General features: G+C 42.0%; 4 protein-coding genes across 5 annotated transcripts; all 4 read right to left on the bottom strand.

Annotated features, from left to right (window-relative positions):
• Positions 1-136,439: 136,439 nt before the first annotated feature.
• SELENON (selenoprotein N) lies at positions 136,440-459,028 on the bottom strand. 2 transcript variants are annotated; one of them, XR_010090789.1, is made up of 3 exons: positions 458,961-459,028; positions 432,064-434,477; positions 136,440-136,450 (listed from the first exon to the last, which is right to left on the bottom strand). XR_010090789.1 is itself a non-coding variant. In XM_063452741.1 (2 exons), the coding sequence occupies exon 2, from the start codon at positions 434,473-434,475 to the stop codon at positions 432,781-432,783; it is 1,695 nt and encodes a 564-aa protein (XP_063308811.1). In that variant the 5' UTR covers positions 434,476-434,477; positions 458,961-459,028; the 3' UTR covers positions 429,645-432,780. The 2 variants fall into 2 exon arrangements, 1 of the variants encoding a protein (XP_063308811.1); XM_063452741.1 differs by lacking the exon at positions 136,440-136,450 and having other exon boundaries at positions 429,645-434,477.
• On the bottom strand, positions 163,833-190,701 carry AQP1 (aquaporin 1 (Colton blood group)). The gene is made up of 4 exons (XM_063452744.1): positions 190,255-190,701; positions 168,356-168,520; positions 166,638-166,718; positions 163,833-165,903 (listed from the first exon to the last, which is right to left on the bottom strand). Exons 1-4 carry the CDS (start codon positions 190,642-190,644, stop codon positions 165,730-165,732), a joined length of 810 nt encoding a protein of 269 aa, XP_063308814.1. The 5' UTR covers positions 190,645-190,701; the 3' UTR covers positions 163,833-165,729.
• On the bottom strand, positions 313,516-423,316 carry MINDY4 (MINDY lysine 48 deubiquitinase 4). The gene is made up of 18 exons (XM_063452740.1): positions 423,171-423,316; positions 420,801-420,920; positions 419,325-419,566; positions 410,871-411,114; positions 407,462-407,850; positions 388,029-388,087; positions 385,102-385,208; positions 383,416-383,532; positions 372,989-373,068; positions 371,753-371,854; positions 363,437-363,500; positions 361,875-361,940; positions 359,629-359,696; positions 352,472-352,535; positions 341,334-341,495; positions 317,205-317,385; positions 315,711-315,783; positions 313,516-313,889 (listed from the first exon to the last, which is right to left on the bottom strand). The coding sequence occupies exons 1-18, from the start codon at positions 423,231-423,233 to the stop codon at positions 313,841-313,843; spliced, it is 2,250 nt and encodes a 749-aa protein (XP_063308810.1). The 5' UTR covers positions 423,234-423,316; the 3' UTR covers positions 313,516-313,840.
• A 6,998-nt stretch (positions 459,029-466,026) lies between the features above and the next one.
• Positions 466,027-484,418, bottom strand: DNAJC19 (DnaJ heat shock protein family (Hsp40) member C19). Its single transcript, XM_063452745.1, has 6 exons — positions 484,244-484,418; positions 480,729-480,780; positions 480,276-480,349; positions 476,357-476,433; positions 470,231-470,301; positions 466,027-466,175 (listed from the first exon to the last, which is right to left on the bottom strand). The coding sequence occupies exons 1-6, from the start codon at positions 484,244-484,246 to the stop codon at positions 466,105-466,107; spliced, it is 348 nt and encodes a 115-aa protein (XP_063308815.1). The 5' UTR covers positions 484,247-484,418; the 3' UTR covers positions 466,027-466,104.
• Between the last annotated feature and the right edge of the window lie 92,298 nt (positions 484,419-576,716).

Raw genomic sequence — 576,716 nt, 5'->3', positions numbered from 1 at the left:
ATTATTTATTTATTTATAAAATATTTTACCAGGATGGATACATTAAGCTTTCTCTCGTTTTCAAGTATGTCCTAGGTCAGGGCAATCTGATGACAAATGGGCTACTGGAACAAATCATTCCTGGACACGGAGCGAGAACCTAGACCTGATTGAATGCTACTACAACAGCAGACCCAATGAAAGAGGCTACTTGAAACGTATGTGGGAGCTATGGATGAATAAGAGACCATCCTCTACCCTAACAAGGCAGAACAATGCTGGTCATGAAGGACCCTCACAAGGGAACAACACTATCCAACTACCGACCAATAACCTGCCTCCCCACAACATGGAAACTCCTGTCAGGCATCATAGCCTCCAAGATCCAAGGGGATATGAGTCAATATATGAGCAATACTCAGAAGGGGATTGGAAACAACACCAGAGGACCAAAAAAAAAAACTACTGGTAGACCAAGCAGTCACAAGGGATTCTAAGACCAGACAGGTAAATCTGTGCACAACCTGGATTGACTACAAGAAAGCCTATGACACAATGCCACACACATGGATACTGGAATGCTTGGCTCTCTACAAGGTCAGCAAGGCAATAAGAGCCTTCATCAAGAACTCAATGGGCAAGTGAAAAACAATTCTAGAAGCCAATTCCAGGTTAATAACTCAAGTGAACATCAAATGTGGCATATACCAAGGTGATGCGCTATCCCCAATGCAGTTCTGCATAGGCCTTAATCCCCTCAGCCAGATCATCAAGAAGAGTGGATACGGATACAGGTTCAAGAGTGGATCCACCATCAGCCACCTACTCTACATGGACGACATCAAACTGTATGCCAAGAATGAGCAGGACATTAACTCACTGATCCACCTAACTAGGATATACTGCAAGGGCATTGGAATGCCGTTTGGACTAGTCAGACAGGTCCTGAAGTCCCAGCCTAATGGCAAGAACAAGATCCAAGCCATCAACACATATGCCCTACCGGTCATCAGGTACCCAGCTAGAATAATAACCTGGCCAAGAGAAGAACTGGTCACCATGGATGTCAAGACCAGGAAACTACTCACTATGAATGCAGGATTCCACCCGAAATCCAGCACCCAGAGACTTTACACCTGCTGGAAGGAAGGAGGTCGGGCCTGATGAGTGTCAAGGTCACAGTCCAGGTTGAAACACAGAGCATCCACAAGTACATCACAAAGATAACTCCCAAAGATGAACTGCTAAGGGAATGCCTGAGACTTCAACAGATAAATGATGCAGAAAAAGAGGAGGTTCCTTGGCAAGACAAATCTCTCCATGAGGTGTACCACCAGCAGATAGTGGGTGTGACAAAATCCTACCAGTGGTTGGAAAAGGCAGGACTGAAATACATCACTGAGGCACTACTCCTAGCAACACAGGAACAGGCACTCAGCACCAGAGCAATAGAAGCTGGAGTCTACCACACCATGCAATGCCAAGGTGCAGACTGTGCAAAGAGGCCTCTGAGGCAGTTCAGCACCTAGTAGCCAGATGCAAGATGTTAGCAGGAACAGCATACACAGAGAGACACAACCAAGTTCCTGATATTGTGTACTGAAACATCTGTACAGAATATGGATTGGACCTGCCTATGTCCAGATGGGAGATACAACAAAGGGTAGTTGAGAATGACAGGGCTAAGATCCTGTGGGACTTCAAGATCCGGACAGACAACAAAGTGCTGTCCAATCAACCCGATATCGTGGTGGTAGACAAGGAATGAAAGACTGCAGTCGTGGTGGATGTGGCAATACGCAGTGACTATAACATCAGGAAGAAGTAACATGAGAAGGTGCATAAATACCAAGGACTAGAAAGGATGTGGAAAGTGCAGTCCCAGTTGTGATAGGAGCACTCGAGGCTGTGACTCCCAAGTTGGGAGTAAATAAATAACACATAACAGGTAATAAATTTAACACATGAATAAATTATATGCATGTGTGATATAATTCCAAAATAGCATATATAATACAAGTAAAGTTAGTCACACAAGTGATAGTGACTCTTGATTTTGTCTTCCCACATAGCCCATTAATGTCTCAGCAAATCAACCATCATCGATGGTGGTCTGAGTTCAGGTGACAATGTAATTATGGAACCATCAATCATTTTAACTAAATAATGAATAGCATCACAAAAAATTCTAATCTTTGGACCTGACCAAAAATTATGGTATAGAGAACCAGTTTACCTACAACCTCTCCACCATGTACTAGTGGCTAGTAGGTTCATCTTAAATAATCAAGGTTGGGTTGGGTACCATCTGTAGAGAATTTTATAATGGTTTTCCAGGTGAGTGACGCATTGAGTGATGCTAATGATAATAAAATAAATAAATAAACCACTCCTCCAATTCAAATTCTTTATTAATTTCCCTTTCTCGTGAAAACATAAAGTTAGGCTTGGATGTGGGTTTACTAGCTAGACAAGAATAACATGTGGAGATGGTACATTTCTGACCAGGATGGGGTGAATAATTTCTTTCTTACATTTTTAATTTGTAAATGCTCTGATCCTGCTCGCAAACCCCAAAATTATTATAAATTATAGTGGAGAACTCTCCATATATTTTGGCAACAAAAGCTTCTAAATCATTTTTTTCTTTTAATCGGTCATGTGGCATAAAGAAATTAGCCCAATAAAAATCATCAGTATATTTAATGGAATGGGACTTCCAATATTCCATATCTGAATCCAGTAGCTCATATTTTAGCACTGATATATGAGTGGCTCTGGACCAGTTTGTAGATGGTCTGATTGTTTTATAAACCATATCCCAGGCTTTAAATGAGCCTGTGTGAGTCCTCTATTACTTGTTAGGTTGATTGTCCACCACCTGTGGAGTCCGAGAAGGAGACAACCACAATACTTCTTTAAAAAATTGAGGAGAAATCTTATTTGTCTCCAATTTAAGTGTCCAGGATATCTTGAGTACCAAGTAGTACACTACAATAAGTTGTATACCCCATTAAGTCAATAATAACATTGAAACTGAGCGCTCTGCAACTACATCTCTTTAGACAGTGTTACCTACAGGTACACAAACCCCCAATCTTTACATTATAAGACAAAAAAGTTGTTCCTACGCAAAGTTATTCTCTACAAGTTTTACATAGTTAATCTTAAACTATTGATTTAATCTAATCTAAAATTTACATTCCGTGTGGTTAATCTTATTTCTTCCTACCTTTACATATCTAAACACGGGCATGCTTAATGGCACTCTGTGGCAGAAGCAGCCACCAGAAACTCATATTTACACTGTTATTTGTCCCTAAACCTATATGTCCATGCATCTTATATATGGTACCAGCATGTTAAGGAAGAATAAATGTGCACCTACCGTTATTGGGTCCGTGGGTGGCCGCCGTTCGCCTAATCTCCACGTGGCGGCGGCCATCTTAACTGCCGAACAGCGGTGTTTGGTCGTCGAGCGTCTGGAACTAAAATCGGACGCTCGACTACCCAGACACCGCTCAGACCTCCAGGATCCCCAAATCGTATGATCCAAACTGCCGAACGGCCCGCCGTTCGGTAGTTTGTATTCTCCAGTTTAGGGGATTCATCCGAACCAAAGATTGGGGTCGGATGGCTGAGCTATTCGGCACTTTCTAGGCAGTGAAGTAGACCGACTACAGGGCCAGAATCTATGGAGCCGTTTTCGGCTACTGTGTCCCTGCAGTCGGTCAAATCTTTAAATACCTGTAACTCCCGAACCCCTGGTCTGATCTGGGTGAAATTTGAATATGTTACTCACCCAGAGCAGACCTACCAGGGGACCCCTCATTTATCCTCGTACCCCCCGTATTTAGGGGTCATTCAGAAACTGGGGAAAACTCGGTTCCCTCTAATTAATTTACCTGCTAATCTAAGGGGAGGAGAGGGAGGGGAGGTGATTGTGAGGTGATTGGTTGTTTTGAGTTACCTCCCTTGCATGGGAAAAAGCCATAAAAGAAATTGTGTGAATAAAGCTGACAGTTGACCTCCAAGCTATGTGTCGTCTAGTTCTTGGAGGGAAGGGATTGTAACCACGCTACCCGTTTGATACCTGTATTGGATTGCTGTTCCTGTCTACCAGCGGAGCTACCTTGGATCGTACCTCTACTCCGCTACAATTGGTGGCAAGCGACGGGATCGTACTACACAGCAAGAGGCATTCAGCAGGAATTAAAAAGGACTGAATGGAAACAGATTATACCCTCTTGAAACGGGACACGCTAAAAGAGTTACTGGAAGCGAGAGGGAGGATAGCAAGCAACAAAACAAAGGCTATCCTAATCGCAGAACTCATGGAAGGAGACAGAGTCGCAGCTGCTGCAGCACCTCCAAGGGAGGGGGAAGAAACTGAGTTTACCAGAGAATATCGGGCCAGGATGGCTCTATTCTCACCAGCCATGGCAGCACAGAAAGCAGACCAGGTGTACAACGATGTACAGGCTCTCTTTATGCAGCGATCAGCGCAGGGGAGCGCAACAGCGGCCCCCACCCCGCCAGCGAAAGCTAAAATACCGTACCAGGTATTCAAAGCATTTAATGATACCGAGGGGGACATTGATGGCTATTTACAGAACTTTGAACTTTTGTGCCAGCTACATGCCATTAGCACTGAAGAACAAGTACGAGTGCTAGCGGGTAACCTATCCGGCCGCGCAGCAGATGCCTACCGAGCTATGCCGGCAGAGGATATCAGGGACTATCAAAAGGTAAAACAAACCTTGCTCGCACGGTATGCCCTTACACCTGAAGCATACCGAACACAGTTCCGGCAATTACCCAAATCAGAAAAAGACTCACATACAGAATTTGCGCACCGCCTACAACGGGCCGCTGACGGGTGGCTTGAGGCAGCCAAAGCCGTCACGGCCCAAGAGATCAAGCAATTGATGATGCTGGAGCAGTTTTACCGACGTTTGTCTCCACAGTTACAGATCTGGGTAAGAGAACGTAAGCCCCGTACTCTGCATGAGGCCGCTCAACTAGCCGATGAGCATCTGGACTCCCGGCGGGAACAGCATTTCTCCAGTAGAGTGCAATCTACGCCAGCTGTTCCCCAGCTTACCCCAGTAAATCCGCCCCGACCAGGGGGGACCTACCAGGCCCAAACCCCCCGGTACAACAACCGGGCATCGGTCCGGTGCCATGCATGTAACCAGCTGGGTCACATGCAACGAGACTGTCCCCAAAACCGGGCCAGACCAGCCTGGAACCCTCAACGACCACCAACCACCCCCCGAGCCGCGGTACACTGCTATCAGGGCAGGCCCTGGGCTCAACCTTCCACCTCTACCCAAATAGAAGAACCCTTGGGCACCCTCCATGAGGTAAACCCGGTCCAGGCGGCCTCAGACAACCGCCAGGGCCATCGACAAGTGGTCCATGTGGAGGGCAAGCGGCTGGAGGGGTTAAGAGATTCCGGGGCCACCATCACTCTGGTACGGAACCATTTAGTGGCTCCGAACCATCTCACTGGGGATTGCATTGCAGTTCGAGTGGCAGGGGGAGCTATCTACAAGGTACCCACTGCTAAACTACATTTGGACTGGGGAGCGGGGGCAGGACAAATTGAAGTGGGGATGATGCAGGATCTACCTGCCGATGTGATTTTGGGGAACGATTTGGGGGAGCTAACTTCCGCTTTTGTTACCCGGCCTCCTCCACAGGAAGCTTACCCGGTCGTCACCCGCCAACAGGCTCGCACCACGGCACCCCACCTTGACTCTGAGGCTCAGGTAAGCACAAACCCCCCTGATCACACTGTATTACCCTGGGCTGCCCCATTAGAATTTGGTAGCGAGGTCGCCCTGGACCCGTCCCTACAGGTTTACAAGGACAGGATAGATAAAGACCAGACTGGCAGAGAGGGGGAGAGATATGCTTGGGATAAGGGGTTACTATACCGGTATGCCGAAAAGGTAGTAGCCGGATCCATTCCTGTACCCATTAAACAGTTAATTGTGCCTCGAAAGTATCGACGAGAGTTAATGCGAATCGCCCACGACATTCCCATGTCCGGACACCTAGGGATCAGCCGAACCAAACATCGGCTGTTACAGAACTTCTTCTGGCCAGGGATATCACAGGATATTAAGCAGTACTGTAATACCTGTGATACCTGTCAGAGAGTAGGAAAGCGGGGGGACCGATACAAGGCCAAACTACACACCCTGCCCATTATTGAAGAACCCTTTAGCCGGGTAGCGGTAGACATTATCGGACCACTGAGACAAAAAAGCCCGTCCGGAAAGAAATACATATTGACCGTGGTAGACTATGCCACTAGATACCCCGAAGCAGTAGCCCTGACGAATGTACACGCAGAGACCATAGTAGACGCCCTCATGCGTATATTTACCCGTATGGGGATCCCCCGGGAGATCATTTCAGATCAGGGTACCCAATTCACGGCGGAGGTCACGCAACAGCTGTGGAAAGTATGCGGAGTCCGAGCTATCCTTAATTCCCCATACCACCCCCAGTCCAATGGCCTCTGCGAACGGTTTAACGGGACCTTAAAACAAATGATCCGCACGTTCGTAGCCACTCAGAAGAACTGGGAGCGGTTCTTACCCCATCTCCTGTTCGCCTACCGAGAGGTGCCCCAAGAGTCCACTGGGTTCTCTCCCTTCGAACTGTTGTTCGGAAGGAGGGTAAGGGGACCCCTAGACCTAATAAGGGAACACTGGGAGGGGGGAACGACCATTGACGGCACCCCTATCGTACCCTATGTGTTGGAGTTTCGGAACCGCCTGGAGGAATTGACCCGGGCTGTGCGCAACAACCTCCAGGCGGCCCAGACGCGCCAGCGCCAATGGTATGATAAGGGAGCCAGGGACCGCAGCTTTCAGGTCGGCCAGAAAGTACTAGTCCTGCGCCCCGTCCCTACTGACAAGCTGCAGGCTTCCTGGCGGGGCCCATTCAAGGTGGTAGAGCAGGTCTGCGATACCACCTATATAATCGGCCCCTGCGCCGGGACCGGGGACAGACGCATGTTCCATGTGAACATGCTGAAGCCCTACCACGAGCGCACAGAGGAAGTATCCGCCATCTGCGCCTCGGCTGCAGAGGACACAGATAACCTACCCCTCCCTGACATGCTGGCCCGAGGAACGCTACAAGAGGACCTCGCAGCCGTACAGCTAGGAGACCGCTTGAATCCCCAAGAAAAAGCTCAGGCCCAAAGTTTAATTAGGGAAAAAGGAGCCACTTTTTCCAACCTCCCGGGGTATACCCCGTTAGCTACCCATCGGGTAGAAACCCTAGACCCGATCCCACTCCGTCAACCGCCCTACCGCATTCCCGAAGCAGTGAGGGGGAACATGTACAAGGAATTGAAGGAAATGTTGCAGTTAGGGGTAATTGAGCATTCCGATAGCCCCTGGGCATCCCCCGTAGTACTCGTGCCGAAGCGGGATGGAACTACCCGCTTCTGTGTAGATTACCGGAGGCTCAATGATAAAACCATATCCGATGCCTATCCCATGCCCCGGATAGACGAGCTATTAGACAAAATGGCTAGGGGGAAATACTTAACCACCATTGATCTGTGTAAAGGGTATTGGCAAATTCCTCTAGCCGAGGACGCCATTCCCAAGTCGGCCTTCGTCACCCCATTTGGCCTGTACCAATTCCGGGTCATGCCATTTGGGATGAAGAACGCCCCGGCCACCTTCCAGAGGATGGTGGACCGACTATTGGACGGGTTTCAGGAGTACGCTTGCGCCTATCTAGACGACATAGCCATCTTCAGTTATTCCTGGGCCGATCATCTAGACCATATCGGAGCAGTACTAGACCGCATCCGGGAAGCCGGACTGACCCTCAAGCCCAGTAAATGCCATATAGGGATGGCCGAGGTCCAATACCTCGGACACCGAGTAGGCAGCGGCCACCAAAAACCCGAACCAGCCAAAATAGAGGCCGTAGCTAAATGGCCAACCCCCCGCACTAAAACCCAGGTACTAGCCTTTTTAGGGACGGCAGGATATTACCGAAAGTTTGTACCTAACTACAGCGCCCTAGCCAAGCCCCTTACCGACTTGACCCGCAAGAACCTTCCCAAATTAGTAGTATGGGCCCCAGAGTGTGAACAGGCCTTCCAACTCCTAAAAAATGCCCTTGTTAATGCCCCTGTGTTGGCTGCTCCCGATCCGACTAAACGCTTTCTCGTCCATACAGACGCTTCAATGTTCGGATTGGGAGCAGTACTGAGCCAGATCGGAGCCGATGGCGGTGAACACCCCGTAGCTTACCTCAGCCGAAAGCTTTTACCCAGAGAAGTAAGCTACGCCGCCATCGAAAAGGAATGCCTTGCCGTGGTGTGGGCCCTCAAGAAACTACAGCCCTATTTGTATGGACAAACCTTTTCCCTGCTCACAGATCACAACCCGTTGGTCTGGCTGAACCGGGTGTCAGGAGACAATGCCAGACTGCTGCGCTGGAGCTTAGCGCTTCAGCCCTTTGATTTCAATATTCAATATCGCCCGGGGAAGCTCAATGGAAATGCTGACGGGTTATCCCGACAAACGGAACTAGACAAGTGATCTGTGGGTACTCCTCCAGACATCCCCAAGCCGATCCGTTGGGATCAGACTGTGTATGCTGGCTTGGTTCTGGGGGAGCATTGTGGCAGAAGCAGCCACCAGAAACTCATATTTACACTGTTATTTGTCCCTAAACCTATATGTCCATGCATCTTATATATGGTACCAGCATGTTAAGGAAGAATAAATGTGCACCTACCGTTATTGGGTCCGTGGGTGGCCGCCGTTCGCCTAATCTCCACGTGGCGGCGGCCATCTTAACTGCCGAACAGCGGTGTTTGGTCGTCGAGCGTCTGGAACTAAAATCGGACGCTCGACTACCCAGACACCGCTCAGACCTCCAGGATCCCCAAATCGTATGATCCAAACTGCCGAACGGCCCGCCGTTCGGTAGTTTGTATTCTCCAGTTTAGGGGATTCATCCGAACCAAAGATTGGGGTCGGATGGCTGAGCTATTCGGCACTTTCTAGGCAGTGAAGTAGACCGACTACAGGGCCAGAATCTATGGAGCCGTTTTCGGCTACTGTGTCCCTGCAGTCGGTCAAATCTTTAAATACCTGTAACTCCCGAACCCCTGGTCTGATCTGGGTGAAATTTGAATATGTTACTCACCCAGAGCAGACCTACCAGGGGACCCCTCATTTATCCTCGTACCCCCCGTATTTAGGGGTCATTCAGAAACTGGGGAAAACTCGGTTCCCTCTAATTAATTTACCTGCTAATCTAAGGGGAGGAGAGGGAGGGGAGGTGATTGTGAGGTGATTGGTTGTTTTGAGTTACCTCCCTTGCATGGGAAAAAGCCATAAAAGAAATTGTGTGAATAAAGCTGACAGTTGACCTCCAAGCTATGTGTCGTCTAGTTCTTGGAGGGAAGGGATTGTAACCACGCTACCCGTTTGATACCTGTATTGGATTGCTGTTCCTGTCTACCAGCGGAGCTACCTTGGATCGTACCTCTACTCCGCTACACACTCTAATATTCCAATATAGCCATTATATTAAAATACACTAAAGTCTTGAACTGTTTGTGTAATTATTCCAATAACAGTAACTCAGTAATTTTAAAGTCAATGATATAGATAATACATATCTACCTCATATATATATATATGAGAAAATATTCTGAACCTAAAACCTAAAAGTCCAGAATGGTCTTCAGAATGGTCTTCAGATCCCGTATAAACGTAATTAGACTCCATTTGATTTGCCCTCTTTCTTTCTTTTGATTTCTACCTCAGTAGATGTTCATTTCAATCCTCAAAAGGTAACTCTAATACACTACCATCTATGTCTCTCACTCTCTCACTCACACCCTCGAGAATAGACCCTGTGTTGTTTTTGTTTTATGTATTGCATTTTAAAGTTACTATAGATTTGAGATACCCAGCAATGGGACTAACTCACTGGAAAAAAAAAACACGTTAGGTTTATTCATTTCTAGATATAAATCTGTAGCATTTATGTATTTATAATTTATTATAAAATTAGATCTTTGTAACAGCAGAGGACCTGTGAAGGAACGAGGGAGCACGGTCTAATAAAAAGGCACAGCCATTTCCTTAATCCTGTGGCATGTAAAAAAGTCACATGTTCTTGGTCGCAACACTAACTGCATAGCCCATATCACGCCTGAGCAATGTTTGTGCAGGAAATGCCAAGTATTAACTCCAGAGTATAAGGATTACTGTCCCAGGTTTCTGAGCTCTCTGAACAATACATTAGGCTTCGCCAACTGGAAAATCCAATAGAAGACTCTTGAGTTGGTCACCTACCTAAATACAGACCAGTAACTAAGTTTGTTGGAGGATAAATAGCAATCTAGTTTGTGATATATCTTTAAGTTCCAGGGATATTAATGTTGCAGCATACAATATCGTAAAATGATGATACATTGCTTCCTCCTTTATGGAAACAAATATTTTTTATATTTACCTTATTTCAGCATGGCAATACCTCCCAGCACACAAAAAAAAAGGTTCAAAAGCCCATGTACTATGTATGTAGGCACAGTATAGTTCTCTAAATCTCAACCAGAGAGGGGTTTTTATTTTTAATGTGTTGCCTTTAAGTCACTAGATGAGGTGTGAGATGACGGGACTGTCTCACATAATAAAGTATGATGCTTCATCCATTTAAGCGTGATTTACTCTATTATTATTATTATTATTTTTATTTTACGCCCATCATTATTCATTTATAATAGGTGATCATTTAAACAAAACTTCCTGATCTATTCCACTGCAAAATGCCAACTAAAAAAAACTAAATGTAAAACCAATGTATTTATCTTGTAGTTGCAAAAGTAAAAATGTTAGAAAAGTGGCAGCTTAATATATCGGTCAAAGTGGAACTCCATGTGCTAAGAATATAGCCTCATTTTCAGTAGGTAATAATAATAAAAGTTCTCCATTTATTATAGGGAATCACATGCAGCATATAGGAAACCAGACTCGAGAAACCTGATTGAAAGAAAGTTATTTTTACTTATGTTTCATATTCTGGTGGTAAATTGGAGTTTGGTTGCGCTAGCAACAAGAAATCATTTAGATCTACAGACTAAGTTCTGACTAATAGACAAGCCTTCCCTTCCTTCCCAACAAAATGTTCTTGTCAAAGCAAATTTAGCACACAACTTACTTTCACAATGCAGAGAAACAAACTGATTGGACTGCCTTCTACCCCACTTCATCTCTGCAGAGGAACTGTAAAACCCCTAATCCTTTTCACATCATCTAACAAAAAGTTTGGAAGGACTTTTTAGGGAACCCCGCACCAGCAGGCGAAGAAGATTTACGTATGTGGCCTTAAAGAATCTTTTATATATTCCTCCATGATCCTACTCTCCTTAGGGGGCATAGTGCATAGGTAGCAGATCTATGGAGCAATCATATGATCTGTGAGGAGGCATGGTATCAGTATGACTTTTACTGAACGCTTCTCTAACCTCCAAGTACTGCACAGGAATTTTGTAAGTCTGAGGTGTAGAAGTAGGCAAAGTAACAAAGCCCACTTTCTTAGTAATAGGTGACATGCATCTATCACTACCATCATTACCTCATTCCAGTATCCCCCCTTAGCCCAGTCAATATGAGGACTGTGCTTAACAAGCCATGAGAATCCTAATATGATGGGACAAGAAGGGGAAGTAATAATCTGAAATGTGATGGTCTCGTTGTGTAAAGCTTCTATAGTAATACTAATAGGCATGGTTTCGTGGGTAATAAACGGCTGAGAGAGAGGCCTATATTAGGTGCCCTATATTCAGTAGGAGTATCATCGATCATCGATTTCATGTACTGTATATATCCCAGCTAATTATCAGTGGTACCGCCATCTTAAAGCAATATAATACAATTGTACTGTCTTCATATAGTGCACGCTACACAGTAACAGAGTGCTCATCGCTACCTAATATTGCATCATAGAGATCTTTAGCTAGACACTTAGTAACTCCCAAACATTATAGTTGGCAATTCTCTCCCAGAATATCAACATCAGCAAATAACTACTAGTGTGCAAATGAAAATAAATGCAGATTATGTGAATATTCTCAAGCAGTCTACGACAAACAAAAATACATAAATTAAAAACCCAGATTATTTCAAAACTATTAAATAAGTATAACATCATAATAATATGATACATACATAGGCAGTTTACAGGCTACATGGATCAGCCCTCTAGGTTATCAGAGACAGTCTAATGCTTTCTTTTTATAGTGCTGGTACTGGATCGGAGGTTATAGGAAGTGGGAACAGCCGGGGAGAGCATTCTACTCAGGTAGGGTGGGAGCTTCCCAGAAATGCTCTTATGCACAAGGCTGGAAAGATGAAGAGTGTGACGGGATTCCTGCGACAGCCAGTTTAGCTTTTAACATGTCACAGTGGTGGGTAAAGTAATTACATTCTAGTACAGAGCGGCAGAACAAATTATATAATGTATTAAGTTTATGAAGGTGGGTTTGGGATGCAGGTGCATACACTACATCCCCATAATTCATGACCGGCACTAGCATTTGTTGCACTATCTGTTTCCTTACTGTAGGGCTTAGGCAGGATTTGTTTCTGCACAGGGCACCTAGTTTTGGGTAAAGATTTGAAGAGAGTTTTTCAATGTGAAGGCCAACGGATAGATTTGGGTTTAGCAATATACCTAGATATTTTAAAGAACAGACGTCTGTCAGTGCACTATTTGAATTTGTTCTGATACACAATTGTTAATTTTGTAATTTATGTAATTTAAAGCGGCACTGTCATGCCGAATCCCGTTTTTTTTTTAACCCCCCTCCCGCCTCCACTACATCCAATTGACCCCCTAGTCACCCCCAAATGCCCCTAAGCCCCCCAGATTACCTATTTTTAAATCTGTATCTTCTGCCCCGATCTTTATTCAGGGCGCCGCCATCTTTGTGTGGGTAGGTGAAGTCCCTGTGGGACACGTCATCTACCCACACTACACAGACTGTGAGATTCCCGCACATGCCCAGTGAAACACCTGGACATGCGAACGGGAATTTCATCTATTCATTCATTCATCAGACAGACGAATGAATGAATAGAAAAAATCAGACGAACAAACTAACACTGAGTATCAGTGTTCGTTTGTTCGATCAGTTTATTACAAGGAGGGAGCTACCGACGTGCAGCTCCCTCCTTGCAATATGTAAAGACAGAAGCGGTGGGGAGCTGTGCTCCCCACCACTTCATAAGCCCCCCAGGCCCCCCCTCACTCTATGGGGGTCAATATGACCCCCATAATAGCACAAGGGAGATTAAAATCTCCCCAATGCCCCTACTCGCTATACCGCGAGTAGGGGCATGTCCACTAAACAGTGAGCAGCCTGTGGCTGCTCACTGTAAAAACATAAATTGTAATAAGGGGGGGGGGACCTACTGTCCTCCCCCCTGGCCCCCACCCCTGCACGGTGGGTGGGGGCACTAATAAAATAATAAGGGGGGGGACCTACTGTCCTCCCCCCCGGCCCCCACCCCTGCGCGGTGGGTGGGGGCCCTAATAAAACAATAAGGGGGGGGACCTACTGTCCTCCCCCCGGCCCCCACTCCTGCGTGGTAGGTGGGGGCCCTAATAAAACAATAAGGGGGGGGGACCTACTGTCCTCCCCCCCGGCCCCCACCCCTGCGCGGTGGGTGGGGGCCCTAATAAAACAATAAGGGGGGGGACCTACTGTCCTCCCCCCGGCCCCCACTCCTGCGTGGTAGGTGGGGGCCCTAATAAAACAATAAGGGGGGGGACCTACTGTCCTCCCCCCCCGGCCCCCACCCCTGCGCGGTGGGTGGGGGCCCTAATAAAACAATAAGGGGGGGGGACCTACTGTCCTCCCCCCCGGCCCCCACCCCTGCGCGGTGGGTGGGGGCCCTAATAAAACAATAAGGGGGGGGACCTACTGTCCTCCCCCCTGGCCCCCACCCCTGCACGGTGGGTGGGGGCACTAATAAAATAATAAGGGGGGGGACCTACTGTCCTCCCCCCCGGCCCCCACCCCTGCGCGGTGGGTGGGGGCCCTAATAAAACAATAAGGGGGGGACCTACTGTCCTCCCCCCGGCCCCCACTCCTGCGTGGTGGGTGGGGGCCGTAATAAAACAATAAGGGGGGGGATCAACTGTCCTCCCCCCCGGCCCCCACCCCTGCGCGGTGGGTGGGGGCCCTAATAAAACAATAAGGGGGGGGACCTACTGTCCTCCCCCCCGGCCCCCACCCCTGCGCGGTGGGTGGGGGCCCTAATAAAATAACAGCGCAGGGGTGGGGGCCGGGGGGGAGGACAGTAGGTCCCCCCCCCTTATTATTTTATTAGGGCCCCCACCCACCGCGCAGGGGTGGGGGCCAGGGGGGAGGACAGTAGGTCCCCCCCATCTTTAACCCCCGCGCAGGGGGGGGGGGGTTATTAGGTGTTTTTTTTTTTCTTTTTACAGTGAGCAGCCACAGGCTGCTCACTGCTTACTAGACATGCCCCTACTCGCGGAATAGCGAGTAGGGGCATATTATTTACTAATACTAAGTAATCTTTACTTAGTATTAGTACATTTGGCTTCAAGACCAATTCAGGTCTTTCAGCCTTTTAGTAGATAGCTCTCTGATACCGTGGGAATTAGGGAGTTATCTACTAAGCGGCTGCAAGATGCAGCCACAGCAATGAATAGGATCGGAGTTTCATTCATTAGAATGAAATTCCGATACGATCAAAGTACCGAATTGCATCCTAACACCAATGGAGAAACGGTGCTCATTCTGTTAGGATGCAATTCGGCAGTTTTGCCGGCGTTCTGTCTAAGTGACAGGACTTTCGGCAATACTGACAGGAAGTATTGTGGGAACAGGGAGGAAAGCTAGGGATCATGGGAAAATTGCTCTGACCAGCGGAAATGAAGCACACTTTGCTCCTCCGCTGGTCAGAGCTGGTCAAGCGGAGGAATCCTCCATAAGACAGAGTCCCTACTTTGTCTTATGATTTTAAAGAAAACTAAAGAAGAATGGAAGAAATGAATAACAGATCCTGAGAGAGGCAGAGAAGAGGAAGAGATTGAGGAAAGGTAAGTTCGGCATGACAGTGCCGCTTTAAGTACAGTTCAAATGATCATTGTGGCAGTTTGGTCAGTGTTTAGGAAGAGTTTTTAACTTCAATCCACTTTAACTTTAATCTACTTTTCTACTTCTGCGAGCTGGTCTTTGAACACAGCCTCAAGCTGCGGTAGATTGAGTTTACTAGTGTAAATTAGCATGTCATCTGCATACATGTGTACAGTTGAGGCTTTGCAGATGTTAGTTAGATCATTTATAAATAATGTGAATAGCAGGGGGCCGAGGAAGAGGAAGGCAGGCGCTATCAGAAATGGTCACATACTGCAATCGGTCTGATACATATGATAAAAAACAGGTTAGCGGACGATCACCAATGCCTGAGTTTTTACGTTTTTGCAAAAGAATGCCATGATCTACTGTGTCAATGGACTTGGCAAAATCAAGGAAAATAGCTCCAGTTAAGTCTCCTTGTTCTGTGCCAGTTTGGATGTCATTGCAAACTTTTAAGAGGGCAGTTCAAGTTGAGTGATTTGGACGAAAGTCTGATTGATCAGGGGTCAGATAGTTTGATTGTTGATAATATATTTACTTAGTTGCGTGTGAATTTTTCCAGAATTCGGGGAGCAATGATATTGGACGATAGTTGGATACCAAAGAATTTGTATGGATAGGTACTACTTTTGCAGTCTTCTAAAGTTTGGGTATGTATCCTGACACCAAGGATTAATTAATTAGAGTAGTGACAGGTTTAGCAATTGCCGGCGTACTGAGCTTCAGCAACTTTGCTGGGATTTAATCTCTTCCACACTGGTTTTCATTTTTAAATGATTAAGATGTTTATTAATGACAAAGGTTCATGAAGTTGCAGTTTTCAAACATCTAGGGATCTACCTTTTGGGCACTCCTAACTTAAGGTGATATTAATGAAACAATATACAATAAGAATAAATTAGACAACATGGAAGGTCTCTATAGTGCACAGAAAAAAACCAAAAAGGGGGGGGGGGGGGGGGTAAATTTACACATATATTTCGAATTGTATACTTCACTCATATATGAACATGTGCTTCTGCACGGCTTATTTGAAACAATAACCTTTACATGAAAAACTTATTTTTAGCATTTTATTTTTATTTTTTAATTCCATCGTGTTACACAGCTGTTATTGAAAATAAAAATCGCAGAGGGATATTTTCTGAAATATTGATCGCTATAAAATAAAATATAAGCAGCTGTTTGTTTATCAGCTAGAGAGTAAGCTGGTTTAAATATAAAAGCACTAAATGTAGTTTGAAATTGTTCAGATGGCTACTATGGTAACCGCATTTCCTGTTGGACCCTTGATAACAGCCACAGAGATTGCATCTCTATATTTCGGTGCTAATGAGTGGGAATTTTTCCCTAAGCCTTTTCTCTAATTATTGTAAAGCGTGCATTTCAGAAATTACACAGAGAACATCGTTTTCTTTTCTGAACATTCAATAAGCGTAATCTTATTTATGAATGTTTATTATGTGTATCCTTGAAAATTATTAATACAAAAGCTGTTATCTTCACAATAAGAATAATTCCTAGTGACTCATTGACCTGATACACAAATTGGCGTTCTTAAAAGAAATAAAGATTGCTGATGTGACGTGTTTTCCAAGAACTTTTTGAGGTTACTGCTGACAGCTAATTGTGTTTTCTGATGGATACTTTTTAAGCTGCCCACAAACAATCATTTATTGTTAGGATTTAATGTTCTGCATGAAGGTTTATTCGCAAGGGCTGAGCCTAGAAATGCATGCTGGGAATTTCTGTGTGATACTTTGTATTTCAGTTGCTCAGTGGCTTAGTTTAGTTATGGAATAATCTAGAAATATATTGGCATGGCCAGCCAAGAAGTAGCAGAGCGAACATATCATTGCTTTCGCTTTCTATTTCTATTCTTTTATATGTATTGGAGCTATTTCAAGTCTGCCATGTCTGTTAAATTAACCCCTTGAGGACCAAACTTCTGGAATAAAAGGGAATCATGACATGTCACACATGCCATGTGTCCTTAAGGGGTTAAACATAATTTTGTATAAAATAAGTTTAAACATTAGATGTCTATTTGCAGGAAGTGTTTAGGAAGGCTGTGCAAGTCACATGCAGGGAGATGTGGCTAGGGCTGCATAAGCAAAGTGATTTATCTTCTAAATGGCATAGAATTGAGCGATGAGACTGAAGGGGCATGATCTATACACCAAAACTGCTTCGTTATGCTAAAGTTGTTTTGGAGACTATAGTGTCTCTTTAACTGCCCCTCCATACCTGTCCCCCTGGTTTCATCCTTAAGTGCTTCTCTCTTAGGCCTTCAGTCATTTACCCCTTTAGCTCTCTCCCCCTATCCCACCAAATGTCTCCCTGAACACTAACTAACTTTTAAAGCCCCCCAAGTGTCAGTCAAATTTCCCACGATGTCCAGATGAATTATGAAGATAATAGCATTTACTTTTACTCCTCTTAATATAATAATTTAGTATATATGAGGAATAATAGAAATAAAACAATTTTATAAACTGCTAAATTTGCTTGGAATTCTGTGGATTTTCCATCTAATTGGAATTGTCCCAAGGTCAATATCCATTAAGGACCAGTGTTTACCTGCAGCAATTCAGTGCTGTATTCTGTTATCTGATGTGGAGCAATCGCTCAGTAAATAAATAAACAGAAATATTATTACACTAACTACATAATATTATATGACGACCACTCAAAATACAAACATTAAAACATTTAAATATGACAAAGCATACAGTAAAAAAAAAAAAAAATGAAATTGTGATTAGGTTTGAACAAATATTTGAAACTCATTATTTTGTTTTAAGCCATGCTAGTCCCTGCTATCACGATCCTCTCACTATCCCCTCTTTTCAGTACTCTTGGAATAACAGTGACACTCATTCAGCTTGTTGGTGATGTTTAGACAGTGGGAGCTTCAGTGGTCCGGCTATTGAAAGTCTAACCTAAGATCGTCCTTACATTTACGGTGAAAGTGAATGCGAGTTTAGTTTCTATTCTCTCTTCTGCAGAACAAGGAAATCAATAGGTGCATAATTAATTTCTGGATGTTACAAAAGTTTTACCTAAAGGAAACTGAGAAAAATAAAATCGTTAAATATGTCTCCTCAATCTTAATTTCACAGCTCCTCAAATGTCCTAATTTCGTTATCTACCGTGTGAGTCATCCATATAAAGCGTTCCTTTGCCAAGAACAATAGTCTTATTTTATTGTGAATACTGGATACTTTCATCGGTTTTCAGATGAATACAAATTAGTCAAAATTTTGGATCCTTTTGTTTGTTTGTCTAAAACACAAGTGAACAAATCCCTTTTAAAACAAAAGAAAAAATGAACTGCGTGATGGACAGAATGTATCCATGCAACTTGTTTATTCTTATTTTATGGCATTAATTACAAGAGGAAGCTATGAGTTCCTTCTTTGTAATTACCTCCCAGCTGACCTTTAATAATGAAAGCAGTGTGCATCCTCCCCCATTCTATGGACTCTGGTGGGGGACTGTTTGTTTATATAGACCTAATACAGGTTCCCACTTAATGCCTCTCATCCATTGTTGGCAAGTGAGGGGCTAATAATAGCTCCCAGCTTCATTAAGCGGCGTGGAGGGAGCTGAGCAGGAAGAGCTCAGATGAGCATGCCGGTCAGCTCTTGAGTCCCCAGGACACGAGGCAAACAAAAAAAGACCTTTGCTGGTCGAAACGTTGCGTTGCATTTTGTTACACTAAAACTGCATACGGCTTGAATTTGGAGTGCCTGTGATCTTTTCTTCTTTGGGTGTTTGGGGGCGGCTTTTTTGCCGCCCCCTGCAAAGTGCCGCCCAAGGCCGAGACCCACTTTTGAAAACGGTAATTTTTCGAGGCCAACTTGCTTTTAATGCAAATTTTAAAAATGAATAAACTTGGCACATCATGGCAGCTTTAGAGGCAGAAAATTAACACACCATGGCAATCCGTTTTAGATGCATAAAATTGGCACATTATGGCAATCCGTTTTAGATGCATAAAATTGGCACATCATGGCAGCTTTAGATGCATAAAATTGGCATATCATAGCAATCAGTTTTAGAGGCATACAATTGGCACACCATAGAAATCCCCTTTTGAAACATACAATTGGCACACCATGACAATCAGCTTTAGAGGCATAAAATTGGCACACCATGGCAATCATTTTTAAATGCTTAAAATTGCCACATCATCGCAGCTTTAGATGCATTAAATTGGCACACCATGGCAATCAGTTTCAGATGCATTAAATTGGCACACCACGGCAACCAGCTTTAGATGCATAAAATTGGTATATCATGGTAGTTTTAGAGGCATAATTCTGGGATTTGGCAGTTTTAGTGGCAGAAACTTGGCATATCACGGCAATCAGTTTTAGAGGCATACAACTAGTTACCCACAGACTCAGGCAGAATCAGAAGTGCTGTGTCCCTTTCTTTCATCCAGGCATCTCACGTTGAGTATCCCAGTGGTAGATCCCCATCTGTTGGAGAAAGTCAACAATGCTGTGGCAGCTGAGGATCTACCATTTGCCCACCTTTGCAGGCTTGTATTTGTGAGCAGTGTTTGAGCATTTGAATGTAAGCATGTTTTTGTATCAAGTATAGGTGTTGATGTGCTCTCTCCTAAAGGGCAGCACTCTACTCTCTCCGCCAGCTCTGCTTCACTCCCACCTTATTTAAATGATATTTCCTGTCCTAATGTGTTTTATACCCACCTCCTATAGACTGTAATCTCGTTTGAGCAGTGTCCTCTTCACCTATTGCTCCTGTAAGTTTTCTTGTAATTGTCCTATTTATAGTTAAATCCCCCCTCTCATAATATTGTAAAGCGCTATGGAATCTGTTGGCGCTATATAAATGGTGTTTGTGTGTAGTGTTGCCATTGGAATGTAGTGGTGTACATTGTGTGTAGTGTCTGTGTCTGAATGCAGGGGTATTTGTATGAAGTGATGGATTTTAAATACAGGTGTGCATTTGTGTGTAGTGTTGCATGCAGGGGACGATGCTGTAAACCTTCCAGGCGCAATGCATCCTGGGGAAACGTGCGTTGTATTGCGAAAAAATTTTTGTAAACCGAGGCATTATTTTCAATGGATTTTCATTTGTGAACCGAAAATGATGTGAACCGAGGCGTTTGTAAACCGAGGCCCCACTGTATATACAATGTGTGTTTGAATGTAAGCATGTTTTTGTATGGAGTATGTGTGTGAATGTACGTGTTTGAATGCAGGTATGAATTTGTGTGTAGTGTATTCATTTACACACACACTGAAACACATACACACACTCATACAGAGACACACACACACGCATGCAAATACGCAGATACACCAATACACAGACTGACACAGCAATACACATACAAGGAGGTGAGGGTGACAGTATAGGGGGGAGAAGAGGGTGACAGTGTGGAGGGGAGAAGAGGGTGACATTCTGGGGCGTAGGTGACGGTGACAGCATGGAAAGGAGGCTAGGGGGACAGTGTGAGGGGAGGTGAAGTTGACATTGTGGGGTAGGTAGGTGAGGCTGACAGTGTGGGTGGGAGGTAAGGGTGACATTGTGGGGGGAGGGGGGAGAGCGGTAAATATGACAGTGTGGGAGGGAGGTGAGGGTGACATTAAAATATTTTTTAAGAAGTCCCTGGTGATCCAGTGGTCTCTTCTCCTTCCTTCCTCCCTGGTTGTCCGGTGGCTCTTGCTGTCCTATCTGCAGCTCTGCCTCCGCCGGCTGCAGACCATGCAGATATAGTCTTGCAAGCCCTGGCTCATGAAGTCTCAGAGCGTTGCCACGGCAATCCTTGCAAGCCACTGGGACCCCTCTTGGTGTTGGGCCCTCAGTCATGGACCAAGGGCCTGATGGTCTCCTGAGTCCCCGACAGCCATGGAGGCGTGGGTCAATGCAACCCACCAAAAATCAGCCGGGGACCCACCAGTGAGTCGTGACCCACACTTTGGGAAACCCTGGTGTATAGTATGCAACAATAGTATCAATAAACTCTGCCATCATAATGTATTAAACAACATTTTTATCCCAGATGTTCTGTGCATGTCCGCAAGATATCTGTCTCTCTCTACAAACTGTCTAGACATGTTTTATATAAATGGGGCAGAGGATGTAGGGTAAGTCATGGGTGTCTACTGGTATTTTTTAATATCCACTAATTTATATATTTTCAAGGCACTAAGCTAATACAATGCATATATAGGATTGTTAACACATCAGGGGGAATTATCATTTCACATGATTTTTAATATTATATTTAGAAATCAACACCTCTTTACTCTGCAACTGAGTGCCTCCATCTTAGCACCCTGTCAGTCATTGTTATAATTGTTACTATTTTCTTCCAATCAACAAGGGTAGTGGAGGAAAAAGAGGAAAGAAAAGTAACGCATTTTCTATTCTTCTCTTCATTTGCATGGTGTGCCCTGACTGTGCCACTACTGAAGTGAATGGTTATTTAATTTGCTAAATCTTTACTATACGTCTAAAAGAAAAAAGAGAGCATTTAAAGAACAAGGTTATCCTAGGCTATGAGTGATGTTCAAAGTTTTTTCCACTGATGTAATTTCCAGAGAAGTCACAGTTCCCCTTAACACTATGATCCAGTATTAAAACTATTATTGAACTTGTCAGGAAGCTCTTTACAAATACGGCTTTCTTTGGATAATTTGCTATACGGCCCATTTTCTAGTCTGACATTTCTCACAATTACTTCTGACGTAGTGCATATTAGCTATTCATACGTCTTTTTATTAAATAGAAGTGAGCACAGGAGATTTTGTTCCTGTTTAGAATTAGATATCTATTTTTTTATTCTCTTAGATATTCCATTTACTGAAGCATGTTTGTATGGGTGTATTTTTAGCAGTCCATAAAATCAAATGGTATAATAATATTAAAAGTAGACATTATGGAGGATGCCATATGGGGGGAATATTTTACAAAGGTGGCTAGAATCTTCATTTGAACACTGCAACTTTAAGGCCCAATTTAACTTCCATCCCTGCAACTAAGAATCTTAATTTCTACTCAACTCTACCCACCCAGGTTCCTTTTAACTATATAGCATGGCTCCTCCAGCTGTTTGCAACCACAGTCAATCACCTCCTCATTCCCTTCAAATGTTAGTGTTGCGGACCGTTTCGCTCAGAAGGGGATAAAAACCGTTTAGGCGATAATCCCCTTTCCCATAGACCCCCAGCTACTGCAAGCACCAATCTCCCGAACTGCAAACTGTACAAATCTTCCAACTCCCGAACTGGAAACACACGAACCCTGGAATAGCTGAACAGGAAAAGCATACAATCCGCTTACACTCCTGGCAGTCAGCATACAATCCAATTCCCTCAATAACGAGACGACACTTCGTTTTGAGGGTCAAGCAGAATCTGAGGTGCTGGCACACCCAGCCTGGTTTTTATTACAGTTGTTGCAAATACAGGTCCGCCTACAGGGAGGCATAAAACAACCAATCACATCACAGTTACATCCCACATATTCCCTCCCCTTATCCTGAGAGGAAACTCAATTACACATACATTTTAAAACATACTTTCTACTCTAAAACTCTAAAACCATACATCACATTCACATAAAAATGACATATTTACAATCAATCCATTCAGGGGAACAACATATTAAAAATGGCATGAATCAGACCAGGGGTTCAAAAGTTAGTAAAAGAATCTTTTGGGGCCTTGCTGGCACATGGCTATCTGGCTCAGAACGGTTTTACAGAGCCCTCTCTCCTGGAGACAATGGAGAAGTAATCCAATTACCTCCCAGGACAGAGACCAGACTCCATTATGCACATGGGGACACAAAGACAGTAAAACACTTTAAAATACATAAAGTTACCTTTTACACATAACACACAGACATTTCACATATCCCCAGATAGCTGGGATCTGAGCGCACAAAACTACCGAATAGCGCTCAGATCCTATTCCCGCAGTTCAATTGCCATGGAGCTAAAGTCTTTCCCATAGTCTTTCATTATATGAATGGGCTCCATGGCATAGCTATCTGGGGTATCACCGCTCACACAGGGCAAGTACCGAATGACCCCACTGTATTTAAAGGGCCAGAATGAGTGACACGCACTCTGTTAGGGCCAAATACGTTTTTTTTAAAGGGCCCAATCTCCCAGGGCCATAGTCCAAAGGCAGCAGGCGGGCAACCAGGCTTCTCCAGTTCATAGTGGCGAGGTTGCTTTCGCCACAGTTAGTAATCACTGCATTCACACATTCAAATTCTCTCTGCCATCTCCTGCAATTTCCTCTGCTACCTCTCGTCTAATTTCTCGTATTTTACCTTTAGATTGTAAGCTCACGGGCAGGGCCGTCTACCTTTTGAATCAGTCTGTTTATATTGTATTGTTTTTCCAATTGTACAGTGTTGCAGAATATGTTGGCGCTTTGTAAATGCCAGTAATAAATAAATAAATAGAAAGCTGTTATCCTAAACTGGTTTCCATATCGAGGATACAGTGGTAGAAAAAATCACAAGCAAATTATATTTTAGAACAGCAGTTTAGATATAAGCCTTCTAAATTCATGATTTCTGTTACATATCTCTAATGGCTAAACTGATGACGTTAGTTGATTTGCTGTTGAGCCACATGGTATTAGCACAAGAAGATGAATCATATCTTTCTGACTATCCCCATCTGTTAACAGGTGCAGCCTTTGGACGTTGGATGAATGGGAGTTTTCTAGTGACTGGTGGGACTGCAGAGCTTGGCAAGATTTGAGATTGGAGAGAATTCAAGAACAGGTTACAGAGCATGACTGTAGTAATAAATGCTTCTCGTGGCTTGGACTGTGTCTGAAGATTTGAACTGAAGCCACAACCTGTTCACTTTACAAAGACCAGAGATAATAAGACTATTAAGGGATAATACATGGGAACAGTACGTAACTTCTAGACACATTTTCTGGGATCCCTAAGCAACAGCCTGCTGCTTATCCACAGTTTTAAGCCTAAAAGCTTTGGTTTACAACTTGTATAAGCTAGGCAATCTATAAGCATGCATTGCTTTTGTCTGCGCGCTTTGTGTAAAGTTCATTTATTTTTATGCCTTTCATTGTATGAATGATGCACACCAGTATCATTAAGATTGTACTGTCTACTTTACTGAGATGTTGGTCACATTTTTATCCTTCATAACATACTATTATACATGTAGACTTGTACACGGGGGACCCGAAACGTTGGTTTGACTCAGCCAAAGGCTGACTCGGGAATCGAATCCGAAGAACAAATTAAAAAGGCGTTATAATGGACCAATCAGTGAGCTGCTAAATATATACTGTACATAATATAATATAATGTATATAGTTTGCTGTACACTGATAAGCGCAGTGTCCCTCCCATTTGGGTCTCAAATTAAGTGAGAAAAAAAATTAAGAAAAAAAATTAAGAAAAAAATAAAGAAAAAAAAAAAAATATATATATATATATATATATATATATACAATTATTTTACTGCTCCTCCTATTTACATATAGGTTTTTATCTTAAATAGCAAAAAAAAATCACACTTTTCCTTAATTACATTTATTTGATCTTAAAGGCACAGACTCATTTATATAAAGTAAAACAGTAAAGCCAATGAGAAAATATTTGCAAAGTTATGGGTGTTTACAACGATGTGTGTTTCCTCTGCAAGAGGCCTAGAGATTAACCAAAAAAAAAAAGCAAAAAAAAACTGACCAATCTTATTCTGGAGTAAAAAGAGGTACTTACTAAGCCACGAAATACATGGGCCAAAAGCAACACTTAATGCTAATATAGGATAGTACAGCAGCTTTATTTAGTTGTATATTGACCGCAATGGGCTATTCCTCCTGTCAGTTTCCTATTCATAGGAATAAATAAAGCCTACTGCACTATTGTCTGGAAAGTGCCCCTTCTAACCCTCCCCATCCAACCCCGTCCAGACTTTATGTGTCTGTCCAATCACAGACTTCCCAGTGCAGCTCAATGAGAAGTCTTTGCAAGGCAGGTGCTCTGGGCAATTACTTCCTTTTGAGTTTAGTTCCACTGAGCTAACCAAACCAGGAAGTAACAGAACTGGTTATCTGACTAACAGCCAGGGGGAGTGTAGCAAGGTTAAAAATTTGCCCATTTCTATTTAAATGTGTACTTTTTTGGTAAATGAAAAAAAAGGGCACACTCTTTAACACAAAGCACATCAGCAAGCTAAAATGCTTTAGGGTCTGGAGTGTCTGTTTCACTTCAGGTCCTTGGCAGCAGGAATTTTTTTTTTTTTTAATTCTTTATTTTTGCACTCGATAGGGAAGGCAAAAGCAACACAAACTGGTAGGCTTGCGCAGAAGCCAAAATATGCAGGAACATACAATTAAATACAAATATAACTTCTCTAGCAAATACCGTAACTCACGTTATGCAGTCTGTATCACTCGCCCCCCTTCGAGGGTTTTTCTATTTTGTAGTAACATCAATTAAGTTCCTTATTAGGATATAGGAGAGGCATATCTAAAAGTAGCGTGATGAAAGATCCCGTGCAGTAGTAAACAATAATTATTAACCTCTTCCAGAGCTCAAATTATATATCATTCCTACACATTATCCACCTCCGGTATTCCAGGCTATCCGCCTCTCTACGTGTATTTTGTACTACTAGACATGTTCTATGTCCCGAGCAATAGCCCAGAGACAACCTGAAGTAGGAGGAGCCCCAGGGATCCCTGTCTCTCCATCACAATGGATGCCTGTGTTAGGAAGGAACTATAGCTATACGAACTGAGACTAAACAAGTAATAAAAGAATATAAGAGAACACCCTCATTTACCGAGGGTTATGGGAAGATGTAAAGATGAAAGAGGAAGAAAGAAGAAAGGAAAGAAAGAAGGTCTAAGGAATAAAGAGGAGGGGGAGGGGGGGGGAGGGCGAACGAGCATGGGACCCCCCAGGCCGTGATCTTAATATTATCGCATCAAGTGTTTCCATCGCCCAGGGCACTATTGTCCCATGGTTCCCAAACTTTTCGGAAGGCTGCCATGGTTCCTCTCATCCTGGCCGTAAGATCTTCCATGATCCTACTGTCCTTTATCCTAGAGATCACCCCTCCGAACTCCGGCCCTCCCGGTGTTAACCATGCCGCTGCTATAGCTCTACGCGCACTCAAGGTGATCGTCCGCACTAATTTCTGTTCCCTTCTCGACCATCCCTCTATATTTCTATTTAAGAGATAGATCCATGGGTCTAAGGGGAGGGGTCTGCCGAAGGTCTGCCTCAGTAAGTTTTCAACAGCCGTCCAAAAGCCCTGGAGCGTCGGGCATTCCCACCACATATGAAGATACGTACCTCGGAGACCGCAGCTCCTCCAACAATCATCAGAATCCAATTTGTGCATCTTGTGCAAAATGGCCGGGGTAGTGTACCATCTGAGCATAGTTTTCCATGCCTGTTCTTGCTGTGTGACGCATATAGATGCGTTCTTAGTTGCGTCCCAGATTTCCTGCCATTCGATACCTTCTAGTTCCTCCCCTAAGTCTTGATCCCATCTGTCAATGTACGCCAGTCTACCCCATTCTTTAGTTTCCGTACTAAGATGAGCGTATAGGAGGGGGCAGCAGGAATTTATGGTCCATTTTTACACAATTTGAAATTAAATTCTGGATTCTTGGCTAAAAAGCCAAACCAGACAATTAGAATACGACTATGACTTAAATTTGTGTCTGAGACTAGAAAATACACAGATAAAAACACACTAATGGCAGCCCTTCCCCCATGTGCTGTAAAATGTAGACTTCCAGAAGCAGAAAAACAATAAAAATAGCCATCATACCCAGACGTATACAGTGAAAACACATCCATATCAACAATATAAGACCTCTAGTTGTTGTTCAGTTAGAGCAGATACACAATATATCTATCTATCGATCTATCAATCTCTCGATCTATCTATCTATATATCATCAATCAAAACATACCCCTAAACCATGTCCTCTTATTAAAGGGGCCATGGTACTAAACCTAACTCCAGTGTTAACCCTTGCCTTAACCAAAATCCTAAATTTAGAATAGCCTTACCTCTAACCAAACTAAATCTAAACCCTTAGCTAAATCTCATAGATAGATAGATAGATAGATAGATGGCAGGCAGACAGACAGAATGAATAGAGGCAGACAGATATCTATCTATCGAGATATAACCAGATATCTACTTAGCCACATTTATAAGATTAATCCTTGCTTTTTGCAAGACCCAGTAGCATTTCAGAACTGATTTTTTTTTAGCCATTATATTTATCCAATAAAAGTCCAAGCTTGAACTACAAAGCATGAATAAGAGATATATGCAGCAGCATGGCGAGGTTCAGCACAGAGTACATGTAAATTGACTGAGTGTATGCACGCTCCAGTGTAAAATCCAATGCTTAACTTTATTGATTGAATGAGGGAAGTCACGTACCACCGGGTCACTGAGTGGGCGTACTGAGTAAGCCTGGTTCCAATTAAATTGTGTATGAAAAATGCCTTCTTCTGCAATAATATTGCATTTTGAGTCAATATTATTCATATCTCACGGCATTACGTTCAGCAAACTGAAGGTGAAAAATTACAGTTCCGTTTTTTTACCGACTGCAGTAAAATGACAAACTTATAAATAAGCATTGCTGCATTATTTGTTTTTAACTCACAACAGCTGTCGCTTTCAAGATAACCCTGTTTGGAGGCTTTTCTCTTATTATTACATTGCGTATGTCTGCAAAATACAAAGTAGCATTAGCTGCATTAGAAAAAAAATAAACAAGCAGAGGCAAAAAAATAAAGAAAATAAATCAATAGCAAAGAGCGAAACTACAGGCATGCAATCGCTAAGGTAAGCAAATATTCATTAAACTAGTTTTCTTGGTAACAGGCGCACGGTTTCTGCAATAAAAACTGTTACTCAGTACTGCAGTACACACAAAAAAACGCTCTATCCCCACGCAAAATAGTAGCAGCCACTCATACCTGTATAGTATAGCTGCAAGTGATTGAGAATGTATCCAAGCTGCGGTTGTAATGCCCACCCATGAGTAGGCAAAATTCATTTATTGAAGTCCTGCGAATGGTCACATCATACTCATGAATATATGTAATTCTCTAGCGGACAGTAATAGAAGGCAGGATTTGCTGCAATTTCCCAGCCACTTCCTTGATAGAGCAATGGGTGTTTCAGAACAAAAGGTAAGTGATTTGTTTGTGTTACTCGGTGATAAACTTTTTAAAACCGATTGTAAAACAGTATATGACATACAGTATCCGCCAAAAGTGAGTACACCCCTCAAATTTTTGTCAGTATCTTACTATATTTTTTTCATATGACAACACTGAAGATATGACACTCTGATACAATATAAAGTAGTAAGTGTACCACCTGTATAACAGTGTAAATTTGCCGTCCCCTCAAAATAACTCAATGCACAGCAATTAATGTCTAAACCGTAGGCAACAAAAGTGAGTACACCCCTAAGTAGAAATGTCCAAATTGTGTGTCAATAATTTGTGTGGCCACCATTATTTTCCAGCACTGCCTTAACCCTCATGGGCATGGAGTGCACCAAAGCTTCACAGGTGGCCACTGGAGTCCTCTTCCACTGCTTCATGACGACATCACAGAGCTGGTGGATGTTAGAGACCTTGCGCTCCCCAACCTTCCGTTTGAGGATGCCCCACAGATGTTCAATAGGGTTTAGGTCTGGAGACATGCTTGGCCAGTCCATCACATTTACCTTCAGCTTCTCTAGCAAGGCAGTGGTCATCTTGTAGGTGTATTTGGGGTCGTCATCATGTTGGAATACTTCCCTGCGACCCAGTCTCCGAAGGGAGGGGATCATGCTCTGCTTCAGTATGTCACAGTACATGTTGGCATTCATGGTTCCCTCAATGAACTGTAGCTCCCCAGAGCCAGCTGCACTCATGCAGACCCAGACCATGACACCCCCAACACCATGCTTGACTGTAGGCAAGACACACTGTAGGCAAGACACACTTGTAGGCAAACACTTGTCTTTGTACTCCTTACCTGGTTGCCGCCACACATGCTTGACACCATCTGAACCAAATAAGTTTATCTTGGTCTCATTGGACCACAGGACATGGTTCCAGTAATCAATGTCCTTAGTCTGCTTGTCTTCAGCAAACTGTTTGCGGGCTTTCTTGTGCATCATCTTTAGAAGAGGCCTTCTGGGACGACAGCCATGCAGACCAATTTGATGCAGTGTGCGGAGTATGGTCTGAGCACTGACAGGCTGACCCCCCACCCCTTCAACCTCTGCAGCAATTCTGGCAGCACTCATAAGTTGATTTCCCAAAGAAAACGTCTGGAAATGACGCTGAGCATGTGCACTCGACTTCTTTGGTCGACCATAGCGAGGCCTGTTCTGAGTGGAACCTGTCCTGTGAAACCGCTGTATGTTCTTGCCCACTGTGCTGCTGCTCAGTTTCAGGGTCTTGGCAATCTTCTGTCAGCCTAGGCCATCTTTATGTAGAGCAACAATTCTTTTTTTCAGATCCTCAGAGAGTTCTTTGCCATGAGGTGCCATGTAGAACTTCCAGTGACCAGTTTGAGAGAGTGTGAGAGCGATAACACCAAATTTAACACACCTGCTCTCCATTCACACCTGAGACCTTGTAACACTAACGAGTCACATGACACCGGGGAGGGAAAATGGCTAGTTGGGCCCCATTTGGACATTTCCACTTAGGGGTGTACTCACTTTTGTTGCCAAAGGTTTAGACATTAATGGCTATGTGTTGAGTTATTTTGAGGGGACAGCAAATTTACACTGTTGTACATGCTGTATGTACACTTACTACTTTACATTGTAGCAGAGTGTAATTTCTTCATTGTTGTCACATGAAAGATATAATAAAATATATACAAAAATGTGAGGGGTGTACTCACTTGTGCAAGATACTGTATATGAGAAAAGATGAGACATAGTAGTTTGTAGTAGGGGTAACAGCCCACTGTTAAAGGGAAACTCCAGTGCCAGGAAAACGATCCACTGGACCACCAGGGAAGGCAGCAGGAACAAGAATCCCCCCTCCCTACATAAGGTAAGAAGGGAGGGGGGATATTGAGTCATGTACCCCCACCTCCACCCCCCACAATCACCCACACACATACAGCACACACACCCACACACACAGCACCTACACACATACAGCACCTTCACACATACACCACCCTCACACAGCACACACACACATACAGACCTTCACACATACATCACACACACACAGCACACACACAGCACCTACACACATACAGCACACACACACAGGACCTACACACATACAGCACTTTCACACATACAGCACACACACACATACAGCACCCACACACATACAGCGCCCTTACACACACACACACATACAGCACCCACACACATACAGCACACACACAGCACCCACACACAAACATCACCCTTACACACACACACACAGCGCCCTTACACACACACACACAGCAGTGTGTGTGTGTGTATAAATATATATATATATATATATATATATATATATATATATATATATACACACATACATATACACGCGGCGTGTGTTTGTGCTTTAGGGTGCACACCCTAATGCAATAGGCTGCGCACGCCTATGGTAGAGAACACTGTAAAACTGTAGAGAAAGTCGTATCTGTCCGACCAGTAAGTGTTGTCTTTTTGTCTCTAAACTCTTCTGATTACAGTTGCACACCCCCTTCATGAGTCATGCAATGTGGTTCATGTGAATAGATATTGGACTACTTGAGTCAAATCAGTTTGCATTTATCCACTTCAGTTTTATATATATAATGAAGAATGTTGTATGTATTGCCAGTGTAGGATTTCTGAATCAAACATAGTTCACAGAGCAAATTAGATAAAATATCATAAATATGTCTATTGTCCCTAAGATTCCTTTGACATTTTTTTCCATTCTTTTTCAGATAGTCAAAGAACATTTGAAAGCTATTAGCTACTCAATAACTGACAGATCCCAACTGGCAGCTGAAATCAAATGCTGTCTGCAGCCTTGTTTTGTGTTATATCAGTATCTGTCACAGAGGGTTTGAAAATTATGGTGCAATTACATTGTGACAAGTCTGTTAGTGAAGGTTTTGGGATGGTACATAACATGCTAACAATTTTTAGATTAAATTCAATTCAATTCAAAATCCCATTAGTATAATCTCTTTCATATACTGGTGTGGGTTATAGTTTGTTTTATTTATTAATCAGACTTTGAATATTTTCTCCCTTAGATATGTCTAATTAAGTACCACAATGTCTACTTCATCATCTAGGGCAGAGATTATCAGTATTATGTTTCTTCCCAACGACATTAATACCATGTTCTTTGAAGGTTCTATATGTTGCAAGAAAGTTTATAATTTTAAGGAAGTGCAATTTACCCACTTGGGTCGAATGCTAGGTTGAGAGAGATACAGTTATAGTGAAACTTTCTTGAGAAACTTTTATACTGGGAGTGTGCCATTTTTTCTTTTATTATTATTTTATACTTTTACGTCTCTACTGCCGTGCATCCATTTTTATTCTGTTCGAGGGAGGACTACTCATAAAGAATCCTATTTATTTATTACTGGTATTTGGGGATTATACCACGCATGCGCTATCCATTGAGCAGTTTGCCTGCTCAATCAAATGTGAGTACTAATTTATATATTTTTATACTCCTGGATTTTTTTTTAAAGTGAGCACTATTATATTTCCGTTTGTCGTTTTATGGTCTTCACAATATTGAAACAACTATCAACGTCTCACGTATCCTATAAGTGGGGATTGTACCACTGTACGCTATCAATACTAAAGCTTATCAAAGCTCCTAAAAATGTGAGTAGGACCATATAGACTTTTTTACTATATACCAAATTCTGAGATATATTACACTATTAGTCTCTCTTTGTTTTTATATACGAACTTCAAGGTTTCTTCTGACCTTTTACCCTCTGGTGGAAGAATACTTCTCTAAAGAATCCAATAGCCATTTCATCTGGCAAGTCTATATCTCTACACTGGACTCTTTTAATAATACTAACTGTTTTTGAAATAGGAATCATTTTATTCATATATTTATTATATCCGGTTGGTATAGCTTTCTGTGTTGCTCACACAGAGTAGATCAATATTGCTTTGGCGCAACCATTCCCCCTATCCCCTTTTTTTACTATTGTACTTGCTGTGTAAGGCTAGGAGGGAGACCTACATTTTAAGGTGTGCTGCCTACTTGTCTAAGTATCTCTTACATTATTTGGTTTGGTTTAACATTGCTGATTTTTTTTTGTCTGTATCGTCTAATGATTTTTATATGTTTACATGCTTAGCACCCAGCTAAGTCATTGGAATTTATGATTGTTGGAGAATTGCTCACAGCTAAATATGTGACTTTCCTTTTGTCTATTAGATATGTATAGCTTTGTTTGTTTGTTTTTAGATATTTCAACAAATGAGCCATAGCAATACTACAATACACATTAACTGTAAAACAGTTTTTTTTTTATTTATTACGAATACTAATGTCTTCTAGATCCTTTAAATAAACTTGCATGACAATTCCTGTTAAAAATGCTCTGATTAAAAACAAAACAATTACGCAATTTAGTTATTAATAAATAAAAAACAGCTGAAATAAGGACAGACTGATTTTTACCATTATACAAAAACATACCTTTATTAATAACCTTTTTTCTTTTCTATCATTAAAAAAAAAATTAACACAAGCAGAAATTTAATGTTTAAATCAATTGTGTAATTACCAGAGAAGTAATAGTAATAGTTATCGTTGCAATAAATCTATCACAATATTTGAAATAAAAGTTGCTAAATGTGTTAAAATCTCTATTGTAGGTTAAAATGTTTTGGAGAAAAGAATATATATTTTTTTGCCTTGTCTTGTGTTTGCCATCCCAGTCCTGGCTGTTGCCACTGTGTGCTATAATAATGATGTATGCAAGGTCAAAGTCACTTATTACTTAACCTTCACCATCTGGCTATGGCAAATTAATGGGAAATGAAATGTCTGTGTTACTGCACTAATGTGGGTAATCTTCTGACACTGGGCTCTCTCCGGCCCATGCTGTTGTTAGCAGGATGTACTTTGTTTGTCTACCACGGACATGCTCTGAATGCTTAATAAGGCAGTTCGAAAAACAAAGAAAAGAGAAAACAGAATTCTATTCTCTCATCCAACAAACCTTAAAGATTTGGAGCGTAGGGGATGCTATATTGAACAATAGCTATAGTGGCTTCTCTACAGAATTGTACGTTACATATGCCACTGTATTTCTTTAAATATTTCAGTAGTTTATTTTGTAGAAGAGCATAGGGCACAGTGTATTTCCAACATATATATTTTTTCTGTTCTGATCATTTTTAAACTATTTTAACAAAACAATTTTAGACATTATCCTCAAGACATTTTTTTGTGTCCATGTACCGTGAAGAATAGACAGAAGAATACTGTGACAACTCAATAATGTGTGCAATCAATGTGCAGTATTTATGTACTATGTAATAGGAATCAGCAGTTCTGCACAAATGTCAACAAAATTCAAAACAAGCCCAATAGGGCATTGCCTGCCCGACTGACTGTCTGCCACGACCTTCAGGAAACCTAAACAAATATAAATGTGAACTAGAGACAGAAAAATTTAAAAGAGGGAGGGTGATTAAAAGTGGGGTACCTGGGGTCTGATATCATGAAATGGTTCAGAGGACAATAAGGGATAAGTGGGATATGAAAATGAATTTGGGCTGGAAGAAAAACAAAAGAAAGAGATGTAAGAAAATATGTGAAGAGCGGATATAGACAAGGGAGATATGTGGCGCCATAAAGAATAAAGGTTAAAATATGGATTCTGGCAACTTGTGAAGGTTGTGAAATGAAAAGGGCTGGATAAGCGGTAAAGCATAAAAAGAAGAGATGAGGCAAGTTCTATTGACATATGCAGCAAGTGGAAATGAACAACAGTAGCTATTGGGTGGGAGAAATGTAGCAGGGAAGTGAGAGGTGAAAAGGTGGCCAAGAAGGTAAGAGTGGGAGTAAAGGAACGGAGTCAGGAGGGAAAAAAATTAAAGGGTTTGAGGAAGTTGAAAGAATAACTCCAATCTAACTGGTAAAGTGTGTTCTTAAGACAGAGAGAATGGCGATTGTGACGAGAGCAATCTCGCCACATTGCATTGGAGAAGCCTGGCTGCCCGCCTGCTGCCTTTGGACTATGGCCCTGGGAGATTGGGCCCTTTAAAAACAGTATTGGGCCATACCAGAGTGTATGTCACTCATTCTGGCCCTTTAAATACAGTGGGGTCATTCGGTACTTGCCCTGTGTGAGCGGTGATACCCCAGATAGCTATGCCATGGAGCCCATTCATATAATGAAAGACTATGGGAAAGACTTTAGCTCCATGGCAATTGAACTATGTGAATAGGATCTGAGCGCTATTCGGTCGTTTTGTGCACTCAGATCCCAGCTATCTGGGGATATGTGAAATGTCTGTGTGTTATGTGTAAAAGGTGACTTTATGTATTTTAACGTGTTTTATGTCTTTTTGCAACCATGTGCTCAATGGAGTCTGTCTCTAGCCCTGGATAATTGAATTACTTTCCCCTTTGTCTCCAGGATAGAGGCCCCTGTAAAACCTGTTTGAGCCAGATTGCTATGCTGCCAGCCAGGGGAACAAAAGATACTTTTACTAACTTTTGAACCCCTGGTCTGATTCATGCCATTTTTTAATATGTTGTTCCCCTGAATGGATTGATTGTGGATATGTATTTTTATGTGAATGTGATGTATGGTTTTAAAGTTATAAAAATGTGTACGTTTTAGCTTGGAGATAATTGAGTAGATATAGTAGGAAACTCAATTATCTCCCAAGCAGAGGGGAGGGAAACTGTGGGCTGTACTATTATGTTATTGGTTGTTTTATACCTCCCCATGGGTGTGTTCTGTTTGTACCTGACTAATAAAAACCAGGCTTGGTGTCCCAGCACCTCAGACCACTGCTTGACCCTCAACACTGAGCCTTGTCTCGTTCTTGGGGGGATTCACTGTATGCTGTTGGAGACTGATTGCTAGGAGTGTAAGCTGATGTATGCTTTTCCTGTTCGTCTGCTAGCAGCTATTCGTGAGGTTCCAGTTTGGAGTGCTATTTTGTATCCAGTTCGGGAGTTTGGTGTTCTGCAGTAGCTGTGCCTGTCTCTCAGAAAGGTGCATATCAGATTTTAACCCCTTGTCTGCTGAAACGGTCCGTTACAATTGGTGGCAAGCGGCGGGGTCGTTCCTACAGCCAGAAGGACAGCTACAGACACCAGTTCTTTGGATTGTACAATTTGAGGGCAACGCATGTCTCAGTACAGCGACCCTGACAGCACCAGAATGGAACCAGCAGTGTTATACGAGGAGGAGGACCTGGATGGCCGGGCTGCATTAAGGAAAGGCGTCTGGTACCAGGCCTTGGATAATGTACAGTAACAGCGGGGCAAGAATCTCCCCAGTGAAGAGCAGCGATTGCAGACACGACTGGCACTGCGGATGCCCTTCCTGGGAGAGCAGCCTCTGGAGCAATGGGTAATGGAGCTCGAGCACCGGGTATGGCAGGAGCTGTGGCTAGAGGATGCCTACCAGGCACTCTGGTGGTATATGGTTCGGTATTCACCCTGGACAGTGGAGCACGATAACCCAGAGGGAGAAGAGTTTAATGGCCCTGGCTTGCTGTGGGAGGCGTTCACAGAACCTGACTTTGGGAGCCCTGCAGAGATTCGGTTCCATGATATCTTTGACTGGAGGGAGGGTATGCAAGACTGGGATGACCCCCACGAAGTGGGACCAGACTTGGTACACCTCGCAACCCTGGAGTGGGAACTGGAGCAAGATTACAAAAACCTGTTCCGCTCCATCGAGGATACCCAGCAGGAGAGCATCGTGACAGACCCCTTCAGCTGGGAAGATATTGTAGAGCTTTACTGGGAAGAACCCCAGGTGGCCGGTAGAGATGGGACCGAGGTCTCTCCACCGGTCCTGCAGGGAATTGGGAGCCCAGACTCCATTCCCCAGCGGCAGTGTGATATGCAGGGAATTGGGAGCCGAGTCTCCATTCCCCAGCGGCAGTGTAAAGTGCAGGGAGAGGAGAGCAGCGTCCTCCCTCCACAGCGGCAGGCTGAGTTACAGGGGGCAGAGGTAGTTGTGCCTGCCCCCCAGCAGCAGAGTGATATGCCGGGAAGGCAGTGTGAAGTGCAGGGAGAGGAGTGCAGCGTCCTCCCTCCCCAGCGGCAGGCTGAGTTACAGGGGGCAGATGTAGTTGTTCCTGCCCCCCAGCAGCAGAGTGATATGCCGGGAAGGCAGTGTGAAGTGCAGGGAGAGGAGAGCAGCGTCCTCCCTCTCCAGCGGCAGGCTGAGTTACAGGGGGCAGAGGTAGTTGTTCCTGCCCCCCAGCAGCCAAATGATATGCCGGGAAGGCAGTGTGAAGTCCAGGGAGAGGAGAGCAGTGTCCTCCCTCCTCAGCGGCAGTGTGATTTTTTGGGAATTGGGAGCCCAGTCTCCATTCCCCAGCAGCAGTGTGATGTGCCGGGAATTGGGAGCCCAGTCTCCATTCCCCAGCGGCAGTGTTATTTGTTGGGAATTGGGAGCCCAGTCTCCAGTCCCCAGCGGCAGAGTATCCAGCAGGGAATAGAGAGCCCAGTCTCCTTTCCCCAGCAGCAGGACTCTGTATTAGGAGGAGAGACAGTCGGTCTCCCTCCACGGAGGCTGGAAGTATGTATGGGAGAGGAGCCTGTTACCCCCTCTCCCCAGCGACAGCTTAGTGTACAAGGGGAAGACTGTAAGCCCCACACCTGTGCAGATGGGACCGTGGTCTCTGCACTTCCAGCACAGGGGGTAGGGACGGTCGGTCCTGCCCCCCCACGACAGGGCTGTTTAGCCAAAGGGGAGACAGTTGGTCTCCAGCAGCAGAGCTGTGTAACTAAAGGGGAGACAGTCGGTCTCCAGCAGCAGAGCGGTGCAGCTAAAGGGGAGACAGTCGGTCTCCATCAACCAGGCTTCAACCAGACTACTCCCATGGTAGTGCTGGCATCAGGGCAGAGTACCGCTGGTCTCTGCCCCCTCAGCAACCTACCAAGGCAGCCTACCAGTCCCCCACACAGCCATGGTGAGGCACCTGGACATGGACAAATTTCTCCTCTACCCAGGTGTAGTAACCAGTTATTGTGGGTGGGCTGTATTGCTGTTTCTGTTTTGTGGGTGGGCTGCTGGACTAATAAGGGCACTGACCGGCAGGAGGTCAGAGACCCTGTTAGTCTGTTTGGAAAAGGGGAGAGATGTGACGAGAACACTATGCTGCCTTTGGACTATGGCCCTGGGAGATTGGGCCCTTTCAAAACAGTATTCGGCCATACCAGAGTGTATGTCACTCATTCTGGCCCTTTAAATACAGTGGGGTCATTCGATACTTGCCCTGTGTGAGCGGTGATACCCCAGATAGCTATGCCATGGAGCCCATTCATATAATGAAAGACTATGGGAAAGACTTTAGCTCCATGGCAATTGAACTATGTGAATAGGATCTGAGCGCTATTCGGTAGTTTTGTGCGCTCAGATCCCAGCTATCTGGGGATATGTGAAATGTCTGTGTGTTATGTGTAAAAGGTGACTTTATGTTAAGTGTTAAGTGTTTTATGTCTTTTTGCAACCATGTGCTCAATGGAGTCTGCCTCTAGCCCTGGATAATTGGATTACTTTCCCCTTTGTCTCCAGGATAGAGGCCCCTGTAAAACCTGTTTGAGCCAGATTGCTATGCTGCCAGCCAGGGGAACAAAAGATACTTTTACTAACTTTTGAACCCCTGGTCTGATTCATGCAATTTTTTTATATGTTGTTCCCCTGAATGGATTGATTGTGGATATGTATTTTTATGTGAATGTGATGTATGGTTTTAAAGTTATAAAAATGTGTAAGTTTTAGCTTGGAGATAATTGAGTAGATATAGTAGGAAACTCAATTATCTCCCAAGCAGAGGGGAGGGAAACTGTGGGCTGTACTATTATGTTATTGGTTGTTTTATACCTCCCCCTGGGTGTGTTCTGTTTGTACCTGACTGTAATAAAAACCAGGCTGGGTGTGCTAGCACCTCAGACCACTGCTTGACCCTCAACACGGAGCCTTGTCTCGTTCTTGGGGGGATTCACTGTATGCTGTTGGAGACTGATTGCTAGGAATGTAAGCTGATGTATGCTTTTCCTGTTCGTCTGCTAGCGGCTATTCGTGAGGTTCCATTTTGGAGTGCTATTTTGTATCTAGTTCGGGAGTTTGGTGTTCTGCAGTAGCTGTGCCTGTCTCTCAGAAAGGGGCATATCGACTAAACGGATTTTAACCCCTTGTCTGCTGAAACGGTCCATTACAGCGATGAAAATGTGGGATTAAAAAATGGGTAGAAAAGAGCATGGGACGGATGAAAAGACAACAAATAAACATATGTATGGCAAAAAAAACGTGGGTCTTCGATTCAGTTTGAATTTCCAAAATGTGTTAGTTCTGAAGAATGAATTTTAGAAAAAATTTAGTGTGGTTCAAAAATTCAGTTTTGTTAAAAAAAAATTAGATCCAGTCCTAAAATGACTGGGGAAACCATACAATGAAGGGAAAAAGGCGTTTAAGGGGGCGTATAGAAAATCAACAAATCATAAATTATAACTTTGTGATTCAGAGTTGGTGCTAAGTGGTGGCTGCTACTAGCAGGAGCCACCGCAAAACTAATTCCAAATTCTGAATCATCTGAAATGAACCGACTTCAAAAATTCAGAAGGGCACCAGATCAGCTAAAATATTGGAGAACTGAAACTTCCAAGTCTATCAAGTGGCTGAGAAAATAAAAGAGGAAATTAAAAAGGTTAAAAAATAAGGTGTGGTATGAAGGAAATGTTTGAATAGAAAATATGGTTCTGATGCTTCACACAGATATCAGATAGACATCACAACTCCCACCCAAAAAATAAAATATTAGGAATGGGAAGGCTAAATTGAATACTGACATTGCATTGAAGAAAAGAAATACAAAATATCTGTTCCCAGGTGCTGAGGGTTTGGGATCAAAAACATATAATGATTATACAATTATTTGTTGCCGATCTGGAGATTGAGGAAAATTTCTAAAAGACAGCCGGAGAGGACATTAGAGCGGGAAGAGACGAGACATATGTAGCATTGAGAAAGGAGTCAAGTCTTAATGTTAGAGAGGAAGTTGAAAATAAAATGAAAATTGTAAGGATTTCAAGAGCATATTTTAAGGACCAGCTTCCCAGCACCATAACCACTACAATCAGCTGGCTTTTTCATTTAACTCTGCAATAAATATATTACTACAATGCAACGCTGTGCCTGGATTGAACTGGTCAATTTCTTAAACTTTTAAATACATTGAAAATAAAATGGAGGATCGCATGCAAAAATTGTGTATTTTTGTGTGTACAATCTATATTTTATTTAATGTGTAATATTAAAAGTGGGGACTGTTCCCCTTTAACAATTTGCCAATTGTGACTGCAGATTGTAAGCTACTGCGAGCAGGCTCCTCCTACTGTTTCCTGTTTAGTGGATTTCACACCATAGATTTATATTATTATTATTATTATTATTAGCATTTATATATATATTTATATATTTATATATATACTGCCAGTTTATTTTGGAGTGCCTTTCAATATTATAAGCGCTATATTAATTCTAATCATAATAATAATAATATGATGATAAATCAATTGTGTTCGATCCATTAAACAGGAAAGTGTAGTGTTCAGACAAAGGAGTGTAAAATGTAAGCCACATTGAGAATTATGGGAAGACTTACACTGTTTCAGATTTGTGCTATATAGGTGAGCTCATAGTGATCATACACTGTTTTCGGTACACTAGCTGTGTGATCATACACATGTGAGGTTACTGGAACATCCTATCAGGGTCACTCTAAATCCTCTGGCTCTCTCCCTGACAGCCCAGGTATGCCGTGACATCAACAAGGACATCACAGAGGCATGACTGAACACTGAAGTTTTTCTATTTTATTTTTGATTGGATGTGACATCGCTCAGAGATTGTTTTGATAGTCTATGTTGAAAAGAGCAATCCATGCATCTGGTCTGGTGGTCAAAGCCAGACGTCTAAAATCAAGTGTCTGGAAAAAACATTGTATCAAGTTTCCATCTTCTCACTTCTATGGATACACACTACCAATGCTTAATTTATAGGGGACCAAGAACTCAATGTGCTTCAAATGCCAACATGAGTCACAAACCATGATTCGGTCACATTTTGAACTTGCTGCACATGCAATGCAAATATACTGAACAGGACAATATAAACGGGATGATATGTACTGTGTGCAGGGTAGTTTATTTAGAATGGTTCTCTAGACCAAGCGTGCTATATTAAGCTACATATATATTTGTACTATTAATACTCTTCGGTCAGCTTTTAATGTGGTTTCAGCCCTTTCTGTTTTAATCATGGACGCAAATGCCAGGCCAAGAGTGCAAACTGGTTTCAAATCAATAGTACTGATTTCATTTCTGCAGGAAATCAGCGATGTTCTGCTGACACGTGAACTTTGGCCATCTCCACTAAATTGAAGCAGTAATTTACTCATCTCCACAAGCCACTAAATTTAGGGCTGATCAAGGGACCAACTGCAATAATTAACGATACCACAGTAAGGTAATAAATGATTAATCTACATTGCAAGATTTTCCCCACAGAGCTGTTTAATGGTATCAGTGACTCAAATATTACGGTTCATGAAGCTTTTCAACAAAGGGTGATCAATCCCAAGGAAAAAAAAAAATTAGAAGTTAGAAAATGTGCAATTAACGTCATTTATGACTGTTGGATGTGCCGTAAAATGGTGTGAGAATATTATAGAAAACTAATTTCATGCTTGTATCATTTGTATAAAAATACATTTGTTCGTAATTAGACATGTCGATACATCTGTGATATTATTGGTGAGTCATTGCAAATGCAAAGAGGTCTGACCAAGAAAGATTAATTAAAACACACCATTGGTCTTTGATGGTATCTATACTGAGATTACGATCAGTAGGTGGTTGCGAGAGCAGAGGACATCCATACAGGACAGAGGACAGGGGACAACCATACAAAGAGACACTAAGGCATCAATTCAATATTTTTTAGATAATCTTTTGAAAAGATTTAATATTTTTTGATATACTGTTAAAAACATTTTCTAAATATTAAAATATAAAAATAAAAATAAAATATTAAAATATTTGTCAAAATATGAAACTATTTTAAAAGTGTATCTAAAAATATTAAATCATTTGAAAAGCTTATCCAAAACATTAAATTGATGCCTGTGTAAGACATGTGAGAATGGGAGCTGCCCTAATTGACTAACAACTAGGATAATCTAAAAAATGTATAGTCAAACAGTCTCAAAGGTGTCAAGCCATGGAAGCAGTGGAGTACTAATGGGGGGCGGTCCACCCCAAGTGCCACTCACTGTACAGTCTTTCAGTATACGGCTGGGCTCCATGGCATAGCTATCTGGGGTAGCATGGTTTAAACAGTAAAGTACCGAATGGACCGGTGTTCGGATAATTGACTGCAGGTAGGAGAAGTGAGGTCGGCAGCTCAGCGGTGTTCGTGACTTTAACAGTCCGCAGAAAAGCACAAACCAGCCTTTCTGTAGGGAAATAGAACAGTGTTAAACATGGGGCCATAGTCCAGTGGCAGGAGGCGGGCGACCAGGCTCTTCCAGTGGCCAGTGGCGAGGTTGGTTCCGCCACACTCACTGGGTGGGATGCCACCAGGGCTGGCATTAGGGGGGTGCATGATGTGCAGCAACACAGGACACCGTGGCAACAGGGGAGCCCAGCAGCCAACACAGCTTGCAATACCAATGGCCATCTTAGCGCACCTTGGCAGGGTCACAGCATCCGAGGATAGTACCACCCCTAGTGAAACGTGCAATTAATTCAGGGGAAGGTTGATAAATGCAGTAGATTACTCACACATTTAATGGATGGCTGATAAATTCAGTAGCTGGCTAATACATTCAGGGGATGGCTGATAAATGCAGGTTATGGATAGTAAATTCAGTGGATGGCTAATAAATTCAGTAGCTGACTAAAAAACTCAGTTGACGGCTAATATGTTTAGTGGATGGCTAATAAATTCAGGGGATGGCTGATGAATTCAGTAGATGATTAATAAATGTACATAATGGCTAATAAGTCCAAGTGATAACAAATAGGTCCAGGGGGGTGGCTGATAAATTCAGGGGATGGCTGATAAATTCAATAGATGACTAATAAATCCAGGGAATGGCTGATAAATGCAGGTGATGACTAATAAGTCCAGGGGATAGTTGAGAGACAAATGTAAGACATTTAGGTTTAGGGCACAGTTCAGAGATTCGAAGAGAAATGTAATTCTTTCACTTATGCCTCGTGACATGGTGTAGTAACGTGTGATGCAATGCAAGTCACATCTGGTAGAGAAACCAAAGGTAAGGTTTTCAGACTCTATAAGAAACCAGAATTAATCAGAATAACAGACCATTCTTATTTTTTTTTCTAGTAATTTGACAATAGGATATAATTATGCAAGATGATTGTTCTTGTTTTTTTTTTGTCTTCGGTGTCATCCTTAACATGTGGCAATTTGGAAAAACGTTACAATTCTCTTAACTATCTTTACGCTGTTAATGATCTTTAATGATGTGATTATTCAGTGATAAGAGCAGATATGGTGGAAATGATGACAGTCTAACAGAATGTTGGTTAAACATATCAACTGATCTGAGAATGGGAGAGAGGTGTGAAAATCCTGTATAACTTCAAATTGAATCATTAGTGTCATTAAACCATTAACACCTACTATAGTCTTTTGAGAATCAGCATAATTTGGTTGTTTCGCTCCATGCTAATATTAAAGAGAATATATTTTAACTCCATTAATTGCATGTATTATTTCCAAAAGCATAAAGCTTCGCAGTCCGGATACATGTGAAATGCATTTCCTACAATGAAATCTAAATGGTAGAGGGGCATCATGGGAAATGTAGTTTGCATAAGTGTATGAGCTAGCATGGAAATGTGCATTTGTTTTATTTTCCCTTTGAATTGTGTAAACTTGAAAAACAAATCACAATACAAAGGTCAATTGGCAAGACAAGTTGCAAATATATTTGTTGCCAATTTTTATAATATATTTTTTAATTAACTGTAAACCAGCATCTTGTGAATAAATCCTAAAGATTTAACAGTCCCAGCAACACAGTCCATTCTCACTGTTGCCAGATAGTCTATGAAAACAGGACAGGACACATATTCACCCAGTGGCATTTACGGGGGCTCTGAGCCAAAAACAGGCGTAAGGATCTGTGGAACAGCTTGACTCAGGTTTAACCACACGTGTGCCAACTTTACATGCCTCTAAGGCTGTTACTGACATTCTGGAGTACCGTCTTTCCCCGAAAATAAGACTGGGTCTTGCATTAATTTTTCCCCTGAAAAACGCACTAAGGCTTATTTTCGGAGGAGGTCTTATTTTGAGGAAAAATGTGTGCTAGAAAGCAGGTCTATGTTCGGTGGAATTCCCCTAAACATAGACCAGTTCACTAGGGTATGGAATCCTGCAAATCTATCTTCGGAGAAACTATCCCGAGCATAGATTAGATTACTCGCTAACAGAATACCGCAAATCTATGTTCGGGGAAACTTCCCCAAACTTAGATAAGCTTACCCTGAATGGAATTTCATGAATATAGATTAGCGAATGACAAGGGCTTATTTTCAGGGTAGATATAAGGAGCTAGGGCTTATTTTTGGGGGATGTCTTGAAAGAGGTATTGAAAGAGGTGCAATAACTTGCTGATGCCTAAACAAGCAAAATCAGCTCAACTAGAAGCATTGTTTTTTTGTATACCACATCCAATTAAAGGTCTAACTGCAGCCATGGGAGATGTGATCTGTTTCCAAAATGGATGGGACAAGGCCATATTTCTTCGGCCATCCTATCCTTATAGGACCATTGTCTGTATGTTTTTTGTGTACCTCTCTAGGCACACTCTACAATGGTGCGGATCAGCGATAAGCAACCATTGACACTCAAGATGTTGTGGACTACGTCTTTCATAAAGTTTACAGTCATAGTTCTGACAAAGCATCACAGGAGCTGTAGTTCACAAAATCTGGAGAGCTAAAATTAAAAACAATTATGAAAAACTTTAGGTTACTCTGAGATGTCACTGAAGTACCAACCTATTTAGAAGATATCCTTAGGCATAAAGCATAATAGATACTTATGGCATCTCACATCTCATGGAAACATCCCAACATTTTCTATAGATCCCCAACTGTAGTCCATTGCTTGCATGAAAAGAATTGGGGTGCAGAGGAGGAAAGCTCAAAAGTAAGTATGTCTTAATTCACCTCTTCATTCCCGATGCTTTCATGTAAGTGTACCTGATCACCTGGGTTTTGTTTGTTTTTTACAAAAATATGAAGACTTCACGAGGGACAGCACAGCTTTACATGACCCCTTAGGTTTTAATAAATACATTAAATCCGCCATGATGACATAATAGATTAATTCAGGATAATGAAAAACGCAGCAACTTACAAATACATTTTCAATTAAACTGTGTCTGCTCCTTCATAATTGCTACCATTGATCTGAAAGATTAAAGGTTTTATAGTTATATATTAGAAGGTACAGCAACATGCTAATTAACAGGAAAACATTACTAGAATTAACCTCTTCACTACCGAGTTTCTTTTGGGGAAAAAAAAAACAAAAACAAAAAAAGGTTAAAATTTGAAACAAAAATATCTAAACTTAGAATAAAAAAGCAGATTCACATAAAATTTCACAAAAGATAGCAAAATATAATTAATAAAATTATCATAAAAGACCACATACTGTATGTTCAAACCAAGCTTAAAAAGGTAAAATAACCAGCTAACAGGTAATTGTAAAGAATCTGAAATGCAGATTTCCCAATTCCAATGAGAATTTAATCACGCTGTCTGTATGTAGAAATAACACAATATGTGATAAATATAATTGATTAAGAACAATTAGGTACCGGTAACTCTATTCTCTAAAACTCTAAAATGCTAACTCTAAAATGCTAACTCTAAAAAAGCATTTTACTTAGGTCCTCATACCACTACACTAACAGGATCCCAAAGTACCCTGCCCCTAACACCTCTCCACACAATTAGAGGGGGATGATTATTTTCAACATCCTTCCTAAAGGAACACTATAGTCACACAGACATTTCATCTCGATAAAGTGGTCTGGGTGCAGTGTCCTAGTCCTTTTAACCCTGCAATGTAAAACACTGTAGGTTTTGAGAAACTGCTATACGGTTCATTTAAGCCAAGTGACAAATTGCAAGAAATTCAAGCGTCATCTTCTCATTTACATTTTTGGTGAATACTGACACCATCCTGCTTAAGCCATTTGCAAAAACAGAATAAAAAGTAAAGATTCTATAATTTAGATAAATAACCGCTTGGTCTTGGTGGCATTAATGAGCTTTGTAACTAGTGGAATAATTAAAACATTAAATTAAAGATGTAATGATTAAAGGTATCTAAAAAACAGGGAATATGCCATTATCTAACATCAAGCACGATATGAGATTTTACCACTACATAGTGTTTAAAAAATAAAAAAATTTGTCATGCTACGTAAAGGAAATATTTAAAATATGAATTATATTTTCACGTAACTTCACCTTCAAGTGAGATAAGTATGTCAAATCGAGGATTACAATTTGTATTTCTGTATAAATGAAATATATGGAATGCTTTTTACTATGAATAAAAACATAATATTTATTAAAGGTTTGGAAAAGTGGACAGTGTTTTCATTCAATCAGTCATCAGTTTACGTCAAGTCAGATAAGCACTTGACAGAATGGATTATATTTTGTAACATGGTTTGCACGCAATGTAGCAAATGGTATTTTATTGAGGTAGACATCTAAACGTATCAAATGTCTTAAAGGAACACTATAGTCACCTAAATTACTTTAGCTAAATAAAGCAGTTTTAGTGTATAGATCCTTCCCCTGCAGTCTCACTGCTCAATTCACTGTCATCTAGGAGTTAAATCACGTTGTTTCTGTTTATGCAGCCCTAGCCACACCTCCCCTGGCTATGATTGACAGAGCCTGCATGAAAAAAAAACTGGTTTCATTTTCAAACAGATGTAATTTACCTTAAATAATTGTATCTCAATCTCTAAATTGAACTTTAATCACATACTGGAGGCTCTTGCAGGGTCTGGCAAGCTATTAACATAGCAGGGGATAAGAAAATCTTAATTAAACAGAACTTGCAATAAAGAAAGCCTAAATAGGGCTCTCTTTACAGGAAGTGTTTATGGAAGGCTGTGCAAGTCACATGCAGGGAGGTGTGACTAGGGTTCATAAACAAAGGGATTTAACTCCTAAATGGCAGAGGATTGAGCAGTGAGGCTGCAGGGGCATGTTCTATACACCAAAACTGCTTCATTAAGCTAAAGTTGTTCAGGTGACTATAGTGTCCCTTTAAATGTACTTAAAAAAGGGTATTTCAAGTGTAACAGCCACAATACAAATGAGTAGTTGAAATATTTGCAATTATAAGGTAGACATAGTTTTTATATATTACCAGTACTAAGACACATTTATAAAAAATTGTTAAGAAAAAGATTTTTGAGAAATACACTTTTTTTTCAATAAATAGTGGGCTGCGACGTATGCAAAATAGAATTATATTTCAGGCTAAATTAATCTGCAACGATAGCTGGGCGGAATATATATGTAGGTCCTGCCAAGAATGGGGGGGTACGTTGATGTTGAGGCAGGCTTATGCAATGTATGATCATATACCGTAACTAAACCCCCATTTTATTTTTTGCCTAGTTGAGGCATTTAAAATATATATATATATATTAAAATATGTGAGACTTGAAATCCCTGTTTAGTGAATGAGTGAGTGCGATAGATTTTGTATTTTGTATATATAGAAGTCAATATTCCTGGAGTTGTAGAAGAGGTTTTTGCTAGCCTATATCTACCCTTCTCCCAGCTACATCTTGATGTTCTACCACCATTTGGAACCCTATCTCACTATTATACTACTTCAGTAGGCAGGTTCTCTCTTTCAGGTCTACCCGTTCATCGGTTTCGGCACACCACAACCAATTTGCTCTTACTGGTATAGCTCAAACCTTATTGTATGCCCTTAGCCTTTTTCCCAAACCATATATGTCTAGTCTACACTTTGCATTTTGGTTTTTAATTAAGTACAATTCACTGTTTAAGTACATAAACCACATATAGGTTTCCAGCAACATCTGGTAACGACTGGCGAGTAAAATGTATTGAGATAATTGATCCACTTAGTGCATGACTTGCAGCGGGGGTGTGGAGCTTGTATAAATGTATAGATTGTTATAGCAGACTATGTGCAAATTGTAGGAAGTACAATGGTAATTCTATTGTTTATTTTTTGTTTTTAATATTTGTTAGTTTTTTTTGTGTGAATATTTTGCGGGAAAGTGTACCTGTGTGTCTGTAACTGTCTTTATTTTAGTGTTAAATGGTAGTAAAGAAGAGGAGGCCTCTTGGTGGGTAGTAGATGGCCAAGATGTGTTCATGCTTGTTGCCCAAAAGCCTAAGACCAGTTATGAATTAGTGTGTCTATGCATCACAGATAATACTGTCAAAGTATTCTAAGATTAGAAGAAAACCAAACGAATACTGTAACATTACTTAACAAAGAAATGCATTTTCATCCTGTTCCTCTCAGTTTTAGACAAACTAACTGGCACTTGTAGAGCACTCGAACTCCTTCTGCAGGATAACTATGTAACACAAGACACTTGTAACACTTTTATTTTCCTCTACTCAATGAGTGGCCAGGAGACATTTTTTGTGAGTGATTGCCTTGAAAACTGAGTGGGCTATGACAGAACTCACCATAGTCTGCAAAGCCAACTAAATTAATTACAAACTAATACAAGTCCATGTGATATTTGGAATAATTTCTTAACTAAGACAAATCCAGTTGCACTTTTTAGGTAAATATCATAGAATATTGCTATATAACATCTTTTATATCATAGAATATTGCTATATTACATATTTTATATCATAGAATATTGCTATATTATATATTTTATATCATAGAATATTGCTATATTACATCTTTTATATCAGAGAATATTGCTATATTACATCTTTTATATCATAAAATATTGCTATATTATATATTTTATATCATAGAATATTGCTATGTCACATCTTTTATATTATAGAATATTGTATATCACATATTTTATCTCATAGAATATTGCTATATCACATTTTTTAGCTTTTCCTAAACAAGTGACTAGATTCTGTTATGAGATACCAACATCTGTTTTACTCGAAAAAGTAAAAGCTATTCTGTTTTTTTTTTATTGACAAAAATGTCCCTAAATCTGTATTAATAAATGCCCCAAATCTGTATTAATACATTTATTTCATTATATTTATTTGTCTGACAGTGATTACAATATCACAATTGAGTCACAATATAATATTAAAATTTTACTCTCAAATCCATAGTATCCAAATATTTCCCAACTTCGTAAGAAAATTCTTACACTAAAAAAAAAGGGAAATATAATGCACCAACATGAATCAATTCAGAGATTTATGGTGTGGTAGAGTTGTTTCTCACATGTGCTTGGGCATCTACACCAATATGCTCAAGACTGAATGATATGATTATTGAGTCATATTGACCTATATCCCGATATTTTCTGCTCTAGCATAGAATATAAAATATATGTGATATAAATATTGGCTGCTGCAAATTGATTCATCTGAAAAACAAATTTAGTCTGTCTTTTGGATCACGCAAATTTTATCCATGCAGATGATCCCGAGCAAACGATTCAGATAAACCAACAGGGCACGGCAATGGGCCATTCAGTTACTCTATAATATAAATACCGGTATTATGTATATATTTTGTAGTACACTGATTGGAGAATTCTTGCACCATTTGGCTCCCAGATCAAGAGAGAAAAAGTAACTGATAGAGTGAAAAAGAGGAGGAGAAGAAAAAAAAATCTAAATTTTTACTCTGCATCGCAAAACAAATAAAACTGTTTGTTGGAGATATGGAATTCAGACAACCTCCCGATCGCACAAAATTCAGAAGAATTGTCGTTTGTTTTAAACCAAATGCACAAGTCTAGATCCAGGTTGTTTACAGATAATAAATGTAAAAAATAAATAAAAACTGGTCCTTATTTGGCAATGTACAAATATACATTTTTGTATGGAAATTCATTTTTTACCTCAATGGTAATTTCTCACTTGATCTGTGAATAAAATCAGCATTTAGTGACTGTCCTTCAATCAGCTTGTTTTCACATATGCACCACTGATGGAAAAGACAATTACAATTGACCCAAACATGTGTGGCATTGTGCGGTTCAGATAGCCGTAGTACATTTCAGCTAGGGTTTTGGAAATTTGACTGATCACCTGATTAGCTTACATTTGGAAGAATAGCAATTGTATAAAACACAAGTGATACCAAAATAAGACAAAATATTACATGTACAATATACTAAAAGTTGTGCTTTTAGTGCAAATGCTTTAAGTTGTGAATAAGGACACAAAAATAAACATTGTTATCAAATTATATCAACTGATGTGGCCTTTAATCAGTAATAAAAAAAAAACGTAATTTCCAATATATAATTTTACTAATTATGTTTACACAATGTGTAGATTTAAATGTATGTTCTTTTGAAAAAACACAAATTGGTTTTAGATGACATCGTTGATATAAGTTGAATTTAAAAATGCATTCATTATTTTAGATGTCAACTCTTAGAACATTTTACATTTTCTTCTTAAAATGAGTGACTCATTTAAAAAAAGCTGTACATTTTCTGTACTTTGTGCTGTGACAAGTTAGGATTCCATCAATTACTAGAAAAATAAAAATGAAATTTTTTATTAAGAAACCAGTAATGTCTAATTATGCACCTAATAATTAAATGAATTAGAAAATGAGTGTCTTTCTACAGTGCAGTTATGCAGTGTTTGATTCTGTAACATTAAATAGAAAGATACATTTATATATACATACCTTTCCTATGGGAAGCCCATTTTATTACTTTATAGCCAGATTTTGGAAATGGATATGGGTTCTGGATATGACCATTTTTTATAAAGCACATGTCAATGTGTGGACTCTAATTGTGTGGTTAGGAAACTGATATCATACTTACCATGCTTCCACTGGACACCTCACTGGGCAAAGGGGTTTATATACTCTTGGATAATAATGGTTATTCTGAATTGGCTCAATAACTCACTTCTGATTGCAGTTGTAAAGGTTGGAAGGCTGACATGCTCTAAAGATAGTTGGGGCCAAGAAGGTCCCCACAACCTCTAAACCAATGAGATATCTAGAACACTTAGAACATAACTACACATCAGATACATTTAAAAGAAACATTAGAATTCCACAAGAGGAGACATGCATACCCCAACGTTTGATCGATGAGAGCCCACTCTCCTCTCGCTGAAATAGCAAATGGCAAATCTTACATGTTTAAATTAATCCACAGTTGGAAAACATAACATGCTGCTTAATACTAAATGCCTGTATACAATAAGGTAATATATTTGGAAGTTATCTTCATGCTTACAGTGTTTGAGCCATCTCAACAATCTTTGTTGTCTAGAACCCACTATCTGTCTTCACTCTCACCCACTGTGTATGTCCCCAAGTACAACATCCAAAGCTCTCATCAACAATTATCTATGACCTTTCTGCTTCCTTTCATGTAACTGACTATTCTTCCGTTCTCTCTGATGGCTATCACTGGCCTGGCGTGGCCAACTGGGCCCAACATTTCCGATGTGCACTTATATAGCGGCAGCCTGTATGGTGAAGAGGGGGCACAGCAAACGTGACCTTTAGCTTCCGTAAGCTCTCCAACTCTCCACTGAACACACACTGCATCCATTACACAAACACATACAGTGCATCCACTACACAAACACACTGCATTCACTACACACACTGCATCCTTGTGGAGGGACTCAAAGGTGCACCCTGTGGATAGACTTGTGAGCAGGCCCTTTCCGATGGTAGCCCTGCTCATTGTCAAAGCGGTCTAACCTTAAAATTCAATGAGAGAAAATAAAACAGTCCATATCAGTTCATAACTTTATTGTAAATACTATAAATTTATAAAAACTCTGCCATCACAATGTACAGATTCATTTATATGACAAAACTAAATAAAGCTAAAGAAAAAAAAAACGATTTGTTTGTCTTTTAGCTAACTTGTGTCATTACAGGAGGAACGTTTACATTTTAGACTAATCCCATCCACAACGGTATCCCACAACCAAATTGCCAGACACATCTCTATGCCCAAAGCAATTTGCAGAACTCTTATTTTTTGTATTTTTGGTGGTTAAATGTTTATTTCTATCTTATGTTTACTATACAAATAAGTGTTTTTAAGTCATTAACAGTTTGAATAAATTTTTCACAAAATATGGAATATTGACAAATAAGATGTTAAAATGCTGTAGAATAGGTTATGATCGCCTAATTGAAATTAGAGCTGGGTTCAAGAATCATTTGACCTTGGTAATTGGCTAGTTCTTTTCTTAGCTCTCTGGCTAGTAAAGTTCTGCATTCCATTCTACAGTTCACTGTTTAGTGAATCAAATCCCAATATCAGCTTGCTATTAGTATGATAAATCCAACGCTACCAGAGTTATTCAATAAAAACAGCAATTGTCAGGAAAATTCAAATTTTAGGAGTTGGAAAATTAAAAAAAAATTGGACATTTGATTCCAGGTTGCTTATTTGTTCAAAAACGTGAAATTCCCTGAGAAATTCCGAATTCACGGGTAATCCTGTCGGTATTTGATTTATATTTATTTTAGATACAGAGTTCATATTGATACACAGGACACATTGCTGTATGCACTAGTCTCTAATTTAGTCAGATCATAGTTCATATTATTTCAGTACATTATTCCATTTTCCATTTGTGAGATGTACAACATTGTCGCTGATTTTAGATCTAAAAACCCAAGGGTGATTTCTAAACGTTCATGTCTTGGGAAGAAAGATTTTAATAAGTATGCAATTAGATTCCCCCAAGGTATACCAGTGTCTGGAGGAATCTGAGTGATATTATGTGTCTTGTAAATGCTGTCATATTCTAAAAACAAATTATAAACCAAAATGTATTAAACTATTTTGTCTAATTAAATTTAGCATTGCCGTGAACTGTGTTCCACTACCGAATGTAATTTATTTCCATCTCTGCTTCATAAAATAGTACATAATATGTATCAAGTGTAAGATGATTTTTATAATGTCGTTCTATTGTAATTTAGTTTCCCGTTGTCTCCCTAAAGAATCCCAGTAGGTGTTCTAATTAAAAAGGACCTATTAAAATGTTGTTTGCATGTGTGGAGGAGCTTAATTGTGAGAGCGGATTTGATAAGGTTCCATAGAGAAGCATTTGACTGGACCGTTTCAGTGGCTCAGAGAGCATGGGAGGACAGAGGGAAGGAGGGCTTTAATTATAAAAAATAAAATGTATTTGTTGAAAACAGATGGAGGCTGGAAGGAAGCTCAGAGAGGGACACCTGCAAGGAAGAAGCTCATTCCATTTGTTACCAGCACTCAGTGCAACTAGCCCCCAGCACAACATAGCAGATTTCTCTGTATATTTAGCGCTTTAAGCAGAAACCCTGCGCATAATGACTCCTACCACCATGACCACATCTAAAAGCCGAAGTGGTTGGAGTAACCCTTCAACTCTCTCTACATTCAATATAAATGTTTTTAAAAGCGTTGATAGATTTTGGATTCTCCCCAAAAACTTGTCACAAGTATTTCTGGATACTTTTGTTAGATGGACACACTAATAATCTTTACATACACCCTATATATTAGTATACCTTCCCAGCTTGTAATAACTAGAACATATCTTCAATTTAAAGAGTTAGTGCTTGGAATAAAATTGATGCAGATACTTTAACACCAGAAGCATTGGGAATATTGCTTATTGGCTTGGTATCCAGGTGGGTCAATTTGTGTTGTATGCTCTTCTCTGAGTGCCACCCGAGACCTCTTGGGACCAGTGACTGTTCTTCTCTACTGCTACTCAACTAGTAACACTTTATAGTAAATCCGTTTGTTTTGTTTCATTCTATAACCAGACCAAGATCAGTGCATTAAAGGGATACTATAAGTGCCAGGAATACAAATCTGTATTTCTGGCAGTATAGCACCCTCTGACTCCCCCCAATGTTCCTTGGTGCTGGTATGACGCTCCGCTCCCTCCAATTAAATAAATTTCTTCCAATGGGTAAAAATTGGACGCTGGATGTCCTCATGCAGAGCGTGAGGACGTCCAGCGTCAGATATCGGACCAAAGGTCTGTTTCAATCCAGGAAGCCCTGTAGTGGCTGTCTGGTACACAACCACTGAGGGCAGACTTAGAGCTGCAATGTAAACATTACTGTTTCTCTGGAACTGCAATGTTTAACATTGTAGCACTAAGTACAAAGGGACAGTGCATCCAGACCACTTCAATGAGCTGAAGTGTTCTGGGTGCCTACAGTGTTCTGGGTGCCTTTAATGCACTTTAGTGGCATAAAAGCGAAGTTTATATCTGCAACAATGTATGCACAACAAACAGAGAACGTCCAGTCACACATTATAGGGCCTGTTCTGCTCTAGTGCAGTCTAGGTGTAGCAGAGAACACCAGAACGTTTCAATCATGCAAAGAAATATAAAAAGAAGAATACTCAAAAATTAACACAAGGACAGTGGGTCTATTTGCATCATAATCTATGCAAATAGCAGAGGTTGCAATGTATCTTAAAATATATTTCACATTTTTCCAATGCTTGGACATTGAACATATTTGCATAACATAACTACAAAGAATAGTTTATTTAATTCAAATCAGTATCTTAATTGTGTTTTACTAAATTTTGAGTGGGGTTATTTTCCAAAATATCACATTGTTACAGGTATCCATTTTATTTTGCTATTTATCCCCTCGAAACATTTGATCTAACGATTTCATACAAAACCTAGAATCTAGCGAGGGTAAAATGACATCACACTCAAGTTCTGAGCATCGCTTTGCACTTACCTCTTCATTCTTTCAAATAATAGCAGAAGTAGTTTAACCTTGGAAGCACGCTCTAAGTAATACGATTTTAGTTTAATTCAAGAAAAAACATCCTCTTATTGCCTCGGCAATACATTCTATCTTAAAATAATTTGTGAATGAGTTTTATTGCCTTTTTTAATATATATTTTTATAGATTGATAAATATTTCTAAACCTCTGATTACAAGATACAAATTCTGCGCTACAGAATTGAAATAATGAAATCGCTCTTAGCTATTCTAACTTCTCAATGAGCTACGAGACCAAGACAAACATACAAGTCCCCTCTCCCACCCACCCCCCATCCCCGGTTGCTGAAGGGGTGAAAATCCCTTCAGTCACCTACCTGAGACCTCCGCCAATGTCCCTCGGCAGTGGTTTCTGCTCGCCGTCGCTCCTCCTCTTCCTTACGTCAGCCGGTGGGCGAGACTGCTGCCGCTCGCCGGCTGAGGAGACCTAATGCACATGCGCGGCAATGCCGCGCACGCGCATTGGAGTTCTCCACAGGAAAGCATTGAAAATGATTTCAATGCTTTCCTATGGGGAATTGAGCGACACTGGATGTCCTCACACAGCGTGAGGATGTCCAACGACGCTCTAGCACAGAAAACATGTGCTATAGACACGGAAGTGCCCTCTAGTGGCTGTCTAGTAAACAGCCACTAGAGGACTAGTTAACCCTGCAAGGTAATTATTGCAGTTTATAAAAAACTGCAATAATTACACTTGCAGGGTTAAGGGTAGTGGGAGTTGGCACCCAGACCACTCCAATGGGCAGAAGTGGTCTGGGTGCCTACAGTGTCCCTTTAAGTAATCAAAAAATATACAATTGTATCCTAATTAATACCCAGAAGATCAACCATATTAGCAGAGTTTATAGGTAGAAAGGAAAATGAGAATTCTAATGCCAGTAAATGCAGCAGGCAAAAATTAAATTTAAATAGCATCCCTCCCTGTTAAACGACCACTATAGGCACCCAGACCACTGCAGCTTAATGAAGTGGTCTGGGTGCCGGGTCCAGCTAGGTTTTGCTCTGGGAGGTTTATCATACTTATGGGGGTTTAGCGTGGTGGAAGTACGACAAGCAGTTCCGCCAAAGGTTGTCGGCTAATCCCGGGATGCGGTAGGACCAGATGGACCTACCCCTATGGATGAAACTGATGGTGGCTCAGACATCTGCGCCCGTTCAGGGTGGGCCGGCGTGGGATCAACCTTCTCTTTATTGGCCAGTCAAAAGAAAGGGTTCTGTATGAGGTTTAATGAAAGACAATGCAAGTGGGGTGCCTCGTGTAGGTTTAAGCCCAGGAGCCACAGTTTATAATTAAGGGTTAATCCAGCCTCTAGTGGCTGTCTCATTGACAGCCACTAGAGGCGCTTTTGCGTTTCTCACTGTGATTTTCACAGTGAGAAGATGCCAGCGTCCATAAATAAGCATCGAGAATGCTTTCCTATGACAGCGATATGGAGGAGGAGAGTTCCCCGCCCGGCGCTGGAGAAAGAGGTAAATTGAACCCCTTCTACCCCCTAGAGCCCGGCGAGTATGTTTTCCTGGCACTATAGTGGTCCTTTAAACTCTCTAGACAGACATAGGAGCAGAAAGTAAAAAAAAAAAATATAACAACATATTTAGTCAAACGTGCTTAAAAAATGCCATGCCCAGTGCCCATAACCCAAGAGAACAACAGAATTATAATAATAGTATTTTGCAGTAAAGTAACACCTTCTATTTTACTACTTTTTTTTATGATTCATGTATTGTGGGAACACCAATGATATGTTTGTTTTGTTGTAATTTTCGTGTGCACCATATTTTTTCTTTAATATTGTGATTTTGGTGAGCGAGGAGACAGACCAGTGTCGGGAGGAACGTAGGTTTTCATTAAAACACTGAAAAACAGTTTGACACAGAAACAAGGGTTGGGCTTTCAGGATCCTCGCACCACAACCACTACAATGGGTTGTAGTGATCATGTTCTAATAGTGTCCGTTTACAAATAACTGTTTTATTCTATAAGACCAGATAAATATTCCTAACAGTGTCATTCACAGCATATTTTCATACATTACAATGATAAACAAATTCAGTTTTTGTAAATGAACCTGTAGTTTCTATAGCAACAAAAAATAGATAATTTCCATATTCCTGATGTTTAGTCAATTCTACATGATTGCATTAAAATTTACTTTTCCATGAAACAAAAAAAATACTTCCACTTCCAATATACTATTTTCTATCAGGATCACTGAGTAAATCCAGCATAATACAGAGAATTTTCGGAAATGTCTGTAACTATTTCAGTCAATTCAAATTAGCACCAAACTCTGCTGTGCCTAGCTTTCTATTTCTGTGCTAGCAGATACATTCTGAATATGATTTCATAGCTGCCAGATTAAAGCCTCATACACTATTTATTAGGTCAGAAAATGCTAAGAATATATTGTTACAGTCTTTAACCCATTAAGGACCGCGGACATATTAGCTACGTCTGACAAAAAACGGTCCTTAAAGACTGTGGACGTACTTAGTACGTCCGCGGCAAATATGAGAAACGCAATACCTCTCCTGACTGCCGGGCCGCCGAGTGATCACTCCCCAGGAGTTATCACTTCTGGCTTTCCCCACGTGGCGCCCGGCAGTGCAGCAGAGCATCGGGAGCCATTGGGCAGGCTTCCGGTGCTCTGCCTGTGTACTGAGTGCCTCGAGGGGTGGAGGCACTCAGTTAAGACTTAAATAAAATCAACAAAATAAATAAAATTCATTTAAAAAAAAAAAACCCTGGTGAACAAAGGGTACCACTTGTATATAGACAATTTTTATACAAGTGTCCCTTTGTTCAAGCTACTGTATTGTTTTGATACAGTATCTTGCGGTACAATCAGAAAGAACCGCGCAGGTTTCCCAGGACAACTTGCACGCACTCTGCTACAAACGGGGGAAACCTTTGCTCCAAGAGGAGCTATTGGCAGTTAAGTACAGAGACAAGAAGGACCTTCTTACCACCATCCACACTTAGAGGACTGTGGAGGTCTCTGTATGTGGAGGCCTGCCCTTCCTTTCGCGCCCCGGAGCCACCATCCAAAACCGTTCCCACTGTGAACGAGACAAGGAATTAGCCATCACATTTAACAAACCAGGCATGTGACGTGCCCGAAAAACAATATTAAAAGACATATAAAACAACACAAATCGCCATAATAAGAGTACCACTGGGACCGAAGATGCGGATTAGCGGTTAACCACATGAACAACCGACATATTGTCCGTAAGAAATATAACTTTCCTGTCTCGCAGCACCTCCCCCCACAACGCCAAAACCACCACTAACAGAAACAACTCAAGAAACACCACATTATGGATAAGAAGACTAGCTTTCCAGGCCTCAGGCCACTGAGCAGCACACCACTTGCCCACCAAGTATGCCCCAAAACCTGTGCTCCCCGAAGCATGCGTGAACAACTCAAAATTTAGACTGCCTATCAAAGACTGCAGCTCTCTCAACATAACCTTTCTGGACCCTCTCATATGCACCACGAGCTCCCGAAGTGCACCCAGGGGTAACCCAAGTGAATAAGCCACCCATTCCAAAGACCGCAAGGTATGGCCACAATGGTTCGACCTGGCAGTGTTCACACACAAGAAGTCATCGAGATAAAGAACCCCCACCCGATTCCTTCTTCACCACCCACTCCAAAAAGGAATTAAACTTTTCGAAGTAGGAACATGAAATGGAGCAGCCCATAAGCAAGCAAAGGTCCACAAAATAAGCCCCGTCAAACATGCAACCTAACAGATGGTGACGAATAGATCGGCAGTAATCGAAAAGCCGACTCTACGACAGCCTTCACTATCAATACCCCACGCCCTGCATTCCGAACCAACTCAACCGCCTGGTCAAATGTTGAATAGGAGACAGAACACAGGGCAGCATCAATGTCATCATTCACCAAAGATCCTTTCAGATATGACAAATATCTTTCTTAGGCACCATGCCCAACGGTAAAATCCGTAAGTCTGCCAACGGAGATTGTAAGAACAGCCCCGCCATCCTACCCAGTTGAATTCAATTTATCTCAAACCACCTCCGTATGCTCCGCGCCTGACTTCAAGTTGTCACACAATTGACCCACAACCTCTTAATTAAAAGGAATAACAAACCCTTTTGAAAACCCATCCAACAATAACTGTGCATCACCCTGGTTACCATAACAGCTTAGCCAAGGCAACATCGCACCGACCTTTACCTGGGTTGTCCCCAGTTGAAGTGGTTGGCATCACCACACCCACGGCTCCGCGGGCAGATGCAGACATTCCCCGCTTGAAGTACCAGTTGAGGCCGTGGGCCCTCCTGCTGCTCCTGCGCTTAAACCTACACGAGGCACCCCACTTGCATTGTCCTTTATTCATACAGAACCCTTTCTTTTGACTGGCTAATAAAGAGAAGGTTGATCCCACGCCGGCCCCACCCTGAAAGGGCGCAGCTGTCTGAGCCACCATCATTTTCATCCATAGGGGTAGGTCCATCTGGTCCTACCGCATCCCGGGATTCCCGACAACCTTTGGCGGAACTGCTTGTCGTACTTCCACCACGCTAAACCCCCATAAGTACGATAAGCCTCCCAGAGCACAACCAGTAATAGCAGAAAAACTGAGTACACCGCTCGGGAAATTTCTCCCCCAAAACACTAGCCAAAATGCAGAATGCCCGAAGCCAATCCCCAAAAGACTTGGGTATCTTCCGATACCTCTGTCTCTTTTCCTCCTCCTCTTTCTTGGCATCCTTCTTATCTTCCTCCTTCAGATCAAGACATTCATCCAAAGGAAGGAGTGAGAAGATCTCAAGAAATTTGACTCGCCAATTTTTTTTTCACTTCTGATTTTAGATGACAACCCAAAGGCCCAGCGAATGACACATGTACATTCTGCCTGGCTACCTCAGGGATTTCACCTGTCAACTCCGCATACTCGCTGACCACCACCAACGTCCCTAACCTGAGTGAAGTCACCGTAGTCCCACCCTGAACACCGCCCGCCGCAGCCACCTGAACTCTCGTGGCCACCCCACTCCCGCCTGTCAGTGGACCCCACACCCGACTAAAATGCACTTCCCACACCCGACAGCCCAAGTGTTAAGAAAGGACCTCAAGCTATTCAAGTGATACCTGGAGTGTAGTGCAGAAGAAGACTCACTGCCAGAACGCCCTGCCGTAGAAGACCACGGGGCCGCTGTCCTTCCATCCACCTTGAGAGGTTCAGGAGTAGCGTCATAGCTTCTGCATCCAGCCACCTGGTCCTGCCTCAGGACCGCCGGAGAAGGAGTTGCTGACCTGTGGTAATAAGACAACGGGGTAAACCTACTCTTCTGATAACTCCTGTTAGGCGACCTGGAAGCCTTGCACCGGCTCCTTGACCTAACAGAAGGGCTCCTGTGTCTGCTGCATCGACCTGCAGCGGACCGTTGTGCCTGGCCCTATCCTTGAAACAATCCCGAGAAGTAGCCTGAACTGAGACACCCGGTGATCTGCTATCCCTCGTCTTAGAGCGGCGCTCCCTGCACTTCCGGACAGCATGACTCCTCCAATCCGGCCTATCCGTCTGCCTGGCTTCATGTAGCCATGCACACTCTCTCCCACCTGACCCCTTAGCCCCCGTTTGGGTTGCATCCCCACTATTAGGGCTCCTATCTTGCCTGTTGGGCCTGCCTGGCACATCCCCCTCCCGCCCCCCAGCTTGCTAGTGTCACTCAACTTCCTTTGACTGTTATGCCTACTTCCTGGCTCTGTCAAGGTCCACTCCCCTAACTGCGCTGATCCATGGGATACATGACCAGTTTATTCAATAATGGCACTTTGTATTTATGCAACATGTACCCTTTGTTAGCCTGATATGTAAGCATTCCTAAAATATACCGAAATAAAACAAATATTCCTAGTTTTATTTATGCTGTTATTTTTATTTTATTTTTGTCATTGAGTTAACGTTTTGGTCACCTACTTTGCATAAATTTGCATATCTCGTGTAATCAAGGCTTTTATTCAACACTTCTTTTTCACCCCCAATTTTCATTTCCCAGGGATTATTCGCTGACAGCCGCGCATACCGAAGATGCTTAAATAACAACATTCTTCTTTTCAGCTTTCTCTCTCAATTGCTTCCTGACACTTTTATTTGTCGAAATGTCGCCTTTTTGTAGAGAGACAAACAAAGAAATCTATCTGGAGAGAAACAAGCCTAACTGCTCAAAGCTTATTAATTTCACCTTGTGTTGTTTTTTTTTTTGTTTTTTTATAAATTCTTGAGAAGTATTTTCCGAGAGATTTAATGGGATTCTATCCCTTAAATCGCATTCTGAATAACCGTTGGCCAACTTGATACATTATTGTCATCTTCGCCTGCATACTTCAACTGAATGGAAATTGGTTTAGAAATGCAAATCTTTTCTTATGTATCCTGGCTTCAAGTATAATTTTTGTCTATATACTCACTGTTGGGGTCATGGAGTCATTTTCACTTTCTCCGCAGAACCTTTTATGGCGCTGTCAATCAAACTTTCTTTTTCCAAATTACTTATTACAAATTTGCTGTATTGTCTAGCTCTGGGTCTGTAGGCTTTCACACTATCCCAGTAAATGTGCTTATTGTTACTACATTTTATTTAATAAACTGTATTTGTTACTTTCTGTTACACATTTACACATATCCAGGAATGCTGATTCTATCAGAGTAACTTTAATAACTTAGAATCTACTGCCACCAGCAAGGGATTAGGTATGGGCAGATAAGGAAAAGTAAAGACTTTTCTTAACTTTGTATGTAGACAGGAGGATCAATATAATCTTCTTTATCCCAGCATTTTAACTTTAAGGGAAAGAAGATAAAAGAACATAGTGTACCACTTTAAAAATATAGTAAACACTTTATTGTCTGCACTTACAACATGCAAGAAGGTTAAAAGCCCATCAGGTATTGTTGTGAACTTCTTGGTAGATCTCCCAGTCGGAAATGCAGGAAACCAAATTGAAGAAACACGAACAAAATAAATTGGAATTAAATAAAATCAAAAGTCCGTAAATAAAGTGTTCTTTGCCGCCCTACGCGTTTCGTCCTATGACTTCGTCAGGGGCATCCGGCTGGTATGAAGTACTCCCACATATTTTTGGGTATTTATTTTTATTCATTTGTGTATATATACCCACTTAAGTTTTATCCACTGGTTTTGTGTAAAAGGTGTATATTTTGTCTATATATTTTCTTAACTTTCTTAACTTTGCTCTTAAAGCAATTTAGCAGATAAATTCCTAATTTGGTATCTTACATGGAATTGCCATAATTAAGGATAACAAATTAGGGACTTGTTAAGCACATAGCTCCTATATTTGGTCATTTGTATCCTTATGGCAATCCCACATAAGTATAGGGAGTTATCTACTAAACAGCTGAACAATCAAAATTAAAAAACAAAAAAAGGGATTTTCCTGAATTTGATATTTCAGCAGTTTAGCCCTCACAAAGACTTTTTCACCACATCCAGCTGAGGAAGCCTATATGGCGAAACGCGTCCTGGAGACACTGTGAGACTTTGGATTACCGTATTTTTATGCCAATATAGTGTTTTTTTATATATATATATATATATATTTTTTTTTTTTTACTGATAATGATACAATAAAGTTGATATATATATATATATATATATTTTGTGGTCCTTAACCACATATACCATTGGATCAGAGCCGATTTGGATGGCTCTAGGTTTGTAAGTACCCAATTTTTACCTTACTTATTATAAGACACAAGACCTACGTTATTGCACCATATGTACTCTTTCCTTGTTATAGAAGACGAGAGAGAGAAGAGTTCCTATTAAAGAACGGAGAGGGTCGCCTCTACGGACCCTAAGAGTGTGGCAATTGAGCTATAACCTTTTAGCTCTATAAATTGTGAGTGAGAAATGTTTCTTTTCCTTTCCATTTACTTTTGGTTACAGTCTACACTATGTTTTGGTTTTGGTGTTTATGTTTTATAGGAACTACATACTAACCATTGTGATCTGATTTAAAAGCGTACTTAAGATATACGCACCTGTACTCCTGTTCTCCATTACACTGAATTGTTTTTACCCTTTTATAATATATAACGCTTCACCTGCACACTAGTTTCATTTCTACGCTACAAGATAAGACTAAGGTGATATAACAGCTGACTATACACTGGGTTATTATATTGACAATGTTGTCACTTCAAACTATTCTAATATTAGCGCGGGTACTACACTTTTTTCAAAATCAAAATTAAGAAAACAAAAAAGGGATTTTTCCTGAATTTGATATTTCAACAGTTTAGCAGATAACTCCCTAAATTGGCAATTTCCTTAGTAACTTTGTGACTGCCACCTTCATTTATCGCCCATAAGGAATAATGGGATTCCAAAATTGATAAGATTCTTATTTTGTTTTTACATATTCTTAATAAAAAAAAAAAAAAAAAATCTATTTCCTTTCAAAACTCGATTAAAGGATTATTATATTAAAAAATAGTTTTAAGATACACAAATTGTATCTGGCTGTTTAGTACCCAGAGAGGGGTGACAGAGGGAGAACACACAATTGACACATTTGCCTACAGTTATGCAGACAGTTTGTGTAGTGTGAGCCAGGCAACTGTATTTATTGAGATCATTTTGTCAACATACAGTCTAAATGCTTGCAAGCCTTCGTATTATATTTATAAACTTGGCATTATGAATGGTAATCTGAAATATATATATTTGCCTATTCCGTGTGAGGAGGATTGCAAGACAAGGGATACGGTATAATCTTATACAGTATAATTAAATAAATAATAATAATAATTTATCAGATGTTTGTGAACGGTGATTAATGTAAGAAATGTTACTTTTATTTTATATGCTAGCTTCTTCCCATGTTTCAAATTCCAAACACACTTTTTTGTTCCTCTCAAAAGAACTTGGTAATGAAGAAGTTAACGATTTGTCATGTACTGAAGACGACTCAGATCCTCCTTTTAACAAAATGTAACAGCATTGGATGGCTGTTTTGCTAATCTGACAAAACTCAGCTGTGGTAGTTTGTGTGATATCTCAATTTGCGAAATTAATCTTTAAATGCCTTTTGTGATGTTATTGCTGTTAAAGTGTTACATAAACAGAGAATTAAAGTGTTATCAGAAAAATCTCTGTTTATATAACACGTTCCAAATAGTGCTTTCTTCTAAATTTTAATTTAATAAGCTAAAATAGATGGGAAAATATGCATTACAACAATACTTATTCTAATTTGAGGACATGGTGTCAGAGAGTAACTTATTTATAGTGTGCTTACTTTAAGATGTATAGATTGAGGCAAAAGCAAACTCCGTGAAGGGTTAAAATATTAATGAACAATTTTCATTTTTATGTATGGAGTACACATTCCACGCCATTTATCCAGGCTTCGAATTGTAAATGTCACTCTACGACATGATTTATAGGATCATATCTACACAAAGTAATACCAAAACTTAAAGGAACACTCCAAGCACCATAACCACTTTATGTTGGCTTAATAGAGCATCTATCTAATGCAGTGGGTAACTCGGGACATGAATAGTTTTAATGTTACCATTTTCTGTGACTGCTCTCAATATCGTGGCTTTCATTATAAATTTAGCGTTGCTCTTTATTACACCTCCTGAATGTTACCTTTTTAAGGATTATATGAGACAATGGGGTGCAAGACTAGTTTTTGGTACAAATAAATATAATGTATCATTATATGTTTTTATGTGCCTTGAGATTAAAATATATATATACAAAATTACCAACTCAAATCAGCAAAGACGATTTAGCCTTTTTTCAGTATTGTACATGCTAATTCAGGTTAACTTCAATTTCACGATTACCATTGTACTTTTCATTTAGATTGATTTGCTCCCAAACTGACATGACTGAATAACATTTTATATAAAAGATAAGGAAAGACAAAGAGGGATTGTCCGTAAGTCATCATTTCTGCCTGGAGATAACGTTTTTTAGATTTTTAGACTGAAGAAAAACTGGATTGTTTATAGATATTTGATGAAGTTATATTTAAAGATATTAGTTACAATTTCCAGATAATCATATTTCATAATAAAATAAACAAATGTTACAGTGCCGAGGAATTAGTTGACGCTTTATAGATAATAAGATTAACAATAAAAAGTTTAGCAAAGCTACAACTAGTTTGCTCTACTAAGTTAAAATACAAAGCTTATTAACGCTAAAGGACCACTGTAGTCACCCAGACCACTTCAGCTCAATTAAGTGGTCTGGGTGCCAGGTCCTTCAGGTTTTAACCCTTCACATGTAAACATAGCAGTTTCATAGAAACTGCTATGTTTACATTGCAGGGTTAATCCAGCCTCTAGTGGCTGTCTTCCTGACAGCCGGTAGAGGCGCTTCTGCGACACTGAATGCGAAAATCGCATTCACCGTGCAGAACGTCCATAGGAAAGCATTGAGAAATGCTTTTCTATGGGCAGTTTTAATGCGCGTGCAGCTCTTGCCGCGCATGCGCATTCCATTCCACTCGGGATCTGACGTCGGAGTGGGAGGAGAGGTCACCAGCACCGAGGGAGCCCAGTGCCGTAAGTAGTAAGTAGCCCAGTAAAGTAAGTAGCTGAAAGGGGTTTTAACCCCTTCAGCCCAGCGGGAGGGAGGCCCTGAGGGTGGGGGGGGGGGGAGGGAGGGACATAAGGGTTATATAGTGTCAGGAAAACAAGTTTGTTTTCCTGACACTATAGTGATCCTTTAAAGCTTAATAAAGCTAAAACTTTGCAAAATTTGGCATTCTGAAATGCACCCTCAGGGCCCGCCTCCCTTGGCGCTAAAGGGGTTAAAACCCCTTCAGCTACTTACTTTAATCAGCTACTTACTTTAATCCAGCGCCGTGCTCCCTCGGCGCTGGTGACCTCTCCTCCCACTCTGACATCAGCTCCCGAGTGAATCGGAATGCGCATGCGCAGCAAGAGCCGTGCGCGCATTCAAACATTTCTCAATGCTTTCCTATGGACGTTCTGCATACTGAGTGCGATTTTCGCATCAAGCGACACAGAAGTGCCTCTAGCAGCTGTCAGGAAGACAGCCACTAGAGGCTGGATTAACCCTGCAATGTAAACATCTGAATGGTGTGTTTACATCTGAAGGGTTAAAACCTGTGGGACCTGGCACCCAGACCACTTCATTGAGCTGAAGTGGTCTGGGTGAATATAGTGTCCCTTTAATTGTAGTCACAGAATCAAACCCCTAATCCAACCCTTAATCCCACCATAGTTTGTTAACATGCTCAGGGCGAAAACACCTTATCTTAACTCATTAAGGAGCAATTACAATTGAGGTATTGGTTACACATTCAAAGTTTGGGATTATCACTCATTTCAAATTGTATTATTGTTAGAGCAATACATATCTGTCTCTCATTTATAATAGCCCCTTTCTAAAAGTAACTATTGCTGTAATTTGCAACAACTCAATATGGACGATTATATCTTACAAACAGAGCAAAATCAATGGGTTTGTTTTTTTATGCCTCATGAAAATGTAACATATTGCAAATCCCAACATTGCACAACGTTACTGCATTTCCTTTTCTTGATGAAGACCTTACGAAGGTTGATCCTTCAGTTCTGTTTATATATATATATATATTTTTTAACAATTCCAAGTGTTTCAATTTCTTTAAGAAATCTGTATTTCCTTTGATATCAGTAGTTCAGATGAATAAATATAGCATTGTTGCTAAGCAATACAAATTTTGGCATTTCTACAACATTTCATATATATATATATTTTTGTGCTTTTATCTTTGAACGGTGATGTTCCTTCAGGCATATTTGTGATGGACTCGTACTATCATCTTAATCCTGTACCAAAACAAAAAATGCGAAAACAACATTTTTAATCTACGATTTAAATGCAGCAGATTTAAGAAGCATATGATATTTCAATATTATACTTGGTCTAGTTTCCAAATAAGGATTTCCTGTAAAATGATAAAGAAAACATATATCATGGGGGTAGACAACAGTGTCTACATTTTTCTGCTTAGAGATACAAGGAGAAGATAATGGATACACTGGACATAACATTTAGAACTTCCTGCCTTGGTTATAACAATAAAATAAATAACTTTTACTGCTGATTTTATAATTATTTTTCCCCCCACTCACCACCATGTGAGACCAATAAAATCTGCAGACGATATTGCAAATTTGTAAAATATATCTTACAGAACACGCACTTAGTTACTGGAATTGAGATCGTGTCTCCTAAAACAAACTTCAGTTGTGTAAGCCACTTGATTACTGTTGATGGTCCTCAGACCCCTTACAGGTTTCATACTCATGAACTGCATTCAGAGGAGAGCTGTAGTAACAGGCTGTAAGTCTGAAATGGAGATGCCTGCTTTTAGTCGGGTAACTGTACTATGAGTATGGCTGTAGTAGGAATGTCTGCTTCTATTCCGCTGACAAAATATGGTTATTCATATTATATATTGCTTTTATTTGTCAATAATTGTGAATCCAAATGATTTGCTTATTTTGGAAAATAAATTTAAGGAATCCTGAAACTGTTATTTTCATATCTCTTGTTTTCTCAATATTATGCATGACAGGGCGGAGCTTGACTGCTGGATCGGACGAGTTCAGCAACAGCTCTCACGTCTGGACTTGAATATTGGGGACTATCCCTGGTCCACTTACCCGTGTTGCCCGCTGCCAGTGACCATCCTGTTCGTAAGTCGACGATGCACCTGGGGCTACCTGTCACAAGCACCTCCTCTGCTGAATTGCCCAACTTGAGGTCAGGGACGTATTAGCTGCGAGGCAAACAAGGCATTTGCCTTGGGTGGCACTTTTCAGGGGGCTGCAAAAAAAGAGGCCTACAAATGCCCAGGCAAATGTCTTGTTAGCCTGGTGGCTAACTGACAATCCATGCGGGAGGGCGGCACTGGTGAGGGAGCACTGATTAGTGAGCTCTCTGCTCAGCTCTCTTGCGCGTCGCAGAGTAATGCTGGGAGCCGGAATATGATGCCATAATCCGGCTCCTGGCGTAACTCTGAGGCGCGCGAGGGAGCTGAACAGGAGGATCAGTGCTCCCTCGCCACCTGCAGTCACCGGCCGGCCAGTCGCCCAGCAGCCCAGCAGCCCCACTGGACCCCAGGGAAACGAGAATCCACCCCAGCATTCCCAAAGGTAAAAAAAATGTGAGTGTGTTAGTGTGTGTCTGTTAGAGTGTGTGTGTGTGTCTGTTAGTGATTATGTGTGTGTCTGTTAGTGAGTGTGTGTGTGTGTGTGTCTGTTAGTGAGTGAGTTTGTGTGTGTGTCTGTTAGTGAGTATGTGTGTCCGTTAGTGTGTGTGTGTGTGTGTGTGTCTGTTAGTGTGTGTGTCTGTTAGTGAGTGAGTGTGTGTGTGTCTGTTAGTGTGTGTGTGTGTCTGTTAGTGAGTGTGTGTGTCTGTGTTGTTAGTTTGTGTGTGTCTGTTAGTGAGAGTGTATGAGTGTCTGTTAGCTAGTGTATGTGTGTCTGTCAGTGAATGTGTGTGTGCGGGGAAGGGGGGGTGGCAGGACCGTTGGTACTGGACATGAGACAGGTCACAAAAAATATACAAATCAACTAACCCTGCCTGCTTGGGTTGTCAGACTCAGCCGGGAAAACCAATTCATATCTGGTGGGCTTGTCCCTATATCCAACCTGGACTTAAGTTCAAGACCTAATTCATTCACTTTACAAATTGTCTTTACTGCTGGTGTCTGAGGCCTATATGTTCATGGCCTTCCTCCCTTCCCTCTCCTTTTCACAATGGGCAGTGGCATCCAATGTAGTGCAACGAAACGAAAAGCCGAAAGATTCCTACTGTGCAGTCGTTGCTAGACATACTATACACTAACTGCACATACAAGTTCATGGCCACTTTTACTAGGCACAGAGGCAAAATGTGGAGAAGATCTGGTCGCTATGGCAAGAACGTTATCCTAAAGTCGATCTCTTGGTACAAGATGTTCCATGAAATTGCTCCCCCGATTGCCTGCTCTTCGTTGCTAGATGATTTTTGGAAGATTGTGTCTGCTCCACTCACTGGCAGGTTGGGAATATTATTAATTGTATTTAGAAATTGTACTTAAAATTGTATTTGAAATTGAATTTGAAACTGCATTGAAGCTGTATGCCTGGAGTTCTTGGATGTGGAAAACCTGTGTGGAGGGGCTATCAGCACGCTATGCATCAGTTGCCTTGGTTAGACCGAACATGGTTCATAACACAAACTTAGATGTCAATGACAACTTTACTGTGTAGATATAATATAAACCTATGATTAAATTGTTTGATTTGTAATGTATATTTTGTGCATATTGTTCTTGAACCATACACATTTGTACTGTACTTTTTAAAACGACAATTTAAAAAAAAATTGTATATACCAGTAATAGTAATCACATATTTCATCACCTCAGCAGAAGACATTGTTCCTCACCAAGAACATAAAATATAATGACAAACAAAATGAAAATAGCAACTTTTTTCACATCTGAGAAAAACCTCTGACAATATTGATTTCCAGTACAGAAACAAAATTGTGAAATGAGGAAAAATAAATCAATCTAAGCCTTTTGCATTGTGGTAGGTGTTCACTAAATTATCACATTCTGACTGATGTTACATTTTTACACATTGAGCACCAAGCAGTCACAATGGACGGCCCACTAAGCTGTTAAAAGTTCCATCACAACAAAGGAAGCAAATTGGAAAATGTGGAATAAACAAACAATATCCTATAAAGTCTTAAGTATCAGATTCTCAAAGAAGACAAACCAACAAGCAATTTCCTTTAGTCTTTGTATCTGGGATACCATGGCAACACTAAATACTGTGAAGTACAGAAAAAAGAATTGTCAGTTACACATATCAGAAAACATTATTTCAGAAAATCATAGAAATTATAAAAACAACTTCTTAATAAAGAGGAATAAATGTGTTTTACTGACTGTCAGACATTTCGGCTTATCTAAATGACAGTGGACTGCCCTGTTGCCATGCCAACCAGCTAATTGGACTCAGAGTTCCGTTTAATAAGAGTATAGACTTATAAGATTTTGCATTACCTTTTCATATAGTATATTGTAAAGAGAACACATCTTTTCCATTTTGAGAATACTACTGAAGAATGGGATTTGTTTGGTCAGTTACCTCACTTTATAGCTTCTTTTCATTTCCCCGCTGACATAAAACCTTTATCATTGTCAGAGGAAAAACTGAAGAAAACTCATTTAACTCTAATCCTGAGTGCAAGATGTAAGTAACTGCCCTGAGTACAGGCCCTTGACCATAGCCCATCCAAGAAAAAATAATTAACTTCCAAGTGCCCTCTTTGGGAGCAGAACCCTTCTGTCGTGCTTTTTTTTTACTCATAGATTACAAACTTGTTTGAGAAGGGCCTTCTTCACTCCTTTTTATAATTGTAAAGCGCTGTGTAATATGTTAGTGATATATAAATACTAATACTGGTATACCATACAATGATACATATGTATCTGTTTTGGGAACCAAACAAATGACTATATGAACTTGGATTCAAATGCTTAAATGCTCAGTCAAGAAAAGAGCAGGACAATAGATATACCTGTTAACCCAAATACATTTTCTAAAAGTGAATGTCTCGGTAAAAGAATAAATATTATTAATTGATTTGCATAATAATAAAATAATATATTTAACAAACAACAATTTAGTAAATATACCCTAATTACTTTTGGAACCTATGAAACCAAACATGAAAATAGATAATAGTAAAATATATCTAACATTATGAAACAAATGAAATACTGGATATTTAAGAAATGCATGAAAAGTATTAAAAATAAATATTTATAATAACCATATATTTTCTCTGATGCTGTCCAGATGAGGTAAGTTTTCTCCATCTTCTTGTCAGACCTTTATCTCACACAGTAGGCTGCCGGCAGGGGGCAATTCTTTATGTGCAATAGCAGGCAATTAACATAGCTATAAATCCTTCAGAGCACTGTCTACTGTGTCTATATGACTCTCTACATCTTGATGTGTGACCGTATATCAGTGACTGTGTATGTTTGTTTGAGTATGTATGTGGCTTTGTGTTTAGGTATAAGGGTCTGTGTGTATAGTTTTGTAATGCTATGAAATAGGGCAATGGATCTGATAAATTTAAAATGCTGCTGGCACTGCTGTGGCAGCTAATGTGTCAGCTCAGTGTAAATTATGTATCCATAGCAGGAGTATGTTTTAACTGTTTGTGATTGTGTGTCCTTATATGTGACTGTGTCTGTCCATGTATGTGAATGCATGTATGATTGCATACCTGTATATGCATGCATGTCACTTTGTGTCATGGGCGTAGGAACCCAAAAAAATCTGGGGGGGATAGCATTTTTACTCGCCGGGTATATTCTTATTCCGTAAACTAGGAGTTGTTTATCCCATTGTACAGCGCTACGGAATTTGCAGTCGCTATATAAATGATCAAATAATAACATTAAAGGGTCACTACAAGGAAGGGGTTTTACTTACCCGGATACAGCGCCGGGATCCTCCTGATTAGAACCACCCCTACCCTTCCCATGAATATTAGAACCACCCCTACCCCTTCCATGCACAAAATAACCCCACCTACCCCTTCCACGCATATTAACCCCCTACCCCTTCCATGCATATTAGTACCCCCCTAACCACTTCCATGCATATTAGAACCCCCTAACCCCTTCCATGCATATTAGAACCCACCCTACCTCTTCCATTCATATTAGTACTCCCCTAACCGCTTCCAATATTTTTTCTACCTCCCCCCTCCTCCCATCCATATTAGTAGCCCCCCTAAACCCTTCCAATTATTTTTCTGCCATGTTAACTAACGCCGGTGCTGGAGTGCCGCCGTGTTTACATTAAAAGGCCTACAGGGACAGGCTATAGACACCAGAACCACTACATTAAGCTGCAGTGCTTCTAGGGACTATAGTGTTTCTTTAATGTGAGGTAAATTAGAGATTAGTGCCACGAATAATATGCTAGATAGCCTACTTACAACCAGATGAGGATGATGATGGGCTCTAGCTGCAGTCTGGCTCCACTGGTCTGGTGTAGAACAGGCTCTCTGGAGGCTGTTTGTAACTGGTCCCAAAAATCAATGTTCTGTGAGAACGGGAAGCAGCTCCATTTTTTGGGGGCCCTTTACACAGCTCAAGGTCTGGGTCCCAGGGTCCAACTTCACGTTCCACCAATGAGTTTGTTCACAGGGGGTGGAGTGTGTAGGGGATGTCCTGATATGTGTGTAAGGAATGCATTGTGTGAATCTGTGTTTGTATGTGTAAGGGCTGCAAGGTGTGATTCTGTGCATGTACGGGATGCAGTGTGTGCGTCTGTAAGGGGTGCATTGAGTGTGTGTAAGGAATGCATTGTGTGTTTCTGTGTGTGTAAGGATTGCATGATTGTGTGATTGTGTGTGTGTGTGCACGGGGTGCATTGTGTGTTCTGTGTGTGTAAGGGTGGCATGATTGTGTGAGTGTGTGATGGATGTCAATCTCTCTCCCTCGTCACTCTCTTTATCTCCCTCCCTCCCTCCCTTGTCACTCTTTCTCCCCCCTCCCTCTTTCTTTCTCCCCCCTCCCTCCCTGTTTCTTTCTCCCCCCCTGTTTCTTTCTCCCCCCCCCTGTTTCTTTCTCCACCTCCTCCCTCCCTGTTTCTTTCTCCACCTCCTCCCTCCCTGTTTCTTTCTCCACCCCTCCCTGTTTCTTTCTCCCCCCCCCTGTTTCTTTCTCCCCCCCTCCCTCCCTGTTTCTTTATCCCCCCTCCCTGTTTCTTTATCCCCCTCCCTCCCTGTTTCTTTATCCCCCTCCCTCCCTGTTTCTTTATCCCCCCCTCCCTCCCTGTTTCTTTCTCCCCCCCTCCCTCCCTGTTTCTTTCTCCCCCCCCCTCCCTCCCTGTTTCTTTCTCCCCCCCTCCCTCCCTGTTTCTTTCTCCCCCCTCCCTGTTTCTTTATCCCCCCTCCCTGTTTCTTTATCCCCCTCCCTCCCTGTTTCTTTATCCCCCCTCCCTCCCTGTTTCTTTCTCCCCCCCTCCCTCCCTGTTTCTTTATCCCCCCTCCCTCCCTGTTCCTTTATCCCCCCTCCCTCCCTGTTTCTTTACCCCCTCCTCCCACCCTGTTCCTTTATCCCCCCTCCCTCCCTGTTTCTTTACCCCCTCCCTGTTTCTTTATCCCCCCTCCCTCCCTGTTTCTTTATCCCCCCTCCCCTCCCTGTTTCTTAATCCCCCCTCCCTCCCTGTTTCTTTACCCCCTCCTCCCTCCCTGTTTCTTTATCCCCCCTCCCTACCTGTTTCTTTATCCCCCCTCCCTGTTTCTTTATCCCCCCTCCCTGTTTCTTTATCCCCCCCTCCCCTCCCTGTTTCTTTATCCCCCCTCCCCGTTTCTTAATCCCCCCCCCTCCATGTTTCTTTATCCCCCCCTCCCTCCCTGTTTCTTTACACACACACCCCTGTTTCTTTATCCCCCCTCCCTCCGTTTCTTTATCCCCCCTCCCTCCCTGTTTCTTTATCCCCCCTCCCTCCCTGTTTCTTTATCCCCCCTCCCCTCCCTGTTTCTTTATCCCCCCTCCCTCCATGTTTCTTTATCCCCCCTCCCTCCCTGTTTCTTTATCCCCCCCCTCCCTGTTTCTTTCTTCCCCTTCTCCCCCCTCCCCTACCTGTGTTGTAGCGTGGCCGAGCTCTGTACTGTCCGCGGGTACAGGGAGCTTTTGTTTCCTGTACCCGGCGGACTAACAGGAAGTGCACACTCAGTGTTCACTTCCTTTTAGTCCGGCCGGGTACAGGAGACAGATGCTCCCTGTACCGGCGGACTATACAAGGCTCGGCCACGCTACATTGAGGGAGTGACAGGAGGGAGCGCTGAGCGCTTCCCTCCTGTCAGCCCCTCTCCTCTGGCTGCGCCCGGGCAGTGCGCCCTCATGGACGCACCAGCCCGGGCAGAGCTGCAGCCGCCTGAGGCTCTCTGCAGAGCGCTCGGGCGGCTGCAGCAAAAGGGGGGCCGGCGGAGCTGGGGGGGATTTCCCCATTACCTGTCCCCCCCGCATGATTTGCTGGGGGGGAAGCGTCCCCCCCATCCCCCCGGTTCCTACGCCCATGCTTTGTGTGTATGTGAGGGATAAAAAAAAAAGGATAAGGGGAATAAGAAACAAACAAGAAGTAAGGGGGGTTAAGAGACATAGAAGAAATTACCTGACTTAAGAGACACACAAGAAAGTGTGAGGGTTTTAGAGATACACAAGGTTGAAAGTGGGATTAGGAGAAGCACGCAAGAAGACTAAAGAGATACATACGAAAAGATGAGTGGGTGCAAAAACGGCAAACAAAAGTTTAAAATTGGGATGGGGGGGGGGAGCTAACATAGATTTCCGGCCCAGATACAGAGTGACCTAGCTACTGTTCTGCTTTAGTGTTTCTTTAAGCAAATCATATAGCAAAACATTACTTGATATATGGAAATAAGCTGAGAACACAGGTAACAATGTGTTTTCTTGATTGGTAGTTAGCCGTGATAGGACACGTATAGCCTGTCTTTTATCATGGGATCGAGATGTTATTATTACCAAATATAATATCGATTTTGGCAGGCAACCCTAAGATACTGCGAATGGAGTCCTATCCCCTAAACTATCTCACCAGCTATTTTGGATGTTATTCCGGTTTTGTGGTTACTGGTAAGAATTTGAGTAATAAGACTGAAACTGAACATAGCAATTAATTTGTTTGTTTCTTGTAGGGCATCAAAGAAGCATCTAATAATGCGAAATTTGAGAGAGAAATTTAAGAATGGATCGGTAAACTTCATATTGTGACATGACACTCATAGCAGTAACTCTGGTTCTTTTCTCTGTTAATAAATTAAAAAAATAAGAAATTAATTGAGTCAATAGGATGCTAAGAAATTCACCAAAATGTGTTGATTATACATTTTCTACATTCAATACAATTTATTAGTGTTCATTAGCTCATCATCAATTTGAAATGCTGCATATCTACAAAAAAAATGAACGATTTCTTGTTTTCCATTTTTAAACTGCCGTCCCTCGTGCCAGCTGAACATTTTCTTTGATTGACTGTAATTTGAGGGAAGTTAAATGTTCTTCACAGTTGGCATGGCAACAGCAATAAAAGCACCCAGGTCATCCAGGTTTTTCACATGAGAAATTGACTTAAAGGTCTATTCACAACAAAAGTCTTTATTAGCTTCAATCAATGTGTTACATTGAAGCTGTTTGTAACAATACATCCTTTTTGGATGTGCAATAATGACAGGATAAAGGGGGCACCTTCTTGTGTAAAAAGGAATAATATTATAATATAACAGCATACATGTATTATTGTTATATAAAGATGGACACATTGAATTCTATTGGCAGAAATCAGTAGTTTATTATCAACTTTGGTTGATTTTTATGTCAAATTTCACTTAGATTAAACGCTATCCAACATTCAAGCAATGATTCTCTACGGAGGAATCGTAGGCACATGTGAGGAGTATAGAAGCATGGGATTGGTCTGTCATCCTGATGTAACCAGAGGAGGTGCTGGAGAAAAGGTGATTCATTTGTTAATTGTTATTTTGTGCAGATGGGGTAGGGGGCAAAGTGACAAGTGGCTCCAGGACTGTATGGTCCATGGTTGTTACTATTACCCAATTTAATGATACTTATTTTATCTACTTTAGAAGGGCTGAGTCAACCCTGCCAGGATTTGAAACTGCGACTCAAGGGTTGAACAGATTCTACTGATGATGTATTAGCCCACTGAGCTATCTCACCAGCCAAGAAAAGAAAAGCTATATGCCACTAGTCTTGCATAACAGAAACTAAAATAAAAAAGGTTACTTTAACATTACTCACATTTCTGAATGGTTTGAATATTTGGTACTAGTTTAGGTCCCCAAACATATGAAATGTAAACAGTCACAGCATGTAAACACCGCACCCCTGAAAGGCCTAAATGGAAGTGTATGAACCCTACATTAAAGTGACGATAATCTTAATTGCAGTACGTATAGTTCATGCAAAACACACATTGTAACTAAATAAATAAAAAAAGTATCCATAGGGATTATTGCAAAACATATACATCAAAGCAGAGGTGAGGGGCAGAAAGAAAGAAAATTAGAAGCAACTGAACATGTTTTTGTCTTTTTAAAAAGAATTGCTCAGCAGTCGTACTCATATTACATAGTTACATAGTTAGATAGCTGAAAAGAGACTTGCGTCCATCAAGTTCAGCCTTCCTCACACCTGTTTTTTGCTGTTGATCCAAAAGAAAAGAAAAAAAAAAAAAAAAAAAAAAAGAAAAGAAAAAAACCCAGTTTGAAGCACAATTTTGCAACAAGCTAGGACAAAAAATTCCTTCTTGACCCCAGAATGGCAGTCAGATTTATCCTTGAATCAAGCAGTTATTACCCTACATTGAAAGATTATATCCTTGAATATTCTGTCTTTGCAAGTATGCATCTAGTAGCTGTTTGAACATCTGTATGGACTCTGATAAAACCACTTCTTCAGGCAGAGAATTCCACATCCTGATTGTTCTTACAGTAAAAAAACCTTTCCTTTGCCTTAGACGAAATCTTCTTTCTTCCAGTCTAAACGCATGGCCTCGTGTCCTATGTAAAGTCCGGTTTGTGAATAGATTTCCACACAATGGTTTGTATTGGCCCCGAATATATTTGTATAATGTTATCATATCCCCTCTCAGGCGACGTTTTTCTAAACTAAATAGGTTTAAATTTGTTAACCTTTCTTCATAGCTGATATGTTCCATTCCTTTTATTAATTTTGTAGCCCGCCTCTGCACTTTTTCTAGTGCCATGATATCCTTCTTTAGAACAGGTGCCCAAAATTGCACAGCATATTCAATATGTGGTCTTACCAGTGATTTATAGAGAGGCAAAATGATATTCTCGTCCCGAGAATGAATGCCCTTTTTCATGCATGACAATACCTTACTGGCCTTGGCCACTGCTGATTGACATTGCACATTGTTACATATAAACAGATCAAATTTTTATTAAACTGATCTTACCTTAGTACACATTGAACTATGTTAAATACAAACCTCTGAAGATTAAATTAACTCTGTAGACACTTAATTGAACTGCTGTTTAGTATTTAGATTTACTTTTTCTTGTGAAATGTGATGTCACAAACATACTTAAAATACTCTATGGGTAATGGGCCTCGATTAACCTCAACAGAACCACTTACTGGTTGACATTGCTCTCGATTAACCAAAACACTTCTCGTTGAAATGTCAAAACGATGTCAGGATGATTGCTGACTATAATTAGATCTCTACACATGGAAAAGAGAGTGTCAGTAAGGTAGAAGGAAAAGTAATCTACAAAATAAAAAATAAATAAAAAATCAGATGTGACAGAAAACGAGGGATAAAAGGAAAAACGAATGCAAGATACAGAAATATAGTGTAAATCCAGTCACCTCGTTAGAGAGGTTGGTGGTGCGTCCATTTGATCCCTGCATGTCACTCTATTCCTTCACTCTATAGTTCTCCTTGACATTCTTCTTTAGGCGGCATACGTATGTGTTTTTATCGACTGTGCCATGGGTCCTACAAGATGTTTATATGTTGGGGTTTATATATGTATCCATTGCTTATTAACATAATTGTGATGTTGTTATAGATTATTTTAAATAAACAAATATGTTTAAATGTCTATCTGTTCCTGTCCAAATCTGAGATGATTAAATTGCGTATACGCAGAAGTAAGTTCACACTGACACACGGAGTTCAGGTTAAAAGCACTTCGAGAAAATTTAATGGCATCTGGTTAAAAAGCGGGCTCGCAGACCCTTATAAGAGCGAAATTGCATCATCATTGAATATCAAGATAACAACAAATAAACATCATTAATTGGATTAGGTGTTAAGTGGTTATGTCAATGTCCACCCATCAATATTATTAATTGGCTCCAGCACTAAGTGGTTAGCTAGGTGTCCTCCCACCGGGAGGTGGCGTTATTCTGAACACGGGTGTGGACAGATGGCTCAAGCGCCATCTTACCCAGCACGAGGTTTACTCGGTGGGAAGGGGGGCTTGGGCGTCATTTTGGGTAGTTAGTGATGTCAGACTCTGGGTCAGGTTCAGGGTCTTTTTTATGAAAGAACATTTCATACAAGCGGTTTCTCATGGCCTAGCTATAGTATACTTTGTTTCATATTACAGGAACTTGATAATTCCGGTGTTAGTCATGTCCTTCTAGAAAGTACATTCTCTATTCAATATTCTAAATGCTGTTAGGAAAATCTGTCATGTAATGTAGTTAAAATGGAGTTAGTACAAAAATTCAATACAGGATCAATAAAGGTTTTTTAATAATTCTACATCAGCCCCCCCTATGAAATGTTAGATTCTAAAAAAGATAAACTTTATTTGTTAATACCAGAAGACGTGTTAGCCCAAAGGCACAGAAACCCAGTGACCGCTAGCTAGGTGTTATTGCAAAGTGCAATTCTGTCCCTTCCTGTCCCTAACAGGCTGCAGCACATCCGTCAATACGGTCAGGAAATCTCTTCACTCCGCTGGTGGCCCGCGGTGGCTAGTCCACCATTTCTCCGCACGGCAGTCAGTTCCATAGAGACGGACGCTGTCCCTAAGCTGGTTCCCTACCTAGAACTCTTGCACTTTATCAGTAAAAGGGATAGTTTGCAGCGGTATACAGGGTGAGTTGAGATCTTGGAAATCTTGGTCATCAACTGTCAGATGTGCAAAAGTTGGTGCCGCTTGGTCTACAGTCTTCTGTAGGAATTTTGTCAGACAGGGGAGGACACAACAAACGAGAAGAGCAAAAATAAAAAGAGAAATTAGTATTGCCATACCAATATGCATTAAAGCTTTTTGCCATCCTGTCATCCAACCAAACCATCTTTCCCAGGGATCTTTTATCCCAGAATTCCTTTTTAACTCTTCAGAGAGCTCATTTAATTTCTATATGGCCAAGGTGACTTTACCATTAGGACCTGTGTTTTCTGGGATGTAAGTACAACAGGTCATGGTGTCGGGCAATATTTTACATACACCCCCTTTTTCAGCTAGAATCATGTCTAAGGCCATTCTATTCTGGAAGGACATTTGAGATGTAGCCTGCAGCTGTTCAGCTAAACCCTGGAGGGCATCGCTGGTGTAGTTAACAAAGCGTTGTTGGTTGTAATAAATGTAATTTATCCAATTTAAATTCTTGTTTGCAGTAACTATGGTAAAAAGTGATTCAAACCCCGCAGCAACTGCATCTCTTGCTTTAAATTCATTAGGCACCCCCCTAGGCACCCCAATGGCATCAATGTAGATGTGGGGGTCAAAACTGCCCTTTACTGGGGCTTCACGCTTAACCTTGGCTGGTGTGTGTATGGACTCATGTATGTCAGGGTGTGTGTCAGAGATAATATGTATAGGCATGATGGCTTTAGCCAGAGTACACTCCCCCCACCATTCCTTGTCCATCCTGGATCTTAGCTGTAAATCCCCACACAACCAGTAAATATCCCCCAATGACCTAGTATGGAATTGTAACAGGTACATAGGGACAGTTCTGTAGGTGGCACAATACCCTTTGGAGAAGTTACCCAAGAACTTACCAATTCCATCATAATTGGCATAACAGGTGTAGTTACCTTTATAAACTGTAACACCATCTGGGGGTTTGACATCCTTGGTTAGGAGAGGGTATTCTACTGTCCATGCTTTTCAGAGGGACCTATTAAAGTTGTAGTGGTAGGCAAAAAGACTCAAAACACATTCTTCTATATCTACTGGCAAGGTCAAAGGTACGGTGCCAAGGTGAGGCCGGGCACCACCACACACATAGCATGCGGTTCTGTTATGTTTGTTGGCATTATATTTCATCCATTCTAAATTAACATCATTAAAACCTGTTTCAGCGGCCATAGTATCTTCAAAGGTGGGGTTAGCAATGGCCATCATGTCTTTAAAGGACTGGATGTGTGGTTTTAATGGATTTGAGACCATGTGGGTGGCCCCTTGCCACTCTGGAGAGTGGCACATATCTTTTAGGTAGAAGTGCCCTAATTTGTTATAGGAACCTTTCTTCCAATACATTCCCATTACATACTGGTCTGCATCCGTTGGACTGGGATGCTCAATATTTAGGATTAATTTCATAGGTATACCTCCTCCAGGTTTCTTTAGAGTCATTCTTTGGAGAAGGGATCTACCGTGATCATCTACCTTAGATAAGGCACTTTTGGGTTTGTAACCCCAGGCAGGCCCAGCATTCCATCCTGCAGCCCCCCAATGGTTACAGTTATGCCCCCATTGTTTGTCATCTACACAAACATAGGGGTCCTTAACATGAGGGATATCTCTATAGATATTTTGAATTTGTGACGTAGGGAATGGGCAGTCTACAATGTCACAGTAATCAAAAGTGTATGTAGCCACACGGGTACATGAAGAATTGTACCAGAAGGTATACCCACTGGCATCTTTGGTAATGGCTACTTGTTGGGCCTTGATTAGGCTAATTAAGGAGATGATGTACCAGAGGTACATGGTTGTGCGGTATCTGCTTCCTCTGGGGCAGGAGTCTTCTTGCAATGGGAAGCGTGGATCCAATGTGGCCTGCCGGCCAACTTGACGGAGGTTGAAGTGATCAGGAGAACTTGGAATGGTCCGTCAAATCTTGGTTCCAGGGTGTGTTTCCGCACAAATCTCTTGACCAGAACCCAATCTCCGGGAAGCAGGTTGTGAGTACCCGTATCAAATTCGGGATCTGGAATTGGAGAGAAAACTTGGGCATGTATTTTGTTCAAGGCACTTGCAAGTTCAGTTACATAATCTACTAAAACATCAGTTTGAAGTTGTAACTGTTGCGGGTAATAACAACCTAGTCTGGGTGCAGTCCCAAATAGAATCTCATATGGGGATAGTGAGTGCTTCCCTCTAGGTGTGTGCCTAACGCTGAATAAAGCTATTGACAAGCTTTCTGGCCAGGGCATCTTTGTTTCTTGTGACATTTTTAACATTCTGGCTTTTAGGGTGCCATTCATGCGTTCCACTTTGCCACTACTTTGTGGGTGGTAAGGGGTGTGAAAGGCTAGGGTCACTCCCAGAGCAGTCCAAATTTATTCAGTCACTGTTGCTGTAAAGGCTGGGCCCTGGTCACTTTCAATAACTTCTGGAAGTCCAAATCTACATACAATATCTGTAAGTAGACGTCTTGCTGTTGTTTTTGCAGTGATATTGGTTACTGGGTAGGCTTCAGGCCAGCCTGAAAACATGTCCACTAGTGCATATTCATGAGGCCCACTCTTGGGCATTTGTATGTGGTCAATCTGAATTCTCTGGAATGGGTACATAGGCTTAGCCAGGTGTTTCAAAGGCACTTTGATTGGTTTTCCTGGGTTGCATTTTGCGCAAATGACACAGGCCCTACAGAAGCTGTTGATCAATGTTGTGATTCCAGGTGCTTTGCAATACTTTTGTATGAGGGCAGCCATTAAGTTTTTTGAGCGATGTGCAGGTCTATGTGCCCATTGGACAACTGCTGGATATAAATTCTTAGGAAGGCAGAATCTAAAGTTGTTGTAGTATACTCCATCCTTTAGGACTGCTCCTTTCTTCTTCCATTTCTGTATTTCTTCGGGGGCAGTTGTAGCTTGCTGTTCCCGTAAGATTCTTAGGTCAGTAGGAAGAGTCTGCAAGGTAAAAATAGGAATTTCTTCGTGTCCGGACACTTCTTCATCCACTTCCTGCAATTTTCTTGCCGCTTGCTTAGCAGCCTGATCAGCTAAGTGGTTGCCCTTTGCTTCATCTGTATCCAATTTCCCATGTGCCTTTACTTTCAAGATGGCCACTTCTTCAGGGAGTAGGAGGGCATCCATTAGTTCCTTGATTGCAGAGCTATGTTTGACTGGTGTACCGGCAGTGGTAAGAAATCCTCTTGTTTTCCAAATTAGTCCGAAGTCATGTGCCACACCCAGAGCGTATCTTGAATCTGTGTAGATGTTGGCACGTTTTCCTTCGGAGATCTTGCATGCTGAAGTCAGGGCTTGCAATTCAGCTTCTTGTGCAGACATTGCTGGTGGTAAAGATGATGACTTGATAACTTCATCTGTTGTGGTTACGGCATATCCTGTGTGATATTTTCCTTCTTCATCAGCATACCTTGAACCGTCAACAAACAGAGTGAGGTCAGGATCTGCTAATGGATCCTCATGTACAGTTGGTAGATGTATTGTCTCCATTTTCATCTGTTCAAAACAGTCATGAGGTGTCTCTGGGTCATAATCATTCACTATGACCAGATCTTGAAATTCATTTTCCAGGAAGTGGCGTGGCCATGCTTCAAGATGGTCATTTGCTGGGTATTTGACAATGCCATTTTCCTGTAGCTGTGATTCATTCATGGTGGCCCATAATTTTGCCATGGGCCCAAGATCATTCCATGATCTTGTTTTCAACTTGGTGACAGGGACATGTGGAATAGCAGTATCCCAATGACGGTACAAGTATTTGAGTTCTGAAGGTAGTTGAATCAAGACCATGCTGTTGCCTTCAGAGTCACAGTAGAAGTCTTGTGCAATGAGTTTCACCTCCACCCGATGATAGAGCTCATCTTCATAGCAAGGTTCAGGAGTGATGTTTGGTTTGTACCACATGGTACAGAAGGCATATCCTGCTCCCTCGCAGAGAGGTGTTTGTCCATCATGAAAAGATAAATCAGGATGCATTCTCTTGATGGTACCAGTAAGAAGGTAGATGTAGGTTTCATCCATGATAAACCCATAGTGGATACCTCCCTCAGGTAGTGGGAGAAGAGTGGACGGATTGAGAACTTGGCATCTCTGTATGGTGATGTTGTCAGGTAATAGGAGATGACATTGGAGGCGTTGGTGTCTTGCAGGAGACACATGCTTGAGTTGTACTTGGTTGATGATGGCAGAAATGTCATGAGGAGCCAAGACAACTAGAGGGTGGCCAAGGACCAGGCCTGCAGTTCTTTCAATTAGTTCTCTTGCTGCAAAAACGGCCCGAAGGCAAGAGGGGGTCCCTCTGGCCACAATATCCAGCTGGCAGGAGAAAAATCCAATAGGCCTTTGATGGCCTCTTAAGTCATTTGTTTGAGTAAGGACTCCTGTAGCGTGGCCTTGTCTTTCGGAGACAAACAACTTGAAGGGTTTGGTATAGTCTGGTAGGCCTAGAGCAGGAGCAGATGCAATGGCACGTTTTAGTGTGCAGAAGTTGTCTTGTGCTTCATTGGTCAGGCAGAATGGGTCTGACTTGAGTGCATCATAGAGTGGTTGCATGAGCAGAGAGGCTTCTGGGATCCATGCTCGGCAGTAGGAAATGAGGCCTAAGAAGGCATGTAGAGATTTTGAAGTCCTTGGAGGTGGAATATCCAGTACTGCTCTAACTCGGTCGCGAGTGAGATGTCTGGTGCCCTGAGATAGACAATGTCCAAGGAAGATTACAGTAGGTTGACAGAATTGAAGCTTGAGAAGTGAAGCTTTGCATCCTTGGTCTGCTAAGTACCAAAGGAGACTAATTGAACATTCTTCAGTTGTAGGTATGTCATCTCCACAGAGCAGCAAATCATCCACATACTGGAGCAGGACAACTTTTGGATGGTCTGATTGCCATGGATCAAGGATAGAGCACATGGCCTTTGCAAATTGACTTGGAGAGTTTTGTGCCCCTTGGGGCATGACAGTCCATGTATACTGTTGCTTTTCATGTGTGAAGGCGAACAGGTATTGACAAATTGGATCCAGGGGTACACTGAAGAAGGCATTGGCCAGATCAATGACTGTGAAGTATTTTGCAGAAGGTGGGACCCCAGAGAGCAGAGTGTGTGGGTTTGGTACAAAAGGGGTGTCCAGGACAGTTGCTTCATTCACTGCACGGAGATCCTGGACCATTCTGTACTTCTCTGGTTCACCTTTTGGAGTCTTCTTCTTCACAGGAAACAATGGGGTGTTGCATTTTGATTCACATTTCACGAGAGCACCCTTCCCCAAGAGTGCTTTGATTTGAATTGAGATAGCTGCAGCTTGAGCTGGTTTTAAAGGGTATTGTGGTTTCCTTGGTAGTTTTGCTCCTGGAATGAGTTTTACCACCACAGGTGGAACTTTTAGGTGACCTATGTCCTCTGGGCCTGAGGACCACAGTTTTGCAGGTACTTGTGTCTTTAGTGAATCAGGGAAATTGGACCTCAGTTCCTTTGCTTCCCCATGGGGTTCTTCTAAATGGAGCATCAAAGGCAGGGAGCACAAGGCTGAGGTATCTGACACAGATAGAGGGGTAGATAACTCTACTTGTCCATCTGGAGTGAAGATGATAGATGCCTGCAGGCGTGAGAGGACATCAGCGCCTAACAGGTTAATGGGGCATGTGGAGGATACCACAAAACGAGCAAGCAAGCTAGGGTAGTTGCCAACTCGTAATGGAGTTGTTAAAGGATTGTGTCTTGATAGACCATCCACTCCTACACAAGAGACATCAATATTTGACAGAAATGATGGGTCTGGCACATCTTGTTCTCGTAGAACACATCGGGCTGCACCTGTGTCAACAAGAAATGTAGTAGGTTGTCCTTCAATGGGTAGAGTCACAGTGGCAAGTGGCCCCCCCTTATCCCCCGAAGACACTGCCATGACAGGGGTTGATGACACAGGCTTGCCAATTTCCTAATCATCAGGTTCCTCAACTATTGGAACTGTTTTTGTGGCCTTGGGGCTAGGAGCAGGCTTGAACACCTTCTTGGGTTCTGGGCAATCATTTTTGAAGTGCCCTTTAGCTTTGCAATTAAAGCAAAATCCATCCTCGGGTTTGGTGCCTTTTGGGACTAGTCCGGGGCGGGACACCATGAGAGGAGCTGAATTGGGCCTTCTAGGAGTCTGGGCAGATTCCAGACCTCTAGCAACTAAGAGTAAGGTATCCAGAGGGACTACCTTATATTCAGGGCGTGCAGCAATGATTCCCTTGCGTATGGAGTCTTTGACACCTTGGACAAATGCCCCAGGAGAATGGATCTTGTCTGTGAGATCAAATCCCAAATCTGTAAACAGTTGAAACAGTCTTGCATGAAACTTTTCCACTGATTCTCCTTTTTCCTGTACAATATCAGTAAGGCCAGCAGCCTGATCTGCAAGTTTGTCCTTAGCCTATTCCTTTAGCTGGTTGCAGAATGCTACTCCGGAGGGGTAATCAATGTCACTTATAAGCAAATCTGTACTGAGGTGGCGGGCAATGCTGGGCCAGTATGCATCTCCGGCTTTGATAGCACAAATGCTCAGTAAATCACGCCATGCAGCGGAATAAGTCTTTTGAATTTGAACTATCCCTCGGTAAAAAGGCATAGGTTGCTTTTCTGGGTCAGGGAGTGATTTCATGAGAGCACTAGCCTGAGTAGGATTAAAAGAAACATATTTAGGAGGGGCCTGATCCCCTCGGCCCGTATGTCCGAAAGGATCATCGAGGGAACAGCGAGGCGGAGGCCCCGTGGCATCCGGTGAGCCCCGGTATCCCTGAGAGCCGGTCTCCTCATACTCATCTTCGTCTGTGACAAGACCCCTCTGGACAGTGGGGCCACTTGAGGTGTCAGAACCGGGGGAAATGCGGGAATTCCGGATGCTGGGGTGGCCAGTGGATTATGAGCTTGGGATAAGTAGTCACCGGGAAGTACCGGCATTAGGGGTGCTGGATAACTGGGGGCCGCCATATTGGAGGCGTGAAAGGAAGCTGCGTTAGGGTTAAGGGAGGTAGTGGCGGCCATGTTGGATGTGGGCACATCCGGGGTAGACTGTGCCGTATTGGGCGTGACCGGGGTCTGGGGAGTGGCTTGGGAAAGGAAGTAGGCTTGGTTTGGATAGGGCAGGGCCATGTGGTAAGGGAAGGGGTATGGCCAGGCCATCTGGGCAGGGGCTGAGGTGGAACCTGGGGAGGGCGTGTTAGTTGGGCAGAGACTAGGGAAGGAGGTGGGACATCCGGGGTACGGAAATGAAGCTGAAGGGGTGGGAACTTGGGCTGTGGGAGGAATAGGCAGGAGAGAGGATGGAGAGAGATTAGCAGAGGCGGGTGTAGTAGTAGGAGCCGGAGTGGGTGTAGTGGGATTGACAGTAGCAGGTGAGGAGGGGTTAGGGAACTGGGTGGATGCAAGTGGGAGGGTTGGATTATTGACGGAGAGAGAGCGTAGAGAAGGAATGGCGGATGAAATGTTTGGTTTAGACAGAGAAGGTAATGTAGGGATGGATGAGGATGATGGGAATGATAGGGATGATGAGGGGGAAAATAAAGATCCATCAGAATTCAGGACCGGACAAACAGGGGAAATGACGGGATGGGTGATGGGAGGATTGGGAGTGGGGAACATGGTCAGCTGGCTGTCACTCACTGCTGACTGAACCTTGGGGATGGACATCCCCTGGGCGCCATTTTGGGGCGCTGGCTGAGGGAATGCCCCAGCAACATAATTATTATGATATACATACAATTTTACACCTTTGTGATCTATTTCTTCCTCAACCCAACCTTCCTGCTGAATAGCTCTTGCTACTCTATACCAGGCTTCTGCAGTTCGTAATAAATCATTATCTGTAAGCTTGCCTTTCTTCTCTGTCAGTAATCTACGCCAGCTTTCTGGCTGCAATCTACCACATGAAGGCACAGCAATTTTACACACTTTAGCAATCTTTTCAACTCCCTTAACCATCTCTTCACCCTCTCTATCTTCAACTAGATCACACGCTAGCCAGCCCTTATCGGGCTTTCCCAATCCCTGTCCCATTCCCCCCTATAAAAGGCGTCCCAGATATAGAGGAAGGAAGATGAAACAGAGTGTCTACAATGCTCGACTGCCACTTGGAAGGGTGGGTCCCCCCAAGTTCGTCTTCCCAAAACGTAGACTAGTCACTAATTCCGCCTACCCGAGGTAGCCACGGATTGGAGCGAGGTGAGAAGTGTGTGACCAATCACTTCTCTCACAAGAGAAATAGGAGTGGAAAGTGTAAATAACTCAGGAGGTAGAGTAAAAAGTAAAAGTAAAGTGAAAGTAGAGACAGACACAGGAGTTTGAATGACCCCCAATTAAAACAACAATTCAATTGAAATACAGTGCATGCATCACAGTTCAAATAAATTCAACAGTAATCCCTTTCCTTTACTCATGTGACCAAAGCCACCTCCCCCAACCTCGTAGTGTTCCCGCTCGGAGAATGACTTCCTCAAGTCTCACTACCAGCGGCCAAGGATGTGGCGAAACCAACCTCGCCACTGGGCCCTGGAGAAGCCTGTTTGCTAGCCTCCTACCTGCTGACTATGGCCCCTGGGTTATTTGGGGCATATTGTACTTTATATTGCTGCTGCTGGCCCTTTTAAAAGCATCGGTGGACATATTGGGACTTTTGGGACTACTGTCCCTTTAAGACTGTGGAGCATATTACAGTACTACTGCCTTTAGTCCTTTAATATCATGTATGCATTTATGTGTTCAATTAACCTGAGTTATATGTATGCAGCATTCATCTGATTGTTCGGTAGAATCACTCCATTCAGTATATTGAGTGAAACTACCGAATAACCAGACCACCCAGGAATAAGTGTGCCTCCAATTACCGTTTGCAACAATGTTGCAAACGGGTAATTGGCAATCAGTGTAATGTATTCCTTGTCCTCTGGGTGGCCGCCATTCGGGAAACGAACACGTGGCGGCGGCCATCTTAAACTCCCGAACAGCGGTGTTTTGCCGTCGAGTGTCTGGAACTAAAATCGGACACTCGACTAGGCAAACACCGCTGAGACCTCCATACTCCCAGAAATTCGTATAGAAACTACCGAATGGCCCGCCGTTCGGTAGAAAGAACCCCTCAAACAAGGGAATTCATTCAAACCCTCTCCAGGCTCTATAACACAGGCAATTCGCCTGTTTTCATTCCCTTGTTTGTGACCGACCGCAGGGCCAAAATGCATGGAACTGTTTTCGGATACCTTACCCATGCGGTCGGTCAAATCTTTGGAACCCCATATCTCCCGAACCGTTTATCCGAATGAACTGATTTTTGGATATGTTGTCCCCCTGAATAAGGGGTACATCCAGAACTTGGCTAAAAATGTGTACCGTATAATTGGGTTTACTGTTATCTGAGGGGAGGGGATGTGTGGGTTGAACCATGTATGTGATTGCTCATTTTGTGCCTCCCCCTGGGTGTGGCCTGTAAGAGTACAAGTGTAATAAAAGCCAGGCTGGATGAGCCAGTCCAGAGTTCCTGTTTTACCCTCAAAGTGAAGTGTCGTCTCATTATTGGGGGAAGGATTTATTGCATGCTGTTCCAGTTGACTGCTAGGAGTGTAAGCCTATTCGTATGGTTCCTATTCAACGGTCTACAGCATTCATATGCTAGAGAGGATTCCTATGCTTCTCTGATTCGGTGATTGTGGTGTCTGCCAGAGTGCTTGGAGTCCTCAGGAAGCGCTAGGAGCATCCATTAACGGAGGTACCAAGTTGGGGTGCCAGGTGATCCGTCACAAAGGATAACAGCTAACACCGGCCCGAGATCCATATGCCTCCCACGTCACAGCAGTCCACTAAGTGTGGCCACCACTATCCTCACCCTCGTAGCGCCCCAACGGACCCACCCGTAAGTCTCACTACCCCGTGGTGATGGAGACAGCAATGCCTGCCTGAATCCACGCACCACAAATAAAATTGGAATGCCACCAGCCTCAGCGCTCGAAGCTGGAGGGTACCACCTCTCTGCAAGCAGAGCTATGTGCACAATGAGGCTAGCTAGGCTATCAAAGTGACACCATGGGGAATCCCCAGGAAGCAATGAGTCTACACCCCTCCAAAGATTCCCCCCCTCCTCTTTTTCCTTACTGCTGCAGCTACCCAGCACCTAAAAGAGGTAAACAGGCAAAGAAGACCCCCAGGAAAACTTCCACAGGTCCACCCCCTTTTTCCCTACAGCCACAGCCACGTGGCTCCTAAAAGGAGTAAACAGGCAACAGAGGACCCCCAGGCACACACCCACAGGTCCACCCCCCTTTTATCCCAAAAGGGGTACACAGATAAACACTCTACCCGGGCACTTAAGCTAAAGACAGGCCAATACAAACACACCCAGGCAACAGATAGACTAAATGCAGGTAAACAAGTGGGTAACAACAATAAGGCACCGGGCAAGATATTACCTGTCTTTGATGTCCTCCCGGTAGCAGTCACAGACACTGGGACGGGTCAATCAAAGGGGCTGGAACATACCGGCTAGGCTCTGCAGTAGTCTCTACCGTGTATTCAGAGGTGATCAGTCTCCTTTCCTTCCCCCAGGATTCCTCCGTCCAACAGCGTCTTCCTTAGGACGGCTTACCGGCCAGAGGCCATAGCTCGGTGCCCCACGTATGGGCGCCAAATTGTTATAGATTATTTTAAATAAACAAATATGTTTAAATGTCTATCTGTTCCTGTCCAAATCTGAGATGATTAAATTGCGTATACGCAGAAGTAAGTTCACACTGACACACGGAGTTCAGGTTAAAAGCACTTCGAGAAAATTTAATGGCATCTGGTTAAAAAGCGGGCTCGCAGACCCTTATAAGAGCGAAATTGCATCATCATTGAATATCAAGATAACAACAAATAAACATCATTAATTGGATTAGGTGTTAAGTGGTTATGTCAATGTCCACCCATCAATATTATTAATTGGCTCCAGCACTAAGTGGTTAGCTAGGTGTCCTCCCACCGGGAGGTGGCGTTATTCTGGACACGGGTGTGGACAGATGGCTCAAGCGCCATCTTACCCAGCACGAGGTTTACTCGGTGGGAAGGGGGGCTTGGGCGTCATTTTGGGTAGTTAGTGATGTCAGACTCTGGGTCAGTTTCAGGGTCTTTTTTATGAAAGAACATTTCATACAAGCGGTTTCTCATGGCCTAGCTATAGTATACTTTGTTTCATATTACAGGAACTTGATAATTCCGGTGTTAGTCATGTCCTTCTAGAAAGTACATTCTCTATTCAATATTCTAAATGCTGTTAGGAAAATCTGTCATGTAATGTAGTTAAAATGGAGTTAGTACAAAAATTCAATACAGGATCAATAAAGGTTTTTTAATAATTCTACATCAGTGTGATTGTATAGTTTGTTGACTTTTACAGTATGTAACTATAGTATTGTGTTTGTATCCATTAATTAATACATCGTATGTCATGTGACTATAACATTTTGTTTGTATTACTATTATTATTATTTATAAAGCGCCAACAAATTCCGTAGCGCCGTACAATGGGTGAACTAACAAACACGTAATTGTAACCAGACAAGTTGGGCCCACAGGAACAGAGGGGTTGAGGGACCTGCTCAATGAGCTTACATGCTAGAGGAAGTGGGGTATAGTGAGGGTAGGGTATAAAACTAGGTTGCTAGAATAGTATTCACTGACTTAGTGTGAGGGAGGAGTTGTTAGCAGTTTAATTGATATGCTTTCCAGAAGAAGTGTGTTTTCAGTGATTTTTTTGAAGGAGTAGAGATTGGGTAAACGTCTAACAAAGCAGGGAAGACGGTGCAGTCTTGAAGGCGAGCATCAGAGGTGTGAGTACGAACAGGTCTTTGGCAGAGCGTAGGAGCCTAAATGGGACATATTTTTGTATTAGGGAGGATAGGGAGGTTGGAGCAGCATTATGTAGCATTACTCTATTGATATATTGATTATTAGCATAACTGCTATACTACTATATATTACATTTATCCATTTTTGCTATATAAACATAAACCGTTGGGTGGAAATGATACATTATTAAGAAATCTTTTTCTGCTCCAAAAAATTACAAATACCTAAAAATAAAGATTAAAGGGACACTATAGTCACTAGAACAACTACAGCTTATTGCATTTGTTCTGGTGAGTAGAGTAATTCCCTTCAGGCTTTTTGCAGTAAACACTGTTTTTTCAGAGAAAATGCCATGTTTACATTACAGCCTAGTGATAACTTCACTGGCCACTCCTCAGATGACTACTAGAGGTGCTTCCTGGGGCAGTGCTGCACAGTGTGACTGACATTCAGTGTCTCCACCCTCTGCATGGAGATCTTCCTCCTTGACAGTCTCAGCCAATCCAATGGGGAAGCATTGTGATTGGTTCAGACCACCACATGTCAGCAGACAGGGGCAGGTCTGAGGCAGACATGGGCAGAGGCAGCAGCTGCAGACTTGAATACAAGTAAGATTGTACTATATGTAGGGACACAAGAGGGAGCCAGTGGGGCTAGATGGTGGTTTTCACACTATATGGTCAGGAATATATTCCTGACCATATAGTGCTCCTTTAATGTGACTTGGAAACCATGAAAATCATTTCAAGCATATTGTAAGTACTGTCAGAAAAGGAAGCAATGTTTATTAATTATGGTCTGCTTGAATTGATCCCGATGGTTTCCGATTCCACTATTGAATATGTATTTCTTTTGAAAAACAAGCATTGTTCATTAAGATTTCAGTGAAGCTTGACAAACAGCTGTGTGTAGATGTCATCCAACTTGGCTAGATGGGCATAACATTTTAAATTTTCTCTTCACTTCTTGACAATTTCAGTTAAGTAAACACTTCATAGAGATCACAAATATGATCTGGGCACGGACTATGTCACATTGTGTCCTCTCTGCTTTTTATAGATATTTTTTACATTAAGGCCAAATTCGGATGTGATTAAGCCGATTGGATTTAAATGAATTAATCCATCCATTCCCTTTTGCTTCTCATTTTAATTGGCAACAAAATTAACTTTTTATTTACATTATCTGCATGTAATAGTTCTAAAGATAATGATTTAGACATTAGTGTTTTTATGTTCTTCCTTGTATTTAGTGTGTAGTTTAGAGAGTAGCTTTTATGGTAGCTTGATGGAAGGTTTGATGGTAGTTTTAATGTGTAGTTTTGAGAGTAGCTTTGGTGGTACCATTGATGGTGTAAGTCAAGCATGTCAGATTCGCGGGCCGCGGGCCGGCGAGCCATGAGTGCATGCTTAGTGGTATAGCAGAGTAGGCACCGACTTTCCCCACCATTGCAGGTGCCTACTCTGATAAAACTTACCCGACCGGGAAGGAGGGCCAGAGAGGGAGCTCAGTGTTCCTACTCCTCAATTTTCTCGCGCGAGAGCCGTCTGTAGTGAAGTCGGGCGCCGAAATATGACATCATATTCCAGCACCCGGCATCACTAAACCACGTGAGGGAGCAGTGAGGAGCAGATAGAAGATCCCCACTGGACCCCAGGGAGAGGCCCCACATCGGCTCCAAAAGGTAGGGAGCAATTAAGAAAGTGAGGTGTGCGCAAGAATGTGTAAATGTGTGTTTGTGTGTGTGTGTGTGTGTGTCTGTCAGTGTGTGTGCCTGTAAGTGAGTATGTGTCTGTGTGTGTGTGTCAGTGTCTGTCAGTGAGTGTGTCTGTCAGTGAGTGTGTGTCTGTCAGTGAGTGTGTGTGTATGCCAGTGAGTGTGTATTTGTGTGTGTGTGTGTGTCTGTCTGTCTGTCTGTGTGTGTGGTTTGTTTGTCTGTGTGTGTCTGTCAGTGAGTGTTTGCATCTGTGTGTGTCTGTCAGTGTGTGTGTGCCTGTCATTGAGTATGTGTCTGTGTGTCTGAGTCTGTCAGTGAGTGAGTGTGTGTCTGTCAGTGAGTATGTCTGTCTGTTTGTGTCTGTCTGTGAGTGAGTGTGTGCCTGTCAGTGAGTGTGTGTATCTGTCAGTGAGTTTGTGTGTCTGTTTGTGTCTGTGTGTGTCTGTCAGTGAGTGTGCCTGTCTATGTGTGTGTCTGTCAGAGAGTGTGTGTGTCTGTTTGTGTCTGTCAGTGTCTGTCAATGTCTGTGTGTGTCTGTCAGTGAGTGTGTGCGTTGGTGAGTGTTGCATTGGCTGCGAATGGACAGTGGAGTACCTGGAAGTGCATGGAGGCATGCAATGCCACGTCACATTCCCGGCATCACTAAACCACGTGAGGGAGCAGTGAGAAGCGGATAGAAGATCCCCACTGGACCCCAGGGAGAGGCCCCACATTTGCTCCAAAAGGTAGGGAGCAATAAAGAAAGTGAGGTGTGTGCAAGAATGTGTAAATGTGTGTGTGTGTGTCTGTCAGTGTGTGTGTGCCTGTAAGTGAGTATGTGTCTGTGTGTGTCAGTGTCTGTCAGTGAGTGTGTCTGTGTCTGTCAGTGAGTGTGTGTGTGTCTGTCAGTGTCTGTGTGTGTCTGTCAGTGAGTGTGTGTCTGTCAGTGTCTGTGTGTGTCTGTCAGTGAGTGTGTGTGTGTGTGTTGGTGAGTGTTGCATTGGCTGCGACTGGACAGTGGAGTACCTGGAGGTGCATGGAGGCATGCAACGCCACGTCACATTCCAACGTGACATTGATGTGCTCCACCTTCACAGGGTTTCAAGATGTAGCAGGAGGATCAGATTTGGCACAGGGTGCGGATGGCGCCATTTGGGGTATACTAGAGGCTGGACTCCGGAGTCGCATACTGGCAGCGGCAATGTGATTGGAGTCTGCTTGTTGGCTAGAGGGGGGTACTGGTATTTAGTATATGTGAGGGGGACTGGGATTAAGTAGAGGGGGGGGCTGGGATTTAGTAGAGAGGTGTGCTGTGGTTTAGTAGAGGGGGATGCTGGGGCTTTTTTATACTGTACTTTTCAAAATAAACCTAAATTTCTATGAAAATTCACAGACTTCCCAATGCAGCTCAATGAGAAGTCTTTGCAAGGCAGGTGCTCTGGTCAATTGCTGCCTCTTGAGTTTAGCTCCACTGAGCTAAACAAACCAGGATGTAACAGAACCGGGTCTCTGATTGACAACCAGGGGGGCTTTAGGGTTCTGGAGTGTCCTGTTAAGGTTCAAGGAGCAGAAAGAAATCAGGTAAGATTGTGAACTTGTAACAACATCCAGGATGGATGGGTAGAAGAGCATGCAAGATTATTAAATAATCCCGGAACCTTGAAGCATAGTTGCACAAGAATTGGTAATAATTCCTGAAAGAACAAGGGGAAATGATGTCAGGGGTCCGCGGGCGGCTAGTAGGGGAGGCTGCTCGCAGCTCGCAGCACTCACCCTCAGTCCATCGCCGCCCGTGGTCTCCACTCGTCCTACCTGTCGGCGAGCGGTGTCTCCTCTCCGCCGCTCGCCGCTCGCATCCGTCACGCCTCCCAGCGGCAGCATGTATAACGCTGCACGCTGGAAGGTCGTTGATTTATGCAAACGCCGGGGTCACGTGAGTGACCCGGCGTTAAAGCAACAGTACCACAATCACAGTGGGAGGCTTAGATATCTCCCACGTGTGATTGTTAATTCTGATTGGAAGTTATCCAATCAGAATTTAACCTAGGGTATTTATACTCACCTTTCCTGTTCCTCCCTGCCCTGTTGTGGTCTTTGCTGTATAGTATTGATTCTGAACTTGTGATTTCTGGTTACGTACTCTCTGGCTTGTTAATCTGACTCTGTGACTTTCTCCTACCCTTTGACCTCGGCTTGTTTATCGTTATCCTGTTTTCTGGTTCCCCTGACTCGGCTTGTCTCCTGACTATTCTGTGGGTGCTTAGCCCGGCCACTCTAAGGTCCGGTACGGCATCTTTTCTGTGTGTGTGTGTGTCTGTTAGCGTGTTGGGTTCCCGGAATCGTGACGTGATAAAACAATGTCTAATGAAATAAAGTTATCACACGTTATAGGTGATTTTCAATATTTTATAAAAGTTACAGTTCCCCCTTAAGTGGTAGACTTTACATTTCTACATAAAAGAACACTAATGCATTAGGAATTCACCCTGTATTCTTAACAAGAGAACTGTGTTCCAGTCCTCCCTCGTTTGCCATATAAAAGGATACATTTAATGTTTTACTTACCTTGTTCCACTCTTGAGTCTCCCTCGATGCAGCTTACCTCTCTGCCTTCTGCATCACACGATCGAGTTTTCTTTGGTCAGTGTCCCGGAAGCTGAGATAAAGTGTCCTGGGTGACTAAAGTGGTTCTTTAACCCCTTAAGGACCAAACTTCTGGAATAAAAGGGAATCATGACATGTCACACATGTCATGTGTCCTTAAGGGGTTAAAGGGACATTATAGGCACCCAGGCCACTTCAGCTCATTGAAGTGGTCTGGGTGCATATTTGCAGGTCAATTAAACTTGTAAAGGTAATTATTGCAATTTTTAAGAAACTGCAATAATTACCTTCGTGGGTTAACTCCACCTCTAGTTACTGTCTACTACAGGGACTTCTGGGTGGTTTTTAACCCCTTCTGCACCATGCGGGGGGAGGGAGGGGTGATTTAGGTGGGCACTCTAGGGATATAGTTTCTAGTTTCCCTTTAAGCAAAGATGAAGGTGTTAAATAAATTTTTTTAAAAGTATATTAATTTAATAGACAGTTATAAACATGTACCAATGACAAACACAGTCTGAGCACATAAGAAAGGATAGTGAAATTTTATATCTTCGCAAAAAATAATACATCCAGTCTGAGGTCCTAATTATGTTGTGTTATGTTGTTAATGTTGTGCAAGTGTTTTTCACATTGAAAAATAATCGATTGAATACTTAGAGGTGGCTGGAAAGGTACTTTCAAATGAAGCAGAATGAGGAGTGCTTGCCGATGACTGGCTCACAATTTACTTCTACAAAAATTATCGAAGCGTTCCGCGATCATATTACCAACGCAGAAATTAATTGTGCCTGAAATTATATCACACAAAGTTTTCCCCTAATGATATTTGTCTAGAATCTCCGGGGGAGATTTATCTAAGTGTCTGCTAGAGTTGGTCATTGCGGAAAAATTTTGTTTGCCAAAATATTATGTATCTATTTTACACTACACTGATAGGAGTGAGATAAAGTTACCAACAGAGGGAACAAGAAGAATTATTTTTCAAGGGGCGTGGCTAGGACTCCGACGAGACTGGCAGCAGAGTAGAGGAGCTCGGTTCCAAATAGGGGTAAATAAGCAACCCCGGTCAATTTAAGCGGCAATGGCAACCAAGAAGCTCCGTAACACCACCGTGAGCACCCTAGCAGAAGACAATCCGCCTGCGAAATCATCTTTGCGGAGGTTCTTCACAGAACAAGCGGAGCCGCACCAGTCAACCAAAATGGCACCCGCGATCACTACACCTGGCAGCCAGCCACCCAGCCCGACACCATCAGAGGGCTTTGTGGACGACACAGACATCAGGGCACTGCTTCACCAACTGCCCTCGAAAAAAGACCTAATGGAAATGTTCCAGAGGCTTGAGACCACCTTTGGTGAGAAACTGCAGGCCGTACACGCAGACATCCAGCACCTGGGAACTAGGGTGCAAGCCCTGGAAGAATCTGAAGAAGCCTCTGATCGCTTATGGTCTGAATGCCACACCACACAATCCCTGCACACAGAGGCCATAACCTACCTTCAAAGAAAATTAGACGACCTGGACAACAGAGGGAGACGGAACAACCTGAGGATGAGGGGGATCCCGGAGTGCCCAGAGGGCACCACAGAAAACCCTATTAAGGTACTGACTACCCTTTTTAATGAAATCCTCGCCAGGCCAACTGACACAGCGATACAGTGGCGATTGACAGGGCCCACAGAGCGGCGCGGCCCAAACAATTGCTGAAAGATAAGCCACGCGACCTTATATGCCGCATTCATAATTTCCCCCTGAAAGAGGAAATTTTTCATAAGGCCCGCCAGATCAAAGCCCTACAGTTTGAAGGGACCTCAGTGACCATTTTCCAGGACCCTCTACCCTACAAGCAAGACGGGCGCTCAAGCCGATTACCATGGCCCTGCTCGAGAGGCAGCTCAAATTTAGATGGAACTTTCAGTTCGCACTCTCAGTTACGACCCCGAATGGGACTCATACCATAACCACTCCAACTGATGTCTCCGACTTTCAGCAGACACTGGGCCTACCCCACGTCTCCATAGAAGACTGGACTGGCCTATCTAATCCCTTGGCGGCACCGATGCAGCAAAAACCCAAATGGCAGAGAACGCTGAGAAAACGAAGGCGCCAACCTCTAGCCGGGTCTGAGACCTCCAGTACAACTAGAGACAGAGAAGCCTGAAACCAACAATTGAAATGCTAACATATCCTTTTCTATAACATTACGATTACTAGAATCGTACCAGGTTTCTGGGATATAAATGTTAATGTTTTATTCAGCAGCATTTATCATTGTTCGTTTAGCCGCCAATCATCCATATTATTTATGCTAACCGGGCCACTACGGCTCCATATCTACACAGTAAGAACTAATATTACACTAAAGGGGCCCCAGAGGAGCCCAGATCTGGAAACACTTCAAGGGACTAGGTTTAGAACCCCTTAGGGGATCTTATGACATATCCTATGCACGTCCCAAATATCTCCTATCCCCCTATCGGGCCCTGTCACAACAGACTGAGCTCCACCCTCCCCCACAGAGAGGCACTTAGGTATCTACTTGGGGACACTACTGAGTCTCCCTCATGTTTAGCGCCAACTCCTTGTAAATACGAGGTTGAAACACCGTCTATATGTAAATAATTTTCAGTTACCCCTTCCCTTCACAATCCCCATAACTGTTGCCTACCTAACCATGAGGCTACTCCTTCATGTAAAGCAGTACTACCGACTACTTTACTATGATGGCACAAATTGAACTAATGTCCCTTAATGTGAGGGGCCTCAATACCCCTGAAAAACGCAGTATGCTAGCACAGGAAATCAATAGACAGAGGGCTGACATTATATTTATTCAAGAAACGCATTACAGGGGTGACACACAGCCTAGGATTCGGTCTAAACATATTCAACAATCCTTCTATAGCAACTACAGGAAAAGCAAATCCAGAGGGGTAGCGATATTGGTTAACACAAGGGCAGGTCTCACTGAAACCACGGTGAAAGTTGATCCTGGGGGGAGATTTTTATTTGTCAAGGGGAAGTGTCAAGGCACGCTGATGACGTTGGCTAATGTATACGCGCCAAATACTGACCAGGGCTCCTTTGCTAGGTCATGCTTAAACAAACCAGAAGGTTTTGCAGAAGGAGTAGTGATTGTGGGGGGCGATTGGAACATGGTCTTGGACTACTCCATAGATAGCTCCACCCACACCGCTGACAAACGGCGACGCCAACGCACCCTTCTGGCCAATACACTTTACGCACACCAGCTAATGGATTGCTGGCGCATAACACACCCGCAAGACAGAGACTACTCATACTACTCCCACACCGCCCTAAGCTATTCTAGAATTGATATGTTCCACATAAGCCACAGATATCTCCCCATGTTAAAAGACGCAAGTATAGGGAACATCACCTGGTCGGATCATGCCTCGATCTTCCTGACCCTGTCACTGCACAGCGACACCTCACGTAGCGTACAGTGGCGACTCAATGAGACCCTCTTAGATGACCCAAGAGTGATCGAGGATTTAAGGGCGAACTTACGCAATTACTTCCTCGACAACTCAACACCTGATGTTACAGACGCATGGGTCTGGGAAGCACACAAAGGGGTGACTAGGGGACTCCTGATTAAATGGGGATCCAGAATCAAAAAAGAACGGGCACACAAACTGATGGCTCTGACGAACGCCATTCAGGAGCAGGAAACACTGCACAAACAGAATCCCACACCAGAAATTTTTCATAAACGAACAGATCTCAGAATATAACTTAGATCCCTTCTATCCCTCCACGCATACAGGGCAACCCAACTAACGAGATGCTCTTTCTATGCACATGGTAATAAAAGTGGGAAACTGCTAGCACGGGCACTGAAGTCTAAACACCAGAAATCCTTTATAGCCTCCATAAAAGATAGTCGGGGAAAACAATGCAACACCACAAATGACATAGCAGATGCCTTTAACAAATTCTACCATTATCTCTACAATCACCCACCTCCTGAAGGTACACCTCCCGAACTACGAGAATACCTAAAGGCCAATCTCCCTCACACAATCCCAGCCGAGTCAGCCCTGACCCTGGATGAACCATTGTCCCTAGAAGAGCTATCTTCCGCAGTTAAAACAGTGCCAAAGGGCAAAAGCCCCGGCCCAGACGGCATGACAGCAAGATACTATCAATCCCTAACAGAAGATTTGGGACAGCATTTCATTAAGATGTTGAATGGGCTAGGACGGGACACATCTCTCCCTCCCCCAATGCTGTGCGCATCCATCACCATCATTCCCAAACCTGGGAAGGGTCCTGAGGCATGCGGCAGCTACAGACCCATTTCCCTTATTAACCTAGACCTTAAAGTGATAGCTAAACTAATTGCTAACTGTATTAAACCCCTATTGCCGACCCTGATTCACCCTGATCAGGCTGGTTTTGTGCCGGGCCGCGAGGCTAGGGACAATACCTCGAGAATAATGAGTATCATTCACGGAGCTAACACAACTGCCACTCCAACAATACTACTAGGCATAGACGCAGAAAAAGCCTTCGATAGGGTGGACTGGGTGTACCTGTTCGGAGTCCTGGAACAATTAGGACTAGGCCCAAGGATGAGAAACTGGATACAAACACTGTATAGGGGACCCACGGCCTCTGTTAGAGTAAACGGACAACTGTCCGTACCTTTCCACATAAATAATGGCACCCGACAGGGATGCCCACTTTCACCCCTGATATTTGTCCTGGCGATAGAACCATTCCTGACTGCAGTCCACAACAACCCCAAAATCAGGGGATACCGCTATCCAGGGGGAGAGGTGAAGGTCTCTGCATTTGCAGATGACGTGCTTTTTTCCATTATGGACCCCCTCCAAACGCTCACCCATGTACAGACGGAAATAGAAGCATTTGGTAAGCTATCGAATTTTAAAATCAACACTGAAAAATGCGAGATCCTTGGGATCTCCACACCACCGATATTGCAGACACAGATCTGGGACTCACACAATTTTGCCTGGTCACAAAAAAGCCTGACATACCTAGGAATCCACCTAACCCCATCAATCAATGGCCTATACAAGCAGAAATTCCCAACTCTTATAGAGACTATAGACCAAGACCTTAAAAAATGGGACCTACCCCACTTCTCCTTAATGGGGTGTGTCAACATAATAAAAATGATGATACTACCGAACGTTCTGTACTTGTTCCAGGCCCTGCTTATCCCCCTCCCAGGTGAATTTTTCAGGTGCATGAGATCGGTACTTACGAATTACACATGGGGACACAAACCTGCGAGATTAGCATACTCCATACTGACATCTACACTAGGGACGGGTGGGTTGGGATTACCCCACATGTATAAATATTATGTAGCGGTCCTACTCACACGAGTTAAGGAATGGGCAACTGTAGACACACCAAAAGCCTGGTACAAGCTAGAACAGAGCTTTGTGACAATGCCCCTCCACACCCTGCCCTGGCAAACATGCCAGCTCACAAAACTCTCTCCAACAAGCCACCCAATTATCCACAACACACTTAGAACTTGGAGAAGGCACAGAGAGGAATGGGGTCTGTCACCTGGGCTGTCCCCGTTCTTCCCTCTAGCACATAACCCGGACTTTCAAAACGGCAACGGCAGCGCCACGCTGGCCTGAGTCACTGGAAACTCATACCCCGAAGTGGTCGCAATCCTGACGGTGGACAACCCACCCAAATTAAGGACATACCCCGAGCCTGACCGCCGACAGACACTACTGGATGCCATGGCCAGGGCCCAACTTACCCAATTCCTGTCCCACTCGGTTCTCCCGAAATGGAACAATAGAGCTAAAACACCATTTGAACTCTTATGCACACGGGAAAACAAAAGTAAGCGTCCCCTATCAGCCATATACCGCCTCCTTCAATCTGACCCTGGAGACCTACCTACTCATTCCTTCCAATGTAAATGGATGAAGGAACTTCACATACACATGACAACTACTGACTGGTCACACATTATGAGCTCAGGAATGAAAATGCCATTGAACATAGCCCGTAAAGAGACTTTCTATAAAAGGGTCACTAGATGGTACAGAACACCTGCTCTACTCCACACTTTCTGGCCCACAATTAGTGACCAATGCTGGAGATGTGAAGCAGCACAAGGGGATATGGAACATATATGGTGGGGATGTGAGAATATAGTCCTGTTTTGGACCCAGATCCTTTCCAACATTAAGAAACTAATTCCACTGGGAACACGATTATCTCCCTCCCAAATACTGCTAGGGTGGCCCCGGTCCCCTATAGAGCCATATAAACAGCGACTTCTGAACATTCTCCTAGGGGAGGCCAATGCCCTGATTCCTATACACTGGCGACAAACTAATGCGCCCTCAAGGGAACAGTTGGTCCAGCGGGTAGATAGGACAAGAGAACTGGAGGAAATACATTGGCCGACCCAGGGCAAAAGGGACAAATACTCCAAAACCTGGGAATCGTGGCTTAATTATTGGAAGGCACCCCCCGCAGGGACATCACCTACAACCATCAACGGCTAAAGTACTAGGAGTGCAGCATAAACAGGTATAAAAGATCTTACCGCAACAGTAGGAGAACCCTAAACATTATTGTTAAGTAATAGCAACAGTATACCCCACCTTATCACCACCTTTCCTCACACCTAACCCCCCTACCGAAGTTCTCTCTCCCTACCTCATCGTAACTTTCAATCGCGATAACTGTCCAACAGGGTTCAGCAGCCGATATTGCTTGTCTATTTTAATGACTATGTATAAATATGTGGAACCCCACTATGTTCAATCACTTTGCGTACCCTTATCTCTTCTGTACCCCTTGTTTTGATGACTCAAATTGAAAAACGAATAAAAACGAAATTAAACATTAAAAAAAAAAAATTATTTTTCAAAAAGAAAAAATTCTAAACTTATAGATATTTATTATATATAGGTAGAGAGAGATTATTTTTACTCCTCCTCTTTTCCTTCTGTTGGTCACTTTTCACTTGATCTATAAATAAAATCAACATTTAGTGACGGCCCCTAACCTACCTGTGAGTGAATAGTATTGCTGTGTGTGATGTGTGTTGCTGTGAGGGTTCTGTGTGAAGATGAGTGTGCTGGGAGTGAAAGTGGAAGCTTGGATGGGAGTGATAAGAATGGGGAGAGAAAGTTAGGTGTGTGAGTGATTGGAGAGAGGATGGAAGGAATGGTTGGGAGTGATAGGAGATGGCGGAGAACAAGGGTTGAGTTGGAGTGATAGTGGGTTGAGGAGGCTGGGATTGATGAGAGGATGGGAAGAGGGAGGGATGTGTTGGAAATGATAGGAGAATGTGTGAGATGGAGGGACGGCTGGGAGTGATGGAGAGAGAGAGCTCCACATTCCATAAAAGATTTAGTGATGTCAAGCTCTGTGCAGCTCAGGTACATTCCTTTTTTTATGAATAGGGAGCTACTGATCGGCAAAGAGCGTCCGTTGACCACTCTAGCCAATCAGCGGTGCCCCTGCCCGGCGGCACTCTGCACTTCCTGGTACTCAGATTCAGATGGGTCGTTTAACCCATTACGGTCAGAGTGCGCCCAGAGGCCTTGTGTCATGATTACAGCTTTATTTAGATTAAGTTGTTATGTTGACCATATAATTCCTTTATAGTGAAGTTAAGGTGAAAATAGCTAAACTGGAAGCATAGGTGTCTTGGAGAATCTTTCAAGTTGCACTACTTTGGCCTTAAATATGAAATGTGCTTTAAATTCACTTTGAATTCCCCAAAATGTTCTTGTAGTGGCGCCCCGGTGTAGTAGGGGTTTACGCCGCTGAGAAGGTGTCCTTTCCCCCAAGCACGAAGTTAGCTAAAGCATAACAGGTTCCCCATAATTACGACATCCAAGTAATGGTCATCCCCTCCAAGCACGAGACGAGACTCTGTGTTGAGGGTCAAAGTAGGAATACTGTTTATTCTGTAACTCGGGCTTTTATGCCGTACAACAACTCCTCCCCGTATCCGGAGGAGATAATACATTTACAGTGGGAGTCACTCCCACTGTACCGAGCAGAATATTATACACTTATTACAAGTTTTAATAACACACATAATATGCAACGAAAATACAATGTGCTACGTGTATTAGGGAACGGAGATCTAAGGGAACAACATACGTGAAAATCCCCTAGATCGGTTGAGCCGTTCGCCAGATACACGTTTGCACCAATTACGCAGGAACTATACAATATAAACGAAAACTCTCTTTTGGATCCGGTGTCTCTATTTCGGTACTTTGGATCCGTTGACTAGCATGGACGTACGTTGTCAGTAAGGGCAGCATTCGTCGTGTGGAAAGTTCGGTCATTAGTCCATGCGGTCAAAATGGCCGCGACCCATTGTTCTCTCCACGTGGCGCTGTATACCGTACGGATCCACAAGTACCCGAAATCCACAATAATCCATATGCAACGGCAATTCTCCGAGATGGTATCTGTTACTCCCAAAAGGGGTCTGTCACAGTTCTCTTTTGGAAATAACCCTGAGGTCGTTATACAGTCCCAGTGTCAGAAATTTCAGCTGCAGCTCTGCAGGGTAACTCCCAATAATCTCTGGCAGACCAAACCAGTACATGTGTGTCCTTGTTCTGGTCAAGATTAGAGCCACTGAATATCAGAGAGGTGATCCATGCATGTCGCCTATTCATTACGGGAAATACTAAATTCTTAAAGTTTCAGAAATTTAGGAATCTCTACTAGAACTATATCAGCCACTAGATGGCAGCAGACTCACATGACTAGTGTGCAGTTAATTGGAGATATATTATTGTTATTATAATTATTGTATTATTATTTATATAGCGCCAACAAATTCCGTAGCGCTGTACAATGGGTGGACTAACGGACACATAATTGAGATCAGACCACTGGACGTACAGTAACAGAGGGATTGAGGGCCCGGCTCGATGAGCTTACATGCTAGAGGGAGTGGGGTATAGTGACACAAAGGGTTAAAGTAGGGGAATTAAATAGTTTGTTAGAGAAGGGTTTATACATATGTTCACATGCTGCATGCTTCCCACAGTGATGCTGATGATTAATACTATACAGTTGATTTTAGAGAGTTTTTCAGAATTGCTGTATATCACCACATAACATTTTCATGCTTAAAACATATTGATAGGTTTTAAAGTCCACGTGCAGCTGTGCTGCTCTGCCTGAAAGTATGAGATGAAAATGAATGAATACATGAAAGTGTTCTTCGTATTCGATATTAAAGACACAGCACATGATTTAACACATAATAAACAGCCTTTTTGTTTTTTTAGACATGCATGACTTTATTCTGCACTGCGTACTGTGACCTCTGAGGGTGAACGATCTCAGAACCTTTACAGAATTAAATTTAAAGAGGTGTTGAACAATTTTAAACAGTGCATTAAACTCAGATTTGGGGGAAAAAATACACCACACCACAGGTGTTCAATGTTGCAAATTATTACGGAGAAGATGTTGGTTGAGTCATGTCTGTAACGTAACAATGGAAGTGGGATATTGTATTAAGCAATTGCTTTATCATTTTCAGATATATCATATTTCCTTCAAATTAACCTAGCCAAAACTGAATAAATCTTCCTCCTGCACCCCGTCCTTCACCTATCATTCCAAACAACACTCTCCACTTTCCCCTCTCACTATCTCCTCATCACCCAAAACTCACAACCTTGGGGTCATCTTTGACTACTCAATTACTCTTTGGAAAAAAAATCCACTGTCACATCTGTCTGTTTACAGGGACACTATAGTCACCTGAACAACTTTAGCTTAATGGAGCAGTTTTGGTGTATAGAACATGCCCCTGCAGCCTCACTGCTCAATCCTCTGCCATTTAGGAGTTAAATCCCTTTGTTTATGAACCCTTGTCACACCTTCCTGCATGTGACTTGCACAGCCTTCCATAAACACTTCCTGTAAAGAGAGCCCTATTTAGGCTTTCTTTATTGCAAGTTCTGTTTAATTAAGATTTTCTTATCCCCTGCTATGTTAATAGCTTGCCAGACCCTGCAAGAGCCTCCTGTATGTGATTAAAGTTCAATTTTGAAATATAGATACAATTATTTAAGGTAAATTACATCTGTTTGAAAGTGAAACCAGTTTTTCTTTTTTTTCATGCAGGCTCTGTCAATCATAGCCAGGGGAGGTGTGGCTAGGGCTGCATAAACAGAAACAAAGTGATTTAACTCCTAAATGACAGTGAATTGAGCAGTGAAATTGCAGGGGAATGATCTATACACTAAAACTGCTTTATTTAGCTAAAGTAATTTAGGTGACTATAGTGTTCCTTTAATATTGGGAAAACAAAAATCCACCCCTATTTATCTTCTCTTTAGCAAAACTCCATATCCAGTCCCTCATCTACACAAGGCATTGTTACAATAATGTCCTCTTCTTTGTCTCCCACAACATTCCATTACTCCGCTTCAACAATTCCAAAATGCTGCTGCCCACCTACTCCGTAACATGCCCGTTCTTGCTCATGCCCAGCCCTTTGTTTCAAAGCTCAAGTGGCTTCTGATACACCAGTATTCTATCTTCAAATGCCTTGACCTAATGTTCAAATCTCTCCTAAACCTTGCTCCTCCATGCTTCTCCTCACTTATCTCCTGCTACCCTCCAAACTGTCCTCAGCACTCTCCTAACTCCACCTCTCTTACAAAGCCCAATGCCTATGTGCTCCTTCATAATTCCACTCATTTTATTTCTTAGCCACCTACCACTTGAACAAGCACCCTCTCCACATCAAATCACCTCTCTTTCATCTTTCTGCAGACTTCTAGAGGCACACCTCTTCAGTGAAGCCTTCCCAGTCACTTCCTAACCTGATCACACACTTGTTCCTTACAACTCAACATATCCGATCATAGCATCCTCCCATTATTCCAGCAATGTGAACACCACTCAGGCTTCTTCCTTTCCCCCAAATGCAACTCTTTCATACAAGTTCAAATTGATTCTGGGCATATATCCCAACCGAGTCAATCTCTTTCACAATAAACTCTTTTTGCTTCAACACTACCTTCTCTTCTCTGTAGACCTCTGACCAAGGGGTGCTCCTGACTTCTTACTTATCATCCTAACTCCTAACTTCCTCCACTTTGAATGCATAGTGACTACTGAGCATGGTTTCTAGATTCTATGTACATCATATTCAGTGTGTACAGTATACTGTTTGTTAAAACGTACTCATTATATAGTCACGGTTGTGGACAATTTCTGTTACAATTGCATTTTCCCACCAACCTTTTTCTGCAATGTATAATTACCCTCTAGATTGCAAGCTCACAGTCAGTGTTCTCTTCTCCTTTTACTTCAGTGTGTTTAAATATATTGTCCTGTTTGTAGAATTACCAATGCTATTTTTGCATGAATTGTAATACACTCTGGGTAAGAGTTAAAAAAAGAAAGTAATGCCATGAATTAAAAATGGCTATCATACGCACTCTAGTGGTTGGAAAGGTGTGTTACATCCTAACATTCTCCTACTTTTATAACAATGATAAAATTGTATTTATAAACTGTTCATGTATGCAGCAGAGCTGTTACCAGTTGTATGATTGCCTAATGCATATATACAAGATTTCCTGAAACTTGTTTAATTCAAATGTGTCAATAAAACTGGGAATCTGTTTCCAGAAATGTAATACCAATTACTAACCAGTAGAGGAAGCTCATCTACCACATATAATGCAGCTGTTCGTTGGGTCCGAAGTCTGAAAACTCACTTTTTACCATTGTTTACTAGAAAAGGATGGAAAATGTGATTCATGTTTTGGTTTGGTTTCTCTGAATTTTGTTGCATATTTTCGATGCAAATTAAATTTGGACAAACTTATTTCATTTTTAAGCTCTCACTCATTGCCAGCAAATAATTTGTTAAAAATTGAGAGGTCCCCACCACTTCCTTCCCCCAGTCCTGCCCCCCTCCCCCTTCCCCTAATGTGTTTCATTAACTCTTCACCCTTAGTTCAGGACAGATATCTCCTGAAATAAGAGAAAAATAAAACACAATGGGGGTTAGTATAAGGGAGTTAGTATAAGGGAGGTTTAAACATGCGCATGCCCCAATGAACTAAATGTCTGAGATTCTGACAAACTTGCATTTATCTAAAAACTAATGCCCAGGTCTATTGTTCACCGACATTTTTTATAATGACCGATTTTGAATATTTTGGCTAATTCATACCTTGATAATATTGCAATATTTGGCATCATATACTTAATTAAGAATTAGTCCTCATAAGGTGTTCTAAAAGAGCAAGATTTTTAAATGTAAGAATTTTTAATCAGAAGTACTTAGGCTATTTGGAGCTATTGTTGCGTTCACATACCAGATATTGATGGAAGTGTGCAATCCCTCCTAACTGAAATTAATCCTTCCCTTCTGACCCTCACATTTACTGACTGTAAAATCCTGCTTTCCACTCCAACCCTGTATTCGATTAATATAAAAAATCTTCTCAACTATTCCATAATGTCCAAGGGTAATGTTTCAATGGTTAAAAAGGTGTTTTGCTCATAAAACAAGTCTAAATGTGCAGTCGATTATTACATCTCCAGGAAGCACTCTGCGGTGGGCTACGAGCTGTTCTGGGAAAGTGTCTGAAAGATTGTTATTCTCACAAATCATAGTCCTGCCGTCAATCGGAAAGAGTCCTGGGCCCGAACACTGACTAAGGAGGAATCTCTGCATTGTGTTCCATCTTCATAAACCCAGACCATATGTGATCTTAGCCCTGTGAGTCTCTACCAGCCTCGTTGGACACTTGGACACTCTCTTTATTATGGAAGTGGGATTAGTACCTTAGACAGGGCCGTTTTTAAGTGGGGCAAACGGGGCAGCTGTCCAGGTCCAGTTACTTCTAGGGGGGCAATGCACCTGCTCCATGGGCCCCGCTGCCCTTAACCATTTTCTCCCCCTATGGGCTCGCTGGTGCAGCTGGGGACCCACACACTAAGGAGGCCCACCGGGTTGCCCATGCACTAAGGGCCATCCTGTGGGCTTGTGTCAGCAGGAGCCTCGTCGTGCACTGTGGCACTTTAACAGCGCAGGCCCGACCCCTTGCTTTTTGGCATAGTGTGGGGAACTGACAGCAGCAAGTCACTTCCTCCCACAGAGAGGTGAGCTGCACGGGAGAGCGGGAGGAGGCAAAAGAGGAGGGAGGCTGATCCCAACTTCCAACAGCCTCAACCACCAGTGTAGACACCAGGGAAGCTACCCTCCAAGATAGGAATCTGGAGGGTGGGTTTAAAAGTATACATTTTGCATATGTGTGAATGTGTGTCAATATGTCTGCCAGTGTTGTGTGTGTGTGTGTGTGTGTGTCTGTGAATGTCTGTCAGTATAGGTCTGTCTGTCGGTATGCCGGTCAGTGTATGTACACACAAAACAGTAGGTCAGCGCTCATGAACAAACAATATGTAATCAGGCAGCAACCCTAATGAAGGCAACCCCTCAAACCCTTCAGCAACTCGAGAAAGCAATACACAAAAGATGGGGGCAGGGCTGTGCCAATAAAGATAAAGTAGTCCCAAATATAAAGTCTCACTAGAGCAGCAATATAAGGTCAGGGATACTTGATAGAATGTAGATAAATGAACTCTTCAGTAGAAATAGGTGCGTCAGAATATCTCAAGATGTTGGTTTATATATGGAGACAAAAGGAGAGACAAAGGCAACCAATAGTGCATTAAGTCTAAAATTCAAGATAAAAAGTAGTAGAAAGAGATAGAAAACTCATGTTTAAAAGAGCTATGACAAGCCCTGGTGTGAAAGACGTACAGCGGTATAGTCCCCGCTTATGGGATGTGTAGAGAGAGTTCATCTGTCAGCACCATCTGGTTTTACAAGGCTCCAAAAAGAAATTAAAAAAGGCAACAATAGTGCTCTCAATTATACAAAATTGTATAAAAGTAGATACAATTATACTCACAAGTATAGAGCAGAAGCACTGCTCTATAGATAAAGCGTTGGTGGTATGATCCCCACCTAGGATTTCTTTAATTACAGGAACAGTAAAATGCCAGGAAAGATACAAAAGTGTATATAAAATACAATAAAAAGAGGATTGGCACAGCAAAGTAACCAAAGGACTTTTATTGATCTAAAATACACAAAATAAAATAACCATTACGCGTTTCACCATATGTGGCTTCTTCAAATGGGATAACAATCATAGGCGTGCGCACGGGGTGTGCCGGGTGTGCCTGGGCACACCCTAATCCCCGTGGCACGCACTATGTATTGAGTCCTGCAGGAACAGCGTTCCTGCACTTTTATTTGAGCAGGGACGCTGTTCCTGCAGGCACTCAGTGCCCCCCAAATGCCCCCTTCCCGCATCATGTTCCCCCTGTCATGGGGGGAGGGGGGGCGGGGCGCAAGAGGTGATCAACCCCCCCCCCCCGGTCGGGTGCCTGTGTCCATCTCAGCCGCGGCGAGGGAGCTGTGTGCTCTCTGCTTCCTCTCGCCGCACGCTGTTTGCTGATGCTGGGAGCCGGAATATGACGTCATATTCCGGCTCCCAGCTACAGCAGACAGCCTGCGCGGTGAGAGGAAGCAGAGAGCACATAGCTCCCACGCCGCGGCTGAGATGGACACAGGCACCCGACCCACTGGACCCCAGGGACAAGTCCACGCCAGCACTCCAGGTAGGGAGGCTGGGTGGACATTTTTTTATTAAAAGAAAAATAATTTCTATGTGTGTGTCTGTAAGTGTGCCTGTGAATGTATGTGTGTGTGTCTGTAAGTGTGTCTGTCTGTCTGAGTGTGTATGTGTCTGTGAATGTATGTGTGTGTGTCAGTAAGTGTGTCTGTCTGTCTGAGTGTGTATGTGTCTGTGAATGTATGTGTGTGTGTCTGTAAGTGTGTCTGTCTGTCTGTCTGAGTGTGTGTGTGTCTGTGAATGTGTGTGTGTCTGTGAGTGTATGTAAGTGTGTCTGTCTGTCTGAGTGTGTGTGTGTGTGTATGTGTCTGTAAGTGTGTCTGAGTGTGTGTGTGTGTCTGTGAATGTATGTGTGTGTGTCTGTAAGTGTGTCTGTCTGTCTGTCTGAGTGTGTGTGTGTCTGTGAATGTATGTATGTGTGTCTGTAAGTGTGTCTGTCTGTCTGAGTGTGTGTGTGTCTGTGAATGTGTGTCTGTCTGTCTGAGTGTGTGTGTCTGTGAATGTGTGTGTGTCTGTGAATGTGTGTGTGTCTGTGAGTGTGTGGGAGTATGTGTGTGCACGCGTGTATATATATGTGTGTGTCTGTGTATGTGTGTCAGTATATATATATATATATATATATATATATATACACACACACACACACACGTGTATATTATTTTTTGGGGAGTGGGAAAAGAGTTCCCACACTTTATTCCCCAGGACTTCTCCGGAGATCTCCGGATCTCCCCTGTCGGCTCACGCAGAGACGGCACTATCTGAGTGCCGGCTCTGCTCTTAGCCTCCATGGGCTGACGGGGAGATCAAAGATCTACCTCACCAACCCACAGCAACATGGAGGGAGGCAGGAGAGGACCCGGGGAGCTCTAGAAAGCAGCTCTGCCAGGTTCCTCTCACAAGATCTGAGCATTGCCACGGCAACACTCAGATCTCGCGAGAGTTAACTCTAGCTCCGCAGGCTAGAGTTCACTCTCCACTGGACCACAAAGGATGGCGCATGGCAGCAAGGTAGGGAGGGGGGATATTTACTAATCTGCCCCCACCTCCACAATCCCTCCAAACATACAGCCCACACACACACAGCACCTAGACACATACAGCACGCTCACACACACAGTACACTAACCGCACCCTCACAAACACACACAGCACCTTTACAAACACACAACACCCTCACACACAGCACACTAACAGCACCCTCACAAACACCCACACACACACACACACACACAAACAGCACCCTCACAAATACACGACACCCACACACATCACACAAACAGCACCCTCACAAATACACGACACCCACACACATCACACAAACAGCACCCTCACACAGCACAGTAACAGGACCCTAACAAACACACAAACACCCTCACACACAGCACACTACCAGCACCCTCACACACAAACAGCACCCACACAAACACCCTCACCCACATAGCACACTACCAGCACCCTCACACACACATCACACTAACAGCACCCTCAGACACACACTAACAGCACCCTCACGCCACCCTCACACAGCACACTAGCAGCACACACACACACAGCAGTGTATGTGTATATATATATATATATATATATATATATATATATATATATTACACATGCGGCGTGTGTTTGTGCTTTAGGGTGCACACCCTAATGCAATAGGCTGCGCACGCCTATGATAACAATAATAACCTGGCACAGAGTGTTTATATAAGGGTCTAATGAATTGAAATTGGCGCCACAAATGTAATTAGCCAATCACGTCACGTAATTTTACTTTAAAATACTATTCTCACTTACTACACTTTCGTTTTTAAAAGATGTTCATATCCTTAGCATCCCCCATACCCATATTCCCACCTATCTATCCTCCCTAATACACAAGTATGTCCCTTACACTCTGCTGAAGACTTACGTCTATCTTCTGTCTGTACTACCACCTCTGATGCTCGCATTCAAGACTTCTCGAGGGCTGCACCATTCCTGTGGAACTCACTTCCCTCCTCCGTTAAATGCTCATCCAGTCTCCACTCCTTCAAAAAAACATTAAAAACCTACTTCTTCATAAAAGCATATCAATTAAACTGTTAATAGCTCCCGACTGGTTCCTCTCTTGCAACTGTCATTAGTCTAATACTATCCTTACCTTTTGTGTCACTTTACCCCACTCCCTCTAGCATGTAAGCTCATTGAGCAGGGCCCTCAACCCCTCTGCTTCTGTGTGTCAAACTTGTCTAGTTACAACTACATGTTTGTTCATCCACCCACTGTAAAGTGCTGTGGAATTTGTTGGCGCTATATAAATATTAACATAATAATAATTATAATAATAATAATAATAATATGTTTGAGTGTGTCAGTATGTCTATCAGTGTATGTGTCTAAGTATGTCTGTCAGCGTATGTCTGTGTGTGTGGCAGTACATCTGTCACTATGTGTGTCTGTTTGTATCTATATGTTGTCTGTTTGTATCTGTGTGTGTATGTGTCAGTGTGTATATCTGTGTGTGTGTGTGTGTGTCTGTATGTAGTCAGTGCGTGTATATGTTTATTTGCAGGGGTGTCAGTATGTTTATATGTGTGTCTCTGCATGTGTGTCAGTGTTTGTATCCGTATGTATGTGTATCTGCATGTGTGTCAGGATGTGTATCTGTGTGTGTGTGTATGTATGTGTGTCAGTGTGTGTATCTGTATGTTATCATTGTGTGTATCTGTATGTTGTCAGTGTATGTATCTTCCTGTATGCTGTCAGTGTGTCTACCCCTGTATGTTGTCAGTATGTGTATCTGTGTGTGTATGTGTGAGTGTGTATATCTGTGTGTATATATGTGTATCTTCATGTGTGTCAGGTTGCGTATCTGTGTTTTAGTTGGTGTGACTGTATCTGTATGTGTGTCAGTGTGTGTATATGTGTCTGTAAATCTACATGTGTGTCAGTGTGTACATCTGTGTATCTGCATGTGTTTCACTGTTTGTGTGTGTGTGTGTGTGTGTGTGCATGTTTGTGTGTATGTGTATCTGTGCATACATCTTAGCATTCATACGCCAACACTACACACAGTACAAACACACTACTGTTTGGTCACCCTTGCGATAGGGGTGCCCAGATAAATTCTTGTACCTCTCTACTTTAGTTTCACCACTGCCTTGGGGTGGATTACGCGATTGAATGTCAGAGAGATGGGGGTGGGGGGAAGGTCTGGATCCAAGGAGTCCAAGAAAATGCTTTGCCCAGGGTCCAATCATTATTAAAGATGGCCATGCCTTTAGATGTTCTTAACTATGGTAGCATGGTAAAATAAGAATGGAGGTAGAAATTTACTGTATTAAATCTACATTCACAAATGGATGCACCCACGCTCTATGGAGCTATAATTTAGCTCTAACTCATATGCTTGAGTGGTAAAACTCCTACTTATGGATTTGTGGTGTACGTTTTGGACCAAACTCAGTATTCCGCGGGATATGTGGCAGACAAAAATCAATATAAAAAAGAATGCCTAAGAGTTGTGCAAGTTTTAAAAAAATTAGTTGGTAGAATGTTCCTAGGAGGAAGGGTCAAACTAGCATACTCAATTCCAAATAATATTCAAATCTAGCCTCTACTAAAAGGTTTGCTGAAAATCTTCAGTGCTCCAACTAAGTGATCCTATGGTTACTCCAGGGATTGTCCGATTGGACCACCTCCTTCACTGCCAGAGTGATCTTTGCAAGGGCGATAATGCCTACAAGATTGTATTGAAGAAAAACGCAATCCATGCCCTGAATAGTACAGATAGTAGAGATGTTTTAGATTGGAAACTGTTCTCACTGTATGTGAGTATTATGGGCACATACAGATATATTTGTTTACACTCTTGCAGCAATTTGTCAATTTCTAAAAACCCCAGGAAGTTCATTACCAATATCCGTAGGGATATTAAAAACATGTCACAATGTGACAAATTTGGCATATTTTCTATTTTAACATTCTGGATCCTGCCATAAATAGTGCAACATATGGGACACCATAAAACATTATACGAGAGATTAAGTTAAGAATACTTACATAATTACATTTTAGGTATCCCCGAAGAGCAGTATTTTAACCAGTACTCCTGCTGTTTTTGTTTGTTTCTTCGAGACTTCCAATTTTTCATGCAGGAATATAATTTAAGAAAGATCACTACATTAGTCAATTGTATAAATTACTCAGTGGAGCACAAAACCAGGAAGCCCTCTGAAGATCTGCTACCAAAAAAAATCCAAATAACTTTTTATATATCAAAGGCAGAGGAGATCGAAGTGACACGCAAGAACAGCCTGTGCTTCTGAAAAAAAACAATCACCAACAAAACAAATATGCTCAAATGTTATCTTGTAAGCACTGGTTTTCCGTTATAAAACAAATAATAAAATAACATGGCACAAGTGAACACTTTGTTTCACAGATTGAAGTTTAATGTAATGGTGACCTATGTAAAAAAGATGTATCTTGACATGAGCTCGAGATGCAACTTGATCATCATCTCTGGAAAACGAAGGCTAGTAGCATATATACTCATGAAATTTGTCACTGAATGGTCAAAACTGTAACCTTAATTAGGAAAACGAAAATTAAAATACACCAAAAAAAATAAAAAATACTATATATGAGAGTGAATGTGCAGGTAAGAAGAAAAAAGGGAATATATATATATATATATATGTATGTAAATATAAAAACAACGAAAAAAATCCTGCACTCCACCAAAAAAAACTAGTATAATGCCCGGTGCTTGTCCAGCCAAGAACACAAAAATTATAAAGGATAGCACTCCAAGGACTTATATAACTTCTCCTTACTTTCCAATAAAAAACGGTCAACGTTTCAGCTTGCTTCCCTCAAGCTTTCATCGGGACACATTGTGCATACAAACATCCCAACATATAAAGCATAAAACATTGTATTTACTCACCCCCACCTGTGTAACATCCGACTCCCAGGACGCCCGGGCCGGGGATTGCCGCGGGCTACCCCACGTAACTCTGCAGCCATGTGGCGTCACGCTCAATGACACGGCCATGGCTCGTTGCCATGGAAACCTGTATACATAAATCAAAAATAAAATGTAAATATAACCCAAAGTAAAAGTGTAAGAGCAGCATTGAAAACTGCCTCACGTCAGGTGAACTGGGAATATTCATATACTTTACATTGATTCAAATAAGCATGTCCGAAAAAATGAATGCCTTATAACCTTACATACTTATAATGCAACTTAGTGAAAGACTTACAAGTAAGGGTCTGAAGCTGGACTCACCTCAACACAAGCATATAATCTCACAACTGATGTGTTAAAGTATATATTGTTCCTGATCCTCCACAATGAGCCACCAGAGGGCATACAAGGGATCTCCAACTCCTATCACCGCTATCCGTCCAGTTCAACCGTCGAAACGGTAGAGTCCTGCTCTAATCATTAAGGCAGTGACCGGACTAATGGAAGCATAAACACACAAACACCGGATATAAACTGGAAAGGTTGTGACACTTATTGAACAGGGAAAGAGCATGACATGCTGATCCATCACTCAGCGATATTGTTAAATCACTTTTGGCATGTATCAATACCAGTGGGGCAATAGATTATAGAAAACCTGTCTCAATTCCATAGAGCTTAAGTCATAATCAAAGCAGAGAGACCCCCAAGACAATTGTGGCTGAATCATTAAAATACCAAACCCCAAAATGGGATGTCTTGTTAAATCCCTAAAGGCATATTCATATATTCCAAGGCTAATAGGGTTGACAAATGTTTCATGTCTATCTTAATAAAAAAATAATAAACCTAGTCCCAGTTTCATAGGACTTCCAACAAAAAGTAAAACAAATTATTTAATATTCCAAGAAACTACATAATCAACATTATTATTCAGACCACTAGAGTGCATGACCTTCCTATCACAATGAGGTCAGCGTACTCTAATTGCCCACAAGAGGGAATTAAATTTATTTTAAATGTATAATACTTGATACCCACTGAGATAGACAACCAGGAAGTAACAGGACCTGTTGTCTGATTGACAGCCACGGGGGTGTAACAAGGTTAATTTATAGAAGACATTGTAAATGAAAGCCAGTTGCCAATTGCCCTCCAAATGCTTATAGAAAATGTAAATACTTTAATGAATATCACATACAAAACAAAAAAAATCAATTAATATATCTACACATATAAATCCAACATTTCCCACATATACTAGATTCACTTAGTTAAATGGTAACCAAAGTAAAGAATTATGAGTGTGAATTATGAGTGCACAGTATAACTAGAATTAAATTAGTACAAAAATAAATAACCACACAATAATCCAATCTGATAACACAGCAAATACTGCATTAAGTGTTATGCTTCTTCTTGTAATGAGGACTTAGGGCGAGACATGAAGATCACCCAACATGTTGGTGATTTACAACACCCAAGTATTTAAATAGTATAATGCACAAAGGGAAAAGGCAGTAGCCTATCGGTGTACAAATCAAATTCCTATTAAAATCCCATCATCGAGAACCAGCAGAAACATGTGACAGACCAAGTCCTGCACCAGGCCCATACAGCTACGGGAAGCGAAAAAGGTCCAAAAAGTGAGCAAAGGCTACTCATTTACAAGAGACTCCCTGACGCCCATTTGTTAAGATGTGCTCCCAATGGTCAAAAAGTGGAATACATCAAGAGGACAAATATTATACCACACGCCACTATACTGAATAGTGGGGCAAAAAGACATGGACATTTGAGTAGATATATCACATATGATGTTTGACAGATTATCAACTCCTTTAGAGTGTCGACCTTACTTGTTCTAGGGTGTGTAAAGGACTCTGAACGTATGAACTCATTACAGTTGATGCAATGACCACATTGATACATACCTATGATCTTGGTCAGCCAATTCATGCAAGGAGGTGGGTCTGGAGGAATTTCTGCCTGAACTAAAGATTCTCCAAGGTTTCTTGTACTTCTATATACCATTGTTGGTGGATCCTTAAGTAGATCACCCAATTTTGGATCTAAATTCAACACATGCCAATGTTTCCTAATTATTCACCTGATTTGGTTTAATTGCTTTGAAAACGTAGTGACACGTGGTAGTCTGGCATCCTTAGTCTTTGTCCTAGGTCTCCTGAGTATGGCAACATCTTAAGTCACTGCCCTCTCCTTACACTCTGTCAATATCTGCTCAGGAAAGCCCCTTGCAAATCTTCGACCATTTTCTCAGACTGTAGTCCAAATCTCTCATCACAAGAAACAATGCATTTGATCCTAACCAGCTGAGAATATCAGAGACTCTTTTTGAGTCTTAATGCATACAATAAATAAAAGAATGGAGCAGAGAGACTACAGTCACTTTGTATATGGCCCATAGTCGGTGGGCAGGAGGCCAGCTTCCACACTCCTCCATAAGTTAGTGGCAAACATCCATGGTAAGGAGCGTTTGTCACAGATTATAAATAACATCTTTTATTTGGCAATATTTCAGTCTTTGTCTAATACATTAACATATAATAAGAACTACTGTGTTTATAATATGCTGTAGGTGAATGAATAAAATGATCAAATAAAATGTTTATTGGTAAGGAACCTAATTGTTTTTGGGAATAAAACTTCCTAAAAAAATGCCACTAGAATGTAAAAATACACAATGCCCACATACAGTAATTACAGCCACACTGTGCATCGGTACTATATAGGTCATTGTTATTGAAATCTGCAAAGAATTTCTGTAGCAAACTCTGTAGCTTTATGACATTTTTGGAAATGGTCCTTGCTATGTACTATGTTGGGTGGGAAGGTGTTCGCATTATAATAAACCTCAATGTGTCCCAGTACACAGATCAGCACCTTAAAAAGAGCAACCTGTCCCTGTGCAGGTTTCCCTTTTAAATAAATCCTTATTTAGCACTTTGTCCTATAATAGCACCTCTTCTTGATAACTCTCCTGTAGAGTTTGATATGTGGCAGTATTTCATTTTATAACACGCTAGGCTGTTATAATTTTATTGTCAGTAAACGAACGATATGATGAAATGTCAGGAGCAGACCCAGACAAACCCCATGGTATTTATAGAAGCTGACTGGAGATAGATTACACCGCTACTCTCGTTTAATAAGTGTTTCGTGGCTGGAAAGTTTTAGAAGTCAGGTCTCCATTCCAAAGATCATAGCAACAGTTTTATGTGGGTTTAGCTGAAGATTTTTTCTTTGATTTTCAAACTTCATTCGTGAAAGAAATTAGTGCAGAGTCTACTTTACAGAGGCTACTTTTAGCTATGTGTTATAAAGCGACGCAAAATACAATTTATCCCATGAATTCTGTTTGACTCTCCCTTAAGTCTAGTGTTGGTTTACTTTCTGTCTTCCGGTAATCTCTACAGACATGCTTAAAATGGCAGCCTCTCCCTTCTCGCTCTCGTTGGTTAATGGGACCAGATACTGAGAAGTAAGTGGTCTTTCTTAAAAAATAAAGGTTCAGTCTTGACACTCTTACCTTGCCTTGATTGTGAACGCAGTAAAAAGGCCTGGACACAGTGATTGATTCAGTTCCCTTGCTTCCATAACCTTCAAACTAATATTCTAACGTGTTATATATGCTTGGTTGTCTGAGAAAATGTACATTTTGTTGATATAAACAGTGCTTTATCTTTCTTTATGCGATCCAGGTGGTCAGCTATAATCACCTGAATTATTTCACTTTGGCTACCAGGGCTCTGGTCTTTTAGCCAAGACATGCCACTAGAGGCACTACTACACTCTCAATCTTGACCCAAGAAAGCTCCTATATACCTTCCTGGCATTTCACAGGATAACTTGAGTTTTTGAGGTAAGAATTGCTGGTTTATAACAGTCCCACCAGATGTTAAAGGACCACTCTAGGCACCCAGACCACTTCAGCTTAATGAAGTGGTCTGGGTGCCAGGTCCAGCTAGGGTTAACCCATTTTTTTATAAACATAGCAGTTTCAGAGAAACTGCTATGTTTATTAATGGTTTAAGCCTTCCCCCAAATCCTCTAGTGGCTGTCTCATTGACAGCCGCTAGAGGCGCTTGCGTGATTCTCACTGTGAAAATCACAGTGAGAGCACGCAAGCGTCCATAGGAAAGCATTGTAAATGCTTTCCTATGCGACCGGCTGAATGCGCGCGCAGCTCTTGCCGCGCGTGCACATTCAGCCGACGGGGCGGAACGGAGGAGGATCGGAGGCAGAGATCTCCCCGCCCAGTGCTGGAAAAAGGTAAGTTTTACCCCTTTTCCCCTTTCCAGAGCCGGGCGGGAGGGGGACCCTGAGGATGGGGGCACCCTCAGGGCACTATAGTGTCAGGAAAACGAGTATGTTTTCCTGGCACTATAGTGGTCCTTTAAAGGAGCCAAAGGGGAAAATGATGGATCTAAACACAATAACTAGACTACATTGATTAAGTGAAGGCTACATACTCAGAAATGCCATCATATTCCTGTTAACTACATAAAGGCAGGACATTTAACTATTTATATTCATCATTATGTCTTTAGGAACAATTGTATGCATACTCAATCCCTCTAAATCTCATTTACAGACATAGCTGATTTACACATAAGACTTAGAGGGAAAGGGTTTACTGTTTGACTTCTTCTGGTATTTTGGGGAATCTGGATTTTAATAGATATCATCAGGTTGATGAACCTTAAAAATACCCATCAGCAGGATATTTAACCACTTTTCTTTAAATGTTTTTGTACTTATAGAAACATAGAATGTGACGGCAGATAAGAACCATTCGGCCCATCTAGTCTGCCCAATTTTCTAAATACTTTCATTAGTCTCTGGCCTTATCTTATAGTTAGGATAGCCTTATGCCTATCCCACACATGCTTAAACTCTTTTACTGTGTTAACCTCTACCACTTCAGCTGGAAGGCTATTCCATGCATCCACTACCCTCTCAGTAAAGTAATACTTCCTGATATTATTTTTTAACCTTTGACCCTCTAATTAAAGACTATGTCCTCTTGTTGTGGTAGTTTTTCTTCTTTTAAATATAGTCTCCTCCTTTACTGTGTTAAATTTCCTTTTGAATGCAAATCCCAAGTCATTCCTTTCTTTCTTTCTTTATTTTTTTTTTTATTTTTTTGTATTCTCAATTCTTCAAATACAATTTTTAGCATGAAAAGTATTTATATTCTTGCAAATTAAGATTTCTCAGAATTTAATTACTTAGAAATTAGAAAGAGGGCTTGGTGGTTTTGTTTGTTTTGGTTTTTTTTCTCTCCTTTATGCCTTTGTTATTTCCTTACAATGTTTTTAATGCTAAAAATTGTATTTTAAAAATTGTGAATATAAAATAAAAATAAAAAATTAAACAAAGAAAGGAATGGCTTGGGATCTGCATTCATGGAATATTCCATGTTACGCCACCAGGTGGTATTAGAATGTAATCAAAGGAAGAGGTTTGTGAACTCGTACATCCTCAGCCCAATCTATCAATGGGAAAACTATCAAAACTCAAACATCTAGAAGAGGCATAGACAACCTTCGGCACTGCAGATGGTTCGACTTGACCTCCCATGATGCATTGGAGAGCCGAAGGTTGCCTGTCTCTGATCTAGAACACTTTCTGCTTAATAATTCATTAAAGCAGGATAGTGGGAAGACTTCTGAAACACAGTAACCCCACCAGATGCAGCAGATCAAAACTGATAACATAAGCAGTCCCCTCCATGTTCAATATGACCTCACTCCAACCAAAGTGTGTATTCGGTATTGTGACAATTATGGTTGTCACTAGTGGTGCGTTAACAACTTATGCCAGTGTTTGCAGCAACCTGTTAAAGGGATAGACGAAGCACACCATGCTTGTGAATACAGTGCTGTTTGTGAGAAATGCCTCTGTTTTTTATGTTCACATCCCAGTGCTCCTCGTGGCAGAATGTCCGTCTTTAACTTTCACCAATCATCGCTGAATCGGTTTTTATGTCTGCCATCAGCACGCAAAGTGTAGCCTGTGATTGGATAACTGTCGTTAAGATTTATTACATCAGCAGGGCTTAACATTTCCACTGCATGTTCAGATCAGGCTGCGTTGGTGCAGGATTACAGGTAAATTAAAGAGAACATTTTGAAACAGTTTTTTTTTTTTTTTTTTTTTTTTAAAGGGTCCCCCGTAAAAAGATGAGATAACACAGCAGATTAAAACATATATATATATATATATATATATATATATATATATATATATATATATATATATAAAACACACAACTTGGTCTCGGAAAAGTAAATTCAAAGTGAGTTTCAAATTTTAAGCTAAAAAACTAAAAACAATTCAATTTTTTTTTTACCAATTTTCTATTTTGAGTTAAAATTTTAAAATGATTTTGAATTAATTTTTAAATATCGACATTTCAGACTTTAGTGAATATTTTTTTCTCTGTGCTTTAAAAGGACCTCTGATGGCACCCAAACCACTTAATCTCAATGTAGTGGCCGGGGTGCAGTAGTTTTAACTCTACTTTGCATGTCACAAATGCAAACTACTCCAAACGTGCTTGTCACTTGGTTTTGGGGTGAAAGTGTTAAAATTCACTATTGTCTGCACTAGACTGAAAATTATTATAAAAAATATCACAGCATCACTACCCCCTTAACTCTACTGTCTAAAGCTGCCACCACTCCAAATTAAAAATGGGGTGCCTTGGCCCACCAAGCACATTAGATTAACAACCCACAAAATGTAATTTAGCACAATTTCTATGCAATTAAAGCTACTAATAAATTGGTCTCTTTAGGTAATGGGTTTTTTTACTAGACAAAGGTGAAACTTAATAAAGTAATGTTTAAAGGACCACTATAGTTACCCAGACCACTTCAGCTCAATGAAGTGGTCTGGGTGCCAGGTCCCCCTAGTTTTAACCCTGCAGCTGAAAACATAGCAGTTTCAAAGAAACTGCTATGTTTACACTGAGGGTTAATCCAGCCTCTAGTGGCTGTCTCATTGACAGCCACTAGAGGCCGCTTCCGCTATTCTCACTGTGAAAATCACATTGAACTCACGCTGGAAGTCCATAGGAAAGCATTGAGTAATGCTTTCCTATGGGCGGTTTGAATGCATGCGCGGCTCTGGACGCATATGCGCATTCGGCTCCACTCGGGAGCTGACGTCAGCAGGGAGAGGAGAGGTCACCAGCGCCGAGGGAGCCCAGCGCTGGATTAAGGTAAGTGACTGAAGGGGTTTTGACTCCTTCAGCCCAGCGGAAGGGGGCCTTCGAGGGAAGGGGGGAACCAATAACCCTATAACGCCAGGAAAACGAGTTTGTTTTCCTGGCACTATAGTGTTCCTTTAATGAACAAACAATAGTCACAGTGCATATAAAAATAAATAAATGACAAAACAAAAATGATTTAAACCAACAACAAATAAAGAATAAAAAGGAGAAATTACAGAAAATCCTAATTACCCATTTAGCAGTTAAAGTAATAATATCTTCTGTTTTGGGTTCTTTAGCCAGGAAAGATGGCGACATACTTAAAATTAGACAGGGCCCCTAGTAAGCACAATAGCATTTGCATTTCATGCGTTTTATACACTTTCCGTCCTCTCACATTTCACATCTCACATTTCCAAGCCGGCCAGGAAGGTGGCAAAGGGTGGAGGGAAGGTTTACCTACAGGAACTCTAAGTGGCATCCTTAATGTGATTGAGACAAACACCAATCTAGATGGAACATGTGCTTTGATTTTCTGTTCTATGCCTGATACAGAAATAATTATTACATCTATGAATTTGTTGTAATTTTAAAATGTTATAGATATGTCACTCTTCCTCTCTATGACCCAATACAGCAGACTTCACAGTTCCTTAAATTGCTATATTTAGACTCCTTTTGTGGGGCGTGCTTTCACCATTCTGAACATGTAAAACAGGAGGCATGATTATTCATCTCTGGATTTTTATAATTTTTGGGGGGATATGACACTTGACAGACAATGGTCTGCTAATGGTCTTTTAGCATATTAAAAGTAGCTGAATTCTATAAGGCAACACAGGCAAATGGGGTATAGTCATGCTGTCTGAGCACAGATAAACCTACAGGTAATATGTTTTTAAAATCTCACACCTGGTAGAGGAAGACTGGTTTCAGTCGTATCTTTCAAAGTGTAATTTGTGTTGTAAATAATCTGACGCCTCACACATTCCTATACAACCGAAGTAAGCCTTCTCATAATACAATTGGCCATACTGCCTCTACTAGGTGACCAATTCATTTTGCACTACACAAAAAATATTTAATGACAATATTCTAACATTGAAATGTTCATTCTAACAAGACATGTTTTACATGTTAGTGAAGAGGGTCCAGCCTAAACAAGCTCACAATCTAAGTTAAACTTTGCAGGTGATGTAGAGACTGCAATGTTTCCCCCGCCGGGATAAACACACCTCTAGTGACTCTCTTCTTTACAACCATTAGAGGTGCTTCCATGTAAAAACCAAATAAAACTCGGTTCTCAATCAAACGCTGCTCCTACAGCAACATGTGATTGGCACAGAGCTGCAATTTGCTGCACATGTGCACTAGCCTTCCAATGCCTTCCTTTGGGGAAGCATTGGATTGGCTGAGATCATCAAGATTGATGATCTGAGTCATGAAGGCAGGGCCGTGGAGAAATGCTGAACAAAACTATCTCCATAAACAAAACAGTGAGCAGGTCACTAAAGCATTAGGATTACATGTTTGTAGTCCTAAAACTACAATGTTACTTTAAATCACTACAGTTCGGAAATGTTATAAATTTTAAATGACCTCAGAATTCATATGTTCAGTTTTAAATACTATTCACAGAAAAATATCTCATTCTCATAATTTTGATGAAAAAGTGAGATAATATTGTTCTTGCTAAGATAAGATCTTTTTAGATTTATTTTACTCCCAATGTAATAGCCCAATAAAAAATAAACCGGTTGTTTATACAAAGGAGCTGATTATTTGTTTAGGATAGCATTCAGTGCAAACGTCTTTCCCTTTGTTCTGAGCAGGTCTATTTAATTTTTTTTTAAAAGATCAAATCTCAAGTTCATTTCATTTGTTATTTTGTTATTAAAGATAAGACTCGTAGGTGCAATCGCCAGCCAAGCTCACATTAACTAACGTTAAGGCCAGTATTTTAAGGATTTGAATTTCCACTGTTCTATTGCATTGATTTCCTGTTCCCATCTTTCAAGTTTTTTGGATAATCTTTGTTTGTAAAATGGAATTACATTATGTTCCTAAAATATAGCTCACATGTTATGAAGGAGCATCTTTCTACTGGACATGTTAGAATCCACACTGTGAGAAATTTAATTTCTTATGGCCCGATTTGCTTAAAGGGACACTGGTGCTTCAGAATGTCTTTACAAAAATCAACATAATAAAAAAAAAATATATACAAATTTATTAGTTATTTACTAAGCAATCTCTAGTAGGTTTATCTGGAATGGCCACTTGAACATGTGTCTGTTTGACAGTGTGGAGGTGGCCATCTTGGAGTTGTGTTTTCAAACCATCAGTGAGAGTTATTTAAAAAAGCTAGGTTGCAAAGTGCATGTGACGTCAGCAGCCAATCAGAGTAGCAAAAGCCAAACGCATGAGAACTCTGAGAATGTACAAAAGCTTAGAGAATATATGTAGTGTGCCCTTTGCTTAGTCCTTGCTCAGGTCTCAAAATAGTTTTGCTCACTTGTGCCATTACAAACAGAACCAATACAATTTGCATATCAGACTGATCCCACCGACACAGGCAGTCCAGAACTGAAATGCTGCAAGTTCTCTCTGCACGAGAGATACAGTAACCCTGGACGATCGTATTGGCCTTCTTTGGGCATCACCAGCGAGGTACAGCTGATACCCCTCTAGGCACAGTGAGCACGGGGTCCACCTCTTGATTACCCTTTGAATTTGTGCCAGAACAAGCTAAAAGTTCAGAAAATCATCACGTTACTCTGTGTATTTACTTTCTAGGAATATATTTGCCCTAAAATATTTGGATATAATTAGGTTACTCTCCTGGTCTTATATCTTATATGTATCTCTCAATTACAGGGCCCCAAATGTGTTTACCTTCCCATAGCTGTATACTGATTCTAAAGAGATTAATGTTCCAAAACATATTCAGTTTTACAGATTAGATCATTTCACAGACTTCATTAATACACATATTACTGCGTATAATCCTCCATGCTGCCTCCATGCAGAATAAGAGTGGGGCTGTCACTTCTCATGAATTTACCCAATTGAATAAAACATTTAAAAAATCACCTATAAATAAACATGGGACATTGAAAGTCCCCTATGTGTTCAATTTCTTTAAAAGCAATGCTCTGTTTTCTTTTGTTTAATGTGTTTACTTCTATTACAAGCAATCACCCTTCACTTTTATTAAACAATAAATAAAATGAGCTAATTATTCCGTTAAATGTAATCATTAGTAATTAATACAAAATATGAAATTATTGTGCATGCTTTGAGACACAGGTAGTTCTTGAAATCTTCTCTCTACAAACATATTATCAGTGCATTCTGAACGCTTATGTGTATAAATTGGTACATTGACATTGTTGACTTGCTTCTGTCTTGCACTTTCTATAGTCTCTTAGAACTTAACACACTTTTATTGAATTTCAGCACTATCTCTGCTTTCCCATTTGTTTCTTCAAGGTTACTTTGCACTTTGTTTTCATGTCCAGTATCATCTTTTAAATGATTATCAAAAAATGTATCTTCAAACTCCCCTAATCTAGTGATGGGATAGTTAACTTATATAAGTCTATTGATAGTTACTTCCTTTATCTGGGATTTCGTGTTAGCAAAAAACTTAGGGCGGTCATTCTTCTAGAGCAGGCATAGGCATCCTTCGGCACTCCAGATGTTTTGGACTACACCTCCCATGATGCTTTGCTAGCATTATGGGTGTAAGAGCATTATGGGGGATGTAGTCCACAACATCTGCAGTGCCGAAGGTTGCCTACCCCTGTTCTAGAGGTTAGGTGACCTCATTTTCTCTTGTTTTGATGCATGCCATAATGTCTTTGGCTAGCACAGACCTTTTTAACCATTCTTCTTACATCCTATGGTAAATAACAATAAGAAGAATTAAAAGAATGTTAACAATAATAAATAGCAATATTGTATCATATCATTAGTATTTTAAAATGGAATGGAGTATAAACCCAGCTTCAGCATCCAACAAACGTGAGTGATTGATCCAACAAACGTGAGTGATTGATCCAACAAACGGGAGTGATTGGAAGTTGTTGATGTCATTGGGTGTGTGGAGATGCTGGGCAGATTATTGTTGCTGTGAGTGGCAGTATGCGGGTATGTGCCAGCAGAGAATGGCTTGAAATGAACTGTCTAAACATGCAACGTTTGTCAACTTGCTTCTGTCTTGCACTTGGTTGTAGTCTTTTAGTACTTTTATTTATTTTTCACCATTATCTGTGTTTGTATCTTGTGTGTCAACTATAATAATGCTATGATTTCCCCTATAATATGGCAAACAGATGACTTCCATATTTAAGGTGTGGTTGGTTAGCAATGAGTCCTAACGCCCAGGGGATAGGTACAGCGAGTGCCAAAATTATATTAAAGGATAAAGACTAACAGCGTGCCAATTTCTGTGGCTTTTAGTTGCTCTAAAAAAAATCTTTGTGACTTAATTCTTCCTACAGAACTCCCATTGAAACATATAAAGTTAAATTATACGCTGTGATTCATTGTGCAACCACGAGAAACACTGACTGCGCTTGGCAGGACATTAAAACAACTGCAACAAGCTTTTGATGAGAAGCACATTTAAGGGGATCAAAACAAAATGAGCGCAAAGGAAATTATTCATTATTTCTTAGCATCCTACCCTTTTCTCGTGTTTAAAAAGTGTATGTTGAGAGATTGAGAGCATTGGAGAGAAAAAGGACATTATATTTTCAAAAAGCTAAAAAAACTTATTAGTCTAAGCACAGACACGAGTACATAGCTACTGGGGTGATTATACGATGACAGCACTATCCTGTGACGTTCAGCTCTCCTCTCATGTTCTACAGTATTTATATGAAACAATAAAAGTGGATCTGTCCTATTTTTTTGTTGTGTATTGCTAGGTGACATATGCTATACTGGTTAAATGAATCAATGCTCAATGTATATGGCAGTTTGGCAAATAAAGATTTACTGTGATGAAGACTAAATTAAAGCTTTGAATAAATATCTTCACTTTTGAGCTTCAAAATACAGTAAGAATAAAAAGTAACTAGTCTGTAAACTGCATAAACTACCACAACATAAGGACATAGTCTTAAGTTAGAGGGGCAAAGGTTTAAAAAATAATATCAGGAAGTATTACTTTACTGAGAGGGTAGTGGATGCATGGAATAGCCTTCCAGCTGAAGTGGTAGAGGTTAACACAGGGACTAATGAAAGTATTTAGAAAATTGGGAATACTAGATGGGCCAAATGGTTCTTATCTGCCGTCGCATTCTATGTTTCTATGAAGATTGCCATTGACTTATGAATTCATCATACCCCATGCAAACAGAATATTGTTTTTTTTTTTATTTAACAGATCTGACATATAGCACAGGATGCAATTAAGCTGCAAGGAGTAAGTAATATATATATATTAGATCATGAAAGAACAACAAAAAATGCAGAATTATTATCCCCAAAAAATTCTAAGTGGAACTGAGTATACAGACACCTTCACATTGTGTATATTACTGGGGATATTAAATAAAGCCTGAAGTTCTTTAGATGTTTTTTTTAAAAGTGTAAGATATTATGTGCATAGAAAAAGTTTCGGTTCGGTTCGGCATTCCGAATTTCGGGACTTCGACCTGTACCCTAACCCTACCCCAAACCCTACCCTAACCCCCAACCCTCTCTTGTTTTGCCACTTTTCAGAAATCCGAAGCACTTTGGCACTTCTGAAAGTCAGCACTTCGGCAATTCGGTTCGGCATTCCGAAATTTGGCACTTCGGAAATTCAGAAATTAAGAAATTCGGCGGTTCTGCGTTCCGAAATTCGGCACTTTGAAAATTCAGCAATTCGACACGTCGCCATTTCGGACATTCGGACGAAATTTGCATTCGGAACGAAACGAATTGCACATGTTTAATATTTAACATTTTATGTCCAAATAGCAAATATAGGGAAATATTCTCAGTGACTTATGTTTTCAATTCGAACATTTTAGCATAACTACTGAAATTCACTGAGAATTGATGACAATTCACATTACACAGCTTTATTCTACAAACTGTGAATAGTAACACATTAAAATCCAATTAGATACATTTAGGGTAAAACAGCTGAATTGGAAAAAATGACAAACGCGAGGTTGGAGCTAAAACATACACAACTATAGAGTCTTTATGACATCATACTGACCCCCTGGAATAGGTCAAATGATATTTTGCAGCTGGACCAGAAAAAATAAGAGGGAAAAATTGATTCTTTAGAACAGAAACCCAAATTAATTGGTATTGCCAAGTCTGCCACGTGGAAAATGTAATTTGTAGATAATTCAGCTGCACTATAGTTTAGCTCACATTATACCGAGAATGTTACTGTAAAACAGGGTTTATCGATAGGAAAGACTCAACTCTCAAAGAGGCGCTCTTACCATAACGCTTTTATTATGTGTTAGATAAGTTTAAATCCATAATATTTACAATTAAAATATATATTTTTTAAAGTCAACAAATATTTAATTCAGTTATAAGAATTCGTTACATATGATTTAATTTTGTGAAATACGACATGGCAAGAATTGACTAGAGAATTTTAAAATTTAGATCAAAATGTTTCAACGTAAAAATAGGTAAGCATAATAATGCCTACAGTTTGGCTATTATGGTGTTATTTTTGCATTTTCCTTGCCAATTATCTACTATTTATAGTTCAGTGACTAAACCCTCTTGTCTTCAGGAATAAATCATTCTTGTTCAATAAACACAAAATCAGGGAGAACTCAAACCCGAATTGCAACATTTAGGCTGAAGTAGTCAAGTTGTGACTATAGTTGAGTTGCTTTCCATATCAACATGTGTGCCTACATTTTGCCATTTGATTGACAGTTCAGTACAACCAAAGTAGCAACCAAACCCCCAGCGATGAAAGAAGTACAGCGAAATATTGTCACAGTTTGCTACCATAACACTTGCATTTTATAAAACAACATTTATGTGCTCACTGTGTATAATGACAAATAAAATTCACAAGTATATTTATAGCAGTTAGCGTAACTATCACTGTACTATAGACACCGCAACCTTTTAACATTTTATATGGTTTGCATTTGGAGCAGAATGGGGTTATCCCTGTTTCCTAGACCACCTCTGGATCTGACTTGTCAAAAATTAATAGTTACACAGTTTAATAAAAAAATTGTTACAGGGAAGAGAGAGTTCCATGTTCACTCATTCAGTAAATGCTCTGCAGAATTTACTGAGGTGAGTAAAAATGTACTTATCTCGTCTGTACTTCTTCATGGCCGCATGTTTGCTGTTCCATGTTGCTTTGGGTGCATGCATGCGTGCTCTGGCATTTTGACACTGCGAGACTTAATTGAAAACAAAAAGAATTTGGATAGAATTGTAAAAAAAAAAAAATGTTCCCACACACTTTCACACTTTCAAATCTTCCCCAAGCTTAAAGGACCACTCTAGTGCCAGGAAAACATACTCGTTTTCCTGGCACTAGAGTGCCCTGAGGGTGCCCCCACCCTCAGGGTCCCCCTCCCGCCCGGCTCTGGAAAGGGGAAAGGGGTTAAATCTTACCTTTTTCCAGCGCTGGGCGGAGAGATCTCCTCCTGCTCTCCTCCTCCGATCCGCCTCTTCTCCTCCCCGTCGGCTGAATGCGCACGCGCGGCAAGAGCTGCGCACGCATTCAGCCGGTCACATAGGAAAGCATTCATAATGCTTTCCTATGGATGCTGGCGTCTTCTCACTGTGAAAATCACAGTGAGAAGCACGCAAGCGCCTCTAGCGGCTGTCAATGAGACAGCCACTAGAGGACATAGGGGGAAGGCTTAACCCATTCATAAACATAGCAGTTTCTCTGAAACTGCTATGTTTATGAAAAAATGGGTTAACCCTAGAAGGACCTGGCACCCAGACCACCTCATTAAGCTGAAGTGGTCTGGGTGCCTAGAGTGGTCCTTTAAAGTCCTTTAAGAGATCCCTATCTACATATCTCAAAACAGAATGTACCTGTCATGGTTGATTATATATTTCCTACCTGTTCTATTTTAAGTTTTGTATATATTGTGTATTAACCCCTTAACGCCGTTACGGCGTTCTAAATGGGCTTTAAAGCCGTTGCGGCGGCATAGAACGCCGTAACGGCTTTGAGCCCTGGAGCCGCTGGGATACTTACCTTCCCGGCGCTCCGTTTCGGGAGGACTGCCTGACAGCCCAGGCAGCCCTCCCATGCCAAATCAGGCCCCCGGACGCCATGTGATCGCTCTCAAAGAGCGATCACATGGCCCCCTATAGCTGGCTGTGGATCTGCCAGCAGGGGGACTGTCTGGTGGGAATAATAATTTTAAGTTTTAAAATCAATTAAAAGTATTTATATATATATATATATATATATATATATATATATATATATATATATATATATATATATATATATATATGTACTTTTAATTGATTTTAAAACATGTTTAATATTTTTTTATTACTTTTAATTGATTATTTTTTATTACTTTTAATTGATTTTAAAACATGTTTAATATTTTTTTTATTATTATTCCCACCAGACAGTCCCCCTGCTGGCAGATCCACAGCCAGCTATAGGGGGCCATGTATATATATATATTTATATATTTATATATAATATATATACATCTTATATATATGTAACGTCATATATAGTGCATTTTAATGTTAATATAAGTACATATATTAGTATTAAAATACACTTAGACTGACGTTACATATTTATAAGATATATATATATTATATATATAATACATATATATATATTTTATATTTATATATACACGTATAATTACAAGAATAAATAAATAAAATAATAAAATAAATAAATAAAATATTTTTAAAAAAATTAAAATAAATTATATATACATATGTAATTTCATTCTAACTGTATTTTGTTATTAATATACATATATATATATATATATATATATATATATATATATATATATATATATTGGTAACAAAATACACTTATAATGACATTCTATATATATATATATCTATCTATATGTAAAATACAAATAACCGCAAATATATTTATATAGATAAATACATATAATTACATAAATGATTACATAAGTATACACGTAGAATTTAAATACCTATAAATGCATATATATTAAAATTCTACGTGTATATTTAAGTAATCTTTTAGCATAATTATGTGATTTTATTAATTAAAATTTGATTGACATGCCTGACAACACATGGAGAAAGTGCAGAGAATTTAATTCGCCACCATAAAACCTGTACACGGGGGGTACTGTTTTACTCGGGAGACTTCGCTGAACTCAAATATTCATGTTTCAAACTGGAAAATTGTATTACAACGATGACATTTTTGCATTTCTCATACACGAACTGCACTTTTACTGTTATATTGTTGTAATATGTTTTACTGTTTTGAAACACTTATGTTTGTGTTCAGTGAAGTCTCCCAAGTACAACAGTACTCACCATGTACAGGTTTTATGGTGTTTTGGAAAGTTAGAGAGTCAAATATAAGGCTTGCATTTCATTTTTTTCACATTGAAATTTGCCAGTTTGGTAATGTTGCCTTTGAGACCGTATGGTAGCCCAGGAATGAGAATTACCCCCATGATTGCATAACATTTGCAAAAGTAGACAACCCAAGGAATTGCAAATGATGTACGTCCAGTCATTTTTAGTAGCCACTTAGTCACAAACACTGGCCATATTAGTTTTTTGCTTTTTTCACACAAAATCTGTTAATGGGGGGGTACTGTTTTACTCGTGAGACTTTGCTGAATACAAATATGTGCATTTTATTGCAGTAAAAGCATACAGTATACATTTACAGCTAAAATGTCAGGCAGAACTACAATTTTTTAAAAAAATCTTAATTTCTCACAGTTTTTTTATTTTATTCATAATAAATTATGTTTCATATGTGAATAGTTCATGAGAAGTTAAAGCCCTGTTTCTCCTGAACAAAATTATATATAATAAGTGTGGGTGCACTTAATATGAAAGAGGTGATTTACGGTTGAACGTGTACTATTGACTCCGTCCTGAAGGGGTTAATATTGTTTTTGCATTTTATTGTATCCTTTTGTAACAATGCAATGTTTTGTGGACCCAGGACATACTTTTAAACAAGAGAAATCTCAATGTATCCTTCCTGGTAAAATATTATATAAATAATAATACTTAAAATTAATATTATATCCAAAAATGTATTTATAATAAGGTTTAACTCGGGCAAGTGTTGACATTGTATCTGTACATTGTACTGGTAAACTTGCTTGCAAATGTATAGATTAAATTATAGATTAAATAGATTAAAAGCTCTTATAAAGTCACTAGTTAAGTCCTTTGTCAGCTACCTGATTACAAAAAAGATCCCAGATTGACCTCTCTATGGCAACATAATTCTCAGGTGAGAGAACGCAATGCCATATCTGTTTACGAATGTTCTTCTCACAATGCTGTTGTGTCTGTGAATACATTCACTAATATAGATGAAACAGGCGCTGACCAATGGAAAAAGATCTTTATGTTGGTATCATCATGGTATGATAAGACTGAACAAGTCCAAGGGTTTTCTCGATGAGAAGTACCGAATTAGACAAAAGTCCAGTCATGAATTTTATGGCATCTTGTTAAATCTTTTTTTTTAAGCAAGGGTAGACCCCAATAATCTGAACACATTATGGAGCGTTCCAATGTTAAAATATATATATATTTTTTGATGTTAGAATGTTGCTTTAACAGTTTCCCCCTGTTAAAGGGGCACTGGGTCTCCTCTACAGGTTTACATCATCCACCTGTGCAGTGGTCATAGTAGACTGGAGAAGTCTTCACAAAGAAAGCGTGATGATGTGAATGATAAGTTACTACAGCTGAGCAGTCTGGGAAATGTGGTCCACAGTGGTTGATTTACCTAATTTCATCCTTCGTTGTCAGAGTCCATAAAGGATACCAACAATTTTGGGGTTACCCTGGCAATGCTTTTCTGCACTCAAGCAAGATATGTTTCAAAATTCTTTGTTATGTTTACTGGATAACATGAATATTTGTGAATATTCCCTGGCTCTGATCAGCTGTCGACAGCTACTGCATAAACGGAATGCAGGAGTTGACATTAATTTTTCCACGTGATGTTTTCGCAGCTGCAGACAGACAAAAATGTAGAACCAAAATGCTTGTCAGGTGTAATAGCATTGTTGTATTTGTTTGCAGTAGGTGACAGAATGTAATTCATTCGGTGTGAAATTATTTTGCTTGACTCCCATTCTTTCCTGATCTTTCAGAAGGCATTTGTCAGTAATAAATCTTCAATGAAAACGGAAGACATGTTCTGCGAGATATGGATAATTTATATCTGGAAAATACCTCTACAGTGTTATGTAATATTATATAACGGATTTTCTGGCTTGCTAACTTGTTTAAAGTCAAGTCTAAATTTTAATTAATGTCATTGTGAAAAGAGGTTTTCGAATCTAAAATAATGTGTTCAGTTGCACTATGGGTAACAAAACTGCAAAACCAGCGAAAATCCAAACACAAATCCAGACTTAACACAGGCCATCCATCACTGTCCAACGCTATTGTAAATATTTGTTTTAGTCAACGTTATTACAGTACGTAAACCAACGCCTTTGATACGGACTAGGGAGAGTTGTCAGATTTTCTAAACTATTACTTTCCGTTTATTTTTATTACAGTTATGGGGTTTATTTTGAACTCCCACATATCAATTTAGAGCAGGGGTTCCCAATAATTTTTTTCCAAGAAACCCTTTTACATAGTGAATCAACATCATGGAACCACTAAACTCCTGGAAAAAAAAGTGCACAGTTTTTTGTATTTGTCGGTGTGGGTCTGTGTGTCAAGGTGTGTTTATCTGTGTTTATATGTGCCAGTGTGTGTATCTGTGTGTCAATGTGTATCTGTGTGTGTGTGTGTGTGTGTATCTGACGCACAGATACACACACACACTGGCATATAGTGGCACACAGATACACACACCTTGACACACAGTGTGTATATGTATGTGTGTGTGTGTGTGTGTGTGTGTGTGTGTATGTATGTATGTATGTATCTATCTGTGTGTCAAAGTGTGTGTATCTGTGTTTGTATGTGTATGTGAATCAAAGAGTGTGTATCTGTGTTTGTATGTGTCTATGTATCAAGGTGTGTGTATCTGTGTTTGTATGTGCCAGTGTGTATGAATCTGACACACAGATACACACACACTGGCACATAGTGGCACACAGATACACATACTGACACAGATACACACACCTTGACACACAGTGTGTATCTGTGTGTGTGTGTGTGTGTGTGTGTGTGTGTCTGTGTGTCAAGGTGTGTATATATGTGTCAAAGTGTGTGTATATCTGTGTTTGTATGTGTTGGTGTGTGCCAAGGTTTGTGTATCTGTGTTTGTATGTGCCAGTGTGTGTATATCTGTATCTGTGTGTGTGTGTGTGTGTGTCTGTGAGTGTGTGTGTGTGTGTATGTATATGTATCTGATACACACACACTGACACATAGTGGCACACAGATACACATACTGACATACAGACACACACACCTTGACACACAGATACACACTGATATACACATGACACACTCAGATGCACACAGTGACACATACACACATCTTACACACATCACACAAACACTCACACCCTCAGATACATACAGTGACATGTACACATGCGTGCACCCACAGATATACACACTGGCACATTCACACACTCAGATACACACATTGACACATACACACAGTGTCATATACACACGCTGACACATTCAGATACACACGCACTGACATACACACACATAGGCACAAACAAACACATTGATATACACTGGCACATACACACTCGCACACACATACTGACATACACACACATACTCAGATACACACAGTGACACATATACAAACCTTGACACACATATACACACACTGACACACTCAGAGACACATACTCTTTGACAGACACACATACACTCTCACTGACAAACACACATACTCTTTGACAGACACACATACACTTTCACTGACAAACACACATACTCTTTGACAGACACACATAAACTCTCACTGACAAACACACATACTCTTTGACAGACTGTCACGACTAGTAATGTGGTCCAGCACGCAGAAACTATGTAAACATATACATAAGTAAGAAAAGGAAAATAATAGGAAAGAGCGTAAACCGGTCCTTAGAATGGCCGGACTAATACGCTAGAGACAGAGAATGGTCAAAGGGAAAGCCGAGGTCAAGGAAGCCAGAAAATACTCAATACCGATTAAACAAGCCAAGTCAGGGAAACCAGAGATCAGAATAACCAGGGAAACGCCAAGGATCAGGATACCAGGAAATCAGAAACACGAGAATAGTACTTTCAGGAAACCAGGAAACTGAAACCATGACATGGCAAAGTAATGGGGAAAGCTAGGGGTTTAAATACCCCTCTCTAGGCTATGATTGGTCAGAGGGCGACCTCTGACCCCAAAACGTGCGTGTGCGTTGACGTCGTGACGTCACGCACACGTTGGTATAATTCTCGGGGGCGGGGCTAGCAATAGACGCGACCACGCGGTCGGCGCCATCTTGGATCTGGGCGCGATGCCCGGAAGAACTATGTGCGTGGTTCCCGGCTCGCCGACGAGCAGGTAAGCTCGTGTAGTCGGAGCGGTCGTGCCGGTCGGGCACGACCGTGAGGCTCGGCGGGCCGGTGACCGCAACAGTACCCCCCACTCGAAGACCGCGCACCGGGCGGGAAGGACCCGGCTTAAGAGGAAAGCGGTTGTGAAACGACCGGATAAGACGGGGCGCATGGACCCGGTCAGCAGGAACCCAACAACGTTCCTCGGGACCATAACCCTTCCAGTCAACGAGATAGGACAAGACACCTCTGGATAATTTGGAGTCCATGATAGAATGGACTTCGTATTCTTCTTGATCACCCACTACCAAGGGCGGAGGAGGAGTGGATACCCTGGTGTAGCGATTGCAAGTAAGGGGCTTGAGCAGAGACACATGGAAAGTATTCGCTATTCTCATATGAGCCGGTAGTGCCAAAGAATAGGTCACTGGATTAATACGTTGGGTAACTCGAAAGGGACCAATGTACCGAGGGGCAAATTTCATGGATGGGACCTTAAGCTTGATATGTCTCGTGGAGAGCCACACCCTGTCACCTGGAAGATAGACAGGATTAGCGCCCCGTTTCTTGTCAGCTTGGACCTTTGCTCGGAATGAGGCTTTTTGCAGAGCTGAATGGACGGAATCCCAGGTATCATGAATCGATTCTAAACGGGTGTCCAAAGCGGGGATTTCTGTGTCTGAGAATGCAGAAGGTAAAACAGCGGGGTGATAACCCTGATTAACAAAGAATGGACTGTGATTAGAAGATTCATGAGTGGCGTTGTTTCTGGCGAACTCAGCCATGGGTAAGAGCTCATACCAGTTAGATTGATTGGCATTTATAAAGCAACGTAAATAGGCTTCTAAAGACTGATTCGCCCTCTCTGCTGCTCCATTTGTTTGAGGGTGATATGCTGATGAAAAGGAGAGTTCGACGCCCAATTGTTTGCAAAAGGAACGCCAAAACCTAGAAACAAACTGGGTACCTCTGTCAGATACTATGTTTTTGGGTACACTGTGCAACCGAAAGATCTCTCTCAAGAATATTTGAACAAGATCTTGAGCAGATGGTAATTTCTTAAGTGGGACGAAATGTGCCATCTTCGTGAATCTATCAATAACCATAAGGACTGTATTAAACCCGTTTGAACTGGGTAGATCCACAATGAAATCCATGGCCAAGTGGGTCCATGGAGCACTAGGTATGGGCAGTGGTTGTAACAGTCCAGGAGGTGACCTAGGAGGAACTTTAGAAACTGCACATATTTGACATGCCCCAACATAATCTTTGATATCGTTTCTAAGAGCAGGCCACCAAAATCTCCTGGAGACGGCTGAGAGAGTTTTATGGACTCCAGGATGGCCCGCTGTGAGGTTGTCATGGAACAAATCTAGTACCTTCTTTCGAAACTGAGGTGACACATACAGTTTGTCCGGAGGTTTTCCCACAGGTGCCTGAGTTTGATCTGCTATTATGGCACAGAAGAGTGGAGAAGACACTTCGGAAACAGTAGTGGCAATGAGGCATTCAGGAGGTACAATAGGATATATCTCCTGTTCTGGTACTTCATCTGTCTCAAACTGCCGAGAAAGTGCATCTGCCTTGGTGTTTTTAGTACCAGGCCGGTACGTAATTACGAAATTGAATCGGGAGAGGAACAATGACCACATAGCCTGACGAGAGGACAGTCTCTTAGCGTCCCCAATATAAGCCAAATTCTTATGATCAGTAAAGATCAAAAGTGGCTCTTTGGAACCTTCTAAGAGATGCCTCCATTCCTTAAGGGCAAGTACAATGGCCAAAAGTTCCCTATTCCCTATGTCGTAATTCCTCTCTGCAGGTGTGAGTTTGCGAGAGTAAAATCCACAGGGATGTAAAGGCGTATCAGGACTTTCTCTTTGAGACAGAATGGCTCCAACTCCTGTTTCTGATGCATCCACCTCTAGGATAAATGGTTTGGATGGATCAGGATGGGTCAGGACAGGTGCTGAGGAAAATAAAAATTTTAATTGTTCAAATGCCTCTCTTGCTTCTTTGGGCCAAGATATACAATTTGTTCCTTTTTTTGTTAAATTGGTTATAGGGGAAATCACGGAGGAAAATCCCCTTATGAATTTGCGGTAGTAATTTGCAAAACCTATAAAGCGTTGAGTAGCTTTAAGGCCCTTGGGTAATGGCCACTGTAAGACTGCCTCCAGTTTACGAGGATCCATCTGGAAACCAGACGGAGATATAACGTATCCAAGGAATTGTATCTCCGTTTGGTCAAACTGGCATTTCTCCAGTTTACAGTAAAGGCCGTTTTGTAACAGGGTTTTCAGTACAATTCTCACATGTTCGTGATGTGTCTCTAGGTCTGGGGAATAGATGAGAATGTCGTCCAAATACACTAGAACGAACATGTGAAGGTACTCTCTTAGGACATCGTTAATAAAATCCTGGAATACCGCTGGAGTGTTACATAATCCAAACGGCATAACCAGGTATTCGTAATGTCCCATTCTGGTGTTAAATGCGGTCTTCCATTCGTGACCGTCCTTAATCCTGACTAGATTGTATGCACTTCGGAGATCGAGCTTGGTAAAGACTCGAGCTCCCTTCAATCTGTCAAATAGCTCTGATATAAGGGGAATAGGGTAGGCGTTTTTAATGGTAATCCTATTCAAACCCCTATAATCAATACAAGGGCGTAGGTCTCCTTCTTTTTTAGAGACAAAGAAGAATCCAGCCCCGGCTGGTGAGGAGGACCTACGGATATGACCCTTTCTGAGAGCCTCCTTAATGTATTCCTCTAAACAAAGATTTTCCTGGGGGGACAAGGCATAGATTCCTCCCTTGGGAGGCATAGTCCCTGGTAATAAATTTATAGTACAGTCATAAGGTCTATGAGGAGGTAACCCTTCTGACTGGACCTTGTTAAATACCTCTTTCAAATCCATATACTGTTGTGGAATTTGTGTGGTCAAGGGAGGTGTAACAGGAACATTAATGGTGCCAATAGGTTGTGGGATTTGTTTAAAGCAGACACCTTTGCATCTCTCACCCCAACTCACAATCTCTCCTTCAATCCAATCCAAACGTGGATTGTGTTTAAGGAGCCAAGGGAAACCGAGTATTATCGGAACTGTAGGTGAAGAGATAATTTGAAAGGTAATTTCTTCAGAATGGAGAACACCCACTGAAACAGTGATTGGCAGAGTTTCGTGTGTGATGAAAGGCTGGGTAAGAGGCCTCCCATCAATGGCCTCGACTGCTATAGGTTTCTCTTTATGTCTTAAGGGCAGGAGATGTTTTGCAGAGAATTCTTTGTCTAGGAAATTCTCCGCTGCCCCAGAGTCAATCATAGCCTCACATTGAACAGTAGTGTTCTCGAAAGATAAGGTTACTTTGATAAGGAAACGGTTCTTAGTCAATTTAGGGGACATATACATCACACCTAAGGTCGGTCCCCGTACGTGCCTTAGGTGTGCAAGTTTTCCGGCCGAACCGGGCATGACGACCTTAGATGCCCCTTCTTGCCACAATACATACATAACCCCTCGTTACGTCTGTGTTGTCTCTCTGCCTCAGTGAGTTTAGCACTACCCAATTGCATGGGTTCAGCTTCTGGAAGAGGCGTTTGGCTACTCACCACTGGGTTAGAGAAACGAGGGGCTATGGACAAATTAGAGCGTCTGTTACGTTGTTTGTTTTTCTCTCTCTCTCTGAGCCGGTTGTCAATGTCTATCATGTAGGCAATAAACTCGTTAAGACTAACCGGAAGGTCTCTAGCTGCAGTCTCATCGTGTATATTCTCAGCTAAACCTTCAGAGAAAGCAGCCACCAGACCGCTATTGGTCCAATCAACCTCAGACGCTAATGTCCTGAACTCTATAGCATAATCGGCTACAGAACGACTGCCTTGCTTGATTCGCATAAGGGCTTTGGCAGCGTTCTTCTCCCTGCCTTTAGGTTCAAATGTAGCTTTAAAGGCCGTAAGAAAAGTATTGTAATCACGGGCTACTGCGTCACCACTTTCCCATAAGGGGTTAGCCCAGGTCAAAGCTTTTCCAGTTAATTGGTTCATCAGATAGCCTATTTTTGATCTATCTGTTGGGAATGAACCTGGGGAGGCCTCAAAGTGGTATTCAATTTGGTTTAAAAAACCTCTGAATTCCTTAGAATCACCTCCATAGCGGGGGGGCGGTGACAAGGTTATGGACGGTGGTTTATGTGGTACGGGAACCACTACAGGTGGCGGAACCACAGGTGGTACCGGAGGGACCTCTAAATAGGCAGTCCTCTGGAGCAAGGTCTGAAATGCCTGGGCAAATTGGTCTAACCTGTGGTCCATATCCTCCACCCTACTCTCACATGCGATCATATGCTTGCATAGTTCTGCAGGATCCATGGCCATGTCGTAATGTCACGACTAGTAATGTGGTCCAGCACGCAGAAACTATGTAAACATATACATAAGTAAGAAAAGGAAAATAATAGGAAAGAGCGTAAACCGGTCCTTAGAATGGCCGGACTAATACGCTAGAGACAGAGAATGGTCAAAGGGAAAGCCGAGGTCAAGGAAGCCAGAAAATACTCAATACCGATTAAACAAGCCAAGTCAGGGAAACCAGAGATCAGAATAACCAGGGAAACGCCAAGGATCAGGATACCAGGAAATCAGAAACACGAGAATAGTACTTTCAGGAAACCAGGAAACTGAAACCACGGCATGGCAAAGTAATGGGGAAAGCTAGGGGTTTAAATACCCCTCTCTAGGCTATGATTGGTCAGAGGGCGACCTCTGACCCCAAAACGTGCGTGTGCGTTGACGTCGTGACGTCACGCACACGTTGGTATAATTCTCGGGGGCGGGGCTAGCAATAGACGCGACCACGCGGTCGGCGCCATCTTGGATCTGGGCGCGATGCCCGGAAGAACTATGTGTGCGGTTCCCGGCTCGCCGACGAGCAGGTAAGCTCGTGTAGTCGGAGCGGTCGTGCCGGTCGGGCACGACCGTGAGGCTCGGCGGGCCGGTGACCGCAACACAGACACACATACAAACACATATATACATACACAAACACATATACTCTTTGACAGACACACACACACTCTCACTGACAAACACACATACTCTTTGACAGACACACATACACTTTCACTGACAAACACACATACTCTTTGACAGACACACAAACACATATATGTGTCATTCATTCTCGGGACGAGAATATCATTTTGCCTCTCTATAAATCACTGGTAAGACCACATATTGAATATGCTGTGCAATTTTGGGCACCTGTTCTAAAGAAGGATATCATGGCACTAGAAAAAGTGCAGAGGCGGGCTACAAAATTAATAAAAGGAATGGAACATATCAGCTATGAAGAAAGGTTAACAAATTTAAACCTATTTAGTTTAGAAAAACGTCGCCTGAGAGGGGATATGATAACATTATACAAATATATTCGGGGCCAATACAAACCATTGTGTGGAAATCTATTCACAAACCGGACTTTACATAGGACACGAGGCCATGCGTTTAGACTGGAAGAAAGAAGATTTCGTCTAAGGCAAAGGAAAGGTTTTTTTACTGTAAGAACAATCAGGATGTGGAATTCTCTGCCTGAAGAAGTGGTTTTATCAGAGTCCATACAGATGTTCAAACAGCTACTAGATGCATACTTGCAAAGACAGAATATTCAAGGATATAATCTTTCAATGTAGGGTAATAACTGCTTGATTCAAGGATAAATCTGACTGCCATTCTGGGGTCAAGAAGGATTTTTTTGTCCTAGCTTGTTGCAAAATTGTGCTTCAAACTGGGGTTGTTTTTTTTTGTTTGTTTTTTTGCCTTTTGGATCAACAGCAAAAAACAGGTGTGAGGAAGGCTGAACTTGATGGACGCAAGTCTCTTTTCAGCTATCTAACTATGTAACTATGTAATATACACATACACAAACGTTGACACACAGATACACACACTGACACACTCAGACACACATACTCTTTGACAGACACACATACACTCTCACTGACAAACACACATACTCTTTGACAAGCACACATACATTCTCACTTACAAACACATACACACTCACACACTCACTGAGAAGCACACATACACTCTCACTGACAAACACACATATACTCTTTGACAGACACTCTAATACATACAAACTCCCTAACAGACACACACACAATTCATTATTTTTTTAAATTTTACTCCATCCAGCCTTCCTACCTTTGGGAGTGCTGGCATTGAGTTTCTATGTCCCTGTGGTCCAGTGGGGCTGCTGGTCTGAGCGTGCGGTCCCTGGTGTCCAGTGGGGCTGCTGAGTGGCTGGTGTGCAGGCGGCGAGGGAGCAGTGATTTGTTGGAAACTAGAACAAAAAAACTAATTTCACACTTTAAAAACCAATTAAAAGTATACGCCATTCCCTGTGCTGTCAGTGTCTAATTAAGTGAGCAGTTGGTTTGGAAAGGAGACACATTTCTATATGTGGTTACATAAAAATAACCATCAGAAATAGCAGAATTCCATAGTTCTGTATAATTAGTATATTCTATATATGTATACAGTATCTGACAAAAGTGAGTACACCCCTCCCATTTTTGTAAATAATTTATTATATCTTTTCATGTGACAACACTGAAGAAATGCCACTATGCTACAATGTAAAGTAGTAAGTGTACAGCCTGTATAACAGTGTGAATTTGCTGTCCCCTCAAAATAACTCAACACACAGCCATTAATGTCTAAACCATTTGTAACGGATCGACGGGCACCCTGACTGGGTACCTCCGTTGAAGGATGCTCCTAGCACTTCCTGAGGACTCCAAGCACTGCAGCACACACCACAACCACGGAACCGGAGAAGCATATGAATGCTGTAAACAGCTGAACAGGAAAAGCATACAATCCGCTTACACTCCTGGCAATCAGCATACAATCCAATTCCCCCAATAACGAGATGACACTTCGTTTTGAGGTCAAGCAGAACTGACTGTACTGGCACAAACTGCCTCTTTTATTCACAATCCACAAACATAGTACTGCCCACAGTATTTTGAAATACAACCAATCAATCGGTACAATACACACAGACACTCCCACACAAAACCCTCCCCTCTGCCTGTGATATGATTACTGAACACAATGGATAATATAATTATCACAGGCAGAGAAATACAGTTTTATAAAACATATCACAGGGACCCCAAAAACATGCAATAATCCCCTCGGAACCAGGGGATCTGGGTGAACCACATATCCAAAATTCATCCAGATCCGTTCAGTGGTTTGGAAGATACAGTTTAATGCAGATTCCGCAGAACATATACAGGCTATATAAAAAATTATTACTGTATAATGTGCCCCCTGTTGTATAGTTTAAAACTACTGCACAATGTCTTTGTGCACCAAATACCGTCAAGATGGCACCGTGTAGAAAAGTCCAAACAGTGTCTGTGAGTTAAAATGGCTTCATCCATTGTTCTCACCATGTGCCTCTGATACATGAAATGGTGGCCACCTCTGATACATGAAATGGTGGCCACCCAGTAACTCCACAGTATGCCCCAGGTGGTTCTTAAAGGGCCAGCAGCAGCATAATAAAATACAATATGCCCAAATACTGTATTTAAAGGGCCAAATCTCCCAGGGGCCATAGTAAGCAGGCAGGAGGCGGGAAAACAGGCTTCTCCAATGCCCAGCGGCAAGGTTGGTTTCGCCACACCATTGTCAACAAAAGTGAGTACACCCCTAAATGGAAATGTCCAAATTGGGCCCAATTAGCTATTTTCCCTTCCTGGTGTCATGTGACTCATTAGTGTTGCAAGGTCTCAGGTGTGAATGGGGAGCAGGTGTGTTATAACTCTCACACTCTCTCATACTGGTCACTGGAAGTTAAACATGGCACCTCATCGAAAAGAACTCTCTGAGGATCTGAAAAAAAAGAATTGTTGCTCTACCTAAATATGGCCTCAGCTATAAAAATATTGCCAAGACCCTGAAATTGAGCTGCTGCACGGTGGGCAAGACCATACAGCGGTTTCATAGGACAGGTTCAACTGAGAACAGGCCTTGCCATGGTCAACCAAATAAGCTGAGTGCACGTGCTCAGCGACATAGCCAGAGGTTGTCTTTGGGAAATAGATGTATAAGTGCTGCCAGCATTGCTGCAGAGGTTGAGGGGGAGGGGAGAGGTCAGCCTGTCAGTGCTCAGACCATACGCCGCACACACTGCATCAAATTGGTCTGCATGGGTGTCGTCCCAGAAGGAAGCCTCTTCTAAAGAATGATGCACTAGAAATACCGCAAACAGTTTGCTGAAGACAAGCAGACTAAGGACATGGATTACTGGAACCATGTCCCGTGGTCCGATGAGACCAAGATACACTTATTTGGTTCAGATGGTGTCAAGCGTGTGTGGCGGCAACCAGGTGAGGAGTACAAAGACAAGTGTGTCTTGCCTACAGTCAAGCATGGTGGTGGTAGTGTCATGGTCTGGGCCTGCATGAGTCCTGGCAGCACTGGGGAGCTACAGTTCATTGAGGGAACTGTGAATGCCAACATGTACTGTGATATACTGAAGCAGAGCATGATCCTCTCCCTTAGGAGACTGGGTCACAGGGCAGTATTCCAACATGATGACGACTCCAAAAACACCTCCAAGATGACCACTGCCTTGCTAAAGAAGCTGAAGGTAAAGGTGATGGACTGGCCAAGCATGTCTCCAGACCTAAACCCTATTTAGCATCTGTGGGGCATACTCAAACTAAAAGTGGGGGAGCGCAAGGTTTCTAACATCCAACAGCTCCATGATGTCGTCATGGAGGAGTGGAAGAGGACGCCAGTGGCCACCTGTGAAGCTCTGGTGAACTTTATACCCATGAGGCTTAAGCAGTGTTGGAAAATAATGGTGGCCACACAAAATACTGACACTTTGGGCCCAATTTGAACATTTCCACTTAGGGGTGTACTCACTTTTGTTGCCAACGGTTTTGACATTAATGGCTGTGTGTTGAGTTATTTCGAGTAAACAGCAAATTTACACAGTAGTAGTTGTACACTTACTACTTTACATTGTAGCAGAGTGTCATTTCTTCAGTATTCTCACATGAAAAGATATCATAAAATATTTACAAAAATGGGAGGGGTGTACTCACTTTGTTTTTTATTTTTTATTATTCTTTATTTTTGTTTCAATCCACAAGGCTTATATATATCAGTGGGATATATGTTCTGCACAGGATAATTGGTAACAACAAGAGTAAAAACACAAGAATTAGATATACATGTTGCTCTGACTATTGCGATTTAAATGTTTGTGTATATACGGAACAACATTTGGCTAAACTATGTACATCTGCAGGAACTCAGTCTGTATAGGTGAATCTGATTGAACTTTGATGTACTGAGGGAATGTACTAACAGCATGGGCCACCCGATGGGCCCCTTGGCAGTTTGCTGTACTGGGTGCTCTTGCCGGCTTTGGGGCTCTGAAGATGCCGTTTAGCTCTATGACTTTTGCTTGCCGCAAGTGCAGCAGCGTCGTCAGGATCCTTCGCATGAGGTGCAGCAATTCAGCTGTCGGATGTCTTCCTTTATGCCCTGTATCTTGATGTTGTTTGTGCAGCATGTGTCTTTCAGGGCTGCAAATCTCCCGTCATACTTTGCATTGCTGCTCCGCAGTCCCGGATCTCCTCCTGTAAGGAGGTGATTTGCACATCATTGACGTCGGAGGTGTTCTCCAAAGCACTCAGCCGTCCTGTCAGGCCTTGGATGTCTGTGCAAAGATTGGCCACATCAGATTGGATATTTGACTGAAGATCTGCCAGTAGTTTCCTGAGCACCACGGTTGTCACAGGTGCAGAATCTGTGCTTAGGGGTTTCGGCTTTGGTGCCCAGTGAGGAATTGTCAAAGAGCTCAGAGTACATCCCTGGATAGTCGGCTATCTTGGGCCCAGCAGCTCCATGTGCTTGTCTCAACAGCTCTCCAATATCCAGGCTTTGCCATGGCCTGTCGGGTTTCTTTTTTTTTGGTCTTCCAACCCATGCTGAATTTCCCCTTCTTGGCAGGTATTTGCTGCGTTTTTTGCTGGGTTTTATTGCCCAAATCAGGTAGTTTTCAAAGTTAGTTTGCGGGAGCTCTAAAGCCATACGACTGCTCAGCTCCGTGGTTAAGCACTGCCCGGGTGTTTGTGAGATACTGTATATATATTGCTAGCGTTAGGTTGATGACCTTCAGAAACCTAGTGATTCTCACTGAGAACATTATTTCATTAAAGGAATACTAGCATTATAAATAAATGCATTTATTTCTAACTCTGGAGTGTTGAATTGTTGCTATAGATTTCTGTCCCCACCCACTGTTGCCTTAAAATAGAGTTCATTTACCTCTAATGCAGCTGCAAGAGGGTCTCCAGAACCTTACTTCTGGACTAATTCAATGCTTGTAACAAAGAGACACTGGGGTCCTACAGCACATGAGTGCCAATCGCTACTCTGAGCCAGTGGAATGCTTCTCATAGATCTCATAAAATTTAGATTCAGTGCTTCTCTGTGAGGATCATTGCCTTCTGCTTTTACCGAGCACTCAGTAAGTAAGAGCCCCCTGCCGGACGGACAATTGACATCTGGAAGGATGCAACCTAAGTTTTATAAAAATGCTGATTTCTCTTGAAAAAAAAAGACAAAGAAACAGAGACACTCTGTTAACCTCTACAGTAGACTTGTGCAGGTAAAAAAAAAAATAGATCTAGCTGAATTAGTTCATTCAGAAACAAAAGCTTGCTTGAGTGGAGCGAAATTTATCCATGTGGCCTTTCGGTTCCAACTAATTTCAACCATGCAATCACTTTGGGAAAAAAGTTGCAGACAAAGCAAAAGGGTATAAAAATGAGGCATTCAATGTAATGCAAAGTGTATACATTATCCAGATATTAGATATACATTGCTGGATATGAGCATTTTCCTAACATTTGATTCACAGATAAAGTAAGAAGTAACAATAAGAAGAAAAACAAGGAGAAGCATTAAACAACCTATGTATTTATTAACTTTAATGTATTAATGTATTTATTAACTATGTAATAGATAAAAGTATAAGGTATAGATTATTTTTTTACCTCTATTGGTCACATCTCACTTTACCTGTGAATACAATCAGCTCTTAGTCGCTCTGCCCTAGTCCTCAGTCAACTTTTTGCTTATTAATCATTTCTTTTTTTGCTAAATGGGTAGAACATAAAAATAAAAATCAAACAAAATTGATCATTTGTTGCACATTTTATTTGTTGTGTGATATGTCCTTATGGCGCTTGATAGTTACAGACTTCAGACGAATTGCAATTCTTATGAAACCAAATAAACAAGTCTACTCTACAGCATGTCAGCAGAAGGGCATTCGTGGTTTGGCATGTTTCTTTTAAAAATCGATGACAGATTAATTAAAAAATACTATCCTACAGGTTGCAATTACAGTCTTTATTAAGTGTTCTTGCATAGCAAGACCACTTAATGTTATCTCACATATATATTATTATAGCCAAATTTGCCACCCTAACTCCTCCCACAGTTTTTACACTACATAGACAAAAATATACCAAAACGTGCAGATTGTTCCCGATCAGATTGCTATTACTTTGTGGAACGTTTCGCCGAATGGTTCACGGAATATCGTCGTTCTTGTGGCGAAATTTGTCCCATAGGAATGAATGGCAAAGCTAGAGTGGGAGCTGGCAAAAGCTGAAAAATCAGGACATGATTTCTAGACTGCCACCACTCCCTCATTTTCAGGCCCATCTACACAAATCTTATATCAAAACGTTCAGCTATCCCTGCTGCCACTAAAAATGTCCACAGCTAAGCCATAGTCCTTATAGTTTTCACAATATGACCATTTGGGGGCGTGGCTAACCGCCGAGCAAGATGGACGTCTGAATCTCTGCTCCGGCACGAGGGCTCCGCTAAATTGCGATATTCAATGAGCTGAAACCTATAACTTGATCAAAACCTGATGGCATCATCTAAAGCGAGGAAAGCTGCACTCAAGGCAGAAAAACTGAACTTTTTCGGAAACAAAACCGCCCCTACAGCAGAGACTATGCGGACGGCGGAACACGAGGGCGCGGAGGACATCACTCCCAGCCCGACACTGACAAGGCCGGAGAATCCTAAGTCTGTGGACTATTTAACGCAAAGCAAATTCGAGCAGGCCATGGAAGCAATGACAACAAGATTGATCTCCACATGGCAGACGACGGCAGACCAGATAAAGAAGGAGGTGAGGGACCTCACGGCCAGAACCTCCGTAGTTGAAAAACAATGCCAGGAGCTAGCCTCCACACAATCCGAAGTTTCGCAGCATCTCCAGGAGTTAAGCTGCAAAATGGAAATAATTGAAATGCGCATGGCGGACCACGAGGACAGAGCTCGAAGAAACAATTTACGGCTCCGGGGAGTACCCGAATCAGTCCTCCCAGACGATCTGCAAGCACACGCACGAGGCCTCATGAAGGCCTATGCCCCAGAAATTCCGGCGGACATGCTCCTGATAGACAGAATACACAGGGTGGCGAAACCCAAAAATTTACCTGACTCAATCCCACGCGATGTCCTCCGACGTGCTCACTATTTCCACATTAAGGAGCTGGTCCTCCGTTCCTACCGCAGCAAGGACGCTCCGCACGAAGATTTCCCATCGGTGCGCCTCATGGCGGATATCTCATCGGCTACTCTACGTCGGAGAAAGGACTACACCCAGATCACCACTATACTCCGCAACAAAGGAATACATTACAGATGGGGCTTCCCCACGAAGCTGATCCTGTCTAGACAAGGGAAAACGTTTGCCATATCATCCCCAGAGGAAGGCACGCAACTCATGGAAAAGTGGGGTCTACTGAGAGAGCCTCCTGAGGACACCCTTTCCACCGACCGCAGTCTCCACAGACCAACAAACATGAACTGACATAACTATCAGGAGGCGCCGAAGGCGCTTACCGCAAGTATCAATGACTAACCACAAATGTTCCTTTGCAAATAGGTTGCTATTTAAATGTATATGCATACTGTTTTTATGCCACGTATATAGCATGTCCTCCCTACTAAAGTATACTTGCCGCCTGCCTGGTGCCCCTGCGAGCATCCGAGACCCATCAGACTCTCATGGGTTAGGCCCGGTTGCTGTAGGGGGGCCGGCTAGGCGGCACACTGACGATAGCTTGAGCTGCCCACTCCAGACTATTTCCTAGGCCCGAGGTAACTGTATTGCAATCCACCGTTGTAAGTAAGGTGTGCGGGGACATATAAAGAGGGGAATGCCAAGCTTAGAAATCCAAGACAGACATATATCTGCTTTATAAGTACTGCGAAAGGCACGCTCATATCGCTAAAACACCTAGCTTACTAGCTAATCACAATTAAAAAAAAGCCAGGGGCTCAACAAAGAGGTCCCAAATGGAGGATACCTATGCACCGATTACCATACCATATTGACAGGCATGTACCTCGCCCTCAGTTACAACGCTACACCCTTGGGCACGAGCAGATCAATGGCCCCTACGCTCTTGCCACCCCATGACGCCAAGGGATACCCGCGGGCCAGTAGGCCGCCACTGGAGTTTGGGAAACTGGGTATAATTGCGACACTCAAAAGAATAGGACATGCAAGATTTAAATTAACCTATAATGTTGAAGGACATATTACTGTTTACTTACCACCTCGCAAGGTTGTTTACTGTTATATTCTAATGTTATTATGTTATACTATCAGGTTTATATTATCATTTTATTACACATGGTTTCAGCTCCGCATCAAACACATACTAGAGCCCGTTAGCCACGTACTTGGAAGCTCTAGTTCCTCAACCCCACGGCGCGAGTAGCGTGCCAGACCGTACGGTCTCTGTAAATAGTACCCGCGTTATTTTAACACCCCAACCCCGCCCACACCACCACCACCAGTACCCCCTCATCACCACAATCACCAGCAAGAGCCAGTCAACACTACTGAACTCACAGACAAAACCCTCACACGCCACAACAAATACTACCAATCATGATAATCTACTCACATAATACCAAAGGCCTTAACACGCCACATAAACGACATATGCTACTAGATGATATAACAAAACTCAAAGCAGATGTGGTTTGCGTCCAAGAAACGCACTTCGTAACAAACAGGGTCCCTAACTTCGCCCGCAGAGAATACCCTACGCAATACCATGCAACTCACACCTCTAAATCCAGAGGTGTTTCGATACTATTTCATAACTCACTAACTGTAGAAACTCTACGAATTAAGAAAGATGCCCAGGGACGATACCTTATCTTACACTGTAGAATCAATGACCACCCATACATCCTAGCATGCTTGTACAGCCCCAACGACCACCAACGCAACTTTCTCCACAAGGTCCTCCATAAACTACCAAATGACACGAACGACCCCCAAATCCTATGTGGGGACTATAACCCTACGATGGACACCCGTTTGGATTCGACAACCCCAAGCACTTCGGACAAACACTTTAAACTAGGCCCGAACAATAAGGCATTTGCGAAACTCATCCATGAAAACAGTTTATATGACGTCTGGAGAACAAAACACCCTACGGACAGGAACTATACATTCTTCTCGCAAGTGCACAAAACATACTCAAGAATAGATCATATACTAACCTCAGGCAACCTGCTTCCCCGTATAGAAGATTGCTCTATAGGCAACATAGTATGGTCTGACCATGCCCCACTGACAATGACACTAAACAACAATTACCTGCACCGAGGAAAACCACCATGGCGCCTCAATGAATCCCTCCTCCTTGACAAAGACTTCACAACATCGATGACGTCTGAGTTAGAAGACTTCTTCGAGACTAATGACAACACAGCGGCCTCCATATTCTCAATATGGCAGGCTCATAAAACAGTCATGAGAGGCCATTTCATCAGTCGGGCATCGTACCTAAAACGTAAACGTGAAAGGGAACATTTGGAACTACTACGGAAACTGAGAGATACCACTTCTGCACACATGCTGAATCCTACTGAGGCTCAAGCTAAAGAAATAGCGGCCATTACCAACCAAATCAACACATTGACATTCCAAAAAACGTCCCATACCATAGCAAAACTGAAATTGAGAACGTATACACAAGGCAACAGGGCAGGGAAACTTTTAGCCAACCTACTTAAAAAACAACAGACTAACTCTAAAATACCACATCTGATCACAACCGCAGGAGACAAGATACATAACCCGCAAGACATTAATGACTGTATGGCAGACTACTACCACTCCCTCTACAATCTCAAATTAGACCCCAACTTGCATCAACCGACTCTCAGGGAAATAGAGGACTTTCTCCAAACGGTAGAACTCCCAACACTTTCTACCACACAAAAAGACGACATACAACACCAGATCACTATACAAGAAATCATAGACACTATCACCTCACTCCCACCAGGGAAATCCCCTGGCCCAGACGGAATGACCAATGCCTATTACAAGCAATTCGCACCAATCTTAGCTCCCTACCTGCAAAAAGTTTACCATCACGCCATACAAGTAGGGCAACTACCACAAGAGATGCTGATGGCCCATGTTGCCACTCTTCCCAAGCCAGGGAAACCCCCGAACAGGAGCCAAAACCTCCGCCCTATCTCCCTACTAAATACGGACATTAAAATTATAGCAAAGATCTTCTCCAACAGGCTAGCACAAATTATACCCTCACTAATTCAGGAGGACCAGGTGGGGTTTGTCGGGGGCAGACAGGGAACAGACGGCACTAGGAAAACCCTAGACTTGCTCTATGCGATACAAGAGAGCAGAAACCCAAGTGTCCTGCTGTCCCTTGATGCCGAAAAAGCCTTCGATAGGCTCCACTGGCCCTTCCTGAATGCGGTACTTAGAAAATTCGAATTCCCACCACAGTTCCTAGCCACCATTCAGGCACTATACTCCACACCAACAGCCAGGGTAACCAACGGTGGGTTTGCCTCAAAACCATTTACCATCTCTAATGGATCTAGACAGGGTTGCCCACTCTCCCCACTACTGTACATACTGGCGCTTGAACCCCTCACACAACTAATCAGAAACGACCCGAATATACATGGGATAAAATCCAAAGGCCAAGAATACAAGATGTCACTTTTTGCGGACGATATCCTGCTTACATTGGAGCAGCCGCACATATCCTTACCCAATTTTCACAACATCCTATCCCGCTTCAGCGCATGTTCATACTATAAGCTGAATGTCTCCAAAACCCTAGCTCTAGGCATTCATATCCCGAAACCAGCCCTATCGGTCCTTCAGGAGAACTTTAAATATGACTGGAGACATGACCATGTTAAATTCCTCGGAATTTACTTCACCCCATCGACCAATACTCTATTCAAAGCAAACTATACCAAACTATACAAAGAAATTAAGGTTCGGCTGCACAGTTGGAAGGGGAAATATATATTGTGGACAGGCAGGATAGCCTCTGTTAAAATGGTGATCATGCCAAAAATCCAATACTTATTCCGCTCGCTCCCACTCAAACTTAGCAAAACCTACTTAAAGGACCTGCAACGCAGTATAAACAAGTATATATGGGACTACAAGAAGCCAAGAGTGGCTATGACCACGATGTACAAGCCCCATGATCAGGGCGGAATGGGCCTACCGGATATAGAGAAATACTACAAAGCAGCCAACATGACCCCACTTATTGCAGCGTCACACCGACAAATCCCCTTGACTTGGGAGGAAATGGAGAGACATCATGCCAAGGGGATCTCCCTACCAGCACTAGCATGGATCCCAAACAGCCTCAGACCGAAACAGTCAGACTTATTACCTCCCACCAAACTAACACTCTCAGTGTGGGATGATTACTGCCGAAAGAAAGGAATAACACTACCCTTTTCAACAGCGACCCCGATTGAAACAATACGACAACTGATTCCAGACTTTAATCACAAACTCTGGCAGAGACATGGCATATACACACTATCACAAATACTACAAGGAAACCACCTTAAACCCCTCTCAGACCTCTGCGAAGAATACAAGTTAACCAATACAGCGATCTTCTCCTACATCCAGATGCAATCATGGATCAATCTCAACAGGCCACAACATACCACAACACCAACAGACCCACACTGGGCCAAATTAGTACAAATATGCACTAAAGCCAAGCCGGCAACGAAACTCATCTCACAGATCTATGCCTCCACAACCTCCGAAACTCTGGTGGCTCAGACCTCCTTCCAAAAATCATGGGAAAGGGACATTGGTCATAAATTCACACAAGATCAATGGAGAACCATATTTCACGCTAACAAAAAACTTACTCTATGCACAACACACATGGAACTCTCCCGCAAAATTCTATATAGATGGTACCTAGTCCCAACAACACTCAAACACAGCTACCCAAAGGCAAAAGATGTATGCTGGTGATGTCAAAAAGACCGAGGTACCTTTCTGCATATCTGGTGGCACTGCCCGTCATTGCTGCAATTTTGGACACAAGTCCTAGAATTAATATCGAACTGTACCAAACTACGTGTCTCCCTCACGCCAGAAACATTCCTACTATTACTATTACCTCCAACGCAGCACACGCACACTAAATATCTTCTATACCACATTTGCATAGCGGCCCTTGCCACTATTAGTAGACATTGGAAACAATCTAAAGCCCCAACGATCACCCAATGCATCACAGCAGTAGAAACATCCAAAAAGTATGAAATAATGGCACGGAAATCCAGCAGAACGAATCCCTATTGGATTGAAGCATGGAATCTATGGGACCGAAACAAACCACCAGACCCTCATTGAAACATTGACAACGGAACCCTCTCAAATGAAAAGTCTCCCCGATAGGAGGCGACCTAGCAATACACATACTGGCTCGCACACACACACACAACACGCACGCATCACACCCACATAGCACCTACACTGAGGCTACACACATAGATATGACCACACAAACTCTGTAACCACACAACCACCGACTCCACACGCCTCATACTTAACTCCCTTATAACCCGACCTTATGAACCCTACATGTCCACCACAGATAATGAAGACTGCCCTACACCTATAATCCACACCAGCCCGAACCACAAAGAAACACAGCACAAAGAAACAGGGATGGTTTACTTTACTAAGAAATTAATTACGACCAATAATAGCCCTAGCACAAACTAATAGACAATATTAGTAAACACCTGGGCAGGAAGTTCCCTTTATGGGGAAAAGTTGAACATGGATATGTGAATAACCCCCTTGTCTCCCTCTTGCCTTCTGTACCCTCCTACCCTTACGTATAACTTTATTGAAATAATGAGTGTGAATATACATAGAACCCTATCCCATCTTGCCTTCTGTACCCCATAACCTTGACTGTAAAATAAAAATTGTCAAATTCAAAAAAAAAACAATATGACCATTTGTTTGCAACTCACGCAGTCCATTGACATTCATTGAAACTCCACTCTGCAAAGCTCACATTTGAAGGGCAATTTCTAAACTGCGACTGTGCCTTCATTGTTAATACTATACATCAAACTGTAGGTCTTGGTCTTGTGATTCTCACAATATAAAGCTCTTTGCTGTAGGATTTATAGTTTTAAAATACGACCGTTTGAAGATGGCAACCGCCAAAATACTCTGACCTGTGCCAGGCTGCAGCAGCAAGTGATGTCATTGACAAAGCCTTTTGTACACCTGATAATGTTTTTATAAATGTATGTTTTAATGTAACTGTGCAACAACATTGCAATTAAATGTACTATAAAAATTATAACAGTTACTCCGCCCACTCCAGTTGTAGACTACTGGTGGAGGCAAGAGAAATGACACAACAGCCAGTGGAAGAAAGTAAATAAATGAATAGATACAGTCCTACGCTGGAGTTGGTAGGGGTTGCAGGGTATAACGGGCATAACCCATAAGACATAATATGGAAAAGAGAAAGGCTGACAAAAGGGATTACAAACAGGTCCTCCCAATCATCAGTCTCAATACCCCTGGATGGATTTGTTCATAGTAGTGGCTAGGAATTGCCAGTATGGAACATACATACGAAAAATATGAAAAATAATAAATTTTTATTAGTCCCTTCTAGGGAAGAAAAAACACGACAAAATATAAAGTTAAAACAAAAGCAAAGAACAGTGTATATACAGTATGTGTATATACAGACAGAGTAGGGATCCTCTGTCGAAAGGTGACCTCCCAATGTACCTTGTTATCAAATAAATAAATAGATAAATTGCAACAAAGTTACAGACGCTAAGAGTAGCTATTTTAATGTATCTAGGGACAGACAGTAGTGTTGCCCTAATAGAGTTGCAAAGTATCAAAGTCGCTAGAGGGGGTAGGAAACAAAAGGCTCCCCTCACAAGGTATACTAAGGCGATAGAGTATTAAACAATGTATGGTTATATACGGCACTCTAAGGCTAGCCCCAGATACGGCATAGATTCCCCCTTAGTAAATGATAGAAAGTGGACCCCTGATATTGATAGCCCACTGACTATGCATAGAGGGTAGAGCTTCCTAATGTTGTATATAAAGGGTAGAGCTAAGCATCCCATGTAAGAGCCTGTAAAAAAATTTCCTTGGCTCCTAATATTATTATATCGCTTGGATGTATAGCTCAAAATGCAACAAACAGACCCAAGTCCTACTGTATAGTTCTGGTCTTGAAAGGTAAATAGAGCGATGGAAATAACCCCCCCGTCAGATAGCCCAACAAGTAACTAAAAAACTGGTAGATTCATGAGCTTAAACTGAAGGAAAGCTCCCTGCTTCCTCTAGGTATGAATTTCGGTAAACAGTCTGCGTAGGCAAAGTAAGGCAGGTGCTTGCTAAACATAAAATCCTAAAGTTTAGAGGCATAGACTTCCCTATTGTTACTGCTAACGTCTGTCTAGGTATGAACTCCGGTAAACAGTCTGCGTAAGCAAAATAAGGCAAGTGCTGGCTAAACATAGAATCCTAAAGTTTAGAAGCATAGACTTCCCTATTGTTACTGCTAACGTCTGTTAAACGAGCTCGGTGCTGGCTCGTACTAACTAAACACACATTCCTATCTTATTCGAGGAGAAAGCTTCCATAGTATTGAATACTTAGTAGACAGATCCCTAAATAAATCTCGGACCAAGTGGTCCCGGTACTGGCTCAACGCGCGTTTCGGCGCTTAGATTTGCGCCTTTGTCAAGAGCTTACCGGGATGAGTAAGCCCGCCGTATTTTTAAAGCACATAAGCCCGCCCCTCAAGCTACCGACGTCATCATCACGCTCGAGCGGCATTGGTCGGTGGGCGGGGACTAAATGTTTGAATGGCATAAGCAGCCGTCTGGCAAAGGGGTAACGAAAAAGTTAACCCTATGTTTGCCAGGATCCTGGATGCATGCCAGAAAAAGTGTCCCAAGGGGGACAATGGTAGAAAGTATCATATTTTGAGATAAATTGAAGCCTATTACTGCAGGAAAAGTAACATAAATGCTATTAAGAGTTGGAGATGCAGAAACTCTAGATATTTAGAGGGATGAACAATTGAACAGATAAATTGAACAAATTAAAACAACTGAATAAAGTATATTCCAGAAAGTAAATAATGTATAGAGAAGATATAATTATATACTACAAATGTATATGCAAAAATTGTTAGAATGCCTTTAAAAATATAATGACAGTGAACTGTTCATATATGTATGGGAGACATATCCCGTAATACATGTATGTAGATATTGGATAAAGTTTTTGGACCTTTTTCGAGTTTAAGATGGTGACCACATGAAGGGGTCATAAATTTGATGTAGTGGTAAAGTGAATATCATCACTCCGTTTGACTGTCCTACCCCGGATATTTGGGTATTCGCAGATTTTCTGATAGTGGCCATAAGGAGGGATCACTTATAATGGGTCTATTTATTCTTAGGCCCTTCTTATCCTTTTTGTAGGGGATCCTTGTGAGATGCCGTGATGTATTTATATGAATGGTGCAAATGAGAACCCTTCATTTAAACCCCTAGGTTGTAGAGTCTTGAGCCTGTATATCCAAAAGCTTTCACGTTGCCTGAGGAATCTATCGTAGTCACCCTTCCTCTTGTCCCGTTTCACCAGTTCAAGGCCACAGAAACGTAGACCATGTGATTTGCCTGAATGTTGTTCCCTTAGGTGACGAGCAATTGGCGTTTCAATAGTTAATTTGGGTGATCTAACGTGTTCCTTAATCCTTTCTTTAAAGGGGCGAAAGGTTTTGCCTACGTATTTACAGTTGCATTCGCAAGTGAGTAGATATACCAGACCTGAGGTGTTGCAGTTGAAAAAAGATGCAACATTAAAGGTCTGTTTGTTATCACTATCGGTCACTTTCTTAGAGTCTCGTTTAATATATTTGCAGGCGACACAACGCCCGCATTGGAAAGTGCCAGTGATGGGTCTATGGAGCCATGTTTTGATCCCCGAGCGTACTGGTTGGAAATGGCTGGGGACCAAGAGATCTCTTAGGTTCTTGCCTCTACGTGCCGTCATGTCTACTCTTGGACCCAAAATCTTTTTAAGATGCACATCCCCTGTTAGGAGTGGCCAGAATTTTTGTATTCCGGATTTCACTTTGTTCCAGCCAGCGTCATAGGTTGCGATCAAACGGGGGCTGGAGATGGCAGGTGGTGTAGGTTGACTCGCACTCAAGAGGGTCTCTCTCTCAGACTCCAAGGCTCGTCTATAGGCTCTCTTTAGGCACCGATTGGGGTAGCCTTTGTCCTTGAATTGTGATCTCAGGATGTCAGCCTGAGTCTTAAACTCCTGCAAAGAACTGCAATTTCTGCGTGCCCTAAGGTATTGGCCTATGGGGATGCCTTGTTTGAGGGGTTTAGGGTGAAAACTGTCCCAATATAGAAGACAGTTTGAGGCAGTTGGTTTTTTAAAAAGTGTAGTTTGAAGCAGTTGGTTCTCAATCGAGACAGTCAGATCCAGGAAATTGAGGGTTTTTCCTCCAAACTCGGAAGTAAATCTCAGATTGTGGACATTCTCATTTAGGAGGGCTACAAACTGATTGAATTCATCAATTGTGCCTTTCCAAACTATTAAGATGTCATCTATATACCTAGCCCAAAGATGTATCAGGGGGGCAAAGGGTAAAAGTCTGGTTGATTTAATGACTACTTCCTCCCACCACCCCAGGTGCAGGTTTGCATATGATGGGGCACAAGCTGTCCCCATCGCAGTGCCCTGCACCTGGTGATAGAATTTGTCATTAAAAAGAAAGTAGTTGTGCGTCAAAACAAATCTAAGTAGTTCCAATGTGAACTCAGAATGAGTAGAGAGGTTAACGCCTCTTTTTTCCAAGTAGTATTGGACATGTTGTAAGCCCCCCTCATGGGGTATGGAGGAATAAAGAGCCTCTACATCCAAGCTACATAGGTTTACAGGTTCTGGAAGAGTGAGATTAGAGAGGAGAGCCAAAGTCTGTTTTGTGTCCTGAATGAAGGATGGCAGTGACTCGACAAAAGGGCGTAAAATCTGGTCCAAATAAATACTCCCGTTTTGTGTGAGACAATCATTGCCAGAGACAATTGGGCGTCCTGGTGGGTCTAGTTTATTTTTGTGGATTTTAGGTAGGCAGTAGAAAGTCGCTGTCCTAGGGTTCTTATTAAGAATGAATTCGTATTCTTCCCTGGATAGCAGACCTCTACTGCGTCCCTTATCCAAAATCCGTTTATACTCCTCCAAAAAGGAGTTTGTAGGGTCCGTAGAGAGTATTCTATAGGTTTCCCTATCATCCAGGATTTTAAGGGCCATTTTGATGTAATTAGCTGACTTCATCATTACAATATTGCTGCCCTTGTCTGCTGGTTTTATGATTGTCTCCCTATCCTCTCTAAGTGATTGTAAAGCCTTCCCCTCAAGTTTGGTCAAATTCATATTGGGCTGAAAGTCGAGATCACTGTTTTTAATGCTTTCGATTTCGAATTTGACTGCTTCCAAGAAAACCTCAATATTCCTGTAGCTGCCTATGTGTGGTGTGAAACGGCTTTTACTGGTGGAGGCAAGAACACTTCACACAATTTCCCCAGAAATTGTAGCTTTTCTAGTTATTATTATTATGATATTTATATAGCGCCATCAAATTCCGCAGCGCTTTACAATGGGTGGACGAACAGACATGTAGTTGTAACCAGACAAGTTGGACACACAGGAACAGAGGGGTTGAGGGCCCTGCTCAATGAGCTTGCATGCTAGAGGGAGTGGGGTAAAATGACACAAAAAGGTAAGGATAGTATTAGACTAGTGACAGTTGCAGAAGAGGAATCAGTCAGGAGCTATTAACAGTCTAATTGATACGCTTTTATGAAGAAGTGGGTTTTTAACGATTTTTTGAAGGAGTGGAGACTGGGTGAGCATCTAACAGAGGAGGGAAGCGAGTTCCACAGGAATGGTGCAGCCCTCGATAAATCTTGAAGGCGAGCATCAGAGGTGGGAGTACGGACAGAAGATAGACGTGTGTCTTCAGCAGATCGTAAGGGCCTAGACGGGACATACTTGTGTATAAGGGAGGATAGATAGATAGATAGGTGGGAGCAGCATTATGTAGCTGAATTTTAAATTGAGCTCTATATTTTATAGGAAGCCAGTGTAGGGACTGACAGAAGGGTGAGGTATGGAAGGTGCGGGCGGGCAGGAAGATGAGCCTCGCTGACGCATTCATTATGGACTGTAATGGCGCAAGTTGGGAGCATATAAGACCACTGAGAACTTATATAGTTACTTATATAGTTCCAACATATTTCACAGCACTGTACAATAAGTAAACACGACAAACATGTAATTCTAATAGAACATGTGCGACTTATGGGAACAGTAGATGAAAGGGCCCTGCCAAAACGAGATGACAACCTAAAGGGATGAGGGACAAATACACATAGGGAAGTAAGGGAACCAAGTGATCAGTATGTACCCGAGAATGAGAGGGGTGTTTGGTAGGCATGTGCATGGGGAATATTTTCGTTCGGTTTGGTATTCCAAAATTCTGGACTTTCGCAATTCGGGACTTCAACACTTCAGAACTTTGGCAACTTCAAAACTTCGGCACTTCAGCACTTCGGAACTTCGGCACCTCGGCACTTCGACACTTCGGAAATTCGGTAACTTCGGCACTTCGACACTTCGGAATTTGGGAACTTCAGCATTTCGGAATTTGGGGATTTCGGCACTTCGAGACTTCTCTTGCAGCCTTTGGCTGCTCACTGTTAAAAGAATTAAAATAAAAAAAAAGCGGCGGGTGGGGGCCCTAAAGTAAAATGATGGTGGGACCTATTGTCCTCCCCCCTGGCCCCCACCCCTAAGCGGTGGGTGGGGGCCCTAAATACTTATAAGGGGGGACCTTATGTATTTAATAACTATGGCCCCAACCCCTGAGTGGCAGGTGGGGGCCCTACAGTAAAATAAGGGGGGGACCTAATGTCCTCCCCCTAGCCCCCACCCCTGAGCGGTGGGTGGGGGCCCTAAATACTAAAAAAGGGGGGGACCTAATGTCCACCCGCCTGGCCCCCACCCCTGAGCGGCGGGTGGGGGCCCTAAATACTAATAAGGGGGGACCTAATGTCCTCCCCCCTGGCCCCTACCCCTGAGCGGTGGGTGGGGGCCCTAAATACTAATAAGGTGGGGGACCTAATGTCCTCCCCCCTGGCCCCCACCACTGAGCGGCGGGTGGGGGCCCTAAATACCAATAGGGGGGACCTATTGTCCTCTCCCCGGCCCCCACCCCTGAGCGGCGGGTGGGGGCCCTAAAAAAATGTTACCCCCCCAGGTGACTAGGGGTCCCCACACCTAGTCACCCCCTCCCCCCCCAAAAAAAATTAACTCCCTACCTACCCCCCTCACCCTAAAAATAATGAGGTGGGGGCCTTTAACCGGGTACCTGTAAAAAAAAATAAAACTTACCATTCAATGTTTTCTTTCTTCTAAAATCTTCTTTTTTCAGCCAAAAAAAGGCCAAATAAAAATCCATAATAACCGACGCAATAAAAAAATACAAAAAATACAAAAATAATCCATCTTCACCCGGCGAGGGCTCCGCGCAGAGCTCTGCAGGGCGGGGGAAGACTTATATAAGTCTCTACATTTACCTGTCACAGCACTCTGATTGGTTGGTTTGAAATCCACCAATTAGAGTGCTCTGTGTCATTTTACACAGCGTGGGAAAGTTCTTTGGAATTTTCCCACGCTGTGTAATTTGACTCATAACTCTCTGGTGGATTAAGTAACCAATCAGAGAGTTATGAGTCGTGGGGGCCAGGGGGGGAGGACAATAGGCCCCCCCCATTATTTTACATTTTACACTAGGGTCCCCACTCGCCGTTCAGGGGTGGGGCCCGGGGGGTGAGCAATAGGTCCCCCCTTTAGTTTAAAAGCCCCCACTCGCGCTTCGCGGGTGGGGGCTTGGGAGGGGTAGCCATAGGCTGCTCACTGTTTAATAGACATGCCCCTACTCGCGGTATAGCGAGTAGGGGTATAATTTACTAATACTAAGTAATCTTTACTAAGTATTAATAAATTTGGCTGAAAGACCAATTTAGGTCTTTCAGCCTTTTAGTAGATAGCTCCCTAATACCGTGGGAATAAGAGAATTATCTACTTATTCATTCCTGTCATTACATTGATTGGCTAAGTAACTTACATTTTATATGAATGTATGTTACTTGATTGTTGTAAGTGTTGCAAATGCTTACAGCAGAATCCTGGCTATGTTTGTATACTTTTTATTTAAAATTGTATACAATGTAACATTCTTCTTCTTTTACTGGGTAAGTATATTAGTACTTAGGCAATACTGTGCTTCGGAACTTCGGCACTTCGGCACTTTGACACTTCGGAACTTCGGCAACTTCGGCACTTCAGCACTTCGGAACTTTGGCACTTCGGAAATTCGGTAATTTCGGAACTTCGGGACCTTGGCAATTCAGCACTTCGGACATTCGGAAGTACCCAAATGTCCGAATTGCCCGAAATTCGTCCGAATTCATATTCGGACCGAAACGAATTGCACATGTCTAGTGTTTGGGAGGAGGGAACACAGTAGATGGGAGACAGCAGGAAAGTTAAAGAGGGTGAGGAGCTTTGGGGAGAGCTGATATGTATCTCTAAAGAATTGTATTTTTAGGGATATTTTGAAGGACTGCAGAGACAAGGAGAAGGGCATTCCATATGATGTTAGCAACCCTGGAGTAGTCCTGCAGGTGGGAATCTGGAGTGCGAATATATGAACAGGGCAGTAACAGATCGTCAGCAGAGCGAAAAGGCCATGCTGGAGCATAAATGCTAATGAGGGATAAGATGTAACCATGCTATGGAGAGCTATGGAGAGTTTTGTGAATCGAATACTAAATGAAACAGGAAGTAATGTAGAGACCGATAGAGCAGTGAGGTGTGAGAATTCCTGGACTGAAAATAAGTCCTGTAAAGGCATTCTGTATGGACTGTAGACAGGCAATTTGGGCACTTTTACATCTGACAAGCAGAGGGTTACCATGCCGAAGGTGGGAAACAACAGGAGCATGGACAAGAGTCTTACTTGCATCCTGAGTTAGAAACTATTATTTAAGGTGAAAGCAACAGGATTTGGCAATAGATTTTATGTAATTGTTGAAGTAGAGGTTGTGGTCAAAGAGCACAATAAGGCAACATGCTTGTTGGACAGAGGTTATGATCTGAAGGAAAACAGGCACAGACATAGCCTTAGAGGGAGGAAAGAAAATGAGTTTGGTCTTGGAGAGGTTGAGTTTCGGGAATCAATGAGACATTCAGTCAGAAGAAGAGGAAAGGCAGTCAGTGGCATGTTCCAGCAGATGGAAAGAGTAATCAGGTGAGGAGCAGTAGATATGGGTATTATCAGCATACAGGTGATATTGAAAGCCGTAGGATGATATAAGGTCACCAAGAGATAGATCCCAATATGTAGACTTGAGGAACACCAACAAAAAGAGGTACACAAGGGGAGAAGGAAGTTTTGATTGTACATTTTAATTCTAATACAATAATTGTACATGTGTTTATTGAGTGTGAGTTCTGAATGGGATGGACTCCTGACATGTAATATGTTCTTTGAAGTATGTTTTTATTTTTACCAGATACCTTTCCGTATATTTATCTTATACAGAGCTTTTCCAGCAAAGATACCGTAGAACTGAGATCTGGTTCCCGCAAATCCAGAACTCATGACTAGACAACTTTTTTGTAGTTGGTAATTATTCACACATGAAGGGCTTATCCTGGGTGGGTGCACAAGGTGCACCACGCCCACTACCAGGGAGCCGAAGTAAGAGGGGGCGTCAGCGATGGGGGCTGACCAGGCCTGGAGACCCGGGTGGTTCTGTGAAGAACCCCTGGTATAAAATATTATTATCTTCTCCTCCTTACAGTAGCATGGCCAAGCAGCAGCAACCTCCCTCAGTTGAGGCTCAGTATTCATGCCCGAACCTGTGTGGAGAGGGAGGGACATAACACACATCATGCCCTGCTCCATGCTTCACACACAGTGCGGCTATGAACAGTGTTGAGGCTTTGTTGAGCCTCTTCCAGGTAAGCTTTGGTCATGGAGAGTGTACAAACTGCACCTCCCACCAAAACATCAGGTGTCAGGATTCCCTCATCCCTTGCCAAAGGTAAGCCCCAGGGAGGGGGGAGGAAACTGCATTTTGTTTTATGTTTTTATTTTATTAAATCCCATATCTACCCCACTAGATCACCTAACCCTCCACTACAGCCTCTCCCCCACCAAACCCAGACTGGTCATCCAGCAAATATCCAGTGAGCTGTGATGGCCATGAGCCGAGGCTGGCAGGGGAGATCAGAGGATTGCACTATCCAAGTTGGCCCTGCCCCCCACTACAGCCTAAAGGCCCCCCAACATTGCACTATCCAAGTTGGCCCCCTAGCCCCTACTATATCATCTTACCCCAACTACACTCCCTAACCCCCCAATACAGCCTCTAACCCCCACTACATTCCCTAACTCCCTACAACATACCCTAACACCCATCTACATTCCCTAACTCCCACTACTGCTCCTAACCCACCACTACTGCTTCTAGCCCCACACTACACCCTCTAACCTCCCACTCTATCCAATTTTGGAGTTAAATAACTTTGTTTATGTAGCCCTAGACACACCAAACCAGACTGTGACTTATACACTGAAAAAGACTATACATTTAGCTTCCCTTATTGCACAATTTGTTTAATTTATAATTTCTCACACCCTCCACTGTCAATTGTCTGATAGAGCCTAACACAGCCTCCTGTGTGTGATTAAAGTTCCAATAACAGAGCAGGAGATAAAATATTTTAAAGTAAACATACTATGCTGTAGGATCTGATTAAAAATGGAGCAATTTTTTCTTGTAGGCTGTGTCAGTCACAGCCGGATAGGCCTGCATAAACACAAACAAACTCTTAAATTGAGTTTTGAGCAGCGAGACTGCAACTTCATTAAGCTAAAGTTGTTTTGGTGCTTCGAGTGTTACGTTTAAGGCTCTCAGACTGCAAGGAGGTAACCTGGGCATCATTACCTGTTCATTACGCGAATAATTACACTGACGGCTAAGGCTGAATTAACAGAGAAAGAAAGTCTTCTCTGACATTTAAAAAAACATTACACAATATGCACAAAAAACTAAATAACAAACATGGAAATTATAGTTTAATATCTGTAAAAGCAAAATGCCGCAGGTGATTTTATCCTTACGGTAAAATGACTTTGTCATAAAGTGTTTATGATTGTTTATGACTTATTGAATGATTTGCACATACAGTCTGTTAGTACAAGCTTATTTTATTTAGAATGCATTCAAAAATGTATTTACAATACTGAATATTTCATAATAACAGTAATACAGCTAAGCAAATATATATATATTGATATCTCTAAACGGGTAATAAAGTGTTTAGTCTTAGTGTAATTAGACAGTGTAGGTATAAGTGCATGTGTAAGTGAGATACTTTCTTTATACAATGTCCAAACTGGAATGAATAATGTTTAACCCCTTAAGAACCAAACTTCTGGAATAAAAGGGAATCATGACATGTCACACATGTCATGTGTCCTTAAGGGGTTACAGATTAAAGTATTGTTAAAATAAAAGAGCGTGATTTGGATGCTGTCGTTTACTGCAGGAATCTTTTATACATAGTGGTGTCTCCGAGTCTGTGACACTATTAGTGATTTGTAAAAGTAAAAATTCAAGGAAAGCACAAAAAAAAAGGCATCGGAGCCGCTGGCAGCATGAACACAGGATAACTCGCATCAAGAGAATCCTGCAGGAAAAGGGTCTTCCGCCTAATGACAAAATATTTTAATGATATTCTTTCTTTAATACAGTTTTCGACTTTAATATTAAGTCCTGTGTTTTCCAGGCCATATATTAAAAGAAATAGAAACAAAATGAATGAATGGATAGATAGACAGACAGACAGACAGAGGCGCTCTGCCTGGTCATATTTGGCCCTTTCAGACAAATAGTAAACGTTTTTGCTTATTCCCCATCGCTAACGGCCTCCACTTATTTTTTTTATTTTTGTTGCGTGTTGCGCTTGTAATATATCTGTCAAGCTGAACCTCCTGCTGGAACATTTTTCATTTTTTCTCACATCCTTTTCCCAAACTACAGAAATAAAATACCATTTAATTCATTTACCATCCACACCTGCTGTCCTGGGCAACAGTATTCATCAGCCCAAATGTATCAAAAAAACACAATACCACACAGGTGATCAGGAAACAATCCCCAGTCCCTACTGTGATTTAAATGACAGAGAATGTGAGTGCTACTGCAATTGCTATTAAAGTGTAAGCTCCCCTCCCACCATCAAGGCAAAACGCTAAGCTAAGTCCTACCTACAGCACCGATTCACCTTGCTGTTTTCAGCTCAGAGGAAATGTTTCTAATGAGACAGAGAGGGGTATTCTCAGGAATCCATACAATCTAATTAACAAGAATCGCATGAGCTCGCAGGCTAATTCCTGTAGTTTTAGTTACATTTGTATTAATAGGCCTAGTCACTGTGCAGTAACCTATACCATGTGTGTTCTTGTTAGGGGTAATTAGTTTGCCTTGATGATGGCAGGTGCGCTTGCACTTAAATGGCGATTGCAGTTGTTCCAAAATCCTCCATTATTCAAATCACCATATGCCATCTAAGTGCATTATTTAACAGCTACAAAACGCAACATTTGTGGTTCCCACCATGATTTGCCAAAAATGTCAATTTTTAACAGTAAATGTATATATCATTAATTATAATGCCAATGTTAATGATGTGCAAGCTTGATTTAATCAAACCAAAAGCAGTAATATTATCTGGGTACAAACAAAAGGGTTACTACTGGCAAGAAAGATTTGTTTATTTAAATATAAAATGCCTTTTTAACCATTGCAGTATCAAAGAGGCAAGTAAGTCTGGGACACAAAGAAAATTCAAGTCTCTGGCACCAAAATGGTTAAACGGGATGAACTTAATGTGTGTAATTTTCATATTAGAGTACAAACTGCAAAGGCACAACAGGACATTTAAAGGAAATTGTGATAAAGAGTTCATTCCAACCCCCTCCCCCCACGCCACCGCCCCAAAAAAAGTTTTTTGTTTTTTTTTACAAATAAGTCCATAATACTGACATCTCTATTTTCTTTTCAATTTAGATTTCCATTTCAATTTTATTTTGGTTTCATTTCAACCCGTGCATTGTCATCTCCATCCAGATCATACTCTTCCACGCCCCTGGTCCAGACTTTAATGCGATCTGTGAAGTCACTTGTCCTTGGGGCCAAGATAAAGTCATATATAATGGCGGCTGCTGCACCTCCAATCATGGGTCCAACCCAAAATATCTAATAAAATAAAACAATACATGTTAAAACATTCTGCATAGCGCGTTTTGCAAAATCTCCCCATTTCTTAAATACATTAGGACATTTGGATGATTATTACAGTATCACAGACAATTTCATTTTACAGATATATTCACGTGACATTATAGAGAAGAATACATTTAGAGAAGTGTAGAAAAGTACTTTGACTTGCAACATTTTATGGAGTATGATTGTATCAGATTATATTATATTATGTTATATTAGATTAATGAGTCTACATAATGAAGCATAACAATTATCTACTGGGCTTTTTTTTTTGGGGGGGGGGGGGGGGGGGTCTTGTGTTTTTTTTTTTTTTTTCTGTAGAACCCAGAGAACCAAATCATTTCCATATCAATTTAATAAATAATTAATTTGAATTGATTTTTTTAGAAAAAATTATAAATTACATTTATGTATTTTCTTAAATGGAATATGAATGTTGTATTAACAGCCTAAATTATACTAAGTCAAATTACAGTTCAGCCGACTATAAATTTCAAATTGGCGAAATTTAGCAACTCTTTAATTTAACCTGCAGTTTAAAGATTCACAACTAACCACAAAACGCACAGATTAGACAGGTTAACTAACCTACTGCACATTGGTCCTCTCCGAACTATGAAATGATTTATAAATATTACACCTTAGTAAATGTACGTGTTTATATATCGCATAGTATATAACAGTAGTGAATATCAATTCTTTCTTACCCAGTGATGTGAAAAGTTTCTTGAAATTACAGCAGAACCGAAGGATCGTGCTGGGTTCATTCCACAGCCAGTGTAATCAATCTGCACACAAAAGGTACATGTCAGTATGGTTTGTATCGGCGCTCAGCAACAAAAAACATTCATTCTGAAATCCCCAATGTGTACATGTCTCCACATGGCAGAACATTGTGAAAAATCTTAGTAAGCAAGGTTCTAAATTAGGAGATCTAATATATAAAAAATACCATGTATTATTACACTATATTTTATTTATTTATTTCTTATTTATTCCATGTTCCATTGACTTTTGTTATTTCTGCAGGATAGTTTATTTTTGTTAAAGGACCACTATAGGCACCCAGACCACTTCAGCTTAATGAATTGGTCTGGGTGCCAGGTCCATGTAGGGTTAACCCTGCAGCTGTAAACATAGCAGTTTCAAATAAACTGCTATGTTTACTTTAGGGTTAATCCAGCCTCTAGTGGCTGTCTCATTGACAGCCGCTAGAGGCGCTTCCGCGCTTCTCATTGTAAGAAGACGCCAGCATTGAGAATGCTTTCCTATGGACTGACTGAATGCGCGCGCGACTCTTGCCGCGCATGCACATTCAGCCGGTGATGTCAAAAGAGGGAGGAGAGGCCCAGCGCCGAGGGAGCCCGGCGCTGGAGAAAGGTAAGTGTTTAACTCCCGGCGGAAGTGGGACCCAGAGGGTGGGGGCACCCTCCGGGCACTATAGTGCCAGGAAAACGAGTTTGTTTTCCGGGCACTATAGTGGTCCTTATAAGTTTGATTAATTATCAGAGTGGCACGCAGAGCCTACTGCTAGAAAAGGTGCCGTATGGGATGAAATTATAGAAAAGTGGTCAAAAACAGGTGGTAATGATGCAATGGCATGGCTATTTTTCTAAACTGAACACATACGGGTAGCACTCACTCAGAGAAAACATTGTTTGCCTTTTTAGAGAGGAGTTTTGCCTTTCTTGGATTAAGAGAAATGGGTACTTGAAAATATTGACTTTGATGGACTTTGTGTTTTTTTTCCAACCTAATTTAGTTTGTAACTTCATAATCTAATGAAAGTAGCTCATGTTTCCTATTACAAGGCTCTTAATGGTGTACCCAAAGGAACTTTCAGTTCAATCTCCCAGACATATCAGCGTAAAGGTCTTAATTAGCTTCAAGTCAACAACATAATTAACAGAATGATGATAATATCCCTTTTGCTATGAGATTGAAAGCATGGTCTATGGCTCTATGACAGCAGTGGTCAAAAATGTAGACCCTGAACTATTTAAAAAACTGCATGCAACTACAATGGGAATATATATAACTGGGGATCTACCTTTGGCCTCTCCATGTCTAAGAGCAAATACTAGCAGGGTTATCTGCTAAAGTGATCATTCAAATTGAATCGAATGTGTGTTTCTGCTTCAAGATACATAATAATATAATACGTATGGGCACTCCGTTGAGATACCAGAAATTGGTGGCTAGGATCCTAAGTGTACATACCCTTAAATACTAGAGATATTCTTTTAGATTTATTGAACATCAATTTGCTTTACGTGAGGATAATCTCACTAGTCAAAGATCTAGCTCAGCACAGAGATTTAGATATTTAATATAGTAATTATTGCAGAAAATGGATCTTTATCTAGTAACATCTAATAAGTTAATGCTTTTCATAGTTCATCTCACTGGTATATATTATACTTACTGCAATCAGATGTCCCAAGGCCACCGATAGACCTATGGCGAGGGGTATGGATCCTGTAATATCAGTCCTACGTTTGTCTGTGACAGCCACGACGCAGAGCACCAACTGGAAGGTGATAATGATTTCAACTCCCAGAGCTTGTCCTGCTGACACGCCACCACTGGGCTGTAAAAAACAAACAGACAGACATTTTTTTAAAGTTTCTATGGAATACAAATAAATGAAACGTAGAAGATGGCCATATTGTGTAACTGAATCCCCATGTCTGCTTGCTAAGATAGGTGATTTTAAGGCGCATTGTAAAATGTAAAACTGTATTTTTGTGTGTGTGTGTGTGCGCTGTTCCCTAATCTGTATTATATAACCATAGAACACAACATTTGAGTTAACTTTCAGACAGGATGCTCATTGCTTGAGATAGTATTTACGAGGTATATCATGCTTTAATATTGAGCTTTTAGAAATGTCAAAACTGCCGAATGGGGGCATTGTCTTCTGTTAAGATCAGTTCAACATCTTTAGTCACACTGAGGGGAGGCAGAACATATTTGATGTTTACTTGACCTTTTTTTTAACAAGTTAGGCAGGCAGCAGACAAAGAATGCGCTATTAATCTTTCCCATAAAATTATAATCAAGAAATAAAAATGAATTGTCAACTGCAACTGTTAAAACACAATAACATCTACTAGTGGGTGGCATGGAACGGAGGAGGTTCTCACACTTATTGCATTCCATCTGTCTTCCAGAACAAAGGCCTTATTAGACATGTATTAACAGATAAATCTCATTTGATACTATAATACCAGACGTTCACGTTATACTACGACACAAAGGTAATTATGTAGTATCATAGAAAATTCTATGTTTCCAAATTGATGTCCTTCTTTATATTTCTCATTACTGCAAAGCAATAAATTTTATAAAATTACATGTTTTTTTTACACCGGAGGTTACCTTAACATTGGTGGACATGAAGGACTCTACAATCCATAAATGTGGAGTAAATTACTTAGAAGTCGCAATCTCCCCCGATACTCAATATCGCCTCAAATTATAGAATAATCAGACTCTCAAACCACCATTGTTAGCATTACCAAATGTGCGATGATACTGAGTTGCAATAGATCCAGACAGCAATTTGAAATTCTTCATAATAGCACTGACGAAAATTTCTAAAAACTTTTCAGAAGATTTGGAATTTACCAATGAAGGATCTCTTTAACTTAATTCCCATATGATATTTCATGTCTAAAGAGATTACGTTATTCCACAGTGTTTCTATCTATAAACATTTCCCCAAATCTTATGGTATAAAAATGATCCTAAAAAAGGCATTTGTAGTATTCACCCTTCATCTTCCACCGACTAGAAAATCAATCTGGATTAATGATCACCTATGAGAATATAATTAAATCAATGGCTGAACTCTGACATTGATTATATTACTGTTTCTTCGAGTTACATAACACGAACATATTCTGTGGCAATTAGGGAAGTAATGATAGTACAATAACGGGACAGAGCATCTAGCATTTATAACTCTTTGATAAACAGTATTTAGTATGGCTTGAGAGTTTATAACAGACTTTGGAAAGATGAGCGGAGACAAGATCTTGCAGGGGGGATTTGAAGTTCATGATGAGAGAGTTTTAGCAAATCGTTTAAAGGTTGTGAAGTGATCAGATAGGTTGGTAGAGAGGATTTTATGCCCCTGGAGGCTCGCACTATAAACTAAACTGAAGGAAGATGGGTAGGAGGAGAAAGTGGGTTAATTAGTGGGTAATTTGGTGAATTTAAATTGACTCTCCAAGTGCCATAATCACATAGTGTGTTGTGGTTGTTTTGCTGCTAGGAGGCTGTGCATTCTCTAAATTTTTGTCAAAGCAATTTTAACACTCTGTTTGCCCTATTCATGCAATAAAAGGCTGTAAGTACTGGGATGCAGAAAAGTCAAATGAATCTGTGTTTAGGTTTGTGACCGTGTGTGTGAGAGATATAAAGGTATTCTTATATTTATTTATATAAACCATAGATAAATCTCTCTAAATGCTGTTTTTTGCACAGGTAACGATTATAAAACTATACCAACTTCAAAGTAAGTCTTCTACCCAGAGAATTCATGTTTTGCAGAGTTCCTCACAAGCTCTGGTAGTGGGGAATGACTTGTGTCTCCACTCACTCCCAGCCATTTTTGGAAAACATCGAACCAATTTGGTATTACTATACTGTTCCTTTTTGTCCAAGACCATCCCTACTTGCATTATAATTAGGAAGGTTGTCATCTATGATCAAGGAAGATCGAGCCTGGATCCCTATGAAGGACAGTACTTGGAGGACTCCCCAAGTTCTCTACTAAGCCAGGCCAAGCTAGGTTCATTGTAATTTTACTGTACGCAGTAAGAAAGGTTCTCAATGAAGACCACGGGCGAGTTTAGGTAATAAGTAGAAGTATACAAGCTCCCATATATAAAACGTTCAAAGTTATATCGCACCTATAGAGAGTACTATGACGGAATTGTTTGGCATGGCACTTTATGGCCATATTGTATGAATAAATCCCATTTTATACAAAATGTCTTTTTAACCAACACTGAGAGATATAAAATGTTCTTGTGTTTTTTTTAATAGCAATTTATGCTACCTTACAACTGTTCACCACTCGGTCTACATGCAGCGTCCAAAAGGTGAGGCTCTCTGTTACATGAAAATCAGATGGGAGAGAAATGGAGAGAAAGCAAGATAGAGGAAGAGAGAGGGAGAGAGAGGAAGGGGGAGTGTGTGTAAGATACAGTGTATTCCGTTTAGAAGAATTTACAATATAATTCCAACAGGGAATGTGGAGTTGATTTTATTACAAAAACAATCACACAAAGTGCATTCGTAGTGAAGAGGCAGTGACTTTCGATCTATAAACACCTGTACAATAAAGCTATGCAAATTAATATAAGCTTGTTTAATGGAAAACCCAAAGCTTCTGTGCTCGCATGCCAAAGTGCTTACAGCATACCCTTTCACTGTCGCTGCGATAATTATGTAGACAATTTATTGTTTCACTTACTTTGAGGCCCATAAGCACATTTATTGGGCTGTCAGATCGTTTTTAAAGATTGCCATTACCATGGTTCCTATTGTATTAACCGGCTGTATATGCTCAGTTCAGGAATAATCGCCCCTTTTATCCCCGGGTCATGAATGTTGTGAGAGTGGCTGTTATTTATAAATCTACCGGATCATTTCGGTTATTAGAATAACCATTAAGTCTAAAAAAGTATACTAGAGATATTCTCGAAGGTTGTGGATGTTCTGCTGTTGTCTGAAAAGATTGGAAGAAGACTTTGTGGCTCTGTTTGAATGTTTACACATTTTTGTCACTTTGTGTGTTTTGTTTTGAATTTTGTTTAGTTTTTTGGGCGCATGGGCTTTTTACAAACTCAAAGGCAGATTTTCCACTGCAGATATGGTAACGCTGTATCTTTCCTGCGCACTTCTGTATATAAAATGAACATCTCACGATTTCACAAGGGAAACGCTGCGCTTCGAGTTTTTAGAATGCTTGGAATCATTTGTTTTTTAACATGCACGAGGACAGAATCAGGATAAGTCTTTCTTTCATCCCCTCGAAGGGCGTGTTCGTTGAAATCACAGTGAAATAAATGTCTTGGCTCAGCGGGAAGCTGTAGACAATCTATTAGCAGAGCTTTCTTTTCACGAGCTCACAGTTTGCATTCTCTTATTAACCTTTAGAAAAGCAGTTATGCCTATAGGTAAGCTCTCTTACCATTTATCCCATGAATATCTTATTATACGTATATATAAAAAAAAAAAAAAACGACATTCCTAACAATGTTCGTGAAATAACATTTAAACTTCATATTGCTTCTTCCCATATCTACGACTGTACGTTAAAAGACCCAACATACGTTGTTTTATTCTACTTTGTTTGCTTATATAGTCTGCCTGACAGCTCTACTGTATCACTATCTTAAAACATGGAATATGGTTCAACTTGGTTATTTATGGATATTCATTCCAAGTGAACCCTTAAATGGACAGTCTAAGCACCAAAATGACTTTGCCTTAATGAGGTGACTTTAGGGGGTAGTTGCTGCCCCTGCAGGCTTGCAAATGAAATCAGAGCTGTTTTTAGTAAGATATTTTACATTTTACAATACTTATGCCATTAAGGATGTTAATTGTGTCCAGGATCTTCACAGGGAAGCATTGGATTGGCAGATCATTGCTAAAATCCCTGCGCATGCTCCATATGTCCGTTTTGCCTCTCTTGAGGAGAATTTAATTGGATCAAAGTAATCAAGGTTAATAACTTTGGTAATGGAGAATCAGGCTGTGGTGAGGAGTTTGCCCTGGTGTTAAAATCAGGGTACTTGAAATACTTGTGTGTTTAACGTTTGTTTGTTTTTCTTATAAAGAAGCCCAGTTTTCTATCATTTTAAAGGGGCACATCTAACTAGAAAATACAAATGTTTTGTTAAAGCGGCACTGTCATGGCCGCATTTGTTTTTGTTTTTTAAACCCCCCCCCCCCCCCCCCCTCCGATTCCACTAAATTTTATTGTCCTCCTAGTCTCCCTCAAATGCCTCTAGGTCCCCCATTTCACCTTTTTTACCTCTTTATTTCTTCTTTGGATTTATGTCATAGGTGCCGCCATCTTAGTGTCAGAAGACGTGTACCTCAGGGCCTTAATCTGCCCATACTAGCATGCGCATTAGTGGAGGGTGATAATGGGGATCACCCCCAGGCCCTACCCATTTGCTGTGGGTGCCCTAAGTAATAGTAAAAACCTATTGTCTCCATTCCATCCCCCACCCATTAGTGGATGGGGGCTAATAGTAAAAATTGTAAAAGTAACTACCCCTCCAAGTGACTAGATGTCCCCAAGCCCCTAATAACTCCTCAATAAATAAATGAGTGAGGGGGAGTGTAACGGATCACCTGGCACCCCGACTGAGTACCTCCGTTAATGGATGCTCCTAGTGCTTCCTGAGGACTCCAAGCACTCTGGCAGACACCACAATCACCGAATCCGAGAAACCTTTAAATTCTCCCAAGCATATGAATGCTGTAGACCATTGAATAGGAACCATACGAATAGGCTTGTACTCCTAGCAGTCAACTGGAACAGCATGCAATAAATCCTTCCCCCAATAATGAGACGACACATCACTTTGAGGGTAAAACAGGAACTCTGGACTGGCTCATCCAGCCTGGCTTTTATTACAATAATACACATACAGGCCACACCCAGGGGGAGGCATAAAATATCCAATCACATACATGGTTCAGCCCACACATCCCCTCCCCTCAGATAACATTAAACCCAATTATCCGGTACACTTTTTCAGCCAAGTTCTGGATGTACCCCAAAACCCGGGGGTACACCTTTAAATCATATCCAAAATTCAAGTCATTCGGATGAATGGTTCGGGAGATATGGGGTTCCAAAGATTTGACCGACCGCATGGGTAAAGTATCCGAAAACAGTTCCATGCATTTTGGCCCTGCGGTCGGTCACAGACAAGGGAATGAAAACAGACGAATTGCCTGTGTTATAGAGCCTGGAGAGGGTTTGAATGAATTCCCTTGTTTGTGGGGTTCTTTCTACCGAACGGCGGGTCATTCGGTAGTTTCTATACGAATTTCTGGAAGTATGGAGGTCTCAGCGGTGTTTGCCTAGTCAAGTGTCCGATTTTAGTTCCAGACACTCGACGGCAAAACACCGCTGTTCGGTAGTTTAAGATGGCCGCCGCCACGTGTTTGTTTCCCGAATGGCGGCCACCCAGAGGACAAAGAATACATTACACTGCCAATTACCCGTTTGCAACATTGTTGCAAACTGTAATTGGAGGCACACTTATTCCTGGGTGGTCTGGTTGTTCGGTAGTTTCACTCAATATAATGAATGGAGTGATTCTACCGAACAATCAGGTGAATGCTGCATACATATCCCAGGTTAAACTCAACACATAAATACATATGTAATATTAAAGGCAGTATACTGGAATATGCTCCACAGTCTTAAAGGGACAGTAGTCCCAAAAGTCCCAATATGTCCATCGCTGATTTTAAAGGGCCAGTAGCAGCAATATAAAGTACAACATGCCCCAAATAACCCAGGGGCCATAGTCAGCAGGTAGGAGGCTAGCAAACAGGCTTCTCCAGGGCCCAGTGGCGAGGTTGGTTTCGCCACAGGGAGCAATAAACTAAATATCTGAAAAATGAAGTATATGTAAATCTCCTACACCTGATACTTCTAGACACTGGGTGGAGCTACAGCCATTTAGAAGTGCCAGTCCCCCAGCCATCATCAGTGACAGCTGCAGGGAATAGGCTTTATCTATGGATATCCATGGGCGTTCAATGTTATTTGTGCATGCACAAGAGTACAGCAGTAACATCAGCTCCTGACGCTGAAGAACCAGGAGCTGATGGGGACTAGCTGGCAGAAGATGGCAGTGCACCTTTGCCTGCCCCCCCCCCCCCCCCCCCACCACCACCACCACTACCACAAATTCTGCAAATTCAAGCAAGTTGTAGTGTTAAATCATCTGGGGATCTTCCTTTTTGGGCACCCCTGATCAAGGTAATATGGACAGAAAATTAATTTTGTTTCCCTGGTTTATGTAGTGTTTGCAAACAAATCCTTTTTAGTCGATTACTTACATTTTCTTACATAACCTATTTATTTATTTTTAAATCTACTTAATGATTTGTTTTAGGATACTTTATGGAAATGTGTCCATAATTATATTAACCTTCTAGTTTAACCCCTTAAGGACACATGACATGTGTGACATGTCATGATTCCCTTTTATTCCAGAAGTTTGGTCCTTAAGGGGTTAAATTAGAGATATCTGATAAGCTCTGTCTGTTGACTTGGAGTGACTCAGAAAGTGGGCCAATAAGTATAGCTGATTAGTTAAGTATGTTTACTCCTCTCACACAGAGCCCGATCCGCAGGGGAAGGAGCAGCAGCCTGGGAGAGAAGAGGAAGCCGAGAGAAAGGTAGGCACTAATCACCCCCCCCCCTCCCACTGTGTCACTACTCACCCCCCCTGTCACTACTCATCCCCCCTGTCACTACTCATCCCCCCTGTCACTACTCATCCCCCCTGTCACTAGTCACCCCCATGTCACTAGTCACCCCTCCTGTGTCACTAGACACCCCCCTGTGTCACTAGTCACCCCCCTGTGTCACTAGTCACCCCCCCGTGTCACTAGTCACCCCCCCCTGTGTCACTAGTCACCCCCCTGTGTCACTAGTCACCCCCCTGTGTCACTAGTCACCCCTCCCTGTCACTAGTCACTAGTCACCCTCCTGTGTCACTAGTCACCCCCCTGTGTCACTAGTCCCCCCCTGTGTCACTAGTCCCCTCCCTGTCACTAGTCACCCCCTGTGTCACTAGTCACCCCTCCCTGTCACTAGTCACTAGTCACCCTCCTGTGTCACTAGTCACTAGTCACCCTCCTGTGTCACTAGTCACCCCCCTGTGTCACTAGTCCCCCCCCTGTGTCACTAGTCCCCCCCTGTCACTAGTCACCCCTCCCTGTCACTAGTCACCCCCTGTGTCACTAGTCACCCCCCCTGTGTCACTAGTCACCCCCCCGTGTCACTACTCACCCCCCCACTGTGTCACTACTCACCCCCCCCACTGTGTCACTACTCACCCCCCCACTGTGTCACTACTCACCCCCCACTGTGTCACTAGTCACCCCCCCTGTGTCACTAGTCACCCCCCCTCTGTCACTAGTCACCCCCCCTCACTGTGTCACTAGTCACCCCCCCCACTGTGTCACTAGTCACCCCCCCACTAGTGACAGAGTGTGGGTTAGTGGGTGTCTTGTGACAGAGTGAGGGGGTGACTAGTGACAGAGTTAGGGAGGGAGTGACTAGTGACAGAGTTAGGGAGGGATGGGGTGACTAGTGACAGTCACCACCTCCCTCACTCTGTCACTAGTCACCATCTCCCTCACTATGTCACTGTGTCACCCCCTCCCTCTGTCACTAGTCACCCACTGCCGCACTCTGTCACTAGTCACCCCCTCCCTCTGTAACTGTGTCACCCATTCCCTCCCTCACTCTGTCACTAATCACCCCCTCACTCTGTCACTAGTCACCCCCTTCCTCACTCTGTCACTAGTCACCCCCTCTCTCACTCTGTCACCAGTCATCACTTCCTTCCCTCACTCTGTCACCAGTCATCCCTTCCCTCACTCTGTCACCAGTCATCCCCTCACTCTGTCACCAGTCACCCCTTTCCTTCCCTCACAGTGACAGAGTTAGGGAGGGAGTGACTAGTGACAGAGGGAGGGAGGGGGTGACACAGTGACAGAGTGAGGGGGTGACTAGTGACAGAGTGAGGGGGTGACTAGTGACAGACTGAGGGGGTGACTAGTGAGAGGGAGGGAGGGGGTGACTAGTGACAGAGCGCGTGACACAGTGACAGAGTTAGGGAGGGAGCGACTAGTGACAGAGAGAGGGATGGGGTGACTAGTGACAGTCACCCCCTCTCTCACTCTGTCACTAGTCACTACCTCACTCTGTCACCAGTCATCCCCTCATTCTGTCACCAGTCATCCCTTCCCTCCCTCACTCTGCCACTAGTCACCCATTCTCTCACTCTGTCACTAGTCACCCCCTCTCCCTCCCTCTGTCACTAGTCACCCACTCCCTCACTCTGTCACCAGTCACCCCCCTCACTGTGTCTCCCACTCACTCTGCCACCACTCAACCCCTCCCACACTCTTCCACCTGTCACCTTCTCCCAGGGCCGCCACCAGAAATTTTGGGGCCCCTAACTCAGCTCAGGGTCTGGGCCCCCTGGGGCCCGCCTCCAAATATGCCCACTGGGTCAGTGGCGGATCCAGAGCCTGATCTCGAGAGGGGCACTTGTAGATTATTTAACTAAATAATCCAGACACGATAACCACTACAGCTCAGTGTAGTGGTTATGGTGCCAATAGTGCCGGGACCCCCTCCCAGAGTAAGTAGTCAAACCGTTTAAGAACAGTTTGACAACTTACCTGAGGTCTGCTGGGAAATGGGGCTGTCATAGGGCATAGGAGCAGTGGTGTGTGTGAGTGGTGCAGTGTGTGTGTGTGTGAGGGGGACAGTGTGTGAAGGTTGCAGTGTGTGAGTGAGGGCGGCAGTGTGTGTGTTAGGGGGGCAATGTATGTGTGTGTGACAGTTGCAGTGTATGTGTGTATGGGGGGGCAATGTGTGTATGGGGGGCAGTGTATGTGTGTCTGGGGTAGTGTGTGTGTATGGGGGGCAGTATGTATATGGGGGCAGTATGTGTATGGGGGCAGTGTGTGTGTATGGGGGCAGTGTGTGTGTATGGGGGGGCAGTGTGTGTATGGGGGGCAGTGTGTGTGTATGGTCGGCAGTGTGTGTGTGTAGGGGGCAGTGTGTGTGTATGGTCGGCAGTGTGTGTGTATAGGGGCAGTGTATGTGTATGGGGGGCAGTGTGTGTGTATGGGGGGCAGTGTGTGTATGGGGGGCAGTGTGTGAATGGGAGGGCAGTGTGTGAATGGGAGGGCAGTGTGTGAATGGGAGGGCAGTGTGTGAATGGGGGGCAGTGTGTGAATGGGGGGGCAGTGTGTGTGAATGGGGGGCAGTATATGTGTGGGAGGGGCAATGTGTGTGTAGGGTGTGAGAGTGTGTTATAAGGCATGGGGGGCTTTTTTATAATATGCTTTTTTTTTTTACATTTATTTAATTAAAAGAAATATTAATTATGTCCCCCCCTCCCTTCTTACCTTTACTGGGAGGAGGGGGACATTTCTTGATCCCTGGTGGTCCCAGTGGGATTCATTGGTGGTTCCAGTGGGGAGAGTGAACTCTAGCCCGTAGCTCCAGGGCTAGAGTTCACTCTCGCGAGATTTGGAGCGTTGCCGTGGTAACCCCGGCAACGCTTCAAGCTCACAAGAGGAGGACCCGGAGGAGCTGCAGGCTGAGCTCCCGGGTCCTCTCTCCCTCCCCCTGCCGGCTGCCAGCATAGTGCCTCCAAATACTGCCCACAGGAATACACACACAGACACAAACACACACACTGATACAAAAGGACACAGATACATACTAACAGACACACATACTGAAATAGACATACACGCATACATACTGACACACACATACTGGGACATACACACAGGCATACATAGAGACAGACAGACACATACTAACATACATACAGACACACATGCACGTGGACATAAAGACACATACATACAGACACCGACATACATACATACTCACACACATACATTCATACATGCAGACATACTGACAGACATACAGACACTGACATCCATACACACATACATTCATAATGGCATACAGACATACACAGACATACATTCATAATGTCATACAGACATACATACATACATTCAGACTGACATACATTCAGACTGACATACATGCATATATACAGACATACATGCATACAGAAATCCATATACACATACACACAGACATACATTCATAATAATATGCAGACATACATTCATACTGACTTACAGACCTACATATATACATCCATAGACATACCTACAGACAGACATACTTGCATACAGACATACATACATACATCCATAGACATAGATACACACACAGACATACATACATACATACATACATACATAGACATACATGCATGCATACAGTCAGACAGACATACCTACATACATACACACAAACATGCATGCATACAGACAGACATACATAGAGATACATATATACAGACAGACATGCATGCATACAGACATACATACATACAGACATACATACAGACAGACATACATGCATACATATAAAGACATACATACAGACAGACATACATGCATACAGGCAGGCAGACACACACAGAGCTCATTTTCCAGCCACCCTCCTGTCTCTTACCTTTTCTTTGCAGGAGGGTGGCTGGGGATGATGGGAGTCGCCGCCAGCCCAGCTGCCTCTTCACTGGCACGCGCGCGCTCCTCCCGCGCGGAGTGTGCTGGGAGGAAGTGACCACTTCCTCCCAGCATCACTTGCGGCTGCTTTTTTTTTTTTTTTAAAGGGGCCCGGTCGCGCTATACAACGGCCACAGCGCTGACCGGGCCCCTGAAGATATAGGGCCCATCGGGTGACCCTAAGTGTGTGGGCCACCCAATGGGCCCCACACGTGGGGCCCGAGCGGCCGGGCCCCCCAGGGCCGCCGGGCCCGTGACAACCGTTATGGTTGTCACCCCCTGATGGCGGCCCTGCCTTCTCCCTCACACACTCTGTCACCTGACACATATGCATTCACACTGACACTATATACAAAAAAAGCACATGTAGTCATCCAGACATGCACAAGTGCATTCACACAGACTCAAATACAAACATGCATTAAAGGGACACTCCAGGCACCCAGACCACTTCTGCTCATTGGAGTGGTATGGGTGCCAACTCCCACTACTCCTAACCCTGTAAGTGTAATTATTGCAGTTTTTTTAAAAACTGCAATAATTACCTTGCAGGGTTAACTCCACCTCTAGTGGCTGTCTCAAATCCCCATAGGAAAGCATTGAAAATAGTTTTCAATGCTTTCCTATGGGGAGACCTAATGCGCATGCGCGGAATTGCCGCACATGCGCATTAGGTCTCCTCGGCTGGTGGGCAGGATCAGTCTCGCCCGCCGGCCGACGGAGCCAGTAGGAGGAGCGGCGCAGAGGAGGAGACAGCGGTGAGGGACATCGCCGCTGCCTCAGGTAAGTGACTGAAGGGGTTTTCATCCCTTCAGTAACCAGAGATTGGGGGGTGGGAGGGAGAGGGACCCTCCAGTGCCAGGAAAACTGATTGTTTTCCTGGCACTGGAGTTTCCATTTAATACACAGGTCTTCACAATATACACATCCAAAGGAATGCCGTATTATGAGTTATATTTAACATTTATTTAATGCACATATATTTGGCCTTCAAAGGGCCTGGGATCTAATTTTGCCAGGGGGCCCCAAAGGCTCTCAGTCCGACCCTGCTTGAATTTTCAATCAGACAGCATGTCTTTTTACTTCCTGGTTTGGTTTGCTCAGTGGAAATAAACACAAGAGGCAGCAATTTCCCAGAGCACCTGCTTTGCAAACAGTTCTCATTGAGCTGCATTGGAAAGTCTGTGATTGGACAGCCCCAGAAAGTCTGGGCGGGGTTAAAGGAGGAGGGTTTGCAAAGGCTGCAGACAAATGATCTGCATCTTCTGCAAGCTGCTTTGAGATATAACTCCAGTGAAAAGATGCAGAATTTAAAGCATACACGTTTTCATTTGTGGTATATCTACTAAACAGTGATTTTTATTTATTTGAATATGGGCACCTTTTAACAGCTTTTGAGGTAGCTCAGTGGTTAGTGTTTTCACAGTTCCACGTTCAGTTCCTGATAAATCATCAAGCTTTTCATACTGCTGAGGTCAATACAAGATTTCTTGGAAACCAGTGTAAGCTAACCTTTACTGGTTTAATCGCCTGTTCTTATTAAAATGACTCTACGGAACGCCAAAAGACTGAACATAAAAAAGGATTTTTTCATTCAATATAGCTAATTATAGCTCACATGCTCATTTTGCTCATATGTAGAGGTGTTATCTTAATATTTAATTTTGGAGCACCTATAGTACTGCACGATCAGGAGTAGCATGCAAGCGAACATTAAAGCGCCAGGAATACAAACCTGTATCACTTTAGTGTCCCTGTCCTTACTAAAATACAGGTCCCACCTCCCCTTCACGATAAAAATAAAGAAAATAAATGTTTTACTCACCTTTATTTAGTGCCTATGCTCCTAGTTGCTGCCCACCTCTTCTCCACCCGTGATGTCACGAAGGGCGCCTTTCTTCATGGGGGAGCATAGGGGACCTGGTGAGCATGCGCAGCGAGCACAGCACATGCAGCCAAGCCTCCCCACAGGAAAACATTGCATCAATGCTTTAATATGGGGCATTCCATGTCACATGACTACTGGTGCCTTCCATGTCACATGACTAAGTTTTATTCGTTAAGTGTCATGGAAGCACCGCTAGTGGCTGTTAGAATGGCTGCCATTGCAATGTAAATATTGCCGTTTAGAAAAAAAAGTTATATATTGCAGATCACTCCTCCCAGGCCACTTCATTGAGAAGACGTGGTCTGGGTGACATTAGTAGTCCTTTAAGTTGTTTTCCTATTTATTTATTTATTTTTGAGATTTTATTGTTTTATATTATAATCCTCATGCCTGCTTGTATACTCCAATAATTGTATTCTTGGGTAAATTAAGTCAGTATTTATTTTTGGATGGATTCATTTTTATGTTTATCTTATTTTACCTCTATGACATTCTTTAAGATTTAAAGTAAAGATCAGAAAAAGAACTATCGGATTTAGCAATAAGTGACCTTCCCAAACTCTTTAATCGAGCTCTGCTGGAGAGGTTTAGCTTCTGCCTTTTAGCCAGCCTATCACTAACCTCACTAACACTGCCAATCCTTAACCCCTTAAGGACCAAACTTCTGGAATAAAATGGAATCATGACATGTCACACATGTCGTGTGTCCTTAAGGGGTTAAAGGGCAGAAAATATGTTCCTGCACATTAATCAAAGAGGCAGCAATTGCCCAGAGCACCTGTCCTTCAACAACTCCCATTTAGCTGCATTGGGAAGCCTGTGATCGGACAGTCACAGAATGTTTGGGCGGGGTTAGAAGGGGAGGGCTTGAAAAGGTTGCAGAAAAGAGATCTGCCACTTTTAAAAGCTGGTTTTAGATATGCCCCCAATTAAAAAATAGAAATGCATAATTAAAGAAATGCATGTTTTCATTGGGGGTATATCTTCTAAAGAGTGATTTTTAAAATGTATTTTTATATTATTATTTTTGGGATTTGTGCAGTGGGCTGTCCCTTTAAATAAATTAAGTATTACGATTATTTGGATGTAAAGAGCATATTGTTCTCAATGTTCCAGCTGTTTTTAAGAAAAAAGCATATCTAACTTACAATATTACAGATAGTGTATTCTTCTCACCTGTATCGTACGGTATTTTCACTTTGTTTTTCTAGAAAACAGTAATTCTAGAAAAATAAAACTGCTGTCCCATTTTTTTTATATGTAACATTGTTTATAAACTTTGGTATCATGAGTAACTGTGAGTAAACTGTGATATCAGGCTTAACATTATTGTAAAATAAGCAATATTTAGGTAGTAATAGCAACAATGTATTTTATAACGTATGGAGGAGTCAATTTATTTCTAGAGACTCCGTGTACTTGGTCCAAAAAGACGTGCTTATCTTACTAGCCACAAATGCTTGCTTTGGTATTTTGACCAACAGCAAATATTTACTGTAAAGCAACTCTTTATCTAAGCAGCTCTTCTGCATGGGTGTACCTTATATTTTTCCTTATCAAGAAATTTTCTCAAATATGGCATTCATCATTTTCAACTTTTAAAATATTTTTCCAAGGTCCTCAAGTTGAACACAATTTTTATTTTATTTTTATTTCTTTATTTTTCACTTGACAGAGCTTAGGTGAACACAGTTGCATTACGGATTTCACCGACATGAACAAACATAGTTGCATCACGGCTTTCGCCGACATGAATAAACAGTTGCATTATGGCTTACGCAGAAGCCCATGTAATCACGGTTCTGGCTAACATGTGCTTTCCTGAATATAAACATTAAGCTGTGTAGCCGTAGGTCCTCTTGTCTCTGTGTCAAGAGTTTTTTTTTTTTTTTATATAAACAGTAACTGAATAATATCATACATAACTTATAAGTGCTTTACCATTAATATGTATAATAAACAGTAAAAAAAATCAACAATGGTGTCACATTTGTCGACCTCGAAAGTGGGCTCTATATAGTGTACGGTGTCTAGGTAGGTTTATATCCTACTTCTGCTTAGCATATTATAATTTATGTTGAAGTTGAACACAATTTTAATTAGTTTATGTATTTAAATAAAAGTCATATTTTTCTGTCCATTAATCAATTGAACTTTATCCATGGTGTTAAAACAAATATGATCATTTACGGATGAGAAGGATATTTTAGCTAGATCGAAAGACAGAAGCAAAAAAGTTTATTTTATACATGCAATATGTGACCTAATTTCAAGCACTTTTAATGGTCTCTAGGAATCCAGGAACGAAGTGAGCAGTCAGAAGAAAAAAGACCGGGGCCCCTGGAATAAACCAGATATCTGTGAATTCCAGACTGAATCAAAGCAGTCCTCTAATCTTGAACAATATATGTTAAGGTAACATTGTACTTAAATAAGGCATATCGCATACCTCCTCCCAACTACAGTCAGGAATCAGACACATTTCTCATCTTGCAATAATTCTGTAGGATGAATTACAAAATGACTTTACTTACTTCTAATGATAGAATAAGGTAACTTGTTTAACCCCCTTAAGGACACATGACATGTGTGACATGTCAATGATTCCCTTTTATTCCAGAAGTTTGGTCCTTAAGGGGTTAAATAATGAATATACTGCGCCAAAATAAATTACAAACATTTTGCAGATCAAAAGCGATGATACCTTCATACACACCTCACTGCATGTATGAGTTTTATTGCTGCAGAGCTCTGTGATACACTCATACATACTGCACATTACTGTGAGTTTTATTGCTGTGGAGCTCTGTGATACACTCATACATACTGCACATTACTTTGAGTTTTATTGCTGCGGAGCTCTGTGATACACTCATACATACTGCACATTACTGTGAGTTGTATTGCTGCGGAGCTCTGTGATACACTCATACATACTGCACATTACTGTGAGTTTTATTGCTGTGGAGCTCTGTGATACACTCATACATACTGCACATTACTTTGAGTTTTATTGCTGCGGAGCTCTGTGATACACTCATACATACTGCACATTACTGTGAGTTTTATTGCTGCAGAGCTCTGTGATACACTCATACACACTGCACATTACTGTGAGTTTTATTGCTGCAGAGCTCTGTGATACACTCATACATACTGCACATTACTTTGAGTTTTATTGCTGCAGAGCTCCATGATACACTCAAACACACTGCACATTACTGTGAGTTTTATTGCATCAGAGCTCTGTGATACACTCAAACACACTGCACATTACTGTGAGTTTTATTGCTGCAGAGCTCCATGATACACTCAAACACACTGCACATTACTGTGAGTTTTATTGCGTCAGAGCTCTGTGATACACTCAAACACACTGCACATTACTGTGAGTTTTATTGCGTCAGAGCTCTGTGATACACTCAAACACACTGCACATTACTGTGAGTTTTATTGCGTCAGAGCTCCATGATACACTCAAACACACTGCACATTACTGTGAGTTTTATTGCTGCAGAGCTCCATGATACACTCAAACACACTGCACATTACTGTGAGTTTTATTGCTGCGGAGCTCTGTGATACACTCATACACACTGCACATTACTGCAAGTTTTATTGCTGTGGAGCTCTGTGATACACTCATGCATACTGCACATTACTGTGAGTTTTATTGCTGCAGAGCTCTGTGATACAATCATACACACTGCACATTACTGTGAGTTTTCTTGCTGCGGAGCTCTGTGATACATTCATACACAATGCACATTACTGTGAGTTTTATAGCTGTGGAGCTCTGTTATACACTCATACATACTGCACAATACTGTGAGTTTTATAGCTGTGGAGCTCTGTTATAAATACATACTGCACATAACAGGGTTTTATTGCTGTGGAGCTCTGTGATACACCTATACATACTGCACATATCTGTGAGTTTTATTGCTGTGGAGCTCTGTGATGCAATCATACACATTACATTAATCTTTATTGCTGTGGAGCTCTGTGATGCAATCATACACATTACATTGAGCTTTATTGCTGTGGAGCTCTGTGATCCAATCATACACATTACATTGAGCCATATTGCTGTGGAGCTCTGTGATCCAATCATACACATTACATTGAGCCATATTGCTGTGGAGCTCTGTGATGCAATCATACACATTACATTGAGCTTTATTGCTGTAGAGCTCTGTGATCCAATCATTCACATTACATTGAGCTTTATTGCTGTAGAGCTCTGTGATCCAATCATACACATTACATTGAGCTTTATTGCTGTGGAGCTCTGCCATACACTCTCACACAAAATATTTATCTTATATTGTTGCGAATATCTTCTTGTATCTCTGTTCTTGACATCAGATTGCTTGTCGAGTGCAATAACCTCAACTTTGACCCAAGAGGTAATGTCTAATGTAAAAGTCTCTGAAATATCCCAACAGATTGCTAAATAAAAAGTAAACTGGGAGGTAATACGTTACAGCAAAATATGTTGTTGACTGATCCAGCACAGAAAGGTTATACAAGTTCTATATGGAAAAGTCTGCATGGATTGGAAGCAATATACACTGTTTAAACATTCAAAGTGAATACACAAAATACAAATACAGTATATTCATGGTAGCATGGTAAGATTAGACTCGTACATGGTGAGATGTTCTGGTTGGCAAAATAAATATTCAGAAAAATTGAAATTATGTTCCAGACATCAGATACTCATTCATTTGACAATTCGGCTTGGCCGAACGTCATTCATTAAAAAGTATTTCAAGGAGAAAGTATCCAATAGAGGGAAAAAGAGTTAAAAAAATCTATGTTCATATATTTTACATATTTCTTAAATATATAATAATTTTCTAATGCTCCTCCTTTGATCTTCTATTTGTCACGTCTCACCTAATCTGTGGATAAAATCGACATAGTGACTGTCCCCTAGCCATTATTCATCTTTTTTTCCCATCAATCATCTCTGTTTTTGGAACCACAGATGAACTTGAAATACTAAATGTTTAACCATCAGTCTAGTCATTTGCTCGAGTATGAAATGCTTCAGAGATACAGAATTTAGCCAAACGATCAATTGACCCAAATTCGGCCAAATCGCAATACGGCTGAATCTGAATGCACAATCTACATGACATTGTAACTCCATAACACTGTTTGTATTGTCCCTGGATACTTGTATTTAACCTTATAATATCCCCTTGAATCTGGTTTTATAGTGTAAAATGTTATACTTGGTCAAAATCAATGATTGACATTACACGATATTTGTTGCTAAGATAATTGTCTACAATTATACCAAAATCCATGTTCATTACAGCTTGCCCTAATGTAGCCCTTTAGAATAAAAAGGTGTTTTATTATTATTATTATTGCCTACAAAGCAATGTTTACATTGCTTCCTAGGGACACCTCCAGTGGCCACTCCTCAGATTGCCACAAGAGGTGCTTCTTGAGTTCAATGTCTCCATCCTCTGCATGGAGACACTGAACTTTACCCATAGAGATGCATTGGTTTCATGCATCTATATGAGGAGATGCTTATTGGCACAGCACGTCATTTTGTAGTGCATGAACAATAGCCTCCAATGCTTTCCTATGGGAAAGCCTTGGATTGGCTAAGATCATTAATTCTGATGATCTCAGCCAAGGAGGCAGAGTGTGCGGTGAGGCCAACGCCAGCAGAGCCAAGCGGTGCTGGAATAAAGGTGAGTTTTACACAATTTTTAGAGGGCTAAGGGGGGAGAGGGGGGCAGGTCACCTAAAATATTTTTTAACCCTATAGGATCAGGAATACATTTTTGAAACCCTGCCATTATAGTGTTCCTTTAATTTAAAGTTGTATCCTCTGTTTATGGGTTAACAATGCATTTCATACTTAACAAAAAAAAAATCTGGTGATCAATTAATTTTTTATATATATATATACAGGGAAAGTGTTAATAGAGTGTATCGCTAGTAGCTAGCATTAATTAAAACATTACACAAATACAGTATAGTAAGCAGTTATTTACACATTCTAATTATGTTGACCCGCTGCCAATGCACAAATTGCAATTCTTCCCCAAACTGTGCTTAGTCATTCTGCCAGACGAGACTTCTATCTAAAGTCTTAGGAAAACTTTCTATGTACACCTACTGCTGAAAAGTCAACTTTTCTAACCCTGCAATCTTGTACGTCTGCAAAAATAATGGGCAACAATTATGAGAATGATAGAATTATCTCTGATACCACCAACTGGTGATAATTAGGTTCATAGGTGTATTCTACCCCACAAAGTTCTTCAAGGCACATCAATGGTCCACATATTATTAGTGTCCTCATTGGGACAGAATTAGAGAATGCCATGAGGACTGGGAACCACTAGCTAATTTCACCATTCCACATAAACTGTCTAGGTGCCATCTGCTCATGGGTGTTCCAATTAAAGTATGGGTGTCCGGACTTGGCACTTGGCGCTGTTGTTTGATTGTTTATTTGATAAACAGTAAGTTGTGATGACTTGATAAATAAGTCTCTAAAAATTAACTACCCTCAATACCACGCTCTCCCGAGAACCCAAACGCCTCTTTCACACTTTTAACTTTCTACTTCGCCCTGTCGCAGCTGCTCCTCCTCCTACCAACCTGACTGCTACAAACTTTGCTACTCGCTTCACTGAGAAGATGTCCATGATCCTACCCCTACCAATACACGTAAGATTTAGGGTTCAATTTGAAATGCTGGTGCTAGCTTACAAATTTTTACATAACTCTGCCCCAGCCTACCTATCCTTCCTAATACACATGTATGTCCCGTCAAGGCCCCTACGCTCTGCTAGAGATCTGCGTCTTTTCTCAGTTTTTCTGCACACCTTCAAGACTTCTCTAGGGCTGCACCATCCCTATGAAACTCCCTTCCCTGCTTCATTAGACTCTTACCCAGTCTCAGTTCTTTCAAAAGATCATTAAAAACTCACATCTTTAGGGAAGCGTATCAATTAACTTGGTAACCCACCCTGCTTTCTCTCCTGCAACTGTGCCATCCAATAAGCTAACCCTTCACTGTAATCTAATCTATTAGTCCACCTATTACACAGCGCTGCGGAATTTATTGGCGCTTTTTAAACAATAATAATGTATGACTGAGTAGAAATAATAATATCTGATTCTACTGAAATGCATCATTTTTTTTCCAGGTCAATAATTTTGTCCTAAATCTTGCAAGGCAAGTCAATTCCCAATTCACTCTAACTTGTCGTTTAGTGGATCGACTCATAGGTTTCCATTTGGCTAGTAGAGAATTTGAGGAATTAAGCAAGTGAAAGGCAACAGTTAAACACAACTGAATTAGAGAATGATGTGACAAGTGGTTTTTGGAGTTTTGGACTCTGTGCCTTAGAAAGAACCAGCTTGCTTTCAGGTTTACAAACCATATGCTAAACGTATTCATTCTTTAAGACGTGTATATTATCCACCATAGTTTGTACCTGTTTCTACTGCTTCCCTTTCTTTCTTCCCTTTGCCAGACTGTTAGACATCCAGCTATATTTACTATCGTGCAATAGCGGACAGATATTCTTGACTTTCTCTGGGATTTATGTATTCAGTGAACACTGAATTAAAAACGGAACATTTGTGATAAATAAAGTGCTGATTTAAAAAATTCCTCAACTCAGCTGTAGTCCTATTTTGGTTGCTTTAATTATTTTTTCATAATTTTTTCCATTCACTATAATTTGGTGTTTAGTGAATAAGCCCCACACGTTATCACTGAGAGTATCAGGATGTTTAACCTGTGGATGGTTTCTCCAACAGGGTTTTATAACAAGGATTAACTACTGGAAAATAAAGCTGTCTTTCCTTTACATTTCCGATGCTTAGAACTCCCCATGGAAGCATTGATCAACTGGAATATATACTGCTACATCCTGATGCACTCTCAGTGCAGGTCAAACTCCTACTGAGTTTAACATAAACACTCTCCTTATCTCAACTCCATTCCTGCAGCAGGGATCCTTGGGGAGTAAATTGTGTAAATTCTTCCCATTCAATGTGTAGGAAAAGACGTGTTAATTCTATTTGGAAACAGAATGACTATGATGTAACTAGTGCACCCTTTGCACGCCAATAGGAAAGCTTGGGGATATGTGTAGTCCATCATGATTTAAAGCTGTATTATATATTTACAATATAATACATTTCTTTTAATTGGGTAAACTTGAGTGGAAATATTAAGATAGATTGGATGGATGGATGGATCTTTACATCTGTCTGTCTGCCTGTCTGTTCAATCACCGGTCTGTCTATCTGTCTGTCTATCTATCTCTCTATCTATCTGTTTGTCTGTCTGTTCTATCTATCTGTTTGAAGCCCAAAAGCTTACATTCTAAACTGAACACATAAGCAGGTAAAAAACAAGGTGGTTTATTTAATGAACTGGAAATTGTTGAAAATTAATAAAGGAAATTACAGATTTTAGGCAAAAATAACCAAATTGAATATGTTTTCAGCCCAGCAATTTCTAGTTTGCCTCTTTTGTCGTGAAATGAACATTCCTCTTATCAGTTTTCCACAGCTGCCGGTTTAGTAAATAAACCCTGGGGTTTAAGAAATGGCAGCAGAGCCAGCTCCATAGATGGAGAGAGAAAGACGTGTCAGCTGGACAGCGACAGGTAGAGCGAGTGAATGATGATACTATAACTACAATTGTTTAATAATATATCAGCAGTGCACGCCTCTGTCCTGACAGTAAAATAATTACAGTGAAAACCCCAATAAAGAGATACCATTTATTTTAATTCTTATTCTTATTCCTGGCTTTCCAGGCAGAGATATTTAAATTGATGTAATTACATTGTAATATAAATGTCCCTTAACAGGTGCACAGAATGGGTCCATGTGAATACAGCGTCTCTGGGTCAAAGTTTTAACTGTGGAACATTCCATTGGTTGCCATGGTGATTGCACCATTATTAGTACTTTGCTCCAGTTTAATACGTGATCCATACAGAATGTGATAATAAGAAATAATGAATAAAATGTCTTACCCCATTCAGACCCAGCGAGTTGTCTCTGACTTCAGACGTGATGCCGGATAGGATTGCTGTGGCCACCACCGCACCCAGGCACTGGGCAATGATATACATGACAGCCTTGAGGATGCTAATCTGACAGCTCAGCAGGCAACCAAGTGTCACAGCAGGATTCAGGTGAGCGCCGCTAATGTGGCCAACGCTTTGAGCCATGGTAGCAATCGATAGCCCAAAAGCCAGGGACACCTTTACAATGTCTTGTGTCCGGGTAGCATTTTGGCTCTGTGCAACAGGGAAATTAAACCCGAGAGCAGCACCAATGCTAATAAAAACAAAAATTATCATTGCTAAAAATTCGGCTATTACTGCTCTCCAGAAAGCTTTTTTCTTAATTTCGCTGGCCATTTTTCACTATTTTAAAAAAAAATATATATATATATATATTTATTTTAGTTCTTTCCTATAAAAGTTTGAGAAGAGGTCTAAAGGGGAAAGTTTAGTTGATGGGTTATTTATAGGGTATGGGTGGTCTGTAGGAGGAAAGGGGTGTTCCACAAAAGAAGGAAGGAACATTTACATAGATGATGTTATTGTGAGCTACCCAAAGCTTGCCAAAGGTTTCAGTATCAAGTTTTCTCTCCCTCTGTCTCTGCCTTCCAGAGATGGGAAATGTCTTTTCAGCGTTAAACCAAGTGAAAAAAAAATTCAAAGTTCGAAGGTGCTTGAAGTCAATTTTTTTTGGGGGGGTTTTTATTTTTTGTTTGTTTGTTTTTTTAAAACAGAAAACATGAAGAAATGTAATTAGAAATCTTTAAGAAATAAGAGTAATTAATAGTTCAACTTCAACTTTTTCAGTTTCTCCACTCTATATATCTGTAGATAGAAAATTAATAGCTTACCATAATTATTATTAAGTTCTGTTTTTTTTTTCTTTTAACAGGATTTAGAGAAAGGCCTGCTGTCTCTGTCCTGTTTAAGTTCATTTGACTGAGTTCCTCACCGTGTGTTGAAACATTTTTCTTTACTCATTGTACTGCGCTGCAGAGGATGTTGGCACTATAAAAATACATCACAAATGATTAATAATAATAACCATCAATCATTCTAATAAAATGCTCTGTCTTCAACATATAAGGCAGCCTGTGACTTTTTTTTATTAATACGTTGCTTTGCATTGTTAAATAATTTCTAGAACTATTGTGTTTTATATTACTCCGTTCAATATTAAAATAAATTTAAACATTCTACTGACATTTCTTTGACTTTGTTTCTAGTAATGTTAGCTTTTAAAAGTGTTTAATTTTTTTTTTTTTACATTCTCTTTTGCTGGTGGTAGCAGAGTATTTTTGTAACTTTAAAATGGGTCATTTTTTCCATTGTCTTGTACACTGTCTCTGTTTTGTAGTCATGTATTTTAGCTATTTTGAGATGCTGACAGTTATGGAATAAGAATCCTTGCTTTTTTTTTTTTTTAACTTGTTCACCACAGTCTGTTCCATACAGTGGAACCACTATAGTGACTTTAATGCCAAATATCCGGGGCTTTCCCTCAGACAGATGTCACTAGGTGGAGCCTTGACAAATTCGTATTTTCCAGAATCCAAATGCCAAAGAAATAGGCTCTGTGTCACTGATGCCGAGAAGTCACTTCCATCTGCAGACGCTGTTTGTGTCTATTTATTTGCTACTTCATGCTTGTATATACCGCGTATATTATCAATCGCCTCATAAAAATAAAATCTGTGTTTTTTATTATATACGCCTTATATGGACTTCGAACACATATGGGATATTGTTCCATATCTGAATTTACTTGCTATATTTTTAAGAGCTAACAACACCCGTCCAACAAGTGGAGGTGGAACTGAGTCATCTGATAATGATAAAAATAGATACTGTATAAAAGAAAGTGCAGTCGGATCGAGGAGTTCCAAGAGCAATGGTTTGCAGTTTATACTTTCTATTTCCCCATCCACTGTATGTATTTCTGCATTTAAAGATGTAGTTTAATTTTGTAACTTAGAATCTCTAAGTGGTATTTCCAGCAAAAATTTATATATATAAAAAAAGAACAAACAAATAGATACGTGTGATATGGTGCAAATGCCAACTCTCAAAGAGTTCCAATGAGCAAACTATTGCATGTAAAGGTGTCTTTTCAAAAAAGCCCAACTATTATTCCTATTTACAGTAATAAGTATTAAGGTTCTTGTACTAAGCAATTTTACTTTTTATTTTTTTACCTGACTTTTAAAGCTAACAACAGCACTGCACGTTTTATATAGTCTTTATTAGGGTCACCCTGGTAACTGGGGTCTGACTCCTGATACCTTGGTCGGCTGACCATCTTGTGGACAGTATAACAAATTGCGGCAATCTGTTCAGACAGTTAGCTGGAGAAGTAATTTAATGCATGAACACAGAGACTTTTGGTACAATTAAAAAGTTCTGTTTATTAAGCAAAGTGCCAGGGTCTTATAGACATTCAATGTATTCCAATGTATGGTGCAAAACTAATCCATTTCATTGGCTATTGTATTACCTCTCTTTCCCAGCTCGGTGACGTAGAGATGGTGTTTGAGGACTTGCTGTGTAACGATTATCCCTATCTATGCTGTCTTATATAACGATCATTAGTTTTAAGAATCTTCTGTTTTTGTTATTCACTTCAAACTTATACACATCACTGCACACTTTATATACTTACCGGTATATAATATATATTTGTTATTTGTTATCAACTTAATAATACGTATTTTGATGGTTATTTACTAATATACGTACGTGACTAAAAAACATAATTATTAAAGGGACACTATAGTCCCCTGAACAACTTTAGCTTAATGAAGCAGTTTTGGTGTATAGAACATGCCCCTGCAGCCTCACTGCTCAATCCTCTGCCATTTAGGAGTTAAATCCTTTTGTTTATAAACCCTAGTCACACCTCCCTGCATGTGACTTGCACAGCCTTCCATTAACACTTCCTGTAAAGAGAGCCCTATTTAGGCTTTCTTTATTGCAAGTTCTGTTTAATTAAGATTTTCCTATCCCCTGCTAGGTTAATAGCTTGCTAGACCCTGCAAGAGCCTCCTGTATGTGATTAAAGTTCAATTTAGAGATTGAGATACAAATATTTAAGGTAAATTACATCTGTTTGAAAGTGAAACCAGTTTTTTTTTCATGCAGGCTCTGTCAATCATAGCCAGGGGAGGTGTGGCTAGGACTGCATAAACAGAAACAAAGTGATTTAACTCCTAAATGACATTGAATTGAGCAGTGAAATTGCAAGGGAATGATCTATACACTAAAACTGCTTTATTTAGCTAAATTAATTTAGGTGACTATAGTGTTCCTTTAAGAGTTTTAGCAGCTAAGCAGATGGTAATCTTGAAGACAGGATCCCAGGACAAACACATCCTTATCTAGGTGTCCCAGAGACAAACTAGAAGGGCAGGATAGAGTAGCCGGGTGTAGATGAGCCAGGATGACTTGCTGATGAACATGCTTATATTTCAAACCATTATTTGATAATTCTGCTGTTTAGCTCAATTTAAATGCAAACCATATAGATAGGTCTGGAAATGTTTGGATACTGACACTAGTTGTGTTATTTTCTCTGTTTACCAAAATTAATCCAATTTAAAGGGAAACAACGAATATGGCTTTTAAGTGCAGTCTCTCGGGTTTAATTTGAGGGCATTCTCATCCTAATTGGAGGAAGGGTTTAGGAATTACAGCTCTTTAATATGTCACCACCTCTTTTTAAGGGACCAAAAAGTACTTGGACAATTGACTCAAAAGCTGTTTCATGGACAGGTGTGTGCTATTCCTTCATTATTTGTTCATCGGTTAAGCAGGTAAAAGGTCTGGAGTTGATTCCCGGTGTGATATTTGCATTTGGAAGCTGTTGCTGTGACTTCACAACATGCGGTCAAAGGAGCTCTCAATGCAAGTGAAACATCATCCTTAAGCTGCAAAAAATGAAAGCAAAATCCATCAGACAGATTGAAGGACCAGCAGGAGTGGCCAGTTTGGTACATTCTGAAAAAAAAAGAATGCGCTGGTGAGCTCTGCAACACAAAAAGGCCTGGACGTCCATGGAAAACAACAGTGGTGGACGATTGTAGGACCTTTTCCATGGTAAAGAAACACCTTTTTCACAACATCCACCCAAGTGAAGAACACTCTCCAGATAGTAGGCATATCATTATCCAAGTCTACCAGAAAGATAAAACTTCACGTGAGCAAGTACAGAGGGTTCACCACAAAGTGCAAATCATTCATAAACCTCACGAATAGAAAGGCCAGATTAGACTTTGCTAAAAAAAAGCATCTAAAAATGCATTCTTTGGACAGATTATTATTATTGTTATTATTATGTTATTTATAAAGCGCCGTCAAATTCTGCAGCGCTTTACAAGGGGTGGACGAACAGACATGTAGTTGTAACCAGACAAGTTGGACACAAGTTGGATTACATGCTAGAGGGAGTGGAGTAAAATGACACAAAAGGTAAGGATAGTATTAGACTAGTGACAGTTGCAGAAGAGGAATCAGTCGGGAGCTATTAACAGTTTAATTGATACGCTTTTATGAAGAAGTGGATTTTTAACGATTTTTTGAAGGAGTGGAGACTGGGTGAGCATCTATTGGAGGAGGGAAGCGAGTTCCACAGGAACGGTGCAGCCCTCGAGAAATCTTGAAGGCGAGCATCAGAGGTGGGAGTACGGACAGAAGATAGACGTAAGTCTTCAGCAGATCGTAAGGGCCTAGACGGGACATACTTGTGTATAAGGGAGGATAGATAGGTGGGAGCAGCATTATGTAGAGATCTGAAAGCAAGAATCAGAATTTTAAATGTAGGGACTGACAGAAGGGTGAGGCGTGGGCGGTGCGGGCGGACAGGAAGATGAGCCTCGCCGCCGCATTCATTATGGACTGTAATGGCGCAAGTTGGGAGCACGTAAGACCACTGAGAAGCGGATTACAATAGTCAAGGCGAGAAAGGACAGTGGAATGGACCAACACCGTAGTCGCATCTGGTGTTAAGTAGGGGCGGATGCGCGCAACGTTTTTGAGATGGAAATGATAGGATTTGGCGATAGACTGAACATGAGGCCTGAAGGAGAGGTCGGAGTCAAAGAGAACACCTAGGCAGCGAGCCTGCGTGGTGGAGCTGATGGTAGCACCGTTGACTTGGAGGGAGACAGACACAGGAGTAACAACACTTGAGGGAGGAAAGACCAGAATTTCAGTTTTGGTCAAGTTTAGTTTAAGAAAGTGGGCAGCCATCCAGTTAGAAATAGCAGAGAAGCAGTCAGAGACACTAGTCAAGAGGGACGGGGAGAGATCAGGAGAGGACAGGTAGATGTGCATGTCATCTGCATAGAAATGATATTGGAAGCCAAAGGAGCTAATGAGTTTACCAAGGGTGGCAGTATAGATGGAGAACAGTAGGGGACCAAAGACTGAACCTTGGGGGACACCAACAGAGAGGAGTTGGGGAGAAGATGCAGAGCCAGAGAAAGAAACACTGAAAGAGCGCTGGGAGAGGTAGGAGGAGCACCAGGAGAGAGCAATATCTTGTAGACCGATATTGCGGAGGATGAGAAGAAGCTGTTGATGATGAACAGTGTCAAAAGCCGCAGACAGGTCAAGGAGAATTAGGATAGAGTAGTGACCACGAGATTTTGCAGCGAGTAGATCATTGGATACTTTGGTCAGTGCCGTTTCCACAGAGTGCTTAGCGTGGAAACCAGGCTGAAGCGGGTCTAGCAGAAAGTTGGACTTGAGGAAGTCTGTCAATCTCGCATACGCAATTCTTTCAAGGATCTTGGATGCAAAAGGCAGTAGCGAGATAGGACAATAGTTGGATGGGGAGTTAAGGTCAAGGTTGGGCTTCTTTAGAATTGGGGTTACAGTTGCATGTTTGAAGGGCAATGAAAATATACCAGAGGAAAGAGAGAGATTGAGAATTTTAGTGAGAGGTGGATTAAGAGAAGAAGACAGAGTACGGATGAGATGCGAGGGAATTGGATCTAGGGAGCAGGTGGTGGGGCGGGAGGACTGGAGCAGAGCAGAAACCTCTTCCAATGTAGCATTTGCGAATGAACATAGAACAGCAGAGGGAGTGAAGTTAGGGGAAGTATTGTAAGGGGAAGAAGAAAGATGAGAGATGACTTCCCTGATTGTAGAGATCTTATCAGTGGAGTGAGTTGCAAAGTCTGAGGCGGTCAAGTTAGTAGGTGGAGGAGGAACAACAGGGCGAAGAAGAGAGTTAAATGTGTGAAATAGTCGTTTTATGGATTACATTGCTATTTACTATGGTGAAGGTGGGGCTAAGGCTTTGTGGCAAAGTATATAGGCACAAGCTGGAAATATTTCCTTGTTTAATTGTGTGTACCCTTGTCTGCACAGTTGCCCCCTATTGCTTTCTATGTAGTGCCTGACAGACCACAATTGGCATTAGCACCAAGGCTTGTTTGTCTGAATAGCTGCCATTACAATAATACTGTAATGTAGTGTTATAAACCATGAAGAAGAGGCTGCGCTGTCCCAAAATTATCGAGAAACTTTTTCAGGTTTACATTCGCACAAACATTAAGTGCATACAAAATTTTGGATCGGAAACAAATTTGGCACAAGATTACATTTCTGCACACACAAACTAAGAAAAATTAGAGCAAACATGGGTCACATCTCTAGTGAGAAAGGGGCAAATGCAAGAAATATTTTTAAGATTAGAGACAGGATTTGATGATAGATTTTATGTAAAGGGTGAAGGTCAGAGTCAAAGAGCACACTAAGGCAAGGGTGTCAGGTTCCCTGCCTCCGCACTCCTCACGGCGGCCTTGCTTACCACCATCACCGCGAGCTGCGCCATCTGGTCCCTGTCCAGGGCGTGAGGCTGTCCCCAGCTCCAGACTGACAGTGTTTCTGATGCTGCACACTCCAGTGCAGCATCCTTATATGTGTGCCAGACCCGGTCATGTGACCCGGCACACAGTGATGACCTCAGAGACCACAAGGGAGAGAAGAAACACCTCCTACGTGTTGTGGTTAACACTAATTGGAGGTTAGCCAATCAGACACACCCTGTGTGTATATAAGCTAACCTCCCCCCTTGACTCAGTGACCTGTTGTGGTCTTTGTTTAGCCCAATAGCGCGTAATACTCTGTCTAAATATTTGGTTACCAAACTTTGGCTTGTCTTATGTTTACTCTGCTCCCTGACCTCGGCTTGTCTCCTCGTATTCTGTCTCTCTATTTCCCTTTGACCTTGGCTTGCTTTAACTATTCTTTTGCATAGCCCGGCCATTCTATGGACCGGTATTGCAATTCTATCTGTTGTGTCCTGTCTGTGTGTTAGGTTCCCTTCCAATCCTAACAAAGGGTCTGTGGGGTTATGATAGCTATTTTGACCTGAAGGGAAAAAGAGCTGGATCTAGAGGGAGGGAAGACAAGGAATTCGGTCTGGGAGAGGCTGAGTTTCAGGAATTGTGAAGTAAAGATAAGATAGGCAGTTGGAGACACGATCCAGCAAATGTATAAAAAGATCAGGCAAAGAGGGTATCCTCAGCGTACAGGTGATAAAATCATAAGATGATATTCTGTCACCAAGAGAGGGAGAAATTAAGAGATCCCAATACAGAGCCAAGGGGAACTTCAAGTGAGAGTGATACAGAAGGTGAGGAGAAACCAGAGAAGGAGACAAAAAAAGGAAAGAGTGGTGTCACTGAGGCCATGATTGCAAAGGATGAGGAGAAAAAGTGGGTGGTCTACAGTATCAAAAGTAGCAGAAAGATCAAGAATAATAAGTTATGAACAATAGCTTTTAGATTTTAATGTCCCTAAATGATTAGGCAGGCCCGTCTCTTTGGGATGTTGAAAGCGGAAGTCAGATTGAAGCAAGTCAACTAGAGAGTTGGCATTCAGATATTCTGTCAAGTAAAGAAAGAATAGAGTTAGGACTATAGCACAGCAAAGCATCTGGGTGAAAAGAGGTTGTTGTTTTTTTAGTATGGGCATGATCAGAGCATGTTTTTAGTATGATGGTAAAATGCCAGAGAAAGAGATTAAAGTCAAAGATTGCATAATTACTGATGAGAGAGACTGAGTAAGGTGTGAGGGAGTGGGTTCAAGAGGACACATGGTAGAGCAGGTAGAAAAGAGAACGTCAGAAAACTCCTCTTCAGAAACCGGAGCAAAGATACTACTAAGTATAGAAGAAGAGCCCTGGCAAAGGCTTGAATATTTGAGGGGAGTGAGTGAGAAGATTTAGTTTTGTATGTTGTCAATCTTTTCTATGCAATAAGATGCAAATTTGACAGCAGTAAGATTAGTAGATTGCGGAGTTTATGTGGAATTCAATAGTGAATTAGAAGTTTGAAAGTTGCGTTTAGGGCTGTGCGAGAAGGTGGAAATGAAGTAGGTGAAGTATGTTTGTTTGGTAAGAAATGCAACATAAATATTTAGCATAGGAATTCGACCATACCACAAGACTTCCACCACCTGCAGGCACCTTTGGAACTATTTGGTGGATTTTGGTCACCAGGTCTAGTAGTATGTGAGATTTTCAGTGACGGCCAGGAGATGGAGGGAGTTGGGAATAAAAAAGTCATAAATAAAAGCTGAATTTTTTTTATGCTACCGGCAGAGCAGACATTCCAGAGGTCGCAGTGAAAAGGGGGAGAAGAGGTGGAATGAGAGGGAATGTGTATAATGTTGAAGAGTGGGTAATAGGAAGGGGAGAAGAGACTAGATAGCTTGGCTAGTGAGAAGGGATGAAGTATAGAAGAAAGGAAGAAGGGTGTAGAGCAGGCATAGGCAACCTTCGGCACTCCAGATGTTTTGGACTACACCTCCCATGATGCTTTGCCAGCATTATGGGTGCAAGAGCATTATGGGAGATATAATCCACAATATCTGGAGTGCCAAAGGTTGTCTACACCTGGTGTAGAGTATGGGAGGCATGAGGGAAATTATAGTGGCAAAAAAAATTATAAAAACCAGGGAGGCAATATAGAAAGAAAAGAATAAAGTGGAGAACATTTTATTGGAAGGTTGGAGGAGGAGATATGGAATGGATGGAGAGATTGGGGTTACAGGCAATATAGCATACCAGATAGAATTGTATTATAGTAAATGGTCAAAATGCTTTTCTGTTTAAATATACATACATTATTTTTTAGTTTAAGCCCAGGTTTTCCTTCGACTTCATATTTTTAAACGAATGTACTAAATGTTAAAGTAACTGGTAGCATTATCATTCTTAAACTTAGTTATCTTGTGATTTTCTAATTTTCTTTTATCATGTGAGAATGCATTAAGAATCATGATACAAAATTTAAAAACTGTGTGGTTTAGGTTAATGCTACATCAGTTCATGTTACTGCTTGCCAATCTTAGAGCGTTTAGGCCCATTCTATGATAATTGTCCTATCTGTGAACATCACAATATTTCCATGATGTAAGAGATCTGAAGAAGCATGTGGGGTTATAGTCCCAAAGTAATTTTAATGCAAAAACATTGGCTGAAAAGAACATAACTGTTTTTTAGATTAGCCTGGCATGGATCCAGTATGTCTAAATAAAATACAGAAGTGTATCCAAAATATTCTTTATAAACATTTCTCACATCACTTAAAGTGAGACTATAGTGGTAAAAGTAGAAATCTGTATTCCTAGCACTATACAGTAATTACCCCTCACCCCCCCCCCCCCCACCTTGCTTCCCCCCCTCTGGCAACAAGGGAAGGGGGTCATCTCACTCGGTGCTGGGACAAAACCCTGCCCCCTCCGATGTCACCCCACAGGGGACGCTAATCTGCATGCACGGCAGGGGCCACTAGGGTATTAATCCCTCCCCATAAGAAAGAATTGTTGCATTGCTTTCCTATGGGGATTTTACTGATGCTGGATGTCTTCATGCAGAGCGTGAAGACGTCCAGTGCCAGTTAGGCGTCCAAAACTCGACTACCAAGCAGGAAGTGCCTCTTGTGGTTGTCTAGACTTCTTTTATTTGTGGACATATCAATAAATAGCAACAGAAAGCAACACAAATATCTATATATTGCAAACATATATCAAAACAGTTTGGTAATTTTTACGCCATTTTAGTTATTTGGTTAGTGTGAATAACTCCCCTTCCAACATGAGTTTGCTACGAGCTCCTAGAGGAGCCTGCTGGCCAGCCTCCTGCCCTCAGACTATGGGCCCTGCAAAGAAACCTGTAAAAGACTGTTTAAATGGCTTGGTTCGTGTAATTTTCCTATACCGTTCGGGAACCGAATAGCCACACCCGGGGACCACCCGGGAGCTTGTTAACCCCTATTAACACCTTGGAACAGTTCTCCAAACTAAATCGAAACATATAGAATTAGAAATACAGGTTTGTATTCCTAACGCTATAGTGTTCCTTTAATATGAATCATATGATAGCTAAAATAATTTATATTAATAATAATGTAAATTGTATTCATGTAGTCACATTATTATTATTGCATAACATCCATTATCACATCGGGTGTCAACTCAGCCCCATATAGACTCTAAAACCACCAAACCCTTTTGTGTGCACAATATTTTTGATAGAATAGAACATACGTCTGGGATTTCCTGAATCGAAGGTAGCACACAAGTTTAAAAGGAAGTTACGCATTTTTCGGGGAATACAAATTATTTGAATTAATATATCATTAAAACAATAGTCGCATTGATTGTTTTATCAAAAGTAACAATTGGAACGTTTTTGAATTTGAAGAATTCTGGGAAGCCAAATGTTATTTGGAAAATATTGTGAGAGCATCCTAAATATACTGCCCATTGTACACTACAACAAGAACAGAATCAAAGGGTTGTTTAGCTAGGTACTTCCTGTGTTTAAACAGAGTTTGCAATAAATAACAAAATATGGTGATATATTGCCAAATAAGAAAAAGGAGAGTGCAATATGCAATATTCATCCCAGTTTAGTAACCGGTAATCTAACTTTAGTACACCAGTTGGATACGAAACAGATACACAGATCACAGTGCCTATAGGTCAAGCAGTCATACCTCAGTGACAAGGTCCAAGAGAAGCCAAGAATTGTCAAGGTTGCCGTTTCTCATGTGGCTGTTGTCCTACCTGGAATTTAAGTTCTAGACTGTCTATATGGATGAGATTTGTCTGATATGTTTGTGACTTTGGTTCTCTATGTAATGGTAAAATACTTTTTGAGACCTGAATTGCTATTAATTATAGAAAAATTATGCTTCTGTCCATTCTTAGTGTGTATTATACACTTTAGTGTAGCTTGAATGCCTAGTCTTACGTTCATTAGATGTGGGTCCTTGATAGGTATCACTCCTAGAGAAGTATTGACACCTATGAGACGCAAACCAATAATGTTGGTCGCCACGTTTATAGGCAAACCAAAACTGTCTGGCATTTTTGTACTAACCTCTTCATGTGGGTGAGTTTAATCTGATATTAAAATAGTTTAGCTTCCTGTGGTACTAGCACAAGAGAGCTAAAAACCCATCAAGGATCTCCTGAGTAAAAAAGTCCAATGGAAAAAATGAATGGTTTGTATGTTTTAGTTTTGTTTAAATCTATATACAGTTGCAAGAAAAAGTATGTGAACCCTTTGGAATGATATGGATTTCTGCACAAATTGGTCATAAAATGTGATCTGATCATCATCTAAGTCACAACAATAGACAATCACAGTCTGCTTAAACTAATAACACACAAAGAATGAAATGTTGCCATATTTTTATTGAACACACCATGTAAACATTCACAGTGCAGGTGGAAAAAGTATGTGAACCCCTAGACCAATGACATCTCCAAGAGCTAATTGGAGTGAGATGTCAGCCAACTGTATTCCAATCAATGAGATGAAGGGGAACATGAGCCGCCGAAATGGCCGATCTGGCAACGTTAACGGAGCGATATGACCTCCCTTGATCAAAGAGGTGGGGAAGGAAATTCAGTACGCTGGATACAGGTGCCGTAAAGGGATCGATACTCCATTCCATGCACCAACGACACCAAATGTTCCAGGCGGACAGATAACATCTCCTTGTTCCCGGGGCCCACGAGTCCCAGAGGAGGTTTCTAGCCAATCCCGATAACTCATCGACATTCCAGGTACCCTAGAAAGAGTCCAAACCACCAAGTGAAGATGGCCCTCCAGTACGAGGGAGTGATGGTTGCCCCGAGGATCCGACAGGAGAAAATGCGGGGACGGGAGAAGAAGCGGGTCCTGATATGACAGCTCCAGTAATTCCGGGAACCAAGCTTGGCCCTGCCACAGAGGTGTCAGCAACACCAACAATATCTGTTGACGTCGCACTTGTAGAAGGGTCCTGGAGATCATAGTGAATGGCGGAAATGCATAGACTCCCTGCGCCGGCCAGTCCTGAAGAAAAGCATCCACTGCTGCGCACATCGGATCCGGAAGCCAGCTGAAGTAATTCGAGATCTGGAAATTTGCCCTGGAAGCGAACAGATCCACCGTGAAAGGGCCCCTCTGACGTGCCACTTAGAGGAAGAATGGTCGATGTAGACGCCAATCGCTGGCATCCCTCCAGTGTCTGGAAAACCAGTCCGCCGTCAGATTCGACACACCTGGAAGATATTCTGCCTGGAGAGTGATATTGCGTTGAAGGCAGAAGTTGTAAATCTCCTACGTCACTTCCGTCAGTGCCCGTGAGCGTGCTCCTCCCAGGCGGTTGATATACCGCACCACTGACACATTGTCCATTCTCAGCAGGATGCTGCAATCCGACAGATGACCCGCAAGGCTCCGTATCGCAAAGGAGCTGGCAATCATTTCCAGGCAGTTGATGTGATACCCAGTTTCCGTGTTCGACCAGGGGCCTCCCGTGGATGCGGTCACGCAGGTCGCTCCCCAGCCCCATAGGCTCGCATCCGATTCCAGGACAAAATCCGGGGTCGAACCGAAAATTACCTTGCCGTTCCAGGCTGACATATGTAACAGCCACCAACGAAGTTCGGTCTTGACTTCCTGTGCGATGGGACTCAGTTGGTCGCATGAGGGCTTCCTGCGCAGGAAGCGTGCATTCAGGCGTTGCATGGCTCTGTAGTGAAGGGGACCTGGTTAGATGGCTTGGATCGAAGCGGACAATAGGCCTACCACTCGTGCCAGTGATACCGGAGAAACTGACGGAAGCCAAGCACAGAGAAGTGGACACAGGTTTCTTCAGGAAGGAAGAGATTCTTTATTCGATTCACCGACCGGGGCTCAGAGGGACTAATGTCACCAAAATACAACAAGATCTGAGCCCAGAACTGACTGTGTAAATGCATAATATAGACATATAGCTCCTCCTATAGTTAACTCTACCCACATATACTCTTTACCCAATCAGCTGAACAAAGCCTAACTTCCCTTACCTGTTAGACCACATGGCTCACCCAGAACAATGGAGGAGGGGAAGTGTTTTCAGTTTCTGCATTCCTGCACTTGCTCAATACAGTGTTGATTGTATCTTAGCTACATGTAACTGACTAACTGATACACCAACATTTACACATATGCCACATGGCAATCTTGTCCTAGTAAATTTATTTTTACTGAGATTCCACCACATTCCCCCCTTTGATGCTTCTGATATTTCACAATTCCAGATGCATCACTTAACCATAGTTTGCTTACACCTCAGGTTGCCATGAATCAGAACAGACCTCGTAAGCATCTTAGCATCATTACAAATTCCTTCAGCACTCCTCATTCTGAATATATTCTCTCTGGGCTAAGGGTTCATACTTGCAAACAGCCATTACATGCGCAGCTGTTTTCCTTTCTGTCGTGCTCTCTATGACACTCTGTATGGACCTAATTACCAATGGAACCAAACATGGTAGAAAGAGACACACTATAATCAACATGACTCCTCCTACCAATGTCTTGATCCCTCCAAGCTGCTCGTACCTACTTCCAAACCAACTACTAGAATTGTACCCGTTCCAGGCTTAAGTCGGTACATGCGTCAGTCGGTACATGAGATCAGCCACTGCCTGCCCTTCATCATCTATGTGCAGACAACAGTTACATAGTTACATAGTTACATAGTTAGATAGCTGAAAAGAGACTTGCGTCCATCAAGTTCAGCCTTCCTCACACCTGTTTTTTGCTGTTGATCCAAAAGAGAAGAAAAAAAAAAAAAAAAAAACCCCAGTTTGAAGCACAATTTTGCAACAAGCTAGGACAAAAAATTCCTTATTGACCCCAGAATGGCAGTCAGATTTATCCTTGAATCAAGCAGTTATTACCCTACATTGAAAGATTATATCCTTGAATATTCTGTCTTTGCAAGTATGCATCTAGTAGCTGTTTGAACATCTGTATGGACTCTGATAAAACCACTTCTTCAGGCAGAGAATTCCACATCCTGATTGTTCTTACAGTAAAAAAACCTTTCCTTTGCCTTAGACGAAATCTTCTTTCTTCCAGTCTAAACGCATGGCCTCGTGTCCTATGTAAAGTCCGGTTTGTGAATAGATTTCCACACAATGGTTTGTATTGGCCCCGAATATATTTGTATAATGTTATCATATCCCCTCTCAGGCGACGTTTTTCTAAACTAAATAGGTTTAAATTTGTTAACCTTTCTTCATAGCTGATATGTTCCATTCCTTTTATTAATTTTGTAGCCCGCCTCTGCACTTTTTCTAGTGCCATGATATCCTTCTTTAGAACAGGTGCCCAAAATTGCACAGCATATTCAATATGTGGTCTTACCAGTGATTTATAGAGAGGCAAAATGATATTCTCGTCCCGAGAATGAATGCCCTTTTTCATGCATGACAATACCTTACTGGCCTTGGCCACTGCTGATTGACATTGCACATTGTTGCATAGTTTGTTGTCTATAACAATTCCCAAGTCCTTTTCGTGTGTTGTTATCCCTAATTCGCTTCCATTAAGGGTATACGTTGCTTGTGTATTCTTTACGCCGAAGTGCATAACTTTGCATTTTTCAACATTAAATTTCATCTGCCATTTGAGTGCCCAGTCCTCCAGTCTATCTAAATCCTTCTGCAGCAAAGTAATATCTTGCTCACATTGTATTATTTTACAAAGTTTTGTGTCATCTGCAAACACTGAAACATGACTTTCAATGCTGTCTTCAAGATCATTTATAAAAATGTTAAATAGAAGGGGTCCCAGAACAGACCCCTGAGGGACACCACTTGCCACCTCTGTCCAGCTTGAAAATTTACCATTAACGACAACTCTTTGTATTCTGTTTTTAAGCCAATGTTCTACCCAAGAACAAGCATTTTCATCGAGACCGATTTCCTTGAGTTTGAACACTAATCTTTTGTGTGGAACTGTATCAAATGCCTTGGCAAAATCCAAATAGATCACATCCACTGCAACACCCTGATCTATACTTCTACTTACTTCTTCGTAGAACGCAATCAAGTTAGTTTGACATGACCTGTGCTTCATAAAACCGTGCTGATTTTTGCTGAGTTTGCTGAGTTGCTGAGATTGAACTTTCCACATACACCTCCTTCTATTTGCACTGGAAGTGAATGGAGGACTTTATCAACAGCCCAACTGGTTTACCTGGTAAGAAGGCTATGTGCTTTACAGAGGAATCCATAATTGCCTAATGGTAGAATGAGGCTTGAATCCCTGTATTAGAATACAATAATACTTCATGGGCATACAGTTTGGCTGTTAACCAGTTCCCTCACATATTACATCCCTCCTATTGGCAATGAAGCGCGCTAAGGTAGCCAGTGCCACTCATTATCTTCCCAGCTAACTACATTCAAGGATGCTAGCTTCTTTTTATGATTCACATCATAAACTTTAACTCTCAAGGTCTCTCCTGTTTCAATTGGCAACAAGAAGAAGGATGGTTTGAGCATACCTAATACACATGCCCCTTCCCAGTCCTGTGGTAACTCCGAATAGGCTTTCTTACCACAGATCCAGTACAAATTTGCTGGGGCTTTCCAACTAGATGTAGCAGATAGGTCAAACCACACATCCTTTAAATTGGTATAACTTGCAAACGGGTTAGGTGGTTCTGAGACATTTGAAGCCGACCACCAGGTTGTATTCTTTGTAGTATCATCATAAGCTTTTTGCCCTAGACAAGTTAGTTCTCCTACAGATGTGTTAAACATTATTCCTTTTCTTGCTATGCAAACATAACCTATAATGGAGGTCTTTAATCGCCACTCAGATTTACCTCTAACACTCATTTGATAATCGGCTTGAGAAGATATTAACTGTTCAACTGTCTCAGAACCGGAATACATTATCTCCTTTGCTTCCCATGGCCATTGGTCTCCCATGTTAGTACCTCCACACACAGCAGTTGGTTACATTAAGACTACCAGCAATACTCTCGGCTAGATCAATAAACAGGTTCTTAGCATTATGGGGGATCTTATTTTCTACACTCATCTCTTCATAAAAAGAATGGAAAACCTGATGAGTTTGGGATGCTTCGGTATCGGTCTCTATCCCTAAAAATAATATTGTCCCAGGATCCAAACCCGTCCCATATATCTGAAACCCAAATAAGTTTACGAACCTATCTATAAACTGTTCAGGATTATTAATAAGTATATGGACTGGGTTACACTCCATAGACTTACAATACGGTTTGGTAGGCAACTTAGTAACAATCATATCCTTATCTACTGTCTGTCCCCAAGTTGCCCACCCCACACAAGACCAATATGGGCAATAATTATAATCCCTATCTGGGCATTTTGGACTTACGTACTTATTTTTACTACTGGGACAAATATACTTATCGTTAGACCCATACGTTCTCTCCCACTTAAGATCCCCGCATACATTCCACGGTTTTCTACCACTTGATATCGCCTTACATGCATCAAATAGCAGAACACCCGAAGAATGTACGGTTTCTAATACTGTTTTATTTATTAGGGTCCCCTGTGAGTCTCCATTCCGGAGGGTCAACCAAATTGTACGGGGTTGATACTCTGGATTGAAGCACTTAGGTTCGCCTACTCCTAAATGCCATACACTATACTCTATACCTAAGTATCTACGCCTTGATACATATCCTTTACATTCATATTGTGAATGCCAAATTAGGGTCTGGGAAATATGATTACCTGTTATAGTAGTCTTAATGCAAACCTCACAGCTAGGTGTGTCGGTACCTCTACCTTCCTGAATAATAAAAAAACATAAAAATACACATTATCAAGAGCACTTTTTTTGACGTCTTCATCCTCAGTCTTCGTCCGTGCGATGGCACCTCAGCTTCCAGGATGTAAGGGCTGCAAGGAATGGAGTTCTGCAGGTCCTCTCTTCCCTTCACAGAGGTCCCTTCGAGACACCCTGGCTATGTCACGTGGGTGAGTGGTCTGGCTTTATTATGGCCGACAAAACACTCACTTACTGATCTCTTTAAACACACTTGTAATCCCAATATCTCCTCGTTACTCCGACTGAGTCATGCGCTTTAACCGGATCTTGCAAGGATTCTCTGGATCTATGGTAGCTTGTCAGGAATCTGACGCTGTTTTTTTTTTTTTGTTTGTTTTTTTACCCTAGAGTGATGAATCCACGGAGTCACTTCTACAACCTTTACAACTGTTGGGGTAGATAAAAGAACAACATACTTGATCCCCTGGATGGTAAGAATGAACAGGTGGATAAATATTCACAGGTAATCTATCTTGTACTCATTTCTGTACCTCCTCCATAGTTTTACCCAACTCTACAACCTGCTGCCGGGTAATTCCTTCTCCCAACTGACTCAAATCCCCCCTTAAGTTACCAAGTATGGAAGGGGGATGCCCATACATAATTTTTCAGCAGTACCCCTGAAACAAAAGAAAGCATCTTTGAGGTCTAGGAAGGTATAGTAGGTTGCCCCACCTGGTAATAAAGCAAGCAGATTATAGGGGATGGGTACCACTGGGTGTATATTGACTACTGCATTATTAACTGCGTTTAGATCTTGTACAGGATGATACTCATCTGATCCCGGCTTCTGAACAGGTAATAATGGAGTGTTCCAAGGGGAGGTACCAGTGGCGTACTAAGGGGGGGGGCGGGGGGGCGGTCCGCCCCGGGTGCCATCCAGTAGGGGGTGCCACACTCTTTACCTCCTGCTGGTCGGCCTCTCCCTCGCGGCTCCGGCGCTCAGTGAGTGAGTCAGAGCACAGGGAGGGGATTCCCAGCCTGTGTTCTGAGTCATCACTGAGCTCCAGGGAGGTTGTTATGGAGTGTGCCAGCAGGGGGCGCAGAGCGTGCATTCTGCAAGATTTCTCCCCTGCGGCCACTCTGCCTGCACCTCCTGCACTGCCTGGGCTGGGATGGAGAGAGACAGCCCCTGAATCACGGTAAGACAATATTATTATTGTAAATTCACCCTCACCCCCTCCCTCAGTCACCCTGTCATCCCCCCTCAGTCACCCTCTCACCCCCTCCCTCAGTCACCCTGTCACCCCCCCTCACCCTGTCACCCCCCCTCACCCTGTCACCCCCTCACCCCCCTCAATCACCCTGTCACCCTCACTCAGTCACCCTGTCACCCCCCCAGTCACCCTGTCACCCCCTCAATCACCCTGTCACCCCCTCAATCACCCTGTCACCCCCTCCCTCAGTGACCCTCTCACCCCCTCCCTCAGTCACCCTGTCACCCCCTCCCTCAGTCACCCTGTCACCCCCCTCAGTCACCCTGTCACCAATCAACCCCCTCAGTCACCCTGTCACCCCCCTCAGTCACCCTGTCACCCCCTCAGTCACCCTGTCACCCCCCCTCAGTCACCCTGTCACCCCCTCAATCACCCTGTCACCCCCTCTCTGTCACCCTCTCACCCCCTCCCTCAGTCACCCTCTCACCCCCTCCCTCAGTCACCCTGTCACCCCCCCTCAGTCACCCTGTCACCAATCACCCCCCTCAGTCACCCTGTCACCCCCCTCAGTCACCCTGTCACCCACCCTCAGTCACCCTGTCATCAGTCACCCCCCCTCAGTCACCCTGTCACCCCCCCTCAGTCACCCTGTCATCAGTCACCCCGTCACCCCCCTCAGTCACCCTGTCACCAGTCACCCCCCTCAGTCACCCTGTCACCAGTCACCCTGTCACCCCTCCTCAGTCACCCTGTCAGCCCCCCTCAGTCACCCTGTCACCCCCCCCTCAGTCACTCTGTCACCAGTCACCCTGTCACCCCCGCCCTCAGTCACCCTGTCATCCCCCCTCAGCCACTCAGTCACCCCTCAGTCACTCTGTCACCCTGTCACCAGTCACCCCCCTGTAACTCCCCCTGTCACCTGTCACCCCCCCACTCAGTCACCCTGTCACCCCCACTCAGTCACCCTGTCACCCCCTCACCCTGTCACCCCCTCCCTCAGTCACCCTGTCACCCCCCTCAATCACCCTGTCACCCCCTCAATCACCCTGTCCCTCCTCCCTCAGTCACCCTCTCACCCCCTCCCTCAGTCACCCTCTCACCCCCTCCCTCAGTCACCCTGTCACCCTCCTCAGTCACCCTGTCACCAATCACCCCCTCAGTCACCCTGTCACCCCCCTCAGTCACCCTGTCACCCCCCCTCAGTCACCCTGTCACCCCCTCAATCACCCTGTCACCCCCTCTCTGTCACCCTCTCACCCCCTCCCTCAGTCACCCTCTCACCCCCTCCCTCAGTCACCCTGTCACCAATCACCCCCCTCAGTCATCCCCCTCAGTCACCCTGTCACCCCCCTCAGTCACCCTGTCATCAGTCACCCCCCCTCAGTCACCCCCCCTCAGTCACCCTGTCATCAGTCACCCGGTCACCCCCCTCAGTCACCCTGTCACCAGTCACCCCCTTCAGTCACCATGTCACCAGTCACCACCCTCAGTCACCCTGTCACCAGTCACCCTGTCACCCCTCCTCAGTCACCCTGTCAGCCCCCCTCAGTCACCCTGTCACCCCCCCTCAGTCACTCTGTCACCAGTCACCCTGTCACCCCCTCCCTCAGTCACCCTGTCATCCCCCCTCAGCCACTCAGTCACCCCCTCAGTCACTCTGTCACCAGTCACCCCCCTGTAACTCCCCCTGTCACCAGTCACCCCCGTCCTCAGTCACCCTGTCACCCCCCCACTCAGTCACCCTGTTACCCCCCACTCAGTCACCCTGTCACCCCACCTCACCCTGTCACCCCCTCACCCTGTCACCCCCTCCCTCAGTCACCCTGTCACCCCCTCACCCTGTCACGACCCTCACCCTGTCACCCCCCTCAGTCAACCTGTCACCAGTCACCCTGTCACCCCCCTCAGTCACCCTGTCACCAGTCACCCTGTCACCAGTCACCCCCCCCTCAGTCACCCTGTCACCCCCCCTCAGTCACTCTGTCACCAGTCACCCAGTCACCCTGTCATCCCCCATAGCCACTCGGTCACCCTGTCACCCCCTTCAGTCACCCTGTCACCCCCCTCAGTCACTCTGTCACCAGTCACCCAGTCACCCTGTCATCCCCCCATAGCCACTCGGTCACCCTGTCACCCCCTCAGTCACCCTGTCACCCCCCTCAGTCACTCTGTCACCAGTCACCCCCTCCCCAGTCACCCTGTCACCAGTCACCCCCTCCCTCAGTCACCCTGTCACCCCGTCACTTTGTCACCAGTCACCCCCCCAGTCACCCCTCCTGTCACCAGTCACCCCTCCCTCAGTCACTCTGTCACCAGTCACCCCCTCCCTCAGTCACCCTGTCACCCCCTCCCTCAGTCACCAGTCAACCCCTCCCTCAGTCACCAGTCAACCCCTCCCTCATTCACCCTGTCACCCCCTTCCTCAGTCACCAGTCAACCCCTCCCTCAGTCACCCTGTCACCCCCTTCCTCAGTCACCAGTCAACCCCTCCCTCAGTCACCCTGTCACCCCCTTCCTCAGTCACTCTGTCACCAGTCACCCCCTCCCTCAGTCACCCTGTCACCCAGTCACCCCCTCACTCTGCCACCAGTCACCCCCTCCCTCAGTCACCAGTCACCCCCCCTCAGTCAATCTGTCCGTCACCCCCTCCCTCAGTCACCCTGTCACCAGTCACCCTGTCACCCCCCTCAGTCACCCTGTCACCAGTCACCCTGTCACCAGTCACCCCCCCCTCAGTCACCCTGTCACCCCCCCTCAGTCACTCTGTCACCAGTCACCCAGTCACCCTGTCATCCCCCCATAGCCACTCGGTCACCCTGTCACCCCCTCAGTCACCCTGTCACCCCCCTCAGTCACTCTGTCACCAGTCACCCCCTCCCCAGTCACCCTGTCACCAGTCACCCCCTCCCTCAGTCACCCTGTCACCCCGTCACTCTGTCACCAGTCACCCCCCCCCCAGTCACCCCTCCTGTCACCAGTCACCCCTCCCTCAGTCACTCTGTCACCAGTCACCCCCTCCCTCAGTCACCCTGTCACCCCCTCCCTCAGTCACCAGTCAACCCCTCCCTCAGTCACCAGTCAACCCCTCCCTCAGTCACCAGTCAACCCCTCCCTCAGTCACCCTGTCACCCCCTTCCTCAGTCACCAGTCAACCCCTCCCTCAGTCACCCTGTCACCCCCTTCCTCAGTCACCAGTCAACCCCTCCCTCAGTCACCCTGTCACCCCCTTCCTCAGTCACTCTGTCACCAGTCACCCCCTCCCTCAGTCACCCTGTCACCCAGTCACCCCCTCACTCTGCCACCAGTCACCCCCTCCCTCAGTCACCAGTCACCCCCCCTCAGTCAATCTGTCCGTCACCCCCTCCCTCAGTCACCCTGTCACCCCCTCCCTCAGTCACCCTGTCACCCCCTCCCTCAGTCACTGTCACACCCTCTTTCAACACCCCTGCCCTCTCTGCCATATACACCACCGCCATATACACCCCTGCCTTGTCATACTATCCTCCCTGCTATAAACCCACTACCTGGTCATAATTCTCACCCTGTCACCCCCTCAGTCACCCTGTCACCCCCCTCACCAGTCACCCTGTCACCAGTCACCCTGTCACCCCCCCTCAGTCACTCTGTCACCAGTCACCCTGTCACCCCCTCCCTCAGTCACCCTGTCATCCCCCCATAGCCACTCGGTCACCCTGTCACCCCCTCAGTCACCCTGTCACCACCCCCCTCAGTCACTCTGTCACCAGTCACCCTGTCACCCCCTCCCTCAGTCACCCTGTCATCCCCCCATAGCCACTCGGTCACCCTGTCACCCCCTCAGTCACCCTGTCACCACCCCCCTCAGTCACTCTGTCACCAGTCACCCCCTCCCCAATGCTTACATTGAAACATGGAAGCACTGCTCAATGCTACATACATTAAAAAAATTGTGGGTGTTTTGTACATTTTAAAGTGCGGGGGGGGAGGGGGGTGCTAAAACTAGGACCCGCCCCGGGTGCCATATGCTCTAGGTACGCCCCTGGGAGGTACAGAATTTTAGGATGTCATACTTTACACACTTATCCACATAGGTTTGTATATTTTCCTTAGCCCTCTATAATATATGGTACTAACTAAGGCTAACAGTTTACGCTCCAAGCTTTAATTCAATGTGTATTGGTGGAATATTGCGAGCAAGTCCTGGAGGATTATTCTCTGTCCATATTCTTGAAATGTCAAATAAGGATTCATCACTCTTAGGGTCTGTATTTGTTATTATAGAGTAGAAGTGCCATTCTTCTTCCCTTTGCACCGATACTGATATTATGCCTGGTGATCTATTAAACTTCAGAGACGTTGATCCGTTGGGTTTAAAAGTTATCTGGGCTTGAAGCTTTGATAATAGATCTCGTCCTAGAAGCTGAACTGGACACTCCAGTATATATAGGAACTGGTGCTTAACAAAATAGCCTCCTAGAATACAAGTATGACTCCTGAGAATTGGTCTAGCAGCGCTTTTCCCAGTAGCTCCTATCATAGTTATAGTCTTCCTGAAGGAGGAGCAACTAGGTTAGTTACCACCGAGTACTCAGCACCAGTGTCAATCATGAAAGAGCTCCTCTTTCCCTCTATTGATACATCGACCATAGGCTGCACTCGGCTAAAGGGGGATGGAGCCCAGTCGGTATCAATAGTCTTCCATGACAGTGTCAGCCAGACCGACAAAATCTCTATCTTCTCTATCCCTTAATCTCTGGGTAGGGGAATAGTATCTACTTCCCTGAACACCTCCTCTGTTACTACTGTCATTCCCTCCAAGACTTTCTCTATAGCCACCTCTGTAACCATCTCGTAACCTTCTCTCTTGTCTTATCTATAACTTGCTTTATATTCCCTCTGTGGGCAGTCACTTTTCCAATATCCTTCCTCTCTACAATACGCACAGTGATTCCTACTTCCTCCCTTACTCAGCCTATTCTCAACTCCTCTATTCACCTCCCTTCCCTGTCTCTCTACACTTATGATAGCTACAGCTAGCATATCTGCCTTCATCCTCATTTTACGTTCTTCCTCCTGCTTTGTTTCAATCTCCCTGTTCATATACACCTGACTTGCAATTTCCATTAACTGTGATATGGACATTCCTACAAATCCCTTTAACTTTAGCAATTTTCTTTTGATATCACCTTGGGTCTGGCTGACAAATGCTGAGTTGTTAATTCGAGAGTTCTCAGGGGCCTCTGGATTAAAAGGAGTATATAATCTATATGACTCCAGCAATCTCTCATAGAAAGCACTAGGTGACTCGTCTGCTTTCATAAAGGAATTATGGGTCTTCCAATTAAACAGATCAGTCATGGTGAACGGGACATAAACAAATACAGGGTCTGCCAACTGTAATTGACCATTAATATCAATGTGTGGGGGGCCAGGGGTAAGCTGCAGTGGCATTTGTAAATGTCAAAGTTGGAGGGCACCGGTCATTTGTCAGGTTAGGGTGGGACTTAGATAGGGTTATTTAGTCATAGGTTCCGGTCGGGGAGTGGTGAGGTAGGTGGAAATGGATAAATTAATTTTACTGGTCAGTAACTTGGTTAACAACATGTTTCGGACAGGGCTAGGAGGAGCCTGACCAGTAACCAAAAATGGTAAAAGTGTATTCCAGCGTCCTATACCATTGACCATTTCATCCAGTTGTATTTAAAAACTAATTTACTGTTACTAAAGGCACACAAGGCTCAGTAATTATAGTGTTATGTCAGTGGTTATGGTGTTATCAGTGGTTATGGTGTTTTCAGTGATTATGGTATTGTCAGTGGTTATGGTGTTTTCAGTGGTTATGGTATTATCAGTGGTTATGGTGTTTTCAGTGGTTATGGTATTGTCAGTGGTTATGGTGTTTTCAGTGATTATGGTATTGTCAGTGGTTATGGTGTTTTCAGTGGTTATGGTATTATCAGTGGTTATGGTATTGTGTAATTGCTGAGAATTATCTGATTCAGTGGATCAGAGTTACTGTTATTAAGAATTCTCCTCACAATTTTGACTGCTAATAATAAAACTGAACAATAATAAAAAAACCACTAAAATACCCTTCCACCAAAAATAGCCTCAGGGTACAAGAACCAGTTGGGGGGGGTAGGTAGGCACAGAGAGCACAGGTGGACATACCAGCTGCACCAGTTCTTGCTAAAGAATTTAGTTGAGGGATGGTCAGATGGGTCAGATTCCATTGGGGATGGACAAACCAGTTTTTGGTAACCATCTAGTAGCACAAACTGTTTTAACAGTCAAAATATGGAAACTGGTCATAGAATTCAAACATAATAGATACAGCCACATGTACACGCTGCACTAGATTTAAATCAAGACAGATTACCACAGAGGCCATTCTCTGCTACATAAGGTAGCCAATTTAACCCCAAAATCACACACATTATATCCCTTTTTAAAGTTATTTAGCATATATTCTAAGGGATCAACAATCTTTGAATTCTGGCGCATCCATACTTAGCAACGGAGCGTCTAATTCAAAGAAACACAACAAACACACCTCCAACAGTCACACTCGTTTCCCTGGCAACAGCACCATGTGGCACAGTTACTAGGTCAAACTCATACAACAAAACATACAGGTAATTCCCGTACACACACAGCTGTTACACCAGTCAGTAAATAACTAATACTGTGCCCTTTGGCGAAACTATACAGTCACCGACGCTATAATTCCCTATATCTGAATTACCCGTCTATAACATACCCCAGTAACATCGTCTTTACAAACAGTAGTTATAGTACGGTTAGCATTGGTTAGAGTACAATTTAAAGTCACAGTTCAATTAGTAGTGGTTATGGTGTTAAACATACAACATAGATAACAGTTATTAGTAGTTATTTACAATATCAGTAGTTATTATACATGGTTATGGTACCGTGCGCTATAATACAGTTACACACTATTCACACTCTCGCTAGACGGCAGAGCTCACGCTATCTGGCAAGATATACACTCTACTACAACAATCTTTAACACATTTACAATTCCCAACTAATCTATTGGCCAGTACCTTGATGGACTACCTAAAACAATTTACATCCGTTTTGGTTAGCCACGCTGCCCAAACACCGCATATAGCGAACTAGAGGGCGGAATTTACACAGAACCCTCTTAGTCTATATACTCTATCAAAAATCTAGTGGGTTCCAAATTTACACGCCTTCCCACTTAGCCAAGATAGGTTGAGATCTAGCGGACCGAATTTACACAGACGCCGCTTAGTCTCCCGGTCCCTCCGACCTAGCGAACAAAATATACACCCTAGAACGCTAGTCTAGACAAGACACCGGTGTCCGGCTAGGGCTATTTACACCAGAACCCCGCCTGACTCCAAACCAAAATTAAACAGGCTTACTAAAGGGCGTTTAATTGAGCGGTGCACCTTCGCTCCTTCCCTCCACTGGAGGGGGCAGATTCCATACACAAATAACCCCTTATGGGCCTACCGCACAATCGGTATCCAATACCCCTAGTGGGTCCACCGTCTAAAACAGTAGTCGTCTTACCTCCTCGTTCCTGAACCTGGGTTCACACTCATCGACGGGGGCACCCCAGCACTTACTACGTAGAGGCCGATGATCTCCTGGACAACAGACCAGTGGCGCCGAGACGAAAGGAGGTCCACGCAGAAGTTCAGGGGTGCAGCCGTAGAGAACGTGGGCAAAGATAGACCGTCTCACGCCTCTGCTTCTCAGCTATCGTTGAACGATGAGCTTCCTGGCCCAATGCACCAAATGATACCGGAGAAACTGACGGAAGCCAAGCACAGAGAAGTGGACACAGGTTTCTTCAGGAAGGAAGAGATTCTTTATTCGATTCACCGACCGGGGCTCAGAGGGACTAATGTCACCAAAATACAACAAGATCTGAGCCCAGAACTGACTGTGTAAATGCATAATATAGACATATAGCTCCTCCTATAGTTAACTCTACCCACATATACTCTTTACCCAATCAGCTGAACAAAGCCTAACTTCCCTTACCTGTTAGACCACATGGCTCACCCAGAACAATGGAGGAGGGGAAGTGTTTTCAGTTTCTGCATTCCTGCACTTGCTCAATACAGTGTTGATTGTATCTTAGCTACGTGTAACTGACTAACTGATACACCAACATTTACACATATGCCACATGGCAATCTTGTCCTAGTAAATTTATTTTTATTTATTTTGTGTGTGTGTGACTGTGTGTTTGGCTGTTTGCCTCTGTGTGTTTGGCTGTTTGCCTCTGTGTGTTTGTGTGTGGCTGTCTGTGTGTGACTGCCAGCCTGTGTGTGTGGCTGTCTGCCTGTGTGTGTTTGTGTGTGTGTGTGGCTGTCTGCCTGTGTGTGTTTGTGTGTGGGCAGACTAGATGGGCCGAATGGTTCTTATCTGCCGTCACATTCTATGTCTGTGTGTGTGTGTGTGTGTTCGTGTGTGGCTGTCTGTGTATGACTGCCTGAGTGTGTTTGTGTGTGTGTGTGTGTGTATGGCTGTCTGCCTGTGTGTGTGTGACAGGGTGTGTGGGAAGGGGGAAGGAGTGCGGGAGGGGGGGACGGGAAGTGGGGGGAGTGCTGTGAAGATTTTTCGCACAGGGCGCCCAAATGCCTAAGGCCGGCCCTGTCCGCCTGGGTATCTTTGCGGGAGCCTTACCCTTTCTGGTACTCGGCTCAGGGCCTTCACCCTTCCAGTAGCGCTTGGAAGCGCGTGCTTGGTCTCTGTCCTGTGAATCGGGACCGGAAACTATCAGCGCGCGCTGATTCTCCGATACATCCCTAAAAGCGCTTTCTCCACTGAAGCGTCCACAGCCGCGTTAATCATAGCCTGCAGGCTCTCTTGGGTTGGAGCGTCCATATCGTGACCGTAGTGTGACCCTGGGGGTAGAAATGACATGCGTCACCCAATTATAACAGTAGCAATGTATACGGACACAATGTAATAGTGGACCCCAGAATAAAATTCTCCTGTATAATATCTTAAGCCAGCGGCCGTAAGGAGTTAGGTGCTGGTAAGCGCATAGGCATAGGGGTACACAGAAAGCAGGCCAGTCATAGGATACATACAGCGCAGGCCAGGCATAGGGTACACATAAAGCAGGCCAGTGACAAGGGCACAGACAGCGCAGGCCAGGTCACCACAGCAAGTGTAAGGTGTATAAAAGGGTCACTTTATTGGAGTGGATCTCCAGACAGTCAAATAGGGCTGAAGAGTGTGTTATAAGGGGTTAATGCAAGCACATAACCACAGTTTTTACCCCAGCATATATAAGCCCTGTCTTAAAGACCCTGTCATGCTTCTCAGAGAGAGCCTCACAAAAGGAAATGTAAGCACAGGTACTGCTGACATGAAGGTGAGAAAGGGATGTTCCCAGGCCTCAGACCGCGGTCTAACTTAGACAGAGAACCCCTCAGCATGCCCCCGCTTATGCGGCACTCTAACGAGCGGGGGGGGGAGCGTGCGAGTAGTGCTCCCTCCTCCCCTCGGCGGACACACACGGTCCACGGAATGATCCGACCGCGACCGGCGGCCATGTGTAGGAGCTCCGGTCGTCGAGAAAAGCGCTCGCGTGAGCACCCCGCGGCCGGAGGCAAAGAAAATATACACGGGACCGCTGGAGACGTACTCCGCGGTCCCGAGGGTTTGGGGGGATCGGAGGAGGCAGCAAACGGCCGTCCTCTCAAAACCAGGGGCGGGCTGGGCCGGGGGGCAGGGAGGCAATTGCCCCCCAGGCCGCCCGAAATTCTTTTAGGACCGGCCGCGGCGGGCCGGCCCTTTAAACGCTGCAGCCGCCGAGTGCTCTGTAAAGAGCGCTCAGACGGCTGCAGCAGCTCTTCCCTCCCTCCCCTCCCCTGTAGCGTGGCCGAGCTGGTCTCCGGTCCGCGGTCCCGGCCGGAGTGATGGGAAGGTGCACACTGAGTGTGCACTTCCTGTCAGTCCGGCCGGTTACAGGAAACAGAAACTCCTGTTCCGCGCGGAGTTTCTGTTTCCTGTAACCGGCCGGACTGACAGGAAGTGCACACTCAGTGTGCACCTTCCCATCACTCCGGCCGGGCACCGCGGACCGGAAAGCAGCTCGGCCACGCTACAGGGGAGGGGGTAAGAAGAAGGGGGGGCTAAGAAGAAGGGGGGGGCTAAGAAGAAGGGGGGGCTAAGAAGAAAGGGGGCTAAGAAGAAGGGGGGGCTAAGAAGGGGGGCTAAGAAGAAGGAAAGGGAGGGGGCTAAGAAGAAGGAGGGGGGTAAGAAGAAGGGAGGGGGGTAAGAAGAGGGGAGGGGGGTAAAAAGAGGGGAGGGGAGGGGGGGAGTAAGTAGAGGGGAGGGGAGGTGGGAATAAGAAGAGGGGAGGGGAGGAGGGGAATAAGAAGAGGGGAGGGGAGGGGGGAATAAGAAGAGGGGGGAATAAGAAGAGGGGATGGGGGAATAAGAAGAGGGGAGGGGGGAATAAGAAGAGGGGAGGGGGGAATAAGAAGAGGGGGGGAATAAGAAGAGGGGAGGGGGAATAAGAAGAGGGGAGGGGGTAGAGTAAGAAGAGGGGGAGAGTGAGGGGGGAGTAAGAGGGGAGGGGGGAGTAAGAAGAAGGGAGGGGTTAAGAAGAGGGGAGGGGGGAGTAAGAAGAGGGGAGGGGGGAGTAAGAAGAGGGGAGGGGGGAGTAAGAGGGGAGGGGGGAGTAAGAAGAGGGGAGGGGGGAGTAAGAGGGGAGGGGGGAGTAAGAAGAGGGGAGGGGGGAGTAAGAAGAAGAGATGGAGGGGGAGTAAGTAGAGTGAGAGGGGGAATAAGAAGAGGGGGAGGGGGGAGTAAGAAGAGGGGGCAGTAAGAAGGAGGGGAGATAAGAAAAAGGGGGGAAGAAGAGGGGGAGGTGGAGTAAGAAGAGGGAGAGGGGGAATAAGAAGAGGGGGAGGGGGGAGTAAGAAGGAGGGGAGATAAGAAAAATAAGGGGGTGAGTAAGAAGAGGGGGGAGTAAGAAGGAGGGGAGATAAGAAAAAGAGGGGGGTAAGAAGGAGAAGGGGAAGTAAGAAGAAGAGGGGGAGGGGGAGTAAGAGGGGAGGGGGAGTAAGAGGGGAGGGGGGAGTAAGAAGAGGGAGAGGGGGAATAAGAAGAGGGGGAGGGGGGAGTAAGAAGAGGGGGCAGTAAGAAGGAGGGGAGATAAGAAAAAGGGGGGAAGAAGAGGGGGAGGTGGAGTAAGAAGAGGGAGAGGGGGAATAAGAAGAGGGGGAGGGGGGAGTAAGAAGGAGGGGAGATAAGAAAAATAAGGGGTGAGTAAGAAGAGGGGGGAGTAAGAAGGAGGGGAGATAAGAAAAAGAGGGGGGTAAGAAGGAGAAGGGGAAGTAAGAAGAAGAGGGGGAGGGGGAGTAAGAGGGGAGGGGGGAATAAGAAGAAGAGAGGGAGGGGGAGTAAGAAAAGGGAGAGGGGGAATAAGAAGAGGGGGAGGGGGGAGTAAGAAGAGGGGGCAGTAAGAAGGAGGGGAGATAAGAAAAAGTGGGGAAGAAGAGGGGGAGGTGGAGTAAGAAGAGGGAGAGGGGGAATAAGAAGAAGGGGAGGGGGAGTAAGAAGGAGGGGAGATAAGAAAAAGAAGGAGGTGAGTAAGAAGAGGGGGAGTAAGAAGGAGGGGAGATAAGAAAAAGAGGGGGATAAGAAGGAGAAGGGGAAGTAAGAAGAAGAGGGGGAGGGGGAGTAAGAAGAAGAGGGGGAAGGGGAGTAAGAAGATGGGGGAGTAAGAAGGAGGGGAGATAAGAAAAAGAGGGGGGAAGGGGAGGGGGAGTAAGAAGAGGGAGAGGGGGAATAAGAAGGAGGGGAGATAAGAAAAAGAAGGGGGTAAGAAGAAGAAGGGGGAGTAAGAAAAATAGGGGGGAGTAAGACGGAGGGGAGATAAGAAAAAGAGGGGGGTAAGAAGAAGGGGGAGTAAGAAAAAGAGTGGGGAGTAAGAAGAGAGGGGAGTAAGAAGAAGAAGGGGGAGTAAGAAGGAGAGGGGGAAGTAAGAAGAAGAGGGGGAAGTAAGAAGAAGAGGGGGGAGTAAGAAGAAGAGGGGGGAGTAAGAAGAAGAAGGGGGTAAGAAGAAGGGGGGTGTAAGAAGAAGAAGAAGAGGGGGTAAGAAGAAGAAGGGGGAGTAAGAAGAAGTAGGAGGGTTAAGAAGCTCTAAGGGACAGAAGGGACAGCTCTATAGGACAGGGGGCAAGACAGGGAGCTCTTTCACACTATGCGCACACACACACACACACACACACACAATGCATCGCTATACATACACAGAAACACACAATGCAGCCCTATACATACACAGAAACACAACATGCTTCCCTTACACACAGAGAAACACACAATGCATCCATTACACACACACACAATGCAACTCTTACACACAAAGACAATGCATCCTTTGCACACATACACAGAAACAGACAATGCAAACACACACACAATGCTTTTCTTACATACACACAGAAACACAATGCATCTCTTACACTCAATGCACACACATACAGACACACACCTTGCATCCCTTATGCATACAAACACAGATTCACACAATGCATCCCTTACACACAACCAGAAACATATAATACATCCCTTATACACAAATACACACTGTTTACACACTGCATCACCTGCACAAACTGGTATCCCTATACACTACATACCATAAGCACACATATTAGATCCTCTACAATAACTCATAACACATCCCCTACACACTCCACTCCCTGTGAGCGAACTCATGGGTCGGTGGAACATATAAGTGGACTTATGAGTGGGCCTTATGGGCATACCCACCGTCAGGCCCTGGGGCCCAGACCTTGAGCTGTGTAAGAGGCCCCCAAAAAATGGAGCTGCTTCTAATTCTCCCAGAACATTGAATTTTGTGACCACAGTTGCAAACAGCCTCCAGAGATCCTATTCTACACCAGACCAGTGGAGCCAAACTGCAGCCCATCATCATCCTCATCTAATTGTAAGTAGGCAATCTAGTATATTATTAGTGACACTAATCTATAATTTACCTCACATTAAAGGGACACTATAGCTTAATGAATTGGTTGTGGTGTCTATAGCTGGTCCCTGCAGGCTTTTTAATGTAAACACACACTGTGTGCAGCACTGACGTTAGTTCATATGGCAGATCATATGGGTGGGGCATTGTGATGTCACATGGGGGCGGCAAATTTATATTTTGTGTAGGGCGGCAAAAATCCTTGCACCGGCTCTGATCCTGGGCAGGTGCGCCAGTCTACTGGTGACCCACAGGAGGGGAATTCACTGATTGCACTGCACTCTCCTCCTGCCCAGACCTGTCTTGACCGCAGTGCAAGTGCCCTCTGCCCTCTGCCCCTAATTTACAGTGGCTCACACTCACAACAAGCAGTGCCTGGAGCCCTTTGCAGAGACAGAAACAAAGAGGTTCTGCGGCAGCTGGCCGTCCTGCAAGCATTACATTAAACAGCTGTTCCCCATGCAGCCACAGGTGGCGTTGTGCTGGGAGACTGTGATTACTCTTCACTTCCTCCCAGCCTACAGAGCAGCGCATGGGGGAGAGAGAGGAGGAGGCCTGATTTAATCTTACAATAAATCCTCTAAGCAAACCTTTATAAATTTGGGGGGATCAGCTCTGTTTCCACAGTTTATTGGTGTTTACTCTGATGTCTGTATTAATATTGAGGGATGTCTAAGTAGTTACGTCAGTGTGTGTCAGCAGGGCCAGCCGTTGGGGTGGGCAAGCTGTGCGGTCACGCAGGGTGCCATGACACCAGAGGCACCCGGCAGCCAACACAGCTCACAAGTTGGGTACACCAGCATATTTAATTTAAACGATTCGCTGGTGGTCCACTGGTGCGCACCAGCAGTAGGTGCAGTCAGATCATATCCTCTCCCTCGTGGTTCCGGCGCTCAGTTAGTGAGTCAGAGCACAGGCTCAGAGATTCTCAGCCTGTGCTCTGACAACATTGAAAGTCAGAGCCGTGAAGGAGCGGGTATGGCAAAGAGCTACGGATTAGCATAACATCAATATCCGTTATAAAACCAGGAAAAGGTGGGCATGGATGGTGAACTGATTTGGTGGCGCAATGGGCCACTTGACTGGTTTTGCCCCCCAGGCCTAAGGCTGCCAGCCCTCCCCTGCTCAAAACCCCCGAGCAAGCTAAAACACGAAGGGCGAAAAATGGGAAACAAGGGAGGGGACAGTAAAGGGGATAGAGCCCCAAAGGGAGAAAGTAAAAGAAAAAAATCCTTACGAACCCAGAGAGTAGAAAAGAGTTAGAAAAAAATATATCCCCTAAGGGAAAAAACAGTCCCCAAGGCTAATAAACAATATAGACAATGATCATACATAAATAAAATCCCAAAGCCACCAACTAACATTAGCAGGAGGCAGTGTTACTCTGACCTGTTACTGATGCGGAGCAGCAAAGAAAGAGGAAATGGAATGTTGGGAAAGGAGTTATATAGTCTCCTTACTGTTTTCTGATTGGTTGTTTACTCTCTGGTGTTTTCCTGCTGTGGAGTTCTAGTGAAGAGAGACTTAAGCAAATATGAAGCCTCCTGTCATGTTATAAAATTGTATAACACATTGTGCAACCAACCTCCATCATCCTGTTCTAGCAACAGATAGGTCTGTAGCAATGGGGAACGTTGGAGACACAATTTCGGATCCCGATTTTATGGTTAAAGGGATACTATAGTAACCTTAACAACTACAGCTTATTGTTTTGTTCTGGTGAGTATAATCATTCCCTTCAGGCTTTTTGCTGTAAACACTGTATTTTCAGAGAAAAAGCACTAGTTACATTGCAGCCTTGGGATTACCTCCACTGGCCACTCCTCAGATGGCTACTAGAGGTGCTTCCTGAGGCAGTGCTGCACAGTGTGACTGCCATTCAGTGTCTCCATCCTCTGCATGCACACACTGAACTTTCCTCATAGAGATACATTGACTCAATGCATCTCCATAAGGATATGTTGATTGGCCAGGGCAGCATTTGCCCCTGGCCATTTAACATCTCCTTATAGAGATGCATTGAGACAATGCAACCGACTCCCCCCACCCACCCACCCACCCACGCTGATTCCTTGGCTGAGATCATCCTATGGGAAAGCATTGTGATTGGCTGAGATCATCACTTCTGCCAGGGCCAGGTGGGCTAGATGGTGTTGTTAACACCATAGTGTCAGCAATACATGTTTGTGTTCCTGACCCTATAGTGTTCCCTTAGGAATGTTGGGTAACTTTCTCCTGCCCTAACGATGACATTGTGTTGCTTTTTTAACACTATGTCAGTTGGATATCCCTTATATATGTTTATTTGTTTACCATAAAGTGCCATTCGGTTGCACCCTGTAATAATTAAAATTTTGACTCAAAAGCGTATTGTATCATGAAGTCCCATTCTGTTCTTATTGCAGTCCCTTTGATAATGCAGTTTGTAATTACCTCTGTCTGAGTTATTATTTAAGGAATTTTCCTATAAAGCAGGAATGTTCTTCCCTTAGGACTTTTTCATTGTGCTCTTAGTTTACGGTCGTCATGTAATGCCTTCCTTTAACGTCTATTGCCCACGCATTTGCTTTTTTAAAATTATTATTAATGTTTATTGTCTCTTTAAGTATTACACTATTTATTTTAGGTGTGCAATATTACATATATATATCAATTCACTATAATTACATTACCGGAAAAACATTAAACAAATTACAGTTAATTTATAGTTAAACATAATATATTGAGAAATAAAAAATAAAATGTTTATCATGTACTGTGTACTTAGGAATCTGCTTATAAAAAAATCCAAAATGATACGCTTAAAATAAATGGGGTGTGGATATACTCTTAAATAATGTTATATGACACCCAGATGCTCCTTATACATACAGTGTAATATAGCTACAGCTCTTTATACATACAGTGTAATATAGCTACAGCTCCTTATACATACAGTGTAATATAGCTACAGCTCCTTATACATACAGTGTAATATAGCTACAGCTCCTTATACATACAGTGTAATATAGCTACAGCTCCTTATACATACAGTGTAATATAGCTACAGCTCTTTATACATACAGTGTAATATAGCTACAGCTCCTTATACATACAGTGTAATATAGCTACAGCTCCTTATACATACAGTGTAATATAGCTACAGCTCCTTATACATACAGTGTAATATAGCTACAGCTCCTTATACATACAGTGTAATATAGCTACAGCTCTTTATACATACAGTGTAATATAGCTACAGCTCCTTATACATACAGTGTAATATAGCTACAGCTCCTTATACATACAGTGTAATATAGCTACAGCTCCTTATACATACAGTGTAATATAGCTACAGCTCTTTATACATACAGTGTAATATAGCTACAGCTCCTTATACATACAGTGTAATATAGCTACAGCTCTTTATACATACAGTGTAATATAGCTACAGCTCCTTATACATACAGTGTAATATAGCTACAGCTCCTTATACATACAGTGTAATAAAGCTACAGCTCCTTATACATACAGTGTAATATAGCTACAGCTCCTTATACATACAGTGTAATATAGCTACAGCTCCTTATACATACAGTGTAATATAGCTACAGCTCCTTATACATACAGTGTAATATAGCTACAGCTCCTTATACATACAGTGTAATAAAGCTACAGCTCTTTATACACACAATGCAATATAGCTACAGCTCCTTATACATACAGTGTAATATAGCTACAGCTCCTTATACATACAGTGTAATAAAGCTACAGCTCTTTATACACACAATGCAATATAGCTTTATTCTATATCCTTATTTTACAGTTTAAAAGGATTACGATAGAATTATACAATATAGTCCAACAAATGTTATATCAACATGCCCTTTCATTTTAATTCATGCTGTAACTATTTAATTCATGCTGTAAAAGCGATTTTATTGGAAACATTTTTCCGAATGGTTAGAATTGGTCAGAATCCTTCGTTTCTACAAACATTGGAAACTGTTTTGTTGAAATCTTTGCCAAAAATCTTTGCCAAACATAACCTTAAATTCTAACATAGGCATGCTCCCTAAAATACTTATTACAATGTCTTCATATGTTCCTTCTTTTATTCTTACTATGCTATACTTCTTAAGATAAATAATGATACAGACAGATAGAAAGACAGACAGACAGATAGGCAGAGGCAGACAGAGATGAGTATGATTTAAAACAATTAAAAAATAAAGCTCCATTAGAACAGATTTAAAAATACAGTTTTGGTAAATATTCATTTAATCAATTTTAGTTAGCTAAAAAAATTTTTTTTTTAAAAAGGACCAAAGGATCACTTTAACCAATTATGCAGATAAAAAATTAATTGAAATCGTACATTTTTATCGTAATTTAAAAACATTCAATAAAAAACAGAGCAGGCTAGTTCCATATGTAATGATCTAAGTGAAATCCTATTTAATGGTGGAAATATAAACATCCTCTTTGACGTGGAGCGGAATGAGATTATTAACCACAGACTCTGGGAGAAGGAGCTGCTGATTAGTGTTCTGTGTGTACAGTGTTGAAAACACAAGTTCCCCTGTGAATATTTTACAACTTTCTCAAGAACCCCAGTAGAATATCATTTAAAACAGACAAAAGAGTGTTGAGGTAAATGATACGTAGAAGGAAAGACACAGCTGGGACGGGTAACGTCTACTTCCCTTTTCCTTATTACAATTCGTGATCATGTCAATGGGAAATGTCCCAAATCAGCAGTTTAAAAAAAATAAATAAACAAGGCTAAAAATAGGAATAATACCTTCTGTCACAAACAACTGTAACGTTATCAGCATCTTTTATCATCATATCGTTAAACTGGGCTATAATTGTTAAAATATAAATATCCTACTTCACTAGTACAGAATTTTAGCAATTCTTTTTCAGTAATACACACGTCACATTTATGTTTAATTTATGTTACATGATTTTGTAGTCTTAAAGCTAGGAGCCAGGGAGAGAGAGAGAGAGAGAGAGAGAGAGAGAGATACATAGATAGATAGATAGATAGACAGACAGACAGACAGACAGACAGACAGATAGACACATAGATAGACAGACAGACAGGCAGGCAGGCAGATAGATAGCTAGATAGATAGATAGATACAGATAGATAGATAGATAGATAGATAGATAGATAGATAGATAGATAGAAAGATAGAAAGATAGATAGGTAGATAGATAGATAGATAGATAGATAGACACATAGATAGACAGACAGACAGGCAGATAGATAGATAGATAGATAGATAGATAGATAGATAGATAGATAGATAGACAGACAGACAGACAGACAGACAGACAGACAGACAGACAGATAGATAGACAGACAGACAGACAGACAGATATAGATAGATAGAGGTAGAGAGAGATAGAGAGATAGATAGAGAGATAGAGAGATATATAGATAGATAGATAGATAGATAGATAGATACAGACAGACAGACAGACAGATAGACAGATAGATAGATAGACAGATAGATAGATAGGTAGATAGATAGATAGATAGATAGATAGATAGATAGATACAGACAGACAGACAAACAGACAGATAGACCAACAGATATCCAGCCAGACAGACACACTGATATGCAGACAGACACATAGATTCTGTTAGTACATGCTAGGCTCAGTGTGTTGGGGTTAGGGCTAGTTGTATTATGCACATTGCTAGCTGTCAGTATGTGATAAAGATGGTGGGTTTTCTCATTTGCGACATTGTGTTCGTGGCTGAAAACGTGTACTGTATTTAAAGGTCCTGGAGATAATGTCACCAAGAATCAGATCCATTATATAGACGTGCCAAACTAGTATCAGTACTGCCCTAAGTTAAAAGAAACTCAAACACCAACTCTTGTCCAGCATTGCTCAAGATTTGGGACCCCGTACCATAAGGAAAGTATTGCATGGATGACATCATCAACCCGAGAGCAAGATTAGTTTAAATAAGGCTGGATAGTTTCACGTCAATACAATCTATTCACTAGGGAGACAGCTCACTCAATGTGGTTCATCCCAATCGATTTGTTAAAAATAAAACGATTGCTTCGGTGACTCGGGTTTTGCCCATGTGGCGCTTCAATTGGGCCAAGTTTTGCCCATGCAATCATTTCAGGAAAAACTATTCAGACAAACCAAAATAGGGTGGAAATGAGTGTATATTTTGACATTTATAAATTGTATATGTATGTATGCGTATGTACATTTACATTTGCAGTACATTGATAGGCATATTTTCGCTCCATTTGGTTCACAGATCACAAGACAAGAAATAACCAATAGATGGAAAAAAAATGAGAATCAAAAATCAACATATGTTTAGTGGCTGTCCCTTCCATCAATCATCTGTTATTATTATAATTGTATTATTTATATAGTGCCATCATATTCAGTAGCGCTGTACAATGGGTTGCTATTAGTAGAGTGCAGAGTGACTTCTTTTGAAAAAATGTCTTTTATGGGTGAATTGTTCCCGTAAGGAGCTCTATATTTATTGCTGGTTATTTTGTATCACCGTGTATAAAGAAATTGATATGATTTTTACTCCCCACCTTAGGTAACATTTTCCATCAAACAGAACCACAGTAAGTTTTCCAATATTATTTATCTGGCTGAGACAAGTTGTATACTCGGGGACAGTTTAACTGCTGTTGATTGGTATTGTGCTTTGATTTAGTGGTAAATGTTCTAGATTCTCAGATCCGTGTAACCGAAAACAAATAAAACCTCAAATAGTTTCTGTGTCCTGCATTTCAAGCCCTGGTAACAAAGACCATGTAATGTATGCAACATCTAATAAACGTTTTATTAAGCTGCACATCTTCTAGCTGCAGTGAGTGTGCTGCTCAGGTAGTGTGTGTTATAGGAGGTGTGGGGAGCTGCAGTGAGTGGGCTGCTCAGGTAGTGTGGGGTATAGGAGGTGTGGGGAGCTGCAGTGAGTGTGCTGCTCAGGTAATGTGGGTTATAGGAGGTGTGGGGAGCTGCAGTGGGCGTACTCAGGTAGTGTGAGTTATAGGAGGTGTGGGGAGCTGCAGTGAGTGTACTGCTCGGGTAGTGTGGGTTATAGGAGGTGTGGGGAGCGGCAGTGAGTGTGCTACTCAGGTAGTGTGTGTTATAGGAGGGTTTAGGGAGCTGCAGTGAGGGTGCTCCTCAGGCAGTGTGTGTTATAGGAGGTGTGGGGAGCTGCACTGAGCGTGCTGCTCAGGTAGTGTGTGTTATAGGAGGTGTGGGGAGCTGCAGTGAGCGTACTGCTCAGGTAGTGTGGGTTATAGGAGGTGTGGGGAGCTGCAGTTAGTGTGCTGTTCAGGTAGTGTGTTATAGGAGGTGTGGGGAGCTGCACTGAGCATGCTGCTCAGGTAGTGTGTGTTATAGGAGGTGTGGGGAGCTGCAGTGAGCGTGCTGCTCAGGTAGTGTGGGTTATAGGAGGTGTGTGGAGCTGCAGTGAGCGCGCTGTTCAGGTAGTGTGTTATAGGAGGTGTGGGGAGCTGCAGTGAGCATGCTGTTCAGGTAGTGTGTGTTATAAGAGGTGTGGGGAGCTGCAGTGAGTGTGCTGCTCAGGTAGTGTGTGTTATAGGAGGTGTGGGAAGCTGCAGTGAGCATGCTGCTCAGGTAGTGGAGGTGTGGGGAGCTGCAGTGAGTGTGCTGCTCAGGTAGTGTGTGTTATAGGAGGTGTGGGGAGCTGCAGTGAATGTTCTGTTCAGGTAGTGTGGGTTAAAGGAGGTGTGGGGAGCTGCAGTGAGTGTGCTGCTCGGGTAGTGGGTGTTATAGGAGGTGTGGGGAGCTGCATTGAGTGTGCTGCTCAGGTAGTGTGTGTTATAGGAGGGTTTTGGGGAGTTGCAGTGGGCGTACTCAGGTAGTGTGTGTTATAGGAGGTGTGGGGTGCTGCGGTGAGGGTGCTGCTGAGGAAGTGTGGGTTATAGTTTGTGTGAGGAGCTGCAGTGAGTGTGCTGCTCAGGTAGTGTGTGTTATAGGAGGGTTTAGGGTGCTGCAGTGAGTGTTCTGCTCAGGTAGTGTGTGTTATAAGAGGTGTGGGGTGCTGCAGTGAGTGTGCTGCTCAGGAAGTGTGTGTTATTGGAGGTGTGAGGAGCCACAGTGAGTGTGCTGCTCAGGTAGTGTGTGGTATAGGAGGGTTTGGGGAGCTGCAGTGAGGGTGCTCCTCAGGTAGTGTGTATTATAGGAGGTGTGGGGAGCTACAGTTAGTGTTCTGCTCAGATAGTGTGGGTGATATGTTGTGTGGGGAGCTGAAGTGAGTGTGCTGTTCAGGGAGTGTGTGTTATAGGAGGTGTGGGGAGCTGCAGTGAGCGTACTCAGGTAGTGTGTGTTGTAGGAGGTGTGGGGAGCTGCAGTGAGCGTACTTAGGTAGTGTGTGTTATAGGAGGGTTTGGGGAGCTGCAGTGGGCGTACTCAGGTAGTGTGTGTTATAGGAGGTGTGGGGTGCTGCAGTGAGGGTGCTGCTGAGGTAGTGTGGGTTGTGTGAGGAGCTGCAGTGAGTGTGCTGCTCAGGTAGTGTGAGTTATAGGAGGTGTGGGGTGCTGCAGTGAGTGTGCTGCTCAGATAGTGTGTATTATAGGAGATGTGGGGAGCTACAGTGATTGTACTGTTTAGATAGTGTGGTGGTAGGTTGTGTGGGGAGCTGCACTTAGTGTGCTGCTCAGGTAGTGTGTGTTATAGGAGGTGTGGGGTGCTGCAGTGAGTGTGCTGCTCAGATAGTGTGTATTATAGTAGGTGTGGGGAGCTACAGTGAGTGTACAGCTCAGATAGTGTGGGTGGTAGGTTGTGTGGGGAGCTGCACTGAGCGTGCAAATTAAATTAAGTAGACTTTAATACACTGTTTATTGCAAAGAGACGTTTGCATGGCTTATCAAGGAAATACAACAGTTTTAGTATTTTTTTTCTGACTTGGGCACTGTGGAAACATTTGATTCGGACAAATCATTTTATCAAAAAAAGAAAATGTAGTTGGGGTAATCTGAAAGTGTGGCTTTGGCTCAGTGGAATAATGTCCCAAAATTTTTTTTTTTCGGAAAAGCAATTCAGATAAACAAAAAGCATGAAAAATCAATGTCCTGCAAAATATAATATGTTTATTATTCTCAGCACACTAATAGGTGCCATTCAATTCCATTGGGTTCACAGATAAAATGGGTAAAAAGTATTTAACATTACAATTGTGTATGTATCAAATCAAGAGTTAAACAATATTTCTGTAGTACAAAAAAAAATAGACAATTTTGTTATGACCAAAAATAGCATGATGCTGAATCTCCATTTCATTCACTGAAATTCACTGTTTAGCGAATAAACCCCTGTGTGTTATGAGTGGGATTTACACAAATTCTTTATCGGTGCCCAAGGGTTTTGAATGGGCTGCGTTCCTGTATTTCCAACCGTTGCATACCAGGAGTGAATGGATATAGAGATGGGCAATAGGTTGGGCCCCTGGGGGAGGTAATGCGTCATCTTTTTCCATTCAACTCCAAATTCAAGCAGAAAAAAATGCATTGCTGTGGAATTTATTCTCATAAGTACCTAAAGGGGGAATTCTCATTTCCATATGACTAGTGTATTGCAATCCGGGCTCCGCCATCTGACCACAGTGGAGAGTGGGCTTTTTTCAGCCTAAGATTAATACTTCTGCAATATGTAGTCTCCTCTAATGTAAATAAATGGAAATAGAATATACTAGGAGACATTTAATGGAAACAGGGGCTGGCAGAGCTTTTGTGAAGCAGGAATGATTCTCCCATGTCTTTTTGGCTTGAATCAAGGCTGAAACCTTCCCTTGCTCCGAGCGTTACTTGTTTTCCGTTGCTTAGCATTGGTCACATTTCTGCTTTTATTAATGAGTTGATTGTATGAGTTCCAAGCCCATAGGAGCACACTGTGATCACTTGGACAGCAAGCCTGCCTCATTTGCACCCATTCCCCGTCTCTCCAAAAATAAAAGGAATGCTTTCGAAGTGATGGGAGACTTTCTACTCCGCGAGGCAGAATTCTCCTTATCTGCACATCCAAACAAATGGCTTTTTAACTGTCTAAATATATTATAGCCTAAAAAAAAATGAGCTACTGATTTCAAATATATCCTGCAACGTAGAGATTGAATGTCATTGAAAAATGAATATGAATGAAAACGATGTGACATCTTAGCCTTGGAGTAAACGTAAATAAACATATGATGTCATCTTTGGGGTTTATTTCTAAACAGTGAAATGGGGTGAGCTGAAAGTGTAACTAGCAAAATGTAAGCCAAAATACCTCAGTTGTAAACATTTTATATCACTCATATCTAGCGCCAATATATTCCCCAGCGCTTTACTATTATAGATTGGGGATATTTAGAAGTGAAGGAAAGCCTGCTCAAACAAGCAGACAGTCTATGAGGATTTCAGGTAGTCAGGTATATATAGTTAGGTGTCTTGCCCACACTTACTGGCAAGGTGATCTGACCAGTATTTGAAGCTGGATTTTCCAAAAAGCTGATCTATCTATCTATCTATTTATCTATCTAAACACAAACATGTATTCACAGTCCTATAGTGTTAAAAACAGCATCTAGTCTCCCTGGCCCGCCTTGCCCAATTAAATTTAGCAAAATCTTACCTTTATTCGAGTCTGCTCCGGAGCTGCCTCCTTGGCTGACATCATCAGAAGTGGTGATCTTTGCCAATCATAATGCTTTCCCATAGTTTTGGCTGAGCTTGTCAAGTAGGCAGCCAAGGGGCAGAGCCTGCACAAGCCAAACACAGCCCTGGCCAATCAGCATCTCCTCGTAGAGATACATTGCATCAATACATCTCTATGAGGAAAGTTTAGTGTCTCCAGGCAGAGGGTGGAGACACTGAATATCAGTCATACTATGCATCACTGCCCCAGGAAACACCTCTAGTAGCCATCTGAGGAGTGGCCGGTGGAGGTATCACTAGGCTGTAATGTAAACACTGCTTTTTGTCTGAGTTTACTGTAAAAAGCCTGAAGGGACTGATTATGCTCACCAGAACAAATACAATAAGCTGTAGTTATTCTGTTGGTGATAGTATCCCTTTACGATTTTAAAAACTTTGCGATTTTGTTCTACATTTTGCAAAATTATTATTTTTTTCCTTTCACCACAATTCACACTTTAGGGAATAAATTCCTTTCCTAATATATAAGATAATAAAATACTTCATTCATTATTTCATTAATGTTTTTAATGCTAATTATTTAGATGCTTATGAACCTTATTTTAAAAAGTATCGTTTTAAATCATATTTGTGAATAGATAAACGAACAAATATATAATGAACTTATTTTCAACTAAATTAGGTAAGATTGACAATGCATTACCGTTACCTGGTTACATAATCTGCCCAATATACCCTAATATTAGAATACATAACTAATTATTTGTGTTCCCATTGGCCAATAAGCTATCAGGAGATAGGAGCTGAACAGAACTGTATATCAACACCCTATAAACCTTCATGTCACCGACAATATCTACATCATGTTTATACTGAGCCACTGCTTACTGGCTACAGCAGTATGTATCAATTCTTTCCTCAGGACAACAAGCTGGTCAGGCGTGGACCCCAAGCTTGTCAGGAGTGGACCCCAAGCTGGTCAGGAGTGGACACCAAGCTGGTCAGGAGAGGACCCCAGGCTATGATCCTATATTTTTGCTTTTTATATATGTATACCGGTAGACATACCCTCTGATTTTGGTGTATTGTTTGGTCCTGAAGACCCTGGTCTGGATTAGAGATGTACATGGTGACGCTGCAGGAATTCAGTCTTAGTATGCAGAGTGCCGCACATTGTTAGTGCTTAAGGGAAAAGTTATGCTAAAAATTAAATGTTTAAAGGGACTCTGTAGAAACTGTAGCTGCTTCATCTCATTGAAGTAGTTATAGTGTCTGCAGTCCCCTATTGTTGTCCTTGCATTCAGTGCTGAACCGTATTTAATGTTTTAATGTGAAACCAGAGTCCCCAACAGCCTGTCCCCTCTATGCTGATTAGGCTAATGAGCAGCAATGGCTGGCTATGACCACTTGAGCCTATCACACCACCCATTGTAGGTATGAATTGTAAGGCTAGAAGGAAGTGTGTAATCTCTGCCTTAGCCACACCTCTAGTATGGTCTGGACGGTGGGAAGCCAAGGACCTTCATTTAGTAGTATACTGCTTGAAAATGGTTTAACACTGAGTGGAGGGTCAGCACAATAAACTCCGGGCTCTATAACCAATTCAATTAGATAAAATGTAACAGTGCATAGAGCAGGGGTAGGCAACCTTTGGCACTCCAGATGCTGTGGACTACATCCACCATAATGCTCTTACACCCATAATGCTGGCAAAGCATCAAGGGAGGTGTAGTCCAAAACATCTGGGGTGCCAAAGGTTGCCTATGCCTGCCATAGAGAGTCCCTTTAATGTCGCACGTACAAACTTTCTCCTGACTCAATTCTTCATCAGACTAAACACTCTGTTGTATTCCTCAGAATTTCTACTGAACTTTAGTTAACTCCTTAGTGACCAGACTGGTTTTAAATTTTCTTACTGTTTGGGACGAGGGCTGTTTTTACATTTCTGCGGTGTTTGTGTTTAGCTGTATTTGTCCTCTTACTCATTTACTGTACCCACACATATTATATATCATTTTTCTTGCCATTAAATGGTCTTTACAAAGATACCACTATTTTCATCATGTCATATCATTTACTATAATTTTTTTTATAAAATATGATGAAAATATTTTTAAAAACACACTTTTTCTAACTTTGACTCCCAAAATCTGTTACACATCTACAACCTCTAAAAAACACATGTACTAAATAGTTTTCAAAGGTTGTCCTGAGTTTAGAAATACCCACTGTTAACATGTTCTTAGCTATTTTTTTGCAAGTTATAGGGCAATAAGTACAAGTAGCACATTGCTATTTCCAAACCATTTTTTTTTCAAAATTAACAAAAGTTACATTGTAACACTAATATATGTCAGGAATCCCTGAATAACCATTTACATGTATATATTTTTTTAAAAGAAAGCAACCTAAGGTATTAAACTTGGGGTATTTTGACTCTTTTCATACAATCATTGTACCACCAATCTATGCCAAAAAAAACCACACATAACAATTTAAGAATACATGTACTGAGAACTTTAAGGGTTACTGCAAAAGAACACCCCAATATGTGTTCAGCAACATCTCCTGAGTACAGTGATAGCACCCATGTACAGGTGTGTTGGGTTCTCTTTCGGGTAAAAGACCTTATTTGGAGGGTGCGCATTCCAGTTTTCCAACTTGGAATTTTCACAGCTGGTCATTATGCACCCATGTCCCATTTGGGACATTTTTGAAGCTGGCCAATGTAATTTACCCCCATCAAATCATATAATTTTTTTAAGTAGACAACCCACGGTATTCAAAATGGGGTATGTCCACTCTTTTTTAGTAGCCAATTAGTCACAAACTCTGGCCAAAGTTAGTGTTTATATTAGTTTTTTTTTGCATTTTTTACACATAAACTTCCATTTCACCAATAATATTATCAGTATAATACATTTTACTGCTCTACAACACTCATATTTGTGTAGAGTAATGTCTCACGAGTACAACAGTACCCCTCAAGTATAGGCTTTATGGTGATTTGGAAAGGTACAGGGTCAAACATAAGATTTGCCAATTTCTATTTTTGTAACTTGCTATTTGCCAGATTGACTATGTTGCATTTGAGACAGTATGGCAGCCAAGAAATGAAAATTAACCCCACCATACCATTTGAAAAAGTAGACAGCCCAGGGTATTTAAAATTGGGTATGTCCAGTCTTTTGTAGTAGCCACTTAGTCACAAACACTGGCCAAAGTTAGCATTTATATTTGTGTGTGAAAAGTGCAAAAAACGAATATGAATGATAATGATAATAATTTTAGCTAGTGTTTGTGACTAAGAGGCTACTAGAAAAAACTGTGCATACCCTATTTGCAATACCTTGGGTTGTCTACGTTTGCAAATGGTATGACATCATGGGGGTAATTCTTATTCCTGGGCTACCATATGGTCTCAAAGGTAACAACCAATGTGGCAAATTTCACTGAAAAAAATGAAATGGGTAAGCCTTATATTTGACCCTGTAACTTTCAAAAACACATGGTTATACTCGGTAGACTTCGCTGAGACTTCGCTGAATACAAACATGAGTGTTTCAAAACAGTAAAATGTATCACAAAAATTATATTGTCAGTGAGTGATTGTGTGTGTCTCTCCGTGAATGTTGTTCTTGCTAACATCTTGCATCCAGCTACTAGGTGCTGGACTGTTTCAGAGGCCTCTTTGCACAGTCTGCACCTTGGATCTTGCCTGGTGTGGTAGACTGCAGCTTCTATTGATCTGGTGCTGAGTGCGTGCTCCTGTGCTGCTAGGATTAGTGCCTCAGTGCTGTCTTTCAGTCCTGCCTTTTCCAACCACTGGTAGGATTTTGCCACGTGAACCACATCCACTATCTGCCGGTGGTACACCCCATGGAGAGGTTTGTCTTGCCAAGAAACCTCCTCTTTTTCTGCATCCTCGATCTGTGGAAGTCTCAGGCATTTCCCTTAGCAGTTCATTTTTGGGAGCCATCTTCGTGATGTACTTGCGGATGCTTTGTGTTTCATCCAGGACTGTGGCCTTGACACTCATCAGGTCCCGACCTCCTTCCTTCCGGCAGGAGTACAGTCTCTGGGTGCTGGATTTTGGGTGGAATCCTCTAGTCATAGCGAGTAGTTTCCTGGTCTTGACATCGATGGTGACCAATTTTTGTCTTGGCCAGGTTATTATTCCAGCTGGTTACCTGATGACCGGTAGGGCATTTGTGTGGATGGCTTGGATCTTGTTCTTGCCATTGAGCTGGGACTTCAGGGCCTGTCTGACTCTTTGGAGGTACTTGGATGTTGCATACCTCCTTGCCTCTTCCTCATGGTTGCCATGAGTTTGTGGTACCCCCAAGGTACTTGTAGCTGTTCTCTACATCTTCTATTTGGCCTTCTGGAACCTTAACTCCTTATGTCCCGATCATCTTCCCTTTTTTTGCTATCATCCGCCTGCACTTCTCTAGTCCGAACGACATTCCAATGTCCTTGCTGTATATCCTAGTTAGGTGGATCAGTGGCATACAGCTTGATGTTGTCCATGTAGAGTAGGTGGCTGATGGTAGCTCCACTCCTGAACCTGTATCCGTATCCACTCTTCTTAATGATCTGGCTAACTGGGTTGAGGCCTCTGCATAACAGCATTGGGGATAGCGCATCACCTTGGTATATGCCACATTTAATGTTCACTTGAGTTATTGTCCTGGAATTGGCTTCTAGAGTTGTTTTCCACTTGCCCATCGAGTTCTTGATGAAGGCTCTAATTGTCTTGCTGACCTTGTAGAGAGCCAAGCATTCCAGTATCCATGTGTCATAGGCTTTCTTGTAGTCAATCCAGGCCGTACACAGATTGGTCTGTCTGGTCTAAGAATCCCTTGTGACTACTTAGTCTACCAGTAGAATGTGTTGTTTCCAATCCCCTTCTGAGTATTCCTCAAATGCCCTTGGATCTTGCATGTCTGACAGGAGTTTCCATGTTGTGGGGAGACAGGTTATTGGTCGGTAGTTGGATGGTGCTGTTCCCTTGTGAGGGTCCTTCATGACCAGTATTGTTCTGCCTTGTGTTAGCCAGTCAGGGTGGAAGCCTGTTGCTACTAGCTGGTTCATTTGTGCTGCTAGGCGTTCGTGCAGCGCTGTTAACTTCTTTATCCAGTAGTTGGGGATCATGTCAGGTCCTGAGGCTGACCAGCTCTTCGTGTGTGCTGCTCTCTGTTGGATAGCTTCGACTGTGATGATGACTGGTTCCTGTTCTGGCAGCATGCAGTGGTCTGCTTTCAGGTCTAGTAGCCACTGGGCCTCGGTGTTATGAGATGCTTCTAGTTCCCAGATATTCTTCCAGTACTATTCAGTCTCAGCTCTGGGTGGATCCTGAGAGGAGATGTCTTGGTTACTCTGTAGCTGTGCATACACCTTGGATTGCTCTTTGGTAGAGAGGACATTGATTCTCTTAGCCTCTACTTCTTTGGTGTATCTGCTCAGTCTGGTTGCTAGTGTTTTCGGTCCGGTATGGGCATATCCTCGTACTTCCGCAGCAGCCAGGATCTATCTTTGGTCTTTCCACCTCTGTTAAGGTAATCCAGCTTACTAACTTCCTTCTGTGCTGTCTTTATCTTGGTTTCCAGTCGTAGTTTCTATGGTGGGCATTGCTCTCTTTGAGCCTGATCTTGCAGTCAAGTAGCTGGAGGATCACTAATGCTGTGACATATATAAGCCTGGTTTTTTGGGGGGATGGTGCAGCTAGTATGCTGTCTGGTGGTTGCTTTCTAGTGATCTTCAGTAGTCTTGTCCACAGGTTAACAACTGCTAGTTTTTCTAGGATCATTTCCCTTATATCTGTTGTTATGCAATCTTGGGGTATGGATTGAGGTTGACAATTCTCTGCAGGTAAGAATGTGGGTATGGGAATTTCTTTCTCCTTATGGTGTATTACTCCCCATAACAATTACCCCATTACATCTCCCCACAGCCATTTCTCCATCACACCTCCCCACATTGATTACTCCATTGCATCTCTCTGCAGCCATTACCCTATCACATCTCCCCATAGCCATTATCCCATCACATCTCTCCACAGCCATTACCCCATCACATCTCCCAACAGCCATAATCCCATCACATCTTTCAACAGACATTACCCCTATCACATCTCCCAACAGCCATTATCCTATCACATTTTCCCACTGACAATACCCTAGCACATTTCCCCACATCGTTATCTCATCACATCCCCCACAGCCAATACCACATCACACCTCCCCACAGCCATTACCCCATCCCATCTCCCTACAGCCATTACCCCATCACATCTCCCAACAGCCATTATCCCATCACATCTTTCAACAGACATTACCCCTATCACATCTCCCAACAGCCATTATCCTGTCACATTTTCCCACTGACAATACCCTAGCACATTTCCCCACATCGTTATCTCATCACATCCCCCACAGCCAATACCACATCACACCTCCCCACAGCCATTACCCCATCCCATCTCCCTACAGACATTACCCCAATCACATCTCCCTACAGCCATTATCCAATCACATCTCCCCACAGCCATTACCCCATCCCATCTCCATACAGACATTACCCCAATCACATCTCCCTACAGCCATTATCCCATCCCATCTCCCCACAGCCATTACCCCATCCCATCTCTCTACAGACATTACCACAATCACATTTCCCTACAGCCATTATCCCATCACATCTCCCTACAGCCATTATCCAATCACATCTCCCCACAGCCATTACCCCATCCCATCTCCATACAGACATTACCCCAATCACATCTCCCTACAGCCATTATCCCATCCCATCTCCCCACAGCCATTACCCCATCCCATCTCTCTACAGACATTACCACAATCACATTTCCCTACAGCCATTATCCCATCACATCTCCCTACAGCCATTTTCCCATCACATCTCCCAACAGTCATTAACCCATCATATACCCCCAAAGCCATTTCTCCCATCTCATTTCCCAACAGCCATTATCCCATCACATCTTTCAACAGACATTACCCCATCACATCTCCCAACAGTCATTACTCCCACCACATTTTCTCACTGCCAATACCCTAGCACATCTCCCCACATCATTATCTCATCACTTTTACTTTACTGAGAGGGTAGTGGATGCATATAATAGCCTTCAAGCTGAAGTGGTAGAGGTTAACACAGTAAAGGAGTTTACGCATGCGTGGGATAGGCATAAGGCTAGGAAAGTATTTAGAAATTTGGGCAGACTAGATGGGCTGAATGGTTCTTATCTGCTGTCACATTCTATGTTTCTATGTTTCTATGTTTTTATCCCCCCACCATTACTCCATCACATCTCCCCACTGTCATTACCCCCATTACATCTCCACACAGACAGGTGACATACGGCCAATTTTCTACCTATCCAAATGCCAACTGTGTCCATTGGGCTCCCCAAGACCCAGGTAGGACCGGCCATGAATTATATACAGTCACATAGCACTCTTCAAATGCCTTAAAATAAAATAAATATTTTTCTTAAACTAGAAAATTGAGATCTGGACATGTTATTTTTTGTTCTGTTTAATCTCAAGAAGCAATAGCTGTATGTTTCCCCTGGGCTACTGAGTCCATCAGCAACTGAAAAGCTGAATTCTGGAAATAAATTTAACACATAGGTAGAGGGCGAAGAACAAGGAAAAAACGGCCTCCTTCCTTTTCCTTTTTTTTTTTTAATTTCCGCTTTGTCTCAGTGCATTATCGCTATACCATGGTGCATTTGATCTACTGTTATCAGAGTCTACGATGAACACTACTCTAGGACAAAGTACTAAATAAAGAGGAATTACCGTGGAAACCAATAAAATATCTTGCAGCACATTGCTTACAGAATAGTCTCCCCTTTCCTTTCTAATGTTCTATTTACATTTGAAGAGACACAGTAATTATTTGCAGTAGGTCAGCACAGTTTGGTGACCTCATTCCATTGTTTATACTCAAAGTAGGAGATGTTGATAGCTCTAATATTTTGCTCCGTTTTATGTCTTACGTGAAGAAAAAAAAAATGAAACAAACAGGCATTTCCAGGCAACCACGACTTTTTTAAGTTGGGAAAATGTAATAAAAATAACATGATTTTTCATTAATTTTCTCAGTACGTGCTGTTGGCAAAGCTGAAGTATAACTAATAAAAATGTAAAAAGCAAATGAATGAATGGGTCAAGAGGAAGCTTCCTGCACACACTTTGCTACAAGTGCTTGAGTCGACATTCAGGAAGGGACAGCTTTTTTCAACTTGTTTCTGTAAAATACACTTCGTTTTGCTGTAATGATGAATAATGGCTTGTCACAGCTAAAATGAAATGGATAATAAAGTAAAATGACTTTCCTACATACAAGGGGTCAGCTGCGTTCTTTGTTACTGACCTAGGTCTCTCATGTTCCCATACTTGTCACAGTGGGACAAGTATTAATTATTTTTTATAAATGTATATGTTACAGGTTTTCTAGAGTGCCCTTGTTTGACGAGGAGGAAATCTATGAGGCTTGTAACAAAGTAACAGAGATTATAAGTGGTTAGTTGATGACAATTTACTTTTTGCAGCCAACGAGGCAGTTGGTAGAAATGTCCAAAATCATGTTATGACAAGAGACCTTCAACTTTCTCAACTCAAGTTAAATACAATGCACCAATAGCATGGCTGTAGTGGTTATGATGATGTAGCGTTACTTACCTTATCCGGGGGCCGGCCGCGGTCCTCTCTTCAAGCCGCGCGCGGTCCTGCGGCTGCACGAGCCGCGCGCGTCTCATCCGACTCTCCTAACAGGAAGACGGGCAGTGACCGCGAGATGCGGTCACGTGTCCCGCCTGCAGCTAAGAGCGCGCCGCGAGTCTCGGGCGCGCTCTTAAAGAGACAGTGGGAGCCTAAATTGCAAAAAGGCTCCCATTGGCTCCTGTCATGCCAATCACCCCATACACTTACCTGTTGGGGGTGTGGAAGTGACAGGAGCCAATCACATTAGTTTGAAGGCTAGTTATACTCACCCTTTTCCCTTAGTTCCTTGCCCTATCGTGGTTTCTGCTACAGTTCCCTTTAGTGCTTGTTGTGTTCAGTTGTGTTTCTCCGTATTTGACCTTGGCTTTGTATTCTGACTTCGTTTTCGCTTTATCCTTGTCTGTACTGTTTGCCGGCTTGCTGATTCCTGTGTACCAGACCCCGGCTAGTTCTCGTTTACGCTGTCTCTTTGTGCCCTTGACCTCGGATCGTTCCTGACTCTGTCTTCTCCTATTACGTTGAGTCCGGCCACTCTAAGGTCCGGTAGACGTATCTCTCCTCTGTGCTGTCTTCTGTTTGGCTGGATCCTGCGTGTAGGGGTATATACTCGTTACATTACGATAGGGCCATGGACCCCGCAGATTTAGCTCAACAGATGGCGTCCCATGAGGCTAGATTTGTAGAGCAGGATCACCGTATGGATCAGATAGCTCAGGCTCTCCAGACGCTCTTAGCTAGAACCATTCCAGCAACCGCACCTAACCCTCCTACACCCCTGCTTCCTGAAGTATCAACTGTGCCTAATGCTACGGCCCATTTAACGCCTCCTCCTAGGTATGGAGGGGATTCTAAGACATGCAGAGGGTTCATTAACCAAATAGAGTTTCATTTTGAGATGTATCCACGTTCATTTCCCACAGAGAGGTCTAAAGTTGGGTTCTTTATGCACCAACTTACCGACAAAGTACTTGAATGGGCAAACCCTATTTGGGAGGCTAATGGACCTATGGTGCATGACTTTCACAGTTTCCTTACAGCTTTTCGCAGAACTTTTGACACTATGAAAAGGTCTAAGAATGCCGCGAGAGCATTAATGAGGGTTAAACAGGGTTCTAGGTCTGTGGCTGATTACGCTATACAGTTTCGTACCCTTGCCTCACAGGTAGATTGGACCAACAATGGGTTAACTACTGCCTTCATGGAAGGCTTATCAGACTCTATATTGGATGAGGTAGCAGCTAAGGAGCTTCCTGTTGCCTTAGAGGACCTTATTGACTACCTCATCGATATAGATAATAGGATTCGTGACAGGCTCTATACCAAGAACAGGAATAGACGTTTTGTTACACCTATTCACCCCAGAGTTAATACACCGGAGAGTGTAAAAGTATCTGAAGAGGAACCCATGCAATTAGGGGTTGCCAAACTCTCTGATAATGAAAAATTACATAGGAGAAGGGAGGGACTCTGCCTATATTGTGGTAGGAGAGACCATATGGTAAAGGAGTGTCCTCTGCTCCCGGAAAACTCTCGCACCTAAGACCTTATAGGGGACTGGCCTTGGGTGTGATTTCTAAGTCTCCTACATTGCCTCCTAACCGACTGCTTCTCCCTGTTTCTTTACATCAGGGAGAAGGAGATACCCTTGGCCGTTGAGGCCATAGATGGTAGACCATTGATATCTCCAGTTGTTACTCACGAGACTGCACCGCTACACATGTACACAGGGGTTCTACACTATGAAACCATTCGGTTCCAGGTCATCACCTCTCCCTCTTCACAGTTGGTGTTAGGGTATCCATGGTTACGTGCCCACAATCCCATTTTTGACTGGGAGACAGGGCAGATAAAATCATGGAGTGAAGCCTGCCATGAGTCATGTACTATTGAAGTCACGCCTGTGAATTCTATTAATGTTCCTACCATTCCCCCTTTGTCATACGGCTATACCCTCTCAGTATTTATCTTTAAAGACTGTCTTTGATAAAAGAGAGGCTGACAAATTACCGCCTCACAGACCCTACGATTGTGCTATTGACTTGTTGCCTGGCACTATACCTCCCAAGGGCAGGGTGTACCCTCTATCGGTTCAAGAAAACCGTGTCATGGAAGAGTACATTAAAGAATCATTAGACAAGGGATTTATTAGGAGATCCTCTTCTCCGGCTGGAGCAGGGTTCTTCTTTGTATCAAAGAAAGAAGGTGATTTAAGACCTTGCATTGATTATAGAGGTCTTAATAAAATCACCATCAAAAATGCTTACCCTATACCATTAATAACAGAATTGTTTGACAGGCTCAAACATGCTATGGTATTCACCAAATTAGATCTTAGAGGAGCATACAATTTGATACGTATAAAAAAGGACCACGAATGGAAGACAGCCTTTAACACTAGGTCAGGTCATTATGAGTATACCGTCATGCCATTTGGGCTTTGCAATGCCCCAGCAGTATTCCAAGAATTTATTAATGATGTCTTAAGGGACTTTATTCACTCATTTGTTATTGTGTACTTGGATGACATTTTAATATATTCTACAGACTTACACACTCATCACAGACATGTTACGACAGTTCTGAAGACCCTTCTTGCTAATGGTCTTTATTGCAAACTAGAAAAATGTCTATTCGACCAATCCGAGGTCCAGTTTTTAGGGTATTTGATTTCCGCTAAGGGTTTTCGGATGGATCCCCAGAAGCTCGCTGCGGTCATAGAATGGCCTCTGCCGCAAGGTCTGAAAGCCATCCAGCGTTTTCTGGGTTTCTCTAATTATTATAGACGTTTTATCAAAGGTTTTTCGTCTATCGTAGCACCTATTACTCGTATGACTAAAAAGGATGGCAATACACGTGCCTGGTCTACCGAGGCACTTCAGGCTTTTGACTTTCTTAAGACTACGTTCGCCTCTGCACCTATTTTACAGCATCCTGTCCCCTCATTGCCATATATACTTGAGGTTGATGCTTCCGATATAGGGGTAGGTGCTGTCTTATCCCAAAGAGAATCTCCTGACAAGCCATTGCATCCTTGTGGCTTCTTTTCTAAACAAATGTCCAAAGCAGAAAGGAATGATGATGTTGGTAATCGCGAACTCCTTGCTATAATTTTAGCACTCAAAGAATGGAGACATTTGTTAGAGGGCACTAAGGATCCTATCCTCATATTTACGGATCATAAGAACCTATCCTACCTTAGCAAAGCTAAAAGATTGTCTTCAAGGCAGGCTAGGTGGTCACTGTTCTTGTCTCATTTTAATTATATAATCACCTATAGGCCAGGTGATCGGAACACTAAAGCGGACACTCTGTCCAGACAGTTCGAGACTATTGACAAACAGGAGATTGACGTCACTCCTGTCATTCCCCCAGACAGGATAATAGCAACTACTATATTGTCTATTTCCTCGTCCCTCTTGCAGGCCATACAAGCGAAACAAAGCATGGCACCTAGCGAGAGGCCTAATGATAAATTGTTCGTTGACGTTCCCGAGAGACGGGATATTCTGTCACTGTATCATGATACTAAGACTGCTGGACATCCTGGTATTTCCAAAACGGTGTCAGCCGTTTCTCAGTATTTCTGGTGGGATACCTTACGTAAGGATGTTACTGACTATATAAGTGCTTGTACTACTTGTGCATGTATGAAATCCTCTCGTAGAGTTCCTTGTGGGCTGTTGCATCCGTTACCCGTTCCCGAGAGACCCGTTTTATTGTTGAATTACCCCCTTCGAATGGTAACACAGTCATCCTAATGATAGTAGATCGGTTTTCCAAAATGGCTCACTTTGTGTCTCTTCGCAAGTTGCCCACTTCCAAGGAACTGGCTCTTATCTTCGCTAGAGAAGTGTTTCGATTACATGGTATTCCCTTAGCTATTGTATCCGATAGGGGTAGCCAATTTATTTCCATGTTCTGGAAAGCCTTTTGTTCGGAGATGGGTATTTCTCTCTCATTTTCTTCCGCTTACCATCCCCAGTCTAATGGAGCTGCTGAACGTGCCAACCAGTCTCTGGAGCAGTACCTCCGTTGTTTTGTGTCTCACCATCAGGACAATTGGTCTGACCTGCTTCCTTGGGCTGAATTTGCTCGGAATAACGCCACTCATGATTCTTCCGGCAAAAGCCCTTTTTACGTTGTCTATGGCCAGCATCCCGTGGTTCTTCCGGCTGCATTCTCCTCACAGGGCATGCCAGTTCTGGATGAGCATTTGGCTGGTTTGCGTAATACTTGGGAGCAGGTTCAGCGTTCTTTGGTGGACTCTGCTGCCCGCCAGAAGGCTCAGGCTGACAAGCATCGCAGAGCGGCTCCTTCCTATGTTGTGGGGGACAGGGTTTTGCTTTCCACACGGAATATTCGCCTCCGGGTGCCTTCTATGAAATTGGCTCCCCGCTTCATTGGTCCTTATCGCATTATACATAAGGTTAATCCCGTTTCTTATGCCTTGGGTCTGCCTAAGAATCTGCGTATACCTAATGTATTTCACACCTCGTTGTTGAAGCCTTACGTACGCAACCGATATACCCGGCATACTCCCCCTCCCCCTCCTGTCTCTGTGGAGGGTTATGAGGAGTTCGAAGTGTCTGCTGTTATTGACTCTCGTTTCCTTAGGGGTTGGCTTCAGTACTTGGTACATTGGAAGGGTTATGGGCCTGAGGAGCGCAGTTGGATTTCTGCGGATGCTGTTCATGCTCCCCGCCTTGTACGTTCTTTCCATTCGCGTTTTCCTGCCAGGCCTGGTCCTGCTCGCCCGGAGGGCGTGTCCTCAGGGGGGGGTACTGTAGCGTTACTTACCTTAACCGGGGGCCGGCCGCGGTCCTCTCTTCAAGCCGCGCGCGGGCCTGCGGCTGCACGAGCCGCGCGCGGCTCATCCGACTCTCCTAACAGGAAGACGGGCAGTGACCGCGAGATGCGGTCACGTGTCCCGCCTGCAGCTAAGAGCGCGCCGCGAGTCTCGGGCGCGCTCTTAAAGAGACAGTGGGAGCCTAAATTGCAAAAAGGCTCCCATTGGCTCCTGTCATGCCAATCACCCCATACACTTACCTGTTGGGGGTGTGGAAGTGACAGGAGCCAATCACATTAGTTTGAAGGCTACTTATACTCACCCTTTTCCCTTAGTTCCTTGCCCTATCGTGGTTTCTGCTACAGTTCCCTTTAGTGCTTGTTGTGTTCAGTTGTGTTTCTCCGTATTTGACCTTGGCTTTGTATTCTGACTTCGTTTTCGCTTTATCCTTGTCTGTACTGTTTGCCGGCTTGCTGATTCCTGTGTACCAGACCCCGGCTAGTTCTCGTTTATGCTGTCTCTTTGTGCCCTTGACCTCGGATCGTTCCTGACTCTGTCTTCTCCTATTACATCGAGTCCGGCCACTCTAAGGTCCGGTAGACGTATCTCTCCTCTGTGCTGTCTTCTGTTTGGCTGGATCCTGCGTGTAGGGGTATATACTCGTTACAGATGATTGGAATAAGCCTTGAGATTTGATATTCATTTTGAATTCACTTTGAATACCTGACAATTTTCACTTCAGTAAACCACGTCGGTCATACCTAGTCATGGATGAATATGTAGACTTATTTTGACCTAAATTTTAAAATTCAGTTTTCAGTTTACGACAATTTGACCGTTTTGTGTAAATGTCCGCTATTTAAAATACAACCCGGCTGGGCTGAGTGTTTGTGAAGGAGTCTGAACAGGAAGTGTGAAAGTTCTGTTTTGTTTTCATAAGCTGTAGACCTGACTACCGTCAGCATTGATGATTTATATTTCTAATATTTCTATGGTTTCGAGACAGAAAAAAAAATATTCATTAAAGAAGGTTTGTGAATTTGTGTCAGAAACATGTCACTGTCTCTCTGATGACATCGATGTGATGTCATGGACCACTGAGCTTGCTACAAAGACAAGAATGTGTACATGCCTGATAGAAGTATGCCTTCCTACCCAGCGCTGTGTACACATTACAGGCAGCCTTAAAAACAAAATTAACTTATTGCAATCCTTTTTAAAAATTCATTTCTGAACGGATCATCTCTTGAAGTAATAAATATAGACCTTGAAGACACACTACGAAATATTTTAAACTAGAACATTGTGGAGATTAAACTTCATATTATCCCCTGGAACATTCACAGCAGGTTGCATCCTTAGTGTACGATGTATTTCAGATTATCATGTAGATTTAATCACCCCCCGATGTTATCATTTCGTAATGTCTTTGACTTTTTTTACTTTGCAAATGATCACTTTGTCCCACAGGGGAACGCTGGCTCCCGACGCAGTACCTCGCTGGCACATTGCAACCTTGGAATGCAATAATAGGATACAATCTAACCCACATCTTTTTAACCTACATTCAGCATTGTAGTCATTGGTTTAAAAATGGACGGAGGCCAGTACCAAACCGCCCAGCATTTTAAAAGGACAAAGAGGGACACTTCCATTTTAGCGGTGTGAGTGGGCTTGTGGCCAGGGGTGGTGCTGTTTTGAGTGTGAGTGGGGTTGTGGCCAGGGGTGGTGCTGTTTCGAGTGTGAGTGGGGGTGTGGCCAGGGGTGGTGCTGTTCTGAGAGGGAGTATGAGCTGTTCTGCGTGTGAGTATGGGTTGTGGCCATGGGCAGGGCTGTTCTGAGAAATTTTAGGTGATTTACTAATACCAATTTATACTAAACTAAAAAGTAATTTAGAAGAACAATTTATCTTATTTAAAAAGACTGATTTCTAAACACATTTATTGTAGTTTAAATACATAGTTACATAGTTACATAGCTGAAAAGAGACTTGCGTCCATCAAGTTCAGCCTTCCTCACATATGTTTTTGCAAAAAAACCTAGCCTGTTGCAACAAACTAGGAAAAAAATCCTTATTGATCCCAAAATAACAGTCACATGTCTCCTTGGATCAATCAGCTATTACCCCACTAATTAGAAATGATATCCCTGTATGTTATGTTTTTGCAAGTATTTATCCAATTGCTGTTTAAACATCTGTATGGACTCTGATAAAACCATTATTGAGTATTATTGATGTGGGGCTTTGTTATACACTCAGACACATTACTGGGAGTATTATTACTGTGAAGCTCTGTTATACACTCAGACACATTACTGGGAGTATTATTGCTGTGGATCTCTGTTATACACTCCGACACATTACTGGGAGTATTATTGCTGTGGAGCTCTGTTATACACTCCGACACATTACTGGGAGTATTATTGCTGTGGAGCTCTGTTATACACTCCGACACATTACTGGGAGTATTATTGCTGTGGAGCTCTGTTATACACTAAGACACATTACTGGGAGTATTATTGCTGTGGAGCTCTGTTATACACTCCGACACATTACTGGGAGTATTATTGCAGTGGAGCTCTGTTATACACTCAGACACACCAACAATACGGAACTCCTAGAAAAGACAGACATTAAGATAGGAAAGAGGAACAGGGGGATTTGGGCCCAAAATAGTGGCTGTCCAACCTAAATAGGGGCACCTGGGAGATATTCAATACCCATAGTTATAACACCATAACCACTGTAATAAACAGTAGTGTTTATAGTACTACGGTTGGCAAAACCTTATGGGAGCTGATATTTGACTTAGTTGCTTCACTGCCTTTGAAGAGCTGTGCTGTCGTACTCCTCACTCACACATGGGAGAGCCTGTGTCTGATATCCCAGGGCTGTGTGTGCGGCCTCTTTATCTCCGACAGCACGATTTATTTAACTTTGATTTGTTTTTATTGATTGCTTGCATTTATTAACTCTCCTTCACAGTTTTGGCTCCTGGGATGTTTTTCAGGACAATATGTTTCCAAACAAATAGTAATCACTGCTTTCTATGTTACAGTTACACACACATACCCCGCATTCCCCTCTCACTCCCTGTGTCTGTTCAATTACAAGAGATAAGTAAAATGATTTATTCAAAAATATCTTGTAGAAAAATTATTCTAGACTTAGAATATTAACCCCTGCTGGACAAGGAGTTAGGCAAAATGTAGATCATCCTTAAATAATTACATAAGCTGAAAAGTGACATGTGTCCATCAAATTCAGCCTTCCTCACATCTGTTTTTGCTGTTGATCCAAAAGAAATATTTAAAAAAAAAAAACAGTTTAAAGCACTTCGTAATGTTGCAACAACTAGAAAAAAAAAAACCTTCTTGACCCCAACATGGCTGTCAGATCTCTCCTTGGATCAAGCAGCTATTACCCCACAAATTCAAAACTATATCCCTGAATATTATGTTTCTGCAAGTATTCATTCAGTTGCTGTTTAACCCCATAGGGACCAGACCACTTTTCAATTTTCTTACCTTTAAGGACCAGGGCTGTTTTTACATTTCGGCGGTGTTTGTGTTTAGCTGTAACTTTCCTCTTACTCATTTACTGTACCCACACATATTATATACAGTTGTTCTCGCCATTAAATGGTCTTTCTAAAGATACAATTTTTTCATCATATCTTATAATTTACTATAAAAAAAATTATAAAATATGATAAAATTTAAAAAAAAAAACCTTTTCTAACTTTGACCCCCAAAATCTGTTACGCAGTTAGAACCGCCAAAAAACACTCATGCTAAATAGTTTCTAAATTTTGTCCTGAGTTTAGAAATACCCAATGTTAACAAGTTTTTAGCTGTTTTTGGAAAGTTATAGGGCTATAAGTACAAGTAGCACTTTGCTTTTTTCAAAATGAACGCAAGTTACATTGTAACACTGATATCTGTCAGGAATCCCTGAATAACCCTTCACGTGCATATATTTTTTAAAAGAAGATATCCTTCGGTGTTAAACTTGCGTTATTTTGACTTTTTTTCATGCAACCATTTTACCACCAATCTATGCCGAATTAAAGAAATATATATATATTGGCGATTTTTTTCACAATAATAGCAATTTAAGAATACATGTACTGAGAACTTTAAGGGTCACTCCCAAAGAACACCCCAATATGTGTTCAGCAACATCTCCTGAGTACAGGGATACCACCCATGTGCAGGTGTGTCGGGTTCTCTGGGGGCTAAAAGACCTTATTTGGAGGGTGCACATTCCAGTTTTCCAACTTGGAATTTTCACATCTGGTCATCGTGCATCCATGTCCTATTTGGAACATTTTTTAAGCCGGCCTCTGTAATTTACCCTCATCAAACCATATATTTTTGAAAAGTAGACAACTTAGGGTTTTCAATATGGGGTATGTCTGGTCTTTCTAGTAGCCACTTAGTCACAAACACTGGCCAATGTTAGCATTTATATTTGTTTGTGTGTTTAAAAATGCAAAAAACTATTATAAACGCTAACTTTGGCCAGTGTTTGTGACTAAGTGGTTACTAAAAAAGACTGGACATACCCCATTTGCAATACCTTGGGTTGTCTTCTTTTGCAAATGATATGCCATCATGGCAGTAACTCTCATTCCTGCGCTACGATACGCTCTCAAAGGCAATATAACCAACCTGGCAATTTTCCATGTGAAAAAACAGCCTTTTATTTAACCCTGTAACTTTCAAAACCTCTATAAAACCTATACATGAGGGGTACTGTTATACTTGGGAGACTTCGCTGAAAACAAATATTAGTGTTTCGAAACAGTAAAACATATCACAACAATGATATCAGTGAAAGTGCAGTTTGTGTGAAAAATGCCAAAAACGTCACTTTCACTTACAATATCGCTGTGATATGTTTTACTGTTTTGAAACACTAATGTCGACCAAGTTAACAGTACCCCCCTGTAACGGACCGTTTCGCTCACAAGATGATAAAAAACGGCGATAATCCCCTTTTCACAGACAGGCACAGCTACTGTAAAATCACCAAAACTCACAAATTGGATATAGGTGAATGCTCCAAACTCCCGAACTGCATACAAGGGAATAAGGTAGCACTCCAAACTCCCGAACTGGAACCTCACGAATAGCTGCTAGCAGATGAACAGGAAAAGCTCCCAAGCGGCTTACACTCCTGGCAGTCAGTCCCTATCAGCAGACAGTGAATCCCCCCCAAGAACGAGAAAAGGCTCCATGTTGACGGTCAAGCAGTGGTCTGTTTATTGAGGGCTACCTGCCCCTGTATTTATGCAAGTCTCCCACCTGGTGGACACTCCCCTAGGGGACCAGATGGAAGACTGTAACAACGGACAGACAAGTACCAATTACAGACATACAGCAGTAAAACATCCCCACAATGCATCCTGGCTTCATCCTCTCTGCCCTGGAGAAGTAATTCAAGTATCTCCCAGGACAAAGGAAAAACTCCATTACACACATGGGGACACAAAAAACAGACTATCACTTTAAAATACATAAAGACACTGTAGCGGAACCCTATTGTGGCTGTCCTCCCTGTATTATGGATTGCCCTCATCTACCCTGTTAGTCTGGGGGGCAAAGGGGAGAAGTGTGGCGAAACCGACCTCGCCACGTGTCCTTGGAGGGGGCTGCTTGCCCGCCTCTTGCCTTTGGACTATGGCCCTGCAGGTTAAACTGTTTATTTTCCCTGCAGAAAGGCTTATTCGTGTGATCTGAGTGCCATTCATCTAATAATGTGCAGTCAGATCAAAGCTATATGGGGATATGTAGAAATGTGTGTTTTATGTACTAAATGTATCAGTATGTAATTTTATGTCTTTTACTGTCTTTTTGTCTGCCATTTGGGTAATGGAGTTTGGCTCTGTCTTTGGAGATAATTAGATTCCTTCTCCAATTATCTCCAGGGCAGAAGGGAGGAAGCCAGGATGCATTGTGGGGATGGTTTTACTTTTACTGTTTGAGCCAGATTAAAATACAATCAGCCAGGGGGAACAAAATATACTTTTACTAACTTTTGAACCCCTGGTCTGATTCATGCTATTTTTTTATATGTTATTCCCCTGAATGGATTGATTGTGAATATGTATTTTTATGCGAATGTGATGAATATTATAGAATTTATGAATATGGTGTAAAAGTTATGTTTGAAACTGTACAATAATGGGATTATGTGTCACACTAAGGGGAGGGGATGTGTGGGTTGTACCCAAGATACCATTGGTTGTTTTATGCCTCCCCCTGGGTGTGGCTTGTCTGTGTACAGTTGTAATAAAAGGCAGGCTGGATGTACCAGCCAGCAGTTCTGTTCCTGAAACTGTGTGTCGTCCAGTTATTGGGATTGCTGTGGGGATATCGCTGTGTTACTTTGCCTGCTGGAAACTCTGCCTATGGATCTACTATTGCCTTGTTCCTGAGCCTTCCTGGGATCGTCAGTGGAGAATAGCTGTGGGATATCAGCTCTCCGCTACATTGGTTGGCAGCGCTGGGATCCAGACTCACAAGGGAACAAGGATTAATGGAATACGGATGGAGAGTGACTATGCTAAGCTTAAAAGATCCACGCTAAAGGACTTACTGGAAGCAAGAGGGATTGCAGCAAGCAACAAAAAGAAAGCAACTCTCATTGCAGAAGTCATGGCAGAATACCAAACCGAGGACAGGGCAATCCCTGAACAGCAAAACACATCGGATGGGTCAGAACAAGAAGAATTTCAAAGACAAGTGAAATGTAGACTGGCCTTTTATGGAGGAAAAGAAACGCTCGACATTATTTCCAGGACTATGCAAGGTGCAAGAATTTATGTGGCGCCAAAGGCCACAACCATCCACAGTACGGGACACAGCAAATACCAACAATACAGAGGGTAAGATAAAAATTCCTTACCAAGCGTTTAAAAACTATGTGGAGGCGGAGGAAGACATAGATGCTTTCCTCCAAGATTTTGAAAGACTGTGTGCCTTGCATAAAATCAATACCGAGGATTGGGTACCTATTTTGGCTGGGCGGTTGTCTGGGAGGGCAGCAGAAGCTTATAGAACTGTACCAGATGAGGAGATCCGGAACTACAGCCGAGTAAAAGAGATTATATTGGCCCGGTATGCCATAACACCAGAGGCATACCGAAGGCGGTTTCGAGAGTTGAAAAAGGCAGATAAAGACTCACATGCCGAGTGGGCTTGTAGGTTGCAGCGGGCGGCCCTTGGCTGGGTGCAAGCCAGCAAGGCTCGATCCATGGAAGATGTGATACAAATGTTGCTCATGGAACAATTCTATGATGGGGTAACAACGGATGTACAGGAGTGGGTAAGAGACCGCAACCCTGTATCCCTCACAGAGGCGGCTAGGAAGGCGGATGAGTACCTAGATGCACGCAGGTCACAGAAACCGGTAGCCCCAAAAGTCACAATGAAAACCTTTGGGGGAACAAACTACCCCCCTGTACCACCCCGACAGCTACCACCACCACCACCGGCTGTGCAACCACGTTTCCGCCAAACTAGCTCTGGGCCCTGTCATCACTGCCAGAAGTGGGGGCATTACAAAAGAGAGTGCCCACAACTCCGAGACCGATCCTCATGGATCCGACCAGGGCCCCCACCACCCCCGAGAGCCACTGCCCATCACTACCAGGAGGAGCCACCAGTTGCTTATGGCTCCGCGGTTCCTGTCACCACCATAGAACAGTGGGAGGTACTACACGAAGCTAACCCACTACAAGCCCATGCCGATAACCGCCAGCACCACAGACAGACGGTATACCTGGAGGGAAAAGCAGTACAGGGGCTCCGAGACTCTGGTGCCACTATAACCCTGGTCAAAAGCCACTTGGTCGCTGACAAGGCCAAGACTAACCGGACTATAGCCGTCAGAGTTGCTGGGGGAGCCGTCTACCGGCTGGACACTGCCAACGTCCATTTGCATTGGGGAGCGGGGGCAGGGAGGGTGGAGGTGGGGTTGATGCCCCAGTTACCCGCAGACGTGGTACTGGGAAATGATTTGGGAAAGCTCACATCTGCTTTTGAGCCACAACCCACCATCACTGAGGAAGCACACCCAGTGGTCACCCGACAACAGGCCCGCACCCAGGACTACAACACACTGCCGGAGGTCCAGGTAAGAGAACCTTCCCCTTCCCTAGACTGTGTCCCCTGGTCCCCCCCTAACGAATTTGCAGCAGAGGTGATAACTGACCCTACCTTGCAAGTATATAGAGATAAAGTCACCTCTGATCACCCTGGGGCAGAGGGGGAAAGATTTGTATGGGAGGGACAGCTGTTATACCGGGAGTCCGACAAGAAAGTAGAGGGGTCAGACCCGATTGTGTTAAGGCAATTAGTGGTACCACAGAGGTACCGAGCCGAATTGCTGCGGATAGCACACGACATTCGGCTATCCGGGCATTTAGGGGTTAGTCGGACCAGTGTAGCGGTACTTACCCTCTCCAGGGGCCGGCCGGGGTCCTCCCTTCTCGCCGCGCGCGGTCCTGCTCCTGCACGAGCCGCGCGCGGCTCAGCCAACGATGGGATCAGTCAGGCGGGCAGTGACCGCGAGAAGCGGTCACATGTCCCGCCCGACACTAAGAGCGCGCCGCGCGTCTCGGGCGCGCTCTTAAAGGGACAGTGGGAGACTAAATTAGAATCAGTCTCCCATTGGCCCCTGTCAGGCCACATTCCCCATTCACTCACGTTTTGGGGGCGTGGATATGACAGGAGCCAATCAAAGTGAACCTTAGGGTTTTTATACTCACCTGTTTCCCCTTGCTCCTTGCCCTATCGTGGTTTCTGTCCAGTTCCCTTTAGTGCTTGTATCGTTCAGTTGGTTTTTTGGTGCTTGACCTTGGCTTTGTTCCTGACTCCGCTCTCTCCTTATCCTTGCTTGCTTATCCGCTGTTTTGTCCTCTGTGTACCAGTCCTCGGCTTGTTCTACGTTACGCTGTCTCTCAGTTCCCTTGACCTCGGCTTGTTCTGACTCTGTCTTTCTCTCGTCCTAGTCCGGCCATTCTAAGGTCCGGTAGACGAACTCTGTTTCTTGTCTCTTGACTGTGAACTATTCCTGCGTGTTGGGGTATATTACCGTGACATTACGATAGGGCCATGGACCCCGCAGGTTTAGGTCAACAGATGGCCACTCATGAGGCTAGATTCGCAGAACAGGATCACCGTATGGATCAAATGGCTCAAGCCATCCAGACACTGTTATCCAGATCTGTTCCGGTACCTGTACCTACGCCTCCTGTAAACCCTATACCGGACACAGCTAATATGTCTAATGCTTCTGCACATCTAACCCCGCCACCTAGGTATGGAGGGGACGCTAAGACATGTAGGGGATTCCTTAATCAAGTGGAATTCCACTTCGAAATGTACCCACGTTCATTTCCCACTGACAGATCTAAGGTGGGTTTTCTTATGCACCAGCTTACGGATAAGGCACTAGAATGGGCAAATCCTATTTGGGAGGCTAATGGGCCTATGGTACACGACTTTAATAGCTTCCTCACAGCGTTCCGTAGAACATTTGACACGACTAAAAGGTCAAAAAATGCCGCCAGGACATTAATGAGAATAAAGCAAGGATCTAAATCTGTAGCCGATTATGCTATTCAGTTCCGGACCCTTGCCTCACAGGTAGATTGGACTAATAATGGCCTTACTACTGCCTTTATGGAAGGTCTGTCTGATACTATCTTAGATGAGGTAGCAGCTAAGGACCTCCCTGTACCCCTGGAGGACCTGATTGACTATCTTATCGATATAGATAACAGGATCCGTGACAGGTTATATACCAGGTCCAGAAATAGACATTTTGTTCCCTTTAACTCCCCTAGAGCTGAGACTCCCGAGGGATCTAAAGGTTCTGAGGAGGAACCTATGCAGTTAGGGGTTGCCAAACTTACCGACGCTGAAAAGCTTTATAGGAGAAAGGAGGGACTTTGTCTTTATTGTGGTAGGAGGGGTCATATGAAACAAGAATGTCCCGTGCGTCCGGGAAACTATCGCACCTAAGACCGTATAGAGGACTGGCCTTGGGTGTGACATCACAGTCCTCACATTTGCCTCTTAATAAGTTACTTCTTCCTGTTTCCCTGCACCTTGATAGTAACTGCATAGCAGGGAATATACTAGCCCTGGTTGATTCCGGAGCGGCCGAAAACTTTATTGATTCCAGTTTTGTCAAGGAGAATAACATACCCACCAGAGAGAAGGAGACACCCTTGGCCGTTGAGGCCATAGATGGTAGACCATTATGCTCTCCTATTATCACACATGAGACTGTTCCCCTACATATGTCTACAGGGGTGTTACACTCTGAGACCATTCGGTTTCAGATCATTACTTCTCCTTCCTCTCACCTCGTGTTAGGGTATCCTTGGTTACGTACTCATAATCCCACCATTGATTGGGAGTCAGGACAAATAGTTTCTTGGAGTGATTCTTGCCAAGAGTCTTGTGTTGTTAAAGTCACCCCTTTGAATTCTACTCATATTCCTCCCGTGCCTACGATCATACCCTCTCAGTACCTGTCTCTTAAATCTGTTTTTGATAAAAGGGAGGCTGAAAGATTGCCACCTCACAGGCCTTACGATTGTGCAATTAATTTATTACCTGGTACGATGCCTCCCAAAGGGAGAATATATCCTTTATCTCCTCAGGAGAATCTGGTTATGGAGGAGTATATCAAGGAATCTCTAGAGAAGGGATTTATAAGAAGATCCTCTTCCCCGGCAGGGGCTGGGTTCTTCTTTGTGTCTAAGAAAGATGGCGAATTAAGGCCTTGTATTGACTATAGGGGCCTTAATAAAATCACCGTCAAAAATGCGTATCCCATACCTTTGATCACAGAACTTTTTGATAGGCTTAAACAGGCCACAGTTTTTACTAAATTGGACCTTAGGGGTGCTTACAACCTCATACGTATCAAAAAGGATCACGAGTGGAAGACTGCTTTCAATACCAGGAGTGGCCACTACGAGTACACTGTGATGCCCTTTGGTCTTTGTAACGCCCCAGCAGTTTTTCAAGAATTTATTAATGATGTCCTACGTCAATTTATACATACATTCGTTATAGTATACTTGGACGACATATTAATTTATTCTAATGATTTACAGACTCATCACATGCATGTTAAATTAGTGTTGAGAACTCTTCTGGTTAACGGTCTCTATTGCAAACTCGAAAAATGTTCATTTGATCAATCTGAAGTCCAATTCTTGGGTTATATAATCTCTGCCAAGGGTTTTCGTATGGATCCCAAGAAACTGTCTGCCATTATGGAATGGCCTCTGCCCCAGGGTTTGAAAGCCATTCAGCGTTTTCTGGGGTTCTCTAATTATTATAGGCGTTTTATTAAAGGGTTTTCTGCCATTGTAGCGCCTATAACCAGAATGACCAAGAAGGATGGTAATACTCATGTCTGGAAACCAGAAGCACTCGAGGCCTTTGAATTCTTGAAAGCTACATTTGCCTCTGCTCCTGTTTTACAGCATCCTGTCCCTTCACTGCCCTTTATTCTTGAAGTTGATGCTTCTGAGATAGGGGTAGGTGCTATCTTGTCTCAAAGAGATTCACCTGAAAAGCCGTTACACCCTTGTGGCTTCTTTTCCAGACAGATGTCCAAAGCAGAGAGGAATTATGATGTAGGCAATCGTGAACTCCTTGCTATCATTTTGGCGCTCAAGGAATGAAGACATCTGCTAGAGGGTACCAGGGATCCTATCCTCATTTTAACGGATCACAAAAACCTCTCATACCTTAGTGAAGCAAAAAGATTGTCTTCTAGGCAGGCCAGGTGGTCTCTGTTTTTGTCTCGTTTTAATTACATAATCACTTACAGACCGGGTGATCGTAATACTAAAGCTGACGCTCTGTCCAGACAATTCGAGACTACTGACAAACTCGAGGTTGATGTTACCCCTGTCATTCCGCCTGACAGAATAATAGCGACTACTGTTCTTTCTATTTCGTCTTCTCTCTTACAGACTATTCAGGCTAAACAAAACTTGGCTCCTGAGGAGAGGCCTGCTGATAAGCTATTCGTTGATATACCAGAGAGACGAGACATCTTGTCATTATATCATGACACTAGAACTGCTGGACACCCTGGTATTTCTAAGACAGTCTCAGCAGTTTCTAGATATTTCTGGTGGGCTTCCTTGCGCAAGGACGTCACCGATTACGTTAATGCCTGTAGCACTTGTGCCAGTATGAAGTCCTCCCACAGAGTTCCTTGTGGGTTGTTGCATCCGTTGCCCATACCCGAGAGGCCATGGTCCAATATATCCATGGATTTTATTGTTGAATTACCTCCCTCTAATGGTAAAACGGTCATCCTGATGATTGTGGATCGTTTTTCTAAGATGGCTCATTTTGTGTCTCTTGTCAAATTGCCATCATCCAAGGAACTTGCCTCTATCTTTGCCGGGGAGGTGTTTCGGTTGCATGGTATTCCCACTTCGATCGTGTCCGATAGGGGTAGCCAGTTTATTTCCAGATTCTGGAGAGCGTTTTGTGCAGAGATGGGTATCTCCCTCTCGTTTTCTTCAGCCTACCACCCCCAGTCTAATGGAGCTGCTGAACGTGCCAACCAATCTCTGGAGCAGTATCTTCGCTGTTTCGTGTCCCACCATCAGAACAATTGGGCTGACCTGCTTCCTTGGGCTGAGTTTGCTCGTAATAATGCTGCTCATGAATCCTCCGGTAACAGCCCTTTTTACGTTGTTTATGGCCGGCATCCCGTGGTTCTTCCAGCTGCATTCTCCTTACAGGGCATGCCAGCTCTGGACGAACATTTGGCTAGTCTACGTAATACTTGGGAGCAGGTTCAGTGTTCTTTGGTGGCCTCAGCTGCTCGCCAGAAGGTTCACGCTGACAAGCATCGCAGGGCGGCTCCATCCTATGCGGTGGGAGACCGGGTTTGGCTTTCTACTCGCAATATTCGTCTTCGTGTGCCTTCTATGAAGTTGGCCCCTCGTTTTATTGGTCCTTTTCGTATCTTACATGTGGTTAATCCTGTCTCGTATGCATTGGATCTTCCAAAAAATCTACGCATTCCTAACGTGTTTCATACCTCCTTGTTAAAACCCCTCCTGTGCAACCGTTTTACTCGGCATATCCCCCCTCCTCCTCCGGTTTCGGTGGAGGGCCATGAGGAGTTTGAAATGGCGGCTGTAATTGACTCTCGCTTGCTTCGGGGTCGCCTCCAATATCTGGTACATTGGAAGGGCTATGGGCCTGAGGAACGCAGTTGGATTTCCGCTGACGCTGTTCACGCTCCTCGCCTTGTGCGTTCTTTCCACGCTCGTTTTCCTGCCAGGCCTGCTCCTCCCCGCCCGGGGGGCGTGTCTTCAGGGGGGGGTACTGTAGCGGTACTTACCCTCTCCAGGGGCCGGCCGGGGTCCTCCCTTCTCGCCGCGCGCGGTCCTGCTCCTGCACGAGCCACGCGCGGCTCAGCCAACGATGGGATCAGTCAGGCGGGCAGTGACCGCGAGAAGCGGTCACATGTCCCGCCCGACACTAAGAGCGCGCCGCGCGTCTCGGGCGCGCTCTTAAAGGGACAGTGGGAGACTAAATTAGAATCAGTCTCCCATTGGCCCCTGTCAGGCCACATTCCCCATTCACTCACGTTTTGGGGGCGTGGATATGACAGGAGCCAATCAAAGTGAACCTTAGGGTTTTTATACTCACCTGTTTCCCCTTGCTCCTTGCCCTATCGTGGTTTCTGTCCAGTTCCCTTTAGTGCTTGTATCGTTCAGTTGGTTTTTTGGTGCTTGACCTTGGCTTTGTTCCTGACTCCGCTCTCTCCTTATCCTTGCTTGCTTATCCGCTGTTTTGTCCTCTGTGTACCAGTCCTCGGCTTGTTCTACGTTACGCTGTCTCTCAGTTCCCTTGACCTCGGCTTGTTCTGACTCTGTCTTTCTCTCGTCCTAGTCCGGCCATTCTAAGGTCCGGTAGACGAACTCTGTTTCTTGTCTCTTGACTGTGAACTATTCCTGCGTGTTGGGGTATATTACCGTGACAACCAGATACCGACTGACGCAAAATTTCTTTTGGCCGGGAGTTAGCCAGGAAGTACGGAAGTATTGTAATACCTGTGACACGTGCCAGAGGGTGGGGAAGAGGGGAGACCGGCGGAAAGCAAAACTGCATCCGCTACCGATAATTGAGGAACCCTTCCACCGAATAGCGGTGGATATCATAGGCCCCCTCCAGAAACCTAGCCCTTCCGGCAAGAGGTACATCCTCACGGTGGTAGACTACGCTACCCGATACCCCGAGGCAGTGGCCCTGACAAATATCCACGCTGAGACAGTGGCCGAGGCCCTGATGCAGATCTTCTCCCGGGTAGGGTTACCTAGGGAGATCATCTCGGATCAGGGTACTCAGTTTACTGCCGAGATCACCCAACAACTCTGGAGGCTGTGCAATGTTAAGTCCATTATTAGTGCCCCATACCACCCCCAGACCAACAGGCTCTGTGAAAGGTTCAATGGCACCTTAAAGCAAATGCTCCGAACCTTTGCTGAGACCCATAAGGACTGGGAGCGATTCCTGCCGCACCTCCTCTTTGCTTACAGGGAAGTGCCTCAGGAATCAACGGGATTTTCCCCATTTGAGTTATTATTTGGGAGGAGGGTAAGAGGACCCCTAGATCTCATCCGAGAACATTGGGAGGGAGACCGGAGTGCAGACGGTACCCCCATCATACCCTATGTGTTGGCACTTCGGGACCGACTGGAGGCCCTAACTAAGACAGTAGGAGAGAACCTCCAGGCGGCCCAGACGCGTCAGCGTACATGGTATGATCGGGGCGCCAGGGACCGTAGCTTCCAGGTGGGACAGAAAGTTTTAATTTTAAAACCTGTCCGACATGATAAGCTGCAGGCCGCATGGCAAGGCCCTTATAGAGTCGTGGAACAGAGATGTGACACCACTTACATAATTGGCCCCTGCACAGGAACTGGAGGGCGACGCATGCTCCATGTGAACATGCTAAAGCCCTACCGGGAACGTTCAGAGGAGGTGACAGCGATTTGTGCACCCACCTCCGACGAGTGTGACAGCCTTCCCCTTCCAGATCTGCTGGAAGATGGGAAGCTGTCTGGAGATTTAGGAGAAGTTGTACTGGGAGACCGGCTGAGTCCACAGGAGCGTATCGAGGTACAGCAGCTGTTGCGAGAGAAGCAAGAAACTTTCTCTAATGTACCTGGGTACACTCCTCTGGCAACTCACCGGGTCGAGACCCCAGGGCAACTACCCATGCGCCAGACCCCCTACCGCATCCCAGAAGCGGTGAGAGAAAACATGTGCAAGGAGATCGATGAGATGCTCCAACTGGGGGTGATAGAGCCCTCAGATAGCCCATGGGCCTCTCCGGTAGTCCTCGTGCCGAAGCGAGACGGTACGACTCGCTTCTGCGTGGACTATAGGAGATTAAATGAGAAAACCGTGTCAGACGCCTATCCTATGCCCCGGATAGACGAGTTGCTAGACAGAATGGCCAGGGGCCAATACCTCACCACTATTGACTTGTGTAAAGAATATTGGCAAATCCCCCTGGCCCCAGACGCCATCCCGAAGTCGGTCTTTGTCACCCCATTTGGCTTGTATCAGTTTAAGGTCATGCCATTTGGGATGAAAAACGCCCCAGCTACCTTCCAGAGGATGGTAGATCGACTTCTGGATGGATTCCAGGACTATACCTGTGCCTACCTGGACGATATTGCTATTTTTAGCAATACGTGGCAAGAACACTTGGCTCATATAGGAGCTGTACTAGACAGGATAAGGGAAGCTGGTTTGACCCTGAAGCCGGCTAAGTGTAGTATCGGAATGGCTGAGGTGCAGTACCTGGGACATAGAGTAGGGTGCGGTAAACAGAAGCTCGAACCTGCCAAAGTAGAGGCCGTAGCTCAGTGGCCCACCCCTAGGACTAAGACCCAGGTGTTAGCATTTCTAGGGACCGCGGGGTATTACAGGAAGTTTGTCCCCAATTATAGCGCCCTGGCCAAACCCCTCACAGACCTGACCCGTAAGAACCTTCCCCGCCAAGTAAACTGGACCCCGGAGTGTGAGCAGGCATTCCAACAACTGAAAAATGCACTGATAAATGCCCCTGTCTTGGCAGCTCCCAATCCAACTAAACAATTTCTTGTTCACACAGACGCTTCTATGTTTGGATTGGGAGCAGTACTGAGCCAAGTCGGGGCCGATGGCGGAGAACATCCCGTGGCTTACATCAGTCGTAAGCTGTTACCTAGAGAAGTAAGCTACGCCGCCATCGAAAAAGAATGCCTGGCTGTGGTGTGGGCCCTAAAGAAACTGCAGCCCTATCTGTACGGACAGCCCTTTTCCTTGCTCACGGATCACAACCCGTTAGTATGGCTGAACCGGGTGGCTGGGGACAATGCCAGGCTGCTGCGCTGGAGTTTGGCGCTGCAGCCCTTTGACTTTAATATCCAGTACCGACCGGGTAAGCAGAATGGAAATGCTGACGGGTTGTCCAGACAAACTGACCTAGAAAAATGATCCGTGAGCCCCGGACATCCCCAAGCCGATCCGTGTTGGATCAGACTGTGTATGCCGGCTTGTGGGCAAGGGGGAGCAGTGTAGCGGAACCCTATTGTGGCTGTCCTCCCTGTATTATGGATTGCCCTCATCTACCCTGTTAGTCTGGGGGGCAAAGGGGAGAAGTGTGGCGAAACCGACCTCGCCACGTGTCCTTGGAGGGGGCTGCTTGCCCGCCTCTTGCCTTTGGACTATGGCCCTGCAGGTTAAACTGTTTATTTCCCCTGCAGAAAGGCTTATTCGTGTGATCTGAGTGCCATTCATCTAATAATGTGCAGTCAGATCAAAGCTATCTGGGGATATGTAGAAATGTGTGTTTTATGTACTAAATGTATCAGTATGTAATTTTATGTCTTTTACTGTCTTTTTGTCTGCCATGTGGGTAATGGAGTTTGGCTCTGTCTTTGGAGATAATTAGATTCCTTCTCCAATTATCTCCAGGGCAGAAGGGAGGAAGCCAGGATGCATTGTGGGGATGGTTTTACTTTTACTGTTTGAGCCAGATTAAAATACAATCAGCCGGGGGCGGGGCCGGACAAATAATTCACCCTTCTGCAGTTTGGAAAAAACGGTCCTGCGGGCAAAGAGGCGCTAGTGCTGAGGCCACTCTGAAAAACAAGCGTAACGACTCCTGAGAGGGCACATCAGCAAAGCTGCACCTGAGGCCTACCCGGGCGGTGAGTGAGGTGGACGGCCGCCACCTTGCTATCCTGCCCTGTGGTTTCCCCTTGGAACTCTGACGCCATGCGGTAAGGGCCTCGTTTCCCCCCCCTTTGGACCGGTGGGGGTCATCCCGGTCCCAGGAGAATTGTCCTTGCGACTTACAGCGCCCGGGTCTGGGGGAGCCCCAGCTACCAGAATGGCGGACTTGGCGGGCGAACCCAAAATGGTGGCACAGCCTGAGACCACCAAAGCACAGCGGAACGGAACACCGAATGCGGCACAGATGATAGAAGAGCAGAGGGACCCCTTACAGCAACCAAGCTACTGCCTAACCTACCAACAAGGGAGACCCCCGACCCCCGGCCCCTGCGGCAACAAGCAGTCGGAATCAGCTACCGTTCCCTCACCACACAAAGCCGTGCACACTGCCGACCAGCGAGACATCCCTGCAGCTTCCCAAGAAAGAATAGGCAGAAGCGAGACTACTCACCCCTCTTGCCAATCACCACGCTGGACTCATTCCTAAAGTCCATACGAATTGTGGCTTGGGTAAGCCTGGACTGTACAGGGACTCTCTCGGTGCCTGGGCTGCACATAGTGGGGAAGGCTCCTGTAACTCCTGTCATTTAAGCAACGTGTCACATTTTCTTTATTAATTGTATGTCTAATCCTACAACTATCACCCACTTAACTAACAAAAATGTGCAAGTACCCCAAATACCCCAATGTTATAAGCGATGAAAATCAGTGTGAGGAATGCCTATGGGGTACCCCACGCTTGTTGTTATGTCTTTGCACTGCAAAAAAAAAAATTAAAAAAAAAAAATAAAATAAAAAAATAAAAAAATACAATCAGCCAGGGGGAACAAAAGATACTTTTACTAACTTTTGAACCCCTGGTCAGATTCATGCTATTTTTTTTATATGTTATTCCCCTGAATGGATTGATTGTGAATATGTATTTTTATGCGAATGTGATGAATATTATAGAAGTTATGAATATGGTGTAAAAGTTATGTTTGAAACTGTACAATAATGGGATTATGTGTCACACTAAGGGGAGGGGATGTGTGGGTTGTACCCAAGATACCATTGGTTGTTTTATGCCTCCCCCTGGGTGTGGCTTGTCTGTGTACAGTTGTAATAAAAGGCAGGCTGGATGTACCAGCCAGCAGTTCTGTTCCTGAAACTGTGTGTCGTCCAGTTATTGGGATTGCTGTGGGGATATCGCTGTGTTACTTTGCCTGCTGGAAACTCTGCCTATGGATCTACTATTGCCTTGTTCCTGAGCCTTCCTGGGATCGTCAGTGGAGAATAGCTGTGGGATATCAGCTCTCCGCTACAGACACATTTTATACATAAAACACAGACATGTAATATATCCCCAGATAGCTCAGGTCTGAGTGCACATTATTAGATGAATGCCACTCAGACCACACGAATACAGTTTAATTGCCATGGAGCCAAAGTCTTTAATTACTCTAATATGCTCCATGGCATAGCTATCTGGGTTAAAACATTCACCTATACAAACTACCGAATTTGCATGCATTCGTTTAATCCATACGAATTAGAACCAGGGGCTGGAGGTTCAGCGGTGCCTGCACATAAAAGTGTCCGGGTTTGGTGCATGAAAGCCGGGCAGAAAAGCGCTGGCTGCCCGGGGAGCTCCAGAACACCGCCACCTAGCGGCCGCTAAGTGTAACAGCGGCCACCCAGTAACAATCAATTAAGCTCCGGTTAACCGCAGCTTCAGGGAGGTAAATTGGCAGCACACTCCAGCTCCTGGGTGGCCAATTAACGGCGCCGGCCGGCTTCCTACGGCTCTGGGGAGGTTGCAAACAGGCTGTTTGTTCGGTAGATAGAATCTACCGAACAGCTGTGCAGAAAGGGAGAAATAAATCCTTCTGCACAGTAAAATTAACCCTTTAGCTGCCGGTCCATAATCCAAAGGCAGCAGGCGGGCAACCAGGCTCCTCCAATGCAATGTGGCGAGATTGGTCTTGTCACATCTCTCCCCCTTTCCAAACAGACTAACAGGGTACCTGACCTCCTGGCGGTCAGTGCCCTTGTTAGTCCAGCAGCCCACCCACAAAGCAGAAAAAACAGTACAGCCCACCCACAATAAATGGTTAATACACCTGGGTAAGGGAGAATCTTGTCCAGGTCCAGGTGCCTCACCACGGCTGTGTGGGGGACTGGTAGGCTGCCTTGGTGGGTTGCTGAGTGGGCAGAGACCAGCGGTACTCTGTCCTGGTGCCAGCACTACCACCGGAGTAGTCTGGTTGGAGCCTGGTTGCTGGAGACTGACTGTCTCCCCCTTAAGTGCCTAGCTCTGCTGCGGAAGAGGGAGACCGACTGTCTCCCCTTTGGCTAAACAGCCCTGTCATGGGGGGGTAGGACCGACCGTCCCTACCCCCTGTGTGGTAAGTGCAGAGACCAAGGTCCCATCTGCACAGCTGTGGGGCTTACAGTCTTCGCCTGGTACATTAAGTTGTTGCTGGGGAGAGGGGGTTACAAGCTCCTCTCCCGATAGAACACTCTGCCGCTGGGGAATGGAGACTGAGCTCTCTATTCCCTGCCCATTAATGATCCGCTGCTGGGGAGAGGTGGTAACAAGCTCCTCTCCCATACATACGTCCAGTCTTTGCGAAGGGAGACCGACTGTCTCTCCTCCCAATACAGAGTTCTGCTGCTGGGGAAAGGAGACTGGGCTCTCTATTCCCTGCTGGATACTCTGCCGCTGGGGAATGGAGACTGGGCTCCCAATTCCCAACAAATAACACTGCCGCTGGAGAATGGAGACTGGGCTCCCAATTCCCGGCACATCACACTGCCGCTGGGGAATGGAGACTGGGCTCCCAATTCCCGAAAAATCACGCTGCCGTTGGGGAGGGAGGACACTGCTCTCCTCTCCCTGGACTTCACACTGCCTTCCCGGCATATTACTCTGCTGCTGGGGGGCAGGAACAACTACCTCTGCCCCCTGTAACTCAGCCTGCCGCTTGGGAGGGAGGACGCTGCTCTCCTCTCCCTGAATTTCACACTGCCTTCCCGGCATATCACTCTGCTGCTGGGAGGCAGGAACAACTACCTCTGCCCCCTGTAACTCAGCCTGCCGCTGGGGAATGGAGACTGGGCTCACAATTCCCTGCAATTCACACTGCCGCTGGGGAATGGAGACTGGGCTCCCAATTCCCAATAAATCACACGGCCGCTGGGGAATGGAGACTTGGCTCCCAATTCCCTGCATATCACACTGCCGCTGGGGAATGGAGACTGGGCTCCCAATTCCCAATAATTCACACGGCCGCTGGGGAATGGAGACTGGGTCTGTCACCTTACTGTCCTGCTGAGCCTTCCCAATGTAGTGGAAGAGATCTTGGTAGTCCTGCTCCAGTTCCCACTCCAGGATTGCTAGGTGAGCCAGGTCTTGCTCTACCTCATGGGGGTCATCCCACTCATGCCTAGCCTCCCTCTCATAGAAAATGTCCTGAAGTCTGGTTTGTGCAGGGCTCCCGAAGCCAGGCTCTGCAAAGGACTCCCATAGCAAGCCAGGACCATCAAACTCCTCTCCCTCTGGCTTGTCATGTTCGGCTGTCCAGGGTATATACTGTGCCATATACCACCAGAGCGCCTGGTAGGCATCCTCCAGCCATAGCTCCTGCCAAACCTGGTGCTCTAGTTCCTTAACCCATTCCTCCAGGGGCTGCTCTCCCAGGAAGGGCATCCGCAGGGCAACTTGCTTCTGCAACTGCTGCTCTTCACTGGGGAGACTCTCACCCCACTGGTATTGTACATTATCCAGGGCCTGGTACCAGATGCCTTTCCTTAATGCATCCCGGTCATCGTACTCCACTGCTGGTTCCATCCTGGTGCTGTCAGGGTCGCTGTACTCAGACATGCGTTGCCCTCAAATTGTAAATCCAAAGAAATGGTGTTCTGTAGCTGTCCTTCTGGCTGTAGGAACGATCCCACCGCTGCCACCAATTGTAACGGACCGTTTCGCTGACAAGAGGATAAAAAACGTTTAGGCGATAATCCCCTTTTCACAGACAGGCACAGCTACTGTAAAATCACCAAAACTCACGAATTGGATATAGGTGAATGAACCAAACTCCCGAACTGCATACAAGGGAATAAGGTAGCACTCCAAACTCCCGAACTGGAACCTCACGAGTAGCTGCTAGCAGACGAACAGGAAAAGCTCCCAAGCGGCTTACACTCCTGGCAGTCAGTCCCTATCAGCATACAGTGAATCCCCCCAAGAATCCCCCCAAGAACAAGACAAGGCTCTGTGTTGAGGGTCAAGCAGTGGTCTGTTTATTGAGGGCTACCTTACCCTGTATTTATGCAGGTCTCCCACCTGGTGGACACTCCCCTAGGGGACCAGATGGAAGACTGTAACAACGGACAGACAAGTACCAATTACAGACATACAGCAGTAAAACATCCCCACAATGCATCCTGGCTTCCTCCTCTCTGCCCTGGAGAAGTAATTCAATTATCTCCCAGGACAAAGGAAAAACTCCATTACACATGTGGGGACACAAAAAACAGACTATCACTTTAAAATACATAAAGACACATTTTATACATAAAACACAGACATGTAATATATCCCCAGATAGCTCAGGTCTGAGTGCACATTATTAGATGAATGGCACTCAGACCACACGAATACAGTTTAATTGCCATGGAGCCAAAGTCTTTAATTACTCTAATATGCTCCATGGCATAGCTATCTGGGTTAAAACATTCACCTATACAAACTACCGAATTTGCATGCATTCGTTTAATCCATATGAATTAGAACCAGGGGCTGGAGGTTCAGCGGTGCCTGCACATAAAAGTGTCCGGGTTTGGTGCATGAAAGCCGGGCAGAAAAGCGCTGGCTGCCCAGGGAACGCCAGAACACCGCCACCTAGCGGCCGCTAAGTGTAACAGCGGCCACCCAGTAACAATCAATTAAGCTCCGGTTAACCGCAGCTTCAGGGAGGTAAATTGGCAGCACACTCCAGCTCCTGGATGGCCAATTAACGGCGCCGGCCGGCTTCCTACGGCTCTGGGGAGGTTGCAAACAGGCTGTTTGTTCGGTAGATAGAATCTACCGAACGGCTGTGCAGAAAGGGAAAAATAAATCCTTCTGCACAGTAAAATTAACCCTTTAGCTGCCGGTCCATAATCCAAAGGCAGCAGGCGGGCAACCAGGCTCCTCCAATGCAATGTGGCGAGATTGGTCTCGTCACACCCCCATGTACAGGTTTTATGGTGTCTTGGAAAGTTATAGGGTTAAATATAGTGCTAGCAAATTAACCCCTTAAGGACCAAACTTCTGGAATAAAAGGGAATCATGACATGTCACACATGTCATGTGTCCTTAAGGGGTTAAATTCTCTAGATTTTCGGGGCGTGGCCTAGCAGCGGAGCGGAATGGCTGCCTAATCTCTGAGCTCCTCCGTACTCGCCCTGCAAATCGCTAGAAAGCTGCCCCAAACGCAAATATGGGGAAACACACTAAGGCTGGGGGTACCCCCAAACCAGCGGCCACCCGCCCACCTGCAATCCAGGCATCGGTCAGGCAATACATGACCACACAGCCGGACCCATCTTCCCAGGCCTCCGCTGAGGCCTTCCTGTACTCGGAGGCCTCATCCATGAGCCCGAACTCCCAGGTCGGCGACGCGAGCGGAGAACCCACAGAACACCCGCCGGCAGACTGGATGGCCCTGCTGAGAGCACTGCCTACCAGAGCTGATCTGACCCAAGCCACATCGGCCCTCCATGCCTCGATCCGGGCCGACCTCCAACTGATGAGAGCGGACATGCAGGGTATGGCGGACCGCATGGCGCGGCTGGAAGAGGAACAAGACAACCTCACTGTGGCCCACACAACCACAGAGTCCACGCTTCTCAGCCACACTGCCCACTTACAAGCCATGGCGCGCCATGTAGAAGACCTCGACAACAGGGGCCGCAGAAACAACCTGCGGATCCGAGGCCTACCTGAAGGCGAAGAACCCTCAACCCGGCTCACCGACACACTTACCTCCTTATTCAACGACCTTCTAGGCCGTCCTACGGACACGCCGATTGACTTTGTCCGTGCACACAGGGCATTAAGACCCAGAGGCCCTGAAGGAGCGCCGCCAAGAGATGTTATATGCTGCTTAACTATCTTCTCCCTCAAAGAAGACATACTACAGGCGGCTCGTAATGCGGGATCCATTACCCATGAGGACCACCCGATCCAGATATTTCCTGATCTCTGCCCGGCCACATTGGGCTACCGCAGGGCCCTGAAACCCCTCACTCGAGCCCTGACGGCTCAGAAGGTGAGATACCGATGGACTTTCCCGACCGGCCTAATTGCTCACACCCCTAATGGTCCCATGCCGGTACACAACCAACAGGACCTGCAAGATCTCACCATTGAGCTCCAGCTACCACCTTTAAACATGCCTTGGCCGGACCCATTGGACTTCTACATAGGCCCACCGAGGCCGGCACGAGACGACCCACGGCCACAAAGAAGAACCAGATCTAGACTGGAGACGGCGCGACCAGTCGGCAACACCCGCTGAGTTCTACGGCTCCTAAGAGACTTTGAGACCCACAGTTTGAGGTACCTGCCTATGAACAATGACCCGCTGGGGAGCTTCCCATAAGGTATCTCGCAAACCACACTGAACTGCCGGACTCCCTCTCTTGTTACACTTTTGGGTGGGGGGCTGAAACGGGGGATTTGATGACTCTGCGGCTCACGCTATGCCCCGACTGCCACTCAGAAGGGGAACATTCTCTTAACCGGCTGCGTTGCCATAGAGGGATTGACATTGCCACACCACCAAACACGAGCCGCAGAGACGGGGAGACTCGGTGCCACCGGCACATTTTGTGACTACTAATAACGGTGATATAGGGTCTTTGTCGGAGGGCCCAACCTCCCCCTCTATTGAAGTGGATGGGTATATACCATGGGGAAGGATAGGCAGGAGGGAAACACAACCACCACACACACGCCTGACGCTAGAGCTCAGGGCCACAACACGACACGCCACCCAACTAGACACGCCATGATGCTCGCACACACGCACGACTCACGAGGCTCGAAGCCTGGTCCACACGACATGCATAATCTTTACGATACCCCACTCACAAGATCACAGATAACCTAGGGGCTAGAGTATTTTTTGGGCGGGGCGGGTAGGGGGTAGCCAGAGGGGCCTTCCACGTGGGAGTTTTCCTTTTTTTTGTTGTCACCGCTGTAGGTGACCCCACGGGGAAACACCTCGTTTCTTTTCTCCTTTTTATCCTTTCCTCTCCCCTCTCTGAACCGGGACCCCGGAGAGAGACCGGGTATATCCGAGAGGCATTCAGTAACCAGTAGGCCACGTTCCCACCTGGTCGGGGTGTCAGGTAGAAAGGCAAGGGGACTCGACCGAACCGCTAGTACGGACGGGACGACTCCACCTCGGCCTACACCCGAGCCATTATTCTGTATAGTGTTGTTTTATTGTTCATTGTTTACTTATTGTTTACATAGTGTTTATTTTATTTTTCTTTTTTTTTTGTTGTCTCTGTATCTAATCCTAGGCACTCAAGGTCCGGCTGCGGTGTCCGCGTGGGGACTCGGGAAGGGGCCTCATCAAGGACCACCCGTCCAGGTAACACCCTTTCCCTGTACCTCTGACACGCTCCTCCCCTGAACCCACCCACCACCTGAGTGGTACTGCAAACCGTAGGCCCACCATTTATCTGCCCGCACTACCCCTCCCAGAGTAGTCCACAGGTACTCCATCATGCAGAACCCGAAACCGGTAACCAGAGCAGACATCAACATTATCTCTATTAATGCCAAGGGCCTTAACCAACCTGAGAAACGGTCACAGGCGCTCCGCCACTTTCACAGCCAAAGAGCCCACATAGTATTCATACAGGAGACACATTTCAAGGAAGGTCTGACACCTAGAATGACTGACAAACGGTTCGCCCAATGCTATCTCAGCAACAACCCCTTAGGAAAATCCAAAGGCACGGCCATCCTCCTTCATAAATCCCTACATTTCACACCCACAGCAACCATGAAAGATGACTGGGGAAGGTATATATGTGTTAAGGGAACGATAGCTGACCGTACGTACACGCTAGCCAACCTGTATGCTCCCAACACTGCGCAACACCGTTTTATGACTAAATCACTGAAAGCCATCATGGCCTTTACGGAGGGTTGTCTGATCATGGGAGGAGACCTAAATGTGGCCCTACAACCGAGCCTAGACACCTCTACGGGCACCTCGACGATACCCAGACATGTGTTGACCACTATCAACAAAACCCTTAGAGACCAACGCCTGACCGACTGTTGGAGAGCGACACACCCTGATGACAGAGACTTCACCTTCTATTCCAATCCAAACAAGACGTACTCCAGACTTGACTACTTTTTCCTACAACACTACTACCTGACAGATGTTAAGTCTGTGACGATTGGGACAGCGACATGGTCCGACCACGCACCACTCACCATGACGCTAACGTCTCCCCTCTATAAGCCGACGTGCAGCAACTGGCGACTGAACGAAGCCCTACTTAACGACCTAACAGTAGCCACGGAATCCCGAACCGCACTTACTCAATACTTCACTGACAATGTTACCCCAGATGTGACACCCCTCTGTGTGTGGGAGGCCCACAAATGCGTGATACGAGGCTACTTCATAGCTAAAAGCGCAGCCCTGAAAAAAGCAAAGGCTGCCAGACTGGCGACCATAATCACGGAGATACAGGTGGTGGAAGCCAGGCACAAACTTACACGGCTCCAGAGCGATGGTGCCAAGCTACTGACATTACGCAGGGAACTGGCATCCATCATGAATGCCTACCACCAAAGGGCGCACCTGCGCACCAAAGCCTTCTTTCACACACACGCCAACAAATGCGGGACCTTGCTGGCCCGTATGATCGCCAAAAAGAGAGCAGAATCCTACATACCTAAAATTCGTGATAAAGAAGGGCGACTGAAACATCTCCCGGGAGACATGGCGGCGGCTATACGGGAATATTATGCGGAGCTTTATGCCATACACCCCGACAGGGAGCCACCACGCCAGGGTGACGCCTTACCAGAGACTAGACAATACCTACGCACACGCATACATAACCGACTTCCCAGGGAAGCTACGAATGCCCTTGACGAACCGATCACGCCTCGCGAGTTAGCCTGGGCCATAAAAGAGTCGAAATTGGGCAAATGCCCGGGCCCTGACGGTCTCCCCACTAGATACTATAAAAAATTTGCTGACGTGTTATCCCCACATCTCTTGACTGCCCTTAACACCTTACGTGACGGAGCCAGCCTACCCACACAGACTCTAGAGGCCAACATCTCCCTAATCCCAAAGGAAGGTAAGAACCCGGAACTCTGTGCGAGCTACAGACCTATCTCCCTACTAAATTGTGACCTTAAATTCTTCACAAAAATACTAGCCCGCAGACTACAAACCTACCTCCCTGATCTCATACATAGAGACCAGGCAGGGTTCACGCCCCAGAGAGAAGCAAGAGACAACACCATCAGGACACTAGATCTCATCCACAAGGCACAAGACAGTCGGGAGGGCCTCCTCTTGCTCTCAACAGACGCGGAGAAGGCCTTCGACCGCATAGATTGGGGCTACATGCTGGCGGTATTGGAAGAGATAGGTCTGGGCCCGCACATGATGAGCTGGATACGAGCACTATACTCCAAACCCACAGCAAGGGTATGCGTGAACGGACTGTTCACGAACCCGTTCCCCATCCGGAACGGCACAAGACAGGGATGCCCCTTGTCCCCATTGCTGTTTGTACTGGCACTGGAGCCCTTTCTTAACTCTGTCCGGGACAACCAAGCCATAAAAGGGATACAGATAGGGCAGACGAGACACGTAGTGGCTGCCTTTGCAGATGATCTGCTGTTTTATGTCACTCAGCCTGAAACATCAATGCCAGCAATTATGGCAGAGTTCCAGCTCTACGGCCAATTATCGAATTTCAAAGTTAACCTCGCCAAATCTTCGGTTCTGAATGTCTCGATCCCACCCAATAGAGTTGCAGCCCTGAAGCACACGCTCCCATTCCAATGGTCTGACACTACTATAAGATACTTAGGCACCTCCATACCAAGAGACCTGTCACAAATATACACCGCTAATTTTCAACCCCTCCTAACCACAATACGTAGAGACCTGGAGGAATGGACTAAAGTTCGCCTTTCCTGGTTTGGACGCATTGGAGTGTTAAAAATGAACATTCTGCCCAGGCTGCTCTACTTGTTCCAGACACTGCCAATTCACATACCTGAGGCATACTTCTCAACGCTGCGCTCCATGGCACTCAGATTCACATGGCACAACCTACAGGCACGGGTCAAACACGACACTCTCACATTACCAAAACGGAAGGGCGGCCTGGCCCTCCCAGACTTCCAGGTTTATTACAAGGCAACCCATCTCCAGAGGGTGATGGAATGGTCCAAATCGGAGGTCCACAAGTTATGGAAGGAAATAGAGTCAGACCAAATATCCAGACAAATAGGGCTCCTACCGTGGCTAGATCACCACCAGGGCAGACAGCTGGCTAACCCACACCCGCTAATTAGAGCGACCTTAATGGTTTGGCACAAAGTGGGGACACCCTCCTCCCTCACCACGCCCATCTCACCACTCTTACCCCTGACGCATAATGACGCCTTCCCACCTGGACTAGACGCTGGCCCGTTCCAACAACTGTTAGGAAACCCACTACCCAGACTCTGCCACGCTACCACCAATGGCACGATACGGACTCTTGAGTCCCTGCTGCCCGTGGGGAGACCGACGTTCATGCTGCAGTTCAGATACAAACAACTATCCGCTTACCTACTAATAGTCACCAAAGACATCCATGCCCACAGGCCGCTCACAGACTTTGAAAGGCTCTGCCATGACCCAAGCCCACTGGCCAGGGGACTGTCCACACTCTACAGCCTCCTCATGGACGCAAAGAGACTTCCCCCACCGAGCTTCATGAGTAAATGGGAAACCGACCTGGGAATTACACTCTCGCCAGCCCAATGGGAAAAGATCTGTACCCTGTCCCTTCACTGTTCAACATCCAGCGGCATACAAGAAACGGCCTATAAGGTACTGTCTCGCTGGTACCGCACGCCACTGGCCACCCATTCCTACGACCCAACCGCCACCAACAACTGTTGGAGATGTGAGAAAGCCCTAGGCACTCTCTTCCATATCTGGTGGACGTGCCCCCTGATACGACCCTACTGGGCAGCGATCCACGCGATCATCACCAAATTTTCTGATACTCCCCCCCACTTGGACCCAGCAGCCTTTCTCCTGCACCACACCTCCACCCGTAGCTCAGCTTACAAAAAATCCCTAACGATCAGGATCTTAAATACAGCCAAGAGTCTCATTCCCTTATACTGGAAACAAAAGACCCCACCACCTGTGTCGACCTGGTTTAAGCGCATGGAAGAGCTAAGGGCACTAGAGGAACTCACCTCACACGCAGAGGGGAGGGAACAGTCGTATATGACGACCTGGACACACTGGATACTGACCACGACGAAACCCGACTTCCAGACGCTTATCACAGACTGAGTAGACATCAGAGGGGACATGACCCGAGACGATGGGTAGGGGTGACAAGGAAGGACCGACAAAACAGCGCACGTCATACATAAAGCTACCACTGACAGAAGTTAACTCGACAATTCTGGCCCTGACAGAGACGAAGGACCACATAAACCTAAAGGGAAGGGAGGACGCTTTCTCAAACGCTGAGGGATCCCCCCCCCCCCATTTTCTCTCCCCCCCCCCCCCTCTCCCCCCCCCCCCCTCTCCCCCCCTCCCCCCCCCCCCTTCCCGGGTGGACTTGCGGGCCGCGCAGCCGGACCAGGATACAGCAGACCACAGGTATGCCATTAAATGCTCAACTACGCATGTTCCGACCTGGAAACCTGCGCGTTTCCCTGCATTACTTTACCGACACCTCAGAATCGCTAACAATGTGCCTTATTACCTGTATCTGCCAGTTGTTGGAAACCTGCGTGTTTCACTGAACCACACTTGAGACGTTTACCTTTATTGTTATTTGCAAATTTATTCTTGAAAATCTGAATAAAACTTAATTCACAAAAAAAAATTCTCTAGATTTTCGCCTGGGTTGTCAGGCAGGACCCCCAAATTGCAATCAATAAAATTACTTAATTATTTTAAAATATTACATAAATATGCACATATAATCGAAATATATATACATATTTATATATTTGAAGTCTACATGTATATTTATGAAATTATTTATGTAATTATGAATATGTATATTTTGTGTTATTTTTATTTATTTATATATACATAATATATATAATTTCATTCTAAGTGTATTTTGACATAAATAGATATATTAATATCAAAATACAATTAGAATAAAATTACATATATATAAATAAAAAATAATTCCAATTCTTTTTAAATTTATTTTTAATTAATTATTATTTGTTTTTTATAATGTATATATATAATAGTTTAGTCACTAAAAGGGTCATTGTAGAGCAAAGACATGGGGCATGTTTTAGGCTAATATGAGTTTGGCCCTGAAATGTGCAATTGTCATCGCCGCACAATTCCTGGTTTGTGACCATATGCATAAATGCAAAACTCCCTATGAAGCGTTTTACATTATTCTTAAACAATGACATGCTCAGGATTCTTTATTCTTAGTTTGTCCTCAGCGATTGTCCCTGTACTGTAGGTAACCATTGTTTGAACATTGGATGTCTGGTACAATGTCTTCTGTTACACACAGTAAGTAGCACTCAGGAGAGCCATAGGGTGACCTGCAAGGTCAGAGCTTAGCAAACAGCAGTGGGAATGGAAGCTCAATAGCTTGTCCTGTGACTAATCAGAGACATAAGTAATATCTAATGGGAGTCAGCTGTTTTGGAGACGTCTGTTGACATGACACCATTTAGTTTAGAGATAGCCAACAAGTAGCGCTTTTCCTGATCTGTAAGTCCCATGATGCCTTGCTAACAATACTGCCCATTATTAAAAAGTCCATTGTTAAACATGAAAATATCTAATTCCCTGTGCAACGCTCACTGTTTTGATAGCACAATAAGTGTCGATCCCTTTTTTTGCACCATTGTTAATTTTTTCCATTCTGGACATATGCATTGCACCACGGGAATTGCATTTAAAAAATATGGCACGGTCACAGGTGGAGGTCTAATGCTGATGTTTACGGATACCATGCCTCTCAACCTTTCTGATCTCTTCTTTTTTTTTTATGTAAATTCTTTCTTTTTGTGGTGCAGAGACATACGGGTTACGAAGGTTTGTGCTGGCATAATAGTTTCAGCATACATGACATTGAAGATGAACTACTTGTGTCAGAGATTACTGCACTAAATCTTTGTAAAAGAAAAGTATAACAAAGTATAACAAGCAATATGAACAATCTGCCACAGAGTGAAAGCTAAGATTATTACAGGAGAAATCACGGCCCAATTTTTGTTATTACATGAAACAGAAAGAAGTTAGGTCAGGCCTGTCTAGTTAGTAGGTAAGGCCTAAACTTTGTTGAGGTTATCTAAACCTTAGGCAAAAAAAATTATACACAAGAATGATAGGCTAGTTAGGCATGTAGGTTCTAAGGAAACCTTCTGTTCAGAAGATAGGCTTGGCACACTAAAGCGTGGTGAAACATGCTGGAGACTGGAGTACAACAAAAAATAAATTATAGTTTGAAGCCACTGGGTACTAATGGTCCTTATAGGAAGCGCCGGCTCTGAGTAGAGCACACAGTTTGCATGCACACACACACTCTATAGGCCCTACAAAAAAGCATACGCATACTTTACAGGCCAGAAACACACACACACTACAGCCCCAGCCACACATACTACCCCACAAACAGACCCCACACACTGCAACACAAATAGTCTCTTATACACACATGCAATCACACAAGCAACCTCCAAACACATACAACACCACAAGAAGCAGTCACACATACGCACAACACACTTTAACATCACTAGCAAATGCAGCGCATGTTTACATTGCACAAAAGAAAAATAGGAAATTTGCTCTGGAGGGGCATCACACTAACATAAACATACCCTCTTTACGGCCCGGCCCCTCATAGGGGGCTGCTCTGCCTTTAACTGCCCCAGCTGAATTTTCTTCCCAGTCCAGCCCTGTCAGTGGGAGCAGGGTGCATGAAGAATACAGCTTGATATTGGATTTATACAGACATTGTGGGGATAATACAGAAGGTGTGGGGTTAATATAGCAAGTACAGGATTAATATGGCATGGTGTGAGGTTAATACAGAAGGTGTGGGGTTAATATTGCATGGTGTGGGGTTAATACAGCAGGTGTGGAATTATTATTGCATGGTGTAAGGTTTATATAGCAAGTGCTGGGTTAATATTGCATGGTGTGGGGTTAATACAGCAGGTGTGGAATTATTATTGCATGGTGTAAGGTTTATATAGCAGGTGTGGGGTTAATATTGCATGGTGTGGGGTTAATACAGAAGGTGTGGAATTATTATTGCATGGTGTGAGGTTTATATAGCAGGTGTGGGGTTAATATTGCATGGTGTGGGGTTAATACAGAAGGTGTGGAATTATTATTGCATGGTGTGAGGTTTATATAGCAGGTGTGGGGTTAATATTGCATGGTGTGGGGTTAATACAGCAGGTGTCGAGTTTATTAATAAAGGTTTGAATAACACTCGGTACATACCTCCTAACATTAAGAGATGTGAAATTGTAATGGGAAGCGGAACCTGGGGGGGGTCACCACAATAGGCAGGTCTGACTTGAAAATGTAAAGGTTCCACCCAGTGGAAGGGGCAGATAAGCTGTCTGGCTGACTCCTTACTGACAGGACAATGTAAGGGAGTTGCTGTTTTACCACTCTTTCCTTGGTTATAGTGCCCAGCGCAAGCGGGACTAATTGGTTAAAACATTTGATGTGATAATGTGATTCAGGGTCGGGTTTTGGGAGAAGCCATAAAATGTACCCTTGGGCTGAAACCCCTGGTCTTTTTTTAACCTAGCAGCACCCCTGAGGCAGAGCCAGTGTGGTCCATTCAGTTGTATTGAGAGAAGATGAACAAACAGTGTAGGTGGTCCTGAGGGTTTATTAGAATATACCCATCAGTGGACAGTAGGCATTGGTTTTAAGTAAGAAAATTGACCTTAGGTTTTATACAATAATCCATGGATTGTAGTGAGCTGAAAAAACGTATTGAAAAATGCAACCTTTAGCAACTGCGTCAAATGTGTTTTGTTTTTTAAATCAATTTGATGTGTTTCTATTTAAGGTTTGGTTTCATAAGACATTTATGTACTTTTAACCCCTTGGAAGCCAATGCATGGTGCTCCCAGATAGCACAGGAAAGGTTAAATGAGCCTCTGTTACGTGATATTGCTGAAGCTATGCCCTGCATTTCTTTATCACTTGGGCTTTTGTGTGCCAGCAATTATCTGCTTCTATAAATCTTTTGTATAATTAGTTTTAATTAATTTGAATCATCATTAATCAGACTGCAGTTTATGGGTGAATAACTTAAGTGAACACATTAACCCAATAAACTTCCTTTTCTATTTTCCAAGTATGTAAATCTATGCAGGAAAAAAATAATTCTATGCGTGTGAATGGTTCTGATTAACAAGTACAACAATCAACATGTTAGTCCAAATATTGGTGACATAATTAGGAATGACAGGCTGGGACGACACAAGTGGGCAAAAAACAAAACACAACATGTTTTTTATAAATACCCATCACTATAAACAAAAAAAAAACATATTGTGTATTAAATTGTGCTAGATTGGGTATACTGAAATGGATTTATACATTAAAAGGTTTATAATAACCAAAAATCATTATTTTCTATGTCAAAAACCGACAAAAAATAGATCATAAAGGTATGTAAACATTAATAAGGGTTATATTCTGTAAAAGTAAGTTTGTGGTTACTTTGTAGTTAGCGAGCCAGGGGGTGGTCAGTGTTCGGTATGTTACAAAATACTGGATGGAGAAAAGTACTTGGGTTCGGGGAAACTGGGAAAACGAACTAGGGGGAACTGTTCATAGATGTTGAGAAGTAGTGAGTTTGTCACAGTGCCTATAATGGTCCTTTAAAAGTTTCCTTCTTGGGTTGACTATGGGTTTAACTCGCAAAATATGTTTCTTCCTGTTGTAGGTATAGAGTTTGCACGATGTCGGGAGAAAACATGGCAGGAATACAAAGTTACCATTACATACTATGCCATACTGTGCAACATATCCTGTTAAAATAATAGTAATAATATGTCGGGGTCTCTGAGACCCCAGCATGTTACAAAAATGCTAATTGAGTCGCTTGCCTGTTTTATTGATCTAAAACTGATCTTTACGCCACTAGATGTATACCCCACTATTAAACAGGTGTGACCCTGTGAATGACTCCCCTCTCTTCTTTCACCACAATTCTGGTGGGGTGGAGGGCAATCTATAAGCTGTTTAATGACATCTAAATTTTCCCACAGGTAGGTTGTAAAACTAACTCTTTCAGATAGTGGGAGTAGATATCGCTTAGTCTGTATATCATTTGTCTAGGGTGCTTTGGAATCTGTTTGACCATGCCATCTACCTCGACACAAAGAGCATAAGAGAATAGGTCATCTCTTATACATATTTTTTCCCACACTTTATCAGTTTCCCTATTTTGTTTTTGTTTTAATGATATTAGTCTGTACAGCAGGTTAACCATAGCTGGATGGGAACTTTCGGGTGCATTTTTGAGCACACCAACAACATGTGTAGTCATTAAATCCTGCACAAAAACCTCCAATACAATGGATGGTGGCAACAAAAAAAAATCAGGTTTATCACATTGATCAACACATTGCATAATGTCCACGGGGAGTTTATAATATTTAAAAGTTACAGGGTTGCTCTAACCTTTTATATAACATTTTTTTATTAGTTTAAGAAGCCCACCTGGGCAGAATGGCCTTTAGTTCGAAGCCCAGAATGGATTGGATAAATAGCCAAACGTCACTTATGTTTCCAGTTAGCATATTTAGATCTAAAATTTTAATTAATTTAGAAAATCCCACAATTCACATTTTATTAAATAACCTTGCCTTTTAATTAAATTTTTTTAGCAGCATATTTAAATTCCCCAAAATTCCCCAGACAATATTCCTATCTGTGTGTTTAGATTTATCACGCAATACAACTACAAGAACTGACTTCTATTTATGTAAATCCTCAAGTAGACTGTTCTAATCTTTATATATTTACACATCTCACAATGAATCTCTATATACAATACAAAGTGGCACTAAGTTGATTTGAATTATTTTCATGGAATAGCTCAATATTAAATGATCTGCTAAAGAACAGTCAACAAACCCAAGTAAAGCAGTAAAACATACCTACCATCACCTGTACAGTCTGTATTTGCAAGAGCTTACATTCTAGAAAACGTCAGTATTAAATTATCTAGTTCCTAAAACCAATATATGCTAATAGCTATCTTCCTACAATGGATGTTGCCAATACGTAGATTACCACTCATGAACATGAACCAAAAATGAATGTATCTAGGTACTAGTGTTACAAAGAGAGCAAAATGTATCGCTTATCCGACACTTGGCTATTAGCTGTCGTTAGATAATAGTTAACTATTGTACATGTGGCCCATCACAAGATGTCTAGAAGCCACTTCCTACAAAACAAATGTAATGACTAGCAGAAATATCCCATGGGAACAAAGTTACAAACATCAATGGTTAATTATTGGTACTTCCTAAATCAACCTTCCTTGGCACCACATAAAGTAAAAGAAAGTAATAAAACTGAGGAAGTACATTGTTTCACTTTGTCCTGTCCAACTGGATTACAGAGAGGCGTTGGTCCACCGTCCAAATGAATCTCTTGGAGTATTGTTCTTTTTGTCTTGCTTTGAATTAACTTGGATCTGTAGCATCCCAAATGCCAAGGACAACGTGTGACGTCAAGAAGAGAATTGTGGAAATCATTAACTCTTTTAACGTCAGTACATTCTTTTCTATAAAGTGTATTTTTTAACTGAGCTGTTTATGTATCTACAGAATCCACTAGTACTTCAGTCCTCTTTATTTTAATTTTTTTTTTCTAAATTTCTTGATATTTAATGATATTTTGTGATAGTTGAACAATTATTTTAGTGAACTTGAAATTACAGATTGATTTTATTTTCATGTAGAACAATTTAAATTAATATTTTTTTTTCATTTAATTTAATATTTGAAACACATCTGTTCAAATACGTTGTCAATGGTTAAAATATTAGGCAAAAATGTCAAAAACGGCAAAAAAAAATCTCTAATTCCATAAAGGGATAAAAGGAATGTTTTAGGAGATAACAATAAACTATCAATTAAATACTCATATGTTGAAAAAAAATATATACATTTCCATGTGCCAATAAACATAAAATATATCACAAATTGCTGGGATAGATTCAAAAATCAGTTAGTGTAGCATCAATACAAAAAATCTAGACAAAGTACAAATATATATACAAAAACATCTATCAGCGAATTACTGCATGTATATTATAAAAAATAAAAAACAACCGGGTGCACAATGCAGTTCAATGTATAGCTGGCTGCATATGAGTATTCAAATCCATCTGTACAGATATTTAATGTCAGTTTCCTAATGGACTTCCATTTGTGACAGATACAGGAACCTTGACAAAGACCGTGTAGGTCGAAACGTTGCAGTGGGTTCAAACAATTTGCCGTTCAAACAATTTGCCTTCTCTTCTATTTTTCCTCATCAGATGCAGGAACCTGTGATGTAAACATAGGCAGAGAAAGACTGGTTGTCCTAAATCTGTAAAGGTACTAAACACCATATAGAGATTGTATCCTTATGCTCATGACATAGAACTCATCCTTATAACAGTAAAAAGCATCATTGTATCTCCCATAAAATGATCTTGCAAAACAAATGTCATCTGCATTATGAGAGCTGTCCATTTATATGTAATATCTGAAATATCAAAGAACGTTTAATCGCACACCTGCTGCAGTTGCGTGTAAAGAGACTCACACGATGAGTCCAAAACATTTGTTATGGTTCAAAAACACTTTTAATAATGCTGGCTAAGGGTCATCCAATCTGCATGGTTTGGGTGATGGCTGCAAAAATAAATAAAACACAAAAGGTTTAGTCTGCCAGTTTCCACTTGATGTACTTTTCATGATTAGGTTCAAGGTCACTGGAACACTGACTTTCTCGCCAGCAAGTGAACATAGAAAAAATAATCACAACATGTATTCCGAAAACATAACTTACACAGCACAGAAAAAATGTAAGCTACATTAATTATGCTCTATACGAGGGCTTGCCCTAACATGACAATCTCGGTCAAGGCTGTAAGTTCTTTTGATGATATTGATGACAAGCTTGTATTAGCTGGCATAATGAGATTATTGTCATGGAGTAGGAGATCTCCATGAAAGGCTAACTTTATCTGGTACTATGATCTTCATGATATACCCGCTTTATCTGGTATTATAATCTTCATGATAGACCAGCTCTATTTGGTATTATGATCTTCATGATAGACCAGCATTATCAGGTATTATGATCTCCATGATAGACCTGCTTTATCTGGTATTATGATCTTCATGATAGACCAGCTTTATCTGGCATTATGATCTTTATGATGGACCAGCATTATTTGGTATTATAATCTTCATGATGGACCAGCTCTATTTGGTATTATGATATGATCTTCATGATAGACCAGCATTATCTGGTATTATGATCTTCATGATAGACCAGCATTATCTGGTATTATGATCTTCATGATAGACCAGCATTATCTGGTATTATGATCTTCATGATAGACCAGCATTATCTGGTAGTATGATCTTCATGAGAGACCAGCATTATTTGGTATTATGAGCTTCATGATGAGAACCTGAAATATTATTATTATTATTATTATTATTATTATTGGTATTTATATAGAGCCAGCTTATTCCGCAACGCTTTACAATAAAAGTGAAATTTACAAATGAGACAATAACAAAATGTAACAGGAACAAGAGAAGATCCTGCTCAAATGAGCTTACAGTCTAGAGGAGGTGGGGTATAAAAACACAATAGGAAGGGTATTGAGGTAGATAGCAAATAGACATGGTGGGAAAGTAGCAGAACTGGAGGTGAGAGTGGAGTGTGGCCCAATAGGAGAGAGCGAGAGGAAGGTTTGAGAGTAGAGATGTCGCGAACATAAAATTTTCCGTTCGTGAACATGAATTTCCGCAAATGTTCGCGAACGGGCGAACCGGGCGAAGTATTAGCTGGCATAATGAGATTATTGTCATGGACTAGGAGATCTCCATGAAAGGCTAACTTTATCTGGTACTATGATCTTCATGATATACCCGCTTTATCTGGTATTTATGATCTTCATGATAGACCAGCTTTATCTGGTATTATAATCTTCATGATAGACCAGCTCTATTTGGTATTATGATCTTCATGATAGACCAGCATTATCAGGTATTATGATCTTCATGATAGACCTGCTTTATCTGGTATTATGATCTTCATGATAGACCAGCTTTATCTGGTATTATGATCTTTATGATGGACCAGCATTATTTGGTATTATAATCTTCATGATGGACCAGCTCTATTTGGTATTATGATATGATCTTCATGATAGACCAGCATTATCTGGTATTATGATCTTCATGACAGACCAGCATTATCTGGTATTATGATCTTCATGATAGACCAGTATTATCTGGTATTATGATCTTCATGATAGACCAGAATTATCTGGTATTATGATCTTCATGAGAGACCAGCATTATTTGGTATTATGAGCTTCATGATGGACTAGCATTATCTGGTATTATGATCTTTGTGATGGACCAGCATTATTTGGTATTATGATCTTCATGATGGACTAGCATTATCTTCCATTATGATCTTTATTATCTGGTATTATGAGCTTCGTGATGGACCAGCATTATCTGGTATTATGATGGACCAGCATTATCTGGTATTATGAGCTTCGTGATGGACCAGCATTATCTGGTATTGTGATCTTTATGACGGACAAGCATTATTTGGTATTATGATCGTCATGATGGACCAGCATTATCTGGTATTATGAGCATCATGATGGACCAGCATTATCTGGTATTATGATGGACCAGCATTATCTGGTATTATGAGCTTCGTGATGGACCAGCATTATTTGGTATTATGATCGTCATGATAGACCAGCATTATCTGGTATTATGATGGACCAGCATTATCTGGTATAATGATCTTTATGATGGACCAGCATTATTTGGTATTATGATCGTCATGATAGACCAGCATTATCTGGTATTATGAACTTCATGATGGACCAGCATTATCTGGTTTTATGATCTTCAAAATGGACCAGCATAGCCGATCCCGAATACGACATGACATTCTGTGCCGACCTAGGACACTGGGCGGATTGGCACTACCCGATTTTAAAAGGTACCATCAGGCAGCGGTATTGCAACGCGTACTGGACTGGCACACGACACCGCCGACCAAACAATGGGTGACTCTGGACAGGGGCCTCATGGGCCGGGCAATGGAAATGAAGATTTGGGGAACACCTGGGGGACGACTCACCTCAGCGACCGATGAAGGATTGACTCTACAAACCCTGATTACCTGGCAAACACTGAGAGGGATGGAACACATATCCCCAACGCCCAGCCCCATGTTGCCAATCACACATAATGAAAAATTAGGTGGAGGGCTCCCTGCGGGAGTGTGGCCCATTGAGAGCTCGCGCGATTATATCCCTATATACACGGTTCTTGCCGATGGAAAATTACGGGATTTCTCCTCATTGCTGGCAGACAGGCCGCGGACATCTCTTTTCCAACTCCGATACTTGCAACTGAAACATTACCTCACCTCCATACCACACAACGAACGTTTACGCAGAGACCTTACATGGTTCGAGAGACTCTGTGACCAGGGGACCGTCCTCGATCATGCACTATCGGCTCTATACCAACACCTGCTGATAGGAGGCACCCCTACCCCGATGGCATTTAAAAGGCAATGGGAAGGCCAACTGGGGAGAACCATCACCACTCGACAATGGGACTTAGCGTTGCTATGGCAACACAAGAGCTCTATGAGCTCCTACTACCAGGAGATGAACTACAAACTCATATCCCTGTGGTACAGGACGCCAGTGTTCTTACACCGTATTCATTCATCTCATCCCTCAGATTGCTGGAGATGCCAAGAAGATCGAGGTACCATATACCATATCTGGTGGGAATGCAGAGTTATTGCCCCCTATTGGGACCTGATCAAAAACACAATAGAGCTCATTCTGGGAGACATACCGGAATGGAATGCGGAATTGGCCTTGCTACACATCTCCACTCAGCCCATTTCCGTATACAAGAAATTGATCTTACGACACCTACTTAATGCCGCTAAGGCGAACATCCCAGCCCATTGGAAGAAGACCACGGTACCGACTGAACACGAATGGATACGCAGGGTGGAAGAGATCCAGGGGGCAGAAGAGGCCCATGCCACCATCACAGGCCGAGGAGCCAAACATGCAGAAATGTGGGCCCCGTGGTTCCTATACATCGCTAGATATAGACAGAAAGCGGACGCTCGAGAGAATGCTCCTCAGACTATGATGCTCCCCCCCCCTTAACTTTCTCCTCTTTCTTTTTCTTCTGGATCATTAGGAGATCGGCTCGCCCGGGCTCGGCACTGGTAGAACCATATACGGAACGGGTAGTAGACGACATACGAACTATGACAGACGGTAACATCAACCGATAATAATCCTCGGACAGAGATCTGATGTGGAACTCTGGACCCTGTTTACTAGCCCTGTTTTCGGGGACGTGTTCCACCATAACTAATACGCAAAAAGGACATTATGGACTCCCTGACGTCCCGATCAACAGATACATTTCTTAGGCACATAAACCACAGCAACTCACCGCTGACAGGACGCAAATATTGTAGCGCCCCTATGACACAGGGTGAAAATGATGATATAGAGGCTGAAACACCTAATGTACGACTCTCGAGCTCCGCTACGGGGGATGGACACGGGGGTTGGGCAGGCTCCCGTTACTGACACGGCTCTTACAAAGAGGATACTTACTAGTGGGGGATGCGGGTTGAGGAATGGGGTTCGAGGGGTATAGAGAACTGGGCCGATAATTTCAGTGGAAAAGGATACTTAAGCATCATACTACTGATGGCCGCCCGCTTAATATACGCCCTAGACGCTGAAGAAGCCTTAACTCCGATACACGGGTATACACACCCGACCTTACCCAACAAACCCCCTGACCATGCACTGATAACATTCTACCTTCCTACTCCAAGCCGACTGTCACACAAAAGCGAGAGTAATTGGCCCTCCCCCCTTTACGACTTGACACTGAACGATTCACCCTGTATACCCATAGCGGTGATTGTATATATGTTAAGTCCGCCGTGCGTAAAACGAATGGGTAGTAAATACAAGCAATGTCTGATACATGAGTGACAGTAAGACGGAAATATACACACGTATATATAATCCCTGTTCTGATATGGGATTGGATTTATATTATCTTACATTATTATTTAAAACTTGTGTAATTTTACTGACTGCTATGAACGAAACGAGTGCTAAGACCTGCTATGCATACCCACTTTCATAATTTGATACTCGGAAATTTGGAACATGCTGTAACGTGTTAAGTTTAATGGTGTTTACTAATTTGTGAACGTTATTGTTTATATTGCCACCATTTGGAAAATACGAGTTCCTTTCAGGCCTGAGAGCCAACTTGAAACTGTTGTTACACTTCAATAAACAGATTTACAAAAAAAAAACAAAATGGACCAGCATTATCTGGTTTTATGATCTTTATGATGAACCAGCATTATCTGGTTTTATGATCTTCATGATGAACATTTGCATTATGGTTTAACAATATCTTTTTCAAAAAGACCATCTGAGTTGTGCAATGTGACATTTTGCTAGGAAAAAGCATTGGATTGACTGAGATCATTAATCTCAATGATCTCAGCCAAGGGGATGGAACCAGCTGCAGATAGACCAGCGTGGCATGGAGTGCAGGGTAAGTTAACTCTCAAGAACTTAACATTTAACTCATGTGGGTAGGAGTGGTCATCCAAACGGTGACTATGGCACTATAGTGTTAGAAATACACATATTCATAACGCTATTTGTTCCTTTAAGGAGAATACCACCCCCCCCCCCCAAAAAAAAACAGCCGCTAAATATCTTCTGATGGAATCATCAAATTGGTTGTTTTGAAAATGGGTCCAATTTGGGTGAAAGTAATGCTGCTCACAGCGGCCTCCGTTTTTTTTAATAAGGAGTGCTGCATGTGATTGACAGTTTTTAATGGTAGACAAATCTATCTACTGGTTTAAAAAATTTTGCTAACCCCCCTTCTCCTTGGAATACATAATTTAGAATGTTTAAATCCTAATCTAAGGTTAACCTACTTATTTAAGTGTGCCTTTAACATAACCGTCACTGTGCATTACAAATAACTTCCTCCATTTATACTCACAGGTCACAGTCAGAATGAACATTGTTTAGCCAATAAAAACAAATATAGCCAGATTGTTCATGCATAGGAAGTTTTCTTACAAAGTTCCTGCTGTGACGGGTCAGTCTTGCTTATATAATCTGCTCCACAATGGAGTTCTGAAAAGTCAATTAAGGTTCCTTATCTTCTTTTACAGGTCTCCGTGCAAACTTACCATACTTTCCCCAGCTCGGCCTATTTTATATAAATAATCTGATAGACAGAGGCATTTATTTTAAAAAAGAACATGTTTCATTATCGTGCATTGCACCACGTTTTTAAAAGTAGTTTATGACCATTAATGTTTCATCATATTTATATGTTGAAATGTTTCCTTTCATATTACCGCACAATCTTTTTGGTTCAGATGACTGCATACAACTGTGAGCCCTACGTATTAACAGGAAAAAATACATTTCAGACATTGAAATATGGAAATAGATGTCTGGCTGCAGCCTGGGATCATTTGTTTATATTTTGTTCCACATTTGTGCAGCTCTCTTAGCAATGATTTACAGCTTTAAAATACAGCTACAATTAGGGAAAAAAGTATTTGATTCCCTGCTGATTTTGAACATTTACCCACTGACAAAGAAATAATCAGTCTATAATTTTAATGGTATTCTGAGAGACAGAATAACAAAAAGATAATCCAGAAAAACGCATGTCAAAAAAGTTATAAATTGATTTGCATGTCAATGAGTGAAATAAGTATTTGACCCCTTCGACTTAGTACTTGGTGGCCAAACCCTTGTTGGCAATCACAGAGGTCAGACATTTCTTGTAACTGGACACCAGGTTTGCACACATCTCAGGAGGGATTTTGCCCCACTCCTCTTTGCTGCTCCTCTCCAAGTCATTAAGGTTTTGAGACTGACGTTTAGCAACTCGAACCTTCAGCTCCCTCCACAGATTAAAGTCTGGAGACTGGCTGTGCTTCTTCTTGATCCACTCCTTTGTTGCATTGGCTGTGTGTTTTGGGTCATTGTCATGCTGGAATACCCATCCAGGACCCATTTTCAATGCCCTGGCTGAGGGAAGGAGGTTCCCACCCAAGATTTGACGGTACATGGCCCGTGTATCAACCCTTTGATGCGGTGCAGTTGTCCTGTCCCCTTATTAGAAAAACACCCCCAAAGCATAATGTTTCCACCTCCATGTTTGACGGTGGGGGATGGTGTTCTTGGGGTCATAGGCAGCATTCCTCCTCCTCCAAACACGGCAAGTTGAGCTGATGCCAAATAGCTTGATTTTGGTCTCATCTGACCACAACACTTTCACCCAGTTCTCCTCTGAAGATGTTCATTGATGGGCCTGAACATGTGCTTTCTTGAGCAGGGGGACCTTGCTGATGCTGCAGGATTTCAGTCTTTCAGGGCATGGTGTGTTACCAATTGTTTTCTTGGTGACTATGGTCCCAGCTGCCTTGAGATCATTAATAAGATTTACCCGTGTAGTTCTGGGCTGATTCCTCCCCGTTATCATGATCATTGAGCATCAGACTGAGGGAGACTGACAGTTATTTTGTGTTTCTTCCATTTATGAATAATTGCACCAACTGTTGTCACCTTCTCACCAAGCTGCTTGGCGATGGTTTTGAAGCCCATTCCAGCCTTGTGTAAGTCTACAATCTTGTCCCTGACATTCTTGGACAGCTCTTTGGTCTTGGCCATGGTGGAGAGTTTGGAATCTGATTGATTGATTGATTGCTTCTGTGGACAGGTGTCTTTTATACAGGTAACAAGCTAAGATTAGGAGCACTCCCTTTAAGAGTGATATACAGTACTCATAAAATAAAAATTAAACTAGACCATAAAACATACGGACGGCGCTAATAATGAGAACCTGAAATATTATAATTATTATTGGTATTTATATAGAGCCAGCTTATTCCGCAACGCTTTACAATAAAAGTGAAATTTACAAATGAGACAATAACAAAATGTAACAGGAACAAGAGAGGATCCTGCTCAAATGAGCTTACAGTCTAGAGGAGGTGGGGTATAAAAACACAATAGGAAGGGTATTGAGGGAGATAGCAAATAGACATGGTGGGAAAGTAGCAGAACTGAAGGTGTGAGTGGAGTGTGGCCCAATAGGAGAGAGTGAGAGGAAGGTTTGAGAGTAGAGATGTCGCAAACATAAAATTTTCCGTTCGCGAACGGCGAACGCGAATTTCCGCAAATGTTCGCGAACGGGCAAACCGAGCGAACCGCCATAGACTTCATAAGGCAGGCGAATTTTAAAACCCACAGGGACTCTTTCTGGCCACAATAGTGATGGAAATGTTGTTTCAAGGGGACTAACACCTGGACTGTGGCACGCCGGAGGGGGATCCATGGCAAAACTCCCATGGAAAATTACATAGTTGATGCAGAGTCTGATTTTAATCCATAAAGGGCATAAATCACCTAACATTCCTAAATTGTTTGGAATAACGTGCTTTATTACATCAGGTATGCTGTTGTATCGATCAGGTAGTGTAAGGGTTACGCCCGCTTCACAGTGACAGACCAAACTCCCCGTTTAACGCACCGCAAACAACCGCAAACAGTCCATTTGCACAACCGCAAACTCCCCATTTGCACAAGGTTGGATACCAAGCTAGCCATGTCCCGTTCCTTGTCCTCACTGATGTAATTGAAGGTCTCTTCCTCCACCCAGCCACGTACAACACCAAGGGTCCCCGAAAGGTGACAACAAGCCCCCTGGGACGCCTGCTGTGTTTGGTCTTCCACCTCCTCAAAGCCACCTTCTTCCTCTGACTCCTCTTCTTCAGACTCCTCTCTCTGCATTGCCTCTCTCTGCGTTATTATAAGGTGTGTTAAGTAGTACTATTCCTATCAGTTTAATCCCTGTTACGTCCCCTATCAGGGGACATGTATATGGCATCGATTTTAGGAACCGGGAGATATGCTTGGTCGGTCGTCCTACTTCAAATTTGGGGCACTGCGCGTGCAATCTAATGTGCCACCAGATAGGAGTGGTGTGTTAAGTAGTACTATTCTTATCAGTTTAATCCCTGTTTCGTCCCCTATCAGGGGACGTGTATATGGCATCGATTTTAGGAACTGGGAGATGGAAAAAGATGCTTCGTTGGTCCTCCTACTTCAAATTTGGGGCACTGCGCGTGTAATCTAATGTGCCACCAGATAGGAGTGGTGTGTTAAGTAGTACTATTCTTATCAGTTTAATCCCTGTTACGTCCCCCTCATCAGGCCTTTTTTAGTCGAATGCATCTCCCACAGTCCCTTCGGGATCCACAGTAGTCACACCCAGTAGTCAAGGGGTTCATCGCTCCTCAGAGTGTCGATATCTGCAGTTAAAGCGAGGTAGTCTGCTACCTGTCGGTCGAGTCGTTCTCTGAGGGTGGACCCTGAAGGGCTGTGGCGATGCGTAGGATTTAAAAAGCTCTGCATGTCCTCCATCAACAACACGTCTGTAAAGCGTCCTGTCCTTGCCGGCGTGGTCGTGGGAGGAGGAGGATTACTTTCACCTCTTCCCCTGTTAGATTCCCGTTGTGCTGTGACATCACCCTTATACGCTGTGTAAAGCATACTTTTTAATTTATTTTGGAACTGCTGCATCCTTTCCGACTTGCGGTAATTCGGTAACATTTCAGACACTTTCTGCTTATACCGAGGGTTTAGTAGGGTGGACACCCAGTACAGGTCGTTCTCCTTCAGCCTTTTTATACGAGGGTCCCTCAACAGGCACGACAGCATGAAAGACCCCATTTGCACAGGGTTGGATGCCGAGCTACTCATGTCCCATTCCTCATCCTCCGTGATCTCACTGAAGGTATGTTCTTCCCCCCAGCCACGTTCAACACCACGGGTACCAGATAGGTGACAATGAGCACCCTGGGATGCCTGTTGTGGTTGGTCTTCCTCCTCCTCCTCAAAGGCACATTCCTCCTCTGACTCCTCTTCCTCACAATCCTCTTCCAGCGTTGCCGCAGGTCCAGCAAGCGATGCTGATAAGGCTGTTTCTGGTGGTGATGGTGACCACAACTCTTCCTCTTCACGCTCATCTACGGCCTGATCCAGCACTCTTCGCAGGGCACGCTCCAGGAAGAAAACAAATGGTATGATGTCACTGATTGCGCCTTCGGTGCGACTGACTAGGTTTGTCACCTCCTCAAAAGGATGCATGAGCCTACAGGCATTGCGCATGAGCGTCCAGTAACGTGGCAAAAGAATTCCCAGGTCCGCAGAGGCTGTCCTAGCACCCCGGTCATACAAATAGTCGTTAACGGCTTTTTCTTGTTGGAGCAGGTGGTCGAACATTAGGAGTGTTGAATTCCAACGTGTCAGGCTGTCGCAAATCAAGCGCCTCACTGGCATGTTGTTTCGCCGCTGGATATCTGAAAAGTGCGCCATGGCCGTGTAGGAACGCCTGAAATGGCCACACACCCTCCTGGCCTGCTTCAGGATGTCCTGTAAGCCTGGGTACTTATGCACAAAGCGTTGTACGATCAGATTACACACATGTGCCATGCACGGCACATGTGTCAACTTGCCCAAATTCAATGCCGCCAACAAATTTCTTCCGTTGTCACAAACCACTTTGCCGATCTCCAGTTGGTGCGAAGTCAGCCACTGATCCACCTGTGCGTTCAGGGCGTACAGGAGTGCTGGTCTGGTGTGACTCTATGCTTTCAGGCAAGCCGACCCCAAGACGGTGTGACACTGCCGTATCCGGGATGTGGAATAGTACCTGGGGAGCTGGGGGGGTGCCGTTGATGTGGAGCAAGACACAGCAGCAGAAGAGGACTCAGCCGAGGAGATAATGGAAGAGGATGGAGTAGGAGGAGTAGAGGAGGTGGCAGCAGGCCTGCCTGCAAGTCGTGGCGGTGTCACCAACTCCTCTGCAGAGCCACGCATTCCATGCTTGGCAGCCGTCAGTAGGTTTACCCAATGCACAGTGTAGGTGATATAGCTGCCCTGACCATGCTTTGCAGACCAGGTATCAGTGGTCAGATGGACCCTTGCCCCAACACTGTGTGCCAGACATGCCATTACTTCCTTTTGCACAATTGAGTACAGGTTGGGGATTGCCTTTTGTGCAAAGAAATTTCGGCCGGGTACCTTCCACTGCGGTGTCCCAATAGCTACAAATTTTTGGAACGCCTCAGACTCCACCAGCTTGTATGGTAAAAGCGGGCGGGCTAAGAGTTCAGACAAGTCAGCTGTCAGATGCCGGGCAAGGAGGTGACTTTGTGACATTGGCTTCTTACGCTCAAACATGTCCTTGACAGACACCTGACTGTGGGCAGATGAGCAGGAACTGCTCAAGACGAGAGATGGAGTGGCGGATGGTTGAGAGGGGGCAAGGAGGACAGCAGTGGTTGACGTGGCTGAAGATGCTGGACCAGGAGGAGGATGGCGGCTTAGAGTTTGCGTGCTACTTGTACTCATGTGTTGATCCCATAGGTGTTTGTGATGTGCGATCATGTGCCTACGCAAAGCAGTTGTACCTAGGTGGGTGTTGGACTTCCCACGACTCAGTTTCTTTTGGCACAGGTTGCAAATGGCATCGCTGTTGTCAGAGGCAGACACACAAAAAAATGCCACACTGCTGAGCTCTGCAATGACGGCATTCTGTTGGTGGCAACAGCATGCGCTGATTGACGTGCTGTCTGGCTGACCCCAGGTGCCGATGCATGCTGTCTGACTGTGCCACTAGCTCCTTGCGACGACCTCCCCCTGCTTCCAACTCGTCTCCTCCTCCTCTCTGTCTCCCCATCTGAACTTTCCCCCTGTTCTTCTTCTCTTCTAGCGGGCACCCACGTGACATCCACGGACGCATCGTCATCATCAACCGCTTCACTTGTATCTGACAACTCAGCAAAGGAAGCAGCAGCGGGTACAACATCATCATCATCACACCGTACGTCCATGTGTGTAATGCTGCCTGACTGAGACATATCCCTCTTATCTACATCCTCTGGCAATAATGGTTGCGCATCACTCATTTCTTCCAACTGATGTGTAAATAACTCCTCTGACAGATCCAGTGAAGCGACTGTGGTGCTTGTGTTGGTGGTGGCGGCAGGCGGGCGAGTGGTAACTTGAGAGGTGCTCGAAGCTAAGCTGGAGGAGGATGGTGCGTCAAGGTTCCGAGCGGAAGCTGTAGAAGATTGGGTGTCCTGTGTTAGCCAGTCAACTATGTCCTCAGAACTTTTCGAGTTTAGGGTACGTGGCCTCTGAACACTGGCATTACTCTAGGGCCAAAGGGAATCACAGCACCACGACCACGACGGCCCCTGCGTGGCCTGCCTCTGCCTGTCATTTTTTTTTCGATTAGTGGTACTATGCGTGCAAGCTACTGTGACAACAGATATGAGTGGCACTGTGCACTGGCAGAAGTTGGCAGAGTAGACGCTGTAGGCCTGACACACACGCTTGCAGACAACTAACTGCTATTCAATCTATTACAGTCAAAACATTTTTTTTTTTTAAATGTACACTACTGTTACACCAGATATGAGTTGCACTGGTGTGACACTGTGCCCTGGCAGGCCCTGAAACGCACACGTGTGAAGGAAACTGACTGCTATTATTTCACAGTCAAATTTCTAGGTTTTTTTTAATGTACACTACTGTTACACCAGATATGAGTTGCACTGGTGTGACACTGTGCCCTGGCAGGCCCTGAAACGCACACGTGTGAAGGAAACTGACTGCTATTATTTCACAGTCAAATTTCTAGTTTTTTTTTTTAATGTACACTACTGTTACACCAGATATGAATTCCACTGGTGTGACATTGTGCCCTTGCATGTCTTGAAACGCACACGTGTGAAGGAAACTGACTGCTATTATTTCACAGTCAAATTTCTAGGTTTTTTTTAAATGTACACTACTGTTACACCAGAAATGATTTGCACTGGTGTGACACTGTGCCCTGGCAGGCCCTGAAACGCACACGCGTGAAGGAAACTGACTGCTATTATTTCACAGTCAAATTTCTATTTTTTTTTATGTACACTACTGTTACACCAGATATGAGTTGCACTGGTGTGACACTGTGCCCTGGCAGGCCCTGAAACGCACACGTGTGAAGGAAACTGACTGCTATTATATTACAGTCAAAAAAGTTGTTTTTTTTTTAAATGCAAGCTATTGTGACACCAGATATGAGTGGTGGCACTGGGCAAGTGGGCACAGTATACGCTGTGAGCCTGACACACACGCTGGCAGGCAGGCAACTGCAATTAGATTACACAGGAAAAAAGAAAAAAAAAGCAGACTGATGTTCTAGCCCTAAAAAAGGCTTTTTGGGGTGCTGTCCTTACAGCAGAGATCAGATGAGTCCTTCAGGACTGTAGGGGACACTGAATACACTAGCCTAGCTATCGATTTCCCTATTAAATCAGCAGCAGCTACACTGTCCCTTCTCTCACTAAGAATGCATACAGCCTGCAAAGTGAGACCCACTGAGGGAATAATACCTTTGGAGGTTGCTCACTGAACACTTACCTGTTCCTGAACACCAGGGAGCTTACCCTATCAAGTTTGTAGCAGCCTATGACTATGCACTGTCCTGCGGCCTATCTGCTCTGGGCGTTCTGTGGCAGGGAGAAGCGGCCGAACTCCCGGCCTGGAGCTCTCATCGTGTCTGCACCTCATATCTACAGCCCCGTTTCCCCCCCCTCTGGATCGGTGGGGGTTATCCCGGTCCCCACCAGGGAAAGGCTAAAGTAACCCACAAGGCTAAATGGCCACTACTCACCCTGACAAAACGAGCCATCGTGTCACAGCTAAGATGGCCGCCACTCCGACAGAGCAATCAAGCCCACACTGGGAAGCTAAGTTCCATGCAGCCTTTGATGCTCTCTGTGCAGCCTTCTGGAATCGGATTGAATCACGGCAGAGGGCTTTGCTACTCACCTCTCCTAGGATGGAAGAGATCTCCAGAGATGCCCCAGCATTGTGCTCTCCTTCAGAACAGAGAGCCAGGGGGGATGGCACGCCAACCAGCCGCCCCCAACTGAACAGGACTGATCCCAGAACCTCACAGGTTACTTATACTGAAGCTGGAGGGCTGGGGGGCGACCAGGCATCTTCTTCCACAGTGGACTGGGCTCGGGGAGCAAGGGTGCTGATGCGCCGACCTGCTGACCCTCGTGGTCTGAGCGATCCTCTGGTGCACCCGGCAGGCGCTGGAAGCACTACTAAGCAGCACATGGATGCGAGTAGAGACGACCACTCTCTGAAGCATGTCAGAGGAATTGGCTAAAACATCTTTGCTGAGAATCTAAAATGCCCTTGTTATGAGGTGTAGTCAGTTGTCTAGCTTTAACAGTACTCACTAAGAGGTTATTTAGTCTACTTATTTCTAGTTTTGATATTCTGATTCACCCATGTTGATCTATAACTGGTGGTGTTAATCCCCTTACCCCTCTTCAGTTCAAGCATGTGTATTCAAACTTACGAACACTCTCAACGTGTCTGACGATTTCCCTATGCCATGCTTTTCACTTATATCAAGACAAGTTTACCTAGCATGATTGTTTTATATTTTAAAAATGTGCAGTTCCTCTTGACATTTTGTTTCATAACTCTAAGTCTGTATTCCATATGTCATTGTCACTACGTGTATGTTCACTGCACTTAAAAAAAAAAGAATAAAAAAAAAAAAGAATGCAGCTTCCGAATGAATCTATTCCGAATGAATTCTGCCCAGGAGGTGGGAGGGCCTGGGAGGGAGGGTCTGCTGCTGATTGGCTGGAATGTGTCTGCTGACTGTTAGGTACAGGGTCAAAGTTTGATTTACAGAGAAATATGTAGATTGGATAGTTCCCCTTTAAACAAAGATGAGGGGAAACTCCCAATTCGACTGGTATTTGAAAAAGAGCACTAGTTGTACAAGGTATATGCCTTGGGTGAGTACCAAAAAGAGGTAAAAAAAAGGTATTTTATAGGGAAAGCATAGTGACACTGGATAAATATGTATCCTAGCCTAAACAGTGATACACTGTAACTTTATTGAAAAAAAACTGTAGAGAGGATACAATATAACCGTGTCCAAGAGATGCTTAGAGCCCTTAGAAAACCTCCCCTTTTGAAGTGGAAAAATCTCAGTATCCGAATGACAATAAAGGCATTTAAATGCTAGGATATAGAGATAAATTACTATTGAGTAATCCACAGAAAGGAGAGGAAGACAATTGATACCTTAATTACATATAGAAGTTAGATAGATGGGGTAGTAGGGACAGTATAGCATAGTCTAAAAAAGAGGTGCCCAAACTGACCGTTAGTAGAGAGTCTGGGGTTACTTATAGTAAGGATAAGGGATGGTAGGATGGGATATAGACAGTGGTATCCACAATTGAATAGAGGAAAGACAACCCCTGATAATCGCCACTGTTCTAAACTCCTGTCCACTCCCCCCCAACACCTTCATGGGTGTTCTATACCTTATAGATAGTAAAAGTTGCCTAACACAGCTGAGGATAGATAGGATAGAGTAGATGTGGTGGTATGAACAATGCGATAAGGGATTGAAAATTCCCAATAAACACCACTAAACTAAACTCCTATAAACTCCCCCCAACACCTTCGTGGGTGTTCTATCCTTGTTGGGTCGCTATGCTCTGTCCCCTTAAAGTACCATTATCCAGCTAATCCAGCTTCTAAAGAACAACCAGCAAACATTAATTTAACGAAAAAAAGATAAGTGAATAAGTGTCAAAAAGAGGATTCCCTCGTGCATCTTAATGTGCTCCGTGGTTTATGTTGTGGATTCCACTCACTCACGGAGCACATTAAGATGCACGAGGGAATCCTCTTTTTGACACTTATTCACTTATCTTTTTTTCGTTAAATTAATGTTTGCTGGTTGTTCTTTAGAAGCTGGATTAGCTGGATAATGGTACTTTAAGGGGACAGAGCATAGCGACCCAACAAGGATAGAACACCCACGAAGGTGTTGGGGGGAGTTTATAGGAGTTTAGTTTAGTGGTGTTTATTGGGAATTTTCAATCCCTTATCGCATTGTTCATACCACCACATCTACTCTATCCTATCTATCCTCAGCTGTGTTAGGCAACTTTTACTATCTATAAGGAATAGAACACCCATGAAGGTGTTGGGGGGGAGTGGACAGGAGTTTAGAACAGTGGCGATTATCAGGGGTTGTCTTTCCTCTATTCAATTGTGGATACCACTGTCTATATCCCATCCTACCATCCCTTATCCTTACTATAAGTAACCCCAGACTCTCTACTAACGGTCAGTTTGGGCACCTCTTTTTTAGACTATGCTATACTGTCCCTACTACCCCATCTATCTAACTTCTATATGTAATTAAGGTATCAATTGTCTTCCTCTCCTTTCTGTGGATTACTCAATAGTAATTTATCTCTATATCCTAGCATTTAAATGCCTTTATTGTCATTCGGATACTGAGATTTTTCCACTTCAAAAGGGGAGGTTTTCTAAGGGCTCTAAGCATCTCTTGGACACGGTTATATTGTATCCTCTCTACAGTTTTTTTTTCAATAAAGTTACAGTGTATCACTGTTTAGGCTAGGATACATATTTATCCAGTGTCACTATGCTTTCCCTATAAAATACCTTTTTTTACCTCTTTTTGGTACTCACCCAAGGCATATACCTTGTACAACTAGTGCTCTTTTTCAAATACCAGTCGGATTGGGAGTTTCCCCTCATCTTTGTTTAAAGGGGAACTATCCAATCTACATATTTCTCTGTAAATCATACGTTATTACAAGGGTTCAAGCCCACACTTTAGGTGGAACTGGTACCACCGCCCTGACCCCATACACCGGTCCCTAACCCAACAGTTTGTTGATTAGGGACGACGGGATCCAATACATAGTACAGGGTCAAAGTTTACTCAATGATGACGAATAGGGGGCGGACCGAACATCGCATATGTGCGCCATCCGTGGCGAACGCGAACAAGCTATGTTCGCCAGGAACTATTCGCCAGCGAACTATTCGGGATATCTCTATTTGAGAGATAGAAGTTACTCTTGGAGGCTATAAGCAATCCTGAAAAGATGGGTTTTGAGGGACTTTTTTGAGAGTCTGACGGGGGTAGGCAGGCCATTCCAAAAAAGGAAAGGAGCCACCGGTGAGAAGTCTTGCAGCCGTGAATTTGCAGTAAGGGTGCGAGCAGCAGACAGGAGAAGGTCACCAGTAGAGCAGAGAGACCAAGAGGGGGCATACCTATGAATCAGTAAAGAAATGTAAGAATTGGTTAGAGCTTTATAGGTAAGGGTTAGTATTTTAAATTGACACCTGTAGGAGACAGGAAGCCAATGTAAGGAGGGTTGAGGTGTGAGAGGAGTGACAGGTGAGAAAGATCAGTCTGGCAGCATCATTCATCACAGATTGTAGGGGGACAGTACGGCTTCTGGGGAGACCAACTAGGAGAGAATTACAGTAATCGATGTGAAAATAACAATAATCCTGGGCATCTAAACCCCAGTTTTATCAGCAGCAGTAATACAGTCACTGAGATATGTAGAATAAGGATACAGTTCATCTTGTGGGTCACGTATCTCTGTCAAATGCAACCAACTCATAGAAACAGAGTTCAGAAATTACAAATAAGTATCCTGTAAAACAATATTCTAAGTTACAGCCACAGAATCCAGTAGGGGGATTTTCACTAAATGGTTATCCTCGTTTATTGTCTTAAAAACATGAAACAATGCATAGTGTTACACCTTTTATTGAAAGTAAAGTAATGTAGAAAAATAAATACTGTTACATTATTTCAATTAGCTTATTGTTAGAGGCAAGGCAGGGGTAACCTGTCTGCTGATTTTATACGCCAGATCCATCCCAGACTCCTTCCCGGGTCAGATCTTAAGAGGTGGTAGAAAAGTCAGAGGCTCAATCCACTCTAACACTCCGTTTAAACTCCTTAAAGTTCCACTTACATCAACGCGTTTCTCCCCCCAATTTGGGGCTTTATCAAGATTCTATGGGATCTGGGACGGATCCAGTGTATACAATCAGCAGACAGGTTACCCCTGCCTTGCCTTAAACACTGAGCTCACATTGAATTCATGTAACGGTATTCATTTGTCTACATTAACTCAATTTTAACCCCTCAAGGGCACAACTTCTGGAATAAAAGGGAATCATGACGGAACAGAATATTTCTGTCATGTGTCCTTAAGGGGTTAATAATTTGTGTAACAATATGCATTGTTTAATTATTTGAAGCCAATCTACGACTAAACCCACTTAAGTGAACATTCCCCTACTGGATTCTGTGGCTGTAACTTGGAATATTGTTTTACACGATACTTATTTGCAATTTCTGAACTCTGTTTCTATGAGTTGGTTACATTTTGCAGGGATACATGGTACACAAGATAAACTGTATCCTTAGCTACATTCTTATACATCTCTCAGGGACTGTATTACTGCTGTGCTGATAAAACTGGGGTTTAGATACCCAGGATTACTGTTATTTATGATCTATAAGTTTGCACAGCTTTTTGATTTGATTGTCTGGATATTTTAGTGCAAGAATCTTCAGTATTTTATTGTAACGTTTTAGTTAATCATTATTAGTTCCGTTGGTAGATTGTGTCTATAGCAGCAGTTCCCAAACTGTCTGCCGCAGCACCGCGACAGGCACAGGGGCGCCACAAGATATTTTATCGGTGCTATGATCATAGCAACGGAAACTGTGCCTCCCAGGGGAGGAAGGGAGAGAGTACCTGGGGGAGCTCTAACCTGAAGCCCTACGGATTCTCCTCTTGCGAGTTTGGCGCATTACCGCGGTTACCATGGCAACGCTCCGAATCTCACGAGAGTGAACTCTAGCAGCTCTTGAGGCTGCTAGAGTTAACTCTCACCACTGGGACCACCAGGGCTTCCCCACCAGACCACCAGGGATTGCAGGAAATGTCCCCCCTCCAAGGCAAAGGCAAAAGGTAGGAGGGAGGATATGAAAATAATTATTTTGAATAAAAAAATATTAACAACGCCTTGAACCTAAAAAGTTTGGGAACCACTGATCTATAGTCTTGTTTCTGCACTTCAGGGTAGTGCTTTACTATTACTATTACTGGTTTTTATATAGTGCCAGCATATTCTGTAGCGCTTTACAATATTACAGAGGGGGAGATTTAACAATAAATGAGCCAATTACAAAAACGTACAGGAACAATAGGTTGAAGAGGGTCCTGCTCAAACGAGCTTACAGTCTATGGGAGGTGGGTTATAACACACATAAGGACAGGAAACAGCAATCAAATAAGGAGGGAGTGAAGCAGAGCTGGAGGAGAGAGCAGAGTGCTGCCCTTTAGGAGAGAGGGGTAGAGTTTACTCTGGGAGGCCATAAGCTTTCCTAAAGAGATGGATTTTGAGGCACTTCTTAAATGATTGAAGACTAGGGGAGAGCTTGACGGCGGTAGCCCTTGTGCTTTGTCAGGGGCCCCAAAATTTCTGATGGCAGCCCTGATGGGGGGTGCGCTGTGCTAGCGTGCCCCTCTTCCCTCTTCTCAATAATCTGTACTACAGCTCACTTAGAAGCACTGGACCATGGTCATGTCAGCACTCGCGGCTCCAGCACGCAGCGTTCTCAATAAGAAGCTTCTTGCTGGAGTATTCTCTAGGATAAACTGAAAGTCTGAGCAGGGCAAAAAGGATTCCAAATGCTGCAGACAAGAGATCTGCCGTTTTTGCAAGCTGTTTTTAGATATACCCTCAATGAAAACATGCAAAAATAAATTCATGCATGTATTCACTGGGGACAGATCTACTAAACAGTGATTTTAGTCACTCGTGTATTTGCAGTGGAATGTTCTGTTATAAAAAAAAAAATCACATGAAAATATGGACTTATAAATCTGGCAATGAATTTAAGCCACACAACTCCCGATGTGATTAAACTATAATTATTGAAATATATTTTTCAGCATGTCATAGTACATGACTATTGATACTGGGGTTTTACATTTTGTTACATGTGATGGTAATCATAGAATATATGATTCATTTGAGATTGGTGATCTGTGTTCCTTTAAATGTGGGATGTATTACGAAAACAAACTGGCAGAATTGAAGCTGCTCTTATTATTTCAAATGTATTTCAATTAGTGTTTGAGGAGTGATTTATATTCTTGACACAGGCATTAACACTTCACTTGAAGGTGTGACGCCCTGCTTTGCATGTGATTTAGCGGACTAGCTTACAGTACACAGGATCTGGTAGACTTAGAGTTGTGGATAAAAGGCATATTGCACAGTCTGTTGCTCTACATAATTCATTTTCTGCATTTCAGAGTGTAATGGTGTCATGGAGACAGGCACTGAGGCTAATGGTGTTGTGGAGAGAGGGACTGAGGCTAGTGGTGTTGTGGAGAGAGGAACTGAGGCTAGTGGTGTTGTGGAGAGAGGAACTGAGGCTAGTGGTGTTGTGGAGAGAGGAACTGAGGCTAGTGGTGTTGTGGAGAGAGGCACTGAGGCTAGTGGTGTTGTGGAGAGAGGAACTGAGGCTAGTGGTGTTGTGGAGAGAGGAACTGAGGCTAGTGGTGTTGTGGAGAGAGGAACTGAGGCTAGTGGTGTTGTGGAGAGAGGCACTGAGGCTAGTGGTGTTGTGGAGAGAGGCACTGAGGCTAGTGGTGTTGTGGAGAGAGGCTTGGAGACTATGGTGAGACCTAATAGAAAGCAGTTGCTGTTGGGGGATTCCATCATAAGAGGTGTGGAGATGTACAATGGTGGTCTTGTGAGGTGTCTTCCCGGAGCTACTGCTCACAGAGACAGGAGACGTATCTGTAATATTGTTAAGTGAGCAAAGGAGGAAGGGGAATTGGATATACTTGTCCATCTAGGGACAAATGACTTGGCTTGCAATGAGGTTTCAGAGGTTAAGGAAGTTTTTTGTGTTTTTGCCAATGATATACGGCAGGTTGCTTCCACACTGTCATTCTCTGAAGTTCTGCCTGTGCATAACACTTAGAATGACAGGCGGATGCGTATTAGGGACTTTAACTTGTGGCTTGGTGGATGGTGTCGGGAGCAAGGATTTGGCTTTATTTCTCATGGTAGCTCTGTTTGGAATGGAAATAAACTGTACAAAAAAGATGGTTTGCATCTTTCTCAAAAGGGAACAAATGTTCTCAGTGAGCAGTTCAGCGGTTTTGCTAGGATGTATTTAAACTAGGAGGGGGGAGGAGGCAAAAGGGTGATAAAACATCAATCCAATTGTCCCCCAAAACAAGGACAGAAGGTGCCTGTAGCAAGTGGGTTAAAAGATGATAAGCTTAGAGTCATGTCTACAAATGCTCGCAGTTTAGGGAATAAGATCCATGAACTTGTGGCAATAATGGCAACTGATAGTGTAGATTTAGTCGCTGTTACTGAGACATTGTATAATGAGAAAAATGACTGGGACATAGCATACCAGGGTACTCTTTATATAGAAAAGACAGGGAAGGCAGGAAAGGGGGAGGGGTGGCCCTGTATGTGAAGGATAGCATAAAATCTAGCCTAATAAAAGTTAGTGAGGTGAACATAGAGTCCGTTTGAGTTACGTTAGAATTTGGTAATCACACAGTAATTCGTGTAGGTGTGATTTATAGGCCCCCAGGACAAATTGAAGAGTTAGATAATCTACTAGTTGAGGAAATAGCTAAAATAACAAGTTATCATCATGGATGACTTTAATCTTCCTGATGCGAATTGGAAAACAAAAATAGCTGCTTGTGCCAGGAGCACACATATTCTAAACTCCCTACTGGGATTGTCTCTAAAACAAGTCGTTGAGGAGCCAACTCGTAAAGAGGCCATACTAGATTTAGTGTTAACAAATGGAGATTTGGTATCCAATATTAATGTAGGTGAAAGTTTAGGATCCAGTGATCATCAGTCAGTGTGGTTTAATATAAGAACAGTGACTGAGTCACACCACACAAAAACAAATGTTTTAGACTTTAGAAAAACAGACTTTTCTAAAATTAGAATATGTGTAAAGGAGTCATTATCAGACTGGAGCAATTTAAATGGCGTCCAAGAGAAATGGGATTATTTAAAAGTTGCACTACTGAAGGCAACAGAAAATTGCATTAGGCTTGTCAGTAAAAGCAAAAGATTCAAAAACCACTGTGGTACTCCGCAGATGTGGCCAAAATAGTAAAAAACAAAAAGTTAGCATTTAGTAATTATAAAAAAAAAACCAGAGTGAGGAAGACAGAATGATCTATAAGATTAAGCAGAAAGAGGCTAAGCAAGTTATAATAGCTTCCAAATCACAAACAGAAGAGAAAATAGCACAGTCAGTAAAAAAGGGGGACAAAACTTTTTTTAGATACATAAATGAGAAAAGAAAAGTAAAACAAGGATTAGTTAGATTAAAAACAAAAGAAGGAAGGTATGTAGAAGAGGATAAAGATCTAGCTGACTGCCTCAATGAATATTTTTGTTCGGTATTTACAGATGAAAATTAAGGAGAGGGACCTCAGTTAAGAAAAAGGATAAATTAGTTATTTATTACACGTGAGTTTACAGAGGAAGAGGTTCTATTTCAACTGTCAAAAGTAAAGACAAATAAGTCAATGGGACCTGATGGAATACACCCAAAGCTATTAAAAGAGCTTAGTGGTGTACTAGCAAAACCATTAACAGATTTATTTAACCAATCATTGATAACAGGAGTAGTCCCAGAAGATTGGAAGTTGGCGAATGTTGTGCCCATTCACAAGAAAGGTAATAGGGAGGAGTCGGGCAACTAAAGGCCAGTAAGCCTTACTTCAGTAGTGGGGAAAGTGATGGAAACAATGTTAAAGGATAGGATTGTTGAACATCTAAAAACACATGGATTTCAAGATCAGAGACAACATGGGTTTACTTCAGGGAGATCATGCCAAACTAATCTTATTGATTTTTTTGATTGGGTAACTAAAATTATAGATCAGGGTGGTGCAGTAGACATTGCTTACCTAGATTTCAGTAAGGATTTTGACACTGTTGCACATAGAAGGCTTATCAATAAACTGCAATCTTTAAGTTTGGATTCCAATATTGTTGAATAGGTGAGGCAGTGGCTGAGTGATAGGCAACAAAGGGTTGTAGTCAATGGAGTATATTTGAAGCTTGGGCTTGTCACCAGTGGGGTACCTCAGGGATCTGTACTTGGACCCATTCTCTTTAATATTTTATTAGTGATATTGCAGAAGGACTTGATGGTAAGGTGTGTCTTTTTGCTGATGATACTAAGATATGTAACAGGGTTGATGTTCCAGGAGGGATAAGCCAAATGGCTAATGATTTAGGTAAACTAGAAAAATGGTCAGAGTTGTGGCAACTGACATTTAATTCGGATAAGTGCAAGATAATGCATCTAGGACGTAAAAACCCAAGGGCAGAGTACTGAATATATGATAGAGTCCTAACCTCACCATCTGAGGAAAGGGATTTAGGGGTGATTATTTATGATGACTTAAAGGTAGGCAGACAATGTAATAGAGCATCAGGAAATGCAAGCAGAATGCTTGGTTGTATAGGGAGAGGTATTAGCAGTAGAAAGAGGGAAGTGCTCATGCCATTGTACAGAACACTGGTGAGACCTCACTTGGAGTATTGTACGCAGTACTGGAGACCGTATCTTCAGAAGGATATTGATACCTTAGAGAGAGTTCAGAGAAAGGTGTGGCAAACCTAGCCACTTCTGAGCTATATGCAGTATAGGTTGTCCGTAGGCTGAATGTATAATGTGTTCCGTTAAATGTATATGTGTTGTGCTATGGCCGTCGCATGCTGACAGCCGTACGCTGCCAGCATACAAGCATTCGTACGACGAAACGGGCTCCCCAGGTCGACCACACATTCACAAGTCGTGTGGTACCAATTAACCCATTGCAACATTGTTGCAATCGGTAATTAAGGGCTCTCCTAGGTGGCCGTCGTTCGACTACCGACCATGCGGCGGTCGGCCATCTTGGATCCTTTGTCTCTGCAGCGGTGTTCGGTCATCGAGAGCCTGGAACTGGAAACGGCTACTTAATGATCCGAACACCGCTGGACTTCTAGAGCGTTCGGGAGTTCCGCGTTCGGTACATTATGTGTCCCGTACTTATTCGGTACTTTTAGACCAACTTCCATGTTTAAATGTATTATGTGCGGCGTTCGGTCAATTCAGCTGGGATCAGAGCGGTATTCTCACAAAGTGTGCGCTCCGACCCCAGCTATCTACCGAACGTTCGGTTATTCCAGAGTACCGAATATTGTGTGAATTATGTATTTTAAAGTCAATTGTCGGTTTTGCTGCACGAGGGGATAATCCACTTAACCGTCCATTTTAGTGGGAGTATCCTTCTCGTGCAGCAATGCCTGTTGGGAAAGTCACAATGCATGTTGGGAGAAATCCCCTGGATTATCTGTGTGGAAACCCCTTGCATGGGGAACTGCTTAAATATGCTGCTTGTGAATAAACCGAGTTAGTTGACTCCCAAACTGTGTTTCGTCCGGTTATTGGGAGGATTGGGGATATTGCCTTGCTTTCTACTCTGACTGTGGATTTCCTGAGGATACCAACGGATATCGGGTATTATTATACTGCATTCCGTTACAATTGGTGGCAAGCGACGGGATCCGAACCTTACAGCCGAAAAGCAGCGTTCGTGTAAACTGGAACTACCGAACAAGGAAAGCAAGGGCAATTCGTATGGAGATTGACTATACCATACTGAAACGACAGACTTTAAAAGAGCTACTGGAAGCCAAGGGCAAGATAGCCAGCAACAAATCTAAGGCTGTGCTGATCGCTGAACTGATGGAGGGAGACAGAGCCCGCAGCGCTACACCTCCACCAGCCATGGAAGAGACCCCATTCCAGAAAGAGCTACGAACCAGGTTGGCGTTTCTGCCGCAACCAGTACCGTTGGAAATATTGACCGTGATGGTATCGGATGTACAGGACTATCTGATGGCGACCTGCACCCCTGAGACACCGCCTAGGGCAGAATCCATTACTGCCTCCACCTATGGACAGGTAAAGCCCAAAGTCCCACATCACGCATTTAAAGCGTTTTGTGAAGAAAAGGACGAAATTGATGGGTACTTACAGGATTTTGAGCGGCTGTGCGATTTGCACGATTTGGAACCCGCAGTATGGGTGCCGCTGCTGGCAGGCAAATTATCGGGTAGGGCAGCTGAAGCCTACCGTGCTGTACCTCGAGAGGACAGCAAAGATTACCCTAAAGTAAAGAGGGCGATCTTGGAGAGGTATGCTATTACCCCAGAGGCATACCGGCGCAAGTTCAGGGGCTTGCGAAAACCTGAGAAAGATTCTCACGCAGAGTGGGCGCACAAGCTGGATCAAGCATCACTAGGCTGGATACAGGCCAGCAACGCTACTAATATGGAGGAGTTGCGACAGCTTATGCTACTGGAACAGTTTTTTAATGGTTTGTCCCCAGAAGCACAAGAATGGGTGAGAGACCGTAAACCACCCACCCTACCCGAAGCCGCTAGGTTGGCGGATCAGCATTTTGATGCCAGGAGGCATCACGGATCACAGAATAAGACTCTCCCTCGGATTACAGGGCCACCCAATAATTTTACTCCTACCGGCCCCACCGTACCCCTGCACAGGCCAGCACTGAATACTCCACCACCCCCCTCCCGATACAACGGCCGGGCTAACATTCAGTGTCACACCTGCAAGCAGTGGGGACACATTTCTCGGGAGTGCACCCAAAACCGGAGCCGGCAAGCTTGGAATCAGGTGCGACAAAATTTGGCACCAAGGGCTGCTGCGCACCATTACCAGGTAGCACCCGCCACCCAAGAATTGCTGAGCGCTCAAATCGAGGAACCTCTAGGGGTGCTCCACGAAGTAATGTCGGTCCGACAACCGACAACATCATCGGCAGCTAGTAACCCTAGAGGGGAAGGAGGTACAAGGGCTCCGGGATTCGGGAGCCACTTTAACTTTGGTTGCACCACATTTGGTACCAGGCGCAACCCACACTGGCGGTTCAGTGGCAGTACGGGTGGCCGGGGGAGCAGTATACCGGCTACCTACTGCCAAAGTACACTTGGATTGGGGTGTGGGAGAGGGGACTGTGGAAGTGGGGCTTATGCAGAATTTACCTGCAGATGTTGTGCTGGGGAATGACTTAGGCCAAATGACCTCCGCTTTTATTCCCCAGGCTCCCTACCAGGAGGCACACCCCGTAACCACCCGGCAACAGGCTCGCACCACAGCTACACCGATACACTCTGAGGCTCAGGTAAGAGACCATGTTCCCCAACCGACCCCCATGCCCTGGGATACCCCGACTACCTTTGCGACCGAAGTCCAGACCGATCCCACCCTCCAAGTATATAGGGACCGGGCACAAACAGACCAAGCAGGGCTAGAGGGGGAGCGGTACATCTGGGAGAAAGAGTTGTTATACCGTGTCACGACAAAAGATGTGGGGGGGTCTGTCACCCTGACTAACAAACAGCTAGTGGTACCGCAAAAGTATAGGCAGGAGCTGCTTAGAATTGCTCATGATATTCCCTTGTCAGGACACCTAGGGATGACCCGTACCTGATACCGCTTAACGCATGCCTTCTTCTGGCCCGGGATCTCTCAGGATGTGCGCCAGTATTGCACCTCTTGCGACGTCTGCCAGCGAGTAGGTAAACGAGGGGATCGCCACAAGGCCAAGCTATGTCCCCTACCCATTATCGCAGAACCCTTCAGCAGAGTAGCGGTGGATATCGTAGGGCCCCTGCCAAAACCCAGTCCCTCTGGCAAAAGATACATTTTAACTGTAGTGGATTACGCCACCAGGTACCCCGAAGCTGTGGCCCTCACTAATATCCATGCTGAAACCGTAGCGGAAGCGTTAATGAAAGTGTTTTCCCGGGTAGGGTTTCCCCAAGAGATAATCTCGGACCGAGGTACCCAATTTACGGCCGAAGTTACCCAACATATGTGGAAGGTATGTGGCATTAAGCCAATAGTTAATTCCGCCTACCACCCCCAGTCCAATGGGCTATGTGAGAGGTTCAACGGGACACTGAAGCAGATGCTTCGGACGTTCGGGGAGACCCACAAAGACTGGGAGAGATTTCTGCCTCACCTACTCTTTGCTTACAGAGAGGTTCCCCAGGAGTCGACAGGATTCTCCCCGTTTGAGTTACTATTTGGGAGAAGGGTGCGGGGACTCTTGAACTTGATTAGGGAACATTGGGAGGGAGAGAGTACTACCAACGAAACCCCTATCATATCCTACGTACTGGAGTTCAGGGACCGTCTGGAGGCGCTCACTCAGGCTGTACACACCAACCTCCAGGCGGCCCAGCAACGACAGCGACGCTGGTACGATAGAGGAGCCCGAGACCGCAGCTTTCAGGTGGGACAGAAGGTTTTAATTTTAAAACCCGTCCCCACAGATAAGCTGCAGGCCGTCTGGCAAGGCCCATACCAGGTAGTGGAGCAGCGATGCGACACTACCTATGTGATCGGCCCCTGCTCAGGGGTAGGGAAGAGACGCATGCTCCACGTGAACATGCTCAAACCCTACCATGAGAGGATCGAGGATGTGCCGGCAATATGTGCCTCCTCCTTAGAGGATCAGGAGAACTTACCCTTACCTGACCTACTAGAACCCGAGGCACCGATAGAGCCCTCCCAGGGAGTTCAGCTGGGGGAGCGGCTCAGCCCCCAGGAGCGTGCCCAGGTACAAGCGCTGATTGAAGCCAAAGGAGCTACCTTCTCCAATTTACCTGGTTACACTCCGCTAGCCACTCACCGAGTAGACACCCTGGGACAGCTACCTATGAGGCAGGCTCCATATAGGGTTCCGGAATCAGTCCGTACCCATATGAAAGCCGAGCTAGATGAAATGTTACAGCTAGGGGTTATCGAACCCTCCGATAGCCCCTAGGCATCGCCGGTAGTCCTGGTACCTAAAAAGGATGGCACCACCAGGTTCTGTGTCGACTACCGGAGGCTAAATGACAAAACGGTGTCTGATGCCTACCCGATGCCCCGGATAGACGAGCTGTTAGATAAGATGGCACGGGGCCAGTATCTCACTACCATTGACTTGTGTAAGGGGTACTGGCAAATTCCGCTAGCCGATGACGCCATCCCCAAGTCGGCGTTTGTCACTCCGTTTGGCCTGTACCAGTTCAAGGTCATGCCTTTCGGAATGAAAAACGCTCCGGCTACCTTTCAGCGGATGGTAGATCGGCTACTGGACGGGTTCCAGGAGTATGCCTGTGCCTATCTAGATGACATAGCCATCTTTAGCCAGACCTGGGAAGACCACCTACACCATATAGGGGCGATCCTAGATCGTATTGGGGAGGCTGGGTTAACGTTAAAGCCTAGCAAGTGCCACATAGGTATGGCTGAGGTGCAGTATCTGGGACACCGAGTAGGGTGTGGGCAGCAGAGACCCGAGCCAGCCAAGATTGAGGCCGTAGCAAAGTGGCCTACCCCCAGGACTAAGACTCAGGTGCTGGCGTTTTTAGGGACGGCCGGCTACTACCGGAAGTTTGTTCCAGACTATAGCACCCTGGCCAAACCCCTAACGGACTTGACTAAAAAGAACCTACCCCGACAGGTTGTCTGGGCCCCAGAGTGTGAGCAGGCATTCCAGCAACTCAAAACGGCTCTAACTAATGCTCCTGTGTTAACTGCTCCTGATCCAACTAAAAGATTTCTTGTTCACACAGACGCTTCAATGTTTGGATTGGGGGCAGTACTGAGCCAAGTGGGAGCCGATGGCGGAGAACACCCCGTAGCCTACTTAAGCCGCAAGTTGCTGCCGCGTGAAGTGAGCTACGCTGCCATCGAGAAAGAATGCCTGGCCGTGGTGTGGGCCCTCAAAAAGTTACAGCCATATTTGTACGGACAACCTTTTTCCTTACTCACAGATCACAACCCGTTAGTGTGGCTAAACCGTGTATCTGGGGACAATGCCCGGCTGCTGCGCTGGAGTTTGGCGCTGCAGCCCTTTGACTTTACCATTCATTATCGGCCCGGAAAACAAAACGGTAACGCTGACGGGTTATCCAGACAGACTGAACTCGAGAAGTGATCTGTGAGTACTCTCCCGGACATCCCCAAGCCGATCCGTTGGGATCAGACTGTGTATGCCGGCTTGGTTCTGGGGGAGCATTGTGGCAAACCTAGCCACTTCTGAGCTATATGCAGTATAGGTTGTCCGTAGGCTGAATGTATAATGTGTTCCGTTAAATGTATATGTGTTGTGCTATGGCCGTCGCATGCTGACAGCCGTACGCTGCCAGCATACAAGCATTCGTACGACGAAACACGGCTATCCTGGCCGTTCGCCGTACGAATACGGGCTCCCCAGGTCGACCACACATTCACAAGTCGTGTGGTACCAATTAACCGATTGCAACATTGTTGCAATCGGTAATTAAGGGCTCTCCTAGGCGGCCGTCGTTCGACTACCGACCATGCGGCGGTCGGCCATCTTGGATCCTTTGTCTCTGCAGCGGTGTTCGGTCATCGAGAGCCTGGAACTGGAAACGGCTACTCAATGATCCGAACACCGCTGGACTTCTAGAGCGTTCGGGAGTTCCGCGTTCGGTACATTATGTGTCCCGTACTTATTCGGTACTTTTAGACCAACTTCCATGTTTAAATGTATTATGTGCGGCGTTCGGTCAATTCAGCTGGGATCAGAGCGGTATTCTCACAAAGTGTGCGCTCCGACCCCAGCTATCTACCGAACGTTCGGTTATTCCAGAGTACCGAATATTGTGTGAATTATGTATTTTAAAGTCAATTGTCGGTTTTGCTGCACGAGGGGATAATCCACTTAACCGTCCATTTTAGTGGGAGTATCCTTCTCGTGCAGCAATGCCTGTTGGGAAAGTCACAATGCATGTTGGGAGAAATCCCCTTGATTATCTGTGTGGAAACCCCTTGCATGGGGAACTGCTTAAGTATGCTGCTTGTGAATAAACCGAGTTAGTTGACTCCCAAACTGTGTTTCGTCCGGTTATTGGGAGGATTGGGGATATTGCCTTGCTTTCTACTCTGACTGTGGATTTCCTGAGGATACCAACGGATATCGGGTATTATTATACTGCATTCCGTTACAAAAGGCTACTAAACTGGTTCATGGATTGCAGGATAAAACTTACCAGGAAAGGTTAAAGGATCTTAACATGTATAGCTTGGAGGAAAGACGAGACAGGGGGGATATGATAGAAACATTTAAATACATAAAGGGACTCAACACAGTAAAGGAGGAGACTATATTTAAAAGAAGAAAAACTACCACAACAAGAGGACATAGTCTTAAATTAGAGGGACAAAGGTTTAAAAATAATACCAGGATGTATTACTTTACTGAGAGGGTAGTTGATGCATGGAATAGCCTTCCAGCTGAAGTGGTAGAGGTTAACACAGTAAAGGAGTTTAAGCATGCGTGGGATAGGCATAAGGCTATCCTAACCATAAGATAAGGCCAGAGACTAATGAAAGTATTTAGAAAATTAGGCAGACTAGATGGGCCGAATGGTTCTTATCTGCCGTCACATTCTATGTTTCTTACCTAAGGCAGGCATATTTAAGGCATACTTGTTTTATTTTTACACACATCTGTGGCTCAGTGCATAAAGGCAAGAAATGGCATTGTTCAATTTAGATCTATTATCTCTCTGTGAGTTTAGGTACTCGCACGGAGCGTTCTCCTTTGCTAGTGTAGTAACTTTTCTGTGACAATGATTTTTTTTAACATGAAAAGCTTTACTAAATTGAGCTGAATAATTATTTTTAAAATATTTGGGGGGTTTCCCTCATATTTTGCACATAGGAAAAGGTGCTTGGGGGTACATTAACATTTTTTTTTATCCATATGTACTTTGATTAGGATTGTACTTCTTATCCTCATATTTAGGAGGACTTGTGTGCGTTGGAGTCTGACGTTTCCTGTGCCTTAACATCCAGCCCAGAATCCGATTATTAATTCAGAATAGAACCCAGGAGATTTTAGACTTCAAAACGTTCTTGTTATGGATGAAATGCGTTGGGTGAGGCGTCTGGTTGCATTTGTGCTATGATTTAGTCATACAAAAGCATGTTTAGAACAGTTTTTGGGAACTTTTTAATTTGTGAGTGTACCTACACATGTTTTATCCTGTAAAACATTTTAAATAGGTTTATACTATATATACTATATACTATACTATATATACTATATATACTTTGTCTTTATACAACCTATTCTAGGATACAGTTATAGCAAAGATTATAACCAAGAGCATGTCCAATAACCCCAAGTTGTTCAATGAGACCTACTATAGCAGTACCGTTGTTTAGGGCAAATATAGATTGCAGGTTATTATGTGTAAAGTTTGATAGTCACAGTGTTATATACAAGCACTATTAAGGCAGCTGTGTCACCGTTTCATTGACATTTCAATTGCAATCAAATATATCAGGAGACAAAGTAAGGACTACTCTGTCTAATTAGGCAAAGTCTAGATTCACGCAAGGCAGAAATTCCACCATCAACGTTTGTCAGTTCTCAAAGCAACAGCTGTGGGAAGAAGGCACCTACTTGATAATTGCACAGGTTGGTTTCATGAGGGCCCTGTGGCTTGTAGGATTGTCCACAGACCATGCATGGGAGTACAGCAATGACACAGGCTGAATGAAACAAGGCAGTGCCTTCCAGGGAGAGCTTCAGGTAAGTATATCTACCTTCAGCTTCACCCTTCAACTGATGCACACATATTTGGGAATGGGGGTTCTTTGGCAAAATATATACAGCCACTTTAAGGCTATTTTATTGATAACATGTGGGCTTTAATTTGAGCGTCGATAGGACATATAAGAAATGAGATAATACAGGCTAAACATGTTTATCAGGCATATTTCCCTTTAAAGCTCATTTTTGAACAAATAACATAAAATGGTTTGATCACAAAGCGTTCATTTACATAATAAACACAGACATAACATGACTGCAAGCCCTCCAAGGGATCGTCATGTGAACTCTTGTTCCTCGCGCAGTAAATGTCCTCAAAAACCTTCATAATTGAGTGTTCACATTAAAATCATTCAATTCATTACGCTTTGATTTGCTGCAGTATTTTAAAGGATGGGCTCAGTTCCATTCCAGTCGATGGTAGCTCCTTTCCATCTACAAGAAAAACAAGCGTTTTAAATATTCTATTTAATTGATTACAAGGAGAGATGCTTTAGCTAACTAGGTATATTTTATTGTAAAACTAAACACTATATACATATTCACTAACTGAAAAAACATAGAAAATAGGCAACCAGAATTATATGGTGAGAATAATAATCTGGGTTTAGGCTGGCTTATGTGTGGAAAAACAGGTAGAAATAAAAGAAATGACTCTAAACCAGGGGAAGCCAACCAGATGTTATGGACTGCATCTCCCTTGAAGCATTGCCAGCATTATTACTGCAAGAGAATTGTGGGAAATATACTCCACAACATCTGAAGTGCCAACATACAACTATCCCTGCTCTGGACCATAGAGGAGGTAATACACAGCCCAAAAAGAGACTGGGCCAGGAAGATAAAATACCCTGCTTAGAGAACTTGGATACAAGACTTCTCAACTTGTAGAGGTGACAAAATACCTCTTTGTTAGCCCGAAAGATAATCCGGAAACCTTGTATGGCAATGGAGAAGAATAGGTTCCACCATGACAACAAACACTATTGCAGATCACTGCAGCTTTTATAGACGGAATGCAGGAGGACATGGAAGATCTTTGCAACATAACAAGGAGAATATGTAGTGCATGGAGTGTCTGTTTAACTACTTATCAAAGGATTATAAAACCAGCACTCCCTTCCGTGAACACTAATTGTATCCTACAGTCTTAGAACAAATCATGAAACAAGTTCAGGATAACGACAGCTAATTAATTACACTGTACAGATCATGTAGCCACCTTATAAATAAAAATAGTAATTCAGGATTTAACACAGAACTAAGTGCTGATGGTTGGGAACAGTCCAGTCCATACCATTTAATTCCAATACTTAATAATAATAATACAAATAATTAAATTGGAAGAAAAAATGTAACAAAACCTAAAATGTAGTTAATCTAAAACATTTAAAAAAAAATACTTAAATGTGTGTAGATGGATCGTTTAAATTAATTACAAAACTGCTCTACTGAAAAAACACCTGCAACGAGCTTAAAGTGCAAAAATATCAGCTGTTTTCACTGTTCTGTTCTTTTGGCAGACACACGATGGCCGACATTGAGCTTGCTTAGCCTTTTACTCAACATCTGGATCTCCTTAGCTACACATTGGGCTTGTTTTCCTGAATGTGGATGTTGTGACTATTTGAGTAATATTTACATGCGGGTCAAATATGCTACTGATGGATAACTTGGGGAAACGACCGTCCAATTATTTCATGATCATCTCTGTATCCATTCCACTCACCGCACCCAACTGGCCATCCTCCATAGTGATTCTAGTTCTGAATATATATTGTAACAGTGCCCATAGAACAAATACTGTTGTCTACTAGGAAACATGGTTTCTGCCTGAAACATTAACCTTTACTTCTGGACCATGTTACATAAAAAGGGCCTAAACTGCAGGTCCACAAACATCCTAGGATACATGGAATGGATCTTATTGGGTTAGCAGAACTGCACGCAAGTGTAGAGGAAACCAGGAGGAATAATGTGAGGTTCATTTAACCTGCGATATCAGCAGCCTTGTTTAATCATTATAGGGCCGTATCACAGGAAATGTAGTTGACCAACAACTGTAGGTTGAGGCAAAGTTCCAAATCTGAAGGAGGGATCAGGAGGAACATTCTACTTGTTTCCATGGTGATAGCTCAATTTGTAAAATTTTGTCCTGAGTGACTTTTAATTAGTAGCCCCTCAATGTATTCAGGTGAAAAAGGTTCCAGTATGAGAACTGAGGCCATAATTCCATACACATGGTAAAGTACTTACTTTGTTCGTATACAGTATTCTATAGGAGGTGTCAAGTCATTCTCCGTGTCTTGAATGTAAGCTTCGGCTGTGTCTAAAAGAAACAAAGAGATATTATTGCAAAAATATGAATAGAGAAGCTTATTGTAACATTTTTACGTTTTCCAAAAAGCACAAGTGTAAATCTCTAAAATATCACCCTACTTTGGTTACATGTTATAAAGCGGAGAAATGAAGGATTAATGACAGCTGTGGTATCAGACAGAAACACAAGCAAAGTCTTTCTGTGCACGTTATTAGTATTGGCACACCAGCCGTGCTGCTTCGTCCAACGTGTTTACATGAAAAGAATAATGAACTCTGCCTGGATAAGAGAATATTACACATACATAGTAGAACATGCTTGTCTAATGTCAGTTTTAGAAATGGTGAACATTACTTTGATTTGCTGGAACAGCTGTGCATGAGGGTGTCAGGAGGAGCAAACATCTGTTGCAAGCTTCTCTAAGATTCTGAGAATGAAGACTCAGATGTTTGATGTATGGATGGAAGGTTAGAAAGGATTTGACTTGTTATGTACTGATTGGTTAACAGCTCAGAGACCTCCTGCTCACATATTGTGGGTGGTCTGATATTTATGAACAGTCCTCTGGGAAAATGGGAGTCTAACCCTGGCTCATGGAGGGGAAAAGGAGTTGGGATGTATCACAACTGGGCATCCCCTATTCATATAAAATGTGGACCAAAGGGAGCTTAATGTAAATGTCACATATGGTGCAGAGACAGAATTTAAAGATGACACCCACATTTATTTGAAGGACAATGTACAGGATGCAAACGTTTCGGGCAATAGCCCTTTATTAATGCTAATTAGCCCTGGGTGGGCACTTTAAATACCATTTGCGCATTTTGCCATTTTTTCTGTCTTGGTTTATTATACACTGGAGGAACTACTTCCACGTATCTCTGGAAGCAGTACAGGCAGGTATTCTGCCTCTACCTCATACTATATATAGTGATTACATTTCAAGCATACTGACCTGTGTACACTGTTAATTTACAGATAGCTGACACTTAATGTCTCATGAAAGACCTCAGACCATTATTTGCAGACCATGCTTTAGGCATGATGATCTTTAAGATCTGAAAGGCATTGTCTCATAATGTTTCAGAGATGTACATTACACGGTTAGGGGTGTAGTATAATATTTGCTAAAACTGGAAGAGTTATCTCCCATATAGCAGGTAGTGTGTTCTAGAGATTAAAAGGCTTGATGGCTAGTAGGCATGGTAGATTCTTTTTTACATGTCCAAACATTTTGGACACACAGTTAAGAAACGTCTTCATATGGCATCCAAAGCTAAGGATGTGTGCTTTGAGGGAGATTCCTCTACAAATCCCCTATAAATAGTTTAATGGAAAGAAGAGGCGCTGCACACATGGCCCTTTAACCATAACAACTACAATAAGGTTATGGTACTTGGACTATACCTTTAAATCTAGGTGTAACCTACCAACTGTAAGGCGTATTTCTTCCTGTTGGTTTGCAAGCCCATCGTAATAGTAAACATCAAATCTTCTTTCAATTTTCCAGTCATTCATTAATTCCTTTCGCAAGCAAAATAGGACACTGAAGTGGCTTTCACTGCACACCACCCAAATTGGATACTTAGGGGTCTTCAGATATGACCCAACCTAAAATCAAAGACAGAGACATGAAGCTGAAGTTGATTTGTAGCAATACTGGAAACTGATTTAATGTGTGTACACATTATTTTTTCTTCTTCTCAAACAGCAGAAACAGGGTTTGATTTGAGTAACTGATCAGTGTAGGTACACAAAACTTTATTTTTCAAAAGATATTGTTAAAATAAGGAAGATAATAAAAAGGTTTACATGTTGCATATGTTATCATTTTTATTTTAGAATCAGACACCTTTTAGGCTTTTGTCATAATCTACAAAATGTTCTGTCTTGCCTGATGTTACAAACAATTGTTTACGGTTTGATTCAACTAGTTTATGTAGTTTGCCATTTTGTTCAATGCAGATCGTTCTACCTTTTCTGGTAATTATTCATTGAATTCCCTTCTGTTAATTTGCATCAGCTCAACACATAAATAGCAGTTCATCCTGGGAGGTTGTTTGGAACGTTTACCAAAGATAACAGAGGAATCATGGGAAAGGTATGTTAATTTGAATTAAATGCCCAGACTGTGCCATGTCAGTTTTGGTGTCAGAGTAAAATTCCATTACACTGACTTTTCATTTGCTGGATTCAAAAGAATCCTTATCACACACATACTAAAAAAAGCTAATTTAAAAAGTCTCTGTCAGATTCTTCAAACTTATCTTATAATTATTTATAAATTATTTAAAATCTGTATGTGATTTTTATTATATTATCAACATGTGTCCAGTTTACCATCATGGGGAAGGTAAAAGAGGGCTTTACCTCAAAGATTTTCTTTCTGAATAAACCAAAATCCTAACATGCTTAAACTCTGTACTTAAATCGTATTATTTTAAGTTTACTGTTGTCTGACAGCAACTATCAAACTACACATTAGGAAAGGATAATTAACAAAAACTGTATTTAAACCAAGAAGAGAAATCTATAAAATAGATCCACATTTACATAACAATACATTTAAAATTAAACACAAAGCACGAAAAACAACAACAAAATAACAGGTTAATGTTATATTTAAGAAAAAAATAAAACATCAGTTCAGATTACTTTAACCCCTTAAGGACCAAGCTTCTGGAATAAAAAGGAATCATGACGTGTCAGACATGTCATGTGTCCTTAAGGGGTTAAAGAAAAAAAATACACACAGATTCATATTAGGCCTAACGGGACACCATAGTTACCAAAACAACTACAGCTTATTGTTTTTGTTCTGGTGAGTAGAATCATTACCTTCAGGCTTTTTGCAGTAAACACTGTATTTTCAAAGAAGATACCTCCACTGCCCACCCCTTAGATGGCTGCTAGTGGTGCATCCTGGGGCAGTGCTGCACAGTAAGCAGCACTGCCATTCAGTGTCTCCACCCTCTGCATGCAGACCCTGGACTTTCATCAAAGAGATGCATTGGTTCACTGTATCTCTATGTGGAGATGCTGATTGGCCAGGGCTGTGTTTGAATCATGCTGGCTCTGCCCCTGATCTGCCTCCTTGTCAGTCTCAGCCAATCCTATGGGGAAGCATTGTGATTGGCTGAGAGAATTACTTCTGATGATGTCAGCAATGCAGGCAGATCAGAGGCAGAGCCAGCAACAGCAGACTGGAATAAGAGTAAGATGTTACTATATTTAGTGGGTCAAAAGAGGCTAGATAGTGTTTTTAACACTATAGGATCATGAATGCATGTTTGTGTTCATGACCCTATAGTGTTCCTTTAAGATTTATGCTACAAACAAAACCACAACAGTAGCTTTAAGCATAAGATGAATGGAGGTTATTCAATAAACAGCAAATTGTTGTTAACTAAAGTGCACAATTTGAGCAAAATATGATGACTTGGAAAGTTCTCTATTTTAAAACAATAAATATAATATTAAAAATTCACTACAATTTACTGTTTAATGCATGACAGTGGAGTTCAATCACTAAAGAGACTGAGCAGCCAGACCATACTTGAGGAGACTGGAATGTGATATTTCAGCTACAACAGAAAAAAATAAAATAAAAGGTCTACTTTAGTTTACAGCTTTTGACATATCCTCAGTTTATTTTATATTTTTTTAGTAAAAGAAAAATCTAATACTGTTCACGGCTCTGGTTTGTGTATATTAAAGAGAAATATTTCATATTTATAAATTTGTGTATTTTTGTTACATGGAGCTGTATAAATGCCATAGGGAATAAATTGAAAAACACAATAATAAAAGACAAACGTGTTTCCAGTGCGTACTTCTGTTAAATTAACCACATCCATTGTTAGTTATGTTGAATTTGATCCCTAACAATCTGATGAGTACAGCCATTAACAGTTCAGTACTTTTCATTCTCTTTTTCCTCTGGGACACAAAACGTCCAGATAAACTGATTTTCCAAAGCAATATTTTTCCATTTCTGAACATTAAAGGACAGAATTTGAAAATGAAGTTATTTTGCCTCAGGACCTTGGTAGTCTTTTTTATCAGAGGAAGGATCTTTTTTAAATAAGGTTGAATTAACGAAGATTTGAAATATAAAATATAAATTGCCACCTGAATTTCTCCCAAACAGTTCAATTTCTTTTCTTTTATGTCCATTTTCCAGGAACGCTGGGAAAAGATTAAAAAAAAGCCCAAGGCAGGCCCTTCATTTGCAAATGCTGCTCTGTGTGAGCAAAAGCAGGTCATTTATATGCATTTAAATGGTTACTGCGTCAGTAATCTGAAGTGGTCATGGTGCCTGGAATCTGTATGTGCAGCGTTTTGCTGTGGTTCCCTCTGCTGCAGGAGGTGTCTCTCCAATTTAGACTGCATCATAAACTAGTCTGGAACAAGTCGTCCATGTGCAAATCTGGTGTTTGACGACATAACGGGAAGCATTAAGGCACTAGCTAGCAATTTGCAGCACTCCACATACTCTGTGTCCTCCCCTCAACCCACTCTCCCTAATATCCCTCCCCTGTCAGCAAGGGGGCCTGACATCAGCCGTGGAGGATCGCGCTGCAGGGAGAACTCGGCATTGGATCAAGGTGAGTTTTAGCTTTTTTTTTTTCTTTTTTTACTGGGGGAGCAGCAGTAATGGTCATTCTATGCAAAGCCAGTGTTTTATGATAACCCTGGCTTTTGGTTGGAGTAACCCTTTAGGAGCATGCTAGCAGTGTTCTGCACACGAGTACTACTTATAGCTGTAAGTACTACTCTGCTATCTGGTCACCACGTGTCATCTGTCATGTGCTCTGTATCGCTGGCAAACCTCACTCTGACCACACTCCCACTAGCTTTAATTTTATCCTATGGGATCTGAAACAGAGGATTCATCCTGAATGTATATTCAAAATACAGAAACAGGCTGATCAGAAATCATACATTTATAAATGGAAAATTAGCCTATTCTGCAAAGTATGCCATGGTATGTCGGCGTTAGAACAATATGCATAAGGGTAAATAACAAGATGATCGGTGTGAGGGGTCTCTAACTGAACTTCTGACATTTGTTGTAAAGAAAACTTTATCAAGAGCCTGGCTAACTCGATCTTAAATCATAAATGAGCCTAGACCCTTTTTATTGTACAGTTTTCCTTTAAAGCCCACACGACTGTTGCGTAAATCAAAGACAATAACATGAATCTATAGTTTGTGTTAGCCTGACTCTTAGCAATTATATTATTATTATTGGTATTTACCAGGACATACTTGAAAAACCCAGGACATACGGTACTTGAAAACTAGAGAAATCTCTATGTATCTTTCCTGCATATAGCATCAACAGATTCCGTAGCGCTTAACAATATTATGAGAGGGGGGTTTTAACTATAAATAGGACAATTACAAGAAAACTTACAGGAACGATAGGTTGAAGAGGACCCTGCTCAAACGAGCTTACAGTCTAAAGGAGGTGGGGTGTAAAACACATTAGGACAGGAAATAGCAATCAAATAAGGTGGGAGTGAAGCAGAGCTGGAGAAGAGTGCAGCCCTTTAGGAGAGAGCAAGAGACAGGTATGTGAGGTAGAGGTTACTCTGGGAGGTCATAAGCTTTCCTAAAGAAATGGATTTTAAGGCACTTCTTAAAGGATTGAAGACTAGGGGAGAGTCTGATGGCGGTAGGCAGGCTGTTCCATTAGAAGGGAGCCGCCCCCGCGAAAAGCCCTAAAAGCGTGAGTTGGCCCTACGGGTGCGAGCAGAGGACAGGAGAAGGGGCATACCTATGGATCTGTGAAGAGATATATGAGGGGCTAGAATTGGTCAATACTTTATAGGTATGGGTTAGCACTTTGAATTGACTCCTATAGGATACAGGAAGCCAATGTAAGGACTGACAGAGGGGTGAGGTGTGAGAGGACCGACTAGAGAGGAAAATCAGTCTGGCGGCAGCATTCATTACAGACTGTAGCGGCGCATTACGGCTTTTGGGAAGACCAATTAGGAGAGGGTTATAATAATACATGCGGGAAATTACTAGAGCATGGACAAGTTCCTCGATAGCATCTTGTGAAAGAAAGGGGCGGATGTGGGCTGTTTTTAGGATGGAATCTACAGGATTTGGCAACATAGTGGATGTGAGGCTCAAAACGTGAGGCCAGAATCAAGTTATTGGATACCACTAACTTGAAGGGAGAGCAAAAGAGGAGGATCAGTATTAGGAGAAAAGACAAGGAGCTCCGTTTTAGAGGGATTTAGTTTCAGAAAGCGGGAGGACACCCAGTCACAAATGGAAGAAAAGCAAGCAGGATGGCAGGGTAGAGGTCTGGGGAGGAGAGAAATATCTGGGTGTCATCAGCGTACAGGTGGTAGTGGAATCCAAATGAGGTAATAAGATTGTCAAGAGAGGCAGTATAATGAAAAAATAGAAGGGAACCAAGGACAGAGCCTTGGGGGACTCCAACCGAGACAGGACAAGGGGAGGAGATATCATTAGAAAAGGAGACACTGAATGAGCATTGGGAGAGATAGGAGTAAAACTAAGAGAGGACAGAGTCACAGAGACCGTGTGATTGAAAAGTTTGAAGAAGGAGAGCATGATCAACGGTGTCAAAGGCAGCAGAGAGGTCAAGAAGTATTAGTATGGAGTAGTGGCCTTTGGATTTAGCTGTGATTAGGTCGTTAGTAACTTTGATAAGAGCAGTCTCAGTAAAGTGGAGAGGGCGGATTAGGATCAAATCCTAATCCCTCCAATAACTGTCAAATTTTGGCACAGAATCGGAATAGACTTCTATGGTGAAAAGTGAGTGAGAGAAGAAAGCCGACAACTCCCTGGATTCCATAACAGCAACTACAGCACAGGCTATCTAGCTGCTGTGATTACTCCTTCGAGCAAACATATCTTGCACCTGCTGTTCTGACACTGGTAAATTGTAAAAAAATGCCAGTGTGTCAGTGTCATGGGAGGTAATTGCCCTACTTGGTGGCATGTCTTCAAATTTGAGGGATATATAACGATTTTGTCATTATAAGTTTGGGTATCTGCTGGGAATAATTCCCACATGATAGAACAAGCTACAACCTTACAAATGTAAAATATTTTGCTCATAATTTGGCAAATATGTTGTTGGGATGATATCATAAAACAATACCATTCCATTAGAGACAATGATTAGTATTGGGCATGTATTAATGAGGATAGCTTAGCCATTTAATCTTGCACATTGTAACAGATGTACCCTGTGATATATATACCCAAGAAACTCTGAATGTAAAGGTGGTGGTGTTGGGTTTCTCCTCTCCCCTCACTGCTCTTTTAAACCTCTTCCCACCCCCCCTTCCCTCTCTTTCCCGTCATTTGAAGTACACTCAATTCGCCTTTTCAAACCCTTCTCTGCTAACATTGCTGTTATTTACCGTCCCCCTGGTTCCCCTCTTCTCTTCCTTGACCACTTTGCTGCCTGGCTACCCTATTTCCTCTCTTCTAACATTCCATCCCTAATTCTCGGGGACTTCAATATTCCTATAAACCCACCTTTGACCTCTGCAGCCACTAAACTACTTTCAATTACTTCCTCCCTCGGGCTATCGCAGTGGGCAAATTCTCCCACCCATGTAGCTGGCAATACCCTTGACCTAATTTTCACTTATGCATGTACAGTTTCGAATATCTGCAACACTCCATATCCACTCTCTGATCACCACCTCTTATCATTTGCTCTCGCGTACCCCCTCACCCAACAACCTCAGCCTAACCCCCCTCAACTCAGGAGGGACCTTAATTATCTTGATCTCCAACAGTTGTCAGCTGACATTGATTCACAACTGCTGTCCATCCCTTCCCTCTCCTGTCCTTCACTGGCCATCTCCATATATAACTCTACTCTTACATCTGCCTTTAACACTGCAGCGCCACTCCAAACAAGCACCTCAAGGAGGACCCGCCCCCAACCATGGCATACTAAATCAACGCGCTACCTGCAAAGATGCTCCCGTTGTGCTGAACGCTCCTGGAGGAAGTCTCGCACCCAATCAGACTTTCTCCATTAGAGAATGTTCCCGCAACCCCAGGCGTCTCTTTGACACCTTTAATTCCCTTCTTCGCCCTGCTGTGGCCACCCCCAAAACTAACCTTACTGCTGATAACTTTGCATGTTACTTCACTCACAAGATTGAACAGCTAAGGAAAGAATTCTCCCCTCCTTGCCTTTCTGTTTCTCAATCACACATAGATCATGCCTTTCCTACCCTTCAGACATTCTCCCCAGCTACTGAACAAAAGGTGGCTGCTCTTATTTGCTCCTCTCGCCCCACCACTTGCCCGCTCGATCCTGTCCCATCTCACCTTATCAGATCTCTCTCCACTTGTCTCGTGCCTTCTCTAACACACATCTTCAACTGCTCGCTCTCTTCTGGCATCGTCCCTGCTGACCTTAAACATGCCACTGTAGTACCTATACTAAAAAAAACATCCCTCGACCCGTCCACCCCCTCTAACTACCGTCCCATATCCCTGCTCCCTTTTTACTCAAAACTTCTGGAAAGACTTGTCTTTACCCGTGTGTCTCATTTCCTCAATTCCAACTCTCTCCTTGACCCCCTTCAATCTGGCTTCCGCCCTCTCCACTCTACAGAGACTTCCCTTATCAAAGTTACTAACGACCTAATCGCAGCTAAATCCAAAGGCCACTACTCCATACTAATTCGTCTTGACCTCTCAGCGGCCTTTGACACCGTTGATCATGCTCTCCTTCTTCAAACTCTTCAATCGCTTGGTCTCTGTGACTCTGTCCTCTCGTGGTTTTCCTCTTATCTCTCCCAACGCTCATTCAGTGTCTCTTTTTCTAATGATACCTCCTCCCCTCGCCTTGTCTCGGTTGGAGTCCCCCAAGGCTCCGTCCTTGGTCCCCTTCTATTTTCTCTTTATACTGCCTCTCTTGGCAAACGTATTACCTCTTTTGGATTCCACTACCACCTGTACGCTGATGACACCCAGCTATATCTCTCCTCCCCGGACCTCTCCCCTGCCGTCCTGCAACGTGTCACTGCTTGGCTTTCTTCCATCTCTGACTGGATGTCCTCCCGCTTTCTGAAACTCAATCTCTCAAAAACTGAGCTCCTTGTCTTTCCTCCTCCTAATACTGATCCTCCTCTTTCGCTCTCCCTTCAAGTTTGTGGTACCAACATCAGTCCATCCTTGCAAGCGCGCTGTCTTGGCGTCATACTTGACTCTGGTCTCACCTTTGAGCCTCACATCCAGCATGTTGCCAAATCCTGTAGATTCCATCTAAAAAACATAGCCCGCATCCGCCCCTTTCTTGCACCAGATACTACCAAGGAGCTTGTCCATGCTCTAGTAATTTCCCGCATGGATTATTGTAACCCTCTCCTGATTGGTCTTCCCAAAAGCCGTACTGCACCCCTACAGTCCGTAATGAACGCTGCTGCTAGACTGATATTCCTCTCTAGTCGTTTCTCTCACACCTCACCCCTCTGCCAGTCCTTACATTGGCTTCTTGTATGCTATAGGAGTCAATTCAAGGTACTAACTCACACCTATAAAGCACTGAACAACTCTAGCCCCTCTTATATCTCCTCACAGATCCATAGGTATGTCCCTTCTCGGTCTCTCCGCTCTGCCCGTGACCACCTTCTGTCAGTTGTCCGCACTCGTATGGCCAACTCGCGCTTGCAGGACTTCTCGCGGGCGGCTCCCTTTCTATGGAATAGCCTGCCTACCACCATCAGACTCTCCCCTAGTCTTGCATCTTTTAAGAAGTGCCTTAAAACCCATCTCTTTAGGAAAGCTTATGGCCTCCAAGACTAACCCCTACCTCACATACCTGTCTCTTGCCCTCTCCTAAAAGGCAGCCCACCTTATCTGATTGCAAATTCCTGTCCTAATGTGTTTTACACCCCACCTCCTATAGAATGTAAGCTCGATTGAGCAGGGTCCTCTTCAACCTATTGTTCCTGTAAGTTTATTTGTAATTGTCCTATTTATAGTTAAATCCCCTCTCATAATATTGTAAAGCGCTACGGAATCTGTTGGCGCTATATAAATGGCAATAATAATAATAATAATAATAATAATAATATACGCTGGTATAAGATCAATAAACCCCACAGGTGTTTACTTTTAAGGAATTTTACCCACCAAATGTCTGCAATAAAAATAATCCTTTATTGGTACAAAGCTTTCCAAATCCCCTTTCCCTTTTCATCTAAGCCTGCTTGTGCTTTGATAGTAAGTGCCTATGCTTAAAACATATTACTTTTTGTCTAAGCGTACATTCCTGCATTTTCTCCCGTTCATGGGAATTTCCTTTCTGAAGATTTAAAAATCAGTTTTGTGACCTCAGGCCACAAAAAGGTCACTGTTAGTTTATCAGAGGGAAAACGGACAACATGTTATTATATAACCCATCATTATGAGGCAAACAAAGCACTCGGAGTATCAGATTCAGGAGGTGGTACAAACACTTTCGGAATTAGGTCCAAAATCCTTAATCTTTTACTGTAGTTACCGCATGCATATAAGCCAGGTTGATGTGGTAGAGAGATCATGTCAGCATAGAGTATTTTTTTAATGAATTTTCCAATGTAAGTGGTGTTTACAGACAATATAAAAAAAAATAGTCTAGCAAAATTAAAAATAAGCTAAAAACAATAATCAATATGAGTATGCATAATTTTACTGAATGAATAAAGCCTGTTCATCCAATCTGATATTTACAAGAATACCTCTTAACATTGCTAATAATGAATATTTACAGGTCAATTTACTAAAACAATGGAAAATTGGTTTGTAGTTGTAAGTCAGAAAAACGAAGATCTTTGGTATTTACTAGAAGGGTAATTTGGGAGCATAACTCACCAAATTCAATGTATATTTGGCAGTAAAATAGATATCGTAAGTGTGGCACATGGTCCTCTACACCATGTGTGGTCGGGTGGTAGAGTAATGTATAACTTGGTATGGACTCTACCTCTTCCTCCATCCTCTATTTTACCAGGAAAGATATACTGAGATTTCTCTCGTTTTCAAGTATGTCATGGGTTCACAAAACATTGCATCGATACAATATGGTACAATAAAATGCAAAAACCAGTATGAATACACAATATATACAAAATGTTACATAGAACAGGTAGGAAATATATAATCAACCATGACAGGTGCATTCTTTTTGAGGTATTTAGAGAGGGATCTCTTAAAGGACTTTAGGCTTGGAGAAGCTTTGAAATTGTGCGGGGGGTCGTTCCATAATTGCAGTGCTCTGTAGGAAATGGAGGATTGGGCTGCTTTCTTTTTGTATTGAGGTAGATTAAATAAAGTGCTGGTACTGGATCGGCGGTTATAGGAGGTGGGAACAGCTGGGGAGAGCATTCTGCTCAGGTAGGTCGGAAGCTTCCCGAAAAGCTCTTAAACACAAGGCTGGAAAGATGAAGGGTGCGTCTGGATTCCAGTGACAGCCAGTTTAGTTCTTTTAGCATGTCACAATGGTGGGTCCTGTAATTACATTGTAGCACAAATCGACAGAACGAGTTATACAATTCATTGAGTTTTATAAGGTGGGTTTGCGGTGCAGATGCATATACTACATCCCATAATCAATGATTGGCATCAGCATTTGCTGTACAATCTTTTCCTTTACTGTAGGGCTTAGGCCGGATTTGTTTCTGTACAGGGCACCTAGTTTTGGATAAAGTTTAGATGCAAGTTTTTCTATGTGGAGGCCAAAAGATAGATTGGGGTCTAACAACATACCCAAGTATTTGAAAGAGTGGACTGCAGTCAGAGTGCCACTTGATTTTGTTTTGATGGATAGGTGGGAATTGTGTAATTTGTGTAATTTAGGTACTGTTCCAAAGATCATTGTGACAGTTTTGTCAGTGTTTAGGAAGAGTTTGTTTTTTGTGATCCACTCTTCTACCTCTGTAAACTGGTCTTGGAGCACAGCCTGTCAAGGCCCCCTCCCAAGGGCGCTGAAGGGCTTAATAACCCCCCCTTAGCGCTGGCTCAGCTCTGCCCATGCTCTCCCCCGCCGCCAGGCGATACCTAATGCGCATGTGTGGCAATGGCTGCGCTCACATTAGGATTTTCTTATAGGAACGCATTATTCAATTTCGGCGACGCTGGAGGTCCTCATGCATAGCGTGAGGACGTCCATCGTCGTTTAGACGACCAGAACACGAAAGTCCCTCTAGTGGCTGTCTGGTAGATAGCCACTAGAGGACGATTTATCCCTGCAAGGTAATTATTTAATTGTATAAAAAACTGCAATCATTACATGCTCAGGGTTAAGGGGGATGTGAGTTGGTACCCAGACCACTTCAATGTGATGAAGTGGTCTGGGTGCCTACAGTGCCCCTTTAATGCAAATATCCACAAATATCCTCCGTTTTTCCAGGTAAAAGAAAGGAGAGGGGAGCAGCGGAGCAGAGCGGTCGCACTCACCAAGGGCTCCTCACCACTAACGGCAAAAAAAAACTTTTACGGGGCGATATCCGACACCCACCCGGGCTCAACTGCCCACACCCGACACGGGGATCAGCCATGGGTCGGAAACACAAGAAAACCAGAGCAGATAAAGACCCAACTACCCACGACATCGGGGAACTTCTCCGACGCTCGCAAAAGTCCGCATGGGACAAGATGGCGGCGGGAGAAGACGGCTACTCATTCTCATCGGATGATTTCTCCATAGACCCCGGAGAAGTTATGGCACAAGCACTACCTCCCAACTCAAAGCCCTAACATGCCCCTGCAGAGGAACCAGTCACAGCCTCTCTACTTAAGAGCATGCTGCCGGAGCTCAGGACCAAAAGAGCAGCCGACATGACCTGTATAAAGGAGGCTGTTACCACCAGGGTCCTGCGGCTAGAGGCCTCATCTAACTCCCAAGATGCAAGGAAAGCATCCCTAGAACAAGCGCTCACAGAAGTGCAAACACAGCAAAGTATATCAAACAACCGGATAAACACTCTGAAAGACCAACGTAGGCGCTATAATATAAAGATCCGAGGCATCCCGGATTCCATAGGCCAGACAGACCTACCGCACTTCGTCAGGCGCCTGCTGGCTGATCTCTTGCCGCCTAAACAGGCGAAAGCAGTGCGACTAAATGGTATTTTCAGACTACCCAAGCCCGCGACGGCGCCGGCCGCAGCACATACAGACCTGATATTCCGATTTCCAACTGTTGGCGGCTGCACGAGGGAAAACCCCTCTCACATTCGAGGGAGCCAAGTTATCCCTCTTCCAAGACCTAACTAAAAGCACCATGGGATAGCGCAAGGCCATGCAGCCACTTCTACAACATCTCAGGGACAACGAACATGATCACCTTCACGCATCTGGATAAAACTCACCGAGCTCGGAGCTACCATGAACTGGACTCACAACTGCGCACAGCAGGCCTGTTGTCGCCCACTCGCAGGGAAAGCTCAGACCTCGCCCGACTGGATCCGGCTGCCGTCGCTGACTTTGTCCCGGGGGCACCCACCCGACCACCGCACCAACGAAAGATGCCCTGAAGGATAACGAAGCAGGGAGGCTTCTCACCATTACCCCAGAGACTGATGTCACCGCACTCTCCAGAATAAGGCCCCCTGCCCAAGATGCACCCGCTCCGTTCCCTTACGAACTCATAAATGGTTACCATCCAAATCCCCCCCCTCCTATATATCTTTGGTTGAACTCAGTTGACTTTTTTCTAATTAAACACAAATCCGTATGGATCTCTCCGAAGCTGACTCCACTCACCCGAGACACACTCACAGCGGCAATCTCTACACCCCATACTGTGAGACGCGAACACACACAACTGGACGCATCCCCGACCGCACCACCTCCTGACTCACCCCCTTGCCCGAACTTAGAAGACAGTTAAAAGCAGGCACATCGGGATGGGGGGGAACCTCAGAAGAGGGACACGCACCAACCTAGGGCACACCCCATCCGCGCCAATGTCCATCCATACACACCAGGGATTAGACGGACAGTCATACTAGGGAGATCCCACGAACCTCACACCTCATATACAGAACTACGCATCCATAGCTGGTCTCGATACAGACTTGTAAGACACTACACATGTCCAAAAACAATCCCCAAAACTGCATACTCATAGACTCCACCAAGTCTTGGACATGCCAGGAGTACTAGCCGACAATTAATACATAAAACAGTGCCATGTATATATATATATGCCGCTTCTGTGTTGATATGTGTTACTAAGTAAGCCTACATGAGCTGTTGTGGCAACGTGGACGATTGTGTTGAACCTGCACAATAAAATAAAGAATTTAAAAAAAAAAAAAAAAAAGAAAGGAGAGGGAAAGGGTAAATAAGAAAAATAAAGTACACTAAATCTTAAAAACAAAAACACTATAATAAAAAGGACACATGATATTCACATATAAATCGGCCATATCGATATAGCACTTTGCTACAGGTGCTCCTTGGTAGACAAGTAAACAAACTCAAAAGGGCTGTAAGGCAGGATGGCATTGGCTAAGATTGAATACAGTTAATAAGCCCAGAATCCAGTAAAGTGCAGTGTATATTAGTGCATATACTAAAAATTACGTAGGACCCGCTATTTTAGCGTCCCACGCAGTGGAGGAACCCGATAGGTAGCAGATAATGTTCTTACCACAGGCTTAGTCCATACATATAGCGAAGTTCCGATAGTGAGTAGCTGAGCAGCAGGCTGAATCAGATCGGCCGCTTAGGAGCAGAGCGTGGACACAGATTCGCTTAGTTAGCTGCAGATCGCTTACATTGTTCAGAGACAATATGTATAGCAGGCACCCCAAAATAAATAGCGTAGTGGAGGCAGTAACATCAGATACGAAGTCTGTGAGTTCAACAGGGTCACATAAAATAGTGGTGGGAGCCCATTTTTTGTTAAACGGACCCAAAAAGGTTTGATAGAAATGACAGCATTCATAGACCTATAGTCCCATTAACACTGCAATGGTTTATAGTGAAGAGACTGCCCCTTTAATAGTCAGGAACTTCAATGTCATCACTAAATAAAATTTAATAACAGAGAACAACATTTTTCAGGAAATTAATTTCATCTGAAATCTGATCTTTTAAGACCAAATGAAAATATATTTAAGGAAAAATGCCTGATGTGAAATCATCTTAATGTGTACTTGATTAATTCTGCAAAATAATATTTTGGCAGGAAAAATAATTATAATAAAACAAGCACAATTACTAGATTTACTGTACTCTACAATGACTCAATATTACATTTAAAGGGACTGTATAGACTGAAAGCATTGGGCTAACTCTGGACCTAACAGTTATAGAGTCAGGAGATGCTAAACCCATTTGGTCCAAAAATCATACCCCTAATTCCCCTCCCCCTAAGTTGGCCCAAGTAAAGCTCTATTCCCAAAAGTATTAAACTGCCAATATCTCCTTGCCAATCCAACCTTCCCTCAAAAAGAACCAGAACCTACACCCCTCTAAAAAATTACAAAAGCTAAACTATATTTCATAATTATCAGTCGTAGTCTAGCGTTCTTCATCTCAATGAAGTGATCTGGGTGCTATGATCCTGCTGTTTTAACCAGGTTTCCCATTTTCTCTTTTATTGAATAAGGCAAAAGGGACACTGTAGGCACTCTTAACTGCTTTACGTCATTGCGCTATCCTTCCCATTAGTGTTCAACTGCTTTTAATATTTGAGTGCTAAATGAGAATCCCCAGCAGCCCATCATCCTCTTTGTGCTGTTGGGCTAATGAGTAATCATCAGTCTGAGCAGCAATGGGCGGTTGTGATTGGCTGAGAGTGTCAGCTGACTGCTTTCATCCTATTACAGCACCCATTGCTGGTATAAATTGGTATGGCTAAAATAAATTATGTAATCTGTACCTCAGCCACACTTCCAGTAGTGGGCCGGGCTATGGGTGACTAGGTAAATAGGGGCAGCGTGGGAGTAAAGTTGAGTAAAATCACCATTTCAGAGTGAACTATGGGGGGGGGGGGGGGGGGGGGGAGGGCATAAACAGCAACACAGGCACTATAGTGTATGTTTTTAATAATTATTCCATTAAAATATATAAAGACGGTATGTTTCCATCAATTAAATACCTTACATATATATATAGAATATATTATATACCATGAAGCATTGTTTTAATATGGGCGCTGATATTTTCCTTATGTTTCTACTTTAATTGGTAGCATTCGGAGGACTCAGACTGCCAACTGAAAGGAAGACAGCTCACAACCTCACCAGACTGAAATTTGCAAAGTATTTATGCTGTGTTCCAACACAAAGCCACCAGCAGCAAATATAACAACAGTCTGGCGTATGAAGATTAGTTCAGAATATCGCTTAAATTAAAAATTATTACTTTTTTATTATTTGAAACAGGACCAGGTATTACACTCAGGGGTGGCCTATATAAAAAAAAAAAAAAAAAAAAAAAAAAAAAAAAGAACAAAGTTTCATTTAGCAAAAAGCAAGTCTGGCTGTGTATAAAAAAAGGTTTATATCCCATTCTTTACTTTGATTTTTTTCTGTTTAAGTTCCATTGTTTTCCAGATTGCCAGTTCCCAGTCCGGCACATCCGCATATATTGACCCATTCCCAAATATACAAACCCAGTCACACATATTACACACACAGTTACATATACTCACATTACCCTATTTATACACAAACCCAGTCACACATATTACACACACAGTTACATATACTCACATTACCCTATTTATACACAAACCCAATCACACATATTACACACACAGTCACATATACTCACATTACCCTATTTATACACAAACCCAGTCACACATATTACACACACAGTTACATATACTCACATTACCCTATTTATACACAAACCCAGTCACACATATTACACACACAGTTACATATACTCACATTACCCTATTTATACACAAACCCAATCACACATATTACACACACAGTTACATATACTCGCATTACCCTATTTATACACAAACCCAATCACACATATTACACACACAGTTACATATACTCGCATTACCCTATTTATACACAAACCCAGTCACACATATTACACACACAGTTACATATACTCACATTACCCTATTTATACACAAACCCAATCACACATATTACACACACAGTCACATATACTCACATTACCCTATTTATACACAAACCCAGTCACACATATTACACACACAGTTACATATACTCACATTACCCTATTTATACACAAACCCAATCACACATATTACACACACAGTCACATATACTCACATTACCCTATTTATACACAAACCCAGTCACACATATTACACACACAGTTACATATACTCACATTACCCTATTTATACACAAACCCAGTCACACATATTACACACACAGTTACATATACTCACATTACCCTATTTATACACAAACCCAGTCACACATATTACACACACAGTTACATATACTCACATTACCCTATTTATACACAAACCCAGTCACACATATTACACACACAGTTACATATACTCACATTACCCTATTTATACACAAACCCAATCACACATATTACACACACAGTCACATATACTCACATTACCCTATTTATACACAAACCCAATCACACATATTACACACACAGTCACATATACTCACATTACCCTATTTATACACAAACCCAGTCACACATATTACACACACAGTTACATATACTCACATTACCCTATTTATACACAAACCCAATCACACATATTACACACACAGTCACATATACTCACATTACCCTATTTATACACAAACCCAGTCACACATATTACACACACAGTTACATATACTCACATTACCCTATTTATACACAAACCCAGTCACACATATTACACACACAGTTACATATACTCACATTACCCTATTTATACACAAACCCAGTCACACATATTACACACACAGTTACATATACTCACATTACCCTATTTATACACAAACCCAGTCACACATATTACACACACAGTTACATATACTCACATTACCCTATTTATACACAAACCCAATCACACATATTACACACACAGTCACATATACTCACATTACCCTATTTATACACAAACCCAATCACACATATTACACACACAGTCACATATACTCACATTACCCTATTTATACACAAACCCAGTCACACATATTACACACACAGTTACATATACTCACATTACCCTATTTATACACAAACCCAATCACACATATTACACACACAGTCACATATACTCACATTACCCTATTTATACACAAACCCAGTCACACATATTACACACACAGTCACATATACTCACATTACCCTATTTATACACAAACCCAGTCACACATATTACACACACAGTCACATATACTCACATTACCCTATTTATACACAAACCCAGTCACACATATTACACACACAGTCACATATACTCACATTACCCTATTTATACACAAACCCAGTCACACATATTACACACACAGTTACATATACTCACATTACCCTATTTATACACAAACCCAGTCACACATATTACACACACAGTTACATATACTCACATTACCCTATTTATACACAAACCCAATCACACATATTACACACACAGTCACATATACTCACATTACCCTATTTATACACAAACCCAATCACACATATTACACACACAGTCACATATACTCACATTACCCTATTTATACACAAACCCAGTCACACATATTACACACACAGTTACATATACTCACATTACCCTATTTATACACAAACCCAATCACACATATTACACACACAGTCACATATACTCACATTACCCTATTTATACACAAACCCAGTCACACATATTACACACACAGTCACATATACTCACATTACCCTATTTATACACAAACCCAGTCACACATATTACACACACAGTCACATATACTCACATTACCCTATTTATACACAAACCCAGTCACACATATTACACACACAGTTACATATACTCACATTACCCTATTTATACACAAACCCAGTCACACATATTACACACACAGTTACATATACTCACATTACCCTATTTATACACAAACCCAGTCACACATATTACACACACAGTTACATATACTCACATTACCCTATTTATACACAAACCCAGTCACACATATTACACACACAGTTACATATACTCACATTACCCTATTTATACACAAACCCAGTCACACATATTACACACACAGTTACATATACTCACATTACCCTATTTATACACAAACCCAGTCACACATATTACACACAGTTACATATACTCACATTACCCTATTTATACACAAACCCAGTCACACATATTACACACACAGTTACATATACTCACATTACCCTATTTATACACAAACCCAGTCACACATATTACACACACAGTTACATATACTCACATTACCCTATTTATACACAAACCCAGTCACACATATTACACACACAGTCACATATACTCACATTACCCTATTTATACACAAACCCAGTCACACATATTACACACACAGTTACATATACTCACATTACCCTATTTATACACAAACCCAATCACACATATTACACACACAGTTACATATACTCACATTACCCTATTTATACACAAACCCAATCACACATATTACACACACAGTCACATATACTCGCATTACCCTATTTATACACAAACCCAATCACACATATTACACACAGTTATATACTCACATTACCCTATTTATACACAAACCCAGTCACACATATTACACACACAGTTACATATACTCACATTACCCTATTTATACACAAACCCAATCACACATATTACACACACAGTTACATATACTCACATTACCCTATTTATACACAACCCCAGTCACACATATTACACACACAGTTACATATACTCACATTACCCTATTTATACACAACCCCAGTCACACATATTACACACAGTTATATACTCACATTACCCTATTTATACACAAACCCAATCACACATATTACACACACAGTTACATATACTCACATTACCCTATTTATACACAAACCCAATCACACATATTACACACACAGTTACATATACTCACATTACCCTATTTATACACAACCCCAGTCACACATATTACACACACAGTTACATATACTCACATTACCCTATTTATACACAAACCCAATCACACATATTACACACAGTTATATACTCACATTACCCTATTTATACACAAACCCAATCACACATATTACACACACAGTTACATATACTCACATTACCCTATTTATACACAAACCCAATCACACATATTACACACACAGTCACATATACTCACATTACCCTATTTATACACAAACAGTTACATATACTCACATTACCCTATTTATACACAACCCCAGTCACACATATTACACACACAGTCACATATACTCACATTACCCTATTTATACACAAACAGTTACATATACTCACATTACCCTATTTATACACAACCCCAGTCACACATATTACACACACAGTTACATATACTCACATTACCCTATTTATACACAACCCCAGTCACACATATTACACACACAGTTACATATACTCACATTACCCTATTTATACACAAACCCAGTCACACATATTACACACACAGTTACATATACTCACATTACCCTATTTATACACAAACCCAATCACACATATTACACACACAGTCACATATACTCACATTACCCTATTTATACACAAACCCAGTCACACATATTACACACACAGTTACATATACTCACATTACCCTATTTATACACAACCCCAGTCACACATATTACACACACAGTTACATATACTCACATTACCCTATTTATACACAAACCCAATCACACATATTACACACACAGTCACATATACTCACATTACCCTATTTATACACAAACCCAATCACACATATTACACACACAGTCACATATACTCACATTACCCTATTTATACACAACCCCAGTCACACATATTACACACACAGTTACATATACTCACATTACCCTATTTATACACAAACCCAATCACACATATTACACACACAGTCACATATACTCACATTACCCTATTTATACACAAACCCAGTCACACATATTACACACACAGTTACATATACTCACATTACCCTATTTATACACAAACCCAATCACACATATTACACACACAGTTACATATACTCACATTACCCTATTTATACACAAACCCAATCACACATATTACACACACAGTCACATATACTCACATTACCCTATTTATACACAAACCCAATCACACATATTACACACACAGTCACATATACTCACATTACCCTATTTATACACAAACCCAGTCACACATATTACACACACAGTCACATATACTCACATTACCCTATTTATACACAAACCCAGTCACACATATTACACACACAGTTACATATACTCACATTACCCTATTTATACACAACCCCAGTCACACATATTACACACACAGTTACATATACTCACATTACCCTATTTATACACAAACCCAGTCACACATATTACACACACAGTTACATATACTCGCATTACCCTATTTATACACAAACCCTACCCTGGTTGCATCTGGTAAACTGCCATTTTATCGTCTCTTTTATACTGTTTCTTAAGTCAACCTATTTGCATGTAAAATAAGTAATTTTACATCGACAACACTAACTATTTTTGGAAGCCCTTCTATTATAACAAGGCTGTGTATGATGATATAGTCAATTCTGAAATCAAGAAAATGAATTTTAACATACAATAATTATTAACTTCTCTAACAATTGTCCTTGAAAAAAATAAATAAAAAAATAATCTTATTTTTAAAGACATTTAACGTAATGGAATATAAAAGTGTGTTCATAGATACTTGTACCATTTCGAAGGTGAACATTAAGGAAATTCATTTATGTTTATGGGTTTGTGCGAGTATTGAAGTGCCACTTAATGAACGAACCGGATGAATAGGATCACGATTTATTGGCAGTGAAAATTATATATCTTCCTGCATGTGTTATCTTAACAGAAGCCATACATTAAAATGGTATCAGTGCACATTGATTGTTGTCTGTGTAATCAAACCAAACACCTTCTTCCTCTCTGGCAAAGCTTTATCGTGTTTCCTTAAAAATGTAATGTTGTCATACGATGCAAATAAACCTGGACATGCAATGCTGGCGTAAAGCCATGCATGTGGTGGTATGTCCCAATCAGGCAGAACATCTCACAAACCTTTGATTTCACAAAGAAAAGTAGAGAACTAATTTTTGTGTTTGTAAAACGACAAAAATATATATATGGATTTTTCGTAGCTCATGAAGGCCTCAATTTAATAATTTGGATAAAATGATTACTTCTCAAACTATTAAAATGTCAAAAAATATATTCATATATATATATATATATAAAAAATCTAAATATTAAAACATTTCTAAAAAATATTACATCATTCATAAATGTGTCAATAAATATTAAATTATTTTATAAATGTATCCATAACTATTAAATTGAGGCTGTAATCTGTTACATTTCTCTTATAGAAGCAGAAGGGAAGAATACTCACAAAAGGCATGCAGTTCCCCCACTCACCAATAGCAAAGTGTAAGCAAAAGTAGTGCATCTCCAGGAAAAACTGCATTTTTCTAAGCTACTGTAAAATTTGAGGCCAGTGTGTTTGCAGGATAGTCTCCATCAATGCAGACATGTTAAGCAGCATGGAATTTATTTTTTGAGAAGGGCACTTCTACAGGTGTTGAAGATGGAAAGCCAGGATTGACCATTGTTAAGACATTCCCCAGCAGATGATGCAACTCTATAGAATACATTCAGAAACCATCAATCACACTAAGGATGACACTAAAGAGGAGTTCAGTGCTCATTCCAAACTGCCACCCCACCCGTGGTGAAGCTGCTGGTGTGCTATAGGTCGTATTGCTCATGGCAAAGGCTTGGAAGGACAAACCTTGGAAGTGCTCAAAGACCATGTGACATCTGACTCCATGGATTTCTCATATTTAAATCTGGAACCCAGGTAAGTTATCAAACAGTTTGACTACTTACCCTGGGAGCATAATCACTACAACAGGCTGAAGTGGTTATGGGACATGGAGTGTTCCTTTAAGTTGATTTTAAAGGTTCTAAAACAACTGTTCACGGTGTACATAATACAGACGAGCACAAATGATAGGGAATCTGTGAATGTATCACATGAGAAAGTCAATGTTCTGCTACTATGTGGTGTCGATATGTTATATCATGGGTTACATGCAAACTTTTTTAGATAAGTTCCACTGAGTGCTCTAAATTAAACTGCCATGTGCCGCCATCACTGGAAGCAGGGGATATTTCAGCATATCCATCACATGTCCGTAAGAGAATTAGCAGTGATTACACGAGGATGTTATATCATTATATTACTCATTGTTTGGTAGTATGTTTATTTTCATGGCCGCGTCATTCATTTTCTACCAGACCACTTTAACTAAAAAGACCTATATTTCCACGCACAAGGAAAATGAAACAGACGGCTATTGTTTGCTAGTAGGGTTTCCTTTCTAAAAATGAATCTGCCGTTAGTGTCCTGAAAGAAAGATTACCCCACTCCTATGGAAATGTTTATTTCAAATATAATCGATTATTAGGCAAATTTACAAATAAGTATATCATCAGCCAACTGATGAACGGAAATAATGTATAAACATTTAAATAAAACCGTTCTGTCACTTTAAGTATTTATTATTTTAATCTTTACAGCTATATAGATAGAAAATAAGAGAAAAAAAACTTCAGATATAATTGTTTCTCAGGTTTTTTACATTTCAACTCAGACTTGATAATTTTTTCAGTCTGAAATCAGGAAAGGGAGAGGTCTGTGACAAACATTCCCATGATGCTATTAGTGTCACAGACAGAGAGACGCGTCCCCCCAGCACGCATGTGTGTCAGGGTACACTGATCGCTCACGTATGGTTTAGAAAGCAACTGCAGCCACAGCCTGATAACTCCCAACACTGAAAGGTACAAAATCAGGACGGGACGGGAATAGGACTGTGACGCGGAGAGTTTTACTGGTCAATTAAGTAGACAAGCATGCCTGAAAGGGTGCAGGTTATCCCACCTTTGCTGCCCATGTGCAGAGCTCAGCAGGAGCACTCCTGCATAAGCAAAAATGTCCTACACTAGTCAAGTGCAGTACATTTTGGGGGACAGCTAGAATAGTGGTCTTAAATTCCACACATCCCTCCAGATCTAGGACTTTTAAAAAACATATAACCTCCTCAGACAATGAATTTCAAAGAGTCCCTTCCTCTCTTAAAACTGAAAATACGGTTCTAAACAATCGACACAATTAAATGAAAAGTGGAATATTGACCATTCTTTAATGTCTCAAATGGATTGCTGCCCTCTTGAGCAGTTACACGGTTTTCGAATATTCATAAAAAACAAGTTTAAGTTTAAGGATTGGGCACGTGCAGAGCATTCCTTGAAAATTCCACTTACAAATAATTAATAATATAATAGTTCCATTCCAATTCAATAACTGACTGCCCCTTGACAGCAACTTTACGTAGCCAATTGAGCAAAGGTTGATATTTTCCAAGAGCAGATTGTTTGTCTAACACAGTAATTTTACACGGTTGAGTAGTTCGGTCCGGATAAAACAAAATAAGGATACAGATTTCTTAAAAGTGGATTCAATTGCTCTAATATATATATCTTTCATTTAAACTGCCCGTTATCCTACTATTATTTTTAAAATGCTGTAATTGTTGTAAAGATGAAGAAAGTAGAATATCTTTGTTGAACAGCTCGTTTTTTTGGAACAGTGCTTGTCTCGAATATTGGAAAACAAAACAAATTTCACATTTCTTAAGGAATTTTATCTTAAATGATAGGAGTCCCTCCCTTATTATTGGCTAATAATACAATTCAACTTTATCAGACCTGTCACAGACCTGTCAATACAAAGAACAGCAGTAACACTACAATATCAGGTAGCATTTACCCATCACTGATATATTTCACGTTGATGTAGGATTGTTGGTTTAGTTTGGTGGTTTAAGACTTTTATGAACTGCATCATTATTTTTCAAACACACATTTATGAGAACGCTGTAATCTAACATTAGAGCAAATTTGTAAAAGTTAAGCAAATGCCAACGCATCATTTATGCTGCTGGTTTCCATGGTGACTTCCATGACATTTTGATACATCTTCCAACAGCTCAATCAATTATTGACTGAATAATAGCAAATGTGAGTCTGAGCCCCTGGCAGACAATCAGACAAGCAAGATTCTATCTGCTTAACTCCCTCCATTCCTCTGTACAGAGAAGGGATAAGTGTGGTTTGACCCTCCTTATGATGTCTGTGTGTCATGAGAGACATAAGGAGGTTCAGGTTAGTAATGCATTGTTATTTTTATTTAAAAACGGCTAAATAGATTTTAAAAGCATCAGTGCAAAATAAAGGCAATCCTTACAAAACTGTTAGTGCAAAGATATCTTCCATGGACATTAGAATATAATTATACATTGTGAAACAAAACCTACCTGGCAGACATTATAGTGTTCGAAGAGAGAGAGGAAGCCAATCTCACTACGATGAGCAATTCCTTTTAAGAGTGTTAAATTTCCATTGCCAGAATCGAGTTCCATCACATCATTGAACACATTGGACACTGCTCGACCTCCAAGAATAAGGTTTACAAGTTCCTGCAATAAATAACCATAAGATATAAAAATCATATTTATTTTTACAGGTAGATCAAAGAAGAATGTCTGGTGTATTATACAGTTCAAACGCAATCAGATCTTCAAGAGATTTTCAAAATGGAGTACGTGTAAGAAACAGCAAATGTGTAATAAAAAGCAGATAATTAAAAAATACAACTTGCAATGAGAACCAATCTGTGTACATCAAACCCACAAATCTCTAACTCGCAGGACGGATATTGCAATCGTACATAAAATAAATCTGGTGGATCCAGCATGATCAATTGCAGTTTAAATATATCTGGTTTCTATTTTATTTGCTACTCTGGGAATTGATCATTAGTTTAACAAATTGAATAGTTTTGTACACAGCAAATCATTACTTTCATGTACTTATAATCTCCCTAGATCTCTGTAATACTTCGGACATTGTACATCCACACATTCAGTAGAGGTCTACAAGGCTCACTCAGCAATGTCTTTGATATGAGTAACAATCACATGTGGCTTATGCTCTTGATAAAGGAAATTCAAGGAGCGCGTTTTACCAATGCTACACATCAATTTTGATTGCCGATACAAGCCAATGTGTCAAACAAGTCTGTCCATTAACAGTTGCATGTTTGGCAAATTACTACATCTACTGTAATTAGGACAACAATCAGAATTTTGCTTAAAATGTCCCTGTGTAGCTTGTCTGAATGTTCAGGCTGTCTAGGCATCTTGTGTGAGTTGCTGGTCAACTATTTAGCATATCAGCATCCAATATTAAAGGGCAACGGTCACCTCAGAACTATTTTTAATGTAGTAATCCTCTCATCAAGTCGTAAAAGGAAACATTTTTAAAGGAAGTAAATTAAAAAAAAAAAAAAAGAAAAACTCATCCCTGCCTTTAGTATACAGTATAACAGCCACATACACGCACCTTGGCACAAGTGTTCCTTGCTTGTGTGCTGGGAGTGAAGCCAGGAAGACCATAGAGACTAACTGTCGGTTATCAAACACTGTCTGACCCAAAGTCTATGTAGATGTCATATACTGAAGGTAGGGGTAACTTTTTCTCATTTTTCTTTTTACATATATTTATTATATTAAAACATAGTTTTTGATTCATTGAGGATATCTGATGCATGTTTGCTGTTCTTTATTTGTGACTATGTGTATGTATACAGTAGTGTATGTTTTAGTACCTGTTACACATATTCAATGAAAGGTATATTTGAAAAACCTAATCATATATATTGTCCTTCAATTTCCTGGCCACACACATAAATAATGTCTATAAATAATGTAGAACTCAATCTCTTAATCCAGAGTTCTACATTATTTATATTCTTTGTTATGTTTGTTTTAAATGTTATTTAAAACAAACAATTCTTTGCCAAAGTTAAATATTAGGATACAATATATAATATAAACTATTTGTACACACTCTGAAATTGTAAAGGGTTATTCCAGCCAGCATGGTTCAAGAAGCCTGTATGTGCAGTGTTTTAAGAATTAAACAAGTACAATTATTTATATAGCGCCAAGATATTCCGCAGCTCTGTAAAATGGTTAAAACAAGACAAACAATGTGGTGTGGACCCAGGACAACGAGAGAAATCTCAATGTATCCTTCCTGGTAAAATATTTCATAAATAAATAAATAATTTAAAACATGTGGGAGCACTGGATAAAGAGGGCCGGGCACATACAGAGATGTTTGGCTAGCTAGAAATAGTTAGGCTAGATAGAGATATTAAGTCCTGCTCATACAGAGATGTTTAGGCTAGATAGAGATATTAGGTCCTGCTCATACAGAGATGTTCAGGCTAGCTGGAGATATTAAGTCCTGCTCATACAGAGATGTTTAGGCTAGCTGGAGATATTAAGTCCTGCTCATACAGAGATGTTTAGGCTAGCTGGAGATATTTAGTTCTGCACATACAGAGATGTTTAGGCTAGCTGGAGATATTAAGTCCTGCTCATACAGAGATGTTTAGGCTAGATAGAGATATTTAGTCCTGCACATACAGAGATGTTTAGGCTAGATAGAGATATTAAGTCCTGTTCATACAGAGATGTTTAGGCTAGCTGGAGATATTAAGTCCTGCTCATGCAGAGAGGTTTGGGCTAGCTAGAGATATTTAGACCAGCACATACATACATAGATATTTAGGCTAGCTAGAGATATTTAGACCTGCTCATGCAGAGAGGTTTGGGCTAGCTGGAGATATTTAGTCCTGCACACACAGAGATGTTAAGGCTAGCTGAAGATATTAAGTCTTGGTCATACAGAGATGTTTAGGCTAGCTGGAGATATTCAGTCCTGCTCATACAGAGAGGTTTAGGCTAGCTGGAGATATTTAGTCCTGGTCATCCAGAGATGTTTAGGCTAGCTGGAGATATTTAGACCTGCTCATGCAGAGAGGTTTAGGCTAGCTGGAGATATTTAGTCCTGGTCATACAGAGATGTTTAGGCTAGCTGCCAGAGGTGTAACTCTACTTCGTTAGCCAGCCAGGAATGCCAATTCTGGGCATATTTCTTGCACAGAGTTCCATTCATTGCCTGAGAGTGCTCAGCTGACTTTAGAAGCCAGATGGTGGTCAGTCAGAGTTGGAGGAAGCTTGCTACCTGGTGGGATCCAGGTAAGAGGCTGTCACGTCTAAACATTTGTTATGAAGGAACACAACTGCAGATTTCTTATAGTTTGAATATTTATTATCAAAAGTAAAAGGTATTGACTTTAAGTCCAATTACAGGTACTGTAGCTTTAATTAATAAACGATAACTGAAGTCCACAATTACAGGCACTGTAGCTTTAAGTAGTAAACGATAACTGAAGTCCACAATTACAAGCACTGTAGCTTTAAGTAGTAAACGATAACTGAAGTCCACAATTACAAGCACTGTAGCTTTAAGTAGTAAACGATAACTGAAGTCCACAATTACAGGCACTGTAGCTTTAAGTAGTAAATGATAACTGAAGTCCACAATTACAGGCACTGTAGCTTTAAGTAGTAAACGGTAGTAATTAGCAGACACTGAATCAGAAAGAGTCTCTTTAGTAGTATTAATGAATTAGGTGATAAGAAGTTACAATAGCTGTTCCATAGACTTTAACTGAAGCGATATAGATGCAGCTAACTGAGACAAAGTATGAGTTGAAGTTAGCTGTAACGGTTTTGTTTTATCGAAGGACTTTGAAGACAGGAAATAACAGCTTTGAAATGCAACGCTTATCACAGAGGTTTTACTTAGCTTCCGGCACATAGAACACTGGTTCCCGAGATCTCCTCAGAGGCGGTTATCCTGAAAGGAGAGAGTTCAGCTTTAGTCGTGGAAGAGGAGAGGTGAAGGGAACTTGAAGTCTTCTAGTCCGGTCCGGTAACAGAGGGCTTTCACAACGATGTTGCAGCCGGTTCGTGAGTACGGAACGTAGTTCAATAATCCAGCGTCGCTCAGCTGGTGCGGTCGGATTAAATAAGGAGACCGTGTCATAAAGGGGTGTGGCTAAGCTCCGTGGAACCAGGAAGTAAGAGGATACCATAGTTAAGGCATGACAGAGGCAAACTGCAACAGGGTGATCCTGTTATCATTAACGCTAGAGTGGGTTGCAGTAGTAGGTTTGTCCTCTTTTTCTATGACATTATAATGTGCCAGTTTTTATACTATTTATAAAGCACCAACAAATTCCATAGCTTCTAATAAAATCTCTAAATCTTTCTTTCATGTTCTCGACCATCTGCTGTTTTACACACAGAATCATTATTTTCATGTTATCAGTATCAGAAAAGCAATACTAATGCATTAAAAAGTCTACGAGCAACAAACACACAGTATTTCCTTCTGGTCAATGGATGACTTGGGGTCAGCAGATAAAAATCTTTCTGATGCGGTAGTATCAAAATGTTCTACGGGACACTCCAAACACAACAAGCGTGTAGATTCCAGGCATAGACTGTGCAGAAGGGTACTCGCAGTTACTGTATCTCTTGTGCTTTTCATTCTAGCTGCACTGATTTGCCACACTCACTGCATGTGCTTCCTCAGCATGTGACAAATTATTATGAAGATTTCTTTCATGAGTAGAAGAGCATTGTGAGTGTGGTCTTATGTAGCTTCACTCATTCTAAAAACACAAATGATGCTACGTATTCTACTGGCTTCAATTAATTCATTCTTTTACCAAGTGATTTTAATCAGATTTCATTTTCAATGAAGCCTGAACTATACAGACCTCTACTGCAAACAGTTCTACGGGATATATACATCCTTCGATATAAAAACAAATGGAAGACCAGAACTGGCTATAAAATCTCAGCCACTTCCATGTTGATGCATAACTGCAGTCAAAAAATACATTGACATGGAGAAGTTTTTTTATGGATTTTTACTGTGTCATCCCCATATTGCAGAAAAACTAGATGGTGTAAAGTTATACGTTTAAACAGCAAATAATTATGTAACATCACAGCCATACTGTGTGGAATAATAATTGATATCCTATCAGTAACATGAGAAAGTGGCACATTATCGATACGATATAAAGCAAGTCATGTGACAATTAGGCATAATATAAATTAATTTACCATACTGTTTATAAAATATTTCAGCAATTATCTCTCAGCATATGTATCATGTTAAAGACAATATTATGAATATAATGCATGCATCAAGTTGACTTTTTAAAAGAAGATTACATTCAGAACAGTATACTTGACATCCTGCAACGAGTGGGCTCTAATGCGCATGCGCAGCAAATGCTGCACACGCATTATTCCTCCCCATAAGAAAACATTGAATCAATGCTTTCCTATGGGAAGAATTCTGATGCTGCATGCAGAGCGTGAGGACGCCCAGCGTTAGATAGCGGACCCAAAAGTCTGTTAGGATTCCGGAAGCCCTCTAGTGACAGCCACGAAGGGCAGATTTAGAGCTGCAATGTAAACATTGCAGTTACTCTGGAACCACTGAACCATTCACACTCACACTAAGTGCAAACGGGACACAGCACCCAGACCACTTCAATGAGCTGAAGTAGTCTGGGTGCCTACAGTGTCCCTTTAAGACAATTAACCACTTTAATAACTTAAAGGCACACGCAAGCTTCAAATCTTCCTTGAGCTCTTACCATTCAAACCTCTTCTGTGTTTTATTTATTATTAGTAGTATTTTCTATTAAATTCTGAAGCCCATGCCTAATTTCTACCAATGTCATTTAAGGCATTTCTAATCCATTCAGCCATCTAAGTCCTTGTAGAGTGCGAGCATGCAGTTCTAGTCACACCGTTCAAGTCAGCATCCTTCACTTGCACGATTGATGCCGTGAATGTGAATGGTTCAGTGGTCCCTCCATTACTCAGAGCTCACAGAACAGGTGCTGCAGATTCGGGAGCCTGACTTGCACGCGGTGTGCAGGCTGTGGGGCCATCTGGAGCAAAAGGGATGCAGTGTGGGCACTGTAGATCTAGCTAAATTTCAAGGAATCTGTACAGGACATAAAAGGTAATTTTGCAGGGAACCTATAAATACAACAGCATGCTATAGCTTTTATGTTGCTAGGTGTGTCCCTTTAAGTTCTCTAAACCAATGGAATTCTGACGCACCTGGAAAGAATACAAAGGCAAAAACATTGCTTGTGGTCACTGTAATCAAAGCAAGGATACAGGCACCTGCACTTTCCATGATTGCCTTCCTCCCAAACACTGGGGTGAAAGGTTTAACTTCTCATTGCAGACGTTTGCTGGACTTTAAATATAGGAAATCAATCACGCAAGACCAGTCCATTTTCCTCTGCACTGGGACGCAGGAAGCGCTGCCAAAGCCCCTTGTTTCCTTTTGCAGCCAGTGTGGACTGCTTGTATTTCACATTTGTCATAAGGAAATTTAAATGACATGTGTGTGTATGTCCTCTGCCAAACCACGAAGGAAACGCAAAATAACTGATATGTGATTGACAAAGATGTATGACAGATACAAACTTATTATATTATATTAAATCTTATTATATGATTTTGGCGCAATGAAGATAAAATGGAAACTTTTAATAAGTGATGGCAAACTCTTGCTTCTTAGAGTTTTGTTAACTGCATTCTCCATGATCCTAAAAGAAGGCAGAGCTTCTTGGGAAATGTAGTTCACAAACAACTGGTGTGCTAATATTAGCCATCATTTTAATAGGTTCTCCAAGCAATTAAATAAACACAACATTTCTATTAAAGGGACACTATTGTCACCAGGACAACTACAGCTTAATGTAGTTATTTTGGTGAGTATAATAGTTACCTTCAGGCTTTTTTTCATGCAAACACTGCATTTTCATTGCCTCTAGGGACACCTTCAAGTGGCCACTCCTTAGATGGTCACTGGAGGTGCTTCCTGGGTCAGCGTTGCCGAAAAAGCAGCCCTGATGTTCAGCATCCCCACGCTCTGCATGGAGACGCTGAATTTTCCTCAGAGAGATGCATTGATTCAATGCATCTCTATGAGGAGGTCCTGATTGACCAAAATGTCATTTGGCCCGCCCCCTTGCCAATTTTAGCCAATCCAATGCTTTCCCTATGGGAAAAGGTTTTGGTAATAATTAGAAGTAGTAGTAGAGTATTTAGGATAACCGATAAAAATAGGGAACATTACGATTACAACTCCCCCATGTATGGCACATTTTTGCAATTTTTAACATTCCCACGTATGGGAAAAATTAACTGGTCCCTCCAGATAATAGGGGGGTCTAGGGACTCTCAATCGCTTTATTTGGACCCTAAAGTAACAGGTTGGAGAAGAGAGGTCAGTACCACCAGCCTTCTGAATGTAATGAGGAGAGTCCAACAGTCACCAAACAGAACTTATCCTGGGTAGGCAAAAAGACCAACCTCGGAGAGTCTTATATTGCATAGTAATTCCCTGTCTGTGATGTGAGAGGACTGCACCCCAGTTAGCAGGAGCTTTAATAAGTAAGGAGCTTTATTTGCATTTCTGCTAATCACCCATTCTTTAAGATGTTGTCATGTTTGCTGACAGACACCAGTGGCAGGTTGAGATGAAACCAAAGTATTTATGAAAATGGCAAACTATGGCTCTACATTCAACGTTACTACCGTGCACAGGTATAGATCCTACTTTAGTAATTACTAAATATCTTTCAAACTAATTTGCACTGTTGCCAAAAAGTTGTTGACTTCCCCCTCATTACAAAGCAAGGAAGTCGGTCCAATTTAGTACATGTTGGATAAATTACAATATTTCCATTAATGATTTGCTATTTTAAGTGCCGGGATATTTTAAAAATACTTGTATGTTGTTCAAAATAAGTCACCTATTGACCTTGGAAGTATTATTATCACAAGATAAGGTCAACTTCCACTGACATATCTGTCTTTTGCTGTTGTGTAACAAAATCTGTGCGTGTAATAGTGACAAGAACCACCATAGAAGTATAAATCTGTATGTCAATGGAAGCTTTAAGCCCCAAAATCTAATTTTATTGAAGTGTTTTTGGCACATGTATCCTGTCTGGTGGCTGCCATACTGTTGGCCATTAGAGACAATTCCTCTTCGAACACCTTTAAAAATTGAAGTTCTTCATATTCAGTGCAGTCACTGATAATGTAGTAGGTCTGAATTCAATGCTTCTCTGTGAAAATGGTTTGACTGGCGGAGGGAGGTGATTGCTGCATATGCAACTTATGTCCTCTTTGCACTGGATTGGAAAAAAGTCAACATAACTGATGACTTAATTGGATTTTCTTTACTTTATTTTTTTTTTTTTTACGGGGTGGGCCATAAATGAAGAAAGAGATAAATATATTCAGTGCTCTCAGCCCATCTCTAAAGCTCAAGGAGAAGAAAGACTACAACATTGAAGCAGCGTCCGGAGGAGGAGACAGAGGGCCGAGCAGACTGGTGCCACGAAGAGTACATTGGTGCTCTCAAGAACTAGACTTTCAATACGACTTTGAACAATGGATAAATAGTATGTATGGAGTGAGTTAACTTTTTTACTCACTCCACACATACTATTTATCCATTGTTCAAAGTCGTATTGAAAGTCTAGTTCTTGAGAGCACCAATGTACTCTTAATGGCACCAGTTGCATTGCTTAAATATGGTAGAACTACAATATAAAATTATGATGGTATTTGGTTCCGGCAAAATTAGTCAAATTAAATCTAGGGACGAATCCACTTTGCTGGAGATGTAATGAAACTGTGGGAACCTTTAGTCATATATGGTGGAGTTGTAAAAAAAATAAAGGTCAGGATGGATATCTTTGGAATCCTATCCACTCTTACTAATATTATTCCACCAACGATTGAAAGAGCTCTGTTTTATTTGAACTTAGACATAATACCAAATAAATATAAAGTTATGGTCATACAAAGCTTTTTGGCTTTAAAAATTATAATTGCCAGTAAATGGCATCAACCTGATACTATAAAGGTCAATATGGTAATTAATCAAATTCAAAATGAATTGGCATCCGTGGATAATAAAATTCCCTAATTCTAATTTTGTCTAATAACTTTCTCCTCCCTACTAATAGTCTAAAGCATTAGATAGTTTGCTAAGAAGATCCACTCTCCCCGTTGCCCACAATGTTTTGTAATTCTTGTCCTGTTAGTGTAGGTGTGTCTTGTCTTTTCGAATGCTCAGATATGTCAAACATTTAATTGTATTGGTATGGACTATAATAATCTCAATATTGCTGTAATGATTGGCTGTATTCTTTCTTTATATGAAAAATTGTTTGACATGTTCTGTGTTTTTGTGATTATGTCTTAAAGGGACACTCCAGGCACCCAGACCACTTCTGCCCATTGGAGTGGTCTGGGTGTCAACTCCCACTACTCTTAACCCGGCAAGTTTAATTATTGCAGTTTTGTATAAACTGCAATAATTACCTTGCAGGGTTAACTCCACCTCTAGTGGCTGTGTACAGCCACTAGAGGGAACTTCCTGACTCATAGCACAGATTATCTGTGCTAGAGCGTCGCTGGACGTCCTCACGCTGTGTGAGGACCTCCAGCCTCGCTCAATTCCCCATAGGAAAGCATTGAAAATCTTTTTCAATGCTTTCCTATGGGGAGACCTAATGCGTGGGGATCAGTCTCGCCCACCAGCCGACGGAGTCAGAAGGAGGAGCGGCGCGGAGGAGGAGGCAGCGACGAGGGACATCGGGAAAACTGATTGTTTTCCTGGCACTGGAGTTTTCCTTTAAAGTTAAAGGGACACTATAGTCACCTGAACAACTTTAGCTTAATGAAGCAGTTTTGGTGTATAAAACATGCCCCTGCAGCCTCACTGCTCAATCCTCTGCCATTTAGGAGTTAAATCCCTTTGTTTACGAACCCTAGTCACACCTCCCTGCATGTGACTTGCACAGCCTTCCATAAACACTTCCTGTAAAGAGAGCCCTATTTAGGCTTTCTATATTGCAAGTTCTGTTTAATTAAGATGTTCTTATCCCCTGCTATGTTAATAGCTTGCTAGACCCTGCAAGAGCCTCCTGTATGTGATTTAAGTTCAATTTAGAGATTGAGATACAATTATTTAAGGTAAATTACATCTGTTTGAAAGTGAAACCAGTTTTTTTTTCATGCAGGCTCTGTCAATCATAGCCAGGGGAGGTGTGGCTAGGGCTGCATAAACCGGAACAAAGTGATTTAAATCCTAAATGGCAGTGAATTGAGCAGTGAGACTGCAGGGGAATCATCTATACACTAAAACTGCTTTATTTAGCTAAAGTAATTTAGGTGACTATAGTGTTCCTTTAATAAAAAGTATTTATATCAAAAAGAGTACATTGGTTCTCTCAACAGTACTTTTGCGTTAAACCGTTCGAAAAATGTTTAACCCCATTAGGTAAGATTATGCACAGGATCTCCAGACACCATAACAACTTAAAGAAAAAAGTTACCCAAATCCCTATGCATATTTAAATAACCGGAGTTTTTGCCATCATCATTTTATTAGTAGAGGTTTTTCTTAGTATCACTCACCTAAGAGATTTTGTCTTGACGTGGCAGGTGAGTTTACATTTTAATGGCTATGGTGATACTGAAAGTAAATGTGCATAGGGATTTGAGATAGTGTGCAAATAAATTCTTTCTTTGGTTTTTAATGGTTATTGGTTATTTGGTTTTTAATGTATTAATTGCGGCTGATGTGTACTATAGTCATTGCTGACACTCTGGAGTAGTGGGTGTACCAGCATATGTACCATAACAACTGAATTAACATGTGCATTAAAGCACACCTGTTAATTCCCTGGACGTTCCTGAATATGCTTTTGTTTTTTTGGCAATACAGTGCTGCAGAGCTAAGTGTCATCTTACCTTTTGAACGGTTTAGCCCCAATGTTGTCTCCTCAGCGCCTTTCAGCCCGGTCTTCACTAGCTGCCACAGAATTATGAAGGTTTTGCCTTTATGGCTAGTGGTAGGCTAGAATTGTGAGTTTGCATAGGCTGCCCATTGAGAGTAGCAATATGTAGTATTATTCGTGAATGGCGGCCAGTCTCAGCCTGTTCCTGGCTAACAAGACAAACCTTTCTGTATTACGGCAGCCAGGAAAGGTGACAGAATTCAGTGCTGTCGGGCTCCCAAGAGGACAATACTTAGGTTCAAACTTTCAAAAATGGTTTAACTCAGTAGGGTAAGAAGGCGTCCGTGACTCCAACCCCGGGTCTTGCCTTGCCCTTGTGCAGTGCAAATACCTTCAATGATACACGATTGGAAAGACGGCAGGGTTTCAGCAAAATAAATAAATAAAACACATTTTAAGGAGACTAGTGAAAAAAAGTCTAAAATCTCAAACACTGATACAGCATTAACAAACAAAAATGAGGCTCTCACAGTAACAGATTAAGAATCCATGGCTACTTAGTACCTGGAATTAGTAATACATGCTGTAACCCAGATAAGACATTGCATACTGGCCAGCAGTCATGTAAACCCATCTATTAGATAATATTAGCAGACCATCATTACTTACTTGTGTGCAGTATGCATGGGCACCAATTAAGTTGTTTGTAGGTACATCAAAATCTTGTAGAACCCTGTAAGCAGATTGCAGGTTACAGTATCAGCAGTATTGTTTAACAGTTGTAAGATATTCATTGTTGCCAAGAAGGGAATCTGCATTGAATAGGTGAAAACGATAAGGCATCTGGGAAATCAGGAAATTAAGGACTGTTTGCTGGGAGTGGTTTTTCTGGCAGAAAATTAGCAAATTGTGAAACCAAGGCCAAGGGGAATTTGGGGCTATCTGGATTTTAATTTGAGTAAAAAAAAACAGTTTAATTAAATTGCACTTGTAAACATTTGTCAAACAATGTGCTGGCTTGTACAGTATGAGTCTGAAACTTTCAGAAGCTGTGATTTTAAGGCTACCAAGTTCAAGTAACACAAGTTCTGTGAATGATCATTGTATCCAGGGATGAATCATGGAAACATAGCTAATCTCTCGAAATAATGTACAAGGGTTTAATCTGGTGGAAATTGACCTCCTCACCTCCATTTTTAAATACAATATATAAAATAAAATTTAAAAAAACATACAAATACAACTTTAAAATCTTAAAAATAAAAAACAAACAAACAAAAACCATACAAATACAATTTTAAAATCTTAAAAACAAACAAACAAAAAAGACATAGCTTCAAAGTTCTTAAATAAATAGCAGCCTCTGCAGTGAGTGCTTACCAAACCAAAAAGTGGCTCAGGAAATCCTGGTGCACCTACAGCTGTGTCTGCTCCTAAAGCTGTTTTAATAGGTGCAGATACCTGCATTCATGGCTTTTTTTTTAATCAATGGGGTAAATTCCAGGTTTCAGTGAAAAGCTGATCGCTAAACTACAACTAACAAACCTTGCTGCATTGGATAAATTATTCAGTTAAATATGAGGCTGCCACATACAGCAATGTTAATTAGAGCACAGAGTTGAAATGCTGCAGGTTAGAGATCAGGAGAAGAAGTGATGGGTTAATTTAGGCTTCATTTATTTATTCTAACCACAACAATCACAGGGTTAAAAGGATTTTGTTCAAGTTAGGACATTAGCAACAAACAGCCTTAAATCACACCGCTAGCATGTATGGGTGTTCTTGGAACATGGGAAGACGAGACAAGTGACACCTTGGAATGGGCCCATTTATTTAAATAGTGTTTAAGAGTCACCATGCTTCTCCTCTTCAATGTGGTCATGTGCAGGGAATCATGACATTTATATTATACCTCAGCCTTTGCCAGCACAGGAAAACAGAGGGTTCCTTTAAAGAAAATTAAAAAAAAATAAAGATATACATATAAACTAGTGGGCTATTAGAAAGTGATTTCCCTTTAGAATAGAAATGTCTCTTTAAGTAAACTCTACTAGGTAGTGAGAAGTGAAGGGCAGCTATGTTTGGATGTACAAAACATTGTTACTGCGACCATTGGGAAAACCAACAATGGAGACATCAGTTAATAAAGCACTTTTGGTTATTTCGTAAAATAAATTATTTTTAGAATGATTTTATAATGCCTTCAAAAGACATTCCTTTACAATAGTGCCAAGTTCACGAAAAGGTCCACAGAAAGACCTAGGATAAAGTCTATGGGAAAAATCCCATCGAAAGCATCCGAAATAAAAAGGTAAACACGTCAAGACGATTGAAATCTGCTTGACAGATTGACTACATGTGACAAAAGGAGGATGTTTTAATTGCATATTTAGCTGTAAACAATGTGGAAATTTACAATTAGAAGTCAGCTGAATGCATCTGCATATTAGATCATAGCGGAATAACGGAAGCTGTAATCAAGAGTTCAGTAGTTTATGTAGTTAACCTTTTAAAAGTATGGGCCACCTCTCAGTCTTTTTGAGCCGGGGTAGAAACATTTTTGTTTTACCCATTTTATTTATTTATATAATTTTTTCTTGCATATGCTTTTAAGAGAAGAACTCTGTGTCTTCTGTACACCTACTTGTGGAATTTACAAAAATCTCAGTAGGCTTTCACTATCTTCCTCTCTTGTACGGAGAAATGACTAAATTACTTTTACATCACAAAATAAGCAAAACCGTTAAACCCAAACAGCAAATCCCAGGAGATTTCATGTAACTAATGCATTAAATGCATTATGTACAAAAAATAAATAAATTGTAGCATTTAATTCTATAGTGCTGAAGAATATGCTGGGACTTTATAAATAAAAGAATAATTATAAGGTAACATATTGCATCTAAAACTGTTTAAACAATTATTTATTGGGTAATAGTGGTGAAACACTTGTTCTACAATGAGTTCCAAGAAAAAAAACAAGCTTATCCTCCCTTGCAAGAAATGATGCTCACATTACATTTTGGCAATAGCGAACTATTAGTACTTAAGGGCAAGTTCAAAAGACGGTGTAATCTGAAAAAAAAAGCCAAATACTGATAACCACAAGATAGGGAAAAACATGTGAAACAAAAGTGAAGCAATTTCATTCATTTATCAAAAACAGATAGGTTAATGTGATGGATGGAATGAAGTAATCAAAGGAATATAAACAGTTTTTCAGTAAGGGGATGTGTTAACCATTCCAAATACTTATCTTCTGGGGTCGGCCATCTTGGTTTGATTGCATCACTAGCATTGCCCACACATTTTATGATTCTGTTGGAACCTAATATGACCTGACAGCTACAGAAGCAGTAAAGCACAAGGTAGGTTAGTGCAGGGATGTATCTTTACTTCAACTTCAAGAATTATTTCCCATCCAAACAAAAGTTTATGGGGGGGGGCGGGGCCGGGCCGGCGAGCTGAGAGGCAGCAAAACACTATGCCTCCCGTCCTGAGCCCGGAAAAACTGCTAAAATTCAGTATATAGACGGACCCAATACAGAAATGACCGACACATATTCAACAAGCAGCACCCAAGCTCCATGGAGATCCCAAACAGGGTCGGGTACCGAGTCGGGAACACCGCAAATACAAAAGCGGGCCTACTCGCCATAACAAGCATGGACACTGGCGGCTCCTAACGACACACAGATCACTCACTGACGGCCAGGAGACAGCGGTATGCCAGATGTAACTGCATGGAAGACTACACCGTTACTTTTTAAGCAGTTAGCATAAATATGCAGGTCCTTCAAGAATTCAGGGACCGTTAGATTGCCCAGTTAAGCATTTACACTGCTTCCGTAACTTCACTAATGATTACACACTCATTTCATGGCATGCCTATATTGTCATTAACTAGCTGCTGCAATAATATTAATAGATGGGATTTATTGATGCCTCAAGATGCCTGACTAATATAATGCTTCTGTTATATACGATTACCGTATCACTCGTTTAAGTGGTTATCTGAGCTTATATAGAGAGCATAAAGTTGATATTTGATTTACAAAAACTTTTGGATGCATATTAAGGCTTACTTTTATTTAATTTCTCTTCTATTTTATTTGTGTTTAATGAGTTTGATGAGGGCAGAACCAAACATGCGATATGATACAGACCCACATGCCCGAACCTTATTAGGCGCGGCTTAAAGGCTCAGATTTATCGCCGCCATACACAGCCTGATCACTATATCCCATTCTAACCGCGTGAGCTTATCTCGCAAAGTTTATGTATACTTAATTTACTCAATTGCAAGTTTATATGAATACGTCAAAGGCTACCTATGCTGAAAGCGCCATCGCGCGCGTAGTTAGACCCAGATAACTAAAAAGCCTATATGAAACGTTCATATACCTGACGAATGCCCTTGTAATATTGAATCTCGCAAAGCCTAGGTGCCTCCCATTTACGTTACTGCATGTTTACTCTGACTTATTTGCCTCTGCGCAGGAAACCATATGTTATTTTTACCAATTCGTAAAATGTCTGCCTACGCTTTTCTGCGACTCTAATAAACATATTCAAAACAAAAGTTTATGGGTGTTGAAGTTAAAAACAATTGGAGGCCTGAACTCAACATCCCTGAACCAAACTTTATTGTACTTACTCCTTCTGAAGCTAGCCCTCAAACCAGTGATTTATGTTAATGGGGAGGACGAATCATGCAAGCTCAGGTGGCCCTCCTCAGTTGTTATAGGGTCTGGAATGGTGAAAGATCCCATTTATATGGGACCATTCCACTAACAGGCTCTCTAAGAGACATGAGTGTTACATAATGGAAGTCATAGCGTACGTTTAGTTTAATGGACATTCTGTCTAACACTAGAATAAATAAATAAATTATGTGGATCAACAAGACAGTGATCCCAAGCACACCTCAAATTCTACCAAGGCTTAGTTGCAGGAGAAGTTATGGAAAATTCTACAGTGGCCATCACAATCACATGACTTGAACACCATAGAAAATCTCTTGTGGGATTTGAAGAAGGCTTCTGTAGCACATAAACCCAATAAGATTGCTGAACTGGAAGCCATTGCTCATGAGCAATGGGCCAATATTCCGCAGGAACACTGCCAGAAGCTGGTGTCTGAGCTATACATCTCGTGTGCAGTAGATCATAACAGCAAAAAGGGAGCTCTACTTAGTACTAAAGGTTATTGCACTAAAGGGGAGGAATAATTTTGAGACTGGAGAAGTCATTATAAGTTGCATTTTTAGTTGAATTTGGGGAACCACTTAAAACATTCATTGCTTTGAGCTATTTCAATTGCTTTTGTTTGATTTGTTCATTGAAAACAACTAAAAGTCTGTAAACTTTGACAATAAACCTGTTTTTCAATGGGGGTTAAATATTTTCGATTACAACTGTATATCAATAGTTAATAGCAGCAACACTTGCTTTGCCACGTTCAATTGGTTTGCGTCAATATTGGAGGTTTATTCCTCATGATTACAAGCTGGCAGGCATTTTAATAAACAGTGGAGACCTCCCAGACAAGAGGAAAAATTCTAAATACAGACAAAATCCAAATGTCCTTTCCTGACTTTTTATGCAATGCCAGAAATATGCCAGCTATGTAAACAAACGGTAACGCACAATAGCCGTACCAGCAGCTACGGGTACAGAGTTCTCAAAGAGCCAACAATTCCTGCATAGTATCTTACTAACAATGTGACCAAGTAAATGCTAACTGCACAAAGATTATGTACATTACAGGAAGCAGTTATATTAATAAATGGTATTCCAGCCTTCCTGCTGTGAAGCCTTGTCATAATAGATTAAAATAAAAATGAAATATTTCCATAGCATACATGCTTAATGTTGCTACTTTATTATTGCATTCTATGGTAGGGAAGGACACCAAGTAGCCCTCAGCCACCTATAATGCTCTATCATCCTATCTTAAATGGGCACTATAGTCACCAGAACAACTACAGCTTAATGTAGTTGTTCTGGTGAGCATAATAGATCCCTTTAGGCATTTTCATGTAAACACTGCATTTTCAGAGAAAAGCCAGTGTATACATTGCCCCTAGGGACACCTCCAAGTGGCCACCCCTTAGATGGCCACTGGAGGGGCTTCCTGGCTCAGGGCTGCAGAGTAAGCAGCCCTGCCGTTCAGCATCCCCACGCTGTGCATGGAGATGCTGAATTTTCCTCATAGAGATGCACTGATTCAATGCATCTCTATGAGGAGGTCCTGATTGGCCAAAATGGCATGTGGCCCCGCCTGGTGCCGATTTTAGCCAATCCAATGCTTTCCCTATAGGCTCTCTAAGAGACATGAGTGTTACATAATGGAAGTCATAGAGCATGTTTAGTTTAATGGACATTCTGTCTAACACTAGAATAAATAAATAAATTATGTGGATCAACAAGACAGTGATCCCAAGCACACCTCAAATTCTACCAAGGCTTAGTTGCAGGAGAAGTTATGGAAAATTCTACAGTGGCCATCACAATCACATGACTTGAACACCATAGAAAATCTCTTGTGGGATTTGAAGAAGGCTTCTGTAGCACATAAACCCAATAAGATTGCTGAACTGGAAGCCATTGCTCATGAGCAATGGGCTAATATTCCTCAGGAGCCAGTGCCTGCGGACCCGCGTGTCCCTGGAAATAAGGTGAATTTTAAACTTTTATGGGGGGGATTAAGGGGGACAAAGCACTATAGGGTCAGGAATACATGTTTGTGTTCCTCATCCTATAGTGATCCTTTAAGGCTACTAGAGCATGATGGGAATGATAATACAACTGGAAGATAACTCTTTGGCCAATATTGATTTTAGTCCAACAAATAAATAAAATGGCTTTCTATTTAAAGCATAATTGCTACATGTACGTGTTTAAAGGATCACTATAGTGTCAGGAAAAATAACCTGTTTTCCTGACATTATGTCATCCTTGGGGAACCCTCACCCTCAGGGTACCCTCCCATGGCGCTGAAGGGGTTAAAACCCCTTCAGCAGCTTACCTTAATCCAGCCCCGGGCTCCCTCGGCGCTGGTGACCTATCCTCCCCCGCCTACGTCAGCTCCCGAGTGGAGCGGAATGCACATGCGCGGCAAGAGCCGGGCGCGCATTCTAACAGTCCATAGGAAAGCATTTCTCAATGCTTTCCTGTGGACATTCTGCACGCTAAATGCGAATTTCGCATCCAGCGTCGCAGTAGTGCCTCTAGCGGCTGTCAGAAAGACAGCCACTAGAGGTTGGATTAACCCTGCAATGTAAACATAGCAGTTTCTCTGAAACTGCTATGTTTACATGAAAAGGGTTAAAACCTAAGGGACCTGGCACCCAGACCACTTCATTGAGCTGAAGTGGTCTGGGTGACTATAGTGTCCCTTTAACAAAAGTAACATTCTACCGTTCTATTATTTGATGGCTATTTAGGGAATGAAGCTTCCTAAAACGCCACCACAATTAAAAATGTCTGTATACTGGTACAGTTTGAGTGTAGTCTAAGCCCTCACCCCGCTGTGTAATGCCTGACATACAAAACTTGCTGAAGAATGCAGAGTGGGTCCAGAATGACAGAATGAAGACCTGTACATCTGTTTCTCCGCAGTCTGGAGAAAATTTGAGCAGGGATTTGTCTTGAAAAACAAAACCTTTAACAAATGTACACACGTTGGAAGAGATTAACCCGCTGATATTCATAATAAAGCTAATTTATTTTTTTAATGCCGGATGTTTATTATACATTCTCTTTCTTAGGTTATGAGACATTACATTTTTAGCAAGTCAGCAATCATAAATTGTAGATACTTACAGCTCAACCGACCTAGAAAGAACCACTGACACGGTAAGAAGAATGCAGCCAAATGGACCAAATTCAAACTAGAAAACAAGACCCACAGTTACACGGCAGTACAAATCATCATGGATCATAGGTTAAATGAGAGGATCCACAAAAGGCTCATAAAGGTTAGACATTGGGAGGAAATGTTCAGCATTACAAACTATTTGCAAACGAGCAAACAAACACCTTCAGCACATGTAGTGTAACAATCGTCCACACACCCTCAGCCTGCAGTTTAAATGGAATCACTCGAAGCAAGAGACCTAAGTGGTACAATATCATTATTCCCCCCTCCCTCCCTCCCATAAATCATTATAGATGGCACTGTACAGTCAGGCAGGTGGTGTTCTCCTGACATCTGCCAAATCCAAGGTTTAGAATGCAAGGTGGGGAATAATCACTCCAGAGAGCACATTGCTTTAGAGTACAACAGTACAGCTGATTTTAAATAACTTCACCAATGCTTGGCAATGATTTCACAGGGAGATCTTTGCGATGGAAACCCATTTCAGAAAGCTCTCTAGAACAGTTATTCTGCTAATGTAGCTCTGGAAAGCAATTTGGAACTTGCTAGAGGGTGTTGCAATCAAAAACAGACAATTGTTATGCAATACACACTGAGACAGTCGGTGCCCCATCCTGTGAGCCCATCACTTTTTTGTTGTTGTTCCTACAGTGCTGTAAAAAAGTATGTAGATTTCCTCTACTTTGCATATCATTCACAATGAGCAGTTTCAGACTTTCATAAAAAATGTTAGACAAAGAGACCTTCAGTAAGCAAATAATTGTATTTATTTAAGGAAAAAAGTTATCTACTACTAACTGACACTGTGTAAAAATATATATCAGAAAAAAGTTACATGGTCATTTCTAAGGCCTTGGGAATCCTTAGTGATAGCAATTATCTCCAAACGTAGAACACTTGGAACAGTGATGCATCTTCTCAGAGGTGACTGGTCTACAAAAAATCCTTCAAGGGAGCAAACAATGACTCATCTAGGAAGTCACTACAACACCCAGAATAATATCTAAGAAAATGTAGACCACTCCAGTCTCATCTCATAATTAGACAATAGGAAAGAGACTGTGCAAACTGGATTCATGAGATAAATTAGTGATCATCTCATAATGATAATTCCCAAGACTTTTGAGATAATGTTCTGTGGACAGACAAGTCAAAAGTGGGTACATGGAAACCATTACATCTGATGAAAAGCAAAACATGACCTTTCACAATAAAGATAACCAAAAGCAAAACAAGGTGTTGGTGTGATGGTATAGGGATCTCTTGCTGCCTTGGGCCCTGGGAAACGTGTCATCATTGAAGGAATCAGAATTACCTATGCAATAGACAGTAAACAAGACTGATCTTCAAGTTTAGGGAGCCCCAGATAGTAGTTGTTTCTGTTTAAGGTGAAAAGGGGCTGGTATTAAGTTCAGAGATGTCGTTACTTTTTCACTCGGGGCCAGTTGGTATTGAATAAATAAAATTATCACTTAAAAACAAAAATGTGTGTTTACTTGGATTCTCTTTTCTAATATTACATTTTATATGGAGATCTGAAACCATTTAGAGTGGCAAATATGCAGAAACCAAGTAAATCAGGAAGAAGACAAATACTTTTTCACAGCACTGCACATTTCCGCTTTCTAAGAACAGAGGCAGCTCTAGCACCGCAGATGTTTGACAAACTGAGTTGTAAAGGTAGAATCCTGTGACTGAGCCACATAGAAAGCCACGGAGCCACAGAGAAAGTCACCAAGCCTATGTTTTCATATGGAGATTGCATGGCTGTGTTTGATTTGAGATGCTTACAAAAAGTAAAACTGGGGCACACCTGAAACAAGCACCTCTATGTTGCTGTGCTGTCGCCAAGACCAAAATGTATATAAAATACACTTAGAGGAGTGTGCTGTTCCCTAATCGGTACGGTATTTGGATTTTATACCCCTGTAAGAAATAGTTATGGTTTACTTAGTTGAAGCGGTGTGGATGACGTGTTTATTTAAAATGTTTTAAAATTGTTTAAAAGGCTGAGGAGTTTAAACTGGGAGCGATCAAATATATATTTCAAATGTATTTAACAAATACTATGCAAGCTGCCTTAAAATTACTATATTAAAATAAATGTTTTTTTAATCAATTTTCAAACTATAAAATAAGGAAACAATTAGAATAATATCAGAAGGAAAAATATATATTTTGTTTTATTTACCTGGCCAATATTTTGCAGAAGAAAGTTCATAAGATCTTCATATTTTCGGTGGCTATACAACATGAGCTGTGAAGAATGAGATAAAAATCACATAAAAAAAAGTGAAGTATAATTTTAGCAATAAAACTGGAGGCTGAAAAACATAATTGAGCACAATCACGCAAGCCATGAATAGGTGCATAATGTTATAGGGGGATAAACACGGGCACGGGATCTCAGTGGAACGTTGCAGCTGTCTGCAACAACAACAAAATACCCACCTGATCTTGATTTCTTCCAACGCCAGACACAAGAAAGTAAAGAGTTGGAATGACAAATATGATTGGGGGAGAGAATCATAGCATGGAGATGTAATGGGGCCAAACTATTTACAACCATAGATATATTCATTTTTATGGTTTGATTTGCAGAAACATGATAAGGAATCTACAAATGATATCACCAATGTTCTTAGTTGGCACTGCAGATGTCGGTGGATTCTAATTTACCCGATCCTCAGCCAAAAAACATTGAAACATATTAATCTGCATTTCAAAATGATGTATGGTTTAGATTTTTAAATGCTGTAGATATAATCTGTGCTTGCTGTACCCAGTAAAGTGAAGGAATGTGATCAATTATCTATTAAGTGCAAACTAGAATCCAAATATTAGAGAGAACAACAATTTACTTTGTTGCCACCATTGCTTATTTCAAACCTTGATAAATGTCACAATATGCAAATATCCATTGTACTACCCCATTATTTATATGATACCACAAAACACAAACACAACATGTATGGCTTTATTTTATGTGCTTCATTCTCACTGGAAATGCATTTTTTTATATTTTACATAATGTTTTTTTATTTAAAACAGCCATCTCCCTGGTTATAATTAGGGGTGTTATTCCCAAAACAGTGAGTACGATGTAAAATTGAGGCTAATACACTGTAATGTTTATCCTTAATTTTACAACACAAACCATTTAGTGAATAAATCCCTCGATGAAGAAGAGTGATAATGATATGATACAGAAATAATGATAATAATTAAATTTGTCATACATGCAGAACGTGGCATTATGACTGTGAAATGTTCACAGTAATGACTTATCTGTAAGGTTTTGTAACCATGTTAATATTTTAAAGAGGCTCTGTCTCCTCTCCCTCCCCCCCCCCCCCCAACCCTCCTCACCACCCTATTGCTATCAAGATTGTCACATCCAACAGCAAGCGGCTGGTAAAAAAAAGCTCATCGTGAGATAATGTCTATGGAGACCCCCACAGTACTGCGGATCCTCGAAAGACATCGTTGTTGTACACTCAGGCATGTGCAGCATTGACATGGGCTCCTGGCCTGGCTGATGATGTGCCAGGAGTTGAAGGTCGAATATGGCGGTTCCAGTGGGGGACTGCATCATGTAAATATACCTCATCCCGCTGAACCCCTGGGCCACTGCACACCGAGCAGTGATGTCACCATCGGAGGGCTTTGTAAAATATGCTAAAACCCCAAAAGGCGACAGAAAGACTTTAAAAGGGCGTTAATTGTGTAGCTTTTCAATACAAACAATCTTACATTTTCTAATATTCCATCTGCTTTATATCTTCCAGCTGGACTAAACTGTTGCCTTCCAGATGATCTACAATTAAAGAAAAAAATGTAACCATGACAAAATACAATTCAAAAACAAGGCTGTGATAATTCAAATCCCCGTTAAAGTCCCGTTAGAAATATAGTCAGCATTAAAGTGGCAGTCGAGCAGAATAATTGGAGCCTGTGATAAGGTGAATAGACACAAATGGTTGTAAAGAGTATGTTTACATCAAAACAGATTATATGCTCACTGTGCACCACAAATTATTTAGGAGCCAGGAAACAGCTGAATAAGCAGTCTTTATACCAACAGCCTATAGATGTTTACCGCTGCAAAAACGGACAAATTTATACGATTCACTTCCATCTTTAACATCTACATGCTACTCGTGTTAGCATCCAATGAGACCGGCCAGCACTTCACATTTACCATATTTTAAACAGGTCAAAAAGGTGTGTTTTCAAATTAAATTGCATAGCAACTCGACCAAGAAGCAATAAAAATGTTCACTCAGTATAATAATTTGCAATCATCTGAGCAAGTTCCCCTTAAACGTTTATTTACTAAACAGCGTATCAAATGAATGTGCACTGTACTGCACTGCAAAATGTGGGCAATTTTAACCTAAATTTTGCAATTCAATATAACTTGCTGTTTAATAAAAAAAAATCACTTAGTGTTTTCGTACACCTAACTTGCCAATTAACAGAAAACTACATACGCCATGATTTTAGATTATTTTGGTGTACGTAAATACAGAATAAATGTATTAAGAGTTTCAGTCTTGTCTTTTCCTCTTTACACATAGATAAGTGTTCATTTTAGTTAGCTAGTGACAGGTGATCATTTTTACCGTCTAGCATGGAAACCAGGTGTTGTGTATTGATCGTATTGCAAAGGTTACAGGTAACATCAGCTTCTAATTATAAGTTGTTAACAATTATGTTTTGTAGCATGAAAACAGCCGGTAAACATTAACAATATCAACAGTCATTTTGGCGATCACAGAATTGTCAAAAGGACACTGCAGGCACTCTGTAGGCAATCTGCTTCATCTCACTGAACAGATTATAGTTCATAACGTGATACATGGTTTTTAATGTTTTGATGCTAAACGAGAGTCCTAGCAGCCTGTGTTCCCTCAGTGCTGCTTAGACTGAAGAGGGAGCTTGAGCCTGAACAGCAATGGGCAGCTGTGATTGGCTGAGAGTGTCAGCGGGCTGCTTTTAGCCTATCACAGCGCCCATTGTCGGTATGAATGGGTATGACTACAAGGAGTGTGTAATCTCTGCCTTAGCCACATCTCCAGTGGGGGCGGGGCTGTCAATGGCCAGTGACCCTCATTTAGTGTTAACCAGAACAAGTACAGTTTAATGTAGTTGTTCTGGTGTACATATTCTGTCGCTGCAGGCATTTTATTTATTTATTTATTTTTTTAATTTTATTTTTTATTGTTTTGCAGTTTATACAAAGAAAAGAAATACAATTTGGTATAGCGAGTTAACAAGTTGGTGTCTAGTCATCATAAACAAACTCAAGACAATGCAAATCATCAATCAACAATATTGACAATAGTAGCTCGGTTGGTATCACAATGATCTCAGTGCTGTCTGTGATCATCCGAGTTTGTGGTATCTTCAAATTCCAGTCTGTTGTTTCTTCATTAAACTTTGAATATATATTCTCATAATTAAAATAAAACAGTATCGGAACTAAAGATGGTTGAAAGATTACAATAAGTTTTAACGTTTACATTGTGTCCTGTGTAGATTTCAATGTATTCCATATATAGATAAAAGAGGAAGAGAGGGTTGGAAGACCAAGTCTCTGTTTGAAGTGGTTACTAAAGGTAGGTGATATGAATATGAATGGATTCGCGAAGGAGGGGGAGAAAGTATCATTGTAGTAGTGTTTCTAGAAGGTGGTTGTAGAAGGTGTTGACTTATGTCATGTCGCTCTGTTTATTCCAATTTGTGGGTTTATTTATTTAATTGCTTAAAAAAAAAATGTTTATCAGTTTACATATTTAGTTAGTCAAAATCTTTATTTAGTTATTGGATTGATTTATCATATAATCCTATGTTTATTTATGTTGTGTTCTCTTTTCAGGGGAAGGAGATGAAAGAAAGAGAGAAATATGGGGGAATGTGGGACAAGGGAGGAAAGAATCAAAGGCAATCAAGTCGGTATAGACCAGGATATATGGCTGATGTTCATGATTTTGTTTGCAATATTTTTCCTCAAGTAAGTTTTTTATTTGGTAAGAGAAAGATTATAGCTATTATATGTATTCCATGGGTTCCAAATTGATCTAAATTTAATGTGTCTCCCTAGTTTAGCTGATGTGATTTCTTCCATTAGTTTGATCTCCTCAATCCTCAGCACCCACTCTCGAATCGCTGCAGGCATTTTAATGTAAACATTGTTTAATGTAAATTTTGTTTAATATAACATTTGAAGGACTCATATGGAATCATATTGGCAAGGTTACTCACTAAATTAGCTATTGTTTGCAAATAAGCAGAGGCATACCCAGGTGTTAAACATTCCTAGTGGATTTTAGGAGTATTTTAGGAGTATATAAGGGTTGAAAGTGGATTTTAGGAGTATATAAGGGTTGTTGTCATTAGCTTGGCTAATATAGCTTGGTTGCTTCATCTAAGTGTTGCTTCTAAGTGTGTGTGGTCGGAGATATTCTGGAGAGTGTTGCTTCTAAGTGTGTGTGGTTGGAGATATTCTGGAGAGTGTTGCTTCTAAGTGTGTGTGGTTGGAGATATTCTGGAGAGTGTTGCTTCTAAGTGTGTGTGGTTGGAGATATTCTGGAAATTAACTGGAGGTAATCTGAGGTATTCAGGAGGATAAATAAAAAGTTAAGATTTGTTTGATTTAAATTATTCGCCTTATTGGAATGGCAGACTTAGTTCAGTGTAATAGTTGCTATGCATTTGTTTCACGTTCCACTTTTTGGAGGTTTGGTTGCTGTGTAATCTGTAGACAGTTCTCGAACTTGCGGCAGGAGATTGTATTTTTGAAGTCTGAGATTTGTAAATTATCTGGTAAACAAACTCAGGCTGGAACTGCTGCAAAGGCACTGCCGCAGAGACAAATTAGTAATGGCAGATGGATCACTGTAGGATCTGGTAGACTTAGAGTTGTGGATAAAAGACATATTGCACAGTCTGTTGCTGTACATAATTCATTTTCTGCACTTTCAGAGTGTAATGGTGTTATGGAGACAGGCACTGGGGATAGTGGTGTTGTGGAGAGAGGCACTGAGGCGAGTGATGTTGTGGAGAGAGGCTTGGAGACTATGGTGAGGCCCAATAGAAAGCAGTTGTTGTTGGGGGATTCCATCATAAGAGGTGTGGAGATGGACAATGGTGGTCTTGTGAGGTGTCTTCCCAGAGCTACCGCTCACAGAGACAGGAGACGTATCTGTAATATTGTTAAGCGAGCAAAGGAGGAAGGGGAATTGGATGTACTTGTCCATCTAGTGACAAATGACTTGGCTTGCAATGAGGTTTCAGAGGTTAAGAAATGTTTTAGTGTTTTTGCCTATGATATACGTCAGGTTGCTTCCACACTGTCATTCTCTGAAGTTCTGCCTGTGCATAACACTCAGAACGACAGGGACTTTAACTTGTGGCTTGGTGAATGGTGTCGGGAGCAAGGATTTGGCTTCATTTCTCATGGTAGCTCTGTTTGGAATGGAAATAAACTGTACAAAAAAGATGGTTTGCATCTTTCTCAAAAAAGAACAAATGTTCTCAGTGAGCAGTTCAGAGGTTTTGCTAGGATGTATTTAAACTAGGAGGGGGGGGGGAGAGGAAAGGGTGATAAAACATCAATCCAATTGTCCCCCAAAACAAGGACAGAAGGTGCCTGTAGCAAGTGTGTTAAAAAATGATAAGCTTAGAGTCATGTCTACAAATGCTCGCAGTTTAGGGAATAAGATCCATGAACTTGTGGCAATAATGGCAACTGATAGTGTAGATTTAGTCGCTGTTACTGAGACATGGTATAATGAGAAAAATGACTGGGACATAGCAATACCAGGGTACTCTTTATATGGAAAAGACAAGGAAGGCAGGAAAGGGGAGGGGTGGCCCTGTATGTGAAGGATAGCATAAAATCTAGCCTAATAAAAGTTAGTGAGGTGAACATAGAGTCCGTTTGGGTTACGTTAGAATTTGGTAATCACACAGTAATTCGTGTAGGTGTGATTTATAGGCCCCCAGGACAAATTGAAGAGTTAGATAATCTACTAGTTGAGGAAATAGCTAAAATGACAATGAAGGGGGAAGTTATCATCATGGGTGACTTTAATCTTCCTGATGTGAATTGGAAAACAAAAATAGCTGCTTGTGCCTGGAGCACACATATTCTAAACTCCCTACTGGGATTGTCTCTAAAACAAGTCGTTGAGGAGCCAACTCGTAAAGAGGCCATACTAGACTTGGTATCCGATATTACTGTAGTTGAAAGTTTAGGATCCAGTGATCATCAATCAGTGTGGTTTAATATAAGAACAGTGACTGAGTCACACCACACAGACTTTAGAAAAACAGACTTTTCTAAAATTAGAATATGTGTAAAGGAGTCATTATCAGACTGGAGCAATTCAAATTGCGTCCAAGAGAAATGGGATTATTTAAAAGTTGCACTACTGAAGGCAACAGAAAATTGCATTAGGCTTGTCAGTAAAAGCAAAAAATTCAAGAAACCACTGTGGTACTCCGCAGATGTGGCCAAAATAGTAAAAAACAAAAAGTTAGCATTTAGTAATTATAAAAAAAACCAGAGTGAGGAAGACAGAATGATCTATAAGATTAGGCAGAAAGAGGCTAAGCAAGTTATAAGGACTTCCAAATCACACACAAGAGAAAATAGCACAGTCAGTAAAAAAGGGGGACAAAGCTTTTTTTAGATACATAAATGAGAAAAGAAAAGTAAAACAAGGATTAGTTAGATTAAAAACAAAAGAAGGAAGGTATGTAGAAGAGGATAAAGGTCTAGCTGACTGCCTCAATTAATATTTTTGTTCAGTATTTACAGATGAAAATGAAGGAGAGGGACCTCAGTTAAGAAAAAGTATAAATGAGTTATTTATTACACGTGAGTTTACAGAGGAAGAGATTCCATTTCAACTGTCAAAAGTAAAGACAAATAAGTCAATGGGACCTGATGGAATACACCCAAAGCTATTAAAAGAGCTTAGTGGTGTACTAGCAAAACCATTAACAGATTTATTTAACCAATCATTGATAACAGGAGTAGTCCCAGAAGATTGGAAGTTGGCGAATGTTGTGCCCATTCACAAGAAAGGTAATAGGGAGGAGTCGGGCAACTATAGGCCAGTAAGCCTTACTTCAGTAGTGGGGAAAGTGATGGAAACCATGTTAAAGGATAGGATTGTTGAACATCTAAAAACACATGAATTTCAAGATTTCAGAGACAACATGGGTTTACTTCAGGGAGATCATGCCAAACTAATCTTATTGATTTTTTTGATTGGGTAACTAAAATTATAGATCAGGGTGGTGCAGTAGACATTGCTTACCTAGATTTCAGTAAGGCTTTTGACACTGTTGCACATAGAAGGCTTATCAATAAACTGCAATCTTTAAGTTTGGATTCCAATATTGTTGAATGGGTGAGGCAGTGGCTGAGTGACAGGCAACAGAAGGTTGTAGTCAATGGAGCATATTCGAAGCTTGGGCTTGTCACCAGTGGGGTACCTCAGGGATCTGTACTTGGACCCATTATCTTTGAAAATTTTATTAGTGATATTGCAGAAGGTCTTGATGGTAAGGTATGTATTTTTGCCGAATTAGGTAAACTAGAAAAATGGTCAGAGTTGTGGCAACTGACATTTAATGTGGATAAGTGCAAGATAATGCATCTTGGATGTAAAAACCCAAGGGCAGAGTACAGAATATTTGATGGAGTCCTAACCTCAACATCTGAGGAAAGGGATTTAGGGGTGATTATTTCTGATGACTTAAAGGTAGGCAGACAATGTAATAGAGCAGCAGGAAATGCTAGCAGAATGCTTGGTTGTATAGGGAGAGGTATTAGCAGTAGAAAGAGGGAAGTGCTCATGCCATTGTACAGAACACTGGTGAGACCTCACTTGGAGTACTGTACACAGTTCTGGAGACCATATCTTCAGAAGGATATTGATACCTTAGAGAGAGTTCAGAGAAGGGCTACTAAACGGGTTCATGGATTGCAGGATAAAACTTACCAGGAAAGGTTAAAGGATCTTAACATGTATAGCTTGGAGGAAAGACGAGACAGGGGGGATATGATAGAAACATTTACCGTATTTATCGGCGTATAACACACACTTTTTTCCCCTGAAAATAGGGGGAAAATCGTGGGTGCGTGTTATACGCCGATATCCCATAATTACTTACCTGTCCTGAAGCGTGGGCCGGCTTCACAGCGCGCACCGCGGTACAGGAACTTTAATTTAAGGTTCCGGTTTCCGGCGGGACTGAAAGGAAGTGTGCACAATAGTGTGCACACTTCCTTTCAGTCCCGCCGGAAACCAGAACCTTAAATTAAAAGTTCCTGTACCGCGGTGCGCGCTGTGAAGCCGGCCCACGCTTCAGGAAAGGTAAGTAATTATGGGAGGGGAGGAAAGTACACTATGGGAGGGGAGGGGGAGGAAAGTACACTATGGGAGGGGAGGGGGGGGAAGTACACTATGGGAGGGGAGGGGGGGGAAGTACACTATGGGGGGAAGGGGGGGGAAGTACACTATGGGAGGGGAGGGGGGGGAAATACTATGGGAGGGGAGGGAAATACTATGGGAGGGGAGGGGGGGAAATACTATGGGAGGGGAGGGGGGGAAATACTATGGGAGGGGAGGGGAGGAAATACTATGGGAGGGGAGGGGGGGAAATACTATGGGAGGGGAGGGGGGAGAATACAATGGGAGGGGAGGGGGGGAGAATACTATGGGAGGGGAGGGGGGGAGAATACTATGGGAGGGGAGGGGAGGGGAGGGGGGGAGAATACTATGGGAGGAGGGGGGAGAATACTATGGGAGGAGGGGGGGAATACTATGGGAGGGGGGAGAATACTATGGGAGGGGGGGAGAATACTATGGAATGGGGGGGGACACTATGGGATGAGGGGGGGGAATACTATGGGAGGGGGGGAAATTTCCTGGAATTTCTTTCTAAAAATGAGGTGCGTGTTATACGCCGGTGCGTGTTATACGCCGATAAATACGGTAAATACATAAAGGGAATCAACACAGTAAAGGAGGAGACTATATTTAAAAGAAGAAAAACTACCACAACAAGAGGACATTGTATTAAATTAGAGGGACAAAGGTATAAAATAATATCAGGAAGTATTACTTTACTGAGAGGGTAGTGGATGCATAGAATAGCCTTCCAGCTGAAGTGGTAGAGGTTAACACAGTAAAGGAGTTTAAGCATGCGTGGGATAGGCATAAGGCTATCCTAACTATAAGATAAGGCCAGAGACTAATGAAAGTATTTAGAAAATTGGGCAGACTAGATGGGCCGAATGGTTCTTATCTGCCGTCACATTCTATGTTTCTATGTTTCTAAATGTCAGGAAAAGTGAGTTTAAAGTAAACTTAAAATTTAAGGCCAAATTAGTCGAAGTGGAATAAGCAATTTTTCACTTAAAGGGACTCTCCAGTGCCAGGAAAACATATGCAGTGCCCCTCTCCTTCCCATCCCCCATCCCAAATTGCTGAAGGGGTTAAAACCCCTTTAGTGACTTACCGGAGTCCAGCGCCGATGTCCCTCGGCGTTCGGTCAGGTTTCGCCTACTCTCCTCTGCGCACACGCATTACACCTCCCCATAGGAAAGCATTATCCAATGCTTTCCTATGGGGATTTTGGTGATGCTGGAGGTACTCACATAGCGTGAGGACCTCCAGCGTTGCTTAAAACACTTTTCGTGTTCTAAGAACACAGAAGTCCCTGTAGTGGCTGTCTGATAGACAGCAACTAGAGGAGGACTTAACCCTGCAAGGTAATTATTACAGTTTATAAAAATTGCAATAATTACACTTGCAGGGTTAAGGGTAATGGGAGTTGGCCACCAGACCACTCCAATGGGCAAAAGTGGTCTGGGTGCCTGGAGTGTCCCTTTAAATAACCCTGTTATTTAACTCTGATAAATCAAATGGAAACTTGAGTGCACAGGAGAAAAAAAAACAGCAGCTTAATTGTCAAGAGGAACACAAATTTTCCACTGGAAAAAAAAACAATAAGAATAAAAGAAAATGTCATAACATCTTCACTTACAGTGCAACAATGGCTTCCTTACTGTCTCCAGCACGCCATAAAATATCCGCAATAGCCTGGCACAGGCAGTGTGTCCTCTGTGTGTCTGATGGCTGCAGGGTCCTAGAGAAAGAACGTGTATATATCCATAAACAAGACAGAGGATCTGCCCATGAAGATGGGGGTCTATTCATTATCTAGAGAATAAATTGTGAAGAATTTTGAGAAAACTGCAAAATGTACACCAAAACAGCCAAGCTGGAATAACTGAAGTTTGGACCAAGAATTTGGAATCCCATGTAATGTTTCCACAATTCATTTAGGTGAATAAAAACTGGCAGCCAAGATAACAATAAAATACTAGCTGAAGTTTTGATGTATGTCCTAGCATAGGGCAGCGTGCCCAGCTAGTATTAGACTCACCAACGTGGAAGCACCTACCATATCCACTATACTGGAAATGTTTACCTATATGTTAACAGCATGGCAATACACAACTGTCCCGATTTATGGATCCTGTCCTGCCGTCCCAGGTTTGTAACTGTCCCCAAAATGCGTAGCGTGAGTGGCAGCACTATGCTAAGGCGTTAGGACATACAGACAGTACTGAAACAGTGCCCCCTACATGGTCCGCCTTCAGTGGGCTGGCCTGTTTGATTGGCAGGCAGCCTGGTGTGCATTTACACTAGGAAGATCTGCCACTAATTAGGCAATTCCCATCCCACCTCTTTTACCCACAGGCATTTACAGAACACAGATGCTGGGACTATGGATATATGCTAGCGTCTTCAAGAAAAAAATAAGCTGTTATACTTTTGCTAATATAACGAACAAATTAAGAATTATTCTAAAAAAATTATTATTTTCATATAGCTCTGTACAATGGAGATAAAAAATAAAAGCACACATAAATAGGAAGTCCCTATGAACTCATCTCTTAAGAATCACTGACTGGCATCACAGAATATTTAGTTCCAAAGTTAACCGTCGCTGCTCTTATAAAGTGCCACTGGCTTTCATTGGCTGAATAGATGTCCTTGAAGATTAACCCTTCCATTACCAGAGTTAGGCAAACCACTTGTAATGGTAAAAGTTCTGGAGGTGTTTAACACAAACATATTCACTACCCAAGTGGACGATTTCAATGAGGCCGTGGCTTATACGTGTTTTAATATGATTAAGAGTAATTAAAGCAAAGTACATTTTCTTAGCTTAATAATGTTTAGCAACGAGTCAGGGAAAGATTTCACTCAGTACCTTGATTCAGCATCTATTACGAAAAGCAGGTTTTTTAACATGCAGGCTTGCACAGCAGCCAAAACTCCACACGGGCCGCCCTAAAATACAAATAAATAAAAAAATCAAGGTTAAAATGTGAGCATATAGTACATGTGGCAAGTTTAAATTTGGTTCTCCAAGAGATGCCATGTGTATCTTCATACCGCCATTCTCTGTCATATATATTGTGGATGCAAGAGATTAGAGGAGTGAAATGTACACGATTCCCCTATCAGAAAATGCTAAATTCAATTTGGATTAACAAAAAGCATAATGCAAAACACCTTGTCAACATGTTATTTTACAAAGACACTTTTATAAAGGGATACTCCAGATCAGTGTTCATTTTTATTTTGTTTTAGTCATATTTTAGTGATCTGAATTGTTTTAGTTTTAGTCTAGTTTCACTTGACTAAATATCGTAAGATTCTAGTCATTTAAAATCTACAGTTCAACACTCCACACATTTAGCCGATTAAAACACCAGCAATGGGTTTGGCTAAGGTGTAGAGCACTATTTAAGAATTTCTCTAGAATTTCCAAACTCATTATATACTACTGAAAGAGTAAAGATGTATTAAACTTTTATTTCTTATGGTATTAAGGTGTGAACACGCAAAACAGACACAGATGTAACTGTTGTGATATAACATGTCTTTATTATTTATCTTAAAAAAACAAGTCTCAGAAAGAAACAAGAATGTGACTTAGCATTCCCACAATTAGATCTGATTGGAACAAGTTGCTTATGAGATTCGTCCCTCGCTAACATTTTCGTCTCGTTTTCATTCGTTGAAGAAAATATCATTAATTTCCGTTGCCGTTTTTGTCATAATTACTCTTTAATTAGTTATAGTCTCATTTTCATCACTGATAACATGGTTTTGATCATGAAAAATTAATGTTAACGAAATTAACACTGCTCCTAACCCCTTAATCAGTTTATCTTGCTGGAGCACTTTATATGTGAAGAGTCAGTTCTCTTTATTTTACAAAAAGTGCAGATTTCAACAGAAACTCAAGAGACAGCAGCCCAGAGCACCTTGCAAAGCAGTCTGTTTAAAAAGCTGTCTGTTTTTTATCAGTGCATGTAAAACTAGCAGCTTTTTAACGTGTTTGGGGTTTTTTTGCACCGCGATTTACTTTTCAGACAATGTTTCTGGATTTATCTCATGGGAGAACTTAGCTGGAGTGAGTCTCCTGCCTGGAATATACCACAATTAGCGGCACTACATAATACAGTGCCAGGTAGATACTACAATGAGCAGCAATGCATAACAGTGATAGATTTATGCAACTGTGAGATGCACTAAAACACAGAACCAGGCCCACTGTACAATGAGCAGAACAGAAGGTCCAGCATACCACACTGCAAGGGCCCTGCATAACAGTGCGAGTCCCATGCCACGATGAGGGTCAATAAATAACACAAACCCTCTTTGCAACAAGCCTCTTCGTTTGAACGCTGCAAGGTACAGATTAATATTTATTATAATAATATTATCATTGGTATCTATAGTGTTATTACTGCAATATCCAGTACTTGCAGTTACATGTACTAATTAATAATCTGGCTGATAGGATTAAATTTAAAATTCTACATTGTATATACCACAAATGTTTATTGTGCCCTCCCACTCCTCCCCCCTGCCGCTTGCCACTTCTAGCTGTAAATTGCTTGAAATAACTGTGTATCTCTACTCCTCCTTCCCAAACCATCTCTGCAACAAGCCTCTTCGATTTTACCCAGCTAAACCCACCCAGATTTAGATTGTAAGTTTACAGGCAGGGTCCTCTACCTTTTGTATTGGTCTATTTACACTGTATTGTCTTTTTCCCGATTGTACAGCGCTACAAAATATGTTGGCACATTATAAATGCCATTAATAAATAAATGTCACGATGAGGATCCCTGAATAACATAGTGCCAGGCCGATGCCACAATGAGGATCACTGAATAACAGAGTGCCAGGCCAATGCCAGGATGAGGATCACTGAATAACACAGTGCCAGGCCAATGCCACGATGAGGATCACTGAATAACACAGTGCCAGGCCAATGCCAGGATGAGGATTACTGAATAACACAGTGCCCGGCTGATGCCAGGATGAGGATCACTGAATAACACAGTGCCAGGCCAATGCCAGGATGTGGAGCACTTAATAACACAGTGCAAGGCCGATGTCACAATGAGGATCACTGAATAACAGTGCCGGGCCAATGCCACGATGAGGAGCACTTAATAACACAGTGCCAGGCGAATGCCACGATGAGGAGCACTTAAAAACACAGTGCCAGGCCGATGCCAGGATGAGGATCACTGAATAACACAGTGCCAGGCCGATGCCAGGATGAGGATCACTGAATACCACAGTGCCAGGCCAATGCCACGATGAGGAGCACTTAATACCACAGTGCCAGGCCGATGCCAAGATGAGGATCACTGAATAACAGTGCCAGGCCGATGCCAGGATGAGGATCACTGAATACCACAGTGCCAGGCCAATGTCAGGATGAGGAGCACTTAATACCACAGTGCCAGGCCGATGCCAGGATGAGGATCCCTAAATAACACAGTGCCAGGCCAATGCCAGGATGAGGATCACTGAATACCACAGTGCCAGGCCGATGCCAAGATGAGGATTACTGAATAACACAGTGCCAGGCCAATGCCAGGATGAGGATCACTGAATAACACAGTGCCAGGCCAATGCCAGGATGAGGATCACTGAATAACACAGTGCCAGGCCGATGCCAAGATGAGGATCACTGAATAACACAGTGCCAGGCCAATGTCAGGATGTGGATCACTGAATACCACAGTGCCAGGCCGATGCCAGGATGAGGATCACTGAATAACACAGTGCCAGGTCGATGCCAGGATGAGGATCACTGAATAACACAGTGCCAGGCCAATGCCAGAATGAGGATCACTGAATAACACAGTGCCAGGCCAATGCCAGGATGAGGATCACTGAACACAGTGCCAGGCCAATGCCAGGATGAGGATCACTGAACACAGTGCCAGGCCAATGCCAGGATGAGGATCACTGAATAACACAGTGCCAGGCCAATGTCAGGATGAGGATCACTGAGTAACACAGTGCCAGGCCAATGCCAGGATGAGGATTACTGAATAACACAGTGCCAGGCCGATGCCACGATGAGGATCACTGAATAACACAGTGCCAGGCCAATGCCAGGATGAGGATCACTGAATACCACAGTGCCAGGCCAATGCCAGGATGAAGATCACTGAATAACACAGTGCCAGGCCAAGGTCAGGATGTGGATAACTGAATAACACAGTGCCAGGCCAATGCCAGAATGAGGATTACTGAATAACACAGTGCCAGGCCGATGCCAGAATGAGGATCACTGAATAACACAGTGCCAGGCCAATGCCACGATGAGGATCACTGAATAACACAGTGCCAGGCCGATGCCAGGATGAGGATCACTGAATACCACAGTGCCAGGCCAATGCCAGGATGAGGATCACTGAATAACACAGTGCCAGGCCAAGGTCAGGATGTGGATCACTGAATAACACAGTGCCAGGCCAATGCCAGAATGAGGATTACTGAATAACACAGTGCAAGGCCAATGCCAGGATGAGGATTACTGAATAACACAGTGCCAGGCCAATGCCACGATGAGGATCACTGAATAACACAGTGCCAGGCCGATGCCAGGATGAGGATCACTGAATAACACAGTGCCCGGCTGATGCCAGGATGAGGATCACTGAATAACACAGTGCCAGGCCAATGCCAGGATGAGGATCACTGAATAACACAGTGCCAGGCCAATGCCACGATGAGGATCACTGAATAACACAGTGCCAGGCCAATGCCAGGATGAGGATCACTGAATAACACAGTGCCAGGCCAATGCCACGATGAGGATCACTGAATAACACAGTGCCAGGCCGATGCCACAATGAGGATCACTGAATACCACAGTGCCAGGCCAATGCCAGAATGAGGATCACTGAATAACACAGTGCAAGGCCAATGCCAGGATGAGGATCACTGAATAACACAGTGCAAGGCCAATGCCAGGATGAGGATTACTGAATACCACAGTGCCAGGCCGATGCCAGGATGAGGATCACTGAATAATACAGTGCCAGGCCAATGCCAGGATGAGGATCACTGAATAACACAGTGCCAGGCCAATGCCAGGATGAGGATCACTGAATACCCCAGTGCCAGGCCGATGCCATGATGAGGATCACTGAATAACACAGTGCCAGGCCAATGCAAGGATGAGGAGCACTTAACACAGTGCCAGGTCGATGCCAGGATGAGGATCACTGAATAACACAGTGCCAGGTCGATGCCAGGATGAGGATCACTGAATAACACAGTGCCAGGCCAATGCCAGAATGAGGATCACTGAATAACACAGTGCCAGGCCAATGCCAGGATGAGGATCACTGAACACAGTGCCAGGCCAATGCCAGGATGAGGATCACTGAATAACACAGTGCCAGGCCAATGTCAGGATGAGGATCACTGAGTAACACAGTGCCAGGCCAATGCCAGGATGAGGATTACTGAATAACACAGTGCCAGGCCGATGCCACGATGAGGATCACTGAATAACACAGTGCCAGGCCAATGCCAGGATGAGGATCACTGAATACCACAGTGCCAGGCCAATGCCAGGATGAAGATCACTGAATAACACAGTGCCAGGCCAAGGTCAGGATGAGGATCACTGAATAACACAGTGCCAGGCCAATGCCAGAATGAGGATTACTGAATAACACAGTGCCAGGCTGATGCCAGAATGAGGATCACTGAATAACACAGTGCCAGGCCAATGCCAGGATGAGGATTACTGAATAACACAGTGCCAGGCCAATGCCACGATGAGGATCACTGAATAACACAGTGCCAGGCCGATGCCAGGATGAGGATCACTGAATAACACAGTGCCCGGCTGATGCCAGGATGAGGATCACTGAATAACACAGTGCCAGGCCGATGCCAGGATGAAGATCACTGAATAACACAGTGCCAGGCCAAGGTCAGAATGAGGATTACTGAATAACACAGTGCCAGGCTGATGCCAGAATGAGGATCAATGAATAACACAGTGCCAGGCCAATGCCAGGATGAGGATTACTGAATAACACAGTGCCAGGCCAATGCCACGATGAGGATCACTGAATAACACAGTGCCAGGCCGATGCCAGGATGAGGATCACTGAATAACACAGTGCCCGGCTGATGCCAGGATGAGGATCACTAAATAACACAGTGCCAGGCCAATGCCAGGATGAGGATCACTGAATAACACAGTGCCAGGCCAATGCCACGATGAGGATCACTGAATAACACAGTGCCAGGCCAATGCCAGGATGAGGATCACTGAATAACACAGTGCCAGGCCAATGCCACGATGAGGATCACTGAATAACACAGTGCCAGGCCGATGCCACAATGAGGATCACTGAATACCACAGTGCAAGGCCCATGCCAGGATGAGGATTACTGAATACCACAGTGCCAGGCCGATGCCAGGATGAGGATCACTGAATAACACAGTGCCAGGCCAATGCCAGGATGAGGATCACTGAATAACACAGTGCCAGGCCGATGCCAGGATGAGGATCACTGAATACCACAGTGCCAGGCCAATGCCAGGATGAGGATCACTGAATAACACAGTGCCAGGCCAATGCCAGGATGAGGAGCACTTAATAACACAGTGCCAGGTCGATGCCAGGATGAGGATCACTGAATAACACAATGCCAAGTAGATGCCAGGATGAGGATCACTGAATAACACAGTGCCAGGCCAATGCCAGAATGAGGATCACTGAATAACACAGTGCCAGGCCAATGCCAGGATGAGGATCACTGAACACAGTGCCAGGCCCATGCCAGGATGAGGATCACTGAATAACACAGTGCCAGGCCAATGTCAGGATGAGGATCACTGAGTAACACAGTGCCAGGCCAATGCCAGGATGAGGATTACTGAATAACACAGTGCCAGGCCGATGCCACGATGAGGATCACTGAATAACACAGTGCCAGGCCAATGCCAGGATGAGAATCACTGAATACCACAGTGCCAGGCCAATGCCAGGATGAAGATCACTGAATAACACAGTGCCAGGCCAAGGTCAGGATGTGGAGCACTTAATAACACAGTGCCAGGCCAATGCCAGAATGAGGATCACTGAATAACACAGTGCCAGGCCAATGCCAGGATGAGGATCACTGAATAACACAGTGCCAGGCCAATGCCACGACGAGGATCACTGAATAACACAGTGCCAGGCCAATGCCAGGATGAGGATCACTGAATAACACAGTGCCAGGCCAATGCCACGATGAGGATCACTGAATAACACAGTGCCAGGCCGATGCCACAATGAGGATCACTGAATACCACAGTGCCAGGCCAATGCCAGAATGAGGATCACTGAATAACACAGTGCAAGGCCAATGCCAGGATGAGGATTACTGAATACCACAGTGCCAGGCCGATGCCAGGATGAGGATCACTGAATAACACAGTGCCAGGCCAATGCCAGGATGAGGATCACTAAATAACACAGTGCCAGGCCAATGCCAGGATGAGGATCACTGAATACCACAGTGCCAGGCCGATGCCAGGATGAGGATCACTGAATAACACAGTGCCAGGCCAATGCCAGGATGAGGAGCACTTAATAACACAGTGCCAGGTCGATGCCAAGATGAGGATTACTGAATAACACAGTGCCAGGCCAATGCCACGATGAGGATCACTGAATACCACAGTGCCAGGCCAATGCCAGAATGAGGATCACTGAATAACACAGTGCCAGGCCGATGCCAGGATGAGGATCACTGAATAACACAGTGCCCGGCTGATGCCAGGATGAGGATCACTGAATAACACAGTGGCAGGCCAATGCCAGGATGAGGATCCCTAAATAACACAGTGCCAGGCCAATGCCAGGATGAGGATCACTGAATAACACAGTGCCAGGCCAATGTCAGGATGTAGAGCACTTAATAACACAGTGCCAGGCCGATGCCAGAATGAGGATCACTGAATAACACAGTGCCAGGCCAAGGTCAGGATGAGGATTACTGAATAACACAGTGCCAGGCCAAGGTCAGGATGTGGAGCACTTAATAACACAGTGCCAGGCCGATGCCAGAATGAGGATCACTGAATAACACAGTGCCAGGCCAATGCCAGGATGAGGATTACTGAATAACACAGTGCCAGGCCAATGCCACGATGAGGATCACTGAATAACACAGTGCCAGGCCAATGCCAGGATGAGGATCACTGAATAACACAGTGCCAGGCCAATGCCACGATGAGGATCACTGAATAACACAGTGCCAGGCCAATGCCCGGATGAGGATCACTGAATAACACAGTGCCAGGCCAATGCCACGATGAGGATCACTGAATAACACAGTGCCAGGCCAATGCCAGGATGAGGATCACTGAATAACACAGTGCCAGGCCAATGCCAGGATGAGGATCACTGAATAACACAGTGCCAGGCCAATGCCAGGATCAGGATCACTGAATAACACAGTGCCAGGCCGATGCCAGAATGAGGAGCACTTACTAGCACAGTGCCAGGTCGATGCCAAGATGAGGATTACTGAATAACACAGTGCCAGGCCAATGCCAGGATGAGGATCACTGAATACCACAGTGCCAGGCCGATGCCAGGATGAGGATCACTGAATAACACAGTGCCAGGCCGATGCCAGGATGAGGATCACTGAATAACACAGTGCCAGGACGATGCCAGGATGAGGATCACTGAATAACACAGTGCCAGGCCGATGCCAGGATGAGGAGCACTTAATAACACAGTGCCAGGTCGATGCCAAGATGAGGATCACTGAATACCACAGTGCCAGGCCAATGCCAGAATGAGGATCACTGAATAACACAGTGCCAGGCCAATGCCAGGATGAGGATCACTGAATAACACAGTGCAAGGCCAATGCCAGGATGAGGATCACTGAATAACACAGTGCCAGGCCGATGCCAGGATGAGGAGCACTTAATAACACAGTGCCAGGCCAATGCCAGGATGAGGATCACTGAATAACACAGTGCCAGGCCAATGCCACGATGAGGATCACTGAATAACACAGTGCCAGGCCAATGCCAGGATGAGGAGCACTTAATAACACAGTGCCAGGTCGATGCCAAGATGAGGATCACTGAATACCACAGTGCCAGGCCAATGCCAGAATGAGGATCACTGAATAACACAGTGCCAGGCCGATGCCAGGATGAGGAGCACTTAATAACACAGTGCCAGGTCGATGCCAAGATGAGGATCACTGAATAACACAGTGCCAGGCCGATGCCAGGATGAGGAGCACTTAATAACACAGTGCCAGGTCGATGCCAAGATGAGGATCACTGAATACCACAGTGCCAGGCCAATGCCAGGATGAGGATCACTGAATAACACAGTGCCAGGCCAATGCCAGGATTAGGATCACTGAATAACACAGTGCCAGGCCAATGCCACATTCAGGATAACTGAATAACACAGTGCTAGAATACATACCCCAAGGTGCTGGGACTCCAGACAGAGATGTACTTTGTGCTCTAAATGCTATGATAATGAAGCACTACTAATGGAAATTACAGTAATTTGGTTACAGGAATGTGACTGCAACATGAATAAAATCATGTTTATTAGAATGAGAAAGTCAATGCATTTAGGAGATAAGTAAAGAAATAAGTGACACCGTAGATTATGTGAAAACGACATATCTGGCAGCGATAACGTGACAAGCAGTAATAGGACACAATAAACACTTAATTACTGTTTAACCTATGTCCTCGCTGCTTGGTGACACAGATAATTCACGTACATGGTAATGTCAGCTAATAGCACAATCGCAGACCTTTCACTGTGACAAGAAAACAGAAAGGAGAAATCGAAATCGCTGGAAATATGTACTCGTGGAATGAGGCCCTACCCCTAGTTTAATATTTAAATATTAAAATGTAACATTAATCGAACAAAAGGAGTCACCAACCCTTGCAGAGACTTTCAGTAAAACACCTTTAGCTTGCATCAGAGATAGACTTAACTTCTCCTACTAAAATCAAAGAGACATAACAGAGAGAGGATCTAATCACCTTTATTCAATAGAATATACGACTAAACTGTTTCCAATTATCTCAGAGTTCCGTTAGCACTTCAAGAAAACAGTGATACATAATAAAATAGCATAAATGGGGCAGGTCAAATGGAGTTTTTTTAATTATTCATTGAACGGTGTTTACATGTTTCAAATGATGCTATCAACTTCAAATGTAATATTTTATCGATTTCTATTTGTAAGTGGCATATGTAGATGTTATCGATGTAAGAACCAATAAAGAAATAATTGCACCTTGGAAAACCAGTTTTTAATGAAGTTTTAACAAAAATGTAAAGCTTCACTCATATAATAGTGGCAGTAAGGCTAACAGTGCAAATGTTAAATACAAAACTTAAAGGATCACTATAGGGTTGGGAAAACAAGCATGTATTCCTGAGCCTATAGTGAAAACCCACCATTTAGGTGGCTTGCCCCCCCTTAGCGCCCTCAGAATAGGTTAAAACTCACCTTATTTTCAGCTCTCCATGGGTCCGCTGGTGCTGACCCCGCCCCCTTGGTGACATCATCAAAATTGCTGAGGGGGCGGGCCAAACGCCATTTTGGCCAATCAGCACCTCCTCATAGAGATGCATTGAGCATGGGGACGCTGAACAGCACGGCTGCCTACTGTGCAGCTCTGAGCCAGGAAGCACCTACAGTGGCCTTCTAAGGAGTGGCCACTTGGAGGTGTCCCAAGGGGCAATGTAAACCCTGCATTTTCTCTGAAAAGGCAGGGTTTACATGAAAATGCCCGAAGGGAGCTATTATCCTCACCAGAACAACTACATTAAGCTGTAGTTGTTCTGATGACTATAGTGTCCCTTTAATTGAGTTACACAAGTGTTTGTACTCTAAGGAAGGATAAATGTATAGTGGTGGTAACTGTCTGTTCCAATTTGGGGAATTTATCTCTTTTAATTGTAATAAAGTATTTAATTTGAGTTATGCCATAATTACACACTCAGTCCACTTGTGCATCAGGGCTGGACATGTTTGTCTGGCACCTGAAGCTATTTTGTGGCAATTGTTAAATACTCAAGGCATTCCATAGTGGCAGACGGTTGTATGCTTTAAGATGTCTGAAAGCACTGAGGGAGACTATAAAGGATAATTAGAATTTTATAAAATACATTTACAAAGTAATATGTTCTATCAATAATCAATAATACACTTTGGTCTATCTCTTTCACGACAATAAAATATTTCTTTGCCATGGGTAAGCTAAATGTGTTAAACAATCTCATGCATCTCACCCACCTTCTTTTGCACAAAGCCGTACTTTACTTGACTTTTGTTACTAAATGTAAAACTTTGCATTTTCCATTCTTCGCTGAAACAACAAAGGGTGGAGCCAAAAAGGATTTTTTTTACTCCCTGCAAAAAAAGAAAAAAAGGATACATATGTACATTATCACACTAGGAGTACTAGAAAATCAAAGGAACAGGATTACATCTTCCTATGGAGAAGGAAAGAGGCTGTCCTAGTTAAAAGAGACAAAACTGTACGTTACTGGCCCCAAAGATGGCTTCCGTGTTCCCAAAGTAGATTTCCCAAATGAGAGAGCAATGCCCCCAGTGACCAGCAATTAGCTGTGATAACACAGACCCAAGGATAAATACGGATAATTCCCAGATAAATATATCACTGATTTGTAATTAATATTTCTTTTAGCACATGTTAAACTAGTAACCCTTTCTTTCTTCAGCCTAAGTACACACATGTACAACAACAACATTCTTACATAACACAATTTACTCTAAGCTAATATTTATAAATGCACTGGAGCAAGAATGAGCTACGGTCAGAGATAAGAGGAACATCCCAAATTCTGTTATACTACACAATGATGTGCTAATGAAGAATAGCTTCACTCCATACACATTCCAGAAACACATGGAAATTAAGAGATTTCTCGCCGTGAGGTTACATGACATGTTGTATAGAAAAAAGTGTTAATGAGATGAAGGCCAGATTTTAGTAGACTTTACTTATTGCATTTGGTTGGGCTCCTTCAAATGATGTATTACGTAGGATTCTCAGAATCAAGATAAAGACCAACTGTGGGCTGAAACATTCATTATCTGCATGACTACATGACTATGTGTACAACTATATATACACATGTCCAAACTTTTAAAGTAGATGCATCGGTGTGGATTCAGAAGGGAATTGCAAAACTGTGAGGATATTCCAAGTTCATCAGATTTTTATCTATATTTTATGATTTGCATAATTCACTATCTAGTGAATAAAACCCAAACTTTATGAGAGGCAGAACAAACTGACCAAATTAGCTGACTTTTTTATATCTAAAAGTAATGTATTTAATTTAAAAATAGTCTAGATTGTATGGAGTATTCACCGTGGAGACGATGGACCTGCAGATATATCGTTTGTCTAATGTTGCTCTTTAGAAAGACCCCACTGTGTATCTAACACCAGCTTTATTCAACTCTTTCAATGTATTGACCCCTGTACCGACTAAAATAAGTAAAGTTTCAGAGGCACTTTTTATAAAAATAAAGTATTATTGAAACTGTCCTCTAAAAGGTCCATCCTTCCAACATCACGTACTCTTTCTACAGAGAACATCTTGATTATTTCCTATGTGTAAGCTTCTTTCTATCAGCCTTATTCCTTCTCTGCCCCAAATTATATGTGTTTAGGGCTCTCGGTTGTATTATTAAGCAGTTCAAGTAGCCTTTTACATGTGTTATTTAGGGATAAAGAATGTTATTTTACAACAAATTTGTATAAATGCACAAGACAGAAATGAAATGTTTTATATTAACTTGATTGAATAATTGTTTTACTCAGAGTAAGCACAGAATGCTAAGATACAGTTTTATATTTGGTATCAGGTCAAGTTATGTAATGTAACCTTTGAAGGGATCTTTTACAACATACCCTTGTGATAAGAGGTAAGTTTCCTCTAGACTTACCACTGCTAGAGGCAGGTCAACTGGCTTTCCTTCCAGCTGGATCTTACTCCTGGGGAACATTGGGACTGTAGTCATGACCTCACTGACCAACTCATCCTCAACGTCATCTGAAAAGACAAATCCCAAGTGAAAATACCAATACAATCATAGATCATCATTCACTGAAGGCACACTCCAATCAAATACATGTTAGGTACAATGTGTAGGTTACATAATATTTATCTATGCTGGGTGCTTGAGGTTTTTTTAGGGCTCAACTAGTTTGCCATTTCTGCCCTCATCACAACTTACCATTTCCCTTTATGGTCTAAAAAAATGCTTCATGGAATGTCAAGAATTAGATTCCTGGGAGATGTAGTTCAGCTCTAAGCGTTCTACAGACGAGAGCTAACAACTTAACTACAACTCCCAGAAATCATTCATGTGTCCGTGAAACACTGCTTATGGAGAAACACTCTTTAGTAAAAAGGTCACTCTAAGCACCATGATAACTATGCATGATTACAGCCACCTACACTCACATTAATTAGAGAGAGTCTTATAAATGAGTGAAAATTCCCTGCAGTTAAACGAGGGATGGTTTCTAGAAGATATAAATATCAGCTAGTGTTGCAATGTATCTTCTACATTTCCCAGCTCTTCTAGTATGAGCTTTCCCAAAGTAGTACTTCTTGAGTGGGAAGATGATAAAAAGCACAACATTTCCTGAAACTTCTTGTGAATGTCTCACTTTTGACCAAAGCCAGGAAGTTACTCTTTCCAAGATCTGTTATCTATAGTTTGCCGTAACAATGTATGCTTTGGTTATTACTGTATATTGCCACAGGAATTCGATATGAAATTCCCTGATCTCTCCTATTTTTACTTGGAATTTCCCTGCATAAATCGGATGATCTGTTCTTTTTCGTAGTTTCTTACAATGGGAGTGGAATCCTAACCTCAGCACGCCTGCAGGTGGAATACACTGTACATCCCTGCATAACAGGAGTGACGTTCACATCAATCACTAACAGGGTTATTCAATAACGGGAGAATTCAAAGTGACATTCTAATTTAATTTTAAAATAGCCAGATTGGAAAAACATTTCTAAATCACCTATGATTTCAGTTTGGTGACTCTGGCCTGAAATTTGAAAAACCCTGCCATAGCTTGTAAGCAGTGAATTACAAAAAGTAGATATTTCACCTATAAATATTTTATACGGATGAGATAGAGAATCTCTCTAGGAGAACGTACAGTGCAAATTACATTACTGTTCATTATTACTACTATCTAAAACAAATCATAGAAATTTAACAGGTTTTATTCATAGGACTCATGACCCTCTGACTAATACATCCTGTTATTCAAAATACGAGAAAACAAAAGACAAAAAAAAATACAGAGAAATGGAAAGAGGTGACTTGCATCTCTCAGAAAGAAAGTCCTACCTTCAACTACAGCTGAAGAGGATTTAAGGTAACACTATAGTCAAAAGAACAACTATAGCTTCATGTATAGCATGTCTATAGCGTGTCCCTGCAGACTTTTTAATATAAACACTGCCTATTCAGCACATTGAGATGCTGATGTTGTTTTACCAATATAGTGTCAGGAATACATGTTTATGTTCCCGCCACTACAGTGTTCCTTTAATGTTAAAATAATTGATGTACAGTATGTTGTGAAAATTATGAGCTAATGGAAATTAAAGGAACACTATAGGGTCAGGGACACAAACTTGTATTCCTGACCGAATTGTATTAAAATCACCATCTAACCCCCCTGGTCCCCCTCCCTTGCCTCCCTAAACAAAGTAAAATCTTACTTGTATTCAGGTCTGCAGCTGCTGCCTCTACCCCTGAAATGCATCTGTCTGCTGACATAATCAGAAGTTTTGTCCTGAGCCAATCACAATGCCTCCCTGTAGGATTGGCTGAGACTGTCAAGGAGGCAGATCAGGGGCAGAGCCAGCAAAGTTAAACACAACCCTGGCCAATCAGCATCTTTTCATAGAGATGAATTGAATCAATGCATTTCTATGAGGAAAGTTCAGTGTCTGCATGCAGAGGGTGGAGACACTGAATGGCAGTGTTGTTCACTGTGCAGCGCTGCCCCAGAAAGCACCTCTAGCAGCCATCTGAGGAGTGGCCAGTGAAGTTATCACTAGGCTGTAATGTAAACACTGCATTTTCTCTGAAAAGACATTGTTTACTGGGAAAAGCCTGAATGGAATGAATATACTCACTAGAACAAATTCAATAAGTTGTAGGTGTTCTGGTGACTATAGTGTCCCTTTAAGGCTACAATTAAATAAATGTAAATTAAAGCCAATTAAATAAAGTTTGTGTGATACAATAATCGGGCCCCATACCCACTCACAGCAGCTTGCACATTAAAGGCAAACTGTCAGGTCTTTAGCAATTACACCATTGAAAAACCCATTGCAAATGACTTATAACTAATCTTTACCTTTCTACCTTTTCTTTTACATGGATATTAAATATTTAGCAAATGACCCCACATTTCAGTTGAGTCAGGGCACAATCAGACTGATGAGGGGAGAAACAGAAACGCTGTTCCTACTTCTTCACCTCCAGCGTCAAGATGGAGGCGCACAGTAGCAAGATAAAACTAAACATATCGGTGTGTATTTCTAGATTTATGTTTTTTTCAGTCCTCCCAAACACATAAACAATATTAAAATTCCAAGGAAGTGACATTTTCCCTTTAAGAAAGGAAAAGCATGTCTGCATCATATCTTGTTTCAGGATTTTAATAATTCGTCCTTTCTGTGCCAGATATAAACAAACACAACAAATCCAACTGTTATAACAGTAAAATAGTTTTTTACGATTCCCTTTAAGGTTAGTACCAGTCTATAATGTCATCTAATACTGTAAATGTATTTATTATATATCCAATAATTAAATCAGTAATGAGTTACCCAGCTTCATGGCATCTTTCTGATCAGCTACTTCATTAGTAGAGGACATCACCATCTTCCTGAACAATAAAACAAAACAAACAAAAAGTAAATGTGTTAGATTGTCCTGATAAAGAATGTAACTCGAAATCAACAGAACATAAACATTTTTTATCAGGGCTGCAACAATAAACATTGTACATATAAAGGAGTGATCTTTCTTAACTTGCGTGATAATTTACGGGAAATCTGTTGGCTACTTCAAGGTCGCCTATTGTGAGTGAAGTGCTATTTGTAAAATCCTCTTGGCAATATTTATGGGATTGCTTTCCCACCAACACCCTGTAACTAAGTATACCGTAAAAATGTTTTGATTAATGCACACTTTCTGTTGCCAATGTATATGGGATGTTTTAGGGCAGTCTGTAATAAATGCCCACTCATTCTCCAATACATAGCTTACGACTTCATATGTTCTTTCCTGGTAGAGTCAGTTCAGGGAACTGGCATTGTTTTTATATTATCCGGGTTTATTATATCGACGCAAGTGTTACCTTTTCACATATAATATAGCAATAGATTCTGCAGATTTGTACAATGGGAACCTTCAGGCAATTGCAAATCTTCTTGAAAGAGACAGAGGGAAAAGGTATGGAGAATCCTTGTCATCAAAGCTGACAATCAAGATTAGATTCATTACCTTTATTCTAGAACAATGAATCGTGGTACATGAGCTTCAACCATAATAAAAGGGAACCTAGTGTCCCAAAAATATCAACCTTTCTTTTAGGATCCGAGTTCCCTGCACATTAGGTTATACAAGAAGCTTTAAATTGATAAAACCAAAGTTACTTTTCAAACCTTGAGATAACCCAATAACTATTCATTTAAAAAGGAAAAGAGTGGTGGTAATGTGGCACTACAATGTGCTGCTAAAACCACAGTGAAATCAACCACACAGTTTCACAGGAAAGCATAAAGCAAAAAACATAGAATATATAGTGGATAGCGCACTGGAGAACCAAGAATGTGTATTAAAGTATCTTTACACAAATAGAGAATAAAATATTGCATATACCCATAGAGTATGTTATAAAGCAGATCTTTGTCCAGATGTCTCTGAAAAGAATAAAGCTTATATAGGGCAATATCGTACTGGTAAATATCCCAATATCAAATATGTGTGTACAAATAGTAAGATTTCCTACTCACATTTAAATGAGCCTGCATTCAAACTGGCTCAAGTATATAGGCATGAGTAGGATATACAGATCAAATCCTTCAGTTGATATGTTCCTCCCCGATATATTTGAGTATTAGAGAGCAAAGAACAGATGTAAGAAAAAAGTATCAAACATTTATTATAAAATGAATAATATAATCTTACATTTAAGAAGTATGAGATCAGCACAATCAACACAACGCGTTTCGGCTAGACGCCTTCATCAGGTGCATATAAAACATATTCCACTTGCCCCTTCTTTTAAACCCCACATTCGCGGCAAAAATTCATTAAGCCCCGCCCACATTCATTGCGTCGCGTCACTTCCGGTCATCTGAACTTCCGGTTTCGGCTGTTCCGTCTTCGTTTTTCTTCCGTCTTTTTAGTGTCCCAGGAAGTGTCTCACTTGGTTAAGGAGACCTCTTCTTCACATTGTTCATTTAGTCAGTGTTCTATAGTCATAATACCGGAAGTGTTCCGGCGGCCATTTTCGAAGTGGTATACATATGAGATATGGATGGGCAAGTGAAACATAAAAAAGAAATACATATAAAATATCAGGTTACAAATAAAATGTAAACATGAATATTAACATTTACAAAACATGTGTATACATATATATATATACACATTAATAAAAATGTGTGTATATCCTCCACCATTATTAAAAGAATAAAAAACGATTAAATATAATTAAAAATCTCAAAATCAATATTCATTCCAAGAGGGGATAAGGTGTCCAGCTCAAAGATCCACCTCATCTCTGTTTTATTGAAAATTGTGATAAAATCACCCCCCTCCATGGTTTTTTAACTCTTTGAATGCCAATAAAATGTAAGTGTTTGGGATCTCCATTATGTTTTTGTGCAAAATGTGCAGAGACAGAGTGGTTCTATATTTTTATATTTATTTTTTTAATGTTTCTAATATGTTCTCCTATTCTTGTTTTTAGTGGTCTGGTGGTTCTACCAACATACTGTAGTCCACAACTACATGAAAGGAGATAGATGACATTGTTCATATTACATGAAATAAAAGAATCAATTTTATAAGTTTTTTTAGTAGTATGAGATATGAAGCTGTCTGTCTTTTTATTCTTGACTATGGTTTCTTTGCACGCTTGGCAAATTCCACAGTTGAACAGTTCAAAGTTACAGTTCACAGTTGAACAGTTAAAAGAAGGGGCAAGTGGAATATGTTTTATATTCACCTGATGAAGGCGTCTAGCCGAAACGCGTTGTGTTGATTGTGCTGATCTCATACTTCTTAAATGTAAGATTATATTATTCATTTTATAATAAATGTTTGATATTTTTTTCCTCACATCTGTTCTTTGCTCTCCAATACTCAAATATATCGGGGAGGAACATATCAACTGAAGGATTTGATCTGTATATCCTACTCATGCCTATATACTTGAGCCAGTTTGAATGCAGGCTCATTTAAATGTGAGTAGGAAATCTTACTATTTGTCAGTACGATATTGCCCAATATAAGCTTTATTCTTTTCAGAGACATCTGGACAAAGTTCTGCTTTATAACATACTCTATGGATATATGCAATTTTTTATTCTCTATTTGTGTAAAGATACTTCAATACACATTCTTGGTTCTCCAGTGCGCTATCCACTATATATTCTATGTTTTTTGCAATAACTATTCATACCTAAAAGCTGATCTGCTAAATTCTTTTACCGATATTTTGAGATTCATCAAGTTAAAATGCGTCACAGATACGTCTGAGTCTTTGTTTTGTTTTATTGCGGGAGAGTTTAACAATCTTGACTTTTGACCCCTGAATTTGACAATGACTTGTGGGTCAGGATGCAATATTAAAAGCCTTAACCAGGAAACATTTGTTTTGACACAATTATTAACCATTATTTAAAACCTTGTGTGCCACATCTTTATCTACAAGACCGTCATTAAACACTCTCCAAAAGCATGTCATTTACACATTAACACGGCTACGATACAATGATAAAATAAATGTAAAATATAGATATTAAAACAGTGCTTCACAATACTATTAGCATTATTTAAAAGACACCAAATTCTCCACAGTGCTGCACAAATAGTAGACACACATTATTATTCACAGCAACAGACTGTTTTGAAAAATGTTCAATAAAAATCATTTTAAAATAATTTTTACACTCGCAGTGTACCCGGAGGTGCGTTTTGGTTCTAACAGTGATATAAATAATGCTTTTACAAGATCACTCAAATTACACACTCCATGAAAAACAAGTGAGCAAAAAGCAAAATGGAAGTGTAACTTATTCCACACTCAATGTAATAGTAAACAGGTATACTTATATATTCCAGTTTCTCTCTCAACTGGGTAACAATCTGTAAATAAAAGCAAAAACAGAAAAGCTCTCATAGAGTAGTACTTCTTTCACATCTTAAATAACCCACTCACATACTGCAGAGCCTTTGAAACTCCCTATTGAGACTCAGAGATCGAAGAGAGGAGATTTTACATACAGCAGAGGAAATGGCCCTTTAAACTAAGCACAAAACAGGTTTGCAATACATGTCTAAAGAGGTTGTTTTAACAAGAGTTAGTTTTAACAGACTGAGTAGATATTAAAAAATAAAAGGTTCTGATATTTTTAGTTAGTTTGCAGGGTATTAACAATGAGTTGATCCAAAGAGAAATATGTCAAAATTAGAGATGTCCCGAACAGTTCGCCGGCGAACATAGCTTGTTCGTGGCGAACACGGCGGGCGAACATATGCGATGTTCGGTCCGCCCCCTATTCGTCATGGAGGTGGGAGGGTCTGGGAGGGAGGGTCTGCTGCTGATTGGCTGGAATGTGTCTGCTGACTGTGAGGTACAGGGTCAAAGTTTACTCAATGATGACGAATAGGGGGCGGACCGAACATCGCATATGTTCGCCCGCAGCGTTCGCCACGAACAAGCTATGTTCGCCGGCGAACAGTTCCCGGCGAACTGTTCGGGACATCTCTGGTCAAAATGGATTTCTCCCACCCCTCTTATGTGGCACACATGGAAAGTGTTAGAAATATGATCCGAGATGTGGAATGGAATAATTATGTAATATTCATATAGAATTATTACAAAGAAAATAAATAAATTTCAGTCGCATAAGTATTCAACCACTTTCTTAATGCAGCAAGTAACAGTTCTGTTTCCCATGAACTGCATTAAACGGCATATAATTCGTTTTATGGTTGATGTTCTGTGTGAATAAAGTGGTTTAACGAGAATTATAAATCATTTCTAAATAACGAGGTTTCTAAGTCAGGGATAAACCAGCATTAAGGTACAGGACACAAGAAGAGAATAAGAAAATTCTGAAGTTTTAAGAAAATGGCTGGCAATATAGCTCTATTGATAAGACCATTGAGGAGTTTCATTCGTTCCTCATACTGAGAAGTTTTTCTTTGGTGATAATGTAAACATATTTACAGTGCTGGAAGATGCTGTTTTTTTAATTATCATTTAAAATATCTAAATTAGTTAATAAAGACTGAATTCCATGAATGATTCCCCAAAAATCACTTTTCCCCATCGTAATCCGAGTATTTAAGAAATGGTTAATTCTCAGACTGTGTTACGGCTGCAGATATCAATCCAGTTTATACCTAGAGTAGTTACTGAATACGCTGATATAGAATGCTAATTCAACCAGTCCATCTCATCTTCTGAAACCTCTTTATAACGCGTGCAAAGATTTAATTTCCTCTTGTCACACCTGATGCTTCGTGTATTGTAAACCTTATTACCCTGAGCTGGTTTGTAAAGGTCGGATGCGGAGTTTCCACAATGGATAGACATCTACCTGCAGTGCATAAAGTACAAGTAACTCCCCACCCCCAATGCGTGTTCCAGTATAGAATCCAGCGCAATCTGGATTGATTGCTCCCTATTTTCCATAGTCCATCAACTGGAGAGAATGTTAAGAAGTAGAATTGTATTAAAACAATTGCTCCATCAACCCACCCACTCCTTAAATGGTGACCTTGTTTGTGTGGAGGGTGTGCCAGACATGTTAGTCTAACAATTACACTCTTTGAACACGAGGACCTGCTATTCTGAGTCGTAGAATAAGCTGACGCACGCAGCAAAATGCTAGATTTATAATGTATAATCTGGTGTAATATATTGGCCTGGAAGATATTCAATGCAACATGGTGCGGGAGTAGCTGAAAATTGTTACCATTGTTTGTTTGAGAGGGTAAACCTGTTTAGTTACCAAATAAAAATAAAAAAAAACTGTTGTAATATTGATGTTTCACAGTAAGACCGCACTAGCAGCCATGTGAATTATGACTTTGATTCAATATTGTAGGATAACATTTTTAAATGATTTAATATTACTAAAACATTGTCATTTTGTTATATTTTGATATGTTTTTATATTTGGATATATTTTGAAATATATGAAATATATTTAGATATTTTAATATTTTGAAAAAAAAATGTATAAGGTCTATCCAACAACCAAGACCCATGTCAGAAGAGTTTCAGTCTCTCTGAGCCAAACGTAATGTCCTGCGCTCACTGAGTGTAAACAATCTAAATATAAGAAGTATTTCTTTAAACAAAGCCCTGTTTATAACAGTCTGCGTTATAGTGTGGCTATTTCTTCTCTCCTTGCATGTTCTGCCCTGATTCTCTGCATAGGAGATACACAACTAGCAATACGGGATAGCAGCTACACTACTTGAAATACTCCATCATGGGGTACAGGCCATACACCTGTAAGGAGACAGAGCAGCCTGAGCCCTATATTGCAAATGTACATGTATATAATATTTATACATATATATTAAATATCGCACTATATATCTATACGTATAAATAGTCGAGGATAATGGAGGTAAAAAAAACACCTCCCTCCCTGCACCATTAGATGCCTGTATGGCGAGGGAGTCCAGGAGGCTCTCTGAATGCTCCTCAGCCAGGTCCTCTCTCGCACGCTCTAAGGCTGCATTTTGCCAGGACTCATGAGAAGAGCCTGTATCCAGCGAAGGAGCAGGCCGCAGTCACTATACTGGAAATCTTACGTCCTCCCTCCATGGGCAGAGGAAAGAGCCAGGGAGTGAGGAAAAGTCCAAAGAAAAAAAAGAAAAAAAAACACAATAAAAAAATAAATAAAACCCTCTCAACCTCCACAGATCACAAAGTTATCCCTTACATCTACCATACACAGTGAACTCAGGGCGGGACCCAGGCATGGCCCCAATATTTCTATACTGTATTGCAATGTTTTAATTTCATACATGACACAGACACCCTCCATAGAGATATAATACTCATATCATAAAACGTGTTAGTTCCACTAATGTTGTGTATTCAGTATTTATATTATTTATATAAATTGCTATTATATGTAACGCATCGTATGCCCAATATTTCTATTCTGTTACTATATATTTGCCAGTTATGTTTGACATTGTTGCGTGTTCCTTCGTATGGAGCGTTGACATCCTGTTAGAGTGATCAGACAGCACAGAGCAAAAAAACTACGCGCAAGTTCAAAACTGAACAAATCAATTGTTCTTCCAAATACAGAGAATCCCCTTTGCTAATACTCCTTCCTCGCCTGTCCAGAGTAGGCGTCCTGCCAACCCTTAATGAAAGGAAACAAAATAAGTACAGAATGTACCAGTGTATATATAACATGCCTTATCATTTCATATCTCCATATGACACGGCATTGAAGACAGTCTGTTATATAAAGAGGAGGCTAATCAGGGGTAAAAATACTAAAATATCAAACATAATTCAGATGATTTTTGTTGGATTATTAGATAATTCTGAAGATAAATATTGTATGAAACCAATACAACCAAGAAACTGAAAAGGAACACTATCTATTCATCTTCAAAATTCCTGTTACTTCTTCAAATACAGCATTTTCAGAAGTAACCAGCAGGACCCTCAAGTAGCAAGGAGAGCTGAGAGCCTTTCATTCTGGTCTATGGATTCTTTGTCAGAGAAAGATCTGTGCATCTTGATCAGAAAAGCAGGAAGTAAAATTCCTCCTTTTACATAAGAAGTCAGGGGGCTGGCTTTGCCAATTGCTGCAGTTATAAATTGTTCTGGGAACAGGGACATGGCACAGGGTATTCTCTGCACCATAACCAATGCAATGATTCAAAGGACAAAGTGTCACGTATTCATCCGCTTATAAAAATTTGATTAATGACATTTACTGTCCTGACAGGAAAAGTTGTACTGAGCAGCAATCAAATCCACAGGAGGGTTTGTGATGAGTGGCAATCAAATCCACAGGAGGGTTTGTGATGAGTGGTAATCAAATCCACAGGAGGGTTTGTGATGAGCAGCAATCATGCAAATGAGAACCTGGTAACTGCCTTTGGGGGTCAAAGGCCGATTACAGCCAATCAGATCCAGAGGAGGGGTATTTAGGCCCCTTTCTCATCCTGCTCAGTGCCCTGTCGTGGTTTCCCTTGTGGTTGTCCGAGAGCGCGTTATTGATCCTGGTAATTCTGGTTATTTGACTTTGGCTTGTTTTTGACTTCCCTGTTTTCTGGCATCCCTGACTCCTGGCTTTTCCTTATCGCTGTGTCTCTTTCTGTATCCCTTGACCGCGGCTATTCCTGACTATTCTTTGGTACGTTAGTCCGGCCATTCTAAGGTCCGGTATACGTTACCGATCAGTCCTCTATGTTACACAATTCTACATGCTGGATCATACTGTAATCCTGACACAAAGTAAAAGGACAAATTCAGGGTGGATATTCTGAAATTTACAGATAAGTCTCTTAGTCCATCTGTCCATTTGAGTACCTAGAAAATTTAGTTTTTTTATACACAGGGTAACTGTGCATGCTATTTCTTCTTACTAGGTCTCAACCTGTTGAAAGTGGACAAGAGAGGTAACCTGAATGTTGGTGGGTTGGGTATTTACATTAAGCCAGGTAAGTTACTTCATCATGAGCTTTACAATGCAGCCAAGGTAAGAAGCTGTCTGGAGTGTTTGCTTAATAGGAGAACCTGTGTGATAATGCTAACAAAACAGCATCTCCCATATTTTGTATCTACTTGACCCATTACAGAATAAAACAATCCATAAACATGTCAGGGTGATCTCACCGCAACTAGATAGATAGATACATAGATAGATATTATATAGAATGGTGTAGAAGGCTATATAGTTGGATAAAGACATAAGAAGGCCTCAGTAGTGAGAACCCTGAAACTTGTATGCATACATAAAATTTCTAGACGAATTAAGAACGATTCTGCTAAAAGGATTGAATGATAATCTTATTTCCAAAAATGAATATGATTATATCTTAGGTGACAGTCCACGTATTTCAACTTTTTACAGTCTACCCAAGATACATAAACAGCACAACATTCTAACTGGGAGAGCAATAGTCTCTGGTAATAATAATTTGACCCAGAATGCAAGTATCTATTTGGACCAAATTTTGAAATCCTACCTGAGAGATACAAAACAAACTCTGGCGGAATTGACCAAAATTCAGATGCCGCCACACTCTATGCTCTGTAGTCTAGATGTAGAGTCTCTCTACAGTTCCATCCCTCACTCTCTAGGCTTAAAACATACTAGATACTTTCTACAAAAAAGAGGTACCCACTTAGACCAACACAGTGACTTTACGGTACAATTACTCAAGTTCATTTTGACACATAATTTTTTTCTGTTTGATGGAGTGTATTACCACCAGGTGCAGGGTACGGCTATGGGGACGTCTTGCGCGCCCTCCTATGACAACCTGCACCTGGGATGGTGGGAAGAGAAGATAGTCTTCACAGACTCTTTAAGTGATCTAACTCAATGCATCTATTACTGGAAAAGGTATATAGATGACATTGTAATCATATGGACAGGCACCTCTGAACAGTTCTTACAATTTGTACATACACTCAACCAGAATGACTTGAATCTCAGATTTACTACAGAAGTGGGAACCCCCTCTTTAACTTTTTTGGACCTCACTCTTATCCCGAACCCCAATGGGAGTATAAAAACGAACCTATTTAGGAAAAGTACAGCTACAAATAGCTTACTTAATTGGAGGAGCTATCACCCTACCCCCCAAAAGAAAGGGATCCCTATTGGCCAATATTTGCGCCTTTGGCAAATTGTACAGATACTGAGGATTTTAAACTAAAGGCCAGAGATCTACGCATTATGTTTAAATCAAAAGGGTACCCAAACAAATGTTTGAAGAGGGACTATCACAGAGCCCTTTTAGCAGACAGAAAGAGCCTAATAAGAGAAGAAAAACCCCACCCCCATCCCCTATATGGAAAAACGAAGGAGCCAGACAACAAACAACTCAGATGTGTAGCCACATATGATGCTGGATGGAATTGCGTGAGATCCATCATGCATAGATTTTGGCCTCTGCTGAAACAGGACGAGCAATTGAGGGATTTTCTTCCATCACAAGTATCCCTAGTGGCAAGGAGAGGTATGAATCTTAAGGATTCCCTCGTTCATAGCCATTTTCAGAGAACTACAGCACCAACACATTGGCTGACTAACAACCTCAAAGGCACCTACAAATGAGGGAGATGTAAGGCCTGTGGCTTTATCAGAAAGGATTCTAAAACATTTACAAACAGCTCCAAAAGTCTGAATTTCGACACCCCCTCTTTCTTCAACTGTAGCTCTAAGGGCTTGGTCTACCTGATCACCTGCCAGTGTCCAATGCAGTATTTGGGAAAAACTTTTCGCCCCTTTAGAAGAAGAATTCTAGAACATGTCAATGCAGTAAAAACAACAAGACATATAGAGACTCCGGTCTCTAGACATGTTAAAACTGTACATGGGGGAGATCCCACAGTTCTAAGGTTTCAATGCATAGAACTCATTAAACAGGACCAAAGGAAAGGCAATTGGGACCAACGCATTAGGAAGAGGGAATGTTATTGGATTTACCGTCTACAAACTCTGTCGCCAAACGGATTGAATGAAGGTTTCACCTACTCTCCATTTATTACATAATCTCTAAATATAAACTTTGACAATTTGTAAATAGTAATTATTTTATTCACTTCTACTTATAGCACTTTTTCTTGATAATTGAGCATATACTTTCTTAATTGACCGTTAACCACCCTTTCTACTGCACTATTTAATAGAAATAGCATGACAGAGTTTATAGTCCGTCTAAGAGCTCCATGGAGCATCTAACAAACCACGTATGAGATGAAAGAGCCTCCACATTTGGAGCTTGTCCTTATCTCCCTCTAATTGTATTGAGTACAGACAGGCTAACCCCTTTTTTCATATTACATTCATCTTTACACATCATGAGTATGCACTAAAGTTTATCATTGCAGAACTATCTTAATATGAAAATAATGATACCGCATACTTAATGATTGTATATAATTCTCAAAAAATTCTAATTGACTGGCTCCAATATGGGACAAAATATGCTTATCCTATGCAGAACTGAAAATTCAAATGACTATACCGTCACTTTAATTATGTATGAGCCTTGTATGATTTGTTATCCAATTATCATAATCTGGTAGCTGACAGTCCCTTAAAAAAGGCTAGCATAGATCCTCTTTCCCTATGCCAACTGTCAGTGTACAATGAGACTCTTGGTGGCTCAATTAAAACATACCAGGATTAAGTTCACCCCTTTATAACCTCTTTTGGTTTATAACTCCATTTGAAGTCAGGATGGTATCTATAATATTGCAAGGAGCTCTCTAAGGGATTCGTCACATTTCCCGACCAAGCTACGGCGGACATAGACAGGTAACCTGTCAATTATATGATGCTTCCCCTACTGACTCCTCCCTTGCCGCTACCCCCAACCATGTGACATGGTACGTCATATGTGGCGCGGGATCATCCAGATACGTCATCAATGACGATAGGGGGATCCCGCGCCCGATTGGTTAACGGGCATTTAAAAGTCCCGGCTTTTCTCGAGGACAATTGCACAGCCCCTGACGAAGGTGTTATTACACACCGAAACGCGCGTCGGGCGAAAGCTCGTCGTTTTTCTTCTCACTTCACTCAAGCACTTAGGCACTTAATGCACTAAGGGACATTTATTTGCACTATGGGTTTTTAGACCCATTTCTTATCTTGCAGTGTTACTCCTAGTTAGTATAGGTTATGGCTGACTAGGCAGGTGAATCTATTTAGATTCAGACCTAGTTTAGAACACCCTCGAAGGTGTTTCCAGGAGACTAGGGACTAGTTCAGAGGCTTTTTCAGCAGGGTATTTTTTCCCCATTATTTCTAAATCCCTCCACTAGCCCAGTACCACTGGCTACAAGCTAAACTATAGACACCAATAGGATTGTGTGTTGCCTTGGGATACATATTACTCTATCTCATTTCATGTATATATTCAGCACAAATCATTGTTCTTCTGTATCTCCTGCCTGCACCTACATATTTATAGGGATGTGTTCAACCCCCCCCCCCCCCCCCCCCCCCCACCACCACCAATAGGTATGAAATAGGTATTTTGAACTACCATTTTTTACTATAAGATTGAATTCTTCCTTTTTGGGCTGGGGGTCTTTTTTGATATAGTGTCCTTTTGTTACTTTTTTTAAGAATTAATAAAGATTTACTCCCATTATTAGTGTAACAAAGGGCACTAGCAACGATTTTTAGGTAGCATATTTCTGCTCCTTTATTATTATTTTCTCGTTTCCCTATAATTTCTGCACTATACTTCCTAGGACTTGTAGGCAATTGTTACTTTTATTTTAATTGTAAATTTTTTCTCTCATTGCCAGTTTATGAATGCCCTTAGGGGATTTTCCTTTTTCTTTTCTTTTGGTTCATTGTATGCATACACACCATGAGCAGTAGCACAAAGAGCGAGATACCCAACAAGCTGATAGAACAAGCTAATGACAGACAGGTAGTAGACACTGCAAAATCTTGGATGTACATAATGCATTTCCAAAGAACAAAGCAGTACAATTTTAATGATGGTCAGTTCTTGCGTTTTCTGGAACTTAATAATGTACCCAGCCCCAGCTCAGTGGCCCAGTCTTTAATCATAATGGAATACATAATTAATGTCAGAATATTTAAGTCTCCTCCCAGTGTTTGGTGGGGTCTGCATTGTGCTGCAAAGGACAGTGTTGCTGCAGTAACCAGTTTAATGTGCGCTGTTTCCTGGGAACCATGAATAAGATATATCTGTTACAGGCAACAGGGACCCACGTTACGAATCCGGATTAATAATCCCTAATCTATACAGATTATAAATTAAATGGAATTATAACTGAACAGTGAAATATTTTATTCAGTGGACGTATTTTTACTATAAAGAGAATAGGGGGTGCATGTCATAATGAACTATATTACAAATGACAGATACATTACACTTTTTATTTGCGTTTTGCGTGAAATAAAAAGTGTTTAAATCCTTTGTTCTCATCGCCATCCCATTCTTTCTGTTTTACTACGTCTATAAAAGCATTGTGGAAGCTGTTACCAGGGGACAGAGCAGCAGAGATAGCCTATTCCCAGGACCGACACAGATCGTGTTGCACAGTTAATGTATTTAGTCTCTAAAGGAGGATGCTGGCTACACTATTCTCACCCGGCTTCCTGTCTGCCAACACACACACACAAGCATTGGCGTCAGCATTACATGGAAACACATGTACGAGGGATGCGGGCTTCGAGGATGTGAAGCTGGCACATTCGTAGGAAGTAGTAAATTCCCGAATTCTTCATTATTCTCAATGGATGGTCCACCTGAGTTATTTAAAGGATATTCTTACAGACCCCTTCCCTTAATTGTATGAAGCTCCCCTGAGATAACAAAGGAGAAATCCTTCAGGGTAAAATGCAAACAAAACCCAACCAACATACATCGCTGGAGGAGATAGGATATCTCATAGTGATTGCAAGCTTACATAACCAATAAAATGATGGGAAGCTGCCCAGCTGTCATAAAACTACAATTCCCATGATGCTTTGGCAAACTAAAGGCTTTTAGCCACCTCTATATACATACATGCTCCATTAATGTGAGGGATGTTGAGGGATAAAGTCTGTGTATTGGAAGCCTTTACCACCTGTCTCTAAAATGCCCCCTCCGCTGCCTTGGCAGCTTTGTGAATCCACAAATAAGAATTGGTGACTATCACAGTGTGAATGGCCAGGAATTCAAAGGGATTTGGAGCAGAACTGGGGAAAAAAGTTAGAATATGTTTTCAATTTGGATCTTTCAGTAAATTTCCATCAACACTGTTGACGATAGGGGGTAGAAGAACTATGGGATATTTACTAACGTCTAAGATTGTAGCAGATTTGGTTAAATTCAGTGGGATAATGTGAAGCAATTCAGTGAAGAAAATAATGAAATTTTAATTTGCAAGAAATTCTCATATAATTCACAAAAGTGATCAACCTCCGAAATTGAGTGAGGCCACCAAACCACTGCCATGAATTACAACCAAAGTCAAGTCACTCCAAAGTGCTAGGAATTGTTCCTGGATGCCATTGAAACAGTCTTGAATATCTTCGGAATTGGACATGTACTGCTTACCAGACAATTCCCAATCTTATCCCTAAAAACTAAATAAAATGGCACTCTCGTGTGTAGAGTCGATGCATTATTTATTTATTTGTTTATTGCAAGGACCCCCGCACACTAGCTCTTTAATATAAACAGTTGAAATAAATAAATATAAAAAACAGTGTGTAAACTCTAGCAAATTACTGGCCCCTGAAAAGGTTCATGCCATACTCACCAGGGGTGGACTTCTACTTAGCAGGTTTTTCACTCATCAGTGGCTAGTGGAGAGTAGAACTTTGCCTTAGATTTCCTATTTACCAGAATGGGCTCAGGGAATGATGCCCCCACTCTTCCTTCATACCACTAGCGGCAGTGGGAAGCTAATAAAACAGACTTTACTTTTGTCGTCATCATCATTAATAACAAGATCTTGAGATCGCTATGCTGTGATGTCACTTTGGGGGCTTTGTGAGTGCACCACAGTAGTGAGTAGGTGACATGTGTGGCATTACTCTGTTATGTTTCACACTGATATTGATGTCAGTGTGTTACTTTAATGCGGAACTGTCAATTCCAACGAAGTGGCAGTTACTCGTTACTCGAGGTATTGCAATGATTATTACTGAGGTAAATAAAACAGAATAGGCAAGTAAAAAACTTTCTTATCTCCACTGCACTTCCATGTTGTGGTGGAATATTTAATACGCGCTAAGGCATTTGCAGAGAAAATCTATACAAGCACATGTTGAGACGTTTCTCCAGCAGTGCCGTACACAATGCATCTGGCAATGTATGTAAATAAAACTACAAAGAAAGTTATTGCTATAAAAAAAAAAAAAAACAGAATAGCACAAACAATAGGTAATTTAGGAAGTGAATGGACCTCTTGATTCAAATGGAAATTGTGGGTATAGTGGTTATGTGTATTATATGTTCTGTTATCAATTTTGCCAGGTTATATTCGTGTAACAGGGCTTATTTGTACTCTATATGTGTAGAGTATGTCCTCTTTTTTCAATTTAGGAAAGATGCAGATTTTAATAGAATTTGGCACTTTTATAAATTAAACTTGTTACACCACCTGGCTGTCAATCAGATAACCCGTCCTGTTACTTCCTGGTTTGTTTAGGTTAGCGGAACTAAACTCAAGAGGCAGCATTGCCTTGCAAAGACTTCTCATTGGGTTGCGTTGGGAAGTCTCTGATTGGACAGCCATAGAAAGTCTGGGCGGGATTAAAAGGGAAGGGCTTGCAAAGGCTGCAGACGAAAAATGCAGAATTAAATGCATGCAAGTTTTCACTGGGGGAGCAATATCTACTAAACAGTGATTTATATTTTCTTTGTGTTTAATTCATGATCACCCAGTACAATGTTTTCCACAATGATAGATCACTGTGAAACTCTACAAGGAGGAACACCTATTGCAAAAACTCAACATCCTCTGCTCTGTGGGCTACAGGGCAACACGTCATTTAAAAAGCAACACAAGAGTCCATGTGCCAAATCAGATTTATCACAATTACAACTGTCATAATGAAGAATATGGAAACTGTACCAATCATATCTTGGTTACACCTGCCCCCCTCTCATGGTAACTGCAAATTATCTTAGCGGTCAGGAATGCATTTAAATGAGTGAAATAATCTAACAAATACCGTAAATGATCTAATAAACCAGTTCAGTCCTCAATGAAATTAAAAGAGATCCAACATGGTAAAGCACAGGAAAACTGTACAAACAGTGAATTAGCTGAACTCCTTATCCCCAGGGCTACGATTTTTCCATTATGTTTTAGTTTACCTAATACTTATAGTACACGAACATATTTTGGATCTGACAGCGAACGTTTGCAAACAAATAACCCAGATCAGCTTCTGAAATTCTAATTTTCCTGTTAAAATTAATAAAATTGTGATTTAAAGTGCACCTATCATCCAGCCTATACAAACAGTAATACGTGGGATGCCACTTCACAGGGCAAATGAGTGGCTGCATCCATAGTTGTAGTCTGTATCTCCCGCCAGTAGAACCCTAAACAAAATATATTACAAGAACTTTTCACCTATGCATTTGTTAGCAATTGGACAATCTTAACATCCAGTTTACTTGTTTATTTATCGAGAAAATGTTTCTACAATGAGATTTCATAGTTACATAGTTACATAGTTACATAGTTAGATAGCTGAAAAGAGACTTGCGTCCATCAAGTTCAGCCTTCCTCACACCTGTTTTTTGCTGTTGATCCAAAAGGAAAAAAAAAAAAAAAACCCAGTTTGAAGCACAATTTTGCAACAAGCTAGGACAAAAAATTCCTTCTTGACCCCAGAATGGCAGTCAGATTTATAACAATTCCTCTTGTTTTCGGGTATGTCCTGAGATTATATTTTGTTCCCAATAAAGTTATGGTTGGAATGACAGGCGTAAGGGCAGCGAGCTGTAATTAATTTAACAACATGCTGCAAAATGTTATCCGTCTCCAGTTCAATCAATACAGCGATACTGGTGTGCATTCTGCAGACAGATTACTAAAGAGGATATACTATTGCTATATGGGGGGATACCTAAAAACATCTTTGCAAAATAAGCAGATCTCTCAAGCTACAGACTTGTGGCTGTCCAGTCACAGACTTCCCAATTTAATTTAGAAAATTTTTAATTTCTATTAAAATTTGCACTTTTCGAAAAATGAAAAAAGAGGAAACAGCATTCAGACATAAAGCACTTCAGCAAGCTATATGGCTCTAGGGGTATGGAGTGTCATTTAACTCTCTGTGACCCACTGTTTAATGAATAAACACCTATATTTGTAAATGTAGATTAACAGTTAATACAACTGTTCCTTGAAAGCACTTAAAGGACATTTTTCCAGTTCTCACAGCTTAAGGATAGTTTGTTAGCTTGATTTTATTATCTCATATTATTTATTTTTAGCTCAACTGACCCCTCCTTAGTGGTTCTATACCCCGAGACCTCCCTCTCAAGAAACTGCAGGCACACATAGCCTACCCCTCTCTATTTGGGCTCCCTTGGAGACCGCTGGGTTTAGCCGCTCTCCATTGCGCTGCCAATAAACTTCTTTTTGGTTTAACTACATATATGCTCAGTTTGTGCTGCCGATCCACCGCTACTTTCCTCTTCACGACAGTCAGTCTCTATGATCTTCCCAGTTTCTGTGCAGGGAATGAAGCAGGAAAGACCATAGAGACTAACTATCGGTTTTCAAACACTGTCTGACCCAAGGTGCATGTATGGCTGAAGGATTCTGCCATACACTAAAGGCACAGAGGAGTTTTCTCTTTTTTTTTTTTTTTTACATATACTTTGTTTAAAAAAAAAAAAAAACGATTTCCTTTTAATACTCGGTTAAAGCATTATTATAATAAAACATGTTTTTGAGGTGACAGTAGTCCTTTTACAATGTCCCTAAGTCGATTTCATACTTAGTTCACATATAGAGAGAGCCTGCTACCATGCTGAGTCCTGCAATCAGGGACATCCCAGGACCTCATCTACAAAGCTAGCTTTGAACAGTACTAAAACAAACAATACTATGTTTCTCAGAATAACACACTGGTAGCTGTGCCAAGCTAGTTAGCACACAATGTGTTCACACAACAAAATGCCGATAAACTCCAAAAAGGAGAATTTAGGATCTGCAGATAAACAGCCAGATTGCCTGAAGTGTGAACATTGCTAATTGTGTTTAATAGTTGCTTGGACCCAAAGCACATTATATTTCAAATCCTTAGTAAGTGCTGCCACCTGCTGATCCTTTATAATATAGCACATCAGCAGAGTTCAATGTAAAGTGCACACCATCAGTTTTCATTTGGTGGTATTCAGATCCATGAACTTTGTACTTTAGATTTTTAGCTGTTTATAAATGTTACATTTGCTTGAAGCCTTATGCGTACTTCTAGCCGAATTGAATTGTTAATATAAACATATGTATGTTTTACCTCAGTGTTCCTTTAGATTATTGCACCCTTAGAAAATCATAATAACTGGGGGGAAAAACATTTTACCTGTAATTCTGAATTGGAAACGTCTTCTTGCTGCAGCCACTCTGTCTCCTTTGAGATTATCATCCTTGATGATCTAGGCCCAGGGCCGGCCTGTCCATAGACCGCGCCTGGAGCCGTGGCGGCACTCTGACAGGGGCGGCAGAGCAGGCCCCCAACTCCCACCAGCCAAAGCCAGCAGAAGGGTGGCTTAATTTTTTTAATGTGTGTGTGTTTGTGTGTATCGGTTTGTATGAGTGTGTGTCTGTGTAGCTGTGTGTGTGTGTTTGTGTGTATCTGTGTATGTGTAGTGTGTGTATCTGTATGTGATTCTGTGTAGTGTGTGTATCTGTATGTAGTGTGGGTCTATGTGTGTTTGTGTAGTGTGTATATTGTGTATGTGTAGTGTGTATATGTGTATGTGTAGTGTGTGTGTGTGTGTGTGTCTGTATGTAGTGTGTAGTTTTGTATACTGTATGTGTGTAATGTGTATCTGTCTGTATGTCTGTGTATCTGCATGTGTGGCAGGGTGTGTATCTGTATGTGTCAGTATCTGTATGTCTGTGTATCTGCAGGCATATCAGTGTGCCTGTACATCTGCATGTGTGTCAGTTTTTGATACATATACTGACACACATACAGTTGCACAGACACACTGATACACATGCAGATATACAGACACACAAGCACTGCCACACATGCAGATACATAGACAAACAGATACAACCACTGACACACATACAGATACAGACACACAGATACAAACAATGACACACATGCATATACACAGACACAGTGTAAAGTTAAGTGTATTGGCTGCAAACACAGACACAAGCTACATCCCCAGCATACACACAGACACACACACTACATCCCCAGCACACACAGACATATACTAGATCCCCGGCATTCACACAGACACGTACTACAAACCCAGCAGACACACAGACACACTACATCCCCAGCACACCCACATAGAGACACTACTATTGCAGAGTCATATAGGTTGTTTTTTGCTGGGGTTTTTTGGGGGGCGGGGGAGGCAGCATTTCATATTTGGATCCATGCAGCAAAATGTCTTGGGCCCGCCCTATCTAGGCCCAATACAATTTCTATATGTAACACAATCATTGTGCTCCGTCAGTATGATGCTTTCAATGAGAAGCAATGAACGCATTTGGCATCATCAAGCTGTGCGGGATGGCAAGAAACATGGAGACCTTTAATTTTCAAAGGTCGTAAAAAGGAAGTGCCCCTGGTGGCTATCAGTCTGGCAGACACTAATGGTGTGTTCTCATACAAACGTAAACACAGAAACGGCAATGTTTTACATTCCCTGACAAAAAGGACAGCATCCATGCACCAAAACCATGACAGCAATCTGCATTAGAATCTGCTCACTCAGACACATGACAGGCAGAAGCTATGCTTACTTGTTTGTACAACTAGAATCAGTATATGAATGATTGTGCCATTCATTTTTTATGGAGCTATATATGTGACCATGCATGCAATAAGCTTAGGTTGTTATGGTGTTTGGAGCGTCCCTTCCACTCTCCTATGTCACTATAGATCTACAACACACAGCTTTTTTCAGGGGGATATGTCATTTTAGTGAAAGGTGGAAGGGAATTTACTGAGGGTGTTGCCATCTGGTACTCAAAAAATTAATTTAAGATAAAAATATTTTGAACATAAGGTTTTAATTTTGTTTTCATAGTGTATTAAAAACTAACCTGTGTGAAATCTTGTCATTTTCCTTCTTTTTTGTAAATTGCGGCTGCCTATCACTGTTTGCGTTGGGTGGGGTTTTAAAGTCATCATTCCCAAAAGTACCCAGTCTGTGTTCTGTCCGGATCTCACCGTTACACTGTCTTTCCTGCTTAGAAAATGGGTTCTTGGAACTGACCGGCGTGTCACTCACTGTGCTGGTACTCGGAGGAGTTACTGATGTTAAAAGCACCTTGGTTGTGAACGCTTTCCCAAGCTGCAGAGCTGTGTTTGCAGAACCGATGCTGGGTTCCACGGTCCTCCCAAACAGATCGGACACTTGTACATCATTTTTGGTTTGAATTGAGGTAGTAACTGATGCAGACCTCAGTCGCCCTTTTTTCTTTAAAGATTCCTAAAAAAGAGAGGAATGTAATGTGAAAAAATGTCTAGCTATTTGTAGAAAACAAATATTCCTAAACAAAACAAGATAAAGTGCACACATACAATACTGTTACAGATCTGAGTACACCATAACAGCAAACAGATATACAATCATGGCAAAAGAATGTACACCCTCTTGGAATTCTGTGGTTTCACATATCAGGACATAACAATCATCTGTTCCTTAGCAGGTCTTAAAATTAGGTAAATACAACCTCAGATGCACAGCAACACATGACATATTACACTGTGTCATGATTTATTTAATAGATATAAAGCCAACATGGAGAAGCCATGTGTGAAAAACTAAGTACACCCTTACTAGGTATATAAAAGACTAAGTAGCAGACTGATGCTGCTAGTCAAATGCACTTGATTAATATTTGATCTTCAGCAAGTGTGACCACCTCTATAAAAGACAAAGTTTATTAGTTTGCTGGTCAGGACAATTCAGGTGTGTGTGTTAACGCAATGCCAAGGAGGAAAGACATCAAAAATTATTTTACAGAAGAAATTGTTGCTGCCCCTCAAACTGGGAAGGATTATAAGGCAATTTCCAAACAATTCAAAGTCTATCATTCTGTAGTGAGAAAGATTATTTAAAAGTGGAAACCATCAAGACAGTTGACGTCCCATTAAATTCACCCCAAGGTCACACCATGCAATGCTCAGAGAAATTACAACTCAGACTCTACAGGCCTCAGTTAGCATGTTAAATGTTAAAGTTCATGACAATAAGAAAAAGACTGAACAAGTATGGCTTGTTTGGAAGGGTTGTCAGGAGAAAGCATCTTCTCTCTAAAATGAACATGGCAGCATGGCTTAGGTTTGCAAAGGTGCATCTGAACAAACCACAAGACTTCTAGAATAATGTCCTTTAGGCAGACGAGGCCAAAGTAGAGATGTTTGGCCATAATGCACAGCACTACATTTGTCTAAAATCAAACAGCATATCAGCACAAACACCTCATACCAACTTTCAAGCAAGGTGGTGGAGGGGTGATGATTCTTTCAAGCAAGGTGGTGGAGGGGTGATGATTTCGCCATTTTTGGCATCCACGAGACCAGGAAACTATGCAGTCATTGAGTCGATCATGAACTCATCATTAGCAAAGTATTCTAGAATCAAAATTAAAGCTTGGCCTAAACTGGGTCATACAACAGGACAATGATCCCAAGCACACAAGCAAATCTACAAGAAAATGGCTGAAAAAGAAAACAATCAAGGTGTTGTAATGGCCCAGTCAAAGTCCAGACATCAACACAATTGAAATGCTGTGGTGGGACTTTAAGAGAACTGTGTTTAAACAAATGCCAGCAAACCTCAATGAACTGAAGCAACGTTGTAAAGAAGAGCGGGCCAAAATTCCTCCACAACGATGTGAGAGACATAAAGCCATACAGAAAACGATTACTTCAAGTTATTGCCGCCAAAGGTAGTTCTACAAGCTATTGAATTATAAGGTGTACTTCGTTTTTCACACATGACTGCTGTAATATGTCATGTGTTGTTGCTCATCTGAGGTTGTATTTACCTTATTTTAAGACCTCCTAAGGAGCATTGTTATGTCCTGATAAAACCATAGAACTCTAAGAGGGTGTACTTTGTTTTTTCCCCATGAATGTAGCTGCATGGACCATGATGTCTTAATTAACGTGTGTTTTTTTTCTTTGTTTTCTGTTTGTTTTGTGGTTGTTGTTTTTTGAAAAGCAGTGGTTGTATGTAAATAATCTGCTACACAGAATCTATATTGTCCACTAAAAAGAACCACAAACAGCTAGATACATTATCTCTGAGATTGGGATGGGTAAAGCAATCCTGTTAACCTGTGTTTATTTGTGCCAGTTTTCTCACTGTATGTTTGAATGTGCATTAATGATGCTGTCCATGTTTGTGCTGGGAAGATTATAGTGGTACTATTAAATAGGGTAAGTACAAAGTGGGAAAATGTGTAAATTACAATAACTAATTCTACACACATTATATTATATTGTTCTAGTAAAACAGCCGCACAGGAAAATAAGATCAAACATGACTAATGCTCTTTCTTAAGAGAACTATTGGATTCCATGCTTCCCTATGACAAGCACTGGATTGGAGCAGAGATCACCAGGGTTAATAATTTCATAATGGGAGACGTTTATTTCATTTTTGGGATACAATTTAAATTAAAAAGAAACACATCCAATGTAAACATAATTATATCTATGTTTAATATGATAGTGTCCAAAAACTACAACCACTATAGCTTCTATAATGGCTATGGCTCTGTGACACTATGATTGAAGTTCCATTCTTTTATGTGCAACAGCTTTCAAGTACTCAAACCCCACCCCATAGTCTCCTATATCCCTGGAGAGAAATCCCCTCTTTTCACCTATACATGTTCTGGGCCTGCCCATTCACGCACTGTACAAGTCTGTCTGCTGTACTTACAGGAATTCTTGTTACAGCTTTAGAACTCAGTGCTCATGTGTACTCTGAGTGACTAACTTGTGCCTTTGCTAAGAGACACTTTACACACAAAAAAACAATACATTTTATTGTAGATTTTTTTGTAGTGCATCGAAACTGTGTTTTTGTCTAGCAATGTAAAACATTGCCATTTCTGTTTGCAATTTGCCAATAACATGCCTAACAGCCTATAGAGGCACTTTTTTATGAAGACATAGATCTTAAAGGAACACTATATTGTCAGGAACACAAATATGTATTCCTGACACTTTAGTGTTAAACTAAGTACTTAGATCCCCGACCCCCGCTAGATTGCTCTGAAAAGGTGTTTAAACTTACGGTTTTTCCCATGCGGCACCAGTCTCATCGCAGCTGGCTTGATGTTCTCAGCCAATCCAATGCTTTCTCATAAGAAAGCATTGGGAGGCTATTACACATGTGCGGCAAAATACCCCACTGGCCAATCAGTATCTCCTCATAGAGATAGATAGACAGACAGACAGATCCTTTATTATTCTTATTATATCTATTTTAACCTCTTGAGAGCTGGCAATTGGTCCAGACATCATTCCTCGCATTATTCTGCTTGATTTCGGTCTCAGAGCTTCTGATGTCGAATTTGTTTCCTCCAAAGTGGGCTCAGACATTTTTGACAACTCCTTTTTACATTCTTTTGCATGCTTTATCTCCGGTTCAGAAGACAGGTTCCTGCTTTTGCTGAGGATTTCAGACTTCTTGCTCATATGATCTCTTTTCGAAACAGTCACATCAGCTTCTCTCCTGTAAGAAGAAGAAAATTCTTCAAAATAGAATTATTCTCAAAAATGCTAGATGTATCACTTTTAGAATCTGAAGCAGCAAATTAGTGCGCCACCATGTGGACAGTATTATTAATGGTTGATTTATTTTTTTTCTCCAACATTACTAAGCAACAATTTCTACATATTTTGTGATGTATAGTCAATAAACAGGTAATTAAGCAGAACTGAAGAGGAAATTCTAATTTTATGCCAAAACAGCTGAGCTGTAAATAATTTATATTATTTAAAATTTATTTGCCAATTCTTCAGGTACCAGCATAGCGAATAAACTCCATGATTAACTTGCCATCGAGCATTTCTTATGGCTCTGGACTCGAGGGAGATGTATTTTATCATTAACATTCATTCCTAAAGCACCAGTGATTTAAAGTTAAAAGTCCGGGTCAGAGAACTGAGTACAGGAGAGATCGTTGTAGAAAACCTGTGCAAAGACGGTTGAATCAAGCTGCAACAAACAGAACTCTAACAGGGTTTTTGTATATTGTTGAAAATGCATTGCTTTCTGTGCAGGTGTGATCTAAATATAAGTCACACATGACATTCTCTTTACATTGTTGTTTTTTTCCCTTTATCTATTTTTTGTTTTTTTATTGGAATTTAAAACATAAAAACAAGAGCACCAGGAATTCACCACCAAATTCACCAGTGTCAATTCTGTACACTTTTCTGAAATTAAACAGTAATTACACGTGATCTCACATTAAAAGCATGGAAACTGCCAGTTAGAACATTAGAACATACTATGACACATAGTTACATAGCTGAAAAGAGATGTGCCCATCAAGTTCAGCCTTCCTCACATTTGTTTTTGCTGTTGATCCAAAAAAAGGCAAAAAAACCAGTTTGAAGCAATTCCAATTTTGTAACAAACTAGTAAAAAAAAAATCCCTCTTGGCCACAGAATGGCAGTCAGATTAATCCTTGGATCAAAAAGAAATTACCCTACAATAAAAAAAGATATCCTTGGCCTAACCTCGGAAGAAGATGGACGCTTGATCCCGGAGCTCTGATCCCCCCACGCGCTAAATCCACTGCCATCCGCATCCCTCACACCGCAAAACAGCCTGTTACTTCACCGGCCGAAGCCCCTAAACAGCCTGCACCCAAATCCACACAGAGGTAATGGGGGGCAACAAAAAACGGAGGGACACGAACCCATCCGTGGCCTCCATATTCCGCACGCCGTCGGAACACCGGAGAGCTACCTCATCACAGGCAGACGAGGAGTCAGGCTCAGACACAGAGAGCCTGCACACGATGACAGATCCGGCGGCCCCCATTACCATCGGGGCAGTGGTGTATCTTGGTTTTGTGCTGCCCTAGGCAGGACAAAACTCAGACACCCCCCCCCCCCACAGCGCGCGCGCGCCACCCCCACCTAACCCTTCCCCCCTGCCCCGCCTTCTAAATACACACACATTCACTGACAGATACGCATACACTAGCTAACAGACAAACACAGTCAGACACACACAGTCGGACACACACACAGTCGGACACACACACTAACAAACACACACAGTCGGACACACACACACTAACAGACACACACAGTGAGACACACACACTAACAAACACACACAGTCGGACACACACACTAACAAACACACACAGTCGGACACACACACTAACAAACACACACAGTCGGACACACACACACTAACAGACATACACAGTGAGACACACACACTAACAAACACACACAGTCGGACACACACTAACAAACACACACAGTCGGACACACACACACTAACAAACACACACAGTCGGACACACACAGTGAGACACACACACTAACAAACACACACAGTCGGACAGACACACACACTAACAGACACACACTGTCGGACACACAGTCAGACACACACAGTCAGGGACACACAGTCAGACACACACAGTCAGACACACACACAGTCACAGACACACACACACAGTCACAGACACACACTAACAGACACACACACACACACTAACAGACACACACACACTAACAGACACACACAGTCAGAGACACACACACACACACTCACATTAACACATTTTTTTTTACCCCCCCCCCCCCAGCCTCCTTACCTTTGGGAATGCTGGGGGTGAGGGGGTTCTCCCATTCCCTGGTGGTCCAGTGGCTGCAGGGCGGCTCTGGCGGGCAGGCTGGGCGGGCGGCGAGGGAGCTCTTCCCCTGAGCTCTCTGCTCAGCTCCCTTGCGCGCCGTCCGCAGAGTGAGACTGGGAGCCGGAATATGACGTCATATTCCGGCTCCGCCTCCGCCTCCCAGCCTCACTCTGCGGGCGGCGCGCGAGGGAGCTGAGCAGAGAGCTCAGGGGAAGAGCTCCCTCGCCGCCCGCCCAGCAACCAGCAACCAGCCCAGCATGTCTGTTAGCCGCAAGGCTAACAAGACATTTGCCTTGGGCATTTGGGGGCGGCGTTTTTTGCCGCCCCCTGGAAAATGCCGCCCAAGGCAAATGCCTTGTTTGCCTCGCGGCTAATACGCCCCTGCATCGGGGTACTGCGGGACATGCTACACCAGGCGACCACAGACATCAAGGCCCATGTAGCCGCCGAGATAGGACGGCATGTAGCAGGTCTGAAGGCAGACATAGTAGGCCTCAACGCCCGCACAGACCAGGTAGAAACCCGGCTCACATCACTCCAAGCCACCACCACAAATCACACCCAGGATATAGCATATCTATACGGCCACATGTCAGCCCTGGAGGATGGTCTGGAAGACCTAAACAATAGGTCCAGACGGAATAACATCCGCGGCCTACCTGAAACTGTCACCATGGAACAACTAGTACCAACACTTAAAAACATTTTTAAAGCAATAGCCCCTGAACTCACACCTCAGGAGCTGGAAATGGACAGAGCCCTCCGCCCACAAAACTTAGGCGCATCCACCCCAAGAGATGTGATCACTTGCATACATTTCTTCAAAACCAAAGAAAAGCTACTAACCCTGGCGCGGGACAAACCCCCACGCTACCAAGACACCCGTCTCACTTTTTTCCAAGACCTGGCTCCCTCCACACTCAAAAAAAGGAGAGACCTCAAACCTCTGACACTTGCCCTGCAGCAACAAGGCATCAAATATACCTGGGGACACCCCTTCAAACTTATGATCAAGAAAGATGATCAAATGCACATCCTCACATCAGTTGCAGACATGTCACCCTTCGCAGAATCACTGGGGATACAGCTGCTGCAACTCGCCCCCTTCCACAAGAACAGAGAAGAAGGTCGTCCACAAGAAGACCCTGATCACCTCAGACCGCCCAAGAAACAGAGAGTACCCGCTCACCCGGAGGAGCCACCTCCGCACCGCCGGGAATGCCGCCAGTAACCCACGCGGGGCTGATCGCCCACCACTTGGACTCACTCCAAAGGTTTACCCCCATACAAACGAAATGCAAATGTATTGATGGGAAATGTAACCACACATTAGGACGAAATGTTTTACTTGTTGTATTTAATATGTTATTATCTAACGCTATCTACTACCTCTACTAGAAACCGAGAGCACGCTCCATGGCATGAAACACCTACAGGAACACAGACGGAGACAACACAAGAACAAACTCAACCACAGACAGAGGGACCACGGGCGGTACCTAACTCTCCAGATAGACGTTACAACAGCACCGAACCGTGAGTGCAACACCACACCTAGCGCGTGGGGGGGAGGAGTAACAGGGACGTGAAAACTCTTCCTCCTCTCCCCCACCCCCGAATCCCCGGGAACCCGGGAGACACCAGCCACACGACAAACCCAAGGTGTAAAACACCGCCACCCCCCACCTTACCTGGCAACCACCTTATAAGACCAGGATAGACACCCCGTAAACCAACCCCCCCCGATCCCTGTAACCCCCCCACAACCACCCGACCTATTATCCACCCCACCCACCTCGAAGTCCTGCCAGATGGAGCGACCGTGCGCCTCGAGGCCCCCCTCACCCCAGAGCTCACACCACACTAGGGACACCCTCACTGTCACAACACCACAACACCTACACATACCCAGGCCAGAGCCAATCTCCTGCATCTCCATTAACTGCAAGGGACTAAACAACCCAGCTAAGAGACATCAAACATTACGCTGGGCCACCAGAACGAAGGCAGACATTATTCTCCTCCAAGAAACACACTTTGACACAAAAAGCCCTTCCCGCTCACCAACAAAAACTACAAACAATGCTATCTAGCAAATTCGCCCCAAGGCAAACAGAACGGGGTAGCAATCCTGATCCACAAAAAATGCCCAATCACAATCTCAAACAGCCTCCCAGACCCCCAAGGGAGATACCTGACCGTCACAGGCCACCTTGCCAACCACAAATATGCGATAACCACAGTCTATGCCCCGAACACACCCGACCCAGCTTTTTGGACGGCGCTACGCACACAATTAAAACTGTTCCCCTCCCACCACACTATTCTAGGTGGAGACCTCAATGCAATCCCCTTCCATAGACAGGAAAAATACAAGGAGAGATAAAACTCACGCACCCCCTACTAGGAAAAATGACACACTCCTTATGGAGTTCGTCACCCAAACTGGATTACAAGATATATGGAGGCTCCAACACCACACAACCCCGGATTTTACCTTCTTCTCACACCCACACTCCTCCTACTCCAGAATTGACCTATTCTTAATATCCCCCTCACTGGTGCCCCACACACGATCCACCTCAATTGGCTCAATCACCTGGTCCGACCACGCCGAAATCTCCCTCCACATAGACAAACCTCACACGGCCAAAGCATGGACCTGGAGACTGAACCCCACACTCCTACACAACCCCCAAATCAGACAAACCATTCAACAAGAACTCACGAACTACTTCATGACCAACATTGGATCAGTCCCATCCACGAGCACACTGTGGGCAGCCCACAAGGCCACAATACCAGGAACAATAATCAAAGCAGCCAGCACTCACAGAAAACAAACACTCCACGAACTAGAACAAACATACCCCCTCCCAACGATTACTTGACCAAATTAAATCCCACCAACAAGCAATAAAAACCTACATGTCTAAAGACGCTCATAAGGCCCTACAATGGACCAAACAATTATATTATGAGAAATCCAACAAGTCGGACACCCTTCTGGCACGCAAACTTCGACAAAAATCACTTCACAAACGTATCGACAAAATCGCCTCACCTGGGGGCCGAACCCACAACGACCCTGACCAAATAGCCTCTATATTCGTCGAGTACTTCACTAAACTATACAACCACAGCCCCACCCATACCCTAGCACACCCGACTTTAGGACAAGAAATACATAACTTCCTTTCAAAAATCCCCCTCCCAGCACTCACAAACCAGGAACGGGACTCTCTCGCATCCCCGATCACCGAAAAAGAAATAGCCCTCACGATAAAACACACAAAACCCAACAAAAGCCCAGGTCCCGATGGCTTCACAGGCCTCTACTACAAAACATTCAGCACCATACTGATTCCCCATCTGACCACTCTCTGCAATTCAATAATGGAAGGCGAACAGGTACCGCCGGAAATGCTCAAAGCCAACATCTGCCTAATCCCTAAACCACACAAAACACACCTAGACCCTGGTCACTATCGCCCAATATCCCTCCTCAACACGGATATTAAAAACCTCACAAAAACACTGGCCAACAGGATTCAACGACTCCTCCCAAAACTCATACACCCAGACCAGGTAGGACACCCCCACACGTATTATGGAGCTATCTACTAAAAAGCTGACAGACCAAAATTGGTCTTTAAGACAAACTAATACTAAGTAAATAAATAAAGGAGGTTAGATACTCCCCCCCCTCCTGCACCCTCTCGCTGTGCCGCAAGTAGAGGCATGTGTACTAAACAGTGAGCAGCCAGTAGCTGTTGTAAAAAAAGACACACACACCCAAATAAAATAAAGGGGGACCTGGTATAGGCCCCCCATGCACCCTTGGTGGGGCACCCATTAAAATAATTAAGGAACAGTGTCCCAAGCCAGCCCCCGCATATGCCCCACCAGTGAGTGCTAATATACTAAACTGGGGATCTATTGTTCCCCCTCAGCCCCTACCCATTGCCAGCGGATGGGGGCCTTAAGTAATAATAAGGGGAGGTTGGGGGGGGGGGACAATAGATTCCCCCCATGTATTACTTAGGGCCCCACCTGCCAGCAATGGGTGGGACACAAGGTCCTCTGTTTAGTTTAATGCCAAAGTATACAACTGGGCATGCGTGCAAATTTCAGAGCGTAAGCTATTGTGGGTAGATGAAGGCCTTGCGATACACGTTATCCAGTGAATACTAAGATGGCGGTGGCTAGGACATAGATCCCGACAAGAAAAAAAAATAGGTAAAAAAAAGGTGAAATGGGGGACCTAGAGGCATTCTGGGGTGACTAAGGGGACAATAAAATTGAGAGGAGTCAGGTAGGGGTGTTAAAAACAAACAGTTGGGCGGGGCCGGGCGGCCATGCCAGCAGGCTGCAAGTTACGATGGCTCCAGGGGAACTCGACTAAAAATGGGTAAAAACCCACCACATCCTGCTTGGAACCCCCTGGAGGGGCAAGCTAGCTGGCCCTGGAGTGTCCTGGTGCAGCTGGAGCACCTGAAATCGGGTGGACCAGGTCCTGGTGAGATGCTCCAGGGCTGGAAAAACTGAGGCCTAACCGGGAGGGGAGTGGGGCGTACGGCCGCTGCCTCACTTCACGCACCGGCAACTACTAAGAATCAGGGGCTCCCGGCCCCGTTTACCCCCCCCTCTGGGCCGGCGGAGGTTATCCCGGCCCCCACCGGGCAGGCAACATCTTAGCAGCCCCTCTGAGAGACTCACCGTCGTCAGCTACTATGCGGCCTACACAAAATGGCCGCTGCACCCAACCTATAGCTCGCTGGAGAAGGCGCGCTGAGAGAGAGATCCCACAACACACGGCAGGAGCTACGACCACCCATGGCTTATTGCTGCAACCACGTCGGGACAACGGGGACCCGCGGTCCTGCTGACTACCCACACAGCAAGCAGACCTACTAGGCGGCAGTGGACCCAGCGCCTACCTTACATGGGCACGCCTCACAAGAGCTCCATATATCCAAAACCGCAGACCGACATTGGAGCATCATGCCAGCACTCACCTACCGGCTCGGTTACAGGGACACTTTGACCTGCAGTGGGTCCCAGGGTCGCAACGGACTCAGTGGAGCCCTAAGAGAACTATCCTTTTGCCAAGTATTGAATGCTGACCGACACCATGCTTGATCACAACTGGTATCCCAACTGGCTGCCTTAACAACTGAAGCTCTGGCGGTGGCTACCACCACACGGACATGTCAGCTCCTAATACCACAACTGAGGTGGCAGCACACGAGGATCTTAACAGCATGATTGGAGCGGACGATAACCTAGCTTGCCACAACCTGCCTGGTGGCACAATCTTTACTCACTTGAGTACTCATCTTCACATAAGTTGTTGTTTTCTATAAGCATCTGTTTAGCCATTTGTACTATGTTCACCCGCCTAATTCTCCTCTTAGTGTAACGTTTTGCAATGAAAGGGGACAGCACACGAATCTAGCAATTGGCTTAGACGCGATTGGCAGTGTAATCACTGGTTGCTTATAAGCGAAAGCACATTTGGCATTGTAATACTTTAAATACTTGATTCAGTTACGCTTGTTAATTCTGTATGTACACCTGCATTTGTAATCTTCCCTGACACATCAGACTAAAGCATAGCAAAGCATACATTAACATACAAACTACTTATAAGCGAGGATACGCAATAGAAACGTTCACCTTAAACTACTGTTACCAAGCGGCGATGTAACTTACTATAACTAATGCGAATAACCTACGTGTACCTAGCCTGACTTATTAACATAAAAATGTGTATGTTCCATCTAAATGCTATATAACAGTTGACAAATCTGTATGTTCACTACGTTGGAATATGCTGTTATGGCATTGTTGACAAACGGTTGTTATTCATGCACAGCAAAAATAAAGAATTTAAAAAAAAAAAAAAACAGTTGCGGCCATGACAGTGCCACTTTAACAAGCATGGATGGATGAAAGAGTTGTGACTGAGATATTGTAGACAGAATCCTATTGAAGGAGCTATCACATCAGCTCAAGCCATGTAGACTCTAGGTGCAAATAACCAATAAAAACTACCTGTAGATCTCAGTTTTACTGGTGTCAGAAACTGCCGTGCTGCTGCCGTTTTCATCATCTGAAATATCACATATGTTTAGCTGGGAGCTCTCTGACTCTCGCGGCTGACGTCCCTTGATAAACATTTTAGCAATGTCTGGATTTTGGTATACAGTGTGTCCTGCTGGTTGTCCTTTTCCAAACTGTTCCAGAAAATAGCTTGTTATAATCTCCAGCAATGTTTTAAAAGGTTTTCCTTTCAACTGTAAAAAAAAAGCAGAAATAAAATAATAATGATAAAATGTATTTCTCTAACAATTAAACCTTTAAATTCTGTTTAAAGACACTATTGTCGAAATTCAAGCTCTTGCTACCTTTTTTTTTTTTTCTCAACATCACACTTTGCATGAATGAATATGGTCTGATAAAACTGTAGCATTGTGTGCAGGCAATTCCTAGAAGCATCCAAATGTCTCCAATGATTAAAGGCATAATCCAAGAGATATGCGACTCCTTTTTCAACCCATTACACAGATAACGCATTACAAATATATGGATAAAACGCAAATAAAAACATATACTTACCTTTCAGAGAGGTATAGAGGGTAGGTAGAGACTTCTAGGCTGTACATAAAAGTGTGATTTGAACGTGAAAATGAGAAAAGAAAAAGTCTGCCTTTGACATCAGCCACTGAAGTATCAGGCACGTAGCTACGTGCCACGTTATAATCAACTGTGTGCAAGGACACTATGACAGGGGACTGCGTTGCACCGTTGCATTGCAATAAACATTATTTCCCCTTAGAACGTGCTTTACAAACTGGATTTTTCTTCCACACAAGTCAGCTTCAGGTAGCAATACACACTTTATCTATACATTATGCTATTAGATTTCCCAGCAGTGGTACAGGTTAAATATACGCCATACCTTCCAACATGTTATATGGACAAAGAAGGACACTTTGATTTGAGTGAGGGTGGTTGGAGGTGCAGCCGAGGTCTGGGGCTTTTCAAGGACATTTCAGATGACTTCATGGCCTACTGATCTCCATTCAAACTTTAAAAAGTTTGATTAGAATTGTATTTTATCTACACGGCCTAATTTCTAAACACAATCATAGGATCTGGAGTAGAGGTATCTTTCCATTTGTATACTAACACTAAACCTACCAAGCTTGAGTAATTTTGCAGAAGAAAGAGCAAAAATATGGACTTGTGAGAGTGGACACATTGTCAAACCAACTATGTCTGAAAGCAAGTTGCACCCTAAAAATGGGTTTCGTTCTTACAGTGGAAATCCACATACACCCGCTTTAATTTCAGGCTCTAAAACAAGATGTGGGGGAGTCCAAAGGGAGAGGGAGTAAACGCTTAAAATATTTTCCTGTCTCACAACAATTCTGTCTAAAAGAAGACAGAAAGGAACACTCCAGATTCCCGAAAACATATTTTGCGTGGATTTTTAAAATGTTCACAATTATTTTATATTAGGCTTACCTTGTTTTCTCTGTACAGAGTATCCAAATGTAAAGCATGACGCAGCTCATTTCGATTAGAGATACTCTGGGTGGTACGGGGTAGCTCCTCTTCCAAAACAGCAAAAGACCTTTTTAATCTCTGTGTAAGGTGAAAAAGTCAAACTATATTACCGTGCATTCATCTTTAGTCTGATTTTTATTTAAAACCAGCCCCCCTCCTTCCCCAGCCATAGGGTAGATGATCATAACTGAATAATGTTTTTTAATATTCTGTTCAAGATGGGTTAACTCATTTAAAAAAAAAAAAAAAATACTTACATGGTTATTTACTAACGTGAGAATTCAAATTTCAAATTGAATTATACATTTTAAGCCAGGGTATCTGAACTTACTTAGAGAATATTTCCACTTTGGCTATTTTCACCAAAAATTAAAAAAATTCACCTTGAATGCTCACTTTTGTGAATGTTGCGGTCACCGGCCCGCCGAGCCTCACGGTCGTGCCCGACCGGCACGACCGCTCCGACTACACAAGCTTACCTGCTCGTCGGCGCCGACCACGTGGTCGCGTCTATGGATAGCCCCCGAGAATTATACTAACGTGTGCGTGACGTCACGACGTCAACGCACACGCACGTTCTGGGGTCAGAGGTCGCCCTCTGACCAATCATAGCTTAGAGAGGGGTATTTAAACCCCTAATTCACCCTAGTACTTTGCCATGTCGTGGTTTCAGTTTCCTGGTTTCCTGAAAGTGCTAGTTTCGTGTTTCTGATTTCCTGGTATCCTGATCCTTGGCGTTTCCCTGGTTATTCTGATCTCTGGTTTCCCTGACTTGGCTTGTCTTATCGGTATTGAGTATTTTCTGGCTTCCTTGACCTCGGCTTTCCCTTTGACCATTCTCTGTCTCTAGCGTATTAGTCCGGCCATTCTAAGGTCCGGTTTACGCTCTGTCCTGTTATTTTTCCTTTTCTGACTTATGTATATGTTTACATAGATTCTGCGTGCTGGACCACATTACTAGTCGTGACAGTGAATAGCCCTGTAGTTAATGCACAATATAAAAAAAGAACTAACCAAGGGAGTCATTTCTTAATATATTTTGTTGGTGGGGGAAATAAGCACGGTGATATATCAAATACCTCAAACTTTAAGGGCCAGCCATTCCAAATGCTAATTTGTCTAGGGTAGAAATCAAAAAGTGTGAAAAATTATTACAGGGGAACTCAAAGTTATGTAGAAAATGTAAGAAAAATTGGAGGGGTTCAGTAATATTTACCGGTAAAGTCAAATATTTTTTTAATTAATCATAAATATATAATATACAATTTATTACTTTCAAATTAAAATTTAGGGCACTAAAAGGCTTTAAACACCATATAGCAGTGATGGCTAAACCGTGAAGCCCAGATATTCCTGAACTGCATATCCCATGATATTAGGTCTAACTTTGTCAAATTTCGGAGATATCAAAGTATGGCAGAAGGGTCGTGCCTGTAATGCAATAAGTGTGCTGGGCTTATACGCAGCCTTTACAGCCATTTAACTGTGCTGTCCATGCACAAAGAGTCAGGAAGGTGCTTGTGCATGGATACAAATGGCCTACAACATCTCATACAGTTGAAAGTGTATATTTGCTCACAATTTTGCTCACGGTTTGCTCACAATTTGCATTTTTGGGGATATTTGCTGGTGTCCTCATAGGCAGAATTCTACAGGACGAAACACAAGATGGTTCCACAGGGATTCTAATTCTTTTTTTTTGTTCTAACATTCTTCCGTGTTACTGGCCGAAACAGGATCCAGCATGGATTTATTGAGATTAATTTGCTGGAATATTATTTGCGTTTTTTTTTTTTGCTTTTCCTCTTTTCCTTATTTCAAGAAATAGATTTTCTGGTAAATTTCTTGTGTAACGGGTTAAAGGTTCCGTTGTGTGATTTAAAACGGGGGGCGGCTAATTACCCCTAGGAAACTAAATGCTTGCAATCAGGGTTTGCTTTTTTAAACATGGCGGCAGAGGAAACTGCGCAGAAAGTGACCTTACAGCGATTCCATGAGTAATAGATATACAAATAATGTAAATAATTGGCATTACTGCCCCTTTAACCATGTAAGTGATACAGACATATCTGACATTTAAAAGTATAATTGCATTATGGTCCCTGTATCACTTAATTTCACATACAAAAATACACAATTATTGTCTAATTCTATTTTCTGACAATTAAGCCATCCTGGGTAAAACTGAAACAAAGAGACCAACACACAAAGGAAAGATACATGGGAACATGGGGCAGAGTGCAAAGCTCATTGCCCTGTGTTGCCCCAAGAGCTTACAATCTAGAAGCACGTGACCCTGACAGATAATGGAGTGAGGGCAGCGCCTACCTTCCCATTGAGGAACTCCCTCACCAGGGATGCAGACACCGCTTCCACCAGGCTGTCCACCATGCTGCTGCTGCCTCTCCCAGCTCATACTGCCCGCAGCCCCCTGAGCGGTCACAGCCAGGCCCCGAGCCCTGTTTAGGCCTTGTTGCTAGGGGAGCACAGCGCCATAGCAACAAGGCTGGCCAGGTAGCGACATTGGAGGCGCTGGGTTTTCCTCAAAACTACATTTCCCGTGGTGCTCGCGCGGCCACCCACTGGGTCTTCTCAAGGCGCCGCCCTCGGCTGAGCATCACGGGAAATGTAGTTTAGCAACAACTGCATTCCCTTTTAGGTGCCTGTATTGGATATTACAGTTCAAGGATGACTGTTTTATCCTTTGTTTGTTTTTGCTTTTCAGATTTCTTGCACCATATTTATTTATTTACTGTACTGCTATCTAACAAATGCAAGAAATTATAGCTCATCATTTTTTAATACTAAGTTTTTATTTCCACATTAAATCTGTTATTATTTATACTTACCTATGGATGGCCTGTTTTTTTTACATATTCACACGGATATAGAATATGGTAGATGTTTGTGTGAATATTATCTTTGCTGTAATCATATAAAATAAAATTTCCCGCTGTTAGTAAGATAGTATCAAACAATGCTGGCAAATCAGCTCTCAATGTTATTAGATAGGAGGTCATTTTCAACAAACATCAATTCTGAATTTAACAACAGCGCAAGTGCTATACCTTTATACCTTCTGAATTATAGCCAGTTAAAATCCAAAGGGCAAAATAAAGACAACATTTTGCCAACATTTAAAGAAAAGTTCTAGGGACAGTGTGTGTCAAGTACGCACCCAGATTTACACAGATACACACTGACATGCACAGATACACACAATGACAGACACTCACACAGATACACACTGACACACACAATGACATACACACACACAGAGATGTGCATAGTAACACAACAACATACACAATTACACACACACACACCCCGACAGATACTCAGTATCAGTAACATACTGACACACACACAGATACACACACACACACAAAAGTAATGAAAACACATTGACTACACTGGCACACAATTTTTATAATAATATTTTCATTTATAATTTATTTGTTTAAGAACACTCTCTTGATAGCTGAAGTGCTTTACGGTTAACAGGGTTTACCCTCTGTCTTAATTTATTAAAGAGTCAACTTCAAGCAAAATTGTCCCATTTCTAAAGCTCGCAGGTTTCACCCTGACTCGAAGGGTTAGCTATGTCAGGCCAGATATGCTTTGAGTTTAGTTACTCTGGACTTAAATTAGAAATTTACTTCATCTTGTCAGTGTGTAAGCAATCTTGAATAAACCCGGGTGCAAGGAATTTATTTTCTTTGCCCCTAACCTTTCGCAAGAGTAGCCAAAAGGTAGATCACCATCTGTTGAACAACCCCCAAAATGCTGTGCCAACTTGGGATCTACCATCTGCCCATTTTTACAGGGCAGAATTTGTGATCAGTGTCTGTGTGTGAATGTAAGATTATTGTGAGAGATAGAGAGTGTGTGTGTGTGTATTGGTGGCATTTAAATTGAGTGTTGTATTTGCCCATTTCAATGGTGCATGTATTCACATAGACGCATGCCCTGCCACACACACATACTGACACACACACATATACTCAGGGTACATACACACGCAGATAGAAATGCATACCAACACACATGCTGTAATGTTCCTTCAAGGGAAGATTTCAAAGCAGTTGTTTTGCAACATTCGAATGTGGCAAACCGAAAACCAAATTGCAACATTTAGCCTAAAAGAGTCAAATTGTAACTGATGCAAAGTAAGAAAATGTTTCCAAATTAGCGATTTTTGCCTAACTTTTGCCATTTAGTTTTCATTTCACTGGAATTTGCACCCCTGCAATGGTATGCTATATTAATACATGCACTCACACCTTTTGCCACAAACATAAAACATCCTGCATTGACATGACACATACTTTAGGCACATACATTCACTTACATAATGTTGACACATGCTCACATGCATTCACACCAAATATTCGCACTAATGTAAACTTGCATTCACACTATACAGTATATACAGTTACATAAACAAATATTTGCTTAAATAGCCTGCAAAAGCCCTATACTGTATAGCGTGTATTGAGTCCCCCGTCTCCTTTCTCCCAGTACTCGGCTCTCACACATTGCTGAAGCCATAACACTACCTCCCCACTAACACACACATCACAGGATCCAATATGTGCTCTTAGCCAGTTTCTAAGACAATCTGCAGAGATGTTGGGTGACTAGGCAGATTTAGAGAGAATCTTATTTTGATAAACTGGGCACTGTGGAGAATTGGCAAAGAAATTACAAATTGTTGGCGTGATATAGCTGAGCTGGGGAATTTTTCTGCTGGAATATTGCAGATTAAAAGTTATCAATTCCTTTTTTACTTTCTTTTTATTCCTAGTGAGAAAACTACAGAGTAAAATGGTGAATAGACAGATTACAATTTTCCCAAAATCTACAGCCTGCTCCGCTTGGAAGGATGAAAAGCTGAGTTGAATCAAATCGGTGACTTTCAGCTGGAACGTGGTCTACTAAGAAGAGAAGGATTAAGAACCAATAGAGCCCTAGGCGGGTAGTTTGTGCTCCCCTCCCCTTTTTTTGTCACATACGGATGGTTAATAGAGCCAATCAAATTCATGGTTCTAAGCCTAGAAGATTGCCTAGCATCGGCCTTATAGTTAATGCTGCTCTGCTACTGCGATACCTCGTTAGCTAATCACAAGACAGAAAACAATTAGAATGGAAAAAAAATATCATTGTATAAATCTTATATGTCACACTTTTTGTTCATATTAGTAAAATAGTATAAACCTTAAGAACCACTGCGTGGATAATGTTTAGTAGGTCTTATGCCACCTCCTGATTTAGATTTTTACTTAAGTAACAGGACACTCCATTGCTTAAATACTAAAGAAAAGACAAACACTATTTAGTAGAAATACCCCAAATTAAAACAAGTATGCATTTAATTCTCCATATTTTCATTGGAGTTATATCAAAAAAGGTTTGTAAAAGGTGCAGATCTCGTCTGCCGCCTTTACAAGCTCTCCTCTTCTAACTCCTGTAGCAGACTTCATTCCCTTGTGTTCAGTTGTCCTTACCCCTTTGTTCGTCTCCCGAATGGATGGTGTGTGGTCCCCCTTTTATACCTCCCTGAACACCGACCTCCCCTGGCTGTTAACCACAAATTAAATAATTAACTCGAGTGCTTTCCCTGGTGGCCGCCATTCGTATAACCGAATGCACTTGGTCCAGTGCCATCTTGTCATCCGTACACAGCGGTACATGGTCGAACTCCTGAAACTATTTTCGGCCATGCAGTCTCGCGAACCCGGGCAAATATGGTACCGCTGCCCATTCAACTTCCCATCCAACTAGATGAATGACTTTCGGGAGATAAGAACTACCGACTGAGGGGAGCATTCGCTCCCTAGAAACCAGAGGGAGAATACGTCGGTATTCGTACAGAAATACCCTAAAGGAGACCAGCCGTTGTCCTCAATTCCCCGGAAATGTTTTGGGCCATCATCTCATGGCTGGCTGGTCAGAACTTTACCCGAATGGCGATTCTGTTCTACGAAACTGATCTGAGCGCTATTTGGATATGTTGTGTGTTCAGATCTAAACTATTCAGGGGTTTATAAAACTTGGGGTTCCTGTAAATTATGATTATGTTTTAGGGGTGTTTTTGTATGTTTTTCTGTATTTTACTGTAATAGAGATGATGGAGTTACTCAGTTTTGACTCAATTATCTCTCAGACAATGGGACGCGTGGGAGGGGCTTGTGTATATTTGTATGGAGACCCCATCCTGGGGGTCTGTGCATAAAAGACTGTGTTTGAGCAAAATAAATCAGTTGTACTCCAATAACTGTGTGCCATCCAGTTACTGGGGGGAATAGAGCTATTCACATTTCAGCACCTTGTTCCAGAGTTCCTGTCTTCAAGGATCTAACATAAGAAAAATCCCTGTCAGGACTAGCGCTCCGCTACAACGGCGCCCAGACTTTCTGTTGCTGTCCAATCACATACTTCCCAATGCAGCTCAATGAGAAGTCTTTGCAAGGCAGGTTCTCTGGGCAATTGCTGCCTCTTGAGTTTAGCTCCACTGAACTATACAACCAGGAGTAACAGTGCCTCTAGTGTTTGGAGTGCTTCTTTAATGAAGATCTGTTCAATCTCCATTGATTATCTACGTAGATTAAGCACTGGCCTACAGGTTCTTGGTGATCCTCTGTCTATTATCAAGATGTTTATATAAAAAAAAAAAATACACACACAAACTTTTTTTTTTTTTTTTTTAAACAGACCAGTGAGGAATTAGTTTGTTGAATAAATTGTTGCTCAGAGACAGGCCTCCCAAAAATAAAATCATGTAAAGGTACACATTTTACATTTATTCAAACATCACTTACCAGTATCTTGCAGGCTGGTAAAGTTTCAGAGATTATTATCCCTTGTCCGTTGTCATTTTCTTCTCTTGACCCAATAAAACTGCTTAAATAATAATAACCAGTTGTTTGCGCATGCAAGTTGGATTTCTGCATACTTGGAGATTTTTGCAGTCTCTGGTGTGTGTGCGCATCAAGTGGGGCTTCTCGAGTGCAATCCCTCACTACAATTTTATGGACATAATTAAAGGGCAACTCTAACCACCATGGTGGTTGGAGTCTGTAGGATTCTGTTCCAAGCTTTCTAATGTCAATTCTGTGAAAAATTAAATTAGTCAGCAGACCCCCTCCTCTGTCCACCCATCCCTCTCTCCCTCCCTTACTTGGCTTGGGCCATGCATGCACTCTGAGCCAGTAGAATGGTCCAATCAAATGGTCCATAAGCAGGCTGCATTGACCTCAGACAGAGGCATGGAAACCAGCATGAGGAGCATCATCCTGCGCTCTATTCAGGTAAGTTTATTCTTTATTTCGAAGATTATCAGGGGGAGATCTAGTTAGTAATGCCCAGTAAGGCATTGAAAACAATAACAAATGTATACAAAGTGTTAGAACAAGTAAGGATTGATACTGGAGGGTAGGGGGAGGTAAATTAATTTCGAATTTTTCTCATATTTGTCTTAACAAAACACGCTAAAACAGATATAGCTTAAACAGTTTGACCGAGATTTAGACATATTGCCCTTCAACGGGGATGTCGGTCAAAAAGGTTGCGGTTTGACCAGATTTTATTTTTAGTTCTATTGAAGTCTTGAGATTCTCCAAAAACAGGATCCAAAAATAGAGAAAAAAGGACAAATTGAGACGACAGCAGCAATCACAGACATTAATGGCTTTTATTATTAACAGTAAATCAGTACAATTCTCGAGAACTCTGAAATGTTAAGAATGATGAAATCCCGAGAACATCAGAACTACAAAAAGACAAAGATTATAAATTCTACTCAAGAAAAGAGAGAGAGGAAAAAAAAAAAACAACAACATTACTTATCCACGGGAAGATGGAGTTAATCTTTAAATCCTGACTTGTGACTGTTAAAAACGAACATTCAAGTTTAACGCGTTACCAAAGGTAATTTTGCGAATAAACCGTCATAAAAACAGTTAATTCAGGAAATGGTAACCAACTCCTTCCACCCGCTACAGTAGATAAGACAAGTGATATAATAAATGTATAAAAATGTTTTTCTTACATTACAAAAAATAAACGATCGTACAGTTTGATAATTTGGCACACACATCAAAACAGGACAATATACTGAGTGATATACAACTCTCATTAAGTAAAACTAATGTGCCAATCTGTAGGCAATAGAATGATCACCTATAGTCCACATTGAGAAGGACTTTAAACATAGGACAAGCACATGTATGGTTAGGCTGATGTATGTGTATAATAGGAGATTTGCTGGGCTTGGGCGGATATCTAATTACCGGGGCAGCTCATTTAGCACCACTAGGGCCTTACCCACTTAAGGCTCACCTCTGCAATAAAATTACATGAACCCAATTTCAGTGGTTGTCCCTCCTTTGCCATCCAACCAAATCCTGGATCATCATAGCTATAACCACCATCAGATGAGAATGGCAAGCTCTTGCAAGAAGATTTGCAAAGTTCCCAGGTACCTGCTTATTGTAAAGTAATGAAATAACAGAGAGTTAAAAGGTAGAAAGTATTGATGCCAAAGCTGGGCAAAGCACAACCTTATAACGGACGGTGAACTACAACACCAGTAATATTCCGCCAAGCTTAGCGTAAATATATTTTGTATTATTGTACCCCACAATATTTATCCAAAGCTCAAATCTAAGCACATTAATGAATCACAAAATGATGAGTTGTATATAGAGTGTACGATCCCTTTAACCCCTTAAGGACACATGACATGTCTGACACGTCATGATTCCCTTTTATTCCAGAAGTTTGGTCCTTAAGGGGTTAATAACACACTAATATTCTATTACCATATGCATAGTATACAAAAGTAGTTAAACATAAGACACCTGTAGCCAAGAGCATGATTTACATGAAACCGAGTCAACCACTAGCATTGTTCACATGAGGTAGAAAAGACAAGAACAGAGCTGTATGCATAGTAATATATTATATGGGGACATTTCCACTGGTTACATTTTATGTTGACGGATTACACAAATGTAAAAAACACTAGTGCGTACAATCACAAGCAATGTGGGAGAATCTCCCAGCACATCACAATCACTACTGAACATTCTGTTACTATACGGTTACTATACCTTCAAACCTAAAGCTCCAAAGATCAATAGATTCATTTTATTTTTGGTGCATTTAAATACAATTCATTTTAACTAAGACTATACCTTTGATTATATTAAACTGCCAACATTCAGTAATTTCTAACTGGCCATGAAAATATTGATCAAAGTGGCCCTTTTTTTTTTTTTTTTTAACCCTTCTAGGATTAATTTGGGACGGTCTATTAATACGACCCAACTTTTAAAAGAACCAACAAAGTGTGTGGGCTTGGTTGAAGTGATTTCCATGTGCATATTGCAGTCACTGGGTTTGAGTGTAGTAGGGCAATACCAAGCACAGTGTTGATTTGACAGCACACCTTGGACGACTGTAGGAATTCTAAAATAAAATTGATTTTCATTTACAGAAAACGTTACACGAGGACATTCTGTATAAAGAGCAATTGTGTGCAAAGTTCTAAAAATGGAGCAGTCTCGATGGAAACCAGTGGAACATTTCTATGGAGTTTTGCACTTTTATAAATGTTCCCATATTTGGTGTCTATAACAAACCTCACTACAATGTCAATATGGTTATCTCATGTATTTCCCTGGCCCACCCTTGCCTCTCTAAATATTGTCAAATCTTACTTTTGTTCAAGTCTTCAGCTGCTGGCTCTGCCCCTGATCTGCCTGCTTGGCTGACATCATAAGAAGTGATTCTCTCAGCCAATCACAATGTTTTTCCATAGGATTGGCTGAGACTGTCAATGAGGCAGATCAGGGGCAGAGCCAGCACAAGCCAATCAAAACCCTGGCCAATCAAGATCTCCTTCTAGAGAATCAATGCATCTGTATGAGGAAAGTTCAGTGTCTGCATACAGAGGATGGAGACACTGAATGTCAGTCACACTGTGCAGCACTGCCCCCGGAAGCACCTATAGCATCCATCTGAGGAGTGACCAGTGGAGGTATAACTAGGCTGTAATGTAAACACTGCATTTTCTCTGAAAAGACAGTATTTACTGCAAAAAAGACTGAAGGGAATGATTATACTCACCAGAACAAATTCAATAAACTGTAGTTGTTCTGGTGACTATAGTGTCCCTTTAATGTTCAAAAATGCATGTACTGAGATATCTACTACATTCACAAATGGAAATGTGAATTGGAGTAAACAAATTAAGATAAACGTTGCACAAAATATGGGAGACCTTGGTATGTGTCAAACCATTGTTAAATTATTTATCTCTTAAAAAAGGATGGCACAATAACCACAACTGTGGGCCATAGTGTTTATATTATTCCTTTAAAGTGTAAAGGATTAAAAATGTGTAGTTATTTAAGAGACTGATGTCGACATGGATGTGTCACGTTAAGGTATCCTAGAAATGAGCTAATTGAAAGATAAAAAGATAATAAGCTTCCACGTTCAGCATCTAATATTGCATTGACTGTACGACTAATACTCTAAAGGCAGATTGTGGAACAATACTTGAAGTATAATGAAGTACAATTAAAAAATAAAGTAAACAAACAAACAAGAGATTTATTTTTATTTCCTAAATAACTGTCAAGAGAACTCCGGTCTAACCTGTTAAAAGTTAATTTGAGATTAGCCCATCAAGAAGAGCAGCTCATCCAGAAAATAGTTAAGAAATCTCTACCTTTTATAAAGAATACAAAAATATATATATAAGAGAATTTTGCTTGCATATAAAAACGTGTGTGCGCTGACCTAACAGATGTAGATTAAATACTGAATATTCTACAAACACACTAGGGAAAAGTAAACAGTATATGCAGCAGGCTAAGTTTGCCATTAATCACGGTGTCTCATAAACAGAGAGAACACAGATTTCTGCAAGAGTAATAGAAGAATAGAAGTAATAGACGTGATGTTATTTGACTAAAATACTTTTAATATAATGTGTGAATAAGGAAAGACAGCGAGACAGACAGAGAGACAGAGTGTGTGTGTGTGTATTTAATATACCTCTATCTGTAACACAAATATATTGAATAAACAAAGCGTTTTCCCCCATAAAAACATTGGTGTGTTTCATTTGTCTACATGTGTAGGAGTGGTTGATTCCACAGGTGCAAACTTTAGCAGCGTCTTTAACTTTGTTATATATAGATCCCTAAACTGAAAGCATAATTTATGTTTATAGTGTTATGAAGATCAAACCAAAAAGCTAGCATTGACCTCTCAAAATGTACACTGCAGATCATCAAAAAGACCAATGATGGTTGAGGTTTTATCCCACTGAATCAAAACTGGAGTGTTTCAATAGTATGGGCCAGTCATTGTCCTCATTTGGCTTGAATAATTCAGGGCTATTCACTCAAGTGAGAATTCAAGATGAATTCAAAGATTTGAATTTCAAATTTAATGTGAAAATAAAACTGAATTGAAAAAATTCTCATCTTTGGTTTCAGTTCAGCTACTCTGGCCTCAGCTTAGCTGCACTTTATTGAATAACCCTGTTTTCTCAAAGGCTTCTGGTTTGTTTTTAAAGTTCCAAAATTGGGACTCAACACCAGTAGTGAATATTTCATGACCTGTCAATATGAGCACAGGCAATACAGGATCTTATTCTAACAATTACACCTGTGCTCATGCCAGAATAGCCGGTCAACCATCACTATTTAACTTGTTTTGGGAATGTTGACGAAGCGATTTTTTCCTTAGATAGGTGTCATACCTTCAAGACTATTCTGCATGAGAGTGTGACACGTGGTACATGGACATCATATGGTTTTTAAGGTTTAGTCTTCACTATATGCACAAAGGACAATTACGTTTTAACTAACGTAGAAAATTAGTGGTTACTAGTTAAAAATTGAAAACAAAAACAAACAAACTAGACTTCCAAAACAGTTTTTGCTTTTTCTATCCCTTCTTTGAGAAATTTAACATAGGTTGAAGTGGATAAATCCTCCAAACCATTAGAAAAACTAAACATGCTACTTTCTATTTCTTCAGGCCTCAGGGATGTGATGTCCAGGAAATGATTGGCGTTAATATGATGGATGACTGTTCCGTTAGGAAGACAGATCATCATCTCTACGGGAAAGTTATACTTCTCCAAGTGAAGAGAAGCAAATGTTGCATATAAACCATTGTCTTTGTTGTCTTGAAGCTCCTCCAACTCTTTTACCAGTGACCAACTGCTTATAAAGCTCTCGTTGAGCAAGGCAAGAACGGGCAAACTCTCCAAGACGGTCTCTCGGAGAGTTCGCCCCGAACCTCAGCAGGACTGATCGTCCAAAGCACCCCATAGTAAAATAGAGTGCACAAGTTTTTTCTCTGCTGATGCTCTATCAAAAGCTTCTGTAAAAGGGTGGTATGACACCTTTTTAAATGGATACATGCTTACTTCTAGTTTTTTGGCAGCCTCTTGCCAGTTTATTTCAGACTGCCAGATTATATCTTCAAAAACAAACTCTATTGGTTCTCCTTCGGAATTCCTGCTATCGATAACTTCTCCATTTTCATCAAATATCACAGATGGGATTGAAGGACTCATAGATTCCAGCTCCATCAAAGGCAGATACCCAATGTCTACTTCCATGTTACTACTCTCACTGGCTCCATACAACCATTCCATGTCAACATTTAAACTCCGGTTATTAGGAACAAACATCTTGAAATATCTCACGTGAGAAGCATCATTTGAGATTATAATATTACCAGTAAACTGAGCTGGAGAGAACCAGAAAGGGAAATTTGGTGGTTCGTTGAGTTGAAATTCTGCATGTATCCGGAAAACAATGTCATAGTAGAACTCACTGATTGCTCGAATGCATGCCACTGAACCTTGTGGAGCAAATCTGGTTTTTAAAAATGGACGTGGATGAAACATGGAAAGAAGTTTATGTATAATAATTTCTTTTCCTTCAGGAGCTGGGGGATACACTCTATTATTAGGGAGGTAACCTGTAAAGATGTTTAACCCACTTGGGATGATCCACCAAGGATTTCCCAAATCAAATTTATTTTTTGGTGGAAGGAAGGCTTTGAAGTGCCTGGCAAATAACACATTGCTGGGTAATGCTGCAGTGGTCCAATTTCTTAATCCCGACAGAGCACTGTGTGTGATTCCTAAGAATCCATCTTTACTCTTTGTCATAGTTTCCATAAGTAGAGGTTGGAAATGAGCAGTCACTGTCAAGGTCTCTCCATTTGGATCCAGAATCTCTTCTTCCTCGTAGTCGGATGTAGGAGAAACTCCAGTTAGTTTTTCAGCTATTGGCTTAAACTCTTCCGGGCTGATGACCATGTCTTTATCAGTGTCCAATGAAGAGAAAAGAAAGAGACCCTCATTGCCAAGAGACCTCAGAGCTGCCTCCTGCCGTTTCACCACCTCGTTGTCACGGTAAACCTTGGCTACTAACAGAATAACAACTAAAAATAGCACAAGTCCAGCCATTTTTAAGCACTTATACCAAAATAGAGACGTATTTTCTTTCTTGTTTTTCTTCTCACCCATGGTTTCTTTAGATGAAGCATTGTTCTCTTCTGTGACTTTTTTCCTTTTTCGGAGATCAGTCTGCATATCTAAGGAAGGACAGAAAAAAAAAGTTTTAATAAAAGTAATAATGGAAAGATACAAAAGTAAAGTCACCAGTTTGATTTTAAGACTGAATGTCACACTTGTCCCACCAATGTTTAAATCATAATCTCACACTCAGAAATGAATTCACACATACGAATATCAAAGTTCTCATCATCCACTTCAGCTCTGTGGAGTTAAAATAGCTTTTGACATATAGAAGTCTCACAATGTCTCCAAACACTTTAGGATGTTTTATAGCCGAAGGGCCTTTTCTTCTGCACTTTAAAACTAGTAAGAAAAGATTGGAAAGGAGGGGACTACAACAAAAAGATAGGAATGAAATGAAATGTATTTCAAATTTTATTACTCTTGTCCCATATGGTTTAAATGAAGACTTTGAACTCTGTCAATTTTTTTAGTTATGTATTCTTAAATAAAATAAAAATTTAAAAAACGCATGTATTTCTCTTCACTACATTTGTTTATACATTACAGTTGGAACAATGCTTTTATTCATGCTATTATGTAATATTTTAAACACTTATGAAACCTTTTAATACAACAATATATCCCTTCGATTGATATATACTTATACCTCTTTTTCTCTTTAGGCTGTATTTTAACAAATGAATGTACTACCTGTAATGAGGTAATAGCGTTCCTACATACGTGCCAATATCACTTTGTAATAACGCGATGGAATAGATCCCACACATGCCCACTATGATAATGGAACGCACTAACACGTCATGCGTTCCAGTGACGTGTGAGAGGTGCGACCAGGAAGTTCCAGCGGCACGGGGTGGTACGCACGATGCGTTCCAAATACAGAAGACCGGATCCGAGAGAGGGTCACTGGCGGGCATTTTAAAAGACGCTAATGAGCTTGTAGAAACTATACAGACTGAGGAAGCCCTTATCACAGGGCGAAACACGTCTCGGATTATCAGAAGACTTCTAGAGGCATAAGCCACAAACTTTATTATTGGACACTTATAACCAATTTTATAGTATCCTATATTTTACATCTGATATTATTTTACAAGAAATAAAGGACCCTTTTTCTTTGGAGGGGAGCCTCTCCATCATTTGCTGTTTTTACCAACTACAGAAGGACGAGGACATCCTGATAAGAGTCCCACTGCGCTTCTCATGTGAGCCACATGTTTCAATCTGGCTCCATGCTTGTGAGTGTTACTATTGATACTGGCTGTGTATAGGATTTGTACAGATTACATAGCACTATTTTTGTATTTCTTGTTTCTCTACAGAGCTATGTTGCGAACGCTCCACCTACTGTATGCATAATTTATGATTTTATTGGAGTGGTGTTTGGGGATTATATTAGAGCATTCATTATCACATACCAATAACTGTGCACATTATCTATTTCGGCATTTAGAGTTGAAAATCGATTTAAAGGACAACAATCACTATTTTTGCATAGTACAAAATAATTTAATTGGCACTAACTTTTGTGTAGATGTGGAGAACAGTCCCGAAAAACCCTTTAGTTAAGAACATATTAAAAGATTCCTTATATAAACATCTGTCTCCTCCAAAGTAGCAGAATAATGTAAGAAGCTGCACATGTAGGTCACCAAATGACAAGCAGGGAAACCCTTTATAAAAAGGAAATTCTGTACCCTGTGCAGGACACATACCTGGGAGTGAAACAAATTGAAAACAATCTGCTTAGCTAGTAAGATCTATTTCTAAAACATATAATGGTTCGTGTTTGTTATGACTGATTGCCTTCAAGTCATCTCATAAATAAGAGCTGCAATGAATCAACAGGAACAAATTATATCACATACTTCATTTTCAAAATCCCTATTCAGGTTCCAAAAATGTTCCGCAAGGCCTGATTTTCAAGTCGGTAGCTCCCCGGGCGATTCCCAGCAGTAGACACAACCGGATTTAACATTTCCAAGTTATGGAAGAAGAAGTAAATATATTACCCGTTAATTGCTCTGGAGAACTGACTTTGAGGACCTGTGCGTTAAATAAAACACCAATTACAATTCTCCCGCTGAGCCTTGGAATCATTATTGCAACAGTTTTGCCATTTGGACTAGCAATAACACAAAATAATTAATGTAATTTGGAAGCAAGACGAGCACGATGCATTGGATTGGCAGGCACTGACAACCTCTGATACTATAATGAATACGGAGAACAAAACCACACAGATGGCTAACCCTATTAGTAGTTGCAGTCCAATGTATACTAGATGTGCTACATATATTAACTAAAAGGTACAACATTTCAGTCTCTGCTTTATATTATCCAATAGAGCAGGGGTGGGGAACCTTCGGCCCTCCAGATGTTTTGGACTACATCTCCCATAATGCTATTGCAGCCACAATGCTAGCAAAGCATCAAGGGAGATGTAGTCCTCAACATCTGGATGACCGAAGGTTCCCCACCTATGCTATAGAGTAAGCAGTCACCAAGTCAAGCAGACTTATTATAGATTCAATAACTTAGTATAGGCCCCTGCCACTTATTGTCATCTACCTATTGCTCCCGTGTCATTGTGTAATTGTCTCATTTATTGCAAATCTCCACTCCCCATTCATAATATTGTAAAGCGCTGCGGAAATAGTTGGCGCTATATAAATACCAATAATAATAAGGACTGAAGAAGATGAAGAAGCATTGAAGTATTCAGTAAATATAAGATATTGGAGAAGCCCCTACTGGTTCTCCCCTACTGGTCATATGTGATACAGCAAGTAGAAAATAAATTAAGTTAGCTTATTGACTATTGAGAATAAAACTCATGCTGTACACCCCAATAAAATGTGCCGTGCACACCAAAAAGGGGAGATTGGCTCCTTGTGTGACAGGAATTCCCTATTATACGTCCTCACTGATGTCCTCTGTATTGGCCGATAAAGCGTTATTCACTAAACATGAGAACTGAAAATTTCAAGTTAAAGTTGTAGAAATGTAACTACAACTCAACTTTGTTTTTCCTTGCAGCTTGGCACAAAATTCAATTCCCTGGTGATTTCCTATTTTTTAGAATTAATTTGTTTGTCATTAAAAACAGGATACTCCAATATTCTGTCACCACTGTGGCACTGGAGGGAGTACAGCAAGAACGATCTGTGCCATGGAGGTTCAGGTATCATTTAGTAGGAACTTAATGAAAGAATAAACACGGGAACATTCGACTCCATTCATTCTCCTGCCACCCACGACTCCCAATCTCCCACTCTTCTGATGTGACCCTTTCACAGGACCTGCACCAATTCTTCCATTAGGCCTATAATTCCACATCAGAGCAGAAACCCATAGAATTTGAATGATGTGATTAGTTATGTCGCGAACATAAAATTTTCGGTTTGCGAACATCGGCACATGTTCGCGAACGGGCGAACCGGGCGAATCGCCATAGACTTCAATAGGCAGGCGAATTTTAAAACCCACAGGGACTCTTTCTGGCCACAATAGTGATGGGAAAGTTGTTTCAAGGGGACGAACACCTGGACTGTGGCATGCCGGAGGGGGATCCATGGCAAAACTCCCCCTGAGCGGTGGGTGGGGGCCCTAAACAAGAATAAGGGGGGGGGGACCTTATGTCCTCCCCCCTGGCCCCCACACCTGAGCGGTGCGTGGGGGCACTAAATACATACTGGGGGGGGACCTATTGTCCTCCCCCTGGCCCCCACCCCTGAGCGGTGGGTGGGGGCCCTAAACAAGAATAAGGGGGGGCCTAATGTCCTCCCCCTGGCCCCCACCCCTGAGCGGTGAGTGGGGGCCCTAAACAAAAATAAGGGGGGGGGGACCTATTGTCCTCCCCCCTGGCCCCCACCCCTGAGCGGTGGGTGGGGGCCTAAATGAAAATGTAACCCCCCTCCCCCCAGGTGACTAGGGGTCTCCAAACCCCTAGTCACCCCCTCCCCAAAAAAATAAACTCCTACCTACCCCCCTCAACCTAAAAATAATGAGGGGGGACCGTTAACTAAATACCTGTAAAAATAAATAAAAATAAACTTACCATTCGATGTTTTCTTTCTTCTAAAATCTTCTTTTTTCAGCCCCAAAAAAGGCCAAACAAATATCCATAATAACCGATGCAATAAAAAAAAAATCCATCTTCACCCGACGACGGCTCCGCGCAGACCGAGCTCTGCAGGGCGGGGGAAGGCTTATAAAGCCTTGCCCCGCCCTGCAATTAGGCTCAGAGCACTCTGATTGGTGGGTTTAAGCTATCCAATCAGAGTGATCTGACAGGTAAATGAAGTGACTGACAGGTAAGTCTCTCCATTTACCTATCACAGCACTCTGGTTGGTTTGAAATCCACCAATCAGAGTGCTCTGTGTCATTTTACACAGCGTGGGAAAGTTCTTTGGAATTTTCCCATGCTGTGTAATTTAACTCATAACTCTCTGATTGGTGGATTAAGTAACCAATCAGAGAGTTATGAGTCAAATTACACAGTGTGGGAAAATTCCAAAGAACTTTCCCACGCTGTGTAAAATGACACAGAGCACTCTGATTGGTGGATTTCAAACCAACCAGAGTGCTGTGACAGGTAAATGGAGAGACTTACCTGTCAGTCTCTTCATTTACCTGTCAGAGCATTCTGATTGGATGGCTTAAACCCACCAATCAGAGTGCTCTGAGCCTAATTGCAGGGCCTTCCCCCGCCCTGCAGAGCTCAGTCTGCGCGGAGCCCTTGCCGGGTTTAGATGGATTTTTTTTTTGCGCTGGTTTTTTTTTTTTTGCGTCGGTCATTATGGATCTCTATTTGGCCTTTTTTGGGGCTGAAAAAAGAAAACATTGAATGGTAAGTTTATTTTTACAGTAAGTTTATTTAGTTAACAGTTCCCCCCTCATTATTTTTAGGGTGAGGGGGGTAGGTAGGAGTTTATTGTTTGGGGGAGAGGGTGACTAGGGGTTTTTGGACCCCTAGTCACCTGGGGCAGGGAGGTTAAATATGTATTTAGAGCCCCCACCCGCCACTCAGGGTGGGGGCCGTGGGTCAGGACATTAGGTCTCCCCACCCCCCCCAATTTGTATTTAGGGCCCCCACCCACCGCTCAAGGGTGGGGGCCAGAGGGGGTAGGACATTAGGTCCCCCCCCTTATTTTTGTTTAGGGCCCCCACCGCTCAGGGGTGGGGGCCGTTGCGGGGGACAATAGGTCTTCCCCCCTTTTTTTACTTTAGGGCCCCCACCAGCTCAGGGAGGGGGGGGGACCCTTTTTTATTTTTTTGAGTTTTTTTTAACAGTGAGCAGCCACAGGCTGCTCACTGTTTAATAGACATGCCCCTACTCGCGGTATAGCGAGTAGGGGCATAATTTACTAATACTAAGTAATCTTTACTTAGTATTAGTAAATTTGGCTGAAAGACCAATTGAGGTCTTTCAGCCTTTTAGTAGATAGCTCCCTAATACCGTGGGAATTAGGGAGTTATCTACTTATTCATTCCTGTCATTACACTGACTGGCTAAGTAACTTACATTTTATATGAATGTATGTTACTTGATTGTTGTAAGTGTTGCATTATCAGGGAGGATAATGTATAATAAACACAGGTTACTGGCTATGGGGGGGGATAATGTATAATAAACACAGGTTACTGGCTATGGGAGGATAATGTATAATAAACACAGGTTACTGGCTATGGGGGGATAATGTATAATAAACACGAACACACAAAAAAAAAAGAATGCAGCTTCAGAATTAATCTAAATTGTATGCTGTCTAGGAGGTGGGAGGGTCTGGGAGGGTCTGGAAGGGAGTGTCTGCTGCTGATTGGCTGGAATGTGTGTCTGCTGACTGTGAGGTACAGGGTCAAAGTTTACTCAATGATGACGAATAGGGGGCGGACCAAACATCGCATCTGTTCGCCATCCGTGGCGAACGCGAACAAGCTATGTTTGCCAGGAACTATTCGCCAGCGAACCGTTCGGGACTAGATGTGATTACTTTACTCTGAGACATTCTGCAACATTCATTAGGATGATTTAAATTTAAACTTTAAATAAATGCAAAACATGTGCAGAAAATGAATAAGGAAATGATGGCAATATTTTTTTTAAACCAATCAACTGGCCCAGTTTATGCAGAAGTATTATAGCAAAAGAAAGTGCATAGGCATATTAGATAGAAATAGTTTTACCTATAAATAATACAATCTGGCAGCCACTTACTCGCTGGAATTGATTTTCACTAAGTTTGTGCTAAATTGTGAATATGACTGCGGTACCTACAAAACAATCTTTACATTCGGTAAACGAGGCTAAAATGTCAGGAGACATATGTAGATCCTATAGGTAGATCCCCAGATGTTTTAAAACAGCTTCCATGATGCCTTGTCAATCTAAAAGTATTCCAAAGGCATGGAAAGCATCATGAGAGTTGTAGTTCTACAACATCTGGGGATCTACCTTTTGGGGAACCCCTGCTCTATTTAGTAGTTGTTCACATGCTGGTTGGCTTGCCATCATGGGATAGGAAAAAAAAACAAAAATACTGAGAGACATTTTTCTTTTCTTAAAACCAATGTACGACAATAGGTGGCTTCTCAAATTCTTCACCAGCCTAAAGTTGCTGGAATGCTTGGCAATAATCCCAAATCTGGAGGGACCGTTATAATTGTGGAACCCTAATGCCAAATCACATTTACTTCCCAGGAAGTGTGGTGCTGTGTGCAGTCTCTGAATGAGAAAACGTGCACAGAGATGAGGTCAAAACTCATCAAATACAGCTCAGATGCAGAACACAGCAATGGACCTCAAAGTTAAATACAGTAGTAGTATTTAGTTTATATAGAGTTTGCATCCAGAGTATGTTATAGTACAGGTCAAATGACAGGTTAAAAAGAATACAATATATCATCAAACACAAGCATACAAATGGATCCAAGAACCCTGACTGTAGTCTCACAACCAAACATCCGTAGCCCTTCTAAAGCAAAATTATGGGAACATTCTCGAAACATACCCTGTTAAAGACATGATGGAGACGAGACAAAAACGACTGCGGGTGACAATCTGACTTTTGGATCATAAGTTCCAAACGCCGAAAACACCTGGTACTTTTAAGAGCATAGTGAGAGAATTATAAGGTAAATGGAGAATCGTGCTCTGTGTAATAAAGTGAAAGATGTTGAAGGGTTTGTGTTTGCAGAGAAGGTAAATTGCAGAAGCGTGGGATTGAAAACTTCTGGGAGGAAATGAGATGTATAGAGAAAAGCAACATACAAAGAGGTCAAGATTTGCTCTACATTATTATGCGATGGTACTGGGTGCCAGCTAAATTAGCACATATTTTTCCAGAGACGAGCAACTTATGCTGGTGTTGTTTAAAACACGAGGGGTCTATACTCCATATTTTTTGGCTTTGCCCGGGCATTACTAAACTATGGGAGGATATAGAAAAAAAATTTAGGATAGCATTGAAGGTTACTATTCCATTCAGACCAGAATGTTTTTTACTCCATATATTTCCTATACAACTTAAGGAAGAAGCAATATATATGATTATTCATTGCATTACCATTGCTTATAAATGGAAACAAACACAAACACCAACAATATCAGAGGTCTTGAGCAGATTTGATTCTTTTAGCCTCTATGAAAAAATGGCAAGCCGAGTTAAAGGTAGAGAGGATCTATACAAACAAAGATGGCATCAGTGGTTGGAAATAAGAGATCAGTATGTGCCAATGATGAATATTGCTACATAGCCCTTAAAAAATAAATATGAAAAGGAAAAGAGAAAGGAAAGAAAGAAATCTTTTTAATCCTTTTTTTTTTCCCCCTCCCCACTTGTAGACAAGACAAGATAATGGTTTGCAATATACGTAAAAGAGATAAATGATACTGCATGTGATGATATTGTTTATAAATCTGTATGCAATTGGCAAAAAATGTTACGGTCTGTTCCCACCCCCACCCCCTTGTTTTTCTTTTCTGTATCCTATGTATTTGTTTTTTGGGTCATATCTTCAATGACCGATGTAATCAACATAAAAATTTAAATAAAAACAAGATATATATATATATATATATATATATATATATTAAAAAAAAAAAAAGGATTTGCTCTACAGTGATGGCTGAGAAGGAGAAGCGATTCAGAAACACAGGAATTGAATGAATAGAAAATGAATGGAGTCTAATATCCAACAAATAACAATAACAAAGTATTAAACCAGGAAAGGTACATTCAGATTACTCTGGTTTCCAAGTACGTCCTGGGGATGTTACCTTAGCTCAAGATCCAGGGTTTGTAACAAACTCATAACGTTGTGTATAAAGTGACATCATTACAATATTAGAGTATAGGTTTTCATTAGGTTTATAGCTCCAACAAGTTTCACAGCAATTTCCGAAAATGATATGAAAAATCAACAAAAAACGGACAATCGGGGGGCCGAGCCTTACTGCCGAACGGAGCAGACGTGTGTCACAAGAGCTCCTGCACATCCTACCGTGAATACGGGGATATCCCTGTAGCAGTACTTACCCCAGGGGCCGGCCGGGGTCCTCTCTTCTCGCCGCGCGCGGTCCTGCTCCTGCACGAGCCGCGCGCGGCTCATCCAACGACGAGATCAGGAAGGCGGGCAGTGACCGCGAGAAGCGGTCACGTGTCCCGCCTGACACTAAGAGCGCGCCGCGCGTCTCGGGCGTGCTCTTAAAGGGACAGTGGGAGACAAAATTAGAATCAGTCTCCCATTGGCCCCTGTCATGCCACGTTCCCCATACACTCACGTTTTGGGGGCGTGGATATAACAGGGGCCAATCAAAGTGAACATTAGGGTATTTATACTCACCTGTTTCCTTTGCACCTTGCCCTATCGTGGTTTCTGTTCAGTTCCCTTTAGTGCTTGTATCGTTCAGTTGTTTTTTTGGTGCTTGACCTTGGCTTTGTTCGTGACTCCGTTCTCTCTTTATCCTTGCTTGTTTATCCGCTGGTTTGTCCTCCTGTGTACCAGTCCCCGGCTTGTTCTACTTTACGCTGTCTCTCCGTTCCCTTGACCTCGGCTTGTTCTGGACTCTGTCTTTTCTTGTACTCGTCCGGCCATTCCGGCCATTCTAAGGTCCGGTAAGACGAGTCCTGTTTTCTTGTCTCTTGACTATCTGGACTATTCCTGCGTGTTGGGGTATATTACCGTGACAATCCCCGACCCTAACGACCCTATAAGCACAGCCTAGCGTTAATATTGCAGAGGAGGCTTCGGTGATTCAGCAGACACCTCACTCGAGTGTCCCCGCAACTGACTGCCCAAATCAAGGCCTTGAGGCCTACACACGAGGGAGCTAGAGAGAGGCGGCCGCTCTCCTTGCACCCCAGCTGGCTTCTAAGCAACAAAATCGTGCAATCTCTCCCCCCCCCCTTTGGACCGGCGGGGGTTATCCCGGTCCCTATTTGACGACATAGCATTGGACATAATGGAAGACACCACGAGTAATCCCCTGAACGGCGCCCCGCTGCCCTCTCTTGAAAAAAGGCTGGATCGCTTATTTGCCGCCTTTTGGGCCAAAATTTATCCCCATGGGGGCACCAGAGAGGAAACCCCACCAGCAATAACCCAAGGAGAAGCTGTGCTGAGGCCCGCAGCTCCCAAACGGAGCACCGGCAAAGCTAAGTGGGCGGGAAGGAGGAGGCGGACGACCCGATACAACCCTCCAAACCGAAGACCCAGACAAGCGGCGAGTCGCCCTACTCCCCAGCAGGGACTACCCCTATGCAGCTCCATTGCCCTCCGGAGGGCCAGCACTCACCACGGGGGAAAGCCCATTTAAGAAACAACAGAGACACAAGGCAGAACCCTACTACACGTCCACAACACCCCTGAGCAAGCATACCCAAGGGACTGCACTTACCCACAAACAGACGACTAAGGCGGCTTCCAACTCCAGTGATCCAGCTACCCTACCACCTGATGGAATCGGCTAAGCTAGCTTATGAGACTGGCACCGGGCTGGACTCTCCTTAACGACCTGAGACGCTATTTTTATCTTTAAATGCCATGCACAAAATATTGAGTATTATGTTCTTTTTTTTTTTTTTTTTCAAATAATTTTTATTAAAGTTTTACATATTTGTATAACAACAATAATATAAACATTGTATTGGGGGTAGGAAGGGAAGGGGAACTTGGAAATGGAAAAGAATAACCATCCAGTATTGCAATAGGCATAACAGTGTATATGGCAAAAAAATAAATAGAAAATAGTAATAATTTTACATCAATGCACTTTAATAATAAATATGTCAAAGACCATATGCTGCTTTGATTTTTTCTTCCCACTTATCCCAATTGTATTTTAATATTGGGAAATGACGCATATTAGCTCTATGTGATAATTCGTGTGCCTTGTTTTCTAGAATCAAATTAAAAACTTCTCTGAGAGATGGCACATCTTGGGACTTCCAATGTCTAGGTAAACAGGATGTAGCAGCGATCAAAATGTGACCTATGATTATTTTGTCCGATCTATTAATGGACTCCGGGAGTTTTTTAAATAAGGCTAGTTCCGAGGTTAAAATGCTAATGGTTCTGTCCACTTTAATAATTAGGTCGTGAATCAATTTCCAATATTTAGTTAATTTAGGACAGAACCACCAAATATGGGCCATATTGCCCACACCCCCACAATCTCTCCAACACCGGTCAGAATACATATTGTTCATGTTGTGCAATCTAGACGGGGCCAGGTACCAGCGATATAAAATTTTGTAATGATTTTCAAAGTGGTCGGTGCAATACGAAATACCTTTTAAAGCTTTAAAAAAAAACGAACCATTCTTCTAGATCGTACTGGGCACCCAACTCCGTCTCCCATGCCAACATATGTTTTAATTTTACTAGGGGCTTGGCGTTATAAAACGAGTAGCATAAAGATATCATGCCTTTACTAGTGGGGCTGCATAAAAAAGCTTTCTCTAATGGAGACATCTCAAGCGTTTTATAATTTTTATCTGTTTCAGGTACCTTATATAGTTCTTTCAATTTGTCAATGATTAACATACAATCCAATTCACATACATTCGTTAATCCATACTTAAGTTTCAATTTTTCCAAAGAAAGAATAGCATTGCCGTGAAAAAAATTGTCAAGATTAGTTATAGAGCATTCCTTCAACAGTTCTGTTTTTAAAGATGGAATATAATCCTTCAATAGCTCAATTGGCATTGCTCTATATAGGCTGGGAGAATGATCATTTTTAAAAACAATATCCCAGGCCTTAAGTGTAGTCTTGGTAGATAAAAATAACTTTGTAATTCCAGGTCTTTTCTTAGGATTTAACCAAGGTAATTCTCATAGGCGTGCGCACGGGGTGTGCCGGGTGTGCCCGGGCACACCCTAATCCCCGTGCGCCGCGCATGGATCGAGGCCGGCAGGGAAGATCAAAATATCTCCCCTGCCGGCTCAAGCACAACAGATTAGCCAGGAGAGAGGCTCTGAAGTGCTCCGTTCCGTTTTGGATACGGAGCAAAGCGCCTCCAGGCTGCACGCAGGGCAGCCCTCTCGCGATCTCCGATATTTTCAGAGCGTTGCCGTGGTCGCGGCAACGCTCTGAAAATATCAGAGATCGCGAGAGGAAGGCATGGTCTGTACCCTGCGGAGGTACAGACCACATCACTAGCCCACTGGACCACCAGGGATGATCAGCAGCTTGCTCCCTCTCCCCCCTGCAAAGTAAGGTAATAAGGGGAAAGGGGAGTAAATGTGTTTTTTTGTTTTTGTTTTTTAATTGAAATTATGAAACAATCAAAATTAATTATATAATTATATGACATAAACTATATTGTATTACATAAACTATACCTCACCACTTACTCACTACACCCTATATACACACTGCACTTACACACACTATACACCTTATATACACCCCCTGCAGCTACACACTATACCCACTACACCCCCTGCACCTACACACTATACCCCCTATACATACACAGTACACCCCCTACACCTACACACTATAACCCTATACATACACACTACACCCCCTGCACCTACGCACTATAACCCCTATGCATACACACTACAACCCCTGCACCTACACACTATACCCCCTAGGCATACACACTACAACCCCTGCACCTACACACTATACCCCCTATGCATACACACTACACCCCCTGCACCTACACACCATACCCCCTATGCATACACACTACACCCCCTGCACCTACACACTATACCCCCTATGCATACACACTACACCCCCCTGCACCTACACACCATACCCCCTATGCATACACACTACACCCCCCTGCACCTACACACCATACCCCCTATGCATACACACTACACCCCCCTGCACCTACACACCATACCCCCTATGCATACACACTACACCCCCTGCACCTACACACTATACCCCCTATACATACACACTACACCCCCTACACCTACACACTATAACCCTATACATACACACTACACCCCCTGCACCTACACACTATACCCCCTATGCATACACACTACAACCCCTGCACCTACACACTATACCCCCTATGCATACACACTACAACCCCTGCACCTACACACTATACCCCCTATGCATACACACTACACCCCCTGCACCTACACACCATACCCCCTATGCATACACACTACACCCCCTGCACCTACACACCATACCCCCTATGCATACACACTACACCCCCTGCACCTACACACTATACCCCCTATACATACACACTACACCCCCTGCACCTATACACACTATACCCCCTATATACACACTACACCCTCTGCACCTATACACACTATACCCCCTATATACACACTACACCCTCTGCACTCACACAAACTCTATACCCCCTATACACTGCACTCAATCACTATACACACTCTATACTCCCTATAAACACACGTATTACACTGCATACACACACAAAAGCACTACACACTCTATACCCCTATAAACACCCTACCACTGCATTCATACTATGCGGATATACACCTCCTGTGCACCCACTGTGCCTCTATGCACACACAAGTCCCCAAAACACACACTACACCCCCTATTATTACCACACCAATACACACATGTGCACAACACCTATACGCATACACACAATGGCACCCCCTGCAATTCCTAGATACATGAAATACAGTCCTTACATGCAAACGCAACACACCACTAGGCACACACACTCTAAAGGCCGTATAAACACACACACAAACACACATACACATATAATATACAGCCCAAAAACACACCTATACACTACAGGCCCCAGCTACATATTATACACCACAAACAGACCCCTTTACACTCTACAGCATAACCGGTCTCCTCTACACACATGCAATCACATAAAAAAACATCCAAACATATATAACACCGCAGGGAGCATTCCCACACGTGCAAAACACACTTTAACAATCCTTTTCCACTTGTGTTCTCCAGTACCCACTACTGGGGACATCAGAGACAAGTCACTTGGACTTTTTTTCCATCAGACAGCACTGAATGCTCTGGTGGGGTATCACACTAACATAACAATTGAGAGGGCGGGGGGTGCTTGTCTTGGTGGCTGATATAACGCGCCACATTTCTGGCCCACCCTTCCTAGTTCGCTGCTCTGTCTGGGCTGACTTTTTGTCCCAGTCCAGCCCTGCTCACCGGCCCACAGGCAGGAGAGGACCCGGGGAGCTCTAGCCAGCAGTTCCGCTGGGTTCCTCTCGCGAGGTCACACTAGGACCACCAGGGATCAGGCATGGCAGCACAGACACACACACACACACTAACAGCACCCTCACACACACACACACATCAGTGTATGTGTGTATATATACATATATATATATATATATATATATATTTATATACACATACATATATACACGGCGTGTGTGTTTGTGCTTTAGGGTGCACACCCTAATGCAATAGGCTGCGCACGCCTATGGTAATTCTGACAATCTAACCGGTAAAATTTTTGATTCTTCTATTTCCATCCATCTGGGTTTATCAACCTGATTATTAAAGCTCACAGCCACTGCAGCGTTAGTGGCGAAATAATATTTGCGGATATCGGGAACACCGATACCGCCATTCGATTTGTGGTGCTGCAAGGAAGTGAGCTTCACTCGAGCAGGCTTGTTCCCCCAGATGAACTTCATCATTGTCGAGTGAACTTTATTAAAAAATGATAATGGGATGGATAAAGGGATGGTCCTAAAGAAATATAGAATTTTTGGTAGTATCGTCATTTTAACAGATGCTACCCTCCCCAGCCATGAAAGTTCCATTCTGCCCCATCTCTCCATCTCTTTTTGTAGGTCCGACCATGTTTTCCTCAAGTTGTGATTATGCATATTTACCAAATTTTTGCATAAATTAATGCCAAGGTATTCCATGTAGTCCGCTCTCCAATCAAATAAATATAATTTCTTAAGGGCAATGGTTTCCGAATTTTTTAAATGAAATGGAAGGGCCTGAGACTTAGACTCGTTTAATTTGTAGTACGATATCTCGCCAAATTGAGTTAAAATGTCTTTGAGGTGGCTCAAACATTCTTTTGGTTTTTTGACAGCTAGAATTATATCGTCTGCAAACAAGCCAATTTTGTGTGCGGATTCTTTAACAGCAATTCCTGCAATTTGTGGGGTTGTTCTAATTAGTTCAGCTAGGGGTTCTATTGCTAGAACAAATAAAATAGGAGATAAAGGGCACCCCTGTCTCGTCCCATTGGTTAGAGAAAACGTTTTGGATGTGAAACCGGAAGCTGAGACATGGGCGGAAGGTGCACAATATAGCGCCTTAATTGCTGTGATAAAGGATGATGGTATGTTGAATCTTTCTAACGTTCTCCATAAATATCCCCAATGTATCCTGTCAAACGCCTTCTCTGCGTCTAGAGATAGAAGCAATGAAGGCGTTTTGGTCATATTTATGTGCTGAATCAAGTTTATGAATCTTCTAGTCCCGTCGGGCGCCTGTCTATCCTTTACAAAACCCACTTGATCCTTGTTTATTAGCAATGGGATTAATTTGGTTAATCTATTTGCGAGAACTTTAGAGTAAATCTTTGAGTCATTATTGATTAGAGAAATGGGTCTAAAATTGTGACATCTATCAGGAGTTTTTCCCGGTTTTGGCAAGGTGACTATTCGTGCGCACAAGGACTCCTCTGGCATCGTTCCCCCGGACTTATAGGAGTTGAATAATTTGGTCATGTGGGGAATTAAAATTTCTTGAAAAGTTTTATAATATAAAATAGTGAATCCATCGGGACCAGGGGCTTTTCCGGATGGCATAAGTTTGATCGCCTCAGCTATCTCTTTTGCTGATATTTCACATCCTAAGCTTTCTAAGTGTCCTGGAGACAGCCGAGGCAATGTCACTCTGTCTAAAAATTTATCAATGGTCGTTGCAGAAGGCTGGGTAAGGTTCGAATCACATCCTAAATTATAAAGTTTACTATAATACTCTGCAAACATGTCACTAATTTTAGTAGGATGAAACACTTTTCGCCCCTGATCATCAAGTAAATACGCTATTTTTGATTGTGCATTTACTTGCCGGAGTTTAGATGCCAAAAGAGTAGAGGCCCTGTTGCCTTTTAAGTAAAATGTTTTCCTGAGACGTCTCACCATAAGAGATGTACGATCTAAATTAATTTTGTTAATTTTAGTCTTAATTTCTCCTATCATTGCTGATAGGGAAGGCGAGGGGCCAAATTTATTAACCTGGTTCAAATTGTACAGTTCTTTTTCCAATGTTCTTAAATTATTGCTATTAAGTTTCTTCAGGTGAGACGCTCTAGAAATAAAATGACCTCTTAAGACAGCCTTATGCGCATTCCAAGACACCTCACCAGGAACCTCGGGTGAGGCGTTTTCCAAAAAATAATCGCTCAAGGCTTTCTCCGTCAATGATCTGTTCACAACATCATTTAATAAATAATCGCCTAATTTTCAGGTTCTATTCGGGGCTGAAGAAACAATTTCGTCAATATGCATTATGATTGGAGCATGGTCAGACCAGTTAATGTCTAAGATATCAGATTTCAAGATGTGCGGAATTAAAGCGCTCTGGACCATAAACCTATCCAGCCTGGAATACATATTTTTAGATACAGAATAATACGTAAAATCTCTTTCATTCTCATGCATCAGTCTCCAGGAATCATATAAACCACATTCAATCATGTATCTGGAACATTTGTTTGCTAATCTGTCGCTGTCCCCTCTATGTTGTTGATCACTGTCTTCCCTAGCGTTATCCAATTCACCGTCCATAACAAAATTCGTATCACCACACATTACCAAGCTGCCTCTCACATTCTCATTCACTAAGTCCATCAATTTCCTAAAGAACTGCAACTGACCGGTGTTGGGAAAATACATGTTCACTATAGTATATTCAATAGTGTTAAGTGAACCTATCCATATTAAATCCCTCCCGTCATCATCCGTCATTACTTTGTTCGTCGAACATGCTACATTCCTATGGAAGAAGATCGATGTACCTCTAGACTTGGATTTATAAGTGCTATGATATTGGACTGGGAAAAGCTTTGACATAATCTTATGTTTTTTATCATTTTTAAAATGCGTTTCCTGTACACAGATGACATCTGATTTGTTGTATTTTGCTTCTTTAAATAGTAAGCGTCTTTTGTGGGCGGTGTTCAGGCCTCTCACATTAAATGACATATTTTAAAACCATAATTTATGGAACAGCAATGCTTGATAAAGAGTAAAAGAACATTCAACTTTGTGAGAGTCCGAACAACCGCCTTCCAATAAAGAGACATCCAACAATACTGTCACAACAAACTCTAGTTGTGTACATGTGTGTACAGGAATAAATAAACAGATTTGTGCAAGTCGCTGATGCCACATAATATGCATTTTTGTATGAGGCATTTCTGTGATTCGTGATCTGGAAACATTTCTACCAAATTTTAAAGGATGGATGGTCAAAGAAAATAGAAAAATAAAAATATCAACGGGGTACAAAAAACTTGGGTATATACCCCTATCAGGGGAAATAAACAAACAGTGAAAAAGGGCCATGAGGGAGAGCAAAACAAGTTTCTCCATCTCAGGGTATTAGGCCCAGGTTGGGGGGAGAGAAGGCTGCTGGGTACAAGGGGGGCAATATAAATAAAAAAAAAAACACACCAAGAAAAAAAAAAAAATAATAATGAAAAAAAAAACCCACAAAATAATATTGATTGTGAAAATTTGGAAAAATTTGGAAATACTTAAGTGGTCAAATAGATTTCTGAAATAAACTATTAAGTTGCATATCAAATAATCATTGGTGTGCAAACTCCAAGGACAGTCATAACGAGGAGAAACAAGTCAAGATTCAAAGTAATCCCGTTAAATCTCCAGACTGGAGCAGGACTCAATAGTCTGTTACAGAGATAAAGTTTTCTCGGAACCAAGCCATAAAAATCAAGAGAGAAAAAAAAATCATGTAAATAAACGTATATAAAAAGAAGTAAATAAAATCCCTTAGTGAAGATAGGAAGAACATCTAAACTTGAAGTGTCGAACGATTTACGACCGTGGAAAATGAAGACTGTAGCTCTATAAACTGGAAACTCAGGAAGTGTCAGATTTGCTTCTCTTACTGGCATGCAGAGGAGTAGATGGCGAGAGTCTATGAGGCGATACCTGACTTCTTTTCATGGATTGGATGAGTTCCATTCCTTCCTCAGGCGACGTGATTATGAAATTCCTGCCATCCATGCGGAAAAGGACTTTAACCGGGAATCCCCATCTGTATCTTATCCCTCTTTGTCTTAGATCCGCGGTAAAAAGTTGAAATTCTCTGCGTCGCCTCATTGTTTGGGCAGAGAAGTCTTGGAAGACCTTCATACCGCTGTAGTCCCCCGTGAGACCTGACGTGCGTACTGCACCCATAAATTCCTCTTTAACGTGGTAATAGTGAAATCTCACTATCACATCTTTGGGTGCAGCCGTAGGCGCATTACCAGGTTTAGGCAATCTATGGATGCGGTCCAGTAGCAGATCCGTATTTTTAGCAGTTTGTAGAGCTGACTTCACCATTGCCTGGAAATAACTTTGTAATTCCAGAGAGTCTATATTTTCAGGGATCCCCCTGATCCTTAGGTTATTACGCCTACTTCTATCCTCGGCGTCCGCTAACTTTTCCGCTTGTTGGTGTACTTGCTTCTGAAGCTCTTTTACAGTTTCAACCAAATCCAGGTGAGATTGCTCTTGAGAGTGCAATCTATTCTCTATTATTTCCGTCCGCTGATTAATGCCCTCCATGGCTCCATATAAAGTGTCAAAGTCTTTCTTAAAGTCGTTTTTCAGATCAACTCTCAAATCTTTAATGAGTTGTATTATCATGCCAGCTGATGGTGGCAGATCATCTGCCAATTCAGGTGGCATATTCGGATTGTAAGTCGCTGCCATAAATGTGGTGGTAGCCATATTGGAGGTGGCAGTGGCCATCTTGGGAGTGGAATATGCAATGTCTGGTCTGGCAGCCATCTTTGTTGTGGCATCATGTCCTTTTCTCTGTGGTAGTGCAGAGAAAGTACTTGTTTGGAGCATTTCAGCTCCTATTTCCATATTTTGTACATTTGGGCTTTCCATAGCCCTTACTGTCCCTTTAAGAATTTTGGGTCGGATAGCAGAGCCCCCCCCCCACCGGGACCGACAACCTGGAGGCTGAGGATCCCGATGGGGAGCGAGACCTCACACTACCCTCCCCTTTACTTGCAGCCCGGTCACTTTTGTAAGTGAGTGACCGTGCTGCTCTATGCTGAGACCGCGAGCGGCTTGCTGGGTGGTCCTTGCCGCTCGCGGGAGACACAACTCTGTGCTCCGAGCATGCTGAGTGCTCGGAGCACTCTGAGCCGCACACAGAGGTGTCGGCCAGTGCGGCCGCGGTCCCGCCGCTCTCTGGATGCTGCGAGCGGGACGCGACCGCACAGGCATACAATTTGGCATGGGAGACCGGGAGGGAGGTGGGGAGGGATTTCCCCGGCGCCACCAACGATATTTTAAGCGGCGAAACCAGCCGCGAACCGGGCTTGGAAGCAGGGGAGTGAGCCTGGGAACCCTTACTCACCCCAGCAGCTCCTGCTCCCGTTTTCTTTATTGCAGGTACAGATTTTTCGTTTTTTCTTTGTTTCTCTATGTTCAGATAGTTATTACCTATTAGTTATCATAAGTAAAATATTTATTTTGCAGTTAAATTTGAACAAAATTGCCCCCCTTGACCAGGAGCCTCTCTAAAACGTGGCCATCTAAGATGGTGGCCAAGACACGCCCCCTATTATGTTCTTTTTATAATTTGCTTATTATTTCTGCTCTCTCTCCTCACGCTGTCTAATGACACTGCAGTCCGGCGTACTACTAATAATGCACCCAGGGGTGCACTAACTTAATAGCAGGTTTACTTACAGTTATACTTGTATATATTAACATGTCTAGCAAGAAGTCTTGGCTCCCAACAATTAACGTGCATAACAAGTATGATATACTGTACTAGGCCCTCCTTGCATTACTCTCGTAGTTAGACATGACTGTATAGCTTGAGGCCATCTTGTTTCTATAACATCATAAAATGGTAATTGTATTTAGTAGATTTAAGCAGATTTATTGGACGTGAACAAGCATTGCAATGGTTCGGCCTGCACTGTAGCTAGCATCTGTCAAGCTTGATAAAAGACCCAGAGTGGGCTAAAACGTCTAAAAATGCCTAATTTGAAGCAAATTCAGGTGAAGACACATAAGAATCACATTCGGACCTGATCAAACCGTGCATTCCCTGCAAAGAAAGTGTAGTTTAAGAATAGAAGAAGTTAAGGACAGACCCATTGGTCACACAATATGACCGTTTAACAATTGATTTTCTGCCACTAATGAAACGTGCAATGTATCCAGGAGGGAAGTAAATAGAGAATATAACATGCCTTTATTTCTTATAATAAAATAATATACATAGTGAAGTAAGATTGTCAGGTATGGCAAGAGATGCAAATGAAACACATACACTAAAATTCAGGATAAAGCTGTGACTCGAAGGAATCCTCTAGTTTGACAGAACGCTGTGTAAATATACATTTTAACATCTGAGAAACAAAAAAAAAAAACATACTTCTCTCTGAGCAGAATCCCACTGGTGCAATTACTGCACATGCTCATTTGGGCTCTCAGTGCTTCTTTATGGAGAAACATTTGATTTGCCCAAAATCAGCAGGATGAATATTTTCAGCAAGTGGCTGAATGTTAGATATACAGGTAAGTAAACATAATATTAAAAAGGGACAGTGCCCCCTTTAATGTAGTAGTTTTAGTGTCTGGACGCTGTCCTTGAAGACCGACTATTGCAAGCAATGCCATTTCTATATTTATTAGTCTGTGGAAGGACTTGCTAATAAAGAAGGACTCCTGAACACAGTTTCATTTTCCCAGGGAGAAGCAATGTAATGCGTCTTTAGGAGTAAAATTCTAATAGAGCACTACGGTGATTACCACGAATGCCCACTCTCTACAGAGAAATATTTGGCAGAAATCATCTGTCTGTATGATCTCACAAGAAAGAGGAATGACGACTATAGTGAAACCAGGATTGTGAGTTTATTCATCAGGGAGAGCCTATAATCTAGATCGTACAAGGAATATTCTAATGTAGATAGATATTATTAAAGGGACACTATAGGCACCCAGACCACTTCATTGAAGAGGTCTGGGTGCAGTGTTCCAGTCCCCTTAACCCTGCATTGGTAATTATGGCAGTAATTAATAAACTGCAATAATTACATTGCAGAGTAAACTCCCCCTCTAGTGGCTGCCATACGTGAGGACATTCAGCATCAGCTAAAAGCCCATTGGAAAGCATTGACTCAATGCTTTCCTATGGGGTTGTCCTAATGTGAGCGCGACGCTTGCCTCACATGTGCATTAGGACCCCGATATCGGGGGAGGAGGAGCCTTATTCAGCAATTGAGGGACATTGGGGCTAGACTCAAGTAACTGAATTAAGGGTTTTTAACCCTTTCTGTGCTGCGGGGTGTTGGAGCGAGGAAAGCCCTAATATTAGAGTGCACCTTTAACATAAATAAGATAAATCAAATCTAAAACACCCAGAGGATAAAGCTAGTTATAGGTGATTGTCATTGTTTAGTTCCGTGGTATAATTTCCAGAAAATGTCATTTTCCCTTTAACACAAGCCATTGCTAGCCCTCCCTCTGTCTTGCCGTCCTCTTGCAATGAATGGGATAGGGCTAACAAATTACATGACCTGATTATCACAAACAGAAATATTCAGTTAAGTGATCCTGTAGCCCAAGGCGTTACTGCTTTCTGGATACACACAGTCTATGACCCCGATCTTTTCAGATGGTTCAATGACTATTAATGTGGAAATAAGCGCCATCAATCCATCTTCCAAAACCGCCCAGTAAAATTTAGTTATTTTTTTTTAAATGCTAAATGATTTGATTGAATACTGTTGACCTTTACTGTATTTTAACAACAAATTAATTTTCAAAGTGCATAGCTTTCAGGAAACAATATACAGCTATCGTCTTGTTTCAGATTGTGTTATACGGTTGCCATTGTAAGATTTATTCAGTAATTTCGTTTGGAATGTTGTGTTTTGCACCACGGTTTGACAAAAAGGAGGAATAGAGTGAAAAATAAGGAGAAAAGAAGAGATAGGACAAAGACATTGGTACAGAAGGGAAGAAGACAAGATGTAATACTTTGTTATTATTAATAGAGAGAGTTAACAGCAAGCAAACTGTGAAAAGTTAATGTAAATAAATAAAAAACTAAATCAGGCAGGGCCGGACTGGGGATACAAAGCAGCCCTGGAAAAAAAAAATCTATGCCAGCCCCATAAGTCATTGCGCCATATATTGTTGCATGTAATATGTAATATTTCTAATATATATTGGTCCTTTCAGAGTAAAACATTTAATTATACAGTAAGCATACTCACATGCAGACACAGACAATCTCACTGACACACACAAGCTCATTGATACACAGCCTCATAGACAAACAATTTCACTAATATACATAAGCTCATTGACATAAAAACACAAGCTCACTCACTAGCAGGCACACACACACACACATGCAAGCAAGCAAGCTCACTAGCAGGCGCACACACACACACACACACACACACAGCTTAATGTAGTGGTTCTGGTGTCTATAGCCTGTCCCTGCAGGCTTTTGAATGTAAACACTGACTTTGCAGAGAAAAGGCAGTGTTTACATTGCTTCCTAGTGACACCTCTAGTGACAGACACTCAGACGGTCACTAGAGGCGCTTCCTGTGTCAGTGCGGATTGGCTGAGATCATCAAGCTTGAGGCAGAGACCAGCACGACGTTGGAAAAAAAAAAAAAAAAAAAAAAGGTGAGTAAAACACTATTTTTAAAAAAACACACACAGACACCACGACTGACACACACACACACACCATGACAGACACACACACCATGACAGACACACACACCATGATACAGACGACACAGACAGACACACAGCATGACACATACAGACACACACACAGCGTAACACAGACACACACACAGCGTGACACAGACAGACACACAGCATGACACAGACAGACACACAGCATGACACAGACAGACACACAGCATGACACAGACAGACACACAGCATGACACAGACACACACAGCATGACACAGCATGACACACACACAGCATGACACACACACAGCATGACACACACACAGCATGACACACACACAGCATGACACACACACAGCATGACACACACACAGCATGACACACACACAGCATGACACACACACAGCATGACACACACACAGCATGACACACACACACTCCCACTGACATACATACTATTTGGTACCTGTGGGTGGGCAGACTGATAGCTGTGCTGGTGAACTTGAAAGGCGGCCGCAGGGGAAGCTCTTCATGAGGCCGCTGGGGGAGCAGGCTCTTCTGGGAGCAGGCTGTTCTGTCTCTGCTCCCCCTCCCTCGCGCGCAGCTTAATGAGACCGGAGCCGGAATATGACGTCATATTCCGGCCCCGGTCTCTTTCTAACGCGCGAGGGAGGGGGAGCAGAGACAGAACAGCCTGCTCCCCCAGCGGCCTCATGAAGAACTTCCCCTGCGGCCGCCTTTCAAGTTCTTCCTGCGGCCGCAGGTCACCCCGGCCCCAGGTGCCGACGGCCCACCGGGAAATTTCCCGGTATCCCGGTGCGCCAGTCCGGCCCTGAAATCAGGTCTCTCAAAGACCTCCCATTAACCATAGTGATGATATGTGTAACAGAGTAAACCCACTCAATGCTTTCCTATGGATTCTAAGCGCGATGGAGGCATAATATGCGTCCAGCGTTGCAGATGCGACTCTAGTGGCTGTCCGGAAGACAGTCACTAGAGGCTGGCTTAACCCCAAATGTAAACATAGCAGTTTCTTTGAAACTGCTATGTTTGCATCCGAAGGGTTAAAATCTGGGGGACCTGGCACCCAGACCACTTCATTGAGCTGAAGTGGTCTGTGTGACTATAGTGTCCCTTTAACTCCTAAATGACAGAGAATTAAGCAATGCCACTGCAGGGGCATGATCTATATACCAAAACTGCTTCATTAAACTAAAGCTGTTTTGCTGCATATAGTGTCCCTTTAATAGGGCATGAATATATCATTTCCATTCAGGGCACCCCTTCCACCAGAAGGGAAAGCATGCAGAATACATTCCCTCATCCCAAGCATTTAATTCCGTGCAACAACCTTATAATTGTTTTGGAAATTTCTAAGAACTTGTTGAGTTATTTAGGGCCAATCTGATTATTTTCTGATTCTACCATGGCAAAATTGATATTTAATGAATAACCTTGTTCTCTGTATTATTCGACATGTTCACACCACCACATTGAAACTACATTCTTACACAGAAACAGTGCACAGTAATGTTTTTTTTTTTAAACCTCCTTCCCTTCAAATTGTACAGCCTATACAGATTTCTGAATATTGATTCAATTGCAGAGGTACATATTATTATATCAACAATTGTGTGTACGTGTGTCTCTATTTGACTGTACTTTATAACAGTCACTCAATAATAACCACACGACGTGATTGATTCATATGATATTCCAAACTTCTAGTAACCTTCTAGTGAGAACTGATCCATTTTATATCAGGGGTGAGCAAACTGCCATTTTTTCATTAAAAGAAAATAGAGTTTAAAACATACCCCATTTGATAAATGAAAGATGGGAGAGCAGCATTATGTTCCTAAACCCATTGGAACACACAGGGTTAAAAGAGAACTTTTTGAAAAGCCAAAACAGATAAAATATATACTCTCTTACAGGACTGACTGATTGACAGCTACGGGAGAGAATCAGCCATGTTATTGATGGTTATTTGTAAACAAATCCCTTTGTTACTGCTTGTGGATCGCCCACAATGATACAATGTTGCAAAGATTCCAAAGAGATACATTAGTAACATTCTATATGGATAATGCACACACATCCGCTTACCTCCCACACTTCAGGCAGACTGAGCTCTGCAGCCTATACTCAGGGCGTCTCCATCTACCCCAGGGAAACCCAAATATTCACCACCCTAAATTCCACCCCTGGACAGGGAGGAGTATTGGCTGATAGTTCACTTTGACGTTTTGGGGGAAGAATTAGCGTTTGGCATATTAGCAGAGGAAAAGAGGGAATAGAAATAAAATAAATAGTTATAATGACACCCCTGTTTTTTTGGGTACAGTGGTATGATCGAGGGCAGCCTCACTCATGTGCTGGGCTGGGAAGCTTCCACTATGTTAACTCCTGCAGAGCTGGAACATTGTATTAAATCCAGAAGGAAGGGATTTAAAAAAAGACAAACATTGTGTATTAAGATCAATGAGCCTCATATAAAATGCTGCTGCTAATGTATTGTGATAGGGGATGTTATATATTGCATGTTTCATAAGTAAAGATAAATTAGACACCGAATCTAGTTAAACATGATATGCTTTAGTTGGCAGACCATGTGTAACAGAGTGAGCACATTAATCAGGGCATTGCCCACTGTACACACTCTTTGCAATAATGTCCAGGTCAGGTACACTGGCCAACTAACCCTGGTTCTCAAAGACAGTCCTTAATTATGACTGGACCCTAGTATTTAACCAAATGCAATGTTAGTCACGTACAGCACGGATCTACTTTCAGTTTAACGTTGGCTAATGCTAAATAATGTGGGGCAGCCCTTTTCATGCCATGCCCATCCAGAAAAACAAGACATCACACCGGTTCGTTTGAATCACTCCCTAATTTGTGCATATAGAAACATGACTTGCAGTTGCTAGACAGACACACAATAAAATAAGGCAAAATAATATAGATAGGCAAATGTAAAGAAAAATAGAGTAATATGGAATAATGAAAATAAAATAGACATATTTAAAATAGATTTTAGACAGAAATAAGATGCAAATAACAATATCAATATAATAATGAAAACACAGTAATATAGAGGAAATAAAAGGTCGAAGCTAATTGATGATAGATAGATTGATAGATGATGGATTAATAGATATTATTTCTCTATAAATTGATGAGTGAATATAGAATATTATTTTTCAATTGCAGTTGTTTAATTTCATGTTCAGATTAATACCCCCTGTGGTGACTGGCTGGCTGGGGGGGTGGTCATTTTACTGCCTCCCTGAGTGCTTCCTGGGAACATCTGGATTTCACACTTTGTCCCCAGGACAGACAGCTGCCTGAACCTGGCTCCTTACACTTAGCTCTCTGTGGCATTGACTGAAGCTAGTTTAACTGTTTGTAACTTCTGTAACCCGTTCATTCCCCTAACCATTTAATTATAAGCAGTGCCACGTGTACATACAGACCTTGCCCTCCATTAACTGCATTTTGGGTACAGGAATGCCAACTATTCAAACAATGAAAAATAATGTAATTCATTTATACTTCTTCTAGCGCATTCTAGAACAATCAGGCCACATTCACACTTGATATTTTCCAGCCATCTGGAAGTGTGATGTCATCTTTCCTGAGGGGAAAAGTCAAGGGCTCCTTACAGGCCACAGCCAGGGTGTGAAAGATGACTTCACTGCTCAGGTAGTAGGAAATAGTCTAATCAGGGCAGTGCATGAGACTTTATGGGGGCAAAGATACAGCAGCTGGATTGCAGTAACTCCCATCATGTTTACCAAATGGTCCAAAAAGTTCTAGAACCACAGTTACCATAATACTGACAAAGCATCGCCTAGAGGAGGGGGCACTGATGTAAATCAAATTGACACTTTTTTGATTTGGCAAATCTACCTGTCCTCTCCTGATCTCGTGCCTGAGACTGCCTCTCTGCAATTTCTAACTGGATGGCTGCCCATTTCCTTAAACTCAATCTGTCCAAAACAGGACTTCTGGTCTTCCCTCCCTCAAGTGTTGCTACTCCCATTTCTATCTCCCTCCAAGTCAACAGCACCACCATCACCTCTACCTCGCAGCCTGGGTGTTCTTTTTGACTCCAAGCTCTCCTTCACACCTCATGTCCAGTCGATTGTCACATCCGAACGCATCCGCCCCTATTTAACACCAGACGCGACTAAGGTGCTGCCACCATCCTCTCTTGTCTTGACTACTGTAATCCGCTTCTCAGTGGTCCTACGTGTTCCCAACGTGCCCCGTTAATTTTGTAATGAATGCGGAGGGGAGGCTCTTCTTCCTTTCAACCCGCACCTCCCACATCAGTGCCTGCATTGGCTTCCTATAAGATATAGGGCTCAATCTAAAATTCTGATTCTTGCTTTCAAACAGCTACATAATGTGGCTCTCACCTATCTATCCTCCCTAATACACAAGTATGTCCCATTTAGGCTCCTATGCTCTGCCGAAGACTTCCATCTATCTGTTTGTACTCCCACCTCTGATGCTCGCCTTCAAAACTTCTCTAGGGCTGCACCGTTCCTGTGGAACTCCCTTCTCTGTTAGACTATCACCCAGTCTCCACTCCTTCAAAAAAATCGTTAAAAACTAATTTCTTCACGAAAGCGTATCTACTAAACTGTTAATGGCTCCCAACTGATTCAACTCCTGCAACTGTCATTAATAAAAAAACAAACAAAAAAAACACTAAGTCTTCAGTGAATACTATCCTTACCTTTTGTGTCACTATACCCCATTCCCACCCAACTTGACTGGTTACAGTTACATGTTTGTTAGTCCACCCATTTTAAAGCGCTACGGAATTTGTTGGCACTATATGAATAATAATTAACTGTAGGCAGAGTGTTATTTTCAGTGTATGTCTTTCTTCTTGTTCTTTAGGGTCAGAAGTGTTGTACATCTAAGAGTTCTGGCTTGGAAACCGTCTGTGTTTAGTACGCGCCTTACAGTGCTCACTGAAACTTTAGTGCCTATGGCCACCAAGTCTTGCTTCAGGTCTTTTGCAGTCACTTGATGGTTTTTCACAACCTGCCTTCTCAAAATTCTGTTTGCAGCCATTGGTAGCTTCTTCCTTTCTGCTCTGTCCAGGTAGTGTAACCACTGTTATTTCAACTTTGAACTTACAAACTATGCTTCCAACAGTGTCTCTAGGAATATTCAGTGTTATCCTCACTATCTTTTTGTATTCTGTTCCTTATTTGTAAAGGGAGATGATCTCTTCTCTTAACTTTGTGGACCATTATTTTGACATGGCCATATTTCTAACATGCAGTCAAACATGACACTCAACAAACCCTAGCAAATTCAGGTATTTAAGTGTTCCAGCTCAAGCACATGTAAGAAATTGATATGCCAAACTGCAATATTGTATCTAACTTTCTGTGTATGTCACTGGTTTCACAAGTTGGGGTCATTTACATGATAACAGTGTGATAAGGATCAAAGCTTTCAATTGCATTTTACAACATCCAGCTAAAACAAAAGCTTACATCCCTCCAGCAGTTCTCCTGCCAACCTGTTTTAACATCTAGGTGTAACCATGGAAGTGTGTGTTTTCCGAAGCAATTCTGTCTAACCTACCCAGAAACCAACCCTAACTGGTCACTTCTTTCACAATGTTACACTATGGCTGGAGGAAAGAGATCAAAGGGAAAGACTTGTGTAAAGACAAAACTCTCTGGAGAAAGAGGGCGGGATAAACCACTTTTGGGAGGGAAAATGAATTCTGGGACTTGTAGTTTATTACTCCAAGAATCAGTCTTTAAAAGGACAACATCCAAGGAAGTCTCTCTCTCTCTCTCTTTGTCTCTTTGGAGAGGACAGCACAGCAAGCAGGGCCATGGTGAACTGATAGTCTGTCCCAGATTACCCAAGATGAAGGCGCAAGGGAAGACCTCCATTGAAATGTTTAAGTATTGCCCTTTTATTATGTATCTTTTGATTATGTATTGGATTTAATGTATAAAGTGTAATATGTATATCCTCTTAAAATCTAACAGTATCCTTAAATTAATATTAATACATTTTATTATACACTTGGGTTTGTGTCTTATTTGTCACACATTCCCTAAAAGAATATCCTTGTAAGAGGGTCATAATTTCTTACACACATCTGGTGCAACTAATGAAGCCCTTGAATCAACACCTGTTTTGCATATTTGTGCTGTTGTGAGGGATTCTTTTCAGGTGGTTGAATAATTTTAAGACTGGAGAAGTCAATATAAGTTGCATTTCCAGTTCAATTTGTGGAAACAACTTGAAGCATTTTTGTGTTCAACTATTCCGATTGATTTTGTTTGATTTGTTCATTGTAAACAGCTAAAAGTCTGTACATTTTGACAAAAATAACAGATTTTCAATGGGAATTGAATCATTTTGATTAAAACTGTAAGTCCCTAATATGTCTCTTTAACATCTTCTGATTGAGTTGGAATTCCAGCAAAACTCTGATGCAGTCTACGAATAAAATAAGAATCGATATCTATATAATTACTGCATTAGTATGGTGGTGGGTGAGGGGTATCTGTTGGCACTGATACTGCTTCATCTCATCGAAATAGCTATAGTGTTTCAGTGTCCTACTGCTTTAAATGTTTCTATGCTAAACGGGAGTCCCCAGCAGCCAATCGTCTTTGGGGACAAGGAAGCATTAGCCTTAGCAGTAATGACCAATTGTGGTTGGCTGAGAGTGTCAGCTGACCTTACCGCTTTAGTGATGGTGTGAATTGATGTGCCTTAGCAGTGAAGGGCCGGGCAGTGGGAGACCAATCACTAAGTGCTAAAGGGACACTGTAGGCACCCAGACCACTTCTGCCCATTACACCTCCAGCAGCATAGGGGATAAACTCTGTATGTGCAGAGTTCCAAAGCAAAACACTGCACATACAGACTCCAGTTACTATGACAATTTCAAATCACGTAACCCTTTAAGTGTGAGTGTAAATACAAGCTTTCTCAAAACTCCATAAAATGCTTATTTGTAATGTAGCAGCATACATTGCATCTGAATTTAAACGAATTCAAGGCAAATTGTCAGGTTTATTTCATACATTCAGAATTGTAGTGAATTTAAACTAAAAAGTACAACACTGTGGTAAACAATAGGTCAACAAGAATAAAACTCACCAATTTTGCTATTCTGGCATATATTTTGCAATTTGTATTCAAATTCACTAGAAAGAATTTGGTTGATCATTACCTTTTGGGGCAGCCATTTTTAATGACACACTCCAAATACCATAACCACTCTAGTTTTTACGGTGTCCGGAATTCCTTGTTACCATTCCACCGGCATGAAGACAGGGTAGTGTGAAACTTACCTGCGGTCCTTCTGATCTTCTCAATACAGCTAAAGAGGAAGTTCTCATCAAGAAAACAAGTTAACGGACAACTATAGGCACCCAGACCACTTCAGCTTAATGAAGTGGTCTGGGTGCCAGGTCTCTCTAGGATTAACCCTTTCTGCTATGTTTACAAATGGGTTAATCCAGCCTCTAGTGGCTGTCTCATTGACAGCCGCTAGAGGCACTTTCGCGCTTCTCAATGTGATTTTCACAGTGAGAAGACGCTGCTGACCATAGGAAAGCATTGAGAATGCTTTCCTATGGACTGACTGAATGAGAAAGAGATTCCCCAGTGCAGAGGGAGCCCGACGCTGGAAAAAGGTAAGATTTGAACCCCTTCCTCACCCTAAAGCCCGGCGGGAGGGGGGCCCTGAGGGACCTATTAACACTATAGTGCCAGGAAAACGAGAATGTTTTCCTGGCACTATAGTGGTCCTTTAAGAACACTGTGTCCCCACCACAGGTTATCCCTTTTTCAATGCGTTTCAAAGAAACCTGTTAATGTCATAAAAGAACTTTTACAGCTGCTGTTGTTGCCCGGATACTGAACTGCTGGATATTTTCCTTTCTTGATGAAAGGACACCTGAGCTCCAGGGTCTAGCGCTATTAATTATGATGACCAGAGAGGGTGCACTAATTCTGCTGGTAAGATATTGTGATACAAAACAGGATAACACCACATAAAGACAGCCAAAGTTGAAAAATACTCTAGGTTAGCTTTGCTTCCAGTTTCGCTTATTTGGCCTTAGGTTTGAAATTCACTTTGAATTCCCACTCTAGTGAATAATTCTGTGAGTATATATTCGATGAGTGCCAGTGTATCAAGTTTTTATAGCACTGAGAGCTTCACCCGACGAATTAGCTGACCAATTGACTGATGAAAAACTTGGAGCTCATTTTTGAGATGCCTGGCGCTCTCCGTTAGAATTTAAGAATATTGTACTAGCTCTTGATTACCTACATGGCTGTTTAATCTGTGAACCAACCAAAAAAGGACTTAAAGATCACTGTCCACAACAGTAAGCCAGGGGATGCATGAAAAAAAACAAAAAACAAAACATGCATTTATATATATATATGTAATTACACAGAGGCTATATTACATATCTTTTTTTTTTTTTTTTTTAAATAGAATTTAAAAAAAAGATACAGAATTCCTTTATTGGCAACAATATTGGGGTTATTTATTAAAATGAGAATCCCAAGTAACTTTCAAATTCAAAGTAAACCTGAAATTCCCTTTAGTGAATAAGATGGTGGGCCTATTTTCAGACAAAATTTCATCCATATATTGTGCTGACCAACTTAATATATATATACACACACATTTTATATAATGCAGCGTTACCTGTGTGTGAAATACGAGGAATACGGCCAGTATGATGCCTGTATTAACGTGCACATTAAACAAAGCTTGATGATCAATCCCAGAATAAGGCGCATTGGAGGAGGATCGTGGGGCGAGTTTGCATCTCAGAGTCCAGACGAGGACGGAATCTTCAAATTACTGTATCAAGGAATCAATAAATCTGGTTGTCTTTCCTTTAGCACAATGTGTACCTTATAATACTTACCGGAAACAGACCTTGTCAATAACAGGTCAGTTTTAACGTACTAAAAATGAAATAAATAGCCTTGTCTTCTACGGAATCCTTATATTGATTTAACTGAAACAGTTGATTGATTGTGGAGACGTGAGTGTGTTCTATAACAAGACGTAGCAGCTGTCACCTTACACAGTGATTATTCTGTGTTCCTGAGCCAAAGATAAAATAAAATGCTGGAGCACAAGGGATAGTGATTTCACATTGTTTTATTGTCCCTCCCATTCCTTTAAAGCAGTATTAGTTTGAGGTAATGATGATCAATAACTTTATTTTCTTGACTGAGCGTCCAGTAAGTCTTTGGCTTCATTAATCTTGGCTGCCAAGTATGGGGATCCACCTGCAGAGATGAAAGGCGTTAGTGTGTGTGTCTCATTACACAAGGCTGTAATCGTAATAAAGAAACAGGTCTATATAGTAAGGTTACAAATGCATCGTTTATTGGATGTATCACTGGCAATGCTAGGATCATCACAATGAAAAAAGCCCAGGTTTGCCCATTTTCTCTTCCTGTGAGCTAGGAAGGTTCCACATTCTTGTGAGGCGTGTTCCCAAGAAAAAGGAGGGGAGACTGGCTTCTAAACTTTCTAGAGAGTAGGAGGCCGACATGGTCTGTACAGCGGTCCATCAGAAACTCATGTCTGCCCCAACCAGCTGCATCATTCTTCCAGTTACCAATCAGTCCAACAGGCAAGAATGACATGCATTTTATCGTCATCTATTATGAATAGGTAGGGAATAAATAATTTGTTATTTATATTTCTTGACTATTTACTTTTCAGTAACCTGTCCTGTATAGAGCAAATAGCCAATTGTACTGCCGCTATTCGACAGGAAAACACTGCATTCTGAGAATGCAGATCTGATCCGGTGGCCTGGTAATCTCTTTGCTGGTACTGAGGACTGCAAAACAGCCTGGCACTTTCTAACCTGATCACAGGAGGAATTCAGAAGTTGCTGCACTGGTTGGCCTGCATTATGGTTATTGTAAGAAAATCAGATTAAGGAAAATCCAGACTTCTGAAAGCAGATTCCACAGCATGGATATACAAGTGTGAGCATGATGAGTGCGTTGATGTAATGTTGCATTATCTTGGACAGTGCCCCTTAAAGTGGATTAATGCACAAACTGAAAGCCCCATTTTCTTTTTTATCTTCTATGGCTTGCTTGTCTATACATAAAATGTAAATTAACTCCATCAGTTCTGTGCATGTGTATGGCACTACCGAAGTTACACAGAACAAGGTGCAGAGGAGAGACGCTTTAATATCATTTACTGGGGTGAAGGAAAGAGATAGAGTTTATTCCCATGTGTGCATTTACTGATGACTGACCGACCAGAATTTCACTTCTTGGTGGTCTTCTGATTGGCTGATAAACCAAACAGAATGTTCTGGCGCTATTTATGGAAAGATGGGTAGTTGTTATATAACACCGCAAACTACAGCTGCTATAACACCAAAAAGCTTATCTTAAGACGAAGTATAGAAGGGTGTAGGTGAAGCGCTAGTAATATACAATTTATGATATACAGTGCGGAATATATAGCAATACCTCTACCTTAGAGTATTTTAATACAGGAGTCCTAATGGAGGTATGCTGTACCTTAAAGACAAAAGGCAAAATAACCACACATAGTGTATACTGTAATATGAATAAGTGGTATATAAAAATAGGGGAAATATGCCCACTCACACTTTTAGGAGCTAACAATATATAGCTCACTGTGATCGCCTGTGGGGTCCGTAAAGGCGACCCTATCCCTTCTTGGGTAGTTGTTCCTTTGTCGTTGGTTTTCTAGATTAAAACACAGACATCTATGGTGCAATATTGTGGGTTCCAGTGGTGATATTAAAACAAGTAAAATTTTGTACTTACAAACCCAGAGCCCTCCACATCGGCTCTGGTCTGAGGGTGTATGTAGTTAAGGACTACAAGCCTTCTTTATAAAAATAGCAGGAGATGCCACAAGTGGTATAAAAAGTAATAAGCAATTTATTGTATCATATATAAAAAAATATAATAATAAAAATATAGGATTTCTTCTATACATAAAATACCACTAATATGGCTAAAAAAGTCCAATGTAAAAGTCTCTTTCCTCACAAGGTCCCCAGGACGCGTTTCGCCGATCTGGCTTCTTCAACTGGTGTTTGGAGAAAATCTTTGCTTCTTCCTTGGACTGGCTCCTGCTATAAGTACCTCTTCATGGGTACTGTGATTAATTTCCGGCTTGTTGAATCGCGGGCGTTGACCATGGAAACGGTGACGCCGTGCGTTCCAAGCCTCACTCTCAGTTTGTTTCCGGATCCCATCGTCACTTCCGGTTTCCGTCTGTGTGCCGATACGTCATCGCTATGCGCTCGGCACCCACGATCTCTGTATATGTCAGTTGACATGGCAACGGGGAAATTGGTACACAATATAACATATGGTTACATTGTGCGGACACAATTTATTTAATAATATGCCCTTGTGGATTATACTATATTGGTAAAACCACAAGGGCATTACATATCCGTATAGAAGAGCATGGCAGAAATATCACTAAAGGCTTTGAAAACCACAGTGTGTCCGCACACTATAAAAAACACCATAACTGTAAAACAAAGAACTCCCAATTTTTAGGTATAAAAAAACTAGAAAAAGATTGGAGAGGAGGGGATTTTAACACTAAGATGAGCCGAAACGAAATGGAATGGATTTTTAAATTAAACACCTTAATCCCCTATGGTCTTAATGCTGATTTTGAGATGTGCCATTTTTTAAAGTAAGAATTTTAGGTTGACAGGTTTTTAAAAGAGAATGTAAATATTCTCTCCTTTTATTCTTATGATCTTATTGGATAACCTTTTAAATCACTACTCTTTGCTTTTCTTGTTTTTTAAAAGCAACACATCAACATAGCTGAATGTATAGAGAATGGTTTTAAATTATATTGTCTAATTAATTAAGTATGGGCCGTAACACACTTCTATATTCCTTTTTGTATATATAAATGTTTGTATTGAATTTTTAGGGGTCAGATTATCCCCCATAAGAATCCCCCTCTAATCCTTCTTAAATATCAGGGAGCAATATAACAAGGTAAAATATACATAAGGGAGAGGTTGGAGTTTAAACCAAATTGAGAGGTGAAAGATAAACCTTTTTATTTAAAAGATATATAAGGAATGTATATAAATACAAGAATGTAACCATATGTTATATTGTGTACCAATTTCCCCGTTGCCATGTCAACTGACATATACAGAGATCGTGGGTGCCGAGCGCATAGCGATGACGTATCGGCACACAGACGGAAACCGGAAGTGACGATGGGATCAGGAAACAAACTGAGAGTGAGGCTTGGAACGCACGGCGTCACCGTTTCCATGGTGAACGCCCGCGATTCAACAAGCCGGAAATTAATCACAGTACCCATGAAGAGGTACTTATAGCAGGAGCCAGTCCAAGGAAGAAGCAAAGATTTTCTCCAAACACCAGTTGAAGAAGCCAGATCGGCGAAACGCGTCCTGGGGACCTTGTGAGGAAAGAGACTTTTACAGCCATATTAGTGGTATTTTATGTATAGAAGAAATCCTATATTATTATTATTTTTTTTATATATGATACAATAAATTGCTTATTACTTTTTATACCACTTGTGGCATCTCCTGCTATTTTTATAAAGAAGGCTTGTAGTCCTTAACTACATACACCCTCAGACCAGAGCCGATGTGGAGGGCTCTGGGTTTGTAAGTACAAAATTTTACTTGTTTTAATATCACCACTGGAACCCACAATATTGCACCATAGATGTCTGTGTTTTAATCTAGAAAACCAACGACAAAGGAACAACTACCCAAGAAGGGATAGGGTCGCCTTTACGGACCCCACAGGCGATCACAGTGAGCTATATATTGTTAGCTCCTAAAAGTGTGAGTGGGCATATTTCCCCTATTTTTATATACCACTTATTCATATTACAGTATACACTATGTGTGGTTATTTTGCCTTTTGTCTTTAAGGTACAGCATACCTCCATTAGGACTCCTGTATTAAAATACTCTAAGGTAGAGGTATTGCTATATATTCCGCACTGTATATCACAAATTGTATATTACTAGCGCTTCACCTACACCCTTCTATACTTTGTCTTATGATAAACCAAACAGTCTATCAAAAAACAAACACATTTCAAATTGTTTAATTTTTGTTATTGTTTCTCTATGCAGCTCGCATTACCTGCTTTCTCAAACATGCAGTCACGCATTACAAAACAGTAAAGTCCCATCACCTTTTTATATACATACCAGAACATATAATGGGGATTTATTTCAGAATTATTTTTTTATATTTGAAAATAGACCCGTGGTATATTACAAGAGAGAGATGCTTGTAGAAACATTTACCTTTATCTGGATGGTTTAACAACATAATCCTTCTATGAGCTTCGCTAATCTTCGTCTTATTGGCTGTCGGGCTGAATGGACAGAAAGATGTAGAAATAGGGAAAACAAACATGGATCAGATAATATTCCAGACACCGGCCCGAATTAGCCTTTCTGTGCTGCCAGACAGCTCACTTTGAGTACAATGAAAAGATGTAAAAATTGCCAACTCCTTCACAGGACACAGATTTTATGTTTACCATTTATGACCAGGTCGATCATCACCTTTTATTCTTGTAGACCAAGCTTGTCTTGTCATTATGGTTTGTTTCAGCTGTCCTTTACACAGTGCTGAGGAATGTTGGTGCAATGTAAATGGTAACACATAACAGCATTGATAGTTTGTAGTACAGATGCAATGTATAGTATGTTCATCTGACCAAAGGCTGGAATAACCGCCAATTGCATTAAATACTTTAAAAACAAACGCTGCATAATCATTTCTTTCTTTCTACTACTGCAATAAAATGTATTGATGGCAATATTTCAAAACATTGCATTCATAATGCAAGGCAAGAGACACCATCTAAACAGATCACATTTTATCTACTTGATATTTAGGTAAAGACCAAATGAATTAATCAAAATTAAAATTGTATCAATTTAAGAATAGAACAATTTGTGTGAAGTAGTAATTTTGTGATGTGTAATCGGAATAAAGCTTGAGGAAGTGGCCTTTTTATTTCACATAATTATTCTCAGAATAATGCCACCAGAATGTAAAAATGACCTTTTTATCTGAACAGAAAGTCCACCTATTACAGGCTGAAAACTTGGAAGAATCAATGTGGTGCTCCCTGAGGACTGCTAGAATGGAGCTGTGAAGTTTGACCTACAAAGCTTGTAGAGGGTGGGAGAGGAATGGGATAAAATTTACAGTCCTTTTGCAGAGATGAAAAGGATAAGAGTGGAGATCCGGCAGTTCCTCTGCAAGGTGAAAATCAGCTTTGGAGAAAAGGGGATTAAGTGGAGGACTATGGCCTAAATGTATCTGTTAACATGAATAAATGTTGGGAGAGAAGAGGTTAATGTAACTGATTGCACTTTTACTGTTTGTATAATTTAGCCTACAATAATTGTAACTTCCCTGAAAAGGAATTATTAAAATATTGTACCAAAGCCCAATGTTTAACTGCCGTTAGCATGCAGTAATTTAAATGTGTTTTAATCGAATCCATCTTATTCACACTCTCGTCCAAATATAGCGCTCTATTATTAGATTGTTTTGAACTCACAAAATCATGAGTCGGAGAAACAGCAAATCTGGCTCTTCTAATTGGGGTCATGGCTGCTTCATGTGTTTTATTGGGCCCTTGACATGGCTTCTAATAGTGAGACCTCATCCTCCTGTCCAATTTTAGCCATCTTTCCTTGGATGCTTTATTACCCTTTATTTTCTTTATAGCCGTCCCTCCCTCCCCAGACAATCGTATCTTTTATCATATCTGTCCAATGCCATGAAAGAAAAACGATTAACATCCCTTACTTGCTTAACATTCCCAACAACTGATGAGAATCAGCCTGGTAGAACTATTGGAATCCACCAGCAAGCATAGACCTTTCTAACACCCGGCTTTACCCACCCCAGTCTGTGTGCCAAATATAGTTATAACAAGGTGAAGTAATGGACTGGCACGGCTATTAAGGCCTGCGGACATACTGCTTATACTTTACATTCAACAGGAGAAAAAAATAAATATGGGAGAGCCAGCAATCTTTCTAAGAGGCACAAGGAATTATTTCCCATCTGCCCTCACTAAGCCCTGGTGCTACATCAAGCATGGGGAGTGAGTGGGAATTCTTCTTTCATTTGTGGCCTACTGGTAAAATAGCCACTATCCCTGTTGCCTTAGGTAGTCCTGGATACACGCTCTTTATATACCAGAAATTCCACCCCTACTTACTGTGAGTCCAGCAGAATACATCACACGACTGGATATGGAACCTACGGTGACTTGTTATTTGTCAAAGCACTTTTAGTTGACTTGATGCAAACAGGAGGAATTCCCGGCACCCAAACTGCACTCCCTTAACTTGAGACACCAACATTGGGATGCCTCATCCTTCCCATTACCCATTCTTGCACACCATCTCCCAATCTCCACAAAATGGTCCTTTACATCTAGCAATGTGAGACCTAAAACTTCATTGGGGTTTTATTACAGGGAAATTGTAGTGCCAGGAAATATAGCTGTGCAGAAGGGGTTAAAGAAATTATACATTATTTAATGCCTTCCTATGGGGATTCCAGTGACGCTGGATGTCCTAATGCATAGCGGAAGACAGCCACTAGAGGTGGAGTTACACTACAAAGATAAGTATTGCGGTTTTTTAAAAGCTGCAAATATTACCTTTGCAGGGTTAAAGGACCTGGGAATATGCACCCAGACCACTTCAAAGAGCTTAATTTGTCTGGGTGCCTTTAGTGTCCCTTTAAGGAATATGGGGAGTTGTAACTCATTGCCAATGGCATGCAAAACATATGTTCTGTTAGAGGCACACTCCATACTCCTAAAGAACTTTAGCTTGTCGAAAAGCTTAATATATGAAGAGTGTGTCCTCTTTTTCGAAATTGCCACTATTTTATAAATTAAATTGGTTACACCTCCTTAGCTTTCAATCAGACATCAAGTCCTGTTACTTCCTGGTTTGCTTGGCTTATTTGCACTAAACTCGAGAAGCAGCAACTGCAAAGAGCACCTGCCTTGCAAAGACTTCTCATTGAGCTGCAATGGGAAGTCTGTAATTGGACAGCCACCGAATGTCTGGGCGGGGTTAGAAGGGGAGGGCTTGTAAAGGCTGCAGACAAGAGAAATGTAGATTTGTAAGCCGTTTTTAGATATACCCCCAATGAAAAAATGCAGAATTTAATGCACATAAGTTTTCATTTGGGGCAACATCTACTAAACTGTGATTTATTTTGTGTTTTGGGCAGTGGAGTGCCCCTTTAAGTAATAATATTTAGGTTTACCAGATACTGAAAGCATTAACAACTAAACAAAAACAAGTCAAAATCATTAGCATGCATGTTTAGTATATAAATAAAACACAGCATCCCTTTTATGGCAAAATGTTGTAAGTCAATAGAGAGGATAAACGGTTTACTGAATAATCAATTCTTAATCACACCCAAGAGCAGGAAGGGCCTGATGAGAAAAAGATACCTGCTATGGAGGAGTCAATACCATGTGACAGCTAAATATTACATGATCAATAGAAGGAAGGTACGGAAAATAAAAAATATAAAAAAAATAAATCCAACAGCTAAATAGTCTGGTTAAGCACCATGAGCACCTGGCGTTACTGCACTGTACGTTATTGCTCACATTTCTGAAAGTGGCTTGCAGTATCAGGATATAGCAATACAAAGTATAAAAATAAATAGAAACACCAACAACAAAATACAGATAGTTGGGTGGATAGGAAAAATAATAACTGTGGGCGGCAGGTAAGTTGTGTTTCCCATAAATTTCTGCTGGACCGGGATTTACGGGAAAAGATTAGTTGCGACAGACCAGTATGAGACTGACTGGACAATCTCCAGTTGGTTTGGGAGGAGTCTGCCTGTCTGCAAAAACAGTACAATCTGGGGGGCGGAGCTTGACTGCCAAAGAAGCCAGACGTGCTCTGCTAGAGCTCCTGCAGTCGGGCCCCAATAAAGCGAGATTTACACCCGGGCCACCCATCAATGAGACTGCAATACATACTCACGCTGACAAGGGGTCTTCGCTGCACCGGAGGATACTCGTTGTGAGCCTGTCCGGACACGGTACGCCCTGATAGTGGCCGGTGGCCTACACAAGCCTGAGCTCTGGAGAGACGGCCGCTCTCCGAGCTACTTCATTTGCTGTGTGATCCCGGTGAACAAAGCTATCTTCTCCCCCCCCCCCCTCTGGACCGGCGGGGGTTATCCCGGTATCCACTGGCTGGCACCTCGGTCGACCCTACACAGCTATTTCACCACGACGCCTGATCACGGCTGACTCACCTAAGATGGCGGCCAGGCCTCTGCTCCACCAGCCGGGCCTGAATCAGCCCATGGAGACACAAGGAGGTGCGGCTGAGTATGTGCTGGAGCGCATAGATGCGACCTTTGCTGCTTTCTGGGCTAAATTGGAGGCTCTTATTGAAACGACACCAAATGAATCTAGTGAAGGTGAACAACCCAGAGAGTTACTCTATACGCCTGCTAACAGCCAAGCGGGTCCCGCGGTTCATCCTACGACACGAAGCGGCATGCACACGCATAACCACCCCCCCCGCAAGGCTAACAAAGCGAGAAAACGCAAGAAGCCACAGCTCCTGCGACAGACCCAGCAACACAGACGCTACTACCCACCTCGACCATGGGGATCCGGACTCCCTCGGCAGGAGCGGTATGACCCAGAGGTAGTCCCAGTAAGCTGCATGGCTCACAAGAATGTCGGCCCATGGAGGCCACCATCTTCCCAAGTTCGACGCCGCACACAGAAACAGCAAGGAGGGGAGGCAGAACCCGGTACCAAGCTACCTTATCAGACTTGGACTCTAAGCGGCATTGGCTAAATGTCCGGTGTGGGATCATACCAAACCAAGTGTAGCCAGGGTATCAGCCAGCTTTACCTTGCTTACATGTTATAACTTAGATTGCATTCACCTTATTTTTATTTCCTTTGTTTAGATCACCTCAAATCTATAACCAGTAGTATTTTCACACATGCCTGTTACATGCTCCCTGTAGGCTTATTTCTGGTCTAAGTCTAGCACAATATGCAACCACTTATTCCCAGCCTAGCCAGACAAGAGACAGGCTGATTCTATTCTACCTTATACTACATTGTAAAGCCGTGTTCATTCAATGTTTGCACATGTCATACTTCGCCTCTATGTCACTCCTCTGTTTACTCTTTCCTGACATGTGCGCCTCGCTAACCCATTTAAATGAGAACCTTAACTATTGAAATACTGATCTCTCTAACATAAAAATGTGCCTGTTTAACGAATGTCACAACTTGTATTGCAAATGTTCACCAATTCACCTGATGCCGCTGTTGTGGCGCACCAAGGTTATTTGTTACTAACGTGCACAACAAAAATAAAGAATTAAAAAAAAACAAAAAACAGTACAATCTGTGGCACTTTCAAAACATGTGTCTTTTATACAATTTTATTTTATTTATTTTTTTAATTGATATTTTTATTGTTCTTCCCGAATCTAAACATATACAACGGGGTACAGAAGAGAAAGGGGGTAAGGGATACCGTCTCACTGATACAGCCGTCAAACATTACCTCTTTTATGACCGTTAATATTGCCTACTCTTGTTCTGTATTAACCAGCTATCGCCGGGAACCTTGTCATTTGTCTGTTGGCGCAGCTTGTGAGGGTGACGCACCTAACTTGGAGGGGCTTTATACATACCCTGCTAGATCATCCCTTCTATCCCTGGGTGTAACCTTTTTACAAAGGTGAAACAAAACATACATTGCAATCTGCCCGTGTGTGCCTCCCTTTACTATTTATATGCCCTTTTTGTTGTGCTCGTGCCCATTGTTTGGTACCTCCTGTCTACCGTGTACCAAATTGAACCCAGGTTTGATTTTGTGGAAGTCTAGATACCATCTACTACTATGGTGGTTCTAGGGGGTTGCCCTCTTTGTATTTTTGCCATATATTAGTAACCTCTCTTTGTGTGTATCCTGTTTGCCCATGAGGTGATGCTAATTGTTCATAGTCTACATTGGTGGAAACCAGGTGGATCAATTCAGATTTGGAGGGTATCGTTGCCGATCTCCAGTTTCTCGCCAGTAGTGTAACTGCTGCTACCAGTGTGAGAAAAGCCAGCTTGCGGATCGGTTTCGGGAGGCCTGATGGCATTATGAATAGATAGCTTTCTACAGTGAGTATGATCCTTTTTCCTGAGCTAACTTTGATCAAGTCATCTACTGTTGACCAGTATGGTGCTAGCAGTGGGCATGTCCACCATATGTGTAATGTGTTACAATACTTTGTTTGCATATGTCACCATTAGTTAGTAACAGGCAACCCAACAAAATAGATTTTCTTGATGATATAAGCACCTTTCTACAACAGGAATTTTGACTTACCTAACTCCTAAGACCAATGCTGCTTCCCTTTTGTTCATTTTGGGTTCAAATCCTCCTTTGTAATAACCAGCGAAAGCCTTTTGTAAAAAATAAAATATACAGTTAGTGGTGGGAAAACATAATTAAAAAAACAAATCATTCCGATACGTTAAAAATAAATAAAACAAACATATGTTACTCTCTAATCCAGCATTTACTATTCCCATTAACACTGGCACTATTTTGATTTGTCTCATAACATAGAATAACAAAGAATAAGACAAATGGGTTTATTCAATAAACATCAATTAACGATGAATGGAAAAGCTAACTGCAAAATGTAGGCAAACGCAGCTGGAAAAGACAAATTTTACTACCGTAAATTATTTTTTTCTTAATATAGTGGCAGTACCATTGGGGGTTTGTATCCTCCTGATTGACAATCCGACTGTAAATAAGTAAAGAAAAAATGTAAATAGTCCCGCCTACTTTGCCTTTAAAACCCTGGAATTACCCCAGGACTGTCAGTAAATGAAATGAAAAGACACATAGGCCATATCATGCTCAATATAAATTTATCAAAAGAGGGAGGGGAATCGTACTGCCACTATATTAAAGGAAAAAATAATTTACGCTACGTAAAATTTCTCTTTTTCCTGGCATATAGTGGGATATAACAAGATCCCTGGAACATCAAAAGGGTGGGTCTCAGCGAACTGCAGCTTGAAGCACCTTGCGCCCAAAGCAGCCTCAGATGATGAGATGTCTAGTCAATAGTGATTAATGAAGGCATGAAAAGAGGACCATATTGCTGCTTTGCAGATGTCTTCAGGAGAGGCGTTGGATTTTTCAGCCCATGAAGTGGACATGGCTCTGGTTGAGTGCACTCTAAAGGAGGAAGGTAATTGAACATCGTGCAGTTCATAAGCCAACTTGATGGTGCCCGTTAACCACCTCGTCAGAGTGGGTTTAGATGCTCCCATACCTTTCTATTTTCCCTGAAAATTAATAAACAGGTGATCCGAGGAACTAAAATCTTCTGAACTGGATAAGTAAATCAGAAGTTCTCTGCGAACATCCTGGTTATGCCACTTCCGTTCTTGATCCTAACTTCCCGAACTACCGAATGGAAGCACCAGAGGTTCATTCAGAGATTTTGTTGAAAGAACTCTCGGTAAAAAAGAAAGCAGAGTATGCAGTACAACCTTGTCCTGATGGCAAATTGTAAATTCCAATGAAGAGGTAAGGGCTTCAATCTCCCCAATTCTCCTAGCCGAGATAATTTCTACCAGGAAAATAGTCTTGAGAGACAGAATTCTTAATAAAACACCTTCAAGTGGTTCAAATGGAGCTTCACATAAAGACTGTAGCACCAGAGATAAATCCCAGGAAGGGAATTGAAATTTCCAAGGTGGTCTTTGTAGAAGAATGGACTTGAAGAAATGCCTAATCAGCAGACATGTTGCAAGCTCTTGGAGCAAAACATGGCTGAGGGCCGCAGTGTGAACCTTTAAAGTAGAGACACTGAGACCGTTTTCAATGCCTTCTTGCAGAAACTGAAGAGGCGTCTTGACACAGGGACGGCAATGAAAGCAATTATGCCGAACGCACCAATGGAGACATTTGTTCCAAATCCTCAAATAGATACTAGACGTAGAAGCTCTGGTGGAGTTTATAATTGTATGAAACAGGTTGTCTGGAATGCCTTGGTTCTTCAGGATTAACCTTGCAACAGCCAGGCTGTCAATCTGAACAAGCAAATAGTTTTTTCAAGAAGAACTACATTTTCCAAGAGTAATCTAAGAAAGGAAGCTGCCAGTCGTCCAGTGCCATAAGTCGCAATGCCGAGAACCAGCTCCGATTAGTCTGGTATGGGAGGACAGCAATCACTCAAGCTTGTTCTGCTTTGATCTTCTGTAAAGTTCTCGGAATCATGTCTTCTGTCCATTGGATTTTTAAGGCCAGATACTTCACTGATGGGTAGTGTGGTCTTTTTGGACAGTTGTGGCACTTGTGTATCTACCTATAGTAGCTCTTCCCAACTTAAACCTTCTTGAAGTCTGATAAGCTCCTTAAAATGTTTGGAAATGAATGACCTTTTCTCATGATTCTTCCATTCTCAATGTACAAATTCTAATAACTTCAGGGAATATCGGGAAACCCTTAATCTTTTTTGTAGCTTCATCCTCAGATAACTCTGCCGATACCTCTTTAATGAACCTTTTCAAACCTTCTTCCACACTAGACGCCTTGTTGCCCAGGCTGTGAAACAGCCTGGGGAGGTCTAGGAAGGGGAGAGGGACCCTTCCCATGGTCCCTCTCATGTCTCCAGCGCTATAGCTCTGCCCCTTTTTATGCCAATGACTTTGCATTCAAACGTTTTGGAGGTGTGGCTATAATTTAAAGACATAGGGTATAAAAGGAGCACTCAGGGAATGGATCATTGCCCTGTTGTGGTTTCTGTTTTCAGTTCCCAAGAGTGTGTTATAATCCTGTTAAACTTTTCCTAGGAGAACATACCAACATTGGCTCCAGTCTTTTCTTTTTGCTTAATTTCAGTTACCCTGGAACCAGTTAAGGAATTTCTGCATATCCTGCTGCTTAGATTTCTCCAAATCTTCAGAAGTGCAGCTATTGCACATTTTCGTTTTGTATCCATCAGGGAGTGGTGGTAGTGCATTCTGAGCAGGAATTAGGTTTTGATTTAAACGTAGCCTTCTTGGGTGCAGGTGCCAACATTTTCTCCTAGTCTAATAAATAAAACAATTTCGATAAACTTCCAATCCAGAAGAAAACTGACAGATGAATTTAAGGAAAAGATAAAACATATCATACCTTAAGACCTCTTAAGGTATGGTATCAAGACCTCTGAACCATGGGGGGGGGGGGGGAGAAAGTGACACAGTATTCCTTCTCCAAACAACAAACATGTTTGTCCTGAAGATTTGCATGGCTTAAATAGGCACTATTTTCTAAATTTGGTGCCAAAAATTCAAGTTCTGAACTGCACATGTGCAGTAGCACATTCGGAACTCCGGTGGAACGCAAGGCCGCCCGGGCCTGTGTTCCACCGCTGTGTGCAAGCTCCGAGCTTGCAATTCCATTGGCGGACCACCGGGGACCGCCTCTTGCCCATTGCCGGTCTCCACATGGCATAAGAAGGCAGACTCTCCTGATTGATCTGTAACCAGGACGCAGAGCGTGGCACTCAGCTCACCTCCAATGAGCAATCGGCCCAATCCCCTAGACAGCAACCTGTGCTCCTCACCAGACTCCAAGAACAGTCATCGTGTCCAGCCCAAATGGGACAGGAAAGAATACTAAAAGTCCTGGGGTAAGTCCGGGGTTTTAAAGGGGAAGTAGGAGGGACTTTTTAAATGTTTTATTTACAGTCGGCTTGTCCATCAGCAGGATACAAACCCCCACTGGTACTGCCACTATATACCAGGAAAATAGGCGTCTTTTTTTCCTCCAAACCCTTCTATATTTTGTCCTAAATCCCGAAATCCAGTTATCATATCTGAAACATGTCTATGTTTAGTGGCTAGACCCCAATATACATTTCCTGAGTCTCACTGTGCAATTCACCAACGTTTCTTGCACTAGATCAGTGGAGGGTGTAGGTAGTATGGCAGATGAAAAATAAACACTGTGTATGGAAACTCAAACAAATTTCCACACGGAAACCACTTCCTACTCCAAAAATGAACTGGCGGAGTAGAAGGAAAAATAAGACAACACACTGTTGACATATAAAAAGTGTGATTATTAATAAATAAAATGCACCTGCCAACAAACAGACTGTTGAAGTAAACACTCAGAAAACACACCTACATTGATCAATCTTGCAACAATTATTTAAAATAAAGCCCAAAAGAACTGCAATATTTCAATGGGTCATCCCTTTTTCTCTATTTAGAAGATTTTGGAAGTGTCTTACCGACTTAGGCAGGGTCTGAAAAGCTTGCTTCACCTGAGGCTCTAGGTGTTTCATGGCTTGAAAGACATACCGTCCTAACAGAGAAAGAAAAAAAAAAAAAACAGACACTGGTTACAACAACTGGTGAGGACACAGAGTATCATTGCTATTAGCTATAATATAGCAAAACATTTTCAACAGTGATTACAAGTCAGACGGGTAGAAATAATGTTGACAGATACAAGAGGTGAAGGGGGGGAAACATTTTTTAAAAAAAAATAAAAAAAATTGTTTTGTAGATTAAAGGGTCATTCTAAGCATCATCACAACTCAGAATAACTGCAAAGCTGACATTCCAATACAGTTTTAGTATTAAGTCCTCAGATTGCTAAACTTTTTACATTCCTCTATTCAAATCATTCTGAAAAATAAAACCTAAAAAAAGAATCCCTCTGGTGGTCCTACTGTACAAACCTGCAAATCCAGCAGCTGCTATGGTTAAGCCAGCGACTATCATTGTGCCAGCCTGAAAATGTAAGAAAAATCACAATGTGAGAGTCGTGTATAGCAATTTCTAAACCAATATAGTACATTCCTTTCTATTAAAGGCATCATCAACAATGTCATCTTGGGGATCAGTGAATCATCCCTTTTTATTTCCCACAATATAAATACATAATGAATTCCATCCTACTGTTTAGCTGAGTGACAAAGCCTGGAGTGGCAATCAATATGGGTAGGAGTACATTCTAATAAAAGGATATACTAAACGCACGATAAAAAGGCAAATGCATAACCTTTGCAGAAAAATACCATACGGAAAGTGCAGATGAGCTAACAATCCAATTGTTAATTTCTCATATTAAAAAAGTTTATTAAACAGGCAAATGATTTTTTTAGAAATGGTTAACAAAATAATGACAGACACTATGTTAAGATTTGGCAACTCATGATGCATTTGTGGAAATACGTGATTTCAAGTGAAACAGTAATTATTTAGAGCAGGGCTTAAAATGTCAGGTCCTTTTGCCAATAGCTAGGACTAGTTACTCTCCGCTGAAAGTCTAGAGACTCCATGGCATCCTCATAAGGCTTCAATCTTCAGTACCAATTGCTAGGGGTGGGTGGAAATTCTGAGTCCTGTTTAGAAAAATGGAATTGTTTTAAAGGAGCAATCGGGGCACCATAACCAGTGCATGTCAATGGTTATGGTGCCATTAGACTGCAGACGCCCTACATCAGGTTCTTAGTCATTCTGTTTGAATGGTTTACCAGAGGAACCCGCAGCCCAACTCTTGGAAGTTCACTTCCACAATAGCAATATAAATGAAACCCATAGTTTAGCGTCATTTATTGGCTAAGTTGGTCTGGCTCAGCCAATGAATGATGATAGAATATAGATGAAATTGCTATTGCTGATGGGAGGATGGTACCTGCAGCCTGATGGCACCATAACTAGTATAATGGCAAGTGGTGGATATGGTGCAGAGACTGCTCCTTTACAGCTATAACAAGGTACTTACCTGAAGTTACCGGATTACCATCCTTAAAACAACTGTTACACAAAATGTGTATGACAGTCGGCTTGAGATAGGCATATACCTGCTCTATTCGGTGTACCGGTAAATTTGCCAGGAAATGGAGGTGGACAGTTGCTTATTCCCAAACCCAAATAATAGATATTACAATATTACAGAATGCATGAAATGCACACCATTTGGAAGCTGTGCAGCTGCCCCCACACAACATGTTTATATTTGGAAATTAAACACCTCAAATCCGAGCTTAGTAAATAAACCTCTAATCACTACCTTTGGTTAGCAGTGCAGCCTGGACAATATTTTTACTGTATCAGAATTACACACATTTTATTTAAATTAATATCCATACAAGAATTAACTGATTTATGTATTTAAAAATAGCGGTCAATGGTAAAAGTGTATTGTAGCGTATTTTATTATTTACCGTTTCACGTGTATTATAGTGTTTTTTTTTTTGCATAGCTATTATGGTGCACACCCATTGCAGAGCGCCCTCACTGACCTAGGCAGCACCCACTGCAGGGCACCCTCATTGGCACAGAGAGTACTTGGTGCAGGCACCCAATGAAAGGTATTCCTTGGCAAAGCAGCATTCATTACAGGCACCCTCATGAGCACACAGAGCACCCAATGCAAGCAGAGCCGTCTTTAACATGGGGCAAACGAGGTAGCTGCCCCGGGATCTACTGAACTCCCTGGTGGTTCAGTGTAGTGCTCGGGCTGCTGCACTCCCACGCACTGTGAGTGTCAGAGCACAGGCGCTGGGTTCCCAGCCTGCGCTCTGACATCATCACAGTGCGCCGGAACTGTGCGGCAGCCCCAGCAGCACACTGGGCCACTATTAAATTAATTATTGCCTGCCTGGACAGAAGGTAAGCAGGAGGGGGGCAAAGCAAAATATATTTTAATTATGTGTGTTTTCCCATCACTCTGTCACACTAACCCTGTCTCTCTAACTCCCTAACCCTGTCTCTATAACCCCCCCCAAACCGTCTCCATACCCCTGTCTCACAAGCCCAGTCTCACTAGCCCCCCTAACTGTATCTGTATATCTGCATGTGAGTCACGATGTGTATCTGTATGTTGTCATTGTGTGTATCTGCATGTGTGTCAGTGTGTGTATTCTTGTGTTTGTGTAACTGCATGAGTGTCAAGTTGTGTATCTGTGTGTATGTATCGGTCAGTGTATGTCTGTATATCTGCATTTGTATCAGTGTGTGTATGACAGTGTATGTTTATACATCTCAGCATTCAAACACCAACACTACACATAAACACACCCCTGATCCAGGGGGCCCCAAGCAAATGCTTGTCCAGGGTCCAACCATTATTAAAGAGACACTATAGTCACCCAGACCACTGCAGCTCAATGAAGTGGTCTGGGTGTCAGGTCCCCCAGGTTTTAACCCTTCACATGTAAACATAGCAGTTTCAGAAAAACTGCTATGTTTACATTGCAGGGTTAATCCAACCTCTAGTGGCTGTCTTCCTGACAGCCGCTAGAGGCGCTTCTGCGACGCTTGATGCGAAATTTGCATCCAGCGTGCAGAACGTCCATAAGAAAGCATTGAGAAATGCTTTCCTATGGACTGTTAGAATGTGCGCACCCATTAAGCCTTTCCCTTCTGGATCACATGGTTAATCTGTGTATGATAACCCCATCCATTAACCCTTTCCCTCCTGGATCACATGGTTTAATATGTGTAGGATAACCCTCATCCATTAACCCTTTCTCTGCTGGATCACATGATTTAATATGTGTAGGATAACCCCCATCCATTAACCCTTTCCCTGCTGGATCACGTGGTTTACTCTGTGTAGGATAACCCCCTCCATTAACCCTTTCCCTGCTGGATCACATGGTTTAATATGTGTAGGATAACCCCCATCCATTAACCCTTTCCCTGCTGGATCACATGGTTTTATATGTGTAGGATAACCCCCATCCATAAACCCTTTCCCTGCTGGATCACATGGTTTACTCTGTGTATGATAACCACCATCAATTAACCCTTTCCCTGCTGGATCACGTGGGTTACTCTGTGTAGGATAACCCCCTCCATTAACCATTTCCCTGCTGGATCACATGGTTTACTGTGTGTAGGATAAATCCCCTTCATTAACCCTATCCTTGCAGGATCACATGGTTTAATAATCTGTGTATGATAACCCCCTCCATTGACCCTTTCCCTGCTGGATCACATGGTTTAATCTGTATATGATAACCCCGTCCATTAACCCTTTCCCTGCTGGATCACATGGTTTACTCTGTGTAGGATAACCCCCTCCATTAACCCTTTCCTTCCTGGATCACATGGTTTAATCTATATATGATAACCCCCTCCATTAACCCTTTCCCTGCTGGATCACATGGTTTAATAATCTATGTATGATAACCCCCATTATTAACCCTTTCCCTGCTGGGTCCCATGCAGACTGATCACTTACCATGATTTAATGTATGTGTATGGTGTAGTGCACTGAGTGTGACACTGCATGGGAGCCCAGCTGAGTGCCCACTCAGTCAGGTAGGTGAGTGAGTGAGCGTGCTGTGAGTGTAACTCCTGGAGAAGGTCACTTCCTGCACTGGCAACTGGAGCCTCAAGCCACGCCCACCAGCCGGCGCCATGTTTGGTTACAAGTCATGTGATTATTGGGCTTTTGTGTGTCTTTTTTTTCTTCAAAAACTTTATTGTCCATGTATAAAAACAGAAAAAACAAACCTCTGCCTATATCTATGCTTGTAAGAAAAGCAGCGGTGTGTGCTGTCCGTAGTCATTTGACACCAATAGTCATACCTCCCAAGTGTCCCTATTTAGGAGGAACAGTCCCGATTTTGAGCTCAAATCCCTCTGTCCCTCTTTTCTAGGAACTCCATATTGGTCTGTCTGAGTGTATAACAGAGCTCCACAGCAGTAATACTCCCAGTAATGTGTCTGAGTGTATAACAGAGCTCCACAGCAATAATACTCACAGTAATGTGTCTGAGTGTATAACAGAGCTCCACAGCAATAATACTCCCAGTAATATGGCTGAGTGTATAACAGAGCTCCACAGCAGTAATACTCCCAGTAATGTGTCTGAGTGTATAACAGAGCTCCACGGCAATAATACTCACAGTAATGTATCTGAGTGTATAACAGAGCTCCACAGCAATAATACTCCCAGTAATGTGTCTGAGTGTATAACAGAGCTCCACAGCAATAATACTCCCAGTAATGTGTCTGAGTGTATAACAGAGCTCCACAGTAATAATACTCCCAGTAATGTGTCTGAGTGTATAACAGAGCTCCACAGCAATAATACTACCAGTAATGTGTCTGAGTGTATAACAGAGCTCCACAGCAATAATACTACCAGTAATGTGTCTGAGTGTATAACAGAGCTCCACAGCAATAATACTCCCAGTAATGTGTCTGAGTGTATAACAGAGCTCCACAGCAATAATACTCCCAGTAACGTGTCTGAGTGTATAACAGAGCTCCACAGTAATAATACTCCCAGTAATGTGTCTGAGTGTATATCAAAGCTCCACAGCAATAATACTCCCAGTAATGTGTCTGAGTGTATAACAGAGCTCCACAGCAATAATACTACCAGTAATGTGTCTGAGTGTATAACAGAGCTCCACAGCAATAATACTCCCAGTAATGTGTCTGAGTGTATAACAGAGCTCCACAGCAATAATACTCCCAGTAATGTGTCTGAGTGTATAACAGAGCCCCACAGCAATAATACTCCCAGTAATGTGTCTGAGTGTATAACAGAGCTCCACAGCAATAATACTCCCAGTAATGTGTCTGAGTGTATAACAGAGCTCCACAGCAATAATACTCCCAGTAATGTGTCTGAGTGTATAACAGAGCCCCACAGCAATAATACTCCCAGTAATGTGTCTGAGTGTATAACAGAGCCCCACAGCAATAATACTCCCAGTAATGTGTCTGAGTGTTTAACAGAACTCCACAGCAATAATACTCCCAGTAATGTGTGTGAGTGTATAACAGAGCCCCACAGTAATAATATTCCCAGTAATGTGTCTGAGTGTGTAACAGAGCTCCACAGTAATAATACTCCCAGTAATGTGTCTGAGTGTATAACAGAGCTCCACAGCAATAATACTCCCAGTAATGTGTCTGAGTGTATAACAGAACTCCACAGCAATACTACTCCCAGTAATGTGTGTGAGTGTATAACAGAGCCCCACATCAATAATACTCCCAGTAATGTGCTTGAGTGTATAACAGAGCTCCACGGCAATAATACTCCCAGTAATGTGTCTCTGTATAACAGAGCTCCACAGCAATAATACTCCCAGTAATGTGTCTAAAATTTCTCAGAACAGGCTATAGTCTATAAATAATGTATTTCTAAACCCCTTAAAAGGAAACTGGCGTAAACACAATAGCCACTTGTTTTTTAATGCATTTTTTTTAGATATGTTAAAAAAAAATACCAAATAAATTGATGTATAGATAATGCATTAATAAAATGCCAATTACACAAATAGTGGCTAGGAGGGCTGCTGGATCCTCTACTTTTTGTGAGTGAAAGGTTGGGGTTTGGGGACAAATACCTTGAACAACCAAACTTTGTGTACTTATCCCCTACAATTAGCAGATATGAGGTTTTTTAAAATACAATTTTAAAATGTAAAAATTGAGAGCAATGTATTTTTAGCTCTGTCCTAGATGTAAGAGTCTTCCTCTTGGCGCCCTGTCAACCATTGTTAGAAACTCTGCGCTTTTCTGCCATTTTGGGGCCCTAACACAGCTCAAGGTCTGGGCCCCCCTTCAAGCCCGCCTCAAAATCCCACCCACAGGAATACACACACAGAAAGATACACACATACTAACAGATACAAATACTGAAACAGACATACACACATGCATAGGGAGATACTGACACACACACACACATATGCATGCAGACATGCATACTGACAAACATACATACATACATACTGCCTACTGATATATACATATATATACATATATACATACATACTGACATACAGACACATACTGACATAAATACATACAGGCATTCATACATACACATACATACACACACATACAGGTATTCATACATACACATACATACACACACATACTGGCATACATACATTCATACATACATTCATACATACACACACAAACATACATACACACCGGCATACATACATACACACACATACTGGCATACATACATACAGACACACACACACTGGCATACATACAGACACACTGACATACATACAGACACACTGGCATACATACATACACACACACACTGGCATACATATATATATATACTGGCATACATACATATACTGGCATACATACATACATATACTGGCATACATACACACTGGCATACATACATACATACATACATACATACATGCATACTGGCATACATACAGACACACACCGGCATACATACAGACACACACTGGCATACATACATACATACATACTGGCATACATACATACAGACACACACTGGCATACATACAATACATACAGACACACACAGGCATACATATATACATACATACATACATACATACTGACATACATACATACACACACTGGCATACATACATACATACAGACACACACTGGCATACATACACACTGGCATACATACATACGTACAGACACACACTGGCATACATACATACATACATACTGGCATACATACATACATACATACAGACACACACTGGCATACATACATACACACTGGCATGCATACATACATACACACTGGCATACATACACACTGGCATACATACATACATACACACTGGCATACATACACACTGGCATTCATGCATACACACTGGCATACATACACACTGGCATACATACATACTGGCATGCATACATACAGACACATACATACATATACATACATACATATACTGGCATACATATACTGGCATACATAAATACACACATACATATACTGGCATACATACACACTGGCATACATACATACATGCATACTGGCATACATACATACATACATACATACATACATACACACATACATACACACTGGCATACATACATACACACTGGCATACATACATACAGACACACACTGGCATATATACATACATGCATACTGGCATACATACAGACACACACTGGCATACATACATACACATTGGCATACATACAGAAACACACTGGCATACATACATAGATACATACATACATACATACTGGCATACATACATACATACATACACACACTGACATACATACATACAGACACATACTGGCATAAATGCATACATACATACTGGCATACATACATACAAACATACATACAGAAACACATTAGCAGACATACACACTGGCATACATACATACATACAGACACACACTGTACATACATACTGGCATACATACATACAGACACACACTGGCATACATACATAAACACTGGCATGCATACACACTGCCATACATACATACATACACACTGGCATACATACATACATACATACACACTGGCATACATACATACACAGCACTTGCTTTCCGGCTGCATTTTTTTTTTTTTTTAAAGGGGCCCGGTCATGCTATTACAGCGCTGACCGGGCCCCTGAAGATAATAGGGCCCATTGGGTGGCCTTAAATGCTTGGGCCACCTGATGGGCCCCATCAGCGTGTGGGCCCCAATGCAGATGCACTGGCGGCAGTTCCGCTGATCCACGTGGGACCCAGGCGGCCGGGCCCTCCAGGGCAGCCCTGGCCAGGAGAGAACATAGTAAGTGAAGGAAGAGATTCTCCTCCAATGTAATTTGTGCCCTCACTGTGCCAGGACTGAATTATATTGTGCTGTCAATTACAAAATCTATAAAATACATTTTTTTTAAAACTGAGCAGCACAAGAAAATAAGTTAACACAATTTCTAAAGGGATGTCCCCTCCCTCCTCCCTCCACCCCCCCCTCCCCCCATACCCAGACATTGGTTAAACAATTAAATTCCCTTGACCTTGACACCACTTCGCCCCATTAAACACTCTGTGCATTAAATATGAGAGTCATATTGTCACAACCTGCTCTGTTCTGCGGAGATGTCTGGCTTTGGCTTCTGGTTTCCAGTACTCTTTTTACAATTCTTGTTTAGTTTTTCTTATTCTTTTATTCTACGACTGGTTTTCTTTATGCTGGGTTTTCTGGGTTAATTCCTTTATTCCGTTCCTGGGATTCCCAGTCTCTTGGATTCCTTTAAATGTTTGTTTTTTGTTGCCACGCCTGTTCCTTTGCCATTATCCTTTTGTTTGTCTGTTCCTGCAAGCAGTGGTCTCCTTTCCTCTGCTCCTTTCTTTGCAGGTAAGTACTGTATGTGTTTTATTGTTGTTTGTCTAGTCATGCATATCTAGGCAGTTAGGACCCACCGTAATTGGCACAGTGGTGGGTTGCATACATTTGTATGTATGTCTAAATCTCTCATGTTTTGCATATTTAGTACTTAGTTATGCCTCCTCTTGTTTTGTCTTGTATCTCTTGTCTTGTTTTATTTTGTCTTGTATTCCCAGTTCATGTACAGTCCTGTCCTGTCCTGCCCATGTCCTGTTAATGTTTCCCTCATGTATTGTGTACATGTTCTGCTATCTGTCCTTCTCCGGTTCTGAGTTTTTCTAGTCTTGTCTTGTTTTCTTGTTTGGTGCCTATTCTAGTCTTACCTTGTTTCTAGTACTGGATACATCTCAGCTTATCATCTAGCCCCTGGCATTCACTTAAGCTGCATCAGGACTCTGGTATGGTGCCACACAAACGCTGGTGCTCAAAACCAGGGGGCGTGTGGTACCCTACACCAGACTCTGATAGTCCATTTCTACGCTGAGACTCCTATCATCTACATCAGGCACACAGGGGTCCCGGTCTTCGAACCGCCACCCGTGACACATACACAGGGATTTGGAAAGACACAAAACGTGCTGTAACTTGAGGGTCAGCATGGAACTATGACAATAACTTAATGCTTTATATGAACAGGGTCATAACTAACCATGAAGTAATTAATAAATGTAAGGTGCCAGTAACCACAAGGAAATAGATACTTTATTAAAGATCTTGGAGGAAGCGAAGTACTTGGGATATTCAATTGGGAGGGGATTGGTTAAACCACAAACTGCCAAAGTGGAAGCCATACAAAAATGGCCACAACCACTTACAAAAAAGCAAGTGAAGGCATTTTTAGGCTTGACTGGTTTCTATAGGAGGTTCATTCCAAATTTTGTTACCATTGCTGCACCTCTAACAGACCTCACTAAAGCAAAGTCGTCAGTTGTAGTTAATTGGTGCCCAGAAGCTGAAGAAGCCTTTCAAAATCTGAAAGAAGCTATTTGTAGCCAACCTGTCTTAGTTACTCCAGATTTTTCTAGAGACTTTATAGTACAGACCGATGCTTCTGAAGTGGGCTTAGCGGCAGTCCTTTCACAGGAATACCAGGGTGAAGAACACCCTGTCTTTTTTTAAGCAGGAAGTTAAACCCACATGAAAAGAACTACTCAATTGTTGAGAAGGAATATCTTGCCATTAAGTGGGCGCTAGACTCTCTTAAATACTATCTGCTGGGTAGAAAATTGATAACAGACCATGCACCTCTTACGTGGATGTGCCAGAACAAAGAGAATAACTTCAGGGTAACCAGATGGTTCCTGAGTTTGCAATATTTTCATTTCACTGTTGAGCACAGGGCAGGTCTAAAACAAGTCAATGCTGATGGGCTTCCCAGGGTACACTCTCTAATGTCCATGGTCGCTCAAACCCATGAGTATGAGCTGGGGGGAGGATGTGTGAGAAAAAATGTGGAATGGTTGTTGAGGGAAAATACATTAGGTTTCTCAATTAAATGTCCCAGGGAGAGATTTTAGTTTGCAAGATACATTGTTCGTACTCTGCAAACCATGTTAAAGGTCCCTGGGGCGGAGCATTTGGAGAGCAGGGTGGGCCAGTGCTCCAATAGCACTACTTGCTATATAACAGCCAGACCAGGACTTGTATGTGAACTAATTGATACTCACCTGTACCTGTAAGAAGGGATCAGCCTACTGCAGAGTGAGGGCGAAAGAGCCAGAGGAATGGTGTGTCTTGCATGTATATTTTGCTATTGTAACTTGGTAAGCGGGAAAGCCACCCAATTCCACTTAGTGATTATGGTGTTTATTAAGTGCTCAAAGAAGAGCAAGGACAAGGAATTTTGTTTTGTTTATTTTATTTTGGAGCACCTGTATATTTTGCACCAAATAAATCAGAAAAACTGAGCTGGATGTGTCCTGAACTTTGATTACCCTAGAAGGCTGTGGTTACCGTAAGATCTGTGACAAAATCCTACCGGTAAAAGAGGTGGTTTGTTACAAACCCTTCTCCAGCTGTACATTGATAGAAGGGTCCTGTTACTTTGTATAACCCTTCTCCAGCTGTACATTGATAGAAGCAGGGCCGGCACGCCCATAAGGCGGGGGCGCAAAAGTCCGGGTGACCGGCAGGAGTGAAGCGCACAGCTCCCCTCTCCTGCCGGTCACTTCTTGTAGCGTGGCCGAGCGTAAACCGCCAGTGCCGCGGACTTTGTGGAGGGGGCGGGGATATGAACACGTCATATCCCTGCTCCCTCTGTAGCACACAGCGCGGCTGGCGCCCAGCAGGCGGAGCTACCGCAGGCCCCCTCACTTCAGCATGGGAGGAAGTCCTCCCAAGAAGAGAGCAGAGAGGAGGGGGGCTGGGCAGGACCAGCTCCTCCAACTCCCAACTACCTCAGGCAGCACTTTGGATCCCAGGTAAGCCACCCTCCTGAACCTGTCTGTCAGTGTGTGTATGTCTGTCTGTCTGTCAGTGTGTGTGTATGTCTGTCTGTCTGTCAGTGTGTGTGTATGTCTGTCAGTGTGTGTATGTCTGTCTGTCAGTGTGTGTATGTCTGTCTGTCTGTCTGTCAGTGTGTGTGTATGTCTGTCTGTCAGTGTATGTCTGTCTGTGTATGTCTGTCTGTCAGTGTGTGTGTGTGTATGTCTGTCTGCCAGTGTGTGTGTGTCTGTCTGACAGTGTGTGTGTGTGTGTGTATGTCTGTCTGTCAGTGTGTGTGTATGTCTGTCTGTCAGTGTGTGTGTGTGTGTCTGTCTGTCTGTCTGTCAGTGTGTGTGTGTCTGTCTGTCTGTCAGTGTGTGTGTGTGTCTGTCTGTCAGTGTGTGTATGTCTGTCAGTGTGTGTGTATTTCTGTCTGTCAGTGTGTGTTTATTTCTGTCAGTGTGTGTCTATGTATGTCAGTGTGTGTGTATTCTGTCAGTGTGTGTGTCTGTCTGTCAGTGTGTGTGTGTGTCTGTCAGTGTGTGTCTGTCTGTGTGTGTCTGTCTGTCAGTGTGTGTGTGTCTGTCTGTCTGTCAGTGTGTGTGTGTGTGCCTGTCTGTCAGTGTGTGTGTGTGCCTGTCTGTCAGTGTGTATGTGTGTCTGTCTGTCAGTGTGTGTGTGTGTATGTTTCTGTCTGTCAGTGTGTGTGTATGTCTGTCTCTGTGTGTGTATATGTCTGTCTGTCAGTGTGTGTGTATATGTCTGTCAGTGTGTGTGTGTAGATGTATGTCTGTCAGTGTGTGTGTATATCTGTCTGTCAGTGTGTGTGTGTGTATATGTCTCAGTGTGTGTGTGTGTATATGTCTCAGTGTGTGTGTGTATATGTCTGTCTGTCAGTGTGTGTGTGTATGTCTGTCTGTATCATTGTGTATGTATGTCTCTATATGCCTCTCTGTTTCTTTATGTCTGTGTCTGTATTTCTTTGTGTGCCTGTGTCTGTATGAATGTATGTCTGTGTTTGCACGGCAATGTACCTGTATGTGTAGATTGTATGACTGTGTTTGTTTGATTGTGTGCCTTTTATGACTGTATGTCTGTATATCTTTGTGACTGTGTGCCTGAATAATTATGTCTGTGTGCTTGTATGGTTGTGTGTCTGTATGTTTGTGTATTTGTGCATGTATGTATTTTTGCCTGTATCCATTTCTATGTGGGAGAAAACAGAAATTTTTACTTACCGTAAATTCTTTTTTTCTTAATATGGTGGCATAACCTCTGGGTTTTGCTCCTCCCTGTGGACAAGACCTTTAACAAGCTATTTTAAAAGGATCCTCCCCCTTTAGGTATAAATACTGAGCCCACAAAACCTACCCCAGTACGTGACAAGTAAAGAAACCAGACCAAGCAAACATCAAATGCAAAAAATTCTTTAATAAAGAGGGAGGGTAATAATACTGCCACCATATTAAGAAAAAAAGAATTTACGGTAAGTACAAATTTCTGTTTTTTCTGTCATATGGTGGCAGTAACCTCTGGGATATAGCAAGAATCCCTCTGGGCGGGACCTATGCCACGACGGCTTGTAACACCTTACGCCCAAAAGCAGCTTCAGAGGCAGAGAATATGTCTAGCCGGTAGTGCTTGATAAAGATGTTGAAGGACGACCAGCATGCCGCCTTGCAAATGACTTCTGGAGATGCAAGTGCTCTTTCTGCCCATGAGGTAGCCATGGCTCGAGTAGAATGGGCCTTGATTGTAGCAGGAGACTGAAGACCTGAGGAAGAATATGCCAAATCGATAGCCTGAATAAGCCAACGAGATAAGGTCCCACGGGAAGCTACCTTGCCCTTTAGGTGACCCTGAAAATTAACAAACAGGTGATCCGAAACTCTGAACTCCTTTGTTCTGTTTAAATATATACATAACGCTCTTCTGACGTCCAACTTTTGCCATCTGTGTTCTTGAAGGGATGAGGGCGCACTAAAAAAGGAAGGTAAAATAATAGGTTGATTAACATTTTTTGAAGATAAAACTTTCGGAAGAAAAGATGGTCTCGGGTAAAGAACCACTTTGTCCTCATGAAAAATGGTGAATTCATCTGAGGAGGATAGGGCGTGAAGTTCTCCCACTCTTTTGGCTGACGTGATGGCTACCAAAAACAATACCTTAAGAGATAAAATTTTTAAAGGAACTTCCTCCAAAGGTTCAAACGGGTTAGTACTAAGGGCCTGAAGGACTAGGGATAGGTCCCACGTCGGAAACACCGATCGTTTAGGAGGTCTCTTGAGGCTGATGGACCTAAAAAATCTTCTGACGAAAACATTGGCTGCCAAATCCTTAATAAGAAAAAAATTCAAAGCTGAGATTTGAACCTTGAGAGTTGAGACTCCCAGGCCTGCGTCAAAGCAGTCTTGCAAAAACTGAAGAATGTTATCTATTGACGGTTGCAATATCGAGACCCGGTGATCCCTACCCCAGTGAAGAAACTTGGACCAAATTCTGAAGTATATCCTAGAAGTTGATCTTCTAGTGGTGTGGAGTAAGACTGTTATTCTCTCATCTTGCAAGTCCTTGTTTCGAAGGATCAGCCTTGCAGTAGCCAAGCCGTCAACCTGAACATTTCCAGTACTTTCAAGGGTAGGTTCCTGTTCACAATGAGATGAACTGAAATGGGAAGCTCCCAATAGTTGATAGTCATCTTCTTTAGGGCCGCAAACCAGACTCTGTTTGGCCAATAAGGGATTATCGCCAATATCCTCGCCTTGTCCGTTCGTATCTTGAGGAGGACCTTTGGGATCAGGGGCAGAGGTGGGAAGATGTAAGCCAGCTGAAAATCCCACCTTATTGATAGAGCGTCTATCCAATTGGGTTGATCCGTTCTGAATAGGGAGGCGAAGTGGAAAACCTTCTTGTTTGATTCTCTTGCGATCAAATCTACTTCTGGAACTCCGAATTTCCCAGTCAAGATTCTGAATACGTCTGGGTTTAGAGACCATTCCTTTTGGTCCCACTTCCCTCTGCTTAAATCGTCGGCTATTACATTGTCGCTGCCTCTTATGTAAACCGCTGCGATGTCTTCTAGATTTCTCTGGGCCCATTCCATAACTTCTGTACAAAGACTGTAAAGCCTTCTTGCTCTGGTTCCTCCCTGTCGATTGATATAAGAGACTACCGTGCGATTGTCTGACTGTATCTTGACCGCTCTTTGAAGTAGCCAAGGTCTGAGGTGATGAAGAGCATACAGAACCGCCAATAATTCTTTGAAATTTGTCGATTCCTCTGCTTCCCTGGAAGACCATTTTCCTTGGAACATGGTGGAGCCTAAGTGGGCACCCCAACCTGAGTTTGAAGCGTCTGTGGTGACTATTAGCCAGACCTTTGGTAGAAAGGATAAACCTTTTAAAAGGCACTCTGAGGTTTTCCACCAATCTAGTTGCGTCTTCACCTGAGGGGACAGCAGGAATATTTCGTCCAGATCTTCCTCCTTCTTTGACCAGGAGGTCAGGATGTTCCACTGTAAGGGTCTGACCTTTGATCTTGCCCATTTGACCGCCGGAAAGGTGGCCGTAAGAAGACCTAACACACTCATGGCCTCTCTGAAGGAACAAGTTTTCATCCTTTGGAGGCTGGAAATCGTTTTTCGGATCTTTTTCCTCTTTCGTTTGGGAAGGAATATTGACATGGAGTCTGAATTGATCTCGAAGCCGAGAAACTCTATAACTCTTGTTGGAACACAAACTGATTTCTTTAGATTCAAGATCCAGCCATGGTCCTGAAGAAACCTTATAGTGACCTGCAGATCCTCGTGTAGTTGATCTTCGGTATGTGCCACTAGAAGCCAGTCGTCTAAATATGGGATAATTGAAATACCCCTTTCCCTCAAATGAGCAGTTAGAGGAGACAGGATCTTTGTAAAGATCCTTGGAGCGGACGACAGACCGAATGGCAGGGCCCTGAACTGGAAATGAACGGTGTGACTTCTTCTTCTTATTGCAAATCTTAAATATTTCCTTGAAGCGGTGGTTATCGGAACATGAAGATACGCATCCTTTAAGTCTATCTTTACCATAACGTCGCCTCTTTGTAATAGAGGAAAAATTGATGCGATTGATTCCATACGGAATCTGTGATAGGGGATAAACTGATTTATCTTCTTCAAATCCAGAATGGGCCGAAACGAGTTGTCCGGTTTTGGAACCAGAAATAGTCTCGAATAGACTCCCCGAAATTCCTGTTTTCTTGGAACTCTTTCTATAACCCCTTTGTGTAGAAGCAGCCTGGTCTGATAATCTAGAGCTCGAGATTTTTTTGCAGACTGGCAAGTTGATAGTAGAAACCTTGATCTTGGTTTTTCCAGAAAAATAATCTTGTGTCCCTTTCGGATAATCTTTAGAACCCAGGGATCCTCTGTGGTCTGTTCCCACACCGGAAAAAAATATTGGAGCCGTCCTCCCACACCTCTGGCGTCAAAAACGTCTCCCCTTGTCTCTGAAGGATCTTTTGACCTCATTACTTTCAAATTTCCGGCTTTTATCCTTTCTTTGAAAAAAATGTGGTCTCTCTTGAAAGGATCTCCTACCCTTAGATTGGTAATTTCTGTACCCCGGTCTCCAGGAGAACTTTCTATCTTGCGGAAGTGCCTTCTTGGTTTCAGACATCTGTCTTATGATTTCCTCTAAGGGAGCGCCGAATAATTTAGATTTTTCCAGAGGAAGTTCACAAAGGACTGCCTTAGACGCTGTATCTGCCGACCAAGACCTCAACCATAGGGCACGTCTTGCCACAGAAGACAAACCCGTGATCCTGGAGGACAATTTCAGCACCTCAACCGACATATCCAAAAGGAATTAATTTACCAAATGCATGTTCTGAAACATGTGACTCAGATCATCAACATGACCAGACGATAAATTTTCTTGTACTAAATTTAGCCACACTTCATTTGCTCTGGCTACTGCTGCTCCTGCCAGTAAGGCTTTGCATTGGAAGCCGGCTGTCTGATAAGCCCGCCTACACGAGGTTTCGGCTCTTTTATCCATAGGATTCTTTAATGCTGCAGTTTCTCCTATAGGGATAGTGGTTCTCTTGGCAATCTGTGCCACCTGAACATCAACTTTTGGGAGACCTTCCCACATAACGTCGCTAGCCAGCCTGAAGACATCCTTGAAGTGTCTGGAAATAAAGGCACGTTTTCCCGGGTTTTTCCATTCCCTAAATATAAAATCAACTAGGCTCTGTTGCACAGAAAAGCCTTTCTTTGGATTTTCTGATCCCTGAGGTAGGATTGTCAGATTTACTTCTTTAATAAATTTACGGATTGCCTCAGAGGGAAACCCCACTGGTTCACTCGACGAGGAACCTGAATCCGCTGATTCGAAAGAAGAAGAACATTCTCCCGAAGATGATTCAGATGAAGAAACTCTCTTTCTTTTATTAATCTTTTGTTGAATGGGGGCTTCTACCCTTTTAGATTCTTTAATCGTGTCCAAGGTCTGGGACAAATTCTCCTGGAACCAGGATAGGAAAGATTGCATATCCTTTTGCTTATCTCTTTCCAAAGAGTTTGCAGTACACTGACTGCATATTTTCTTCCTAGACCCGTCTGGGAGAGGAGTTGCACATTCGCTACAAACAATATGTTTGGACTTCACCGTAGCCTTTCTAGGCGTGGGGGTTAGCTTTTCCTTATCCATCTCAGGTGGACTAGACATATCTGTAAAAAATAAATGGAGGCTCTTAGAATATAGATCTTCTTCAGAAAGTATTTCAAAGTAAAGATTTCTTTATTAATCTTACCTCAAAATACCTCTGAGCCGTGTGGGGGGGCAGGTGACACGGCGTACCACTTCTGACCTGCATCCATGCTGTCAGTGGGTACCAGCACAGCTTTTAAATTTAAATTTCGCGGGTTTATTTATTTATTTTTTTTTGTGTGTGTATTTCTTTAAGCTTCCGTTTGCGCATGCGTCTTTGCGCACCCGGAAGCTTAGGTGGAACGCAAACACCACCAGGGCGTGCGTTCCACCGCTGTGCGCTTGCTCAGAGCGAGCTCCGCCTCCCGGAAGCGTTTGGCCGGAAACCTTCTCGCCATAAATTCAACAGCCTGTACACTCCGTAACAGACAACATCCCGTGTGCCTCACCAGACGACGAAAGTCCTGTCCATCCCTATCGGGACAAGAAAGAAGACTGGGGTAGGTTTTGCGGGCTCAGTATTTATACCTAAAGGGGGAGGATCCTTTTAAAATAGCTTGTTAAAGGTCTTGTCCACAGGAAGGAGCAAAACCCAGAGGTTACTGCCACCATATGACAGAAAAAAAGAGAGATCGATAGGGGCTGGGGGAAGAAAGAGACAGAAAGAGGCTGGCGGGGAAGTAAGAAATACATAAGAGGGGTTGTAGGAGACACACTAAAGGGCACAAAGGGGCCAAAGGGGTAAGACATTGAAGAGGTTGGATATGCAACACTAATGGGGTAAGAAATTCAAAAGGGGGCTATGAGAGGTGAGGATGCATTGTTTATTTTTTGGGGGGAGGCGTGGGGTGGGGCGTCAAAATGCATCTTCGCCTGTGTAGTCAAAAATCCTAGCACCGGCCCTGGATAGAAGGGCCCTGATACTTTGTCTAACCCGTCTCCAGCTGTACATCGATAGAAGGGCCCTATTACTTTGTATAACTCTTCTCCAGCTGTACATTGATAGAAGGGCCCTGTTACTTTGTATAACCCTTCTCCGGCTGTACATCAGTAGAAGGGCCCTATTACTTTGTATAACCCGTCTCCGGCTGTACATTGGTAGAAGGGCCCTGTTACTTTGTCTTACCCGTCTCCGGATGTACATTGGTAGAGGGGTCCTGTTACTTTGTATAACCCTTCTCCAGCTGTACATCGATAGAAGGGCCCTGTTACTTTGTATAACCCGTCTCCAGCTGTACATCGGTAGAAGGGCCCTGTTACTTTGTATAACCCTTCTCTAGCTGTACATTGATAGAAGGGCCCTATCACTTTGTATAACCCGTCTCCGGCTGTACATTGGTAGAAGGGCCCTGTTACTTTGTCTAACACGTCTCCAGCTGTACATCGGTAGAAGGGCCCTGTTATTTTGTATAACCCGTCTCCAGCTGTACATCAGTAGAAGGGCCCTGTTACTTTGTATAACCCGTCTCCGGATGTACATTGGTAGAAGGGCCCTGTTACTTTGTATAACCCTTCTCCGGATGTACATTGGTAGAAGGGCCCTGTTACTTTGTTTAACCCGTCTCCAGCTGTACATCGGTAGAAGGGCCCTGTTACTTTGTATAACCCGTCTCCGGCTGTCCATTGGTAGAAGGGCCCTGTTACTTTGTCTAACCCGTCTCCGGATGTACATTGGTAGAAGGGCCCTGTTACTTTGTATAACCCTTCTCCGGATGTACATTGGTAGAAGGGCCCTGTTACTTTGTATAACCCTTCTCCGGATGTACATTGGTAGAAGGGCCCTGTTACTTTGTACAACCCGTCTCCGGCTGTACATTGGTAGAAGGGCCCTGTTACTTTGTATAACCCGTCTCCAGCTGTACATCGGTAGAAGGGCCCTGTTACTTTGTATAACCCTTCTCCGGATGTACATTGGTAGAAGGGCCCTGTTACTTTGTATAACCCTTCTCCGGTTGTACATTGGTAGAAGGGCCCTGTTACTTTGTATAACCCGTCTCCGGCTGTACATCGGTAGAAGGGCCCTGTTACTTTGTATAACCCTTCTCCGGATGTACATTGGTAGAAGGGCCCTGTTACTTTGTATAACCCTTCTCCGGATGTACATTGGTAGAAGGGCCCTGTTACTTTGTATAACCCGTCTCCAGCTGTACATCGATAGAAGGGCCCTGTTACTTTGTATAACCCGTCTCCGTCTGTCCATTGGTAGAAGGGCCCTGTTACTTTGTCTAACCCATCTCCGGATGTACATTGGTAGAGGGGCCCTGTTACTTTGTATAACCCTTCTCCGGATGTACATTGGTAGAAGGGCCCTGTTACTTTGTATAACCCGTCTCCAGCTGTACATTGGTAGAGGGGTCCTGTTACTTTGTATAGCCCGTCTCCAGCTGTACATTGGTAGAAGGGGGTCAGAGAGCTCAGTGCACCCTCCTTCTTTATTAGGAGGTTTGGGGTGTGCTTGCTATTTGCCATTTTTAGTACTTCTATCTCTTAATATAACATTATATTATTTCCTCCGCCCCTACCCCCCCATGGGGATCCACTGCATAACTTGCTGATGCCCTCCAATAAAGCTATACCTTCCATCATTTTTAACCCCTTATCTCCTATAAGTGGAATAAGGCTGGGTTAGTGAGCTAGCATTAGCACCCTCCTGAATATGAAAGAATGAATCCTTAGAAGCAGTTTAATGTGAATTCATTTATTTGTTTTAGTTTTGTACCCATTGACAGCATTTGCAGCCAGGTGACTAATTTACATTTGCACACATGCTGCATATATTGACACCTCCCTAGACTATTTTCACATCTCAGTATAAAACATCTTGTGACTTTATAAATTAGTAGTATTGAAATTGAAAAAAGGTGTAGTACCGTACATGATCACAAGATGGTGCCAAAAGTCAGCACATAGAAGCACAGACTCTCCTTCAATAACTGCCTAATCAGCACCTGCTGATTACATAGAACAATGAAACTGATATAAACATACATTAGTCATATGCAGGAAATAATTGTAAAAATAAACAACATTATCGAGTGACTAGAGTGACTAATGCCAATTCTGTGCAAATTTCCATGCCTAATGTGACATTTATAAGAGCGGTCAGCTGATCCTCCCAGCTGATAATGGTGGCTAGATCATGTTTCAGTGCTCTGCAGAAGCCAGAAGAGTGTCACCATGGATAAAGGAACCTCGGAACACAGCAGGGACCCAGGTAAAAGAACAAATTGTTACTAATCTGTTTTCCCCATTACAGAGGAACTGGGCCAGGGTTCTCTTTCTATCATAAACACTACAACGGGTAACTCTTTAAATTGGATAAAATAACTTAATCCTCATATTTACTAAGTGCCACTCATTAGGGGGCATTTTGCCACCCCTGTGTCTTATGTAAAGGGTCTGGGCCGCTGACAAGAGTCTCCACGCTCGCATTCCAGCAGGAGCAGGTCCTCTGTTCTCGCGATCTGCGAGAGCCTTGCCGCGGGTTGCTATGCGAAAAACAGAGGACCTGTTGCAGCTGGATGTGAAATGAGCATGGAGAGTCCTGGGCCCCTCTTCTTAGGACAACTATGCTGTGTCACCAGACCACCAGGGAATGTAGTGTGTCACCCCTCCCTAGACACAGTTAAGAAATGGGGGGGGGGCTGGAGGAAGCCAGGTAAAGTCAGGGAGGGAGGGGGTCCCAGGTAAGATTTTTTTTGGGGGGGGGGGCATGGGAAGGGCAGGTTAGTACCAAGGAAGGGGGGGTGGCGGTGAACAGGTAAGAGTCAGGAAGGGGGGGGGGGGGGGGAGCAAACAATACTGCTCACCTTCCCAGCCCTTATCCCACACAACACACACACTGCATCTACATACACTATATACACTATACACACAAGCTGCATACACTATACACACACACTACATAGACTATACACACACACACTCACTACATCCACTACACAAGCACACACACTGCATCCACTACACAAGCACACTGCATCGACTACACAAACACACTGCATCCACTACACACACACTGCATCCACTATTTTAAAAATATATATATTTAGTTTTCATTATTGTCTTTTATGCAAACATTTCATTATCTGTTAACAACCATTTGATAATTATTAAAAACAGATAAGACATCATCATACACAACAAACAAAACAAAAACAACAAAAAATATAAATCTAAATTCTCTGCTAGAGGGAGGAAGTGAAGTAATGGGTTGGCCATATCCCGTCCTATACACACACACACACACACTCTGCATACACTATACACACGTGTGTCTGTGTATCTGTATGTGTGTTGGTATATGTGTTTGTATATGTGTATCTGTTTGTGTCTGTGTATCTGCATATATGTGTCTATATATGTATGTGTGTGTGCCTGTGTGTCTATTTGTGTGTTTGTCTGTATCTGTGTATGACTGTGCATGTATGTACCTATGTGTCTGTGTATCTGTATGTGAGTCAGTGTGTGTATATGTGCGTATGTCTCAGCATTTCAGCTACACTACACACAAATACAACCCTGCAACCAAATGTCAACACACCATCATATTCAAAAACTACAAAAACTACACTACAGAAAAATGCACACACACATACTCCATACAAAAACATGCTTACATTCAAACACACAAACACTGCTCAGTGCTAAATACTTTTAAAAAATATTTTTTTTACACTTTAACCCCTTAGTGACCAGACTGCTTTTCTATTTTCTTACCGTTTGGAACCAGGGCTGTTTTTACATTTCTGCAGTGTTTGTGTTTAGCTGTAATTTCCCTCTTACTCATTTACTGTATCCACGCATATTATATACTGCTTTTCTCGCCATTAAATGGACTTTCTAAAGATACCATTATTTTCATCATAACATAGAATTTACTATAACATTTTTTGATTTGATATTTTTAAAAACACACTTTTTCTAACTCTGACCCCCAAAATCTGTTACACATCTACAACAGCCAAAAAACACCCGTGCTAAATAGTTTTTAAAGTTTGTCCTGAGTTTAGAAATGCCCAATTTTAACATGTTCTTAGCTTTTTTTGCAAGTTATAGGGCAATAAGTACAAGTAGCACTTTGCTATTTCCAAACCATTTTTTTTTTCAAAATTAACTAAAGTTACATTGTAACACTGATATCTGTCAGGAATCCCTGAATAACCCTTCACATGTATATATTTTTTAAAAGAAGAAAACCTAAGGTATTAAACTTGAGGTATTTTGACTCTTTTCATGCAACCATTTTACCACCAATCTAAGCCCAATTTAAAAAAAAAAAATGTAATTGGTGATTATTTTGACACACATGGCAATTTAAGAATACATGTACTGAGAATGGTTACTGCCCAAAAATACCCCAAGTGTATTTTGACATAATTATATCTAAATTAATATCAAAATACAGTTAGAAAAAAAATATTTATATATATATATATATTTTTTTAAATAATTTTTATATTTCTTCATTTATTTTTCATTATTTATTTTTTACAATATATATATATACACACACAATATATATAGTAATTATATATATATACGTGTTTAATTTTATTCTAAGTGTATTTTTATATTAATCTATGTATATATTATTAAAAAAATACACTCAGTATGATGTTATATATAAGATATATAAGATATACATATATTATATATAGATATAATGTGTGCATATATGTATCTCTCATTAGCTAGTTATTTTAACTTTTTGTTGTGTTTGCCAAATATAGGATCCGCCCCGGGTGCCAAATGCTCCAGGTACGCCCCTGCCTGCCAGTAGTATAAATATCTCTATTTGGAAATATTTTAGCATCTGTATAATTATAGCAACTTTTTGTCAACCTGTACAAGTTTTTATTTTGCAAATAATTTGCAGAACAACACACAAACTTATGTCCCATTCTATTTTTTTTCCCCTAAATTTCTCATCATCTGCACACATTCCTGTTTCCAAGACAGCGGTATAATGAGCTATTTAAATATAGTATGAGAAAGGATTTTCTTGTAATGATATTTGACCCCCACAAGAGAAATAATAATGAATGTCTTACTTGGTATTTAATTGGCGAGCTTGTCCCATAAAGTAAAACAAATTGCTGTATTTGAAAATGAAAAGTAAATCCAAGTTTATTTATATTAAATCTGCCTTATTAATGAAAAAGGAATAAGCAGCATAATGTTTAATACCATGAGGATGCCTCACTTAATTTGTTAATTAAAAAGACAATATTTTTTGGCATGTTTAAATATAATTTTTTCCCTGTAAAAACAGTCTAAAATGAGGCTACATGATCAACGCTTTTCTTTACAAATGGCAAGTTAAAAACCGATTTACTAAATATTTGTTGCAAAAATGTTCCCAAAATAATTTTTCAAATTTCTTGTTAAATTTTGCAAAATTTTTTAAATTCACAACTAAATTTTTATGATGCGATGTTTAGTGAATCCAAATGTAAATGAATACCCTCACAGGCGCACTGCACACACAGGGCCTGCTCTTATTCATACCAATGCAGAAAGCACTATGTACGTTTTTGAGGTTTATAGTTATTTCTGGAGCTATTTTATGATCATCATTCTTACTTGACAGCAACGTCTCAGTTCAAAATTTATATCCACATTCATTTGTATCAATTAATCAGCGTTGCCATGGGGATCACCTGCCGAGATTATTTCCCAAACTATCTTTATTTGAATGACGGGTTTTTAATTTTTGTAGATAAAGATTTTTGTTGGAAGGTCTCTAAAGGCGAAGTCACTAATTTCGGAGGCGTTTAGAAAGTACTGCAGAGTTATTTAGAATTTTTATATAATTGTTAATATTGTGCATCATTTTCTCAACTGGTTTTATCTACAAAGAAACATGTAACTTCTTAATGTTTCATATATCATTGAATTAATACAAAGACAAGATACCTCTTCTTTTATCAGAGTTCAACTTCAGAGAATTTGTGATCGTAGCTGGATTAACCATGCGGCAAGCTATGTCACCTGCCTAGGGCGCAGGACTTAAACAGGGGCCCAGTATTGGCGCTAACCTTTTAATTACTTTTACTTTTTGCAGTTGACTTATAGTGACTTGCACCCAGAGGGCCGGACTATTATTCTGAGTTATGGTGAATCCATGGAGCTACATGGGAACTGAATTTCAGTTTACAGTAAACCTCTAAAGTGCTATCTGCTGAGAAGCAGCCATTGTCACCAGTAGTACTGTCGCTAACATTGTCATAATGTGTTAGTATTCAGAATCTATTTTCATTTTATTTCCATGTATATTTTATTTCCAATTTTAGGTATGTTTAGTTATGTTGTGAACCAGGAAGCATCATGGGAAGGTTAGCTCGCATACATTTGTAGTTCGATGGCTTTTTATCATTTACAAAGTAGTTCATGTATATTTTGGCGAAATTCACAAGATTATTAGCCAGTAGCCCTGACTAATTGTGGCCCCATTCACCGTCTTTATACTGAGTGAAGGGGGCTCGCAATCAGCCTGTGGCATCCTAATCTAACTCTGTTTCTATGTACTCTAGTTCCTAAAAATAAATCCTTGTTCTGTGTATGTTATTATCTTTGTCTACCCTCACTTACAATAGCCATCTGAATGCAAATATGTTGCCAAACTGGAAAAGAATGACATTCACCATGAATGTTTTAGTAATGCAGTTTTAGGGTTTTATACACATCATATTTACTTGTAGAAATAAGTTATGTTATTCTCAATATGACACTGCCTATCTTTTATAGCCCAAAGAATATCTGAGGCAATCAATCATTTTTTTAAATAATACTGGTTTGGAGTGGCCCAAAAAGCCCACGTCTTGTCTTCCTATACGTTAATGCTAAAGTTTAGATTTTTACATTATCCATCCAAATTCTTCTAACCTTGAACAGCAACACTGGGGGATGGGGAGGAGGTGACACTCAGGTAATAGGGAGATGGTGACAGTGGGGGGTTGAGGAGATGGTAACTCAGGTTTGAGGAAAATGATGACCGTATTATGAAGAGGAGATGGTGACCGCTGATGGGACAAGGTGATTGTCGAGTGATAAAGAAATTGTGACACTCAGTTAGGAGGGAGATGGTGATCATTGAGAGATGGTGACACTTAGATGGGAGGGAAAATATGGACTCTTGGGTGAGATTTTATTTTCCTTGCACCACTTTTAATGACTAGGAACTTTTTTAAGTCTGCTGTCAAGGAGCAATACACGACAGCACCGGTCTAAAACTGACCTCATCTGATATTTATAAACTGACTTCTCTTTAAAAGTTGGTTGAACTATTATACTCTTGGATAAGTACCATCATGTTGTGTAGCAGAGCTGCAATCCTAAAACACAAAATCTCTTCTGTAATCCTCTGGAGCTGGAATAAAGCGCTGGTCAGTGATTATAGCCCATTCACCCAGTAACTGGACGACACACAGTTCTGGGAGTCAACTGATCTTTATTCGGTCACACATGGCTTATTATGCATGGCCCCTAACAGGGGGTCTCCACAACAACATTACAGGTTTTTTTTTCACAGGAGTCTCTGGGACGGAGAGATAATTGAGCTCTTATCTGGATAATTCAATTATCTCTCAGTTACAGGAAACACATACAATATTGTAAATCACCTCCAAAATATAAGAAAATAGTACAGGAACCCCACAAGGCTGGTATCCCTAAATAGCCCTGGCCTGAGAGCCCAACATATCCAAAAAGCACTCCGATCAGTTCGGTGAAACGAGATCGCCATTCGGGAGAATTTTTGACCGACCGTCCACGAGGTGATGCCACAAAAGAGTTCCAGAGAATTCACAGCAGCGGACGGTCTCTGTTCAGGGGTTCCTGCACAAACACAGACAAACGCTCCCCCTGGCTCCTAAGTAGCGAATGTCCCCCCCCCCAGTCGGTAGTTCATATCTCCTGAACGTGGTTTGTGTAGATGGTAGGGAAGGTGTACGGGCAGCAGTTTAGACAATATGATAAATTTAGAACACATTATAAGAACCAAAACAAAACAGATAATTGAGACAGAAGTAAGAGAATGACACTACAGGAAAAGAACAGACCCATTTTTAAAACCCATAAAAACACATGTTCAATTCACTGCGACATTTTTGTTTTATATTACAATTTTATTTCCATTATGTTACAGTGTGTTGCTCCTAAACACAATTTTGCCGATTAATTTAAGGAAACGTGCTGGTATTTCTGCTTGGCTTGAACCGTGGCAATTTCCAAATGCAATTATGTGAATTACACGCATATGGTGCCCATATTGAATACATTAGGAGCGCAAGATGTTTTCTTTGAAATTGGTGGGGATAATATTCACAAATTATATCATTTAGACTTCATTCAATGGAAATTGAATTATTTGGCTACATGTGTGGATTTTACAGCATCTGATAAACACTGGCATGTGCTATCTGCGGGTCCTGACACCATCACTTAGTCACACGGAGAAGCTATTACGAAGACATTAGTAGTCCACATGCAGCTCATATCTGCTGGAATAATATTCAATTTAAGTATATGCCTTGAGAGTAAAGCAATGACAGTGTATGCTCTGTGCTGCCTCTGTTTACGTGCTTTATTAATGCACTGACAGATAGTGTGTGAACATGAGTGCAGAATTAATCATGGCGACTGCAAATACCATCTGCTGTCCGGGAGGGTAATCTCTGGTAGAGCAGGCATAATATCTATGTGATTACTGGAACCATAACACTCACCCAGAACACTAACCCTAACATTAAAGCTAACAGTAACTGTAACACTAATAGCAAACCTAACCTACACCAACACTAACCGAACACTACCAATAACACAAACCTTAACATTAAAGCTAACAGTAACTGTAACACTAATAGAAAACCTAACCTACACCAACACTAACCGAACACTAACAATAACACAAACCCTAACATTAAATTAACAGTAACTGTAAAACTAATAACAACACTAATAGCAAGCCTATTACACTAAAACCAACACTAACACTAACCGAACACTAACAACAACACAAACCCTAACATTAAATTAACAGTAACTGTAACACTAATAGCAACACTAACAGCAAACCTAACCAACACTAATACTAGCCGAATACTAACAACAACACAAACCCTAACATTAAATTAACAGTAACTATAAAACTAATAACAACACTAATAGCAAGCCTATTACACTAAAACCAACACTAACACTAACCGAACACTAACAACAACACAAACCCTAACATTAAATTAACAGTAACTGTAACACTAATAGCAAACCTAACCTACACCAACACTAACCGAACACTAACAATAACACAAACCCTAACATTAGATTAACAGTAACTGTGAAACTAATAACAACACTAATAGCAAGCCTATTACACTAAAACCAACACTAACACTAACCGAACACTAACAACAACACAAACCCTAACATTAAATTAACAGTAACTGTAACACTAATAGCAACACTAACAGCAAACCTAACCAACACTAATACTAGCCGAATACTAGCAACAACACAAACCCTAACATTAAATTAACAGTAACTGTAACACTAATAGCAACACTAACAGCAAACCTAACCAACACTAATACTAGCCGAATACTAGCAACAACACAAACCCTAACATTAAATTAACAGTAACTGTAACACTAATAGCAACACTAACAGCAAACCTAACCAACACTAATACTAGCCGAATACTAACAACAACACAAACCCTAACATTAAATTAACAGTAACTGTAAAACTAATAACAACACTAATAGCAAGCCTATTACACTAAAACCAACACTAACACTAACCGAATACTAACAACAACACAAACCCTAACATTAAATTAACAGTAACTGTAAAACTAATAACAACACTAATAGCAAGCCTATTACACTAAAACCAACACTAACCGAACACTAACAACAACACAAACCCTAACATTAAATTAACAGTAACTGTAACACTAATAGCAACACTAACAGCAAACCTAACCAACACTAATACTAGCCGAATACTAACAACAACACAAACCCTAACATTAAATTAACAGTAACTGTAAAACTAATAACAACACTAATAGCAAGCCTATTACACTAAAACCAACACTAACACTAACCGAACACTAACAACAACACAAACCCTAACATTAAATTAACAGTAACTGTAACACTAATAGCAAACCTAACCTACACCAACACTAACCGAACACTAACAATAACACAAACCCTAACATTAGATTAACAGTAACTGTGAAACTAATAACAACACTAATAGCAAGCCTATTACACTAAAACCAACACTAACACTAACCGAACACTAACAACAACACAAACCCTAACATTAAATTAACAGTAACTGTAACACTAATAGCAACACTAACAGCAAACCTAACCAACACTAATACTAGCCGAATACTAGCAACAACACAAACCCTAACATTAAATTAACAGTAACTGTAACACTAATAGCAACACTAACAGCAAACCTAACCAACACTAATACTAGCCGAATACTAGCAACAACACAAACCCTAACATTAAATTAACAGTAACTGTAACACTAATAGCAACACTAACAGCAAACCTAACCAACACTAATACTAGCCGAATACTAACAACAACACAAACCCTAACATTAAATTAACAGTAACTGTAAAACTAATAACAACACTAATAGCAAGCCTATTACACTAAAACCAACACTAACACTAACCGAATACTAACAACAACACAAACCCTAACATTAAATTAACAGTAACTGTAAAACTAATAACAACACTAATAGCAAGCCTATTACACTAAAACCAACACTAACACTAACCGAACACTAACAACAACACAAACCCTAACATTAAATTAACAGTAACTGTAACACTAATAGCAACACTAACAGCAAACCTAACCAACACTAATACTAGCCGAATACTAACAACAACACAAACCCTAACATTAAATTAACAGTAACTGTAACACTAATAACAACACTAATAGCAAGCCTATTACACTAAAACCAACACTAACACTAACCGAATACTAACAACAACACAAACCCTAACATTAAATTAACAGTAACTGTAAAACTAATAACAACACTAATAGCAAGCCTATTACACTAAAACCAACACTAACACTAACCGAACACTAACAACAACACAAACCCTAACATTAAATTAACAGTAACTGTAACACTAATAGCAACACTAACAGCAAACCTAACCAACACTAATACTAGCCGAATACTAACAACAACACAAACCCTAACATTAAATTAACAGTAACTGTAAAACTAATAACAACACTAATGGCAAGCCTATTACACTAAAACCAACACTAACACTAACCGAACACTAACAACAACACAAACCCTAACATTAAATTAACAGTAACTGTAACACTAATAGCAACACTAACAGCAAACCTAACCAACACTAATACTAGCCGAATACTAACAACAACACAAACCCTAACATTCAATTAATAGTAACTGTAACACTAATAGCAAACCTAACAGCAACACTAACACTAACAACAACACTAAACCTTACATTAACCCCTTAAGGACCAAACTTCTAGAATAAAAGGGAATCATGACGTGTCACGCATGTCATGTGTCCTTAAGGGGTTAAACTAACAGTAACTGTTACAATAATAGCAACGCTAACAGCAACACTAACACTAACCGAACACTAACAACAACACTAAACCTAACATTAAACTAACACTAACTGCAACACTAAAAACAACACTAACAGCAAACTTAACCAACACTAACACTAACTGAACACTAACAACAACACTAAAACTAACATTAAACTAACACTAACTGCAACACTAAAAACAACACTAACAGCAAACTTAACCAACACTAACACTAACTGAACACTAACAACAACACTAAACCTAACATTAAACTAACACTAACTGCAACACTAAAAACAACACTAACAGCAAACTTAACCAACACTAACACTAACTGAACACTAACAACAACACAAACCCTAGCATTAAATTAACACTAACTGCAATACTAATAAAAACACTAACAGGAAACCCAACCAACACTAACACTAACTGAACACTAACAAAAACACAAACACTTACATTAACCCCTGAATGACACAACTTCTGGAATAAAAGGGAATCATGATGGAATATTTCCATCATGTGTCCTTAATGGGTTAAACTAACAATAACTGTAACACTGATAACAACACTAGCAACAAACCCAACACTAACAGCAACACTAACACTAACCAAACACTAACAACAACACTAACCCTACATTAAACTAACAGTAACTGTAACACTAACAGCAAACCTAACCAACACTAACACTAACTGAACACTAACAACAACACTAAACCTAACATTAAACTAACACTAACTTCAACACTAATAACAGCACTAACAGCAAACCCAACCAACACTAACACTAACCGAACACTAAGCTAACCAACACTAACAGCAACACTAACACTTACCAAACATTTACACTAATCCTAACATTAAACTATCAGTAACTGTAACACTAATAACAACACTAACAGCAAACCAAACACTAACAGCAACACTAATACTAATACTAACCAAACATTAACTCTAACCTAATATAAATATTAACAACACACTAATACCAACTCTAACAGCAACACTAGCCCAACTCTAACAGCAACACTAGCCCAACTCTAACAGCAACAGTAGCCCAACACTAACAGAACTTTAATCCAGCAATAAGAGTGTTAGTGTTTCTCCCAGGTCTGCTATTTTTTTTTAACTTAATTTGGCACTTTGTATGTCAGCTCGTAATACCCCACTGTTTAATGAATAAAGCCCTAAGTCCTAATGTATAATCAGATGCACACTTTCCTAAGTGGAAAAAATGGCATAACAAAGTTTTTCCATCTGAGAGTAGCGAATCTGAAATCTTGTGGGTTTCAAAAGAATTTCCTCATTATCAAGAACATTCTGTGCAATCCCGAAGACTATTTCTGAAGCTGATTGGGATTATATTGCTGCACATGCATGGCGTACGTTAGACATATGGGGCTATATTTAGCAGGAAAATAACAAGCAATTCTAGGGCAGCGTTTTACACATGGAGACTGCGCCACAGAAATTCTATTACACCGCTGCTACTGATCGCATTACTGCAAAGTTCAGTAATCACCGATGCTTTCATAGCAAATCAGTAATCAATAGGAATTCGGTCTAACAAATTACATATTACGACAGTTTAAGGCGATTTAAATTTTCTGTTTGGCTGTTTAACGGATTTAATTAAAACGTTTCTTGTTAATATTTACCACGTAGTAAACTGACCAACTAACATAGCTTTGTTTACTCATTAAATAGTAAATTGTAGTGAATTAAAAACTGAATTGCATAATGAAGACCAAAGTAGCTGATCTAGGAAAAAAAAAATCTCAAACTCAGCTATAGAAAGAGCTCGGCTATTTTAGCCTGAATTTTGTAATTCAGTTTTCAATTCACTGCCACTTAGTAATTATTGAATAAACATTATATAAGGTCCCAACAGGGATTGGTGTTTTTCCAAATTCAAAACAAGTTACTTTTTATTTAAAAAATCCCGTAATTTAAAATAAATTAATTAGAGTGATAATTGAAAAAATAAACATCAGATATTTAAGGGGACAGAACAAATGAAATGATATTTGGTTATTATAGTCGCCATGTTAACATGTCTGTGGTTTTCCTATCTGAGAAGCAAAATATTTATTGCAATATTTTACTAGCACTCGGGGAAAATCAAATGAAATTATTTTAAGATGGGAGTGAAGTTTTAAACCAAGGTATTCTGGTGCCAATATTTTCCCCCAGGCACAATATCCAAGTTATCTTTCAGATCAATTTTATATCAAATGCATAATGAAATGCTGGCTAATGTTTTAGAGAATGATGATTGGAATGCAGTGTTCTGACCCCCTGGCAGACTTTTTATTCAATAGTGCCGCAAGGTGACCAGTAGTTAAACTAATTACCATGGCATGCCCTAGCTGTTCCAAGACAGTCAGAAATAACAGGTAAATAATAAAATAAATATTACTGGGAATTGTTTTTTTTCTTTTGTAATTAATTTCCCTTGCTATGTAATTTCAGTCAGAGTGCTCTGACAGTCAAACATCGAAAAAAATGATAAGTGAATGGCAAGATCCAGATTTTTTTGAATAACGTGAATGATGTCCAGATTTTGCAGTCCATATCCGAACGGGCCATTCGGACCTTAGTGAATAAACCTATTAAAGTATTTCCCTCTCTTCTCCAGGGTAACTGTCTACTTGCAAGGCCCCCATATTAATTCAGATATCACAGTGTGTGAAATTGGTGTTGTCATCCAATGATAATACAGATAGAATTTTAATTATTTGTAATCCATTAATTCTTTTTGTTTATTTAACTTTAATTGGCTCTGTCACTTTCCTTTTTTTTTTTTTTGCAAAGACCAAAGTAGTGGTGCAGGGGGCCTCCAAAGACAAAGCCTTTTCAGCCCTCTCGGCTGGGGGCTTGATAAAACGTGACAGTGGTAGATTCTCCTTTATGTCAAGCTTTATCACGCATGCGAAAAATACATAAGACAAAGTAATCCCGACTTGGTCTTATATCTTTTGACTGCTTTGGTATTACAATGAAACTCCAATACTGTGTTTATGAACATTTTATAAAGATCTCATCTATGTAAAATTCTCATTTTTTGCAGGGGTGACATAGCCCCTTTAACCCAACTTCAGGTACATTATTTTCAGAAACATAAGGATGGTATATGAAGCTACTTTGAAGACATACTAATATTCCTGTGACTGTGTCCTAATAGAAACATAGAAACAGAGAAACATAGAATGTGACGGCAGATAAGAACCATTCGGCCCATCTAGTCTGCACCGGTTTTCTAAATACTTTCATTAGTCCCTGGCATTATCTTATAGTTAGGATAGCCTTATGCCTATCCCACGCATGCTTAAACTCCTTTACTGTGTTAACCTCTACCACTTCAGCTGGAAGGCTATTCCATGCATCCACTACCCTCTCAGTAAAGTAATACTTCCTGATATTATTTTTAAACCTTTGTCCCTCTAATTTAATACTATGTCCTCTTGTTGTGGTAGTTTTTCTTCTTTTAAATATAGTCTCCTCCTTTACTGTGTTGTTCCCTTTATGTATTTAAATGTTTCTATCATATCCACACTGTCACGTCTTTCCTCCAAGCTATACATGTTAAGATCCTTTAACCTTTCCTGGTAAGTTTTATCCTGCAATCCATGAACCAGTTTAGTAGCCCTTCTTTGAACTCTCTTTAAGGTATCAATATCCTTCTGAAGATATGGTCTCCAGTACTGTGTACAATACTCCAAGTGAGGTCTCACCAGTGTTCTGTACAATGGCATGAGCACTTCCCTCTTTCTACTGCTAATACCTCTCCCTATACAACCAAGCATTCTGCTAGCATTTCCTGCTGCTCTATTACATTGTCTGCCTACCTTTAAGTCATCAGAAATAATCACCCCTAAATCCCTTTCCTCAGATGTTGAGGTTAGGACTCCATCAAATATTCTGTACTCTGCCCTTGGGTTTTTACGTCCAAGATGCATTATCTTGCACTTATACACATTAAATGTCAGTTGCCACAATTCTGACAATTTTTCTAGTTTACCTAAATCATTTGCCATTTGGCTTATCCCCCCTGGAACATCAACCCTGTTACATATCTTAGTATCATCCGAAAAAAGACACACCTTACCATCAAGACCTTCGGCAATATCACTAATAAAAATATTAAAGAGAATGGGTCCAAGTACAGATCCCTGAGGTATCCCACTGGTGACAAGCCCAAGCTTCGAATATACTCCATTGACTACAACCCTCTGTTGCCTGTCACTCAGCCACTGCCTTACCCATTCAACAATATTGAAATCCAAACTCAAAGATTGCAGTTTATTGATAAGCCTTCTATGTGCAACAGTGTCAAAAGCCTTATGAGTAATCCATCAATGAGTACTTCAGGCAAAACCAAAATGTATGAGATATAACCGGCCATTTAATAAAATCTGAATTCAAAAGTATTCTTCTTGCTTGACTATTACAGGTACATAGAGCTGTGCATTTTACAGTAAGCAGCTTGTGAAATGTCCAGGGATAGAATGGAGGAAAACACTAACTACTGCCCCAATTGAAGTGAATTCTAAATTCTGATTTGCTGATTGTCAACGAATAGTGATGTCCCGAACAGTTCGCCAGGAACCGTTCGCCGGCGAACATAGCGTGTTCGCGGTCGCAAACACGCGCGATGTTCGGTCCGCCCCCTATTCGTCATGGAGGTGGGAGGGTCTGGGAGGGAGGGTCTGCTGCTCATTGGCTGGAATGTGTCTGCTGACTGTGAGGTACAGGGTCAAAGTTTACTCAATGATGACGAATAGGGGGCAGACCGAACATCGCGCAAACGGTTCCTGGTGAACTGTTCGGGACATCACTATCAACGAATCAGAGCACAGCTACATGTAAATCATGGGCATTATCAGAAAACGACCAAATGACAGTTCACTGCCTACCTTAAAATATACACCCAAACACACACAAACACTTACATTTTCTAAATGTGCTATTAAAAGTAAAATATATATAGTTACATAGTTACATAGTTACATAGTTACATAGTTACATAGCTGAAAAGAGACTTGTGTCAATCAAGTTCAGCCTTCCTCACATATGCTTTTGCTGTTGATCCAAAAGAAGGCAAAAAACCCAGTCTGAAGCGCTTCCAATTTTGCAACAAACTAGGAAATAAATTCCTTCTTGAACCCAAAATAGCAGTCATGTCTCCTTGGATCAAGCAGCTATTACCCCACTAATTAGAAATTATATCCCTGTATGTTATGTTTTTGCAAGTATTTATCCAATTGCAGTTTAAATATCTGTAGACTCTGACAAAACCACCTCTTCGGGCAATGAATTCCATATCCTTATTGCTCTTACTGTAAAAAAACCTTTCTTCATAACTAAAATGCTCCATTCCTTTTATCAATTTTTGAGCTCGTCTCTTCACTTTTTCTAGTGCCATGATATCTTTCTTTAGAACAGAAGCGCAAAATTGCACAGCATATTCAAGGTGTGGTCTTACCAGCGATTTATAAAGAGGCAAAATTATATTTTCATCTCGAGAATTTATGCCCCTAGTTATACATGACAAAACCGTACTGGCCTTAGCAACGGCAGATTGACATTGCATATTGCTACCTAATTTGTTGTCTATAACAATTCCCAAATCCTTCTCGTGTGTGGTTATCCCTAGTTCACTACCATTTAGGGTGTAAATTGCATTTGCATTCTTAACCCCAAAGTGCATAACTTTGCATTTTTCTACGTTAAATTTCATTTTAGTGCCCAGTCCCCCAATCTATCCAAATCCCTCTGCAGCAAGGCAATATCCTGCTCACATTTTATTACTTTACAAAGTTTTGTGTCATCTGCAAACACTGATACATGGCTTTCAATGCATATTTCAAGATCATTTATAAACATGTTAAATAGAAGCGGTCCCAAAACAGAACCCTGAGGGACACCACTTACCACTTTTGTCCAGTTTGAAATTTTACCATTTATGACAACTCGTTGTACTCTATCCTTAAGCCAATGTTCTACCCAAGAACACGAATATTCATCTAGACCAATTTCTTTTAGTTTGAAGACTAACCTATTGTGAGGAACCGTATCAAATGCATATATCTTATTCAGATAACCGCTGTCTTTCTATGGAACCTTACAAATAGCCCAGCGGGTGGTGCGATTTTTTTTAATGATTAAAAACATAATGAAATGCTCTATTTCTATGAACTGTCGAAAAATGATTCCTGAAAAAAAATTGGGGCTGTCGGTTATAATGAGACGTGGAATAAATCTCTCTGGATTTGCCACTTTGACTAACCACAAATGTTATTTTTCCATTTGTTACTGTTTACTGTACAGAAAGAAAGCACGTATTTACCTTGATGGAAGGCTATACACTGTTACAAGGTAAATGTCACATAAATCCAACCACATTTCAACACTGAAAAGGTCACTTGCTGGGCCAAAGTTGTACATAGTCAATTACATAATCCCCAATTGTATTATTCCGATATCTGATGCAGGGGAAGGAGCATGGAAAAGGAATTTACTGCAGCCTTGAAACAGGGAGGATTCAAAAACACTTCTCTGTATTCATTCAACAAGGTAGCATTGATGGAACTAAATAGAATCTGTCAGTAATCATTAGGCTTGTAATATTTACAGAGTTGCTGAAGATTCGAGTATTAATCCTCAGCACAGTAGGGTAAGGAGTAAATAAAATTGGTGTGATGGAAAATTTGACATTGCATTTCACTAGCGGAAACTGCAACTTCTTTTTTTTGCTGTTAAATTACCCTAGGTCAGTAAGAGAAAACGTGCCATTAACCTGGCTGGATCCTTGTTGTGCTCTTTCGATAGCTTCTCATTGTGCATTCTCTATCCGCTGAACGTGGTGTATTCTGAATGATAAATCACAGATTGGTTTTGGGCCAGTAGACAGTTACCCATTTGGCACAGCTAGCTCTAAGGTTGAGAGTTCTATATTGGAGTTTCACTAATTAGTTTATTGTAAGTGTGACAAACGGGAGGTAAAATGTTCTGGTGGGGCAACATAGGTTAAAGGAAAACAATATGCTTAATATGACCTTTTTTATTTAACGCACCATATAAAAAAAAATGCATTTAAATAAGGATGAAAAAAAAAAAATTAAATCGAAAAACGATTTAGTGGGTCTGCGTTTAGACTCCCCCAGGAAGAGACACTCCAATCAAGGGTCTATTCTTGGGATCAGTAGTTTTCCCATTAATGTCTGCTGAGCAAGGATTTATATGATAAACAGCTTAGTGTCTGAAAGCAGTTACACTCATCACATATGAAGAATGAATGAAACTGTTCTGATATACTGTGGCTGCTATCAGTTTACACATAGTATGTATATGTATATAATGCACTATTTTGTTTTATATACATATATATATATATATATATATATATATACAGATGAGCCAAAACATTAAAACCACTGATAGATAAAGTGAATAGCATTGGCTATATCATTACAATGGCACCTTGTCAAGGCATGGTATATATTAGTCAGCAAGTGAACAGTCAGTTATTTTCATGTGTTGGGAGCAGGTAAAGCACAAATATCTGAGTGACTTTGACAAGAGCTAAATAGTGATGGCTAGATGACTGGGTCAGATCTTACAGACCATGGATGGAGCAATGAAGGAAGGTTGCCTGGTCTGATTAATCATGTTTTCTTTTAGATCGGGTGGATGGCCAGTTGCATGTGGATCATTTATCTTTCAAGAGATGGCTGCAGAATGCACTATGAGAAAAAGGCTGGCCGGCGGAGGCAGTGTTATGCATTTATGCGCATTTTACTTTGACACGTACCACCTACCTAGAGATTTCTCCAGACCACGTAGACACCCCTTCATGGCAGTGGTTTTCCTTCCTATCAGTGGGCTCTTCAGAAGGATAATGCACCATGCCACACTGCAAAGTTTATTCAGGAATGTCTTGAGAAACATGACAAAGAGCTCAAGGTGTTGCCTTGATCTTCAAATTCCCCACATCTCAATATAACAACAAATCCAATCCACGGAGGCCCATCTCGCAACTTGCAGGACTTAAAGGATCTGCTGCTAATGTCTTGGTGTCAGATACAACAGGATATGTTTAGAGGTCTTGTAGAGTCCATGCCTTGATGCATCAGAGCTGATTTGGTAGCATGAGGGGCACATACACAGTATTGGGCAGGTGGATTTAATGTTGTGACTGATATATATACATACACACACTATGAGGATATGTGAGAGGAAAATATGGGGAATATGGGGAAAATTTAAATGTGGCATATTTAGAGACATTTTATTTATTTGCACATTTTTCCTATCTGTTTTCATTATTTGGTCAATGTTTTTTATTTTTTTAATTTCTGTCCAACCCCAATTTTTTTTATTTTTTATAATGCATCATGTGTGACTAATGACATTACAAACACATTTAAAATTTACTTTCCAGAACACCCAAATTACTCAGATTTTTGGGGTGTATTTTCACAAACTCTGGTAATATATAAATATAGATTTTTTTTTTATAACTTCTCCTGTTTTCCCTCTATTGGTTACTTTTTCTCGCGTGATCTGTGAACAAATTGGCAGGAACATGTGTCTCTCAATATTATATTATGGATGTATTCTGCAGGACATTGTTCTTTGGTACCATTTCCTGAAACAACATTCGGCCGAACCAAACTCTCATTCAACTGAATTTCAGTTTCCCCCCCCAAATTTCTATCTTTTGGGATAAATTATTCGGCTGAGCTGACACTTCTTGCCGTGCACAAGTATAGAGCTTAGCGAGCCAGATTAATTAAGATTTCGTAATGTCTATTTTGTGTGATTTTGACTCTGAATTAGCTGCCAGTGGCTAATTTAATAACAGCGAGCAGCTCTGTCTCCATCTGCCTAACTGAGATGGGTGCATACAGTTAGATGGAGGCCATATTTGGGACCCCAAGGGCTTTTTTATTTAATGTTTTTTTCTTTACACGTTTTAATGTGATGGCTGACTAGCAAGCACTGGCCAGACACAGCATAGGTTAACAAGCAGGGTTTTTTAACCATTTACCCGCTGGGAGACAAACAGTACTTATTGTTTGCTTGCAAAGTGCAAGTAAATGTTAAATTGAGAATATACATCCTAAAGGACACATGTGTTCCTGGTTTTTCCAGAATCTATAATTTCTACAGGATTCGGATGCGAAATTTTTTTTTTTAACTAGACACTGAATGCATCCTGCTTAATGTTGCAGATTCAGGTGGGAGAAAATGCTTATTATACCTACAAACAAATTAACTCTAAATAGGACCCACCTACATATGGTGGGTGCCTGCCCTTTAACATATTTAAAACAAAATGAATAGCAACCCACAGACATTAGTGATGCACTCAAACTCCCAACCGTTTAGGTGAAGCAGCAAGGCGAATGGTCAGATTAAAACTCACCCAAGAGGCTTGATCACTTTATAAAGACCCTCTTTGTCTGCTACTTATACCATTTTGTAAGGTTGTGAAGTGCTGTGAAAATTGCATAAAGGCTAATGAAATTGCATAAATGCTAATTATCCTCATACTTTATCTTGGACATTAGTTAAGAGGGATCGGGGAGGCAAAGTTTGAAAAACCAAAAAACTTATGTAGTTATCAGGAAAGCTGCCTTAAAGAAAATAACAAGGTGACCGTAATATTGCTATCAGGCAATAGGTGGCAGTGTAGTCACTGTGCATATTTTTGTTGCGAAATATGAACTATAAACGTGTAGAGCAATTTCTCAGAGGAGAAGGAAGATGTTTTGACAGTAAAGACTGCAAGTTTAGAATTTATGGCAGGCATCAATTTTAGCTGGACTTGGAGAGAATAGGGCAAACAGCGCAGTATACTTTAAATAGATTATATAGAAAGCAGGGATGAACGGGCGAAGAAGTATTTTAAGCCGAGTGATCAGTGAGGTCTGGGCCGGAGTAATTTTATTTCTTATATTTTTAGTGGCATAAAATGTAATTATATCAGAATTTGTTATAAAATAAAACATTTTTTTTGTAGTTTTTGTTTTTTATAAAAGAAGGTAAAAACAGTATTTGTTTTTTTGTTTTTGCACCAAATACACCTAAAATGTGACCGGTTGAGATAAATTGTTACCAAGATCGATGGGTGTCAGGACTGATTAGCCAGTTAATCTGATACAATAATTTTAAGATACCAATATGTTTCCTTACTTGACATTTTTTTGGATATCTAAAACTTCTGAAATGTTGCCGTTCCTGGCAGGAAATCTGGATGTTGGTGCTGAAAAAAAGTAATTAGAATTTAATTTTTTACATTTTTTTCACTGCATATGAAGATAATCTATATGAATCTCCAATACTGTAATAATGTAAGACCCCAAGGAACAATTGGTCAACGTCACAAATTTGTTAAAGAAACCAAGCATTCTGTCCACAGAAACCAAGTTCTGTTTTGGGCAACAACACATTTTAAAAGAGTTGTCTATAATCTTTTAAGCCGTAACATTTAAACATGGAGATGAAAAATACAAAGCAAAATGTATAGTATTGCATGCTTTATTAATATTATTATTATTATTATTATTATTATTAGCATTTATATAGTGCCAGCATATTCCACAGCACTTTGCAATATTATAAAAGGGGAAAATTAACAATAAATGAGACAATTATAAAATGTTTCAGGGGTTCAATGGGTTGATGAGGACCCTGCTCAAACGAGTTTACAATCTAGATGAGGTGGGGTAATAAAAACACAAGGGGAATAGAAACTAAACAACAAGGTGGGACAGTAGCAGACGTGGAAGGTGAGAGTGGAGTGTGACCCTTTAAGAAAGAGCAAGAAACAGGTTTGTGAAACAAAAGTTACTCTGGGAGGCCACAAGCTTTTCTGAAAAGATGGATTTTGAGGTAATCTTAAGTGATTAAAGACTATGGGAGAGTCTGATGGGTGTATTCAGGCTGTTCCAAAGGAAAGGGGCCGCGGGTAAAAAGTCACACATTTGCAAGTTAGCAGTAAGGGTGCGAGCAGCGGACAGAAGGTCACTGGCAGAGTGGAGAGACCGAGAAGGGACATACCTACATAGTTACATAGCTGAAAAGAGACTTGTATCCATCAAGCTCAGCCTTCCTCACATATGTTTTTGCTTTTTGATCAAGAGAAGGCAAAAAACCCAGTCTGAACGCTTCCAGTTTAGCAACAAACTAGGAAAAAAAATTCCTTCTTGATCCCAAAATGCCCGTCAGATTTTTCCTTGGATCAAGCAGCTATTACCCCACTAATTAGAAATTATATCCCTGTATGTTAATGTTTTTACAAGTATTTATCCAATTGCAGTTTAAACATCTGTATAGACTCTGACAAAACCACCTCTTCAGGCAATGAATTCCATATCCTTATTGCTCTTACTGTAAAAAAACCTTTTCTTTGCCTTAGATGAAATCTCCTTTCTTCCAGCCTAAATGCGTGACCTTGTGTCCTATGTATAGCCCTGTTTATGAATAGATTTCCAGATAATGGTTTGTACTGGCCCGAATATATTTGTATAATGTTATCATATCCCCTCTCAGGCGCCGTTTTTCCAAACTGAAGAGATTTACATTTTTTAACCTTTCTTCGTAACTAAAATGCTCCATTCCTTTTATCAATTTTGTAGCTCGTCTCTGCACTTTTTCTAGTGCCATGATATCTTTCTTTAGAACAGGTGCCCAAAATTGCACAGCATTTTCAAGGTGTGGTCTTACCAGCGATTTATAAAGAGGCAAAATTAAATTTCCAACCCGAGAATTTATGCCCCTATTTATACATGACAAAACCTTACTGGCCTTAGCAACTGCTGATTGACATTGCATTGAATTACTGAAGAAATATAACAGGGGCTAGAGGTGTTTAGAGCTTTATAGGTAAGGATTAGTATTCTAAATTGACTCCTATAGGATACAGGAAACAAATATATGGATCGGCAGAGAGGCGAGGACTGAGAGGAGCAACAGGAGAGAAGAATTGGTCTGGCAGCAGCATTCATTATAGACTGTAGCGAGGCAGTTCGGATTCTGGGGAGACCAATTATGAGAGAATTACAGTAATCAATGCGAGAAAATAATTTTGGTTACAGAACTGTTCCTGTTCCTACCAGGCTCACCATTTCACAATTCATAGTATGTGACTGGTGATGGTGTGAGCAGCTGTGAGGTCTTAATGCTGCTATCATGGCATTAAAGTCCAAAAAAAGATTTAATAAAAAATATGAAAAACGTCTTGTTAGTTATAACTGCTTTTCGATGAAGAATAAATACATTTTGTAAAGAGGGGTTCCCGATGTCACATGACTGACCCCATATAGCATTCTCCCATTCACGTCTCCCACCCTAAAATCTAAATCAGTAGAAGATGTCGATTATTAATGCTCGTGGCAATGATAGCTTTTGTCTGACTGAGCATCATGACAGCAGATATCCTGACGTCGCCAATCTACAAGTTGAACATTTCCGAAGAGCGTTTGGAAAGGACCACAATCTAACACAGAAGCACAGTCTAAATGAGAGCCTGGCAGGAGAGCTACAGCATGTTATCCTCTACTACACCTGCTCGCAGTGGAAAACGAAATCCCATGCAAAGATTGATATATCTACGCTAGCAAATCAATTCTACTGTCAACTGGACTGATCCCAGTTTAATTTTTGCACTGCTCCTGGTTTTATAATAGCAGATCAGATCCTGCATTTCAAGGATTACAATTCATGGAAATGCCACATTCTTTGGGGAAATATAAGCAGCTTAACAAATGAAAATAGAAGTTTGCTAAAATCGATGTGTTTTCTATTTTACAATTTGGCGGGCAGATAACATCTCTCTCTCTCTCGTACATGTGCTGGAGAAAGTTTTCAGCAAAAAAGGAACCTTAACAACCGTGAACACTTGGTACCTAAGACCAGAAGTGGCTGAGATTGGAGTTTTTTTGTGTGTTGCTCTGTAGTGGTTGTGGTGCTTGGAGTGTTGGTTTGATAGAGGCTCAGGCTGGAATAGGTACATTTTGACTGGCTGATGGCTTATAAAGTTTAGAGGGTTTTACCTGAACTCACTAAATCCTTTATATTTCATTCTAAATATTATCCTGGGGAAATACAAAAGGCCAGAAGTAAAACTATGATGTTCATTTACTGAACGTAAAGGGTTTAGAGTATTTCATGTTTTTTGCAAAATAAATGTACTAGCATCCTTCCGTTTAATGTTTTGAATTATTTTTTTTTCTATTTCTTTGTAATTACCAGCTATAAAATGTATCCCATACTAAGCGGAAATTGCTTGCAGCTATCCGAGAAATGACGGATCATGAATATTATCACTGGGCACAGGGTTTGGATTAATTCGAAGAAGGTAATGACTGTACTGATACTGTTTCTGATGATGTCTGATTTGTATCCTCTATGTGGTATATAGGGACAGTAATTCTCATTTTTTATATCTCTGTATAGGTTAGCTGGTTAATACACCAACTGTGCATGTGGTTTCACCATTAAGGTTGCAGGCTCAGGTTCTGTCAGTGTCGGCTGAGCCTTTTTTTCCTGTCTAATGTCAATGAACTGAATAGGGTAGAGTATGGCGACTGCTCCATATAATTCGTAGTGATGGATCTGAGAGCATTCGGGACCTAGTTTCGTTCACCCTTCCCTGATTTCGTGCATCTCTTACAGATCTTTCTTTTTGTCCACTTTCCAAATTTCAGCTCCCCTTCTCCCAATCCCAATCGCAGTTACCCCATGTCTGATCTTGCTGTCCTGCATAGGAAGGACCATTTTTAATTATTTTACTAGTCAAACTATTATTTTACCTCTATATCAGCATCCCCATATTATATCATTATTTATATTAAATCCCCCATATCATATCATTATCTCTATATCAGCACACCTATATCATTGTCTCTATAGCTGTTCTCCCCTATCTCTGTCTCTACATATCCCCTTTATCTACCCCGGTCTCCTCTCTCCTAGATCCTACTAGTTCTTGCCTTTTATCTATTCCCTACCCACTTCATTTCAGTCTTCAAGGGAATCCAGACCAGATTCTTTGATTTAAACATTCCACCCATCCGCTTCTGGGCTCCCATTAGTAATGAGAGAGAGAGAGTGAGCGAGCCAGAGAGCGAGAGAGACAGAGAGTGAGCGAGACAGAGAGCCAGAGAGCAAGAGAGACAGAGCCAGCGAGCGAGCCAGAGAGCGAGCAAAACAGAGAGCCAGAGAGCGAGCGAGCCAGAGAGCGAGCAAGAAAGAGAGTCAGAGAGCGAGCAAGACAGAGAGTGAGCGAGCCAGCGAGACATAGAGACAGAGAGACATAGAGCAAGACAGAGAGTCAGAGAGAAAAAGAGCGAGACAGACAGAGAGCCGGAGAGACGTAGAGACATAGAGCGAGTAAGCCAGAAAACCAGACAAACAGAGAGCGAGTGAGCCAGAGAGATAGAAGGATAGATAGAGAGATAGAAAGAGAGATAGATAGAGAAATGGAGATTGCTAGAGAGAGAGAGAGGGATAGATAAATGATATATATATATATATAGATAGATATATAGAGAGATAGATAATGAGATAGAGATAGATAGAGAAAGTGAAATAGCTTGAGAGATATATAGATATATAGATAGATAATAGATAGATAAAGTGAGATAGCTAGAGAGAGAGAGGGATGGATAGAGAGATAGATAAATAGATAGATAAATGATATATAGATAGAGAGATAGAGAGATAAAGAGATAGATAGATATATGATAGCTAATGAAAGTGAGATAGCTAGAGAGAGAGGGATAGATGGATAGATTGATTGATTGATATATAGATAGATAATAGATAGATATATAAGAGATAGATATATAGATAAAAGGAGGTCATTTAGTTACTCCAATGGCCATTGGAGGGAATGCGCGCCTACCAACGTCAAGGCAGACCCCCCTAAGCGGGTCCTAACACTGACCCTTCAGCCTGCTTCATTGACGCATCTAGGGGGGTCTGCCTTGACATTGGCAGGTGGGCATTTCCTCCAGTGGCTATTGGAGTAACTAAATGACCTCCATTTGTTTAAATATACATAGGGATTAAGGAGAGAGCGCAGGTAACTTTTTTCTTTGGTTTTTACTATATGTATTAGCTGATGTGTACTGTAGTCATTGCTGCCACCCAGGAGTGATGGGAGTGAGCGCAGGACTTTTCTTTTTTATTTATATATATATAGATAGATAATAGATAGATAGATACATAGAGAAAAATAGATAGCTAGAGAGAGAGAGAGATAGGAGTAGACAGACAGATAGATGATAGAGAAAGTGAGATAGGTTGATTGATTGGTTGATTCATAGATAGATAGACAGACAGATAGAGAATGTGAGATAGCTAGAGAATGAGGGGATAGATATAAAGATAGATAGATAGAGACATATTGATAGATAGATATGTAGATAGAGACATATATAAAGATAGATAGATAAATAGATAGATAGAGACATATGTAAAGATAGATAGATAGATAGAAAGATAGATAGATAGATAGAGACATATATAAAGATAGATAGATAAATAGATAGATAGATACATATGTAAAGATAGATAGATAAATAGATAGACAGAGACATATGTAAAGATAGATATATAGATAGATAGATGGATGGATAGATAGATAGAAAGATAGATAGATAGAGACATATATAAAGATAGATAGATAGATGGATAGATAGAGACATATATAAAGATAGATAGATAGATGGATGGATGGATGGATGGATAGATAGATAGAGACATATATAAAGATAGATAGATAAATAGATAGATAGAGACATATATAAAGATAGATAGATAAATAGATAGATAGAGACATATGTAAAAATAGATAGATGGATGGATAGATAGATAGATAGATAGATAGAAAGATAGATAGATAGAGACATATATAAAGATAGATAGATAAATAGATAGATAGAGACATATATAAAGATAGATAGATAAATAGATAGATAGAGACATATGTAAAGATAGATAGATGGATGGATAGATAGATAGATAGAAAGATAGATAGATAGAGACATATATAAAGATAGATAGATAGATAGATAGATAGATAGATGGATAGATAGAGACATATATAAAGATAGATAGATGGATGGATAGATATAGACATATATAAAGATAGATAGATAGATGGATAGATAGAGACATATATAAAGATAGATAGATGGATGGATAGATAGATAGAGACATATATAAAGATAGATAAATAAATAGATAGATAGAGACATATATAAAGATAGATAGATAGATAGATAGATGGATAGATAGAGACATATATAAAGATAGATAGATAGATAGATAGATAGAGACATATATAAAGATAGATAGATAGATAGAAAGATAGATGGATAGATAGAGACATATATAAAGATAGATAGATAGATAGACACATAGATAGATAAATAGATAGATAGAGACATATGTAAAGATAGATAGATAGATAGATAGACAGATAGATAGAGACATATATAAAGATAGATAGATAGATAGATAGATAGAGACATATATAAAGATAGATAGATAGATAGATAAATAGATAGATAGAGACATATGTAAAGATAGATAGATAGAAAGATAGATAGAAAGATAGATAGATACATATATAAAGATAGATAGATAGACAGACAGATATATAGATAGATAGATACATATATAAAGATAGATAGATAGATAGACATACTGCCAGATAGATAGATAGATAGATAGATAGAGATAGATAGATAGATAGATAGATAGACAGATAGATAGATAGCTTAGATTATCTTTATTTCAGCAATAAAAGCTGCCATTTTAATGATATGGTAAAATGCTCCAATTGATAATGTACTTAATATTTTGTAATCTTCTTCCCCTAATATTCCTCTCAATTTACAATTATGTGCCTTTGAACTTGTCGGCTAAAATAATCAAGAAATGCTCAGAGGGAAATGAAATGGCAGCAATAAACAGACGTCTCCAGGTCGCAGCTGTTTTTAGCAGCTGTCCAACTCTTCCTGATATTAAAACGGTACAAGTAGCACTCGCAATGAGAGCGAACAAACTCAAAAATGATGAAATAAAATAAATAATAAGAATAAAGCCACATGTGAACTACTTTACTCCGAGTGTACGAGGGTAAAATGAAATTAACATGGAGGTTAGCTGGGTATCTGGCATATGCCAGGAGAAGTTACCTTCATAAGGGCGCAATAACTATTGTGACGTTTGCAGTTACTAAATCTGATATATGTGCAAAAATGGCTAAAGAAAGGCTTTCACGTCTGTCTTTTTATATCATATTTCAGAATGTAAATGCAATCATTTTATTAGGGAAATAAAAACAACTGTTTTATTATAATGTAACTGTTTGCGGTTTGTTTGTTAAAACCCTTCTCCACCATCGTAATAATTGGCCCCCTGTTTGGGATCTTGGCTAATGTCCACTTGATCAGAAAATAAGAACCTCTCCTGTTGGGTTGTTTCTGGTCCCTCCATGATTGTCCATCAATAAGATTCGTAGTACTTGTCAATTCATAGTACGATAGAAAGAAATCAGATAGAGTAAATAATGTTAGACTTGTGCATTGAGTTTTGCCCCAATTGGAATTTGTCCGAATTTAGGCCGATTTGGTCGAATTCATATCTCCGACGTACCATACAGACGTATAGCTGAGCAAATGACTAAAGTGGTGCCTGAACCTGTTAGTTGGATTTGATATTTGGATTCATGTCTGTGCACGAAAAAAAGAGATAATGATGGAAAAAACATTATTGATGGTTAGGGAACAGTCACTAAATGTCTATTTTATATACAGATTAAGTGACAAGTAACTAATTGAGGTGTCACAGATTAAGTGGAAAAGGAGGAGCAGTTAAATATATATTGAAATATTATATATTGAATACTACTCTGTCTTACTTGATCTGTGAACCAAATGGTGGGAAAATGCACACAATATTTATGCAAGCTATACACACAATATTTGTGTAATGTATATATTTTGCAATACACTGATTTGCCCATTTTTGCAAACTTCTTTGCTAGTTTGAATAATTTTTTAGATTATTTTTAATGGACGATCATATTCGAACGTGCTGAACCATCAACTGAATGAGTGTCGGAGGTCCAGAACTAAATATAGTTTTTTGGAAAAAATGGTTCGGCTGAATCAAATTAATAATAAAAAACAAAATGTTCTGTTTTGCTCAAATCTAGATAGTCTATCATATTCCACAGCCAGGACAATGAAAGATAAGCAGGAAAAACGTTCAATCAGTATTCCAATTATATTAAAAGCAGATAAACAAATACTCAAGCCATGAGAAAAATGCAGCATACAGAATAAAATCTGTGAGTGGCAAGTACTAAGGATGAGTGCACACACAAGCTATTATGTAACAGCTAACGAGAAGTTCAATATTGGGATTTTTGTTATTTACTTTCGAAATCTGAATGTATAAAACAATCAATATCAGCACAATACCGAACGTTGTCCAGGTTCTGTGTCGTGAATGTACTCCATTTTTAAATTGGCTCTATCACTTTTTTTATTATCTTTATGTGTTCATTTAAATCAGCCATATTTTTTGTAAGTTCTTTATTTATGATTTTTGTTCCAGCATTTTATCTCACCATTAGTGATGTCCCGAACTGTTCGCCAGCGAATAGTTCCTGGCGAACATCGCTTGTTTGCGTTCGCCACGGATGGCGAACATATGCGCTGTTCGGTCCGCCCCCTATTCGTCATCATTGAGTAAACTTTGACCCTGTACCTTACAGTCAGCAGACACATTCCAGTCAATCAGCAGCAGACCCTCCCTCCCAGACCCTCCCACCTCCTGGACAGCATCCATTTTACATTCATTGTGAAGCTGCATTCTTAGTGAGAGGAGGGACAGTGTAGCTGCTGCTGATTTGATAGGGAAATTGATAGCTAGGCTAGTGTATTCAGTGTTCACTACAGTCCTGAAGGACTCATCTGATCTCTGCTGTAAGGACAGCACCCCAAAAAGCCATTTTTAGGGCTAGAACATCAGTCTGCTTTTTTTCTGTGTAATGTAATTGCAGTTGCCTGCCTGCCAGCCTGTGTGTCAGGCTCACAGCATATACTGTGCCCACTTGCCCAGTGCCACCACTCACTCACTGGTGTCACAATAGCTTGCATTTAAAAAACAAACAAACGTTTTGACTGTAATATAATAGCAGTCAGTTTTCTTTCACTAGTGTGCGTTTCAGGGCCTGCCCAGTGCCACCACTCACTCACTGGTGTCACAATAGCTTGCATTTAAAAAAAACAAAACTTTTTTGACTGTAATATAATAGCAGTCAGTTTCCTTCACTAGTGTGCGTTTCAGGGCCTGCCCAGTGCCACCACTCACTCACTGGTGTCACAATAGCTTGCATTTAAAAAAAACTAAACTTTTTTGACTGTAATATAATTGCAGTCAGTTTCCTTCACGAGTGTGCGTTTCAGGGCCTGCCAGGGCACAGTGTCACACCAGTGCAACTCATATCTGCTGTAATAGTAGTGTACATTTAAAAAAAATAATACAATTTTGACTGTAATAGATTGAATAGCAGTTAGTTGTCTGCCAGCGTGTGTGTCAGGCTCACAGCGTATACTGTGCCCACTTGCCCAGTGCCACCACTCATATCTGGTGTCACAATAGCTTGCATATAACAAAAAAAAACTTTTTGGACTGTAATATAATAGCAGTCAGTTTCCTTCACTAGTGTGCGTTTCAGGGCCTGCCCAGTGCCACCACTCACTCATATCTGGTGTCACAATATCTTGCATTTAAAAAAAACAAACTTTTTTGACTGTAATATAATAGCAGTCAGTTTCCTTCACGTTTGTGCGTTTCAGGGCCTGCCAGGGCACAGTGTCACACCAGTGCAACTCATATCTGCTGTAACAGTAGTGTACATTAAAAAAAAAAATACAACTTTGACTGTAATAGATGGAATAGCAGTTAGTTGTCTGCCAGCATGTGTGTCAGGCTCACAGTGTATACTGTGCCCACTTGCCCAGTGCCACCACTCATATCTGGTGTAACAATAGCTTGCATTTAACAAAAAACTTTTTGGACTGTAATATAATAGCAGTCAGTTTCCTTCACGCATGTGAGTTTCAGGGCCTGCTAGGGCACAGTGTCACACCAGTGCAAGTCATATCTGGTGTAACAGTAGTGTACATTTCTAAAAAAAAAATACAATTTTGACTGTAATAGATGGAATAGCAGTTAGTTGTCTGCCAGCGTGTGTGTCAGGCTCACAGCGTATACTGTGCCCACTTGCCCAGTGCCACCACTCATATCTGGAGTCACAATAGCTTGCATTTTAAAAAAACTAAACTTTTTGGACTGTAATATAATAGCAGTCAGTTTCCTTCACGAGTGTGTGTTTCAGGCCAGCCCAGTGCCACCACTCACTCATATCTGGTGTCCCAATAGCTTGCATTTAAAAAAAAAACAAACTTTTTTTACTGTAATATAATAGCAGTCAGTTTCCTTCATGAGTGTGCGTTTCAGGGCCTGCCCAGTGCCACCACTCACTCACTGGTGTCACAATAGCTTGCATTTAAAAAAAACTAAAAACTTTTTTGACTGTAATATAATAGCAGTCAGTTTCCTTCACGAGTGTGCGTTTCAGGGCCTGCCCAGTGCCACCACTCACTCACTTGTGTCACAATAGCTTGCATTTAAAAAAAAACAAAAACTTTTTTGACTGTAATATAATAGCAGTCAGTTTCCTTCACGAGTGTGCGTTTCAGGGCCTGCACAGTGCCACCACTCACTCACTGGTGTCCCAATAGCTTGCATTTAAAAAAACCTAAACTTTTTGGACTGTAATATAATAGCAGTCAGTTTCCTTCATGAGTGTGCGTTTCAGGGCCTGCCCAGTGCCACCACTCACTCACTTGTGTCACAATAGCTTGCATTTAAAAAAAAACAAAAACTTTTTTGACTGTAATATAATAGCAGTCAGTTTCCTTCACGAGTGTGCGTTTCAGGGCCTGCACAGTGCCACCACTCACTCACTGGTGTCCCAATAGCTTGCATTTAAAAAAACCTAAACTTTTTGGACTGTAATATAATAGCAGTCAGTTTCCTTCACGAGTGTGCGTTTCAGGGCCTGCCAGGGCACAGTGTCACACCAGTGCAACTCATATCTGCTGTAATAGTAGTGTACATTTAAAAAAAATAATACAATTTTGACTGTAATAGATTGAATAGCAGTTAGTTGTCTGCCAGCGTGTGTGTCAGGCTCACAGCGTATACTGTGCCCACTTGCCCAGTGCCACCACTCATATCTGGTGTCACAATAGCTTGCATATAACAAAAAAAAACTTTTTGGACTGTAATATAATAGCAGTCAGTTTCCTTCACTAGTGTGCGTTTCAGGGCCTGCCCAGTGCCACCACTCACTCATATCTGGTGTCACAATATCTTGCATTTAAAAAAAACAAACTTTTTTGACTGTAATATAATAGCAGTCAGTTTCCTTCACGTTTGTGCGTTTCAGGGCCTGCCAGGGCACAGTGTCATACCAGTGCAACTCATATCTGCTGTAACAGTAGTGTACATTAAAAAAAAAATACAACTTTGACTGTAATAGATGGAATAGCAGTTAGTTGTCTGCCAGCATGTGTGTCAGGCTCACAGTGTATACTGTGCCCACTTGCCCAGTGCCACCACTCATATCTGGTGTAACAATAGCTTGCATTTAACAAAAAACTTTTTGGACTGTAATATAATAGCAGTCAGTTTCCTTCACGCATGTGAGTTTCAGGGCCTGCTAGGGCACAGTGTCACACCAGTGCAAGTCATATCTGGTGTAACAGTAGTGTACATTTCTAAAAAAAAAATACAATTTTGACTGTAATAGATGGAATAGCAGTTAGTTGTCTGCCAGCGTGTGTGTCAGGCTCACAGCGTATACTGTGCCCACTTGCCCAGTGCCACCACTCATATCTGGAGTCACAATAGCTTGCATTTTAAAAAAACTAAACTTTTTGGACTGTAATATAATAGCAGTCAGTTTCCTTCACGAGTGTGTGTTTCAGGCCAGCCCAGTGCCACCACTCACTCATATCTGGTGTCCCAATAGCTTGCATTTAAAAAAAAACAAAACTTTTTTTACTGTAATATAATAGCAGTCAGTTTCCTTCATGAGTGTGCGTTTCAGGGCCTGCCCAGTGCCACCACTCACTCACTTGTGTCACAATAGCTTGCATTTAAAAAAAAACAAAAACTTTTTTGACTGTAATATAATAGCAGTCAGTTTCCTTCACGAGTGTGCGTTTCAGGGCCTGCACAGTGCCACCACTCACTCACTGGTGTCCCAATAGCTTGCATTTAAAAAACCTAAACTTTTTGGACTGTAATATAATAGCAGTCAGTTTCCTTCACGAGTGTGCGTTTCAGGGCCTGCCAGGGCACAGTGTCACACCAGTGCAACTCATATCTGCTGTAATAGTAGTGTACATTTAAAAAAAATAATACAATTTTGACTGTAATAGATTGAATAGCAGTTAGTTGTCTGCCAGCGTGTGTGTCAGGCTCACAGCGTATACTGTGCCCACTTGCCCAGTGCCACCACTCATATCTGGTGTCACAATAGCTTGCATATAACAAAAAAAAACTTTTTGGACTGTAATATAATAGCAGTCAGTTTCCTTCACTAGTGTGCGTTTCAGGGCCTGCCCAGTGCCACCACTCACTCATATCTGGTGTCACAATATCTTGCATTTAAAAAAAACAAACTTTTTTGACTGTAATATAATAGCAGTCAGTTTCCTTCACGTTTGTGCGTTTCAGGGCCTGCCAGGGCACAGTGTCATACCAGTGCAACTCATATCTGCTGTAACAGTAGTGTACATTAAAAAAAAAATACAACTTTGACTGTAATAGATGGAATAGCAGTTAGTTGTCTGCCAGCATGTGTGTCAGGCTCACAGTGTATACTGTGCCCACTTGCCCAGTGCCACCACTCATATCTGGTGTAACAATAGCTTGCATTTAACAAAAAACTTTTTGGACTGTAATATAATAGCAGTCAGTTTCCTTCACGCATGTGAGTTTCAGGGCCTGCTAGGGCACAGTGTCACACCAGTGCAAGTCATATCTGGTGTAACAGTAGTGTACATTTCTAAAAAAAAAATACAATTTTGACTGTAATAGATGGAATAGCAGTTAGTTGTCTGCCAGCGTGTGTGTCAGGCTCACAGCGTATACTGTGCCCACTTGCCCAGTGCCACCACTCATATCTGGAGTCACAATAGCTTGCATTTTAAAAAAACTAAACTTTTTGGACTGTAATATAATAGCAGTCAGTTTCCTTCACGAGTGTGTGTTTCAGGCCAGCCCAGTGCCACCACTCACTCATATCTGGTGTCCCAATAGCTTGCATTTAAAAAAAAACAAAACTTTTTTTACTGTAATATAATAGCAGTCAGTTTCCTTCATGAGTGTGCGTTTCAGGGCCTGCCCAGTGCCACCACTCACTCACTGGTGTCACAATAGCTTGCATTTAAAAAAAACAAAAAACTTTTTTGACTGTAATATAATAGCAGTCAGTTTCCTTCACGAGTGTGCGTTTCAGGGCCTGCCCAGTGCCACCACTCACTCACTTGTGTCACAATAGCTTGCATTTAAAAAAAAACAAAAACTTTTTTGACTGTAATATAATAGCAGTCAGTTTCCTTCACGAGTGTGCGTTTCAGGGTCTGCACAGTGCCACCACTCACTCACTGGTGTCCCAATAGCTTGCATTTAAAAAAACCTAAACTTTTTGGACTGTAATATAATAGCAGTCAGTTTCCTTCATGAGTGTGCGTTTCAGGGCCTGCCCAGTGCCACCACTCACTCACTGGTGTCACAATAGCTTGCATTAAAAAAAAAAAAAGACAACAACTTTTTTGACTGTAATATAATAGCAGTCAGTTTCCTTCACGAGTGTGCGTTTCAGGGCCTGCCAGGGCACAGTGTCACACCAGTGCAACTCATATCTGGGGTAACAGTAGTGTACATTTTTTGAAAAAAATAAAATTTTGACTGTAATAGATTGAATAGCAGTTAGTTGTCTGCCAGCGTGTGTGTCAGGCTCACAGCGTATACTGTGCCCACTTGCCCAGTGTCACCACTCATATCTGGTGTCACAATAGCTTGCATTTAAAAAAAACTAAACTTTTTGGACTGTAATATAATAGCAGTCAGTTTCCTTAACAAGTGCGGTTTCAGGGCCTGCCCAGTGCCACCACTCACTCATATCTGGTGTCCCAATAGCTTGCATTTAAAAAAACAAAAAACTTTTTTGACTGTAATATAATAGCAGTCAGTTTCCTTCACGAGTGTGTGTTTCAGGGCCTGCCCAGTGCCACCATTCACTCACTGGTGTCACAATAGCTTGCATTTAAAAAAAACTAAACTTTTTGGACTGTAATATAATAGCAGTTAGTTTCCTTCACGCTTGTGCGTTTCAGGGCCTGCCAGGGCACAGTGTCACACCAGTGCAACTCATATCTGGTGTAACAGTAGTGTACATTTAAAAAAAAAAATACAATTTTGACTGTAATAGATTGAATAGCAGTTAGTTGTCTGCAAGCGTGTGTGTCAGGCCTACAGCGTCTACTCTGCCAACTTCTGCCACTGCACAGTGCCACTCATATCTGTTGTCACAGTAGCTTGCACGCATAGTACCACTAATAAAAAAAAAATGACAGGCAGAGGCAGGCCACCTCGCAGGGGCCATCGTGGTCGTGGTGCTGTGATTCCCTTTGGCCCCAGAATAATGCCCAGTGTTCAGAGGCCACGTACCCTGAACTTGAAAAGTTCTGAGGACATAGTTGACTGGCTAACACAGGACACCCAATCTTCTACAGCTTCCGCTCGGAACCTTGACGCACCATCCTCCTCCAGCTTAGCTTCGGGCACCTCTCAAGTTACCACTCGCCTGCCTGCCGCCACCACCAACACTAGCACCACAGCCACTTCACTTGGTATGTCAGAGGAGTTATTTACACATCAGCTGGAAGAAATGAGTGATGCGCAACCATTATTGCCAGAGGATGTAGATAACAGGGATATGTCTCAGCCAGGCAGCATTACACACGTACGGTGTGATGATGATGATGTTGTACCCGCTGCTGCTTCCTTTGCTGAGTTGTCAGATACAAGTGAAGCGGTTGATGATGACGATGCGTCCGTGGATGTCACGTGGGTGCCCGCTAGAAGAGAAGAAGAACAGGGGGAAAGGTCAGATGGGGAGACAGAGAGGAGGAGGAGGAGACGAGTTGGAAGCAGGGGGAGGTCGTCGCAAGGAGCTAGTGGCACAGTCAGACAGCATGCATCGGCACCCGGGGTCAGCCAGACAGCACGCCAATCAACGCATGTTGTTGCCACCACCAGAATGCCGTCATTGCAGAGCTCAGCAGTGTGGCATTTTTTTTGTGTGTCTGCCTCTGAGAACAGCGATGCCATTTGCAACCTGTGCCAAAAGAAACTGAGTCGTGGGAAGTCCAACACCCACCTAGGTACAACTGCTTTGCGAAGGCACATGATCGCACATCACAAATGCTTATGGGATCAACACATGAGTACAAGCAGCACACAAACTCAAAGCCGCCATCCTCCTCCTTGTCCAGCATCTTCAGCCACGTTAACCACTGCTTTCCTCCTTGCCCCCTCTCAACCATCCGCCCCTCCGTTTCTCGCCTTGAGCAGTTCCTGCTCATCTGCCCACAGTCAGGTGTCTGTCAAGGACATGTTTGAGCGTAAGAAGCCAATGTCACAAAGTCACCCCTTTGCCCAGCGTCTGACAGCTGGCTTGACTGAACTCTTAACCCGCCAGCTTTTACCATACAAGCTGGTGGAGTCTGAGGCGTTCAAAAAATTTGTAGCTATTGGGACACCGCAGTGGAAGGTACCCGGCTGAAATTTCTTTGCACAAAAGGCAATCCCCAACCTGTACTCGATTGTGCAAAAGGAAGTAATGGCATGTCTGGCACACAGTGTTGGGGCAAGGGTCCCTCTGACCACTGATACCTGGTCTGCAAAGCATGGTCAGGGCAGGTATATCACCTACACTGAGCATTGGGTAAACCTGCTGACGGCTGCCAAGCATGGAATGCGTGGCTCTGCAGAGGAGTTGGTGACACCGCCACGACTTGCAGGCAGGCCTGCTGCCACCTCCTCTACTCCTCCTACTCCATCCTCTTCCATAACCTCCTCAGCTGAGTCCTCTTCTGCTGCTGCGTCTTGCTCCACATCAACGGCACCCCCCCAGCTCCCCAGGTACTGTTCCACAACCCGGATACGGCAGTGTCACGCCGTCTTGGGGTTGACTTGCCTGAAAGCAGAGAGTCACACCGGACCAGCACTCCTGTCCACCCTGAACGCACAGGTGGATCAGTGGCTGACTCCACACCAACTCGAGATCGGCAAAGTGGTTTGTGACAACGGAAGAAATTTGTTGTCGGCATTGCATTTGGGCAAGTTGACACATGTGCCGTGCATGGCACATGTGTGTAATCTGATCGTACAACGCTTTGTGTATAAGTACCCAGGCTTACAGGACGTCCTTATGCAGGCCAGGAAGGTGTGTGGCCATTTCAGGCATTCCTACACGGCCATGGCGCACTTTTCCGATATCCAGCGGCAAAACAACATGCCAGTGAGGCGCTTGATTTGCGACAGCCCGACACGTTGGAATTCAACACTCCTAATGTTCGACCGCCTGCTCCAACAAGAAAAAGCCGTTAACGAGTATTTGTATGACGGGGGTGCTAGGACAGCCTCTGCGAAGCTGGGAATATATTTGCTACATTACTGGATGCTCATGCGCAATGCCTGTAGGCTCATGTGTCCTTTTGAGGAGGTGACAAACCTAGTCAGTCGCACCAAAGGCACCATCAGCGACATCATACCATTTGTTTTCTTCCTGGAGCGCGCCCTGCGAAGAGTGCTGGATCAGGCCGTAGATGAGCGTGAAGAGGAAGAGTTGTGGTCACAATCACCACCAGAAACAGCCTTATCAGCATCGCTTGCTGGACCTGCGGCAAAGCTGGAAGACGATTGTAAGGAAGAGGAGTCAGAGGAGGAATGTGGCTTTGAGGAGGAGGAGAAAGACCAACCACAACAGGCATCCCAGGGTGCTCGTTGTCACCTGTCTGGTACCCGTGGTGTTGTACGTGGCTGGGGGGAAGAACATACCTTCAGAGAGATCACTGAGGACGAGGAACAGGACATGAGTAGCTCGGCATCCAACCTTGTGCAAATGGGGTCTTTCATGCTGTCGTGACTGTTGAGGGACCCTCATATAAAAAAGCTGAAGGAGAACGACCTGTACTGGGTGTCCACGCTACTAGACCCCCGGTATAAGCAGAAAGTGCCTGAAATGTTACCGAATTACGGCAAGTCGGAAAGGATGCAGCAGTCCCAAAATCAATTAAAAAGTATGCTTTACACAGCGTATAAGGGTGATGTCACAGCACAACGGGAATCTAACAGGGGAAGAGGTGAAAGTAATCCTCCTCCTCCCACGACCACGCCGGCAAGGACAGGACGCTTTACAGACGTGTTGTTGATGGAGGACATGCGGAGCTTTTTAAGTCCTACGCATCGCCACAGCCCTTCGGGGTCCACCCTCAGAGAACGACTCGACCGACAGGTAGCAGACTACCTCGCCTTAACTGCAGATATCGACACTCTGAGGAGCGATGAACCCCTTGACTACTGGGTGTGCAGGCTTGACCTGTGGCCTGAGCTATCCCAATTTGCGATAGAACTTCTGGCCTGCCCCGCTTCAAGTGTCCTGTCAGAAAGGACCTTCAGTGCAGCAGGAGGTATTGTCACTGAGAAGAGAAGTCGCCTAGGTCAAAAAAGTCTAGATTACCTCACCTTTATTAAGATGAATGAGGGATGGATCCCGAAGGGACTGACAGTGGGCGATACATGCGACTAGAAAAGGCCTGATGAGGGGGACGTAACAGAGTGTCGCGGGTGCCGGCCCGCCGCGTGAAATTTAAATCCCTAGCTCACCCCAGTACCTTGCCCTGTCGTGGTTTCCTGTTCCTGGTTACCTGAGAGTGCTTTATCATTGTGAATCTGATTTTCTGGTATCCTGATCTTGACTTTTCCCTGGGTATTCTGAATTCTGGTTTCCCTGACTTGGCTTGTGTAAACGGTATTGTGTATTTTCTGGCTTCCTTGACCTCGGCTTTCCCTTTGACCATTCTCTGTCTCTAGCGTAATAGTCCGGCCATTCTAATATCCGGTTTACGTTCTGTCCTTTTATTTTCCTTTTCTTGCCTATGTATATGTTTACATAGTTTCTGCGTGCTGGACCACACTAGTAGTCGTGACATTGGGATTAAACTGATAAGAATAGTACTACTTAACACACCACTCCTATCTGGTGGCACATTAGATTGCACACGCAGTGACCCAAATTTGAAGTAGGAGGACCGACCAAGCATCTTTTTCCATCTCCCGGGTCCTAAAATCGATGCCTTATATACACGTCCCCTGATAGGGGACGTAACAGGGATTACACTGATAAGAATAGTACTACTTAACACACCACTCCTATCTGGTGGCACATTAGATTGCACGCACAGTGCCCCAAATTTGAAGTAGGAGGACCGACCAAGCATCTTTTTCCCTCTCCCGGTTCCTAAAATCGATGCCTTATATACACCTGCCCTGATAGTGGACGTAACAGAGATTAAACTGATAAGAATAGTACTACTTAACACACCACTCCTATCTGGTGGCACATTAGATTGCACGCGCAGTGCCCCAAATTTGAAGTAGGAGGACCGACCAAGCATCTTTTTCCATCTCCCGGTTCCTAAAATCGATGCCTTATATACACGTGCCCTGATAGTGGACGTAACAGGGATTAAACTGATAAGAATAGTACTACTTAACACACCACTCCTATCTGGTGGCACATTAGATTGCACGTGCAGTGCCCCAAATTTGAAGTAGGAGGACCGACCAAGCATCTTTTTCCATCTCCCGGGTTCCTAAAATCGATGCCTTATATACACGTCCCCTGATAGGGGACGTAACAGGGATTAAACTGATAAGAATAGTACTACTTAACACACCACTCCTATCTGGTGGCATATTAGATTGCACGCGCAGTGCCCCAAATTTGAAGTAGGAGGACCGACCAAGCATCTTTTTCCATCTCCCGGTTCCTAAAATCGATGCCTTATATACACGTCCCCTGATAGAGGACGTAACAGGGATTAAACTGATAAGAATAGTACTACTTAACACACTACTCCTATCTGGTGGCACATTAGATTGCACACGCAGTACCCCAAATTTGAAGTAGGAACACCGACCAAGCATATTTTTCCATCTCCCGGTTCCTAAAATCGATGCCTTATATACACGTGCCCTGATAGTGGACGTAACAGGGATTAAACTGATAAGAATAGTACTACTTAACACACCACTCCTATCTGGTGGCACATTAGATTGCACGCGCAGTGCCCCAAATTTGAAGTAGGAGGACCGACCAAGCATCTTTTTCCATCTCCCGGTTCCTAAAATCGATGCCTTATATACACGTGCCCTGATAGTGGACGTAACAGGGATTAAACTGATAAGAATAGTACTACTTAACACACCACTCCTATCTGGTGGCATATTAGATTGCACGCGCAGTGCCCCAAATTTGAAGTAGGAGGACCGACCAAGCATCTTTTTCCATCTCCCGGTTCCTAAAATCGATGCCTTATATACACGTCCCCTGATAGGGGACGTAACAGGGATTAAACTGATAAGAATAGTACTACTTAACACACCACTCCTATCTGGTGGAACATTAGATTGCACGCGCAGTGCCTCAAATTTGAAGTAGGAGAACCGACCAAGCATCTTTTTCCATCTCCCGGTTCCTAAAATCGATGCCTTATATACACGTCCCCTGATAGAGGACGTAACAGGGATTAAACTGATAAGAATAGTACTACTTAAGACACTACTCCTATCTGGTGGCACATTAGATTGCACACGCAGTACCCCAAATTTGAAGTAGGAACACCGACCAAGCATATTTTTCCATCTCCCGGTTCCTAAAATCTATGCCATATACACGTCCCCTGATAGGGGACGTAACAGGGATTAAACTGATAGGAATAGTACTACTTAACACACCTTATAATAACGCAGTGCCCCAAATTTGAAGTAGGAGGACCGACCAAGCATCTTTTTCCATCTCCCGGTTCCTAAAATCGATGCCTTATATACACGTGCCCTGATAGTGGACGTAACAGGGATTAAACTGATAAGAATAGTACTACTTAACACACCACTCCTATCTGGTGGAACATTAGATTGCACGCGCAGTGCCTCAAATTTGAAGTAGGAGAACCGACCAAGCATCTTTTTCCATCTCCCGGTTCCTAAAATCGATGCCTTATATACACGTCCCCTGATAGAGGACGTAACAGGGATTAAACTGATAAGAATAGTACTACTTAAGACACTACTCCTATCTGGTGGCACATTAGATTGCACACGCAGTACCCCAAATTTGAAGTAGGAACACCGACCAAGCATATTTTTCCATCTCCCGGTTCCTAAAATCTATGCCATATACACGTCCCCTGATAGGGGACGTAACAGGGATTAAACTGATAGGAATAGTACTACTTAACACACCTTATAATAACGCAGTGCCCCAAATTTGAAGTAGGAGGACCGACCAAGCATCTTTTTCCATCTCCCGGTTCCTAAAATCGATGCCTTATATACACGTGCCCTGATAGTGGACGTAACAGGGATTAAACTGATAAGAATAGTACTACTTAACACACCACTCGTATCTGGTGGCATATTAGATTGCACGCGCAGTGCCCCAAATTTGAAGTAGGAGGACCGACCAAGCATCTTTTTCCATCTCCCGGTTCCTAAAATCGATGCCTTATATACACGTCCCCTGATAGGGGACGTAACAGGGATTAAACTGATAAGAATAGTACTACTTAACACACCACTCCTATCTGGTGGCACATTAGATTGCACACGCAGTACCCCAAATTTGAAGTAGGAACACCGACCAAGCATATTTTTCCATCTCCCGGTTCCTAAAATCTATGCCATATACACGTCCCCTGATAGGGGACGTAACAGGGATTAAACTGATAGGAATAGTACTACTTAACACACCTTATAATAACGCAGAGAGAGGCAACGCAGAGAGAGGAGTCTGAAGAAGAGGAGTCAGAGGAGGAAGGTGGCTTTGAGGAGGTGGAAGGCCAAACACAGCAGGCGTCCCAGGGGGCTTGTTGTCAACTTTCGGGGGCCCTTGGTGTTGTACGTGGCTGGGTGGAGGAAGAGAGACCTTCAATGACATCAGTGAGGACACGGGACATGGCTAGCTTGGTATCCAACCTTGTGCAAATGGGGAGTTTGCGGTTGTGCAAATGGACTGTTTGCGGTTGTTTGCGGTGCGTTAAACGGGGAGTTTGGTCTGTCACTGTGAAGCGGGCGTGACCCTTACACTACCTGATCGATACAACATCATACCTGATGTTTTAAAGCACGTTATTCCAAACTATTTAGGAATGTTAGGTGATTTATGCCCTTTATGGATTAAAACCAGACTCTGCATCAACTATGTAATTTTCCATGGGAGTTTTGCCATGGATCCCCCTCCGGCATGCCACAGTCCAGGTGTTAGTCCCCTTGAAACAACATTGCCATCACTATTGTGGCCAGAAAGAGTCCCTGTTGGTTTTAAAATTTGCCTGCCTATTGAAGTCTATGGCGGTTCGCCCGGTTCGCCCGTTCGCGACATTTGCGGAAGTTCGCCGTTTGCGAACCGAAAATTTTATGTTCGCGACATTACTACTCACCATATGATATTTTGCATTCATTTACAAACTTGTGTGTAATTAAAAGGAATACAAAACCAACTAACAGAAAAGGAAAAAAAAACACTGCACAACATCACATCAAATCAGGATATATATTGCAATTTCAAGTATATCCTGTGTGCTATACATCGGAGGCCAAACTTTATCCTCAGAGGTCTCTTATACCCATAGGTGTGTTTATATTCCCACGCTAGCCTGTAGAGGTCGGGAATGTAGGATTTGTTCATCAATAGATAGAACTCTACAGATCCAGTATATAGTACACATTTGCTAGATAATAATACTTAAAGTGTAACCTCACTCAGGTTAATTTTCTTTATGACTATTTACAGAATATTTAACTTTTTTATTCCTTCCCTTTTCTTTTCTTTTTTTGTTGTTGCAGTTATATGTAAGAAAAAGAAGGTACTATTTTTCCTTATATATTAATATTAATATCAAATTGGTAAAGAGGGGGTGGTTCAGTTCGGTTCATCTTCCTTTGTTAAGTCTTTGAGGGCTAGTCTCTAGGACTACGTAACTCCTTTTAATGTCTTGTCTGGTGGGATCTCACTGAGCAAGTTCACACTGAGTAGGAGTCAGAGATCCGGGATGCAGGATTACAAACACATCCTTATAAAGCTTAGAAGATGCCACACAATCCACATCATTAGAGGAACCTCGGAAATGGAGGCAAATTTTATAAAAACTGACAGATCAGTCTCACTGAAAAAAGGAAACAAAAAAGAATTTTTTTTAAATAATGGTCAGGGAATAAATGGCTGGGGAAGAGCAACTAACACAGTGTAATTAGGCACATTTAAATAAGTTTAAATAATGAATTAAATAGCTTTAACAGCCTCCTTCCCAAAGTAAATAAAGTAGAGGAAGGGGGACATTTTGTGCTTCCAATCCAGTTTTTCGTTATTAAAACACTTTGCTCCTGATCTGGAGGAAAGCAAGGATTAATGAAGATCTTCGAAGAAAATCTCGGGTAATTTTATAAAAAAATCTTTGTTTTTGTTCACTTTTGTAACGTCTCTTCTGGGCTCATTTTATAAGTGTGTCTATTTTCTATTAATTCTATTCTTAGCTGTCCTTGGTGCCAATTCAATGTGACCCGTTAAATAGCCTGCAATATTTTCTTAAATAAATATTGCAATATTTTTAAAATAAATCATAACAATCATAATAAAATATATACATTTTATTTATGCTATTGAGATTCTAGCGGTTTGCTGTGATTAACCCCAAAGTAATTATGAATCTTTTATTGGAGAAGGGCACACAGTGGGTCTAATACATCAATGTGTTTTTATGCCACTCATTGCTAGAACAAGGATTTGCCCTTAGAATAACCTTTTATATTCATACAGAACTAATTCAGATAGCAATGTACTTATACACTAGTTATGCAGCAGATGAGCATTTAAAATAAAATTAGTTTGCCCGCTGTATGTGATCTATGGTTGAACAGAGACAAAATCAATGAGAACACAAATCGATTAATCACCTCGACACAGTACTAGATGACACTTTGTCTCCATTTGGAGAGTAACCAGAAATCAGCCAGACAATAGATCAACTGAATAATTCACATCATGTCCGAGGACAATGAAAAATAGCTAAACTATAACATGCTGGTACAATCCTTACACAAACAAACACAACGAGAGCCTAGCTCCCGTAGATTTAACGGTTTCCATTTCTTGATAATTTTTTTAAATGCAAAGATCCATCTTTTCTTCAGAGGCAAAGTATAGAAATGGAATAATATTTTTTTTAAATTGTAATACCATTATCAAAAGATCTGAGTAATCTACTACATTCCCAAACAGGGATATAAAGCATGCAGCAATAGAATTCCCAAGTATTAGGAGAACATAAAACATGGCTAACTCTTATGTAGGAAGTAAAGTGTCAGGGTAGCGTTTCCGACTCTAATACCTGTAGATGCCAAAATGTATTTTTGGATGATCTCACTCGTTCACAAACTTGAATAAGGTAGAAGCAGAACGGGTTTAATGTGAATCTTTTATTTCTTAATTTCTTCCCTTTACATCCAGGTATACATATATAGGGAAAATGGAGAAATATGTATACCTGGATGTAAAGGGAAGAAATGAAAGATCTACATTAAACCCTTTCTGCTTCTAACTTCTTTAAGTCTGTGAGTGCAATATATCCCAAAGCCTTAATTTTTTGTGTCTAGGCATATTACACTATTTGTGGTCCTTTTTCTATATTTCTTGCAGATTATGTTTGTTTGTGTGTGTTATTTTCTCCTAAAACTTATTGCGTTTTTATGTATATTGACCTTTGAGAACCACTATTCTTAACTACACAAGGAATCTAGTTGTTACAGAAGGAATTTCAATATGTTGCAATTATTAAGCATATAATAATTTCTGCCTCAGCCACACCTCTAGTGGGGGCCGGGCTGTGATTGACTAGGAACTCTTATCTAGTGTTAAACTGCTTAATATAGTTTAAAACTGAATGGAGGGACAATGCCAGTGGACTCCAGACACTATAACCACATCAGTGAGATTAAATGGTTATGTTCACTAGAGGGTCCCTTTAACCCCTTAAGGACACATGACATGTGTGACATGTCATGATTCCCTTTTATTCCAGAAGTTTGGCCCTTAAGGGGTTAAGCACAGATAGTACTGCTCATTGCTTGGATAATACATGTACTGGCTAAATTAGCATTGCAGTAAGCATATGATATGCTCTGTGAGCTGTGGAAGTTCATACGTTGATAAGACCTATACTATACAGAGAAGAGGCAGCAGGAGTGAGCATACTGGTCAGGTAGTGGTAGTCTCCCAGAGGTGGTGGCAGCATCAGTGAGAGTACTGGTCAGGTAGTGGGAGTCTCCCAGAGGTGGAGGCAGCAGGAGTGAGTGTACTGGTCAGGTAGTGGGAGTCTCCCAGAGGTGGAGGCAGCAGGAGTGAGTGTACTGGTCAGGTAGTGGGAGTTATCCAGAGATGAAGGCAGCAGGAGTGAGCATATTGGTCAGGTAGTGGTAGTCTCCCAGAGGTGCTGGCAGCAGAAGTGAGCGTATTGGTCAGGTAGTGGGAGTCTCCCAGAGGTGCTGGCAGCAGAAGTGAGCGTATTGGTCAGGTATGGGGAGTCTCCCAGAGGTGGTGGCAGCAGGAGTGAACATATTGGTCAGGTAGTGAGAGTTATCCACAGGTGGTGGCAGCAGGAGTGAGAGTACTGGTCAGGTAGTGGGAGTCTCCCAGAGGTGGTGGCAGCAGGAGTGAGCGTATTGGTCAGGTTATGAGAGTTATCCAGAGGTGGTGGCAGCAGGAGTGAGAGTACTGGTCAGGTAGTGAGAGTTATCCAGAGGTGGTGGCAGCAGGAGTGAGAGTACTGGTCAAGTAGTGAGAGTTATCCAGAGGTGGTGGCAGCAGGAGTGAGCGTATTGGTCAGGTAGTGGAAGTCTCCCAGAGCTGGTGGCAGCAGCAGTGAGTGTTCTGGTCAGATAGTGAGAGTTATCCAGAGGTGGTGGCAGCAGGAGCGAACGTACTGGTCAGGTTTTGAAAGTTTTTCAGAGATGGAGGCAGCAGGAGTGAGTATTCTGGTCAAGTAGTGGGGAGGTGAGCATATTGGTCAAGTGTTGGGAGTTATCTAGTTATCTAGTCAGGTAGTGAGAGTTTTTCAGAGGTGGAGGCAGCAGGAGTGAACGTTCTGATCAGATACCGAGACAAGAAAGATAAAGGCGGCATCTGGATTCGAGACAAGTTCGTTGTTTGAACATATTACAATAAGTGCTGGAGCTATACAAATTTTATTATCCAGTTTGTGGGAAAGTTCCCCAAGTCAAATATGATTTTAGTTCAGCCATTTTGACCTAAAAGAAGAAAATTCACTTAGAATTTCCGACAATTTACACTTTAGTAATTAACCCTTTTTGTGCTTCTACTTTGCGAAATGGACAACATATCTGTCTAACAGGGTAAAGTCTACAAATGGGAAAAATGACAAAGTGTGTTAGCACTCAATCAGATTATAGGTTCGGGTTTCTCGGCTACCCCCACAGACCATAAAATGAAATATCCAGAATACAAAAATCAGTACTGCACTCAACATGAAGACAATATAAAAAACAAGCATTTTTTTGTCACTTGTCACTTTAAGATGATATATCTTCACTCTCGTGATATAGAAATTGGAGCTGTATTTAGGACTGAGTGCGGTATCATATTTTGTACTCTAAAGTCTACAAATGTAACCCTCCCACCATGCCCAACAACGTATTATCATATCAATAATCTATTGCAGTAGACTTATCAGATCTACCTCTTACTAATATATTCTATATCTATCTTTATTTGCTCATTCTTCCTTTTGATATATTTCCTTATTACTGTTACTGAAGACAAATACTGCAATATAATCTTTACTGCGGTTTGAAAGATCTTCTACAGATTTAGAAATCCATTTGGGATATTTTAGGTAGAAAAGTGGATAGTAGTTAACAAACTCTTCCTAAACACTGACAAAACTGTTACAATGATCTTTGGAACTGTACCTAAATTACGTAAACTACAAAATCAACAGCTATGTATCTGATCAAATTCAAATAGCACCCCGACAGCTTTCTGTTCTTTCAAATATCTAGGTATGTTGTAAGACCCCAATCTATACTTTGGCCTTCACATTGAAACAATATCTTCAAAACTTTACCCAAAACTAGGTTCCCTGTACAGAAACAAATCCTGCCTAGCCCTACAGTAAGGAAACAGATGCTAATGCCGGTCATTGATTATGGGCATGTAGTATATGCACCTGCATTACGAATCCACCTTCATAAACTTAATAGTTTATATTACTCATTTTGACGCTTTGTACTAGAATGTAATTACTTTACCCACCACTGTGACATGTTGAAAGAGCTAAATTGGCTGTCTCTGGAATCCCAACGCACTCTTCATCTTTCCAGCCTTGTGCATAAGGGCATTTCTGGGAAGCTCCCACCCTACCTGAGTAAAATGCTCTCCCCGGCTGTTCCCACCTCTTATAACCTCCGATCCCGTACCAGCACGATATTTAGAATACCGCAATACAAAAAAAAAGAGGCTCGATCCTCATTTTCCTACACAGCACCGCAATTAGGATTTATACTTTATTCCTTCTCTTTTCACAATTTTTTTTATTTCACGCTATCCTTATAAATACAGGATCAAATCTGCTGGGTGTTTAGACACGCATCACTGTGGTAACTCTATCTCTATAGATCTGTGTATGCACGTTCCCTAGGAAACAGGTTTAAGTACCCCGGAAGCCTTTACATCACGAGTGGGTGAGACGTGGTGCTACACATGCACACGGAGGGGTTGGTGACGCTTGCACACAGGTGAAGGGAATAAGGTAGGATAGCTCTTCTTATATAAAGTCAGTGTTTGTATACTTATGTGATTATGTCCTGATGAAAGTTCTAATGTAAAGAACTGAAACGTTGATTCCTTACCTTATTTTTCGAGTCCTCGAGTGCTGACTTTGCTTTGGAGGTATTATCTGTTCAGCCGAGCACCGGGCAGAAAACACTAAAAAGCAGGAGTGCAAGATCTATGGAGTAGTATATTGTAATAATGCAATGTTTTGTGGACCCAGGACATATTTGAAAACGAGAGAAAACTCAATGTATCCTTCCTGGTAAAATATTTTATAAAAAAAATACATTGTAGCCTGTTTTAGGTTTCTGATAAATGGTCTGCGAGCTTTGTTAACTTGGTACACATTGCAGGCGATGTAGTTTAGATAAAGCCGATGTGTGGCTGGTCCACTGGGTGGTATTAATCATTGAATTAGTTGCTTGGAATCAGGGTAGTAGCTTTTTTGACATATATATATATCTTAAGGCAATATATTTGCACCCCGTGTGATAATTCTTCTAAGGAATCTTCATCAGAAAATTACACCATCCCACCATTTCCCTTGTTAGAGGTTGAGCTGTCCGGTTGAGTGTGACAGTCGGGGGGAATCCAAAGGTTTTAAGCTACAAATTCCCAGGGTACACCTTAATATCGCCTGCCATTAGAAACATCTTATTTAATGTGGTATTCTGTGGAGTTTGATGTCAATAACGTAACCAGCGGGAAACATTGCTTTAAACTGATTACTTTTTTCAGGTGATTCTGCTGGCTTAAGAAAAATACAAAACAAATGAGATTCGAATTAGCAGGATTGATACTTCTGTGTATAAAGCAGTCTGCAAACAGTTATCCAGAAAGAAAAAGTTGTTAACATGTCGATGTGGCTGGATTGGCTTCAGATTTCATGTGACTTCAGTTATTAAGATTTATTTATGTGATACATTTCTTTGGAGATAAAAAAGGCTCAACAAGCATTAAATAGTCAGGTAATCAGTTTCCAAACTTTTCGTAAACTTGGGACCTATATTAAATGTTTTCCTTGGCCTGTAGAAGAAGAAACAAATGATTTTGTTTAGACACAAATTTATTTTCATTTGCTCAGCGTTAATTAGAAAATACCCTGTGATGGCAAATTGGGATTGTAATATTAGGATACAGCTGTAAAATATTGTCATTGATTAAAACAATGTTAGTAAATATTTATATGTAATACTGGGCTCTAATTCAATCCATTGTTTACCCGCAATGCTCTCTTCAAGCCAGCACTGAAAATATTGGCTTTGTTACAACCGCAAGAACAACAAGCAACATCATCTATCTTTGATTTGGAAGGAAAAAAACCAAAAATGTTGGCTGCAGTTATACTCCTTGTTAAACAAGTCTTGTGTGGCTGAGTATTATTCTCAATTTATCAGAGATCAGGCAAAGATTTTGCAAGCAACTTTTTTTTTAAATCCATATACAAAAAATGCACATTTTATTTACACTAAGAGTGATATTTAGCAAATATGTCATTTATATTAAACATGCACAAACAAAAAAGTGAAAATATAGGCAAAATGCCGATGTAGCAACCCCAACTATCATTATAAAAAGTTATTATTTTCTGTGATGAGCACCCGATTTGTCAGTTGTGGGCCTCGTTAGTACTCTGTGTCTTTCAATGAGAAGCATTTGATTGGACGATAGGAATTTAGATTTACAAATGATTCAATACTCTTGGAAAAACGTTTAAAATGATTTATCTGCAGAAGTCAACATTGAAGTCTATAAATTTTTTTTAAAGATAAATAATTTAAAACGTTTTTCTAGCACCACTTAATAATTTGGAAAACTCATTAGATTGAGGCGATAGTGATTAGGACAAAGGAGGAAGGTGTTGGGGATCATCATTAGATGTAGAATCCAGTACTACATTTAAATGAAGCTTTTATATGATAGAAAGAATTTTAAAAATGCATTTTTAAACAAATATGTTCCTTTTAGATGAACCGATCACAGTGTTTTAGAAGGTATGCTGTTAGTTTTTTGACCGTTCGTTATTTAAATCAGACACATAGCCCTCAATTTATTAGTTAATATTGTTGGATAGGCTTTCCAAACAATTTCATATTTTTGGATTAACTTTTAAAATGACTTTCTCAACATATTAAAATATAAAAAAAAAAGATATCATATATAAAAAATTACCAATCAATCAAAAATATAAAAATATTATTAAATTAATATAGTCTTTATAATATTAAATCATTTTAAAAAGTATCCAAAAATATAAAATCATTTCAAAAGTTTATCCAACAATATAGCTCTGCTTGTGTACTGAAAATACGTTGCTGTATCAGTAATTAGTTACTTAAATTTGTTGAACATTGCAGCAGCCATTGACTCAGCCGCAAACACTTTAACAGTTAAATTACATTCTATGTAAGTTCCACTTGTAATCACCTCAATGTATTTATTTTCCTTCTTAAATCAAAGAGCGCTAAGCAGCTTTACTTGGCTATAATTGTTTACTTTACGTAATTGTAAAGATATATTTATGATCTGCGATAAATGATCAGGACATGACATGACAGATGTTAAATGACATCTTCAAACAAAACCCAGATAATTCGTAGACAATTCATAGACGTTAATCATTGCAAGACGTCTCTTTATATAGGACCAAACAAATCATACATCTCAGTTTATCGTGTCCTAATCTAACGGTTTCTGCATGAAGATCTTTATGAACCAAACAAATTGGAATTTAGTGAGGAAGGTTGCGTCGGACACAGTTGGGTAAAAAGCACTTTTTATTACCAAAGCTGGAAACCGTATTCTTTCTGTAATTGTCTTGTTTGTATTTCTCAGAACATGAACCTCAATTGAATATAAAATAAATTCCTGTGTGTTTATGATTTACTGTAATACAGGGAGTGCAGAATTATTAGGCAAATGAGTATTGACCACATCATCCTCTTTATGCATGTTGTCTTACTCCAAGCTGTATAGGCTCGAAAGCCTACTACCAATTAAGCATATTAGGTGATGTGCATCTCTGTAATGAGAAGGGGTGTGGTCTAATGACATCAACACCCTATATCAGGTGTGCATAATTATTAGGCAACTTCCTTTCCTTTGGCAAAATGGGTCAAAAGAAGGACTTGACAGGCTCAGAAAAGTCAAAAATAGTGAGATATCTTGCAGAGGGATGCAGTACTCTTAAAATTGCAAAGCTTCTGAAGCGTGATCATCGAACAATCAAGCGTTTCATTCGAAATAGTCAACAGGGTCGCAAGAAGCATGTGGAGAAACCAAGGCGCAAAATAACTGCCCATGAACTGAGAAAAGTCAAGCGTGCAGCTGCCAAGATGCCACTTGCCACCAGTTTGGCCATATTTCAGAGCTGCAACATCACTGGAGTGCCCAAAAGCACAAGGTGTGCAATACTCAGAGACATGGCCAAGGTAAGAAAGGCTGAAAGACGACCACCACTGAACAAGACACACAAGCTGAAACGTCAAGACTGGGCCAAGAAATATCTCAAGACTGATTTTTCTAAGGTTTTATGGACTGATGAAATGAGAGTGAGTCTTGATGGGCCAGATGGATGGATTGGTAAAGGGCAGAGAGCTCCAGTCCGACTCAGACGCCAGCAAGGTGGAGGTGGAGTACTGGTTTGGGCTGGTATCATCAAAGATGAGCTTGTGGGGCCTTTTCGGGTTGAGGATGGAGTCAAGCTCAACTCCCAGTCGTACTGCCAGTTTCTGGAAGACACCTTCTTCAAGCAGTGGTACAGGAAGAAGTCTGCATCCTACAAGAAAAACATGATTTTCATGCAGGACAATGCTCCATCACACGCGTCCAAGTACTCCACAGCGTGGCTGGCAAGAAAGGGTATAAAAGAAGAAAATCTAATGACATGGCCTCCTTGTTCACCTGATCTGAACCCCATTGAGAACATGTGGTCCATCATCAAATGTGAGATTTACAAGGAGGGAAAACAGTACACCTCTCTGAACAGTGTCTGGGAGGCTGTGGTTGCTGCTGCACGCAATGTTGATGGTGAACAGATCAAAACACTGACAGAATCCATGGATGGCAGGCTTTTGAATGTCCTTGCAAAGAAAGGTGGCTATATTGGTCACTGATTTGTTTTTGTTTTGTTTTTGAATGTCAGAAATGTATATTTGTGAATGTTGAGATGTTATATTGGTTTCACTGGTAAAAATAAATAATTTAAATGGGTATATATTTGTTTTTTGTTAAGTTGCCTAATAATTATGCACAGTAATAGTCACCTGTACACACAGATATCCCCCTAAAATAGCTATAACTAAAAACAAACTAAAAACTACTTCCAAAAATATTCAGCTTTGATATTAATGAGTTTTTTGGGTTCATTGAGAACATGGTTGTTGTTCAATAATAAAATTAATCCTCAAAAATGCAACTTGCCTAATAATTCTGCACTCCCTGTAATTGTGTCTATGTATTCATGTTTTCTGTTTTTCTTCGACTCCTTGCTGATATTTATCCACAACGTTTTTGTTCTCCCTTACTCCTGCTCATTAACCATGGTCAAATAAAGGAGCAAAACTCAACAGCAGCAGTGCTCAGCATGGGCCGTCTTTGTGATCTGTCTCATTATGGGGTAAGAGGGACCCTTGGCACTGGTCTCTGCACAAACATGGGGTTGGATAATGGATTAAACCAGTGAGATTTCGAAATTTGCCTTTAAACCGCTTGCTATTCGACCAAATATTGGGGCGATTAGTGGATCATCTGAATTCTGTAACTCTGAAGCGCCACATGGAAGTATCCTGAAACAAATGAAACAATTTTCTTTTATTGCGCCTCCTTTTCCCCCTTTGTTGGTTATTTTTTCTCACTTTATCTGTGAATCAAATGACGGGAATATGCACCAATTAGTGTACTGCCAAATGTATATATAATAGTTATACAATGCATTGAATTTGCAGTACTCTGATTGGCCCATTTTCACAGAATTTTGGTTCATTTGAACTGTTCCCAAAATGATTGCATTGACGAAAGTCATCCGAGCCTAAACACAACATAGTGTGTGGTCTGGGAAGCACAGATATCCTCCCTGCCCTCCGCAATTTTTAGTAGTTCTTAGTATTTTTATTGCTATAGCCATACTTTTATTTTCCATCTTGAACAACCTAAAGTAACATTGAGATCTACTATGCACTTTATCACTATTTTAATAGATATTCCCTCTGACCATGCACTAAGAATGTATATAAAAAGATAAGATGAATTTGCTTGTATTAGATATTTTATATTTTCAATATATGTATAGATTTGTCTCGTTATATCTAAATTTTTCAGCCCTCTATTTTTATCTCTTTTCCACACTATGTCTGTTTGATAACATATGAGACATTTTTCCTCATTAGCCCGCTTTCAGGGTGGACAAAAGTTGATTGTGATTGATTATGAATCCGGACTTACCGATAAAGAAAGTAACAGACCGCAAAGTAAAGGAAGTGACGTAATGTCTGGGCTGTTGCGTCACATCTGGGATACCGACAAGATACAAATGCATCATGGGTAAACACGCCCAACAAATTACGTTGCACGTGACGCACAGTATTATGTGCGACGCCACATGGCTGGGCATTAACATTTCATTCAATACAGATGATCAAATACACACCCATCGAAAGAAAGATTGGAGCATTCTCGAGTGAACAACCAATCAGTGGAAGAAGGGGTTTTTAAACCGCCAACAGCAGTATGATGGACACCAATTGAGAAAGCTGTTATTACACAGTGAAACGCGTCTCGGGACAGGACAATATACAGGACTTCATTTATGTATATTTTATTAATATTTTCAGTTTGTTTATTTACTCAATAAATTTAAATTTATACTTAGTAGTCCAGTCGACCTTCCATCTTCTGCTGTCTAAAGAAGGGTTGTTGCCCCCTTTAAGGCATATTTACTCCTACACCAGGAGCCAGGTCTGGGCTCCTAAAAAGGTGAGAAGCCACCCATATATTGCTCTTAATATCGTATCCATTGGGATTAACTGCACTAGAGGCTACGTTGCTTCCTCTCTCTCCATACCCTCTTCTCTTCCATATGGGGATTATCTGAATGAGAAGAGGTACAGTGTCACCTAAGTACACACAGGTGAAAGTGATTTGAGCCTATTCAGAGTGGCTCTTTTCCATGTGAGTGTTACCATATCACACCTCACAATTTCTCACTTATTTATTACACTATATTGGTTTTCTATTTTTTCAGTTGTTTAAATTATACTGCATCATGTGAGCTCTGAATAATATATTAATCCTTATGGGTAAGTGACCAAAAGTCATTTAAGCGCTCCACAATCACAACTGGTGGTGAATTATATGTATATACATATTCTTTCCACCTAGATTGTATTTTTGATTGGTTATATCTGATCCCTTTCCATTGCACTAATTCCCTCTGTGCCCCATTACTGATCGAATGGTTTTAATTTGCCCCCAAGGCAGTGATACAATGTACCCATTGCTCTTTAGTACCCCAGCATGCATGTGAGGATTAATTTTATATGCTTGAAATTTCCACTACACAAATTCATGTGGGTATGGTTTTAGATTTGTCTGCAAAGTCTAGTTGACGAGGGAGTCCAGGCTCATGATCTTTGAAGCCAAAGACCCAGAATCATACATTTTGTAAATAGGGAGAATGTAATTTTCATCCCATGAAGTCCCTAATCCTGCACTGATAGGAACAAACATAAACTCCTCATTTAGTCAATAAAAGAACAAATAAGAAATGTAACAACAAAATAACATTGCGAAAGTGATAATACTCAACACTATAAAATGGACCAAACAGGCAGAGCAGAACTTTTGTATGTTGTTAACCTAGCAATTCTGGAGTATTTAATTTGAGAACAAGTTGAATTTGAGAACAATTTCCAACTTTGATGGTTTACCAGAAGAGAGAGCTTGTAATATTTGTGGAAATTGAAAACATGAAAACATACACTCAATTCCAACTAAAATTCACAAAATATTATTTTTTTATTAGTATTTTTTATTAGTTTAGAAAGAGTCAGCTTCACCAACTCTTTATTGGGTGCGTTGGAGTCTAATCACAAGACGATAAGGGACGTGTAACACTATCCACCAATTCTAGTAGTGAGATAAGAAAAATAGAGAGTTCAAAGTGAGCAGGCAAAAAATGGGTGGATCATGTCAACTGTGTCCCAAAAAGGACTGCAAAGTGTGCAGGACTATAAATGGTGCTTACCTGAAATTGGAAATATTTGTAAGTAAAGTGGGTAATTTAGTGAAGTGAGCATTGTTGTGAATTCAAAGTGAATTTAAAATTTTAGAAAAAAGTAGCTGAATTGAAAGCATATCTTTCTTGGAAAATGTTTCCAACTCAGATATTTTTGCCTTAGTTGTGAAATTCACTTTGAAATTCCCTTAGAAGTCCTAACAACTCCTACTTTGGTAAATAACCCTGTTAGAGAAGAAAACATGGATGATGACGGAAGCCAAGAGCATTACCAAGGGCTGATGATACTAAGATATGTAACAGGGTTGATGGTCCAGGAGGGATAAGCCAAATGGCAAATGATTTAGGCAAACTAGAAAAATGGTCAGAGTTGTGACAACTGACATTTAATGTGGATAAGTGCAAGATAATGAATCTTGGACGTAAAAACCCAAGGGCAGAGTACAGCATATTTGATAGAGTCCTAACCTCAACATCTGAGGAAAGGGATTTAGGGGTGATTATTTCTGATGACTTAAAGGTAGGCAGACAATGTAATAAAGCAGCAGGGAATGCTAGCAGAATGCTTGGTTGTATAGGGAGAGGTATTAGCAGTAGAAAGAGGGAAGTGCTCATGCCATTGTACAGAACACTGGTGAGACCTCACTTGGAGTATTGTACACAGTACTGGAGACCGTATCTCCAGAAGGATATTGATACTTTAAAGAGAGTTCAGAGAAGGGCTACTAAACTGGTTCATGGATTGCAGGATAAAACTTACCAGGAAAGATTAAAGGATCTTAACATGTATAGCTTGGAGGAAAGATGAGACAGGGGAGATATGATAGAAACATTTAAATACATAAAGGGAATCAACACAGTAAAGGAGGAGACTATATTTAAAAGAAGAAAAACTACCACAACAAGAGGACATAGTCTTAAATTAGAGGGGCAAAGGTTTAAAAGTTTTAAGAAGTATTACCGTATATACTCGAGTATAAGTCGAGTTTTTCGGTAATTTTTTTGTGCTGAAAAACCCCAACTCGACTTATACTCGAGTCAATGTCTGTATTATGGCAATTTATATTGCTATAATACAGACAAGGGGCTGTGTGCGTTTACTTACCTCTCCTGCAGCTCCTGTCAGCTCCCTTCTCCTCCGCGCCGGTCCGTTCAGCACCTCTGTCAGCTCCCAGTGTAAGTCTCGCGAGAGCCGCGGGGTCATAGTGCGGCTCTCGCAAGACTTACAGTTTGAGCTGGCAGAGGGAGTTGCACGAACCGGCGAGGAGGAGAAGGGAGCTGACAGGAGCTGCAGGAGAGGTAAGTACTCTCTGCCAGCCCCCTCCACTGAACTGCCAATGCCACTGGACCACCAGAGAGTGAGAGCCCCCCTCCCTGCCATGTATCAAGCAGGGAGGGGGGACGAAAAAAATAAAATAAAAATATAAATAATAAAATAATAATGAATAAAATAAATAATAATAATGTAACAAAAAAAGTATAAAAATAATTAAAAAAATAATAATAAAATAATATTTAAATAATAATAAAATAAAAAATATCAATATAACAAAATTTTTTAATTAAAATAATAATAATAAAAATAATAATAATAAAAAAATAAAATAAAAATGCCAACCCCCCACCAAGGCTTTGCAACACATACACAAACACACACTGCACTCATACACACACACTGCATTCATATATACAATGCATTCATATACACACTGCATTCATACACACACTGCATTCATACACACACACACTGCATTCATATACACACTGCATTCACACACACACACACACTGCATTCATATACACACTGCATTCACACACACACACACACTGCATTCATATTCATACACCGCATTCATATACACACATTGCATTCATATACACACACTGCACTCATACACACAAACTGCATTCATACACACACACTGCACTCATACATACACACACTGCACTCATACATACACACACTGCACTCATACACACACTGCACTCATACATATACACACTGCATTCATACACACACTGCATTCATACACACACACTGCACTCATACATACACACACACTGCACTCATACACACACACACTGCATTCATACACACACTGCATTCATACACACACTGCATTCATATACACACTGCATTCATACACACACTGCATTCATACACACACACACTGCATTCATATACACACACACACACTGCATTCATATTCATACACTGCATTCATATACACACATTGCATTCATATACACACACTGTATTCATACACACACACACACTGCACTCATACACACACACTGCATTCATACACACACACTGCACTCATACGCACACTGCACTCATACATACACACACTGCATTCATACACACACTGCATTCATACACACACTGCACTCATACATACACACACTGCACTCATACACACACTGCACTGATACATACACACACTGCATTCATAGATACACACACTGCATTCATATATACACTGCATTCATACACACTGCACTCATACACACACACTGCATTCATACACACACTGCACTCATTCATACACACACTGCACTCATACACACACACACTGCATTCATTATATACACACACTGTAAATAAATATTCAATTAATATAATATTTTGGGGATCTAATTTTATTTAGAAATTTACCAGTAGCTGCTGCATTTCCCACCCTAGTCTTATACTCGAGTCAATACGTTTTCCCAGTTTTTTGGGGTAAAATTAGGGGCCTCGGCTTATATTCGGGTCGGCTTATACTCGAGTATTTACGGTACTTTACTGAGAGGGTAGTGGATGCATGGAAAAGCCTTCCAGCTAAAGTGGTAGAGGTTAACACAGTAAGGGAGTTTAAGCATGCGTGGGATAGGCATAAGGCTATCCTAACTATAAGATAAGGCCAGGGACTAATGAAAGTATTTCGAAAATTGGGCAGACTAGATGGGCCGAATGGTTCTTATCTGCCGTCACATTTCATGTTTCTATGTTACTATGTAAGGAAACAATTGAGCAGCACAGATAGCCATCAGCTAGGTAGACTGGCAACGTTATAAGAAATAAAATGCTAAAAGGTCTAGCGTGCGATATAAACCTGCATTAGCAAGGCGGAATGTTCCGAATATATATTTGGGTTAATGAATAGCAAAGTACGTCCTACATTAGAAGGCAGGGGATTGTCTAAATTACTCTTTGTGGAAGCAACATTAACTGACACGTCTCAACTTGATAGAGTAGCAGAAAGTGCAAATGATGTAGAGAGAAATGTTAATACATCCATTATAGGAAATGATAAGTGTTCTGCTAATGTGATTTCTGTTTTATTACAGTTATGGCTAACCCTGGGACAGCAGATGTTCGCCAACTACATTTGCCATGATGCATAGCCAGCCCTTGGGCTATTCTGCCATATATAGCAGTAACACATATTAAGTAAATATGTAAAGCTAGGATATATAACTATATCTGCTAATAGTCAGAACGAGCACTGCTAATTATGATCACAATGAAATTATCACCAAGCTGAAGAAAATGATGTCTAATCAGAAGAGAGCATAGATAGAATTGTTTCAATAAATGGAATAACGAGGGTTTAAAAGTTACAGAGCCAAACTAAGCACCATTACCTCTCCAGATCGATGTCAAATTATAAAGCACAGAGCTTTACTTTATAGTGGTTATGGTGCAAACAGGCTTTGGGTGCTGTCCCTTAACTGTTGTCATATTGTTTGGGAATGTATTGTTGTACACTATGGCGGCATCCAGAGATCACCCCTTGCCTGCCATATTTATAATATGACGCTACAGTTTCACAATGCCTGTACATCCTGGACAGTAGTAAAAGAAATTATAGCAACGAGATGATGATAGAAATGAGTTGAGGGAATACTCCCCTTCCTTGACTCACTATTTTTTCCACCTTTGATATACTGCCCCCTTTTTTATGTGTGGTGAAGTTTGTAATTTTTGGTTATTTTTCTTCTTCTTTTTTATTTATTAGTATAATTATTATGATATTTATAGAGCGCCTTCAAATTCCGCAGCGCTTTACAATGGGTGGACGAACAGACATGTAGTTGTAACCAGACAAGTTGGACACACAGGAACAGAGGGGTTGAGGGCCCTGCTCAATGAGCTTACATGCTAGAGGGAGTGGGGTAAAGTGACACAAAAAGGTAAGGATAGTATTAGACTAGTGACAGTTCCAGAAGAGGAATCAGTTGGGAGATATTAACAGTTTAATTGATGCGCTTTTATGAAGAAGTGGGTTTTTAACGATTTTTTGAAGGAGTGGAGACTGGGTGAGCATCTAACGGAGGAGGGAGGCGAGTTACACAGGAACGGTGCAGCCCTCGAGAAATCTTGAAGGCGAGCATCAGAGGTGGGAGTACGGACAGAAGATAGACGTAAGTCTTCAGCAGATCGTAAGGGCCTAGACGGGATATACTTGCGTATAAGGGATGATAGATAGGTGGGAGCAGCATTATGTAGAGATTTGAAAGCAAGAACCAGAATTTTAAATTGAGCTCTATATTTTATAGGAAGCCAATGTAGAGACTGACAGAAGGGTGAGGCATGGGAGGTGCGGTCGGACAGGAAGATGAGCCTCACCGGCGCATTCATTTAGGGCTGTAACGGCGCAAGTTGGGAGCACGTAAGACCACTGAGAAGCGGATTACAGTAGTCAAGGCAAGAAAGGACAGTGGAATGGACCAACACCTTAGTCGCATCTGGCGTTAAGTAGGGGCGGATGCGCGCAATGTTTTTGAGATGGAAATGACAGGATTTGGTGATAGATTGAACATGAGGCTAGAAGGAGAGGTCGGAGTCAAAGAGAACACCTAGGCAGTGAGCCTGCGTGCAGGGCCGGACTGGGAACAGAAAGCAGCCCTGGAAAAAAATTATTTCAGCCCTCTAATTCATTGTGTCACATAGTATGCTTGTATTGTTTATATGTATGCACTTTGAAGAAGACTTTTGTCTTACCTGCAGCCCCTCGCTCTAGATGATCCATGGGTGTTACAGTGCTATAACCACCACCCTCCAGGACGCTCCCTGTCCGTTGTGACTGGCTCTGCTTGGGGACAATTCTTTAAGCAGGGAAACACTCCATGCCAATATCAGCATATCGGCATCAGTGTGTCAATTGTATAATTTCTGAAAATATATATATATATTAAAAGAATGTCCCACATTAATAAATCACACTAGTTCAATGGCACACACACACACACTGACTATAGAAAAGCTCACTGACACAAAAGAGCTCACTACAGACAAGCTCACCGATAAACACAAAAGCTCTCTGACACATGCACAAGCTCACTACAGACAAGCTTACTGCCGTACACAAATTCACTGACATTCACTCAAGCACACTAGAGACAAACTCAGTGACAAACACAACCTAACTACAGACAAGCTCACCACACACACAACGTCTCTGACCAACACAAGCTTGATAATGACAAACACAGAAGTGCTCTGACCCACACAAGCTTACTGACACACAGAAGTTCTATGATACACACACAAGCACACTACAAGCTCACTGATACACACACAAGCACACTACAAGCTCACTGATACACAAGCACACTACAAGCTCACTGATGCACACTACAAGCTCACTGATATACACAAGCACACTACAAGCTCACTGATACACACAAGTACACCACAAGCTCACTGATGCACATACAAGCTCACTGATACACACAAGCACACCACAAGCTCACTGACAAACACACAAGCACACCACAAGCTCACTGATGCACACTACAAGCTCACTGATATACACAAGCACACTACAAGCTCACTGATACACACAAACACACCACAAGCTCACGGATATATACACACAAGCACACCACAAGCTCACTGATACACAAGCACACTACAAGCACACCACAAGCTCACTGATGCACACTAGAAGCTCACTGATGCACACTAGAAGCTCACTGATATACACAAGCACACTACAAGCTCACTGATGCACACAAGCTCACTGATACACACACAAGCACACCACAAGCTCACTGATACACACACAAGCACACCACAAGCTCACTGATGCACACTAGAAGCTCACTGATATACATAAGCACACTACAAGCTCACTGATGCACACCACAAGCTCACTGATGCACACCACAAGCTCACTGATATACACAAGCACACTACAAGCTCACTGATACACACCACAAGCTCACTGATGCACACTACAAGCTCACTGATGCACACTACAAGCTCACTGATATACACAAGCACTCTTCAAGCTCACTGATACACACCACAAGCTCACTGATATACACAAGCTCACTGATACATACACAAGCACACCACAAGCTCACCGATGCACACTACAAGCTCACTAATATACACAAGCACACTACAAGCTCACTGATACACACCACAAGCTCACTGATACACACAAGCTCACTGATACACACACAAGCACACCACAAGCTCACTGATGCACACTAGAAGCTCACTGATACACACTACAAGCTCACTGATACACACACAAGCACACCACAAGCTCACTGATACACACACACACTCTCTCTCATTCTCTATCTCTCTCACACTCTCTCACTCTCTCACACTCTCACACTCTCTTACTCTCACACTCTCTCACACTCTCTCTCACACACTCTCTCTCACACACTCTCTCTCACACACTCTCTCTCTCTTAGTCTCTCACACTCTCACGCTCTCTCTCACGCTCTCTCTCACTCTCACTCACTCTCTCACACTCTCTCACTCACTCTCTCACTCTCTCTCTCTCACACTTTCACTCTCTCTAACACTCTCTCTCTCTCAGTCTCTCACACTCTCTCTCACCCTCTCTCTCTCACTCACTCTCTCACTCACTCACTCTCTCACTCTCTCTCTCACTCTCTCTCTCACTATCTCACTCTCTCACACTTTCACTCTCTCTAACACTCTCTCTCTCACACTCTCTCTCAGTCTCTCACACTCTCTCTCACACTCTCTCTCACTCACACTCTCTCTCTCACTCACACTCTCTCTCTCACTCACACTCTCTCTCTCACTCACACTCTCTCTCTCACTCACTCTCTCACTCTCTCTCACTCTCTCTCTCACTATCTCACTCTCTCACACTTTCACTCTCTCTAACACTCTCTCTCTCACTCTCTCTCAGTCTCTCACACTCTCTCTCACTCTCTCAGTCTCTCTCTCTCTCACTCTCTCTCAGTCTCACTCACACACTCTCTCTCTCTCTCACACTCTCACTCACTCTCTCTAACACTCACTCTCTCTCTCTCTCACTCTCTCACACTTTCACTCTCTCTAACACTCTCTCTCTCACTCTCACACTCTCTCAGTCTCTCTCTCTCTCACTCTCTCTCAGTCTCACTCACACACACTCTCTCTCTCTCACACTCTCACTCACTCTCTCTAACACTCACTCTCTCTCTCTCTCTCTCACTCTCACTCTCTCTCAGTATCAATCATACAATTACCTGTTACTAGCAGTGTGGATCCTGTTCAGGCGCTTCCTGTACTTCCTCTTCCTGTGTAAAAGTTCACCAGGCTGAGGCTGGTGGGCGGAGCTCCAATGCAGGGGCTGGATCCTTACCAGACAGGCCGTGCAGAAGAGCTGGCAATGTGGGAGAGACTCTCTCTCCTCCCTGCTGCAGTTGGCTGCCACCTCTGTCTGTTTAGCAGCCACTTCGGTAATTGTCTGCCCCAGCCTCACACAAAACCTCACAGGAGGGAAAAATGTGTCAAATGCTGCACTGCCGGCCCCAAGTCCACCGGCCCACCGGGAAATTCCCCGGTATCCCGGTGGGCCAGTCCGGCCCTGCCTGCGTGGTGGAGCTGATGGTAGCACCGTTGACTTGGAGGGAGACAGACACAGGAGTAACAACACTGTAGGGAGGAAAGACCAGAAATTCAGTTTTGGTCAAGTTTAGTTTAAGGAAGTGGGCAGCCATCCAGTTATAGGGCCAACAAATTCCACAGCGTTGTACAGTGGGTGGACTAACAAACATGTAATTGTAACCAGACGAGTTGGACTCACAGGAACAGAGGGGTTGAGGGCCCTGCTCAATGAACTTATATGCTAGAGGGAGTGGTGGATAGTGACACAAGGTAAGGGTAGGGGTAGGAAAGTATTTGTGTATAGGTAGTGATTGTCTTGTTACAACAAACAACCAATCAGAGGATAGACTACAGATATAAACAGAGGACATAGAAGGAAGCATGAATTTCAATTGAGAAATCTTTTCTATTTGGCGAAATGTGTCGCGGACGATCAGAATCACTTTTGGACTTTATTTATATTGGTGTTTTACTGTTTAAAAAAAAAATATTTTTTATTTTTATTTCATATTTGTTGGTTTGCTAAATAAAGTGTATCAGCCTTACTGCAAAGTCCAATGAGTTACTGCACTTTGCTGTTTCAACTCACAGAAGGGTTGTGCCCTCTTACACCATTACACATACACCGTTATACTGAGAGCCTAGTATAACTGGCTCTCTATAAGGTGAGCAGTCACTTGCACTTTTATTATAGGGCTCTGTCCCATGTATATTTCATATACATCTAAATCACTCCAGATTTTGGACATATTGCTCTGTATTTTGTTATCTTTATCCTATTTTAGTGGCATCTCCTCACAATTTATACTCTTCCCCTTTTCGCAAAGAGTAAGTGTTTATACGTAACTTTTAGTGGATTGGTTACATGAAGTTTACTCTGATGTCTTTTTGTCTGATACTCATTGGAGGGATATACCATTGACATACACCTCAATGCTAATGATTGACTGGTGAGGGAGGGACCAGATTTGTATTATTTTCTCAACATCCACACGTATCATTATATATACATTCCAATGGTATATCTCTCAAATAAGTGGAAAAATGAAAAAAATAAAAAAAAGACAGCCTGTCACAGCAACTACAGGCACCTGTCACTCCTTGTGATGAAAGTGGGAAGGATCATCCCAAGATGAAATATTACTTGCTATAGGACCTATAATTCATTAAGGTGAATAGTGATGTACCGAACTGTCCGCCGGCGAACAGTTCCCGGCGAACTTAGCGTGTTCGCCACGGGGGGCGGACACATGCGCAGTTCGATCCGCCCCCTATTCGTCATCATTGGGCAAACTTTGACCCTGTGCCTCTCGGTCAGCAGACACATTCCAGCCAATCAGCAGCACTCCCTCCCTTCCACACCCTCCAACCTCCCTCCCAGCATCCATTTTCGATTCATTCTGAAGCTGCATGCTTAGTGAGAGGAGGGAAAGTTTAGCTGCTGCTGATTAGATAGGGAAATTGATAGCTAGGCTAGGGTATTCAGTGTCCACTACAATCCTGAAGGACTCATCTGATCTCTGCTGTAAGGACAGCACCCCAAAAAGCCCTTTTTAGGGCTATAACATCAGGCTGCTTTTTTTTTTTTTTTTTTTCCTGTGTAATGTAATTGCAGGTGCCTGCCTGCCAGCTTCTGTGTGAGGTTCACATTGGATACTGTGCCCACTTGCCCAGTGCCACCACTCATATCTGTTTTTACAATAGGTTAAGCTTTAGATTTAAAAGAAATATTTTTTTTTCACTGTAATAGAAGAGCAGTTGCCTGCCTGCCAGCTTCTGTGTCAGGTTGGATGCCTTGCCCATTTGCACAGTCAGTGCCACCACTCATATCTGTTTTTACAATAGGTTAAGCTTTAGATTTAAAAGAAATATTTTTTTTTTCACTGTAATAGAAGAGCAGTTGCCTGCCTGCCTTCTGTGTGAGGTTCACATTGGATACTGTGCCCACTTGCCCAGTGCCACCACTCATATCTGTTTTTACAATAGCTTAAGCTTTAGATTTAAAAGAAATTTATTTTACAAAGAAAAAAGGTTTCCAGTGTAAGCTAATAGCAGCCAGTCAGTGTCCTTCAAGCGGCTCTGTCAGGCCTTCCTTCAGCGTGTGCCCTGCACAACACTGCCAGCGTGCTTTGACAGTTGCCAATCATATCTGGTGTCTCTTTAGCGTGCTTTTACGAAGAAAAAAGGTTTCCAGTGTAAGCTAATAGCAGCCAGTCAGTGTCCATCAAGCGGCTCTGTCAGGCCTTCCTTCAGCGTGTGCCCTGCACAACCCTGCCAGCGTACTTTGACAGTTGCCACTCATATCTGGTGTCTCTATAGCGTGCTTTTAAAACCAAAATGTTGTTTCCACTGTAATAGAAGAGCAGTTGCCTGCCTGCCAGCTTCTGTGTGAGGTACTTTGACAGTTGCCACTCATATCTGGTATCTCTATAGCGTACTTTTACAAAGAAAAAAGGTTTCCAGTGTAAGCTAATAGCAGCCAGTCAGTGTCCTTCAAGCGGCTCTGTCAGGCCTTCCTTCAGCGTGTGCCCTGCACAACACTGCCAGCGTGCTTTGACAGTTGCCAATCATATCTGGTGTCTCTTTAGCGTGCTTTTACAAAGAAAAAAGGTTTCCAGTGTAAGCTAATAGCAGCCAGTCAGTGTCCTTCAAGCGGCTCTGTCAGGCCTTCCTTCAGCATGTGCCCTGCACAACCCTGCCAGCGTACTTTGACAGTTGCCAATCATATCTGGTGTCTCTATAGCGTGCTTTTAAAACCAAAATTTGTTTTTCACTGTTATAGATTGAATAGCAGTTACTTGTCTTCAAGCGGGTGTGTCAGGCCTACAGTGTGTGCTCTGCAGAACTGTTCAAGTGCACATTGACAATCATATCTGGTGTCTCTATAGCGTGCTTTTACAAAGAAAAAAGGTTTCTAGTGTAAGCTAATAGCAGACAGTCAGTGTCCTTCAAGCGGCTCTGTCAGTCCTTCCTTCAGCGTGTGCTCTCCAGAACTGTTCCAGTGCACATTGCCAATCATATCTGGTGTCTCTATAGCGTGCTTTTAAAACCAAAATTTGTTTTTCACTGTTATAGATTGAATAGCAGTTACTTGTCTTCAAGCGGGTGTGTCAGGCCTACAGTGTGTGCTCTGCAGAACTGTTACAGTTCACATTGCCAATCATATCTGGTCTCACAGTAGCTTGCACGCATAGTACCACTAATCCCCCAAAAAATGACAGGCAGAGGCAGGCCACCCCACAGGGGCCGTCGTGGTCGTGGTGCTGTGATTCCCTTTTGCCCTAGAATAATGCCCAGTTTTCAGAAGCCACGTACCCTGAACTTGAAAAGTTCTCAGGACATAGTTGACTGGCTAACACAGGACACCCAATCTTGTACAGCCTCCGCTCGGAACCTTGACGCACCATCCTCCTCCAGCTTAGCTTCAGGCACCTCTCAAGATACCACTCACCCGCCTGCCGCCACCACCAAAACTAGCACCACAGCCGCTTTACTTGGTATGTCAGAGGAGTTATTCACACACCCGTTTGAAGAAATGAGTGATGCGCAACCATTATTGCTAGAGGATGTAGATAACAGGGATATGTCTCAGGCAGGCAGCATTAAACACATGGAGGTACGGTGTGATGATGATGATGTTGTACCCACTGCTGCTTCCTTTTCTGAGTTGTCAGATACAAGCGAAGCAGTTGATGATGATGATGGGTCCATGGATGTCACGTGGGTGCCCGCTCGGCAAGAAGAAGAACAGGGCGAAAGATAGGAGGAGGAGACGAGTTGGAAGCAGGGGGGGTCATCGCAAGGAGCTAGTGGCACAGTCAGACAGCATGCATCGGCACCCGGGGTCAGCCCGACAGCACGCCAATCAACGCATGCTGTGTCCACCACCAGAATGCCGTCATTGCAGAGCTCAGCAGTGTGGCTTTTTTTTGTGTGTCTGCCTCTGACAACAGCGATGCCATTTGCAACCTGTGCCAAAGGAAACTATGTCGTGGGAGGTCCAACACCCACCTAGGTACAACTGCTTTGCGTAGGCACATGATCTCACATCACAAACGCCTATGGGATCAACACATGAGTAAAAGCAGCACGCCTACTCTAAGCCGCCATCCTCCTCCTGGTCCAGCATCTTCAGCCAAGTCAACCACTGCTGTCCTTCTTGCCCCCTCTCAACCATCCGCCACTCCGTCTCCCGCCTTGAGCAGTTCCCGCTCATCTGCCCACAGTCATGTGTCTGTCAAGGACATGTTTGAGCGTAAGAAGCCAATGTCACCAAGTCACCCCCTTGCCCAGCGTCTGACAGCTGGCTTGTCCGAACTACAGGGAGTGCAGAATTATTAGGCAAGTTGTATTTTTGAGGATTAATTTTCTTATTGAACAACAACCATGTTCTCAATGAACCCAAAAAACTCATTAATATCAAAGCTGAATATTTTTGGAAGTAGTTTTTAGTTTGTTTTTAGTTATAGCTATTTTAGGGGGATATCTGTGTGTGCAGGTGACTATTACTGTGCATAATTATTAGGCAACTTAACAAAAAACAAATATATACCCATTTCAATTATTTATTTTTACCAGTGAAACCAATATAACATCTCAACATTCACAAATATACATTTCTTACATTCAAAAACATAACAAAAACAAATCAGTGACCAATATAGCCACCTTTCTTTGCAAGGACACTCAAAAGCCTGCCATCCATGGATTCTGTCAGTGTTTTGATCTGTTCACCATCAACATTGCGTGCGGCAGCAACCACAGCCTCCCAGACACTTTTCAGAGAGGTGTACTGTTTTCCCTCCTTGTAAATCTCACATTTGATGATGGACCACAGGTTCTCAATGGGGTTCAGATCAGATGAACAAGGAGGCCATGTCATTAGATTTTCTTCTTTTATACCCTTTCTTGCCAGCCACGCTGTGGAGTACTTGGACGCGTGTGATGGAGCATTGTCCTGCATGAAAATCATGTTTTTCTTGAAGGATGCAGACTTCTTCCTGTACCACTGCTTGAAGAAGGTGTCTTCCAGAAACTGGCACTAGGACTGGGAGATGAGCTTGACTCCATCCTCAACCCGAAAAGGCCCCACAAGCTCATCTTTGATGATACCAGCCCAAACCAGTACTCCACCTCCACCTTGCTGGCGTCTGAGTCGGACTGGAGCTCTCTGCCCTTTACCAATCCATCCATCTGGCCCATCAAGACTCACTCTCATTTCATCAGTCCATAAAACCTTAGAAAAATCAGTCTTGAGATATTTCTTGACCCAGTCTTGACGTTTCAGCTTGTGTGTCTTGTTCAGTGGTGGTCGTCTTTCAGCCTTTCTTACCTTGGCCATGTCTCTGAGTATTGCACACCTTGTGCTTTTGGGCACTCTAGTGATGTTGCAGCTCTGAAATATGGCCAAACTGGTGGCAAGTGGCATCTTGGCAGCTGCACGCTTGACTTTTCTCAGTTCATGGGCAGTTATTTTGCGCCTTGGTTTCTCCACACGCTTCTTGCGACCCTGTTGACTATTTTGAATGAAACGCTTGATTGTTTGATGATCACGCTTCAGAAGCTTTGCAATTTTAAGAGTGCTGCATCCCTCTGCAAGATATCTCACTATTTTTTGACTTTTCTGAGCCTGTCAAGTCCTTTTTTTGACCCATTTTGCCAAAGGAAAGGAAGTTGCCTAATAATTATGCACACCTGATATAGGGTGTTGATGTCATTAGACCACACCCCTTCTCATTACAGAGATGCACATCACCTAATATGCTTAATTGGTAGTAGGCTTTCGAGCCTATACAGCTTGGAGTAAGACAACATGCATAAAGAGGATGATGTGGTCAAAATACTCATTTGCCTAATAATTCTGCACTCCCTGTATTAGCCCGCCAGCTTTTACCATACAATCTGGTTGAGTCTGAGGCGTTCAAAAAATTTGTAGCTATTGGGACACCGCAGTGGAAGGTACCCGGACGGAATTTCTTTTCACAAAAGGCAATCCCCAACTTGTACTCGATTGTGCAAAAGGAAGTCATGGCATGTCTGGCACACAGTGTTGGGGCAAGGGTCCATCTGACCACTGATACCTGGTCTGCAAAGCATGGTCAGGGCAGGTATATCACCTACACTGTGCATTGGGTAAACCTGCTGACGGCTGACAAGCAAGGAATGCGTGGCATTGCAGAGGAGTTGGTGACACCGCCACGACTTGCAGGCAGTCCTGCTGCCACCTCCTCTACTCCTCCTACTCCATCCTCTTCCATAACCTCCTCGGCTGAGTCCTCTTGTGCTGCTGCGTCTTGCTCCACATCAACGGCACCCCCCCAGCTCCCCAGGTACTATTCCACATCCCGGATACGGCAGTGTCACGCCGTCTTGGGTTTGACTTGCTTGAAAGCAGAGAGTCACACCGGACAAGCACTCCTGTCCGCCCTGAACGCACAGGTGGAAAAGTGGCTGACTCCGCAGCAACTGGATATCGGCAAAGTGGTGTGTGAAAACGGAAATAATTTGATAGCGGCATTGAAGTTGGGCAAGTTGACACATGTGCCGTGCATGGCACATGTGTGTAATCTGATCGTACAAGCTTTGTGCATAAGTACACAGGCTTACAGGACGTCCTGAAGCAGGCCAGGAAGGTGTGTGGCCATTTCAGGCATTCCTACACGGCCATGGCTCACTTTGCCGATATCCAGCGGCGAAACAACATGCCAGTGAGGCGCTTGACAGCCTTACACGTTGGAATTCAACACTCCTAATGTTCGACCGCCTGCTCCAACAAGAAAAAGCTGTTAATGAATATTTGTATGACCGGGGTGCTAGGACAGCCTCTGGGGAGCTGGGAATTTTTTTGCCACGTTACTGGACGCTCATGCGCAATGCCTGTAAGCTCATGCGTCCTTTTGAGGAGGTGACAAACCTAGTCAGTCGCAACGAAGGCACCATCAGCGACATCATACCATTTGTTTTCTTCCTGGAGCGTGCCCTGCGAAGAGTGCTGGATCAAGCTGTAGATGAGCGTGAAGAGGAAGAGGAAGAGTTGTGGTCACCATCACCACCAGAAACAGCCTTATCAGCATCGCTTGCTGGACCTGCGGCAACGCTGGAAGAGGATTGTGAGGAAGAGGAGTCAGAGGAGGATTGTAGCTTGGAGGAGGAGGAGGAGGAGGAGCAAGACCAAACACAACAGGCATCCCAGGGTGCTTGTTGTCACCTATCTGGTACCCGTGGTGTTGTACGTGGCTGGGGGGAAGAACATACCTTCAATGACATCAGTGAGGAGGAGGAACGGGAAATGAGTAGCTCGGCATCCAACCTTGTGCAAATGGGGTCTTTCATGCTGTCCTGCCTGTTGAGGGACCCTCGTATAAAAAGGCTGAAGGAGAACGACCTGTACTGGGTGTCCACGCTACTAGACCCCCGGTATAAGCAGAAAGTGGCGGAAATGTTACCGAATTACAACAAGTCGGAAAGGATGCAGCATTTGCAAAATAAATTAAAAAGTATGCTTTACACAGCGTATAAGGGTGATGTCACAGCACAACGGGAATCTAACAGGGGGAGAGGTGGAAGTCATCCTCCTCCTCCCACGACCACGCCGGCAAGGACAGGACGCTTTAAAGACGTGTTGTTGATGGAGGACATGCGGACCTTTTTAAGTCCTATGCATCGCCACAGCCCTTCGGGATCCACCCTCAGAGAGCGACTCGACCGACAGGTAGCAGACTACCTCGCCTTAACTGCAGATATCGACACTCTGAGGAGCGATGAACCCCTTGACTACTGGGTGTGCAGGCTTGACCTGTGGCCTGAACTATCCCAATTTGCGATAGAACTTCTGGCCTGCCCCGCTTCAAGTGTCCTGTCAGAAAGGACCTTCAGTGCAGCAGGAGGTATTGTCACTGAGAAGAGAAGTCGCCTAGGTCAAAAAAGTCTAGATTACCTCACCTTTATTAAGATGAATGAGGGATGGATCCCGAAGGGACTGACACTGGGCGATACATTCGATTAAAAAAGGCCTGATGAGATGAGCTGCCTTGGGCTAAAAATGGTCCACACGCTGCTGTATTTTAGCTCTGAATGACGTCTGACTTGCGTGACTTATCCGCCACCAACTAGGGTTCAAGCCGCCATGTTTTAGGGCACTTTCTGCCTGTGAAACAAACATCAATTTTTCTGGCCGCTGCTACAGCAGCGGCTGCAACAATACCACATTTTTCAGGCATGTATACATGCCTAATTTTTAGGCCCACTGGTGCAGCACTGTGGCTTCAAAAACCAAACCCCCAAAAAATCCTCCAAGATTGCACCAATGTACCAGTGGTCTAAGCATCTTCCCACCTTGGCCTAAAAAGGGGAGGTGATTCAACAATTAAAAATCTCTGCCATTTACACGTCCACTGATAGGAGACGCGGAAGGTATTAAACTGATATGAACAATACTAAACTCACCACTCCTATCTGGTGGCACATTAGCTTGCCCGCGCAGTTCAAGTAAGAGGACCGACCAAGCATCTTCTTCCATCTCCCTGTTACATAAATCAATGCCATATCCATAGAAATTGTAGAGAATATCCAGGATAGTTTTACAGGGCCAAATCATGTCGCCTGTTGAAAGAGGTGACCTTGCTCGGGTCCCAGGTGTGCGGTTCCTAAAATGGCTGCCATATACATGTCCTCTGATAGGAGACGCGGAAGGTATTAAACTGATATGAACAATACTCCACTCCTATCAGTAGGTCCGTCCCATTGTGATTTATGCCCCCCACCCACCGCGCAGGGATGGGGGCCAGGGGGGAGGAAAGTAGGCCACCCCCATTGTGATTTATGGCCCCCACCCACCGCGCAGGGGTGGGGGCCGAGGGGGGGAGGACAGTAGGTCCCCCCATTGTGATTTATGGCCCCCACCCACCGCGCAGGGGTTGGGGAGGACAGTAGCTCCCCCCAGTGTGTATCATGGGCTTTGAGGTCAGGTGTCAATCCATACCTGCCAAGTGACCCTATGTAGGGGTAACAGTCCCTATTCTGCTCTGTGTCAGTGTGTATCATGGTCTCTGTGGACGGGGAACAGTCTCTATTCTGCTCTGTGTCAGTGTGTATCATGGTCTCTGTTGACGGGGAACAGTCTCTATTCTGCTCTGTGTCAGTGTGTATCATGGACTCTGTGGACAGGGAACAGTCTCAATTCTGCTCTGTGTCAGTGTGTATCATGGTCTCTGTGGACGGGGAACAGTCTCTATTCTGCTCTGTGTCAGTGTGTATCATGGACTCTGTGGACAGGGAACAGTCTCTATTCTGCTCTGTGTCAGTGTGTATCAGAGGCTTTGAGGACAGGTGTCAATCCATACCTGCCAAGTGACCCTATGTAGGGGGAACAGTACCTATTATGCTCTGTGTCAGTGTGTATCATGGTCTCTGTGGACGGGGAACAGTCTCTATTCCGCTCTGTGTCAGTGTGTATCATGGTCTCTGTGGACGGGGAACAGTCTCTATTCTGCTCTGTGTCAGTGTGTATCATGGTCTCTGTGGACAGGGAACAGTCTCTATTCTGCTCTGTGTCAGTGTGTATCAGGGGCTTTGAGGACAGGTGTCAATCCATACCTGCCAAGTGACCCTATGTAGGGGGAACAGTCTCTATTCTGCTCTGTGTCAGTGTGTATCATGGTCTCTGTGGACGGGGAACAGTCTCTATTCTGCTCTGTGTCAGTGTGTATCATGGACTCTGTGGACAGGGAACAGTCTCTATTCTGCTCTGTGTCAGTGTGTATCAGGGGCTTTGAGGACAGGTGTCAATCCATACCTGCCAAGTGACCCTATGTAGGGGGAACAGTCTCTATTCTGCTCTGTGTCAGTGTGTATCATGGTCTCTGTGGACAGGGAACAGTCTCTATTCTGCTCTGTGTCAGTGTGTATCAGGGGTTTTGAGGACAGGTGTCAATCCATATCTGCCAAGTGACCCTATGTAGGGGGAACAGTCCCTATTCTGCTCTGTGTCAGTGTGTATCAGGGGTTTTGAGGACAGGTGTCAATCCATATCTGCCAAGTGACCCTATGTAGGAGGAACAGTCCCTATTCTGCTCTGTGTCAGTGTGTATCAGGGGTTTTGAGGACAGGTGTCAATCCATATCTGCCAAGTGACCCTATGTAGGGGGAACAGTCCCTATTCTGCTCTGTGTCAGTGTGTATCAGGGATTTGACTATCTTTATTCAGATTGAAAAATTACAATTCCAGGAAAAATTTAACAAACATTTACAAGAACATGTTATGCACATCATAGAAACAACGTGAACCTCTTTAAAGCCACAAACTTAAGACAAAAAATACGTACACACAATGTGTAAGGGTTTGAAAGAATATTCTGAATCCTTACATGTTTACTTTATCGTTTGTTTGATTTTTGTGAACCATATATAAATTACAAGCAGCGTGAAAACTATAAAAACTCAAGTGGCCATGCTGATCAAATTAAATAGTATGCTTTACACAGCGTCATCCTCCCCCTCCCACGACCCCGCCATATCTGCCAAGTGACCCTATGTAGGGGTAACAGTCTCTATTCTGCTCTGTGTCAGTGTATATCATGGTCTCTGAGGACAGGGAACAGTCTCTATTCTGCTCTGTGTCAGTGTGTATCAGGGGCTTTGAGGACAGGTGTCAATGTTAGGTGATTTCTGCCCTTTATGGATTAAAAGCAGACTCTGCATCAACTATGTAATTTTCCATGGGAGTTTTGCCATGTATCCCCCTCCGGCATGCCACAGTCCAGGTGTTAGTCCCCTTGAAACAACTTTTCCATCACTTTTGTGGCCAGAAAGAGTCCCTGTTGGTTTTAAAATTCGCCTGCCCATTGAAGTCAATGGCGGTTCGCGCGGTTCGCAAACATTTGCGGAAGTTCGCGTTAGCCGTTCGCGAACCGAAAATTTCGGGTTCGCGACAACACTAAAGGTGAACATGACAGATTTGTTTGACACCTATTTGAATTCTTCACAGTGTTCCTCTTTTAGGTATGTGGAATAGCTCCTTATCTGGTTGAAGAGGAGAATTAATAATTCATTTGTAAATTCTATCATTAGATAAAATGTATTTTGTTTCATTTTTGAACTTTGTATAATAGCTGTTAAGTTTGAGCTTGCTTGGTGAATAGATAAGACTCATATAAAGCTTGATTTTTAAATAAATATACACCTTTTATTACAACAACAAAAAAAATGCACTTTAATGAAATGTGCTTTCCACACCTATGAGCACTCAATAGAAAAAAATGCAAAAAGCATTGTAACAAAAGCTGTCTCTAAATTAGCAGCATTTTGTGCTTAGTACGAGCACGTATACATAGAAATCAGAACTCATAACAATGCTGCTAATTCGTCGAGACTTTCTGTTGTTACGGTTCCTTTTGTTCTCTTTTTATTACTCCTAGCAGACAATATATATACCGTATTTATCGGCGTATAACACGCACTTTTTCTCCCTGAAAATAGGGAGAAAATCATGGGTGCGTGTTATACACCGATATTCCACATTTACTTACCTGTCTTGAAGCGTGGGCCGGCTTCACAGCGCGCACCGCGGTACTGGAACTTTAATTTCAGGTTCCGGTTTCCGGCGGGACTGAAAGGAAGTGTGCACACTATTGTGTGCACACTTCCTTTCAGTCCCGCCGGAAACCGGAACCTGAAATTTAAGTTCCAGTGCCGGCGGGACTGAAAGGAAGTGTGCACACAATAGTGTGCACACTTCCTTTCAGTCCTGCCAGAAACCGGAACCTGAAATTTAAGTTCCAGTACCGCGGTGCGCGCTGTGAAGCCGGCCCACGCTTCAAGACAGGTAAGTAAATATGGGACAGAGGGAAAGTGCACTAGGGGACACTATGGGAGGGGGGGGGACACTATGGGAGGGGCACTATGGGAGGGGGGACACACTATGGGGGTGGAGAATACTATGGGAGGGGGGGGAGAATACTATGGAAGGGGGGGGGACACTATGGGATGAGGGGGGAACACTATGGGAGGGGGGAGAATACTATGGGAGGGGGGAGAATACTATGGGAGGGGGGAGAATACTATGGAAGGGGGGGAACACTATAGGATGAGGGGGGAGAATACTATGGGAGGGGGGGAGAATACTATGGGAGGGGGGGGAGAATACTATGGGAGGGGGGGAGAATACTATGGAAAGGGGGGGGAAAATACTATGGAAAGTGGGGGGAACACTATGGGAGGGGTGGAAAATTCCTGGAATTTCCTTCTGAAAATGAGGTGCGTGTTATACGCCGGCGCGTGTTATACGCCGATAAATACGGTACATATTTCTTAAAATACGGGTGAATACATTTGGGATTTTCAATGCCATCTTGAAGTGGAGACCTTTCTTTATATTTGCAATTGCCAATTGATTTAAAGGTTTGATGCCTGCGTTAATAAAGGAGAATTGGTTTGTGTGTTGGGAGAAGATGTGAAAAGAATTAGAAAATCTCACAAAAATATAAATAAATAGAAGCTTTTCAGACACAAACTCAAATTTTCAGACTTAAATTCCACCAAATAGTAAATGTAACTACAAGAATCTTTTTATGTTTTTGAAAAGAAATGAATCTAATTAAGTATCAAGTAAACCATTTAACCTTGTTTGGTCTAAATAAAACAAGGTTTAATACATCGGATAATGCACAAAATGCATCTGATAAAGTTAAAAGCAAATTTTCAGACACAAACATAGGTGATCAATTTCTTATTTTTGTTCACATTGCATGAGCATTTTAATGGGTTAAATAACCGTAGGGACAAAAGTTTTATTATATAATAGGAAAAAAATGTTCTCATTAAATGGATATGGCCTGTTGTATTTCTGCACAGAGTGTGAAGCACAGAAATAATGTTCTGATATCATATGACTGATAGCTGCAAGTACAAAAGGTGGAAAAATAATGAAAATATTCAACGGAGAGAAATGTAAGAGGAAAAGACTTTTAATCGTACCGGTGAACGAGTCGGTTTGGCTGGATAAGAAGACAGAATTCACCGTCTTTCTAACCAGTCACATTCACTGGCTTGGAAAATTAGAAACCGGTAGGATCTTGGTCTGGTTATCAGCGACTGGAAGATATAGAATGGGAAACTTTCAAAGCATTAGATAAAAGTGAAATGAGAATCACAGGGCTGAGCATCTGCAAGTCCTAAACCTTTTTCACGGCAACTTGGCCTATTTTATGTGCTGGCTTAGACATAGCTCTCTACTGCCACCTACAGGTGAAGCCTGCACAGCACAGTATTCGTTACAGAAAACCTGTCATGACGTACCTAGCCCTCTGCTCTCATGCCGCATTGGCCTTAGAGAGGTAGGTGTTACACTTCTGCTGCACCCAATTCAGGTCCGCCATTGCTCCTTTTCATTGATTTGTCCTGTCTGGGGACAAAAATGCTAGCACAATAGCACAATATATAGATGAAATTTGACGCTCTCCAAAAAAGAGAAAAAGTAGTTCTGGCCATGACAAGGTCCCTTGAAAGAGCCGTATCAGTATCAGTTGAAGGAAAACTCCACACAACTAAACCAAGTTAGATTGCTGAAGTGCCTTACGTGTGAAGAGTGTGTCCTCTTTTTTATTTTACAAAATGCATAGATTTCAAAAGAAAGTGGCACTTTTTAAAAATGAACCTTGTTACACCCCTCACCCCCCGGCCATCAATCAGATAACCAGTCCTGTTACTTCCTGGTTTGTTTAGCTAAGTGGAGATAAACTCAAGAGGCAGCAATTTCCCAGAGCACCTGCCTTGTAAAGACTTCTCATTGAGCTGCATTGGAAAGACTGTGATTGGACAGCCACAGAAAGTCTGGGCGGGGTTAAAAGGGGCTGTTACAAGCTTTTTCTAGATATCGCCCAAATGAAAAAAATGCATAATTAAATGCACAGATGGTTTCATTACGGGGGAGGGGAGGTTATATCTACTATATCTATATGACTTATCTCAATGTGAAAAAAGTCATATCTCCAACTGCCAATTAGAATTGAATATACCAAAGGTTGACAAGATTAAAAATAAAAGTAACGCAAGTAATATTATTTTGAACGTATTTTTGTAAAGAAAATATTACGTAACAAAGCCATTTTACAATAGATTTAAACCATTTTATAATTTTCACAGATTTTTTTTCCTATCCATATTAAATGTATTGAACTGAACCAATAAAATTATACAATGTATGCCCTTAATTACAATTTTAGAATCTTTATATATATATATTACAAGCATAACACCCCTTGTTAGTAAACTATAGACTTCTGTAAAATTGTATTACAAATTGTAAATAAGAGCATTAAATATAAAGAAATTGAAAACTTGCTAAATATTGCTGAATAAATCTTGCCATTTTTGATAGTACAGATTGATACT

Source organism: Pelobates fuscus, chromosome 4 (genome assembly GCF_036172605.1).
Source record: "Pelobates fuscus isolate aPelFus1 chromosome 4, aPelFus1.pri, whole genome shotgun sequence".
In the NCBI taxonomy this organism is placed as follows: Eukaryota; Metazoa; Chordata; class Amphibia; order Anura; family Pelobatidae; genus Pelobates; species Pelobates fuscus.
This window is presented reverse-complemented; position numbering and strand designations above follow the sequence as displayed.

Excerpts from the sequence above, each read along its gene's own strand:
- DNAJC19 (XM_063452745.1), bottom strand. Across the intron at positions 480,350-480,728 it reads AGCAGCTGCTGGATTTGCAG|GACGGTATGTCTTTCAAGCC; the intron begins GTTTGTACAGTA and ends TTTCTCTGTTAG. Across the intron at positions 470,302-476,356 it reads GCATTGGTCTTAGGAGTTAG|CCCGACAGCCAATAAGACGA; the intron begins GTAAGTCAAAAT and ends CTGTCCATTCAG.
- MINDY4 (XM_063452740.1), bottom strand. The coding sequence starts at position 423,233 with ATGGTGGACAGCCTGGTGGAAGCGGTGTCTGCATCCCTGGTGAGGGAG. Across the intron at positions 407,851-410,870 it reads CAATTGCCAGCTCTCAAGAG|GAATCTTTAAAGAAAAAAGG; the intron begins GTTAAAATAGAT and ends TCTCTTTTTTAG. Across the intron at positions 361,941-363,436 it reads CAGATGGAATATTAGAAAAT|CTCATGTTGTATAGCCACCG; the intron begins GTAAGATTGTTT and ends CATTCTTCACAG.
- AQP1 (XM_063452744.1), bottom strand. The coding sequence starts at position 190,644 with ATGGCCAGCGAAATTAAGAAAAAAGCTTTCTGGAGAGCAGTAATAGCC. Across the intron at positions 168,521-190,254 it reads ACTCGCTGGGTCTGAATGGG|CCCAGTGGTGGCGTGTCAGC; the intron begins GTAAGACATTTT and ends TGTTTTTTACAG. Across the intron at positions 165,904-166,637 it reads GAAACTTTTCACATCACTGG|ATATTTTGGGTTGGACCCAT; the intron begins GTAAGAAAGAAT and ends TTATTTTATTAG.